This window comes from Capra hircus, chromosome 15 (genome assembly GCF_001704415.2).
Source record: "Capra hircus breed San Clemente chromosome 15, ASM170441v1, whole genome shotgun sequence".
NCBI classification, from domain to species: domain Eukaryota; kingdom Metazoa; phylum Chordata; class Mammalia; order Artiodactyla; family Bovidae; genus Capra; species Capra hircus.
The window spans coordinates 14,665,607-15,242,322 of NC_030822.1; the positions used below are offsets into that span (position 1 = coordinate 14,665,607).

The window sequence follows — 576,716 nt, forward strand, 5'->3', positions numbered from 1 at the left end:
CTTCTTTGTGCACATTGCTCTTAAATTTTTCCATTGTGTTACTAAGAGAATCTTTTGAATGCTCGCCTCTCCCAACTCTGCTCTGAAGAAGGAAAAAGAGATTTTTCAAGTGTTTAAAGGGGAAATGCCCTCCACACTTCTTCCCTTTCACTCCTTCTATATTAAACATGTCAGGATAAGAAGAAAACCCCAGGAAATGAAAACCCAAGCAGAACAGAACTGGAGGTAAACAGGTCAGCTACTAACCCTCATTTGAAAATTTTCTTTTCAGTGTTAACCTTGAAAATTCTGAATTCTTTTAAGCGAGATACAATTCTGTCTCAATCTGTACATGGAAGTCACACCTCTCACCTCTATCATCCCTATAAAAACTCTGATTTCCATAATGTAGTCGATTTTGGAGATTGAGTTTAGATAGAGGCATAAAGTAATCTAATTAAGCTAATTGAAAATAAGATAGAAAAATCTTAACCTTCCCAGAGATATTTCAATTTTAAATGAGGTGGTTTATTAATAGCAATGAAGCTATAGTTGATGAAATGCCAGGCTGGGAAACATAAGAAAAATTGAGAACTAGTGATTTAGCAGCAGCAGCAGCATTTATTGAGAGTCCACTATGTACCCAGTACTTTGTGTATGATTTTGGTTTCAAAAAGGTTTTTTAAAGGCCCAGAGAAGTGAAAAAATTTGTGTAAGTCACACAGTTAATACAGCAACACATTTAGAATGAAACCCTCATTTGAACAAATGATTAATTTGCTACCAAGTACCAATAGCGTTCTCTCTCTCTCTTGCTCAGTACTGTCTGCCTCTTTGTTATCCTATGGACTATAGCCCAGTGGGCTCCTCTGGCCATAGAATTCTCCAGGCAAGAATATTGGAATGGGTTGCCATTTCCTTCTCCAGGGGATATTCCTGACCCAGGGACTGAATTCTCATATCCTGTGTCTCCTTCAGTGCAGGCAGTTTTTTTTTTTGTTTTGTTTTGTTTTTACCACTTGAACCATCTGGGAAGCCCTGATAACACCAGCTACTGGTTCCTTAGCCTGGGCCTCATGATAATGAACTGGAATAATGTCAAGTAAAGATGAGTATGGGCCTCCCCAGTGGTTCAGTGGTTAAGAATCTGCCTGCAATGCAGGAGGTGCAGGGGACTCAGGTTCAATCCCAGAGTTGGGAAGATCCCCTGGAGGAGGAAATGGCAATCCACTCCAATATCCTTGCCTGGAGAATTCCATGGACAGAGGAGCCTGGCAGTTTACAGTTCACAGTATCGCAGAGTCGGACACAACTGAAGTGATTAAGCATGCATGCATGCATGCAAAGATGAGTATATCTCAAATCATTATATGGGAATATATTTTAATTGATAGAGGCTTAATACCAGTTTCATAAATGTGAGATATATAGAATTTTTAATAATGTGAGTATGCTAAATGGTAGAAGATTGAACCATTTCCACTGGTTCATAGAACAACTTCCATGTTCTTGTTCTTCTAGTCATGAGTAGGTCTCTTTTTATTTGGGGGGGGGAGGTTGGGGAGGTGGAGGGCAAGTTGCTAACTTTCCTTCAAAGTTAGTGACTAGTACATGTATCTTCTTATCTCTGGAAACCTGTTGCCCACAGTCATATTCTATAATTATGTGGCAGGACGTGCGTGGTAATATTCTCTCAGGATTTTCAGAGATATCTTTGTACTACTGCCTTTGTTGCTATGGAAATAATTTCTTGAGTTATCAACATTTCTCTTTGTGCTTCTTGGAATCCAAATATATTTCCACTGACAGCCTCCTTCAGCATCAAAATGTGATTTCTGCAACCACAATACATTTCCACACTTCCAACATGTAACAGTCAAATACCTGGACACACAATTGTATAAAGATACTATGGAATGTTTAGCTTCATGTCATCTGATAGACATTTATTTTCTGGTTGTCAGAAACTTTCATTTTCATTCCAAATATTGTGGTATCCAGTGTTAGAAGCCAAATAAAAAACAAAGTTCTTTCCTGAAGAATGTTTCCTTGTTAAGAACAAGGTCTTTCAGAAAATTTCTCTGACAAGGAGAAGTCAAGAAAGCTCAATAGTATATTAAATAATCATAGGCATACTGTAAAAAAAAAAAGATACTGTATAATACCAATCATTATTAAGATACCAAACTGAAAGTTTTCATTTATCTTTCACTCAATCAATACAATGTGAAAATTTCTGGAAAACACTATGTTCTTGAGCTTTCAAGGTTTTTAAGAAGGTGCACAGCCCTTTGCAGAATGGGAGATCCATAGCTAATATTTTCTGTTTTTGGTGTTTGGCATTTCCTTAAAAGGAAATCTCATTAACATTTACCACATCTAAGGCAATGCTTGACATACTTGGTTCTCTTTCATATGGACTAGTTTACTTTGTGATAACAGCTGTATAATTACAACATTGCTCCATTGATCTTCTGCATCAATATGATGAAATTCCACTGGATGGGGCAATTTCAAAAGACAATTTAAAGTACCTGAACTCAATTTCAGATGCAGTACTTTTTGCCAATTTACAGAAAGCATGGGAAAATAAAACTTGTTCCTTTCAGAGGTTTCTCTTCCTCATTCAGTGTTCATGTTCAACATTATTCCAACATTCAATGAGTAAGTTATTTTTGCCTCCCAAATAACCTATTTCACTGCATTTATTATTATTTTTACTTGGGGAGAGGTCTTGGCTCTTTTATGCATCTGAGGTCACACTGGTACATTTTTCAGACTCCAAACCTTAAAAGTAACAAATCATCTTTCAGCAGCATCCACGTGTTAGCATCTGTGTTTATCACCTGAAATCTGTGCTTTCTATGCCATCTACTCTCAAAGAGAATTTCTCAAACACCTGTCTTGTTTTTATTGATTTTATGGAACTCAAGGGAGAAACCAAGTATTGCTTTGTGTGGACTCTACCAGAAATTAATTTATGGTATTGCTCAGAGCAAAGAGACCCAGGCAGCTGAATTTTTCAATTTACATGTATTTTTTCTGGGTTTTATTATTTTTAAAATTTCTTATGGAAGCAAGCTTTTTTTTTTTTTTTTTTTTCCAGTAAAGTTACTTGATCTGCCTAAAGACATCAAACTCTAAAGCACAGTTCTTCTCTGACTTCTTGTCAATAGATGGGGACCATATTTTCTGTCTTGATAGTGAGATTGAGTCAGACACAAAGATCTTCCCCCTTGGACTAACATCATGTTGATTGATTGGTTTGTTCAATTCTATTAAAATCACCCAAGCAGTCAAATGTCTAAAGACATAAAAGCATGGGGTAATTCTAAAACTCTGACATCTGTAATAACAGCCTATTGAATTTAAAAGTGAAATACTATAGACACCTAAAGACTGACATATTCTCAAGATAATAACGTCAATTATCTAATGAATTACATTTGTTAGAATAGGCATTTCTTGGTTGTTCTTTATATAGTTGCTAATAAATGACTACAAAGGTCATCACATATGATGATGATAGCTGCCTAACAAGAAAGCTGAAGTGAGATTGTCATACTGTTGAGCAAGAAAGGGGACTGATGTCTATATGTTGTTGGTGCTATTAAGCCTGGATATCACCTTTAACTAAGAGCACTAAAAGTGTTATACCTTCTCCCTTCTTGAATATTCACTGAAAATCTCATGCTATAATATGACTTCTAAATTCTTTATAATATAGATGTTTCAATTTTTAAAATTTTTGTCATTATTTTGAATGACTGATTGGAAGGTAAAAATATATAATAATGAACAATAATGCATGGAAATTACTTTTCTAACTTTTTATTGTGTTCAGTTGTATTTTTGTCATAGAATGACATTAATAAAAAGAATAGAGCAAGGAAAAGTTTAAATTTTGGAAAGCAGCATAATTTTACCTCCACATTTCTAAGACTTCTTTTTTTTTTTCCAATCATATACCCTGAAAACTTTTCTGTCTGTGATTTACTCAAAATTACACGTCATTTGAAGTGACTTTCATTCAGCCATCTTAAATACAGCACTCTACACCAATGAAAATATCAGATAATGCATATCTAGCTTAATTTAAATACTTTTTCAGCTATTCTTTTATATTTAATGACTTTTGCATATACAATGGAAATCAATGAATTGACTTTAATAGACTATATTTATTGTAAGTATTATTTCCTTTCCTTTCTTTGTGTCTAGCTCTGTTAGCTGGGCAGAATAGAGGGGTATCAACAGTTAAAGAGTGAATTATAAATATATCTTAGAAGAGAGAATACTAAGTGTTTGCTTCTGTTTATGCCTTAGAACAAATAATAGTCAATATTTTTGAGCACTATTTTTGTGCCAAGCACTTTCTGAAGCATTTTATAGTATTCATAAAAAACAGTACATTATACAGACACACATCACATATCAATATCAATCTACCTATCTATCATCCATCCATCATTGTCTCCACCAGGAAGTCTCTGTACTCACATACTTGGATATTATTTCTTGGATATATCTTATCTATCTACCTGAAACACATATGGTTTTACCAGTGGTCATGTATGGATGTGAGAGTTGGACTGTGAAGAAAGCTGAGCGTCGAAGAATTGGTGCTTTTGAACTGTGGTGTTGGAGAAGACTCTTGAGAGTCCCTTGGACTGCAAGAAGATCCAACCAGTCCATTCTAAGGGAGATCAGTTCTGGATGTTCATTGGAAGGACTGATGCTAAAGCGGAAACTTCAATACTTTGGCCAACTCATGCGAAGAGTTGACTCATTGGAAAAGACCCTGATGCTGGGAGGGATTGGGAGCAGGAGGAAAATGGGATGACAGAGTATAAGATGGCTGGATGGCATCAGTGACTCGATGGACATGAGTTTGTAAACTCCAGGATTTGGTGATGGACAGGGAGGCCTGGCATGCTGCAATTCATGGAGTCGCAAAGAGTCGGACACAACTGAGCGACTGAACTGACTGAACTGAATCTTGCTTCAAAGAGTTATGACTACAAGAGATTTTACATCTTTAACAATTGACTCAGAGAATTAGGGAGGCTAAAAATTCACTCTAATAGTGGTGATTGTTGTTTAGTCGCTAAGTCGTATCTGACTTTTTGAAACCCTATGGACTGCAGCACACCAGGCTTCCCTGTCCTTCACTATCTCCAAAAGTTTGCTTAAACTCATGTCCCTTGAGTCAGTGATGCCATCCAACCACTTCATTCTCTGTTGCCCCCTTCTCCTCCTGCCCACAATCTGACACTGACATTCATTCCAAATGAAGTTAGTGGCTGTAGAGTGCCCATTCTGTTGACATAGTAGCAGATACTCTTTTATAACATTTGCATTGGTACAAAATATATGGTAACAACAATGCTTCTATGGTGCAGTGTGGTTTTTTTCCTAGACTTCCTTGTCTCCTTATCTCCCTGTTTTTCTTTTTTTTTTTTAATCTCCCTGTTTTTTTCTTTTTCTTTTTTTAAACTCTCATTTGTCAAATGTCCAAGCAGTTTTATGAGTACTTGCTATTATTCAAACAAGTATCTTTTCTTCTTGAGTTAATCAGTTAAATGCTGTAGTCTGCAATCAAGAACCTAAATGGCACTATGGATTGGGCTTGAGAGTGAGTTGTAGCAACACGGTCCAGAAGAATTAAGAACTTGTAAGACAGTGAACATCCTATACATATCCATACATATTCAGAAATAGGAACATGGAGACCTATGGCACACAGAGGAGAAACTACTATATAATGTTTTAATATGTTAGAAGAAAGGCAAAGTTGGAGTACCTGAGCGACTTATAATGGAAAATAATATGAAAGGTAGGAAAATTCAACAAATCTTATATGTATTAGCTACATCTAAGAGTGCAGACAACTTAAATAAGATACTTCAATCATGGACCCCTAAATGCTTGGGTCAAGTCACACACTGAAACCCAGGCAGAGTGTACATACATGGTAAGAACCCTTTCATAACTTAGAAGCACAGGGTTGGAGGAGATAGAGAGAAAAAATAGAAACTCAATGATGTAAATCAAAGGAAGATCTTCTATGACCCACCTCCTAGAATAATGGAAATAAATACAAAAGTAAACAAGTGGGACCTGACTAAACTTAAAAGATTTAGCACAGCAAACGAAACTGAAAGCAAGGTGAAAAAACAACTCTCAGAATGGAAGAAAATAACAGCAAATGAAACAACTGACAAAGGATTAATTTCCAAAATATACAAGCAGCTTATATAACTCAATACCAGAAAAAGAAACAAACCAATCAAAAAGTGGGGAAAAGACCTAAACAGACATTTCTCCAAAAAAGACATACAGATGGCTAACAAACACATGAAAAGATGCTCAACATTGCTCATTATTAGAGAAATGCAAACCAAAACTACAATGAGATATCACCTCACACCAGTCAGAATGGCCATCATCAAAAAGTCTACAAACAATAAATGCTGGAGAGGGTATGGAGAAAAGGGAACTCTTTTGCACTGTTGGTGGAAATGTAATTGATACAGCCACTATGGAAGATGGTATGGAGATTCCTTTAAAAACTAGGAATAAAGCCCCTATATGACCCAGCAGTCCCACTCCTAGGCACATACCCTGAGGAAACCAAAATTGAAAAAGATACACGTATCCCAGTGTTCACCGCAGCACTATTTACAATAGCTAGAACATGGAAGCAACCTAGATGTCCATCGACAGATGAATGGATAAAGAAGTTGTGGTACATATACACAGTGGAATATTACTCAGCCATAAAAGGAACACATTTGAGTCAACTTTAATGAGGTGGATGAACCTAGAACCTATTATTATATAAAGTGAAGTAAGTCAGAAAGAGAAAGATAAATATCATACACTAATGCATATATACAGAATCTAGAAAAATGGTACTGAAGAATTTATTTGCAGGGCAGCAATGGAGAAACAGACATAGAGAATAGACTTATGGGCATGGGGAGAGGGGAGGAGAGGGTGAGATTATGGAAAGAGTAACATGTAAACTTACATTACCATATGTAAAATAGATAGCCAATGGGAATTTGCTGTATGGCTCAGGAAACTCAAACAGGGGCTCTGTATCAACTTAGAAGAGTGGGATGGGGAATGAGATGGGAGGGAGGTTCAAGAAGAAGATATATATACACACACCTATGGCTGATTCATGTTGATGTTTGAGAGAAAACAATAAAATTCTGTAAAGCAATTACCCTTCAATTAAAAAATAAATAAATGTTTAAAATAGCATTTAATTCTGCAAGTTGCCAAATTATAACATCAACTGAATTTAGTATCACCAGATCTTTAATACAAAAATTAAGGTACCTGACATTCACAAGTAGGATTTGGAATATTTTGTATTTAATATATGTGCTCAGTCACTTAGTAGTGTCTGACTCTTTAAGACTCCTTGGACTGTAGCTGCCAGGTTCTTCTGTCCATGAAACTTTTCAGGTCAGAATACTGGAGTGGATTGCCATTTCCTATTCCAGGGGATCTTCCTGACTCAGGGATCAAACCTGTATCTCTTGCACCTCCTGCATTAGTAGGCAGATTCTTCTTCACCACCGCACCACCTAGGAAACCCCTAGCTAATAGAGGAATTAAACACCACAAAGAGCTAATCCCCTTCATAATGTCAACACTATGAAGAGTGCTTATGAGAATGGATTCTGAGATAGTCCAATCAAAATGAAAAAATATATAATTTTAAGATTATGTGGAATTAATATAGATGAACTCAATATTGCAGTTTTAATCTTTCCAACTACTATCTTTATGTTTCCCTGAGATCTCAATTCACAACTCATCAATAGTCCATGGTATACTATGTCACATGCCAAATTCTTTAGAAAAAGAGGAGAGAACCTACATTTTTTTAGAGGATATATTTACAGATTTTGTCTTTCCTTTGTAACTTACTAAAAGTCACAATTTTCATGCCAAGGACTTGAAATGTTTGCTGATGAGTGGAACAACATATTCTCTTAAAAGGAAATAATCACCAAAATGAAAAAGAAGGCTATATAATGAGAGAAAATATTTGCAAATCATGTATCAGATAATGAATTAATAACCAAAATACATAATGAACTCCCAATAGTAGATAAAACAAAATAATCTGATTAAAAATGGGAAAAGGATATGAATAGACATTTCTCAAAGCACAACATACAACTTAAAACATCATTAATTGTCAGGGAAATGCAAGTCGAAACCACAGTGAGACATCCCAATAACTGTTGGGATTGTTATTATCAAAAAGTCAAAAGATAATAATTGTTGATGAGGTGGGGAGAAAAGAGAACCCTTATATATTGTTGGTAGGAATGCAAATTGGTATAGCCATTATGGAAATAATACTGAGGTACCTCAAAACATTAAAAATAGAACTATCTTATAATCCAGCAATGCCATTTCTGGGTGTATATTGAAAGGAAGCAAAGTCATTATTTAAAAGAGATATCTGCACTCCCATGTTTATCATTAATCACAATACACAAATACAGAAGCAACCTAAATGTTCAGTGATGGATCAGTATATTTAAAAAATGGTGATAAACACACACAACGTACCCTTAAAAAAGGAGACACTGCCATTTGCAACCATATGGATGAATCTGAAGGACACTGTGGTAAAATAAGCTCTAAAAAAGAGAACAGTATATAATTCATAACATCACTTATATGAGAAATCTAAAATATTCTCATACAACTAGAGAGTCAAAGGGTGGTTCAGAAGGGCTACGGGGTGGGAGAAAAGAGATTTTGGTCAAAGATACAAATTTTCAGTTATGACTACATTCTGAAGATCTAATGTACATCATGGTGACTATAGCTGATAACAATGCATTGTATACTTGTGATTTGCTAAGAAAATAGATCTCTATATTATAATCAATGAATATATTAACTACCTTGATTTCAGTATCATTTCACAATGTTGTACACCTTAAATATATACATTCTTTAATTTGTTGATAACACTTCAATAAAACTAGAAAAAAAAAAGTACCAAAAAAGAATTTTATTTTATCCCTAAACACCAGTATATAAGAAAAAGGATTTTATTGATCAGAATTCTCAAAGATAATGGGTAATTAAATAGCATAGTTGGCTAAAGCATAATGAATAGAGAAAATAAATTCAAATATGGAACAACTGTTTTAATTAAGGACAAACTGTTACATTTTTTTTACCCCTTATTTCCTGCTCTGGAATTAACTACTTACCATAAAAATTTATATAGACAACTTTCATTTGTTTCAAGAGAAACTGTACCTCAACTCATGGCACTGTAACTTGGCTCCTGTGTATCACAAGATAATCAAACAGTAGTCTAATTCCAGTACATTTTCAGTGTCCAGGACATTCAGTCTTAAAAACCATTACACTACACTGTTGCTCTTGCTGCTGCTAAATCACTTCAGTCATGCCCAACTCTGTGTGACCCCATAGACGGCAGCCCACAAGGCTCCGCTGTCCCTGGGATTCTCCAGGCAAGAATACTGGAGTGGGTTGCCACTTCCTTCTCCAGTGCATGAAAGTGAAAAGTGAAAGTGAAGTCGCTCAGTCGTTACACTATACTACACTATATTAATAACCCTGATCAGAATTGGGCTGCACTGAGATTAGGTGACTGTCTTGTCCATCTCACCTAACCAAAGTTCAAAAGATCTTGAGGAACTGGATTTATTAAGATGATCTTGTTTAACTTACAGATTAAAGCTAAATGTTACATGTAAATATATATATAATTATGTAAAATATGTATATGCATATTATACATATTGGAGAAGGAAATGGCAACCCACTCCAGTACTCTTGCCTGGAAAATCCCATGGATGGAGGAGCCTGCTGGGGTACAGTCCATGGGGTCACAAAGAGTCAGACACAACTGAGTGACTTCACTTTCCCTTTTATTATACATATGGGCTTCCCAGGTGGCACTAGTGGTAAAGAATCCATCTGCCAAAGTAGGAGACATAGAGACCTGGATTAGATCCCTGGGTTGGGAAGATCCCCTGGAGGAGGCCATGGCAACCCACTCCAGTATTCTTGCCTGGCGTATCCCATAACAGAGGAGCCTGGTGGGCTACAGTCCATAGGTTCACACCGAGTCAGATACAACCGAAGTGACTTAGCAATACATTATACATATGTTTACATAAAACATTTTATATGAAATACTATATATACTCTTTATGCATTACAGTACATTGGAAATACAGTGTAATATATGTGTACTGTATGTTGCAACTTCATATAAAATGTATGTATATAATAAATTGAAACTTCATTATTATATATATGAGTATATATTAATTTTATATTAAGTACTACATACATTTAAATATATGCATATATGACACATATGGCAGTACTGAAATTATTAAAACTATATAAAAACATATATAAAAACATATATAAAAATATATGTTTTCATAGCTTATGGTTAATCATTTATTTCTTTCATTTAATTTATCCCTTGACCTTGATCAGAAATGCAAACCTGTAATGTATTTTTGAAAATAGAAACTCTTATAACAGGGATTTCCCTAGAAGCCCAGTAGTTAAGACTCTGTATGTCTTACTGCAGGGAGCACAGGGTTGATCCCTGGTCTTGGAACTAAGATCTCACATGCTATGGGGCACAGCCAAAAGAAACTCTTAAGACAATCTATTCCATGGTATATATTTTAGAAACAAATTATAATTCTTTGATGCATTCTTTAAAATATTTTTCTAATACCTAGACAATCACTATCACCATGTAACTGAGCATGTGTGTGTGTGTGTAAAGGACATACATAAAATTTAAGTGGAAGAATAATATGATGTGCTGAAAATGGACTGAAAAGGGTGTAAAGCTTGACAAGTTTCAGGAATACGAAACTTGCTAATCATCCCTCAGTTCAGAAGATGTAAATCATATGAGCAGGCATTTGCAAAGTCAATACTGAATTTACTCAATATATAAAATGAAGGCTGGAAATATTTTATGTATATGTATGTATATCACTTTCTTAGTTAGTGTAATTGTTTCTCCTCTGGATAAAGCCAATTAGCTAGCACAGATGGTTCCTCGAATTCCCAGGTAAACTTAGGAAGGTGCTGACGTCTTTTTTCTTTAGGACAATCATTTATCTTGAAAACATGTTATGGAAAAGATTGTCTTTGCCAGACTGTATAAAAGGGTGAGCTTCCCATTTGTTTTTGTAATCTCTTGGTAAATTTCCTGTTATTTGTATCACATTGTGGTTTAATGTTTGTACAATAACATAACGGTTTTCTTTCTTTCTTACCTTTGTGGAAATGACTTCTAAGTTGGGAGATGGTTTTGTTTGTATTCATATAATCCCTGCATTACTATCCTACTATCTGTACTTAACCAACACTGGATTTCATTTCTCACAAATAGGTTACTTAATTACTGTCCTTATTGAAGAGACAAGTCTTTGCCATTATTCCATTTGATTTTTTTTTGTTTTTCAAGACAGATTCAAAGGTTCTCAAATAATACAACAGAAGCAATTTATATGTCTTACTTCTGAAAAGAGTGGTAGCAACTAGATAGACGAGGACTAAGGAGGACATGGTGATGTCGTATCTTTAGTCCAGCTATTTTGAGAGCAGGAATTGAAAAATTAAGGCTCAAGGGACACACCTGTGTTCTCTCTCCATCTTCAGGGTAAAAAGATTTTAACCAGGACTGAATAGATAAAAATATATAATCCTTCTTGGTTAATTCCAGACACATAGGCAGAGGGGACCTTTGGGAATGTCCTTCAGTAGACCAAAATGCAGCTTGTAGACATTATACTATGTTCCAAAATGTTAAGGCAATTTAATCTGTATACTAATACAGTAGCCAATAAAATAAATATAAATGCTTCATTTTGGAAATGCGATCCTAATGGAAAGGTGTTGGAAAGGCACTGGTTCTCACCATGACACTGTCATTTAAATTTATCTTGAAGTGGAATCACTTTAATTCAATGAATTTTTAGGCTTTTCGATATGTAGCTGGTAATAGGACCATTTTCATAGATTTTTATTGATGCTATTTAAATGCCTTGTCATACTCTCACAAAATCTATATTTCCTGAATAGTATAGTTTATACGACTAGAAAAAAAAAAAATAAAACCAGAGAGAGTCACAGAAAAAGACTGTAATAAGCAGCTATTTTCATTTCTTTTTGTGATGCAGATTCAAAGAATAATCAGAAAAGTACAGAATCTGAGAGGAGAAGGAAAACTAGAGCACTTTAGCTGGAGGTATTAAGTGAATCTACATAACAGAGGGATGAGCCCATTAGACAAGCAGGAATCATGGGAAGTTACATTTCCTATGGAATGCAGAGACTGGGGTAAAGGAGGCGGTCAGAACTAGTAAAGAGAATCACTAAATTTAAAAAAAAAATAGTTAAAGGAAACGGAGATAGAGAAAAAAATGTTAGCATTAACTCTAGGATTCTTCCTAGAATGCTGTTTATAAAACACAAATCCTTGTAGACTTTTTTTGTTTGTTTTTGAAAACTGTTTGGTGAACATGATAACATGTAGAGATTAAGCCATATTGGCCCAGCTTGAATAGATTTACAGTTGAGGAGGCCAGGAGGCTTCTCAGAGGGAATTAATGGTTGGGTACATCTCCTCTACATGAACATGTATTGAACTATGGGACACAGGAGAGGCTTTAATTGTGAGACACGTGATTATTGGAATAATGCACTATCTTTGTGGTTTTCTGGAAATATGAATAATTCAAAGTTGTAAATTATGAACTATGACTTATATGAAACTGGGTGTTCCAAGTAGATAATGTGTTCAGTGATGCATGGGTTCACTACATTTAGGAAAAAACATTGAAAAGAAGTAGATTTGAAAATAATTTTCACTTCCTGTTTATTTTACAGGGAGTGAAAAACTTTTAACTTTTTATCAACAAATTAAAGTGTCTTCAAACAACTATAAATGTGGGAGCCAGGTTTACCAAAGCTAAATCAAGGCCAACACTGGGTTCTCTAATTGCAAATACAATAGTCTGGAGGACAAGAACAATGTTAACAGACCAATGAGCAAGCAAACTGTGGAACTACTGGCATAGAAATCACCATTAGAAAAATTTGACAAGTTGGAGGTACTTAATGATCTAGGATTCAAATGAAATGATTTTGAATTATGATTAGACTATGCCTCAGAAATCACAGGAGGAAAGACAGGCTCAGAGACAAAAGCCACTGCCTGCTTGTAAGAGTTTACGATGACTGCCTTAAGGTCAATTTTGACCAAAATCCATAAAGTCTGACATTTATGTATAGGAATGGAACAAGTATTTGACAGAGTGGACAGTGACTAGAATTCATATTCTGAATTCTATATAGCATGTCAGTGACCCGGGGAAAATTGTGCTGTCTTTGTGCTCCAAAAGGGAAGAACTATACTAGTGGGCAATCTGCCAGCAAGCCAGGGAATGAAGCTTTGAAGCTTGGAAGCACTTAAGCTAAAATTACATAGGGATAATATAAAGTAAGAAATAATAAATAATATTGTCATAAATGGTCATTTCTGCTGTGAAAGTAAACAAATTCTGTCAGTAAATGTAACCGTGGGAATAGGAAAATGACAGGCAAAAATGGTGGTCAATCAAAGATCAGAAGCAAATAATATAATGCAGATCAGACACCTGTGGGACTCAAGGAGTTGAAAGTTTCCATTTGCTAATTATATCTCAAAACATCAGGGGGGAAAAAGAAGAAATTTCTAGACAGGGCTCTACAGGCACGATAAGCCTACTTCCTCAAAATAGAGGAAAAAAGACAACAAAAGCCAATATTATCAGAAAGTTCAGTTCAGTCCCTCAGTCATGTCTGACTCTTTGTGACTGCATGGACTGCAGCATGCCAGGCTTTCCTGTCCATAACCAACTCCTGGAACTTACTAAAGCTCATGTCCATCAAGTTGGTGATGCCATCCAGCCATCTCATCCTCTGTCGTCCCCTTCTCCTCCCACCTTCAATCTTTCCCAGCATCAGGGTCTTTTCTAATGAGTCATTTTTTTGCATCAAGTGGCCAAAGTACAGGAGTCTCAGCTTCAACATCAGTCCTTCCAATCAATATTCAGGGCTGATTTCCTTTAGGATGGACTGGTTGGATCTCTTGCTGCCCAAGAGACTCTCAAGAGTCTTCTTCAACATCACATTTCAAAGCATCGATTCTTCAGTGCTCAGCTTTATAGCCCAACTCTCACATCCATACATGACTACTGGAAAAAATGGAGCTTTGACTAGATGGACCTTTGTTGGCAAAATAATGTCTCTGCTTTTTAATATGCTGTCTAGGTTGCTCATAACTTTTCCTCCAAGAAGAAAGAGTCTTCTCATTTCATGGCTGCAGTCACCATCCCCAGTGATTTTGGAGCCCAAGAAAATATAGTCTGTCACTGTTTCCATTGTTTCCCCAGTATCTGAGGTTATTGATATCTCTCCAGGAAATCTTAATTCCAGTTTGGGCTTCATCTAGCCCAGCATTTCACATGATGTACTTTGCATATAAGTTAAACAAACAGGGTAACAATATACAGCTCTGATGTATTCCTTTCCTGATTTGGAACCAGTCTGTTGTTCCATGTCCAGTTCTAACTGTTGCTTCCTGACCTGCATACAGATTTCTCAAGAGGCAGGTCAGGTGGTCTGGTATACCCACCTATTTTAGAATTTTCAATAGTGTGTTGTGATCCACACAAAGTCTTTACCATAGTCAATAAAGCAAAAGTAAATTTTTCTGGAACTCTCTTGCTGTTTTGATAATGCAACAGATGTTGGGAATTTGATCTCTGGTTCCTCTGCCTTTTCTAAATCTAGCTTTAACATCTGCAAGTTCACATATTCTTGAAGCGGGCTTGGAGAATTTTGAGCATTAATTTACTAGCATGTGAGATGAGGGCAATTGTGCGGTAGTTTGAGCATTCTTTGGCATTGCCTTTCTTTGGGTTTGGAATGAAAACTGACCTTTTCCAGTCCTGTGGCCAGGCTAAGTTTTCCAAATTTGCTGGCATATTGAATGCAGCACTTCCATAGCATCATCTTTTAGGATTTGAAATAGCTCAACTGGAATTTCATCACCTCCACTTGCTTTGTTCATAGCACTGCTTCCTAATGCCCACTAGACTTCATTTTCTAGGATGTCTGACTTTAGGTGAGTGATCACACCACTGTGGTTATATGGGTCATGAAGATCTTTTTTGTATAGTGCTTCTGTGTATTTTTGCCACCTCTTCTTAATGTCTACTGCTTCTGTTAGGTCCATATCATTTCTGTTCTTTATTGGGCCCATCTTTGCATGAAATGTTCCCTTGGTAGCTCTAATTTTCTGGTAAAGATCTCTAGTCTTTCCCATTCTTTTGTTTTCCTCTATTTCTTTGCACTGATCACTGAGGAAGGCTTTCTTATCTCTCCTTGGTATTCTTTGGAACTCTGCATTCAAATGGGTATACCTTTCCTTTTCTCCTTTGCCTTTAGCATCTCTACTTTTCTCAGCTATTTGTAAGGCCTCCTCAGACAACCATTTTGCCTCTCTTCATTTCTTTTTCTTGGGGAAGGTTTTGATCACTGCCTCCTGTACAATGTCATGAACCTCCATCCGTAGTTCTTCAGGCAACCCATCTATCAGCTCTAATCCCATGAATATGTTTTGTCATTTCCACTGTATAATCGTAACCAATTTGATTTAGGTCGTACCTGAATGATCTAGTAGTTTTCCTCACTTTCTTCAATTTAAGTCTGAATTTGGCAATAAGGAGTTCATGATCTGAGCCACAGTCAGTTCCCAGACTTGTTTTTGCTAACTGTATAGAGCTTCTCCATCTTTGGCTGCAAAGAATATAATCAATCTAATTTCGGTGTTGACCATCTGGTGATGTCCATGTGTAGAGTCTTCTCTTGTGTTGTTGGAAGAGGGTGTTTGCTATGACCAGTGTGTTCTCTTGGCAGAACTCCATTAGTCTTTGCCCTGCTTCATTTCGTACTCCAAGGCCAAATTTCACTGTTACTTCAGGTATCTCTTGACTTCCTACTTTTGCATTCCAGTCCCCTATAATGAAAAGGATATCTTTTTTGGATGTTAGTTCTAGCAGGTCTTGTAAGTCTTCATAGAACCATTTAACTTCAGCTTCTTCAGCATTATTAGTTGGGGCATAGAGTTGGATTACTGTGATACTGAATGGCTTGCCTTGGACATGAATAGAGATAATTGTGTTGTTGTGAGAACAGTGGGACATAAAGTCCTTTGTAGTCATTCAGTTAGTTATATCCTGATTCTTTTCTGACCGATGGGTAGGTAAAACCTTAAATTTTGAAGGTTAGTCTCAGACTTACTTTGACTATGCTGAATATAGTAATTGGAGATCTTCTTATTCCTCATTCCTTTTTGTTAACAAAGGTACCAGAGGGCATGAAATCTGCAGACTACTTCTGTTTCTCAAAGGAAAGTTGTTTATTCTCCTATCACATGATTTATTAGAGGAGACTAAAATGGAAACAGCCAGTTTCTACCTGATAGCACCAACAGGGAGAAGCAGGAAGAGAAGAAGGAGGCAGAGGAATAGTAGGAAAAAAAAAAGAAAGAAAAAATGGAGGAAAAAATGCTGAAGAGGAAGCAGGGAAGAAGGAATCCTCTTATACTATTGTTGGAAATGTAAGTTGACAAAGCCACTATGAAAAATAGTATGGAGATTCCCTAAAATACTTAAAATAGAACTACCATATGGCCCAACAATCCCATTCCTGGGGATATACCTGGAGAAAACCATAACGTAAAAAGATACATGCACCTCAGTCTACAATAGCACTGTTTACAATAGCCAGGACATGGGAGCAACCAAAATGTCTATCAACAGAGGAAGAGAGAAAGATGTTGTATACACATACAATGAGAAGCAAGGAGCTTGCTCCTTGGAAGAAAAGCCATGACCAACCTAGATAGCATATTAAAAAGCAGAAACATTACTTTGCCTACAATGGTCTGTCTAGTCAAAGTTATAGTTTTTCTAGTAGTCATATATGGATGTGAGAGTGGGAATATAAAGAAAGCTGAGTGCTAAAGAACTGATGCTGAACTGTAGTGTTGGAGAAGACTCTTCAGAGTCCCTTGGACTGCACGGAGATCAAGCCAGTCAATCCCAAAGGAAATTGGTCCTGAATATTCATTGGAAGGACTGATGCTGAAGCTGAAACTCCAATATTCTGGCCACCTGGTGTGAAGAACTGCTTCACTGGAAAAGACCTTGATGCTGAGAAAGATTAAAGGCAGGAGAAGAAGGGGATAGCAGAGGATGAGATGGTTGTATGGCATCACTTACTCGATGGGCATAAGTTTGAGCAAGCTCCGGGAGTTGGTGATGGACAGGGAAGCCTGGTGTGCTGCAGTTCATGTGGTCTCAAAGCATCAGACACGACTGAGCAACTGAACTGACTGACATACACACAATGGAATACTACAACCATAAAAGGAACAAAGTTGGGTCATTTGTAGAGATGCGGATAGACTTTGAGACCTTCACACAGAGTAAAGTAAGTCAGAAAAACAAATATCATATATTAATGCATATTTGTGGAATCTAAAGAAAATGTTGTATATTTTTTTATATATAGATGAACTTATTTGCAAAGCAGAAACAGAAACAAAGATGCAGAGAACAAACATACTGACACCAAGGGAGTAAGGGATGGTGGAATGGCCCAGGAGACTGGGACTGACGTATATACACTACTGTGCATAAAAGAGATTACTGAATGAGAACAGACTATATAGCACAGGTAACTGTACTCAGTCAATAGTCTGTGATGACACAAATGGGAAGGAAATCCAAAGAAGAGTGGATATATGTATATGTGTAGCTAATTCACTGTGCTGTACAGCAGAAGTCAATATAATATAGAAAAGCAACTGTACTCCAATTAAAAAAAAAATGAAGGAGTAAGAGGAAAAGGGATAAAGACACTTAGAAGACAGTATCTTGATAGTGCTGATTGGAGAGTCTGTGTGTATCGAGCACAATAAAGCCTAATGGTGGGACTATGTGATAAGATACAATCAATACAATTATCATTGGATATGTTAAAGACAAGAATGATCTCATCCCAGAAATCAAAGGTAACACTATAATGCAAGCACATATTTCCTCCTATTCCAACAGTCTGTGGATAATGTAATAAACACATTGGAAAATAAACAGAAAATATGACATGAGAGGACTAATAAAACACTGTGCTGAAGGCAAAGAGATGAGCTTTAAAGGGTAATATATTAGTGATTAAGAAGGTCTGGGAAGCATGGATGGTGAGAAAAATAGAAAAAGATTAATGTGGTTAGGAAAAGAGATAAAAGATTGAATGTTATTGTGAAACTTCAAATTTGAATCTCATTTAAAAGCAGGAATAAAGACTTGCTCTTTATTTCATCACATCAGAAATGCTGTGCACAAGCATGACTCACGGCACAGTCAAAATGCAACTTCACTCTTTTGGCTTCCATTAAACTTCATTTAGCAAGGGAAGGTTTTCCCCTGACATCAGATGAGAACTTAGAGAAGTCCATGCAACTCATGCAAGAAAATGGCAATGTAATGATCACTTGTCACAGATACAGTCTCTATTCAGTAGAGATAGCATGAAATACAAGATATGAATTATAAAATGTAAGCTGATTTGACATGAAGTGAGATGAGGACTAACAGCTGACCAACAATTCTTTACAGAAGGAGGATACCTTCAGCTCAAATCATTTTTTGAGGCTTACTTTGTCTGAATGTCAAAAAGGAATGCCACCAATTTTGACTAGTATTTTTTGTAATTTTACATATGGTGATTTGTGGGGGTGGGGGGAGTTTTTCTATTCTGGAGATCTGTTCAATATTTCAGTTTAACATTTGGTTACCCATTTTAATTTTATATCTCATAAATAACAAAAGCTGTGAATAATTCAAGTCATGTTTGCTTAAATATTTCATATTTCAGAGAGCTATACCTATAGAGCAGGTTGAACTTTATAGAATACCTTCCACTTGTAAAGAACTTCTATAGAGTGAAACAGGGAAGTATTATTATATCTTATTATAAATATAAAATATATGATTATATTTCCAGACAAGGAAACTGGAGTCAAAGGGAGTAGAATGATTTGGCCAAAGTCAAACAGCTAGTATGTTCTAGGTATAAAATTTAATAATGCAAAACAATGGTACAAGATCCTATTAGTAAAGTGGTATTTTTATTATACCACACAAAAGTGTGGGAGAATTTCAGAAGTTATCCTGTTTCTGTGAAGAAACATGGGTTTGGGTGGACTCCAGGAGTCGGTGATGGTCAGGGAGGCCTGATGTGCTGCGGTTCATGGGATCGCAAAGAGTCAGACATGACTGAGCGACTGAACTGAACTGAACTGTGAAGAATAGATCAATAAATAGAGAAAGAATTGGGGAAATAAGGTAATGTGTAGAGTCGTGATCTTTCTAGAACCTTACATTTTTCCAACCTCACCAATTAGCCACCTTTAATTTGAGAGTTGATCAGAATTTTTCCCAGGGATATACTGATAAGTAAGTATTGAGGGGAACTCTCAGTCTTTTTTTCGTTTGCTTTAAGAATGAGAGCAAAGAAAAAAAATAGGAGAAAAGCAAATGCTTACTTCAAAAAGCTGGTCTTTTAGGTAAACATGTCTTTATTCCTCTACCCTAGCCTTTAAAATTAAGTGATTTGGAGGAAGAGTTGCAGAAGAGTGTCAGCTCCTTGTTCAACATAAATAATACATTTCCACAAGAGACTAAGTAGGACGATGAAGGATTCACAGGAATGTAGATGGAAGAAGCCAAATAAATTAAAAAGTCAACAGCATTTCCCTGAGTCAGAAATTCATTTCCCCATGAAGGTTAAGAAAATCAGGGCCTTCATATTCTCACAACCCAGATATATTTCCTGCATGAGAAAACAGCAGATGAAATGGAGTTGGTGAGCCTGCAAACAATCTCTATGTGAAGTTACTGCTTCTATTCATCCTTTGTTCTCAGTAAACTAGTCTAGAGATCTTAATCTTAGGAGACAGTAAGTCGTCAAAGGAATGTATTTAACCATGGGGGGTGAGAAAGAAGAAGGAGATACACTGATATAAAAAGTCTTTGAAGATGTTTTAGTGGGGCAGTAGGATCTTGCCATAGACTTTGATTTTAAACAGTGGCTAAATTAAGTTCAAATAAAAAAGGTCCACGTATTTTAAAATCATATTATGTGAAAGGAGAAACTAGGATACCAACAAAATGCATTCATACTTACTTTTTATAAAAGGCAAAGCCATTTTATTATAAACTACTATAAAACCCTGCATGGGGTTTTTAATGTTACTCTGATTAGTTGGACATATAGTACATGGCATTTGAGAAATAATGTCCCCATAGAGTGTAATCCTTCATTTCCCAAGGAATAAAGAAAGCTATTTTCAACTTATTTCTATGATACAAAGATAGTGGTGTTTTTTTTTTTTTTCAATCTAAGTCTTATATGTTTGGAGATGGGTAAACATCTGTGGCTACTTAGAGACATATGTTTGTTATACATGTAAATTAACACATAAAATATGAACATACAAGCACTTGATCCTCATGAATTTCTCATTTGTTGAATTCACCTACTAGCTATAGTTTACTGTTAACTCCTAAATTAACACTCACTGTGATTTTGAGTTAATTTATGGATATATCTGTAAGCACATCCCCCATAAAGTTGAATCAGGCACACATTACCAGTTAAGGTCAAACAAGACATTTATACTGTAAAAAAGTATCCTATTTTTGTCTATTTAGTGCCATGTTTTTGCATTTATGTCCTTCTTGTTGGTAATTTCACTTCTTAAAATGACCCTTAAATATATTTAGTATTAAAAAGTTTATTAGCATTCTTAAGTACAAGTGTGATGTGCCTTCCAGAAAAAGTTCTGTGTTAGATAAGCTACGTTCAGGCTTAAGGTACAGTGCTATTAGCTATGAAAGTGTTAGAAGCTCGGTTGCGTCTGACTCTTTGTGACCCCGTGAAATGTAGCCCACCAGCTCCAGGCTCCTCTATCCATGGAATTTTCCAGGCAAGAATACTGGAGTGGGTAGCCATTCTCTTCTCTGGGGGATCTTCCCAACCCAGGGTTTGATGGGAAAGAATCAGCCTGCAATGTAGGAGACCCAGGTTCAATTCCTGGGTCCGAGAGATCCCCTGAGAAGGGAATGGCTACTCACTCTAGTATTCTTGCCTCGAGAATTGGCTATAAGTTCAATGTTAACGGATTAATAAAATAATATTAAAGTCTCTTTAAATAGAAAACACACACACACACAAAACAAGGTTATGTATGATCTGCTGATAAAATGTGACCACGGGCTCACAGATACTCAACTCTGTATTTTTTCTAGGCAAATGGTTCAATATCACCATTTCACTGTTGATGTCAACTTTATGGAACATAATCATCATAGTCAGTTTGGGCAGCTTTAACAGAATGCCGTAGACTAGGTGGCTTATAAACAACAGACATGTATTCCTCACAGCTCTGGAGGCTTCGAGTCAAACATTAGGGCACATACACGGTCTGGCTCTGGTGAGGGTCACTGTCTGAACTGCAGACAGCAACCTCTCTGTGTCCTCACAAGGTGGAAGAGGAGAGAGGAATCTCTGGCTCTTGTTTATAAGGAGACCTGTTATGCCTGCTCGTGAGGCCACCACTCGCATGACCTAATTACATCCTAAATGCTCCACCTCCTAATACATGGGGGTTAGGATAGGATTTCAATATGTGAATTTTGAGGGGACACAAACATTAAATCCATAACAATACCTAGCCTGAGAAACAGCCAACTGAATGTATACGTATAAATGTGTGTGACTGTGTGTGTGTGAATGGTGAGATAGCCTGTCACTAAGCTGTCGCCTCCTCCTCTGTGTGTTACCTCATCATAAAAAGATTTCTAAGATCTGAGACAAAGTCCTGAGTTCTAAGTTGGGAACTAGATAGAAACAGAGCATACATATTCTGTGGGATGCTGTTATCATGAATCCGAAATTGCACAGAACTGCAGCCTTTCTGTGTCTAAAATCAGAGATGAGACACGGGATACCAGAGGCGTTTGAAATCTCATGTAAATTGAGACCTTACATGAGAATATGGGGCATGAGAGGTACTTATATATTATTAGGATTTTATTTCCTACCAACATGATGAGTGGAGGATTGAGGCAGAAAAATTTGATTTCAAATATGAAATCAATGAAAGAAACTGTTGTGTGTGGTTTTTCTTTTTCCGTGTAGGGTCATATTTCCACTATAAGGATAATATTTCAAATATAAAGCACTATTCTGAGCACATACTTATGTCTTAATGTAATTAGTTTCCATTTTCTATATTATTTTTTCTGCTTATTATATAAGGTCATCCTTTAACTTCGACCTAAAAACACATGCAAACTCGGAGACAGTGAAGGACAGGGAAGCCTGGCAGGCTGCAGCCCATGGGGCTGTAAAGTTGGACATGATTTAGTGACTGAACAACCAAAACAGGAGACAGTCTATTGACTTTTAAGATGACGACAGATCTAGAGATTACCGTACATATGAAATCACCACCATGTATTGAGTGCTACTATGATCTGGGCATGGTTGTTGCTGTTCAGTCACTCAGGCGTGTCCGACTCTTTGCAACCCCATTGACTGCAGCAGGCCAGGCCTCCCTGTCCTTCACCATCTCCCAGAGCTTGCTCAAACTCATGTCCATTGAGTCGGTGATGCCATCCAACCGTCTCACCCTCTGTCATCCCCTTCTCCTCCTGCCTTCAATCATTCCCAGAATCAGGGTCTTTGCTAATGAGTCAGCTCTTCGCACCAGGGGCCAAAGTATTGGAGCTTCAGCTTCAGCATTAGTCCTTCCAATGAATATTCAGGATTGATTTCCTTTAGGATTGACTGGTTTGATCTCCTTGCAGTCTAAGAGATTCTCGAGTCTTCTTAAACACCACAGATCAAAAGCATCAGCTTTTCGGTGCTCAGCTTTCTTCACAGTCCAACTCTCACATCCATAGATGACTACTGGAAAAACCACAGCTTTGACTAGATGGACCTTTGTCTGGAAAGTAATGTCTCTGCTTTTTAATATGCTATCTAGGTTGGTCATAGCTTTTCTTCCAAGGAGCAAGCATCTTTTAACTTCATGGCTGCATTCATCATCTGCAGTGATTATGCAGTCCAAAAAAATAAAATCTGCCACCATTTCCACTGTTTCCCCATCTATTTGCCATGAAGTGATAGGACTAGATGCCATGATCTTAGTTTTCTGAATGTTGTTTTAAGCTAGCTTTTTAACTCTCCTCTTTCACCTTCATCAAGAGGCTCTTTAGTTCCTCTTCACTTTCTGCCATAAGGGTGGTGCCATTTTCATATCTGAGGTTATTAATATTTCTCCCAGCAATCTTGATTCCAGCCTGTGCTTTATCCAGCCTGGCATTTTGCATGATGTACTCTGCATAGTATTTAAATAAGCAAGGTGACAGTATACAGCCTTGACGTACTCCTTTCCCAATTTAGAACCAGTCCATTGTTCCATGTTCAGTTCTAACTGTTGCTTCTTGACCTGGAGACAGGTTTCTCAGGAGGCAGGTAAGGTGGTTTGGTATTCCCATATCTTTAAGAATTTTCCATAATTTGTTGTGATACCCGCAGTCAAAGATTTTAGCATATTCAAAGGTTTTAGTATATTCATTTAGCAGAAGTAGATTTTTTTTCTGGGATTCGCTTGTTTTTCTATGATCCAATAGATGTTGGCAATTTGATTCCTGGTTCCTCTGTCTTTAAATTTGGCTTGTCCATCTGGAAGTTCTCAGTTCACCAACTGTTGAAGCCTAACTTGGAGAATTTTGAGCATTACTTTCCTAGCACGTGAAATGATTACAATTGTCTGGTTGTTTGAACATTCTTTGGCATTACCTTTCTTTGGTATTGGAATGTTCCAGGGATTGGGTAGGGCTTTTTGTTTTGTTATTTTCTTGAAATCATTTTGAGGTTCAGTGCAAAATTGAGGGAAAGTACAGAGATTTCCCATATACACCCTATCCCACACATTTATAGCCTCTCCCATTATCAAAACCCTCACCAGCATAATACATTTGTTACAACTGGTGAGTCTACATCGACACATCATAATCACCTGAAGCCCATAGTTTATGCCATTCACTCTTGGTGTTGTACATTCTGTGGGTTTGATAAATGCATAATGATATGTCCATCATTATAGTATGAGGCAGCTTGTGTGGACTGACCAAACAATCCTCTATGCTCTGCCTATTTACTCTTCACCTACTTCCACAAACTCTGGGAGCAACTGATCTCATTATAAAAATTGCCTACATAGTTTTGCTTTTTCCAAAATGTTATAAGGTTGGGATAATATAGTATACAACCTTTTCAGATTTGCTTTTTTCACTTAGCAATATGCATTTAAAATTTCTCTCTGTTTCTTATAGTTCAAAAGCTCACTTCATTTTATTACTGAACCATAATCTGTTGTCTGTTGTTCCATGTCCAGTTCTAACTGTTGCTAAAAATATGTATGCAGGCCAGGAAGAAACAGTTAGAACTGGACATGGAACAAGAGACTGGTTACAAATAGGAAAAGGAGTATGTCACCCTGCTTATTTAACTTATATGCAGAGTAAATCATGAGAAATGCTGGGCTGGATGATGCACAAGCTGGAATCAAGATCGCTGGGAGAAATATCAATAACCTCAGATATTCAGGTGACACCACCCTTATGGCAGAAAGTGAAGAGGAACTAAAGAGCCTCTTGATGAAAGTGAAAGAAGAGAGTGAAAAAGTTAGCTTAAAGCTCAACATTCAGAGCCTTATATCATGGCATCTGGTCCCATCACTTCATGACAAATAGATGGGGAAACAGTGGAAACAGTGTCAGACTTTATTTTCCTGGGCTCCAAAATCACTGCAGATGGTGATTGCAGCCATGAAATTAAAAGATGTTTACGTCAAAGCTGTATATTGTCACCCTGCTATTCAACTTCTATGCAGAGTACATCATGAGAAACCCTGGGCTGGAAGAAGCACAAGCTGGAATCAAGATTGCCAGGAGAAATATCAATAACCTCAGAGATGCAGATGACACCACCCTTATGGCAGAAAGTGAAGAGGAACTAAAAAGCCTCTTGAAAGTGAAAGAGGAAAGTGAAAACGTTGGCTTAAAGCTCAACATTCAGAAAACGAAGATCATGGCATTTGGTCCCATCACTTCATGGGAAATAGATGGGGAAAGACTGAAAACAGTGTCAGACTTTATTTTGAGGGCTCCAAAATCACTGCAGATGGTGACCGCATCCATGAAATTAAAAGACACTTACTCCTTGGAAGAAAAGTTATAACCAACCTAGATAGCATATTGAAAAGCAGAGACATTACTTTGCCAACAAAGGCCTGTCTAGTCAATGGCTATGGTTTTTTCTGTGGTTATGTATGGATGTGAGAGTTGGACTGTGAAGAAAGCTGAGCGCCAAAGAACTTATGTTTTTGAACTGTGGTGTTGGAGAAGACTCTTGAGAGTCCCTTGGACTGCAAGGAGATCCAACCAGTTAATCCTAAAGGAGATCAGTCCTGGGTGTTCTTTGGAAGGACTGATGCTGAGGCTGAAACTCTAATACTTTGGCCACCTCATGTGAAGAGTTGACTCATTGGAAAAGACCCTGATGCTGGAAGGGATTGGGGGTAGGTGGGGGAAGGGGACGACAGAGGATGAGATGGCTGGATGGCATCACTGACTCAATGGACATGAGTTTGAGTGAACTCCGGAAGTTGGTGATGGACAGGGAGGTCTGGGGACTGTGATTCATGGGGTTGCAAAGAGTCAGACATGACTGAGCGATTGAACTGAACTGAACTTAACTGAACTACTCCTTGGAAGGAAAGTTATGACCAACCTAGACAACATATTAAAAAGCAGAGACATTACTTTGCCAAAAAGGTCTGTCTTGTCAAGGCTATGGTATTTCCAGTAGTCATGTATGAATGTGAAATTTGGAGTATAAAGAAAGCTGAGTGCTGTAGAATTGATGCTTTTGAACTGTGGTGTTGGAGAAGATTCTTGAAAGTCCCTTGGACTGCAAGGAGATCCAAACAGTCCATCCTAAAAGAAACCAGTCCTAAGGAAGAACTGATGCTGAAGCTGAAACTCCAATACTTTGGCCACCTGGTGCAAAGAACTGACTTGTTTGAAAAGATCTGATGCTGGGAAAGATTGAAGGCGGGAGGAGAAGCGGACAACAGAGCATGAGATGGTTGGATGGCATCACCGACTCAATGGACATGAGTTTGAGTAAACTCTGGGAGTTGGCGATGGACAGAGAGGCCTGGGATGCTCCAGTTGGATACAACTGAGTGAACTGAACTGATCAATAGCCAAACATGTTGTGCCAGATAAAAGGAACTGCTGTAAATAGGCTGTTAATAATGTGGTGATGAAGTATTGTGAGAAAAAAAAAAAAAAAAAAAACCTCTACAGTCCCATGGTTAGATCTCAGTCTTTTAGAGGTCCTACACCTCTGGACTGTGAACTTCACACTCATTTCTCAGTTCTTTTTTGGGACAGGATAGTAGAGTGGGCTGGTGATGGGGTTTTCTCTTCTCCCATATAAAATACTAGAACTGGCTGGAGTTGGGTACTGACCTTCTGTCACATCTGTTAGGCTATCATTATGCCCCAGTAGGTTAAGCTCTAGTTAAGTAATTTCCACTGAGGATAGGTCTTATTAAGAACAGAATTCTCTGGTGTGTTTCACAAGGGTTTCTTTTCCCCCTCCTTATTAGAAGCTGGGAGAAACTTTTCTCCAGTTCTCACTAAGAACCTGGTTGAGCTTCTAGAGACTGTCAACTAAAAAAAGATGTACAACTTGAGAGTTGTGAATTAAGTTTTATTTGGGGCAAAATGAAGACTGCAGCCTAGGAAGCAGCAGATCATAAAATCTGTTCCTAAAAACACCCAAATATCTAAAGACTAGTCCCACCAGATTCCCTGGAGCACAGAGTACCTCACTCCACCCTGAACTCCCTTAGGGATTGTGGAAGGCCAACAGCTGCAGCAGCATGGGGTTCAATCTCTGTAGAGGCTGAGGGCAAATACCTTTTCTGTTCACTCCTTGGCAATACCCTTGGTAAGTGGCAGTTTGTACTTGACAAGGTAAAAGTCATGTACATGTGGGGGCTCCCCTTAGCTGGGTCTGCTTGGAGTTTTTGTCCACACAAGCCTCCAGCAATTCATCTATTACAGATTAGGCTTCCCTGTCCTGTCACTGGCTCTCAAGCCAGTTATTGCCTGTGAGTCTCTGGACTTGCAGTTATGACTCCTTGTATCTGCCTGTCTCTCCAGTCTTGGGGGAAGCTCTTTCCCTTGTGTCCCCTCCTTATCTTATAGATGTAAGAAGAACTGTTGACTTTTCACACTGTTTAGCTTTTTACTTGTCAAGGCAGAGCAGTGACATCCAAGTTCCTCACATATAGAACCAGAAAAATGGAAGTTCTGTAGAGTTCTTTTTACATAATTGTCTCTGTCTCTGCCTCCCTGTCCCTCTCCATCACCATTCAGTGCAGAAAGTCCATGTGAGTGGATGCTGGCTGTCTACAAACCAGGAAGGGTGCTTGAGCTGGAAAACAAACCTGGCTGGACCTTAATCTTAAAATTTTAGCCTCCAAAACTGAAAATCGCCATTGCTTAAGTCATTCACCTGTGATATTATTTTATGTCAACCCAAGTAGGCTAAGATGGTATATTCATAAGTAGCATAGTTCATGACATACAGTAAGGAAATAAATAATAAGAATATAATTTTGACTAATAAGCAAAGCAATAATGATTATGAACTTAATATTCAAAACTGAGAACCAGCATTATGATTTTCTGGAGTGAATAGTAAATTTTTAGATACATCACGAAGAGTGTAAAATACTTGGTATCAGAATTAGCTTTTTAGTAAATAGTACATCCCATTAAGAAACATTTGTATCTTTGTTTTTTTCTAATGTAAAAACACTGCATTATTTCTGAAATGCAGCAATTTTGCTTTCTTGTTTCATAATAAGAAACTGCACCATCTGTTTCAAAAGATCTATAGCTTATTTTATTTGAACAAACAGACTGAATCAAAATTTGGTGCTGGAGCCTGGGGAAATGGCTATTACAATGGTTTCACAATGTTATTGTAACAAAATTTGTAAATCCCCATTATTACAAAATAAATGGTACCCAAATTGTCCAAATATTTAAGGTAAATGGAGAAGAGGCATTTTCTCTGTGGTTATTTCTGTATCTATGGATTTCAGTTCAGTACAGTTCAGTCGCTCAGTTGTGTCCAACTCTTTGCGACCTCATGAATCGCAGCAAGCCAGGCCTCCCTGACCATCACCAACTCCCGGAGTTCACTCAGACTCACGTCCATCGAGTCCGTGATGCCATCCAGCCATCTCATCCTCTGTCGGCCCCTTCTCCTCCTGCCCCCAATCCCTCCCAGCATCAGAGTCTTTCCCAATGAGTCAACTCTTCACATGAGGTGGCCAAAGTACTGGAGTTTCAGCTTTAGCATCATTCCTTCCAAAGAAATCCCAGGGCTGATCTTCAGAATGGACTGGTTGCATCTGCTTGCAGTCCAAGGGACTCTCAAGAGTCTTCTCCAACACCATAGTTCAAAAGCATCAATTCTTTGGCGCTCAGCTTTCTTCACAGTCCAACTTTCACATCCATTCATGACTGCTGGAAAAACCATAGCCTTGACTAGACGGACCTTTATTGGCAAAGTAATGTCTCTGCTTTTGAATATACTATCTAGGTTGGTCATAACTTTTCTTCCAAGGAGTGTCTTTTAATTTCATGGCTGCAGTGAATCACCATCTGCAGTGATTTTGGAGTCCCAGAAAATAAAGTCTGACAGTGTTTCCACTGTTTCCCCATCTATTTCCCATGAAGTGATGGGACGAGATGCCATGATCTTAGTTTTCTGAATGTTGAGCTTTGACATAAACACAGTAGATTTCCAATTGTATATTCTTTGTTCATTCTCCCATCATCAGGTATAAACACATTTTAACACTAAGGTGGACATTTCAGGAAAGCAAGTCCACTATAAAATAAACACCATTGATGAATTATGAAATTATATAAAAATGGTATTCCCAATTTGTAAGCCCTTCCTTCTGCCTACTACTGCCCAATTACTCTTGGGATGAAGGCCGAAGTGGTTCACAATTTCTAACTGTGTATACACACAAGATGGCCTGAATATGCATATTTAGTTTTTAGGCATATATAAAAGAATTTGATGTCTTCTCACTGTAGCACAAAGTGACAATATTATCCTTAAATGTAGTTCTAGTAGAGTGATGTTTCTCTTCTTGAAACATGAGTAAGGTAAATCTGAAAAAGAGTACAGACAGCATTCAGATGCAAGTCTTCTCTTACAAAATATGTGAAAGAAAACCAATAATAATGAACCTGGCCAGGTATTTAGAGATTCAAATTTTATATAAGGGCTTCCCTGGTCACTCAGAAGGTAAAGAATCTTCCTGTAATACATGAGACCTGGTTCAGATCCCTGGGTCAGGAAGATCCCTTAGAGAAGGAAATGGCTACCCACTCCAGTAATGTATATTTTATATAAACATTTATCAAAAAATAAAAAAGTAAGTGGAATAATATTCACCTGAATAAAGTATGAAATTATATCTTGCTTAATTTGCAAAGGAGAAAATTTGTTTAGTGTATAGTGTTACAGTGTGTTAGTTGCACAGCTGTGTCCAACTCTGCGACTGCAGGGATTGTAGCCCTCCAGATTCCTCTGTCCATGGAATGCTCCAGGTAAGAATACTGGAGCAGGTAGCCATTTCCTTCTCCAGGGGATCTTCCTGACCCAGGGATTGAATCTGGGTCTCCTGCATTGCAGGCAGCAGTTTCTTTATCATCTGAGCCATCAGGGAAGCCCACTTAATGTATAGTGTGGTGATTTAAGAAAAGATAGAAAAGAAAATGAGTGAGAAAAATTTAAGAGAACTAAAAAGAAAATATGAAAATATATATGGTTTTGTCTTGCTAAAGATTCTTATGATACTCTCTGGGGAAAGACATAATAAATTCATAAAGTACCACCTAATACATAGAATCAATTTCATATAATGCATAAAAGGCAATAGTAAACTTATACTTTTAGTATCTAAAAAAATGACTCTTATTAGACGTTACTGAGTAAAATGCATATTCCAGTTACATAGAATACATCCATATATTCACACAATTAAATATAAGCAAGATATAAACAATAAAGCTCTCACTTTAATTTTCAAAATAAAATTAAAAATATCTCTGTGCTCTCTTATATGCAAAATAAAAAAATTACAAGTTTTATCACTACTTTTTATAGAGCAATGTTATGTTGCAGGTATTATATCTTAGCTCTGATCCTCCCAATAACCTACCTGAAATTATATCATTATCTTCATTTTAAAGATAAGAAAACAATTCAGAATATCTAAGAAACCTACTTAAAATTAAATGTCTGCTAAGTGATAGACCATTAATTTTAAACTATCTGTATTTATACCTAAACTCCAACTTATTCCCTGTCCTGTTAAATAAATCATTCTAAATAAATCTAATCTGTGAACCTATAACTTCAGATATGAGTCCATAGAGAATGTCACTATTTAATGATCATATATCTTCATAGAGTTTCTAAAATATTGTATTTGGGACAAGCCAATAATCTAAAGCCTTGTAGTGCAAGGGTAGCACGTCTGACTCCAGATCAGAAGGTTGCGTGTTCAAATCACACCAGAGTCAAACCATTATTTGGGGGGCTTCTCTAGTGGCTCAGACAGTAAACAGTCTGCTTATAATGTGGGAGACCCAGATTTGATTCCTGGGTCAGGAAGATCCCCTGGAGAAGGAAATAGCAACCCCCTCCAGTGGTTGCCTGGAAAATGCCTGCCTCCATTCTTGCCTGGAAAATCCCATGGACGGAAGAGTCTGGCAGCTACAGTCCACAGGGTCACAAAGAGTCAGACACGACTCAGTGGCTTCATTTCACTTAATAATCTAAGAGAAAATATTTGTGGAAGTGTTCCTGCTTGGAAATATTATTTGTTTTATTTTCCTTCGGAGAATTGTTTTGAAATGCATAGAAATTCACACTGATGAGAGAACTGAAATTTGACTTATTTGTCAACTGTGGGTGATAGTTGGAGGATGTTGGAGCTTAATTCCATAACTTTCACACTAGATGTGTAAAGAGATAGTCTTATTTATTGTAGGAACTAGTGTTACTGAATTAGGTTATATGGACCTATATTCCCCCTGCTCAGGCCCTAGTCCATCCTAGGTCCTCTGCCTCAGAGGGAAAGTTCCTTTTACTTTTGGGTTCATGCATCTCTCCCCACCAAAAAAAAAAAAAAGAGTGCAAACTTTATTCAATGGCCAAAGAATGGACAAGTGGGCACTCAGTTCACAGATTTGATTTTAAACAATGAGGACTATGAGAGGAAGAGTGTGGCTAATGACAGGAAGGCAATTGCGTTAGCTACAAGGGAAGGTATAGGGCTTTCTGGAAGGATGAGGTGCCACCCATGACTTAATGTTATATGTTGGTGAGTTTTGAACAAGGATATTGTGCCAACCCTGACCAAAAAAAAAAAACCTCATTACCTTTAACACATTAAAAGTTGATGCTACTTTTTAAAGACTTAAATAATTATTTTATGATATTATATTCTCTTTTCAGTTAGGTAAAATATTTCTTAAGTATTATAAGTAAATTATTAGAGGTATAAAAATACAAGTTTTCCAATTAAGATTGACCACTTCATGGATCATGGTTATGGCAAAGGGGCTTGTATAATTCAATGAAGCTATGACCCATGCCTTGCAGGGCCACACAAGAAGGAGGGGTCACAGTGATGCATTCTGACAAAATGGTCCACTGGAGGAGGAAGCATCTGTTCCTGCTTCACTGACTATGCTAAAGCCTTTAACTGTGTGGATCACAACAAACTGTGGAAAATTCTTAAAGAGATGGGAGTACCAGACTAACTTATCTGTTGCCTAAGAAACCTGTATGCAGGTCAAAAGCAACAGTTAGAACTGGACATGGAACAACAGACTGGTTCAAAATTTGGAAAGGAGTACAACAAGGCTTGACTTTATTTTTTAGGCTCCAAAATCACTGCAGATGGTGATTGCAGCCATGAAATTAAAAGAGGCTTGCTAGCATATTGAAAGGCAGAGACATTACTTTGCCAACAAAGTTCTGTCTAGTCAAGGCTATGGTTTTTCTAGTGGTCATGTATGGATGTGAGAGTTGGACTGTGAAGAAAGCTGAGCACCAAAGAATTGATGTTTTTCAACTATGGTGCTGGAGAAGACTCTTGAGAGTCCCTTGGACAGCAAGGAGATCCAACCAGTCCATCCTAAAGGAGATCAGTCCTGGGTGTTCATTGGAAGGACTTATGCTGAAGCAGAAACTGCCATGCTTTGGCCAGCTGATGCAAATATCTGACTCACTGGAAAAGCACATGCTGGGAGAGATTGAAGGCAAAAGAAAAAGGGGGTGGCAGAGGATGAGATGGTTAGATAGCATCACCTACTCAATGGACATGAATTTGAGCAAATTCTGGGAGATTGGAGAGGACAGAGGAGCCTGGTGTGCTGCAGTCCATGGGGTTGCAAAGAGGCAGACATGACTTCACAACTGAACAACAATAATTATTATGTTCGAAGATATTATCATCATTTGAGATAGATTTTAGTGACAAGAGTTTATATGTTGAAACAATTTAGAGCAACATTTGTCAAAGAAGGCTTTTAATACACTACTGTACACATGGGAATTCTCTGAAATAGGAAACTTCACTTTATGTAGAAAGCTCAGGGTGGTTAAGAGAGCTGCTGTGGCAGCTGGGCGGCAGAGCTGAGAAGAGAGCCTGAACTTTTATACTTTGAAGAGACAGCTATTACAGACGTACTGGCTCTGCTGAGAAGCTTCATATGCATGAAGTGTCATGTTTAAATACACAAGGTTTCACAAGACACTCTTGTTATACAATCATATCCCTTTCTCTATTTGTTGAATGTAGTGACATTAAATAGAATCTTTGCAACCATCTTTAGAACATGCTTTATTCTGCTATAAGATTCCTGTAATTCCTCATGAAAATTGGAACTGAGATATATAAATGGGATAGGAAATCTACAGAGCTATTTGGGAGCTTATATGTTTATGTCCATTTTTATGGATAGCACCTGTCGCCCTGTTGCTGATGTTCAGTTGCTAAATTGTGTCCGACTCTTTGCAAACCCATGGACTGCAGCATGCCAGGCTTCCCTGTCCTTCACTATCTCCCAGAATTTGCTCAGGTTCATGTCCATTGAGATGGTTATACCATCCAACCATGTCATCCTGTTGCCTTCTTCTCCTTTTGCCTTCAATCTCTCCTAGCATCAGGGTCTTTTCCCATGAGTGAGCTTTTCGTATCAGATGGCCAAGGTATTGGAGCTTCAACTTCAGCATCAGTCCTCCCAATGAATATTCAGGGTTGATTCCCTTTAGGTTGACTGGGTTGATGTCCTAAAATTCCCATACATAAGCTCTCTTTCTCCAAGCCAGGCTTCAGCAATATGTGAACCGTGAACTGCCTGATGTTCAAGCTGGTTTTAGAGAAAGGAGAGGAACCAGAGATCAAACTGCCAACATTTGCTAGATCATCGAAAAAGCAAGAGAGTTCCAGAAAAACATCTACTTCTGCTTTATTGACTATGCCAAAGCCTTTGACTGTGTGGATCACAATAAACTGTGGAAAATTCTGGAAGAGATGGGAATATCAGACCATCTGACCTGACTCTTGAGAAACCTGTATGCAGGTCAGGAAGCAACACTTAGAATTGGACATGGAACAACAGACTGATTCCAAATAGCAAAAGGAGTACATCAAGGCTGTATATTGTCACCCTGCTTATTTAACTTATATGCAGAGTACATCATGAGAAATGCTGGGCTAGATGAAGCACACGCTGGAATCAATATCAATAACCTCAGATATGCAGATGACACCACCCTTATGGCAGAAAGTGAAGAAGAACTAAAGAGCCTCTTCTTGATGAAAGTGAAAGAGAAGAGTGAAAAAGTTGGCTTAAAGCTCAACATTCAGAAAACTAAGATCATGGCATCCAGTCCCATCATTTCATGGTAAATAGATGGGGAAACAGTGGAAACAGTGGCTGACATTATTTTTCTGGACTCCAAAATCACAGCAGATGGTGATTGCAGCCATGAAATTAAAAGACGCTTACTCCTTGGAAGGAAAGTTATGACCAACCTAGATAGCATATTAAAAAACAGAGACATTACTTTGTTAACAAAGGTCTGTCTGGTCAATGGCTATGATTTTTCCAGTGGTCATATATGGATGTGAGAGTTGGACTATAAAGAAGGCTGAGTATCAAAGAATTGATGTGTTTGAACTGTGGTGTTGGAGAAGTCTCTTGAGAGTCCCTTGGACGGCAAGGAGATCCAACCAGTCCATCTTAAAGATCAGTCCTGGGTGTTCCTGGAAGGTCTGATGTTGAGGCTGAAACTCCAATACTTTGGCCACCTGATGAGAAGAGCTGACTCATTTGAAAAGACTTTGATGCTGGGAAAGATTGAGCGCAGGAGGAGAAGGGGATAACAGGGGATGAGATAGTTGGATGGCATCACCGACTCAATGGACATGGGTTTGGGTGGACTCCAGGAGTTGGTGATGGACAGGGAGGCCTGGTGTGCTGCGGTTCATGGGGTCGCAAACAGTCAGACACAACTGAGCAACTGAACTGAACTGAAGCTCTCTTTATTTTGACACATTTATATAAACCATAGTCAGGATATGATTTGCCTAACTGTCTGTAATTCTTCTTTATTAGAAAGAATCACATTATCTAAAAATGGGAGCAGAAACAATCCAGAACTCTTCATGTCATCTCATGTGGCATTGATCAGATACAGAAGGGTCGATGGAGATCTAACTGACTTGGCAGGTGCAATCAAAAGGAAAACCTTATTTTTTTATTATGACTTCCCTAGTTGAAATCCCAGGCAGTTCTCGTAGCTTTTCTTATCACTTCTGAATTGTTCAGTAATTAAAAATTCCACCCCCATGTAAAATGAATCTTGTCTCTTCATCCAGTATTAAGTACCCCCCTCCAACAATGTGTTACTTGTTCAGGATGGAAAACCAATAGGGATACAGAGGAAATGGTCTACCTCCAGTTTTCTGGGTCTCCTCTCACCCACACCCTGGTTGCAGCTTGTGACTTATCAGAGTTCAAGTTTCACAAAAAGGAGGGAAAAAGAAAAGCAATTTTCTTGAGTAGACTGCATCTGTATTTAGTTTCGGTACTCTCTACTTGTGTGGGATGCAGAATAGCTGACCCTTTTCTGAGTTCCTCCAAGATTCTCATGTGTGATCTCAGGAGCAATTCTTTTAATGATGACAATTTTTGCCTGTACTTTGTTGCTCACTCAGGTACACCTGTTTGCAACCCCATGAACTCTGTAGCCTTCCAGGCTCCTCTGTCCATGGGAATTCTCCAGACAAGAATACTAAAGTGGGTTGCCTTGATTTCCTCAGGGGATCTTCCCAACCCAGGGATCGAAACAAGGTCTCCTGTCTTGCAGGCGCATTCTTTACCACCTGAGTTACCTGGAAAGCCCAAGAATACTGGAGTGGAAGGTTGCTTTTCATCTGATCTTCAGTGGTTGCCTCTTTCCACGCTGTACCACATCCAGCTCATACTGGCTAGGCAGCTGACTGTACCCATCTCTTCCCTATGCTGAGTTCCCCACAGTCATATTCACAGCTTAGAATTGGCCACAATGGGATTATTTATATCACAGAAATTGGAAAATGCCACAGATTAGTGTTCCTTTTTCTTTTTCAAACAATCAATTTACCAGCACATCACTGCAAGTGGGCCCACTGGGATGGATTTCTTTCTAAAATGACTCCAAGCTGATCTCCTTTTGTAAAATCCATGTAAGGTTACAAAAATCATACTCTCATTTCACCTTCTGTGAAAACATAGATTGTTCTTCCCAAGATATCTCTTCCACTTGTCCTCACTCTTGCTCTGTCTCCTAACCCTTCCTCCCTCCCTTACTCACTTCTCATTCATTTTCTCTCTTGCCTCTGCCAGGTAGAGTCAGCCTTTTTGTTTCACCAGTGTATGCTCCCACCAGGCTTCCTTTGTGGCTCAGATGGTAAAGAATCCACCTACAATGCCAGAGATACAGGTTTAATTCCTGGGTCAGGAAGATCTGCTGGGGAAGAGAATGGCAACTCACTCCAGTATTCTTTCCTGGAGAATTCTATAGACAGAGGAGTCTGGCAGGCTGCAGTCCATGGGATCACAAAGAGTTGGACATGACTGAGGAGTCATGTCTCCCAGGAGTGGTAAGACCTCTTCCTCTGGTAAAGAAGACTCATCAGAATTTAGGGGCTCAGTGTCCCCATCTTCATTAGAGTCCTCCTGAACATCCTCATCCCAATTTACAGAAAATCATTCTTTCTCAACTAGTAACCTCACTTCAAGAGTAGATACCCTGCAAGACTGGGATTTTAATTTGCATTGTAATTCAGCCAGTCACTGGATGATGTTTTGCATTTGATTTCCAGAAACTTCAGCCCTGAAGCTACAGGAGATACTCTTTCCTTCAGAGTACAGCCAGTAGTTCTGAGTTCAATTATGAGTGCTTGACCTGGGAACTGGCATTCCTGAGCACATCCTTTTCTTTCACCACTCTGTGCAGCAACGTTAAGAACAACCAACCATCATTTTCCAAAAATGTTTGAAACTATCATATACAAAGTCACATGGTTTTTACTTGGGATTGCTCCAATGCAGGTATTTTGCATACCTCTGTAAAGAGATCACACCATGGACTCTAAGTGCTCTCTTTATTACTGGAAATGAGGCCATTAGAGTCTTTATTTAATCAGACAAGAGAGCCAATTCCAGAAACCCCAGAACCAATTCAAAAAAATTCATCTTTAATATTATTTCCCTGGAGAAAAACTCTCAGTACCAAAATCTGTAGGAGGAAATAGCTCAATGAATCTAAGAAGTCCCACCATCTGCTATGTGTGAGTTGGAGACTCAGGAAAGGCAGTGGTATAATTCAGTCCAAGTTCAAATGCTTGAGAACCAGGGGAGCTGATGGTTTAAGTCCAAGGGCAGGAACAGAAGAGATTAGATGTCCAGCTCAACAGTGAGGCAGAAAAAAGGAGCAAATTCTTAATTCCTCTTCTTTTTCCTCTATTTAGGCCTTCAGTGGATTGGATGATGACCACCTACACTAAGGAGGGCAATCTTTTTTACTGAGTCTACCAATTCAATTGCTAATCTCTTCTGGGAATACCTTCAGGGACACATCCAGAAATAATGTTGAATCTAGGTACCCCATGGCCAGTCAAAGTGACATGTAAAATTAACCATCACAGTCAACAAATATCAGATACGAGTAACTGCATGACCCAAACCACAGGGGATATAGGCATAGCTCATAGATAAATCTTCAATGAAGTCTTTATTAACAGACTTGTCAGCTGCCTTCACAGAGTGGCTCATGGAATAATTAATGGTAGCAAAAATCAGCCTTCTATTCTCTTTGTATGTTTAATACATATAAGAAACTTTTTATGTGATAATGACAGTACAAGGTGCTTAGAACTGTTTCCAGGTCCCCTGCAAACACACATGTATTTAGAGTAGAATTAGAAATATTAAAAAGCCACATAATCAAGCTGTCAAGTGCATCATTTCTTGTATTACACAGAGCAAGATAATAACTAACATCTATTCTATACTGTGGGCTTCCCTGGTGGCTCAGATGGTAAAGAATTCACTTAACAATACAGGAGACCCAGGTTTGATCCCTTGGTCGGGAAGATCCCCTGGAGAAGGGCATGGCAACCCACTCCAGTATTCTTGCCTGGAGAATTCCATGGACAGAGGAGGTTGGCAGGCTACAGTCCATGGGGTCACAAAGAGTCAGAAAGACTGAGTGACTACCACGTACACACACACACACACACACACACACACACACAGTACTGTAAGTCCCCTATATTTAAATGAGTTTTGTTCTGAGAACATGTTCATAAGTCTAATTTGTTCTTAAGTCTAACAAAGTTAGCCTAGGTACCTAATTAACGTAATCAGCAATAAAGAACTGTACTGTATTAGGTTTGTAATACTTTTCACACAATATTAATAATACATAAAAACAAACACAAAAAATAAAGAAACATGTTTAGCCTTATAGCACAATACCTTGAAAAGTACAGTAGGTACAGTACAACCACTAGCACACAGGGACTGGTGTTGAGTGAATCTGCAAGAAGAGCGACTGACAGGAGGTGGGAGATAGAGCTGAAGGATTGTCAGCAATGGCAGATGGAGGGCAGGCTGCAATTTCATTCACACCTGACCCTGATGGCATTTACCTTCACATCTTTGAAAGTTTCAAACTTGTAGTTTTGTATGTAGCTTTGTATGTATGTATGTATAGTGCTTGCTATATCCCAGACACAACCTATGAAGAAGGTACTATTAATCTTCCATTTTTATTGATGAGGCAACTGATATATAGAGATGTCAATTCACTCCAAATTATGAGTGGTTACAGAACAGAACAAAAGTACTTCAGCCAGTATGTTTGCCTTCAAATCTTAGTTCTGACATTTACTAGTTATATGTCTTGGGAAAGTTACTTGACTTTATTTTAAAATACAGGATACAAAATAGCACTTCGCTTATACCATAGACTATAAAGAAAAAGAGATGATATTTACAATATGGTGAATATGCAACAAATGTTTCCTTACATACTGGAGGTTAGGAAGAGATACATGATAATACACTAATCACATTTCTGGTCAGTTCAACTAAAATTCAACACTTGGCGTTTTGTAACAGAATTCATGGATTATGGATCCCAAAGAGATCAGGCGTTGATTCTGTTTTTGGCTTGAATTCTTCCCTAGACAATCTTCATATATGAAAACCAAGTGTGATTTGAAAAAGATTTAGAAGATGCTGATGCTGTTACTGCTGCTAACTCGCTTCAGTCGTGTCCGTCTCTGTGCGACCCCATAGATGGCAGCCCACCAGGCTCCCCCATCCCTGGGATTCTCCAGGCAAGAACACTGGAGTGCATTGCCATTTCCTTCTCCAATGCATGAAAGTGAAAAGTGAAAATGAAGTCGCTCAGTCGTGTCCGACTCTTAGTGACCCCATGGACTGCAGCCCACCAGGCTCAGAAGATGCAGTAATCCTGAATAAGACGATCACACCAATTTGTAACCAAATGTATAAAGACATGTTCTCTTATAGCTGTTTGTTATTTACAGTCAATTCAAATATGTTTTTTCCTTAAAATATGGCTCATTATTCACAAAAATGAAATCTAATCCTTTTAATATGATAAATTCATTTTTATTGAGTTAAACCACAGGCAAAAGAATTTTCAGCCATTGTGGTTTTCTCCTAGTATTTAGAAAAGAGATTTCTGATTAATTACAAGCGCCATCTCAGGCATCATGGCCAAAAAATGAGTCTTTTATTTAGGCTGTATTTATCTTTATTGTATTATTAGAGTTCAGCTGTGGAAATAAACTACATGACTCATGAAAACAAATATCATAACATTTTAAATTAACATTTAGCTAGACTACAACTAAAAAAATAGTCAAGTATTCTTATAATAAAATATAGGCAAACTATTTTGCACTTTATTATCTTCTCTAGGAATAAGGCAAGCCTAAATATATTTCTGTCTAGACCTTCTAAATTTTGCAAAAAGCAATTTTTTAAAAATAATTATTTTGCTTTGATCATCTATGTATTCTAGAGATACAAACACAAATTAAAGCTGTTTGGCCTTAAAATGCATGCCAGCTATGGACACAGTTTTGGGGTTTATAACTAGATAGATAGACTGAACAATTATCAGCCTGGAAAATCTCCAAGGAAATAAGTTTTTAACTTTCACAATGGTAATTTAGAAATTGGCTCACTTCTTGTGCCTGTGCTGAATTGATATTGAATTCTGATTTACATTTCTTTATTCTCATCACTAGTGACTGAGTTTTTAAGGACACAGAATATCTTCATGTTGAATATTCAATGACAAACATGAATAACTACCATTATCGTACACTGAGTATATTATTTAAATCTTGCCATAATCTTATTAAAAAGTTCCTTCAAATGAAATAACTAAAGTTAAGAAAATTTAATATGATTTGGTAAAGGTTACAGAGCTAATAAATTTCAGAAAATGCCAAATCTTAGATCCATTTGGTTACAAATTTCTAGTCTTTCACCTACCTTTTACTGACCAACATATAGATTGTACTCAGCGTGTACATATTGAATAGATTAATATATTCCTAAGGAAATGATAATCAAAACCATGCCTAAAAACATCCTGATGTGAAATAAAATCAGTTTCTTTTAATATAGCCATGCAGTGCTGAGTCGCTCAGTTGTGTCCAGCTCTTGGCGACGCCATGGACTGTAGCCTGCCAGGCTCCTCTGTCCATGGGGATTCTCCAGGCAAGAATACTGAAGTGGATTGCCATGCCCTTCCTCCAGGGGATCTTCCCAACCCAGGGATCAAACCTAGGTCTCCCACATTGCAGGCAGATTCTTTACCATCTGAGCTACCAGGGAAGCCCATGACTACTGGAGTAGGTAACCTATCCCTTCTCCAGGGCATCTTTCTGACCCAGAGATCGAACTGGCATCTCCTGCATTGCAGATGGATTCTGAACTACCAGGGAAGCCCTTTAATATAGACAGCCAAGTAAAACACCTACTCAACCATACATTAACGCTTTTTCAATCAAAGCCTATAATCATAGACATAGTCTACAAATCTAAATATGTTTTGTATCAATATACTATGTATGTGTACAATTAAGAGAGATTCTGTTGTCTATCTCTCAATTGTACTGAAGAAGAAAATAGTCTTAAACAGAGATTAATGTGCAGTGCGTGTTACACGGCACCAAGTGTTACAATGGCACTTAGGGGTGGACATTTTATAACAAGATCTAGATTCATTTTTCTGACAACTAAGAATTATTTAATGTGGGCCATTATTTATAAAACACATAAAATGTTAACATTCTTTTGTATATCCTGATGAAATCTTCTTTTTGCGTTTCTTCAGAGAAGGATTTATAGCTGGTCTATTTAAAGAGAATTTTGCCAAAATGGACACCAATTTCAAAAAAAAAGCAGAAATTACTATCCAAACAGATTCAAATAACCTGGAATTCTTCCATGATATATTTAACACTGTTCTTTGGTAAAACATTAAATGGCACATAATTATAATACTGGGCTTCCCAAGTGGCACAGTAGCAAAAAATCTGCCTGCCCATGCAGGAGATGCAGAAGACATGGGTTCAATCCCTGGGTCGGGAAGATCCCCTGGAGGAGGACACGGAAACCAACTCAAGTGTATTTGCTTGGGGAATTCCATGGACAGAGGAGCCTGGCAGGCTGCAGTCCAGGGGGTCACAAAGAGTTGGACACGACCGAACATGCACACATGTAATTATAATATTAAATCATGGATATCATGTTTTATAGGTGGATATCAAAATTCCATGTGATACATCTTCTGTTGATGTCTTTTTTCTCATCCGAAACTTGAAGTTGGCTCACATGAACCCTAAGCACTCTTTAAGTTCATATGTTCATGATGTCATTGCCCTTATAATACACTCCTGCATCAAATAATATTAATTATCAGTTAAATATGTGGTTATCTTCCCATGGTATTTAGTGAAGAGGGACAGACTAATTACATCACTACAATTTTTCTGATCCTTTTATATTTCTCTTATTCCTGTGGTACATTTGAAAACTGACAATATCCTTAGCTCCATTCTTTAAAGAGTTTACCCAGAAAAGAGTTTCAAAAAGAAAGAAGCTGAAAAAAAAATTGTTTCTACATAGTAAATACTTACCTGAATTCGTCTATTTTCCCAACTGCTTTTCTTTCCTATCACCCCACTCCTGCATAAAGACAAAAAGAAAAGAGTAGGCTACTGAAGTGTGGAATCGTGGATCAAAATCTAACATTCTTTTCTTTTTCCTCTTTGTTTCTTTGTAGTAGTTTGAAGATGTTATTCCCTTCTATTTTATTTTCTTAGCTAGAGCTAGTGAGACATTATCTATATTGAATAATTAATCACCGTCAAACTGGTCTAATTCTCTTTTACTACGGCATCCTGTTAGTAACGTGACCTGGAGGAAAATTTCACTCATTGACAGCTTCCTCATCTGTAAGACACTAAGGTTAAACTGAATAATCTATTCCATTTCCAGAATAGAGTAAAATTAAGACAAACTATATGCAGGTCAGGAAGCAACAGTTAGAACTGGACATGGAACAACAGACTGGTTCCAAATAGGAAAAGGAGTACGTCAAGGCTGTATATTGTCACCCTGCTTATTTAACTTCTATGCAGAGTACATCATGAGAAACGCTGGACTGGAAGAAACACAAGCTGCAATCAAGATTGCCGGGAGAAATATCAATCACATCAGATATGCAGACGACAGCACCCATATGGCAGAAAGTGAAGAGGAACTCAAAAGCCTCTTGATGAAAGTGAAAGAGGAGAGTGAAAAAGTTGGCTTAAAGCTCAACATTCAGAAAACAAAGATCATGGCATCTGGACCCATCACTTCATGGGAAATGGATGGGGAAACAGTGGAAACAGTGTCAGACTTTATTTTTTGGGGCTTCAAAATCACTGCAGATGGTCACTGCAGCCATGAAATTAAAAAGACACTTACTCCTGAACTGAACTGAACTGATAGTATGAGTATAAATATATATTTAGTAAATAATTATTTCTTGAATAACTTATTGTGAGCTGGATACATAGAAGATCAGCTAGTTCCTGAGATAATATTAAATAATACCTTACAGATATCCTTTAAGAATTCAGTTTATTGAAGAAGACAGGAGCACAGAGAAATACTTAGAGTTGAATGGAATCTAATTTTTCAGTCAGTTCAGTTCAGTTGCTCAGTCGTGTCCAACTCTTTGCAACCCCATGAATCACAGCACACCAGGCCTCCCTGTCCATCACCATCTCCTGGAGTTCACTCAGACTCACATCCATCGAGTCCGTGATGTCATCCAGCCATCTCATCCTCGGTCGTCCCCTTCTCCTCCTGCCCCCAATCTCTCCCAGCATCAGAGTCTTTTCCAATGAGTCAACTTTTCACATGAGGTGTCCAAATTACTGGAGCTTCAGCTTTAGCATCATTCCTTCCAAAGAAATCCCAGGGCTGATCTCCTTCAGAATGGACTGGTTGGATCTCCTTGCAGTCCAAGGGACTCTCAAGAGTCTTCTCCAACACCACAGTTCAAAAGCATCAATACTTCGGCGCTCAGCCTTCTTCACAGTCCAACTCTCACATCCATACATGACCACAGGAAAAACCATAGCCTTGACTAGATGGACCTTAGTTGGCAAAGTAATGTCTCTGCTTTTGAATATACTATCTAGGTTGGTCATAACTTTTCTTCCAAGGAGTAAACGTCTTTTAATTTCATGGCTGCAATCACCACCTGCAGTGATTTTGGAGCCCAGAAAAATAAAGTCTGACACTGTTTCCACTGTTTCCCCATCTATTTCCCTTGAAGTGATGGGACCAGATGCCATGATCTTTGTTTTCTGAATGTTGAGCTTTAGGCCAACTTTTTCACTCTCCTCTTTCACTTTCATCAAGAGGGTTTTTAGCTCCTCTTCACTTTCTGCCATAAGGGTGGTGTCATCTGCATATCTGAGGTGATTGATATTTCTCCCGGCAATCTTGAGTCCAGCTTGTGTTTCTTCCAGTCCAGCGTTTCTCATGATGTACTCTGCATAGAAGTTAAATAAGCAGGGTGACAATATACAGCCTTGATGTACTCCTTTTCCTATTTGGAACCAGTTTGTTGTTCCATGTCCAGTTCTAACTGTTGCTTCTTGACCTGCATACAGATTTCTCAAGAGGCAGGTTAGGTGGTCTGATATTCCCATCTCTTTCAGATGGAAGTGTATAAATAATCCTAGAGCCCATTATAGTGAAGTGCTTAATAGATGCTAAGGATATAATGGTAAATGAGGTATCTCAGCTCTGTCTGGAAAAATAAGAGGAAACTCTGAGCAGGGAAGACATGGAAGAGCATTTTGGGAAAAGATCAGGGAGCTAAAAAAGTAAAATTCATACCAAAGAATGCTTATGTTTCCAGAGAGAAGACAGAAAAGAAATGGCCATTGAGACTAAACAAATAGGTTAAGCTAATATTGAAAGTGATTTTGTAATCCTGCTAAGGTATATGAGCTTCCTGGGAAGTGAGAATTTGAAAACAGGGGAATGATGTCATTCTTTTAGACTGCTTTTAGAACAACTTTTTCAGTGATGTGAAAGTGATTTGGAGCATCAAAGAAAATAATTTTCAATATTGGACATCTATAAAAGTTTAATTATTATCTGATGCATATTACTTTGCAGATGGCTCAGGTAGAAGTACTGACCTTTAGTAGACAATGAGTATGACATTCAGAGCTTAGATTTCATCAGAATGAAGAATCACTGCATGTGAAATTTGATGATTACATGTATTCTCTGAAGAGCAATAAATCTCAGAGCTCTGGACATTATGGGAAATTCTCAAGAAATGAGCCTCAGGGAATTTCTTACAGAAGATTTATTATATCAGCAGTCATTATGCAACCATTTCTTAAAACTAAATTTTTAACTTTAGAGCATGTTTGTTTCCCTTCCACTTTTAAAAATAATTCTCTTTGTGCTTTCCAATGGAATCTCCATGCTTATAGAATGTTATATACATGGTATGGTATCCAGTGTGATAACTGCTAGTAACATATGACTACTGAGAATTTGAAATGTGGCACTTGTGACTGAGAATTTGAAATTTTAATGTTATTTAATTGTAATTATACTAATAATTAAACTACAGACTTTATTCCAGTCTCCTCAGTTTTCTTATATATCTGCTACTTATCTGTTCCAGGATTCAATGTAAGATCAAATACTGCAGTTGGTCATTATGCCTTCTTGATCTCCTCTAATCTATGACAGTTCTCCAATCTTATCTTTCATGACCTTGAAGCTCTGCAGAATAGTGATGGGTGTTTTCTACACTGCCTGCCTCATGTTTTCTCATAAGTATTTGAGGTTATGAATTTAGGGAAATATACTCTAGAGATGGTAAGTCCTACTTGTTGTATCTATCAAAGGGCATAAAGCCTCAAAATGAGTTGTTATTGATGACCTTCGCCTTGATTACTTGATTAAGGTAGTATCTGCTAGTTTTCTCCCTGTAAAGGTATTGTCTTTCCTCTTCTACAATCTATTCATTAGAAGTCATTATCATAGACCAACCTCACTCAAGAAGCACTGCATTAAACTATATCTCTTAGAGTAAGAGGCATCAGGAAATTGTGGCCATATATTAAAATCAGCAGAAAAATTAGTGAATGTTGGGGGAGATGCTTTGAGTCTATGCCAGTATCCTCTTTCACCTTGATGCCAACTAATTTTAGCATCTACCTATGTATCTCATTGGGAGAAGGAAATGGCAACCCACTCCAGTATTCTTGCCTGGAGAATCCCAGGGATAGAGGAGCCTGGTAGGCTACCGTTTATGGGGTCGCACAGAGTCGAACACGACTGAAGCAACTTAGCAGCAGCAGCAGCATGCATCTTGCCTTCAGTAATTATTAGTGCTTGCTTGCTTGCTTGCTTTTCTTAACAAAAAATATTTTACAGGTTTTTGGGGGATTTCATTAGTGTATAATATTTTTCAACTTTTATATTTGAAATTATTTGCTTGCATGGCTAAATAAATATCACTATAGGTTAAATAGCTGCCAGGCAGAATAAAAAGATTATGCCAAATTATCTAACTGTTTGTTGTTGTTGAGGTCTAATTACATACAAGTACTTATCAAGTAATATATACTTTATGGAGGAAAAAATATCTAAACATATTTAAGGTAACATTCGAACCTTTCCCCAGGAAAGAACCTGAATGATTCAAATATGATGAAGTCATATTTGGAAAGTGAAAAGATGGGAGTCCAGTGTTGAGTTCATTTAAATAAGCATTCAACCATTTTTATTTCCCCACAATTATCTGACTGGGCAGGGAAAGTACAATTGAAATAACATATCTCAATAACTTAGTCATAAATTCACTGGTCTTTTTTTGTTGCTATTCCATTGAACAGTGAAAATTACAGGTGAGTAAAGAGCCTCTTGATGAAAGGGAAAGAGGAGAGTGAAAAAGTTGGCTAAAAGCTCAACATTCAGAAAACTAAGATCATGGCATCTGGTCCCATCACTTCATGGCAAATAGATGGGGAAACAGTAGAAACAGTGTCAGACTTTATTTTTCTGGGCTCCAAAATCACTGCAGATGGCAATTGCAGCCATTAAATTAAAAGACATTTACTCCTTGGAAGGAAAGTTATGTCCAACCTAGACAGCGTATTAAAAAGCAGAGATACTACTTCGCCAACAAAGGTCCGTCTAGTCAAGGCTATGGTTTTTTCAGTGGTCATGTATGGATATGAGAGTTGGACTATAAAGAAAGCTGAGCACTGAAGAATTGATGCTTTTGTTTTGTTTTTTTTTTTTATATATAATTTTTTATTTTTTTTAAATTTTAAAATCTTTAATTCTTACATGCGTTCCCAAACATGAACCCCCCTCCCACCTCCCTCCCCACAACATCTCTCTGGGTCATCCCCATGCACCAGCCCCAAGCAAGCTGCACCCTACGTCAGACATGGACTGGCGATTCAATTCTTACATGACAGTATACATGTTAGAATTCCCATTCTCCCAAATCATCCCACCCTCTCCCTCTCCCTCTGAGTCCAAAAGTCCGTTATACACATCTGTGTCTTTTCTCCTGTCTTGCGTACAGGGTCGTCATTGCCATCTTCCTAAATTCCATATATATGTGTTAGTATACTGTATTGGTGTTTTTCTTTCTGGCTTACTTCACTCTGTATAATTGGCTCCAGTTTCATCCATCTCATCAGAACTGATTCAAATGAATTCTTTTTAACGGCTGAGTAATACTCCATTGTGTATATGTACCACAGCTTTCTTATCCATTCATCTGCTGATGGACATCTAGGTTGTTTCCATGTCCTGGCTATTATAAACAGTGCTGCGATGAACATTGGGGTACATGTGTCTCTTTCAATTCTGGTTTCCTCGGTGTGTATGCCCAGCAGTGGGATTGCTGGGTCATAAGGTAGTTCCATTTGCAATTTTTTAAGGAATCTCCACACTGTTCTCCAAAGTGGCTGTACTAGTTTGCATTACCACCAACAGTGTAGCAGGGTTCCCTTTTCTCCACACCCTCTCCAGCATTTATTGCTTGTAGATTTTTGGATCGCAGCCATTCTGACTGGTGTGAAGTGGTACCTCATTGTGGTTTTGATTTGCATTTCTCTAATAATGAGTGATGTTGAGCATCTTTTCATGTGTTTGTTAGCCATCCGTATGTCTTCTTTGGAGAAATGTCTATTTAGTTCTTTGGCCCATTTTTTGATTGGGTCGTTTATTTTTCTGGAATTGAGCTGCAGAAGTTGCTTGTATATTTTTGAGATTAGTTGTTTGTCAGTTGTTTCATTTGCTATTATTTTCTCCCATTCAGAAGGCTGTCTTTTCACCTTGCTTATATTTTCCTTTGTTGTACAGAAGCTTTTAATTTTAATTAGATCCCATTTGTTTCTTTTTGCTTTTATTTCCAGAATTCTGGGAGGTGGATCATAGAGGATCCTGCTGTGATTTATGTCTGAGAGTGTTTTGCCTATGTTCTCCTCTAGGAGTTTTATAGTTTCTGATCTTACATTTAGATCTTTAATACTTAGGAATATATCTACCTAAAGAAACTAAAGACCTATATATAGAAAACTATAAAACACTGATGAAAGAAATCAAAGAGGACACTAATAGATGGAGAAATATACCATGTTCATGGATCGGAAGAATCAATATAGTGAATATGAGTATACTACCCAAAGCAATTTACAAATTCAATGCAATCCCTGTCAAGCTACCAGCCACATTTTTCACAGAACTAGAACAAATAATTTCAAGATTTGTATGGAAATACAAAAAACCTCGAATAGCCAAAGCAATCTTGAGAAAGAAGAATGGAACTGGAGGAATCAACTTGCCTGACTTCAGGCTCTACTACAAAGCCACAGTCATCAAGACAGTATGGTACTGGCACAAAGACAGACATATAGATCAATGGAACAAAATAGAAAGCCCAGGGATAAATCGACACACATATGGACACCTTATCTTTGACAAAGGAGGCAAGAATAGACAATGGAGTAAAGACAATCTCTTTAACAAGTGGTGCTGGGAAAACTGGTCAATCACTTGTAAAAGAATGAAACTAGATCACTTTCTAACACCGTACACAAGAATTGATGCTTTTGAACTGTGGTGTTGGAGAAGACTCTTGAGAATCCCTTGGACTGCAAGGAGACCCAACCAGTCCATTTTAAGGAGATCAGTCCTGGTAGTTCCTTGGAAGGACTGATGTTGAGGCTGAAACTCCAATACTTTGGCCACCTGATGCGAAGAGCTGACTCATTGGAAAGACCCTGATGCTGGGAAAGATTGAGGGCAGGAGGAGAAGGGGACGACAAAGGATGAGATGGTTGGATGGCATCGTCAACTCAATGGACATGGGTTTGGGTGGACTCTGGGAGTTGGTGATGGACAGGAAGGCCTGGCGTGCTGCGATTCATGGGGTCGCAAAGAGTCGGACATGACTGAGTGACTGAACTGAACTGAACTGAAATGCACCAGGAAAATTAAAGAAGGTTGACCTGAACTTATTTCTAGGAGAACATTGATCAGATCAATTGCCTAATTTCATTAATCTTTGTAGAACATAGCCTGTAATTTTGCACATACACTCTTTGCCAGAATTTTTATATTCTCCAAAGCTGTCAAAGTAATTAGAGGAGTTCTGAAATACTCCACTAAATTTTAGTCTCTTGAACAATATTCTAACACCTGCTTCATTATAAGTTGCTTATCAATGTGTAAATCATTTTACTAGACTATTTCTGCTTCTGTTGGTTGAAAATTTAAATATAAATGTCATATTTTCTCTGGACTTGAGGAAAAAACACTGTACAAAGTAAGCCATGAAGTCATTCTAAGTATAGTTCTTTTTGATGTGTAAACTATCAGTGTACCAAACCCCAAGGTATTGGGGTATTGGATTGGTATCATTGATACTAAATAGGCTTTTAACATGCAGATTTATTTATTAAGCAAATACAGAGCATATCCTAAAGAATCAGTTCAGTTCAGTTCATTCGCTCAGTCATGTCTGACCCTTTGTGACCCCATGGACTGGAGCATATCAGGCCTCCCTGTCCATCACCACTCCTGGAGCTTACTCAAACTCATGTCCATCGAGTAAATGATGCCATCCAACCATTTCATTCTCTGTCATCCCCTCCTCCCTCCAGCCTTCTATCTTTACTAGCATCAGGGTCTTTTCAAATGAGTCAGCTCTTCACATCAGGTGGCCAAAGTATTTCAGCATTCCTTCCAATGAAAATTCAGGACCAATTTCCTTTAGGATGGACTGGTTGGATCTCCTTGCTGTCCAAGGGACTCTCAAGAGTCTTCTCCAACACCACAGTTCAAAAGCATCAATTCTTCAGTGCTCAGCATTCTTTATAGTCCAACTCTCACATCCATATATGACTACTGGAAAAACCATAACTTTGACTGGTGGTGGTGGTTGAGTCACTAAGTCATGCAACTCTTGTGACCCCATGGACTGTAGCCCACCAGGCTCCTCTGTCCATGGGATTCTCCAGGCAAGAATACTGGAATGGGCTGCCATTCCCTTCTCCAGAGGATCTTCCTGACCCAGGAATTGACCCCAGGTCTCCTACATTGCAGGCAGTTTCTTAACCAACTGAGCTATCTATGAGGGAAGCCCATAGCTTTGACTAGATGGACGTTTTTTGGCAAAGTTATGTCTCTGCTTTTTAATATGCTGTCTAGGTTTTTCATAATTTTTCTTTCAAGGAGTAAGTGTCTTTTACTTTCATGGCTGCAGGCACCATCTGCAGTGATTTTGGAGCCCCCCAAAATAGTCTGTGACTGTTTCCATTGTTTCCCCATCATCCTAAAGAACAGGCATTATTTAAAGCATTATATGAAGACATGGAACAACAGACTGGTTCCAAATAGGAAAAGGAGTACGTCAAGGCTGTATATTGTCACCCTGCTAATTTAACTTATATGCAGAGTACATCATGAGAAACGCTGGACTGGAAGAAACACAAGCTGAGATCAAGATTGCCAGGAGAAATATCAATAACCTCAGATATGCAGATGACACCACCCTTACGGCAGAAAGTGAAGAGGAACTCAAAAGCCTCTTAATGAAAGTGAAAGAGGAGAGTGAAAAACTTGGCTTAAAGTTCAAATTCAGAAAACGAAGATCATGGCATCTGGTCCCATCACTTCATGGGAGATAGATGGGGAAACAGTAGAAACAGTGTCAGACTTTATTTTTCTGGGCTCCAAAATCACTGCAGATGGTCACTGCAGCCATGAAATTAAAGACGCTTACTCCTTGGAAGGAAAGTTATGACCAACCTAGACAGCATATTAAAAAGCACAGACGTTACTTTGCCCACAAAAGTCCATCTAGTCAAGGCTTTGGTTTTTCCAGTGGTCATGTATGGATGTGAGAGTTGGACTGTGAAGAAAGCTGAGCACAGAAGGATTGATGCTTTTAAACTGTGGTGTTGGAGAAGACTCTTGAGAGTCCCTTGGACTGCAAGGAGATCCAACCAGTCCATTCTGAAGATCAGCCCTGGGATTTCTTTGAAGGAAATGATACTGAAGCTGAAACTCCAGTACTTTGGCCACCTCATGTGAAGAGTTGACTCACTGGGAAAGACTCTGATGCTGGGAGGGATTGGAGGCAGGAGGAGAAGGGGACGACAGAGGATGAGATGGCTGGATGGCATCACCGACTCGATGGACGTGAGTCTGAGTGAACTCCGGGAGTTGGTGATGGACAAGGAGGCCTAGTGTGCTGTGATTCATGGGGTTGCAAAGAGTCGGACACAACTAAGCAACCGAACTGAACTGATACTGGAATAATAAGTACATTTCAATATTACTGACTATACATGATTATGTGTGCTAAGGTGCTTCAGTCGTGTCTGACTCTTGGTGACCCTATGGTCCGTAGCCCTGGGAATCCTCTGTCTGACTGAATCCTCTGTCCATAGGATTCTCCAGGAAATGATACTTGAGTAGGCTACCATGCCTTCCTCCTGGGAATCTTCCCAACCCAGGGATTAAACCCATGTCCCTTACATCTCCTGCACTGGCAGATGGGTTCTTTACCACTAGCCCGCCCTGGGAAGCCCAGATATAATAATATATCATTTTTAATATGGATTGTACATAAAATACTAAGAAGTGTTTTAAAAGAAATTAATAACAGTATAAGAGAACTCTGTATATTCACCACTTAGCTAAGGAAGGCTTAAATATTTCTGCTAGATTATATCTCTTTCTTTCAACCACACAAAGCAACTATTTCATTTCAAAAACTATATTTTTACTATGTATATATATCCCTGAAAACTATGTTGCATTTTCTGCCTGCCTTTAAAATTCATATAGCTGTAATTTATTTTATTTTATTTTAACATGATTGCTTTTCTCAAAAATGTATTTTAGAGATTCATCTATATGGATTCATGAAGTTTTAGTTCACTCATTTCTCACCACTGATTTATATTTAATTGTTTAGATTAAACATAATCTGTGAGTGATGTACATTTGAGGGGTTTCCAGATTTTTAAAAATCATTGTTTTTGATGTTTGTATGTACATTTGCTTGTGAGTGTGTGTGTGTCTATTTATTATGCTGCAATGAATAGCTTTGTTCACAACTTTTATGCAACTGAGAGCAGAATTGATGGGCTTGTCACTTACACACATATTTCATCTATCCAGGTAATGACAAAAGATACCATTTTATTGCCCCAATAGATCTTTACATTTTGTAAATATGGTGGTAATAAAATGGCATCTCATGGGCTTTAATGTCCATTTACCTAATTTATAATGTGGTTTACATCTTCTATGTTTATACAAAATTCTTTTTATTTTTCTCATTTTCTGATGGTTTTTCATTTTATATTAAACTGCAGAGTATACTTTATATTCAGGAAATTATATCTTTGCTGAAAATATATGACATTTTCATACATTTGTGAGTTACATTTTAACTCTCTTCTTGATGCTTGCTGTATGGAAGTTATTAATAATAATATCATCAAATATATTGAGGTCTAGCTTTATGATTACACATTTTATGTCTTATTTAAAAGACCATTTCCTAACATAAAACCATAAAATAATATTTTCTTATATTAATTGTAAAATGTTTCATTTCACTGATAATCCATTCATCTATGCAGAAATTTTTTTTCCTTCATTACAGTGTGAAGCAGTGATTAAATTTCAGGTGTTTTTAAAAATTTTTTTTCTGTATAAACAGTTCTCTCAGAACTAGGTATAAGCAGCACATCCTTCTTCACATATATGTTAAGGCTATTTTATTATAAACAACTTTCAACACACGTGGGTCAATTATTGGACTTCATATACTATTTCATTTGGCGGTTCCTGCATCTGTGTACCAATATTACACTGTCTACATTAGGTTTTAGCAAACTATGATTAGTGCATCAAATATGGGACATCTATTTTTACTCAGTCTGTGAACAATGTTGTTGTTTAGTCACTAAGTCATGTCCGATTCTTTTGGGACCCCATGGATTGTAGCCCACCAGGCTCCTGTGTCCATAGGGTTTCCCAGACGAGAATACTGGAGTGGGTTGCCATTTTCTTCTCCAGGGCATCATCATGACCCAAGAATCAAACCCAATGTCTCCTGCATGGCCAGGCTCATTCTTTACCACTGAGCCACCAGAGAAGTAACTAATAATTGTTTTTACAATTTTAAATGGTCAAAAATTCTAAAGAATGATAATATTCCTTGGCAAGTGAAAATTATAAAACATTTAAATTGTGGTGTCTATCGATACCACTTTTTTGGAACACTCCAATTATTTGCATGTTGACTATGGCTGCGTTACTGTTGCAGTGGTAGAGGTGAGCAGTTAGGAGAGACACTAGGCCTAAAATATTCACTCCCTGTCCCTTTACAGAAAAAGTCTGCCATGTCCAGCTTAAAGACAGACAAGTCTCTTTGCAGTCTCCCCTTTCCTGGAAATTTACTTCTACCTCACCTTTACAACAAAGGCATCACGCAGTCCTATTGAGGTCAGTTTTATGCACATGTTTCCTGTTAGATTCCCACATCAGTTTGGTTCTGACTTTTTCTACTCCTCCCTAAAACCCATGCAGTCATCAAAACACAACTCGAATTAAACCTGGACACACTGGAAACCCTACAGGCAAAAACTGGTTTGTTAGCATGGTCTTACTTGCACATCATTTTTGTCTCAGTATATTTCTTCCCTTCTCTGTGCCAACTCAAGCATTTGCAAGCAACAAAGTTTTTTTGTTGTTGTTTTGTTGTGTTTAATACAGATTTTCAGCCGTATAAGCAGCAGGACTGTTCACATTATCTCATCTGACATGCTGCCCCAAAACAGAAGTCTGTACTGTTATCTAAGGTTTTTTTCTTTTTAGGTTTCTTAAAGATTAAGTTAAGAACTGAAAAAAAATTTTATATCTTCATGAAATGAATGCTGTCATAACATTTATTAAAAGGTATGAAACACTGAATGGAAATACGATTAGGATTGGCATAAAAATGCCAAGCCAGAGACCAGACTACTACTTGGAAGGAATGAGATATGAATAATTTACAAAAGTGGAAATCCCTGAGTGTTTTCTGCTATTGTTTTTATTTTAACTATAAAGTTCAATAACTGTATTTCTTTGGAACTACATCCCTCTGGAACTACATCCCTCTGGAAATACACTGTATAATTTGTTTAGCATATTTGAGTGCCATAACTCTCTCTGAGGTTATAGATATAACATAGAGATCTATGAAAAATTATTTGTGCCTAATATTTCCCTATATCCAGGAAATAACTTCCTCATAATAAATCATATTTAGAAAATGTGGCTTATAAAAATAGCATTTGCTTTAAACATTTTACAGCATGGCTGTAAACATTTTACACCCTGTTTTATTTCCTGTGAAAAAGTGTATCTACCACTTACTCAGTTCACACTTGGGAATGTGAGCCCATAGACCATCTTTGTTATATTCATATGGAAAAGAAATCAATGAGATATTATGAATCAAAAGATATTAAAGATAGTATACATTATTATCATTTTGCAAATAACAGTTACAGTGTTGATACTAGTTACTGTGATAATTAAAGGTGATTTATATAACTTCATATTAAAGTTGCATGATAGCTTAACACCTATAGAAAAAATATAAAATAAAATGTAAATAAGCTATTGGGCATTTGAGCTGGGTTCTAGTGTCTCAAACAATAAAGAGTCTGCCTGTAATGTGGGAGACCTGGGTTCAATCCCTGAGTTGGGAAGATCCCCTGGAGAAGGAAATGGCTACCCACTCCATTATTCTTGCCTGGAGAACCCCATGGACGGAGCAGCCTGGAGAGCCCCAGTTCTTGGGGTCACAAAGAGTCGGACATGACTGAGCAGCTAACATTTCATTTCTACCTCAACTCCTTCAGCGTCAGAAGCAAATGCTTCATATAAAACTTCTGTAGGTCACAGGTCTCCCAGAGTCTACCTCAGACATGAGACCTGTTGCTTCCCCATCTCCTGGAGTGATTAATTTACAATCAGTTGATCTCGACCTCTGGATTGCCCCTGGAATGCCTCGTGTATACAGTGAGCCTTTATTGTCATCGCAGTCAACTCTGTACACAAGCGTATTGTCCCGTCTCACTCCCACAGCTGGAATTCCTCCTAACCATGGAGACACTGTACCAAAACAAGGAAAAGGAAAAATATTTAGTGACTTCCCTGGTGGTTCAGGACATCTTTTTTGGGTGCTAATTCTAGAAGGTCTTGTAGGTCTTCATAGAACCATTCAACTTGAACTTCTTCAGCATTACTGGTAGGGGCATAGACTTGCATTACTGTAATAGTGAGTGGTTAACCTTGGAAACGAACAGAGATCATTCTGTTGTTTTTGAGATTGCATCCAAGTACTGCATTTTGGACTCTTTGGTTGACTATGATGGTTACTCCATTTCTTTTAAGGGAGTCTTGCCCACAGTAAAGATAATAGTCATCTGATTTAACCCATTCCAGTCTATTTTAGTTGACTGATTCCCAAAATTTCAATGCTCACTCTTGCCATCTCCTGTTTGACCACTTTTCATTATAGGAGACTGGAATGAAAAAGCAGAAAGTCAAGAGATACCTGGAGTAACATGCAAATTGGCCTTGGAGTACAAAACGAAGCAGGTCAAAGGGTAACAGAGTTTTGCCAAGAGAACACTCTGTTTATAGACAACACCCTCTTCCAACACAAGAGAAGCCTCTACACATGGACATCACCAGATGGAGAACACCAAAATCAGGTTGATTATATTCTTCACAGCCAAAGATGGGAGATGCTCTATACAGTCAGCGAAAACAAGACTGGGAGCTGACTGTGGCTCAGATCATGAAGTCCTTACTGCCAAATTCAGACTTAAATTGAAGAAAGTAGGAAAAATCACTAGACTATTCAGGTATGACCTAAATCAATCCCTTATGATTATACAGTAGAAGTGACAAATAGATTCAAGGGGTTAGATCTGAGAGACAATGCCTGAAGAACTATGGACAGAGGTTCATGACATCATACAGGAGGCAGTTATCAAGACCATCCCCAAGAAAAAGAAATGCAGAAAGGCAAAATGGTTGTCCGAGAAAGCCCTTACAAAGAGCTGAGAAAAGAAAAGATACAAAAGGCAAAGGAGAAAAGGAAAGATATACCCATCTGAATGTAGAGTTCAAGAACTCTGAATAGTGAGAAGAGATAAGAAAGCCTTCCTCAGTGACCAGTGCAAAGAAATAGAGGAAAACAATAGAATGGGAAAGACTAGAGATCTCTTCAAGAAAATTAGAAATACCAAGGGAACATTTCATGCAAAGATGGGCACAAAGAGGACAGAAATGGTATGGACCTAATAGAAACAGAAGATATTAAGAAGAGGTGGCAAGAATACACAGAAGAACTATACAAAAAGATCTTCATGAACCAGATAACCACGATGGTGTGATCACTAACCTGGAATCAGACATCCTGGAATGCGAAGTCAAGTGGGCCTTAGGAAGTATCACTATGAACAAAGCTAGTGGGGGTGATGAAATTCCAGTTGAGCTATTTCAAATCCTGAAAGATGATGCTGTGAAAGTGCTACACTCAATATGCCAGCAAATCTGGAAAACTCAGCAGTCACCACAGGACTGGAAAAGGTCAGTTTTCATTCCAATCCCAAACAAAGGCAATGCCAAAGAATGTTCCAACTACTGCACAATTGCATTCATCTCACATTCCAGCAAAGTAATGCTCAAAGTTTTCCAAGCCAGGCTTCAACAGTATGTGAATGGTGAACTTCCAGATGTTCAAGCTGGATTTGGAAAAGGCAGAGGAACCAGAGATCAAATTGTCAGCATCTGCTGGATCATTGAAAAAGCAAGAGAGTTTCAGAAAAACATCTATTTCTGCTTTATTGACTATGCCAAGGCCTTTGACTATGTGGATCACAACAAACTATGGTAAATTCTTCAACAGGTGGGAATACCAGACCACCTCACCTGCCTCCTGAGAAATCTGTATGCAGGTCAGGAAGCAACACTTAGAACTAGACATGGAACAACAGATTGGTTGCAAATCAGGAAAGGGGTATGTCAAGGCTGTATGTTGTCATCCTGTTTATTTAAATTATATGCAGAGTACATTATGAGAAATACTGGACTGGATGAAGTACAAGCTGGAATCAAGATTGCTAGGAGAAATATCAATAACCTCAGAAATGCAGATGACACTACTCTTATGGGAGAAAGCAAAGAAGGTCTAAAGAGTCTCTTGATGTAAATGAAAAAGGGAAGTGAAAAAATTAGCTTAAAACTCAACATTCAGAAAACTAAGACCATGGCATCTGGTCCCATCACCTCATGGGAAATAGGTGGGGAAACAGTGGGAACAGTGTCAGACTTTATTTTTTGAGGGCTCCAAAATCACTGCAGATGGTGACCACAGCCATGAAATTAAAAGATGCTTGTTCCCTGAAAGAAAAACTATCACCAACCTAGACAGCATATTAAAAAGCAGAGACATTGGTTTGCCAACAAAGGTCTGTCTAGTCAAAGCTATGGTTTTTCCAGTAGTTACATACGGATGTGAGAGTTGGACTATAAAGAAAGCTGAGTGCTAGAGAATTGAGCTTTTGAACTGTGATGCTGGAGAAGACTCTTGAGAGTCCCTTAGACTGCAAAGAGATCCAACCAGTCCATCCTAAAGGAAATCAATCCTGAATGTTCATTGGAAGGACTGATGCTGAAGCTGAAACTACAATACTTTGGCCACCTGATGCGAAGAACTGACTTATTTGAAACGATCCTGATGCTGGGAAAGATTGTAGGCAGGAGGAGAAGGGGATGACAGAGGATGAGATGTTTGGATGGCATCACTTACTCGATGGACATGAGTTGGAGTAAGCTCCGAGAGTGGTGATGGACAGGGAGGCCTGGCATGCGGCAGTCTATGGGGTCGCAAGACTCGAACATGCCTAAGTGATTTAACTGAAAAGTGGTTCAGTGGCTAAGACTCCATGCTCTCAATGTCGGGGGTCTGGGTTCAATCCCTGGTCAGGGAACTAGATCCCACATGCCTCAACTAAGAGTTCACATGCCACAAATAACTGCATGCTGCAGCTAAGTCCCAGGGCATCCATAAAGCAATAAATAAATAAAATTAAGTATTAAATATATTTAACTTACAATTTAGAATACTTAACTCTCTTTAAAATTTACCATTATGGCTTTAAATTAGGCATCATTTTAAGCTACCTGTTAAGCAAATGCTGACTAAGCAAGCATCTCCTTATACACACACACACACACACACACACACACACACACACACACACACATACATAGCAGTAAGTATGATAGTTTATAGGTAATACATATTTATAGTACTACATCGAGAAAACTATAGTGTCTTCCTTTCCTTCTCGTTTGGTGGATCTCAAATTGCTATCCTAGACTAGCAGCATCAATATCATCTTGGAAATTGTTAGAAATGCTAATTTTCAGCCTTCTCCCCCACAGTTCTGCTAAACTGGTAATCTGGGTGGACAAGATCAATAGTCTGAGTTTTAATAAGCCCCCCAAGTGATTGTAATACATGTTAACATATGAGAACTGATAGCTTACAGTGAATGATGTAGGATTTTTGATCTCTGAAGAAGAAGATTTAGCTTCAGGATCAGGGACCAGGCTTGATCCCTCAGAGTTTTTGCATGGCAGAAGTTTTATTGCAGTGAAAAAGGACAAAGAAAGCTCCCGACAGAGACATCAGCACAGGGAAGGAGAGTGCCCCGCTCGCTAGTCTTAGAGAAGGGGCTGTATACTTTTGCAACTGGTTATTAACAATAAATGAAAAGGATGTCTCAATGTTGTAAAGGTCTTACCACATGCACTCTCACAATTCAAATTTTAACATAACAAGATTAGTCAGAAGGTTCCTGGTAAGAAAGAGTAACATATCCTCGAGCAGGACATATTGTTGTTATACAATCATTGGTACAGAGTTTAAGGAAAAAATACTTTTGAACAAGATGAATTGTTTTGTTGTATAATCATTAGCTCTGGGATTAAAGGAAAAAAAAAAATGTTTGATGTGACTAAGAGAAAGGAATATAGAAAAAAAAAAAAAGTTTGTCCTTTTCTCCTCCTCCAGAGCTCCAGACCCCTTTCTCCTCCCTCTGGACCCAGGACTTCTTATCAACCTATCTAAGAATTAACTCTCTCAAACCATTGTTCTTACTCCAAGATCTTCACCTGATATGCTGCTTTTAATATCATTCACATTACATAATATTTACCACAAGTCAAAGTTCTATACAGAGAGTTACTGCATTAATAAGAAAATATAAGCTAGAAGAGAATATAATGACTATGAAAAAAAAATAACATGTCCTTAATTCTAAAAAAAAAAAAAAAATCTATTTTCTGAACAACTTAAATAAGCTCTACACAAAGAACTAAATTATTCAATTTTGAAATGTCTAATAGGAATGTAAAGGATTTGGTATGTAATATGTACTCAAAAAGCCTTATTGCAATGATCACTGAAGGTTGTGTACATAGGCAAAAAATTTCCTTTAGCGGGTATTTAAATGCATATTAGTTCTTTATTCATCTGTGTTAATGACAAAAATCCAAGAGAAAAGCCACTCAAAGGGAACAAGAAATGTGGCAAATAATTTTAATTCATGAAAATCACTCAGAAAGTACTCAATTGAAGGTCTACTGCTTATTCATTATGAGATACATGTATTAGTCCCCATCTCTTTACTAGAATCCTAAAATAATTCATTTTCTATATTTATGATATTTGAGCTAATTCTATCCAATTTGATGTTTTATTTTTCTTACAAAGATTAGAATACATTCTACTTATTTATACTGGACAAAGACATATTATTTGTAAGCATTTCAAAGCATGTGTGAAATGTACTTCTGACTGCTCCTTTTCCTCAGTTTAAATATAACCAGTCTGTGTTTCCCAACTTTCTCAGGTTAAAACCCTCTTCTTTTACTTCTATAGTCAGTTTATTTTTATTTAAATTGCATGATCTAACTGAATCTTATCTAATCTGCATTAATTTTCATTGGCTAGTCCATGTTCTTCCTAAGTTGAATACTTGATTATGAATTTTCCCACATGGAAAACACCAAAACAGATTATCAATAGAGCTCAAAACTGATTCTGTTTCTACATCTCTGGCAATGAGATTTTTAGAAACCAATTCTGTTTTTAAATCACAAGAAATGTAAATTCAATGTTTGCAAAATATTTTGCTGTGATTGACTTACTTTGATCACTTCTTGGATTAAAATGGTCCAAATCATTAAAGATGAGTCATTTCTATCCATATTAAATTATTCAACATTTAATTCTCTAGACTACCTCAAGCCAAACGTGGATGAGAGGTAAATACAGGTGAAATTGGAGTTTTAATACAAGCAAATAAAACACTTAATGAAGATAGAAATGCCAAAATAATATATAAAACTAGAGGTATCAATTCTATATATTCTGATATAATATAGAATTATAACGGTATAAGTCTATACTTGTAAGCTTATATTGCACTTAAGAAATTACCAAGCATATTCACATAACTTCAATAGATATTTTTATTAGTGTGTCTCTCAAACTTAACATATTAATAGCTATACCTTAGATCTTCCCAAGAAAACAACATATTCTCTCTTTAGACTTCTTTATCCCAGATAATGGCAACTGCATTCCTCTAAATGCTTATGCTCAAATTGTTTTTGTTTATTCTTTTCTCTTTCACCACACAATTAATTTGTAGGCAATTACAAATTTAAGTTCTATTTCCAAAAATATGCCCAGAATCTGATGTTTTATGAAACTCATCATTTCCATATTGCTCAAGCTACCATTATTTCTCAAATAGATACTATCACAGCCTCCTAATAGGTTCCCATTTACAGTTTTTAACTTTCAGCTTAATTTCAACACTTTTTCTAGATAGATTTTTTTTTTTTTTCAAAAATAAGTTAGATCATGGAAGTCCTCCACTTTGTAGCATGAATAAAAGGTAAAGTCCTTACAAAGGTCTACTTAGGGGTCTTTTTCCTCACCTGTCTCATCTATTCCACTCACTTGGCCACAAAATCTCTGATCCCCTTGTTATTCCTGGCTATGCTAGGCAGGTCCTGACACAGAGCTTGTGCACCTGCAGGTCTCTTTCACCATGTATCCCTGTGGTTCATTTCTTCATCTCCTTCCAGTCAGTACTTCATGTCACTCTTTTAGTTCAGTCTTTCCTGGTGATCCTACCCTAATGATTTTAGTCTACACCCCACTATTCTCTGTTTCTTTCTCGGATTTATATACCTTCCTGATATTTGTTTTCATCTAGCAAAAGAAATATGATGGTAAATTTTACATGTCAATATGGCTAGACCAGGATACCCAGATATTTGGTCAAACCTTATTTAGATGCTTCTATGAAGTTCTTTAAGACAAAATATATCTATCTATCCTGTTCCCTGGTGGCTCAGATGGTAATCTGCTTCAATGCAGGAGACCTGGTTTCAATCCCCGGGTTCAGGAAGATCCCCTGGAGAAAGGAATGGCTACACACTCCAGTATTCTTGCTTGGAGAATTCCAAGAACAGAGGAGCCTAGGGTCGCAGAGTCAGACACGACTGAGTGACTCACACACACATATCTATTTGTCTGCCTATCTATCTGTCTATAAGACTATTGCAATAGAGTCCAGTCCGCAATTGGACTAAATCATGAATATAACCAAAAGAAGTGGGGATTTACAGTCAAAGAGCAATTTTGGAGGAAGGGACATTGGTGGATGGAAAACTATCAAGAGGAAACATAAAATCTGAGGGATTCTGGCTCAGACTTCTTGATTCTCACACAACATATTGGTCGATTTTCAGGAGAATCCTCATTAACACAACATCATACTTATTTATCTTATTTATTGCCTAACTGGGTTTGCACTGAGTAGAATGTAAACTCCATGTGGCTAGGGACTCTTGTCTTTTCCATTAGTTTGTCCAGAATAAAAGTATTATTTGAAAGAATAAACAAAAATGTTGATTTGTTTCTTGTCAAAGTCTCTTTTAGTCAGGCAGACCAGGTATTACTATTCTTATTTTAAATTTGAGGAAATAGGTCCCAGTATGCTAGCAGCTTGGCTCACTCATTTATATAACTTGTGAAAGAGCTCTGCCACTTTGAGTACATTGCTAATGCTAAGCTATTTTGTTGCATATATGTAGCAGGAAATTAGTAACAAAATACACATCACTTCTGGCATGGAGTAAATTAAATATTTCTACATCTGCTCCCTACAGTTTGGTCATCCTGTCATAATCCCAAATTGGCACACTTTGGCTTATCAGAATACCTTTTTCCTGAGCATGATGCCCTATTCTACTTTCTATGAAATGAACTCAAGTGATCCTACCCTCAGTCTCTTTTGTAAAGCTTTTCCTCAACTTCAATGAAATAAAGAATTCTAGAAGTGAGAGAAGAGGTTAATGTTGGAGATGTATTCTGAAGGTCACAGAATATAGAAATCACTGAAGGCTCTGCAGCGAAGGTCATCTGCAAGTGAATGCAGCAATAAGGATGTCCAAGGACTAAGCTCTGGGGTGCTCTTATATTTAGAGGCCAGAAAGATGATGCAGGTTTGTACTGGTAAAATGTTTTAACTGCCACTTCTCAGGAGCAGGGTAGGGGTTGACTTCTATTGTTTTATTTCCAGGTGCAGATACTCTTGCAGTGACTACTTCTCAGTTTCAATGTAACATCTGTCTGCCAGCTTGCAGAATTCATGAGAATTTGGCAATTATCTCTCGCCAGCTGGTGTGAGTGGTTCTGGGTCACGACTCAAAGAGGAGAATCCAGCTATATAAACAAACAGAAAGAGCCTCTGGTGAGGTATAAGAAATGTGTGATATGTCAGAAGTTAAGGCAATAAAGTGTTCTGAGAGGGTGGAAGTGGTCAAACATACTAAAGGCTGCTGAGAGTTCTAATACAATGAGGACAGAATATCGGTCACTGGAATTGCCAACGTGGAGATAGTTGCTGATCATTAGAGAAGGGATTTCCATGGAGTGGTGGCTCCCCAAATATGATGAGTGGAAGTTCAAAGTGTGGGGAATTATGGTACAGAGTGTTTACAATTCTTTCGAGAAGTTATGTCTAACTTCTAAATAACTTCCCCTAAAGGGGAACAGAGAATTTAGAATGCCCTGAATTAATTTTATTTGGCAAAGTGACAGTAAGATGTCACTCTGATTTTCAGCTTCTTTCAGCTGCAAAAAAGAAAAAAAAAATCAAAATTGTTTCGGTAATTCAGCAAAGTCCAGAAAATTATTTAGGGCAACTAATGTCAGCATCTAAAATAAATTAACTCCAAAGTATTAGTGGCTTGATGACAACTACAGTGGTGGTGATTTGAGAAAGACACGTAGTCCTACTCCACACAAGAATTCGGGAAACCAAAAGATGCAAACTTAGCCTTCTTTGATACACATTTTTATCATGTCCTAGGGCCTTCAAGTGCTGTTCTGGATACTCTGCAGTGAGAAATACTGTCTATGTATCAGAGAGAAAGAAGATAGTTCATGAAGCAATGAGTTAGTCATTCTATGTCATAGTTTGTTTAAATCACTGAACTCATGGCATTATAGGTTGTTAATAATAAAATCAATTTCTGATATATATGAAGAAACTTAAGGTGTTTGATCTTTGCCAAAAAAAAATTGCCTAGCTCAGGCATTAACCAAGTATGTAATCTTGGGTTATTAATCTTTGTGAGATTCAGTTTCCTCATTTATAAAATGATGGGGGCCAATTAAGCCACTTCAGACATTTCATATGGATCAGGTATACTAAAGTAAAAGAAGACATTACATCTCCTATTTTATTTCAATTATTTTATTTAAATCATCCCTGATTAATAAGGTTAGTGGACATTTGGTAGATCCATTAAATCCACTTTAGCTTGCAGTTCATTAACAAGCAGACATTGAAAGTTTTGGTTACTTTATGTCAGATTGTCCTTTAAATGCCAGCAAAATCCCATCAAAGAAAATCCCATCCATCTCTAGATCTTTGACTGTGATCCAATTTAAGTAAAGAAAGTGAAGTCACTCAGTGCGACCCCATGGACTGTAGCCTACCAGGCTCCTCTGTCCATGGGATTTTCCAGGCAATAGTCCTGGAGTGGATTGCCATTTCCTTCTCCAGGGGATCTTCCCAACCTAGGGATCGAACCCGGGTTTCCTGCATTGTAGACAGGCGCTTTACCGTCTGAGCCACCAGGAAAGTCCTTCCCGCATTGTAGGGGGATACTTTAGCGTCTGAGCTACCAGTGAAGAGATCCATTGAAGACTTGGTCATTTTTTAAACTTAATAATTAAGCACTGCTTGCTAAACCTTGGGCTATCTAAAATCATTGTGAATTCTAAAATAGATCTAATATTTATAAGAAATATAATCTTATCCTCCATTCTGGTAGCATCTATCTCCCATGGATGACCCACAGTATTCATGATACCTACCATTTTCCAGAAATGCAACAACTCAACTCTCTCAATCTTAAAGCAAGGGTTTTGTCTAGTACATACTCTCACCAAGCAGACACAGAATATTTTCTCCCCAAATTGTTTATCACTATATATATTCATTAATCAGGTGAAAAAAATGAAAACTTAAAGAATGATTTATACTCTTCTCAGCCAAAGATACTGATTGGGACATCAAGATTATGCCAAGCACAATACATCATGAGCTACTCCATCACCAGTATAGGGTGTTAGCTTAGCAGCAAGGTGCCAACGTGATTATGCAAATCCCAATGCTATCCGCTTATCAGTCAAACCCACTGCCAGGATGCCTGGGAGGTATGTTTCAATAAATGGAGACAGAATGTATCTCAGTCCTGCGGACATTAATAATTTATGATTAATCAGTTTATGAAGACTTGCTAACAGCAAAGGAAACAGAGAGGAAGATGGATTTAACCTTACTCTTCTCCCAGGCAAAATCTAATCATTTTGTTTCTGGAGACCAGATAACTGACTGGTAGCCACTTACTTAAACTTCCTTCAAGGGCAACAATAATTCTCCCAGAGATCCATCTTTGATCAGAGAAGGTTAAGTTACATTGACTCCTGGCCATGCAATTTAGGGAGCAGCAACCAGGATGCAGCCACCCAGAAATGAGCTGGCCTCATTCAACTGAACAAGCTCTGACAGCTTTGTGAAGGGAATTTAGGAGAGACGGATGTGGCACCACTAATTTGCACAGTCATAAACTTGATGGGATAGGAATGGCAGTAGATGGAGAGAATAGCTGTGACAGTATTTTGATTTGCAGTAATGACAAACTGAACATTTTTTTATCCTTAAAGTCTTAACATATTATTCTAAATTTTTCATGATTGAATTCTATTTTCATTTTCAAATACAGCCAATACTGTGAAAAAGCATCTGCATAGTGGGAAACAGTTTAGTTTTTATTATGCGTTTCTATGATGGTGATAAAATAAAATTACAGTATGAATTTTTACAAAGAGAGAAATCATTATCCAAAAAGTTTACTTATCAGTCATTATTTTCATTTAGTATGTTTCTCATCATCTTTTATTCAGAATTATTTTTGGAAGAGGAACTACTTACAAGGTCTAACCATGAAGAAAATATATATCCTCTCTGACCTCAGTTTCTTTTTCTGTTAAACACAGATTGTATGGATTTTTATAAAATAGTAGTTGACTAAATTAAATAAAAACACATAAATCAATGCCTTCTGGGCGGCTCACTTCAATTAATTTTTTTCAGAGTTTTTTATATCAAATTTAATGAAATATACATTTAATTAATTGCTATTTCAAACACTTTTAATGTTATAATGTAGGTCTCAGAGCTGTACCTTCTAATGCTGCATGGCATTCAATCCAGTGGCTTAATTAATCAGTGTCCAGTATACTACGGAGGACTTTTATCAGTCTTGAAATATATCTTCATTTGTCGAAGGAAAGGGTAGAGCTTCCTAAATCTCCACCTTTAAAAGAATTATTGAAGACAACTTAACTAAACATGAATCAGACTGTTTAATTTCATTCCAGTAGGATAATTACAATCGTCACAGTAACAACACATACATGAAATAAAATTTGCCTTTTGACATTTTTAACCCAGCAAAATGACTTTGATACAAGAGGAAAATGTACTGAAAAAATCCAAGAGTATCTCAATAGAACTCAGCAGGAAGTAGATGGTGATCATATTAGAGGCTTAAATAAATAAATGGTTCAGGTTAAAATTCTATCCGTCTCATTCTCTCTGAGACACATGGACTCTGACCATGTACAGTTTTCTAATTTTTTATGGAATAGGTTTTCTGCATCATTTACATATGTTTCAAATTTACTCCCTCTCAGTTCAGTCAGTTCAGTTCAGTCGCTCAGTCGTGTCTGACTCTGAGACCCCATGAATCATAGCACTCCAGGCCTCCCTGTCCATCACCAACTCCTGGAGTTCACTCAAACTCACGTCCATCTAGTCAGTGATGCCATCCAGCCATCTCATCCTCTGTCGTCCCCTTCTCCTCCTGCCCCCAATCCCTCCCATCACCAGGGTCTTTTCCAATGAGTCAACTCCTCGCATGAGGTGGCCAAAGTATAGGAGTTTCAGCTTTAGCATCATTCCTTCCAAAGAACACCCAGGACTGATCTCCTTTAGAATGGACTGGTTGGACCTACTTGCAATCCAAGGGACTCTCAAGAGTCTTCTCCAACACCACTTAGCTCATGCTTAACATTATTTTTGAGTTCAAGAGCTTGGCAGCGATGTACTGGAAACTTTCTTTCTCTAAGTAGAAAACCTAGGTGGCTTAACTAGGGAATGATAATAACCTGTATTCAAGCAGGTTGGAACAGAGAAGGCCAGTCCCATGATCCCATATCCTGATTGAAAGGACCACAAAAGGATCCTCTCTGAAAAGGGATGGAGAAGGAAGCAAAACATACTTAATGTTGATGCATAATAGTAGGTCTGATTGTTCTAGACTGTTCTCTAGAACACTGATACTTCAAGGGGCTTAGGAAGAAAACTAGAAAGTAATGTTTAAAGAATGCTTTGACTCTATTTTGGGGCAAAGGGCAATGTCCAAATTATAAACTGCTGATTTATACTTAGCTCTGTTAAAGAAAAGAATAGTCCAACCTGGACCACCAAGCAGAGAAGAATTAGATATCTAGGGGAAAGAATCCTTTTACTGAGCTATGTTGGACTTCTAATACCAAGCAGAAAAGAAAGAGAATTGCTCTTTTGGGGTCCACTTTCTTAAATCTCAGAGATTTGATACAATACCAGAAGAGTCTAAATTATTCTTATTAATGATTTTGTGCATTCGGTATTGTGTGCATTTTGTGCATCTCACTGATGTCTCTGTGTGTGTGTGTGTGTGTGTTTGAATAAATCATCAGCCAAAACTGCCCTAATAATATTTCCTTACTTTAAAAAGAAAACAAATCACTTAAGTCAGAGGAGCATGAATTCATACACTTTTTTTTTTTTTTTTGGTGTGTTTCTCTTGTCAGCCCAGTTCCAAACAGTTCATCCCTATTAATTATCAAGATGAATGGGGTTCATTTTTTCTACTGTGATAGTAGATGCTTCTAAGAAACAGCGTAAAATTGGAATTTAGCTGATTGTAAAGGAAATACATATTAGATTACCTTACAGTACTCACCACCCAGACTTGATTCTCACCTCAAAATATACCCTTCTCTAATACAAAACTTAAAGACAAAAGAATCCTCTTTCCTTGTTACTTAAGAGGGTACAGCAAAGTGGTAAGTTCAGCTGAACTCTTCTGCAAGATCCGAGTTTAACAAATGAATTAATGCAGACAAGCTCTCTTGTGCTGTATCCAATGAGATTTCTAGACACTTTAATTTAGCTGTGCTCCTTGATTCTCTGTTGCTCTTCTGACTGGTTCTCTATCCTGGAAGAGCACTGAAAACGTGATGCCTGAATTTCTGGTTTCACTGGTACAGGGTGGGGCTGGACATTAAGGGTTTCAAAAGCTTCCTTTGTGTTTCTAGTCTGCAGCGTTTAATAACGCTGACTTAGACTTTCTTCACTGATAATCTCTTTTGGATTCACTGTTCTGATACTGATCCTAATAACCACTCTTGAATTTGACCTTTCATATTATCCACTTGGGATCCTGCTCATTATTCTTTCAATCACATAGTCAATCGTTCAACACATAAGTATGAGTGTTGCATATAGGAAGTGGTAAGTCCATAGTAAATACTGTATATTCCTTCAGAGAATTTCTAGGCTAGTATCGGTGATTGTTGTTGTTTAGTCACTAAGTCGTGGCCAATTCTGTGACCCCATGCACGGTAGCCCACCAGGCTCCTCTGCCCATGGGATTCTCCAGGCAAGAATACTGGAGTGGGTTGCCATTTCCTTTCCCAGGGAATCTTCCCAACCCCAGGATCAGACCCATGACTCCTGCATTGTCAGGGAAGTGTCAGTGATAGGTATTACAAAATTACGTAACAGTCATTGAAATTATTCTATTCTTCTTTTACTCAAAAGTCTTTAACATTTTTTTCTTGATCTCATCACCACTATACTTTTCCCTCTTGATAATGGTCCCTTGTCATGCTAATCTTGAAGTTCTACCAAAAAATGAGCCATTTCTGTATTTAGTCAGGGTTTCCCCCAAATTATGTTTTCTCCAGATAGGACACTATCTTTTCCCACCTCTATAAATTGTACAGCTCTAATTCCTATTAGTGTGATTAGCTCAGCTACGACATGCCACAGGATCTCCACTCTTAGCTCACACTGCAACCCTGTAATACAATCATACACTACCCTGAAAGTGATTTTTTTCACTTTTTAAAAATTTGAGTGTAACTATTTTACAATGCTGTGTTAGTTTCTGCTGTACAACAATGTGAATCAGCTATATTTATACATATACACTCTCCCTCCCGAGCTTCTTAAGCCTCCCTCCCACCCCCTAATCTCACTCTACTAAGTCATTTGCTGGACTGAGCTCCCTGTGCAGTGGAGAGCTTCCACTAGCTGTTTTACAAGTGGTAATGTATATATGTTAATGCAATTGACTTTTAAGCCTGAATATCCAAAAAGATTCTAGTACAGGAAAGATACACTTTCTATTGATTGTTTCGAAACAACTGAACCACCACCATGTTCTGTGGATAGAATGTTTATTTTATAGTCTCCCTCTTCATAGATCTGGAGATGAGAAGGCATGATATTTGTACATTAATTTATGAGATAAATCATAAAGTAAGTTTATAAAGCCCATGTGTCTTAGTTAGCTCAGTCTGTCATAACAAAATGCCATAAATTGGGTGGTTTAAACAACAGACATTTTGTTTCTCACAGTGCTGGGGGCTGGAAGTCTGACATCAGCGTGTCAGCATAGTCAAGTTCTGGTGAAGATATTATTGCTGGTCTGTGAAAGGCCATCTTCTTGCTGTTGTGGTAGTGAGACAGCAAGGTCTCTGGTCTCATTCTTATAAGGAAACTGATTCCATCATGCGACTCACCCGTGTTGTATGTGTGCCCAGTCATGTCTGACTCTTTGTGACCCTATGGACTGTGGCCCACCAGGCTCCTTTGCCCATGGATCTTCCAGGCAAGAATACTGGAGTGAGTTGCCATTTGCTATTCTATGCGATCCTATGGACCCAGGGGTCAAATCAGTGTCTCTAGCCTCTCCTGCAGCAGCAGGTAGATTCTTTACCACTAGCGCCACCTGGGAAGCTCCATGACATCATCTAAACCTACTTACTTCCAAAGGCTCTGCCGCCAAATACTATAACATTGTGGGTTAACACTTCAACATGTGACTTTTAGAGGAAAACAAACATTCAACTCATGACACCATGTATGTGGAACAGTATTATCTAATTGGTGTAACCACAAGAATTCAGAGGTTAAAATCATCATGTGCTGGGATTTCAAGAAATACATCATAATGAACCTAAGTCCTAAGGAAGAACTTGAAGATCAGATAGGTATTCCCCCAACACCCTTCTTTGTAAACTATACCAAGATTCCCCTTGACGTAAACTGCACTGAATATTTCCTACCAATTGTATCATTTGGTATTAGGTTCTGAAGACAAAATCTATATCTTGTTAACCCAACTAATGCCAGAAAGAAATCAACAAGGAAATACACAATAGTATAAGCAAAAAGTCTGAATTTGGTAATAAGGAGTTCATGATCTGAGCCACAGTCAGCTCCTGGTCTTGTTTTTGTTGACTCTATAGAGCTTCTCCATCTTTGGCTGCAAAGAATATAATCAATCTGATTTCAGTGTTGACCATCTGATGATGTCCATGTGTAGAGTCTTCTCTTGTGTTGTTGGAAGAGGGTGTTTGCTATGACCAGTGCATTTTCTTGGCAAAACTCTATTAGTCTTTGGCCTGCTTCATTCTGCATTCCAAGGCCAAAGTGGCCTGTTACTCCAGGTGTTTCTTGACTTCCTACTAGGGAAAACCACTAGACTATTCAGGTATGACCTAAATCAAATCCCTTATGATTATACAGTGGAAGTGAGAAAAAGATGTAAGGGCCTATATCTGATAGATAGAGTGCCTGATGAACTATGGAATGAGGTTCATGACATTGTGCAGGAGACAGGGATCAAGATCATCCCCATCGAAAAGAAATGCAAAAAAGCAAAATGGCTGTCTGGGGAGGCCTAACAAAGAGAGGCGAAAAGGAAAGATATAGGCATCTAAATGCAGACTTCCAAAGAATAGCAAGAAGAGATAAGAAAGCCTTCTTCGGTGATCAGTGCAAAGAAATAGAGGAAAACAACAGAATGGGAAGACTAGAGACCTCTTCAAGAAAATTAGAGATACCAAGGGAATATTTCATGCAAGGATGGGCTCGATAAAGGACAGAAATGCTATGGACCTAACAGAAGCAGAAGATATTAAGAAGAGGTGGCAAGAATACACTGAAGAACTGTACAAAAAAGGTCTTCACGACCCAGATAGTCATGATGATGTGATCACTAATCTAGAGCCAGACATCCTGGAATGTGAAGTCAAGTGGGCCTTAGAAAGTCCCCAACTACCGCACAATTGCACTCATCTCACATGCTAGTAAACTAACGCTCACAATTCTCCAAGCCAGGCTTCAGCAATACATGAACCGTGAACTCCCTGATGTTCAAGCTGGTTTTAGAAAAGGCAGGGGAACCAGAGATCAAATTGCCAACATCCACTGGATCATGGAAAAAGCAAGAGAGTCACAGAAAAACATCTACTTCTGCTTTATTGACTATGCCAAAGCTTTTGACTGTGTGGATCACAATAAACTGTGGAAAATTCTGAAAGAGATGGGAATACCAGACCACCTAACCTGCGTCTTGAGAAATCTGTATGCAGGTCAGGAAGCAACAGTTAGAACTGGACATGGAACAACAGACTGGTTGCAAATAGGAAAAGGAGTACGTCAAGGCTGTATATTGTTACCCTGCTTATTTAACTTATATGCAGAGTACATCATGAGAAATGCTGGACTGGAAGAAACATAAGCTGGAATCAAGATTGCTATGAGAAATATCAATAACCTCAGATATGCAGATGATACCACCCTTATGGCAGAAAGTGAAGAGGAGCTAAAAAGCCTCTTGATGAAAGTGAAAGAGGAGAGCAAAAAAGTCGGCCTAAAGCTCAACATTCAGAAAACGAAGATCATGGCATCCGGTCCCATCACTTCATGGGAAATAGATGGGGAAACACTGGAAACAGTGTCAGACTTTATTTTTGGGGGCTCCAGAATCACTGCAGATCGTGACTGCAGCCATGAAACTAAAAGACGCTTACTCTTTGGAAGAAAAGTTATGACAAACCTAGAAAGCATATTCAAAAGCAGAGACATTAGTTTGCTGACTCAGGTCCGTCTAGTCAAGGCTATGGTTTTTCCTGTGGTCATGTATAGATGTGAGAGTTGGACTGTTAAGAAGGCTGAGCACCGAAGAATTGATGCTTTTGAACTGTGGTGTTGGAGAAGACTCTTGAGAGTCCCTTTGACTGCAAGTAGGTCCAACCAGTCCATTCTGAAGGAGATCAGCTCTGGGATTTCTTTAGAAGGAATGATGCTAAAGCTGAAACTCCAGTACTCTGGCCACCTCATGCGAAGAGTTGACTCATTGGAAAAGACTCTGATGCTGGGAGGGATTGGGGGCAGGAGGAGAAGGGGACGACAGAGGATGAGATGGTTGGATGGCATCACGGACTCGATGGACGTGAGTCTGAGTGAACTCCAGGAGATGGTGATGGACAGGGAGGCCTAGCGTGCTGTGATTCATGAGGTCCCAAAGAGTCGGACACAACTGAGCGACTGAACTGAACTGAACTGATAAGCAAAAAATGATATTTTGTTTAGGGGGGTTAAGCAAGAATGAAGGGGCAAAATTTACATCAATGGATGTTTCAGGAGCAGAATTAACAAGACCTGATAACAAATTAAATATGGGGAATAATGGACAGGAAAAGATAAGCGGACAGCAAAATACTCAGAAATAGTGCTTGGTTCATTTACAATAAGCAAACATCAAAATTGTATCCCCTTAATATGAATAAGATACCCACATATTCCTCAATGTCCTGAAGCTACAGTTTTAAAGTACAATGAACAGATAACATAAAATGGTAATTTCAGCCAATCGCTCATTCCTGAATTTATCAGACTTTATGAAAGATTGACATTAGAGTCATTTATTATGATGCCTGCTGTAATTGGAGCTCCATACTTACAGAAATTGAGCCAGTCAGTCCTGACACATTGCATGCGTGCATGCAAATCACTTCAGTCCTGTCCAACTCTTTGCAGCCCTAGGGACTGCAGGCCTTCAAGCTCCTCTGTTCATGGGATTCTGCAGGCAAGAATACTGGAGTGGGTTGCCATGCCATTCTCCAGGGGATTGGCCCGGCCCAGGGACCGAACATACGTCTCTTGCATCCCCTGCATTGGTAGGCAGGTTCTTTACCACTAACGCAACCTGGGAAGCCCCCTGGCACATTGGATAGATTGAGTTTGAAACTTCTGAGGAAATTCTTAATGTTGTAGATGGAATAACTGTAACGAACTAGTCACTCTCACTCTGATGAAAAAAATTCTATTTTCCAAATCGAGTCTTAGCTTGATTGATAAAGCTTTATAATTTGTAAGCTTGTTACCTAAAGAGTAATTTGTCACAAAATATTATGCCAAGTGTATGGTTTGAAAAGAAGCATAAAGAATCACTGAGATGAGCCTCTGCTTTATGGAAGTCACCCCTTGCTTCGGTTCCTCGATCTGCATGTAAACATCTAAACCATGACCTCCTCAATGAAGAGTGTCTTCAAGCCATCTCTCCTAGGCTATCCTTTCCCCAGAATTATCTGCACTTATGTCTACACCCATATCTATTTACAAATGTAACTGAAAATCCACTGGGATAAGTAATCAAGATACCTTACTATTCCTGAGTTTAAGGAAAAACAAATAAAAACAAACAAACAAAAAAAGCGTTTACAGTGTCCCACTGTAAAAAGGAGGCATTATTTCTACCTCACAGCATTGTTTGCAGAAGCATCATTTGCAGATGACGATATATACCATCTGTTTACCTGCAATGCAGATTTTCTTTTTTTAATAAGATAAAAAAATAAAATTTGTCAGAATATTTTTTTCAGGTGTTTGGGGTGTAATAAGCCGAGTGGCGAAGAATCGATGCTTTTGAACTGTGGTGTTGGAACAGACTCTTGAGAGTCCCTTGGACTGCAAGGACGTCCAACCAGTCCATCCTAAAGGAGATCAGTCCTGGGTGTTCATTGGAAGGACTGATGCTGAAGCTGAAACTCCAATACTTTGGCCATCTCATGCAAAGAGTTGACTCATTGGAAAAGACCCTGATGCTGGGAGGGATTGGGGGCAGGAAGAGAAGGGGATAACAGAGGATGCGATAGCTGGATGGCATCACCGACTCAATGGACATGAGTTTGGGTAAACTCCAGGAGTTGGTGATGGACAGGGAGGCCTGGCATGCTGCGATTCATGGGGTCGCAGAGTCAGACATGACTGAGAGACTGAACTGAACTGAACTAAATCACTCAAAGCACTGCGAGGAGAAAGTGTCTTTGGTTTATATGTTCTATTTATGTTTTTATCATCAGAAGCAACTCAACAATGCCACAGGAATTTGGGGGAAAATATGATCGTCAAAGAGTTGAGAGACTATTTGCATTGATCAGACCATTTTTCCTGTAAATATGAACAATCCTGCTGCTTTGGCACCATTAAATTAATGCTAAAAGCGTCATAATTGTTAACTATTAAGATGTTTTATTATTATTTAGCCCTCTAGCATTTTTAGAGTGCTTCTAATAGCCCATACTGTAATTCAATTTTGCCACATTACGATGTATAGTGATTCCAGAACTATCAGTTGTACAGTTAATTGATAAATCAAAGCCTAATTGAGATAATGAAGCTGGTCTTGGCCATCAGTGAGATGGCCACTTAATCAGTTTTTTTTTTTTTTAATATCTGTTTACTAGTTAAGTGGACAGTAGACCCATGGGGGTGACGGTGAAGTAAAATTAATACGAGAGGAAATAAAAGGGGTGAATTGGATAAGAGAGTGGATGTGGTTTCCTACTAATAAGCCTCATAGTGTTTGATCTGAACTAGGGGATACAGGCTGAAGGGAAATGCCATTACTAAACTTTATGTGCTGGGGTTGGGGGATTTAGGTTTACACAAGCAATCTTATGTTATATTCTTACATGATGTTGCCACTTTGGGCTTTGCATGTATAAAACATGACTTTTTTTACTGCCTTTACTGATGATTATGAGAATAATTATGATGATAATAATAATAGCAGCTGACTATTCATAAGCATCTTCTACATGTCAAACACTGAGCTAAGTGCTTTATATACAGGACTATTAAAGTCTTACAACAACCAGATTCGTTGGCACTGTGAATGCATAAATGAGGTACACAAAGAGGTTAAATAACTTGTCTAGGTTCACAGAGCTGGAAAGTAAGAGAGCTGGCAATGAAACTACAACTTTTATGCTAAATGTGATACAATGACAATCCTCTACTGCCACTATATTTTAAGATGGACCATAAGCAGAACACTGACTTAACTAGCTTACTATATGAAGACAATTTAGCACAACAAAATAAGCTTCTGTAACAGGAGACAGCTCATATTGACCACAGTTTTGTTTGAACTCAGGTCTGTCAAACCATAAGGCCCAGTGACAAAGTGCCATTTTCAGAATAACATGAGTAAAATGAAAAAGATAGCCAGATATTTTCTGAGGAAAAAACATGTCAGACAAAAGGAACAGCAATTTTAACAGCCCTAGTTAGATGTATGCTTGATGCATCCTAGAAACTGGAAGGAGGCCAGTGTGACTGAGGCTGAGTAACCAAGGAGAATAGCACGAGCTGAGTTTAGAGACGTGCTGGCATAAAGGTCCTGTCAGTTTTGTACGATGTATAAGTCAGGATGGAAAGTCCAGCTGCTATAACAAGAGCTACATCTTAACAGTTGCTTGAATAAAACAGTAGTGTATTTGTCTTTCTTTTGAAAGTCTAAGTTTAAACCCTGGAGAAACAGAATGTTAGTTCCACAATGCAGGGTTCCTGGATTATCTCATTTTGTTGCTTTGTATTCTTAAACACAGTGCTTTCAAAAATGCATCAAAGATGGGTATTTCATCATCCTGCCAGATGTCCCTACTGCAGCTGGTTAGTAAGACAGAAGGTAGAAAGTGAAAGCAGATGTTTTTTACTTTGAAAGCATGGTGAAGAGGTTAAACATAGCGTTTTTATTAGTGCTGTTCCCACCAGAGCCAAATCACATCATCAAAATTAAAGCCAAGAGAGCTGGGAAACTTTTACCTGTATGTTCATGCCACCAGCTAAAATTTCTATTAGTACAGAAGAAATAGGGGACAAACTATCCTTTCTCCACTGAATTACCCTTTTCTCTTTGTGAAAAATTAGCTAACTGTGTTTGAATGGATCTAATTCTGGCCTCTGTTCTGTTTCATTGATCTAAGTGCATATTCCTTGACCACAATTGCCCTAGTGGTTTTGATGGTTATAGCTTTATGGTTAGTATTGACGTCAGGTATTGCCAATTGTCTAATTTTGTTCTTTAATACTGTATTGGTCATTCCACGTCTTCTGCATCTCTGTATAAACTTTAAAATCATTGTGTCAATATCCATAAACTAGCTTACCAGGACTTTGATGTGGATCACATTGAATCTATCATACAGCCTTTCATCTCTTTAGTAAATCTGATTTCCCTTAATGTTTGCTACTATTACTGCTGATTCCTCTATTCAGGCCTTTATTGTGTCTTTTTAGAGTAACAAGTTTCCTGATGAATCTCCTGTCTGCACTCCTGCCCTCTTTGGTTATATTCTTCATGTGCTGTGCTAAGTTGCTTAAGTTGCGTCCAACTCTGTGTGACCCTATGGCCTGTAGCCCACCAGGCTCCTCTGTCCATGGGATTCTCCAGGCAAGAATATTGGAGTGGGTTGCCACGCCCTACTCCAGGGTATCATCCCAATGCAGGGATTGAACCCATGTCTTTTACGTCTTCTGCAATGGCAGGCAGGTTCTTTACCACCTCGCCTGGCTGTGAAGCCATATTCTTCATAGAGGAGTATAATGAAAATTAACACTGGTTCATTTAAAGCTCTGAAGCAACTTTTCACTTGTAGGGTAAATTACATATCCCTTAGCATGGGGTTTCCCTTATGGCTCAGAGGTTAAAGCATCTGCCTGCAATGTGGGAGACCTGGGTTTGATCCCTGGGTTGGGAAGATCCCCTGGAGAAGGAAATGGCAACCCACTCCGGTATTCTTGCCTGGAGAATCCCATGGATGGAGGAGCCTGGTGGGCTGCAGTCCACAGGGTCCCAAAGAGTTGGACACGACTGAGTGACTTCACTTTCACTTTCTAGCATGTGTTACAGCATGTTCTGTGGTTAGTTTGTTCCTCTTCACTTTCTATGTGTTAACAACTATGAACTTTTCAAAGTTCTCCACAATTTACATGGATTGTGAACTAATGTGTATATTATTACTGCTTTCCTTTTATGAAATTCCCTTCTCTTTTCCCTTAGCTTAAAAGAAATTTAGTCTTCATTTCCTCTAGGACTGTTAATTATTTTCTAAGCACATACATGCTCACCACATACATCTCTTTCTTAATTATCTGTACATTCTTGTATCCCTATGTTTAACAGGCCATCAGAAGTGTTTGCTCACATGTCTGTGTCCTCCTTGAAAAAAAGGTTGGCTTTTATTCAACATTGTTTCTGGTGCCCTTAGAATAGGGGTTGGCAGTTTCTACATACTTAGCATATGCTTCAAAGTGAAAAATGGAACAAATACATGAGTAAAGATATGACTTCACTATTCAAGAACCAGCAGAATTTCCACTACACATCATTTTTCTTGATCATAGATTATCAAAGTCGCTTTTCAGAGACCAACTCAGATGATAAAAATCATCGGCCCTGTATACAGCTGTTCGCTTATTTGGGGTTAAGGTCTGTTGTGAGTCATCTTTCTTCTTCTATGTTAATCACAGGGTTTGTTTCTCTCCTTATGCCAATTGTCTTCTACATCTACATTCAGTCTAATTCATTTTATCTCTGTGAGTGTTTCCCTAAGTTTCACTTTCAAACATTTTAATTAATGAATTACATATCTATTTTTTACTTCAATTTGACTCATATCTAAAAATCCTCTGCATTCCTTTCTCTGGCTTTTATTCTGCATTTCTGATTAGGGATATGCAAAGGTAAAATATGCTTTAGAGCAGTAAATAAAACACCTTAGAATAAACATAAAATAACTGATTATTATACATCCAAATAAATAATATTTGTCTTCTCCTTTGATTGTTAATTTGGGAATTTAGTTGAAGGGGTCTATTTCTGTGAACTTTAAAACACAGTGGAAAGAGACTAAAATAAATGCTGAAAATAGTTTATTTCAGCATTTCCAAAACTTCTCATCTCAAACAATTCCTGTGAGATATCTATTTCTACTCTGAGTAAGTTGTTTGAAATAGACCTGAATATATTTCTTCTTGCTTTTATTTTCAAAATAATTTTTAAATTTTTCTATTAATAATTTAAATTGATAAAGAGAGAAATGTGACCATTAATCCCATCACAATATCTACCTTACTGGGATGAAAGGAAACTGCCTTAGGTTTTCATTCCTTAAACTAAGTATCACAGAAAACTTTGAAAAGAACAACTGGTAACATTTGTTTAAATGTTATAATTATTGAGACAGCAGGATCATCTGTGTTACTATTAATGGCAATTTCTGGTTCCTAGACCCAGAGAGCCTAATTCAGAAAGACCACATTCTATTTAAAAAAAAAGAAGAGGAAGAGGAAGAAATGAGCCAAAAGAAAACCCCAAGATGGTTTTCTATATTCATGAGTATTAAGGGATATATATAGGTATATAAATATATACATATAATTATAGATTGTTATGCATATATAACACTGTATAGTACCACTATATATGAAAATAACATAATGTTATTGTTATTATATTAACTGATGTTGAAGCTGAAACTCCAATACTTTGGCCACCTGAGGTGAAGAACTGACTCACTGGAAAAGACCCTGATCCTGGGAAAGATTGAAGGCAGGAGGAAAAGGGGACGACAGAGGATGCGATGGTCAAATGGCATCACCGACTTGATGGACGTGAGTTTGAGCAAGCTGTGGGAGCTGGTGATGGCCAGGAAAGCCTGGCATGCTGCAGTCCATGGGGTCACAAAGAGTCAGACACAACTGAGTGACTGAACTGAACTGGCTGAACGCTATTACACTGAAGAAGTAATAGTTTTGAATGTCCAGGTAGCTCATTTTGAGTTTACATACGCATTTTCTATGTGTGAATATGTGTGCGTCTGCATATTTATAGATTTATAATTAAACTGTCTAACATTAATTAAATTTTTGCTTAGTGCTATATTTTACATAACACCATCACTCACTTAGAAACCAATTAGTTTCTACGTCATTCAGTGTGTTTTTTTCCCCAAGAGAAAGAACATTCTAATTTGAGTTTGAGACATGAAAATGAGCAGAGTGGTAAAATACAGACATATCATTATTGTATTTAATGGGCAAAATATTTGAGGGAAAAGCATTTTAGACATACTTAAAATCAATAAAATGGTATTCTGCGTGGAAGACTTAAGAGGGAGACTGTTTCCAAAAATGCTCAAAAAGTATTGCATTGAAAGTTGACATATGTAACACTGTAATAAAATCTTGCAAAATATCTATTCATAAACCTTGTTAAGTTTTATTTTTGAAAATAAGTTGTTCAATACACAGCTGAGAGAACTGTAGACCTTTCAAGTATGAGGACAGATTATATTCAGAAGTAACTTATAATTTTATGTCCCAGAGAAGCTAAAACCTCTTATAATAGGTTGTGTTTTGTATTAGACTTAACCAATACAGTCAAGTCTATTTGTTTATTCAGAACTACAGAACTGTCCTGAATAGGCAATTGAGTACACCGTGTCATTCTAAACTTAGGTGAAGTTAAGTGAAGTGAAATGAAGGCACTCAGTCGTGTCCAACTCTTTGCAATCCCGTGGACTGTAGCCTACCAGGCTGCTCCATACATGGGATTCTCTAGGCAAGAATACTGGAGTGGGTTGCCATTTCCTTTCCCAGGGAATCTTCCCAACCCAAGGATCAAACCTGGGTCTCTCACATTGCAGGCAGATGCTTTACTCTCTGAGCCACCAGGGAAGCCCCTGGTAAAAAGAATCAGTTTATCATATTGTATAACTGAACTGATACATGTTATTTTGTCATTTTTTTATATCATATATAAGCAATATGTTGCTTAGGCAGAGATTCTTATTGATTTGAAGGCTAGTTCAGTTCAGTTCAGACGCTCAGTCATGTCCGACTCTTTGTGACCCCATGGATTGAAGCACTCCAGGCCTCCCTGTGCACGACTAACTCCCGGGCTTTAGTCAAACTCATGCCCATGGAGTCAGTGATGTCATCCAACCATCTCATCCTCTGTTGTCCCCTTCTTCTCCCACCTTCAATCTTTCCCAATATCAGAGTCTTTTCAAATGAATCAGTTCTTCACATCAGGTGGTGACAGTATTGGAGTTTCAGCTTCAGCTATTTGAAGAATATATACAAATGAAATGGAGAGAAACCACTGACAGCTGAGAAAGGTCACCTAGAGGAAAAACTAGATTAAATCTCACATTGATGACCCAATTAAGAAGGACTTCACCCTAAAAAAGAAAGTAGAGTGGAAATTCTGGGAAGATGGTGGAGTAGGAAGCATGAGATAACTCTCTCTTTACCAAGACAAAAAAAAAAAAAAAATCAATAGCACCATATGTCTGTTTTATTTCAGGACTCTTAAGTCTACTGAAATCTTGCAACTTCTGGGGAAATAACTGTATGCTAAAATGCGGGTAATTTCAGCCAGTTTCAAGCCTCAGCCAATTTCGGCTCTTAGAAAAGTAGTAGATACCCACCCCTCATCCCTCAGCCCTATGGCATACAGCTTTGTACAGGTTCCTAAGGTGGCTGGCACACAGCTTGCAGGAGCTTCTGTTGCTGTTTATTTGCTAAATCATGTCCAACTCTTTGTGACCCACTGGACTGTAGCCCACTAGGCTCCTTTGTCCACGGGATTTCCTAGGCAAGAATATTGGAGGCGGTTGTCATTTCCATCTCCAGGGGATCTTCCCAACCAAGGGATCCAACCAGCACCTCCTGCATTTCAGGCAAATTCTTCACTACTGAGCCATCAGGGAAGCTTTTGTGGGAGGTACACAGGGACAAAAAAGACACCATCCTTTAAATTTTGAGGATCTGTACTGATATCCTATTGTTGCTTCTGATCACAGAGGTGTAGTTCCTCAAAAAATTAAAAATAAAATTACCATATAATCCAGAAATTCACTTTTGGGTACAGTCAGTCAATGGTGGATTGAAAATATTCTGAAAAAAAAAATCCAGAAAGTTCCAAAACCAAAATTTGAATTTGCCCCATACTGGCAATTATTCACATAACAGTTACATTTTATTCCATCTTGCACATAACCTAGAGATAATTTAAAGTATGCAGGAGGATATGTATAGGTTAAATGCAAATACTATGCCATTTTATATAAGGGACTTAAATTTCTAAGGATTTTGGTATCTACAAGGGGCCTTGGAACATGCATATACACCAAATAAATTAAAGCAAGGTCTCAAAAGAGATACTTATTTGTAAATCATGTTCATAGCAGCATTATCCACAAAAGCCAAAGTGTGGAAGCAATCCAAGTATCCATCAACTGATGACTGGATAAGCAAAATAGGTATATACATACAATCCCTGTAGAAGAAAATGGCAACCCACTCCAGTATTCTTGCCAGGAAAACCCCACAGACAGCGGAGCCTGGCAGGCTACAGTTCATGGGGTCACAGAGAGTAGGACATGACTGAGTGCTGAGCACATACAATGGAACATGCTGTACTGTGCTGCGTTTAGTCACTCAGTGGAGTACAACTCTTTGCTACCACATGGACTGTAGCCCTCCAGGCTCCTCTGTCCATGCAGATTCTCCAGGCAAGAATACGGGAGTGGGTTGCCATGCCCTCCTCCAGGGGATCTTCCATACCCAGGGATCAAACCCAGGTCTCCCACATTGCAGGCAGATTCTTTACTGTCAGAGCCACCAACGAAGTCCATGAAAACTGGAGTCAGTAGTGCCCCTTTTCCAGAGGATCTTCCTGACTCAGGAATGAACTGGGGTCTTGTGCATTCCAGGCAGATATTTTACCAGCTGAGCTACCAGGGAAGCCTACAGTGGGGTACGAGTGAGTGAAATTTGCTCAGTCGTGTCCAACTCTTTGTGACTCCATGGACTGTAGCCCACCAGGCTCTCCTCTGTCCATGGGTTTCCCCAGGCAAGAATACTGGAGTGGGTTGCTGATCCCTTCTCCAACAATGGAGTATATACAGCTTTATAAAGGAAGCAAATTTTGACACTCCCCATGACATGGATGAACTTTGAGGGCAAATACTCTGATTCCACTTATTTGAGAAGTTTAGATTAACAAAATAATGAGACAGAAAGTAGAAATCTTGTTGTCAGGGGCTTGGAGGGGAGAAAATGGGGAGTTAGTGTTTAATGGGTACAGTTTCAGGTTTGCAATATAAAAACGAGTTCTAGAGATGAATGGTGGCAATGGTTACACAATTATGAGTGTACTTAATACCACTGAACTGTGTACTTAAAAATGGCTAAGGCAGTAAATTTTGTTATGTGTATTTTAACTAAATAAACAAAAATGGGGAAAAGTTAACATGAAAGGAGAATATTATTTTTAAAGTTCTAGCATAGTCCTAGATTTTTATTAAATTGATCATTCTTAATCTGGTGTGTGCATCAGATTCACCAGTGAAATTTGCTTACAACTTACTCTAAAGATTCTGATTTAGTAGGTTATAATAGAGTTCGACATATGCATTTGAATCATGCACTCCAAAGATAATATTTAAGTATATTCAGGGCTGCTGTTTTTCAGCCGCTGAATCATGTTGGACTTTGTGATCCTATGAGCTGCAGCACAGCAGGCTTTCCTGTTCTTCCTACCTCCCAGAGTTTGCTCAGACTCATGTCCATACTGCCCATGAGGTTCTCAAGGCAAGAATGTTGAAGTGGTTTGCCATTCCCTTCTCCAGTGGACCACATTTGAACTCTCTGCAATGACCAATTCATCTTGGGTGGCCCTGCCTGGTATGGCTCATAGCTTCACTGAGTTATGCAAGCCCCTTTACTATGAAAAGAACAAGGCTATGATCCATGAAGGGGATATGAATATATATATATATATATATATATATATATATATATATATATATATAATGTATCCCCTCATAGCTTAGTTGGTAAAGAATCTGCCTGCAATGCGGGAGACCTGAGTTCGATTCCTGGGTCAGGAAGATCTGCTGGAGAAGGAAACGGCAATCCACTGCAGTATTCTTGCCTGGAAAATCCCATGGACAGAGGAGCCTTGCAGGCTACAGTCCATGGGGTTGCAAGAGTCGGACACGACTTAGCAACTAAACCACCATGTGTATTTTTAACTTCATTTTGCTTTTCTCACTAGGATATATTCTCTTTTTCTCTTCATTGGTCAAAATCTCATCTTTGCTGGAATTCTTCTTTGAATACTCATCTTTATGCAGTCTTTCCTAGGAACATTTTATGGATATCTCTTCTATGGTATTATTATTTCCTTGTTCTATGGTTATTCTTGAAAGTTATGGGGACTCTTTTAACTAGTAGCAAGCAACAGAAGTCCAACTCAGACTTACTTAAGGAAGAAAATGAATTTTCAGTAAGTGTTGATTTTCAGTAAGAAAATATTCAAAAGGAAGTAGATCCAGGGGTTCTCACAAGGTCAGAAGGATTTTTTTTTTCCTCTATTCCTTCTATCTCTTGAGTGTTTTCTTCAGTATGGGTTGGCTTCATCCTTGGACCTGCAGCATTCTTATTCAATCCCCAGCAACTGCAGAGGTTATGTAATTCTTAGAGTTAGGAAAGCTAGTGGGAAGAGAGATTACTTTTCCTAATAATTACAAAATGTCACTGAATTGATTTGAAAGATCTGAATATGGTGATGAGCTCATTTATCACTTAGTCATTAAGTTGAAGAGAACTGAATAAACTGCTCAAACAAATCTAGATAAAATGACCAATCTTGGAACTTAATGTTACTGTCCATTCTACTTAAAGCACGGGGACAGGACACAGATGAGGGTATATATCAGTTCTTACTGCCCAAACTTTGTAACTCAATGCATAACTGTAAACATTAATCCTTCGTTATCTACAGGGTTAAGCTGATCTTGACAAGGTTGATCCTTATTCTTTAGATTAGCGCTGCTGCACATATTTCTCATTCTCCTCCTGGGACTCGTAGACTAATCAAGCAGTATGCAAGGCTCAAGAGACCAAGTCTTCCTGTACAAGACAACTGCAAGCTTCTGTGTGTTTCATGCCTTAATATAAATCAGGCCAAACAAATCAAGTGGTGAAATCAAGGAACACAAAGATTACTCTACTTATGGTATTAGGCACTTCAATGTTATGTTACAAAAAAGGATGAAGAATTGCAGCCAGAAATTCAATTGACCCCAGAGAGAATTATTCTCAGAGGAAAACACAAGATTCTCATTAAAATTAAAGTAAATGGATTCAGGGAAGCAAAAATAACAGCAATAAAAATCATCAATTTTTATCTTAATCAGTCTTTAATGTGTTACAAGAATCTTAATGGTGCAGATTTTATCTAATTTAATTTTGAAAACTCTGTGTTACCAAAAAGAGTGTATTCATTCAGTTAGTATATATCAAGTGTAAAATTTCCAGTTCCTTTTTGTGGCAAATATTGTAATATTTCCTACAGGGATTTATAGAATTTTCAGTTCTTGTCATATCAATCAGGAACATTTTCAGCCTCAATTAACACATTACCTGATTAACAGTAGATTTAATCAAATGAGAGTTTAGCTTTTTTTTTTTTTCTGTTTAAGAATGTGGAGCTGTGCCGCTGCTTTTTTCAACAGTTCATTATTTTCTGAGACTGCCTCCTTAATATTTTCTTTGCCTTTACATTATGGTTGTAAGATGACTACCACAGTTCCAAGTATCACATCAGCATTCCTGGTAAGAAAACAGAGCAAAGGATTGGTGCCAGCTATCTCTATATCTACAGCAAAAAGAGTTTTTTTTTTTTTTTTTAATTCCCCAAGTTTCCCAGGATGCCTTTGGTTATATTTCATTGGCTAGAACTCTATCACCTACCCAACTTTTGTTGCAGGAGGTACTAAGAAAGTGAATATGCCTCTTACATGTTCTATGGTAAAGGGACAGAAACAAGGGACAGAGAATCAAGAGAATCAAGAAATTAGGAATGTTTTACGGTCTAGCCAAACTACAACCTCAACCCTACTACTCCTATGAAAAAACATATTTAGATAACATTAAACACTTCTTAATATTCAGCAAGATTCAATAGCCAATCAAGTGTGTAAGTGAATATTGATTTTAGAGTAAAAACCTAGGTGTGAAAAAATGGCTAATTAATATTTCTGTGAGTTTGGAAAATTTATTTAATTTCTCTGAGCCTCTGTTTTCTGATAACCATCATAGGGACAATGACTACTATTTTTAAAGTTATGATGAAAATTCACTGAGTTAATGAAACTGAAGGGTATCATATAACATCCAACACAACAATGATTCTCTAAAATGAAGTTATTGCATGATAAAGATTGACAAGTCCAGAATACTTCACTTTGGCACAGGACAAGATGCTAAAAAAACAAAGTTCCAATTGTGAACATTTTGTGTTTTGCTTTGCTGTGCACTCAGTCGCTCAGTCATGACCAACTCTTTGCAACTCCAATGACTGCTGCCCTCTAGGACCCTCTGTCATAGAAATTTTCAGGCAAGAATACTAGAGCAGGTTGCCATTTCTTCTTTCAGGGGATCTTCCCAACCAACCCAGGGATCGAACCCATGTCTCTTCCATCTCCTGCATTGGCAGGTGGATTCTTTACCATCGTGCCACCTACTTGCTTTACCTAAGTCATTTACAAACTTTTCCAGGTGAGAAAAGGAGAAGAGGCAACATGCCTTTTTTTTTTCTTTTTCTGCAAATATTAATATTTAGTGCTGAGTATCACTTTGCTATTCACATTTTTAGGATTCTATTAAGGATGATCAGTTCTATAGTATTTTAATAATAATGCAAAAATTAACCAAAAGGAGATTATTATCATAGTTACCAAAAAAAAGAGGAGGGTGTTTTGTACTTACTCTGAAAAATCACATGCTATATAAATGAAATTTCCAACATATAAAAATACTATAATTTTTCATTAGAAAATTATTTTAAAAAATAGGTATGTAGTGGGCCTGAGCCTCCATTGGAAAGCTGCGGGTGGCTGAAGGAGTTCTGGTATGGTATTAATGGCAACACTGAACATATACAGTGCTTTAAAGTTTACACAGTCACTTCATGTCAGATTTCATTTGATTACCATGGAAGAATCAGGAAGTAGATAATACACATTTAATTTTGCCAATGAGAAATACAAAGTTCAGAAAGTTTAAACAACTTCTTAAAATTCACATAAAGACTTAGGATGTATGAAAGCAGTCAAAAAGTATGAATTTCGTTTTTTTTTTTTTAATCTTTATTTTTACCTTATTTTACTTTACAATACTGTATTGGTTTTGCCATAGATTGACATGGATCCACCACGGGTGTACATGCGTTCCCAAAAATGAACCCCCCTCCCACCTCCCTCCCCATAACATCTCTCTGGGTCATCCCCATGCACCAGCCCCAAGCATCCTGTATCCTGCATCGGACATAAACTGGTGATTCGTTTCTTACAACACAGAAATACAAAGGATCATAAGAGACTACTATTAGCAATTATATGCCAATAAAATGGACAACGTGGAAGAAATGGACAAATTCTTAGAAAAGTACAACGTTCCAAAACTGAACCAGGAAGAAATAGAAAATCTTAACAGACTCATCACAAGCATAGAAATTGAAACTGTAATCAGAAATCTTCCAGCAAACAAAAGCCCAGGTCCAGAAGGCTTCACAGCTGAATTCTACCAAAAATTTCGAGAAGAGCTAACACCTATCCTACTCAAAATCTTTCAGAAAATTGCAGAGGAAGGTAAACTTCCAAACTCATTCTACGAGGCCACCATCACCCTAATACCAAAACCTGACAAAGATGCTACAAAAAAAGAAAACTACAGGCCAATATCACTGATGAACATAGATGCAAAAATCCTCAACAAAATTCTAGCAATCAGAATTCAACAACACATTAAAAAGATCATACACTATGAATTTCTTTTCTAAGATAGTTCAGTTCAGTTCAGTCACTCAGTCGTGTCCGACTCTTTGCAACCCCATGAATCACAGCATGCTAGGACTCCCTGCCCATCACCAACTCCCGGAGTTCACTCAGACTCATGCCCATCAAGTAGGTGATGCCATCCAGCCATTGCATCCTCTATCGTCCGCTTCTCTTTCTGCCCCCATTCCCTCCCAGGATCAGGGTCTTTCAACTGAGTCAACTCTTTGCATGAGGTGGCCAAAGTATTGGAGTTTCAGCTGCAGAATCAGTCCTTCCAATGAACACCCAGGACTGATCTTTAGGATGGACTGGTTGTATCTCCTTGCAGTCCAAGGGACTCTCAAGAGTCTTCTCCAACAACACAGTTCAAAAGCATAAATTCTTTGGTGCTCAGCCTTCTTCACAGTCCAACTCTCACATCCATACATGACCACAGGAAAAACCATAGCCTTGACTAGACAGACCTTTGTTGGCAAAGTAATGTCTCTGCTTTTTAATATACTATCTAGGTTGGCCATAACTTTTCTTCCAAGGAGTAAGCGTCTTTTAATTTCATGGCTACAATCACCATCTGCAGTGATTTTGGAGCCCAGAAAAATGAAGTCTGACACTGTTTCCACGGTTTCCCCATCTATTTCCCATGAAGTTATGGAACCAGAGGCCATGATCTTCGTTTTCTGAATGTTGAGCTTTAAGTCATCTTTTTCACTCTCCTCTTTCACTTTCATCAAGAGGCTTTTTAGCTCCTCTTCACTTTCTGCCATAAGGGTAGTGTCATCTGCATATCTGAGGTTATTGATATTTCTCCCAGCAATCTTGATTCCAGCTTGTGCTTCTTCAAGCCCAGCGTATGTCATGATGTACTCTGCATATAAGTTAAATAATCAGGATGACAATATACAGCCTTGGCGTACTTCTTTTCCTATTTGGAACCAGTCTGTTTTTTCATGTCCTGTTCTAACTGTTGCTTCCTGACCTGCATATAGGTTTCTCAAAAGATAGGTCGGGTGGCCTGGTATTCCCATCTCTTTCAGAATTTTCCACAGTTGATTGTGATCCACACAGTCAAAGGCTTTGGCATAGTCAATAAAGCAGAAATAGATGCTTTTCTGGAACTCTTTTGCTTTTTGATGATCCAGCAGATGTTGGCAATTTGATCTCTGGTTCTTCTGCTTTTTCTAAAACCAACTTGAACATCTGGAAATTCATGGTTCATGTATTGCTGAAGCCTGGCTTGGAGAATTTTGAGCATTACTTTACTAGCATGTGAGATGAGTGCAATTGTGCAGTAGTTTGAGCATTCTTTGGCAGTGCCTTTCTTTGGAATTGGAATGAAAACTGACCTTTTCCAGTCCTGTGACCACTGCTGAGTTTTCCAAATTTGCTGGCATATTGAGTGCAGCACTTTCACAGCATCATCTTTCAGGATTTGAAATAGCTCAACTGGAATTCCATCACCTCCACTAGCTTTGTTCGTAGTGATGCTTTCTAAGGCCCACTTGACTTCACATTCCAGGATGTCTGGCTCTAGATGAGTGATCACACCATCGTGATTATGCGGGTTGTGAAGGTCTTTTTTGTACAGTTCTTCTGTGTATTCTTGCCACCTCTTCTTAATATCTTCTGCTTCTGTTAGGTCCATACCATTTCTGTCCTTTATCAAGCCCATCTTTACATGAAATGTTCCCTTGGTATCTCTAATTTTCTTGCAGGGATCTCTAGTCTTTCCCATTCTGTTGTTTTCCTCTATTTTTTTGCATTGATATCTGTGGAAGGCATTCAATCTCTTGCTATTCTTTGGAATTCTGCATTCAGATGCTTATATCTTTCCTTTTCTCCTTTGCCTTTCACCTCTCTTCTTTTCGCAGCTATTTGTAAGGCCTCCTCTGACAGCCATTTTGCTTTTTTGTATTTCTTTTCCATGGGGATGGTCTTGATCCCTGTCTCCTGTACAATGTCACGAACCTCCGTCCATAGTTCATCAGGCACTCTGTCTATCAGATCTAGTCCCTTAAATCTATTTCTCACTTCCACTGTATAATCAAGGGATTTGATTTAGGTCATACCTGAATTGTCTAGTGGTTTTCCCCACTTTCTTCAATTTAAGTCTGAATTTGGCAATAAGGAGTTCATGATCAGAGCCATAGTCAGCTCCTGGTCTTGTTTTCACTAACTGTATAGAGCTTCTCCATTTTTGGCTTCAAAGAATATAATCAATCTGATTTCGGTGTTGACCATCTGGTGATGTCCATGTGTAGAGTCTCCTCTTGTGTTGTTGGAAGAGAGTGTTATGACCAGTGCATTCTCTTGGCAAAACTCTATTAGTCTTTGCCCTGCTTCATACTCTACTCCAAGGCCAAATTTGCCTGTTACTCCAGGTGTTTCTTGACTTCCTACTTTTGCATTCCAGTCCCCTATAATGAAATGTTTACCTTTTTTGGGTGTTGGTTCTAAAAGGTCTTGTAGGTCGTCATAGAACAGTTCAACTTCAGCTTCTTCAGCATTACTGGTTGGATTATCATGATATTGAATGGTTTGCCTTGTAAACCAACAGAGATCATTCTGTCGTTTTTGAGATTGCATCCAAGTACTGCATTTTGGACTCTTTTGTTAACCATGATGGCTACTCCATTTCTTCTGAGGGATTCCTGCCCTCAGTAGTAGATATAATGGTCATCTGAGTTAAATTCACCCATTCTAGTCCATCCTAGTTCACTGAATCCTAGAATGTCAAAGTTCACTCTTTTCATCTCCTGTTTGACCACTTCCAATTTGCCTTGATTCATAGACCTGACATTCCAGGTCCATGCAGGAGACCTGGGTTCAATCCCTGGGTTGCCATCTTTACTTATCTTTTTTTAAGATAAGTAAGTACTAAAGATGTAATATATAACATAACAAATATAATGAACACAACTGTATGCTATATATGAAAGCTGTTAAGAGAGTAAATCCAAAGGGTTTCCATGACAAGGAATTTTTTAAATTTCATTCCTATAGGAGATGAATGAATGGTCACTAAAATTTACTGTGATATTCATTAAATGATATATGTAAGTCAAATAATTATGATGTACATTTTAAACTTACACAGTGCTTTATGTCAATTTTATCTCAATAAAACTGGAAGAAACAAAGAAAACCAAAAAAAGTAGGGTAAAAATGATACTAAAATCCAGAATTTCAGATCCTAACTTCAGAACCCTGAGCACCACAGATAGAATTATTCAATCTATGATCAATCAGCTATGTGACTTACAGCACTGTGTCTTAGTCTCCTTCTTGATAAGATGACGATTCTATAAGCTCCTACTTCATAAGGTTGTCAAGGGCTTCCCAGGTGTGCAATGGTATAGAATCTGCCAGCCAATGCAAGAAACGCAAGACATGGGTTCGATCCCTAGTATGGAAGACCTCCTGGTGTAGGAAATGCAACCCCCTTCGGTATTCCTACCGGAAAAATTCCATGGACAGAGGAGTCAGGTTGGCTACAGTCCATGGGGTTCACAAAGAGTCAGATATGACTGAGCATGCACACACGCACATGCATGAGGTTGTCATGAGGATCCAGGGAGACCTGAAGTAGAAGCAGGCCTGATAGAATGAATAAGGAAAGTTAAGGGAGATTTCAGATTTCTATGTCTGGAGAAAAACTGGGAAGATCCTAGCACATAATAAGCAGGCTTAAAAAACATTAGGTATTATGTTTATTAGCATCCTGAGTATGTTTCATTTTCTAGTATCACCTAAGCAGCACAGAGGAAAGTAAAGTAGAAATGATCTGAATGTTTCCAATAAACCAAATATTCTCAGTGTCAAAGCAACTTCCTGGTACTAGATTAGACATCTTGGAAGAAGTCAAATCCTGTGGACTCATTCTCCAATTACTGCTCCAGAAGACACATTTTATACGGGAGACTCAAGAGTAAGGCAAGTGTCAACTAATATCTAAGTATCAATTAGCAAACAGCTTCTTTCCTGGTGGATTTCTTCCCAGTTTTTCTCCAGTAACACAGAAATCTAAAATCTCCCTTAACTTTCATCCTTCATTCTATCAGGTCTGATTCTGCTTACGGATCCTACTTGCCTCCCAAGTTACCTCAAGAGAATGATTTTTTACAATACAATCTTGAAGTTGAAACCATATTTTTAAGATTAAAATACATTTACTAGTGTATTTATGAGCCAAGGAGGTATTAGGTACTCAGTCTATAAAGATGAACCTGGAGAGTTCCATTTCTTAGGAAACTGTATAGAATAAACAGAGGCAGGCATGAAAATAAGTATGTTTAATACAATTTTATGAGTACAGCAATGAAAAATGTGCATAAATGCTGCTGATTACAGATGAAGTGACCAGCAGGCTAGGGAGAGTGGGTTAAGAGTTTCAGTCCCAGGAGTCATAGACCGGCAGCTTCTGACTGAGTTTAGTGACAGAACAGATGATTAAATAGGCATAAGCTCTCTGTTTAGCATAAGCTCCCCATGTAAGTTTCTGTAAATTTGACTTTTGACTTTAAGCAAAAATGATAACAAATATACATACACCTCACATTGTCCTTATCATGGAGCAGACAAGTAGTACATATGGCTTAACTATAAGAGATAAAGTTCCCAAGTGTTACCAAAGTGCAAAGAAAATTACTCAGTGGGAGAAACAGATGAAAGCATAGACACATTTTATTCTGCCATTTGAAGTTAGAAATAATGTCTTAATGAACAAGACATCACTAGATGCAACATGTCTTAATATTTCTTGAAGATAAGCAATGTGAAGATAATAGACATGAAGGATTTTCCTTAAATAGTCAAAGCGTTACAATTTTTACCAGGGTCACCTTTTCAGTACACAGAGCGCTGGACAAAATGTTTCTTCAGGGCCCCAATACATTGGCCCCTGTGAAGTTTTTTTTTTTTTTTTTTTTTTCATTTTTTAAAATTTATTTATTTATTTATTTATTTATTTATTTATTATTTTAATTTTACTTTATTTTACTTTACAATACTGTTTTGGTTTCGCCATACATCAACATGAATCCACCACGGGTGTACACGTGTTCCCAGTCCTGAACCCCGCTCTCACCTCCCTCCGCATACCATCTCTCTGGGTCATCCCAGTTCACCAGCCCCAAGCATCCTGTATCCTGCATTGAACCTAGACTGATGATTCATTTCTTATATGATATTATACATGTTTCAATGCCACTCTCCCAAATCACCCCACCCTCTCCCTCTTCCACAGAGTCCAAAAGACTTTTCTATACATCTGTGTCTCTTTTGCTGTCTCACATACAGGGTTATCATTACCATCTTTCTAAATTCCATATATATGCATTAGTATACTATATTGGTGTTTTTCTTTCTGGCTTACTTCACTCTGTATAATTGGCTCCAGTTTCATCCACCTCATTAGAACTGATTCAAATGTATTCTTTTTAATGGCTGAGTAATACTCCATTGTGTATATGTACCACAGCTTTCTTATCCATTCATCTGCTGATGGACATCTAGGTTGTTTCCATGTCCTGGCTATTATAAACAGTGCTGTGATGAACATTGGGGTACATGTGTCTCTTTCAATTCTGATTTCCTCAGTGTGTATGCCCAGCAGTGGGATTGCTGGGTCATAAGGCAGTTCTATTTCCAGTTTTTTAAGGAATCTCCACACTGTTCTCCACAGTGGCTGTACTAGTTTGCATTCCCACCAACAGGGTAAGAGGGTTCCCCTTTCTCCACACCCTCTCCAGCATTTATTGCTTGCAGATTTTTGGATCGCAGCCATTCTGACTGGTGTGAAATGGTACCTCATTGTGGTTTTGATTTGCATTTCTCTGATAATGAGTGATGTTGAACATCTTTTCATGTGTTTGTTAGCCATCCGTATGTCTTCTTTGGAGAAATGTCTATTTAGTTCTTTGGCCCATTTTTTGATTGGGTCATTTATTCTTTTGGAATTGAGCTGAAGGAGTTGCTTGTATATTTTTGAGCTTAGTTGTTTGTCAGTTGCTTCATTTGCTATTATTTTCTCCCATTCATAAGGCTGTCTTTTCATCTTGCTTATAGTTTCCTTTGTTGTTCAGAGGCTTTTAATTTTAATTAGATCTCATTTGTTTATTTTTGCATTTATTTCCAATATTCTGGGAGGTAGGTCATAGAGGATCCTGCTGTGATTTATGTCGGAGAGTGTTTTGCCTATGTTCTCCTCTAGGAGTTTTATAGTTTCTGGTCTTACGTTTAGATCTTTAATACATTTTGAGTTTATTTTTGTGTGAGGTGAGGTGAGGTGAAGTCGCTCAGTCGTGTCCGACTCTTTGTGACCCCGTGGACTGTAACCTACTAGGCTTCTCCGTCCATGGGATTCTCCAGGCAAGAATACTGGAGTGGATTGCCATTTCCTTCTCCAGGTGATCTTCCCGACCCAGGGATCGAACCCGGGTCTCCCACATTGGAGGCAGATGCTTTAACCTCTGAGCCACCAGGGAAGATCTTATTTTTGTGTATGGTGTTAGAAAGTGTTCTAGTATCATTCTTTTACAAGTGGTTGACCAGTTTTCCCAGGTTTAGTAATTTGTTGATGGATACTTGTAAAAATTGATAGTGAAGAGATGCTAACATATTTGTTGATTGCATTAATAAGTGTATGAGAAGATTCTTTGCAGATTCTAAGCACCATCTTTTCGTTTCAGGCCAGGATCCATCTCTGTGTTCCTTAATATCACGTGCATTATTCCTGGATAATTTTACATCTGTCACCATAAAAAGGCAGAAATGCTGTTATTTCTTACAAAGCTATGGCTTTTGGCACCTATTTATATTGAACCAACTTAGATCTTCCTGCCTCTGCAGTTGCCTAATTCACATCTATTTAATGCTGATTAAATCAGTACTCATGCTATGTCCAGAGAAGGCAATGGCACCCCATTCCAGTACTCTTGCCTGGAAAATCTCATGGACGGAGGAGCCTGGTAGGCTGCAATCCATGGGGTCGCTGAGGGTCAGACATGACTGAGTGACTTCACTTTCATTTTTCATTTTCATGCATTGGAGAAGGAAATGGCAACCCACTCCAGTGCTCTTGCCTGGAGAATCCCAGGGACGGGGGAGCCTGGTGGGCTGCCGTCTATGGGGCCACACAGAGTCGGACACAACTGAAGTGACTTAGCAGCAGCAGCATGCTATGTCATCATCTGTACATGAATGCTAACTTCTGATACCGCTCTCAAAGTTTTTTATCATGCTTTATTGATGCTGAACACAAATGCATATCTTATCCAAAGTATGTTAGAAAATGGGAATGAGCATTCATTTTCTAGTCATGTTAAATTTTCTCTTTGAATTTTATAATATAAGTTGAAAATCATGTTCCCTCTTGAACTATTTTAAGTTACAATCACCACATTCCTAAAACAATGTTTCTTTTAATGTTGATGGCACAGCTGTCTTCTACATGTAGCCATGAGAAGAAAGCCTGGGAAATATTCCTGTGGCCCCAGCAAGAAGAGCAGTTTCACCTGCAAATATTCTGTCCCTAGCATTTCCAGATTTGACTGTGTGGATCATAACAAACTGTGGAAAATTCTGAAAGAGATGAGAATACCAGACTATGTGACCTGCCTCTTGAGCAATCTGTATGCAGGTCAGGAAGCAACAATTAGAACTGTACATGAAACAACAGACTGGTTCCAAACTGGGAAAGGAGTACATTGAGGCTGTATATTGTCACCCTGCTTATTTAACTTATATTCAGAGTACATCATGGGAAATGTTGGGCTGGATGAAGCACAAGCTGGAATCAAGATTTCTGGGAGAAATATCAATAACCTCAGATATGCAGATGACACCATCTTTATGGCAGAAGGTGAGGAGGAACTAAAAAGCCTCTTGATTAAAGCGAAAGAGAAGAGTGAAAAAGTTGACTTACAGCTCAACATTCAGGAAACTAAGATCATGGCATCTGGTCCCATTACTTCATGGAAAATAGATGGGGAAACAGTGACAGACTTAATTTGAGGGGCTCCAAAATCACTGCAGATGGTTACTAAAGCCATGAGAAAAGATGCTTACTCCTTGGAAGGAAAGTTATGACCAAACTAGATAGCATATTAAAAAGCAGAGACATTATTTTGCCAACAAAGGTCCGTCTAGTCAAGGCTATGGTTTTTCCAGTAGTCATGTACGGATGTGAAAGTTGGACTATAAAGAAAGCTGAGCAATGAAGAATTGATGCTTTTGAACTGTGGTGTTGGGGAAAACTCTTGAGGTTCCCTTGGACTGCAAGGAGATCCAACCAGTCCATCTTAAAGGAGATCAGTCCTGAATGTTCACTGGAAGGATTATGTTGAAGCTGAAACTCCAATCCTTTGGCCACCTGATGGAAAGAGCTGACTCATTGGAAAAAACCCTGATGCTGGGAATGACTGAAGGCGAGTGGAGAGGGGGATGACAGAGGATGAGATGGCTGGATGGCATCACCGACTCAATGGACATGAGATTGGGTAAACTCTAGGAGTTGGTGATGGGCAGGGAGCCCTGGCGTGGTACAGTCCTTGGGGTCCCAGGGAGTCGGACATGACTGAGTGACTGGACTGAACTGAGCATTCCCGGCAGGGCCTAAGACTATTCTAAGATAGGACACCATCACCACATTAATCAGTGTCAGGAGACACGTTAGGCATTACTGACGAAATGGAGGCACAGTCCCCAGCCCCCTCTCCTCATTCCGTAGGCACGGATCTTGGGATGAAGGAGTTAGGCCTTGTAATTCTGACTTGTCTTTTCCTCTCCTCAGCTGAGTTGACTGAAAAGAATTATTAAATTACTTATTGTTCTTGAGAGGAGCATGAGAAGGCACAAAGCCTTCTGCAGCATTGCTCAGAAAATAATTCATAAAGTTAATCACTGACATTTGTTCAAGGACTTTTACAAAATAGTGTTCCAGGATGAGCACATAGGCCGTAGCTTGAGGCCATGGGAGGATTGTTATCTGAAGCCTATTTGTGAGGAGAATGTAAATGGCAAAGGAGTTTACTGAATTTAGGGCTTAGAAATAATTAAAATAGTTAGAAGTTAAAGATTTAAGAAATGTTGTAAAATTAGCATATTTTACTATAGCTTATAGAAGTTAGGAATTTTTAGAGACACTATAGCTAGAAGCCTTTTTAAGAGATAGTGAGCTCAGGATGTTAGGGACAGACAGGGTTTAGGAAGATAAGTAGTAAACTGAGGAATGTAGCATGAGTTACAATGTAATCACAAGTTAACTACAGGACACATTAGAAGAGGTAGATAATAGATGATAAGGCTGATTCCAAGAGAATCACTGAAGCAGGAACTCTGTTTGAAGAGCAACAATGGTTTATGGAGATAATAAATCTGGGAGAGGGGGATCTGAAAATGTCAAACCTCTGGCCTAATGCTTTTGTAAAAGTATAAAAGAGAATCTTAAACTTGGAATAAACAGGCAGTCCAAAAGAAAACTTAGAGGCTGCCTCATCACCGACACCGTTCATCTCTTCAGGTTGAATCCCTGGTTGCTGGAGTTGGACTCCGGCAAATCAGGCATGAGAAAAACAGGTCTGAAAAGTCCCTTGGGGCAAAGATTACTCTTGAAATCCCTCCCAGGAGATAGGTGTGGCAGCCTCATAGAACTTTGTGACTTGTGACATAAAGCCTGTCCAGGGGTTGGAGTGACTGTTCTGGGTACCCATGCAAGGGACACATAGCATGGAGGCCCCTTGCCACTGCCTTTGGCTAAACCAGAGAAGGAGAGTGGTCAGAGGACAAATGGGTGAGAACTGACATACCAGCCCATACGTGTATCTCAAATTGACAGTGTTGTTATAGACCAGAGGCCTGCATTGATCCTCTGTCTAACGGGAGTGGGTGTCCCCTTCAATCAGCATGTCAGCACCCTTCTGGAGTCCCAACCTCACTCAATTTCATGAAATCAGTGGTATGCTAACTCACCAGGCTACCCATTTTGATCCCAACCCACCCCTGAAGCACTGAGGCAATATTCACAAGCACAAGACCTGGTGTTCTTCAGGAAATCTAACCAACCTGACCTATAACAAGGGATGGAAATTGTCAAAGCCCACCCTAAAGGGGAGAAACAGAGACGTATCCACAGAGACTACACTGACAGGTGCAGTTAATCCCCGTCTCCAGACCTAACTATTTGGAGGGAGGCCCTTCAAAGAAAACAAAGGGCTCCATGAAAAGTGCCCCTTGCATGGTCTAGAGGTTTTACTAAGTTGTATATTTTCTATTGAATATATCCTCCTCTATAGTCTATTTTTATATCATATTAATAGGTACTGTAGACAAAATGGCATCCTTGGGAAACTAAAGATTGAAAACATGATTAAACATGCTAAATACAATTTATTTAACTTTAGGTGAAACAAAGTTTAGAATGTAAGGGTGGACTTCTCTACATGTGCTTTATTACATGTGCCTTAGACTTCTCTAGAAGACTGTATATTCTCCGAAGGTATGTATCACATGGTAAATCACAAGGGAAGTGTGTTCAAATGAACACAATATAAGGCAGTAAAGAAATCAAAAAGCATTCAGACTGTTGGTATAGCAGGTGGTGGAGACTTTCCTAATGGCTCAGAAGGTAAGAAGCAGCGTACAATGCAGGAGACCCTGTTTCGATCCTTGGGTAGGGAAGATCCCCTGGAGTAGGACATGGAAACCCATTCAGTGCTCTTACCTGGGTAATCCCAATGGACAGAGGAGCCTGGCCAGCTACAGTCCACGGGGTCACAAAGAGTTAGACAAGACTGAGCGACTAACATACATACCAGGTAAGGAAGAGCTCAAGCTTGGGGGTTATATTCTATGGCACAACCCTGGCTTCAGTCTTATTTGACAAATGCCAGTGAGCCAGGTAGTAAATTTCTCTGTCTCTCAGTTTCCTCATTTTCAAAATGAGAATAATAATCCAGCTGTCATGAAGGCTGTTATGAAATTATGGATAATATAGCATATAAAACAATTATCTCAATGTCTGGTCCATAGTCAAGTGTCAATATATTTTCCTTATAATATCATCTCCTTCATGAGATTGTTGTATGAATAAAGACAGTATGCAATGTGTAAAGAACTTTTAAAAAGGCTGGCATTTACAAAATGCTCAAAGATGCTATTATTACCACCTCTATATCTATACCTTCATTCAGTATTTAAATGGCTTCAAAAGTCATACGTATAAGTTCAGTTTGACTATTTATATTTATTAGAAATTTCATTCTCTGTATTGTTTCTTGTATCAGTTTTTGCAGTCTAGCTTTTCTCTAGTTTTATCTGTCATTGTTCCCAAATGTAGATTTTTTGGAGCAATAGCACTATCTTAGGCAAGATGAAGATCAGTATTTCCCTTTTTTTTTTTTTTTTTAATTAGAGTTCAAAATGCTTGGCAGGCACCCCATTGTACCTACCAGTATGTATATACCACTCTCAGGAAAACTACAAATAATTAAGATGCCAGCTTTCCCAAATGAACTAAAGAACAGCTGAAGCACTGTATAGATACCTACCAGCTTTAAATGACTGTAATATTTGCCCACATTTTGCCAGTACATATAGTATAAAAAATGGCCCTGTGAAAGTGTCACCTCCTTTGTGAGGCCCACTTTTTTTTTAAAGGAAGTCATCATAATCTTACTTCCATCATCCACATATATTTTTATGACTGAGTTGATACAGAAAAGTATCAAATTGAAAGTTTATCCCCCCCCAAAAAAAAAATAAAAATAAAAATAAAATAAAACAGAAAGTTTATCCCCTATTTCTAGATGATTCTTCATATCTCATTTCTTATAGCTAAAATTTTAGAAAAAAATTAATAAAATTCAAAAGATTAATCTTAATTCCAATTCAAGAAGTTTCATGCGTGTGTATTCTGTTATTTATATGGTTCCATGAGAGAAGATTAAGGCAAGTTCCTTTTTATGCATAGGACATTGAAAGCTAAAGAAGTATTTCATAATCACTCACTTGAGACAAATCCTTATATTGAATTCCAACTCAAAATTCTATCGGAGTATTCCTATTCTTATTGTTTCATCAAATGATTTTCCAACCATCTTGATTATTTCTTTTTTTTTCCAAATAACTCTCAATATTGAGAGATCACCTGGGTGATATTTTCCTTAATGGTGAATTCTTATTAGAAATCAAATAACAGCAGGAGGAGGCAAATCATTTTGTATATTCTGGGATGGAAATTGACATGGATTTAAAAAAGAAATTCTTTTTATCAACCACAATTATAAACCCATTATAGGTGTGGGAATAGGTTAAAGACAACCCCTATTCCATGTACACACAACATAAAATGAAGATACTGATGTTAACATGGCTGGCAGGTAATGTGCTGTCTGCATTCTAGGGTATTTAGAAGATCTAGACATTACAAATGGCCAGATTCACTCTGTGCTAACAGAAGTAACTAAGATGGCCTAAACGTTAAGTAAGTTTTACTATGGTTCCCTGAGAGTTGGATCATAAAGAAAGCTGAGCACTGATAAATTGATGATTTTGAGCTGTGGTATTGGAGAAGACTCTTGAGAGTCCCTTGCACTGCAAGGAGCTCAAACCAGTTCATCCTAAAGGAAATCAGTCCTGAATATTCACTGGAAAGACTGATGCTGAAGCTGAAGCTCCAATACTTTGGCCACCTGATGCAAAGAACTGACTCATTTGAAAAGACCCTGATTCTGGGAAAGATTGAAGGCAGGAGGAAAAGGGAATGAGAGAGGATGAGATGGTTGGATGGTATCACTGACACGATGGACATGAGTTTGAGAAAGCTGCGGGAGTTGGTGATTGACAGGGAAGCCTGGCGTGCTGCAGTCCATGGGGTCCCAAAGAGTCAGACACTATTGAGCTAATGAACTGAACTGATGGGTCCCTGATTTCTCTTTTCTTGAAACAGACACTTAAGAAAACCCATAATTATAAATTCTTTCTCTGCCTCTATAAATGGGCAGAAAACAAAAAATGGAATCCAAGAAACAACTGAGAAAAAAGACTTTTTTATTCTCCCCTGGCTTCCTAGAATTAAGTGTGTGTTCAGTCGCTTCAGTCGTGTCCAGCTTTTTGCCACCCTATGGACTCTAGCCCTCCAGGCTCCTCTGTCCATGGGATTCTCCAGGCAAGAATACTGGAGTGGGTTGCTGTGCCCTCCTCCAGGGGATCTGCCCAACCTGGGGACTGAACTCAGGCCGGCCTGTATCTCCTGCATTGTAGGCAGATTCCCTACCTAGTGAGCTACCTGGGAAGCTGCAGTGAAGAGAATACCTCCCTCTAGATCTCTTTCTTTGTTGATACATTTTTCAGTTTAGCATCATTGGTCATCTTTTGCAATGCAATTATAAAATAAAAACCTAATCAAGCCCCTAAAATTATATGTAAATATTGGTATTTTCTCACATATATATATTTCTCATATATCAACCATATCTGTCACACAACTGGTTCAGAGTAGACCTGCTTGTTATACTTACATAGCAAATAAAAGTTTAAAGCATCTTCATATACAGAGTCTCATTTGATGATTCTGTAAGTTTTGTGAAACAGTAAGATATAGCTAACTGCAGCTTGGAAGGAAAAATAATAATAAATTATAAAACATAAAATGAAAGGTGATTTATTTATGGACAGAAGCTAGTCTGTGGAAAAATTAAACACAAATCAAAGTTTTGTTCCCAAGTTATTTATACTATCTGTAATACTGTTTATCTTTAAGGATTTGAAATTCTTTTGGAATACACTGTGGTATGGTATTGGAAATTTACATTTCATCAGAGTGAAATTGGGATGAAATCTAACTACAAATCAGATGAAATTCTAACTACTAAGTGAAGCTGTGAGCAAAGTGGCAAAGTTTGTCAATGATTTCTGAGGCTGGCAATTCAGAATGCTTTTCTTTAAACCTTCTATAACATCTTTAAAATAGATAAGAATGTGTCTTTGATATGAAGTAAGCACATCTTGGCCAACACCTTAGATACATGGAAAGGAGGTTAGAACACAAAACATCTAAGTATTCCTTTGTCCTTTGTTGATAAATTAGGTACTGTCTTTTAAGGACAGTTAAATACAGTAGTTGAAGTTCAAAACAGCAAAATTGGAGGCACAAACCATATTTCTGCCCATTGTTCCTTTCAAAAAGTATCTTCAATCACTTTTATTTTTAACTTTATAAAAACTCTTCATAATGTTGTAGATTTCTGTTCTACAGTATGAAGAATTTCCTGAGAATTAATGAAAACATGAAAGTGGTTTAGGCTTTGTAGCATACTCAGCAATGGTTTTCATTCTTATCCCAGAATCAGAACACAGACCTGAAGAGTAGACCTTTACAAGATGAGAACTCCAACTGAGTCCTTGCAGAAACATTGAGGCAAGAACAAGAACTTCAAAACAAAGGATATGCTTAATTTTAGATAGTGTAATCTTGGTTAAAAGGAATTCATTGATAGACTTGCAAGCTAAAATACTGCCCTAGGCGTGAAAGTGAAGTCGCTCAGTCATGTCCAACCCTTTGAGACCCCATAGACTGTAGCCCACCAAGCTCCTCTGTCCATGAGGATTCTCCAGGCAAGAGTACTGGAGTTGGCTGCCATTTCCTTCTCCAGGGGATCTTCCCAACCCAGGGATTGAACTCAGGTCTCCCGCATTGCGGGCAGACGCTTTAATCTTTGAGCCGCCAGGGAAGCCCTGGGCTTAACAGGAATCATTTCAAGAGGATAAAGTTATGATTAAAATTTAAATTGATTGCTTAGCATTGATTATATTAGTCCATGGTTACTTTCACTATCAGCTTTGATTAGAGGGGGGAAAAAAAGGAGAAAGATGGGGTGAAGATAAAATCAATGGAATGGCAGGATGGGGGAAAAGTGAGCATTTTCCATTAGTTTTGGAAACCAAAAATGATAAATTGGTCTGTTTGAGAAAAATCAGAGACAAAAATCAAGTCTGACTTTATTTCCACTCTTACTTGCCCCACCTGCTCATATCTCAAACCCTCAGACACATACATGCAGGGAGAGAATGAGATCCAAGATACTGTGACGAGAAGGTATGGTTCAGGTTTCAGAGGTAATGGAAGACAAAAATAGCTTTGGTTCTGAAAGGACGCCTTCAGAAAAATGCACTAACCATGATTATAATTAACATCTACAAGGGTTTTGGTAAATGGCACATAGTGGGCTGAGTTACAGTAGTCAGATGATTGCTTCTCCCCTTTTTTTTTTTTTTTTTTTAATATTTATTTAGTTAGTTAGTTCATGGGCTCTCTAGTTGCCGACATGCAGGCTTAGTTGCCTCGTGGCATGTGGGATCTCAGTTCCCTGGTCAGGGATCCAATCCATGTCTCTTGCATTGCAAGGCAGATATTAAAACACTGAAAAGTTTAAGTGATTGCTCTTTGCAATCCCATCCCATGGACTATACTGTCCATGGAATTCTCCAGGCCAGAGTACTGCAGTGATAGCCTTTCCCTTCTCCACCAGATCTTCCCAACCCAGGAATTGAACCCAGGTCTCACGCATTGCGGGTGGATACTTTACCAGCTGAGCCGCAAGAGAAGCCTGAGAATACTGAATTGGGTAACTTATCCCTTCTGCGGGGGATCTTACCAACCCAGGAATCAAACCAGGGTCTCCTGCATTGCAGGAAGATTCTTTACCACTGAGCTCTCAGGGAAGCCCAAACCACTGAACTACCAGAGAAGTTCACAATTGTCCTATGACATAGATGTGGCTATTGCCCCTTTTCTCTAGGTGAAAATAAAATGATCAATGAGTATAACTTGTTTCTTTCATAGATTTATTAAGTGGCATAGCAGAAAATCCAAATTAGGCCTATTCAAAACTAGAGCTAGGGATATTAAGCCCAATGCGGTAGTAATAAATTTGGGTATGACTGAATTCTTTGAAAAATAGAGTGTTTTTTAAAAAAAGTTAACATTAGTGTTCAAAGCTAGGTGTTTTCTAAAATTAAATATATGTTTAGAAACTTTTATTCTCTATGACCTTCAAACTTTTATTATTTTTTCCTGATTACATAGTTAATATAGGCTTGTTATAGCAGACATCTCAGAAATATCTTCTACTGAAAATAAACATTTTCAGTAACCCTTAAATCATGGAAAATATTCATCTCTACCTGATTACTAAATATTTTCCCTGAAACTTTTAAAACCAGATATATTTGCAGAAGCTTTTTAAAAATAGATTTTAGAAATGTAATAAAATACATACCTGATAAAATATTAATGTGGATTGGAGTACCACCCTATTATCCATTACAGTAATATTCAGCAAATCATAATGCATATTTGTAATAATTAGAATAAATTTGCAATACAAATCACCTCTTGACAGTTTAGGTCAAGATATGCTGCCAAATAATTTCAAGACCAATTAGTTTTTATCACAAATATGTCATGAAAAAACTTAGAGCTCTATGTGTTTTAGAACTGCAGATAGGTGATTATGGACTTTTATGACACATATTTTTCCTTACAACTTGATCTTTTTCATTTAATGATCTTTATTTTTTCTTTCAAAACTATATTTTATTGGCATCATAAATACATTTCCCATGTATGTTAAGATGGCTTACACAGATCCACTTGAACTTTTTGTTCCAGGATTTATTGATGGTCTTTTGCTACAATAAAAATGATGAAATATTTTTTTTTACTCTCTAACTCTGAGAAGTCACAAGCCATGCTTGGAAATGACAGAAAGAGCAGTGTGGACATAATTCTTGGAATGTGCTTTCATCTATGCTCATAGAAAAGAATGTCATCAAAACAAATCCCAAGGTCTTCATTCAGCAATTCTGGGCTATTGCACTTTGACCTGAAAAGCATGCTGGTTCTGGAGGAAAAACTTGGTACCAGATTGGATTATGTCCTGATTGCAAAATAATTAATCACCCAGAAATGATAAGAACACAAGAAATAAACTGTATTTGAAGATAAGCCTGTGATACCAAATCAAATCTTGGATCACTCTCCCAAAACACTTTTCACTTCTAGGATAAAATCAGTTGGAAACTCTGGCCATATTGACAGAGTAAAGTTTAACCATCTTTCTTAAGATCCACTTTTGTGTGATTATGTAAATATATATAGAGAGATCCATATTACTCATTTTAATAGCTGCATATTATTCCATTCTATGGATGTCCCATAGTTTATTGCTGGTGATAAAAATTCATTTTGGTTATTTGTCAGACTAATTTTGACTCCATTCATCTTTCACATGGCTTTCATCACTTGTCATGATCTGAATGGCCCATGATTCAAATTATTTTTATTAGGTCACTTTCCTGGATATGCTTCTTATATAATAATTCAAAAACTAACATTCATCCTGGAAAGTGCTAAGTGATTTTACACCTTTGTGGCCAAAATGCAAGCCACTTTATGAAGGAGCATACTATATTGCAAGAAACCTAAGAAGATCTTGAATACTGACTGATTTTCTTTCTAGACTAAAATAGATGTGTCTGCTGCTGCTGCTAAGTCAAGTCAGTCATGTCCAACTCTGTGCAACCCCATAGATGGCTGGGATTCTCCAGGCAAGAACACTGGAGTGGGTTGCCATTTCCTTCTCCAATGCATGAAAGTGGAAAGTGTAAGTGAAGTCATTCACTCATGTCCGACTCTTAGCGACCCCATGGACTGCAGCCTACCAGGCTCCTCCGTCCATGGAAATTTCCAGGCAAGAGTACTGGAGTGGGTCGCCAGTTCTTTCTCTGAAAATAGGTGTGTGACTTTGGGCAATTTCTTAGGCTATCTGGGACTAAATATTTTCCTCTTTATAATACTACAAGTTGAAATAAATGGTTTCTAAAAATGTATGACTTCAAGGCAATTTTTTCTGAACATTTTTAGAATATAGGGCACAGAGAAAACAACATATTATCTTTGAGGCATATTAGAATAAATGGTAACCAACAAAGGTCCATCTAGTCAAGGCTATGGTTTTTCTTGTGGTCAGTGAATATGAGAGTTGAACTGTGAAGAAAGCTGAGCACTGAAGAATTGATGCTTTGAACTGTGGTCTTGGAGAAGACTCTTGAGAGTGTCTTGGACTACAAGGAGGTCCAACCAGTCCATCCTAAAGGAGATCAGTCCTGGGTGTTCATTGGAAGGACTGATGCTAAAGCTGAAACTCCAATACTTTGGCCATTCATGAGAACAGTTGACTCATTGAAAAAGACCCTGATGCTGGGAGGGATTGGGGGCAGGAGGAGAAGGGGACAACAGAGGATGAGATGGCTGGATGGCATCACCGACTAGATAGATATGAGTTTGAATAGACTCTGGGTGTTGGTGATGGACAGGGAGGCCAGGCGTACTGTGATTCATGGAGTCGCAAAGAGTCAGACACGACTGAGTGACTGAACTGAACTGAACTGGACAAGCTTGGTACCTTTAGCTGCCTCAGGACCCACATGGACACCCTAAAAACTTTAGAGGATCCATATTCCTGGAACAACAATTGAGAAGTTTTGCTACCAAGTATTTATGGAATAGTTCGCTAGGCCAGTGAGTTCACTATTGGAGCCCTGTTACAGGCTTCTAGAATCAAACAGCTTTCTATTTCCCCAGGAGAATGTGATCTTTGAAAGGTGATATTTCAAATTAGAAAACTTGAAGTAGGTAGAACAAAAGCCCATGATGGGTCAACAAACTCACTTAGTATCTATGCTGTCATGTTGCTCGCTCCTTCTCAACCTGTAGCTTTAGCACATTGTCCCAGAGGTTCTACTTTCAGTTACTTTGCCCAAACTCCAGCCAGAGGAGCTAAAGAGTGGAGAAAGGATACATCTGTCTCCTTTAAAGGACACATTTTAGAATTCACAAGTAAAACTGCTTGCATCTCATTAGTTAGAAGGTACTCATGATCACACTCTATAAGAAAAGCTAGGAAATGCAGTTTTTATTCCAAATGGCCAGGAGCCCAGTTAAAATTTATAGATTCTACTTTTAAGAAAATTGGGAGAGCAGATAATAAGGAACAACTAAAAGGTTGTTATTATGTATATCATTAGCATGTACAGCTCTAAAATAAATAGAATGGATTTTAGACCATTCTTCAATACCAATTGACTTACAGATTTTACTGCATTCAATACAGTTTAATTCAGGCATCTATGCACTGGACATAGTCAAGGCATTTATATTTAAACCATCACTCTTATACTCAAGTGCTAAATGAACTTCATTTACTTTCTCTGAGCCTCTATTAAGGTGAATGAATTAAACCAAAAAAACTTTATTGAATTCACTAACTCTAGAATACTGGAGTTTAGGCAACAGAATATGGATTTTATTAACTTTATAAAATAAAATATAAGTAAATTACTTTTTATGATTTTTTTCTCCAATTGTAATTTACATTGCAGAGTCAGGAAAATTGTCTCCAAAATGGTATTTGAAAGAAAGACATTATTTTGAATGTTCTGTAAGTAGAGGAAATAGCTTTATGGCTTTCTATAAGCAACTTGAAAATACAATTTCAAAAGGTTGAAATTTCTTAAAAGGCAATGTGAAAAAATTAATGCCAAAAGATAGCAATTCTAATTTAGAATTCAGAAATATCAATTTGCATCTCATCTCAAATATTCAGCACAAGATACATTTAATAGTAGTTATGCAAGAAAGTTAAAATCTATATAAAAACAAAAATATTGCATGCTAAATTCAAAATTATTTGAGACACAGACTTAACACTCTTCACAAAAATGACTCCAAATAGATCATAGACCTAAGTGTAAAATGAAAATAAATAAATAAACTTCCTAAACTATTACATAGGAAGTAAACTAAATGACTAGGAATATGGTAGTGACTTTTTAGACATAATACCAAATACACAATCCATGAAATAAACATTTGATAAGCTGTACTTTATTACAGGAGAAGGCAATGGCACCCCACTCCAGTACTCTCGCTTGGAAAATCCCGTGGATGGAGGAGCCTGGTAGGCTACAGTCCATGGGGTCGCTACGAGTCGGACACGACTTTTTTACAATGAAAAATTCTGTTTTGCGAAAGACAATGTCAGGAGAATAAGACAAACCACTGAATGAGAGAAATCATTTTCAAAAGACATATCTGATAAAGGACTGTTATTAATAGTATACAAAACATTGTAACACCTCAACAAAAAGAAGACAAACTATCCAGTTAAAAAATGGGCCAAATACCTTGACAAACACCTCATCAAAGATGATATATTGGTGGAAAAATAAGCGCATGAGAGATGCTCCTATCATCTTTCATCAGGGAAATGCAAATCAAATAAGATACCACTATACACATATTAGAATCATCAAATCCAGAATATTGACAACACCAAATGCTGGCCAGGACATGGGGCAACAGGAACTCTTATTTGTTGCTGCTCAGAATGCAAAATGGTATATTTTAGAAGCAGTTTGGCAATTTCACTTGAAACTAAATACACTCACAATACAATCTAGCAATCACTCTCCCTGACATTTACCCACAGGAACTGAAGACTTATGACCACCTGAGAACCTACATACATATGTTTATAAAGATGCATTCATAATTGCCCAAATTTGGAAGCAACAGAGATGTCATTTTATAAATTAAAGGATAAAACTTGAGACGATAGAATGTTAACCTCACTGCTAAAAAGGTAATAATAAGCCTCAAAAATACATGGAGAAATCTTAAGTGCATGTTACTAAGTGAAAGAAGCCAAGCTGAAAAAGCTTCAGACTGTATGATTCCAAATATATGACAATCCAGAAAAGGCGAAACTTTGGAGACAGTAAAAAGCTTAGGGGTTACAGAGGAGGGAGAGCTGACGAGGCAGAGCACAGGGGATTTTTAGGACAATGAAGCTCTTATCTGTGACACCATGACAGTGAGTTCAAGCTGTTACACCTCTGTCTAAACATGCAGAATGTACAACACCAAGTGTGAACCCTAATGTAAACTATGGAATTGGGTCATAATGATGTGTCAGCCCGTAATGAGGTAGGTTCATCTACTGCAACGAAACTACCATATGGAGCCTGATGCTGAGAGTTGGGGAGGTCATGCATGTGCGAGGACAGGAAGTTTATGGAATATCTCCAAGTCCTAAATCTAAAATTATTTTTTAAAATGAAGTCTATTCCGAAAGGGAAAAAAAATTAAGCATAAATTATGTAACATGTTGACATTAGGGAACACTGGGCTTTGAGTTTACTGGAATTCTTTGGACTATGTTTCTAAATCTTGATTAAATAACTAAAACCACTATTTTCAAATAAAATGTTAAAAAAAAGGAAACATATGGAGACCATATGATCCCTAGTTATTTGCACATGAAAAATAAATGAATATAATCATACAAAGACTAGCTAGTATACAAATACTCTTATAATCTTATATATATGTACTTATATAAATTTAAATATTATAAGTACTTATATAAGTAAAAATATTATAAGTACTTTCTATAAGTGTTATAAGTACTTATATAAATATAAATACTTATAATCATTATGATCTAGAAATAACCCAAATGTCCATCACTGCTACTGCTGCTAAGTCGCTTCAGTCATGTCCGACTCTTTGCGACCCCAGAGACGGCTGCCCACCAGGCTCCCCCGTTCCTGGGATTCTCCAGGCAAGAACACTGGAGTGGGTTGCCATTTCCTTCTCCAATGCATGAAAGTAAAAAGTGAAAGTGAAGTTGCTCAGTCGTGTCCAACTCTTAGCGACCCCATGGACTGCAGCCTACCAGGCTCCTCCCTCCATGGGATTTTCCAAGTGAGAGTACTGGAGTGGGGTGCCATTGCCTTCTCCAATGTCCATCACAGGTTAGTAAAATAATTCTGGTATATATATTCAATATAATACTATTCAGCCGTAAGAAGGAACAAACTATTGATATGCACAAAAATATTTTGGATAAATCTCAAAATAATAATGAGTGCAAGAATAAAAGCATACATTCTATGATTTCATTTGTATAATATTCTAGTAAATACAATCTAATTTATAGTTAGATTAGATTGATTAGATTAATTAGTTAATCTCCAGGCCAGAATATTGGAGTGGGTAGCCTTTCCCTTCTCCAGGGGATCTTCCCAACCCGGGGATCAAACCCAGGTCTCATGCATTGCAGGCAGATTCTTTATTAGCTGAGCCACCAGGGAAGCCTCAATCTATAGTTACAGAAATCATTTGCCTAGGTATACAAGAGGCCTGGTAGAGAAGATAGAAGAGAAGAATTACATAAGAACAGGAGAAAACTTTCTCAAATGATGTATATGTTAATTATATTGATATGAAAATGACTTCAAATATATATTTTTCATACATATAGTTGGTAAGTTATACATATACATATATTTTATATTATATGTTAATGTATTTTGTATACTTTATGTTATGTATAAATATATATTTGACAATTGGATGGTTTTATACATCAAATCTATATGAAAACTTATTAAATTATACACTTCACATGCATCTGGTTTATTATATGGCAATTAACTAAATTATCAAAAAGAAATTGAGAAAACATTCACTTAAGTGCCATTTGGAAAGACTTCATTCCTACCTTTTACATATTTCAAATTTGGTAAACATAGATCTACGATGTATATCTGAGATGAGAATGGGCAGTGTATTATTCACATGAATCAGTCATTATCTTTTCAAAAATAGAGTAGTTTAGGAGTAGCAAAAAAGTTCTTACTTCAGTTTCCCCTAATGAATTTGAGGTAGAGCTCAGAAGTTTTAGCTTTTTTCACAATTTAACAAATTGCTTTCACTCTGATGTTTTTATTTTTTGTTCATAATTTTCTTTAATTTTTATTGGAATATGTGCTGTGCTAAGTCGCTTCAGTCATGTCCAACTCTATGAGACCCTATGGACTATAGCCCACCAGGCTCCTCTGTCCACAGGATTCTCCAGGCAAGAATATTGGAGTGGGTTGCCATGCCTTTCTCCATTATTGGAGTATAGTTATAATGTTGTGTTAGTTTCTGCTGTACAGCAAAGTGAAGAATCAGTTATATGTCTACATACAGCTTCTCTATTTTTAGACTTCCTTCCCATTAGGTCACCACAGAGCACTGAATAGAGTTCCTTGTCGTATACAGTAGGTTTTCATTAGTTACCTATTTTACACATAGTAGTGTATATATGTCGATTCCAATCTCCCAATTTATCCCACTCCCCCTTTCCCCCTTGGTATCCATAAATTTGTTCTCTATGTCTGTGTCTGTTTTTCTGCTTTGCAAACAAGTTTATCTGTACCATTTCTCTAGATTTCACACATAAGCAGTATTACACAGTACCTGTTTTTTCCTCTTTGTGACTTACTTCACTCTGTATGATAGTCTCTAGGTCTATCCGTGTTTTGTAAAATGGCACTATTTTATTTCTTTTTATGTCTGAATAATATCCATTGTTACCATACAAGATCTTCCCAAGAATCACCTGGGTACAAAATTTATAGATGTTCTGACTTTTATCAGCCACTAGGAATGCACTGCTTCCCTGATTGCTCAGTTGGTAAAGAATTCGCCTGCAATGTGGGAGACCTGGGTTTGATCCCTGGGTTGGGAAGATTCCCTGGAGAAGGGACTGGCTACCCACTCCAGTCTACTGGCTGGGAGAATTCCATGGACAGTCCATGGGTTGCAAAGAGGCGGACACAACTGAGCAACTTTCACTTTCAGTAATTCACTGATTTAGTCAGCATTTTAGAAAAGTGTTAAAATGCATTCGATGAATATTTCAAGTATATATAATTTTGCTTAACAAAGTGATATGTGAATATTTTTAATTTTTAGAGAAGTGAATTTCTACTATAACCTATGATTTCCTGAAAGTGAAAGTGAAGTCACTCAGTCGTGTCTGACTCTTTGTGACCCCATGGACTATAGCCTACCAGGTTCCTCTGTCCATAGGATTTTCCAGGCAAGAGTACTGGAGTGGGTTGCCATTTCCTTCTCCAGGAGATCTTCCCAACCCAGGGATTGAACCCAGGTCTCCCACACTGTAGGCAGACACTTTACCATCTGAGCCACCGGGGAAGTCCTAGGTCTTTGCAATGTTTGCAAAATATAGGAAGTCCTACAGTTTCCTAGGTCTTTGCAAAGAGGGCTGCTAGCTCAAATCAGATCATCAGATTAAGTGATTTTACAAATGTTTATTTTTTTTCTGGTAATGCAAAATGAAAATAATTACCAGAGTAAACAGGTATTTGTGTTTACTATAATCTTTTATTCTAATTTACTTTCAATAAGTTACAATGAGAGTACACAAAAAATGTCCCTTAGAATTTGATTTTGATATGTAAAGAAGATTATTCATCACTAAATAAGTGAACATTTGTAAAGTGCTTTGAAAATTTATTGGCAAAAAGAACACTCCAATGTCTGGTAAAAATTAATAAATACTTTTTTAAAGGCATTATGATTAATCATACTTCCCATGTATCATAAAATTATATAATGTTGGTCCTCTAAATACAGCAATTCTTCAGGTTCTGTTCTTTATATGCATAACTAGATTGAATTTCAAGAACTGGATTTTATCCTCCTCACCACTGGCTTCTTTACTTCACCTCAGCCTTCTACTCCCCCTCTACCTCTCACTAGGCTATTCATGGCTCAGCCTTCACCAAAGGGAATGTGAGATGGAAGATGCAAAAAAAAGAAATGATTTGGTAGATATAGTTAATCTGGTGTTGGCACCTTTTGGTATTGAAAGATGCTCACAGATGCTCCTTTCTCTCAGGGGCTGAATTTTTGGGTTACCCTTGCCCATCTCCTTCATCATCATTCATTTCTGGTGTTGACTCATTTGTTACATATCTTTGAGGGTGTGGAGGACTCAATTTCTGGATAGAAGAAAAAATGTTAGAAGTGCAAATCTTGTCTGGGAGAGATTTAATTCTCCATCTCCTTTGTGGACAAGTTATTAGCACATGATAAAATGCTTCAGTGATTGTCTGATGAACTTTCTTTGAATTAATGCTTATTCTAGGAAACTAGGTACTCATCTGCCCCTATGAATGTCAATGGACATTAGTCTATTGTCATTGAGTCTAAGTGCTCTAATTAGGTACTCTTTCCATTTGTTTTAAATGATTACTTTCTTACAATTTTTTTTCTCAGTAAACGATGCCACCAAGACAGAATCTTCCAAGAAGCTTAGTAGAGGTCTTTTCTACTGACTTAACATTGCCATTGAAACAGACTTGTAACTAACTAAATTACCTAAAATGTTTTCTTCAGCATATGATTCCACCACTCCATGTGTATTTCTGCCCCTAAATTCCACGCAGATTCTTTCAGTTGAGGTCCGCAGGCAGAATTCCCGAGGAGACTCCCTTCACGAGATTATGTGCTGTGCTGTACCTAGTCGCTCAGTCATGTCTGACTCTTTGCTACCCCATGGACTATGGCCCACCAGAATCCTCTGTCCATGGGAGTCTCCAGGCAAGAATACTGGAGTGGGTTGCCATGCCCTCCTCCAGGGGATCTTCCCAACCCAGGGATCAAACCCAGATCTCCCACATTGCAGGTGGATTCTATACCATCTGAGCCCCCAGGGAAGCCCAAGGATACTGGAGTGGTTAGCCTATCCCTTCACCAGGGGAACTTCCCGACCCTGCAATAGAACTGGGGTCTCCTGCGTTGCAGGCAGATTCTTTACCAGCTGAGCTACCTAGGAGCCTTCAGGAGATTATACCTTTGGTCATCTTTTGCAGAGTCCACTCCGGACAAAGAAGTATTTGCTTTGTCTTATGACTATAAGTGAATGTGTAAACATGTAGTTCAGACCCAGTCTCACCTTTGGTGCATTCCAGGTAAAAGGTATATACTTGATTCTCTCTCCTTCACACCCCAGATGACACATGACAAGTTTTATAAAGGGGTATATTAAAGGCTCATTTCTTGTTCCCATCCTGACAGAAAACAGAACTTGTCAGTCATTCAGTATTTCCGTCCCAAGAAATATTCAACATGGGTGTTGCTAATAATCAGTCCAGCCTCAACTCTTCCACCAGGTTTGGCTTCAGTCTGAGTAAAGACCCAGATGTCCAAACAGACAAGAGTCACCATGATGGCAAGTTTAAATAATCAAGCACAGCTATTTAAAAGAAAACATATTGACACTTAATTGTATTTAATTTGAACATTTCAATTGTATTTAGTTTGAAGCCCAAACCAAGACATCAAAACAGTCTTTTTAACATTCAATTAAATGCAAAAGTAACACAATGTCTTCCATGTTACACAAGGATGCTCCTTGCAGACATCTCAGAAGAAAATTCAATGGATTCTTTGCTTCAGTGGTTCTTATAAATGACTTTATAGTAAAAGTCACTGATAAAGTCTGCTCATCGAAGAACAAAACATCTTGCTATTTATCATCAAAAAGAAAAAGAATGAAAATTTGTTATTTTTATATAGGGCACACTAAGATGAAACCATTCTTTATCATGAAAAGATTAAAAAATGTCGGCCAGAGTTTATAAACAAAGAGTCTGAAAGACAAATGTTTAGAATTAAAAATGCATCCTTTTTTGTCATAAGAAACTGAAAGTTGCTGAATTTGCACTGAATCACACTTAGTTTATTATTTCTAAGCATCTTTTATGACTAGCCCTGGAACTTTTTATGAGAAGTAACTAACAAGTAAGGGAAACAAGTATCTTTCACTTTTGAGAGTTCTTTTGTTGTCCTAATAAACTGCCTCAAGGTGTCCTGGAAATTAAAACATTTTCACATTTGAACTAGAGCTCCTACCTGAATCCTTTACTAAAATCCTTTTTCAGATCTCCTCTGACTGCTTATTATAATATAGAGCACCTGCATTAATAATTCATTCTTATTTTGAGTGGCACCTGCAGAGCAAACCTTCAGTTTTTTGCTGTATCTTAACAATTAACATAATTATTATATTTTTACATCAGCCATGAGCACAGATCTTTCTTGCCTATTTTCTGAAAGATTTTATGTTATTTTATTCATTTCAAGAGTTCACAGTGTTTCACATTCTAGAATCTAGTAACAGTGTGTAACTTGTAAAGCATTTTTATAATCTTTACAAACAAACAAGGAAATGAGTTAGTTCAGGATTAATCTTTCTTACTTTTCCCCATGAACTTATTTGACTACTGAAATCCATGTTAGCTTAATTTAGGCCTTACCATTCTATTTTAGGAAAAAAGACTGTCCATAGTATTGCCTTGAGGAGTGAATGAATGAAAACATGAAATCATCTTTACACACTTAAAATAAAGTTTGTGAGACATGTGAGTTCTAAATTATGTAGAACATGCTTTAGTGTCGGTGGCGTTAGTTTTACATTTAACTTTCTTATTAAACATTTTACTCACTGGAGGAAGTCGAAAATTTCTGTTTCTCCAGTTATAAGAGCTCCAGATTAATCTCTTGAAAACATCCAAAAATGCAGAGAGCATTTGTATCAGATATAGCAAAGGTTACTGTATTACAAAAAAAAAAAAAAAAAGTGAAGAACAGGTTCTTTCACAGGCTTTGGTTAGACATATCTGGGTTCAAATTCTGACAAATTCTTTTCCACATGTCATCCAAATTTACTTGTGGCATGACCTTCAGAAATTTTAAGTTAAAAATTTCTGAGCCAGCTTTCTCAATCTCAGAATGGGATTAATAATATTGGCTTAGCCAAAAGGCTCATTTGGGTTTTTTCTATAAGATGTTATGGAAAACCTGAACTTTTTAGCCAAACCAATATTTATTTACTTTGAAATGCTGTGTAGAGGATTATATAAAATAAAGTAGCTAAAGTTTATCACCTGGGGATTTTGGTTAACTGTAGCTTCTGATTCAGCGGATTTAAGTTGGGAACCAAGATTCTGCATTTCTAAGAAGACCCTGGTGGTCCGAGAACTCCACACTGAGTACCAAGGTCCTAGAAGGTCCCCATTAAGTATTATCCATTCTACCTTTATAATAATTGCTTTCCAAACAGGCCAAAATATTCTCATTCTATACAGAAAATAACAAACCCCTCCATTTTTATATTAGTAATCAATTACTCTCAGTCATGCATTTTAGATTTCACAAACCAGTTGACATGTGCCAAGAATTAAACAGGGGCTTCTCTGGTGGCTCAGCAGTTAAGAATTCACCTGCCACTGCAGGAGACATGGGTTCAATTCCTGGGTCAGGACGATCCCCTGGAGAAGGAAATGGCAACCCACTCCAGTATTCTTGCCTGGGAAATCCTATGGACAGAGGAGTCTTGAGGCTACAGTGCATGGGGTCTCAAAGAGTCAGACACGACTTACCCACGAAGCAACAACAAAGGGATAACAAAAGTTAGCCAGAATTTTTGCTACTTGTAACTCAAGTTCTAAACAAAAGAGAAACTATCATTTTTTTAAAGAACTTAAAGTTTACAAAAGTATGAGGCACAAACAGAGACCTCATTCTGTTCTAATGTCATCAATTGTTGGAGGTTTTATAGATCTTGGGAAATTCTACAAAGAGGCAAAGACAGACTGACATTGTTTTGTTGTTCAGTGTTTTTGTTTATTCTAAGATACTATTGGCACCAAAGAGTGCCATAAGCAATAAGGAAATTGATAGAACATTGAATCCTCTTTAGAGGAAAAGTGATAAGCTACAGGCAAAGGAGTGCTGAGACACAGACGAAAGGAACTTAGGTAATCAGAGTAAAAATTGCTGTCTGATGGAATCCAAGCAGCAAGAACCTCATTTTGTAAAATACTTGATGACTTTTTATAGCGTTATAGCATTTGGGCTTTATGTTGCATGATATCCACCCAGTGACAGGCTGACCCTCTTCTTTCCCAAGAAGTTATCAGTTTTCTGTAGAAAAGTAATTCTGTGGCTGTCTTGCCAAAGATGAACTCATGAATCAGTGATGTGGGCAGAGGTGGCATCCCAGATAGCATTCTAAAAAATCCATAAATTCTTTAAGAAAGACTTTTCTCTGCTGCTGTCAAGTGCTATTATGCCTAAATCATGCAATTCTATTTGGAAACTCGAGGTGGTCTGGAAAAGTGCCCTAAGGAGCTAAGAGAAGTGAAAAGTATGAAAGCAAAAATGCCAGGGAGACAAGATATTTTATTTTTGCACAAAGGTCACGAAGAAAGATGTAGGACATGTCACTGTTCAGCAACAGTTTAAAACACTACGATTTAATTTAAACCTGATCTGTATTCACTGTCAATGAGATATGAAATTTTAGGATCAATAAGCAATATGCTCTAAGTTAAACTTTGGAAGAATCAACAAGCAAAGGGCCTCAAAGTGGAAAAAAAAATAGTGTCTAAGAGTTTCAGCTTTTGAAGAACAGAACAGCATGCATATATAAGCTATCTCACTGGGTAGCTTGTTCTGTGTGTGTGCCCAGTTGGGTCATATTCTTTTACGCCATAAGGAATATAGCTTGCCAGTTTCCCCTGTCCATGTAATCTTCCAGACAGGAATATTGGAGTGGGTTGCTACTTCCTACTCCAGGAATCTTTCTGCCCTGGGGTTGAACCCACCTCTCCTGCATCTCTTGCGTCGGCAGGTGGATATTTTACCACTGGTGCCACTTAGGAAGCTGTATCACTTAGAGATTCATTCATAAGTCTCTTACATCTAATATACATTTAAGGGTAGGACTTTACTTACATATAAAACCTTGCATGCTTGGTACTTAGTTTAGTTCACAGCATATAAAGGGCTTCCCAGGTGGTGCTAGGGGTAAATAACTCACTTGCCAATGCAGGAGAGGTAAGAGATGTGGGTTCGATCCCTGGGTCTGCAAGATTCCCTGGAGTAGGAAATGGCAACGCACTCCAGTATTCTTGCCTGGAGAATCCCCATGGACAGAGGAGCTTGGACAGTCCATAGGGTTACAGAGTGTTGGACACGACTGAAACGACTTAGCATGCATTCATGCACAGTATGTAATAGCTGGTTAATAGTTGGAATATATTTCAAATATATTAGGAAGAAACAATCAATGATTTTAAACATGGAGTTGGTTGTATCAATTTATCTTTGGTAAGATAAATCTTGAAAATTAAAAAGAAATACTATTTAGACGGAGTACTGTGAGGATGACTTATCTCTGGTCCACAATATCTGGAGCCTTAGCTACAACAAGGAGAAGGCAATGGCAACTGACTCCAGTACTCTTGCCTGGAAAATCCCATGGGCGGAGGAGGCTGGAAGGCTGCAGTCCATGGGGTGGCAAAAGTCGGACACGACTGAGCGACTTCACTTTCACTTTTCACTTTCATGCATTGGAGAAGGAAGTGGCAACCCACTCCAGTGTTCTTGCCTGAAGAATCCCAGGGAAGGGGGAACCTGGTGGGCTGCCGTCTATGGGGTCGCACAGAGTCGGACACAACTGAAGTGACTTAGCAGCAGCAGCTACAACAACTCAAAAGGTTAGGGTGACTCAAGATGGGGGCTTAAGTCATCTGAAGTTTATTCCTTCATTTTTGTGTTATATGCCTGGGACCTGGGATGAAATAATTCCAAGGTTACACGCATCTGGAGCCTGTCAGCAAAAGCACAAACTTGTGGCTTTTTCACATGACTTGGGCTTCCAAGTGGTTTGCTGAGTCCCAAGAGGAAACACTTCTAGGAGAGGCTGATCTGAGAGGGAGAGTTCCGAGGTAGAAGCTGCATAGACTTCTCTGAACCAGTCTACGGGGGCCATATAGTATCACATGTGACTCCTCCTCCCTGATATAGACAAGTCATTAAGTCCAGCCTAAATTCTATGGGGGTGAAATGAAGCCCCACCTCTCAACAGGGGAGTGGTAAGCTCACACTACAGAACAGCATGTGGGATGGGAGAGGCAACTGTGGCTATCTTTAGAATATGCAATCTCCTACATGTATATCATGCTCCTAAACTAAATGTGATACCAAAGGAAAGATAATGCTAATAATGGGGATTTTAAGATACAAGTATTAAATTCATAGGTATGTTATCAATTTAGTACCAATTTTTCTAGAGAATAGTCATTTTAATAATGATACATTGTCCACCTTCAACAAAGTTAAATTTAGATATTTGTTCCTGTAAAATTTATTCCATGACCAGAAAAGTCAGCTACTACCTTAGAAGTATAATTTGATTGGAGTTTTATAGACAGACAAGGAGTAAACATTAATACCTTGATTTTTACAAATGAGAAAACTGAGGTACACAGTCAGATAGCAAAATGTATGGTAAAGTTATAGAAATAAAAATAGCTTATTAGCTCAAAGAAGATTGATTATACTAATAGGGTTGTAAGCAAACAAATTTTTAACAAAATAGTATGTGTATGTAAAGTCTAAAAGGAGATGACTTGGTTTATTTATCAAACGGGGCTATAAAATTCACTTACTACTTAATCTAGGTGAAAATTACTCTCAGTACAGTTATATTTTTTAGTAAACTTTTAATTTTAGAACAATTGTAAATGTATAGAAAAACTGTGATGATAGTATGGAGATATATATCATACCCAGTTTTTCTTATAATTAATGTCCACACTGGTGTGGAACATTTGTTACCATTAAGGAACCAATATTACCACATTATTATGAAGGAAAGTCTATACTTATGTTTTCTTGGTTTTTACCTAATGTCCTTTTTATCTTCCAGGATCCACCCAGGGTACCAAATCACATGTAGTCACTCCATCACTTTAGGCCCCTCTTGCCTGGGATAATGTCTGAGATGTCCCTTGTTCCTAATGACCTTGACAGTTTTGAAGATGATAGTTCATATATTTTGCAGTATGTCTTTAAGTGCAGAATTATCTGATGCTTCTCTCATTTGTGAACTGGGGTTATGGGATTTTGAGAAGAAGACCACAGCAGTGAAGTGGAATTTTCATCAGATCAGGGCACCTAGCTAAGGCAGTGCTGTGGGGATATTCTACTGAAGGGTGAGTCTTTTTCTCACCTTTGAGGATCCATATGAACAGCTCATATTTGAGGAGTGAGGATTTATGTTCCATCCCATTGAGGGCAAGTATCTACATAGATTATTTGGATTTCTTTGGCATAAAAGACTTTTCTATTATCTCCTACTTATTTACCCAATCATTTATTTAGAAGTATTGAGTCATGGATATTTATTTCACTACTTTATGTTAGAATGCAATGCTATTTATCTTGTTCAGTTTTTCTCAGTTTTGGGCACTGTGAGTTCTTTCATTGGCTTCTGGGTCCCTTTAGTATTTCTTTAATACTGTAAAGCTTTTTTGAACACTTTTCTATTTCCTAGCGTGATAAGATACTATAGATCATCATGTATATTTCGTCTCAGTCCTAGATTCAGCCATTTATCTAAGGAGTCCTTTACTCTTTTATTGAAGAATCACATTAGAAACCAGGATCTGAATGCTAGGACTTTTCCTACATAAGAAAATGTAAAAAATTGCATACCTACATACATTTTACAAAGCTTCCCTCAATAGTAACATATTAGAAAACTATAGGACATTATTGTATCCAGAAAAATATACTGCCAGTACTTTTAATTTTCATTATATAAAAATTAATTCTACTTGGATTATTTAATATTCTGCTTATGTTCACTTGATAAAGAATAAGCTGAAATATGAAGAGATACAGAAATATCTTTTGGAACTCAGGGTAGACAGAGCTTTGTCATCCAGATGAGTACCAGTCACTAGGATGCTCTGAGGAACTAAGGATGCTATCAGAGCTCCCATCTTTTATGGAGTTAACTTCTCCACTTTTTTCTCTATATCTGCCCTAATTTTCCCTCTTTTCTCTCTTTTTCTTCTCTCTATCTCTATACATACATAAATATAAATGTGTATATACATATATTCTACATAAATATATATATATATATATTTTCCCCCTGGATGGCTGATTGAATTCACATATTTCAGATTTTCTTGTTATTCATCAATATTCCTTGATACTAATGATATTGATTGCCTTCATACTTGCAGATAAGTTTTCTTAACTGTGCACATCAAGGAAGAACTGGAGATATAAGAACCTTCCTTCCCAATATGTCCTTATGATTCTTTTATCAAATTTCCTATTATTTGCCTAGAAATTTTTGAAATCTTCATATTAACAGCTTATCCTATAATAATAAAAAGCAAATAAAAAATTAAAATGCATAAAACTGTCTCCATGTGCCCTGTCTGTACCTATGAGACAATGCCCACGCTTCGTTGAGGCTGTTACTTTGCTCAGTTCTAATTTTCTACTTTATGAACACTCATCTTCGTCAAGTAAGTAGCAAGATTGTGATGATACCTTTCAAGTTCTCTCTGCATCCAGATCCTCAGCTTGATTATAAGACTACATTAATCAAGTAGTAATCACCTAGACAATAAAAATCGCACATGAACACTGATAGAAAACCAACCACAACAGTAAAGAAATCAATTCACCAGACTGATTATATTTCACAGACTGATGCCATTTTTGCAGCCAAAGATGTAGAAATTCTATACAGATAGTATAAACAAGATCAGGAGCTGACTGTGGCTCAGATCATGAACTCTTTATTGCCAAATTCAGACTTAAATAGAAGAAAGTAGGAAAAACCATTAGACCATTCAGGAATGACCTAAATTAAATCCCTCACGATTATACAGTGGAAGTGAGAAATAGATTCAAGGGACTAGATTTGACAGACAGAGTGCCTGAAGAACTATGGACAGAGGTTCGTGACATTGTACAGGAGGCAGGGATCAAGACCTTCCCTATGGAAAAGAAATGCAAAGGACAAAATGGTTGTCAGAGGAGGCCTTACAAATAGTTGTGAAAAGAAGAGAAGCAAAAGGCAAAGGAAAGATACACCCGTTTGAATGCAGAGTTCCAAAGAATAGCAAGGAGAGGTAAGAAAGCTTTCCTCAGTGATCAATGCAAAGAAACAGAGGAAAACAATAGAATGGGAAAGACTAGAGATCACTTCAAGAAAATTAGAGATACCAAGGGAATATTGCATGCAAAGATGGGCACAATAAAGGACAGAAATAGTATGGACCTAACAGAAGGAGAAGATATTAAGAAGAGGTGGCAAGAATACACAGAAGAACTGTACAAAAAAGATCTTCGTGACCCAGATAATCACAATGGTACGATCACTCACCTAGAGCCAGACATCCTGGAATGCGAAGTCAAGTGGGCCTTAGGAAGCATCACTAAGAACAAAGTTGTGGAGGTGATGGAATTCCAGTAGAGCTATTTCAAATGCTAAAAGATGATGCTGTGAAAGTGCTGCACTCAATATGCCAGCAAATTTGGAAAACTCAGCAGTGGCCACAGGACTGGAAAGCTCAGTTTTTATTCCAGTTCCAAAGAAAGGTAATGTCAAAGAATGCTCAAACTACCACATGATTGCACTCGCTAGTAAAGTAACGCTCAAGATTCTTCAAGCCAGGCTTCAACAGTACATGAATGATGAACTTCCAGATGTTCAAGTTGGATTATAAAAGTCAGAGGAGCCAGAGATCAAATTGTCAATATCCGTTGGATCATTGAAAAAGAGAGTTCCAGAAAGACATCTATTTCTGCTTTATTGACTATGCCAAAGCCTTTGACTGTGTGGATCACAACAAACTAAGGAATATTGTTCAAGAGATGGGAATACCAGACCACCTGACCTGCCTCATGAGAAATCTGTATGCAGGTCAGGAAGCAACAGTCAGAACTGGACATGGAACAACAAACTGGTTCCAAATCAGGAAAGGAGTACATCAAAGCTGTATATTGTCACCCTGCTTATTTAACTTCTATGCAGAGTACATCATGAGAAACGCTGGGCTGGATGAAGCACAATCTGGAATCAAGATTGCCAGGAGAAACATCAATAACCTCAGATATGCAGATGACACCGCTCTTATGGCAGAAAACGAAGAAGAACTAAAGAGCCTCTTGATGAAAGTGAAAGAGCAGAGTGAAAAAGTTGGCTTAAAACTCAGCATTCAGAAAACTAAGCTCATGGCATCTGGCCCCATCAATTCATGGAAAATAGATGGGTAAAATGATAGACTTTATTTTTTGGGGCTCCAAAATCACTGCAGATGGTGACTGCCACCATAAAATTAAAAGACGCTTACTCCTTGGAAGAAACGTTATGACCAACCTAGACAGCATATTAAAAAGCAGAGACATTCTTTCCCAACAAAGGTACATCTAGTCAGAGCTGTGGTTTCTCCAGTAGTCATGTATGAATGTGAGAGTTTGGCTACAAAGAAAGCTGAGCATCGAAGAATTGATACTTTTGAACTGTGGCGTTGGAGAAGACTATTGAGAGTCCCTTGGACTGCAAGGAGATCCAAACTGTCCATCCTAAGGGAAATCAGTTCTGAATATTCATTGGAAGGACTGATACTGAAGCTGAAACTCCAATATTTTGGCCATCTGATGCGAAGAATGGACTCATTTGAAAAGACCTGATGCTGGGAAAGATTGAAGGTGGGAGGAGAAGGAGACAACAGAGGAATGAGATGGTCGGATTGCCTCACCGACTTAATGGACATGAGTGTGAATAATCTCCGGGAGTTGGTGATGGACAGGGATGCCTGGTGCGCTGCAGTCCATGGGGTCACAAAGAGTCCGACATGACTGAGCAACTGAATTGAATTGAAGTTTCACCAATTTTCAAACTTACAGAAATGGGTAGTATCATATTTCTAACCAAGCAAATCCTTCACTTGCATTATTTAGTGAATAAGAACAATGTTAAAATTACAAACATAAAGTATAATTAATACCAGTGTTTTCACTTTCCAAATTTATTCAAGGCTATGAAATAAAAGGTACTCTTGTATAAATTTAGATGCATCTTTTCTTAAGACAGTTAGGCATTTGACAGATTTGAAATCAACTCTTTATCACTGCCTAGGGTTAGGGAGTTACAAATAGCTAGTGATGGAGTTAGAAAAGATAATGGAACTCCCATATTTCCATTTTAATTAGATTTTAACTTAGTCATTCTTTGTATTCTTTGGGCACAACATTTAGAATTTGAAAAGCAGTCCTGCTAAATAAATGAAGAATAAAATCAAATAAGAAATCCAAAGCCTTATGTTCCCATCCCTGGCTGTGAAATGTCAACATGCATTACAATCATAATTTATGAATAAATATTAAATTAAATGCTAGAGAATAAAAACTTTATGGTTTATTAATGACTTACAATATTTATCAGATAGACTCAAAAGCTTCTAAAACAAGGTATTTTATGTAAAAATCTTGTTTTCTATTGACAACAACAAGCAAATCAAGTAAAGGAGGAAGACATTAATAACTGCACACCCTTTTCATTTGTGATGCGATCAGTTCTGAAGATGTACTCAACAGAGATAAGAAATGATAAATAATGACAAAGTAGATAATATTCCTCTAAAAAGAAAGGTTTAATAGTGATCTGGATCTCATGAAAAATGAAACTCTGTATTTAAGGATGAGTTTTGTGACTGAAAAAAAAGGAAAGCAAACAAACAGTTAGTTGTTTTCTCTTTTCAAATGTCACTGTGATAGATTTCTACCATTAGTTCTGTAGTTTAATCACTTCTAGTCTATCCCTAAAGATAGGCAAAGCAAAGAGCTTTCATTTCTTAATATCAACCAATATGCTCATTTTAAATAGAGTCACTAAAACAGTTGCAAAAGATGGGAAAATTTTATGAATCAATTAAAACAACACCCTTGACAAGAGCGCTGACTTTCACACTGCAAAATGACCCATTCTCTTTCCTTTCCTTTGGCTCTTGTATTCGAGCATGTGAAATTCTATGTAGATGCTCTATGTGATTCTCTGCAGAATGAAAATCAAAAGATTTAAGTATTAGCTTCCTAACATTCTGGTGTTTTTATTGGGCAGTCTTTTGTCCTTTTGCTTAAATGTTTCTCCTTGTTAAATTAATTTGTCTCTATTATCTGTTCTACATCTATAAAATATAAACAGTCCATCTTGTCATTAGTTATAATTTCTCCCAAAAAAGCAAACAAATGCTTCTAAGCACATGAAAGAGCAGGTGGGAGATAGTGGGCTATTTTTCTCTTTGGTTATAGAAAGTTGTACACTTCAAAAACTTTGCAAGAAGGTGTGGAAATTGTCTCCAACCACAACCATGACATATAAATTTCAATCAGAGAATAAGGGTAACAAGTAAAAGAACAGTAAAAGGAAACTTTAAATTCTCCTCCTGAATACTACCTTCCATGTCTCTATTTCTACATTTTATCTCTTCCTATAAAATCAGAAGTTGTTCTCAATCTATAACTTCAGATTTATCCACTGAAGCACCAAAGGCATTCCATTTCTCTTCAAAACACTAAAAATGCAGTTTAGATAGTTTGCCACCAATTGACAGTACCATCTGAAGTCCCATGGTTGAAATAAGAAAGCATCAATTTGGCCAAACAGCTAAAAAGAATGCTATATAAAACTTAAAATATTTATAATTATAAATTATCTATGAATCAAAACACAGAACATGTTATATACTCATTACAGAGCAACTCTCTGACGTGGAGAGAAATTTGGTAGTTCTTCCATTTCTCCAATACCTCATGGACTTAATTTTCTCAATTCATGGAGTGTGTTCCTCTCTCCTGGAGATAAAGTCACACCATCCTTGCTCACAGGAGCCTGATGTGTAAAGTCCTGTCTGAACAAGCCTGGCAGTCACAGTCTCTTCATGTAGCCAAAGCTCCATGGAAAGCAGAGGCTGGCTAGAGCAACTATTTCTTAGTCATAAATATGAACATATATATGAGCACTAGCTGGTCATAGAGATAGCCCTGTCACCACAAGGATAGACACAAGCCAGTTTTATAAGTGACAGAGAGAAGCGATGATAATCTCCAACTATTTAGAGGTTACAAAAAATAAAACCAAGATTAATTCAGAGCTTTCAAAATCTGACGTATATCCTATTTTGGCTTCTATCTTCGTAATTATAATCATTTAAACATAGTGTGAAAGGGGCTTCCCTGGTGGCTCAGGGTAAGGAATCTGCCTGCCAATGCAGGAGACATGGGTTTGATCCTTGGTCCCGGAAGATTCTATATGTGACAGAGCCACTAAAGCCGTGTGCCACAAGTGCTGAGTCTGTGCTCTAAAGCCCAGGAGCTGCAGCTACTGAGCCCGTGTGTGGCAACTACTGAAGCCGGCATGCCCTGGAGCCTGTCCTCCACGGCAAGAGAAGCCATCGCAAGAAGAACCTGTGCATTGCAACCAGAGAGTACCCCCCCCCCGCCCCATCAGAGAAAAGCTGGCACAGCAACGAAGCCCCAGCATAGCCAAAACTAAATAAATAAGAAAACAAATAAAATTGTAGAGTGTGAAAGCAAAAGACACAATGAGTTAATTCATGCAAAACTGGAATAATGTGTGGACCATCAGTTCAGTTCAGTTCAGTTCAGTCGCTCAGTCGTGTCCGACTCTTTGTGACCCCATGAATCGCAGCATGCCAGGCCTCCCTGTCCATCACCAACTCCAGGGGTTCACTCAGACTCATGTCTATCGGGTCAGTGATGCCATTCAGCCATCTCATCCTCTGGTGTCCCCTTCTCCTCCTGCCCCCAATCCCTCCCAGCATCAGAGTCTTTTCCAACGAGTCAACTATTCGCATGAGGTGGCCAAAGTACTGGAGTTTCAGCTTTAGCATCATTCCCTCCAAAGAAATCCCAGGGTTGATCTCCTTCAGAATGGACTGGTTGGGTCTCCTTGCAGTCCAAGGGACTCTCAAAAGTCTTCTCCAACACCACAGTTCAAAAGCATCAATTCTTCGGCGTGGACCATAGAAAACCCTTACTAAGGGTTATATATAATTCTAAAACTCTCTTTATGCCAGAGCAAACACATATAGATAATACAAACTATAGCTATCTCCAGGTTTCAATTCATGAAAAGGTGAGTGTTTGCCTGCTCTAATTTGCATTTATTCAACATTTGATAGAACATGAAGAGAATAACTTCAGGTACCCTCTGCACAATGCCCCACAATTACTTTGACAATATCAGGAAGAAAGCGAGATTAGGCAAAACGCAGTGAAAATAATATCCAGTGAAACCGATTATTTGAAAATACTGATTCCAGCAGTGGAAGTCAGACACTGATAGTGACAGTATTCATTTTGACGGTACAATGTGTTTGCTAAGGAGATGAGTACATCATAAACCCATTTCCTTAATGCATACAAATTCCACTCTGAGTTAAATGCATTCATATGTATCCTGCTTTATTCACAAATATAAAGAGGAGTTCTTGTTCAGAAGCCGAATGTCTCTCTCTCTTAAAATGATTCCATTCCACGTTGCCAATAGAAAAGTTATGTACAAATGCTTTCCAGAAGTCACTAAGTGACTTAAAAAAAAAATCAACTTTCTTTTAGGGGAAAAAAAGTCTTTCAAGTGAAATGAACATATATAGAAACTTAGCATGTAGCTGCTGCAAGACAGAGTCAAGGATCCCGGTTTTGCTGAAGGAAGAGCACAGAGACCCCAGAGATAGTCTTAGAAGTCACAGCAGATGGCCCTGTTAAGCCAGAGCAAGCCAATTATGGTTGTATCTGGAGCATTCAGTTACCCCTGGAGGATAGAAAAAGAAAGTAGGAGGTCCTGCATTTAGTAGCTGTTCAGATTGCAAAGCCATGAGAAGGAAGTCCCTGGGAATGAGATGCTTTTCATTTGGACTGTGCCTTTTCTTGTATGCATTGTGATCAGCAGCCAGGGATTCTTAACTGTGCAGGGTGTTATTTTTACGTTTCAAAGGAGCACAAATGAAGCCTGGTTCCCTGTTGCTGTGTTTTTATTTAGTTCACATTTACCCTCTAGGACACATGTCTTTTTAGCAGTCCTATTATGAGGGCTCCTCCAGATCAACTCCACAGGAAAGGGACAGAGCAAGTCACCAGAGAGTTTTAAGATTCTTCTTAGATTTGGGTTGACTTGATCTTGGGAATAAGCATTGTTTCCAAATATCAACTGCTTCTTTAAGCTACCTAGGGAGCTCTATCTGCTTCCTAAAAGTAATTGTATATGAGGAAAAGGAAAGAATTCAACAACATATTCGGAAATTATTTTGAGTATGGCCTACAAGCAATTATGGACAGATGCAAATAATCTGATTTTACCTGGTAAGAGAGAAAGAGTACTATTCTGCAGATACTGCTAAATCACTGAACTTAAGACCCTGCTCGGGTACCCTGGTGGCTTATTTTGCAGATATTGCTAAATCACTGAATTTAAGACCCTGCTCAGGTACCCTGGTGGCTCAGATGATAAAGCGTCTGCCTGTAATGTGGGAGATCTAGGTTCAATCCCTGGGTCAGGAAGATCCCCCGGAGACGGAAATGGCAACCCGCTCCAGTACTCTCGCCTGGAGAATCCCATGGAGGGAGGACCTGGTTGGCTCCAGTTCATGGGTTGCAAAAGAGTCGGACCTGGTAGGCTCCAGTTTGAGGGTTGCAAAGAGCTGGACACGAATGAGTGACTTCACCTGTTACTTGTCAGGTACAACTGCAGAGAAAACAAGATGCTCTTACTATTATTATCAGTTACTTCGCCCATCTAATTCTTTGACAGTGACTAAAATTCTCAGACACTGAGTCCCACGACTTAGGCATTAAGCGCCACGACTAAAATTCAAAAGTCACTGGAGAAGGATATTTCAAATTGACTAGTTAGTTAATTATTTGGGGAGAAGGGATAATATTTGTTCACCTTTATTTGTCAGACAGCATGTCAGATAATTTCAAAGCTATCTTCTTTAATTCTAGTGATTCACATAAAAGACGGAGAGTATTATTTCCATTTTAATAATGTGCTTAAGTTGTACAACTAGGAGATTTCCTTGAAGGTCTAGTGGTTAATATGTTGCCTTCCAATGCAGGCAGTGAAGGTTCCATCCCTGGTTGGGGAGCTAAGATCTCCCTGCCTCATAGCCAAAAAAAAAAAAAAAAACCTAGAATGTAAACAACAGAAGTAATATTGTAACAAATTCAATAAAGACTTTAAAAATGGTTCACATCAAAAAAATCTTTTAAATAAATGCAGTGCTAGCAGATTGATCGAAACATTACTTATTTCATAATATGTCCAAACACATATCCTTTTCACTGCTTTGTCTCCCAATAGTGAACTTGGGAAAAATGATTGGGGTCACTGTTTTAATAGTAATAGGGTTGCAGCTGTCAAGAATATACTGAAAAGCACTGTTGTGGGGAAAAATTTCAGCAGTCTCTAATTAGTGAGGAAATCTTTAGTGGCCTTTATGGAGGAAGTAAGAATATTTAGCAGAAACATGTGCTTGAGGTATGGGGTGGGCTATGGTTTCACAGACATTTTTAGTCCCCAAATATTGATATTCCTGAATAAGCTTGGAGTATAGCAATGCAATCAAGCCTTCATACTTCCAGCTGAGAGCCATTAGCCCATCAGCCCAAACTCCTAAAGTCTGGCAGAAGGATCTAGGCTCAGAAAATTTGTTCTAAATATATGCAAAAAATTCTTGGTTCTTGATTTCTGGTTATAGGAAAGAATCTAATCCCTCTAAATAAATCCTTTTTATAAATTCCTAGAGGATTTAGGGCAAATGTTTTTAGCTTGTGTGTCCTCCTCTACAAAGTGAGCTGATTTATGTTTAAAGCAATCCTTGACGTAATTTTCTGTTTCACAAGAGTAAAAGCTTTAAAATATGTGAATCTTTGTCACATAGAAAACATGTACATAGCTGAAATAGTTCTGACTGAAGAAGGGGTTTAGATAGAGTGATAGAGCCACTTACATAAATGCCACGGACAAGATATATAAGATCACTTTCAATTCTAGAAAAATATCCTAACAACCACAGAATTCCTTTGCAGTCCAATAACTCTTCACTATTCTCCAAAACAGAAATGATCTTGGTCTAGCCTGACCTGTTCTTTTATAATTATAATAGGCTGTAAGTGATCACATATTCTCCGACTTAAGATTAAAAATTGGTCTGAACATAATGGAAAAAGGCAAGTGAGACACTCTCCAAAGGGTATTCAGCCTTAGCATACTGGTGCTTGACCGTAATGGGGAGCTTAGCTTTGTGATTTTTCCAGATGTTTCTATGAAGTCTCCTTATTTTTAAATACTGATAACTCATTAATTATTTTTCCAAGCCTCTCTGCAGCAAACAAAAGCTCTCTGGAACCTAGATTCAATCTTAGGGTTTCCAGTTTGAGGCTTGTTACAAACAACCAAAGTATGGCAGAAAATAGGAGAAAGTAGCATGACTGTTTTCAAAGGTGGTCATACATAAATCCCACCTCAGCCCTGGGTAGCAGGTAGAACAGACCTCTGTCTCCTTGTCAGTCGGTGTGAATGCCATAGAGTATGGGGAGTAAGGGGATTGGGAAAGGTGTCTTCTTTTGAGATTTAAGTTTTAATAGGGTCCCAAGAGATCCCAACTCCTTCCACCTGGTGATGGATGCTCCATTCTAAGTCACCTGTGCACCCCAGCAGCTGCTGCTGGAGGAAATGTCATGAGCAAACAAGTTTTCTCTCCTCTCTTCCCTCCCCTCTTTGCTAGTTCTGCAAATCCACTCTATGCTGTGCCAAGAAAATGCCATCTGCCTCCCACACAAAAGGCAACACTTTCCAACAGAAGTAAGCAGTTTTACAACTGTGTAGGAATTTGTGGAAGTGAAACTGCAGTTGGAGGAAAAAGATTCCACAGCTTGCATCCTGACATACCTTTTTAATTGATGCTTTGGTGTATCCTTGCTTTCTTAAAACCAGTTCTTACTAAGCAAATGGGAACTTTAAGTTCATCATCTCTCCATGAGAGTGAAAATGAGTCCTTTATATTAAATTGGTCATAAGCACTTATATTCATTTTAAATGACCAGGGCAAGACAAATGGGCTCATAAAACAAGAAACCTCTTCAAATTTGAGCTTCTTAATTAGATGTTAAAAGAAGAGTATTTTTGTAATGAGAATTAACTTCTTACAGAAATTTGCAAGGAATAATTCTAAACTTCTCTGAGTGATTCGTAAGTGAGCTAAAGCTTTTGTGGAGTTTGAAAAGCAGATGGCATCAGTTAGCAGTAATGTCATCTTGTGTACATTATATAATCTCAATGAGTCTCATCCATAAAATGAGTGGTTTTGCCAATGAGACAATACAGTTTCTATCACAGGGTGATTCTATCATAAGGTAGTTTAGCAGATTAGATGATATAACACAAGTAAAGGTCTAGGTGCATAATAAATATACAGTTCTCTATATTTTACCATTTTACCCAGGTGCCATTGACCTGGTTTGTCATTCCAAATTAAACAGTGTATTTTCCATACTTTGCTCATCTATGAAATGATGACTGTAATGACATATACCTTTCCCATGTAATGGGGTACATTTAAGAGCTCAGATGTGAAAGCATTATGAAAGTTGTAAACCAGTCTACAAATGTAGGGTATAATTATTACTTGTCATAATTGAATAAATGTTTGAAAATTGGCTAAGTGGAAGATAATGATGGCGGTGTTAGGCAGAGGCCACATCATGAGAGTTTCTAAAATTGTAACGTCGGTGGATAGTAGCAATATCAATTGTCTGATTGTGATGGCATGACATACTTATACAGTAAGTTGTAACTGGAGAAAATTGAATAAAAGATCACAGGTTCTCTCTATATTATTTCTTGTAACTATATGTGAATCTGTAATTACCTTAATTCTTTTAAAAATAGGCATAGAAAGCTATATGCTTTATACTAAGATAAATGAATAGCTATTGGGTTTTATACAGGTGAGTGAAAATATCAGATTCTTGTTTCAGAAAGATTCTTTTGGAGGCTAAATAAAGGGGAGAGAGAAAAGAAGGAATCAAAGGGGGATTTTCAAGTGCTTTAATTAAGTTAATATGAAAGGAGAAATGATAGAGTGAAGGGAAAAAATCGTTTGGTCACATGTAGGTTAAGGAATGCATGAGAATTTATAGTTTACTAGACTTGATTATGGGAGAAGGCAATGGCACCCCACTCCAGTACTTTTGCCTGGAAAATCCCATGGACAGAGGAGCCTAATAGGCTGCAGTCCATGGGGCCGCTAAGAGTCGGACACGACTGAGTGATTTCACTTTCACTTTTCCCTTTCATGCATTGGAGAAGGAAACGGCAACCCACTCCAGTGTTCTTGCCTGGAGAATCCCAGGGACGGGGGAGCCTGGTGGGCTGCAGTCTATGGGGTCGCACAGAGCCGAACACGACTGAAGCGACTTAGCAGCAGCAGCAGCCGCAGACTTGATTATGGGCTTCCCAGGTGGTTCAGGGGTAAAGAATCTGCCTGCAGTGCAGGAGATGTGTTTTTGATCTCTGGGATGGAAGATCCCCTGGAGAAGGAAATGGCAACCTACTCCAGTATTCTTGCCTGAAATCCCATAACAGAGGAGCCTGGTGGGCTACAGCCCATAGGGTTGCAAAAGAGCCCGACACGACTTAGTTACTAAACAGCAAGACTTGATTTATAAGGAGGAGGGAGTAGTCACAAAATACATTCATATTTCTAATTTGAACAATTAGATGATGGTGGTTCCGTGTATTCAGATAACAGTGAAGAAGAAGAAGGTAGACAGGGGCGAGGGCCATGGCGGCCTCTGAGTCGGCGGAGGCGGATTCCGCAGCTCTCCCCTCGGGCGCCCCTGCCGTCTCTGCGGCCGCGAGGGGAGCCGCCGCTGCCTCGGGCCGTGGGTGCCCCCCGGGAGGCTGAGAGGCAGCTGGCCGCGACCACCGCCTTGGCGAGGCAGCAGCCCGAGGGTTCGGCACCGCCGGCCGGGAGCTCATCCAGCCGTCGGTGAGCGAGCTGTCCCAGGCCATGCGGACCAAAATCCTGTGCATGGTGCGCGCCTGCAGCAAGATCCTGCCCAACAGCCCCGCGCTCAACATGCACCTAGTCAAGAGCCACCGCCTGCAGGATGGCAGAGTAAATCCAACAGTAAGAAAAGATTTGAAAACTGTACCGAAAATCTACTGTTGTCCAATTGAAGGATGCCCTAGAGGCCCTGACAAGACCATTTTCTCAATTTTCTCTCGTAAAACAGCACTTTATGAAAATGCATGCTGAAAAGAAGCATAAATGTAGTAAGTGCAGCAATTCGTATGGCACCAAGTGGGACTTGAAAAGACACGCAGAGGATTGTGGCCAGACCTTCCAGCGCCCGTGCGGCCGTGCCTATGGCAGCAGGACTGCATTACAGTCCCACATCCACCCAACCTAGTAGAGAAAGGAGAATGGAAAGCTGCCTGCGCAGCCGGAAGCAGTCCTGGAGGACCGGTGAAGCACTGAGCAACCAACCAATTCCCCGACCAGACGCTCCAGAACTAGAAACTTCAGAAATAAAGCAGGTGGCTTCGTTTGAAGACTTTTGCAGCTCTAATGCCAAACAACAGACTCTTCCAGCAGCTCCAAGGTACCCTCAGAAGTTGCTTTTACTGAAGCCCAAAGCAGCTTTGGTTAAACTCCCCATCATGCAGTTCTCTCCTGTGCCTATCTTTGGGCCTACAGCCGACTCCTCGGCCCAGCCTGTGGTGTTGGGGGTCGATCATCAGGGCTCAGCTCCCCGCGCCGTGCACTTACTGCCCTTGCCCATTGGAACCCTAATCCTCGGCCTGGATTTGGAGGCCTGCTCTCTCAAGGAGAGCCTCCCTCTTTCAAAAGTTGTAAATCCTGCTGCTATTGAGCTGATTAGCACAGGTATTCAAGTGAGCTTGGGTAAAAGTCCATTTAGCCGGTTACAAAAACTCGGGAACACATGTCAGAAGAACAGCATTTCTTCCATCAATGTACAGACAGACCTGTCCTGCACCACACCACAGTTCATGCCGTCTGCACAGTGGGCCAGCCCTGACTCCTCCGTGGATTCCTGTTCAACTGATTTGACATTTGGTTCCCAGGTTTCCCTTCCCATTAGTGTTTAAACTCAAACTTTTTTGCCCATCTCTAAGGTTGCCTCATCCATCACTGCTCAGACTGATCCATTTATAGATGCCAGTTTCCAGCCAGGTGGGATCTCCAGAGAAACGCAGACCGGAGGAATGCAAAGTCCAGCAGATGACCGAGTACACATGGACCAAGCTGTAATGTGTGGAGACATTTTTGAAAGTGTCCATTCATCATATGGTGTGTCTACAGACAATATTATAAGCAGCAGCTTAGAAGCAGAGACTGTAACTCATGACTTGTTACCTCAGAACCATCCTAAAACTTTAACTCAATATATTGAGAAATCCACACCAATTATAAACTTCAGTGCACCAAATTGAATGTTTTCGTCACAGAACATGACAGATAATCAGACCCAAACCATGGATTTACTAAGTGATCTAGAAAACATCTTGTCAAGTAACCTACCTGGTCAGACGCTGGACAATCGTAGTCTTTTGTCTGACACAAACACTGGACCTGACACCCAGCTCCCATCTGGCCCAACACAGAATCCTGCAATTGATTTTGATATTGAACAGTTCTTTTCAGCCTCAAATATACAGACGCAAACCGAGGAGAGTGAGCTTAGCACCATGACCACTGAGCCAGTCTTGGAGTCGCTGGACATAGAAACCCAAACTGACTTCTTCCTTGCAGACCCTTCAGCCCAGGCCTACAGTTGTAGAGGGAATTCTAGCTTCTTAGGCCTTGAGATGTTTGACACACAGACACAGACAGACCTGAACTTCTTGTTCAACAATAGCCCTCGTCTGCCCCTGGGAAGTATCCTGAAACACTCCAGTTGTTCCATGAGTACTGACTCATCTGACACAGAGACCCAGACTGACGGAATCTCCACTGCTAAAAACCTGCCTGCCTTGGAAAGCAAAGTTCAGTTGAACAGTGCCGAAACACAGACCATAAACTCTGGCTTCGAAACTTTGGGGAGCTTATTCTTCACCAGCAATGAAACTCAGACAGCAATGGATGACTTTCTTCTGGCCGGTCTGGCCTGGACCATGATGGAATCTCAGCTCAGCTCTGTTGAAACCCAAACGTGTGCAGACCTACAGCCAGTCTCCAACTTCTGAAAGCGGAGTCCACATGAGGGGGTGGATTCACAGTTCCCTTCTGGATTTAGAAGATGAACAGGGACCACAGTATCAACTCTATTGAATGTAGTCGACGGTACAGTTACTTCGATCCTTTGAGGTTCTTTGCCTTTTTGTACTTGTAAACATGAAATTTATATAAAAATTTGTGAGTGTATTATAAAGTGTAAGATGTTGATCTGAAAAAAAAGAAGGTAGAGAGGAAAAGGGAAAGGATACTGGGTTAGGGAGCATTGGGTTTAAATATTTGGGAGATAAAATCATATATTCAGTTGGCAGCTGGATATATATTTCTGAAATAATTCCAAAAGAGAGGGCCAGGGTAGTTTCATATGCACATACATAGCAAACAGATCCTGGGGAGTGGATAACTCCCAAAGACATGCATGTGCAGTAATAAAGGAAAGAAATCAAGGAAAGAATGATGATTTTGTGTCCCCTTATTTGGGACAAGTAATAAATGAACTTGTATTAAAAGACATTTATAATGCCTCAGTCACTACATGTACTTAATGATTCCAGAGGGGTCACAGATACCAAAAGAGTGTACTGTCTATACTAGTACAAAGTCTCCACCAGTAATATAAATTGTTATACAATGTGGTTGGAAGAATTAAATAGGATACACTTAATGTAGCTTAAAAAATTGTTTCTCCCAGGCATTTGGTTTTAGTGTTATGATCCTTATTCTTGATATCCTGAGTGCTCACCTCTTTCCTTCATTTCAAAAATTTAAGTTCTATTACACAGGTCAGGAAATGAGGCAAATTTGACTGTGAAATGTTGAATTCATAATGTGCTACATTAATCTGATTACTAATTTTTTCCCTCACACCTTTCCTGTCATTAATTTTCCTTTTCCATCTAACTCATATTTTTGTTTATCATTACTTTGAAATTCATTAACAACTTTTCTGAAAACATCTTCGGATTTATTTTTTTCTTTATAGTTCTGATTTGTTGCAAATAATTTTATTATTATTCATCCAAATACAGTCTTTAAGAATTTATCTTTTTAAAAGCAGTTTAAGATTCATATGCAGTCATCTCACATGCTAGTAAAGTAATGCTCAAAATTCTCCAAGCCAGGCTTCAGCAATACATGAACCGTGAACTCCCTGATGTTCAAGCTGGTTTTAGAAAAGGCAGAGGAACCAGAGATCAAGTTGCCAACATCCACTGGATCATGGGAAAAGCAAGAGAGTTCCAGGAAAACATCTATTTCTGTTTTATTGACTATGCCAAAGCCTTTGACTGTGCAGATCACAATAAACTGTGGAAAATTCTGAAAGAGATGGGAATACCAGACAACCTGACCTGCCTCTTGAGAAACCTATATGCAGGCCCGGAAGCAACAGTTAGAACTGGACATGAAACAACAGACTGGTTCCAAATAGGAAAAGGAGTACGTCAAGGCTGTATATTGTCACCCTGCTTATTTAACTTATATGCAGAGTACATCATGAGAAACGCTGGACTGGAAGAAGCACAAGCTAGAATCAAGATTGCCAGGAGAAATATCAATCACCTCAGATATGCAGATGACACCACACTTATGGCAGAAAGTGAAGAGGAACTAAAAAGCCTCTTGATGAAAGTGAGAGTGAAAAAGTTGGCTTAAAGCTCAACATTCAGAAAACAAAGATCATGGCATCTGGTCCCATCACTTCATGGGAAATAGATGGGAAAACTGTGTCAGACTTTATTTTTTTGGGCTCCAAAATCACTGCAGATGGTGACTGCAGCCATGAAATTAAAAGACACTTACTCCTTGGAAGGAAAGTTATGACCAACATAGATAGCATATTCAAAAGCAGAGACATTACTTTGCCAACTAAAGTCCGTCTAGTCAAGGCTATGGTTTTTCCTGTGGTCATGTATGGATGTGAGAGTTGGACTGTGAAGAAGGCTGAGCGCCGAAGAATTGATGCTTTTGGACTGTGGTGTTGGAGAAGACTCTTGAGAGTCCCTTGGACTGCAAGGAGATCCAACCAGTCCATTCTGAAGGAGATCAGCCCCAGGATTGTTTTGGAAGGACTGATGCTAAAGCTGAAACTCCAGTACTTTGGCCATCTCATGTGAAGAGCTGACTCATTGGAAAAGACTTTGATGCTGGGAGGGATTGGGGGCAGGAGGAGAAGGGGATGACCCGAGGATGAGATGGCTGGATGGCATCACGGACTCGACAAACGTGAGTCTGAGTGACCTCCGGGAGTTGGTGATGGACAGGGAGGCCTGGCGTGCTGCAATTCATGGGGTCGCAAAGAGTTGGACACAACTGAGCGACTGAACCGAAACGAACCAGATTCACAGAAATATCCAGAGGAAGGTACAGAGATTTCCCTGCCTTATGCTTATATAGCATCCCCCATCGTCAACATCTTCCCATCAAAGTGGTACATGTGTTACAGTTTTTGTTGCAGTTGATGAGCCTTCAGTTACAGTTACAGTTCATTCTTCCTGTTGTACATTCTGTGAGTTTGGACAAATGTTTAATGGGATATTTCCATCATTATCATATCATACAATGAATTTTCACTGCTCGCTGAGAAAAAAGACACTGATGGCTTTAGGAAGCACTGTCTATTCTAGTTTAGAAATTACGGTCAGATAGACAAAAATTATACATGCTTATTCATATATTCATTTACTCAATAAGTTGCTATTGCATCTCAGGAACTATGCTTCCCATTGGATATAAAATACTGAATAAATGATAAAGTCCTTGATTCCATGGAGCTTATTTAGTGGAGGAAGAGAGATAAATATCAAAACATCTAATTGGTTACATGTGATAAAGAGAAAAACAATGGAATAAGCAAGTAATATTTCTAGGACCAAATGGGTGGAAGTACTACTTTATGAATGATTAAGAAATATTCTTCTTATGAGTTGACATTTGAATATTCCATCAAGGTAACACTTGAGTGGGCCCCATAGGAGAAGCCATATCATTTACATGAATCCCTAAGAATAAATAAGATTAAAAAATTATCCTATGTATAGAATCAAAAAGATGAGAAAGCAATCTCTTGTAGGCAAAAGCTTTCACTTCCCACATAGTGATAGGAAAATTTCTCCCTCGGGTCCTTAAAAATATGATACTAAATAGTATGGAAGAAAATATCTTTCCATAGATTATTTTAATAAAAATGTTTCTTGCAAAACACTTCATTGTAAGACAATAGTGCAACACCATTGTTTTTACTATCTGTATCAAAACTATATGGTTCAAATGCATAGTTTGTGTTACTTTAACTTGATCCAAGGCAAAACTGAGATGTGGAGAAATGTATAGATAATAATCATCAGTCATGACACTATCAATGCTTCTGAACCATTATCCTAATGAGAGAATCAGAGAAAAATTGTGAGCAATTCCTCAGTCCAGATTGGCATCTTAACCTGGTAGAATATTTCTGTGCAGCATGTCTGGATTAGATGACAGTGCATGGGCAGTTAGGATTACTCAAGACATTATTTTTTAAAAGAAAATAAAAAGCAATTTAGATTTTAGTCCTAGAATGGACCAAAGTAAATTATAAATCCACTCCAACCAGAAGGAACATTGTTCGTTCCGTTGATGTAATGCTATTTTTATATTTCTTTATTTTAAAAAAGCTTGGCTTCCTATTAGTGAGTAGAAAATATTACAGCTGATACTAGAAAAATGTTTGAAGTCAGCTCCCTATGATGTGCTAATCTCTCACTGTAATTATCCTTTGACCTAAAGATGCTGTCAGTTTTTAACATTTTCACCCTAGAACTTTTATCAAACAAATTGGTTTGAATAAGAACTAAATATTACAATTCTTGCCATTGTACTGAATATATGAAAACACACGCACGTGCATGCACATGCACACACACACACACACACACACACACACACAGTGCCTAAGAGACAGGGCAGTGGTCTGTGGGTATAAATGTGTATTGAGGAAAGCATAGACAAGATGTTACTTGCAAATTGCCACCACTTCACCTGGTTAATGGAAAAACCACAGAGCAGTTTATAGATTAAGGCTGCACTGGTTAGAGCCCTGGTCCTGCCACTTAAAGTTACATGAACTTGAGCAAAGGCTTCATCTTTTCCAAACCTATTTCTTCACTTGCTAAATGATATTATTAATGATACTTTTCTCCTAGGACAGACAAGGATAGACATGCAAGAATCCAAACTGATGCAAATTTTCTGACTTTTATAGGAAATGTATGACTATGTTCTTTTCTCATCTAATTTACTTCAACAGTCATGTGAATTAAAATTGATCCAAAAATGCATAAAAATACAATATGACTAAGAAAATATTTTTCATGAGAAACTAAGTCAGATACCTATGCTTTCTATATTCTAAAACTTTCCTTATATCTAAAAATACAGCATTTTAGAATTTCCTGAATTCATTGTTTTTTTATAAATCCACTTACTATAAACTGCTTCTTTTTGTAAACTATTTAAAAAAAAAGTAGATCGCAAAACAGTGGCATCTTAGAATAAAGGAAATATTGTACTTAGAATGCAGCATAATCTCCCTGCAGTAGTCTAATTATATTATAATTATATAATAGTATAGCATAAGTATGCTATATTATCTTGATTTCATAACAGAATTGTATACAACAGGACTTTCTAACTTCCCGATCCTTTCAGTTCAGTTCAGTCACTCAGTCCTGTCCAACTCTTTGCGACCCCATGAATTACAGCACACCAGGACTCTCTGTCCATCACCAACTCCCGGAGTTCACTCAGACTCACGTCCATCGAGGCAGTGATGCTACCCAGCCATCTCATCTGTCGATCCCTTCTCCTCCTGCCCCCAATCCCTCCCAGCATCAGAGTCTTTTCCAATGGGTCAACTCTTCGCATGAGGTGGCCAAAGTACTGGAGTTTCAGCTTCAGCATCATTCCTTCCAAAGAACACCCAGGGCTGATCTCCTTTAGAATGGACTGGTTAGATCTCCTTGCAGTCCAAGGGACTCTCAAGAGTCTTCTCCAACACCACAGTTCAAAAGCATCAATTCTTCGGCGCTCAGCTTTCTTCACAGCCAACTCTCACATCCATATATAACCACTGGAAAAACCATAGCCTTGACTAGATGGACCTTTGTTGGCAAAGTAATGTCTCTGCTTTTGAACATGCTGTCTATGTTGGTCATAACTTTCCTTTCAAGGAGTAAGCGTCTTTTAATTTCATGGCTGTAGTCACCATCTGCAGTGATTTTGGAGCCCAAAAAAATAAAGTCTGACACTGTTTCCACTGTTTCCCCATCTATTTCCCATGAAGTGATGGGACCAGATGCCATGATCTTCGTTTTCTGAATGTTGAGCTTTAAGCCAACTTTTTCACTCTCCTCTTTCAGTTTCATCAAGAGGCTTTTTAGTTCCTCTTCACTTTCTGCCATAAGGATGGTGTCATCTGCATATCTGAGGTTATTCAAAACCTACAAATTAAGTTTATTTCTGCATTAAATGATTCATGGCAGTAGTTTCCTGTTTGGGATGCCATACAAAACCTCTCAAGATGCTGAGATCTTATTAGTATTGGTAAAATACATCTTGGAACTCTGCACTCAAAGGGAATATCTTTCCTTTTCTCCTTTGCTTTTTGCTTCTCCTCTTTTCAAAGCTATTTGTAAGGCATCCTCAAACAGCCATTTTGCTATTTTCCATTTATTTTCCATGGGGATGGTCTTAATCCCTGTCTCCTGTAAAATGTCACGAACCTCCATCCATAGTTCATCAGGTACTCTGTCTATCAGATCTAGTCCCTTAAATCTATTTCTAGATTCAATATCTCCCCTCAAATAGAATCTAGTTACTGATTCTTTTAATGGCCATGTCTTATTTCCATTATCAGATTGGATATATAACAACTTGCTTATTAATCCATCATACATACACACATACAAGTGTCCTAGAATGTTTACAAATGTAATTGATGAAATACAAATATGAATTAATCCTTGAACATAAGCTTCCAGATAATGTTGTGATATGGGAAACAGAAGTGAAAAAAAACAGGCAAGATAGCATAACAAATGATTGAAGAAACAGAAAGTCTCTGAGATTATAGTGAAAGAGGTTATCTTCCATTATTAAATCAACTCACTCATACATATACTAAGTTTCACTGCCCCCCTACTTTTCCTCTGCCTTTTTCAAGACACTAAATTCTTTGCAGTTGTTATCTCTTATGGTAATAAGGTACAAAGTTTATGAGAAGTTTGAGACTTGACAGAGGAAAATGACTTTGCCAATCCTGAATACCAATTCAGAGGTCTAATGATCGGTAATTCCCTATCAACCACTACGGTTATCAGTTCTGCACATATCACAAGCAATGCATTAATTTCTTTAACAGCACAAAAAGACCAACACTGAGCAAGCTGATAAGAAATGTGCACAATTCTATCCTGCTATTAGCTCATGATGACCATATGCTGACGGAATTAACAACTGTGTACCCTATTAAATAACCACATATAATTAATAGCTTTACATATTAGTGTAAGAAGAATGATCCCTTTGTGTCAAAACAAAATATAACAGAGCTGACCTGAAAAAAGGGAACAAAAATGTGGTAATTAACACATTTCACATCTTCTAGCTGCAAGACATATTTGACTGGCAATTATTCACTAATGGAAGGGTGTGGTGAAAAATAATAAGATTGCTATATGTGAATTTATCAATTTGACAGATGAAGAATTTATATAGTTGTGAATAGGGTTTTGTGATTCTGACATGAAATAGCTTTGACTATGATCTCGAGTGGTAAATAAGGGAATAGCTGGAAGAGATGAAATGATAGCTAATAGAAAGAAAGTAATATAGTTAAATAAAGCAGTATCTTAAAAATCAAAAGTTCTGAAGCAGGAAAAGCACATGTAGACAGATAAATATTCAAAATAATTTTCCTTATTCTACTTTACAAATAGAAATTGTGCACTTAAAATAGATGTGTCAGTAGCATTTTTCATGAAGAATATGAAATCATTTTATAGAAGCATATTCCATTTTCTTCTCTATAGACATATGATGATAAGGAGATGCATTTGTTATTCTATTTTCAAATAGTTTAATTTTCATTCTTGAAAAAACAGAGTGATACCAAAGGATTAAAACATATCTGTCCTATTTCTTTACTGAGGTAATACAGCCTGGTAATGTGGAAAAAATATGGATACAGTTGCTTCAAGACCTTGGTCACTTTCTGACTTCTTAATAAACTCAAGGAGTGACCTAGAACAAAATTACTTTCTCTCTCAAAGCTTATTCCAAAGGTTATCTATTGGATTCGATAAAATATAATGTCTATTTTTGAAATCACAAATCATGACACATAATGGTTAAATACATAGCTAAGCACCCACTCTCAGTACACACTTAAATCTGTTTGCATGCGCCAACTTTAAGCATTTTACAACCTGCTGGGAGATAAGAATGCAAATATTCAATTACATTACATGGTTAGTAGTTAAACAATAGAGTAAGTACAGAGTGTAGTGAGTATGATTAGAAACTGTTGATATGTCTTTCAGAGAACAGGAAAGAAGGTATCATGGGTGTAATTTCTGAAATTACACCGATGGGCGAGCAGGAAATAAATGAGATGAAGGGAAGACAGAACCCCAGGCAACGTAACAGCACTGGAAAGGCCAAATCTGGAAACATTAATACTAAAAATTGGGATCACTGTCCAGGTTTACGTGCACTGCTCTAGAAGGATTATAAGTAGGAACAGTTTACACAGGTTTCTAATGTCATGGAATCAACAGCTGTATGCTGCTAGTGGGACCTGGCCCAAGTGTGAATCAATGCAATGGGGCTGCCTGAAAGATGCTTGGGTGTGGTAATATATCACCATGCCTGCGGTGCTACGACAACCAGTGCTTATCTGTGGTGTGCACACCTCAGACCATACTGTTCTGGGGCCTTCTGTTTCTCTGCTTCTCTGAAGGTCAATTTCCTTGTTTCCACTTATAAATCACCAACATTCCTAAAGGTAACCACCTCTTCCTAGATTACAAAATCTTCCCCTTTAAGTGCTCTTCAGTATATCAACCTTAAATCTACAAAGCATGCTTTAACCTCAGAGCTATTGTGTTCTGTTTCTATCAATTAACTACATGATTTATATCATCACTTCTTTCAGGTCTTTGCTCAGCTCTTGCTCTATCTGCATCCTCCTCCTGAATCAACACACAAAAATAACCTTCTGTGCCATCATTCACTGGCCCTTTTCCCAGTTGTGTATAATTTCACAACTAGCACTACCTGTTACATATTCTGTATTCTTCCTGTGTGTGTGTATCTATATTTGTTCTCCCTCACTAGAATGTGAGTTCAAAGAGATCACAGACTTCATATATTTTATCACCTACTGCATCTCCAGAATAGAGGACAGTGTCTGGATCATAGCTAATCATTCGATACAAAGTGTGTTGAATATGTTCATTTTTTTCTCCTATAGGAAGAAATTGTTAGATAACTTTGCAAAGTTTTTTGAAGGGCTTGTTCAATTTTTATATTCAACAATATGTTACAGGGATGCTTCTTAGCTGAAAGTAAGCTCTATGTATATCTTGAAAGTGAGGTTTGGTGATAACCCCTCCTCTGACATTTTCCGTTGCCTGATTTTCATTATGGGTACTTCATGCAAAATATTTCAAACCAAAAGTGGGATGTTAACAGATATAAATACATTTAGAAGTTTGTGGAAAATATTACAGAAGTGGAATTTCTCCCAAGAGGATTAGGAATGAAGGAGTCTGGCTTCTGTGATAACTTCCACAGAAACTCTACAACAGTACTTTTTAAACTTTTTCATCTCAGGACTACTTGGACTCTTAAAAATTATTGAAGACCCTAAAGATCCTCAGTTTATGATGTTTACAGCCAGCAGTATGCTGGGGTCAGCTCGTACTGAGAAAAAAAAGAGTTATTCATTCTTGGTTTGCCTTTCTTCTCAAATTTACATTCAGTTATGTTACTCAGTAACTTGAAATTAGCCATGGTCAGAAAATTCACATGATGGAACTGAACTGAAAATGTTAAAATTTGGGAGTTTTTTGAGAGCCAGTTTACAAATCTATCACTGGTTGTATCTCTCCATATTTAATAAATAATTAAACAGAGATATAAAATGTACAAACATTTTGTTTACTTATGATAGAAGGTAAGCACCTTCTTAGCATTATTATGAAAACAGTTTTAGCCACGTTGACCCTGGGAGGGTTCGGGGGACTCTCTGTGGTCTCCAGTCTATACATTTGGAACCACTTTAGATATTATGGTAGCTGGAATCTGATTCTATCTCAACAATTTCATCTGAAGCCCATGCACAAAAAACAGAAAGTACATAAATGTAAGTTAAAATATATCATTATTTCTTGAAACTTAGTAGCCAATAGGATTAGCTGTGGGATTTCCTTTTTTTGAATAAAACAACACAGAGTCATCTCTCTTCATATTTAATGAGAGATTGCTTCCTTCTTACACCTCATGTTAGACAACATGCATCAGAAATCTTTGCATTTGAAACAGCAAAGACTAGTGGTTATAGCAATGGCTTTTCTCAGATCAGTAAAGACCAGCTGAGATGGCCACATTGGTTGGATAGAAATGGCAGAAAAAGTGATCGAATTTCAGGCAACAGGGATCCATGGAGAAAAAAATATATATATAGAAGAAAAAAACAGTCAGGATTGCTGATGAATGGACTATTGAAATACAATCATGAGGGATGCCAACAAATGCTTAGATGCACATGGTCATGTAAACTGCTGAAGTTTTTCTATAGAAAGTAATAATAAGGTTTGAACACTGAACTTTAGGACTGAAATCTACTGAACAGAGGATTTCATTGGTATTGACATATATGATTTGCCTATAGGTAACTAAGGCTTATCTAGTGCAATTTCTTCCAACTATTCACAGAATGACTATTTTCATTGCTGTGTAGCAGATTACCCAACTTATCATCTTAAAACATCAACCAGTTCTCACCTCACAGTTAGCCTTGCTGGGTTATCTGCTCAGGTTCTGATAAACTAAATTCTCACCCAGAGATTCAAGTGAAGAAGAATCTGCTTCTGATGTTGTTGGCAGAATGTTCTTCTGTCTGCAGGACTGAAGGCCTGGATTCTAGCTGGTTGTCATCTAGAAGCCACCCTCAGCTCCTAGACATTTCCTAGAAGACCCCTCATCTCTCAGAGACTATTTGTATTTCCTAGAAGCTACCTGTAGTTACTTGCCTCATGGGTCTCCTTTATATGACTTCTTATCTTATCAAGCCAGAAAAGAAAATCTCTAGAGCAAGTCCACTAGCAATGTGGACAAGAGTGACATCATCTCACTTTTGCCAGATAATGTAACATAACTATGAAAGTGGAATCCTTTGTCATAGTCTATTGGTTAGAAGCAACCCACAGGTCTTACCTACATTCAAGGAGAGAGGATTTATCAAAAACATGAATACCAGAAGTGGGGGCTATTGCAGGTGGAGGTCACCTTATGATACATCTATCTGCTCACCACAATAATACTCAGAAAAACTGATAATATTTGTAGAGATATCAGAGAAAATAAAATGTGGAATTTTCATATGGGATTTGCAATAAGAATGTTGTAGTGATTATAATAAGAAAAGAATCATGAAGTATTTGGAAATATTAAAAATGTTTTTATAAAACTTTCAAATAAAATATTTAAATAAGAAGTTGGGAGCATGCTTCTGCTCACATAAAACTTTTATGTAAGGTTTTAGATTTGAAATGTTCCCAGGAATTTCCTAATCAAGATTTTTAATGATGATCTCTTCAAAATTCTTGAAAGATACCATCAAGGAGAAACTTTGCTCAAACAGAAAGTTGATAAAATATTTAATACCCTTTTCATAACCACTGAAAAATTTACATCATTAGAAATTATTTTTAAAGACTCTAACAGCACTGCCTTTTCTTTTTTGACACATATTATGTTGAAAGTTCTTGTGATAATGCAAACTGATTTAAAATTCAATGGAAATTTTTATATCAAATATATCAAACCAGTTCCAATTTGCAGAAAATGTATATGCTATTAGAAAGCCACCCTGAAGCTGGCTTCCATGCCACTAGTGTATCACATCTGTGTTTGATGTATCTGATGTATGAGGTCACACCCATTTGGGTCAACCTCTGAACTTTACTCACCAGGCACACCTGCTTAAGCTCCTTTGGGCTGACTGCCTACATTCTTTGAGTATCTTAACTAGAATTGATCTGATATTTCTACACAGTCCTTTTTCTACCAAGACGTGTTTTACATTCACTATTGAAAAATAGCCTGTTTAACAGATTAAACGCATCCCTAGTTATCTTCAGCATAGAACATTTGAGCTGCATGTACTAACTTTTTCTTCAAGACCTCAGGGTGTGCCACTACACCTAATGTCATTTGGCCTGCACTCTGAGAGTTTCTGAAGAGGGTCATGCCCAGGTTACAGACAGCTGGTTACAGACAGCCTGAGACAAATTGGCTCCAAAATTGGAGAAATATGTACCTTGGAGCATAATTCACATTTGTGACCCACCAATGGACACACTATTCTAGTGAGTTCCAATGCCATTTAAACAAGCAAACAAACAGCCTACACCGAAACAGAAGATCTTTGGACAGGCGATGCATACACTGCCAAAACTTTGAACAATACAGAAAAGTAATTCAAAAGAAACATCAACTGACATGACCACCATATCTTGGAGATAACCTCTAGAATATTTTAGTGAATATATTTGTAGGTCTTTCACTTTGTCTATAAGCATAAACGGGCAGGTATATAGCTTAAAAGATATGTAGGGAGATTAAATATTTATATTGATGGATATAAATATGAATGGATTTCATATTTATATGAAATCACACCAAACACACCTTTATAAAGGTGCTTTCCATACATAAGTATGTTGTAGGTAGTTTTTCCATTTCTTCAAATGGATATTTCAATCATCAAATCAATAAGATAAGATAATTTACATATGTATTGCACTTTGATTACTAAGCTCTCAGTTGAAGGATACTTCTCTATTTCATCTTCTTGGGTAAAAATTCTCTGAAATTGTTCAGAAATTGAATACGCTACTATATATTTTGTCAAATACCGTCAGATTGCTCACCAGAGGAACTATAGTTACACTTTACCAAGAGAGGATGAAAGTTCCTATTTTTTCTTACTATCTTAAGTACCAGGTTTGGTTGATAATTTTAATCTTTCTTAATCAAGCATGTTTTCTTCAAAGCCCTACTGAAGTATTAATATTATAATAATTTCTTTAAAGAGATTATCAATTGTTTCAAAATTATTTATGGAATCATTTATTTTTCCTTATAATTTAAATTATCAAGGCAGAGATTGGTAAATATCCTCCAAAAATTATGGTTCTCAGTTCATCCTGGGTATATAACACAGTTAGACCACATTTCCTGGTCTCCCTTGCAGTTGGATGAAGTCATGTGACTAATTCTAGCCAATGGCATGCAAGCTGAAGTGATGAATGCCATTTCTAGGCCAGAGTTGTTAATAGTTATGTTCATTTACTAGGGTTGCCATAATCAACTGCTACAAAGTTGGTCCTTAAAATAGGAGAAATTTATTCACTCACAGTTCTGGGGGCCAGACATCTGAAATCAAATCACTGACAGGGCCATGCTTCCTCTGAAGGCTCTAGGGCAGAATCTGTGCCTCTCTATAGCTTCTGGTGGCCTACAGCAATCCTCGGCGTTGTGCGGTTTGCAACTATGTTGTTCCAATCTCTGCCTTGCTTTCCAGGAGGCATTCTTCTCAATATGTCTCTTTTGTCCTTAAAAGGACACCAGTCATTGGATTTAGGGATCACTCTAAAGCCAGAGCAGTTTGATCTTAACATACTTAACTGATTATATCTGCAAAGACCTTTTCCAAATAAGGTCACATTCTGAAGCTCCAGGTGGACCTGAATTTGAGGGCACACTATTCAAACCACTATAATAGCCATGTCCCCTTATACAGCCAAAGCAGTTGATAACAATTCCCTGGGCTAAATCTCAAACTTTATCTTGCATCAGAATCATCAGAGAGTATATTAAAACAATGCTGAACTCCACCATCCAGATTCTGATTTGATAAGTATGAAATGGGACCCAGTATTTGCATTTTTAATAAAGTTCACCGGTGCTGCTGGTGCTGCTATTCTGGTACTAGATTTGAGAACTAGTGGCCCAAAATAATAGAAAGTAAAAACATGGAAGGGCATGGGAGAAAGCCTGTTGATGAAAAAATTCTTCTTTGGACTTTTACATTAGAATGAAATAAATATCTCAATCTCTCAATTAATCGCCCCCCCCCTCCGCCATCCTCTGGTAATAACTTTGTTTCCTACATCTGTGACTCTGTTTCTGTTTTGTAAATAACTTCATTTGCACATTAAAAAAAAATTCCACATATAAGCAATATCATACATTATTTGTCTTTCTGTGTCTGACTTACTTCACTCAGTATGACAGTCTCTAGTTCCATCCATGTTGCTGCAAATGGCATTATTTTGTTCTTTTTTATGATTGACACACACACTGATACATATGCAAAATAGATAATAACTACGAACCTGCTTTATAAGGAAATTCTACTCAATACTCTTTAATGGTCTATATGGGAAAAGAATCCTACCCAGAAAAGTGGGTATATGTATATGATTAACTGACTCACTTTACTGTACACCTAAAACTAACAGAACTTTGTAAATCAACCATGTTCAAACAAATTTTTTTAAAAAAAGAATAAAAATAGTACCAAAATAACAATTAAAAGATAAATTTTAAAACAATCAATGCCTTCCAGCCTATCCTATTCTAACCAACACAAACTACTTTTTTCATATAATACTAATTGTTTTAAATTAATTCATTTATTTTAATCATATAATACCACATTTTTTAACTTTATATATTGGGTATATTTCTGAGCTTCCAATTCTGCTTCATTAAATTTTCTCTCTGTGCATAATTACAGGATAATCTAAGTTGCTGTAGATTCATAAAATGTTTTAATTCTGGTAGAGGGAATAATCTCCCATTACTGTTGTTTCTCTAAGATTACCTATTATTCTTTTATACTTATGCATACAGATATCATTCCAATGCTTTTATCAGGTCCAAAATGTTTAAAATATCCATTAGGTTTTCAAATACGATTACAATACAATTAAATGGCAACTGAGGGAATATTTCTCTCTCTACAGTACTGAATTTTCCAGGAACAAACATATGTCTACATTTAGTTAGAATTCCCATATATTCTTCAGTAGAAATCTAACATTTTCTTTATGTTGAATTTCTCAAGTTTGTGCCTGGTGATTTTAAATATTTGTTGCTTTTGTGAAATGGAGCTCTCTTTGTTCATTTTGTTTTTTAACTGATTTCAGCTGTTATAAAATTAAAGATATTTGTATTATATTTTCTCTTACAGTGAAAGTGAAAGTCTCTCAGTTGTGTCTGACTCTTTGCAACCCCATGGACAATACAGTCCATGGAATTCTCCAGGCCAGAATACTGCAGTGGGTAGCCTTCCCCTTCTCAAGGGGATCTTCCCAACCCAGGGATGGAACCCAGATCTCCCACATTGCAGGCAGATTCTTTATTTGAGCCACAGGGGAAGCCCTGTAAGGTTCTATTACATGCAACCTTCAGATGATTTTTTATATCCTCTCAGACTTTCAGTCGATTCTGACATCCAAACATATGACCTTATCAGTAAATAATGATAATTTTGTTTCATTTTTACCAACATTTATATCCCTTATTTATTCTTGTCTTTTCGCCTAGGGCTTCTAGGTTGATGTCAAATAGTTGTGGTGATTATTGATTAAACTTTCTAGCCTCTGCAAGGTTGCGATGACGGTAAAACATGAATATCGCCCCTAGTCATGAATCTTCTAGGACCATGAAGTCCTAGCGCGAAGTCCGATCTTTACTAAATTCAGATCGAACAGTAACTTTCAAACTGAGGAACATATATCCATGGGTTCATAAGATGACTCATGGGTTATAGGAAGAAAACTCATAATTGAATTTTGATGTATGTATTTTATGTCACATCTTAAACTTTTATTTTGAATGCTTTATAACAATAAAAGCTAGCATTTTCTGGGTGTTTGTTGTGCAATAAATGTGCTTCCAGGTGTTTTACCTATATTCTCATACCCACTGCTCAAGCAAGGTGTATTTGAGTAATTGGCATATATGAAAAAACCAATAATATCACTTTTTATAATTGTTAACATCATCATCACCACCACACGTGTGTAGTAGATGACATTCAGAGGAAAATACCTCAGTACTTCTTTCTTTCTCTCCAACTCCTGTGTTTCCTTCCTATAACTTAGAGTCCCATTCACCTCTAGTACATAAATAAATCTAGATCTAGATAAATTTTAGATCATTTCGAGACACAGCAGCAAAACTTCAAGGAAATCTCAAAGGGAGCATTTGGGAAGACTGTATTTTAAGAGAAAGAAAACAGATTCTGGCAATGTGTTTTGCTAATTCAGGTAAACCTCAATCTTTCCATAACTTTAGACAGCTACTGAATACCCAGTAGGTCTCTGTCTCTTATACAACAACATAATAGAAAACGCCTTTTATTGAATATGTGGAAATACTTTGTTTTTAAACTGTACACACCAGGTTACTTCTGCAAGCCACTGTGAATCAGCTACAGGCATCAATTAGCCACTATTTATTGTCATGGAATTGTACTGAGCCACCTTGAAAGTGTTCACTGGAAATTATTATAATGAAAGGCATGTTTAGCAGGGGGCTGATTAAGTAGGTTCCATTATATTCTTGTGAGTTATATTTCTCATTTCTTTCCTTTCTGAAAAGTAATCTTTTTGTCAACCACTTGTTTGTGATACATACTTAGTATCTATCAGGTTTGTAATATTGTAAGAGAGTAAAGCCTACTTAGTCACTGGAATTTTTTCACCCTGATACAGTTTTGATTTGTATTAGATATAAAATTATTTGACTATGTCACTGGGTAAAGGGACATATTATTTGGATATGTGACTGGGGAATATACTGACTCCTTGAAAAAGCAGAGTAGTCTGAAAATTGTGTTCTAATACTTCTAATAAAAATATACTAGAACAGGCTTCAAGAAAGTAAGATGTAAGTACTTTAGTATGACTTTAAGGAGAGTATCAGTGAATTACTACTGTATAACAAACACTAAGGTCCGTCTAGTCAAGGCTATGGTTTTTCCAGTAGTCATGTATGGATGTGAGAGTTGGACTGTGAAGAAAGCTGAGCGCTGAAGAATTGATGCTTTGGAACTGTGGTGTTGGAGAAGACTCTTGAGAGTCCCTTGGACTGCAAGGAGATCCAACCAGTCCATTCTAAAGGAGATCAGCCCTGGGTGTTCTTTGGAAGGAATGATGCTAAAGCTGAAACTCCAGTACTTTGGCCACCTCAGGCGAAGAGTTGACTCATTGGAAAAGACTCTGATGCTGGGAGGGATTGAGGGCAGGAGAAGAAGGGGACGACCGAGGATGAGATGGCTGGATGGCATCACTGACTCAATGAATGTGAATCTGAGTGAACTCCGGGAGTTGGTGATGGACAGGGAGGCCTGGCGTGCTGCAATTCATGGGGTTGCAAAGAGTTGGACATGACAGCAACTGAACTGAACTGAACAAACAAGCCACAACGACTAAAAAAGAAAAGAAAGAAAGAAAACATTCAGTGCTGTACAATAACAAGTATTTATTTGATTTAGAGTGAGCTCAGCTAGGCAGCTCTAAGTTGGCTGTTTCTGTGTCTACTTCATGTGTTTTACATCCTTCTTGATAAACAGGCTCCCCGGGGCATGTTCTTCTGGTATGGACAGGAAGCAATAGAAGACAAGTAAAAAACTGTGTTGCCTACTAATACCTGGGCTTGGAATGGACACTGTCATCTTCTATTGGGCAAAGCAGCTCCCCTCACTGAGCCCAGGCTAAAGGGACAAAGAATTGCACTCAGCTTCTAAAAGGAGGGACAAAAAGTAACACAGTAAAGGGTACAGATACAAGAAAAAGTGAAAAAAGAAAAGTGGCCAATAATTCGATCTACCTCAGAAAGCAATTGCCAACTACTTAAGGAATCTATTTCTTTTACTTTTTACCCTGTTCTATTTTTTTAAGAATCAGTTCTGCATTCTTAGATGAATTTAAATTGTCTGTGTGGCTATATTTGGAATTAGATTTCTGATCACCTATTTAAGATTTACTTGAGAAAGCTTTATTTGACAAACCAACTATTGATGTGTTCTTCATCCATGTGCTTAGACTGGTCTGTACTTCCCCAATCTAACACTTCTATGAATGAATGTGATAAGAAATAATGGTGGATAAAATGTATTGCTTTCATAGCATTTATAAGAAACTTTGCTAAACCTCCTGTACATGATTTCATTTTATTCTCTGAAGTATTTTATTCTCTGAACAAAAACTATGAGATAAATATTATTTAAGTAACAGTGTTAATCGTTCAGTCATGTCTGACTCTTTGCGACCCGATGCACAGTATCCTGCCAGGCTCCTCTGATCATGGAATTTTCCAGGAATAGTACTGGAGTGGGTTGCCATTTCCTTTTCCAGGGGACCTTCCTGACCCAGGGATTAAGCCTAGGTCTCCTGCATTGCAGACAGATTCTTTACCATCTGAGCCACCAGGGAAGCTTGGATATTATTAATAACCTCATTTTACACATGAAGAAGCAAGGGCAGAAAGCTTATGGAAGTTTCCCAATCTCCTAATTAGAAAATTAGAAGTTTTGTCTAATCTTCCAATTAGAAGATTGTAAGACCTAGATTCATTATGGTGGTCCCTGGGTTTTCCTTTATTAAAACGGAAGCACCTCAGGAAAGGGAACTATGCAACTTTTAAGAATGTGATTCTTGATAACAAACTGCAGAAGACTGAATAAAGGCAGTCTGAAGACGTCCACGTCCTAATCCTCATATAAAATGTCTGAATATACTACCTTACATGGTATAGAGGATTTACAGATGTGATTACATAAAGTATTTTGAGATAGAGATTATTATGGATCAATATCTGGATGATATATACAATATAATCATAAGGTTTTTATAAGAGGGTAAGGGGAGAATAACAGGAATAGTATATGGGAGTGTGGAAGCAAGAGGATGTTCTAAGTAACGTGAAGAAGGGGTCATGAGCCAAGGTATGCAAGCCAAGGTGTACCTTTTAGTCTCTAGAAACTAAAAAAGTAAGGAAGAGGACTATCTTCTGAAGATTCTAGAAGAAATGGAGCCCCATCAATTCTATGAGTTTAGCTTTCTGACAGCCAGAATCATAAGACAATAAATTAGTGTAGTAGCCTCTATCTTGGCAATAATTTGCTACCACAGCAAGGTGATGCTAGTGGTAAAGAATCTGCTTGCTAATGCAGGAAACACAAGACCTGGGTTTGATCCCTGGGTCAAGAAGATTCCCTAGAGTAGGAAATAGCAACCTGCTCCAGTATTCTTCCTTGAAAAATTCCAAGGACAGAGGAGCCTGGTGCACTATAGTCCGTGGGGTTGCAAAGAGTCAGACATGACCGAGCATGCACGCACACACATTACAACAGTGATAAAAAGACTAATACAAATAGGATGATAGTGGAGATGCTGTCTGCTTTATTGAGCTATATTATCAGGTGCAGAATCCCTTCAGATCTGTTGAATAAAGAAATTAAAAAAGTGAAAGATTAGTGATGATTTAGAGAACAGAATCACCCCCTTCCCAGTTGGAAAAGAAAGCTAAAATGGTATTTATGAGAATTTAGCATGTGCTAAATGTGTTAATTCCTTTGAGAGGAAGTCTCTCTTCATATTATAAGTTGTCAAAAATCTTCTCTTAAGTTTCATTACAGCTTATAGGGCTTTTCCTGATGGCTCAGTTGGTAAAGAATCCGCCTGCAATGGAGGAGGCCCTGGTTCAATTCCTGGGTCCAGAAGATCCACTGAAGAAGCAGTAGGCTACTCACTTCTTGGGCTTCCCTTGTGGCTCAGCTGGTAAAGAATCTGCCTGCAATGTGGGAGACCTGGGTTGGAGATCAGGGTTCCATCCCTGGGTTGGGAAGATCCCCTGGAGAAGGGAAAGGCTACCCACTCCAGTATTTTGGCCTAGAGAATTCCATGGACAGTCCATGGGGTCACAAAAAGTCGGACACAACTGAGCGACTTTTACTTTCACAGCTTATAACTCTATATTTAAAAGCTTAATTCTTACACACAGACACCAAAAATCCCTATTTCCTAAAGAGCTCTGCAAAAGTTTTTCAATAAGTAGGTCCCAAATGGGTTATGTGATAGGATTTTTATTAGTAATTTTAACATTTAGACTGCTCAATTTGGAACAAAGGAGAAAATATGTTTTAATAAAAAAAGAAAACGATGTGTTGTTTTGAAGAGTTCTGTCCAAGTAAATCGACACTCAGATTTCAATATGAATCAAGATTCAGAGAAAGAAAATATGAGAATGGGTTCTTGGACCTTTTTTCTTTTTCATCTTTTTGGACTTTTAGAAAACCTTTTACAGGTTATCACCGGAAGTAGCTACAAAGAAAATACCTGTTACACTGATATAACAAGCAAATCAGTGATTGCAAATATATTATAATCTTGAAAAAAGCAAAATCTCATTCACTATTAACTTTGTTATTTCTTTTAAAATCTACTTATGTTCATGTTCTAAGTTATATCATTTTTGCAAATTTCCGAAAAGTTCTTTTTATGTTACCCACAACAGACATGAAATTATGTGCCAAAATTAGGATTTAATATGAATAATTTAATTTCTTATTTTCTCCTTTCTTCCCTACTTTCCCCTCTTCTCCTCCTTTCTTTCTGTCTCTGTCTCCCCATCTCTTTCTTTCACACACACACACACACACACACACACACACACACACACACACAGACAAGCTGAGGCTGGAACAGTTACATAACCGGTGGAAGCATAAGCCATAATAAATGGTAATTATGCCTTTGTATTTTGACTCATGTCATTTCCTTGAAGAACAATTGACTGGTGTTGGCACTGTTCTTCTATTTTGTACAAATTAGAGCAATAGCACTAGGAATCAGCCTTGTAACTTTACAAAATCATCACATTATTATTTCAATTTGCATGAAATAATCTCTTAAAAGACTATCAGTTGGTCTCTAAAGGTCATGTACAGAGAGTTCACTGCAGATTCAGTCATGATGTAAATGTCACAAATCCTGTTTTCCAACCTGGCATATAAAAAAGCGAAATGGAATGAAATTTAAGTTTGAGAAATTCCTGCATTTCACTTATTGGCAGCCAGATTAGAGTTTAAACCCCATGACCATAAAGATAATGTCACATCTGTTTTTATCTCCCTCCCATATTTTTACATAAGCACCCATGTATCTTAAGTGCTACATTCTGCTTTGTACTTACATCACAAGCTTTCAAAACTATTAATGTCTTCATTACTATCATTAATGATCATGTAATCCATTAAATAATTGTGCCATATTAAACACTTCCCCTATTATAAGACTTTTTAAAACCACACAGATATATCAACTCGCTTTAACTATATTGCCTTTACCTCTCAGGACAGGACACTTTGAAATGTTTATCATGTCTAAGCATTGTTAATTGTTAAATGTAGGTGTGGGCACAGGTGGATTCATTATATATTCCGTAAGGTCATCCTTACAGATGATGGATTTTTTGACAATATGAATAATAAAAAGTTCTTTCAGAGAAAAATGTTTATCTGTATTAAAAAAACATAAATACTTTATAATTCATTACTCAAAATAAACACTCATGTATTCAAATTGTTTTTATTTTTATTTGATCATTCTGTCTTACATTATTTGGAGATGGAGAGCTGCCTGCTAAAAGTTGTTTTCCAGGGCCAAAGGATATGATTTTGATGACACCTTACTATATTGCCAAATATGTGCTTAGTCACTCAGTCGTGTTTGACTCTTGTGACCCCATAGACTGTAGCCTGCCAGACTCCTCGGTCCATGGGATTCTCCAGGCAAGAATACTGAAGTGGGTTGCCATTTCTTGTCCAGGGGATCTTCCCAACCCAGGGGTCGAACCCAGGTCTCTTGCATTTCAGTCAGACTCTTTACTGACTGAGCTACGGGCCTTCTCTTTTAATTGGTCTAATTGATACAGTCATTAGCAATAAATTAATATTAAATTTTTCAGCACCATTTATAGATAGGGGTATTAATGTTTGCTAAATTGAGAGATGAAAAATAGTACCTCCTAATTTATTTGATTACTTATAAGTATGACTGTTTCCTCCAGTGATATTTATAGCCTATTTTTTATCATAAATTCAATATACATCAATGAGAGAAAAACTTGACAGTATAAAGAATTATATCAAAGATAACCAAATCTCCCACAATCCTATTACTCAATATTTTGAAATATATCTTTCCATTTAACTCACAAAATATTATGTTTATCTACACCCATATCTATCACATTATTTAGACACATCTATAACTATATTTATCAATTTAAATAAACACATGTAATTTTAAAATAACCTTGGAATCTCATTTTACATATTTATATAAATATTGGAAACCACTCACATAATTTCTCTAAAGCTTTTCTTCTATAGAATACATACTTGGCATTTCTGTGAAAGTGAGCAGAGTATTTTAACAGATTTCTTTTCTGACTAACACAACCATGAGGGCTAGGTAATTGGAAACAGTTTAATAGTATGTAGAATATTCACCATATGTGCGCACCCTCTCTCTCAAACATGGATATAGATATAAACAGCTATTTAAAAAGACAAGGATATAGCTTTGTGTTGCAGGGCTTTTATTTGTACATTATTCAAGTTCTCTCTGGAAAGGTTAAAATAAAATATGAAATGACATGGCACAGTATGACATACATGTTTATGCCTTGAATCTTTCTGAAACATTAGTTAATAGTGGAATATCTCCAGGAAAAAGGGCTAGGTAAGCAAGAAAAGGAAAGAATTTATTTTTTCCAGAATTCATGTGATATTTCTTTTCCCCTGAGCCTCAAATTGCTTTTATCACACTACTTGGTCCATCACACACTATTATAATTGGTTCATAATGGGCTATATTATTTATTAATTTGTTTTAAAATATGGAGAATACAGAGTCCCTGACAGTAAAAGAATAGACTGCTACTCACTGATTATATCTACATACATGCTTTTCCCTTACTGAATACCATTTCCAAACCTTAGTATTCTGAATCAGGCCACCATTCTTTTGAATTTTAATCACATATTATGTCTGGGAGAAATATAAATAACCTCAGATATGCAGAAGACACCACCCTTATGGCAGAAAGCAAAGAAGAACTAAAGAGCCTCTTGATGAAAGTGAAAGAGGAGAGTGAAAAAGTTGGCTTAAAGCTCAACATTCAGAAAACTAAGATGATGGCATCTGGTCCCATCACTTCATGGCAAATAGATAGGGAAACAATGGAAACAGTGAGAGACTATTTTCTTGGGCTCCAAAATCACTGCAGATGGTGACTGCAGCCATTGGGGCGGGGTGGGGTGGGGACATGCTCCTTGGAAGAAAAGCTATGACCAACCTAGACAGCATATTAAAAAGCAGAGACATTACTTTACCAACAAAGGTCTGTCTAGTCAGAGCTATGTTTTCTCCAGTAGTCATGTATGGATGTGAGAGTTGGACTATAAAGAAAGCTGAGCACCAAAGAATTGATGCTTTTGAACTGTGGTATTGGAGAAGACTCTCAAGAGTCCCTTGGACTGCAAGGAGATCCAACCAGTCCATCCTAAAGGAAATCAGTCCTAAATATACATTGGAAGGACTGATGCTGAAGCTGAAACTCCAATACTTTGGCCACCTGATGCGAAGAACTGACTCACTGGAAAAGACTCTGATGGTGGGAAAGATTGAAGGCAGGAGGAGAAGGGGACAACAGAAGATGAGATGGTTGGATGACAACACTGACTCGATGGACATGAGTTTGAGGAAGCTCCAAGAGTTGTTGATGGACAGGGAAGCCTGGCGTGCTACAGTCCATGGGGTCCCAAAGAGTCAGACACCACTGAGCAACTGAACTGAGCTGAACTGATTAAAGTTTACTTTTAAGGCTGAGGTTGATGAAAAACTAGTACCTTAAAAAAAGTGAGAACAGAAGTCATAAATGGATGTGAAACCTAATGAAAGACAAATTATTATGCTAAGTGTCAATTAGAAAAAGATAAACAACCCAAAAGAAAACAGGGGCATAGCATATGAACAGACACTTTACAGAAGAAATGCAAATGCCCAATAAACTCTGAAGATAAGAAATTTATTTTAGAATGCCTGAAAATTATAAATTCATATGCAAAAAAGACAATACAAAATTAGAAAGAAAAAAAGAGGTAAAATATAGACAGCTTTAGGGAGGTTGGTCTCAAGCTTCCAGTCAGCGCTCCAAAAAGATTCTGCTTTACAAAATAGACACATTCTAAGGAAAGACAAACATGTAGTTCCTAATCCCAACAATTTTTTTTTTCAGTATGTATTTATTTGGCTGTGCTAGGTCTTGGTTACAGCATATAGGATCTAGTTCCCTGCCCTGGGATTGAATCCAGGCCCCCTGAATTGGAAGTGCAGGGTCTTAGCCCTGGACTACCAAGGAAGTCCCTCATTCCAACATTCCTTACGGCCCAACTCTCTCTCCTCTTCATGGTTCTTACTTACTTCCATTTTAATTTTTGAAATATGAAGGTCATTTCTAATAACTGAGGGCCTATGCATGGTAATAAATACTCCTAACTGGCTTGGTCTCAATGAGCAAATTTTGGTAAGCTTTGTGTCTAAGACTCCTGGCATTTGGCACTGGTGAAAGCAAAAGAACTGATTACAATTGTTTTTCCCAAAGCTCTGTGGTAAGCAAGGGCATGTGAACATGTTATTTTGAAGTGGGTGAAGATACCAAAATCAGGAGAAAATCAAAGGACAAAGGACGAATTGGATACTGGTCTTGCCTTTTGATCATCAATGTTATTGCCTTTTCCCCTCCCTTTTAAAGAATGATTTTTTTTTTTTAAATGGGACTTGATGGTATACCATATTCTTTGAGACTGTATTTATACCATTTTGTCATTGACACTCTCTATTCTGCTTAAGAAAGGTAAGTTACCCAGGGGAGAATTCTTTTAAATTGAGATTTTTCTATTTGAGGAAGAATCCTATTATTGAATTCTAAAAGCCAGAAAGATACCATTTAACTGGTGGATTTCAAAGTAATTCACTTTTTTCTTTTTTGCATAGCTGTTTCCTCCACTATGAACAACTTCAGTGAAATTTTCTTACCAACTTTATAGTGATATTTCTCTTAAGCACTTTGGAGGAGAAAGCTGTCATTTGCTAAATGATGAAATTTATATGTAAGGCAAATGCTTACTTGCCTTAATTAAATGGTTTCTATATTTATATGTATATTTTCATTTTGTTTGTATTTATTTGTATGATGTGTATGTATATAGCTATATGGATGGATAGATATAAATGTATTTATATATTTGTATATGTACACAAATATATTCTGGGAAAGATTGAAGGCAAAAGGAGAAGAGGGTGGCAGAATTTGAGATGGTTAGATAGCATCACCAGCTCAGTGGACATGAGTTTCAGCAAACTCCAGAAGATAACGGAGGACAGGGGAGCCTGGTGTGCTATAGTGCATGGGGTTGCCAGGAGTCAGACATGACTTAGTGACTGAACAACAACAACAAATAGACACACAAACACACATAATGAGCTAAGCTCTTCTCAAGAGCAGACTTCCCTCATCCAGAGACTCATGGACCTCATCAAATGATCAGAAAACTGTATTTCCTTCTAATATTTCTCAGAACAATATAAAAATGTATAACTGTAACATAATACTGTAGAAAATATTTCTTTTTATGGTGAGAGTTTTTCCTCATGTTTTGTGAAGGTTATTCTACCCTAAGTGTTAGGAGTAGCAAGCCTCAGTCAAGGTGTCTTAAGCAAAAATTTATCAAATTTAACATTTATTCATCAACTCTACCTCATAATCCCAATCCCTTAGTCTGCTGTTTTTTCTCCAGAACAGTGATCTCTTTCTAGTGATAGTATATATAGAGATAAAAAATATACAGTATATAATTTACTTAATTACCTGTATATACTGCTTATTTGGGGGCTCCCCAGGTGAAGAATCATTCTGACAGTGCAGGAGACCCAGGAGACATGGCTTAAATCACTGGGTCATGAAGATACACTGATGCAGGAAATGGCAACCTACTCCAGTATTCTTGCCTGGGAAATCCCATGGACAGAGATACCTGGAGGGCTACAGTGCATGGGGTTGCAAAGAGTCAGGCACGACAGCACGCACGCACGCATGTACACACGCATAGCTCAAAAAGGCAGAGTTTCTGTTTTGTTTACTGATTATTCTCAAATCCTAGTTCAAAGCTCAGCTAATACTGTTTAAGTTACTAACATCATCCTTCTCTTTGTTTGAAGAAGTAGAATGGCAAGACAGAAGGTGCAGGACTTCAGACTGGGTTTGAAACTGCCTGTTACATTTCAGTGTAAGATTTAGGGCAAATTATATAATCTCTCTGACATTTAGCTTCTGCATGTATAAAATAGGACTAATATTGCCTACTCAGAATGTCTGACCTTTAGAAAGTACTCGACTTATTGTCACTCCTTAGCTGACAATCATGTTCACTTGGCCATTAACTAAGGCTGAGTATTATCTCAAATCAAGAGCATCTGCTCCTCCCTTTTGGGACCCTCTAGCCTCAGGTGTCTAGGTCAAGTTATTTATCAGTTTTCCAACGAGTGCTCTGTAGCTTGTGCGTGTGTCCTCAGTCATGACCAACTCTTTGTGACTCTCTAGGGAGTGTAACCCGCTAGGCTCTTCTATCCAAGGCACTTTCCAGGTAAGAATACTGAATTGGGTTGCCATTTCCTCCTTCAAGAGATCTTCCTGACCCAGGGACTGAACTGTGTGTCTCCTGCATTGGCAGGAGGATTCTTTAGCACTGAGCCACCTGGGAAGCCCACTCTGTACTCACCATAGTGAAAGTTGCTCAGTCATGTCCGACTCTTTGTGACCCCATGGGCTATACAGTCCATGGAATTCTCCAGGTCAGAATACTGGAGTAGGTAGCCGTTCCCTTCTCCAGGGGATCTTCCCAACTAAGGGATCAAACCCAGATCTCCCACATTGCAGGCAGATTCTTTACCAGCTGAGCCACAAGGGAAGCCCAAGAGTGCTGCAGTGGGTAGCCTATCCCTTCTCCAGCAGATCTTCCTGACCCAGAATCAAGAAGAGTTTCCTGCATTGCTGGCAGATTCTTTACCAACTGAGCTATCAGGGAAGCCTAAAAGAAAATTAGATGTAATTTAGTTAAGAAGAAGGAAATCACTCACCATGTATGATTTATAATAAAACATCATCCCTTTTCACGGATCCTGACTTCTTTCCCTACTTTATTATCTGTTTAACACTTCTGTCATATAACAAAAAACATGTTACTTTTTTATGTCATACATACTCACCCCATTCCTTACTAGGATGTTCACTTTTTGAGACTGAAATGTTTTATGGAGTTTCCTAGCTCCAGAAAAGTGACTGATGCTCAACAAAATGGTAACAAATAAGCTATGACTATTTTTACAGACAAAGAAATATAGGCAAAGGAAGTTAAATACATTTTCTCAGAGGCCAACACAGCTAATAAGTGGCAGATGCAGGATTCAAGTAGTTTGTTTCTTGTCTGTTACCTGGGCTTCTAATAACTACAGAATTCCCCTTAACCTAAAGGACTTGGCACACTCTTTAAAAAAAAAAAAAAACCTCATATTACTGTTACACAGAACACAGTTTAGAATCACTGTCTTATATTACACTGATTATTTTTCATCTATATTTGTTATGAGTTTAGTTGTTGCCAACTATGAACATTAAAAGAATTTTACTCTATCTTTCTGTGGCTGAGACTGCCTAAAATCTTTATCTCCTGTTATAATTAGAAATAAGAAATTTTACCTAATAAGAATAAAGATTATATTTCCAGCCTCTAGTGAAGCAAAGTGTGTGTCTTTGATCAAGCTTGACCAATTAGATATAACTGAAAACAGTGTGTGCAACAACTTCCATTAAGCATCTTATAAAGGAGATGACTTGCCCTTCAACTTCCTGATGGCTGCAATTCAGACACAACGGCTGGAGCTGGGGCAGCCTTCCTGGACCATGAAAATAACTTGTGGGGGGCGGGGCATGCAACACAGAGCAAAGCTAGAAGAAGCCTTAGGTCTGAAAACATGATACTCGGTAAGCGCTCTAGACCACCTATCTAGACTTTTCTGTGATAGAAATAGGTCTCTTGCTTAAGGCACTGATATTTAAGGTTTTCAGTGCTTTGTGGTCTAAATGATTGCTAACTAAATATTTTCTAATAGATATGCTTGTATATTGATAGCTAGAAAAATACCCCTTTCCACAGTAACTATTATGTACAAAGAATGGAATACTTTAATAACAGCTGTTTGCCAGAAGTAATCATTGCTAATAATCTTTTATACTCAAAGAGTCTGACAGCCAAATATCTGTGTCAACGAATTAAACTACAAATTCAATAAGCTGTCTTTATTTTCCTCCCCAAAGGGTTCTTAAACTGAAAAATCAACGCTGCCATCCTTACATTTTTGGTTGTTTGGAATCTTCGTACTATTCTCTTCTAATGTATCAGCTACCCATGAGGAATATTAGGATTACAGAAGCAACATAGACTATGTCTTCATAAAACCAAGGAAAACAATTGTGAATATCAGAAAGTCCCCATTTTTCAAATATTATACTGATTTTATTTCAAAATTTTGATGTTGAATTCAAGAATTATTTAAACATATAATTACATTAATGCACTTTATCATTTTTGCTTTGAGTTTTGCATACACACAGTATGCCATATTTGCTGCAGAAAAAAATAGAATTTTTAATATCATTAATTCAGAGGATTTTTAAAGATCCATTTCTTAAAATGCTGAAAATTAAACAACATATTAAATAATAATAAAACAGTTTGAACTGCAAGTGAAAACACTTCATACAATCAAAAAAGGCTGAATAGTCACTCAAACTTGGTCTTGCCACATCACTGAATAATGCCTCCATGACGGAAATCAAGGCCCATAAAATCCCATACCAATTAGTGAATGGCTGTAATTTTTATAAAGTTCTTTACTTTAAGCTAAATTTTATCATCTAGGAATAGGACAGAGGAAAATTAAGATTGTAAATAGAATTAAGACTGCTAAACATTTGACCTTGGAGTGGAATACTGTCTTAGATCATCCAAGTGGACTCGGTGTAATCACAAGGGGCTTACAAATAGAAGAGGGAGGCAAAACATAGAGAATCAGAGAGATAGTAGTGTGAGAAAGATTTGGCTAGATGTTGCTGGCTTTGAAAGTAGAAGGGTTGGACTCTTAACCATGGGAGGAGGGTAGGCTCTAGAAGCTGGGAAAGCCAAAGGTACAGACTCTTCCTTACAGCCTTCAGAAGGAACTCAGCCCGGACAGCAGGCTGATTTTACCCAGTAAGACCACTTTTGAACTTCTGATCCCCGGAACTGTACAATTATAAATCTGTGTTCTGTTAAGACATCAAGTCTTTGATATATTTTTTACATCTGTAATAAAAAGTAACACATCCATTATTTTCCAATATTTAAAAATTGATTCTTTATTCACTTGGCCCCTTTAAACTCACTCTTGATTTTTTTTGTCTTGCTAATATTATTCTTAGGGCTTAGAAGACTACTAATACTATTTAATACAGATGTCATATTATTAGACAAATTTTAATTTGTCAGCTTTTCCTGTTGCCTTAGAATAGGTATAAGAAATAATAGAATGAAAAAAGAACAAAATATTGAAGAAGAGCTGAAGGATAAATGAGAATAGCATAATTTATATTTTTGATCAAAAATATTTTTTCTGTTAATTTCTGCTTTACAGCAAAATGATTAGGTTATACATATAAATGCATTCTTTTTTATATTCTTCATTATGGTTTATCTAAGGATATTGAATATAATTTCCTGTGCTACTCAGTAAGACCTGGTTGTCTATCCGTTCTACATACAATAGTTTTCATGGTCCATCCCTCTTATCTGTGAAGCAGAAACAGACTCACAGACATAGAACAGACTTGTGGTTGCCAAGACAGAGATGGGGGTGGGGGTAGGTGCAGGGAGGAGGGCTGGACCAAAATATCCTTTCTCTATCAAGTGCCTTTTTATGTATAATATGAGTAAGTCTCATTTATAATAGTGCATGGCCTATTCCACATAATTGACAACTATTCTATTTTAAATTAGAATAAATTATATCAGATGCAGTATATTAATATCAGAGAAAAATGGACAGGGGGAGCATGAACTACTATACTTCCTATACAATTTTTCTGCAAAGCTTAAAAGCACTAAAAATGAAATCTATTAATTAAAAATAAATTTAAAATAAAGATTGAAAACATTTACTCATGCAGTAGTTTTTCAAGAATCTGTTTTTATCTCTCACCCTTTTGAATGCATGTGTCTTACCAAGACCTCCAATATATTAGCTACTTCCCCAATCCAAGTAAAATATCATCAACATAATGAACCAGTAGAATATTCTGTGAATGTCCAGCTGTTTCCAGGTATCTTTGAAAATATTACGATATATAATAATATGTATGCTCAAGTATAATATATAAATAATATTATATCTGAGCAATAATGTTGACAGGGGCCTGGAATTTGATGCAAAATTACGTTTTTGTCTTTTTCAACAATTTTGGACCCTTTTTTTCTGATAGGGATGGATAAGAACACATTTATCAAATTAATAGCTATTGACCATTTACCTATGGCTATATTAGTATGGTTATCAAATATATCACATCTGGCAGAGCAGTTACAATGGGAACTACTCTTTGGTTAGGTTTATGTTAGTCTTCTGATATTCTTCAGTATCTCTCTTGTCTGAGAACCCTCAGGCTGGTAAACTAAGTAGAAATAGGACGTGGACTGACACACAAGCATTCTTTAGTTCTTAACAAATAGCACTCATTTTTGTCACTGTCCCCAAGAGAGCAATTTCACAGTTTTCCTTTGGCTTTTTCCACTATGATAGCTCTTACTCCTTAGGCCAAATAGCAAATGTAAGGGTTCTATCAACTACAAACTATGTCTACCCCAAGTCTATACTCAGACTATGGACACTGTGAACTGTCCCTGGACCTGGAATCCCTCTTGTCCAACATCTAACAGGCAGCATATAATGATACTTCAGGCCCCTGACTACCAATGTCTACTCAAGACTCAATCCCAAAAGTCCCCCAAAAGTTTGAATACTCCCCTTTCCATGGCATACACATAATCATAGACCTCTTAGATTTCCTAAAGTATCTTAAGACTGAAAACCGAGCAAGGGATTAGGACCTTTTGTTGAGACAACTCTTCTCAATCTCCTGATCATACACAGTTAATTTGAGATCCAGGAAGATAAATACTGTATCCATTATCCCTAATACTTTTACTCAGAATGACAAACATAATGTTGTTGTTCAGTCACTACGTCATGTCCAACTCTTTGCCACCCCATGGACTGCAGCATGCCAGGCTTCCTTATCCTTCATTGTCTCCCAGAGTTTGTTCAAATTCACAGCCACTGAGTTGGTGATGCCATCCAGCCATCTCATCCTCTGTCTCTCCCTTCTCCTCCTGCCCTCAATCTTTCTCAGTGTCAGGGTCTTTTCAAATGACATATAATAAACAGTCAGTAATACACCTGTTGATTGAAAGGTATTCTGCTGGTTATTGAGCAACTGTCTTTTCCACCACCATCCTCCCTACCCCAGCTCTCCCAAAGTTGTGTGTGTGTGTGTTTGTGTGTACAGAAGAAGAAAGAAATAGAGACAGAAATGGAGAAACAGATAGATAAAAATGAGGAAGATGTGATTAGAAAGTGATTTTAATCACATTCAAGTTTCTCATATACTTTAAAATTGAGTCAGTAATTTGATTATCAATAATTTTATTAGATGTTTTCCATATTACATTTAACATATTATAATAAAAATAGATTATTTTTTGAAATCCCAGTATACTTAATTATATTCACATATTTTGAAGTTTACTCTCAGGGAAACCTGTGAAATCAGAACTTATAAATAGTAACCTGCCAATCAAACTGGAAAACCACTAGGCCATTCAGGTATGACCTAAGTTGAATCCCTTACAATTATACAGTGGAAGGGACACACAGATATAAGGGATTACATCTGATAGACAGAGTGCCTGAAGAACTATCAACAGAGGTTCATAACATTGTACAGGAGAAATAGCAATAACCTCAGACATGTAGATGACACCACCCTTATGGCAGAAAGTGAAGAAGAACTAAAGAGCCACTTGATGAAAGTGAAAGAGGAGAGTGAAAAAAAATGGCTTAAAACTCAACATTCAAAAAACGAAGATAATGGCATCCAGTCCCATCACTGTAGGGCAAATAGATGGGGAAACAATGGAAACAGTGATGGACTTTATTTTCTTGGGCCTCAGAATCACTTAAGATGGTGACTTTAGCCATGAAATTAAAAGACATTTGCTCCTTAAAAGCAAAGCTATGGCAAATGATGACAAAAGTTATTTCCAGTAGTCGTGTATCGATGTAAGAGTTGGAACATAAAGAAGATTGAGTGCCAGAGAATTGATGCCTTTGAACTGTGGTGTTGGAGAAGACTCTTGACAGTCCTTTGGACTGCAGGGAGATCAAACCAGTCAATTCTAAAGGAAATCAATTCTGACTATTCACTGGAAGTACTGGTGCTAAAGCTGAAGCTCCAATATTTTGGCCCCCTAATGTGAAGAGGTGACTCATTAGGAAAGACCCTGATGCTGGGAAAGGTTGAAGGTGGGAGGAGAAGGAGACAAGCAGAGGATGAGATGGTTAAATGGCATCACCAACTCAATGGACATGAGTCTGAGCAAGCTCCAGGAGATGGTGAAGGATAGGGAAGCCTGGCATGCTGCTGTCCATGGGGTCACGAAGAGTAGGACACAACTCAGCGACTGAACAACAATCAAATTGGCCTTTATCTAGTTCTACAGTGCACTCTTCTCAACATTAAACATCTATCTTACAGTTACTGAAAATATCTCTAAAAATATCAGTGATAAAACAATGATTCACCACTACAAAGATGCATTGTACCATGAATAGCAGCTCCTTAATTTGTATTAATGAGGTTCTGAAATAATTCTTCCATTGAAGATAATATTTCAGCAAATTACAAGATCATTTGTTATTTATTTTTTTAGGCATGGTATTTTCTCTCATTAGAAGTGGCAATCTTCAGATCCCCAAAGTTATATACCTCAGATTTGTTAAAACTCATTTTGATAGACTCTTCAATATTTTTGACCCTAGTAATATTGTTCTTCTTGTAAATGAACTGTCTAGCTAGGTTTCTAGACAGCTTAAATTGCATTCAAATTTGAAGGGTGGTGCACAACAGGAGAAAATAAGTGAAATTATGGGGTCACTTGCAGTACACACACAACTTGTGGAACAGGAGGGAACTTCAGTTCGTCTCTAGTCAGAACTTCTTACCTACTGGTCTGTTCACAGGTAAAACACGTGCTCAGGTTAACTGCTTACAGCTTCGTTACTTCCCTCTTTCCCATCTACTCTTCTTGGAGAGTTTAAGACATAATACGAGAAATGTTCTAATTCAGAATATAGCTTAGGTAAGGAAGGATGGATAGATCACATTTAACTCTCAGTCTCCATTAGAAATTAAATTAATTTATCCCTTTGACTTTCCTTGAATACAAGTTTTTGAGTTCTTGGGATATCAAGCCAAAGTTCTAGACATATTTCCTGAGCATTTGTTTTATCAAACTGTATTAAAAAAAATATGCCCTCTGAGTATATAACTAATTGGTAAAAACAGTCTAACTTACTTCCCTTCCCAGATATATACACATATGAAAATAACTACTTCTGTTATTGCATCTGTGATAGTGTCTACTATTATTACTACTTTTATCACTACTATTAGCTTTAATTATCAAAACTTTTATTACTGCTACTACTGTGTGCCTCCATCTTCTGATTATTTTCTAATGAATAATGTGTTATTCTCATCTCTAAAACAAGCCCTTAAAAAACACTGATACAGAATGACGACCCTGTATGCAAGACAGGAAAAAAGACACAGATGTGTATAACGGACTTTTGGACTCAGAGGGAGAGGGAGAGGGTGGGATGATTTGGGAGAATGACATTCTAACATGAATACTATCATGTAAGAATTGAATCGCCAGTCTACGTCTGACGCAGGATACAGCATGCTTGGGGCTGGTGCATGGGGATGACCCAGAGAGATGTTATGGGGAGGGAGGTGGGAGGGGGGTTCATGTTTGGGAACGCATGTAAGAATTAAAGATTTTAAAATTTAAAAAATAAAAAACTAAAAAAAATAAATAAATAAAATAAACATAAAAAATTAAAAAAAAAAACACTGATTTTATGTTTTACTGATGAGAATACTGAGACAGACTCACTAAGTTTGCTGACCAGTTACTCAACTAATAAATGCTAGAGAAGGGGTTAGAACTCATATAAGCCAAATCCCCAAACCTGAGTTATCTTAAGTATTATTTTATACTGTCTGCATGACTTGGATATGCACATAGTATCCTGCAAAGACTTAAGTTCATTTAGAAACCAAAATGAGAAAACCACCCCAGAGTAAGATTTTATTCCTCCTGGAGATGGACAAGTTGTTTCCTTTAACTCCTGGGATTTATATTGTTCCAGCCCAAGACTGATATTATGAAATCACAGGTGAATTAAAAAAGCCTCTATTGCATTTCTCTGCTACATTCTCAAGGAGGCAACTCTATATGTGCTTGACCTTTTCAAGGTTCTGCAGTTTGATTGGATGGCTGCCTTCGTTATCACCTTTTACAACCTCGGTTTCATGTAGGAAATCAGAGTGGACTGGGGAGCCAATCAAATGTGGAATATTGAAAAGGTTACAGCAGCACTGCAGACTACAAGCTATTCTGAACAGGGATGGTTATTAACATTCCGAAGTCTCATTCTAACGACGAAGATTGTAATAAGAACAGACGAGGCTGGGGAGTGAATTTTATCCTTTTGACAACGATCAGATGGGAAATGGTTGAATCTGGAGGTCGGCCTTTGCCAGTCTTCTCTTATCCTACTGCCTGTTTATAATCCAGTGAATTGACTTCGGGGTCATGAATGCGGGTCATGTTGACATAAATCAGGGCCAGGGGTGCGTCTTCCTCCAGGTTGCTCTGGGACACTCTTTACTATTATAATTGCCTTTTGCTGTGCTTTCTGTCCCTTGTCCTATTTCTACATGGCATTTGAAAATGAAATTGGCTTTTGAAATATTGGCTCCTTTATTTTTCATTAGGACACAGGCTCCCTAAAAGAGTCAACCAGAAATGCCATGGAGTGGTGGGTAGAGAGTGTCTTAAAGTTTTATTAAATACATAATCAACTTTATTCATGAAAGTAATATATGATATTAAATTCAAATGCCAGGGCTAATTCCTAAACTGTTGGAGGAAGTCTAACTTTATTACTGGTAAATTTACTGTATTTGTTTATTTTGGACAAAGCTTATCACTAGGACTATTTTTATATTATATATTTTTATAATTAACTTTGTTAAAGGAGTTTTCTTTTCTTTTTTTTCTTTTTACCTTTCAGAGCTTTCTGTATTTCCAAATACTTTCGAAAATGCCAAGGGACTAGCCTTTCATAAACAATTTGAGTTATATTGACATTGTTATGTCTCTGTTAAATGGAGATGAAAAAACATATTTTTTAGACATAATTAAAACTTCATTGTGATATGTTAGGGCTACAGGTGATGTGGGTATTTAGATCTCTAATTAAAAGGAGAAATACTAAAGATTCCACAAAGTTCAGGAAAACAATAGCACTTGGAAATAAGCAACTGTGCACAGGAGCATTTTTCCTCCATATAACAGAAAAATTTACTGCATCTGTAGGAAAGAAAATATGCTTTTCTGATTAAATCCTTGATGCAATAAATCTTGCATCTGTCATCTACTCACAGCAGCTTTGGGGAAAAAAGGGTACTTTCTTTGCTTCCCTTTCAACTTTAATTAAAGGTCAGTTCAGATTTTCACAAGCAGCTCGTCCTGATATTTTCTAATCTTGGTGGATAGATGAATGCCCCATTTCTATGCCATAAAACCTGCTGTTTGGGGCTTGGATCTGCACCGTTGTCATCTCCTCTACATAGCTGGGAATCTCCTTTTAAATCCAGAGCATCCCAGTGTGTGGAAGGCATACAGAACTATGTGACAGAATAAGAGCTAAGCCATCTGCCTGTTAGAACTGCTTCCGTAAAGCAAGAAAGAAAAATAACTGACCATTAAATAGTAATATTTCATCTTCAGAAGTCCTGATAAAAAAGTAAAAGGAAAGTTTTATGCTGGTCTTTACTAATAATCCCAATTAATTCACTGAACTCTTTACAATAATTTTGATCTTAGGCTGACTCAAACACTCCTCCTTCAGTTGTTGTGTTCCTCTCTGAAACATGTCTCAATCTACTCTAGAGATTTTGATTTAATTCTTATAGGAGTTTACTGTCATATTGAGTAAGGGCCTGCTGATACATATGCTTAGCGATTCTGTTGGGCAATTTGACACAGCTACCAAAGCTACTACACCCAGCCCTGCAACACAAAGAAGCAATCCCATGAAGAGAACATTCAGGGTTTTGTCCAAAAGTTCAACATCACTGGCCCCAGTGTAGTTTTAGTAATTCTCCTGCTCACCAGATTTTCAACTTTTGTTTCTGTCCATTCAAGCAAACCACGGTTTTCTTGACTTGACCTGTTTTTCCTTTTATCTGTGATTCAGATAATCCATCATAACTATATTTATACTGTTTGATTTGCTTTTAAGTGACTGAGACAGCTCAAAAAGAAAAAGAAAAAGGAGGATGATATTATTAGCTTCTTTGTTGAGCTTCAAAAAAATGTCACCAGATTTTTTCCCCCCGTCTCCATCTCTCACCAGTGTTTCTGTTTTCATTTTACTCCCAATAAGGGCCTTATATATGGGGAAGATATAGCTACCAATTACCGAGGACGTATATTTCACAAACTTAGTAAACCCAGGAGAGAAGGAAATGGCACTCCACTCCAGTACTCTTGCCTGGAAAATCCCATGGATGGAAGAGCCTGGTAGGCTGCAATCCATGGGGTCTCGACGAGTCAGACACGACTGAGCAACTTCACTTTCACTTTTCACTTTCATGCATTGGAGAAGGAAATGGCAACCCACTGCAGTATTCTTGCCTGGAGAATCCCAGGGACGGGGGAGCCTGGTGGGCTGGCGTCTATGGGGTCGCACAGAGTCGGACACGACTGAAGTGACTTAGCAGCAGCAGCAGTAAACCCAGGAGAAATCATACCTGTTAAAAATCATTCTGAGAGTTCTCTGGTGGTCCAGTGGCTAAGACTCTGAGCTCCCAGAACAGGGGCCCTGGGTTTGATCCCTGGGCAGGGAGCTAGACCCCGCATGGTACAACTAGGATCTTCCCTGTAGCTCAGATGGTAAAGAATCTGCTGGCAATGCAGGAGACCCGGTTCAACCCCTGGGTCAGGAAGACCCTCTGGAGAAGGGAATGGCAATCCACTCCAGTATTCTTGCCTGGAGAATCCCATGGACAGAGGCGCCTGGAAGGCTACAGTCTGTGGGATGGCAAAGAGTAGGACATGACTGAGTGACTAACACCACACTACATGGCGCTATCTGGCTCAACTAAAGAATCGGCATGCTGCTGCTAAAGGTCTAGTGTGATGCAACCAAGAGCCGGCACAACCAAATAAAGACATCAAGTATGTATTTTTAATCGTACTGGAAAAAAAAATACCAAGAAATTTTCATACTTTCTTAGCTTTGATCACACACCACTCCAGAATTTATTTCTGTCGTCAGTATGGTAGACATTTTTAACTTCTCAGTCTGCCTTACACATTTCATCCAGAGATGGGATTATAACAACAGACTAACCTGGGAAAGGGAGCTGTGGCAGACTGAATAATGTACTCTGCAGAGACATCCTGCTCTAACCTGCAGAATCTGTGAATGTTACCTTATATGATAAAATGGACACTGGAGGATGTGATTAAGTTAAGCATCCTGTGATGTAGAGATTATCCTAGACCACCTGAATGGGTCTACTGTAATCAAAGGATCCTAATAAAAAGGACGTAGGAAGGTCAGATTCATAGAAGGAAATATCATCATGGAAGCAGTACTCAGAGAGACGCCATTACTAGAAGGGGTCTGTGAGCCAATGAAAGTATGGGGCCTCTAGAACTGAAAAGGCAAGGGATGAATTTTCCCCTAAAGGCTTAGAAAGAACTCAGCCCAACCCCAGGACCTTGATTTTAGCCCATTGAGATTTATTTTGAACTTCTAGTCTTTAGAGTTGCAAGATAGCATTGGCTTTAATCTATTCAGTGTGTTATAATTGGTTACAATAGCAATTAAGATCACAGCATCCAGTCCCATCACTTCATGGCAAATAGATGGGGAAACGATGGAAACAGTGACAGATTTATTTTGGGGGGCTCCAAAGTCACTGGAGATGGTGACTGCAACCTTGAAATTAAAAGACGCTTGCTCCTTGGAAGAAAAGCTTCAGTTCAGTTCGGTTGCTGTCGTGTCTGACTCTTTGCGACCCCATGAATCGCAGCATGCCAGGCCTCCCTGTCCATCACCAACTCCCAGGGTTCACTCAGACTCTATCCATTCAGTCAGTGATGCCATTCAGCCATCTCGTCCTCCGTTGTCCCCTTCTCCTCCTGCCCCCAATCCCTTCCAGCATAAGAGTCTTTTCCAATGAGTCAACTCTTCGCATCAGGTGGCCAAAGTACTGGAGTTTCAGCATTAGCATCATTCCTTCCAAAGAAATCCCAGGGTTGATCTCCTTCAGAATGGACTGGTTGGATCTCCTTGCAGTCCAAGGGACTCTCAACAGTCTTCTACAACACCACAGTTCAAAAGCATCAATTCTTTGGCGCTCAGCCTTCTTTACAGTCCAACTCTCACAGCCATATATGACCACTGGAAAAACCATAGCCTTGACTAGACGGACCTTAGTCGGCAAAGTAATGTCTCTGCTTTTCAATATGCTATCTAGGTTGGTCGTAACTTTTCTTCCAAGGAGTAAGCGTCTTTTAATTTCATGGCTACAGTTACCATCTGCAGTGATTTTGGAGCCCCCCAAAATAAAGTCTGACACTGTTTCTACTGTTTCCCCATCTATTTCCCATGAAGTGATGGGACCAGATGCCATGATCTTCGTTTTCTGAATGTTGAGCTTTAAGCCAACTTTTTCACTCTCCTCTTTCACTTTCATCAAGAGGCTTTTTAGTTCCTCTTCACTTTCTGCCTTAAGTGTGGTGTCATCTGCATATCTGAGGTTATTGATATTTCTCCCGGCAATCTTGATTCCAGCTTGTGCTTCTTCCAGTCCAGCATTTCTCATGATGTACTCTACACAGAAGTTAAATAAGCAGGGTGACAATATACAGCCTTGATGTACTACTCCTTTTCCTATTTGGAACCAGTCTGTTGTTCCATGTCCAGTTCTGACTGTTGCTTCCTGACCTGCATATAGGTTTTTCAAGAAAAGCTTACAGCATATTAAAAAACAGGGACATTACTTTACCAACCATCTATTCAAAAATATGGCTTTTCCAGTACTCATGTATGGATGTTCGAGTTGGAATATAAGGAAAGCTGAGCACTGAAGAATTGATGTCTTTGAACTGTAGTGTTGGAGAAGACTCTTGAAAGTTCCTTGGACTGCAAAGAGATCCAACCAGTCAACATAAAGGAAATCAGTCCTGAATATTCATTGAAAGGACTGATGCTGAAGCTGAAACTCTAATACTTTGGCCAAGTGATGTGAAGAACTGACTCATTGTAAAAGACCCTGATGCTTGGAAAGACTGAAGGCGGGAGGAAAAGGAGATGACAGAAGATAAAATAAGATGGCATCTCCCACTCAATGAACATGAGTTTGAGCAAGCTCCAGGAGTTGGTGATGGACAGGGAAGCTTGGCATGCTTCAGTCCATGGGGTCACAAAGAGTCAGACACAACTGAGCAACTGAACTGAACTGAACAATAGCAATAGAAACCTAAAGACACTGGGCAGAAGTAAACGTGTTCATTAATTGTAGGAGTATCTCTTATGTTTTAACTCTCTAACAAAACAATTCTTTCAATTGCCCTTAATTCTACATACATTATAAAGCCTTTACGAGCTGGGACTAAATCCTGATCATCTGCGTTTCTCACAGTACGTTAGCCTATAGTCAAGCATATACAAATTCTCGCTAAATGTATATTACATTGAATTTATTTGACAAAAGGTAAACACATCTGCAGTGAAAAATGACAGTAATACTTCTTGGGGTTTTTTTTGTTTTGTTTTTTCCAGCTTCATAGTGAATAGCAGTCAAACATAGAGGCTGAAAGATGTGCCTCAAAAAGACACAAACAGGCAGGGAGTGCGGCAAACAAAAGTTAGAAATTAGGAAAAGCTATATCCTAAAAGAACATCAGGTCAGAATTCAAGACAGGGTACCAGGGTACCAGGCCAGTATTCAAGTACCAGGGTCTGGTACTAGGGCCATGTAAGCATTCTTATTCTTTACAGATAAGAGTCAGACACTGAATTAAATTTAGAGAGACAGCAAAGAAGTACACACAATATGGCAGTGGGATGAAAGGAAGGCAGCGTGGTGTGGTTCTAAGTTTTGGTGCTCATCACAGAGACCACGTTGCAGATTACAGACAGTCACCTATAGACATTACACTCCAGAAGGGCCCCTAGAATCTGGATTTTGTTTTTCTTTTTTGCAAATTTATTTTTAACTGGAGGATAATTGCTTTATAATGCTGTGTGTGTGTGTGTGTGTGTGTGTGTGTTAGTTGCTCAGTCGTGTCCGAGTCTTTGCCACCCTACTGGACTGGAGCTCATCAGGGTCCTCTATTCATGGACGTCTCCAGGCAAGACTACTGGAATGGCATTAATGAAAGGAAAAGACTGTAGATAGTTAGACCTCCAGCCTATTCATTCTGCTACGTTCTTAAAATGACTGAGGCATGGGGAGCAGGATTTTGAAACTGCTCTGCTCTCCTGGATTGTATATTCCATCTGTTTAATATTTCATATTCATAATCCTAATAAATAGTTAATAAGGCTTGTCAATTCCATTTTTTATTAGACATATCCTTCACCCATCCTTCGAGAGACAAGAGACTGGTTGATAAACTATGCTTCCTGAATAACGAAGTTAGCTTGTGACCCTGCTAAACAGTCCTTCTCAAATCTTTATCTTCATATGGATCACTTGGAGAGCTGATTAAAATATAAATTCCCTGTAGGCTAACTGGGCTGTGGCCTGAGGTTCTGCATTTCTAATGTGTTCCCAAGTGATACACATGAAACTGATCCGCGGACTATACTGTCACAGAGTTTTATTTGTCATGAATTCCTGATTAGAAGTTTAAGTTCTGTAGTTGGATCCTATTCTGGAGGAAAGAGAATCTTAAATTTGGGGATTGGGCAGATGGCAAATGTCCTCAGTACCATAATCTAGTTTTTACATCTCCTATTGCCCCATTAGCTTGGAGTTCTTACCTGGATCACTGACTCATTTATATGTTTCTGTGTTTGGGACGTACCTCTCACTGGAATTCCTCTCATTGCACATACCTCCTTGTCTGGAATTCCTCTCACTGCCTGCCACTGCCTCACGGCACTCATGGCACTGTTTAAGGGCTTCCCTGATAGCTAAATTGGTAAAGAATCCACCTGCAATGCAGGAGACCCCGGTTTGATTACCAGGTCCGGAAAAGATCCTCTGGAGAAGGGATAGGCTATCCGCTCCAGTATTCTTGGGCTTCCCCTGTGGCTCAGCTGCAAAAGAATCCGCCTGCAGTTTGGGAGACCAAGATTCGATCTTTCCTGGGTTGGTAAGATCCCCTGGAGAAGGAAAAGGCTCCCCACTTCAGTATTCTGGCCCAGAGAATTCCATGGACTGTACAGTCCAGAGGTCACAAAGAGTTGGACATGACTAAGTGACTTTCACTTTCACTTACTCTTTCTTAAAAGTCACATGGGGACCACATGGATCAAAAGCTGCTGAGATGCTTGTTAAGATGAAGATTCTGGGAGTCCTTCTAGTGTATAATATCTATAGGTTAAAAAAAAATGGTACTGATGAACCTATTTGCAGGGCAGGAGTACAGACGCAGATGTAGAGAACAAACTTGTGAACACAGCAGAGGAAGGAGAGGGTGGGATGAACTGAGAGAGCTACACTGACACACACACACTACTGTGTGTGAAACAGCCAGTGGGAGCTGCTCTGTAACACAGGAGCTCAGCTTGGTGCTGTGAAATGACCGAGATGGGTGGGAGGGGAGGGGAGGCTTAAAAGGGGGGATATGTGTATACACGAAGCTGATTCATATTGTTGTACAGCAGAAACTAGCCTTCCCTGGTGGCCCAGATGGTTAAGTATCTGCCTGCCACGCAGGTGACCCAGGTTCAGTCTCTGGGTTGGGAAGATCCCCATGAGAAGGGAATGGCAACCCATAAACATTACTAATTGCTTTAGGACAGCTCAGCCTTTTCTCCCTAATGTCCTTGCAAATAGTAATCTTGTACTACTCAGAGGAACTCATGTTCCCCTCACCTGTAAAATGTTTATAACTTGAAATTTCAAAAAACTAGATTTTGCCTCCTCCTTACCAAATGTGACAGAGAAGGCAATGGCACTCCACTCCAATACTCTTGCCTGGAAAATCCCATGGGCAGAGGAGCCTGGTAGGCTGCAGTCCATGGGGTCGTGAAGAGTTGGACACAACTGAGTGGCTTCACTTTCACTTTTCACTTTCCTGCATTGGAGAAGGAAATGGCAACCCACTCCAGTATTCTTGCCTGGAGAATCCCAGGGACAGATGTGCCTGGTGGGCTGCCGTCTACGGGGTCGCACAGTTGGACACGACTGAAGTGACTTACAGCAGCAGCAGCCGTACCAAATGTGAAATGTTGAAAAAGGCCTCCAGGGTTGTAATTTGGCCTGGAAGTCATAAAGAATATACAGAGCCTAGAAAGCTGGATATCAAAACTCCTGCTGAACACTGGAAAGAAAAGATTGCTATGATCTATCTGTGTATCTAGTTACCAGGGTCAAACCATAATCCTTTGAAAGAATCTGAGGTAAGGCCTTGCTCCATCTGACAAAGAAACATGCCTTCAGAAGGAAAATAAAAACTCATGAGCTACTGTGAATACTGTGAATTACCTATTTTTCTAGGTAATTTTGGAGCCATGGGAAGGAACAACTATCATAATAAAACACCTCAAACCAATTTTTATAAAATTGTTAAAATTTTCATAAATTTTTGAAAGAAAAACCAAATGTTTAATAAAACTACTAAGTGATTCATAGCTTCCAAACAAGTTATTTCAAAAGTATCCTTAAAACTCTAGATATTGGGATAAGATAGAACCTAACTTTCTGAGGCCTACAAAAACTTAACTTTGAATTTGAAGATGAAAATAGGTTGAACTAAAAGAATGTAAATCCAAATAAACTCTGATAAAATTAGTCAAAATAAGATGAAAAGCTGAGTTGCAATATTTATGGACAAAGAAGATTTCAGTATAACCAGAATTACCAGAGATAAAGATCAGCTGGTATTCCTAACTAAACTAAAAAACTCAGGAAAAAAAAAAAAAACTCAAAAATCATAAAATATTTGAAAACTAAGTAAAACACTTCCAAGCAACCTGGAAGCCAATGCAATAATTGAACAGGATATGAGAAAGTATTTTTTAAATTAGTAAAAATAAATATGTAATGTACCAAAATCTTTAGGATATAGCATGTCAATTGTTAAGAGGGAAAATTATAGCAATAAATGCCTTTGTTGTTACTGTTGCTGTTCAGTCACTAAGTTGTATCTGACTATTTGCAACCCCATGGACTGCAGCATGTCATGCTTTCCTGTCCTTCACTACCTCTTGGAGTTTGATCAAACTCAAGTCCATAGAATTGGTGATGCCATTCAACCATCTCATCCTCTGTCACCCCTTTCTCTCCTGCCCTCAATCTTTCCCAGCATCAGAGTATTTTCAAGTGAGTCAGCTCTTCACATCAGGTGGCCAAAGTATTAAAGTTTCAGCATCAGTCCTTCCAAAGAATATTCAGGGTTCATTTCCTTTAGGATTGGCTGGTTTGATCTCCTTGCTCGCCAAGGGACTCTCAAGACTCTTCTCCAGCACAATAGTTCAAAAGCATCAATTCTTCAGCACTCAGCTTTCTTTATGGTCCAACTCTCCCATCTGTACATGACTACTGGAAAAACCATAGCTTTAACTATAGGGACCTTTGTCATCAGAGTGAAGTCTCTGCTTTTTAATGTGCTGTCTAGGTGTGTCATAACTTTTCTTCCAGGGAGCAAGCATCTTTTAATTTCATGGCTACAGTTACCATCTGCAATAATTTTGGATAAGAAGAAAATAAAGTTGGTCACTCTTTCCACTTTTTCCCCATCTATTTGCCATGAAGTGATGGAACTGGATGCCATGATCTTCATTTTTTACATGCAGAGTTTTAGGCCAGATTTTTCACTCTCCTCTTTCACTTTCATCAAGAGGCTCTTTAGTTCCTCTTAACTTTCTGCCATTAGAGTGATATCATCTGCTTATTTGAGGTTGTTGATATTTCTCCCAGCAGTCTTGATTCCAGCTCATGCTTCATCCAGCCAGGTATTTTGCACAATGTACTCTGCATATAAGTTAAATAAGCAACATGACAATACACAGCCTTGACCTACTCATTTCCCAGTTAGGAACTAGTGCACTGTTCCATGTCTGGTTCTTACTATTGTTTCTTGACCTGCATACAGGTTTCTCAGGAGGCAGGTAAGGTGGTCTGGTATTGCCATCTCTTGAAAAATTCTCCATTTTGTTGTTATCAACACAATGAAGCAGAAGTAGATGTTATTTTTGGAATTCCCTTGGTTTTGTTTTGATACAACAGATGCTGGCAATTTGATCTCTGGTTCCTCTGCCTTTTCTAAATCCATCTTATTTGTATATCTGTAAGTTCTCAGTTCACGTACTGTTTAAGCCTAACTTGAAGGACCTGGAGCTTTATCTTGCTTGCATGTGAAATGAGCAAAACTGTACAGTAGTTTGAGCATTCTTTGGCATTGCCCTTCTTTGGAATTGAAATTAAAATTAATCTTTTCCAGTCCCGTGGCCATTGCTGAGTCTTCCAAATGTGCTGGCATATTGAGGGCAGCACTTTCACAGCATCATCTTTTAGGATTTGAAATAGCTCAGTTGGAATTCCATCACCTCCACTAGCTTTAGTATGTAAATAAATGTCTCAAGTCAATAATTTTCCCTTTCAAAGTTAGAATCTGTAGCGAAGAAACAAAACTGAGAACCAATTTGTAGTCCATAGTAATGAAGACAGTGTGGTATTAGTGAAAAAAACAGGCAAATAGATCATTTCAACAGAACAAGCCCAGAAACACATAAATATAGTCAACTAATGTTTGACAAAGGAGCAAAGCCAGCACAACAAAGAAAAGTCTTTTAACAAATAATATTGGAATAATGATGTTTCTACATGCAAAAAAATAAAAGATCCAGACACAGACCTAACACCTAAAAAATAACTCAAAATGGATCACAGACCTAACTGTAAAATACAAAACTATAGAACACTTAGAAGATACATGGGGAAAAATCTAAATGAACTTGGGTATTGGTGAAGACTTTAGATACAATATCAAAGGCACAGTCCATGAAAGAAAGAAATGGCAAGATGAACTTCAATAAGTTCAAATTTTCTTTGCGAAAGACACTTCCAAGAAAATGAGAAGACAAGACTGGGTAGACATCTGATAAAGACTGTGATATATTTTGCCAAAATATGCAAAAACTCTCTAAACTCATTAGTATGAAAACAATCCAATTAAGAAATGGATCAGACACTTTGACAGATACTTTACCCAAGAGGTTGTAAAGACGGCACATAATCATACATGAAGATGTGCAAAATCATATGTCATTAGAACATTCAAATTCCAAAATTAGCAACAGCATCCAGGTACCACAACACACCTATTAATATGGCCATAGTCCAGAACACTGACAACATTAAATGCTGCCAAGGATAAGAATGTGGAATAACAGAAATATTCTCATTCATTGCTGGTGGGAATGCAAAATGGTGCGGCTACTTTCGAAGACAGTTTGACAGTTTCTTACACAACTAAACACGTACCATAATAATCAAGCAATTGTGTTCCTTGGTATTTGAACTGAAAATATACATCCACAAGAATACATGCACAACAATGTGGATAACAGCTTGATCATAGTTGCCAAAATGGGGGAGCAACCAAGATGTCCTTCAGTAGATGAATGGATAAACTGTAATGCATTCAAACGATGAAGTATTATTCAGTGCCGAAAAAAAAAAAAAGAGCTATCAAGCCATAAAAGGACATAGCAGAAACTTAAATGCATATTACTAAGTGAAAGAAGCCAATCTGAAAAGGCTATACATTAATATGATTCCAACCATATGACATTCTCAAAAGGTGACAGCTATGGAGCCAGTAAAAAGATCAGAGGCCTTTGGGGTTAGGAGGGAGGGAGGAATGAACAGATGAGCAGAGAAGGTTTTTAGGGCAATGAAACTATTCCTTTCAATAGTATAATAGTGGCTACATACCATCATACTTTCGTCAGAATCCATGGAATGCAGAACACAAGCAGTGAAGTTTAATGCACACCATGGCCTTTGAGTGATGATGATGATGAGCTCGTTTAGGTTCATCAGTTGGAATTAAGGTTCTGCTCCAGTGTCAGATACAAATAGTGGGGGAGGCCAAACATGTGGGCAAAGGGTATTTAAAAAATCTAATTTCTACTCAATTTTGCTATGAATGTAAAACTAGTATTAGTCACTCAGTCATGTCTGACTCTGCAACTCCATGGACCATAGCATGTCTTCTGGTCCATGGAATTCTCCAGGCAAGAACTCTGGAGTGGGTAGCCATTCCCTTCTCCAATTGATCTTCCCAACCCAGGGATCAAACCCACGTCTCCTGTATTGCAAGTGGATTCTTTACCATCTCAGCCACCGGGGAAACTCCTCTAAAAATAAAATCTATTAAAAATGAAATGAGTCAGCATAAATTAGATAATATACATTTAAGTTGGAAATAGTTACACAGAAAAATATCAGTGAAACCAAAAGCTACTTTGTCAAGAATATTATGCAAATTGACAAACTTCTACCCAGATTAACCAGGAAAAAAGAGAAAAGACCAAAAAAAAAAAAATTGGGAAGTTTAGCTTTACACCACTTTACTTCTCTGCAAGACCTACATTAGCAATGTGAACACACATTTTGCCAAAGAAGATATATGGATAACAAATAAGAACAGAAAATGTAGCTTACCTTCATTACTCATTAGGGAAATGCAAATTAAAATCATTATGTCTAAAACTAAGAATTAAAATATTAAGAACAAATTTTTTATAGCAACAGGAACTCTCAACAGTGCTGGTGGGTTTGTAAAATGGTACAACTATAAAGTTAAATTTACACCTACCACAGGACCCTGACACTATTTCCAGATAGTTACCCAAGAGAAATAAAGGCATATGTATATAGGAGGATTTATATGTGAATGTTCATAGCCAGAAAGTAGAGAGAAACCTGGTATAAGCTGAATTGGGTTCCTTAAAAATTCATGTGTAATAGTTCTAACTACCCAAATGTGACTGTTCTGGGAATAGGGTTTCAAAAGAGATGATAAAGTTAAGTAGTCACTGGGGTGGGTTGTAGTCCAATATTACTGGCGCCCTTATAAGAAGAGGAAATTTGGATACAGACTAGTGCAGAAGTAAGACTACCTGAAGACACAGATAGAAAATGGCCATACTCAAGCCAAGGAGCAAAACTATGGGAAGAAACCTTATTTAATAACTTGTAGCCTCCAGAACTGTAAGAAAATAAATTTCCATTTTTAACACATCCAGTATGTGGTACTTTGTTCTGGCTATCCTAACAAAACTAATACGTGTGTGCATGCATGCTAGATTGCTTCTGTCATGTCCAGCTGTTTATGACCCTATGGACTATAGCCCACCAAGTTCCTCTGTCCATGGGGTTCTCTACGCAACAATATTGAAGAGGGTTGCCATGCCCTCCTCCATAACAAACTAATACAAATACATTAACAGATGAGTGGATAAACACATTTTTTACATATCTATGCACTGGAATACTACTCATCAATAAAATGGAACAATCAACCAATGAAACAAACAATCAATAAAATGGAACAATGTACCAATAAATTGGTACATGCAACACTGTAGATAGATGTATCTATGAATTTTCTTGAGAGAAAGAAGCCAAAAACATCTCCAAAATATAAAAATATTACTTGCTTAATGTTCTATTCATATAAAATTCTAGAAAATTCAAACAAGTTTATAGAGACAGTAGATTGATAGCTATGGTAATTGGGAAGGCAAAGAGGGACTTGGTGAAGGAAAAAGGAAGAAACACAAGTGGTATAGATGTATGTAGATGTCAAAGCATCATACTGAATAGTTTTAACATTTGTAGTATTATTACATAGCTATTTTAAATAAAAATAACAGTGTTACATGGTAAGTGGTACATTAAACATATTTTTAGTCACTTGTTTTTAGAATATTACCTTAAAATCAATATCATTATTCCATGCACTCCTTATAAAGAGATGGGTTATTTCCAATCTCAGAGATCATTTTGCTATAATTTATCCAATACACTTATTATTCTATATGTTCATATTTCTTTTTCCACAAATATGTCCAACTTGATCTACTGGGGAAAAATAAAAACAAAAAAACTATTGTCTTCTTTCACATATGTAACTAGAAAAACCTTATCTGCCTTAAGATCAAGTAGAAAAGTTTAAGTTTGAAAAAGATAGCTGACCTTATTTTCTGTTTCTGCTCATTTTTTTCCAACAACCCTAAATGGTGTAAAAGGCAATGCATTTTTAATACAGTGAAAAGATGGTTACAGAGTAGGAGAAAATGGAAAGAACTATTCTTGAATTGTCAGAACTAGTTAGAAAGCAAAAAAATAAATAAATGAAAGTTATAAAAATGTATCCTCCAGAGAGCTCATTTTCCTTTGCAAATATTATATGAATGCCTTCGAATTACCTGGTGCCAATGAATCTTCTTCTAGAATGTTATTACAAATAATAGCCATACCACCCTGCTCACCTGCTTTCTCATCCATATTTACTGAGTTTCACACTGTTTCAAACTGACTTGCTATTGATTTTGATATGGCCACATGAGTCAACATAAAGCTCCAAATTGATACAAACAATTATATTAACAATACTTTCAGTGTAGTACAATGCATACATTTAAACTATTTGGTAACCTGTAATTTATGTTTGACCAAATCAGAAGATCCTTATTATCAGATAATCCAGATTGTTGGAATATGCCAATTTAGTAAAATCTTTGTATGTCTTCTGGATGAAATTCTGATTAGTTATCAGAATGGTTATATGATGAAATTTGCAACAGTGAAGAAAACTGAGATAAAAACTTTCAATATCTATTCCCAATTAACCTTCCACTATTATTTCTCTGCTCCCACTTTTCATATACAGCATCGGCATTGGATGCCCTGAAAAAGTCATGTTTTGTATCTTGGAAGACACTCTTGTGTCTCTCTGGTATGCCCCTTCCATTAATCCTTTTCTAGTTCATACTGTCTTATCTTTCAAATTAAGGTTTAAATATCACATTTTTTTAGGGATTTCTAAATCTCTCACACCATTCTACCTGGACAGAGTTAATCACTTATCCATATCCACTCCCATGAATGCATTAAGGAATTTAAATTCAATACATATTGCCAGGGTCCAGCCCCGGTGGATCCAGGGTAATTCGAAGTGGGGACAGAGTCAGCATCCTAGGAATTAATTGCTTAATTAAAGATATAGAAGGAGATTAGAAAGAAATAGTGTAGTAGGAAATATTAGTGGAGAAAAAGAGGCTGAATAACTTGGTTTAGGTGGGATACCAATAAAATTCCAAGACAAGGAATTTGCACCATCTACGTTGGGCCACCGGCGCCACTTGAGTATCGGAAGGTGCCCCTCCTTGGGCTCCTTCTCACGTGGAACTTAAAAGCCAGGGCAACTAAGTAGACATGGAGAGCACCCACACTACAGATGGGAATTCAGCCAGAAAAATGGGGAGCAAGAAAGAAACGACACGGGGGAATCAGCTTTCCAGAAACTGATCCCATTTCTCTATTTTTTAGGTTTGCTTATATACCTTTTTTTACACATAGAAACAAATGGAAATTTTAAAGTCAAGTGGGGGTCAGCAGTCCTGACCTTTATCAAAATCAGGTGCTTCTCATAAATGTATAAAAAAAGGTCTTAGGGGTTTTACATCATCTTATGACCATAAGGCCTGCTGACATTTTATGATCCTTTCTTTCTGATAACCAAAAAACTTATTTCTTCCAAGGGTGTTTTTTCTTAAACCAGACACCACCCTCTGAGGTACCAGATAAAGTTGCATTCCTATAGGGTGAGGGTGTAGTGGGTTACAACTAGGAAAGGAATTTATTTAACCTAAGGTTAACATGATTAATCTTAAAGGTTAATACTTATTTCTCCTATATGCTAGTTATATTCATTATAAGGGCAGGGAATATGGAGATTTAGCAGCAAACATCAGCCCAACAAATGAAAACCCTTCACCAATGTTCCCCTTAAGATCTATTTAAGTCTTAAGATAGTGATAAAGTTACATTTTTACATAGCAAGGACACAGTGACTTATAACAAAGTACAGTGATCTATAACAAAAGAGAAAATTCATTAACTCAAAAAGTCTAGTATTGCTAACATCAAAAGCTACTATATTTCCTTTTCTATATTCCAAATACATTGATTAATATATTCCCAGGTGCCTAAGGATATGGAGGCCTGGCGGCAATCATTGTCTCAACAATGAGAAAAGCCCTATGCTAATTAAGACTCTCAAAATACTCCAAACTCTCTGTGCTGTTTATGGTTGAGAGGTTGTCACACAAGCTAGTCTGTCAGCAGAGAGTTTTGACCTGAGACACCCTTGTCAGATCCAGGGCAGGGAATTAGCAGCAATTATTGGCACAACAAATGAAAAACCCTTCACCAATATAATTCCTAGCCAACCCACTATACCGATAATTTCTAACTTCCCAAAAGAATCTGCCTTTAGTAAGTCTAGAACATCTCGTGCCTCTCACGGATGGGAGGCTGTAAACAATCACATGTGGCCGGAGGAACCCGTACAGTCAGGCTAGATAACCTTCAGAGGAGTTCATAAGTCGAAACACTCTTGTCTTGCCCAGGAATTTTTATTGACTTGGAGTAGTAAGTTAACTCCTTCTCTGAGAGAGGTAATGGGGGTCAGCCCCCCATAAAGTCAGAGGTATAGGTGAGAGCATGAAACAGTAAAGTAGGTAGACTCTGGTTTTGGGGGTAGATGCTCGGGAACAGGGGGTTTCCTGAGGCTCGATCCGCCTTTGTGTATGCCGAAGCCTCCTTCCTCATGACCTTTGCCATGGGCGGAGTTCCTCACGCTGGCTCCTGGCAACATATCATTTAATGAGAGGCTATTTTGTATCAGGAATTTTATTGTTTTAGCCATACATATGCATTTTCTCAGTACAAGACTGAAAGATTATAAAGACTGAGGAGCATACCATTCTTTTTTGTATTCACGACACTTAGCACAGGGTCTGCCATTCTGGAGTATGTACATCATTCTACACAGATAGTTTATGAGTCTAATTACCAGGCTTCTCTGTCATATCCTTTAGTTATAATAATTAGCTTTCGTTTTAACAGGTTTTCACATGGAATTTCTAAAAGAACGTGTATTCTTCAAAGGGAGAGAAGATGAATAAAGGACATTTCCTGTATAGTATAAGAAATTTGATCTCTACTCATAACTAGTGTCACAAGTCTTCCATTACCTTTTAGGAAGCAGTCAGCTTACAAAGGACCATTCTAGCATATTGGCTTAGAATACAAAGTTGAAGACAGAGAAAGATGTACTCCAATTACAATTCCATGACTATGTTGTATGTCTTTGTTGTGGAAACACTTTTGTGAGTTATTTCAGCTGTCTCAACTTAAGTTCACATGTTACAAAAAAAGACAAGATGTTGCTTATTAATGAGCATTAAATTATGTACATGAACTACTAGTAGAGAAGTTGCATGTACTGAGTACTCAAATACCTTTAAAGAAAAGATGCATTCACCACCACCACCCACCCAGCACAAAGCTGAGAGCATTCATGAGATCCTACAAAATAAAATATATATATACCTATGCATATTATTTTTAAAATTTTAAGAAATATGCAGTGTAGAGAACTACAACCTGCTCATCGAAAACTATTAAATAAAAATATGACACAGTAATAAAAAAATACTTAAGTATAAAATGCATTGCCTGATTCAGAAAGTGGTATTATGGGAGCTCAGAGAAACCAAAGAAAACTGTGAATTATAGAAATCTTGCCTTTCAATGGGAGGTAGTTCAAAAGAATGGTAGATGAGAGTTGAACCACTCCAGGGATATGGCATAGACACAGAAACATAGGTTAGATCTACTGAGAGATGATCTCAAAATAAAATATCTCATGCTTTTTTTTTTTTTCCTTTGTCTGGATTTACTGGCAATTTTGCGGTTTTAAGCACATTAGACCAACCACATTTGGGAAGTGCCTTTGTTGTGTTGGCTGAAGTCCTAGCAAAGGATGTTGGTAAATATCACTGCAACCAACTTCAAAAGTATTTACTAGCTACAGTCTCAAAGAGTCATTTATTATTTCTTGATGTAAGGTCACTGATTTTGAGCCATGTTCTGATAGTCTTCCTAAAAGAAACTCCAAGTACTATTTACTATAAAAGAAGATAAATAGACCAAAATTATTTTCATATTTTCTCAAATTGTGATTCATTGATCCAAAAGGAATTGAGGTTGGTGATGCACAAAAAGTGTTTGCTGTGTTTATCATTAGATAGTCAATATAATATTCAAACCACTCAGAATTTTCTGCATATATTTCTAAGAACAGTTATGAAGTCCACGGGTAAGCTAAAGAAAATCATACTGGGATGAAAGAGAGAGCACTGATTCAACTTGACCTGATACTACATGTGAATTTTAATTTTACTGATTTCCACCAAATATAAATACTCAAGGAAATATTACCATCCAGATTTGGTTTGACAAAGAAGTTTGGAACATCAATTTATATATTTCTCCTTTTATCATTTCCCACTCTTCTTCAAGTAGTTTTCTATCTACCTGCTAGCTTGCTTCAGAGGACTGGTAGGAAAAGTGACATTAAACCTACATATACCCCTTCTTGGCTATTGTTTCTAAAAGCCAAGACCATTATGAAGAGCATTTCTCCATGCACTGAGATGTTTAAGGATAAACACAGGCACACATAAGAACAAGAACAGAACAATAAATATTATATTATTCCAGGACAGTGACCTCAAGAGGGATCCCAACCTTAGAGAGCTGTGTGATGAATACAAGGTAAGCAAATTCAAGGCACTGGGATTCCTGGGCTCACTGTGTCCCATGAGTGGTTCAAAAGCAGTAGATCCAGTGGATCTGAGGACAAACGTGAACTGGGGCAATAAAAGGGCCTCTCCAAGGATTCAAAGTTATTTATTTACTTCCAGGGTGTTGGAGCTCAGTTGAATCCTCCCAAGTCCAATAATAGGAAGACTCAGGGTCAAAATTAAATGATAAAAAATTTAAAGAGATAAACTTTTGTGAACTGTGTGGACCACAACAAACTTTGGAAAATTCTGAAAGAGATGTGAATACCAGACCACCTGACCTGCCTCTTGAGAAATCTGTATGCAGATCAGGAAGCAACAGTTAGAACTGGACATGAAAGAACAGACTGGTTCAAACAGGGAAAGGAGTACTTCAAAGCTGTATATTGTCACTCTGCTTATTTAATTTATATGCAGAATACATCATGAGAAATGCTAGGCTGGAAGAAGCACAAGCTGGAATCAAGATTGCCAGGAGAAATATCAATAACCTCAGATATACAGATGACACCACACTTATGGCAGAAAACGAAGAACTAAAGAGCCTCTTGATGAAAGTGAAAGAGGAGAGTGAAAAAGTTGGCTTAAATCTCAACATTCAGAAAATGAAGATCATGGGATCTGGTTCCATCACTTCATGGCAACTAGTTGGGGAAACAGTGGAAACAGTGAGAGACTCTTTTTTTTTGGGGGGGGGCGGGGCACGGCTCCAAAATGACTACAGATGGTGAGTGCAGCCATGAAATTAAAAAATGCTTGCTCCTTGGAAGAAAAGCTATGACCAACCTAGACAGCATATTAAAAAGCAGAGACATTACTTTATCAACAAAGGTCCATCTAGTCAAAGCCACAGTTTTTCCAGTTGTCAGGTATGGATGTGAGAGCTGGGCTATAAAGAAAACTGAGCACCGAAGAATTGATGCTTTTGAACTGTGGTGTTTGAGAAGATTCTTGAGAGTCCCTTGGACTGCAAGGAGATCCAACCAGTCCATCCTAAAGGAAATCAGTCCTGAATATTCATTGGAAGGATTGATGGTGAAGCTGAAACTCCAATACTTTGGCCACCTGATGTGAAGAACTGACTCATTTGAAAAGACCCTGATGCTGGGAAAGATTGAAGGCAGGAGGAGAAGGGGGATTACAGAAGATGAGATGGTTGGATGGCATCACTTACTCGATGGTCATGAGTTTGAATAAACTCCTGGGGTTGACTATGGACAGGGAGGCCTGGTGTGCTGCAGTTCATGGGGCCGCAAAGAATCAGACAAGACTGAGCGACTGAGCTGAATTTTGTGAACTCCACTTCAACGTGATATGTGTGGGCTGCCTCCCTTGGTGGTCTTGATGGCAACCCTCACAATAAAAGGTTTTAGCATCTTCATGGTTTGTTCATGGAAAAGCCTAAGGACATTGAAGTTCTGTCATTCTAGCTGGAAAAATGAAATGAAAGTAGTGCCTACTTACCAAGAATAGATTTAATTTCTAAATTTCCACTTAGAGAATTCAAAAGGGACTTTTTTTCACAGCATATTTGATAGGCTGAGTCTGACAGTAGACTATACAATTTAGGTATTTTTCAAAGATAAACCATGAACCCTGCAGTTAGTGAGTATATACAGTTGATCCCTGAAAAAGGAGTCGAGATAGTGATACTCACAGCAGTCAAAAATCTGCGCATAATATTCAGCAGGATATTGAAAACTATCCACATACAAGTGGATCCATGTAATTCAAATCCATATTGTTCAAGACTCCATTGTAGTTTGAAAGTACAAATGCCAAGACTCCATTGTAGTTTGAAAGTACAAATGCCAACGTATGTAGGGAGCAGCGTAAATATGTGTGAGGCAGTTGTAAACATTTCCTGACAACTGGGCCAGGAACTGTGTTGTAGATTTTGGCAAATGAATCTCTACAATCATTTCAACCCCTGTTAAGAATGATCTTCTCCCAGTTACTGGTGTGAAATGAAATATTCTCTGCTCTGTGCTACCAGTAAACAAGCCTTTTCCAAATGCAAATTTCTCACCCCAGGTGAAACAAAGACAGCTATTTGGAAGCCATCAGCTACATGAGGAGCTGGGGTAGGGGTGTGGGGGCGGGGATGTGAAAGGCAGCATCTACCACATTCACCATCTCTTACTGTAAACAAAGAATTAGTACATGAACAATAAATAAAGCAGGATTGGCCCCAGATATCCAGATGCATATGAAAGAAATTATTTTAGCAAGACTGGATGCTTGCACCTTCTCATACATAGAAGATCTTTAAATCTCTTCATGTGAGAGACTTAGTTTTCTCTTAATTAATAGTTTTTAATATTCAGACTACCTGCCCCCTTGCTGCAAACTTGTATATAGCCTGGCTCCTCCCCTGCCTCTTCAGAGTAAGCGCTCTTGGGGTTACCTGAGATACTGTCTTCTAACATTCCCACTGAATAAAACCTAACTCTCAAAATAGGTTGCAGGGATTCTTTTTTTTTTTTAGTCGACACTGGCACAGTACTTTCTTCACGCTATTACAGAAATGCCACTTTTCAGTAAGGTCTTCTCTTGCTCCCTTATCTAAAATTGCTACTTCCTGATTCCTCGTATCCCTCTCCTTATTCCTTTCTCCTTCTTACCACTATCTAACATACTGTATATTTCATCCATCTTGTTTACTATGTATATTATGCTTCTGGAGTTAGGGATTTAGACTCCTTTATATACACCTGTGTCCTCAAGCCAACAGTCATGCTTCATTCATGATAAAAGCTGCATAAGTGTTTGCTGGAAAATGGATTAATATTTGAATGACTCCCTGAAATAATGGCAGCTATTTATCTTCATTTTGCCAGATGAGGAAATCGTGGCTAATACAGATTCAGTAATCTACCCAAAGTGACACCATGAACTGAAATTTGAATATAGATTTATCTGGCTCCAGTGCTTCTGTGCTTTTCACTATAACAGTCTTTTTCATTTGCTTAAAATAAAGTCATTTGAGTATGCATCTATATATCAAGTAAGAGGCTAAAAAACAGGAGATAAATAAATGACTGAGACACTGATTCCTTTCCTTTTGCTGTGATGCACAGCATGTGGATCTTAGCTCCTTGACCAGGGATCCAACCTGCACCCTCTGCATAGGAAGCATGGAATCTTAACTACTGGACCATCAGTGAAGCCCCAAGACACCACCTACTGAAAGACACAGGGTGAAGACACGGAAATTTCAATAAAGAAGCAAGTATATTCTGGCTTTCAATAAGTGAAGTACTTACTGAAGTAAGTAAAGAAATTCTTAAGCTAAAATTCTTAAGGTGGTTGTGGAAAGCTCCTTAGTAGAAATGACATTTGAAGAATGAAAAATGAATAAGAGAAAGGAAAAATAGAAATGTTAAAGAGAATATGAAGTTGAAGAGCAGGCATAAGATCAAGCACTGAGGAAGGCTAGTTCATAGACTATTCCATGACCATAACTCCATGAGGGGCTTCCCAGGTGGCGCTAGTGGTAAAGAACCTGCCTGCTAATGCAGGGTAGATGCAAGAGATGCAGGTTTGATCCCTGGGTCAGGAAGATCCCCTGGAGGAAGGCCAAGCAACCCACTCCAGTATTCTTGCCTGGAGAATCCCATGGACAGAGGAACCTGGCAGACTCCAGTCCATGGCGTCGCACAGAGTCAGACACAACTAAAGCAACTTAGCACAAACGCACTCATAATCCCATGAACAGCTTAATGGAGCTCAAAGTGTTAGTCACTCTGTGATGACCATGACCAGTTCTTTGCAACTGCCAGGCTCCTCTGTCCATGGGATTCTCCAGGCAAGAATACTGGAGTGGATTGCCATTCCCTTTTTCAAGGGATCTTCCCAAATCAGGGATCGAACCCAGGTCTCCTGCATTGCAGGCAGATTCTTTACCATCTGAGCCACCAGGGAAGCTCAAAGAGTGGTAAAAGTGGTCGACAAAGAAAAATAATGTCCACCAATTAAGCTATGAGACAAACAGGAGCCAGGTCATAAAAATTTTGCTAGAGGGAACTCATTTAATAGGACAAAGTCTTAAAAAGAAACATGGCAACTTCTTTGCTTTGTTGCTGCTTTAATAATTATTCAAACCTTCCACATTTGAAAAGCTGACCCTCCCCTACCAAATATTTTTAACTCTCAATCTCCTTCATGGTTAATTACCCAACTTGGGACTCACTTATTCCATTTCACAGAATGGACTCCTCACCAACAATCTCTGCCGAGGAGTCTACTTTCTTCATGAAAAAAAAAAAAAAATGCTTTGCTGAGGTGTAGTAGTTATATGTTGTAGCATCACAAAAAATTGCCACAAACTTTGTAGCATAAAAAAGCACACATTTATCACCTCCTGAGGGGTTTGGTGTCCAGATAAGTTTTACCTGAGTCATCAGCTTAGGGTATTGCAATCAAGCTGCTGATCATGATTACGATTTTGTCTAAGGCTCCATTGAGGAAGAATCTGCTAACTCATTTGGTTGTGGGCAGAATTCATTTCCTTGCAAGTTGCTGTATGGAGGATTTCAGCTTCTTCCTGAAAGGCAAAGCTAACCCTCAGCTCCTGGCCTTGAGGCTGTTTCCGTATGGCAGCCCACATGGAAGCTCACTTTTTCAAAGCCAGCAAAGGAGAAAAGGTTTTCTTCTAGGACGAGCAATACAACTTTATGAACTGTAATCACACACATGCAATCACGTGCAACCCATCGCCTTTGCTGTATGCTATTGCTTAGTAGCCAGTCACAGGCCTAGCATACACTCAACAAGAGAAAAATACACAAGGCATGACTATGAGGAGGCAGGGATCTTGAGGACCACCAAAGAGTGTGTCTGCCTTATAAAGTTTCCCTGATGAACTTCACTGTGGGGATTTGCTAGTTATCTCCCTTCACTGAAATGAGCACAGGAAAGGTTGCACCTGCCTTAGCTCAGGCTGCTATAACAAATTACTGTAGACTGCCTGGCTTAAGCAACTTTTATATCTCACAGTTCTGGAGGCTAGAAATCTAAGATCAGGCCCTGGTTGGTAGATCTGGTGCCCAGTGAGGGCACTCTTTCTCATTTTCAGATGGCCATCTTTTCACTGTATCCTTACATGGTGGAGAGAAGAGAGAGAAGGCAAGCACTCTCATATTTCTACTTATAAGGGCACTAATCCTGCTCTTGAGGACTACACACACATGACCTAATTATCTCCCAAAGGCCAAACCTCCTAATATCATCTCATTGGGGGTTAGGACTTCAACATAACAGTTTGGAGGAAGGGGGCGAAGAACACAAGCCTGTAGTCCATACACCGCCATACAGTGAACCAGCTGTTTCAGAAATTCAGTAGTAAATCTCTGGGCAAAATTCACAATGCCTCATCCCCACATACAGCTGAGCCTAATATATTTGAACAACTTCTAGAGATGACATTAGGCCCATTTCACAGTTGATTAGGATCACCCATGCTTCCCAGGCGCAGCGGATGCTGTCATTGCAACTCTGCTTAATAAATGAAACTAGCCCTCATACTTTTTATGGCTCCTCATTTAAAGCTTTCTTCCTTGATAATTATAATTTCTTTAGGTGGAAATGAGCTTGGCAGATCTGAAGACCAACTGTTCTATGTAGCTATGTTAAAAAAGAAAAAGCCCAGGAGAGAGGGTCAGGAGGGAAAGTAGGCAGCCAGATTTCCCCAATTTATGTGATAACTTTAGTCCACACAGACCTTATAGGCAATTGTTTTGTAAAATAACATGCAAACAGTTGTAACTGCCAGCAGCTATTTTATTCTTGACATCAATTTCTGAAAACTTTACCTGTGAAAAGTTCAACATTTAGCATTTCCTATTGTTTTCTTTTCCTTTTTTCCCCTTTGAGGATAGATCTAGTTCATGTGAAAAGTGCCATTTTGGAAAGAGAAAAAATATTAATGACCCCTAGCTGACATGAAGGGACATGAGGGAATCCAGGGGGCAACAGAGTAGACACCGTGGTCAGAAGGTCTTTGCACGGCTTTGGGTAAACTGTAACCCCCAGAAAGACAACCTCTCTGGACCACTGCTTCTGCTGTGCAGCATGAGAGAAATAGATGCTCCTACCTAGTCCTTTGATAGTTTGAGGAGAAAATAGGGCAAGAGTTAAAAGTAAAAGAAGAGTTTTACTATATTCTCTATCCCTAATTCTTTATTATTGTCTTAGAAGAAAAAAAAATTTTTTTTTAAGGATTAAATGTTTCCAGAACTGAGTCTAATCCTAAAGCTTGATATTGTATGGTTATTTCTTCATTTGAATATAGTAAGAATTGTGGAAAGTACATTGGTTTAATTCAGCAAATCTCAAACTACTTGCATTGTCCATAAGAAGCATCTGGCTGTTTGTTCAGATGGAGGAGACCAGACTCCATTTCCAGATGTTCTCAACTAGGACATCATGAGTAGGCCTCAGCAATCTTCATTTTTAGCTAATGCAGTCTGATGCAGCTTTTCCTTAGACCTAATCTTGCAATGATACCCTTATCTAAAATTACAATAATTCTGATCATTACTTCCTTGATTTCTTCCCTAGCCAAGGTTTTCTTCAAAAGGGGCTTTACACAGGCTCTTTTATCTGCCTTGAACACTCGATCCTGTTTCTACTGGCTTATTTAGATCATCTTTTAGGTTTCACTTTAATGTCACTTTCTCAAATGAAGTTATTCCTACTGCCACAGACTAGTTTAATTAGGTCCCTCTGATGCATTTTCTAACATTATGCACTTCTCCTTCATAGCAATTACTGTAATTATGGTTAATTAAATCTGTATAATTATTTATGTACCGTCTCTCTCCTCAGCAAGATATAAGATTCCTGAGGCTAGAGCTTGTGTTAATTTGGCTCACTAGAGTCTAGAAAACAGCTTGAACATAGTAGGTGCATCAAATATTTGCTGGACAAAGAAAGGAAAGAAAGTAGAAAGGTGGGCATGGTGTATGGAGACAAAGGAAATAACATAACCAATTATCCAATCCTTTCTTTAGGAGTTTGAATAGAAGTCCAGAGAGAAACAAATGGGCCAAACTACTTAAGCTAATATGCCAGGATCAGGCCTATACAAATATTCCACAAAACATACCTTGACTGCAAAGACCACAAACTCCTTTACTGCCTACTAACGTTTTCAGTTCAAACTATCTGTGAAAACTGAAGAGATTCCATCATGATTCTTCTATGTAGTTAGTGAAGTGAAGTCGCTCAGTCGTGTCCAACTCTTTGCGACCCCGTGAACTGTAACCCACCAGGCTCCTCTGTCCTTGGGATTCTCCAGGCAAGAATACTGGAGTGGGTTGCCATTTCCTTCTCCAGGGGAACTTCCCAACCCAGGGATCGAACCCAGGTCTCCCACATTGCAGGCAGATGCTTTAACCTCTGAGCCACCAGGGAAGTCTAGGCTTTTTCATATTGCAAGGATGAAACTATATTCAGACTTAAGTTGTTTTATCGACAATAATAATGATAGTTATTATTATTTATTATTATTATTTAGGGTCACAGAGTATAGGAACAAGTTTGTGTAGTAACATAATCTCTTTAGAAACCATTACTTTATATATAAATTCGAATGCAAACAAGCCCCATAGAAAAATGTATAAAAATATTCGGTATTGATGCAGTTAAAATCCATTTCCAGCGACTGGGCATTTGCAGCTATGTACAGTAGACGATTTCTCACCTGACAAAATTAGAGCCAATAGTTGGAAGTTATTAAAAAAATCAGTTGAAGCCAAGAATCATAAAAAATGATATACATGTATCGTAATGTTTTTTAGACTATATTCATTATGGAATCTGTTGATATAGGGTCAAGGCTTCTTCCTTAGATGAACTTGTTGGTGGAAACTTACATAAGACTTTACAGCTAAAACCTGCACACCATTAATATTTGTCTACAGTTTCCGGTATGGGTCCTTATAAGGTGAAGTTCGAGTTTTAAACCATTTGTAAACAGATCCCAGTACAAAATATTTTAGATGTCTGTCTATGACTTTTGTTCCTGAATCTTTCATACTCACCTCTTGCACAACTATTTGAAGAGCCACTTTGTCTTAGAGGCTTACTTTCATGAAGTCAAATCTTTTAACTTAGTTTTCATAGAAACCACAGTTCTTTTTCTTTCTGTATTTATATTTCACCAGAGTAAGCACTGTATTGATTACAATAATGAGAGCAGTACATTTGGGGACAGACACAAGGGACTTTTACTATGCACACAACTCAAATGGTGAATCTAAAATTGTCCAGGTCAATTTAAAAGCAGCTTTCTAGGCTCCAACTCCACTGGGAAAGGAAAATGTTCATTGATCTAGTGAATTAAATAGATGTCAGCTAAGAAAGTCTCTATTTTGTATAGCATAAATTACTACTGCAGTGATGGCCAGAATGTTACTAATGCGAATACTGCTAAATGCAATATATTTCTTTCATCTATCAAACCACAGTTATTTTTAAATAAAAATCCAGCGTCTTCTCAATGTTGTATCATAAATTTTTAGTTTGATCAAAAGCCAGTTACCTATATTTATCACTTAAAAAGTAATAGCATTGAGACAAATAGAGGCACCCTTAAGAGACATGGCTGTTTTGGGTAGGTAGATAGTGGGGTTCTGAATTAGATAGACATGGATTTATACCTCCAATCTGCCACTAAGAAAATTGACATATATACTGAATATCTTCTGAGCTTCTGTCGGACAAACGATATTAAAGGGTGATCAACCTAAAGTAGCTTGGTTTTTAGGGAATCCTGGTTATCTTTCTTAATTCTTTTAAGCCTCAACAAGTCATTCATGAAATGAATGACAGACTTATACAAAGAGTTTTAGAATGACTGGTTGATTGTTTCAAAAGTTACTCTTAATCCGATGAAATTCCTTCATTTGAACTAAGAAACAAAGATTTGCACTGAAAGACATTATTACATTTTTGGCCTTTCTTTAAAATATTCATTTATCCATTTGGACGTGTTGGAGTTTAGTTGCAGCACGTGGGATCTTTAGTTGTGGCATGCAGAGTCTAGTTCCCTGACCAAGTCAAACCCTGGGAGCTCGGGGTCTCAGCCAGTGGATTACAGGCGAAGCTGCCATTTTTGGCGTTTAAGCCAGAGAGACAAAAAACATCTAGCCAGTGTACATGTCAAAATGACTTGGATGTTGGGGAGATACAAATGTTCTGGAATTAGGCAGTCATGACAGTTGAATAACACTGTTAATACACTAACTGCCACTGAGTCACACACTTTGAAAATGGCTAAAGCATTTGGTAAGCATTATGCTACGTATATTCGTAGAAGGAGGTCATCCAGAGGACAGGACTGTTGCATGACCCACAAGTTGGACCCAGGCAATCAGAGGTCTCTCACCTTCTCCCCTGTACTTGGACTGTACATTTCAGTAGCTTTCCCTGCTCTGGAAGCTGCTCAAGAACACAGTCCAGAGCAAGTATTGCGCTGTTGAGACCACATGGATAGTATACATAGTTAAGCCCAGTTTAGCCCTCCACATAAACTTTTAAGATCCTGGTGGGTGAGTTTGGATCTACTTGCAGTTGCCCAGAACAAGCCTCATATGTAAATTAGTTCTCTTGCCACTTAAAACTGCCTACCTGCCAATGTGGAGTATCTTCCTATTTCTTTGGTCTCTGCTTGCCCTCCATGTACAAGTGACCAGTTTGTGAACCAACAGTATTTACCACATATACATGTTATGCAAAGATGACAATGGTATGGGGAAAATATTTGCTGTATGTATATAATGAGTTCACATCTAAAATGATTATAATTAAGGAGTCTGTTGGAAAGAGAGCTTAATGCTGAAGTTAAGTTTTAGAAAAGTAGAAGCAATTTATTTTTGGGTATCTGAGTACAGAATCTGTGAAAATACTAAATAAGTAATATCAGAATTAAGTAACATGATGTGTGTGAAGAGGGTCCAGCAATTCCAACATAAGCTACTTTGTCATTAACATCTTTGCTGTACAACTAATTGGCCATAAGGCAATTCCGGTATCAAAGATAAAATGACTGGTCGACCATTTGGTTTAATCTGGCTGACATTTGGCTTTATGGAATTGACAGATGATGATTTGCCCCAAGAGAAGTGGTTTCTTATTTTGAAACACACTCTGTTGGAGAAGAAAGAAGCCAAGGGCCTCAAAGGTACAGAGTTTAACCTCACATTTCCCACAGAATTGTGGAATATCTATCAAAGGACATGTGACACACACCAATAACAAACAAAAGTGCAGACACTTTCAAATGCAAACCTCAGTTACAAGTACATGCATCCTAGTATTTAGAAACTGATACCTCTTTTAATGAAAGAAAACATCTTAGCAAATACAAAAAGGCATGGTACCAAAGGAGACGAATCAACAAACCAAAAAATGTGTAATCCTATAAATGAAAGACTTTAAATAACAGTCCTTAAGTATAACCCACAAAATTAAATAAAATCAGTTACTTGAGCAGTTTTTCCATGAATCTACACCCATTTTGCTGCTAAGTCGCTTCAGTTGTGTCTGACTCTGTGCATTTTAAATGTATTCAAATATTTTATATTTTGGAGTAAAGTTTTTTTTTTTTAATTTTGCTATTAATTTTCATGTTTCATTATGTACTTTTTAATATTCCTCTTTTATTTTCTGTTATTTTATATTTTATGGCAGAATTGTATCATGGCCAATTAATTATGTAGTGAAAAGGCTTGTAGCAAAGTTGTTTACCACAAAGATGCTCATGATGAAAATATCTAGAACCTTGTGTGAAAAGCCTGGCACAATTAGAATAACCTACGCGTGGCATTTTCTTCCCTTTATAACCACTAATTGACTGTGAACAAGTAAATCATTTAACTACTCTAAGTTTCATGCTTACTTTACCAGCATTCACAATATGGAATTTAAACTAGATGACCTATAACCAACTTCCAAGCTCTTTCATATTATCTTCATTATATAACAAAACCTGTTCCTCCCAGGATAATAATCTATGGCCTCTTATACTGAGCCAGTTATTATTATACATGAAGCTAATTAATAGTGAGTCCATTACTAAATAGAATTGCGTGCATAAGTGAAATACTTTTCAAATTACTAATTTGTTTTTTAAGTTTAGCAGATGATATATTACTGATTAGATGCAGATAATTACAGAGCTCAGCATTCTTAGCAGATGATATTTAATGACCAGACATAGTGTGTGATTTTCCAATTATAACCGTTTCCATAGAGTAGTTAAAACCAAAGGACTATGGAGGTAGCAGAGACCATTTAAAAATCTGAGGCCAGATATTTTGGAGGTATCTATCTAAAAACTGAGGCTCTAACAATTTAAATAGTACTCCTAAGGTTAGGCAGAGACTAAGGAAGAACACACCTGATGATACACCATCACTTCATACCAGAACTTTTGCACACAGTAGGTTAAAGTGTGTGGCTCTGAAGTTAATATGTATAAATATTTTAAAGAAATGAAAGCTTCCAATACTTTTCCAGAAACAACTGTCCATTGTTTTTAAAATGATAGTACATGAGGTATTAGTTTTCTAGGACTGCCATAACAAATTACCACAACCAAGGTGGCTTAAAAATAGCAGATGTTTATTCTCCTACAGATAATGAGGGTCAGAAACCCAGGCAAGACTTTAGCAGGACTGGCTCCCTCTGGAGGCTCTGGAGAAAAACACTGCCTCCTGCCCTTCTCCAAGCATCTGGTGACTGCCAGCAATCCTTGGCTTGTAGCTTCTAAGACTCCCAGCTCCGCCTCCATCAAGTGGCTTTGCCCACTAGTATCTCTGTGCCCACTGGTATCACTCTCCTCATAAGGACATTAATAACTCCATTTAAAGCTAACCCACAATCCTGGATGATCTGGTCTTAAGGTCCTTAATTCATCTACAAAGACCCTATTTTCAAATAAGGTTACATTCATAATAAGGGGGGTTAGGACTGGGTATATCATTAGGTTGGGGGGACACCATCCAACCCACTATATACTTCCATGCTGTATCTAGTTGTTTTATGTAGCACCTTCAGGGCTCTTCCTGCTACAAAGAATTGAGTCTATGAAATGATAACCAGATTTGATTATGCTAGGAGACTATTTTCTGAGAATTCTAAAAGCTTTCTCTTAGCGAAACAGATTTTTGCCTTGATGCATGAACATCTGCTCATGTCTTATAAAATAATCTGTACTCTTACAAATGGAAAATGATCATGAACTCAGACAGGTGGCTTTTCTTGTGGGAAAAGATTCAGAACTCCCTAAATTTCCTTTTTAAAATCCAAGTGAAGTTGAAGGATATCACAGTCTGTCTTTAGACTGACATATTGTCGTAGAAAAACAATGTGTGTGCCAGTTAAGAGTTTTAAGGTCATTCATTCTTATATGCTTTCTTTCCTCTGTGTTTCCAGGTTATTAATCTTCTAGATTCAGGAGTCATCTATTTCTATTATAGCACAACTCAATTTCTTTTGACCTCCTGGTTACATTTACAATTCTCTGACCTGTAACTCAGTAAATGAGTTTATCAATGACTATCCTTAACACTTTTCCATTCCTTGTATCTCTCAGTGACATTACTTTTTTAAAATGGGTATTTACTTCAACTCTCTCATCTGAAGGCAAGAAGGTGATTGATATCTAGATTAATTGACAAGTGATTATACATGTTTGAAGCCCAGACTTGATATTTAAGTGTAAAAGTGATTGATTGGATGAAGCAAATAATTGAACACAAGGGAAAAAATAAGAAACCAATATTTAATGTAACAGATATTTATTATGTGTCCCGCATGTATGATACATGTGGGACACATAATATAATTTAATACTGTGGGAAATGAATACACACTGATCCAAGAGTCAAGAGAACTAAGTTTTACTATTAACTCATCATTAATTATCAGTATGACCTTGAGCAAATCACTTTACCTCACTGAATCACAAGTTTTCTTAACTGTGAACTTTTGGGTTTGCACTAGGTCATTTCAAGTCCCTTTTAGCTTTTGGCAGTTTATGATCAGATAGGAAAAAATGTTAGAACAAATAGAAAATATACATCTGAGACTTCTGGCTCTATTATTAGAAATGAGTATGTCCTTGGTTATCACTTCCATTGTATTATTTTATCATCACTGATGCTTAAGTCTACCTGAGCCAAGCCTATCCCTTCAAAGCATTATATTACTGGAGAGTCTAGATTTGACTTTATAGACATAAAAGGATAAATGCTGGAGCCTCTGGCTATATCATGTAAAATACATGACAATAGAGAAGTGTTGTTTCAGATACTCCTATATTACCTATTGTAAACAACAGATGCCCTTCAATATACATAATATGACAGTCAACAATTTCATGCATTATCTGTGCAGATTCTTTTCACTTGAGTTGTAATTTACATATTAAGCAAATATTTTGTTTTACAATTTTATGTAATTTCTGATTACACATTTGAATAAATCCAAAGAGCCATTCTTTTTGTTTGCTTACAACAAGCAATTAAAGATTAATTTATTCCATTGGAAGGAATAAACAGTAACAGAAAATTGTGAATACAGCATCCTTCAAATCTGAAGCCATAATTCTTTCCCTCCAAATTTGTTCTGAATGACTATTTGGTACCAACTCATCTTTCAGCAGGAGAAGGCAATGACACCCTACTCCAGTACTCTTGCGTGGAAAATCCCATTGACAGAGGAGCCTGGTAGGCTGCAGTCCATTGGGTCACACAGAGTCAGACACGACTGAAGCGACGCAGCAGCAGCAGCAGCATCATTCAGCAGTTAGAAATGTGCTTGGGGAATGTCATTTTTTAATTTACTTTAAATAATACATAGTCAGCATATAGATAACTAAATTTTTGACACTGAATTTAACAAAACAGTTTTGTGCACAATGCTCTCCTAGGCTCTGTAAGGTATACAAACATGGCATGTTTCTGATCTCCCATGATTTACAAAATAGCACCTTGAATAAAAGATTAACTGGATACAGGCAATAATTATCAAGTATTACCTACAAAGGAGGAAAAAAATAGTCTTTAGAGGGCCTTCAAGAAGAAATGAATATTGAGAAATATTTAGAAAAAAAATATGTGGGAAAGGTGTCAGACTTTCTGGGCCTTGAAAAATGAATAGATTTCAACAGACAACAGTGAAAAGCAGAACAACCTTGATGTGACTGAAATATGACAGATGAAATGTGTATTGAAAACTCAGAGTATTTTTCTTAATTTTATTTTTTTTTATTTTTTAAATTTTAAAATCTTTAATTCTTACATGCGTTCCCAAACATGAACCCCCCTCCCACCTCCCTCCCCATAACATCTCTCTGGGTCATCCCCATGCACCAGCTCCAAGCATGCTGTATCCTGCATCAGACATAGACTGGCGATTCAATTCTTACATGATAGTATACATGTTAGAATGCCATTCTCCCAAATCATCCCACCCTCTCCCTCTCCCTCTGAGTCCAAAAGTCCATTATACACATCTGTGTCTCTTTCCCTGTCTTGCATACAGGGTCGTCATTGCCATCTTCCTAAATTCCATATATATGTGTTAGTATACTGTATTGGTGTTTTTCTTTCTGGCTTACTTCACTCTGTATAATCGGCTCCAGTTTCATCCATCTCATCAGAACTGATTCAAATGAATTCTTTTTTACAGCTGAGTAATACTCCATTGTGTATATGTACCACAGCAAAAATAAACAAATGGGATCTAATTAAAATTAAAAGCTTCTGCACAACAAAGGAAAATATAAGCAAGGTGAAAAGACAGCCTTCTGAATGGGAGAAAATAATAGCAAATGAAGCAACTGACAAACAACTAATCTCAAAAATATACAAGCAACTTATGCACCTCAATTCCAGAAAAATAAACGACCCAATCAAAAAATGGGCCAAAGAACTAAATAGACATTTCTCCAAAGAAGACATACGGATGGCTAACAAACACATGAAAAGATGCTCAACATCACTCATTATTAGAGAAATGCAAATCAAAACCACAATGAGGTACCACTTCACACCAGTCAGAATGGCTGCGATCCAAAAATCTGCAAGCAATAAATGCTGGAGAGGGTGTGGAAAAAAGGGAACCCTCCTACACTGTTGGTGGGAATGCAAACTAGTACAGCCACTATGGAGAACAGTGTGGAGATTCCTTAAAAAATTGCAAATAGAACTACCTTATGACCCAGCAATCCCACTTCTGGGCATACACACCAAGGAAACCAGAATTGAAAGAGACACATGTACCCCAATGTTCATCGCAGCACTGTTTATAATAGCTAGGACATGGAAACAACCTAGATGTCCATCAGCAGATGAATGGATAAGAAAACTCAGAGTAAAATTAGAGATTGGGATGAACAAATAAATGGCCTTGAACGCCATGCTAAGCTTGAGAAAATCACTTTCGGAGCATATTGGAAGTTAAATTGATACAGACGGCAAAAGACTAAAGGTTTGTAGTATTGTAGTGGAAAATAGAATATAAATATGAAAAGAAAATACTGCAGAAGTAAAATCAGCAAGAATTAAAATTTGCAGATGTAAGGAAATGGCAACCCACTCCAGTGTTCTTGCCTGGAGAATCCCAGGGATAGGCGAGCCTGGTGGGCTGCCCTCTATGGGATCGCACAGAGTTGGACACGACTGAAGCAACCTAGCAGCAGCAGCAGCATACTTTGCCATGCATACTTGCACAATAATACCTTGTACTGTATTATTACTTAAAATATTATTTTTTATCACTAAGTGCTTAATAAGCAGTCATTAGTATTAATAAGTCAGACAAAAATGATAATAAATCAAAAGTTTTCAGGTGCTTTAAATAAATATAATTTTCCCTGCTGTGTAACTTCTAGATGCTTTCTGCACCTTTTGTACTTAGAAGAGGCTTGTAATTTCTTGTCATCGTTACTTAACTTTTCTGCTGTCTGATAGTTTTCCAAGATGATTTATCTGCCATTTCTCAGGGCCTTTAGTCTGGAGATCAGGAATCAGGGGAGTCTTTGTAGCGATGTCCTTTTTTTTCCATCGTAACTTACGCTCTACATCTTGGGTCATCATCTAGGATATCAATAGCCTCACTACAGCTGTATCTTCTTATTTTCTCTTGACACTGTTCTCAGGGTTGATAAATGGCCCCACTTTGGTGTGGAAGGAAAGTACTTATTTTTAAGCTGTATGTAAGTTTATAAAATCACCACTTCATACAATGACTGAAATAGGAAACAGGGTTATTGATCTCAAACCAAATTTGAGACCAAAACTTTTATGATTTCTTTCTTAGACTCTTTATTCTTTTGTAATCCTTTGATGTTGCTGCTCACCTTAGCTTTATCCTTGGGAATTTCTGCTACTGATACAGCAGAAACAACTCACAGAGAATTGTTAATGTATTACATATTGTCAGACTAAGACTTATTCTTCTTCCCTTTTTCCCTTTCAGGGTTCTGTTTGACAGGACACCCCTCACACCAAATGATACCTAAATTTAAGCCATATATTGGATTAGCCAAAAAGTTTGAGTTTTCCATATCATCTTATAGAAAAACCTGAATGAACTTTTCGTCCAACCCAATATTAATACTGTAGCCTGCTCAGATGTGTCCTACTGTTTGCAACCCCGTGGACTATAGCCCCCAGGTTCCTCTGTCCATGGGATTCTCCAGGCAAGAATACTGGAGTGGGTTGTCATGCCCTCCTCCAGGGGATCTTCCTGAACTAGGGATCAAATACAGGTCTCCTGCATTGCAGTCAGATTCTTTACCATCTAAGCCAAAGAATAGCAAAGAGAGATAAGAAAGCCTTCTTCAGCAATCAATGCAAAAAATAGAGGGAAACAACAGAATGGGAAAGACTAGTGATCTCTTCAAGAAAATTAGAGATACCAAGGGAACATTTCATGCAAAGATGGGCTCGATAAAGGACAGAAATGGTCTGGACCTAACAGAAGCAGAAGATATTAAGAAGAGGTGGCAGGAATACATGGAAGAACTGTACAAAAAAGATCTTCATGACCCAGATAATCATGATGATGTGATCACTAATCTAGAGCCAGACATCTTGGAATGTGAAGTCAAGTGGGACTTAGAAAGCATCACTACGAACAAAGCTAGTGGAGGTGATGGAATTCCAGTAGAGCTATTTCAAATCCTGAAATATGATGCTGTGAAAGTGCTGCACTCAATATGCCAACAAATTTAGAAAACTCAGCAGTGGCCACAGGACTGGAAAAGGTCAGTTTTCATTCCAATTCCAAAGAAAGGCAACTCAAAAGAATGCTCAAACTACTGCACAATTGCATTCATCTCACATGCTAGTAAAGTAATGCTCAAAATTCTCCAAGCCAGACTTCAGCAATACGTGAACCGTGAACTCCATGATGTTCAAGCTGGTTTTAGAAAAGGCAGAGGAATCAGAGATCAAATTGCCAACATCCACTGGATTATGGAAAAAGCAAGAGAGTTCCAGAAAAACATCTACTACTGCTTTATTGACTATGCCAAAGCCTTTGACTTTGTGGATCACAACAAACTGTGGAAAATTCTGAAAGAGATGGGAATACCAAACCACCTAACCTGCCTCTTGAGAAATCTGTATGCAGATCAGGAAGCAACAGTTAGAACTGGACATGGAACAACAGACTGGTTCCAAATTGGAAAAGGAGTACGTCAAGGCTGTATATTGTCACCCTGATTATTTAACTTCTATGCAGAGTACATCATGAGAAACGCTGGACTGGAAGAAGCACAAGCTGGACTCAAGATTGCCGGGAGAAATATCAATCACCTCAGATATGCAGATGACACCACCCTTATGGCAGAAAGTGAAGAGGAACTAAAAAGCCTCTTGATGAAAGTGAAAGAGGAGAGTGAAAAAGTTGGCTTAAAGCGCAACATTCAGAAAACGAAGATCATGGCATCTGTTCATGGGAAATAGATGGGGAAACAGTAGAAACAGTGTCAGACTTTATTTTTTTGGGCTCCAAAATCACTGCAGATGGTGACTGCAGCCATGAAATTAAAAGACGCTTACTCCTTGGAAGAAACGTCATGACCAACCTAGATAGTATATTCGAAAGCAGAGACATTATTTTGCCAACCAAGGTCCGTCTAGTCAAGGCTATGGTTTTTCCAGTGGTCATGTATGGATGTGAGTGTTGGACTGTGAAGAAGGCTGAGCGCTGAAGAATTGATGCTTTTGAACTGTGGTGTTGGAGAAGACTCTTGAGGGTCCCTTGGACTGCAAGGAGATCCAACCAGTCCATTCTGAAGGAGATCAGTCCTGGGATTTCTTTGGAAGGAATGATGCTAAAGCTGAAACTCCAATACTTTGGCCACCTCATGTGAAGACTTGACTCATTGGAAAAGACCCTGATAGTCGGAGGGATTGGGGGCAGGAGGAGAAGGGGACGACCGAGGATGAGATGCCTGGATGGCATCACGGACTCGATGGACGTGAGTCTGAGTGAACTCCGGGAGTTGGTGATGGACAGGGAGGCCTGGCGTGCTGCGATTCATGAGGTCACAAAGAGTCGGACACAACTGAGTGACTGAACTGAACTGAACTGAACTGAGCCCTGAGGGAAACCCAATATTAATGCTCTGTATGTGTGTGTGTGTGAGTTAGTCGCTCAGTCGTCTCTGACTCCTTGCGACCCGAGGGACTATAGCCCTCCAGGCCCTCTGTCCATGGTGTCTCCCAAGCAAGAATACTTTAGTGAGTTGCCATTTCTTTCTCCGGGGGATGTCCCTGACCTAGGGATTGAAACCAGGTCTCCTACATTGCAGACGGACTCTTTACTGTCTGAGCCACCAGGGAAGCTCCAATTGCCAATAAGCTTTAAAAAGCATGTTTGGGTTAAAAAAAAAAAAGTCACTTGAAAGTGTGACAGATGAAAGTAGAAACTCTTATATTCTTACCCTGAAATTGAAAATAACCTCCAGCTCAAGGCTGACATGACTTATCCTGCATTTGTAGGTAGAAGTCTATAGGTAGTCTATCTATAGGTAGAAGCCTATATATAGTCAAAGTAAAACAAGTTTCCTTCTGAGGGGAAGTCCTGTCTAGTCTCCTTAATACAAAAACATAGTCAGTTGAAGGGGACTCAAATAGCAGAGAACATAACTCCTGCTGTACCAGAGCACAGATCAAAGAGAGAGGAGTTGAGTTCTTGGTCTAAGAAAATCATAAACATGTGCCCCAGTAAAAGGAGACCCTATACACAGCTGTCCTGCTCAAAACAATGAAATGGGTTATTTTCCCAGGGAGTAAGGGCAAGAAGTAATGTTGCAGCAGTTTCCTTCCAGACACATTCCCCATTTAAAGAGAAGAAGAAAGTCTCACCTTTCATGAGTCAAACCACGGCAAACATGTATTCACTCTTTTTCTTTGTTTTGGCAAATTCTTCATGGACATCTCTATTTTTAATTAAACTTTTTATTCTGTGTTGGAGTATAGCTGATTAATAATGTGATAGTTTCAGGTGGACAGCAAAGGGACTCAGCTATACATATATTAATACATGCAACCATTCTCTCCCAAACTCCCTTCTGACACTGAGTGGGGTTCCCTGTGCTATACAGTAGGACCTTACATAGTTAAATAGCAGTTGACAAAACTTTTGTTCAAAAAGGAGGTAGCTCAACTGATAACCTTTGGACACATGGTGTTGAAAGACAATTTTCCATAAATCTCTCATGTTGCTACATATGTAGTATTATAGTTACTTTGTTTCAGATGATATTTTCCAAAATGATTGCTTGAACAAATCACTTTGGAAAGAGAGTGATCCCTGCTGGGTTAGATGTACTTAAATTCCAGGATAATAAAGATAGAAGTGTCTTTCTCCCCTTGAGATACTGTAAACTGTAAAGATAAAGACCTCACTCTTTCCTCTCCAGAGCAGATCTGCTTGCATTTGGGGGTGATCAAGATAACTCTCTCCAAGCAGATTCACAAGCAGTCCCTCCATAAGACTGAGGCTTTCTAATACCAGGCTTCTTCAGTAACCCATCCTCACTGCATGCACAGGCAAGATCTTGCTTTCATTGCATGCCCCTGTGGGAACTGGGGCTTGAGGAACAAGCACCAGGATAACACACCAGCTAAGGCTATTGCTACGAGTAATAATCTGTTTTTGTCTCTGACATGGAGGCCTCAGATCTTTCTGCCAGTAACTATGAACGGGACTACAGGCTAACCTGTTGACTTTTGAGTAGCATAAACTCAGACCCTTTAGAATTCCTGGCATGACAGTTTCACTAATTTCCTTTTAATAATTTAAGAAAGAAAAAATAGCGTTTTGAAGGTTAAAATAAAAATAAAAACTGAAGTTAATATGTATTGAAATTATATACATTGTATTTCTTAATCTTCATAGTGATTTACAAATTATATCTGAGGAGGTGGGGAATTTCTCTTATTCTGCCCATTTCCTGTTATCAAGCATAAGGTATGGCACAGCACAGATGCTTATTTAATTAAGTATTTGCTCTATGAAAAACAAATGAATGAATACATATGAAGAGTAAAGCATGTTTTTACAGATGGTAGATTTCTGTTCAGAGAGCAGGAACAATTTTCCTTGAGCCACACAGCAGATCTGGAATTGAATCTATCAGATTGCATAGTCTGATCTGAATGACGTAGTGAATGTTGATATCCACTCATTTCATAGATGTTTCTTTACCACTAAACTGAATCAAATAATTGTATAGTGAACAACTAGAATCACCAAATACAAAATGAAGTAAAATTATTTTCACTTATATATATGTATTCTTTACACCCTACATGTAGAGATCACAGTTACTTTCAGACCTTCTCCTTAAAATTATACTTAATATACCTAATTATATTAAATATATAAACATTTTTAGGTAATAGGTCTCTGTATTAGATTTTTCAATATACACACAAAAGAACATTCTCTTACTCCATACAGAATATTTAAATTATTATTTTTTTAATTTTATATAGACTAACCAGAAATATCCCTATGGTATTCATTTATATGGTAATAAATTCTTTTTTAGAAGCACTCAGAGCTTACAAGTAGCATTATTTAAATAACCCTCAAATCACAGTTGAATACAAAATGCATCCACAAATTTTTCATAACAAGAGGGTCACACTAATCAGGTATATTCATAATTTCATGATAAAAGACCAAAAGTCCATATTATTTAGCTTGGGAAAAAGGGGTCAAAATAGTTTATGCACAGATCCAAGTACTGGGGACCCTCTTGGGGAAAGAAATAAGATGGATAATATAATTTCCTTCTGAACCTTCTGATAACTGAGACTTCATATAAATAAAGAAGAGATAATACATCTTTATGAAACGTCCTTAGAGGTATCATTAATTTAGGATTGTTTATGGTAAAAAAACACAAAACCTGGAAGTGATAATACAACGAGTTACAGCAACTGGAGAATTTCACGTAACCTCTACAATTATACCTTATATTGGGTTGCCCAAAAAGTTCGTTCTGGCTTTCCAGAAAACCCAGATGAACTTCTTGGTCAATCCAATATTAATAGCCTAAATGCTTTTCATGGTGTGAGGCATATGTCTGAAGTTAATGAAAAATGAAAGGACATGGATCTGCCCTCAGTGTCTGAGGCCTCTCCTTATTTTGCCTGCGCTTTTTTGAAAAACAAAACCAAAAGTTTTGTGTGTATGTTGTTCTCTTTTTAGTTAAATTTTTTAATTAAAAAATTGAAATTATTTTAATTTTTAATATAAAAAACAACTAATTATAGTGGATTTACAATATTGTATTCATAGAGCTTGGTACTGAGTAAGTACAAATTACCTCTAGTTTGGGTGATTCTCGTTTAACCATCTGGCCCTCTGTTGTGGCTACATTTATTTCTCTTCATTTTCAAGGTAGAATAATAAGAACCGAATAATAGGTGCATTATTTAGTAAAATACATTATATGAATGCGTTTTCTTCCCTAGAACTAGGAAGAAATTCTCCCAAGTATCAACTAATCAATGGGTTTAACAGGTAATTCCTTAGGTTATACAACTGAACTCTTCCATTATTCTAAATGCATGGCACTCTGAATGTTCCATTGGCTGTTTTCAGTTTGCTTATGTTTTCTTTTCTATTCATCTGGAAGTATATCTGAAGTATTTCTGTACCACAATGACTCTCCTAACGCTCTATTTACAGAAATCAACTAAGTTATTATAGACTGACAAGTCCTACTTGGTGACATGAAGAGAAATTTGTCTCAATCCAGTACCGTTTTTCTATCACACTTGTTTTCTCCCTTGTGCTCTTCTTCAGGCAGATTTCATTGATCAACTCAGGTTTTTTCTTCTCAAAAATAAGATAGCACTACTCTCTATTATGAAGATGAAATTAATGTAACCATGTATATGAAAGTTCAAGGGGTTCTCATGAACTTTCATATACATGGTTACATTAATACACAGAAGAACTGTACAAAAAAGAGCTTCATGACCCAGATAATCACGATGGTGTGATCACTCACCTACAGCCAGACATCCTGGAATGTGAAGTCAAGTGGGCCTTAGAAAGCATCACTACGAACAAAGCTAGTGGAGGTGATGGAATTCCAGTTGAGCTGTTTCAAATCCTGAAAGATGATGCTGTGAAAGTGCTGCACTCAATATGCCAGCAAATTTGGAAAACTCAGCAGTGGCCACAAGACAGGAAAAGGTCAATTTTCATTCCAATATCAAAGAAAGTCAATGCCAAAGAATGCTCAAACTATTGCACAATTGCACTCATTTCACACGCTAGTAAAGTAATGCTCAAAATTCTCCAAGCCAGGCTTCAGCAATACATGGACCGTGAACTTCCAGATGTTCAAGCTGGTTTTAGAAAAGGCAGAGGAACCAGAGATCAAATGGCCAACATCTGCTGGATCATCGAAAAAGCAAGAGAGTTCCAGAAAAACATCTACTACTGCTTTATTGACTATGCCAAAGCCTTTGACTTTGTGGATCACAACAAACTGTGGAAAATTCTGAACAAGATGGGAATACCAGACCACCTGACCTGCCTCTTGAGAAACCTATATGCAGGTCAGGAAACAACAGTTAGAATGGGACATGGAACAACAGATTGGTTACAAATAGGAAAAGGAGTACATCAAGGCTGTATATTGTCACCCTGCTTATTTAACTTCTACGCAGAGTACATCATGAGAAACGCTGGACTGGAAGAAGCACAGGCTGGAATCAAGATTGCTGGGAGAAATATCAATCACCTCAGATATGCAGATGACACCACCCTTATGGCAGAAAGTGAAGAGGAACTAAAAAGCCTCTTGATGAAAGTGAAAGAGGAGAGTGAAAAAGTTGGCTTAAAGCGCAACATTCAGAAAATGAAGATCATGGCATCTGGTCCCATCACTTCATGGGAAATAGATGGGGAAACACTGGAAACAGTGCCAGACTTTATTTTTTTGGGCTCCAAAATCACTGCAGATGGTGACTGCAGCCATGAAATTAAAAGACGCTTACTCTTTGGAAGGAAAGTTATGACCAACCTAGATAGCATATTCAAAAGCAGAGACATTACTTTGCCGACAAAGGTCCGTCTAGTCAAGGCTATGGTTTTTCCTGTGGTCATGTATGGATGTGAGAGTTGGACTGTGAAGAAAGCTGAGTGCCGAAGAATTGATGCTTTTGAACTGTGGTGTTGGAGAAGACTCTTGAGAGTCCCTTGGACTGAAAGGAGGTCCAACCAGTCCATCCTAAAGGAGATTAGTCCTGAGTGTTCCTTGGAAGGAATGATGCTACAGCTGAAACTCCAATACTTTGGCCACCTCATGCAAAGAGTTGACTCATTGGAAAAGACTATGATGCTGGGAGGGATTAGGGGCAGGAAGAGAAGGGGATGACAGAAGATGAGATGGCTGGATGGCATCACCAACTCGATGGACGTGAGTCTGAGTGAACTCCGGGACTTGGTGATGGACAGGGAGGCCTGGCGTGCTGTGATTCACGGGGTCACAAAGTGTTGGACACGACTGAGCAACTGAACTGAACTGATATGAAAGTACACTTTCTAAACAAGAATGGGTGGATTTTGAACTCTAAGAAATAGAAATTATTTCGAAACTACAGGCTCTGGAAAACAGAGATTTCCTTTTCACTATTCTATATACACAACATTGTAAATTCGGTTCATTTCCTCTCTTTCCACCGCCCCCACACCATGCATCTACCATATAAAGGTTTACAAAGGTGTAAAAGAGTGAAGTAGATTTTTAAATAATTAGCTACAGAGATATGTTATAATATTTAGACATTAACATTCTAGAATTTTACTTATCACATTCATATGCCTTATATTTGTTATACAAATAATGGCTTGGAGCACATTTCTAGGCCATGGCAAAAAAGTATGCTCAATCAGTATATCAGTTCAAATGATACAGAAGATTTATTTATGCATCACTTTAATATATCCATTTTATGTTGTTTCATTCCATATGGATAACCAGGGAGATACAGTAAATGTGAGAAACTATTTGGTGTTAAGTCCTTTTAATGAAGCAAATAAATAGAAAATTAAACATTGGTAAATAAATGGCTATAATTTGACAAGGAACATAAATTGGCTTAACTAAGAAGGACAGGTTTGACCAAGTGTAAGTGTCCAAACTAGTGAGACCACTGCCTTGCAAAATTCCCTGAAGAGACATAGGAGTAATACAATTAAGTCTTAACCCTAAATTACTTGATAAATATTTAGAGGCTCTGTCAATCTCCATGTAATGGGAAAATAATCTCATTAAAGTCAAAGTAGCTCAGTCATGTCTGACTCTTTGTGACCCCAAGCACTATACAGTCATGAAATTCTTCAGGCCAGAATACTGGAGTGGGTAGCCGTTGCCTTCTCCAGGGTATCTTCCCAACCCAGGGATAGAACCCAGGTCTCCAGCATTGCAAGCAGATTCTTTACCAGCTGAGTCACCAGGGAACTCATTAAATCCTAGTCAGTTATCATGAGTAAGTCAGAAGCATTTTAGAACCCAAACTAGTTGGTGGCATGATTCATTTCCAAGAGCCCACTATGGCATAATCCTGCTGCAGCCATCTGTATTGTAAGATAAGTTGATTCCCAGGTTTATTACTGAAACACCATGGCAATGTGAGTAAATTCGCCAGTGATTTCCCTGTGGTCACACATCTATTTAGCCAAACAAATAGCAATGCTTGTGGTAGGTAGCAGATATTGTCAGTTGCAGGATACAACATCATCAGAAGTATCTTCTCTCTGATTGCAAATGAGAGGGAGTGGCGATCTGAAAGGAGCTGAGTAATTCAAACTTTACAAGGAATAACTTTTTCTTTCCATTATATCACATCCCCAGATTTCCCCTGAATAGTGACGAGTTCCTGATGCTGTCCATTTGGAGCGTTGCCGAGTAGCACTGAATAATTCAAACAGATACAATACCAGGGTTTTGCACAGGACTTACCTCAACATGACTACCCATAATGCCAAGGGTGGCCCTCACACCCTAGCTAATCCTTTCCTGTCCCTGTAGTACAAAGCACATTCCACATTTTATATGTGTATCCCTGAAGAATAGTTTTGTGAGCAAGTTGAAAGCACTGTTAGATCTAGTGCCTGAGTTTCTTCCTATCTTTTATTTCTCTAGGCATCATCACCATCTTGAGCTTGAGGTATTTTTGCTTCCAAAGAAAGACACCTAAGGCAGATAATGTACACTGGCTTATAAAATGCCCCTAAACAACTTTTTGTCAGAATACTTACAATATGAAGGCTAGAAAGCTTGTGTTGTAGCCAGGAGTGGCTAAGTAATGCAGTTCTGTCCAAACATAGTCAGAAATATGCTGGAGTCATCCTACCGCTGCCTCTTTCTTTTTGACTGGAATGTCAGACACAGTCACATTATAGCAGACGTTTAGTCACCATGAGGAAAAGGGAACAAGAAATCCAGAGTCTCAGAGTATCAGCAGACACATCTGCCTTCCGATTTCTTGCTTAGAAGAAAGAAGTCCTCATTTTCAAATGAATACATATGTATCTGTTATTTGCAGTCAAAACATTATGAAACAAAATAAAATTCTTCCTAAATTTGGTGGTAAGCTCTCTGACTTTTCAACAAATGGTCAGTTCTGCTTTTAGTCTCTTTTCATGAGATCCATATGGGGAAAAGATGGTCTTGTATACTATAAATATGAAGAAATTATGTTTATCTGATACATGTCTGTTCCCCAGGAAAGATGTCACTCCTTTTGGGGAAACAGCTGCCAGGGCAGCAAATAGCCTGTCTTTTGTAATCACCAGTCATGTGACATCATCTGGTTATGATGGAATAATCCTAAGAGCTTAAAGTAATTTAAAATATATCAAATTAATATAAGACACTTTTACATGTCCCTTCGGAAAGACCTCTACTTAAGTATGCATGACATATCTATTACGGTTTGCAAATTTATTTTTGCTTTCTATTTGCATTTTTGTTGTTGTTATTTATTTCATGTCCTAAGTTTAAACGTACAGTACATCTTGGAAAACTTTTCTCCAGGAAGCAACATATCTCTATTTCTCTTTTATCTCCGTATCTTAGATGCTTTATTTCCTTGGCTTTAGTCTCCAGAGTTCCTGGTAGTGTTTCACATCTCTTGTTCTTCCCTCTCTGACTCCTTCACAGGAGAAATGATCTTATCTTCAGAACATCTTATCTTCAGATCTTATCTTCAGATGATGTTCTGATAGTCCTTGGCTATAATTTTTTACCATGTGGCATGTTCTGAAATTACAATGTCCATCTGCATGACTTGAATTACATACCCTAATGGTGTCCACGAGGCTTCCCTGGTGGCTCAATAGTAAAGAATCTACCTACGAACGCAAGAGATGTTCATTCAGTCTCTGGGTTGGGAAGATCCCCTAGAGAAGGAAATGGCTACCCACTCCAGTATTCTTGCCTAGGAAAATCCCATAGACAGAGGAGCCTGGCAGACTACAGTCCGTGGGGTCGCAAAGAATCAGATATGAAGTTAGCAACTAAACATCAACAATGGCACTTACTAAGTTCATGTTTGCAGACCAGGGCTCTCTGTAAACTTGCTTTCCATAGGGGGAAAGGCATAAACTGTATCATTTGCTGATTTCTGTATAATAAATACTCTCTCTATAGCCAGTTTCAAGCTACTGATCATTTAACAACCAGAGAAGCCTCACCTAAAGCAGGCTGCCAGATAAATCTTCAGCAAAGATGGATTTATTTAGGATTACTAAAAGTCCCCAAATAGCAAGGGCTTCCCTGGTGGCTCAGACAGTAAAGAATATGCCTGCAATCCAGGACACCTGGGTTCGATCGCTGGTTTGGGAAGATCTCCTGGGGAAGAGCATGGCAACCCACTCCAGTATTCCTTCCTGGAGAATCCCCATGGACAGAGGAGCCTGGCAGGCTACGGTCCATGGGGTTGCAAAGAGTCAGACACGACTGAGCGACTAAGCACATAGCAAGGAGATGAGAACACTTTTATAGAGGGAAAAGGGAAGTTGGGAGAAGCCTAGTAAACAAACTGTGGCTCTTCACTGGCTGTGAGTCCTTGCCAAGACAGAAGTCTTTTTTTTCCTTTTGGGTTCTGCTTCCATTACAGGGCTTGAGAGCTCCCTCTTCTGGTCTCTTAACTCGATTTAACTGAGGTTTCTTGTTATTAATTTTTTACACAAGCTGATATGATTGGTTCCAGTGCACCAGAGAGACTGCCAGATGTCACCAGTTGGCTGCTGTGGAATTTCCAAATCATTATGTCCCCAATTAACTCCCTTTATCTGCTTCTCTCCCAGCCTCCTTCTTTTCAGTGATTAATAATATCATACATTTATTTGCTTAAATCAGAGTCCTAGCTATCATTGTTTTGATCTCTTCCTCTCCATCATCCTCTACCGCTGATCAGTAACTAAATCTGCTATGAAGTCTTTATCTTCAAAATGACAGTAGCCCCAGTGACTGTAGCTAAATCGGGGTCACTGTTATCTCTCACTTGGATCACTGCTGCTGCTGCTAGGTCACATCAGTCGTGTCCAACTCTGTGCAACCCCATAGACAGCAGCCCACCAGGCTCCCAACCCTGGGATTGTCCAGGCAAGAATACTGGAGTGGGTTGCCAGTTCCTTCTCCAGTGCATGAAAGTGAAAAGTGAAAGTGAAGTCACTCAGTCATGTCCAACTCTTCACGACCCCACGGACTGTAGCCTACCAGGCTCCTCCATCCATGGGATTTCCCAGGCAAGAATACTGAAGTGGGTTGCCATTTCCTTTCCGCACTTGGATCACTACCATAGCCCTTTTATTGGTGCACTTGTTTTCCTTGGCAGAAGGCTCCCTCAGTCACCACTTCATCTTCCATTTATAGGCATATATGCATCTTTTCTTCAGGTCCAACTGACTGTGTTTTAAATTGATTCTCCATGTAATGAACAAACAGGCCTTTCTCTAATGCAGGCCTAATCAATGTCATATTCCTATTTATAGCCCTTCTTTGTTCTTCTGAAACAACTTGAGTAAAGTTGCAAATCCTTCAGGATGCATACAAAGTCCTGCATGGGCTGTTACATACTAATCTACCCAGCATCAATTCTAACCTCACTGACTACAACCAATATCCTATAGTCGTGTGTGTGCGTGTTAGTTGCTCAGTCGTATCTGATTCTTTACAATCCCGTGGACTAGAAGCGGCCAGGTTCTTCCATCCATGGGATCCACCAGGCAAGAAAACTAGAGTGGGTTGCCATTTCCTCCTCCAGTCCTATATTTAGATGAAATTAACTGTGATCTTTCTTTTGATTCCAAGCATTTGTTCATGCTTTTTTCTCTTATAAGACTAATATTATCAATAATAAAGCCAATATTTTAAGGGTATAATATAACATATACCACACTTTATTCTAATTTCCTTATTAGTATTTTTGTTTAATCTTCATAATCACTCTAGTAGTTTTCTATTTTCTTAAAAAAAAAAAAAACTAGGAACAGAGAGGTCAAGCAACTCTTCTAAAATTACACACCATTATAATGTGGGCATTATACTATTTTTCAATGCTCCACCCTCCCAAATCTTAATCCTCAATATAACTTTTGCTTATACTTCCTGTTCCTCAGTAAGCTTTCAAAAATGGAAATATTTATATGTCTTCACATAGTATACTAAGCTAATCCTTATCCTCGGCAAACTTGTGCAGAATTGACTTTCCAGCTATCCTTGACCCCAAGAAAAATACTATTTTTCCAGAGGCAAGACTATCTCTTGCTTACCATTGTACCTGAAGCGCTCAGTAGTGTACCCAGTACAAATCACTGCAGATGGTGATGGCAGCCATGAAATTAAAAGATGTTTGCTCCTTGGAAGAAAAGCTATGACCAACCTAGACAGCATATTAGGAAGCAAAGACATTACTTTGCCAACAAAGGTCCATCTAGTCAAAGCTATGGTTTTTCTAGTAGTCATGTATGGATGTGAGAGTTGGACTATAAAGAAAGCTGAGCACTGAAGAATTGATGCTTTTGAATTGTGTTGTTGGAGAAGACTCGAGAGTCCCTTGAGACTTCAAGGAGATCCAACCAGATCATCCTAAAGGAGATCAGTCCTGAATATTCATTGAGAGGACTGCTGCTGAAGCTGAAACTCCAATACTTTGGCCACCTGATGCGAAGAACTGACTCATTGGAAAAGAGCCTGATGCTGGGAAAGACTGAAGGCAGGAGGAGAAGGGGATGACAGAGGACAAGATGGTTGGATGGGATCACTGACTCACTGGACATGAGTCTGAACAAACTCCGGGAGTTGGTGATGGACAGGGAAGCTTGGTGTGCTGCAATCCATGGGGCTGTAAAGAGTTGGACACAGCTGAGTGACAGTACTGAAAGTCAATGCAAATAATGATCTGTCCAATCCTTTTATTTACTGAACTTTTTCATGAAATTAAACTAGGAAGCTCAAGAGGTGCTTTTGTCCTTAAAGAGTAATAATTTGAATGAGGAAAAAGAAAGAAGGACTAAAATCTTGGAGCTGAGATTTTAACATTAAATCATTAGTTTTTGGGTAAGATTCCGATTATTACTTTGCTAAAACATTAACTAGAAACAGCAGTATCTCTCTCCATTCAGGTCTTCACTTGTGCTTGGGTTTTTGTTTAGATATGACAGGTTTCTTTCTTTCCTCTTTAAATATGTTTAATGTTTGGGAGCATTTTATATATCAAAATTTACCTAGATTATATACCATTTTTTAGCAGCTCATCATGTATGTGATATGGATAAGAATGATGATCTTCATCATTAGAACAAGTAATAATTTGCATTTTTAATTGTATATCCACACTTTCTTTTTCCTTCTCAGCAGTCATTATAGTGCTATGGATTTCTCTCTGGATTCATTCATCACGGGTAGATCTTGAAAAATATTCAATTTGCACCTTTTCCTCTCTTTTTATTTATAAAACAATGGATTATATATTTCATTATATTTTATTATCTGGAATAGCTTCTGAACAAGAAAATATATAATTTGCACTCCTGGATCCAAATTGGATTGGATCAGCACAATTGATCACTTCAGCACAATTTAGACTGAAGTAAAACTCAGAATTTTATTTTTCCTGTATTAGAAAAACTAATTATTGTATTTTTTGCAAAGCAGACCAATTTAATATAGCAATTAAAAGACTATATTAGAAGTCAATTCAGTTCTTTCAGTTCAGTCTCTCAGTAGTGTCCAACTTTTTATGACCCCCTGAGCTCCAGCATGTCAGGCTTCCCTGTCCATCACCAACTCCCAGAGCTTGCTCAAACTCATGTCCATTGAGTCAGTGATGCCATCCAACTATCTCATCCTCTGTCATCCCCTTTTCTTCCTGCCTTCAATCTTTCCCAGCATCAGCGTCTTTTCCAATGAGTCAGTTCTTTGCATCAGGTGCTTTCCTGAAGTCCTGGAGTTTAAGTTTCAGCATCAGTCCTTCCAATTAATATTCAGGACTGATTTCCTTTAGGATTTCAAAGAGTTCTATCTTTGGCTATATTGAATACTGGGTCTAGTCCTATTTCATAAATAATCTATAACTATCTCTCATCAGTTATAAACTGTTTTCTTTCACCATTTATATGAAACTGAGATTGGTTATTTATTTAATCCTACATGAGTGTTTAGAGGATGGTTGTGAATGTAATTGTTCTTAGAAAATATATATGGTATTGACAATCTACTAGCAACATTAACTAACACGTATTTTCTCCAAAGACACAAGGAAAGAAATTAACAATTCTCTACCGAAAAAAAAAAAAAAAAAAAAAAAAAGGCATGTCTTGGTGTAATCTGCACCTACATTTTTCAAAGAAATCTGATAATGTGATTTATTTTGTATATATGTCAAAATAGGCATGCTAGACAGTAACTTTTTTAAGATATAGTGTTAATAATAATATGAAAAAGCTATAATGGTTAACTGTAGTACCTAAAACCAAATTGCCTGAGTCTGAATTGACTTTGCCCCTGCTGAACTATAGTTACATGGACAAATAACTTAATTGCTTTATCCATGACTTGGCTTTATTCATTTGCAAAGATATATGGTTTTTCCAGTAGGCATGTATGGATGTGAGAGTTGGACTGTAAAGAAAGCTGAGCGCCAAAGAACTGATGGTTTTGAACTGTGGTGTTGGAGAAGACTCTTGAGAGTCCCATGGACTGCAAGGAGATCCAACCAGCCCATTTTAATGGAGATCAGGCCTGGGTGTTCTTTGGAAGGAATGATGCTAAACCTGAAACTCCAGTACTTTGGCCACCTCATGTGAAGAGTTGACTCATTGGAAAAGACTCTGATGCTGGGAGGGGTTGGGGGCCAGAGGAAAAGGAGACGACAGAGGATAAGATGGCTGGATGGTATCACTGACTCAATGGATGTGAGTTTGAGTGAACTCTGGGAGTTGGTAATGGACAGGGAGGCCTGGCGTGCTGCATTTCATGGGGTCGCAAAATGTCGGACATGACTGAGTGACTGAACTGAACTGAACTGAGACATTCCGCCTAGAAAGGCACACATATATTAGGAAATAATTTTAGGTGTTTCTGGGCCCCCTGAGATGTACCCACATACTCCAGATAAGAAGCTGTGATTGATACATTATGGAAAATTACTATCTAGCACTCTTGCTAGTGTCAAGACAGATTGATATAAAAATTTATCTACTTGCAAATTTATATTAGCCCACATCTTTCAGAAATTAAGCTTGAATAAATGCATTTACTAGTTGATTTAAAATCAACCAACCAACCAACCAACCTTCCTTTGACTATAGCCTGTCCATAAAATGTAGAATATTGAAGCCAAAATATGTGCACCTGGGGACAGTATTCCCATTAAATATATAGCCAAAGGAAGCAACTTATTTTCTATAATTTTTGAAAAATTGGCAGGCCTGCTATTCTCATTCTGGTTTATTTGGGGAGTTTAGTGTATAATTCCCTGAAGAAGCAAGCTACATTATCCTTCACATTACCCTTCTCAAGGTCTGGTGCCTTACAATGCAGATCCTTATTTCATTTTAATGTTGAGTAAGGCTGTGTAAATTCCAAAGGTCTTACAATCACAAGAATTTCAGAAATGCAGCTTGGCATAGCTTTCAGAGAAAGGCAATGTTTTTCACATACACTAGGCCAAACAAATCACTAGAAACTTTAAGAAGGAAAATGAGTTTCTTCCAGAAAAAATACATATGTGATATCACAGTTTGTAGAAAATACACTTTTATCCAGTAGAAGGTCCTTTTTCCAAAAATATGGGATAGTTTGTATAAAAATAAATATTTAGGAATTGAGACTTTTAAAAATAAAGTGTAGGTTGTTTAAGTTGTTCAGTTTGTCACTAGCTAACTCTATGCTTATCCATTAAAAAGGTAGTAACAGTTGGATTTTCTGAGCTGCAACATTAAATAGATATATGTATATAAATATATAAGTTTCCCAGGTGGCACAATGATAAAGAATCTGCCTACCCATGCAGGAGACACAAGAGATGCAGGTTCGATCCCTGGGTCAGGAAGATCTCTTGGAATACTTCAGTATTATTGCCTGGGAAAACTCATGGACAGAGAAGCCTGGCAGACTACAGTCCATAGGGTTGCAAAGAGTTGGACATCACTGAGTACCACCACCATCACTGATAAGTTGTCTCTCTAGTGTTGGAGAAGAGCAAGTGGTGTTTTCAATAATAAATCAATAAATATATATATATATTTATTTAAATTTAGTCAGTATTTGCTTCCTTACAATTATGAGGATTTAAAAGTTTCTGATGCTCTCATTTTCCCCTAACCACTCATTATGAAAATTTCAAATATACAGCAAAGGTAAAATAATCATTTACTTTTTAATTAAAAAATGTTTGCTGAGTTCCCATTAAACACAAGGCAAAATATTTGCTTTGAATCTGCTTGAAAAGATATGACATTTTCACAGGAAATGACAATTATCAATAGAATCAGAGGATATATTCTGCTTAACTAAGCATTACACAGAGATCCAGAGCGGAAGATAGTCATAGCTCAAAATGATTCATGTCAGTTACTGCTTTAAAATCTATTCACATGGAATTGGTCTGCTGTGCTGTGGTCCATGGGGTTGCAAAGAGTCAGATATGATTCAGCGACTGAACTGAACATGGAATCGAATTGTTTTAGACCGTTTTAGAGGCTACCTAATAGTACTGGCACATGTTGGTAAACCCATTGTCATGCATGCACGCTCATGTGCCAACACATACACATACACACTTGACTCGACAGTGTACTCTGTTCTCTCACTAAGACAAATAGGGGAGCAGAGGAATAGAAAAGTGCTTTCTTCACTGCATGGGTGTAAACTACTCTAAATAAATGTTATCACTAAGCAGAAACACAGGTTTATCTTTAAAGTGCCATTGATTTGGAAAACAGACTTGGAATCTTACGTGTAACTGCTAAAAAGATCACATCTGTGAGAAAAAGAATAAGGCTGCCAGATATTTGGCTTTGTGTAGTCTCATGCTAAACTGTTTATCGGGACTGTCATATACAGAATGCTGAAAGAGCTATTGTTCACTTAAAGGGAATGCATCAAACTGGGAACTTTGCAATCGTGTTCTAAGAAGGAGCTGAGAGAATCTGGAGGCTCTGACATGATATGCTTTAGTGTTAGCACTGATTCAATTTACAGACTGTTGTTTATGAAAATCTTTTCTGGTACAAAAATATGAGACTAATATGAGTGAATTTAGTCTCATTCCCTCCAGTGGAACTATTACTAAAATAACTATATCAGAGTTTTCTTTATATTATTCTTACTTGCACCAGGTATATGAGTGGCAGAGGTAGCTATCTTCCTTCTGTGACGTTTATTATATTATTTCTGAAGGAGTAGGGCCATATAAAAGCAGTGCAACTAATAATCACGCTATCTGAATGAAGATCTTACCTACCCTTTTAGTTGACCATTGAGAAAATACAGTAATGCTTAACCATGATATTTTGCATTTATTTTTCCATATCTTTGAAGAATACCTTTTATTCCTAAGGAAAACTATCCAATAATGGTAGGGCAACTGAAAGATCAAATGTTTTCACTCTTGATAATCCACAAAAACTGAATACGTATTGTATTGTCAGTAGACACTGGAGTGTCAGGCTGTGAGTTGAGATGCTTACCTCCACATCTTCAAACTGTGCAACTCTGGGCAAGCTAATCTCTCAAAGAATCACTGTCATTTGTAGATTAGATACACAGATAGATAACAATACATAATTCAAAAGTTTATGGTAAGGAATAAACGAGAGACTGCAAAGCAAAAAAAGCTCATGCAATAACTGCCATACAATAAATGCTTAATAAATACTGGGTTATTGCTATTAGGGGTCTTTGCTGGTGGCTCAGAGGTTAAAGTGTCTGCCTGGAATGCAGGAGACCAGGGTTCGATCCCTGGGTCGGGAAGATCCCCTGGAGAAGGAAATGGCAACCCACTCCAGTACTCTTGTCTGGAGAATCCCATGGAGGGAGGAGCCTGGTAGGCTACAGGCCATGGGGTTGCAAAGAGTCGGACACAACTGAGCGACTTCACTTATTGCTATTAGACATGTCTATCCTGGGATTTTTGTTCCCTCTAGGGATAATAAGTGACTTCCAGGTCTTTATCAGCCACTCTCATATATTTGGGCTTCCCTGGTCGCTCAGATGGTAAAGAATCTGCCTGCATGCAGGAGACCTGGGTTCAACCACTGGGCAGGCCTGTGTTCAATCCCTGGGTCAGGAAGATACCCTGGAAAAGGGAATGGCAAGCCGCACCAGTATTCTTCCCTGGAAATTCCATAGACAGAGGAGCATGGCAGGTTACAGTCCATGCGGTAGCAAAGAGTCCGACATGATAGAGCAACTTTCACAATAACAATAATATGTTTAACCATAATAGTGAGAAACGAAATTACTAAAGCTGAAATGTATTCAACATCATTTCTCAGAAAGCAGTTAGCATAGCAATGGCAGCTAGAGATATAAACTCTGCAACAAGACTCAGTGATTAAGTCCCAATTCTGCTACTCATGAGTTGTATGACTTTGGATAATCAACAACTGATGCCTCAGTTTCTTCACCTACATAACAGCAATAACAATACAGTCAACCATTTATAGCTGTTATAAAGATGAGAAACACTATTGTTTGAACAACCCTTAGAATGGTGCTTATGTTTAGGAAACATAACAAGTGGTAAGTAAATGTATGCAACTGCAATAGTGTGTGGGACTTTCCCTGTGTTAATTATTCTTATGTCCAGGTTTCAAATATACTCAACACGAACATTACAGGCGTATCAATCAGATGAGGCACATATGTACAATGGGCCTGAATCATACCCTTTCCAGCACAGAACAGAAGAGTAGAATTCTGAATCTCCAATGTAGAATGACCAGGAGAGACCCAGTTCTACAGACTGATTTAAGTGCCACTGATTCTGCTTAGGATGCCCTACCATTCATCATCATAAACAACCCTATGTTTCTCTGGCTCAAAGAATTGGTGGTGGTGGTGTTTAGTTGTGAAACTGTGTCCAACTCTTTGCAACCCCATGGACTGTAGCCCATCAGGCTCCTCTGTTCATGAGATTCAAAGAATATTGCTATCTAAGTAAGAAGTGAAAGAAGCAGAAGAGAAAAAGCTCATATTTTTTCTTTCAATACATATGACCTCAGAAAAGAGTCAGTTAAACCAATCTCTAAAATAGTCATCAAGTATAATCTGAGTACTCACACCTAAAGTGAGGACGACAGCATCAGAAAAGCTTTTCCTCTAATGGGGTGCACCTACTTCAGGGTACTGGGCCTTTCTGCCACAAATCTCACCATGTCTGCTTTTTACAGTTTATAATTCTGTTAATAAAAAATACTTATATTTAGTCTTAACACCCATTTTGTCTTTAGGTGATGTGATTTCAAGCCTTATGTAAACTTTCACTAAATTCCTTTTCAAATCACATAAAATATTACCATTTAAAATATACAGTATGCTAAAAAGGACTTCCCTGGTGGCTCAGATGGTAAAGCGTCTACCTACAATGCAGAAGACCCAGGTTTGATCCCTGGATTGGGAAGACCCTCTGGAGAAGGTAATGGCAACCCACTCCAGTACTCTTGCCTGGAAAATCCCATGGACGGAGGAACCTGCTGGGCTATATAGTCCAGGGGATCGGAAAGAGTTAGACAAAAGGCTAAAGAGGGAAAATATTAAGGTTTTAAATTTTTTTGAAAAAGTCATCACTATTTCCATGTCCACACTAGTTTTTGAGTACATGGTACTGATATATTCACATAAGATGGATTACATAAATTGCTTTGAGAAAAATTCCAGTGTGGTGTGTGTGTGTGTGTGTGTGTGTATGTGTGTGTTTTCTGACACATGACTGTTTGCCATATCTCAATGCAAGAAATTTGTCTTCTGGGATCCTTCATGTCATTCTATTTTCTCTTCCTCAAATCACTAGAGAAGTCTTCAAGCTTCTGAAGCTGTTCAGGAATCATTAATTTTTTGAAAGATAAATTGCTGGTTGAAGCTTAAGAGCTACTTTTGGCCCAAAACAATATCTAAAGCTGTCAACGTCTGTCATTACCCTGATTAAATAAAATTATGAACTGGCCACTACAAAGGATTTCATCGAGGATTCTTATTCATACACTTGTTCAAAGGATTTTTAATTGGAAAAATTGATAAAATTACTCTTGGGAACATTTGATATCCATGCAAAACTACTGTTTAAGATAGCTGAACATTCTTAGAAGAGCCATGCAATAAAATTGAAACATGCAAGTGAAGGTTAACAATATTTCCAACTTATAAAAAATATAATCTCAAAGGCAATGCCAAAGAATGCTCAAATTACCGCACAATTGCACTCATCTCACATGCTAGCAAAGTAATGCTCAAAATTCTCCAAGCCAGACTTCAGCAATACATGAACCATGAACTTCCAGATGTTCAAGCTGGTTTTAGAAAAGGGAAAGGAACCAGAGATCAAATTGTCAGCATCCACTGGATCATGGAAAAAGAAAGAGAGTTCCAGAAAAACATCTATGTCTGCTTTATAGACTACGCCAAAGCATTTGACTGTGTGGATCACAATAAACTGTGGAAAATTCTGAAAGAGATGGTAATACCAGACCACCTGACCTGCCTCTTGAGAAACCTGTATGCAGGCCAGGAAGCAACAGTTAGAGCTAGAAATGGAACAACAGACTGGTTCCAAATAGGAAAAAGAGTACATCAAGGCTGCATATTGTCACCCTGCTTATTTAACTTATATGCAGAGTAGATCATGAGAAACGCTGGACTGGAAGAAGCACAAGCTAGAATCAAGATTGCCAGGAGAAATATCAATAACCTCAGATATGCAGATGACATCACCCTTATGGCAGAAAGTGAAGAGGAACTAAGAAGCCTCTTGATGAAAGTGAAACAGGAGAGTGAAAAAGTTGGCTTAAAGCTCAACATTCAGAAAACAAAGATCATGGCATCTGGTCCCATCACTTCATGGGAAATAGATGGGGAAACAGTGGAAACAGTGTCAGATTTTATTTTGGGGGACTCCAAAATCACTGCAGATGGTGACTGCAGCCATGAAATTAAAAGACGCTTACTCCTTGGAAGAAAAGTTATGACCAACCTAGATAGCATATTCAAAATCAGAGACATTACTTTGCCCGCTAAGGTCCGTGTAGTCAAGGCTATGGTTTTTCCAGTAGTCATGCATGGATGTGAGAGTTGGACTGTGAAGAAGGCTGAGCGCCAAAGAATTGATGCTTTTGAACTGTGGTGTTGGAGAAGACTCTTAAGAGTCCCTTGGACTGCAAGGAGATCCAACCAGTCCATTCCGAAGAGTTGACTCATTGGAAAAGACTCTGATGCTGGGAGAGATTGGAGGCAGGAGGAGAAGGGGACAACCGAGGATGAGATGCCTGGATGGCATCACTGGCTCGATGGACGTGAGTCTGAGTGAACTCTGGGAGTTGGTGATGGACAAAGAGGCCTGGCGTCCTGAGATTCATGGGGTCGCAAAGAGTCGGACACGACTAAGCGACTGAACTGAACTGAACATATATGATTAGTATTTATCACATATATTTCATTGTGAATATGTACTGAACACAAAACAAATGATTAGTGCTGTGATAACTTCTGAAAAAAACAGGCACCACCTCTTCTCAAAAATTGAGTTTGATTTTAATTCTTGCCATTGAATTTCAATTTATGTGGGAAAAAATCTTACTTCAGATTTTAACCAACTTCTCAAAAGCTGAAGAATGTTTCACATAATGTCTTTGGCTATAATGACTGTTCACTTTAAACAGGTTGAACCTGTCACTTAGCATGTTGAGAGCTTTAAAAAATGTCCTGTTAACATAAGATGTATTTACCAACTTTGCACCTACCTGGATTTTCTGCTCCCTTCCACTATAATATGGGCTTCCTCTGTGGCTCAGCTGGTAAAGAATTCGCCTGCAATGCCGGAGCCTTGGGTTCGATCCCTATGTTGGGAAGACCTCTTGGAGAAGGGAAAGGCTACCCACTACAGTATTCTGGCCTGGAGAATTCCATGGACTGTATAGACCATGGAGTTGCAAAGAGTCGGACATGACTGAGTGACTTTCAATTCCACTATATTATAAGCTTCATGAAGTCAGGGATGTTTGCTATGTGTCAGTACAGTATAATTCTTGAGGACTGCATGTTACAAAAGGCACTCAAATGTAAGTAATAAGATAAAACTCTCTTTTTCAGTATCTATGCAGCTTTACATCTTTTCAGACACCTTTTTTTTTTCCTTTATTGGTGACAGAGCATGGTGCCTGGGAGTACCTATATAGAGGCAGACATGCTGAGTTGGAATCCCAGTTCTGCCACTTACTGACTGTGATCATATGGGATATCTCCATAAACCCTCTGTGTTCAGTTTCCCCACCTATAAAAGGGAGATAATAACACCTCTTCCAGAAGCTCCTTGTAAGGATTAAATAGAAAGAACATGTAAATTTTTTTTTTTTTTGTACAGAAACTGGCATATTATCTATTCCCCATAAGAATAATGTGCCGTTTTTATAACTTATCCAGTCTAACATTTGATCCGTGATATAAAATTTATACCAAAAAAAGTAACTTATAGTCACTGTCTGGCTTTCCCTATAACTCGTCACCCTCGGTCCCTGGAACACCACTTGAAGAAAGATAGATAAGCCTGTCTTGATCCCTTCAAGTGATGACAGAATTAGGTATTTTTAGGCTGTGATTGAAGCATGTATAAAACTTCAGCTTAGTTGGTCCAATTTGAGTCGAGGGGACATGTAGAGATAGAAGCAGAAATATGTTTGCAGAAGTTCAAAAGGACTAGATTATAAAACATACATGATATTAGTTTCATGACTAATGGAAAATTACCAAAGATGGATGACATATGAATGCAGGTATTCAAAGAAATTTGTGGGAGCTTTATTCTACTGGTTGCATTAGTATGAAATGTCTGTGGATGAGCATGCAGAGAAGTGAATAGATAGAAGCAAGAAATTTTGCAAAGGTACCTCTCAACATGTGTAAGATGATTTGGACAGTAAGGTTTCACAAATTCAAATGTCTTTATGGGTCTTACTCATATACAGTCATATGTATTAGGACATATGGGGAAAACAAAGGACTTAGTGAGGGAGCCATCCTACCTAAAAACATTTACAGTTAATTAAAAACACAGTTTCAGCCTCAGAAAACTGATATTTACTCCCCACCTCACCTATTTTAAGATGGCAAGATAGCAACTGTAAAGTAAAAAGGAGGAAAGGGATACAAAGGATATTTTAGAGGAAAAATGAGTATGACCTGATGTGCAGCTAAGTCGCTTCAGTAATGTCTGACTCTTTGCAAAGCTATGGACTGTAGCCCACCAGGCTCCTCTGTCCATGGGATTCTTTGAGCAAGAATTCTAGAGTGGGTTGCCATGCCCTCCTCCAGAGGATTTTCCCAACCCAGGGATCAAACTAACATCTCTTAAGTCTCCTGCATTGGCAGGTGGGTCCTTAACCACTAGCACCACCTGGGAAGCCCAAGACCTAATGACTGGATGTATAAAGAGAATAAAGATGAGAGATGTGTTGATGATAATAGCAGCATCACTAACTTGGACTGCATTCCCTCCAAATGATGGATTTGGAGGATAACCCCTTAAACGGAGATCCACTTCAGGAGTCTGATTTCTTTTTTCCTTCTAGTTTACCAGGTGTGATACACACTCCAGCCAATGTTTTTAATTGAGCTTCATTATCATAAAGAATATCCCAAAGTAAGATTTTCTTTTTCACTGGACAGAAGTTTCTCTACACTAGACATGTGGCCAGAACAATTTCTAAAATCTCTGCAACTAACTCCAGTGTTAGCATCTCTTTCATCTAGAAGTTATCACTGAATCAACATCATATTTTTTCTTCTATAAGGCAGTTTTACTGAGGCTTAACATTTGATGTAGCTAAATGAAAGTGATGCATGACTTATATTAAAATGGAAGAAAACAATCTCCAAACTCCATTTTAAATAAATAAAGCTTACAACCCCTTAGCAAGATGAATAAGCTTTTTCATTTTATGGACTTTTGACAAAGTTGTAGATACAAATGTGAATTGGCTGAGGCAGCAGAAATTTTGCAGTTTAGTACTTCCAAGATTATTATACTGTAATTGCTAAAACACACACACAACATCTAACATTCTTTTATGAAATTAAATATGCCCTGTAATTTTCAAAAAATATTGCTAAAGATGTATTTCTGTATGCAGATTTTCAGAAAAATATCAACTGATCCATCATTCACATAGTAATTTTATTCCCTCATGATTCCTCATTATGAAGATATCTCTTATAGAAACAGACACTACCATTTTTTTTTTTGCTTAAATCATTTCAATATACCATAACTGGATGTTTGCACCTACAGTGAAAAAATTAGGTAGGAGAGTTAGATAGGTATTTAAATGATTTTTACAAGAGAGATGTTTTATATCTAGAATATAATGTTAAATGGAAGATTAGAACACAAAATGGCATACTATACACAAAGCAGTGACTTTAGAAGACAGCCTCAAATTCTTAAGTTTTTTGCCACCGCGAGGGAAGGTCTAAGCACTCATCTTGAATCTGGATAAACTGTAATTGCTTCAGCCAGTAGAATGTGGAGGATGTGACACCATCTGAATTCTGAGACTAGGTCAGAAAAGGCCATCCTCCTGTGCAGCCATGTCAGAAGTTAGACTGTCGGAAACTACCACACTGGAGAAGAAGCATGAAGGCACTCTGATTGACAGTCCCAGTTGAGCTCACCTTCTGTCGCAGACAGATGGGTGGAGAAGCCATCTTGGATTTGGACACTCCAGCTCAAGTTGTTCTAAAATTTGAGGCTGCTGGGTTCAATCCCTGGGTTGGGAAGATCTCCTGGAGAAGGAAATGGCAACCCACTCCAGTATTCTTGCAAAATTCTTGGAAAATCCCATGGACAGAGGAAATATAGGCTACAGTCCATGGGGTCGCAAAGAGTCAGACACAACTGAGCGACATTTGCTAATTTGCTAGGGGCCTCCCAGGTGGTACAATAATAAAAGAATCGACCTGCTAATGCAGGAAACACAAGAATCCCAGCTTTGATCCCTGAGATGGGAGAATCCCCTGGAGAAGGAAATGGCAACCCACTGCAGTATTCTTGCATGGAAATTTCAAAGGCAGAGGAGCCTGGGGGGCTAGTCCGTGGAGTTGCAAAGAGTCAGACATGACTGAGCATGTAATCCTTGACCTGAAATAAAATGGAACATAAAAAAGCTGATCAACCTCTGTCCTTTCTGAATTTCCTAACAAAATGCTTTTGCACAATAAAATGGCTGTGTTGCATGTTGCTGGTGTGCTACAAACCATATTAGCTTTTAAGAAATGACTGTTACATTTTCAGGAGTTTTGCAAGCAATGTGGTATAGCCATTAAAAAAAAATACAGTTCAGCAAATTATATCTTTAAGAGCTAACAAATCCTCAAAACTCATTACATCTTATTTTATTTCTGCAAAATAAACAGAATGCCATGACTAACTGTGTTTAATAGTCCATACCAAATTTATCATATTTCCATATAGGTAGTAACATTTTATTTTTATTGATGAAATCTACTAATATTAAGTATTAGAAAAGAACTACTAAACATTACTCAATCATGAGATCTATAAGAATGTGCCAATCTATCACCAAAGATTAAATGCTTTAGGTATAAGTACAGTGTTAGATGGAGAAGGAAATGGCAACCCACTCCAGTGTTCTTGCCTGGAGAATCCCAGGGACGAGAGAGCCTGGTGGGCTCAGAGTTGGACATGACTGAATATTGAAGGAAGAATTAAGTGGTAGCTTATAGAGAAATTCCATGGACAGAGGAGCTTGGTGGGTTCACAAAGAGTGAGATGTGACTGAGTGACTAACACTAGATAGAGAAAAATATAGAAAAATATAGTGTTCTTTTTCTACTTCTTAAGAACCCAGACCAACTGGCATCTTTTGAATCAATAATACTTGTTACTATCTAGTGATTATTTTAATGAACACACACAAATGAATTTTTAGTAAAATTTCTTCATACTGTACATCAGCTATATCCACTTAAAACTGCATACACTTCTTGTAAGTGACTCTATAGCCCTGATAAAAAAATACTTTGCCAAACTAAACCCATGTGAAATTTAATCTCACTTGAGCCTCTTATGAAATTAATTTTAATGCCTAATCATACAGTCTTCATGCTGACAAAATCCATACTGAAGTTAATGAGACAGGTGTCTCCAAGGAATATCTGAATTTTTTTCTTCTACTCAAACATCAGTAGTTCAAAGATCTTGGTTTTAATACTTTCTCCTCCAATAATCTTCATAAGAAAAATTTAAACCCTCAAATATGTTCAAACGAAATCTATGCAAAAGATTAGGTGAAGAGTTAATGTTAGGTTTCCATCATCAGAAATAATCTGATAATTCCATTATCAGAAATAATTCCCTGAAAAAACTTGCATATTTTATTTTCAATAAATAATTATTAATTCAGATATTTCTAAGAAAACTTTACCTGTTCTCTCTTCTCAAAAATGTTCAATCACGCATCTTAATGTAGGACAAATTCTGTTTAAAAAGTAACAGAATGGATTTAAGATATTTAATATAATCTACTGACAAGTCATAATGCAGTTGACTTTAAATGCTAAGGTCAGAGATTTTATTAGCTACTAACTATGGAATCATCAGATCTCACCAAGATATTTCAAATATTACTCAAAAATTATGACAAAAATTGTACTTTTAAGTGTGCATTTTATGTTTTAATTGAAAAAAAAACATAGTGTCTTTCCAAACACTGGTTGCACAATTCCATTTCCTATTTTATAACCAGGCTTTAGAATTATCCTTCTCATGCTGTGTCTATTTGCATTTAAACCTGACATAAATACATCGTTAGTCTAAGATGCTTTTTAAAGTAAGTAATTGTACATATCAACTATGGTGAAAATGTTTACTGTAGTGTTAGTCACTCAGGCATGCCCAACTTTTTGCAACCCCATGGACTATAGCCTGCCCTGCTCTATTGTCCACGGAATTCTCCAGGCAAGAGTACTGGAGTGGGTTGCCATGCCCTTATCCTAGAGACCTTTCTGATCCAGGGATTGAATGTGGGTCTCCTGTATTGCAGGAAGATTCTTTACTGTATATGTCACCAGGGAAACCCTAAGAGGTGCTATTTTATTACCAAATAAAGTTCAGAGGCATCTGTTCTGTGTTTTCTAAGGTTTAGCAATTGTGTTGCTACCACAAAATAGATGCTTGTTGTTGTTCAGTCACTCAGTGCTGTCTAACTCTTTGCAACCCCATTGGACTACAGCATGCTAGGTTTCCTATCCTTTACCATCTGCCAGAGTTTGAGTTAAAACTCATATCCACTGAGTAAGTGATGCTAACCAACCATCTCATCTTCTGTCATCCCCTTCTCCTCCTGCTTTCTATCTTTCTCACCATCAGGGTCTTTTCTAATGAGTTGGCTCTTTGCCTCAGGTGGTCAAAGTATTGGAGGTCCATCATCAGTCCTTCCAGTGAAAGTTCAAGGTTGATTTCCTTTAGCATTGATTGGTTTGATCTCCTTGCTGTCCAAAGGACTCTCAAGAGTCCTCTCCAACACAACAGTTTGAAAGCATCACTTCTTTGGTGCTCAGCCTTCTTTATGGTCCAACTCTCATATCTGTACATGATTACTGGAAAAACATAGCTCTTACTATACAGTGTTTTGCCAGCAGAGTAATGTCTCTACTTTTTAATAACTTGTCTAGGTTTGTCATATAATCTGAGTGCAAAGAGTACCAGAGTATGACTTCACATTTTCTAGAATTGTAAATTTATGACCTTTTACTTTTTAATATGTATAATTGTATGTATAATCAACCTACAGAAGAAATTACTAATCATAAACTAGCTAATCATCATTTGCTATCAATTTGCTATCAAACAAACCTGAATCAAAAACAGGATTAAGTTTATTAAGTCAAAAATGCTCACAAAATCGCGAAAGGATGGTGCTATGACTTAATGTGATTTTATATATGGTTTTGCAAAAATAGTTCTATATTCCCTACAAATTTAAGAACTATCTTGAAATAATCAGCCAAAATGTATGCCTGATGTGTAGTTAAATCTTTCTCATAAAGAGAACTGGAGATTCAAATGCCTTTTCTGATTAATTCTAACCATCATTAGATAAGAAATAACACTAACTTGATGCAATAAAGGACAGAAATGGTATGGTTATGGTATTAACAGAAGCAGATGATATTAAGAAGAGGTGGCAACAATACACAGAAGAACTGTACAAAAAAGATCATGACCCAGATAACCACAATGGTGTGATCACTCACCTGGAGTCAGACATCCTGGAGGGAGAAGTCAAGTGGGCCATAGGAAGCATCACTGCAAACAAAGCTGGTGGAACTTATGAAATTACAGAGGAGCTATTTAAAATCCTAAAAGATGATGCTGTTAAAGTATTGCACTCAATATGCCAGCAAATTTGGAAAACTCAGCAGTGGCCACAGGATTTGAAAAGGTCAGTTTTCATTCCAATCCCAAACAAAGGCAATGCCAAAGAATGTTCAAACTACTGCAGAATTGCACTCATCTCACAGGCTAGCGAAGTAACGCTCAAAATTCTTCAAGCCAGGCTTCAAAGTATGTGAACTGAGAACTTCCAGATGTTCAAGATGAATTTAGAAAAGGCAGAGGAACCAGAGATCAAATTGCCAACATTTGCTGGATCACAGAAAAAGCAAGAGAAAATCCAGGAAAAAAAATCTGCTTCTGCTTCATTGACGATGATAAAGTCTGGGAATGTGTAGATCACAACAAACTTTGGAAAATTCTTAGATTGGAACACCAGACCATCTTACCTGCCTCCTGAGAAATATGTATGCAGGTCAAGAAGCAACAGTTACAACTGGACATGGAACAGCAGACTGGTTCAAAATCGGGAAAGGAGCACTCCAAGGCTGTATATTGTGGCCCTACTTATTTCACTTACATGCAGAGTATATCATGCAAAATGCCAGGCTAGATGAAGCACAAGCTGGAATCAAGATTCCCAGGAGGAATATCAATAACCTCAGATATGCAGATGACACCACATTTATGGCAGAAAGCGAGGAGGAACTAGTGAGTGTCTTGATGAAAGTGAAAGAGGAGAGTGAAAATCCTGGCTTATAACTCAACATTCAGAAAACAAAGATCATGGCATCTGTTCTCATTAGTTCATAGCAAATAGGTGGGGAAACAATGGAAGTGGTGACAGACTTCATATTCTGGGTCTCCAAAATCACTGCAGGTGGAGACTGCAGCCATAAAATTAAAAGATGCTTGCTCCTTGGAAGAAAAGCTATGAACAACCTAGACAGCATATTAAAAAGCACAGACATTACTTTGCCAACAAAGGTCCATCTAGTCAGTTATTGTTTTTCCAGTAGTCATGTATGGATGAGATTTGGACTATAAAGAAAGCTGAGTGCAGCAGAATTGATGCTTTTGAACTGTGGTGTTGGAGAAGACACTTAAGAGTCCCTTGGACTGCAAGGAGATCCAACCAGTCCATCATAAAGGAAATCAGTCATGGATATTCATTGGAAGGACTGATACTGAAGCTGAAGCTCCAACACTTTGGCCACCTGATGCAAAGAGCTGACTCATTGGCAAAGACCCTGATCCTGGGAAAGACAAAAGTTGGGAGGAGAAGGGGATGACAGAGGATCACATGGTAGGATGGCATCCCTGACTTGATGGACGTGAGTTTGAGAAAGCTCCAGGAGTTGGTGATGGACAGGGAAGCCTGGCATGCTGCAGTCCATGGGGTCGCAAAGAGTTGGACATGACTGAGTATCTGAACTGATGCAAACTCTTCCAAAGAGAGAGAATACTTTAACAATTTAATACATTTTTACATTTAACATTACATTTAACATTTAATACATTTAATCAATCTTAAATTTCCCTAATACAAAGACAAAGACAGGAAAGTTACATTTCTTTCTTTTAATATTAAAAAACATATTTTTGGATTAAAGTGTTGTTCAGTACAGCTCAGTTCAGTTGCTCAGTTGTGTCCGACTCTTTGCGACCCCATGAATTGCAGCACGCCAGGCCTCCCTGTTCATCACCAACTCCCAGAGTTCACTCAGACTCACATCCATCGAGTCAGTGATGCCATCCAGCCATCTCATCCTCGGTCGTCCCCTTCTCCTCCTGCTGCCAATCCTTCCCAGCATCAGAGTCTTTTCCAATGAGTCAACTCTTCACATGAGGTGGCCAAAGTACTGGAGCTTCAGCTTTAGCATCATTACTTCCAAAGAAATTTCAGGGCTGATCTCCTTCAGAATGGACTGGTTGGATCTCCTTGCAGTCCAAGGAACTCACAAGAGTCTTCTCCAACACCACAGTTCAAAAGCATCAATTCTTTGGCGCTCTGCCTTCTTCACAGTCCAGCTCTCACATCCATACATGACTACTGGAAAAACCATAGCCTTGACTAAACGGATCTTAGTCGGCAAAGTAATGTCTCTGCTTTTGAATATGCTATCTAGGTTGGTCATAGCTTTTCTTCCAAGGAGTAAGCGTCTTTTAATTTCATGGCTGAAATCACCATCTGCAGTGATTTTGGAGCCCCCCAAAATAAAGTCTGACACTGTTTCCATTGTTTCCCCATCTATTTCCAATGAAGTGATGGGACCGGATCCCATGATCTTCATTTTCGGAATGTTGAGCTTTCAGCCAACTTTTTCACTCTCCTCTTTCACTTTCATCAAGAGGCCTCTTACTTACTCTTCACTTTCTGCCATAAGAATGGTGTCATCTGAATATCTGAGGTTATTGATATTTCTCCCGGCAATCTTGATTCCAGCTTGTGCTTCTTCCAGTCCAGCATTTCTCATGATGTACTCTGCCAATAAGTTAAATAAGCAGGGTGACAATATACAGCCTTGACGTACTCCTCTCCTGATTTGGAACCAATCTGTTGTTCCATGTCCAGTTCTACCTGTTGCTTCCTGACCTGCATACAGATTTCTCAAGAGGCAGGTCAGGTAGTCTGATATTCCCATCTCTCTCAGAATTTTCCACAGTTTATTGTGATCCACACAGTCAAAGTCTTTGGCATAGTCTATAAAGCAGAAATAGATGTTTTTCTGGAACTCTCTTGCTTTTTCCATGATCCAGTGGATGTTGGCAATTTGATCTCTGGTTCCATTGCCTTTTCTAAAACCAGCTTGAACATCTGGAAGTTCACGGCTCACGTATTGCTGAAGCCTGGCCTGGAGAATTTTGAGCGTTACTTTACTAGTGTGTGAGATGAGTGCAATTGTGTGGTAGTTTGAGCATTCTTTGGCATTGCCTTTCTTTGGGATTGGAATGAAAACTAACCTTTACCAGTCGTGTGACCACTGCTGAGTTTTCCGAATTTGCTGGCATATTGATTGCAGCACTTTCACAGCATCATCTTTCAGGATTTGAAATAGCTCAACTGGAATTCCATCACCTCCACTAGCTTTGTTCATAGTGATGCTTTCTAAGGCCCACTTGACTTCACATTCCAGGATGTCTGGCTTTAGATGAGTGATCACACCATCATGATTATCCGGGTCGTGAAGATCTTTTTTGTACAGTTCCTCCATGTATTCTTGCCACCTCTTCTTAATATCTTCTGCTTCTGTCAGATCCATACCATTTCTGTCCTTTATCGAGCCCATCTTTGCATGAAATGTTCCCTTGGTATCTCTAATTTTCTTGAAGAGATCTCTAGTCTTTCCCATTCTGTTTTTTTCCTCTATTTCTTTGCACTGATCACTGAAGAAGGCTTTCTTATCTCTTCTTGCTATTCTTTGGAACTCTGCATTCAGATGCTTATATCTTTCCTTTTTTCCTTTGCTTTTCACTTCTCTTCTTTTCACAGCTATTTGTAAGGCCTCCCCAGACAGCCATTTTGCTTTTTTGGATTTCTTTTCCATGGGGATGGTCTTGATCCCTGTCTCCTGTACAATGTCAGGAACCTTTGTCCATAGTTCCTCAGGCACTCTATCTATCAGATCTAGGCCCTTAAATCTATTTCTCACTTCCACTGTATAATCATAAGGGATTTGATTTAGGTCATACCTGAATGGTCTAGCGGTTCTCCCTAATTTCTTTACAATAAGATTTTCAGGTGTACATTTTTAGTAATTTGATATTTTTATAAAATATACTTCATGGAAATTTATTATAAAATATTGGCTATATACCATTTATACCATGCAATTTCTCTGGTGAATATACATGGAAAAATCTTCAACAACATACTAGGAAACCAAATTTAACAGTACACTAAAAAGATCTTACATTATAACATAGAGGGCCTTATTCCAATGATGCATATATGGTTCAGTATCAATCAACTTGATATACCATATTAGCAACAGGAGGAATAGAAATCACATTATCATCTCAATAGATGCAAAAAACCATCTGACGTATTTCAATTTCCATTCATGATAAAAATTCAACAAATTTGGTATGGAAGGAACATGAGTGAAGTGAGTGAAAGTTGCTCAGTCATGTCCAACTCTGTGATCCCATGGACTAGGAAGGAAGTCCATGGAATTCTCCAGTCCAGAATACTGGAGTGTGTAGCTGTTCCCTTCTCCAAGGTATCTTCCCAACCCAGGGATCGAACCCAGGTCTCCCACAGTGCAGGCAGATTAATTACCAGCTGAGCCACCAGGGAAGCCCAAGAATACTAAAGTGGGTAGTCTTTCCCTTCCCTAGTGGATCTTTCTGACCGGGGAATCAAACCAGGTTTCTTGCATTGCAGGTGGATTCTTAACCAGATGGGATCCCATATCTTAATATAATAGGAGCCATTTATGAGAAACCTTCCCTGCTGGCTCATCTGGTAAAGAATCCACCTGCAATGTGGGAGACTTGGGTTCGATCACTGGGTTGGGAAGATCTGGAGAAGAGAATGGCTGGTCTGGAGAATTCCACGGACTGTATAGTTCATGTACACAACTGAGCAAATTTTACTTCACTTCACTTCTTTATGACAAACCTACAGCTAACATCATATTCAAAGATTAAAAGCTTTCAGATTCTCCTCTATGACCAGAAACAAGACAAGGATGACCACTCTTAACCACTTCTACTTAATACAGTTTTGGAAATCCTAGCCACAGTAATCAGACAAGTAAAAGACAGAAAGGCATCCAAATTGGAAGGGAAAAAGTAAAACTGTCACTACTTGAAGATGACATAATACTATATATAGAAAACCTTATGATGCTACCAAAGACTATCAGGACTAATAAATTTAGTAAAGTTTCAGGACACAAGATTAATATACAGAAATCTGTTGTTCTATACAATAATAATGAACTATCACAGACAGAAAAGAATAAAACAATCTCATTTATAATCTCGTCAAAAGAATAAAATACCTAGAAATAAATTTAACCAAGATGGTGAAACACCTGTAATCAGAAACAATTAAATTTATAAAACAATAAAGAAGGGAACTGAAGACAATACAAATAAATGGAAAGATATCCCATGTTTATAGATTGGAAGAATTAAATATGTTAAAATAGCCACATAACCCAATGCCACCTATAGATTTAATATAATCATTATCAAAATGCTTATGACATTTTTCTGAGAACTAAAACAAATAATACTTAGTACATATAAAATCAGAAAAGACCTATATAGCCAAAACTATTTCTTTGAAGAAAAGAACAAAGCTAGAGGTATCATTCTCCCTGACTTTAGACTATACTACAAAGCTATGGTAAGCAAAACAGTATGACAGTGCCACAGAATTTGAGACATAGGTTAATGGAAAAGAATAAAGTGCCCAGCAATACACTCATACACATATGGTCAATAATCTAAAACAAAGGATGAAAGACTATAAATAGGGAAAATACTGCCTCTTCAATAAGTAAAGTTGGGGAAATGAACAGCTATATATAAAAGAGTCAAAGTAGAATATTTTCTCAATTCATATATTAAAAAAAAACCTCAAAATTGGTTGAAGTGTAACATCTAAAACAATAAATCTCCTAGAAGAAAGCATGGACAGCACACAGTCTTTAACCTAAGTTTTAGCAAATTTGTAACTGGCTCCTCAGGCAGAGGAAACAAACCAAAAATAAAGCAATGGAAAACTAAAAACATGAACACAAATATTCAACATAGACAAAGACACATATATTAAGACAAAAGTTTGAGTAGGCAGAATCTAAAAATACTTTAAAATAATGCATTATGACCAAGAAGGATTTGTCCCAAAATACATATACTTTAACATTTCTAAATGTTCATGAACAGATTAAACATATGACATATAGACAAAGGAAATACCATTCAACTCTTAAAAATGAGGAAATTTTGCCATGTGGGTCAAGGTGGGAGGAACTAGAGGACATTATGCTAAGTAAAATAAGTCAGGCAGAGGAAGAAAATACTAGCTAAAAGAGTCAAACTACAGAAGTAGAGAACAGAATGGTGGTTCCGGAGGATGTCAGAAAAGGAAAACGGGGAGGTGATGGTCAAAAGGTATAATGTTTCAGTTATATAAGAGGAAAAATTTCTGGAGATGCACCATTTAGCCTAGTATCTACAGTTAACAATACTGTATTGCATATGTAACATTTTCTAAGAGGTACATGTTAAGTGTTGCGATAATAAAAAAAATGCTACTAATTTTAAAAACTAGGTTAGAGGTGATGGATAGGTTTATAGATTTATAGTGATGATTGTTTCATGTTGTATGTGTGTGTGATAGTGGCTCAGTCTTATCTGACTGTTTGAAACCCCATGGACTGAAGCCCGCTAGGCTCCTCTGTCCATGGAATTCTCCAGGCAACAAGACTGGAGTAGGTTGCCATTTCCTTCTCCAGGGGACCTTCATGTTGTATGAAGTGAAGTGAAGTGAAGTCGCTTAGTTGTGTCCGACTCTTTGCAACCCCGTGGACTGTAGCCTGCCAAGATCCTCTGTCCATGGGATTTTCCAGACAAGAATACTGGAGGGGGTTGCCATTTCCTTCTCCAGGGGATCTTCCCAAGTCAGGAATCGAACTCAGGTCTCCTGCATTGCAGGCATACACTTTATCCTCTGAGCCACTAGGGAAGCCCCATGTAGTTGTATATATTAAACAAGCAGAGCTTTATATATGTCAATCATAACTCAACAAGTAAAAACATTAAAGAAAAAATTAAAAAAGAAAATTAATCCTTGTCATTCACCATATTAATAAAACTATTCTTACCACTTATTAAACTCAATGCCCCCAAATGAATTCATTATAGAAGGAAATTTCTCAATGCTGTGTCCTCAGAACTTAGAACAACCCCTGGTATATAGCAGTTACTCAACAGATACTAAAAATATGTTATTTCAAGGATTATAAAAAAGATTCAATTTATTTGAAATTATTGCAATTTGGTATTTGATTCTCCCCAAGTATTTGCTTTACACATGTAATGATGAATATTAAGAAATTATCCTTTTAAAATATGTGATAAGCAAAAGTAGATAAAAGTATGTTATATATTTTATTAACATACTATTAAGTGATAAGCAGTGATACCTGACTGCACTAGCAAACAAACAAAAAAAAAAAAAAAAAGGAAGCAAACTATGGAAAGAGTAGCTCACATAAAAACTTTTGCTAAAATGTGTTCATGTCATCTTTTTTATACTGAGTAGCAGTAGCTGTCAAAAAGATCCTAACAGCTTCAGAAAAGTTTAACTGAATGCCACATGTATTGCAGTACTTAGAGTTATGTGTAATCAAACAGGAATGTACTGGGGAGTTTGTTTCTATCCATCCATCTAATTATTTATTTTAAAATACTGAAGCAAGTCGAAGTCTATGATTAACATTTAAGATAAAACACTGAATCACCTTAATCTTTCGTCAACAAAGCTGAATGTCTACTTCATTAAATATAGTTATAGTAGCATGCATGGCTTAGTGATATGTTTAATTGACTAAATAAGTGAAATTAAATATTGCAGATATGTGAGTTACTACTCATGTAGCAGATACAAATCTCAGCCCATGAATCCAGATGGGAAAGATATGTAAGTGTATTTATCCATAACTTATATTAATGTTTATAATAAGCTGCCACTAATTTCAGGTATTCAAACCACTTCCCAAAAGGTTACATTTAATTATGAGTGAAATGTAATATGAAAGCATGGGTAGCGGCTTTCGACACATTCCATTTTCATATTCCTTTTCCTAGTGATGCTTCCTCCATAGAATTGTTATTCAGGCCACATCTGGGCCACTTTTCCTGTCCATGATGAATCTATTACTTTCATAGTACTAAAATTTGAGGGAGCTTTAAACAGAACACCTACAAGCCTTATAGCCTATGTGCCAACTGGAAACCAGGTTCCTGGATTTGAATCCCAGATGCACTGTCCATTATTTATGCAATCTTGAGCACCATAACTAGCATGTGTATGTCTCAGTTTCCTCCTGTAAAAAAAAATGGTGATAATAATATGGATTGAAATGTTATTATATTAACCTGCTTAGAACAGTTCCTGACATACAATAGTCTACTGGCTCTAATACTATCATTTTCACATTTGCTGCATGATTTGGCAACAAAATTAGGGCAGAGAGCAATCAGGAATGCAGATGCCAAAATATTACCTTTATTATATGGCTTACATGTGGAGACACATGGATTTCCTAACAGTAAACCCCAGATAATCATAGACTCCTGGAAAGTCATCACACATATCATTACATGATTGTGATGAAACTAAATCTCATAGCTTGAAATCCACACATGACAATTGTATGACTTGTCAGAGATGAGTTAAGAATGAACTTTTAGAAAATATTCATATTTAAAATATTTAAGAGTAAATTTTCACTAAAATATCAAAATTTAAACTGTCTGAGAAAACTGTTCACAGACTCTCTTCAATTTAAAAACTTACCAATTAGGAAATTTGTGTTGGAAATTTTCATTTCAAAGTTGAAATCCACTATCAAGAATTCAGACCACTTGTTTCAAAAATACCCTTTCTTTACAGGACCAACTAGGGGGTAAAAGCTCTACACATTTCCATAAATGTTTCTACGTGAATCATTTTTTATTAAAACTTCTTTAGATAAAGGGAGATAGAAAATGGGGTCAGAGGGCTGGTTCCTCAGATCTTAAGTGATTAAGGAATGTATTCATCTTTAAATAGAACAAACAACCAGCATGAGTCTTATAATGGTATACAACACATATTCTGTAAATAATAAAGTAAAAACTCATTGCCACATAGACTACTTGGTGATCAAATAAGAAGAGCAGCAATGAAAATCACAAATTTAAACTTTATTTCCCTTGTATCAGATACTAATCAAGGTGTCACATGTATCAGTTCTTGTAATTTTAGCAACAAAGTATTATTCCAAACTCTTGTTTTACAAAAGAATAAATAAAGCATAGAATAACATAAGTCACATACTCAGGAACTTGCAGACCTAGGATTTGGTGACCACAGATCCAGATTCTATGTTGCTGAATATTCTAATAAAAACTGTATCTGGTATCAGTGAACATTTTTGTTTGTTGAGTGAAAATTATAGCACTTTCAGAATATATTTATTACTAAAAAAAAAAGGCAGACAAATTATCAATAATTTCTTTAAGGCAAGCAACACGTGGTTTATAGTCTTTGCATAATCTTTAAAATATTTTTGCAGACTTTGTTAACATTCAATAAACCATTTATAGTAAACTCAAACAACTTCACTCTCACTTTTCACTTTCATGCATTGGAGAAGGAAATGTCAACCCACTCCAGTGTTCTTGCCTGGAGAATCCCAGGGATGGGGGAGCCTGGTGGGCTGCCGTCTACGGGGTCGCACAGAGTCAGACATGACTGAAGTGACTTAGCAGCAGCAGCAACAAGAACCAGAGATATTATTCCATAATATGGCTCAACTTCTCTTATCCATGTACTTTTCATACTTCAATTTACAAAATATTAATAACTAATTTGGTGGGAAATGTTTGAACAAAGTAAACTCAAATTGTTCGGCCAATTCTAGTAGTTTTTGTCTCAAACACTCACAAAATAAATATTTATTCTAGAAAATAGTGGTTTAAAAATCAAAATTAGGTATCATTACAGTTCTAGGCATTCCAAGTGAAAATTAACATTTTTTAAGTCGTGGAATTCATCCATCATTGGTATGTTTATATCACCATATTAGGCAAGATGTATATCCTACTGTTGCCATAACACATTACCACAAATTTAGTGGCTTACAAAAAATGAAATTCATTATTTTAGAGTTCTGGAAATGACGTTTAAATTCAAGGTGTAGGCAGAATAGCATTCTCTCTAGAGGATCTGGGGGAGAATACACCAGTTTGCCGTTTTTTAGTGTATAGAAACTACCTTAATCCCTTGGTTTGTGGCCACCTCCTGTTTCCTGCCTCCCTCCTCTCAGGAAAACCCTTATGACTGCATTGAGCCTACCTCAACAATTCAGGATGTTCCCTTCCATTCAAGCCAAAGTGTAATTACACCTTCAAAATCCCTGTTACCGTTCAAGGGAACATTCATAGTTTCCCAGGATTAGAAGATGGATATCTTTTGTGGTGGGGTATTATTCAGTGGGTAAGAAGGAATATTTTCTTATTAAATATTACATGCCAGACCTCTACGCTATAAATTTTTAGAAGCTGACCTTTCAGGACAAATACTTCTAATTATATCTTAGCTCATAGAATCTTCATTAGAGATGAAGGGGAATAGAGATAAAGAATCTCCTTTTAAAATGAAATGCTGAAGCCTTTAGAAATTGTATCCTTTCAGATATTAAATTGCTATGTTGTGTCATAGGTCCAACTCTTGGTCTCCTTCATCTTGGTTCCTCTGGTTTTGCTTATTATGCTAAAGGAAAGTGTTCATCTCAGATGTTTTGATCACTGTAGTTTCCTTTCTTGATAATAATAATAATTTACTCATATATGGACAAATAATAGATATAGTTTGGAGAAATATAGTTACTTTTAGAATGAATTCTTTTTCTTTTTAGGTGTCTGGATAAGAAGATCATCATATATCACTGATTTCTGGCAAAGGAAAAAAATGTACAGGCAGCCTTGAAATGGAAAATAATAAGATCAACTTGTTCACTTTCATCTTTCTATCTTTCTGGCTGTATCAGCTCCTGGGAAATTTCTTCAATCCTTCCTCAGGTCTTTGAAGTATGTAATCGCTATGTAAACACACACACAAAAATTTATCATTGAAAACAAAAATAGCATGTTTGATTCATAAATAAGATTTTTTAAAAGTATTCCAATAATTAAACATTTTTTACAGAAATTTCAAAAGGAATTTCCAAATAAATGCCTAAATGACCTGTAATAATTGTCAAAGATTTTGCAAATAATTAGTATAAAATTTTAATAAGCAACCATATAATTAATACATTTTGAATCTTGGATTATTTATTTAAGGAAGTGAAATCAATTATATTCTTTTATTAAAAGCAGGAAGATCTTTTAATTCTTCCACAATCATATTACTATCCAAACTCACATGATTTATGTATACCATGCAATTTACTTTTAAATAACATATTTACTGTAGAAAATGTAGTTACACAATATCATTAGGACAAAATATAATTCTAATTATATGTATCTTTTCTTGAAGCCAGAAACTCTGAATTCAGATATGGATTATGATGAAGACTGACCTATGAAATCAATAAATTACATACTTTTAAGGCCCAGGTTTTGATGGAATTTTTATACATGTGGGCTATGCTTAGTCACTCAGTTGTGTCTGACACTCTGTGTCCCAGTGGACTGTAGCCCTCCAGGTTCCTCTGTCCATGGGGATTCTCCAGGCAAGAATACTGGAGTGGGTTGCCATGCCCTCCTTCAGGGAATCTTCCCAACCCAGTGATCGAACCCAGGTCTCCCACATTGCAGGTGGATTCTTTACTGTCTGAGCCACCAAGAAAGCCCATTTTTGTTTGTTTGTTTGTTTATATAACAGCATGGGACAGTAATGAAGATCAGTGATACTAGTATTTAAATAGTGTATGCTCTCTGAATTTCTTTAGGTCTACTCGTTTGCCTGGCAATATTATGTTGAGTTAAACCTACATTCATTTCAGTCTCTCAGTCGTGTCCAGCTCTTTGTGACCCCATGGACTGCAGCATGCCAGGCTTCCCTGTCCATCACCAACTCCCAGAGCTTGTCATGTCCACTGAGTCAGTGATGCCATCCAACCATCTCTTCCTCTGTCGTTCCCTTCTCCTATCTTCAATCTTTCCATACCCAGAAACTATAAGTTCAAAAAGTGTATAATTTTGTTCTGAGCACAAGAGATAAATGCAGCAATCTAGACAGTAGATGAGAAAACATCATTATTAGGAATCAAAGACGAAGCACACAGTCCTTTTCAATCTTAGGCTAATCTTTTGACCTCAGTTTTCTCATCCATAAAATAGGATTAAAATGTTTCCTTTATCACTTGCCAATCTTTAATAGGAGAGATAATGATCATAAATATAAAATCATTTTAAATGTCAATAAAACTGTTATTTCTTCCTGAGATGAGCTTTATGATATTTAAGGATAAGTATTTTGGTTTATAAAGTACACACTGGGCTTCCCAGGGGGCAGTAGTGGTAAAGAACCCACCTGCAGGAGTGGTAAGGAACATGGGTTCTATCCCTGGGTTGGAAAAATCCCCCAGAGAAGGGCATGGCAGCCCACTCCAGTATTCTTGCCTGGAGAATTCCAAGGACCAAGAAGACAGGCTACAGTTCATAGGGTGGCAAACAGTGATACATGACTGAGTGACTTACCACAAAGTGTATATTAATTACATGTATATTATACATTTTTAATTTGCTGAATTATTAAAATAATAAATCATGACAGATAATTACTACTGTTTTGCAACTATATGAAATTCCAGGTATCTGTTTTTCTTTACTTGCTGATTGACAAGACATTTAAAAACATCAATTCCTGATTAATGATCTTGTTAATAAACTAATATAAATGCATGCTTCTGGGTATCTCCGAAAGAAAAGAAGATTTAGAGAAAACAAGTAGAAGAGAAAAACAGTATATGAATAATGCATATATTTGTTCACTTCTATCTCCCTGCCTTTTGCTTGTAATGATATGTTTTGATAGCTGCAAATAGCAGGGATTTATGGATGAAAGGGTATTTTACTATGCCAGAGATCTGACATACCATTAAATCATCCTTATAGCAAAATGGGGAAATCCTACTTAAACTTAAGCCATGAAATAGTAATAATTACATAGTAGTTTTATGAGAGATGATAAGTATTTGCAAAATTGTTATTGTATTAATAATTTTTAGTAGTAACATGTTTCAATGTGCCACATGAGATTTATGGAAAGTAGTATGGAAAGTGTGGCTTCCCTAGAAGTTCAGTTGATAAAGAATCTGCCTTCAATGCAGGAAAGATGGGTTCGATCCCTGGGTCAGGAAGATCCCCTGGAGGAAAAAATGGCAACCCACTCCAGTACTCTTGCCTGGAGAATTCCATGGACAGAGGAATCTGGAAGGCTACAGTCCATGGGATTACAAAGAGTCGGACATGACTGTGTGACTAACTCACTTTCAGAGGTTAGAAAAGTATTTCCCGTTAATGAGCAGCATAGCATTTATAAAAATATACAAGCTCAGTGTAGGGACAAGAAGTCAGACAAATTTTTTATTTTGTAGTTTGCTTGACACTCTTCAAATTTTTACTGACTTGTTACTCTTGGAACTAATAATAATAGCTATCATCACATGAGATTCAGGCTATATGCTAGGCAGTTTGTAGGTACTAGTGTGATTAGTATATAAAAAAATGCTTCTTTAAGTAATAAGCTAAAAAATAATAATGATAATGATGATCAATCGGTTCGGTTCAGTTCAATTCAGTCGCTCAGTCACGTCAGGCCTCCCTGTCCATCAACAACTTCCAGAGTTTACTCAAACTCATCTCTATTGAGTCGGTGATGCCATCCAACCATCTTATCCTCTGTCATGCCCTTCTCCTCCTGACTTCAGTCTTTCCCAGCATCAGGGTCTTTTCCAGTGAGTCAGTTCTTTGCATCATGTGGCCAAAGTATTGCAATTTCAGCTTCAGCACTAGTCCTTCCAATGAATATTCAGAACTGATTTCCTTTAGGATGGACTGGTCGGATTTCCTTGCTGTCCAAGCGACTCTCAAGAGTCTTCTCCAACACCATAGTTCGAAAGCATCAATTATTCAGCGATTATCTTTCTTCATAGTCCAATTCTCACATCCATACATGACTACTGGAAAAACCATAGCTTTGACTAGATGGATCTTTGTTGGCAAAATAATGTCTGCTTTTTAATATGCTGTCTAGGTTGCTCATAACTTTTCTTCCAAGGAGTAAGTGTCTTTTAATTGCATGGCTACAGTCACCATCTGCAGTGGTTTTGGAGCCCTACAAAAAATAAAGTCTGTTACTGTCTCCACTATTTCCCCATCTATTTGCCATGAAGTGATGGGACCAGATGCCATAATCTTCATTTTCTGAATGTTGAGTTTTAAGCAAACTTTTTCACTCTCCCCATTCATTTTCATGAAGAGGCCCTTTAGTTCATCTTCCTTTTCTGCTGTAAGGGTGGTGTCATCTGCATATCTGAGGCTATTCATATTTCTCCCAGCAATTTTGATTCCAGCTTGTGTTTCTTCCAGCCCAGTGTTTCTCATGATGTACCCTGCATATAAGTTAAATAAGCAGGGTGACAATATACAGCTTTGACGTACTCCTTTTCCTATTTGGAACCAGTCTGTTGTTCCATGTCCAGTTCTAAATGCTGCTTCCTGACCTGCATATAGATTTCTCAAGAGGCAGGTCAGGTCACGGGTATTCCCATCTCCTTAAGAACATTGCACAGTTTGTTGTGATCCACATAGTCAAAGGCTTTAGCATAGTCAATAAAGCAGAAATAGATGTTTTTCTGGAGCTCTCTCGCTTTTTGATGATCCAGTGGATGTTGGCAATTTGATCTCTGGTTGCTCTGGCTTTTCTAAAACCAGCTTGAACATCTGGAAGTTCACGGTTCACGTATTGCTGAAGCCTGGCTTGGAGAATTTTGAGCATTATTTTACTAGCGTGTGAGATGAGTGCAACTGTGCGGTAGTTTGAGCATTCTTTGGCATTGCCTTTCTTTGGGATTGGAATGAAAACTTACCTTTTCCAGTCCTGTGGACACCACTGAGCTTTCCAAATCTGCTGGCATATTGAGTTCACCACTTTCACAGCATCAGCTTTTAGGATTTGAAATAGCTCAACTGGAATTCCATCACCTTCACTAGCTTTCTTCATAGTAATGATTCTTAAGGCCCACTTGACTTCGCTTTCCCGGATGTCTAGATCTAGGTGAGTTAGCATACCATTGTGAATATATGGGTCGTGAAGATCTTTTTGGTGTAGTTCTTATGTGTATTCTTGCCACCCCTTCTTAATATCTTCTGCTTCTGTTAGGTCCATAGCCTTTCTGTGCTTTATTGTGCCCACCTTTGCATGAAATGTTCCCTTGGTGTCCCTAGTTTTCTTGAAGAGATCTCTAGTCTTTTCCATTCTATTTTCCTCTATTTCTTTGCACTGTTCACTGAGGAAGGCTTTCTTGTCTCTCCTTACTATTCTTTGGAACTCTGCATTCAGATGGATATATCTTTCCTTTTCTCCTTTGCTTTTCACTTTTCTTCTTTTCTCAGCTATTTGTAAGGCCTCTTCAGACAGTCATTTTGCTTTTTGCATTTCTTTTTCTTGGGGATGGTCTTGATTCCTGTCTCCTGTACAATGTCATGAACCTCTATCCATAGTTCTTCAGGCATTGTCTCCATCAGATCTAATCCCTTGAATTTATTTCTCACTTCTGCTGTATAATCGTAAGGGATTTGATTTAGGTCATATCTGAATGGTCTACTGCTTTTCCCTACTTTCTCCAATTTAAGTCTGAATTTGGCAATAAGGAGTTCATGATCTGAGCCACAGTCAGCTCCAGGTCTTGTTTTTGCTGACTGTATAGAACTTCTCCATTTTTGGCCGCAAAGAACATAATCAATCTGGTTTGGGTATTGACCATCTGGTGATGTCCACGTGTAGAGTTTCTCTTGTGTTGTTGTAAGATATTTGCTATGACCAGCATGTTCTCTTGGGCAAAACTCTATTAGCCTTTGCCATGCTTCATTCTGTACTGCAAGGCCAAATTTGCCTGTTACTCCAGGTGTTCCTTGACTTTCTACTTTTGCATTCCAGTCTCCTATAATGAAAATAACATCATTTTGGGGTGTTAGTTCTAGAAGGTCTTGTAGATCTTCAAAGAACCATTCAACTTAAGCTTCTTCAGTATTACTGGTTGGTGCATAGACTTGGATTACTGTGATGAATGATTTGCCTTGGAAATGAACAGAGATCATTCTGCCTTTTTTGAGACTGCATCCAAGTACTGCATTTCAGATTCTAATACATTTTTCATAAAGTCTGTTCCAAAGCCAGTTCATACCATGAACTCACTGTAATCTAACACCAGCAGCAGAGATGGGACTTCCCTGATGGTCTAGTGGTTAAGAATCCACCTGCCAATGCAGAGCTGCTGCTGCTGCCAAGTCACTTCAGTCGTGTCCAACTCTGTGCGAGCCCAGAGACGGCAGCCCACCAGGCTCCCCCGTCCCTGGGATTCTCCAGGCAAGAACACTGGAGTGGGTTGCCATGTCCTTCTCCAATGCATGAAAGTGAAAAGTCAAAGTGAAGTTGCTCAGTCGTGTCCGACTCTTTGTGACCCCATGGACTGCAGCCCACCAGGCTCCTCCATCCATAGGATTTTCCAGGCAAGAGTACTGGAGTGGGTTCCAACGTGGAGCATATGGGTTCAGTCCCTGGTCTGACAAGATCCCACAGGCCTCTAGCAACTAAGCTCATGTGCCACAACTACTGCAGCCTGCGAGCCTAGAGCTGGTGCTCTGTAACTAGAGAAGCCCCTGAAATGAGAAGCCCAGCTAACACAATGATGAGTAGCTCCCACTCACTACAACTAGAGAAAGCCTAGGCACGGTAACAAAAACTTAGTTCAGCCAAAAACAATTAAATAAATCTTAAAAAATAAATAAAAAATAAAACCAGTATTTTACTGCCATAAAGTAACCATTGTGCTGAATATCATGGTGAGGAATCAAAGTCTAAAGAAGTTGTTTTTTTTTTTTTTTTTTTTTGCCAATATCAAAAGTCATGTTAGTTTCATGGCTATGACAAGATTCAGCCTTCTTGTATTTATCATCTACTAATTTCTTACCCTCTGTGTTAGTTATCTAATGCTTTATAACATATTTCCATAAACTTCACAGCTTACAACAACATACAGTTTTGCTTCCCTGTTTCTTTGGATCATGAACTTTCCAGGCACAGTTGAGCTGAGTCTTCAGGATTTCACAATGCCTGTAAACAAGATGTCAGCTGTCTCATCCTGAGTCAGGGGAAGACTGCTCCCAAACTTGTATGATTGTTAGCAAAATCTAGATCCTTATTGATCACAGAACCAAGATTTTCAGCGTCTTGCTGGTTGTTGGCCAGGGGCCACTCTCATTTCCTTGCCACGTGAACCTCTTCATGTAGCACCTCAAAACAAGGCAATTTGCTTCCGTAAAGCCAGCCCGTAAGATGCTAGCAACACCACAGTATAAGCTTCCATAACTTAATCATGTAAAACAGATAGCCAATGGGAATTTGCTATATGCCTCAGGAACTCAAACAGGAGCTCTGTATCAACCTAGAGGGGTGGGATGGTGAGGTAGATGGGAAGGAGTTTCAAAAAGGGAGGGGATATATGTATACCTATGGCTGATTCATGTTGAGATTTGACAGAAAACAGGAAAATTCTATAAAGCACTTATCCTTCAATAAAAAATAAATTAAGAAAAAAATATCTTAATCATGGAAATGCATTCTATTACCTTTGCTGTATTCTCTTGGCTAGAAACAAATCACAGGTCCTACCAACACTCAGTGGGGGAATACGGAAACATGAGTGAAGCAGAGATAATTGGGGGTCACCGTTAGAATTTGTGTATCACAGCCCCCTTACTGAAGTCTGCGGGAAAGGCACATCTTCACCTTAGCCATTGCCATCAACCTGGGTTTTCACTGCCCAATAAATCAAGCATCCAAACACCAATCTTTTGACTCATGTTTATCCACTTCTGAGATCATATCCCAGACCTTGCCATTGCTTATAATTGAATAACCTTCCACTCCCCTATGGATTTAGGTACTCCACTCTCATCAATCAAGTTTCAGCTCTTAGGTAATATTTTCATAGATTTTAATGCCCATCTTAGAGTATTATAGAACCAATGTCAAATACTTTCACATAAAGATTGTGAACCCTGTCAACATTTCATTTATCATAATTAAAAATTTTATTTGAGTTTTCTAAAAGGAATATTCCTCATTTTTAGGTTAAAGTTTTCATGATATTGTTCAACACACTGTTAGCACAGGACTTGCTATGCATTGAGATGCAATCAACATTGTTTACTAAACTGATAAGTGATTCATAGTTAGAACTAAAATTTACCACTGATCTTCTATTCCATCTTCCTAATTCTTATTCATCTCTGAGTTCTTGAAATAAATAAATCTTACAAACTCAGTATGTGAGCTTCCTGATTATCACCAATTCTGCCTTCTATTTGTTTCCATACACACTGTTTTTCACTAAGTAATATTATTTTTCAAAGCCTAAATGAAAAGATGCTCCTCAGAATAAATATTCTAAACTTTGCAAAGATTATTTGCTGTTAAGGAAATAATTTTCTGCACTTTAAATATATAATGCTTGTGTTAATTTACACTTAGATGATTGTATAAGAGGAATTTTTTTTCTTAAACAGTATAGAAAACATTAAATATATTAAATGATATTTATTAGAAAGCATGTTTTTATTATGTGGTAATTTTACCTCTATTATAGATAGGAGATTTAGGTAGAGTTGTTGACATAGAATCAGGGAAGAATAAGGGCTCAACAATTCATCCGCTCAGTCATGTCCAACATTTTGCAACCCCATGGCCTCTTGCACACCAGGCTTCCCTGTCCAACACCAACTCCCAGAGTTTACTCAAACTCATCCCAATTGAGTCGGTGATGCCATCCAACCATCTCATCCTCTGTTGACCCTTTTCCTCCTGCCTTCAATCTTTCCCAGCATCAGGGTTTTTTCAAATGAGTCAGTGTTTTGAATCAGGTGGCCAAAGAAAGTATTGGAGTTTCAGCTTCTGCATCAATCCTTCCAATGAACGTTCAGGGTTGATTTCCTTTAGGATGGACTGGTTAGATTTCCTTCTCTTGAGAGATGACTCCCAAGAGTCCTTTCCAACACCACAGTTCAAAAGCATCAGTTCTTCAGCACTCAGGTTTCTTTGTAGTCCAACTCTCACATTCATACATGACTATTGGAAAAACCATAGCTTTGACTAGAGGGACTTTTGTTGGCAAAGAAATATCTCTGCTTTTTAATATGCTATCTAGGTTGGTCATAACTTTTCTTCCAAAGCATAAGTGTCTTTAATTTGATGGCTGTAATCACCATCTGCAGTGATTCTGGAGCCCAAGAAAATAGTCTGTCACTGTTTCCACAGTTTCCCCATCTATTTTCCATGAAGTGATGGGACCAGATGCCACGATCTTCATTTTCTGAATGTTGAGTTTTAAACCAGCTTCTTCACTCTGCTCTTTCACTTTCATCAAGAGCCTCTTTAGTTCTTCTTCACTTTCTGCCATAAGGGTGGTGTCATCTGCAAACCTAGGTTATTGATATTTCTCACGGCAATCTTGATTCCAGCTTGTGCTTTATCCAGTCTAGCATTTCTCATGATGTATTCTGCATATAAGTTACATAAGCAGGGTGACAATATACAGCCTTGATGTACCCCTATCCCAATTTGGAACCAGTCTGTTCTTCCATGTCCAATACTAACTATTGCTTGTTGACCTGCATATAGATTTCTCAGGAGGCAGGCAGGTGGTCTGGTATTTCCATCTCTTTGAGAACTTTCCACTGTCAAAGGGTTTGGCATAGTCAATAAAGCAGAAATAGATGTTTTTCTGGAACTCTCTTGCTTTTTTGGTGATTCAACGGATGTTGGCAATTTGATCTCTGGTTCCTCTGGCTTTTCTGAATCCATCTTGAACATCTGGAAGTTCACAGTTCACATACTGTTAAAGTCTGGCTTGGAGAATTTTGAGCATTACTTTACTAGCTTGTGAGATGAGTGCAATTGTGCGGTAGTTTGAGCATTCTTTGGCACTGCCTTTCTTTGGGATTGGAATGAAAAGTGACCTTTTCCAGTCCTGTGGCCACTGCTGAGTTTTCCAAATTTGCTGGCATATTGAGTGCAGCACTTTCACAGCATCATCTTTTAGGATTTGAAATAGCTCAACCGGGCAACTAACATGTTCACTTTAGATCTATTGGTTTTTAATGTTGGCAATGCTTTTATTTCCTTTTAAATCTTCTACCTAGTTGTTCTATCCATTATTAGAATAAGGTTTGTAACTTCCAACTATTACTGTTGTATAGTATCTATTTTCTCTTCAATTCTGATGTTTTTGCTTCAGGTATATGGAGTTCTGTACGTAGAAGCTTGCATTGATTAACTATTATGATTTCCTGATGAATAGCACTTTTGTCTAGTTATATAGTGTCTTTAAGGGACACATTTATAATTCAAAGACCCAAATCGTAGATGTAAAATGAGGTACTGTGCAAACAAATAAAAAAAAAAGAGCTGCTGTGATTATAAGACAATACATACTTTAAGAGAAAAATTTTTCTTAAAAACAAGGGAAGGCATTCTGTAATGATAACACCTTAATTCATAACAATTTGATTCAGATTATTGACAAAGTATCACTACAAACAAAGCTAGTGGAGATGATGGAATTCCAGCTGAGCTCTTTCAAATCCTGAAAGACGATGCTGTGAAAGTGCTGTAATCAATATGCCAGCAAATTTGAAAAACTCAGCAGGGGCCACAGGACTGGAAAAGGTCAGTTTTCATTCCAATCCCAAAGAAAGACAATGCCACAGAATGCTCAAACTACCACACAATGGCACTCATCTCACACGCTAATAAAGTAATGCTCAAAATTCTCCAAGCCAGGCTTCAGCAATATGTGAACCATGAACTTCCAGACATTCAAGCTGGTTTTAGAAAAGGCAGAGGAATCAGAGATCAAATGGCCAACATCCTCTGGATCATTGAAAAAGCAAGAGAGTTCCAGAAAAACATCTATGTCTGCGTTATTGACTATGCCAAAGCCTTTGAGTGTGTGGATCACAATAAACTGTGGAAAATTCTGAACAAGATGGGAATACCAGACAACCTGACCTGCCTCTTGAGAAAACTATATGCAGGTCAGGAAGCAACAGTTAGAACTGGACATGGAACAACAGACTGGTTCCAAATAGCAAAAGGAGTATGTTAAGGCTGTATATTGTCACCCTGCTTATTTAACTTATATGCAGAGCATATTATGAGAAATGCTAGGCTGGAAGAAGCACAAGCTGGAATCAAGATTGCCGGGAGAAATATCAATAACATCAGATATGCAGATGACACCACCCTTATGGCAGAAAGTGAAGAAGAACTAAAAAGCCTCTTGATGAGAGTGAAAGAGGAGAATGAAAAAGTTGGCTTAAAGCTCAACATTCAGAAAATGAAGATGATGGCATCCGGTCCCGTCACTCCATGGGAAATAGATGGGGAAACAGTGGAAACAGTGTCAGACTTTATTTTGGGGGGCTCCAAAATCACTGCAGATGGTGACTGCAGCCACGAAATTAAAAGATGCTTACTCCTTGAAAGGAAAGTTAGGACCAACCTAGATAGCTTTGAAAAGCAGAGACACTACTTTGCCAACAAAGGTCCATCTAGTCAAGGCTATGGTTTATTGAGTGGTCATGTATGCATGTGAGAGTTGGACTGTGAAGAAAGCTGAGGCCCAAAGAATTAATGCTTTTGAACTGTGGTGTTGGAGAAGATTCTTGAGAGTCCTTTGGACTGCAAGGAGATCCAACCAGTCCATTCTAAAGGAGATCAGCCCTAGGATTTCTTTGGTAGGAGTGATGCTAAAGCTGAAACTCCAGTACTTTGGCCACCTTATGCAAAGAGTTGACTCATTGGAAAAGTCTCTGATGCTGGGAGGGGTTGGGGACAGGAGGAGAAGTGGATGGCAGAGGATGAGATGGCTGGATGACATCACTGACTCGATGGACGTGAGTCTGAGTAAACTCCAGGAGTTGGTGATGGACAGGGAGGCCTGGCATGCTACGATTCATGGGGTCACCAAAAATTGGACACAACTGAGCAACTGATGTGATCTGATTGACAAATTAGTTGTACAGAAAAATTTGCTGTTATATAGCTCCCTTTTCTTCCCTTGTGCTATTGACGTCACATAAATTGCATCCTTCTGTTATTAAGCCAGCAAATAGTTTTATAATCATTGCTTTTCCAGTTGTCTGTAAAATCAAAGAGGAAAATAATTACAAAAAGTATTTTTATGTGGCTTTTAAAATATTTACCTATGTAGTTTACTGTTGTCTTTTTATTTCTTTAATTGTTTTCAGTAACTAACTGTCTAGTATCTTTTCACTTCACAGAGGACTTTCATTAGTATTTTTCATAGAGCAAGTCCATTTTTTTTTTAGGGCAGGTCTGAGAGAAGTAATTTCTCTCAGGTTTTGTTTACTGGCAAATGTCTTAACTTCTTCATTTCTGAGGGACAGTTTTTCTGTATATAAAAATTTTGTTGAGGGTATTTTTCTTTCAGCATGTCAATATTTCATCTTTTGGGACTCCATGCTTTCTAATGAGAAATCACCTGTTAGTCTTATTAAAGATGCCTTCTTCACGATTACTCTCTTTTGCTGCTTTCGATAGTTTCTGGCATTTGCTTGTAACAGTGTGATTATGATGTGCTAGGTGTGACACTGAGTTTGTACCAGAATTTGTTGAGTTTCTTGAATATGTTAATTGACATCTTTCATCAATTTTGTCAAGTGTTCACCCATACTTTCGTCGCATTCATGTATCCCCCCCTCCACCCCACCCCCCAACCCCCCGTATCCTCTCTCCTCTATTTCAAAGATTCCTATTATGTATAACCTGGTACATTTGATCTTGGTATACTTGATCTTGTAAACACACAGATCTTTGAGGTTCTATGGGCTTCTCTGATAGCTCAGTTAGTAAAGAATCCGCCTGCAGTGAAGGAGATACCAGTTCGATTCCTGCGTGGGGAAAATCCAGTGGAGAAGGGATTGGCTACCGACTCCAATATTCTTGGGCTTCCTTTATGGCTCAGCTGAAATGTGGGACACCTGGTTTCAATCCTGGGGTTGAGAAGATTCCCTGGAGAAGGGAACAACTAACCACTCTAATATTCTGGCCTAGAGAATTCCATGGACTATATAGTCCATGGGGTCAGAAAGAGTTGGACAGGACTGAGTGACTTTCACTTTATAAGGTTCTATTTATTCATGTTTCTCCTGGAAAAGGGCATGGCAACCCACTCCAGTATTCTTGCCTGGAGAATCCCATGGACAGAAGAGCCTGGTGGGCTACAGTCCATGGTGTTGCAAAGGGCCGAACATGACTGAAGCGACTTAGCATGCACGCTTTCATGTTTCTTCATTCTTTATGTTTCTCAGGCTAGATAACCTCAACTGACATATTTTCAAGTTGATTCTTTCTTTACCAGTTGAAATACAATGTAGATGCTTGCTAGTAAATTTTTCATTTCAGTTGTTTTAATTTTAATTGCCCTCCACTAAGGGTTTGCTTTGATTGCTGTTTGTGGCAGTGGTGGTGGTTTGTTTTGTCAATACCATCTTAAATTCATTTTCTAAAGTCTGTGTTCTTTGTCATTTGTGGTCACTGAAGTTTCTGCTTAGTTAGTTTGATGGTCACCTAATTACTGTATTCAGATCAGCTGGGCATATTATACATGTATATCTGAGCTCTATCCAGATGTACACATATAAGAATTAGATTATTTGAAATTCATAGCCTTGCCAGTCAATGTTTATTCAGTTCAGTTCAGTTCAGTCACTCAGTCGTGTCCAACTCTTTGTGACCCCATGAATCACAGCATGCCAAGCCTTCCTGTCCATCACCAACTCCTGGAGTTCACTCAGACTCACATTCATCAAGTCCGTGATGCCATCCAGCCATCTTATCCTCTGTCGTCCCCTTCTTCTCCTGCCCCCAATCCCTCCCAGCATCAAAGTCTTTTCTAATGAGTCAACTCTTCGCATGAGGTGGCCAAAGTACTGGAGTTTCAGCTTTAGCATCATTCCTTCCAAAGAAATCCCAGGGTTGATCTCCTTCAGAATGGACTGGTTGGATCTCCTTGCAGTCCAAGGGACTCTCAAGAGTCTTCTCCAATACCACAGTTCAAAAGCATCAATTCTTTGGGGCTCAGCCTTCTTCACAGTCCAACTCTCACATCCATACATGACTACTTGTAAAACCATAGCCTTGACTAGATGGACCTTAGTCAGCAAAGTAATGTCTCTGCTTTTGAATATGCTATCTAGGTTGGTTCATAACTTTTCTTCCAAGGAGTAAGCGTCTTTTAATTTCATGGCTGCAATCACCATCTGCAGTGATTCTGGAGCCCCAAAAAATAAAGTCTGACACTGTTTCTACTGTTTCCTCATCTATTTCCCATGGAGTGATGGGACCGGATGCCATGATCTTCGTTTTCTGAATTTTGAACTTTAAGCCAACTTTTTCACTCTCCTCTTTTGGCTTTTTAGTTCCTCTTCTCTTTCTGCCATAAGCATGGTGTCATCTGCGTATCTGCGGTTATTGATATTTCTCTCGGCCATCTTGATTCCAGCTTGTGTATATTCCAGTCCAGCATTTGTCATGCAAAAAGTAAAAAAGTATTCAGCAAAAAGTTAAATAAGCAGGGTAACAATATACAGCCTTGACGTACTCCTTTTCCTATTTGGAACCAGTCTGTTGTTCCATGTCCAGTTCTAACTGTTGCTTCCTGGCCTGCAGACAGGTTTCTCAAGAGGCAGATTATTGCAGGTGTCTAATGCAGGTCAAAATTCAGAAAACTAAGTCAAGGCTATGGTTTTTCCAATGGTCATGTATGGATGTGAGAGTTGGACTGTGAATAAAGCTGAGCCCCGAAGAATTGATGCTTTTGAACTGTGGTGCTGGAGAAGACTCTTGAGAGTCCCTTGGACTGCAAGGAGATCCAACCAGTCCATTCTAAAGGATATCAGTCCTAGGTGTTCATTGGAAGGACTGATGCTAAAGCTGAAACTCCAATACTTTGGCCACCTCATGTGAAGAGTTGACTCATTGGAAAAGACTCTGATGCTGGGAGGGATTGGGGGCAGGAGGAGAAGGGGACGACAGAGGATGAGATGCTGGATGGCATCACAGACTCGATGGACTTGAATTTGGGTGGACTCCGGGAGTTGGTGATGGACAGAGAGCCCTGCGTGCTGCAATTCATGATGTCGCAAAGAGTTGGACACGACTTAGCTACTGAACTGAATGAATGGTTATTAGTGGTTATTTATTGTAGGTATCTTGCTTTTAACTAACTTTGTTTACCCCCATAACATTGTGGTGCTTATTTATTGCGACAATTATTTCAGCTTTGGTTAGATATAATTGACATATAATATTGTATAAGCTTAAGTTGTAAATCTGTTGATTTATTACATTTATATATTGCAAAGGTATTACCACCACAGTGTTAGCTCCACCATAGTGTTAGTTATCACCTCCATCACATCAGATAGTTACCATTTCCTTTCTGTGGTGAGATTTAAAATCTACTTTGTTAGCAAGTTTCAAGTATATAATACAGTGTTATTAATTATAATCACCATATTATACAATAGATTCCTAGAACTTATTCACTTTATAACTGGAAATTTATACTCTTTGACCAACATCTCCCCAATAACCCATAACCTGGTAACTACTATTCTAGTGCAATTACAATTTTTAAAGCATACTATTACCTGTACTGGACATCAAAGAGAAAAGGCCAAATAAAGAAGGCTTAAGTTGAAGTTCAGTTTAGTTCTGTTGAAGTAGATTCATTTTAAGTAAAACAGATGGTGAATAATAAACAAACTATAGCATAATTAGTATTATGAAAGGGAACTATATAATCCCAACTGTTACTACTAAATTTCCTACTTGACATGCCCCAAATAATTATTCTCTATTTTAATTAGTACACTATAACCCCAACTTAGAACTAACTACAATCTTCATGTTTGTCAAGGTTGATAGCACATTTCTAATCAGTCACCTTTATTTAACTGCACACTCTATCTTTTAGGCAAGTGTCCATAATTCCATTCCTACTTAATCAATGTGAAATGGACCATTGAGCTGTCTCACGTCTCTGGATAAATGTTGCTCTATTTTAATTTCTTTCTACATAAACAACTTTTACCATTGAATTTGTCTACAAACTTCTTTTCCTCTAGAATCTAATGAATGAGAACTGACACTCTCACTTTATTCAGTGTAAATTCAAAGTAAAGCCATATTTTTCACAAGAGAATTCATACTTATTTTTTATACTCCTAAATTACCAATAAGCACTTTTAAACATTCTATATGCTTTTAAAAACTTGTTTTATGAAAATTTTTTACCATAAGTGCACAATTCAGTTCTTTTCATAAATTGAACAAGTGCATGCAAACAGCACCAATATTAAGAACAGTTAACGCTAGCAGAGAGCACCCCATTTTTTGTACAAGTTTCTACTGATAATATTCCATCCAAGGGAAACCATTTTTCTGACATCCAAATTATCCATTAGTTAGTCCTGGTTGTGTAACTTACTAGGATGAATTATATAGAACACACTTATTTGAGTCTGCTTTCTTTCGCTCAACATATTGATGAAATTCATCCATTTATTCTTAACTGCTGTATAGAATTCTATGTGTGGACATGCTACAATTTATCCATCCTACTGTGCTACAGTCCATGGGGCTGCGAAGAATGAGGCGTGACTGAGCGACTGAACAACAAAACTGTTGATGGGCATCTGCTTAATTGCACTTGGTAATAGTTTAGTTTAAGAACATTATAGAGTTTTTGATGAACATTGGAAAGCAATTATTTTTTAATGCACAAAACAAGGAATTTATAGAATGCCATATGTTATTTAAATAAGTATGTGTACTATAAATAGCTCAAAGGATAACAGTGACTGATGCTTGTCCCTTTGACTAAACTCATCACAAGAACACTGGCATCTCACTTTTCTGGATTTACATCATCTGGAACACATTTATATTCTCTTCCCACAAATGAAGATGTTTGGGAACGCATGTAAGAATTAAAGATTTTAAAATTAAAAAAAAAATTAAAAATTAAAATTAAAAAAAAATAAAATAAAATAAAAAGTGAGCCTTAAATAAAAAAAAAAAAAAAACATGGTAGAGCTTTTGATAAAACAACATGTACATCTATCAACCAGGCCATTTAAACTGAGATGGCTTTTGTAGGAATTGCAAAATTGACAGCATTTCTAATTTCTTTTGTCTTATTGTAGTTTTAGGGATCTTTTGATAAATGGAAGTTATTTTAGGGTGAATAAAGGGTCATGTTTCAAGTCCTTGAATAAAATGTGCAAAATTTTGTCTGGGAAAAAAAAAAAGAAATAAATAAATAAATTTAAGCATGATTTACATTGTTTTCTGAAAGTTATTTTACCTCAGTAAACAGACAAAAGTTCACATGCCTAGATTAGAGATAACCAGACTAAGGAGAATTAAAGAACAAACCAAAGACCTGGTTAATCTAAGGCTGTGTTGGCAGGTAGATGGATGGAAAATGTTACATATCATAGAGGGGGAAATTAAACATGACTCATAAAAGTATTAAACATGCATACTTACTATGTTTAAACATAATAAAAAAGTGAAAGCATTTCACTAAATGCTTTAGTGAAACCATTTCACTAGTATTGATCACTTAGCATATGCATCCCTAAAATTCTTTGTCTTTTAAAACTCTTATCCTGGGACTTTTCCTGGAAGTCCAGTGGCTAAGACGCCATGCTCTTAATGCTGGGAGCCCAGGTGCGATCTCCAGTCAGGGAACTGGATCACATGCCAGAAAGAAGATGGAAGATCCTGCATAGGGTAACCAAGACCTGGCCCAGCCAAATAAATGTCAATGTATGGCAAAACCAATACAGTATTGTAAAGTAAAATAAAGTAAAAAAAAAATTAAAAAAAAAATAAAATGCTGATCCTGCCAACACTAATTGATCCCATGCAATTTTCTACTATCTGAGGGAGGGGCTATCTCATGATCTAGGTATGACTACCTTTCTGGCCCTTTTACCTTATAAACTTGTTTGACAATAGGATTGTTTCAATACTATATCTAATTCTCACTGGAGAATTATGAGTGAATCTGTTTATTAAAGTGATCATTAAGCTTAATGGTCAGAAATTATAATTCATAGTGATAACCATAATCATATATATTTTTAGGAAATACTTCAGATTAAGAAAAATGTGCAAATTCAGCTTAGAGTTATATTCTGTGTAGCCTTCCAAAATATCACAAAGTCATTCTCTACTTGGTAGATGAGATGTTTCCCAAATATCCAAACTTATTCTTTGACCAGGTAAGGTACTTTCATTCTCCCATTTTTTCCAGCTACTCTTCTCCTTAGGACAATTATGATTCTTTCCTCCGTAAAATTCTATCCATTTCTCAAAACCGAGATCAAAAGATCCCCTTTGTGTGAAATATTTGCTCAGTTATTGTGTTAATTAAGACAGGTTATGTTGCAAAAGCAGAGAAACCCCTAAATAACTTTTTCAAGCTCACAAACTTCAGTCAGATCAGCTGTCTCTCACCATTCTGTGACTTTACTACATGGGGCACACAGCTTCCAGGATCACCAAGATAGGGGAAAAAAAAAATCATACTGCAGATATAGCCATTCTTAATAATCTCTACCTGAAGCTGCCATAGCCGCTTCTACTAAAAGTCCTCTGGCAGAACCAGTCAGGTAACAACAATCCATCCACAAAAGAGTAGATATCAAAATTAACTGCTAAGACTCCAAAGTAAAAGAAAAGTGAAAGTCACTCAGTTGTATCTGTCTCTTTGCACACGGACTGTAGCCCACCAGGCTCCTCTGCCCATGGGGTTTTCCAGGCAAGAATAGTGAAGTGGGTAGCCATTCCCTTCTCCAAAGGATTCTCCTGACCCAGGGATCATACCCTGGTCTCCTGCATTGCCAGCAGATTCTTTACTGTCTGAGCCACCAGGGTGGCTCCAAACCTCCATCGATCAATCAATCCAGAAAAAAAAGAAAGAAAGAAAAAATGAAATTAGTCTTTGGTTCTAACAGTAGCCCACAAAAGACTTCTGGTTAGCAAACGTCTTACACTAAATCATTTGTTCATGATTTTTGTGTCTTACATGTCCTAGCGAACATTTATATACCTTGAAAGAGATATAGACTTGTCCTCCAAGGGCTCAGAGCCAAGAAAAGGCAATTTTAACTCAGTGTTTTAAAGACAAGAGATTTCAGTTCAACTCTATTTTCTGGAAATCTAAAACAATCTAGTTTTAAGAAAGCTGCATTCTATCAGTCAATGCAACAAGACCTAGAGAGAAAGAACAGGGAGATACAAAGAGAAAAAGGCAAACCCAGGCCAGTAATCAGACTGTCTGGTTCCCATTTTAAGACTACTGTTTATCCAGCACCTTCTTAATCAAAACACTTTATTGAGCAGACCTTCTCAATATAACCTGCAGCATTATAATGACAATGATTTTCCCTAATGACGATTTCCTTCGCATCTCACACTCTCTTCTCAGAGAATTTATTTCTGTGTCCTTATAAGAAAAAAAAAAAAAATCCTGCTCCTTGATGACTGAATAAAATGTAGAAATGATGAAGCCTTAGCCAATCAGACTTTTTCTTCTTCTACCCAGAAACCTGGAATTAGAATCAATTCATCTCCATTGGCCTCCTGAACAATAATCTCAAGTAAATTGGGGCTGGTGCTCTTATTATGGCCAGACTATGAATGTATAAATTCACTCTGTAAAGAAAAAGAGAAGTAAAATAAGAATAGAGCAGGTTTTCAGAGAAGACCATTACGTCCTCTGGGATGAAAATATATGAGCTCCTCAGAAGTTTCCAGTGCTTTCGTTCAGGCCTGTGTGTGTCTCCAATATACTCCTAGGCTGAAGGTTCTATGAGAAAGTCCTGCATCCTTTCTAACATTTCTCCTTTTACTACAGATTGATCGAAGTTAATATTTCTCTGGCAATCAAATAATCCCTGAAAATGTGACCAATGGAAATAAATTCAACTCCTGATGAGAGAGCCCCAAGAGCCTTTTGACTCAACCAGATAAAACATCAATATGTCCTGGTGCTTAGAGTCATCACCAGCCCCGCCGGTCTCTTGCTCCTCCCAGATGCAGGCAGCAAGCTCTCGCACCCGGAGGCACAGCAGCACTGTCCACTCTCCAGCTATGCAGGCACCAGTAGCCAACAGCTGGGGTAATCACTGTGTCTTTCTGCAGAATGTCTGTCATATGGATGCCCACGGGTGCGAAAACACACTTACAATTGCTTTACAGTGTTGTTTTAGTTTCTTCTGTACAACAGGGAATCAGCCATATCTAAACATATATCCACTCCCTCGCGGACCTCTCTCCCCCCATGCCCACCCCATCCATCTAGATGAGCACAGCTCCTTGCACTATACAGCACCTTCCCATTAACTATCTATTTTACACACGATAGTGTAGATATGTCAACATATACAATTCATTGAATACAATTGCATTTTCTCAATTCATCCCACCTTTACTTTCCCCCAACCTGTGTCCACATTACCTTTCAAAGATCATTTCAAATTAATATTAATGTGTATTTCATTATAATAAATGCACAATCAGCTGAGTTCAGTTGCTCAGTCGTGTCCAACTCTGCAACCCCATGGACTGCAGCACACCAGGCTACCCTGTCCATCACCAACTCCTGGAGCTTGTTCAGACTCATGTCCATCGAGTTGATGATGTCATCCAATCAACTCATCCTCTGTCATCCCCTTTTCCTCCTGCCTTCAATCTTGCCCAGCATTACAGTCTTTTCCAATGAGTCAGTTCTTCACATCAGGTGGCCAAAGTACTGGAGTTTCAACTTCAATATCAGTCCTTCCAATGAATATTCAGGACTGATTTCCTTTAGGATTGACTGGTTGGATCTCCTTGCAAGAGTCCCTTGAGAGTCTCCAAGGGACTCTCAAGAGTCTTCTCCAACACTACAGTTCAAAAGCATCAATTCCTTGGCGCTCAGCTTTCTTTATAGTCCAACTCTCACATCCATAATGACTACTGGAAAAGCCACAGCTTTGACTAGATGGACCTTTATTGGCAAAGTAATGTCTCTGCTTTTTAATATGCTGTCTAGGTTGATCATAACTTTTCTTCCAAGGAGCAAGGGTCTTTTAATTTCATGGCTGCAGTCACCATCTGCAGTGATTTTGGAGCCCCCCAAAATAAAGTCTCTCATTATTTCCACTGTTTCCCCATCTATTTCCCATGAAGTGATGGGACCAGGTGCCATGATTTTAGTTTTCTGAATGTTGTGTTTTAAGCCAACTTTTTGACTCTTCTCTTTCATTTTCAGCAAGAGGCTCTTTAGTTATTCTTGGCTTTCTGCCAAATCCACAATATTTCAGAACAAAATAAAGATTAAAAAGAGAAAACACGCCTACAAACCAAGGGCTTTCTCGTACTCTGCATAATTGCAGCAGCATCTAACTGGATGTTTCCATTGACTTCCACTGGCCACATTATCTAGGTCTTGGTATCACATTACTTATTTCCTATACACTTCTGAGTTCCTCCTATGAAAGCACTGGTAATAGAAAACGTAACTAATGGAAGCTCTTCTCATATATTAACTCATGTAATCCTTCTAAAAAGCCTGGAGAACACAGGAATGTTAGTAATTTGCTATTCAGAGTAGGATTCAAACCCTGCACTGAAAGGAGAGTTATCTTAGCCACCCCTATCAATAACATGGGTCTGGAAAGCTACTGGCCCTCTGACTTAGAACTACACTAAACCTAGGCACTAGTTGTAGCCCAATGTGTGAGTCAAACATTGAATTTCTTGAGCTCTCACTATCTGCGCTGAAGCCCAGCTCTTTACAGCTCTCTTGGAAAGTGAGTACTATGGCCCAGGTTCCTCCATGGTGTAAGATGAGGCACGGCAGTTTACATGGCCATTCTTTTCTACCTTTCCGCTTATATGCAGCATGATGTTCATATTCGGGCTCTTTCACTTGTTACCAATAAGTCCTTACACAAAGTTCTTTGCTGTTCTACACCACACGTTTCATCAGTGAAAAGAGGAAAACAAATCAGCTAATCAGATTTTCAGGATAGATTAAATGACATGCTGTTAGTGTGTGTTAGTTGCTCAGTCATGTTTGACTCTGCAGCCCCATGGACTATAGCCTGAAGCCTGCCAGGCTCCGCTGTCCATGGCATTCTCCAGGCGAGAATACTGGGTTGGCTGTTCCTTCTCTGGGATCATCCCAAACCAGGGACTGAACCCAGGTCTCCCACACTGCAGACAGATTCTTTGCCATCTGAGCCACTAGTGAAGCCCTGACATGATGTATATAAAACATAATTCTCAAAAACATGTAGGCTGTGTTTCCCACCCATTTCCTGCACTCTTTCATATGAAATATAAATAAAAGCGTATTCTAATATGTGTCCCATGTTGCATCTCATACGTGGGTTCCTGCTTAGTTTTGTTGGTCATTATTTATTTCGATGCTTTCAGGACATTTTGCAAATTAATTAGCAGACTGCTGCCTTCAAAATTTCATTTTCATTCTCATTTTTCTTCTGAAGGCTTTTCTCTCCATTTGAGAGTGAAAATAAATCATTATATTCTCTCACAGTCTGATTCTTTCTCACCTTTGAAGCTGGCATCTGAGGTTTCTTCTGGAGATAGGGATTCTGCAAAGGGCAGTTTTATTACTCATCTTGAGTAAGCAAGGATTAGGAAGATAATCAAAGGTCACAGTTAAAGCTGTACTGAATTACTTTCCCAGACTCCAAGAACACAAGCAAACAAGCTCTTACCAATGTGTCTGTAGAATCAGACTTTCTGCAAGACAGACAGCCCCGCCTGCCTTTATGACTTTGTATCACAGCCCCTTTCACCACTGAGAGAGCCTGCTCCTGTTAGTGTGGAAATTTTCTGCAGTTTTTAAAGAGACACTGCCCTTCCCGTGTCTCGCTCGGGAGACCAGCCATCTTGTCCCTTAAATTCAGTGAAGGAGACTGGGATGTTAACTCAGTGAACCTGGGCACCTTTGGATCAGCAGCTGAATTTCCCTTAATTGGGCCTTGATTGTCATCCATTTTCCTGTCATAAACCACAGCATGGCAGGACCCCCTGAAGACGTTTTCTGCGTGTTTTCCAAAGCCTCTGAACTATTTACTCTCTACAGGCCCCAACTGAATAGCAAATTAATTAAACATAGCTCTGACATCCATATATATTTGGGCACTACAGTTTAAGAAATTCATGGAAAAATCAGAACCAACAGTCTAGTATTTTCTTCTCTCTCATAGTTTCCTCTTCCAGCTGGGATATCTGTATGTGGAGCCCAGCTTGGAAGACAATTATTGCAGCAGGAGAGAAGCAACCAGTGGTGAGAGAGATTCCCTGGCAGGTAGATCTATGCTAGACCAGGGAAAGCTCCCTCAGAGGGAGGCATCGACAGCTGCAGACTGTCATATAAAAGACTTCCAGTGGGTTAAGCAACGTTGAAGAGGCAAAATTCTGTCGTCCAATTGTATTTGTCTCTGAATCTGATTGTGAGGACTGCTATTCATTATAGAGCTGCCTAGCAGGTGCTTACAAAGTCACTATTCTTTATACTAATCCAGACATCGGGCTATTAGGAATTGCTTTCGTTTTGGAAGAAAATACAATACACGTGATTGCATGAAAGAAATGTTCACCTGTTTTCCTTCCTTCTGCTTTTAAACTTGAGATTCTTTCATACCTTCTAAGATTTGGGGGATGGAGGAAAGGAGGCAGTATTTAAAAACAGAAAGAAAGAAACAGACTCACATTTTGATAAAAGAGAGGAGACTTTTATCCTGAAAAAAAGGTAAAATGTGAATCATTAGGACTGGTGTCCCATGGTAGACCAAAGACTCCCAGGAAGAATAATAAGAGTTATTTTTTTTATCTATAATTCTAGTCATCTTTAATCACAGGAGGGGTACTAATGTTTTTACAGAGTATTTTGTACATGTTACTTCACTTGATTATTTCAGTGATATTCCCTTTTATTAACTGTGAGCAGTAAGGCTCAGAGAAGTGAAAGAAACTGTCAGAGTTCATCCAGCTACTTGAACCCAGTACTTGATTTAGTACTCATTTAGTACTTGAACCCAGATTTGATATCAGATCTGCTGGAGCAGGGGGTGGGGGGTGGGAGGGCTTCCCTGGTGGCTCAGTGGTAAAGAATCAGCCTGAAATGCAGGAGACGTGGGAGACACAGGTTGGATCCCTGGGTCAGGAAGATCCCCTGGGGGAGGAAATGTCAACCCACTCCAGTGTTCTTGCCTGGAGAAACCCATGGACGGAGGAGCCTGGTGGGCTAGAGTCCATGGGGTTACAAAGTCAGACATGATTGAAGTGACCTAGCACACATGCACTGCTGGAGAGGAAGCTGTGCCCCAGATTCTAAAAGACTACATGCCATGCCATGGATAGGGGCAGACACACAAAAGGGTGATCTGTAGAACACAGGCCCCGTGCACACACACCACAATGGTTATCTGGGTCTTCAATGAACCCACGAGGTTAGATAAGCATCTGGCACAGCAAAATGGCAAGCCCATGCTGCCTTTTAACTTTTATAACCATTTATTTTCTTAAAGCATAAAGAAAAGCAAAAGTATTTTTATCAAATTCTGCTACTAATACTATAACTTTTGGTTTCATCAATTTTCTATCAAAACAGTAAGCATTTTGATAGTAAACTTCTAAGGAATGTGGTATAGATACCAGTAACAAGGACAAAAATTAGCTCGTAATAAGATGAATCATTATACATAACAATATTCTCCGTCCGATATAGAACTGGTCCCCACTGTCATATTCCTTCTACTGTGTAGAACAGGGAGTGAGAGGTGATGGAGGATGATCAGTTGGAAGCAAGTTAACAATGTAGTTAAGGTGGAGAGAACTGTATTTATGGAAAGGTATTCCCATTTTGCCTGAGGAAAGAACAATTGCTGTGTAATAACATTATTAGTAGTGTATATGTTTGATCTTTCTCACTCAGTAAGTCAACTCTTTGGCAATGTCCAATAAGAAAACTACAGGGCTTATAAACTTGAGGACCCCAAACTGGGGACAGGTAGACACCAATATTCTAGTCTGAGAATTTTTTTTTTTTTTAATGGAAGTAAAGCTGACTTCCCTTGTGACATCCCATGTGGCTCAGCTGGTAAAGAATCCACCTGCAATGTGGGAGACCTGGGTTCGATCCCTGGGTTGGGAAGATCCCCCGGAGAAGGGAAAGGCTACCCATTCCAGTGTTCTGGCCTGGAGAAGAATTCCATGGACTGTATAGTTCATGGGGTCTCAAAGAGCCAGACAAGACGTTCACTTTCATAGCTGACTTACAATACTATATTAGTTTCAGGTGAACAATGTAAGAATTTGATGTTTTTATAGATTACATGCCATACAAGGTCATCATAAAATGGTGACTATATTCACTATACTGCACACCACATTCCTGTGACATTTATTTTAGACATCGTAGTTTGTGCCTCTTAGTACCCTTCACCTATTTTGCTCCTCCTGTACTCCCTATCCTCTGGTAACTTCTAGTACGTTCTCTATTTCTGTAAGTTTATCTCTGTTTTGTTGTATTTGTTCTTGGTTTTATTTTCTAGATTCCACACAGAAGTGAAATATACAATATTTGTCTTTCACAATCTGACCTATTTTACTAAACACAATACCTTCTAGGTACATCCATGTTGTTTCCAATGGCAAACATTGATTCTTTTTAATGGCTGGGTGGTATTCCATTATTTATGTATATGCCACATTTTCCTCCTCCATTCATCTGTTGATGGACACTTAGGCTGCTTCCACGTATTGCCTGTTATAAACAATGTATCTATGAACATCGGGTGCATGTATTTTTTTTTTTGGAATCAGTGTTTTCATTTTCTTTGACTGAATATCCAGGAGTGGATTTGCTGGATTATAATATGGTGGTTCTAATTTCAGTGATTTGAGGAGCCTCCATAGTGTTTCCCAGGGTGCTCACACCAATTTACATTCCCACTAACAGTGTACATGGGTTCCTTTTTCTCTACATTCTCTCCAGCACTTGTCATCTCTTGCTTTTTTGACAATAGCCATTCTGCCAGTTGTGAGGCAATATCACATCATGGCTTCTATTTGCCTTTCTCTGATGATTAGTGATGTTAAACATCATTTTTGTGCCTGTTGGCCATCTGTATGTCTTCTTTCGGAACAATGGTATCCAGGTCCTTTGGATTTGTTTGATTTTTTGCTATTGAATTGTATAAATTCTTTACATAATTTAGATCTTAACTTCTTATTGGACATACCATTACAAAATAGCTCAGTTTATCTGGATAAACTGTTAGAAATAATATAAGTTTAAGCTGAGGGAAGTAAAGTTGAACAGTAACAAAAATATACATAGATAAGTTTTTCTATCAAGCAATAATTTAATACATGCAGTGCTGGTTAAGGAAATACTATAACTTACATCTCAGATACCAATGCACAAAGACATAAAACAAACACATCATTTAACTTTCTATCACTTTCTCAATGAAAATTACTCAGAACTACTTTTAAGTTGTTAAGTTTGATATACAGGTTGTGGTTTGTTTTAAATATTTGTATAAAGAGGAAAATGTGTTAACAAATATACATGTCATCTTCAGCCAAATAAACTACCTGGCTTTGTGCCCCAGGTCACAAATGAGGCTGAGTCCAATGACCCAGAGAGATGTTGTGGGGAGGGAGGTGGGAGGGGGGTTCATGTTTGGGAACGCATGTAAGAATTAAAGATTTGAAAATTTAAAAAATAAAAAATAAAAATAAATAAATAAATAAAAACATAATCTTTTAAAAATTAAAATCTTTTCCAGATATCATAGAAAATCTATGATACTGTTCTGTAATACCAATATAGTGTGCATGTATGCTAAGTCGCTTCAGTCATGTCTGATTCTTTGCAACTCTATGGACTGTAGACCCCCAGGCTTCTTGTTCCATGGGGTTCTCCAGGCAAGAATATTGGAGTGGGTTGTCATGCCCTTTTCCAGGGATCTTTCCAACCCAGGGATTAAACCCTTGTCTCTTATGTCTCCTCTTTACCACTAGCGCCACCTGGGAAGCCCAATACCAACATTACATGGTGCTAGTTTAGACCTATACCTATATTGACGCTGCTGCTGATGCTGTTAAGTTGCTTCAGTCGTGTCCGACTCTGTGCGACCCCATAGATGGCAGCCCACCAGGCTCCCCCGTCCCTGGGATTCTCCAGGCAAGAACACTGGAGTGGGTTGCCATTTCCTTCTCCAATGCATGAAAGTGAAAAGCAAAAGTGAAGTCACTCAGTCGTGCCCGACTCTTAGTGACCCCATGGACTGCAGCCCACCAGGCTCTTCCGTCCATGGGATTTTCCAGGCAAGAGTACTGGAAAAGGCAATGGGTGCCATTGCCTTCTCTGACCTATATTGATAAATTCAAGCAAAAGATGTAAGTGTTATATAACCTACTTTTGAGGCTTATAGAACAGAGAAAGTAATCGGCATGACTAGAGTTTTAATTTTAACTCTGTCACTTCCTAATAAGTGGTTCTTGCCAGGTTATTGAACTATCATGATCTTTATTTCTCCCCTTTTAAACCATATTGCTACTACATCATGGTATTGTTAAGAAGATTAAATGAGAAAACATAATTAAAGCAACTAGTAATATCTGCTGTATAATTGGTGTTCGGTAATATTAGCATCATTTTTCTTTTGTTAGCATATTCATTTCTATATGAAATATTAATTGCCATTATAAAATTTGACAATTTAAGGACTGCAGAATTCTCTATTAATATTCTACCTTGTGTTTTAAGAACCAATTTTTATTTCATACCTGAATCAATATTTGAAAATGATGAGCTCCCCACTGTATCATGCTTTCAATTCATTTACATTGGCATTCTTCACTAGTTATCAACCAGGATTAATTGGCTACTGAGAAATCTCATTCTTTCATGAAGTTAGGATAGTATACGGTAACTCTTTTCTATTAATAACCAGTTCTGAAAATGAGTGTTTGGTTTATGAGCCACCATAAATAATGGGAACTATAATTCTTCTGGATTACTCTTTTTGTTGTTATTATTATAGACTCTTGAATTTTCATTTATTTAATATGCCTCTCTAATCTACAATCGTTTTTCTCTGTGACACTCTGAGAGTCAGCATTTGGCCGTTGTGAGTTTCTTCAAGCTGAGCCCTGTCCTTTTAAGTTGATCGCTTTTTTATCAAAAGCATTCGTCCTTTCTGGCATAACAAAATATTTGAACTCAATAATATTTTCTAAACTTCTCCACTGCAGTGACCTAGAAACAATGACAGTCCATGAACAAAGAATACTTCTCTAGTAACCAGATTTTACTTCTAATATAGCTTTCCAAATTTCCTACTAAAAGAAATGAGGTATCCTTCCAGAAATGGCTGATTCTATGTTTCACATAGGAAAATTCTAAGATCAGGTAGTTTTTATTCCCAGTTATTAATGATGCACAGATAACCAAGGGTTATCAGATTTGTGATAAAAGATAAAGGTGAAATATTTAAAAAACTCATAAAACAATACAGTGTATAAAAGAAGTTTAAAATATGTATTTTAATAAACTAGATACATAAATATACTTTAAACACTCACATACTTAATAACACATATGTAGTACACTCAGAAAAATAAAAAAGGCAATGTATATATGAAACAAGAGTAGATTACTAAAAATAAAGGTACATTTGACAACAAAAATAATTCTTGGGGATTAAATTATGATAGGAATTTAAACTTCCATAAAATAGGGGGATTTCATATGAAGAATAAAATTAAAGAGAGAAAGAAGAAATTAAATGAGCATAAAAATTTCAATAAATTGGAGTATTATTCCAAGATATCCAAACTGAAAATAATAGAATTCCAGAAAGAAAGAATAAGGAGAAAAAAAAAAATCACTGAATTCTTTTTTTTAAGTCCCAGGACATAAAAACCAATGTAACCAAATAGAAAAGGCCTACAGAGCACATAGAACAATGGATGTGATTAAACCAACACCCATGCCAGACAGCAGGAAATTATATATCACTAAAGTACTAAGGGTAGAGAAGAGTAAGTCACATACAAAGAATCAAGAGCAGAATGACTTCAGACTTACAAACACTAAAGCTGGAAGCAACACCCTCACCACCTGAAGAAAAACGAATTCCCACCCAGGGAGATTATCAGGAAAGTAAGTAGACAAGGCGGGTCTCATAATTTGCCTCCCATGTACTTTCTTAAGATGCTCCAGGAGACCAACTCCTAACAATATGAGTAAGTAAACTGAGAAAACTCATGTGGAGAGACTCAAGAGAAACACACACGGAAGATATCATTAAACCAGTTTTAGCCTGAACTGAGAACATCCTGCTTACTTGGGTCCAGAATCCTATCTGAAGGTAATGAATCATTCGTGTATTTGGCTAGACTCCTGTCCCTTCTGCAAGGAATGCTTTTGTACATTTTCAAGGAAATGCCGCCATCACACAGAGGCTCGGCTCATCTAACTTACCCTTTCCTGCTACCATTAAAACCATTGCCATTCTCCTCCTTAACACATCTAAGTTTCTGCGTAATGCCTATCTTTTCAAAACTAAACAATATATCATTTATTGATGTATACAGTGATAATGAATTTATAAGGAAGTACAAGAATATAATCAGCACAAAGATTAGGATAACGATACTCTGGTGGAAAGAGAGATATGAGACGAAATTGAAGTGTTTAGATACTTCTGAACATGGGGCTGGGCTTTCTAGGTTGCTCAGTGGTTAAAAAAAAAAGTCCTCCTCAATACAGGGGTCACAGGAGATGAGCTTGGAACCATGGATCAGGAAGATCCCCTAGAGGAATAAATGGCAACTCATTCCAGTATTCTTGCTGCAGTTCAGTTCAGTTCAGTTCAGTCGCACAGTCATGCCCATCTCTTTGCGATCCCATGGACTGAAGCACGCCAGGCCTCCCTGTCCATCACCAACCCCCTGAGTTTACCCAAACTCATGTCCATTGAGTTGGTGATGCCATCCAACATCTCATCATCTGTTGTCCCCTTCTCCTTCCACCTTGAATCTTACCCAGCATTAGGGTCTTTTCAAATGAGTCAGTTCTCGCATCAGGTAGCCAACTTACTGAAATCTCAGCTTCAGCATCAATCCTTCCAATGAATATTTAGGACTGATATTCTTTAGTCTCCTTGCAGTCCAAGGGACTCTCAAGAGTCTTCTCCAACACCACAGTTCAAAAGCATCAATTCTTTGGCTCTCAGCTTTCTTTATAGTCCAACTCTCATATCCACACATGACTACTGGAAAAACAATAACTTTGGATTTTTGTTGGCAAAGTAATGTCTCTGCTTTTTAATATGTTGTCTAGGTTAGTCATAATTTTTCTTCCCAAGAAGCAAGCATCTTTTAATTTCACGGCTGTAATCACCATCTAGAGTGATTTTGGAGCCCCCCTAAATAAAATCTATCACTGTTTCCATTGTTTCCCCATATATTTGCCATGAAGTGATGGGATCAGATGCCATGATCTTAGCTTTCTGAATGTTGAGCTTTAAGCGAACTTTTTCACTCTCCTCTTTCACTTTCATCAAGAGGATCTTTAGTTCTTTGCTTTCTGCTGTAAGGACGTTGTCATCTGCATATCTGAGGTTATTCATATTTTTCCCGGCAATCTTGATTCCAGCTTGTGCTTCCTCCAGCCCAGTGTTTCTCATGATGTACTCTGCATATAAGTTAAACAAGCAGGGTGACAATATACAGCCTTGACGTACTCCTTTCCTGATTTGGAACCAGTCTGTTGCTCCATTCCAGTTCTAACTGTTGTCTCCTGATCTGCATGCACATTTATCCTATTTCTTTAAGAATTTTCCACAGTTTGTTGTGATCCACACAGTCAAAGGCTTTGACATAGTCATTAAAGCAGAAGTAGATGTTTTTCTGGAACTCTCTTGCTTTTTCAATGATCCAGCTGATGTTGGTAAATTGATCTCCAGTTCCTCTGCCTTTTCTAAATCTAGCTTGAACATCTGGAATTTCACAGTTCACATACTGTTGAAGCCTGGCTTGGCAAATTTTGAGCATTACTTTACTTTTGGCTTAGAGGGTAAAGTGTCTGCCTGCAATGCAGGAGACATGGGTTCAGTCCCTGGGTCAGGAAGATCCCCTAGAGAAGGAAATAGCAACCCACTTCAGTATTCTTGCCTGGAGAATCCCATGGATGGAGGAGCCTGGTAGGCTATAGTCCACTGGGTTGCAGAGTCAGACACGACTGAGTGACTTCACTTTCTTTCTTTTACTAGCTTGTGAGATGAGTGCAATTGTGTGGTAGTTTGAGCATTATTTGGCATTGCCTTTCTTTGGGATTGAAATGAAAATTGACCTTTTACACTCCTGTGGCCACTGCTGAGTTTTCCAAATTTGCTGGCACATTCAGTACACCACTTTCACAGCATCATCTTTTAGGATTTTAAATAGCTCAACTGGAATTTCATCACCTCCACTAGCTTTGTTCATAGTGATGCTACCTAAGGCCCACTTGACTTCACATTCCAGGATGTCTGGCTCTAGGTGAATGATCACACCATCGTGATTATATGGGTCATGAAGATCTTTTTTGTATAGTTCTTCTGTGTATTCTTGCCACCTCTTCTTTAATATCTTCTGCTTCTGTTAGGTCTGCACCATTTCTGTCCTTTATTGTGCTCATTTATGTATGAAATACATACATAATTTTAATTTGTACCTTTTAACTTGGTATCTCTAATTTTCTTGAAGATATGTCTAGTCTTTCCCATTCTATTGTTTTCCTCTATTTCTTTGCACTGTTCACTGAGGAAGGCTTTATCTCTCCTTGCTGCTCTTTGGAACTCTGCATTCAAATGGATATATCTTTCCTTTTCTCCTTTGCCTTTCACTTACCTTTTTTTTCCACAGCTATTTGCAAGGCCTCCTCAGACAGCCATTTTGCCCTTTTGCATTTCTTTTTCTTGGGGATGGTCTTGATTCCTGTCTCCTGCGCAATGTCATCAACCTCCATCCATAGTTCTTCAGGCCCTCTGTCTATCAGATCTAGTCCCTTGAATCTATTTCTCACTTCCACTGTATAATCCTAAGGGATGTGATTTAGGTCATACCTGAATGGTCTTATAGTTTTCCCTACTTTCTTCAATTTGAGAAATTCTTAAATTCTTGCTTAGAGAATCCTATGTTTCTTATATTTCAGGACAATTTAATTTTTAATAATTGGCAAATACTACTTTGATTAAAATAAAACTTACATGCTCAAATACCACTAAAGGCACTTCCCTGGTAGTCCAGTGGTTAAGACTCCAAGCTTCCAAGGCAGGGGGGCATGGATTTGATCCCTAGTCAGGGAACTAGGATCCCATATGTCACACAGTATGGCCAAAAATTTTTTATTTTTATTTTTTTAATTTTTGAAAAATACCACTGAAATGAAAACTCTTAATTTCTCTAAATTATGAAAACCAAGAACATAAAAATCAAACCAATGGTCTTTATAATGATGACTCCTTATTGAACATAATTAAATGGTGAGGTTTTCCTGAATCCCATGGACTCTTACTGAATATTCATTATTCCATAGTACAAATGAATTCTTATCATTAAGCTGCTTCTTAATCACACAGAATACATACATATTTTTAAAATAAACAAAATTTATAACCTGAAGATCAGATATTTCCTCTGCTACGGAAACCCTTTAACCAAACAGCCTGTTAAAGGATCAGAAATGCATTAAAGCACTTTAGTTCCTGGGAAAAACAAGTGACTTCCCATCCCTTCTCTATTTGCAAGTGCTAACTATGCTTTATTACTCCATAGGGTCTATTTCACAGGAAAAGACTAACAGTTTTGAAGAAGTTGTTCCCTCTGTATTTAGAATTTATTCATGAATAGGCAATGCATGGCACACAGGGAAATTCATGTCAATTACAGTCATTGCTATATTTCCATCATATGTGTAAACTGATGAACTTAGAACTAAATAAAACATAATTTGTATTTACCATTTTAGAGCACTAAACCAATGTGCTTTCCCTGGTGGAGGGAGAGACTGCATAGATACTCAGCTGCATTCCCAACAGCTATTTAGAGCACACAGTATGGTAGTTAATGTGCTTAATCCCCCAAACAAAAGAGGTATACCCCGTGCTCCCGGGGCTGACAGTTGTTTTCAGGAGACAGAGGCACAAATAACCACAACCCAAGTTAGAGCTGACAGGTGCTCAGAAATATAAACAAGTGCTGGAGCAATAGTGGAAAGAAAAAAAAAGAAAACATATACCCTAAGGAGTGGAAAATTATGAAAGTTTACTGAATGCTTCCGGGAAAGCTGTCCTAGAGATGGCATCTGGAATGAGACTTAAACGATAAGTAAAACTGTCCTGTCAGCTGAACACTGAATTACATTTCAAATCCTTACAAGTTTGTTTGCCTTTGCCACACAGACATAGATTGTGTGTTTGAGGGAATTTTTCATAATATCGCATACACCAAGAGCTCACTTCATTGTGCTGTATCAGGCAAAGGGTCTGATTTTCCACTGCTATTCCGTCTCTGGATCTGCACAGTGCTGCACAACCACCTCTCTTTTACTCTGCTTTCCTATTTTAGTATGTGTCTATCATTTTATGTGGTTCATACCACTTGTATAGCCTGAATATAGTGTTATTTTTGTTTGACTCTATTTCATGAAATAAATACAACTTTTTTGTATACAAAATAATGATTTTGCATACAAAATCCTGTTTAAAAATGTCTGTATAAAAAATGCCTGTTTTGTATACAAATAATGATTCAATAAATACATACTTGAAGTCTTTTATAGACAATAGTGATGGAACCAGATGCCATGATCTTCGTTTTCTGAATGTTGAGCTTTGAGCCAACTTTTTCACTCTCCCCTTTCACTTTCATCAAGAGGCTTTTTAGTTCCTCTTCACTTTCTGCCATAAGGGTGGGGTCATCTGCACATCTGAGGTTATTGATATTTCTCCTGGAAATCTTGATTCCAGCTTGTGCTTCTTCCAGCCCAGCGTTTCTCATGATGTACTCTACATATAAGTTAAATAAGCAAGGTGACAATATACAGCCTTGATGTACTCCTCTTCCTATTTGGAACCTGTCTGTTGTTCCATGTCCAGTTCTAAATGTTGCTTCCTAACCTGCATATAGGTTTCTCAAGAGGCAGGTCAGGTGGTCTGGTATTCCCATCTCTTTCAGAATTTACCACAGTTTATTGTGATCCACACACTCAAAGGTTTTGGCATAGTCAACAAAGCAGAAATAGATGTTTTTCTGGAACTCTCTTGCTTTTTCGATGATCCCGCGGATGCTGGCAATTTGATCTCTGGTTCCTGTGCCTTTTCTAAAACCAGCTTGAACATCAGGAAGTTCACAGTTCACGTATTGCTGAAGCCTAGCTTGGAGAATTTTGAGCGTTACTTTACTAGCATGTGAGATGAGTGCAATTGTGCGGTAGTTTGAGCATTCTTTGGTATTGCCTTTCTTTAGGATTGGAATGAAAACTGACCTTTTCCAGTCCTGTCGCTACTGCTGAGTTTTCCAAATTTGCTAGCATATTGAGTGCTGTACTTTCACAGCATCATCTTTCAGGATTTGAAATAGCTCAAAATCACTGCAGATGGTGACTGCAGCCATGAAATTAAAAGACGCCTACTCCTTGGAAGAAAAGCTATGACCAACCTAGATAGCATATTGAAAAGCAGAGACAGTACTTTGCCAACACAAGTCTGACTAGTCAAGGCTATGGTTTTTCCAGTGGTCATGTGGGGATGTGAGTGTTGGACTGTGAAGAAAGCTGAGCACAGAAGAATTGATGCTTTAGAACTGTTGTTGGAGTTCTGTGGTTGTGGTTCTCCAACTGTGGTTGGAGAAGCCTCTTGAGAGTCCCTTGGACTACAAAGAAATCCAACCAGTCCATTCTGAAGGAGATCAGCCCTGGGATTTCTTTGGAAGGAATGATACTAAAGCTGAAACTCCAGTACTTTGGCCACCTCATGCGAAGAGTTGACTCATTAGAAAAGACTGATGCTGGAAGGGATTGGGGGCAGGAGGAGAAGGGGACGACAGAGGATGAGATGGCTGGATGGCATCACCGACTGGATGGAAGTGAGTTTGAGTGAACTCCAGGAGATGGTGATGGACAGAGAAGGCCTGGCATGCTGCGATTCCTGGGGTTGCAAAGAGTCAGACATGACTGAGCGACTGAACTGAACTGACAGGCGACAGTAAATTTTTCCAAAGTCCTATTTAAATGTTATTTCTGATGTTGAATATTTTCTTATCTAGTTAATGTTGGCCTTTTCTCATTTCTGTTTCAGAAATATCAATAAATGGCTAGTGGTACCCCTTATAGTAATGAATGTATAATGTTCTTGACAGTACCAACTTTTTAAGGGGGGTGAGGAGGCAACCAAGTAGCTCTATATAACAGTGTCCTTCACCTCTACTACAAGCATTAGGACAGATTAAAATGCTACTAGGATAATAGCTGGCTTAAAACACAAAATTCAGAAAATTAAGATCATGGTATTTAGTCCCATCACTCCATGGCAAATAGATGGTGAAACAATGGAAATAGTGACAGACTTTATTTTCTGGGGCTCCAAAATCACTGTGGGTGGTGACTGCAGCCATAAATTAAAAGACACTTGCTCCTTGGAAGAAAAACTACGACAAACCTAGACAGCATACTAAAAAGCAGAGACATTCCTTTGCTAACAAGGGGCCATATAGTCAAAGCTATGGTTTTTCTAGTAGTTGTGTACAGATATGAGAGTCATAAAATAAAGAAGGCTGAGCACAAAAGAACTGATGCTTTTGAACTGTGGTGTTGGAGAAGACCCTTGAGAATTCCTTGGACTGCAAGGAGATCAAAACAGTCAATCCTAAATGAAATCAATCCTGAATATTCACTGGAAGGACTGACACTAAAGCTAAAGCTCCAATACTCTGGTTACCTCTTGCAAAGAACGGACTCATTAGAAAAGACCTTGATGCTGGGAAAGACTGAAGGTACATGAAGAGGACGACATAGGGTGAGATGGTTGGATGGCATCACTGACTCCATGGACATGAGTCTGAGCAAACTCTGGGAGATGGTAAAAAACAGGAAAGCCTGGTTGTACTGTAGTCCATGGGGTTGCAAAGAATCAGATATGACTGAGCGACTGAACAAGAATAATTACATATAGACCACAGTTACTAAATGAAGGTAGACTCTGTATGTGACATTCTATAAGTTTGACCTAAAATCATAATGAAAGCCATAACATTAATGTGTTTGACTTGTTAAATGATCAAGAGTAGCCTATCTTTTAGTTATTTAATGGAAAATCTAATAGTAATTGATTTTTTACCCAAATATGTAGTTTTTTCCCCTTCTTTGTACAAGAATTCCCCTTCTGGATTTTTGGTTTTGGTTTTTTGAGGGTGGCTCAGAAGGTAAAGAATCTGCCTGCTGTGGAAGAGACCATGGTTAGATCCCTGCATCAGGAAGATACCCTGCAGAAGGGAATCGCTTCCCATTCCAGTATTCTTGGACTTCCTGGTGGCTAAGACAGTTAAGAGGCTGCCTGCAACATAGAAGACCTGGGTTTGTTCCCTGGGTTGGGAAGATGCCCTAGAGAAGGAAATGACAACCCACTCCAGTATTCTTGCCTGGAGAATCCCATGGACAGAGGAGCATGATGGGGTCACAAAGAGACACAATTTAGCGACTTTATTTTGTGGGGGTTGGTTTTTTGTTGCTGTTGTCTTGTTTTCTTTGTACCTAGAAAATGTGTGTCTAGTTCAGACCATTTAACAGAGAAGAAAGGTCCTCTTGAGAGCTCTGTCCCCATGAGAGTGACCTGCAATATTTTAGATGGCTGCTGCTCCATAATCCAGCCAACAATCCACAGACAAATGACTTAACAAGAAATAAACTTTTGTTGTGAGAATCCGGGATTGTTTTCTCCCCACAGACTAGATCATCTGATCAGTACAGACACTGCCAGGAAGAGGAAGATATTTGACTGTTTAAACCCTGAGGGCTGTGTCATTAGTCAGGTGCTTCTGGAGGAAGAGAAAGCAGAGACATTCCACTCATTTCAACCTCGGGGGCTCAGGGGTATGCCCCCAAATTCACTTCCTTTATTTCATTCTTGCTTTGACATGATGTAGACTTTGAAGTTCAGCCCGGAGGCAGGTTTATGTTGGTTCACACAGTATGGATTATAACAGTGGCTTTATTGTTTGTTTTCTTAAGTTATTGCTAAATGAAGAAAATCAAGTTTCAAGGTATGTTTTTGTGTTGTAAGTGGCTGTGTGTGTCTCTGTATTTTGTGCATATGTATGTCATTTCTGTCTTCTCTTTTAAAACTCAAAAAAATATACATCTGGGCCATTATCTGTCCACTGCAAAAATCTAGAGTCAAGATACCTCAGCTACTATATCACTTCCCAACAGTGATGCTGAGCACAGCCTGCCATTCAGCATCACACCTGAGCTGCTGATTTTCTTGTAGAATCAAGAGGACAGTGAAATATTTCTTACACTCATTTCTCCGCCTGAAGTGGGAAGAAAAAGGAGAGACCACAAAGGCCACAGGCTTCGAGAAAAATGAGAGGGACTGTATTTCTTTGTGGAAGTGTTTGTACCTGAATTACTTCATTCATTTTTTTGTCACAGGTCTAGGCCCAGTGCACATTAAAGATATCAGCTTTCTTCTATTTTATTCCTAACATCTATTTGATGATATTACAGGGGTATCTTCATCTACTCAGTTTATTTAAAATTCAAAATTTTTATTTCAAATCAAAATAATATATATCATACATCTGTAACTGAGAAATAGGAAAATAAATTGCATTCTTGTGTTCATCTCCAAACATGTAAATAGCATTGAGTAGTAGTTAGGAGTAAGGACAATTAAAATGAACAGCCTTGTGAGCAGCTCTTTGCAGGAAACAGCTCTCTGCAGGAAGCCCTTTGTCTTGTCACTTGAGCAAAGTTGTGTTTTAACTAACATCCAGCCCAAGTAAGTACACCTTTCAAATCATCTGATCACACCAAGCCTTGCCTAACGTGTTGATACCTTCCTTAGATTAAAGAAGCAGAAATGAAGAGTAAGTAATTAAGAGATGACTAGATTTTTCCCTCAGCTTTCCCTTCGATAATCTCCCAGGCTGACAATGTGAACAAGAGAGCATCTAAAAAAGGAACACAAGATGCCAACAAGTCTGCACACGATGGGAAATGGCCAAGAGTCTGACCTACCTCAATGACTCACTGAGATCACTTCACCTTTTTCCCTTTAAAAACTGTCATAGCCCAGCAGACTCTGCAGTGGTGGTTTTGGGATACGAGTCCACCTTCGCCCCAGGTTGCCAGCCTCTTGAATAAAGCAAACCTTCTATTCCTACCAGCACTTGTCTCTCAAATACAGCAAGTCCTTACATGCTGTGCTTAGGCGCTCAGTCACCTCTGACTCTTTGGAACCCCATGGACCGTAGCCTGACAGGCTCCCCTGTCATGAGGATTCTTCATGCAAGAATACTGGAGTGGGTTGCCATGCCTTTCTCCAGGGGATCTTCCCAACCCACGGATCGAAACGAGGTCTCCTTCATTGCAGGCAGATTCTTTATCATCTGAGCCACCAGGGAAGCCCAAATGCCCACATATCAGGCTTTAAATTCTGAACTTTCAAATATGTGATTGTGCCTTCCAGCAACATCAGGTATGAGTATAATCGCAGCTTGCCCTCCAACTCCTATTGCTGACAGTTCTTCAGCTCTCCCATCTCCCAGCTCATCTCCTTCCTCTAGTCAGTAACTCTTCTTGCCTCTTCACTGGATGCCAGCCCCTGTGGACCAGCTGTTGTACTGTACTACTGTACTTTTCCAGGTATTGCAAGCTTTAAAATGTTTTACTTTTTGTCTTTTTTTATATATATTATTTGTGTGAAAACTATTAGAAGCTTATTACAGTACAGTACTATATACTCAGTTGTGTTAGTTGGGTACCTAGGCTAACTGTGTTGAATTTAAGGAAGAAAACTAGACTTGACAAATGAGCTCTTAAAATGGAACTCATTTGCATGTAGGGGACTTACTGTACTGGCTTGCAAGCAGCAAAGCAGCTGAACCTGAACTTAAATCCTGCCTCTGATACTTATTAACTTTTTGATTTGGGTACTTTTCTTAGTCTTTCTGTGCTTTGAAACCCTAAATACAAATGCATATACTTGAAAGGACCTACTTCAGAAAATGTTATCAGAACTAAATGAGTAAACATCAGTAAAGTGCTTTAAACAATGCTTGGTATTAAATAGTAAGCATTACACATATAGTTAACATATAAAAACTCTTGTTTGTAAGGTTTAGAAAGACTCATTCAGTTGCTTCAGTTCCTCCAGTAACTTCTGATCTGCCAGATGCACTCATCACTATTACTCAGTTCACCATCTTCAGCAGTTGTTACTTAGTCGCTAAGTCATGTCTTGACTCTGCAACCCCATGGACTGTACCCTTCCAGGTTCCCCTGTCCATGGGATTTTCCAGGCAAGAATACTGGAGTGGTTGCCATTTCCTTCTCCAGGGGATCATCCCGAACCAGGGATCTTCCCGACCTAGGGATCAAACTTGTGTTTCCTGCATGGCAGGTGGGTTCTTTACTATTGAGCCACTTGGGAAACCTATGTTTAACTGTAGTTGCTTATGAATCTGTATCCCTAGAATGAAATGGCTCCTCTGGCCCTTAAACTTTGTCCTCTGTCCCTTGAACAATGCCAGAAACCAAATATGGGATTAATAAGTATCTGTCTACTAAAAAACCTAAAAAGGTATACCAGTCACACTATTGCATTGCCAATAAGATGGGCCACCAATAGATGACAATTAGTTATCTAATATATTACAATAAGGACTGAAAAACTAGATGAAATGAGTATGTCCTGAAATGTTGAATACAGGCAAAAATTAACACTTAGTATTCCAGCAATACACTCTATTGGAATTGTTTACTGATCAAATTACTATAATTTCAACTGAATTACCATGAAAGCTATAGTGATTTGAGGAGTCAGAATATTTCACTTATAGTATTAGTTTCATCAGGAATTTGCCATGCCTTAAAACATACACACACACATGCACATATACACACACACCACAAGAAGATTTAATTTTTGCTTTTTAGCTTTACCAACATAGAGTGGTGAAAACAATAGCAAAAATTATCCCAGGTAAACACTTAACTGCTGTTTGTAAAGTATTTGTAAACACAAAGCACTATATAAATTGTTAATAATAGTAATTAGTAAAGTCTAGAGATTTTAAAAGGAAAATCTATTCAGCTCAGTTTATTTCTGACATTTTAAATATATAAAACTTCTTTATCTACAGTTTCTATTTGCTAGCCAAATGACAATGTACAAAATGCAAGCACTCAGGCCATTTAAGACTTCATCACTCATTTGCACATTGAAAGAGGCTTTTAAAACCATTACCTGCTATCATGTAAATATCAAGGCATACAGTTCTTAACCCATAAAATATTTACTGAACATTTTATGGGCTTCACTTACACTGGATCCATTAGATACTCAGTTTGCTGTTAGGACAAACCACAGGGTATTTTACTTAGCAGAGAATTACCATTCTACCAATTAGGCAAATCACCAGAAAAGTTACACATCACAAAAGCTATAAGAAACGTTCACACAAAAAAGTTGGATAAGTCTTTGGAGAAGTTCTGCATCGGAGTCCTGAGAGCTTCGTAGGCAGAGTTATAACGCAAAAGGGGAGACAGCATGGATGGTTTACCTAAAACCCTTTCTATCACAGAGGAAATAATTCAGTAATCTTGGACTCGATTAAGAATATGAAAGATTCCAATAAATCTGACATTTACTATTTTTAACTATCTCTGTTAACATTTTGACATCTGTCAACATTGTAAGTGCTGGGTTCAAGAACAGGCTTTTAGACTCAAATCCTAGTACTGCCATCTCCTTGCAGCATGGCCTTGGACAACACACGTCATCTCTGTGCCTCAGTTCCCTCATCTACAAATGAGAAGAGTGTTAACACCTGTGGCGCAGTGGTATTGTCAACACCAGATGAAATACTTGCTAAGTGCTTAAAACCGTTCCTGCCAGTGTAACTCCTCAAGGTGTGTGCCTATGCTCATGTGCTTAGTCGCTCAGTCATGTTCCACTCTTGCAACCCTATGCACTTAGCCCACCAGGCTCTTCTGTCCCTGAGATTTTCCAGGCAAGAATTCTGGAACAGTTGCCATTTCCTTCTCCAGGGGATCTTCTCAACCCGGGGATCGACCCAAGTCTCCTGCATTGGAAGGCAGGTTCTTTACCACTGCACCACCTCGGAAGCCCTGCGTCCGTGTATGTTCATCTAAGTACATTGAACTGAACGAACTGAAGGCAGAGTTACTTAGTAAACTTGGAGAGACAGGGTCTCAGTTTGACACTCACAGTACAGCAAAAGAATCTGACTATATTATTCAAACTAGCTTACTTTTGTTGGTCTTTGTATTGCCACAAATTCCTCTCCCTCTCCCCCTGCAAAAACAAATATATATATATATATGTATATATATATGTATATATATGTGTATATATATATGTATATGTATATATATATGCAGTACACTTCATAACAAGTAACAAATTAGGTAACTGGTACAGGGAAAATGAAAAGAAGTGAAAAGTTATTTGGATAAACTACATATTTTTTCACCTGTTCCACTAGTTTCAAGATTGAAATTTCCAGAAATATATTTTTCAGGCCAACTTTGTCAGGTGCCAAGAATCATGGTTTAGATTTTCAGTATAAAGAGGAGTTAAAAGTATGGAATTTGGCATGAAAAAATCTAGCTTTAAATCCAGTTGTCTCCACTTTCTAGTATGTGGCTTTAAGCAAATTTCTTCAATGCTACAAGTCTGTTTATTCACATAAAATATAACTCATAATCCTTACATGATTGACATATTGTGAGAAATAAAACTCTGAAAACTAAATTTAGTCAAATAATATATGCAAAGCACTGTATGCTCCTATGACAGTTTATCATTTGAAACTTATTATATCATTACAATATTTATCTTAAATATTTCAATCCTCCCACATACTTGAATATTTTGAGAAATAATAATTTTTCCAAATGAGTCAACACTGAGGAGTATTAGTTTTCCTGATAATGATTTTCTAGAGCAGTTCTACCAAAGTTGGACTCTGGACCAGCAGTATCAGCATGCCCTTTACCCTTGTTAGAAATGCAAATCCTTGACCCCCACCCCCCACTTGCTGAATCACAATATCTGGGGAACCTATTTTTGACAAGTTCTCCAGGTGAACCCCATGATGTTAATTTTCAGAATCACAAATTTAGAGTAGCAGAATTATAGGACTGCCTCAGATCATTGTATAATCTAGAGCAGGAATTTGATACACTCTTCCCTGGTGGCTCAGAGGTTAAAGTGTCCGCCTGCAATGCAGGAGACCTGGGTTTGATCCCCGGGTTGGAAAGATCCCCTGGAGAAGGAACTGGCAACCCACTTCAGGACTCTTGTCTGGAAAATCCCATAGATGGAGGAGCCTGGTAGGCTACAGTCCATGGGGTTGCAAAGAGTTGGACTCGACTGAGCAACTTCACTTTGGCTTTCTTTCACAGACGTCAGGAGGACGGGAGTGCACAGTGCTGTTCATTCCTGTCAGTGAAATCTGGGTCACTTCTGAGACAAGAGGATGGGGGTTATCAGAAAACAGAGTTTGCTCATCCCGACAGTTCATAGTTCCTTCCTCAAAGGCCACATGGTGAATCTACTAGGCCTCAGGGACCATATAGTCTTTGCCACAAGTATTCATTTCTGCTATTGAAATGTAAGACCAGCCATAGATAATGTGTTAAAAATAAGCATGTCTGTGTTCCAATAAAGCTTCATTTACTACAGGTAGTAGGTTATAGGTTGCTGATTCCTATACCCTGTCAGGCTTGTGTACTGCAGAGTCTACATAATTAATGGACTAAATGATTATATTCCTCTGAAAAGTCATATGTTGAAGCTCTGATGCCCAAAGTAATGTTATTTGGAGGTGGGCTTTGGAAAATAATTAGGTTTAGATGCAGTCATAAGGGTGGGACCCTCATGGTGAGATCAGAGTCCCTATAAAATGCACATACACCCAGGAAAAGCCATCAAAGGGCTCAGGTTGAACACAGGTGTCCACAAGCCAAGAAGAGAGTCCTCACCGAGAACAGACCTGGCCAGCACCTTGACTTGGACTTGCCAGCCTCCAGAACTGTGAGAAATTAATAGCTGTTTAAACCACTGAATTATGGCATTTGGTTACAGCAGCCCAAGCTGAATAGAAACTGCAGCATGCGGGTGTTAATAGATGAATTCAAGGAAGCATTTTTATTTTGCTGAGGCATTTTTCCTTTGGTCTGTGACATAATCTCTTGGTTTGTGACATGATCTATTAGCAATTCATTAAAGGGCTGTCCATTCTACCTTATGATTAAGCTGTGCACTGCTAACTGTGACAGTGCTCAAAATCAAGGACAGTTGGGTGACAGTAATGTGGGCTATGCAAAAAAATAGCCCCAATAGAGACTTTATGAAATGCAATCAATGCTTTCCATTACCTGAACAATCGTAACTTATTGGATTATTTCTCTCCTTTTCTCGAGAAGAGTACAGAGCAGCATAAGGAGTTCCAATTATAATAAATATCCAGATTTTCTTACTACCTTTCACTCTGAAAAGGCAGCTGACAAGGAGAGGGTGAGAGGACTTTTATGCTCCAACAGTAACTCAGTGGCAAGTGATACAGCTGACATTTTAGAGGAGAAAAATGCCAGTATTGATTTATTAAACTAAAATTTTCAGGGACATTTTAAAATATAGTCCCATTTCCCAGGATTTAATTCAGCTCCTGGAAACAAGTAAGTCACTAGAAAAGGATGCACCTCTGTTCATCACCTACGTGGGCTTCAACCTGGGTGGTGTGTGTGAGCCTTCCTGGATCCCAGCTCTACTTGTGGCCTGCTATAGTGTAGGTGTTCCAAAGTACCTGTCAAATAAAATTAACTTCCCAACTCAGAATACCACAAGCCAAGCTAGAGTTCCATAAGGGTAAATACAGAGGCCCATTTGAAAGATATTTTTCTAAAAAAGTTTGGCTATTATTTTACTACTCAAGCAGCCATCAGTTTGGTTCAGTCGCTCAGTTGTGTCTGACTCTTTGCGACCCCATAAATCACAGCATGCCAGGCCTCCCTGTCCAACTCCAACTCCCAGAGTTCACTCAAACTCACGTCCATCGAGTTGGTGATGCCATCCAGCCATCTCATCCTCTGTCGTCCCCTTCTCCTCCTGCCCCCATTCCCTCCCAGCATCAGAGTCTTTTCCAATGAGTCAACTCTTCGCATGAGGTGGCCAAAGTACTGGAGTTTCAGCTTTAGCATCATTCTTTCCAAAGAAATCCCAGGGCTGATCTCCTTTAGAATGGACTGGTTGGATCTCCTTGCAGTCCAAGGGACTCTCAAGAGTCTTCTCCAACACCACAGTTCAAAAGCATCAATTCTTCAGCGCTCAGCCTTCTTCACAGTCCAACTCTCACATCCATACATGACCACTGAAAAAGCCATAGCCTTGGCTAAACAGACCTTTGTTGGCAAAGTAATAAGATACAGCAAATTAATTCTGACCTTTGATATAGAAGCCAATTAATTCAGTGTTGCAAGATTTCATATTCATGTGTCCTTTCTTTCAGCAAATATTTGGAAACAAAGATTAATAAAAACAAATCCTGTTTTCAAAAACTGCATGATATACTGAGAGTCAACATAACAAATACTTGCAATAAAGCATAATAAATATGTTCTGAGATCTGAGGAAGATTTCACTCTCTCTTACTAGAAAGTATAAAAACGTTTCAGAAAAGAGATTCATTGAATGATATATAGTTGGTGCCTGACATGTGTCAGGGATTATTCTAAGTGATGGGGATACCTTGGTGAACTAAAAAAAAAAAAAAAAAAGCAAAACGAAACAACAATGACAAAGAAAGCAAGACAAAACAACAATAACAGCAAAAAACTTGATAGAGACTCTCACACAGGTTCACAATCTAGTGAATGGGGAAGGAGACAACTGTAAACAATCGTAGATAATTGAATACACTAAAGAATTAAATAATGTAGTATGTTAAAAGGGACCTGCACTACTGAAAAACAGCACAAGGCAGGGACTTCCCTGGTGGTCCAGTGGTCAAAATTTCATACTTCCAATGTAGGGGAGTATGGGTTCAATCCCTGGTCGGGAAACTAAGGTCCCACATGCTGCAGAACAGCGGTAAAATAAAAGCAAGAGAACAAATATAACATTGAAAACAAACACACACACACACACACACACACACACACCCACACCCACACACACCAAAGGAGATAACAGATATATTTCTCCCAGGGTTGAAATAAATCCTTTTAGGGTAAGATGCCATGAATCATGACAACGAGTGTGGAAAGCAAGAATGACCACACGTTATTAGCCTGCATGTGTTCTCATTTGCTCAGTTGTGTCTGACTCTTTGTGACCCACTTTGGCCCCCTAGGCTCCTCTGTCCATGGGATTTCCCAGGCAAGAATACTGGAGTGGGTTGCCATTTTCTCCTCCAGGGGATCTTTCCTACCCAGGGATCAAACCTGCTGTCTCCTGCATGGGCAGGTAAATTCTTCACCACTGCAGTACCTTATAATAAAATGATCGCTAGTGCAACTTTCTATGAAACTGTTTATACTATTGCTTCTAGGATCTCCATAAAAGCATATTTTGAATTCAAGGCTTATTCTGGATCATAGGACGCTGCTAGCTGCTGCTGCTGCTTAGTTGCTTCAGTCACGTCTGACTCAGTGCAACCGTAAGGACTGTAGCCCACCAGGCTCCTCTGTCCATGGGATTCTCCAGGCCAGAATACTGGAGTGGGTTGCCATGCCCTCCTCCAGGGGAATCTTACCTATCCAGATATCGAACCTGGGTCTCCTGCATTGCAGGCAGATTCTTTACTGCTGAGCCACCAGTTAGACACTGTTAGAAGCCCAATGACACTGTTAGAAGCTATGTCTATTACCTGTTAGAGGTAATAGACATAGAAGGAAAAATAGTCCTAAATTTAAATCTATCAAATAATGCAGTGCTGGGATTGGTGTTCAAATACTAAAGAAAGAGACAGAATAAGTGCAATTAACGACAGCTCTAATGAAATCAGAGGTCAAAGTAGTTATTTAAAATGCTATTTTTTATGCAACCTGCAACTGGATTGCAGTAATTTGTATGAAGTTACCATAACTGTGTTCCCCCCTCCCTCCCACCATAATTGAGTACAGCCTAAAATACCAGTAAGCCAGTGTATTCTCTACAGGGATAGATAGCAGATATTTTAGACGTTGTTGGTCATAAACTCTGTTACAACTACTCAGCTCTGCCATTAGACCACAAATATTTGCCATAGACAATATATAAACAAACACGGCTGTGTTCCAATAAAACTTTACATAGAAACCACAGTTGGAATTTATATAATTTTCACTCATCATAAAATATTTTTTATTTTTTTAACCATTAAAAATTGTTAAAAAAAAAAAAGAGAGAGACAGACAGACATAGCTCACAGACTGTACAAAAACAGATAAATGGTTAGAATTGGCCTGTTGGTCAAAGTTTGCCAATCCTTGGTCTATTACTTTTCATTCAATCTGTGTTAGAAAAGCTATGAAAATATGATTGGGACAATAAGATGTCAAGTCAGAACTGAAGTATTTGGGATCACCATTTGACTTGTATGCAATTACCTGGCTCTGACCTGTATGCAATTACCTGGCTCTGTCACTTTAATGAGCACTATTCTTGAGACTTCCTTGTTGGCTCCGAGGTTAAAGGGTCTGCCTGCAATACAGGAGACTCGGGTTCAATCCCTAGGTCGGGAAGATCCCCTGGAGAAGGAAATGGCAACCCACTCCAGTACTCTTGCCTGGAAAATTTCATGGACAGAGGAGCCTTGTAGGTTACAGTCCATGGGGTCACAAAGACTTGGATACGACTGAGTGACTTCACTCACATTCTTGGGCAAGGTTTTGCATTTATTTACCAAATTTGGATGACTCCATCTATTCAATATATGGTACTTTTGAAAATCTGGCCTTAAGTCTTTTGTTTTTAGATACCTGAATGACTGTAATATAAACTGAAACCACCTTCTCCAGCTGAACTCTGATCTGCTACAACTTAACTTGTTGACAACCAACATTAAATAGCTACTACCCAATTAGGATATCCTGAGATCCAACATTAAGGTCATAACTCTACTATCAATATGAGCTACAGAACAGGACTGTGCTGCTAATCTCTAGGATATCAAAGTTTTGGAGCAATTAATGACATTATATCCTTTGACTGGATAAGTCTAAGACTGGCGATTTGAAGTTTTCCTACGCTTTGAAGTCACTCTAAACAAAATTATTAGCTTAACTAGTGGGTTTTTTTTTTTTTAGTCCCTTAGAGTAATTAATTTTCATATTGAATGAATAGATTAAGCGTCATATCTTACATATTTATCACTTGACCTTCATGGGAAGGTCAATGTCACTGACTGCAAATAAAAGAGGGTTGAAAATCTAGTGTGTCCATTCATTGAATTCCTTATCAGAGAACAAGTGATTATGCCACCATCAATACACAGAAGCTACAAAGATCGAGAGGGGAGTTTATGATTATAAATTGTGACTATAAATGGAGTTTTGGAGGTGATATTTGAACAAAGTTTTGGAGGGTGAGAGTTAGCTAAGCAATACCCTGGGAGCAGTGTATGCCAAGCAGTGGGAGCAGGTCTGGTGTATTCGAGAGCATTGCCACCAGGGTGACAGGAATGAAATGAGCTATGGACACAGGTGACAAGATGTTTGAGCTAAGCTTGTCAGATGGAAAGCAAAGAAAGCATATGATGTTAATGATAAGATTGACTCCTTACACTTAAGTCGGAATCATAAGCTTTTTAAGGTATCTTTGGTTTTTATAAGAACATGACCAGGTAGATATTTCTGTGTCCCTATTACACTAGAGGAGACTGAAACTAAAGAAATACATTATCTGGGCTTCCGTGATCATGCAATGAGTAAAGGATAGACTTGAGATTAGCACTTAAGGCCCTATGTTACTCCTCTTTCTATCATACTTTGTCTTCAAAATATCAGTTCCTTCAGTAAATGCATCAGGAAAGCTTAAAATTGAGGTCTTATATTCAGTCTGCACTCATGATTACTGCTGGATGAAAAGACAATTCGACAGACAAGATATTTTAAAAACTGAAAAAATTAAACATAAACTTGAATCAGAAGGGATTCAAGAATTATCAGAGATATACTACAGAAAACATGGAGCAATTGGATTTGTCAAGATTCAGAGCATATGTACAAAAAATATATTACAGAGATATAGGTTTCTTCGGACTTCCCTGGCGGCTCAGACGGTAAAGCGTCTGTCTACAATGCAGGAGACCTGGGTTCGATCCCTGGGTCGGGAAGATCTGCTGGAGAAGGAAATGGCAATCCACTCCAGTACTATTGCCTGGAAAAATCCCATGGACAGAGGAGCCTGATAGGTTACAGTCCATGGGGTCGCAAAGAGTCGGACACGACTGAGCGACTTCACTTTCACTTTTATAGATTTATTTACATGCATTGTTCAAATGACGATACCACATGTAAAGCATTATAAATGTTTAAATTTATATTTGAAGACTACTTCCAAGGACATCTTTTATCTTTTTTGTATATGTTATCAAATGGTAAAATGTTTTGTCCCCTGCTCTTTCTTATCTTACCATTTAAATTCTGTCTCACTTATAATAGGCATATTATCTGTTGATGATTTTTTTTTGACGAAGTCTCCCAGTCTACATGTCTAGACATGTAGACTAGAACTCTAGAGAAAGGATTTATTGAAGTTGCCTTAAGCAAGAATTTACTGATACCGGTATATTGCTAAATCCCCCATGCCAATAAACATTGAGGGATGTTATCATATTAAATTAGTTTTTTGAAAAGTTAACTTTAGTAATTCTCTTTCAAGCAGCTAATTGGTTTCGACCTCAGTATTTAACATCTCAATATATCTGCATTTTTATTCACATACCATTGACCTAGAATACTTTCATCATTGTCATTGATTTACTTATGACTCATGGAAATATTTTTTAAAAACCTTATTTGAAGACATAGAATAATATGTGCTGATCTGATTTTAAGCAGCCATTTTTTGTATTATGGGAATTCTAAGCTTTTCCTAGGGTTGCCACAAAGATAGACAAAGTGGATAGCTGTTACTTTTTAAAAACAAAAGCTATTTAGTAAAAATTAACAGGTCTACTTCCATCCACAACTCATCTTTACTATATAATACTGATCCATTTTTCTTCATAACAGAGAAAACCATCTTTATTAATAATCAACATACAATAAACTATACATATCTAAATATATAATTTTATAAGTTTTGACATGAATATAATCATTGAAAGCAGTACCACAATCATAATGAAACTGTTTGTCATCTTCCAATTGTTTTTATGTACTTTTCACAATCTGTCTGGTTCCTTCCAGATAGACTTTTACTCTTCACTTCATAGTCCAAGTACTATACTCTTTAGTGAGAGATTGGCTAGTATTTTCTTGAACTTTGTATACATGGAATCAAACTCAATACACTGTTTTTTAGTCAGGCTTCATTCAACCAGAATAAATGCTTTGAGATTCACCTGTGTTCTTGCTAATAATAATAATAATAATAGTAAGTTCTATTACTGTTCCTGAGTAGTATTCCATTAAATGTATATATGATAACTTATTTATGCCTTCACTTGCTGATAGGCATTTGGGTTTTTTGTTTTTTTTATTTAGATTTTTAGCTACTATAAGTAAAGCTGCTATAAATATTTATGCACAAATCTTCAGTTCAGTTCAGTTGCTCACTTGTGTCCGACTCTTTGTGAACCCATGGACTGCAGTATGCCAGGCCTCCCTTTCCATCACCAACTCCCGAAGCTTGCTCAAACTCATGTCCATCAAGTCGGTGATGCCATCCAATCATCTCGTCCTCTGTCATCGCCTTCTCATCCTGCCTTCAATCTTTCTCAGCAGCAGGATCTTTTCCAGTGAGTCAGTTCTTCGCATCAGGTGGCCCAAGTACTGGAGTTTCAGCTTCAGCCTCAGTCCTTCCAAAGAACACCCAGGATTTATCTCCTTTAGGATGGACTGGTTGGATCTCCTTGCAGTCCAACGGACTCTCAAGAGTCTTCTCCAACACCACAGTTTAAAAGCATCAATTCTTCAGTACTCAGCTTTCTTTATAGTCCAACTCTCTCATCCATACATGACTACTAGAAAAACCATAGCTTTGACTAGATGGGCCTTTATTGACAAAGTAATGTCTCTGCTTTTTAATATAATGTCTAGGTTTATCATAACTTTTCTTCCAAGAAGCAAGTGTCTTTTAATTGCATGGCTGCAGTCACCATCTGCAGTGATTTTGGAGCCCAGAAAAATAGTTTCTCACTGTTTCCAGTGTTTCCCCATCTATTTTCCATTAAGTGATGGGACCAGATGCCAAGATCTTAGTTTTCTGAATGTTGAGTATTAAGCCAACTTTTTCACTCTCCTCTTTCACTTTCATCAAGAGGCTCTTTAATTCATCTTCGCTTTATGCCATAAGGGTGGTGTTATTTGCATATTTGAGGTTACCCTTATGGCAGAAGGCACAAGTCTTACGTAGACATATATTTTCATACTTTGCTAATTACTAGGCAATTTAATATTCAAATGGGGATCCTATGGAAATTTCTGGAACTCTTTCCCTGTGCTCTGTCTCCTCACTATATCCTGCTCTCATCTCCTTCCCCTAAACCCTGGGATCCTGCTGGGTTCACCTCAGTTCTTCCTCTGTGCCGTAGCCTGGAAACTTGAAAGGAAATTGGGGAGATCACAGGACTCATTTCTTTGTTTCCTAATTCAGAGTTCTCTGTTCTTTCATTACTTGTCAAATTTTGTTATTATATTTAAATTATTTGTTTCATATATTTCTGGGATCAAAGTAGTGTTTGGCAGGGGCTTACAATATTGGTAAGAAAATAAAATGAATGACTCTATTACATATCAATATAAAAAATGCACTACTACAAGGTCAAGGTATTCATTTACTCATAGGCAGTACATTTGATTTTTCACATTTTATAAATTTTGAGCAAGATTTTTTTCACAGGCAGCAATTACAAGTTGCAACTATTGTTACATGACTTTTGAATACGTCATTTTTCCTTGGGATTGTCTTCTCAATCCCCTTATAGATGGCATTAATTTTCCCCAAGTATATGTATGGGTTCTAAGATGATGTCATTATCCATGATATCATTGGAAAGACAATCTAGTCTATATTTGCCAAAGGATTTGAGTCAGGTTTAAGTTTCACTGTTACTTATTTGGAAAATTAATTCTAAGAGACATTTTGTTTAGCAGGGGTGTATTGTAAAAGACACAATTTTTTGTAGTTAGAGATAACAGAATTCAAATCCCAACTCTGCAAATTGCCGACAGATTTTAGAGAAATTCCAAACCTCTCTGTAATTAAATTTTCTTATCTGTAAATTTCAGCTAATAGTAACTCCTCCTTCTCAAAGGGTTTTTAAGACTGAGTGGAAGAATCAGACACACAGTAGGTATTTAAAGAGTGGTGGAATTTTTTATATTTATTATCCTGAAAAAAGGGTTTATGATTATAAATCTTCTATTGGTTCTCTCTTATAGACTTGAACTTTAGTGCTATTGATTGGATTTTTCTTCTGGTTTCTTGATTTTTCATTCCAGTTGAGTTCTTTGTAAACTGTCTGAAAATGTTAAAGAAAGATAAAATGTAGGATAATTCCTACTTTAGCCCACTAATTTTATTCTCTCTTGTGTACAAACAATAAAGTAAACATTACTGGTCTTTCCTTTTTACTATCAAGGATTTTGCTGAAATTCTCTTTTGAGTAAAAATATTATATAACATCAAAGTATGTTAGATCAAAAGATTCTGATTCTACTGTCATTTCACTGCTGACGGTTAACTTAAAGAAAAGAGATGAATTTTAATAAATGCTGCTTTTGTGATTTCATAGTGACCGTCTTTTAAAAAAGAGTTGAATAACAAGCATCTTTCAGTTCAGTTCAGTTCAGTCACTCAGTCGTGTCCGACTCTTTGCGACCCCATGAATCACAGCATGCCAGGCCTCCCTGTCCATCACCAACTCCTGGAGTTCACCCAGATTCATGTCCATCGAGTCAGTGATGCCATCCAGCCATCTCATTCTCTGTCGTCCCCTTCTCCTCCTGCCCCTAATCCCTACCAGCATCAAAGTTTTTTCCAATGAGTCAACTCTTCGCATGAGGTGCCCAAAGTACTGGAGTTTCAGCTTTAGCATCATTCCTTCCAAAGAAATCCCAGGGCTGATCTCCTTCAGAATGGACTGGTTGGAGCTCCTTGCAGTCCAAGGGACTCTCAAGAGTCTTCTCCAACACCACAGTTCAAATAAGCATCTTTAGGTAGTATTTACTGCTTTATTATATTTATATATACAAAATTAGAAGTCTTAATTTTCAGTAAATTTCACAGAATGACCTGCTAAAGTAGTCAACTAGGAAAGCCACATTTTAACATTTTTGACATTATATGATTTAAATGAGAAGTTAAACTTTTCATTAAAAAGAATTAGACAGATTTTATAGGTATCACAGATGATATAAATACAGAACAGGCAAGAGAGACAGAACTGCCACCTGAAAGAAAAACATTACTAACTGGTTGAATTTGAACTATCTGCATAATTATCATAAATATAAATTATGGTATAAAACTCCAAATATTTTCTATAGTTTCCTGGCTATGCACAATAAGGCAATCAATGAATACCCCAAAAGCCTGATGTTTGAAGGTATCAATTAACATTTTACTGAAATAATTAAAATATTTACTATAGTATTGCATATTAATTTAAAAAGCACATCTTCCAATTTATAATATTTATTCCAATGGAAATATAGACATAAATTTAAAGAAATCTAGTATGGTTAAGATAAGAAAATATCAGAGTGGCAAATATATTAACTTCACAATCCATCAAACAGAAAACATTTACTAGTATTAAAACATCTCAGCAGTAAAGTATCTGCCTGCAATGCAGGAAACCTCAGTTCAATCTATGCCTGGCTCAGGAGGATTCTCTAGAGAAGGAAATTGCAACCCACTCCAACATTCTTGCCTGGGAAATCCCATGGACAGAGGAGCCTGGAGAGCTGTAGTCCACGGGATCACAAAAGAGTAAGATGTGACTGAGCACACACATGAGCACACAAGATATACACGTGTAATCCTATGTAACATGTATGTAATTATGTAATATACACAATATACCATATACTATACAATATGAAAATCATCACTTTCCTATATGGACCATATCTAGTTGAAATTAGTAGAAAATGTTCCAGTTCATACAAGCTGATAATAGTAGTAAAAAACAATTCTGTATCAATAATCAAGGAATTTTCTATTAGATATAACGCAGATGGGTCTGAATTAAAGGACATTCCATGTGGCTCATACTTCTATTTTCAAGAAAGCTGCACAGCATTCCATGGAATAATTATAGGAGAAATAAACAAAACCCACTTACAACCTATACATAGGATGAGGGTTCAAGGTGAGGGTGTACTTCCGACAAAGGCTCTTCATAGATTCAGGAAAATTTACTTACATTATTTTGCCTGGTCATAACTTTTCCCTAATTGCATGTTGGACTGTTTGCATTTTCCTTTATAATATTTTAAAAATTCATTATATTTTTCATATAGATTACAAATATTTTACAATTTATCTTTTTAATTGAATATGATGCAGTATATAGGTTTTTCTAAACCTTTTTTTCAGTTGTTACAATGAACACATTTCTTTGTGGATTTTTAAAAATAAAGTAAAATAAATCTGAAAGGAAATAAATCTACTTTAACCAAATGATTCACCATGTGGAAACCATCAATGGCTCCCAACCACACAATTAAACTGGTCCCTCCTCCCACTCAAAACATCGCTTACCTCTCACCTCCTTATACCCATTTTAACATACTGGCCTGATTTCTGCCTCCTTGGAAAACTTACAGAGATTTTTATTCGTGCACTTCACTTAGCAGTTAATTCCAGACTACTTTTGGTCATTTGCTGGTCTGATCTTTTAATTATATACTTAACTCATTAATATTCAGTACTTACTACATAATACACTGTAATTCTATCACTTTACTCCATCTTTAATAATTTAGTACTTTGTATCAGTTTGGAATCTGAAGTATTTTTAAAAGACTTTTAAGATTTATTTTAATTATTTGCACTGCAACTGCAGTTTGGTAGTGTCCATGATCTGATTGATATCAATTCTTTGATCTTTAGTGAGACTTTTTTATAGCCTGATAAGTGGTTAATTTTTACGTTTATTGCTTGTGACTTTATTTTCCTTTGTTCAGTGAAGACTATTTTGAGTTTTTCTTTGAGTACTTTAAAAATGTTAAGGTGAACTCCAACATATAAATACCTTTGAAGCCATCATTCTCACCTTACAAAAAAAGAAAATAAAGCTAAACAAAAGGAAAATCGATTACTTTTGTTGTTGTATCAGAAAACAGAAATTGCAGGGCCAACCACTACCCCCAAATCTGGAGAGATGGATGAATATAGAGAGTCACAGCTTCAGTCTGCTTCTCTGGAGCAGCTTCTGGTGGAGCATAAACTGAGGAAACAGGTGAATATAGTCACTTGGATAAACTTCTGGAGAATGAGGATGGGCTAGTTTAAAAAAAACGCTGGTGATGAAAACTTAATGGGCCCCCATACTTCTGTGGTTTTGCCTCATGGAACCTCACCAGGTTCTCATGGAGAAGAGACAAGAGAGAAAGATCACTCCATAGAGAAAGCAGCAGCTCTGAAAGTAGCAGAGAGATCACAGATAATTCCCCTGTTCTCTTCTGTCCTTCCAAGCCAGGAGTTTATACGTCAGGACTCTGACTGAATCAGGCATTTCAGGTTATCTTCAGGTAATAATCTGAGCATTGCCTATGTAATGGAACTGTTAGCTACAATGGTAAGCATTGTTGTTGTTCACTCACTCAGTCCTATCTGACTCTTTGCCACCCCATGGACTGCAATACGCCAGACTTCCCTGTCCTTCACTGTCTCTTGGAGTTTGCTCAAACTCATGCCCATGGAGTTGGTGATGCCAGCCAAGCATCTCATCCTCTGTCACCCCCTTCTCCGCCCACCTTAAATCATTCCCAGCATCAAGGTCTTTTCCAATGAGTCAGGTCTTCTCATCAGATGGCCAAATTATTGGAGTTTCAGCTTCAGCATCAGTCCTTCCAGTGAATATTCAGGGTTGATTTCCTTTAGGATTCACAATATATAAATGTATCAAACCAACACATTGTACATCTTAAGTGTATATAACGTTATATGTCAACTATATCTCAATTTAATAAAGAAGAAAGTTCCCTAGTTATAAGAAATGCAGAGAAAACCTCAATCTCTAAAACATTTAGAAAAACAATTTGAACAGTCATTACAGAATGAATTACTAACCATTTCAATCGACCAAAATCAGTGCAATGCATATGCTTCAAATTCAAATACACTCTAGTGTCCTTCAGCTGTCCGAAAATGGCCACTCCAAATGACTGCTTTGTGTATAATTCCAGTTTTATTATCTAGACATATTAAAGAGTTTACAGATTTACATATTGAAGGTTCAGCCTCAGGCTGCAGTGACTTATTGCTGTGTCATGGCTCATATCCTTTCTTTAATACTGTGTTTCCTAGAGATACAGCCAATCAAGTCGCAAGCTGTATGTCACTGCTGTCACTGTTCAAGGGACTCAGAATCCAGGGGTCAGATTTGCTCTTCAAGGACTTTCTACTACAAGTAGAGGCTCATGCCATTATCAATCACTTTTCTTTTTCATAGGTTTTTTTCCCTATCATAATTTTGTAATATAATTAACATAATTTTTCTAAATCACAGGTTTATTATTCACTTCACCCTCATTCAATAGAAAGTAAAACTTCATGAGAGAGAAACTTCAGAGCTTAGATAATGAAAAACTAAAAAACATTGTTTTTAATTTGAAATTTAAGAAAATTTCAAATTACAGACTCATAAATTTTTTAAATCTAATTATTGCTCTCTCTCTCAAATACAAAGTCCAGCATTCAGAAGCTGATTGTCTTTTGCAGAGAAAACTGCATTGTAATAACTTACTCCCTCTTTCTCTCTCTTTCTCATATACACCCCTTTATCAACTGTTTCCAAACTTTGCAAATCTTTCCCATTCAAGTAGATTTTGACATAGAGATGCTGGAGCAAGTATAAAGTCATTTTCTCACGACTGGAAAAAGTTGATTACTCGAGGTATTTTAAAGTGATTTTGGTTGAACAATAATTTTAAATGTTTTTCAAACTAAAAACTGTAGGCTTAGGTTATACTTCATATATCAATCCTTTGAAATAAATTTCCCCCAAATTGAAAGAGCCAGATCCAATGCTGGTGACTTGGCAATCATCAAAGAGAGAAACTAAATAACACTAATGTTTGTTGTTGTTTAGTCGCTCAGTCGTGTCTGACTTTTTACAAGCCCATGGACTGTAGCACGCCAGACTTCTCTGTCTTGCACCATCTCCTGAAGCTTGCTCAAACTCATGTCCATTGAGTCAGTGATGCCATTCAACCATCTCAACCTCTGTCGTTCCCTTCTCCTCCTGCCTTCTATCTGTCACAGCATCAGGGTCTTTTCCAATGAGTCAGTTCTTCTCATCAGGTGGCCAAAATATTGGAGCTCCAGCATTAACCTTTCCAGTGAAAATTTAGGATTGACTGGTATGGTCCCCTTGCTATCCAAGGGACCCTCAAGAGTCTTCTCCAACACCACAGTTTGAAAGCATCATTTCTTCAGCACTCAGCCTTTTTTATTGTCCATCTTTCACATCCGTACATGAGTAATGGAAAAACTTTAGCTTTGACTAGATGGACCTTTGTTGGCAAAGTAATGTCTCTGCTTTTTAATATGCTGTCTAGGTTTGTCATAGTTTCTCTTCCAAGGAGTAAGCATCTTTTAATTTCATGGCTGATGTCACCATCTACAGTGATTCTGGAGTCTAAGAAAATAAAGTCTGTCACTGTTTCCATTGTTTCTATTTGCCATGAAGTGATGGGACCAGATGCCATGATCTTTGTTTTTTGAATACTGAGTTTTAAGCCAGCTTTTCACTCTCTTCTTTCACCTTCATCAAGAGGCTCTTTAGTTCTTCACTTTCTGCAATAAGGATGGTGTCATCTGCATATCTGAGGTTATTGATATCTCTCCTAGCAATCTTGATTCCAGCTTGTGCTTCATCCAGCCTGCCATTTCTCATGGTGTACTCTGCATATAAGTTAAATAAGCAGGGTGACAATATACAGCCTTGATATACATTTCCAATTTTGAGCCAGTATCTGGTTCTAACTGTTGCTTCTTGACCTACACACAGGTTTCTCAGGAGGCAGGTAAGGTGGTCTGGTATTCCCATTTATTTAAGAATTTTCTACACTTTGTTGTGATCCACGCACTCTAGGGCTTTAGCATAGTCAATGAAGCAGAAATATATATATATTACACTAATATTACACAGAATCAATTTTCAAGTTGTTTTCATTCCAAGAAAATGGGGGATGTGTTTGTCTAGGTAAGATACAGAGGTCACCTCATGTCACATTTTTTCCCCTACCACAGATATTCCTATCAATTATAGTACTTCGGGACTTCCCTGGTGTCCCAGCGGTTAGAACTTCACCTTTCAGTGCAGGGGGTGCATATTTGATCCCTGGTCAGGAAGCTAAGATCCCACATGTCTCATGACCATAAGACCAAAACATAAGACAGAAGCAATATAGTAACAAAGTTAATAAAGTCTTTTAAAATGCTCCATATCAAAATAATCTAATTATGGCACTTGCTTTCAATTAGTTTAGGCACTGTCTCAGATTCTCTTTCAACACTTTGCGAGAAAAAAAAAAACAGAACTTATCTGTCATCACTATTTATGCTATAGTTTTTATGAACCTACAGTTTCAGGGAAGAGGTCTAAGCAGGAGGTAATAAATGTCTGACATTAACTAGAAATACTGAAACAATGATCATTTTTGTCTTATGTACGTATTTCATGAGAATATTATTGTTTTGATAATTGAATCAAGGAAAGACTAATAACAAAAATGTTGAAATAAAATGCAACTACTTAATAAGTACCCAGTATGTAGTTAATAAGTACCACATACTGTAGTTAAGTCCTTTACTATATTTACCTGGTTTAATCCTAACAATAATTCTATGGGACCGGAACTGTTATATCTACTCTTATAGAGGAGGAAACCAAGACATGAAATAACATGTTCAAGATTATTAAAAAATTTGCTGATAGTATTTCATAGCAAGTGGCTCTGACTCCAAAGGCTATTTTCTTAACAGTTACACTAAACTCCCTCTCAGAAGTCCAGGATGCAGAAGCTGTCTGTCCTTTGCTGAGAAAGGTGTTTTGCAATGACCTCATTGTGTAGCACTTGAAAGGAGTGCTTTCTCATTAATTAAGGAAAATTCCCTTTTGGCAAGAGCAGTCCCCATTGTAATGAAAGCACAGTACTGTTCTCCAATTTAATCAGGATGCTTTCAGTTCTAATGACTCAAAAGAAGGCAGCTCTGAGTCATTGCTTATTGCCACACTCAGTCATTGGAACAATTCTCAAACATGGAGGGCCACATTCTTCACTCACGTGCCAGAGAGAAAACCGTACTTCCTTTCCACTCATCCTGAGCTGATCTGATTATTAATCAATAACTATGGATTGAACAACAGGGGTTATAGCTTGGGGTCTATCAAAGAGGTTACCAGTGGTTATTTTATCTTATTTTTATCACTTCCAAAGCCTAATGGAAATTATCCAAATATTCACACTAAGGCTTTACAGATTAATGAACACATCAGGTGGCCCTTATTTTGATAAAGACAATATCAAATCAGTGTGGTTATTATAAAATGTTACTCCAAAGCTGCATGTATTTCTCTCAAACAAATTTGGAGCATAGGTACATTCTGACAGCACTCAACCCCTGCTCATGAATGTTTCCATCACACCTGATATCATCACTTCTCATCTGTGCTATAGATGTCAACAGGAAATGAACCATAAAGTCTTAGAATAATGGCTTTCATGCAAAGGCCAATTTATTAATGTGTTATAGTGACTACCTCTGAACTACACAGTGAAACCCAACATGCTGGACTCCTGATCTCCTAATCTGAAAGTCAACACTTAAAAAAAAAAAAAAAAAAACTTTTTTTAAAATTTTATACTGGAGCATAGTTGATTAGAGTGTCCCTGGTGGCTCAGATGGTAAAGCAGCTGCCTGCAATGCAGGAGACCTGGATTCCATTCTTGCGTTGGGAAGATCTCCTAGAAAAGGGAATGGCAACCCACTCCAGTATTCTTGAGAATCCCAGGGACAGAGAAGCCTGGAGGGCTACAGTCCATGGGGTTGCAAAGAGTCAGACGTGACCAAGCGACTAACACTTTTTCATGTTTCATAGTTGATTAACAATGTGTGCCAGTTTCAAGTATATAGCAAAGTGATTCAGTTATACATGTATTAGGTTGGCAAAAAAGTTTGTTTTGGTTTTTCTATATCTTATGAAAAAAACCCAAAGGGACTTTTTGGCTAACTCAATACATGTATCAGTTCTTTTTCAAATTATTTTCCCATTTAGGTTTGCTACATAATATAGACCAGAGTTCCTTGCATATACAGTAGGTCCTTATTGGTTATTCATTTGAAATATACCCGTGTGTACATTTACACACTGAAAGTCAACATTTAGATTTAAATAGTACTGCCTGCTTCTTCAGAAAAGGCAATGGCACCCCACTCCAGTACTCTTGCCTGGAAAATCCCATGGATGGAGGAGCCTGGTAGGCTGCAGTCCATGGGGTTGCACAGAGTCTGACACGATTGAGTGACTTCACTTTCTCTGTTCACTTTCATGTATTGGAGAAAGAAATGGCAACCCATGCCAGTGTTCTTGCCTGGAGAATCCCAGGGACGGGGGAGCCTGGTGGGCTGCAGTCCATGGGGTTGCACATAGTCGGACACAACTGAAGCAACTTAGCAGGAGCAGCAGCAGCAGCCTGCTTCTTCCCCTGTTACCATTTCTGGGACAGAATATCCCAGCATTTAATGAGCATATATTATGTGGAAGGAGCTATGTGATGCATTATGGTTATTCTCTCAGGCCCCCTAAAACAACCCAGTAAAGTAGGTGCTATTATTATCTTGGAATGAGGGAAATAAATAACTGAGACACAGGTTCACATTGTCAATAAATGGCTCAGCTGGGATTCACATCAGTCTATTAATAACATGCTGCCTTGAACGCCAGACAGAGACAGTACATGGCCTATTTGATGGTTCGAGATATGGTTTCCCCTTCACTTACTTGATTCTCTGTACAGCGCTAGTTAAGACATTATTAATGCCTAGCATCTTCCTTTTGCCAGCTCACACAATCTGTCTCTTGACTTTGGTCTGTGATTCTCCATACAAGAACCATTTTGCTTTGCTTCAAATAAGGAACATTGTATCTTACTCTAATAAAGCCCCAATCATTTGTACACAAAATTTACAAAAGCCTTGAACATTATCTGGGATTCACATCTTTCAAGAGTTTTGACTACAAAGGATCAGAACAAGTTAAAGATTCTACGCAGGAAGAAATAAGAAGAGCAAGTTTCTCTACTACCAAGATACTGTAAAACACTGAGTTGTGTGGTTTTACATCTTTCTGGATGATTTTGCAGTCAACCACATGAGTTTTTAGCTGAATGCTCTTAGCTGTTCCATCATTCCCCTTGATAGTATGGTACAGGGAATAAAGTTTAAGATCAGAAAGACATAGGTCTGAATCCTAACTCTATTACTTAAAAGCTATGTAAGCCAAGGAAATTATAACTCCCTGGACTGAGAAGAAACTGTATCCTTACAAAAGAATAAAAAAGAAATTTTGAAAAACTACCAAAAATGTGATATGATAAAAGATAAATCAGTAACTATAGATGTTTTTCTAACACACTTTTAGCAATGTTCAGTAGGTGTACATACACACCCATCATTTCACTTCATAAATTCTTCCCTCTCCTCTCATTCCTCATTTTCTGTCTCTCACTAACTACTATTAGACTTACTTGTGCCATCTGTTCCTAATTCTCTTTTATGAAAATCTTTAGCATCTATCTAGAGACCATGATCTCAGATGTTATCTCTGAAAAGCCCATAGGAGATAAAATTAATTATATTTATTAAAACAAATAATATTTTCCAAGTTGTGGCAAAAAAAAAAAAAAAAACACAAAGTGAGCAACAAAACACAGTCAAGGAAATTCTTACAAACACCACAGTGGACAACTTGCTTCTAAATTACAACTTGAGCAAAATCTAGAAGTTGCATACCCTTTAGATTCATACCTGCAATGATAAATATATAAATATAAATCAATATATAAATATATGGAATAGGAAATGACAACCCACTCTAGTATTCTTGACTGAGAAATTCCATGGACAAAATTCCTGGCAGGCTACAGTCCATGGGGTCACAAAAAGTTAGAGGCAACTGAGTGACGCATGTAAATATAAATATTCATAAATATATACATATTTTATAAATAAATAAACCATATAGGTATATAATGGTTGCTTAAAACCCAAACTGAAAACCCAATCTCAGTTTTATGAAATGCTAAGGACATCTGTACTGAATGAACCTGTTATTCATTCTCACTGTTGTGGAAATTATCCCCAGTGTGCAACACAAAATCTTACAAAATTAAGACTTCCCATAAACAGAGGTGGGAGTCAGGAGGGTGACAAATCAGTTGGACAGGATCTTCTTATGATGTTGAACAACAATATAATATGTATCAGAATTTATAAAAGTAACTTAACTATTACACTTCAGGGTTCTCCCTGTTTGTGAAAGTTAATTTAGGATAAAACCTTATAAATAATGATAGTAAATTTTGTTTCTATGGTGACATAATATGGAAAAGGAACCTAGTTTCATTATTTTACCCATAATCCCACCTTCCCATTCTACCATGGTAAAGTGTCTTTAACATTTATCTCAGGAAATTCTTATTTTTTCTATGCTTTTTGTTTCTGTTTTAATTGTAAAATCCATGAATATTTTCCTAAGAATATTGTGCACTATTATGATAACATACATGGAATAACCAATAAAATACTTCTGGCATAATTGTCAATATATAATGTTTGACGTGGAAAATGGTTCCCATTTCATTTAGCTGTAGTAAAGGTTATATGGCTTCTTCAAATAAAAATGCTTAAATTATCTTGCATCCAACATCCATGTATGGATGTGAGAGTTGGACTATAAAGAAAGCTGAGTGCTGAAGAATTGATGCTTTTGAACTGTGGTGCTGCAGAAGACTCTTGAGAGTCCCTTTGTACTGCAAGGAGATCCAACCAATCCATCCTAAAGGAAATCAGTCCTGCATATTCATTGGAAGAACTGATGCTGAAGCTGAATCTCTAATACCTTGGCCACCTCATGCCAAGAGTTGACTCACTGGAAAAGACCCTGATACTGGGAGGGACTGGGGGCAGGAGGAGAAGGGGACAACAGAGGATGAGATGTGTTGGGTGGCATCACCAACTCAATGGATATAAGTTTGAGTAAACTCTGGTGATGGACAGGGAGGCCTGGTGTGCTACAGTCCAAGGGGTCACAAAGAGTTGGACTGAATTGAACTGAGTATCCATGCAAAATTTTTCAATATTAGTATTTTTGTTTTAAACAGGTAAAATAACTCTATTTATAAAGGCAAAACCAGAAAAGCTTTATTTTTTAGACTCAATTAAAATAACTTTATAGACACATCAAAATGTTATGGACCTCATTAAAAAGTAATAGACAGAGATCAGTGGGCAGGATTAGGGGACATTTCTGCCCAACTCGTAAGTACCTTGTCATGTTCAGTTCAGTTCAGTCGCTCAGTCGTGTCTGACCTTGTCACGAGCAGTTGTCTTTTGTATGATGAGTTCCCACATGTAGAGTTAGGATCAAATTTTGATGTGCAAAACATTTTCTACCTTTGTTAAAAGTATCACTCCATTTTTCTCATCAGAGAACACACCAATCAGATTCTCAGTTCATATGTTATAAAAATATATTATGGACTTACTCTTTGAATGCAAACATGGTCTTATCTTTGGTCTCAATAGTTTCATCACATTTTATTTTCATGAGGATCTTAATTGGTAAGTTCTTATATTTCAGTGTCGTGATAATATGACAGGAGCATACTAAAAAAGTTTAAGGCTTTTCTTGCCAGCTTTTAAATGCATTTTTAACCCTGATTATATTGGTTTGATATTGCTGCCACCACAAACTGTTAAAAACTCAGTAGCTTATACCAATAGAAAGTTTTGATTTTATAGGTCTGAGGGTCAAAATAATGATACAGGTCTCCCTGGGCTAAGATCAAGATGGCAGCAGAGCCATTCCTGGGCGGAGGCTCTAGGGTAGAATCTGACCTAATGCTCATGCAGGATATTGGCACAATTCAGTTTCTGAGGGTCGCAGAACTGAGATCCCCTTTTTTTTTGTTGGCTGTTAGCTGAAGTCCATCTCCAGACTTTAAAAGTTTTCTATTCTACACACCTTGACTGGTGGCCCCTTCCTCTGTCTTCAAAGCTAGAACAGCTGCATTTTTTTCATGCTTCAAATCTCACCTGCCTTTGCCTCCATCTTTCAATTTTAAGGGCAAACGTACATGCATTGGGTCCATCCACGTGACCGGAGAGAACTCTCAGCTTTAAAGTCTGTAAACTTAATTCCCTCTGCATAGTATCTTTTGACTCATAATGTAACATAGTCATAGGTTCCTGAACTATAGAATTGACTGTCTTTGGGGAACCCATTTATTCTACCTACTACACTGATTAAGTATTTTCCAGATTCTCTAGACAGAAAGAATTTGTTATCTAAATACTAGAGACAGTTTCATCCATAAAAGCTAAGCAAAACAATGTATTTTGAGAATCTAAGAGAAATGAATTGTGGATTTTGTCAAGTTATAAACTCTACATTTAGGGCTCTGAGTTGACCAACATTTTAAAACTCAGTTAAGCAATGTGCTATTTTTTTTTTTTCACTTACCAAAAGCTTATGCACTCAGTGTAATCAGAGATAAGACTGTCTAATCCATCTAATAGCTATTTCAAGGGGTGGTTCATATCAAAGAAACAATATATATTGAGTACTATTCTAAGCACTTTTTATTTAATTCTCACTGCTACTATTTTTAATACCATTTAATAGATAAGGAAAATGAAGGGCAGAAAATTTATGTACCCAATAATAAGCTGAACTGATATTTAAATACAGGGAGATTGCTTTCAGATCAACTATGGCCAACAAAATTATGGTTCAGTGATGATGGAAATGTCCTGTAAGGTAACTATTATCCGCATATGGCATCTGAATACTGTAATGTGGCTAGCATGACTGAGGAACTAAATGTTTAATTGTGTTTCCAAGTGCAAGAGTTAGGCGCTCAGTCGTGTCTGACTCTTTCCAACTCCATGGACTATGTAGCCTCCCAGACTCCTCTGTCCATGGGATTCTCCAGGCAAGAATACTGGAGTGGACTGCTATTCTCTTCTCCATTAATTATGTTTAATTATAATTAATTCTAGTTTAGAGTCTAATGTGGCTACTGGCTACCATATTGGTTCTAACTCTAGGGTCTATCCTTTTAATGACCTCAGAACAGTGTCAAGAAAGTACTTTCTTACTGCTTGATTCATCTTTCATAAATACATGCACTGCAATTCATGCTATGCTTTCTATTTCTGAGTTTAGAAACAAAATAATTCTAGCATTGTAAACAGCTTAATTTAACAGTTTATCTCTTATAATGATTTGTGGAAACAAAACAGAATAGAAATCTGCTTGACAGACCATTTTATCTTGTCTCTCCCTTCTGTTTAGGTGAGACAGATCACTTCTGGTTAATATACACAGTGCTTTGTAATGCAACACCATGATGGAAATCAGCATTTGGTTGTCTCTGCAAATGTAAATTGACTTTTTTCTTGCTTTATTGTGTCAATTTTCAAATATCAAAGTAAAGAAAACAGTATATTGAAACACCACATCTCCATTAACTAGCTTTTAAAATGATCAGTTCATGGATACCTTTATATCTTTACTCCTACTCCTGAGATAAAGCATATGATGTGTTTTCATTGATTAAAATTATTATCCTAATTGATGCTCAAATTATCAGTCATGGAAAGTGGGAGACTATTCAATTAGCTGAGGAATCCTTTTATTATCTGTATTTTATTCTCCTAGCTGCATATTTAGGTTCATGTGTTTCATCTATCTGAATTTTAGAGATTTTAAATATAAATTAATTTTATAATAATATAAAAATTTCACAGGGTTGTAAAACAAAATATAAAAAAGAAGGTACATTAAAAACAACCTATATCCCTGTTCCATTTATTTCCCCTTGGGGTAATGATCTTTTATTGCAAGGTTTATCTTTCCATTAAAAATATATAACAAATATACTACACTCTTATATAAAAATATAGTTTAGCATACACATATTTCTCCTCCATGTTTTACTTAATAATATTTCCTTGCAAGCATTCTGTAGACTGGATTTACAAAAGGCAGAAGAACCAGAGATCAAATTGCCAATATCAGGTGGAACATTGAAAAAGCAAGAAAGTTGCACAAAAATACTACTTCTGCTTCATTTACTGTGCCAAAGCTTTTGACTGTGTGGACCACATCAAACTCTGGAAAATTCTTAAAGAGTTGGGAATACCAGACCACCTGGCCTGCCTCTTGAGAAATCTGCATGCAGGTCAGGAAGCAACAGTTAGAACTGGACATGGAACAACAGACTGGTTCCAAATAGGAAAAGGAGTGCGTCAAGGCTGTATATTGTCACCCTGCTTATTTAACTTCTATGCAGAATACATCATGTGAAATGCTAGGTTGGATGAAACACAAATGGGAATCAAGATTGCTAGGAGAAATATCAATAATGTCAGATATGCAGATGACACCACCCTTATGGCAGAAAGCAAAAAAGAACTAAAGAACCTCTTGATAAAAGTAAAAGAGGAGAGTCAAAAAGTTTGCTTAAAACTCAACATTCAGAAAACTAAGACCATGGCATCTGGTCCCATCATTTCATGGCAAATAGATGGGGAAACAGTGGAAACAGTGACAGACTTTATTTTGGGGGGCTCCAAAATCACTGCAGATGGTGACTGCAGCTATGAAATTAAGAGATGCTTGCTCCTTGGAAGAAAAGTTATGACCAATCTAGACAGCATATTAAAAAGCAGAGACATTACTTTGTCAACAAAGGTCCATCTAGTCAAAGCTAGGGTTTTTCCAGTAGTATGTATGGATGTGAGAGTGGGAATATAAAAAAAGCTGAGCACTGAGGAATTGATGCTTTTGAACTGTGGTGTTGGAGAAGACTCTTGAGAGTCCCTTGAACTGCAAGGAGGTCCAACCAGTCCATTCTGAAGGAAATCAGTCCTGGGTATTCATTGGAAGGACTGATGCTGAAGCTGAAACTCCAATACTTTGGCCACCTGATGCGAATAACTGACTTCTCTGAAAAGACCCTGATGCTGTGAAAGATAAGAGGCAAGAGGAGAAGTGGACGACAGAGGATGAGACGGTTGGATGGCATCACTGACTCAATGGACATGAGATTGAGCAAGCTCCAGGAGATAGTGAAGAATAGGGAAGCCTATGTGCTGCAGTCCATGGGGTCACAAAGAGTCAGACAAAACTGAGTGACTGAATAACAATTCAGATATAAAGAAGCAATTTCTATCATTGTCTCTACCTCTCTCAAATTATCACCTAAAGGAGAGAATGTCAGCTTTTGCTGTGGGATTCTAGACCCTGACTGAGCCATGTTTGCTTGAGGATAGGGTCGCTCTCCTTTAAAAGACTCCACCCATGCAGAAGGCCTTCTAAATGTTTTCTCTGTCACTCTCTTCTCTATTCACCATAGTAGAGCATTAAGCACATTCGGCATATAGTGTTGGTTTTCTATTTGATATCTTTATCTTTCTCTGTGTACCATCCATCTATTACTGGTTCCTTCTATATACTGAAAAGCCAAGTTCACTACTGCGGAGAAGGAAACCTCTCTTCAGCTACTTGGCAGCCAGTATATAGCCTTAGGGACTAATGTGACCTCTTTTATGATGTATTTTTCTGACTACATACCATCTTATGTTACCAGATGTCATGAATTGCTCTTTTATCTGAAGCCTTTGGGGCTAAACAGCTTGGGAAAATTGATGCATCGCATATTCTTATAAAACTTATAAGATTTGTCTGAATGGTACAGTTAGGGGCCCAAAGATTATCTAACAATATAGTACTACTTTACAGCTTAGAGCCACTGATCTTCATGTATTTTTCTTACCCACAGATCTAAGTTTACTTTTCATGCTTGGGTCATATAAACATTTGCACAAAGACCCAAGATCAAAGGGAAATTTGATGCTTAACTATTTGAACAGTATCATTACTGCTTTTACTGTCTTCTGCAAAATGCCATGCAAATAATTTGGCTATTAGATACAGGAATACTAAAGAACAAATGATTGATATCTCTTATGTGATTCAGTTCCACAGCAAAGTACGGCTGTCACCAGTAAATAGAAGGAGACATAAGTTCATTTTATAGGAGAAGGCTGAAGTGTCTACTTGGCATTTGAGTTATAAATTAGCCTCCTTTTACTTCTAGCTGTATGACATATTCTTAAAATCATGTAATTTAGAAGAGAAATAAATCCTGAAGTATCAACTAATATTTTATACTGATTGACTGATAACTAACAAAAAAATATCCTCTAGGCTGGGAAAATTTGTGACTTCACCGTTCCTACTGCTTTGAAATATCTGCACATTAAAATAAAATGTGATGTTTTTATAATGGCATCCTAGAAAAACTGCATCAACATCAGTCATCAGGTATGTGTTATGGGTAACAAACTAAAACAAGGATCATGCTAAGAATCCCTGATCTGGATATTGACATTTTGCTTAGCTTGTGCTTCCAGAAGGAGGAAGTTGAGAAAACAGAAGTAGCATTAACTACACTGTAATATATAGCCTTAAAAATTAGAGAAATTCCATAAAACCCAGTTTCTTCATCTATTAAATGAGGAAATTAATACCTGCCTCAAAAGTTTGTCAATCAGATGAATTGATACACGCAGGAGTTTTTTTCTTTTCTTTTTTTAATAAATGGATGGTCTTTAGTTCTTAAAGATTCTTTTATGTGGATCATTTTTAAAGTCTCTATTGAATTTGTTGCACAATGGCTTCTGGTTTATGTTCTGGCGTTTTGGTTGGGAGGCATGTGGTATCTTAGCTTTCTGACCAGGGATCAAACCTGCGCATCCTGTATTGGAAGGTGAAGTCTTAACCACTGGACCAACAGGGGGGTCTCAGGAGTTCTTTATCAGCAATATTTTCTCTTTCAATAGTCATTTAATTGGCTAGTTGTGGCACTCGGGATCTTTGATCTTCCTTATGGCACACAGCATCTTTAGTTGTAGCATGCAAACTCCGAGTTGTGGCATGTGGGATGCAGTTCCCTGACCAGGGATCGAACCTGGGCTGCCTGCTCTGTGAGCTTGGAGTTGGTCACTGGACCACCAGGGAAGTCCCCATGCAGGAGTTCTCCTCAAGCAGTATTTTCAAAGGAGGAGAGTCTGGCAAATGTAGATTCCCATTAGTGATACAATGGTTTCTTCCAACTCCTGCAGTCTACTATAGAAGGATGCCGGAGACTTTGGGGCTGAATCCGGGTGTTAAAATGCTTGTATCAGGAAATTTGCTGTACTTCTGCTTTCCTACAAGTTGGCTTCATATTCTCAGGCTGGTTCCCCTCTCATGGTGATGCGCAGAAGCTCTATTTTAATCGATCTATCTTAGGTGGAAAGAAGACTTTCACTTTCTTAAGAGTTTCAACCAAAGCCTCAAACTCTGACAGGCCACATCTGGGTCAACCACTCATATCATTAGAGTCTGGGTAAGCCGGACCTAACGATAATAACTAACGTGAGATTTTGAACATGCTATTATATAAGGAAAAATATGGTGATAGTACCAAAAGAAGACAGAATGGGTGCTCAGCAGGCAAAAAAGAGGTGGCCTATAACCTTGAATCAAGTGTAGTTATATTTTATCAAGTTTATGAACGCTGTATTGCTGAACCAGTCATGCTAATTAAAAAATAATTACTCATTTATATTCAGAGACACATTTATATATCACTATTATTCAATTAATCTATAAATATTAGTTGAACAATTATCATTTGCCTATTACTGACCTATGCTCTGGGAATACAGTAGCCCAAACTAGGAGAGAACTACATATAATAGCTAAATAAATAAATAAGAAAGCTATGTAGATAAGTAAAATGCAGTAGAGGAATAAAATATTAGGTGATAGTATTATTTTATAGGAAAGATCTTCCCTGAAAATTTGATATTGAAGCTAAAATCTATCAAAAAGGAACCATCTAGCTCATTCTAGGCAAAACAGTAAGGAGCATTTGTTCATATGTCTTATTTAGCTATTCTATGACATTTATTAATAGTGACTGGCGCCTTAAATAAAAAGAAACTTCTGGGTCTTATCTTTATAAACTAACTAAATGTTGATACAATTACTTATTTAAAGGGCTTCCATGGTGGCTCAGATGGTAAAGAATCTGCCTGCAATGCAGGAGACCCAGGTTTGATCTCTGGGTCTGGAAGATCCCCTGGAGAAAGAAATGGCACCCACTCCGGTATTCTTTTCTGGTGAATTCCAAAATCTTTCTTATCTACCAAAAAATAAGCTCCCTATTGGCAAGAACTTTAGTTTACCTGTTCAATTGTATGTCCCCATGACTAACCGTTGGTATATATACAGTAGATATTTGCAGAATGAAAGACTGAATGCAAAATAATTGATAATATTGAAAACCTATGCATCTGACCTTTCACAAAACAAACAATTCAATTCTTTTATTCTAAAAGGAAAGAATAATCAATGTTTTAAAAGACTGGCAAAGATATCATTGCAACTATTTTAGAATTGATTACAGAATGAATTACCAGAACAATTCTTAGGATAAAGAGAAGTAAGCATTACTGAGAGAATAGGAAAAGTATGTGTGTGTACGCACATGTGTTTGCATCCACAGGGAGTGTGTGTATGTACACACATGTGTTTGCACCCACAGGGAATTCCCAAGAGATATAAAGAATGATGAGAAAGAAAAGAACATCCCTGCAGCTGTACCTCTACATGGAAGAGAAGAGAGAATGTTGAGATTTATGACAGATTATTCATGATATGAGAACAATGTCTCATGCAGTCACGTGGGTGGTGATCATGATGTCTTTGGGGCAGGGCCAAAGCTGTATGTTTCTGCATGTTAGTGAGGAAGACTGGCACAGCCACTGGATGCAGGGCAAAGTTTCTCCCAATCAACGCCCTCCTGGGTGAAAAAGAAAGTGGCCAAAGGAGCCACATTTTTAACAGAAAACTGTAGAACTAGGTCCAGTTCATGAAACAGGTGAGTGGTAAAAACATAGCAAACTGGACAGTGCTGAACGGGAATCAAGGAAGTATCAACAAGTGACCTCTGTCTGATCACTGCCTTGGCTTACTATATCCGTGACTTGAAGACCCAGGGAGATAATGCATGTGAAGTTCTGGCATGATACTCACCCATGAGTGAGAGTCGTGAGTGAAAGTCGCTCAGTCGTGTCCAACTCTTTGGACCCATGGACTGTAGCCCACCATGCTCCTCCGTCCATGGGATTCTCCAGGCAAGAATACTGGAGTGGGTTGCCATTTCCCATGCAAAGGTTATTTTTATTCTTGCCTTCAATTCAAAGCTTTTTTTGTCTCATAAACTCACACTTGACCAACAGTGAGATAGGAGGGTATGGTCATTCTTTTTCTTTCCTTTCTCCAACTTCTTTCTGTTTTACAACTCTTGAATTCCAGGACAGGGAAAGAGGGTTAAAGGGAAAGTCTGATTTTTTTAGCAACATTTTCTTTAATTAGCAAGTCCTTTTTTAAAAAACTGGAGGTTACTTGCTTTACAATGCTGTGTTAGTTTCTGCTGTATAACATCTTGAATCAGCTGTATGTATACACATATCCCCTCCCTCGAAAGCCTGCCTCCCCCATTCCACCCATCTAGGTCATTGCAGAGCACTGAGCTGAGCTCCTTGTGCAATACAGCAGTCTCCCAACTAGCTATTTTACACATGGTGGTGTATACACATCAACGCCATTTAAAGGTCTGCCTTGGCTGTTAAATGCCCTCTGTCATGCCTTACAAATCACTTCTGGAGCCTTCCTCTGGGACCTTCCCACTGAGCAACATGCTCTTGGCACTATTTCGTGATGCGAGTAATGGAAATTCCTCACACACTTCTTACAACTTCCCCTCCACTGCTGCCCCTCGATTGTGCCTCTCAGTGAACACGGCCAGCGGCCATCCTGCGTGGTCCTTACCAGTTAATTCAGGTTCAGCTACATTCTGCAATGACCACTGTGCCAACGGGAACATCCATTACCCTGACCTTGAACAGCAGTGTGAGTGTGGCTGGTTCCACTTCAGACTCCTGTCCTAGTACAGCAGAAGAGCTCCAGAAAATCTCACTTCACCTGACTTCCCCAGGGTCAGGCCCTAACAAGCAGCTCCCCCAAATCTATATTCACCTTAAACTCTATCAATCTGTGTTCAGGGAACAACCCTGTGCAGTTTTTGAGTTCCTGTAATTCAAGAAACTTCCCTCATTAGAATAAGATGTCTTCTCCCATGAAAAGCCATCTCCTCTTCTCCTCAACACACGTTGGATTACAGAAAAAGCACGAGAATTCTGACCAAAAAAATCTACTTCTGCACCATTGGCTACACTAAAGCCTTTGACTATGTGGATCACAACAAACTATGGAAAATACTTAAAGAAATGGAAATACCAGACCACCTGTCCTGCCTCATGGGAAACTTGTATGCAGGTCAAGAAGAAACAGTTAGAACTGGATATGGATATTGGTCTAAAATGGGGAAAGGAGTACATCAAGGTTGTACATTGTAACCCTACTCATTTAACTTATATGCAGAGTACATAATGCAAAATGCTGGGCTGGATGAATCACAAGCTGGAATCAAGATTGCCAGGAGAAATACCAACAACCAAAGTTATGCAGATAATACCACATTTATGGCAGAAAGTGAAGAGGAACTAAAGAGCCTCCTGATGAAAGTGAAATGGCTGGCTTAAAACTCAATATTCAAAAAACTAAGATCATGGCATCCAGTCTCATCATGGCAAATAGATAAAGAAACAATGAAAACAGTGACAGACTTTATTTTCTTGGGCTCCAAAATCACTGCAGATGGTGACTACAGCCATGAAATTAAGAGATGCTTGCTCCTTGGAAGAAAAGCTATGACCAACTTAGACAGCATATTAAATAGAAGAGACATTACTTTGCCAAAAAGGTCCAGATAATAAAATTATGGTTTTTCCAGTAGTCATGTATGGATGTGAGAGTTGGACCAGAAAGAAGGTTGAGCACCAAAGAATTGATGCTTTCAAACTGTGGTGCTAGAGAAGATTCTTGAGAGTCCCTTGGACTGTAAGATCAAACCTGTCAATCCTAAAGGAAATCAACCCAGAATACTCATTGGAAGGACTGAAGCTGAAGTTCCAGTACTTTGGCCACCTGATGTGAAGAGTCAACACACTGGAAAAGACCCTGATCTGAGTAAGCTTGAGGGCTAGAGGAGAAGGGGGCAACAGAAGATGAGATGGTTGAAAGGCATCACTGACTCAATAGACATGAGTCTGAGAAAATTCTAGGATATACTAAAGGACAGGGAAGCTTGGCATGCTGCAGTCCATGGGGTCAGAAAGAGTTGGACATGACTGAGCAACTAAACAACAGTTTGGTTAAGTAACTAATCTCTTCAAAGAGTTCTCTGGATACCCTTTTCCCTGTGTTTATTTCCTGCCTCGTAGGCAAAGGAAGGAATTTCCACAATGCACTTTACTCCTATTAATTCACTCCAAAGAAATTTCACATTCAATGAATTCCCAGCCTTTCCCATGGGCTAGTGAGGTAATAACTGCTGGCCCAGTCTGGCTAAATGTGCCAAGAAGTATGCTGTACTCTCTTTAGAATATGTGGGCACATCTACCTAGTATTTTCAGAGCTGAGACCTAAGGTAAAACCCTTGCAAAGCAGGAATATTTCTATCTTATATCCTGTTAAAACTGTTTCACATTTTCCTGAATTTCAAAGTCTTGTAAAGATATAATTATTCTTTCACAAATCTACATGACTCAGACTTTGGACATTACAAATATATACAAGGGCTTATATATTATAGGAACGTTATTACGGAGAAGACTGGAATGCCTGGAAATGTCTAGGAAGTATATTTTGGGGGTCAGAAATTAGGAAAGGAATTTTAATACTTCAGGTTAGTTTCCCCAAAGCAGACAGTAAGACAAAGGATATATTCTCTTTAATAAAGTAGGGGATCTATGGTGGTGAAACAAATGTCCAGCAAGAGAGCCTTATCAAAATGCACCCCTGGGAATACAGATGCAACCTAATCCTGTAAGAGGCCAGTAGGGTTCTGGACCACACACTGTCACAGAATTACCTAATTCAACTTCTTATCACCTTACGCAGCTCCTCAGGTGGCACCAGTGGTAAAGAACCCGCCTGCCAATGCAGGAGGTAGAAGAGCCGTGGGTCCAATCCCTGGGTCAGGAAGGTCCCCTGGAGGCGGAAACGGCAACCCATTCCAGCATTCTTTCCTGGAGAATCCCATAGACAGATGAGCCTCATGGGCTACAGTCCATTGGGTTGCAAATAGTTGGACATGACTGAGGCAACTTAGCACATGGTCACCATACTAGTCAATTACTGGTGACGACTCTCTATAGAGAAATGGACAAATCTTCCCAGTATTTCCAACTCTCTATTAACAATTTTAAGGAATCTAGTCCAAGCACCAGATGGCCTACTGAATATAATCCTGGAAGAAAAAAAATATTACAGAACACCCCTTCTTTCTTTTGTTCTTCTTATGATTTGATTTGTTCTGGATGTGTATATGGAGGGAATGAAATAGAAAAGAGACTGGCTATAATATACTGTAATATTTGGAGTATTGATATTATATTCTAATATTAACAATTCTAAACACTTTTCTGGGGACTTCTCTGGTGGTCTGGTGGTTAATATTTGCCTTCCAATGTAAGGGTATGGGTCAATCCCTGAGAGAGGAGCTAAGACCCCACATGTATGGTGGCCAAAAAACAAACAAAAACCCATAAAAAACAGAAGCAATATTGTAACAAATTCAAAAAAGTCTTTAAAAATGGCCCACATAAAAAATTGTCTTTTTGGTTTTGTGGGTTTTTTTTTTTTTTTTTACTGTATTTTACTTTACAATACTGTATTGGTTTTGCTATACATCAACATGAATCCGCCACGGGTGTACACATGTTCCCAATCCTGAACCCCCTCCCCCTCCCCCATACCTCCTTCCCCACTATACCATCTCTCTGGGTGATCCCAGTGGACCAGGCCCAAGCATCCTGTATCCTCCATAGAACCTAGACAGGCAATTCGTTTCTAATATGATATTATACATGTTTCAATGTCATTCTCCCAAATCATCCCACCCTCTCCTTCTCCCACAGAGTCCAAAAGACTGTTCTATACATCTGTGTCTCTTTTGCTGTCTTGCATACAGGGTGATCATTACCATCTTTCTAAATTCCATATATATATATGTTAGTATACTGTATTGGTGTTTTTCTTTCTGGCTTAAAACACACACACACACACACACACACATACACATTTCTCATAGAAATGTTCCTCTATGAGTTAGCACCAAACAAGTACAACATAGTGAGGGAACAAACATTCTCATCATGTCCCCTGTGATGACCCCAGATCTACATGACTCAAAAGCCTAATCAGCAATAGCTGTTAGAAGGTGAATCTCAGGAATAATATCAAATTGAACAAATTCTGGATAATTTATACCTTTGGTTTTGAAGGAGCAAAGAGCTAAGAGAGATCATAGGTGATTGATCAGATAAGCTTCATTTTTGAGCAAGGCAAAATGTGTAGACAAGAGATTAAGAAGAATAAGGTAAATGGGAAAATCACCTTGAACAAAGCTAGAAACAGAAAAGTAAGTACATGTTCAGGGGAAGAGAGGTAGAGGAAGAAAAAACTAGAAAGTGAGGTCAGAGTGCCTTATGAACATTGTAAGTATTCGATTCATTTATGTAGCCAACTGGAGGTTGCTGAGTAGGCAAAGGACAAAAGATCATTATCTGTATTTGATTTAGGCTATGGACTAAATTTTCAAAGACATGAACTACACATGAACTATTTTATCAATGTCAAAATATTAATTCTATACATGTAAGTTCAGTTCAGTTCAGTCGCAGAGGCATGTCCGACTCTTTGCAACCCCATGAATCACAGGACGCCAGGCCTCCCTGTCCATCACCATCTCCAGGAGTTCACTCAGACTCATGTCCTTTGAGTCAGTGATGCCATCCAGCCATCTCATTCTCTGTTGTCCCCTTCTCCTCCTGCCCCCAATCCCTCCCAGCACCAGATTCTTTTCCAATGAGTCAACTCTTCGCATGAGGTGGCCAAAGTACTGGAGCTCCAGCTTTAGCATCAGTCCTTCCAAAGAAATCCCAGGGCTGATCTCCATCAGAATGGACTGGTTGGATCTCCTTGCAGTCCAAGGGACTCTCAAGAGTCTCCTCCAAAACTACAGTTCAAAAGCATCAATTCTTCGGCGCTCAGCTTTATTCACAGTCCAACTCTCACATCTATACATGACGACTGGAAAAACCATAGCCTTGACTAGATGGACCTATGTTGGCAAAGTAATGCCTCTGCTTTTCAATATGTTATCTAGGTTGGTCATAACTTTTCTTCCAAGGAGTAAGCGTCTTTTAATTTCATGGCTACAGTCACCATCTGCAGTGATTTTGGAGCCCAAAAAGATAAAGTCTGACACTGTTTCCACTGTTTCCCCATCTATTTCCCATGATGATGCCATGATCTTCATTTTCTGAATGTTGAGCTTTAAGCCAACTTTTTCACTCTCCTCTTTCTCTTTCATCAAGAGACTTTTTAGTTCCTCTTCACTTTCTGCCATAAGGATGGTGTCATCTGCATATCTGAGGTTATTGATATTTCTCCCAGCAATATTGATTCCAGCTTGTGCTTCTTCCAGCCCAGCATTTCTCATGATGTACTCTGCATATAAGTTAAATAAGCAGGCTGACAGTATATAGCCTTGATGTACTCCTTTTCCTATTTGGAACCAGTCTATTGTTCCATGTCCAGTTCTAACTGTTGCCTCCTGACCTGCAAAGTCCATCTCATATCTAATTTGATGATACAAAGTAGTGATTTAGCAAGGATATAGTATCTCATTTCTAAATATGGAAAAGTGCCATGCAATATGTGAACCGCGAACTCCCTGATATTCAAGCTGGTTTTAGAAAAGGCAGAGGAACCAGAGATCAAATTGCCAACATCTGCTGGATTATGGAAAAAGCAAGAGAATTCCAGAAAAACATCTATTTCTCCTTTATTGACTATGCCAAAGCCTTTGACTGTGTGGATCACAATCAACTGTGGAAAATTCTGAAAGAGATGGGAATACCAGACCACATAACCTGCCTCTTGAGAAATCTGTATGCAGGTCAGGAAACAACTGTTAGAACTGGACATGGAACAACAGACTGGTTCCAAATAGGAAAAGGAGTATGTCAGGGCTGTATATTGTCACCCTGCTTATTTAACTTATATGTAGGGTACATCATGTGAAATGCTGGACAGGAAGAAACAGAAGCTGGAATCAAGATTGCCGGTAGAAATATCAATAACCTCAGATATGTAGATGACGCCACCCTTATGGCAGAAATTGAAGAGGAACTAAAAAACCTCTTGATGAAAGTGAAAGAGGAGAGTGAAAATTTGACTTAAAGCTCAACATTCAGAAAACGAAGATCATGGCATCTGGTCCCATCACTTCATGGGAAATAGATGGGTAAACAGTAGAAACAGTGTCAGACTTTATGTTTTTCGGCTCCAAAATCACTGCAGATGGTGACTGCAGCCATGAAATTAAAAGATGCTTACTCCTTGGAAGAAAAGTTATGACCAATCTAGATAGTATATTCAAAAGCAGAGACATTACTTGGCCGACTAAGGTCTGTCTAGTCAAGGGTATGGTTTTTCCTGTGGTCATGTATGGATGTGAGAGTTGGACTGTGAAGAAGGCTGAGTGCTGAAGAATTGATGCTTTTGCACTGTGATGTTGGAGAAGACTCTTGAGAGTTCCTTGGACTGCAAGGAGATCCAACCAGTCCATTCTGAAGGAGATCAGCTCTGGGATTTCTTTGGAAGGAATGATGTTAAAGCTGAAGCTCCAGTACTTTGGCCACCTCATGCGAAGAGTTGACTCATTGGAAAAGACTCTGATGCTGGGAGGGATTGGGGGCAGGAGGAGAAGGGGACGACCAAAGATGAGATGGCTGGATGGCATCACGGACTCGAAGGACGTGAGTCTGAGTGAACTCCAGGAGACGGTGATGGACAGGTAGGCCTGGCATGCTGTGACTCATGGGGTCGCAAAGAGTCGGACACGACTGAGTGACTGAACTAAACTGAACTGAACTTGGTGAGGGCAGGGTGAGGAGTAGAAGAAAGAACATCAAATAGTATTAAGACTAAATTAAAGTAGACTAATTTGGTAAAAATAAATTATAAAATTAAGAAAAGCATTCAATACTGCTATGACTTAATTGCATGCTAGAGAAATACATATAAAAAAGAAGCAAAGAAATGTGTTAAAGTGTAAAGACCACTAAGATAGGACTCCGTCATTTAAGCTCCACTATTAATTTGTTATGTCCACTTCCTTCCTATTGGTTTCATTTTCCCTCTCTGCAAAATGAAGGTATAGAATGAACCAACCTTCTAAGTCATTTCTAGCTCTATCATTCTGTATGAAGAGGAGTCTTTTACATGATGGAAAGATTCATGGTAAGGAATATATTTCTTTAACATTCAGACTAATCAGAGGTGATTTAATAGCACAAAAAAATACATATATTTTTAATGATCACAAGACTGGAAACCATGTGTCTATTAATTACTTTTTTTATTTTTCATCTTTCTTTTGAAAAGAGATTAACTCTTTTCTTGAGAATTCATATGACAAAAATTTATATTAAGATGTTATCATCATAGTAAATGGATCTAATCAAGTATAACCAGGCTCCAGATTTCACTTTGATGTAGATAAATGATCTTATGAAACATTTAGACATGTGAATGACAAATATTTAGAAGTCATTCCTTGGTCCTACTTTTACTTTATGATATCTGCAATTTCAAAGCCCCTGATAATAGTACATTTGTCCATTTATTTTTATTATTCTTTTGATTTTTATTTTATATTAGTTTATAAACAATATTGTTTTCATTTCAGGTATATAGCAAACTGATTAAGTTATACACATACATGTAACTATTCTTTTTTCAAACTTTTTTCCCATTTAGGTTTTTTTGCAAATTATTAAGTAGCGTTCCCTGTGTTATATAGTAGGTCATCGTTGGTCATCCATTTTAAATATAGTAGGGTGTACATGTCAGTTGCAAACTCCCAATCTACTCCTCCCCTTTATCCTTCCCCCTAGTAGCCACAAATTTGTGCTCTAAGTCTGTGAGTCTGTCTTTGTTTTGTAGCAAGTTCATTTTCATCTTTTTTTTTTCAAGATTCCACATATAAGTTAGATCATACGATATCTGTCTTTGTCTGACTTCACTTAGTATGCTAATCTCCAGGTCCATTCATGTTGCCGCAGATGGCATTTCATTCTTTTCAATGCCTGAAAAATATCCCATTGTATATGTGTACCATATCTTCTTTATCCACTCATCTATCAGTGAACATTTAGGCTGCTTTCATATCTTGGCTATTGTAAACAAAGCTGCAATGAACACTGGGATACATGTATTCTTTTGCATTTTTAATAGAGGGACTGAAAAAATTTCCCATCTTTTTAGCCCTAATACAATGTCACTGATTTTTCCAATGAAACAGAAAAAAAATCATTGATAGCATTTTAAATTTCTGTTGACAGCAGAAGCACAGAAGGTGTTTCACAGTTTCTCTTGTAATTGAGACCAACAAGAACATTTGTTTGAGTGGCATACAACAGGAGAGTGTTAAAGGAAACAGATTCATTTCTACTTGAAACCAGTGATGAGTGAACTAAAGTAGAACCTTACCTACAATGTTGAACAAAAGGAAATTAAAAAGTGAATCTAGTTCAAATTCAGTCTGTTTGGCAAGCTTTAATTCATAATTAACTGGTGTTTCAAGGCAGATTAATTACATGGTACTAACCATGCAATTACAGGTAAATTCATTTTGTAGTCCTCAACATTCTAAGCTGGTAGAACTCACCATACATACTAATTACTTTCAGAGCCACTAAATGTAATTCCCATATCAAAGGTGGAACCTGTAATTACTAAGTACTTAGTACTTAACAAGTATGTATTCCCTCAGACTAAAAGAAGCAAGCTATAGTGTTCTTGCCTGGAGAATCCCAGGGATGGGGGAGCCTGGTGGACTGCCGTCTCTGGGGTCGCACAGAGTCGGACACGACTGAAGCGACTTAGCAGCAGCATAGTGCAAATAGCAGGATTCTGAAGTTAAGCCTGTATTTGAATCTCTGAATTGGGATGATTTGGGAGAATGGGAATTCTAACATGTATACTGTCATGTAAGAATTGAATCGCCAGTCCATGTCTGACGTAGGGTGCAGCTTGCTTGGGGCTGGTGCATGGGGATGACCCAGAGAGATGTTGTGGGGAGGGAGGTGGGAGGGGGGTTCATGTTTGGGAACGCATGTAAGAATTAAAGATTTTAAAATTAAAAAAAAAAATAAAACAAAAAAACAAAAAAACAAAAAACAAAAAAAAAACAAACAAACAAAAAAAGTAAACTTCTGTCTCATCACTAAGAATACAATTGATGAACTTATTAAATAGGGCAATGTATCAATTTCTTCTCCACCTATATAACATATAACACAGGAGTGGACACTCGAAAGTTGTTTGCCATTCCCAGAACATATCACACCACTTTGTGCTTTGACTGTTCTGTTTCCTTTACCTGACACCATATTAATATTCTCCCAGCTGTTAATTTCATATGATTCTTCAAGACCCAGATCATGAGTCAGAAGACTATTGATATTACGTATAAAATAGATAACTAATGAGAGCCCACTGTATAGCTTAGGGAACTCTACTCAGTGTTCTCCAGTGACATAAATGTGAAGGAAATCCAAAAATAGAGGGGATATTTGTGTATATATAGCTGATTCACTTTGCTGTACAGCAGAAACTGAAAATATTATAAAGCAACTATATTCCAATAAAAATTAATAAAAAACAAAATAAAACAACAAAAATGAAAGAGTCAACAAAGTATGACCAAAGAGACAAACTACCTCCCAACCACAGTTTTGCCAACAAAGATTTACTAGATCATAGCTATGCCCCTCCCGTTTTGTATTGGTGGTGGTTATCTTCATGCTACAATAGCAGAGTCAGTCGCTTAGCTGTGACCAAAAGACCCTTTGCAGAGAAAGTTTGCTTGCCCTTGATCTAGAGAAAGCCCCATATTTTCTATGCAGCCTTTCCTGTTCAACAGCAGGCTTTTTGCGGTATCCTTTACATGGCAGCTCACCTGTATTATTAACATGAGCCCAGAACAGTGGAGACAGCATTTTTCGTTTTCCATTCTCATCGTTTCCCTCTGCTTAACACAATATTAGGTATTTTGGTGTCAGCACTCAACCATCTTTTGTTTAGATTTAAAAATATATTATTGAAAGTAAAATCTTCCAAAATATAGAGGTTGAATGTCATTCTATTTAGAATGCAAATAAATTGTTTAAGTTTATGGAAAAATACACAAACACACACAATTCAAAACTAAAGAGAAGTTCAGGAAGTTAATGTATGTACTTAAATACTCAGAACAAGAGGGTGAACCTCTGAGGATGGGAGAAGAGAGTAAACAACTTTTTATACTGAAAATTCCAATGGGCTTCATTTTTTTTTTTTTTTTTTGGCGGGCGGGGGGCGGGGTGTCCTTCATGGTTGATGACATCTATTCCAGGTGTGTTACACAGTGCTCAGTGCTTTTGCTCATGTACAGCTTGAACAACACATTTGACTCCAAATTTGACTCAGAACTCATTTTTTCCAAAACAGAAATCCTCCCTATCTCATGTTTTCTGGTCTCTTATCTTGAATCACTGCTGCATACACATACACAAAATGCCAGTATTCCAAACATGACTCATTATCCTCTGTTATTATTCTGAATATATATCATACCTATTTAAATTGTTTCTAATCCACGGGATTTTTATCTTTTAAAAGAACAGGTGTGAAATAATAGCTATGGTTTTAAAACTGAGACTATTTAATTTATTCTCATGCAAGACAGCAAATATTTTCCTTATTACTAAAAGAGTATCCTGCATGTTGGTAATTACAAATGCTAAATCACCATGTGGTCTGAAAGATGGAAATACTACCTGGCTTAATTACTAGCTGCATTGTCACCAAAGTGTTTCTGTTTCTTTTAGGTAACCACAGCATGGTACATGCATACAAGGGATATCCCAAACTGACTTCACAGTCAGATCTTGACTTTGTCATCTTTACTTATTTTGATTAAATAATGCAAGATCAGGAAACCTTTTTTTTTTTTTTTGACACTTAGAGTTCCTTCTAGCTTTCATTTTACTTTTATCTCTAATAGCATTGTGACTTTGCTCTTTATCTAGGCCTTATAAACAGTGGCCACCATTGTGTTCTTATTTTTTAAGAATTTGAAAACTTATTTCAAGTATACCCCATTTTATATATATATATATATGGATAAATCCAGAGAAGGCAATGGCACCCCACTCCAGTGTTCTTGCCTGGAAAATCCCATGGGCGGAGGAGCCTTGTAGGCTTGCAGTCCATGGGGTTGCTAAGAGTCAGACACGACTGAGCGACTTCACTTTCACTTTCCACTTTCATGCATTGGAGAAGGCAACAGCAACCCACTCCAGTGTTCTTGCCTGGAGAATCCCAGGGACGGGGGGGCCTGATGGGCTGCCGTCTATGGGGTCGCACAGAGTTGGACACGACTGAAGCGACTTAAGCAGCAGCAGCATGGATAAATCAAGCCACTGTTATTTCTTTAAAACAAAATTTGTCCCTGTAGATCTGCTATAAGCCATTTCCATCATGGTTAGATGCCTTGGTTCATTTGCTGTGCTGTGTGTGGTCAGTCACTTCAGTCGTGTCCAACCCTTTGCAACCCCGTGGACTGTAGCCCACCAGGCTCCTCTGTCCATGGGATTCTCCAGGCAAGAATACTGGAGTGGGTTGCCATTTGCTGCTGCAGGGAGCCTTCCTAACAGAAACTGAACCCGTGTCTTCTGTGGCTCCTGCAATGCAGGGGGATTCTCAACTGCTGAACTACGGGGGAAACTCTGCTCATTTGTTACAGTTTGTGTATCCTCCCTTAACAAAAGGCTACCCTTTCAAGATGCCTAAAGCATCACACTAATACTATACTGTATTAATGCCTCAGGACACAGATTACACCAGAAGTGAATCCTTGATGTTCAAAGTCAACCACCATATAAACAGGGATTATAATTCAGATTGTCTATCATTTATGCTCTGAGAATAGCAGCAACCAGAACAGAGAATCTATGCAGTTACTGAGGTCCTGGACAGCCACTCTCATGACATTCACTGCTGTATTTATTAGCACTTGTTTGTAGTGCAAGACCATTTCTTAGATTCCACCTGGACTAGTCCCAAGAGCTGTGAACCAGTAACCAATAAAATGCTAATGTACAGTTATAGAGTTTAAAGCTCTAACAAAAGAAGGAAGGTTGTTATGTCAGTGATAGTAACATTGTGTGTGTGTGCATGTGTACTGATTGATTGGCTGACTTATTTTGATTGCCTGGTATCCATTCTCATTTGCTTCTTGTAAAAGCATTTCTAATTCTTCTTACAGAATTGCCTTGCTTTCACTGCGCTTTGTGATTTTTTAGTCTGTCAATCAAAGTATTCTACTTTTTCCTAGCTAAAGAGAGAGCAAATGGCCCCAGCCAACTCAATCAACTATTTTATCTTTCTTTCAAGTTTGGAAACTTGAATGCTGAAATTCAGTGATAAATATTTTTAAAAATACCCCAGAGCTGACATCCTCGAAGAGATAGTCAATAAGCTCAAATACGTGGATCAGCTGGAGTAGGTGTCATAGAGGAGGTAGTAACCTGGAACAGAGTAGGTGGCGCTCTACCGTTTTATTTCAACTCTGTGAGCCACATCCTATCCTTAATCTCCTTTTTAACCTATAGACCCTCCAGGGTCCAGAGGTACTACCTACTCTAGTGAGTAGCTGCGTGGTATTGGTAAAGAACCTGCCTACAAGGCAGGAGACATAATGAGACTCGGTTCCATCCCTGGGTGGGGAAGATTCCCTGGAGTAGGAAATGACAACCCAAAGTGCTGGTGGTAAAGAACGTGCTTGCCAGTACAGGAGATATAAGAAACACAGGTTCAATCCCTGAGCGAGGAAGATCGCCTGGAGGCGGAAATGGTAACCCACGCCAGTATTGCTGCCAGGAGAATCCCACAGAAAGAGGAGCCTGGTGGGCTACAGTCCATGGGATTACACAGAGCTGGACACAACTGAAGTGACTCAGGACCCAGAGTACCTAATTTACAGTGTGCCTAATTTCTCGCTGTCCAGTCTCTCAGTCATGTCCAACTCTGTGTGACACTACGGATTGCAACACATCAGGCTTTCCTGTCTTTCACCAACTCCTAGAGCTTGCTCAAACTCATATCCATGGAGTCGGAGATGCCATCCAACCGTCTAATCCTCTGTCATTACCTTCTCCTCCTGCCTTCAACCTTTCCCCGCATCAGGGTCTTTTCTAATGAATTGGCTCTTTGCATCAGGTGGCCAAAGTATTGGGGCTTCAGCTTCAGCATCAGTCCTTCCAATGGATATTCAGGACTGATTTCCTTTAGAATGGACTGATTTGATCTCCTTGCAGTCCAAGGACTCTCAAGAGTCTTCAACACCACAGTTCAAAAGCATCAATTCTTTAGTGCTCAGCCTTCTTTTTGGTCCAGCTCTCACATCCATACATGCCTAATTTAGTTGTTCTTAAACTTTGCTCACCTGGAGAATTTTAAGACTCCCATTCTCCAGCCTGTACCCCAGGTCAATTACAAAATAATTTCTGAAGGAGTGGGAACAGGCAATACATTTTCTCAAGCTCTCTAGATGATGCTAACCTGTAGCCAATGGTAAGAATCATTGGCTAAATTTATACAAACAGGTACAGAATCCTTGCTGAGTGCCAAGCATGTAATCTTATTACTGCCTTACAACAACTTTAGGAGGCAGGTATTATTCTCATTTATGATGGAAAACCAGATTATACAAATATTAACTGTACTCAGAGGCCACAGAGTCTAAGTGATGAAGATATAATTTCTACCTTGGATCAAGTTTTATAACTTTTAACCACTGTTTTAACCAAACACTTAAGAAAATGTGCTTAATCAACCTGGAGTTAAATTTCGGTCAGTGATTTCTAGTGTTTTAATACAAACAAAATTTTATTTCCCCCTCATAAATCCCTATGTGAAAAATCAATGTCTGTGGAACAATGAGAGTTGAAGCAGAGAATAATTATTCATATGCATGGTGCCCTTTTGATACAGGCTGAGGACCTCTGGGTCCCCAAAGATCAGAAAAGGAAAGCCTCTGATCCAAGCATCTTGAAAAGATAGGAGAAAAGAGAATCAAAATGGATTGCATGTTTCTCATTATTTGATAAGAAACAGCATATGAATTTTAAGAGAGAAAAACTAGCCCTATGGTTTCCAAATTCTCAAAGAAATTATCTAAAGGTAATAAAAATACAATTGAACAATATAACAGGGTATTCTTCTGGAGTGATTTTTCTCAACACATAGTGATGATTTCGTGAGCTTGTCTCACGTAACAAGACTATCATACAGTGGAGGTGTTTCCATGGTGAATTAAACCACTCTAAATTTAAGCTATGCAAACTCCAGAGAGTCGGTTCTATTGAATCTTTTTTTTTTTTTTTGTACTCAAGGGCTATATGGGATGCTAAACTAATTGTTCAGCAATTCAGTTCTACCAGTGTTTTCAAAAAGGAAAAAAAAAGTCAACCCAAAGGAGTCCATCCAAAAATCTCTTGAGCTTGCTCTGTACACAGTTCCTGTGTCTCCTTTTTCCTGCTCTGCAAATGCTAGCTATCTTGTGGTATCCCCAGATTCCTATACCTATCTCTTTAATTAAGCAAAACTACTGAGTTCTATTTGGGACCCCAGACCTGCAGCCTTGAAATGACTCCTGGAAATAAACTTTATAATCATAGGGCTCATCACGGTTGTTTCTTTTCAAGAATGAATTGCTGATGGCTGGTTGTCTAATACCAGGAAACAGGTACTGCATATATGTGGTGTGATGTTACAGGGTTTGGGGTTTCTTTGTTTTGTCTCTATGAGACTGCATTTCTTGTAGCAGCTATTTCTTCATGGGCAGCATCAGAAGTATCCTCTTTCTTGTTTTAGTACTTTTCTTTCTTCAATCAAAATATGCACTAGTTAAGAAGAACATCTTCAATTACCATATAGAGAAGACAAAGTCTATATTACTTCGCTTATAATATTTTTATATTTTATCATCTCAATCACTGAGAAATCTTATTATATGTATAGATAGGTTGTGGAATATTTTTGATCACATGTACATTAACTCCTATACCTTAAACATAACAGCAATAAATCCAAGCTTCTTCAGGAGAAGAATTTGTATTAAATAATTATAGAAGGTGTCATGGCTAGATGATAAATTTAATCATTAAAAACTTCCAACTGTATCACTTTTTCAAGAAAATGGTAAAAAAAAAAATCAAGAGAAGTTCCAACCTTACTAATGGGTCATTTGTATAAAAGAAGTTGTGTAGGTGTGAATAGAAATGGAGTCAGTCTTCTGAAGTGCATAGTGATCAGTAGTAAGGAATTTCCCTCACCTCTGTTCTCACACCCAAAATTTCTGTTGAGTGAAAGTCATACAAAAGGAGAGAGCATACACTGTTACACATAAATATACCATTAATTAGATATATCAAAATAAGCACTTATTCTAGTGTGTTGACTTTCAGTGTAATGATGAATCTCAACACTACAACCCAGACAGCATTCATGGACTCCAGATTTTCTATTTTATTACCCATTGTATATATTCATTTGGACATTAAATAAACATCATAACGTTTACATGTTTGAACAAAGTTCATAATCCCTCACCCCAACCTTAAACTTGGTTTTCTCCCAGAATTCACTACTGCCATAAATGTCATTAAAATCAGCCAGTGTTTTTAGGACAAAAATGTTGCCAGCATCCTTGATCCCTCTTTGTTTCACAATTCATATTTATTTGAGTAAATGTTATTTTTGAGATGTATCCCAAGTGAAAATTTGTGTAATTCCTAGTCCTCTAGTTCAACCACCATCCTCTCTCATCTGGACAGTTTTAAGAACTTCCTACTCTTCTTGCTATGATTGCTTCCCTCAAAGTTATGTTCTCTACACATGGTGGTTCATTTAAAAATGACTTTCAGGACTCCCCTGGCAGTCCAGGGGTTAAGAATCTGTCTGCCAATTCAAGGAACGTGGGTTCAATCCATGGTCTGGGAACTAAGATTCCACATGCCATGGAAAAATGAAGTTTATGTGCCACAGCCACTGAACCCACACTCTAGAGCCCACGCTCTGCAAAAAGAGAGGCCACGAGAATGAGAAGCCCATGCACAGTAACAAAAGAGAAGACCCTGCTCAGCACAACTAGAGAAAGCCTGCAAACGACAATGAAAACCCAACACAGCCACAAAGTCATTCATTCATTCATTAAAAATTTAAAACGCAAAGCTCCCTCAGTCCTTCTTGTTGTTTAGTCACTAACCCATGTCCAACTCTGCGACCCCATGGGCTCCAGCACACCAGGCTTCCCTGTCCTTCACTAGCTCCTGGAGCTTGCTCACACTCATGTCCATTGAATTGGTGATGCCATCCAACCATCTCATCCTCTGTCATTCCCTTCTCCTCCTTCCCTCAGTCTTTCCCAGCATCAGGGTCTTTTCCAATGAGTCAGCTCTTCATATCAGGTGACCAAAGTATAGGCCTTCTAGGTCAGACAAAACGTTGTTTTTGTTTTTTTTTTTTTTTTTTAATGGCTGTCATGCTATGTTACAACCCTGCTCAAAACTTACCAATGGCATTCCACTGTACATAGATAAATATGAATCTTGACCTCGGCTTCTTGATTACTCTCTAACTTTATCTTCTAACATTCTGTATCTCAGGCACTCTGTTCCAGCCATACTAATTTCCTGGCTGTTCTTCCAACAATAAATACAACTGTATGTTTCCATATCAGGACCTTTAAATTTGAACTTTTCTCTTCCTGTATCCTTCTGCCCCAAGACAGTCAAAGATTTGCTCCTTCTATTTTCATGTGTTTGTTCAAACGTACTAGACATATTATCGCAAATATCGTTTTATGCCTTTCCATTGTGTTCTTAGAACTGATTATTACCTGAAGCTACTGTGTAGATTTATGAGTATATTTTAATTGTCTCTATTTCACTCTAGAATATAAAGTCCACAAGGACAAGGCTTTGCTTTTGCTTTGTCCAGTATTAAAACTACACTGTCTAGAAAAGCATCTAGCACTTAGAAGACATCCATTATATATTTAATGAAAAGTGAGATGAAAAATTGTCAATAAAATATGTACATTGTTAAATTGACTCCATACTAAATAGAAATTTTCAATAAACAAATATCATTGAAATATACTGATTCTACAATCCAGGAGCAGACAAACTTTCTACGAAAAGATGGAACATTTTGAACCCTACAGACTCTGTTGCCATTATTCAACACTTTCATCATAGCATGAAAACACAAACAACATACAAGTGATTGAGCATGACCATATTCCACTAAAATGCTATTTGCAAAAATAGTGTCAGATTTGTCTAGTAGACTATAGTTTGCCACTTACTATTGTAAAAAGTAAATCAATCATCTCTGTATCTCTCTATGTATCTATACCTATATTTAAATCTGTGGCTTTCTTTTTTCCTTTCAATAAAAGAATTCTGTTGGGAAAATCCCCTGGAGAAGGGAATGACAACCCACTCCGGTGTTCTTGCCTGGAGAATTCCATGGACAGAGGAGCCTAGCAGTCTACTGTCCATGGGGTTACAGAGTCAAACACAATTGAGTGACTAACACTTTCGCTTAACACTTTTATCTACACATACAATCTGTGAAATACATACTACATCCACAAGGCATTAAAATGAATTTTTCAAACTCTCATGGGAATGGGTACTTTTTATAAAAAGTAAAAAGACATTCAAATTTATTTAATGAGACTCATATAATGCTGATATTAAATCCAGGCAAATACAGTCTGAAAAAGGAAAATCAAACCAAAATTTATTTATGAATAATGATAAAAATCCAAAGTAAATCATGAGGTAATTAAATTAAGCAATTTACAAAAACATAACAACCAACTGGGATTTGTTCCAAGAATGTAAATATAACATATTTTTAAGAATATAAAAATGTATTTAATCCCCTTAATGGAATTTATGGAGACAAACTATGACCATCTTAATAGGTGCTAGAAAGCATTTGATAATATCCAGCACTCATTGATGATAAAAAATAATCATAGTAAAGTGGAATAAAATTGAATTAAAGGACAATATGATTATAAAAAATAATAGTTCTAATATTTCTTAGGAGTTTATTAGGTTATTCACAGAAAAGCAATTTCAGTTATCAATACACAAAGAGATAATAAACCTCACATATTAAGAAAATGCAATCATAAATAAAACAGCTGTTAACCATGTGGTAGGCCTTTTATAAGTATATTATAAATTAATTTAGTACATTTAAGCATATTTTATACATTTAAACCCACTCACTGGATACAATGCCCCCAGCTACAGAAACTGAAACGGATAATAAACCAAGAAAGTGAATAGGAAAACAAACCTTTCTATTAATCTCTGAGACATGGTCCTATGGCCAAAGCTGGTTTTTTTTTTTTTTTTTTAAATTGAAGTTGATGTACAAAATTAATAAGTTACAGTTGCACAATATAGTGATTCATGAATTTTTAAAAATTACACTCCACTTATAGCTATAAAATATTGGCTGTATTCCCCAGTGTTGAAAAAGTACCGTTGTACAAACTGTTAGGCATAAAATAAGCTACCTTTCATTCCCTACCCCTATACTGCCCCTCCCTCCATCCCTGTCCCCACTGGTAACTACTAGTTTGTTCTCCATGCCTGAGTCTGCTTCTTTGTTTGTTAAATTCATTAATTTGTTGTATTTTTTTTAGATTCCACATACAAGTGATATAATATTCATCTTTCTGTGTATGACTTATTTCACTTAGCACACTATCCCCAAGTACATCCATGTCGTTGCAAATAGCAAAATGCCATTCTTATGGCTGAGTAGTATTTCTGTGTGTGTGTGTGTGTGTGTGTGTGTGTGTATACATATCTATATATATCACATCTTCCTTGTTTATTCATCTGTTGATGGACACTTAGGTTGCAAACACAGCTTTTGAGTGTTTTCTAATAAATTGTGTGTAAAAAAAGAATGAAACAGCATTAAATATTAATAGTGACATTATTTGCAAGTAGTCTAGGCTCTCCTTTATTTCCACTCAAAAAGCCAGTATCTTTATTTTAATTGGGAGATAGTTGCTTTACAATTTTGTGTTAGTTTCTGCTGTACAACAAAGTAAATCAGCTGTATGTACACATATATCCCCTCGTTTGTCTGACTCTTTGCTACCCCATGGACTATATAGTCCATGGAATTCTCTAGGCCAGAATACTGGAGTGGGTAGCCTTTCCCTTCTCCAGGGTATCTTCCCAACCCAGAGATCAAACCCAGGTCTCCTGCATTGTGGCCAGATTCTTTACCAGCTTATGACCAACCTAGATAGCATATTCAAAAGCAGAGACATTACTTTGCCGACTAAGGTCTGTCTAGTCAAGGCTATGGTTTTCCCTGTGGTCATGTATGGATGTGAGAGTTGGACTGTGAAGAAGGCTGAGCACCGAAGAATTGATGCTTTTGAACTGTGGTGTTGGAGAAGACTCTTGAGAGTCCCTTGGACTGCAAGGAGATCCAACCAGTCCATTCTGAAGGAGATCCGCCCTGGGATTTCTTTGGAAGGAATGATGCTAAAGCTGAAACTCCAGTACTTTTGCCACCTCATGCGAAGAGTTGACTCATTGGAAAAAACTCTGATGCTGGGAGGGGTTGGGGGCAGAAGGAGAAGGGGACGACAGAGGATGAGATGGCTGGATGGCATCACGGACTGGATGGACGTTGAGTCTGAGTGAACTCCAGGAGTTGGTGATAAACAGGGAGGCCTGGCATGCTGCAATTCATAGGGTCGCAAACAGTCGGACACGACTAAGTGACTTAACTGAACTGAACTGATCCCCTCGTTTTGAATTCCCTTCTCATTTAGGTCACCATAGAGCATTAAGCAGAGTTCCTGTACTATATCTCTGGTTCTCATTGGCTGTCTATTATATACAGATTAGTGTATGTATGTCAGTCCTAACATCCCTTTCAGAAAGGACTGTTTACTATCTACACAAGTTTCCTATTATTGCAATATCAAACTATGGCAAACAGTGACTTAACACAAATTTATTCTCTTACTGTTCTGGAGGTCAGAAGTCAAAAACAATTTTCACTGCGTTAAAAATCACAGTGTCGGCAGGACTGATTCCTCCCGGGGGGTGTCTCAGGGGAGAATCCTTTTTCTTGTCTGTCTCATCCTCTAGTGCCCGCCTGTGTTCCTTGACTCCTCGGCCCTTCCACTGTCTTCTGATCACCACAATCACTGCTTGTATCATCACAGGACCTTCTCTGACTTCTGCTTCCCTCTTATAAGAACACCTGTGATTACACTGAGCCCACCAGAAAAATCCAGGATGCTCTCCCCATATCAAGAGCCTTAATTTAATCACATCTACAAATTCTCTTCTGCTATAAAGTAATAGTCACATATTTCAGGGATTAGAATGTAGATATATCTGGGAGCTATCATTCAGCTTACTGTAGTATTTTAAATTATCCAAGACAGACAGTGAGAGTCACTCAACCGTGTCCGACTCTTTGAGACCCATGGACTATAGCCTGCCAGGCTCCTCTGTCCGTGGAATCTCCAGGCAAGAATATTGGAGTGGGTAGCCATTCCCTTCTCCAGGGTATCTTCCCAACCCGGGTCTCCTGCATAGAAGGCAGATTCTTTACCATCTGAGCCCCCAGAGAAGCCCTAATTTATCCAAACTCAATGCTACATGTTATTTTTGTTTCCAAAAAACTTATCAGTGCCTTCATGAAAAAGAAACAATGGCAACAACAACAACAAAAACACTAAAACAAAAACACTCTTTGGGTTGTTATCATGGGAAATAGAAAAGACTGAGATATGGTCCTGTTCCTTCAAAAACTCCCAATTTTCTGGGCAGCTCAGATGCAGAGCCAAACATAAACAGATTCAGGTAGAATCTCAGCACAATTTTCTCTTTTTATTGCTTACTACAGAATCAGAACTCTATGCATTAATTCTCTGAGTATTTTCACACATCAACTGGCCAAATAAACCAGTATTTAAAATGGTAATCATACAGTAGGGCTGTCTTCAAAGGTCAAGCCATGAGGAATTTAAGAGGTCATGACTAACGTCACATTTTAATGGTGCTTCAGTGTTTTCTGAATTTATAAAATTATCTTTTGTGATGTTACTATCTAAAGTGATAAAACTTTTATACATCCTTAAAGGCAGCATCTAAAGCAGTAGTTCCTAAACAATGATTTGTGGTCTCACACTCCACGATGAAAACTTCACCTACTTGAGATGAAAGAGGAAAAACATGAAAATGTAAGGAGTTCTTCATAATGCTAATGTATTCATTTTAAAACTGTCCTTTCAGTCCTCTCACCATTTTTTGTTTTGCTTTTCAAAAATTGTAGGAAAGATGATGTAAAATAAATCTTTTACAGTTGAAAAATAATGATAGACCAAATATACATCAGTAGCAAATACACACACACACACACACACACACACACACACACACACACACACATTCATATATATATACAACCTGGCTGACAGAATCTAATCTAAATTAGTAAATATAAATTCAAAATAAATAAATTAGTAAAGACTCAGTATTACTAATAATATCTATAATTGTATGATGTCTTAAAATTTACAAAATACATTTATGTCCATTAGCTCAAGTGTTTCTCTTCCACATCCACAATAAGCCCATAAGGAAAAGATGCAGCAATTATCATTGAATTTTATAGGTTTTATAAATTTATAGGTTGAGAAATTAAAGCATGGATTTTTAAATGACTTGTTTAAATAACTTCCAGTAGATATATTCACTTATACCTAATTATGTCATCTTACACTATATCCTTAGCCACTTTCAAAGACATTCAATTCACCATCCAGTATAAATTGAAACAAAGGTCTTCCCTCATGGCCCCAGAGCTAACTCAAGCGGTGGATGTTTCCTCCATCACTTGAGTTAAACATGTTTCCCGTGTACCACCTTGTTCCCATGGTACAAAAGATGTTTCTCTTGTACCAAGAGGTTGAGAAGGGACGAGTTGATGTCCACTTCTTGCTCCTTCAGTCAGTTCAGTTCAGTCGCTCAGTCGTGTCCGACTCCTGGCAACCCCATGAATCGCAGGACACCAGGCCTCCGTGGCCATCACCAACTCCCGAAGTTCACTCAGACTCATGTCCATCGAGTCAGTGATGCCATCCAGCCATCTCATCCTCTGTCATCCCCTTCTCCTCCTGCCTCCAATCCCTCCCAGCATCAGAGTCTTCTCCAATGAGTAAACTCTTCGCATGAGGTGGCCAAAGTATTCGAGTTTCAGCTTTAACATCATTCCTTCCAAAGAATACCCAGGGCTGATCTCCTTCAGAATGGACTGATTGGATCTCCTTGCAGTCCAAGGGATTCTCAAGAGTCTTCTCCAACACCACAGTTCAAAAGCATCAATTCTGCAGTGCTCAGCTTTCTTCACAGTCCAACTCTCACATCCATACATGACCACAGGAAAAACCATAGCCTTGACTAGACAGACCTTATTCGGCAAAATAATGTCTCTGCTTTTGAATATGCTATCTAGGTTGGTCATAAATTTTCTTCCAAGGAGTAAGCGTCTTTTAATTTCATGGCTGCAGTCACCATCTGCAGTGATTTTGGAGCCCAAAAAAATAAAGTCTGACGCTGTTTCCACTGTTTCCCCATCTATTTCCCATGAAGTAATGGTACCAGATGCCATGATCTTCGTTTTCTGAATGTTGAGCTTTAAGCCAACTTTTTCACTCTCCACTTTCACTTTCATCAAGAGGCTTTTTAGTTCCTCTTTACTTTCTGCCATAAGGGTGGTGTCATCTGCATATCTGAGGTTATTGATATTTCTCCCGGCAATCTTGATTCCAGCTTGTGTTTCTTCCAGTCCAGCGTTTCTCATGATGTACTCTGCATAGAAGTTAAATAAGCAGGGTGACAATATACAGTCTTGATGTATTCCTTTTCCTATTTGGAACCAGTCTGTTCTTCCATGTCCAGTTCTAACTGTTGCTTCCTGACCTGCATACAGATTTCTCAAGAGGCAGGTCAGGTGGTCTTGTATTCCCATCTCTTTCAGAATTTTCCACAGTTTATTGTGATCCACACAGTCAACGGCTTTGGCATAGTCAATAAAGCAGAAATAGATGTGTTTCTGGAACTCTCTTGCTTTTTCCATGATCCAGCGGATGTTGGCAATTTGATCTCTGGTTCCTCTGCCTTTTCTGAAAACAGCTTGAACATCAGGAAGTTCACAGTTCACGTATTGCTGAAGCCTGGCTTGGAGAATTTTGAGCATTACTTTACTAGTGTGTGAGATGAGTGCAATTGTTCGGTAGTTTATGCATTCTTTGGCATTGCCTTTCTTTGGGATTGGAATGAAAACTGACCTTTCCCAGTCTTGTGGCCACTGCTGAGTTTTCCAAATTTGCTGGCATATTGAGTGCAGCACTTTCACAGCATCATCTTTCAGGATTTGAAATAGCTCAACTGGAAATCCATCACCTCTACAAGCTTTGTTCATAGTGATGCTTTCTAAGGCCCACTTGACTTCACATTCCAGGATGTCTGGCTCTAGATTAGTGATCACACCATCGTTGTTATCCGGGTGGTGAAGATCTTTTTTGTACAGTTCTTCTGTGTATTCTTGCCACCTCTTCTTAATATCTCCTGCTTCTGTTAGGTCCAGACCATTTCTGTCCTTTATCAAGCCCATCTTTGCATGAAATATTCCCTTGGTATCGCTAATATTCTTGAAGAGATCTCTCCTCCTTAGGATTCCTTTTATGACACCATTATTTTCTCTTTCCTAAACTATGCCTTCCAGCTTTGAATCACATGCTTTCAATGGAGGAAATAATCATGCATTTTGAATGCTTTAAAAAGGTTAAAAAAAGATAAGGGCATTTATATGATAAGGCAATATGATCAATATGATCAGTTGTTTGGCAGCAGAGAGATGATTAGGCATGCATAGTATGCATTGTAGGCTGCCAACTTTAAACCTATTTAGAATGAGATAACTGGCAAAGAAACAAAAGTATACTAATAACTACTTCAAAAGAGTTAGAAATAGATATAAACAAAGAAGCAGGGTATTGGAGGATGATGTTGGAAGGGGTTAACAACATAATTCTGATTTTTTAAGAATGTAATACAGAAATAATGTCCCAGTGTGACTCGTTTATACATAATATTCCAATATGTTACTCTGTGAAGTAGCTGGAAAATCATTAGAAGTTCATACTTAATCAATTTAATATGAATCAATAATAGAAAGAGCTAAAATTCCATTAAATTATTCTTTTCTGAGGTACTGTGGCAACAGCATTCAGAGACGAACCTGCAGAGGTTACTGAGTCAGCTAAAAAGTTGTAGATGATACTATGTCATTTCTTATTTCAGACTGTTAGAGCTAGATGGGCCTTGAGATACAAACACCATACATAGATGAGAAAACTGATGTACAAAAAGATGGAGTTGATCATGTTTATAAAACCTAAATAAGTCAGTTGATTTGACAATTTGGTGAATTTTTCCTAGTAGATTCCTAAAAGTCCTAAGTCAGAGAATCTGTTGTGAGGAAAGATCACTGATCAATGAAACCAATTGTTCTTTTTGGTGCAACTTTCAAGAAGTTTTGAATGAGCAAGTCCTAATTTTTGCAAGTAGGGAGTCCTATATTTCGAAGTGTCAACTAGAGATCACAAGCAGATATGGTCCCAAGTATTAAGTTCCTCTCATTATAATGTAAACAGAAAGATAAAACTTTTTTAAAAAAGCTTGCAGTTTGAACACAAATGAACAAGGATATCTCATAAGTCACAAATGAGATTAGTGAAAGTGAAGTCGCTCAGTCATGTCCGACTCTTTGCTACCCCATGGAATGTAGCCTACCAGGCTTCTCTGTCAATGGGATTTTCCAGGCAAGAATATTGGAGTGGGGTGCCATTGCCTTCTCCAGGAGATCTTCCTGGCCCAGGGATTAAATCCGGGTCTCCAGCATTGTAGGAAGATGCTTTACCACCTGAGCCACCAGGGAAGTCCAAAGTTAGGTCCCATTGAGACTTGAACTGGGATCACTGGATTCAAAGTCCAGAGTGCTAATGCTACACAAATGAGACTACAGGGAGCCAAATTTATTTGTAAGTGGAGTGAAGAGTACCAGTGACAACTGACCACTGAAAATGAGACTCTCTGCCTCACAGGAGTATTGTCTCAGTAGCTTTACTAGGTCCATTTATCTGTGGCTCTGTATTTCTCTCCCCACTTCTGTCTGCTTTACTGCTTTGCCTTCCCTGACTGTTATCAGCAAACTTCTAGAAATCCTGATAAGGAGATGGAGATGCACACTATAAAGATAAGAATTTTCTGAACTCTTCCTAGGCTGAAGAATTTTACTGGGCACTTAAAAATTTTGCCAGTCACAGTGGAGGAAGCGGAAGCTGGGATGAACTGACACGTAGGATTGACATATATACACTACCATGTGTAAAACAGAGAGCTAGTGGGAAGCTGCTGTCTAGCACAGCCAGCTCAGCTCAGGGCTCTGTGATGACCTAGAGGGGTGGGATTGTGGGGGGCGGCGGGGGGAGCGGTGAGGGGGGGGAGGCAGTGAGAGGGAGGTCTAAGAGGGAGGGAATATATATCCACATACAGTTGATTGACCTTGCAGTACAGCACAAATTAACATAATACTGTAAAGCAATTATACTCAAAACAAATGAAAAAATTGCCATAAAACACTCACAATATCCTTATAAAAAGATATTATTAAAAGATTTTAAAGATGAGGAAACTGAGGTATGGAAAAATCAGATCACTTGTTCTAGATCCCACCATTTTGAAAGGTGGGAACTGGAATTGTTACTTCCTATTGAATGATTCCTAAGCCCAAGCACTGTCCACTTCATCAATAATTCAAAAAGTATATATTTTTTTACTTGAAAAATTTATTGAGAAACATTTACATATCATATGCCTAATTCAGAGATTCTCAACCAAAGGTGAGTTGGCCCCTCAGGGTCATTTGGTAATGTCTGGAGATATACTGAGTTATCACAGCTGTGATAAGAGTGCACAGAGGCAAGGAATGCTGAACTACACCAGACAGCTTGCCACAACAAAAAATTATTAAATTAAAAATGCTGAGGTTGATAAACCATAATCTAATATTGAAAGTTAGTTTAAGGTATTTCAACTTCTGCCTATCATGAGAAAAAGTCACAAGAGAAAAAGCCCAGTAAGCTACATCATAGTTACTTAAAACAATCAGAGAGCAGAAAATACTAAGAATCTTAATAAACTAAATTCTACAAAGTGATAGGCCCTTCCAAGACACAGGATGGATCACAGCAGACTGACAGGAAGGGCAAGAGGAGGAGAAATCTACCAGCAATGAGGGCAAGGGAAAAACACTGGGCTGGCCACAAAATTTTAAGGACCATGAAGGGGCCAGAATGCTACATCAGCTCCCCAGAACCTCACACTCTGTGAATCCTCTCCCGGTGGTCAACTGTTTCAACGTCTTCACCATTTATATGTGGGCAATGTGCTTCAGTTTGAGGACAGCTTCCCATGTGGACAGCCATTGCAGGAGATGTCGGTTCAATCCCTGGGTCAGGAAGATACCCTGGAGTAGGAAATGGCAACCCATGCTTGTATTCTTGCCCAAGAATTTCATGAACAGAGGAATCTGGTGGGCTACATTCCATGCACTTGCAAAGAGTCAGACATGACTGAACAACTAACACCACTGCTGTTGCTGTGAAGATGCTTGAGTCGTGTCCAACTGTGTGCGACCCCATAGCTGTCAGCCCACCAGGGTCCCCTGTCCCTGGGATTCTCCAGGCAAGAACACTGGAGTGGGTTGCCATTCCCTTCTCCAATGCATGCATGCATGCTAAGTCACTTAAGTCACTCCTCTGATTTAATTGCTAAGTCACTTCTAACTCTTTGGAACCCCATGGACCATAGCCCACCAGCCCTCTCTGTCCATGGATTTCCCAGGCAAGAATACTGGGGTGGGTTGCCATTTCCTTCTCCCAACTGACACTAGAGGACAGGATAAAAGAGCTAAGAGAAATCCTCCCACAGCACTGCGGGCCTTCTTAAGAGCAAGGAAGTAGTCACCCAACACTGTGGGTGTGGTAAGAAACCTGAGAGAAAATCCTCTGAGGATCTCAAGTCTCTATTAAGTACACTGCAGGGGCTGCTAAAGGATGAGGACATAAAAAGATTAGAAAGATAAATCCATTAAGCTCAGAAAACCAGAGTCTGGATTATAGAGGGTAAATCTGGATGCTGCTCTTATAACTTTTTAAGCCAGTGATAAATCACACCTAAATAATGCTATGACATAACCCAGACCAAACCAGAGCGCAAATTACAGCCTGACAGAAGGAATGTGTTCTCTTCCAGAGATAAGTATGATTTTCTTTTTTGTCTCTAAAGAATGTGCCTGACAGTGCAGGAGATGCAAGAGACTTGAGTTTGATCCCTGGGTTGGGAAAATCTCCTGGAGAAGGGAATGGCAATCCACTCCAGTGTTCTTGCCTGGAGAATCCCATGGACAGAGGATCCTGGCAAAGAGTCAGGTATGGCTGAGCAATGGACACAGACACTACCATTTTTATATACATAATAGGGGCCAATGTAGGAAACAATTTAAGCCGTATACAAGCAAGAGAATGTGACTTGAGGACAAAAAGCAAGAGAGAAATTGCAGTATAAGAAATACTTGAAAGATAATCACTGAACATTTGCCTAAACCAATGAAAGACTATAGTCCAGGGATTTCTCTGGCAGTCCAGCGGTTGAGACTCAGTACTTCCACTATGGGGAGCATGGTTCACCCCAGTGTGGCCAAAAGATAATCAAGTTATTGTGTAGATGACTATAGTCCACAGATCTTACTAGCTCAGCTAACTCTAACTAGAGACATATAGTCCAACTGCTGAGAAGAATAAATCATGAAGGAAAACCTACACAGTATATGTTGGCCAAAACATATTATACACATGGAAACAGCAAAAGGAAGACATCTGGTGACCAAACTCTCCGATGATGGCCAAGATCCGCTTGTCTTATTCACTCACTAGTCCTCTCCCCTTCAGTGCGCGCAAGGGTCTGTAATGTGCTTCTAATCCACAGACCATGAAAATGATGACAGGATACACAGTATGTGAATAGGAACGTATTATTAGCTTGTATGATTAGGTTACATGAGATTACAACATTTGTACTGTTAGGAGAATTTTTAAGAGGCAGGCATGTCGAGAAGATCACACATCAGGAAACTGACGGCGGCAATCGGCCAACAGCTGGCACAAACCAGAGGCCCTCTGTCTGACAGCACACAAGGAATCAAATGCTTTCAACAACCTCAGGAGCTCAGAGGTGGATTTGTTCCCAGTTGAACCTCAGATGATACCTCAATCAGGGCAAACACCTTGATGGCAGTTATGAGAGATGCTAACACACAGGATCCTAAACCCTGCCTTGACTCCTAACCCACAGAAACTGTGAGATGAAAAATCTATGTCGTTTCACTGCCATGTGTAAAACAGACAGCTAGCAGGAGCCTGCTGTTACAGCCTAACGAGCTCAGCCCAGGGCACTCTGTGGTGACCTAGATGGGTGGGATGCAGAGGGAGGTCCAAGAAGGAAGGGATATATGCATACAAGTGGCTGATTCACTTCGTTGCACAGAAAACTAGCACAACCACTGTGAAGCAGTTATACCCTGCCACACACACAAAAAAATCGATGTTGTTTTAAGCCATTAAATTTACAGTAAGCAACAATGCTATGTAGCAGATTTTTAATACAGATAATACACATATCTTGATTCACACAGGAAAAAATGAAGGCAAGAAGACAATGGAATATCATTGAAAGTGCTAAAAGGAAAAGAAAAAAAAACTTGTCTACTGAGAATTCTAAAAACACAATTTATATCTTTGATATGAAAAAAAATCACACTTTTCAGACAACCTAAAAACTAAGAGAATTATCTTATATCTGCACTATAATAAATCCTAGAAGTTCTTCAGACTAAGGGAGAGAACATCAGACACAACACCGTCCCTGAAGAAAGAAATGAAGAGCTTTAGAAAGAGAGAATACATGGATGGAAATAAAGATCTTGTTTCATTGTACACATATGCTCGTATGTGTCTGTATGTGTGTATATATGAATACTGACAAAATGAAGCCAAGAGAATCATAAAACTTACTGTGAGATTCATAATATATGAGAACTCAAATGATGAGAAGTAGTATATGGAAATCAAACTGCTATAACATGCAGAATATTATTTAAGGAAGTGAAGTGAAATGAAGTCGCTCAGTCGTGTCCGACTCTTTGCGATGCCATGGACTGTAGCCTACCATGCTTCTCAGTCTATGGGACTTTCCAGGCAAGAGTACTGGAGTGGGGTGCCATTGCCTTCTCCAGGGGATCTTCCAAACCCAGGGATCGAACCTGGGTCTCCCGCATTGTAGGCAGATGCTTTACCCTCTGAGCCACCAGGGAAGCCTTATTATTTAAGGGTAAACTATGATAACTTGAAGAAGCTGAAGTTGAACGGTTCTATGACGATCTACAAGACCTTTTAGAACTAACACCCAAAAAAGATGTCCTTTTCATTATAGGGGACTGAAATGCAAAAGTAGGAAGTCAAGAAAACACCTCGAGTAACAGGCAAATTTGGCCTTGGAATATGGAATGAAGCAGGGCAAAGGCTAATAAAGTTTTGCCAAGAAAACGCACTGGTCATAGCAAACACCCTTTTCCAGCAACACAAGAGAAGACTCCACACATGGACATCACCAGATGGTCAACATCAAAATAAGACTGATTATATTCTTTGCAGCCAAAGATGGAGAAGCTCTATACAGTCAGCAAAAACAAAAACGGGAGCTGACTGTGGCTCAGATCATGAACTTCTTATTGCCAAATTCAGACTTAAATCGAAGAAAGTAGGGCAAACCGCTAGACCATTCAGGTATGACCTAAATCAAATCCCTTATGATTATACAGTGGAAGTGAGAAATAGATGTAAGGGACTAGATCTGATAGACAGAATGCCTGATAAACTATGGACGGAGGTTCCTGACATTGTACAGGAGACAGGGATCAAGACAATACCTATGGAAAAGAAATACAAAAAAGCAAAATGGCTATCTGAGGAGGCCTTAAAAACAGCTGTGAAAAGAAGAGAAGCAAAAACCAAAGGAGAAAAGGAAAGATAGAAGCATTTGAATGCAGAGTTCCAAAGAATAGCAAGGAGAGATAAGAAAGCCTTCCTCAGTGATCAATGCAAAAAAATCTAGGAAAATAACAGAATGGGAAAGACTAGAGATCTCTTCAAGAAAATTAGAGATACCAAGGGAACATTTCATGCAATGATGGGCTCGATAGAAAACAGAAATGGTATGGACCTAACAGAAGAAGAAGATATTAAGAAGAGGTGGCTAGAATACACAGAAGAACTGTACAAAAAAGATCTTCACGACCAAGATAATCATGATGCTGTGATCACTCACCTACAGCCAGACATCTTGGAATGTGAAGTCAAGTGGGCCTTTGAAAGCATCACTACGAACAAAGCTAGTGGAGGTGATGGAATTCCAATTGAGCTGTTTCAAATCCTAAAGATGATGCTGTGAAAGTGCTGCACTCAATATGCCAGCAAATTTGGAAAACTCAGAAGTGGCCACAACACTGGGAAAGGTCAGTTTTCATTCCAATTCCAAAGAAAGGCAATGCCAAAGAATGTTCAAACTACCGAACAATTGCACTCATCTCACACTTCTAGTAAAGTAACGCTCAAAATTCTCCAAGCCAGGCTTCAGCAAACGTGAACTGTGAACATCCTGATGTTCAAGCTGGTTTTAGAAAAGGCAGAGGAACCAGAGATCAAATTGCCAACATCCGCTGGATCATGGAAAAAGCAAGAGAGTTCCAGAAAAACATCTATTTCTGCTTTATTGACTATGTCAAAGCCTTTGACTGTGCAGATCACAATAAACTGTGGAAAATTCTGAAAGAGATGGGAATACCAGACCACCTGACCTGCCTCTTGAGAAACCTATATGCAAGTCAGGAAGCAACAGTTAGAATTAGACATGGAACAACAGACTGGTTCCAAATAGGAAAAGGAGTATGTCAAGGCTGTATATTGTCACCCTGCTTATTTAACTTCTATGCAGAGTACATCATGAGAAACACTGGGCTGGAAGAAGCACAAGCTGGAATCAAGATTGCCGGGAGAAATATCAATAACCTCAGATATGCAGATGACACCACCCTTATGGCAGAAAGTAAAGAGGAGCTAAAAAGCCTCTTGATGAAAGTGAAAGTGGAGAGTGAAATAGTTGGCTTCAAGCTCAACATTGAGAAAACGAAGATCATGGCATCGGGTCCCATCACTTCATGGGAAATAGATGGGGAAACAGTGGAAACAGTGTCAGACTTTATTTTTTGAGGCTCCAAAATCACTGCAGATCGTGACTGTAGCCAAGAAATTAAACCACGCTTACTCTTCGGAAGGAAAGTTATGACCAACCTAGACAGCATATTCAAAAGCAGAGACATTACTTTGCCAACAAAGTCCGTCTAGTCAAGGCTATGGTTCTTCCAGTGGTCACGTATGGATATGAGAGGTGTACTGTGAAGAAAGCTGAGTGCTGAAGAATTGATTCTTTTGAACTGTGGTGTTGGAGAAGCTCTTGAGAGTCCCTTGGACTGCAAGGATGTCCAACCAGTCCATCCTAAAGGAGATCAGTCCTGGGTGTTCATTGGAAGGATTGGTGCTAAAGCTGAAATCCCAATCCTTTGTCCACCTCATGCTAAGAGTTGACTCATTGGAAAAGACCCTGATGCTGGGAGGGATTAGGGGCAGGAGGAGAAGGGGATGACAGAGGATGAGATGGCTAGATGGCATCACCAACTTGATGGACGTGAGTTTGAGTAGACTCCAAAAGTTGGTGATGGACAGGAGGCCTGGCATGCTGTGATTCATAGGGTTGAAAAGAGTTGGACACGACTGAGCAACTGAACTGAACTGATAATAACTTGAAGACGTTTACTGTAACCTGTACAATTTATTAGCAGTTTTTATTTATGTCTCGAATTTTTTTTCCTTTAAATATTTGAAATTGTCTGTGATTCAGTACATTCAATAACGGAACAAAATTCCATGTTATTTGTTTTAAGAATAATGAAAAAAGAGGATTGCTGCAATGGAATACAGAATTCCTCTAGTTTCTTCAAGAATTATGATTTTTGTAACGTTCTGTTTATAGGTGTCCTAAAATATTCTTGTGATAGACAAGAACTGAGCAGAAGATTTCCAATACTACGTAAGATAAATCCATAGAGACAGAAAATAGATTGGTAGCTGCCTAACAGGGACTGGGATGAATGGATAGGGATTAACTGTAAATGGATATGAGCAATCTTATTAGGATAATAAAAATATCCTAAAACTGGACTATGGTGATGACTGTGCAACTTAGTAAAAAAAATCACTGAAGTCTACACTTTAACTGGGGTAATTTTATGGTATTTAAATTATACCTAAATAAAATATAAAAATTGTTTCAAACTATGTTTGATTAGTGAAATTAACCAGCATTTCTGTAAATTAGAATCTATTTTCTCACATATCCAGATGTTGACACAAATGAAGGGAAAAAAAAAAACACAACAGTTAATATCATAAAAAACACACAATATTTTTGACTGTTAAGAGATTAACACATTTTGACAGTTAAATTAAAATAGATACTTACAGAAAGTTAAATATGAAATAGTAACTTTCTAACTGAAAGCAAGGGGGGGGGAACCACTCCTAATTCAAAATTTAGAATGTTCTCCAAGGTGTATAATGGACAGGTGCTTATCAATAATGTTTTTACATACTGTCTTTTTCCTTCTCAAGTTAGAGACACCATGTTTCTCAATTTGAGAGAAGGAAAATGATGTGAAATGACTGCCTTTCCCCCTTAACTGTACATATTTAGCATTTCAATTCAATTAGTGTAATACAATAAAATAAAAATATGTAGTTTGGCTAATCAGAGTTTCTCAACTTCAGTTGTATCTGGGGGTATTTTAGTCTTAATTACTCTTTGTTGTGGGGGCTGTCTTATGGAGTATGTTTGGCAGCATTCCTGGATTTTATCCACTAAATAATAATAATAAGGATGTATCCAGAAAGATAATCTTGATTAAAAAAACTTTTAAAAATTACAGCATTTATATGGCTTGTAGGTGTTGAATAATTCATAACACTTTTAAGATGGGGTTAGCACACACTGGGGAGGCAAGGAGGGAAATGAGATAGATACCGAAGGAGTTAAAGGGAGGCTTCAACTTTAATAGTAAGGTTATAGTGTAGGTTAAAATAGAACTGTCATATGACCCAGCAATCCCACTGCAGGACATACACACCAAGGAAACTAGAATTGAAAGAGACACATGTACCCCCATGTTCATCGCAGCACTGTTTATAATAGCCAGGACATGAAAGCAACCTAGATGTCCATCAGCAGATGAATGGATAAGAAAGCTGTGGTATATATACACAATGGAGTATTACTCAGCCATTAAAAATAATACATTTGAATCAGTTCCAATGAGGTGGATGAGCCTATTATACAGAGTGAAGTAAGCCAGAAAGAAAAACACCAATACAGTATACTAATGCATATATATGGAATTTAGAAAGATGGTAATGATAATCCTGTATGTGAGACAGCAAAAGAAACACAGATGTATAGAACAGTCTTTTGGACTCTGTGGGAGAAGGAGAGGGTGGGATGATTTGGGAGAATGGCATTGAAACATGCATAATATCATATATGAAACGAATCACCAGCCCAGGTTTGATGCATGATACAGGATGCTTGGGGCTGGTGAAGTGGGATGACCCAGAGGGATGGTATGGGGAGGGAGGTGGGAGGGGGGTGGGGGGTTCAGGATGGGGAACACGTGTACACCCATGGCGGATTCATGTTGATGTATGGCAAAACCAATACAATATTATAAAGTAATTAGCCTCCAATTAAAAGAAATAAATTAACATTAAAAAACCTAAAACAAATAAAATACAAATGTTTACAAACTGGGTGGTGGAGACATTTTTTTGTCTAAATTAAACTCATGTAATTTTGCATACATTTGACCATTTATTATCTATCTAGCCATCCATCCATCTATCTATCTCTCGGGTTGTGTAAATTAGCATATGATGATTAATAATGACTAATAAACTGAGCATTGACTTCAATAGAGTCCTGGAAGATCTTGAGGGTATTTCTATTTTCATCTTTATAGAATCAGGAAGAGGAGTAGTCACAAAATAAAACTGAAACCCTCCAAACTGTAAGACTCCTATGTCTAACAGTGTTCCTATTTCACTTGCATCTCAACATGACTTAGTTTCTAAAATAAAAGCCATCCATCATTCACAACAAAACTACAATGGGGGACTGTTTAAAAACGCATGCTTAAAACATAGCCCATTTAAAAGACTGGGGACTAATTATTCTTACTGTTGACATAGAATTATGTGACAGTCAAAGTACAAACAAATAATTATCTTCAATTTCTGAAAAAGGGCAGAAAATTCTTACCAGATATTGTGATAATCTATTGTGTTTGTTATTACATAGTTCAGTGTTACAGAAATTGAAGTAACTAGGTTATCAAATCATGTCCCTTCCAACAAAAATAACTCCATATGGTAAAATACTGATAAAAAGAGTTCTGTTGGTTGTTATTTCTGCTTCCAGAAATTAGCACAATAAAGGGCTTACATTAAAATTGAGATAATAGAATCCCAAATTTTTCTCCTTTTAATTTTACAGTTCAAAGACCCCTTAGAGGTTGTTTAGCTCTTATTTCACAGATGTGGAAAATGAGATTCAGAAAGTTCAAGTTATTTCCATCTCCAAAGTCACCTTGTTAGTCACAGTTAAGTCTAGAACTCATATCTTCATCCTTCTATGATCTTTCCACACTGCCAAAGTGAATCCCAGACATATTATCTATTTTATTAAGGAATATTTTATAACACAACATAATGGCTTAATTGGTAACTACATGGCTAATGTGCATTTCAGAACACATTAAGAAAATTAATGCCATTATTAGAAGAAAAGGCCTTTATTGCAGTTTAAGCTTCCATTTTTTTCCCCAATTACTGCATAATCCTAGTTCTTAAGGGGAAAAAAATCAAGTGCAGCCAGCCACACATAACCAATGCAAAGTCCATGACACTATCAATATGAAAATACCTCAGAGTCACAAAACTAGATCATCAGTCAATTCCCTGAAACTCAAGGATGTCAATCATTGGGAAGGATCAGCTAACCTATTCCCCCACAAGAACTCTGATTTAATGTTCCCAACATCTGTTGTCAACAAAGGAAAATAAAGGGAATGGAGATTCAATTTGTATCCTAGTTTAAGGCATTCAAGACAAACATGAGGATAAACACACTGTTTATTCTCTGAACTGATGGCATTTTTCTGTTTGCTTTTACCTGGTGTTTCATTTAGCTCAACAAATTTCACTTTCTTCTTTATCTCTTCCTTTGAGCCTCAGAATTCCAGAGCTTTTACAAAGAGCTACCTGGATGAATCTTGCAAAGGACAAGAAAGCTAGCACTGTTTTGACACACTAACGCAAAAAGTTGGTTTAGCACACAGTGATATGACTAAACAACTACCTTGAATTCTGCCCTCAACGGATATGTGTATACCCCCATTGCTACAGAAAAAGATCATGAATTGGTTTCTTTTTCATGTTGGCTTGATAATACTGAGGGAAAGCACTGAAATGAGAGCAGATCGCCTTGGGTATGTGTCCTAAATAAAGATTATTTACCTCTCTGGAACACATTTGTCAAAGAATAAGGATAATAATACCAGTTATATCAGTTAGGATTATATTTAGCTGTCACGAACAGAAATCCAGAAACTAGCAAAGGTTAAGCAAGACTGAAGGTTATTCCCTCCTATATAAAACTCTGAGAAAGTAGACCATAATTGACATGGTGGTTAACTGCACCAAGGAACCAGAATCTTTCTATCCTGTTGTTGTGTCCTTCACAACTTCTATCTCCTAATCCAGGGAAGCAGCATTTTGACGTAGGGACAAGGAGGAAGGAAGATACAAAGATGGAAAGTTAAAGAGTACACAGATACTGACTCTAAAAAAAGCAGATGTATAGCACAAAGGACTTAGGTCCCATTGGCCAGAATTATATCACTCCTGAATCTCTTGCTCTGGAAGAAGTCAGCGTCATGCCATGTGAAAGACCTGTAAAAAAGCCAAGCAGTAGGAAACTGAGTCCTTTGACCAAGAGTCAGCAAGAAGCTGAAGTCTCCTGTCAGTAACCTTACAAATGAGTTATCTTGCAAATGGATCCTCCAGCCTAGGCCAAGTTTCTGAACAATTTCAGACTAAGCGAATAGCCTGATTGCAAACTCTTATGAGACCTCGAGCCAGAAACCCTCAGCTAAATTGCTTCTGCATTTCTGATCCTTAAAAACTGCAGAACAAATATGTGACAATGTTTTTTTTAAATTTTTAATTGTGGTAAAATACATATAATATAAAACTTACCATCTCAATCATTTTTAAGCATATGGTTCAGGAGAGTTAAGTATCCGGTTGGCATAAAAGTTCATTCAGGTTTTTTCCATTATAGCTTACAGAAAAACCCAAACAAACTTTTTGACCAACCCAATATATTTAACACTGTTGAAAACTCATTTATGTAGTTATCTGTTCAGGACAGAAGTGTAAGATAGCTTTGCAGCCAAATTTAAAGTGCTGTTTTTTTTTTGTTGTTGTTGTTGTTTTCCGTTTAAGGGGCAAACTTTTTGTCCATAAATACAGTTCCACAAAGATCACCCATGTCTTCTCTTAGAGTGCTACATGACTTCTTTCAGGTTGAATATTTTTGGTTGTTTGCTTCTTTCTATTTGCCCTTTTTTTTGCAATTAAAAGCTAGTGAGCAAATTTTCAAGTCCAGCCAAATAAATCATAAAACAAACTGATTTTTTCCTTCATTCCTATGTGATTAAACTTGATGCTAAGAGTCTGCGAGACTTTGGCAAAAGGAGTAAGAAAGAATAGGTGAAACAGAAAAACTTCATATCAACTTTCCAAACAACTCAAGTGAGACAAACCTTAGGCATAGGTACTAAACCAACAAGATTCATTTGCCTTCAATTATTCTTTTAAGAATTTTAATATAGGTGTGCATTCTCCATATGTCTTCCTGCCATGATTCTCCACTCAGGAAATGTTATTTTCTTATTTTTCATTGCTGCCCATAGATTTTTTTAAGTCCTTTGCTGCCAAAATATATCCATCCACAACTTCTCAGAGGGCAGTTGTCTCTGTAAAGCATAATAATCTGGTATTTATTAGTTGTAATTGCTTGTTCACCCCAGACGGCCAATGGAAGAACTTCTCCCTGGGGCTACCTTGCAATGCCATGTATGGGTTTAAATTAGGAGGAAAAGAAAAACACAAAGAACTCGGATGAACTGCAAAGCTTATAGAACCAACTCTGATGTGAGGGATAGGAAGAGGCAATTATCTAGGAAATCACCTCATTGTTCTTATATGAAGGTCAATCAATTTACTCCTACTTTGTTTTTAACCTTAGCTGTATGATAAATTAGCACTTTTCTGTATTTTCTAGCTACCTCCTAGTTATAGTCTCTGCCATAGCAAGGAGAGTCAAAAGAAGTAATTACCGAAATGTTTGTCATATCTCCCCATCAACCATACTATTTTAAATATTTTAATATTAATTTAGCTGATTCACACTTTAAAACCTTATAAAATGTATTTGTATCTATGCTAATGAGAAAGGGAAATCATACTTTTTCAGTTCACAGTGTTGGGAGCTGTAGGATTTATATAGTTGTGGAAGCATTCCAATTCTGACACAAAGCAGAAGCAGATGTAGCTGCAATAAGGCTCACACGAAGGAAACATTGCAAAACTTCTACATATGAACAGTGAGGTCAAAATTTTTCTTAAATAATATTGTCTAGATTATACATGTATGCTCCTTAAGATAACTTTTTTTTAAATTTTTATTTATTTTTTTATTTTTTAAATTTTAAAATCTTTAATTTTTACATGCGTTCTTAAGTACCCATACTGGATGTGTTAAAAATAATCAAAATATCCAGATGACATTATCCTTAGAGCCAGGGCATGTGTCTATTGGAAATTGGGTGAGACAATACCTAAAATACCTAAAAATACCTGCGTCGACCCATTCACATATTACTGAGGAAATTTATCAGTTATCAAGAGAGAAAGAAAATAAAAATGTACTAGAGAAATGAATGGAGAAGGCGATGGCACCCCACATGAGTACTCTTGCCTGGAAAATCCCATGGATGGAGGAGCCTGGTGGGCTGCAGTCCATGGGGTCGCTAAGAGTCAGACACGGCTGAGTGACTTCACTTTGACTTTTCACTTTCATGCATTGGAGAAGGAAATGGCAACCCACTCCATTACTTGCCTGGAGAATCCCAGGGATGGGGGAGCTTGGTGGACTGCCATCTATGGGGTCACACAGAGTCGGATATGACTGAAGCGACTTAGCAGCAGCAGCAGCAGCAGCAGCAGCAGCAGCAGCAGCAGCAGCAGCAGCAGCAGCAGCAGGGAAATGAAACCACAAGCAACTGGATTGCATTACATAATCCCCAGAATCACACACTTGTCTGCTGAACAAATCAGATGTATTATTACCGGCAGTCTTCCTAAGGGCCAGAATCTAGGCTATCAGGAAAATCTTTTTCTTCTTAGTATTTATTTATTTGGCTGCATAAAGCCTTACAGTGCAAGGGGTCCAGAACATGAAGGCTCAGAAGCTGTGGTGCACGCACTTAGTTGCCCTGCTGCCTGTGGAATCCATTTCCCAACCAGGGATCAAACCCCCATCCCCTGCACTGCAAGGTGGATTCTTAACCACTGGACCACCAGGGACGTCCCTATTATGAGAACCTTTGGGTCAAAATGATCAGGCCCTGGGATTCCTGGTAGCTCCTGAGCATTGGGACGGAACCTAACTGAGCCTCACCTCCTGACCACACAATACCTCTTTTACCATACCTGTTTCATGATGCCTCTTTGTTGTTAAACTTGTGAGGCATAGGGAGATTTAGAATCCTCCTGGGTACTCATGCATATGCAAATTTGAAATGCAGGTAAGTGCACACACATGGGTTGAACTTTTTGACCAATAGGAGATAGAATCCAATGGATCCAGTACAAAAGTCCTCCTTCTCTTTGTTGTTTCAAACTCTCTCCCTCCTGGCCCTACTATAGACACACTTACACAGATGCTACCGATAGGCAACTTACAAGGCTGCTCAGAAGCATGATCCCAAGGATGAAGATACCCATTACACTTAGCAGTGGCCATCCTCGCACTGACTCTTCTGCCCTGCTTTACTCCCATTATCGCCCATGCTGACACTAATTATACTCCCTTTAAAATAAAAGCATGTTAGCCCTCTTCCACCTCTTCCACAATCTTTGTTTTTTCTAGAACTCAGATAAAACACACAGCCAAATGCTGCATGTGGATGTGAGGTACAAATTTACAGTATGAATTGAGAGAAAATATCACTGAGAAATTGACAAAACCTGGTATCAAACCATGAAAACTTCTATTGATCTGACTGAAATAAGAAGCCTTTTCTACAGAAACACTTTCATAGCCAAAAACTCATGGGACTTCCAGAAAGGATAAAACTCTCAGGAGCTGTGAGCACAAAGGAAAATAATTACAAACCACATGAATAAATGAATTTTCGTGATAGGTGATAATGCAAACATTCAGGAAAAGTATTTAAAATAATAGAGTACCTTGAATGAAACTATTTTAAAATATTTAGCATAATTAGAGACAAAAAATAAGAGAAAGAAAACAAAATCAAATAACCAAATACTATTAACCAGGACAGGTACATTTTTACAGAGGAATGGAATAAAATTTCCATAAATGTAAAATAGAGTAATTGGCAATAAAAGCTCAGTGTGTAGGCTAAAGAACAGATAACACAAAACTAAAGAAAGATTTACTACACTGAATTCAGTGTCTCAAGACAGTAAAATGCTGACAGAAAATAAAAACATGGATACCATTTAAAAAGTGGTTATTTTCCCATAACTGAAAAAAGACACAAGCACCCTACTGTTCATCGCAGCACTATTTACAATAGCTAGGATACGGAAGCAACCTGTGACAGATGCCCAGTGACAAATGAATGGATAAAGAAACGTGGTACATACATAGTGGAATATTAGCAATTTAGAGGAATGCATTTGACTCAGTTCTAGACAGGTGGATGAACCGAGAGCCTGTTCTATAGACTGAAATAAGTCAGAAAGAGAAAGACAAGTATCGTGTATTAACCCATGCATATGGAATCTAGAAATATGGTACCGACGAACTTATTTGCCGAGTAGCAATGGAGACACAGACATGGAAAACAGACTTGTGAACACAGAAGGGGAGAGGGTAGGATGAATTGCAGGAGTACCTTGCCATATGTAAAATTAGATAGCTAGTGGGAGGCTACCGTATGATGCAGGGTGCCCAAATACGGTGCTCTGTGATAACCTAGAGGGTGGGATGGGGTGGGAAGTGGAAGGGAGGTTCAGGAGGAAGGGGACGTACGTATACCTATGGCTGACTCACATTGACGTACGGCAGAAGCCAACACAATGTTGTAAAGCAATCACTCTCCAATTAACAACAAATAATTTCTTTAAGTGGCTATTTTCCAAGGGCAACAATCTAAGGCCCACTGTATACATATTAGGAATTTCAAAGGAGAAATAAAAAGAGATTATGAGCACAATGCTTGATGTGTCAATGACTGAACAACTTTCCACAATTATATCACTGCCATTGCAAAATTATTTGGCTACCTTTCCATTTTAAAGTTCAAAAATAATGTCATTTGAAAAACCAAATTTGTTTTACCATTTTTAACAGGCTTTTTTCTGGCATTTATACTTAAAACTGCTAGATGTATATTTCTCTGTCTATGGTGTTTTTTAATTCACAAGGCATGGCTTCCAGTTGATAGCCAGATATTCTAAACTCAGGTTTTTGTTTTCAACTGCCCAGCAAACAACAATCCTTAACAGACATGGAATCACTCAGACCTACTGACATTTGACCTACAAAAGTGCATCTTACAGGTATGTTGTCTCTTTATGCAGAGTGAATTGCTTCCCACAGATACCTCTGCAAAATAAGCAGAATCAAAGAATTTAATCATAGTTCCACTGCACTTAGAGAAGTATTAAAATATTTTGACAAAATTGAATATTTTAAAAGTACTTTATTGTTACATATTTCACCCTAGGTGTGATTTTCTTTTAATTGTATTTATCCTGCTTGGGATTTTCCTGATATTTTTGTCTCCAAGGGTCAATATTTTCAACAGTTTTGGGACTCTTGGGGGCATTTCTTCATTTCCTTTCCCCTCTTTCTCCTCTCTCAGGCTAGAATTCCAATTACACAATTCTAGATAACATTACACTGTTTCACACAGCATTATTCATTTATTGTCCCCAAATTTCTGCTCTCTTTTCCACAGACTGGATAATTTCTATTGACTTACTTTTAATTCAGCACTAAATATTTCTTTTTCTGAAAATAATTTCCAGGTCATTGCTAAGATGTCCTATCTATTGACACACTGTATACATCTGCTTATGCAAGTCCTTGAACATATCTGTAATATGTTTTAAAATCCACATCTGATAATTTCAACAGCTGGGTCATTTCATGGCCAATTTATATTGAACACGCTTTCTGATAATGCATGAAACTTCCTCTCTTCTTTACATGTCTTGAATAACAACGTTTTTACGCTGAAAATTGTGTGACATCATACAGTGTCTGGATTATGTTGCTTTTCTTCAGAGGACACTGACTTTTGATCTTCCTGTCAGAGCAAAGTCACTGGCAGATGGTCGCGGTTCTGTTTTTGTTCATGTTGCTCTATTGCTTTTATTCTTGGAGTTTACTCAGTGATTTGGTCTTTATTGATTAAAGTGTATTCTTTCTGGGGTCTTAATTGATGTCTGTGGTACTCAGCCAGCAAGAATTCCCCATGGTGGCTGGGGTGGAACCCCTATGTCCCCCCAGCCCATACTTCCCCACCCTAACATCACTGCTCCGCCCTCCATTCCACAGCAGATATCTCCACCAGGTCCTGTATCTACTAGGTTGGCACTTGGTCAGTGACCCTCAGAGAACTCATCGGACATCTGAGCCCTGCTTCCATGCACAGCTTCTTCCAGTCAACTTCCCTTCCTTTCACATTCCAGCTGCCTTGGCAACCTAGAATTTCTCAATTCAACAAGAGCTCCATGCTCTTCTGGGATCTGGCCCACTACCCAGTATTCTGGACAGTGCCCTTGGGCATTAAGTTTAGGAACACGGAGGGATCATCTCGCAAGGATCACTGTCTTAACACTGCCTGTGGTCTAATCTCTGAACAAAACTGTCTCATATACCTTGTGCATTTTATAGTTGCTTGTGGCAAGAGCGTAAGTTGGAAACCAGTCATCCAAACATGGCCAGAAGTGAAGTTTCTATACTACTGTGTTTAAGAATAAAAGCATGAACAATAAAACAAAAATTGAAAACATATTAAATATTCACTAATAGGTAATTGCTTAAATTAGGTGGCATATTTATCTTGATACTCCACCTAACTTTAACAAGTAAAAAAGTAAAGTTGCTCAGTCGTGTCCAACTCTTTGTGACCCCATGGATTTTAGCCTACCAGGCTCTGCCGGGGGCCAGCGTGAGGAACTCCGCCCATGGCAAAGGTCGTGAGGAAGGAGGCTTGGCATACACAAAGGCATGATCAAGCCTCAGGAAACCCCCTGTTCCCGAGCATCCAACCCCAAAACCAGAGTCTGTTTCCTGCTCTCACCTACACCTCTGACTTTACGGGGGGGTCTACCCCATAACTATTTCTCTCAGAGAAGGAGTTAACTTGCAGCTCCAGTTAATAAAAATTCCTGGGCGTGACAAGAGTGTTTCAACTTAGAAATTCCTCTGGAGGTCCTCTAGCCTCCCTGATCAGGTTCGTCCGGCCACATGTGATTGTTTACAGCCTCCCAACCTTGAGAGGCACGAGATGCTTTAAAACTTTCTAAATACAGACTCTTTCAAGAAGTTAGAAAATTATTAGTATACTATAGTGGGTTGATTAGAAATTATATTGGTGAAGGGTTTTTTCATTTGTCCTGCCAATGATCACTGTTAATTCCCTGCCGTGGGTGTGACAAGGGTGTCTCAGGTCAAACTTCTCTGCTGACAGACTAGCTTGTGTGACAACCTCTCAACCATAAACAGCACAGAGAGTTTGGAGTATTAGCATAGGGCTTTTCTCATTGTTGAGTCAATGATTGCTGCCAGGCCTCCATATCCTTAGGCACCTGGGAATATATTAATTAATATAGTTGGCATATAGAAAAGGAAATTAGTAGTTTTTGATGTTAGCAATACTAGACTTTTTGAGTTAATAATTTTTCTCTTTTGTTATAGATCACTGTACTTTGTTATAAATCACTATGTTCTTGCTATGCAAAAATGTAACTTTATCACTTTCTTAAGACTAAATAGATCTTAAGGGGAACACTGGTGAAGGGTTTTCATTTGTTGAGCCGATATTTGCTGCTAAATTTCCATATTCCTTGCCCTTATAATGAATATAACTAGCATATAGGAGAAATAAGTATTAACCTTTAAGATTAATCATGTTAAACCTTAGGCTAAGTAAATTCCTTTCTTAGTTGTAACCTACTACACCCTCACCCTATAGGAATGCAACTTTATTTGGAGGGTGGTGCTTGGTTTAAGAAAAAATCACCCCTGGAAAAAATAAGTTTTCTGGTTAACTGACCGTTATCAGAAAGCACCATAAAATGTCAGCAGGCCTCATGGCCAGAAGATGATGTAAAACCCATAAGACCTTTGTATAATTTTATATGAAGCACCTGATTATGACAAGGGTCAGGTCTGCTGACCCCCACGTGACTCTATATTCATCCCTATGTATAACAAAAGGTATATAAACAAACCTGAAAAATAAAGAAATCGGATCAATTTCTAGAAAGACTGATTCCCCCATGTCGTTTCTTTCTTGCTCCCCGTTTTTCTGGCTGAATTCCCATCTGGAGCATGGATGCTATTCCACGTAAACCAAGTTATTCAGCCTCTTTTTCTCCACTAATTTCCCTACTACACTATCCGTTTCTAATCTCTCTATATATCTGTAATTAAGATTTTTCCTAGGACGCCGACTCCGTCCCCACCTTCGAATCACCCTGGATCCACCGGGGCTGGACCCCGGCAAGGCTCCTCTGTTTATGGGATTTTCCAGGCAAGAGTACTGGAGTGGGTTGCTATTTCCTTCTCCAGGGGATCTTCCTGACCCAGGGATCAAACCCAGGTCTCCAGCATTGCAGACAGGCACTTTACCGTCTGAGCCACCAGGGAAGCCCTTTAACAATAATGACATGGAAAGATAATGTAAGATACATAGTTAATATTTTTTAAGTGCTCACAAAACTACTATTCTGTAATATGTGTTCATGCAGAAATGCAGAAAATAAACTGCAAGGATAAACTTCAAACTGCAAGCATACAGTCACTTTGAAGAGTATGACTGAAAGCAGCAGTGTACATGTGCTCTGTGCTCGAGTCTGCATGCATTTGTGATAGCTGGCTCATTCACAGGCTGAAAATGCAATAGGACCTTGTAAAAACAAAATCATGAAGGGAACTTCACCCTGCTAAAATTGCTTGGGAGTCACTGTCAACACATCTAACTCTTGTTTTGTGAAATACCTGCTGTAACTTCAAGTCGAAGGCATCTGCTATGAGGAAAGTGGGAACCGGACACATTCACAAAAAATATGATCATTCTGTCAGCACTGCCTGTTGCCTTTTAGTTTTGACACCAGTCTGTGCAGTGGTGCCCTCTCTGCCTCTGTGTTTTCTAGAGCTGCGGGCCTGAAATGCTCCTTCCTTCCTTTCATTGGAAACCGACATGAAGGATCCACCCTCTCTGGAGTATCTGACATGCCAATTTTCAGGGAGGGTTGGAGTGGTAAACACTTGACGCAATTTATTTCTTTTCAAATGGTGAGACTCAGAGTCTTCCCCCAGGCCCAGGTTTTGAATATTTGAAAACTACTTTGATGTCTTTCAACATCTTGACAGGCATGAGGACTCGGAAATACCAGAAATATGTCGAACGGCATCAGATCCTCTGTCTCTGAGAATGATGGACACTATCTTTCAGGATCAGTTCCCAGAGTGATTTGCTCAAATTCAGCTAGTTCAAATAAGAATTCTTTTCCTTAGACTTCAGAAATTAATGGGAACTGGGGATGACGCACAGGTCAGCTAATCATTTCTCCTCCTTTCACCTTTCTCCTCATCACTACAATTCCCTATAAAATCAGTAATTAAGAGTTTCCCTAGCTAAACTATGGGAAATATATAACACAGACATGGGTAAAAATCTCTATCAAAAATGTGTTCTATATATTTCAACTTCTCTTAACTTTATAAATGTACTATCAATTTGACCATCCAGAATAAATCTCCTTGTCAGAATTCCTGGAATATGAAGAGAGATTTCTTTAATCCCAGTCCTAGTTCTAGTCATCATCAGCTGTGCAGTGCTGGTTGAGCTATTTAACTTCTCTGTGCTTCTTTGTTTCACACCAGTAAAACAGGGATCATAATGTAATGATAGAGCTGTTTGAGAATTAAGTAATCTGTGTTTAAAAGTCCGTAGGACATACTGAAGACTTCATATGTTTTCATTATTATCACTACCATCACCATTGCCTTCATAGTCATCATGATTAATACAATATCATCTCTTGAATGCTTATTTTACCCTCTCTTGTAAACCAATAATGGTTTTCCATGGATTTCTTTTCATTTCTGTTTAAGGATTTTACTTTCTCCAAGCTGTGCTAAACCAATAATAACTGAAACATGAATATTTCTGACACAGGAATTATGGCTGTAATCTTAAAAGAATGAGCCCCAAACTCAAAGCAAGCACTCAGTGCATTTTAACTGAGTTCACTCCTACCTGTATGGACTCATCACACAGTAACTAACCAATTCTGTAGATGACGTAGTGGGTGTTCATCAAGTACGTATTCAATGAATAATGATTTTATAAGAATAGAATATATATACATGTGTGAGTATATAAACACATATATATCACTTCCATTTGATATTATTGAGATACTAAGATTCACTGAACAGACTGAGAATCTATGTTTGTCTGTGTGTTTGTGTTTCTCTTTTCCTCTCTCTCCCTCAATATATTTACACACACACAAAAAAACATTTCCCACTACAACTGAGTCACTAAGCAGGACTTTGAGGAGAACATCCTGTTCTCCAGGAAGCATTCTTCACTAGGAGAAAGAGCTTCAATCTCTAGCATCAAGAAAGAACTGAAAATCAGATGCCTAGATCTATCCCACTATACCTAGACTACTCATACATCCCAAGTGGTAGAACTAACCAACTTCACATAAACATTTTCCTCTACTACTTTTTGTGACATTTTTCTGACAGATACCCATTTTAAGCTGATTCCATTAATTCAGAATAAAGAAAAGCATATGAGCATGAGCTAATGTGACTTTTTCTGGCTCACACAATCACCGTCCAAGGGTAATACATAGCAACTTTACTTACTTATACTCCTATATAAAAGAAAAAGTTCTTTTAAAAAGCAAAAGAAAAAAGAATAAAATATAATAAACAGGAAAAAAAAGAGAATAAATGTACTACAGGCTGAGACAAGAATTTGGTTGATGTATTTAAGGAATAAGAACCTAGTGTAGCTAAAGAGGAAAGAATGGGTGGGTGGGGGGGGGGGGAATGAGCTGAAATGAGGCTGAGAAAGCAACCACAGGCCAGATTACATGGGGTTGTTGAACGTTCTGTCAGACATTTGGATTTTACTCTAAATGAGGTGGAAAGCCACTGAAGGGGTCCCAGTTAAGGTCAGACATTAACGTTTCCGCTTTAAGATCGTATGCAAAACAGCCTGAAGTGACCTGAGGATAGAAGAAAGAGGATCAGAGGCTGCGGAGGGTGTCCCCTCTTCCATTTCCCTCTTTTATGGCTATCGCTGCCGATCATACTCCCTCATCTTTGTAAGACTAACTGTGAGGTCAGGGACAACGTCAGATTGGTTTTTTACCCACTGTAGTACTTATCATATTCTCTGACTTCTCAAATTATTTATTCAAGGAGTAACAGTTATGAGAACAACTGAATTCCCTTAGTTTTTAGTGTATTTAATGAGACAAATTCTAATTATTGACAAATTTTCCACCATTTGGAATATAAAGTCTTCCAAATTAAAGATATGGCATAATCAAAAGACTTGGCAAAGCAACTGATTTCTGCAATGCTTTACAGTAGTATAAAGACGAATATTTATTAAATGGCCCCTTGAATACATGGCTCTGTAGAAAAATACTCTTTCATTATCCATGTTGGCACCCTTTCATAATTAACATCATACTAACAGGATTTTGTAAAGCTTCCAGTGAACTAAATTTGCATATTTGACATGCATATGCTTTGTAAAATCTGCATAGTATTTAAATCATTACATAATCTTGCTCAATAAAGACGAGTGACAAAAAACACAAGCTAACCTCTCCACGTTCTTCCCTTTGCTCAAAATGTACTTCATTCCTTCATAAAAAGAAAGAGACCCAGCTTCATCGATCATTTCCAAATTGATATGCATAACTAGATCTTACCTCCTGCTTGTAAATCTCCATGCAACGAGAAAGGGACACAACACAGGCCTGATGATTACAAACAGTATTAGGTAACTCAAAGCTGCAGACTTCACAGTGTCACGGAAGGTTGGCACACTGAATATTAGATGCTCTAAAGAGCCCCACAGGGAAAACGATGCAATTTGGATTGTTAAAAGTATGGGAGCGTCTGCTTTCTTTCCTTTTGATTAACTCCCAACATAATACACACACATGATTATACTTCTCTAAAATCTAGAAATAAAGAGAGATGATAAATTAATCAACTGCATTTTATAATGAAAAATTCAGTGTCTCTCTCAGATCCTAGAACTTATTTACTCTTTATCTTTCACAGCTTTATAGAAGTATTCACTGGTTATCGAGTGTTTGATCATTTTCCCCCTCTTTGATGCAAAGTCCAGCAAAACATTAATTTTCATACATTGAAAACTAATCATTGCCTTATAAAGAAATTCTAGGTAGTAGGGAGTTTTTTCTGTTACTTTGAAAAGGCTAGCTTCAAATATATTTAGTATTTAGTGCCAATAATATCTCTTTCTTCTGTATTTCTAATCTCATCTTGACCCAATTACATAAATAGGAAAACCAATGGATTTAATATTCCTCATCATTGTATGTTTTAAATTAAATCCCCAGTTATCATAAGACAGCAATTTCCATTTAAATATTATTGGTGAATCTTAACTCTCCTCTGTAAACACAATGTTTGGGAATCACATTAATAGTTATAGTTACTACTGTGTAGTCACCCTAAAACAATAATATTTTTAAACAATTAAGCTCACAGTTTCTGCACTGTCCCACATGGGGAGCCTCAGTTGGTAAAGTGCAAACACTAAGGTGACTTGAACACAGGAGATCTGGAATTATGGAAATACTTCTGATGGTTAATGCTGGCTGTTGTCTGGGACCAAGGCTGAGCAGTCAACCAGAACATTTCCCATGCCATCTTCACGAGGCCTGAATTTCCTCACAGTGTGGTTCCCTCAAGACAGTCCTTACATCATGGCTCAGGACTCCAAAGGTAAGTTTCCCAGCCCACAAGCCAGAAATGGTGTTGCTTTGTATGACCAGGTCTTGGAAGCCATCTTGTATCACTTCTGCCAAATTCAACTGGTTATAAACTAATTGTAAACTGTTCCAGATTCAAGGAGAGAGTATCTAGGGACCACTTCTGGAGGACGGAGGGATAAAGTTCAAAAGAGCATGAGGAATGGGTAATATTTTTAGCCACATTTGGGAAATATAATCAACCTCATCTACTTTTACATTCCTTATGTCCACTGGGAGGTACTTACATGGTACTACACAAGGAACAGTAGTAACCAGAATAGGCAATCTATGCTTATTCTGTTAGCTTCCCTGCTTCATTTCTGGCTGAGAACTCAAATATGGGGACAAAGAACACCTGCATCCATATGTACTAAAGAGATCTGGGAGGTTACTTACAGAAGATTTGCTAAGTAGTAAATACGAACTAATTTTACCAATGTTAGTTGGTAAATAACCTCCAAAATGAAGACTCCCTGTGTTTATGTTTCTCAGACTAGTGGAGCAGGACATGCTAGTTAGGCCTCCATTGTACTGATACTTATTTTGCCAGGGTCCAGCCCTGGTGGATCCAGGGTAATTTGAAGTGGAGACAGAATCAGCGTCCTAGGAAAAAACTTATTTAATTACATATATAGAGAGAGATTAGAAATGGATAGTGTAGTAGGAAATATTAGTGGAGAAAAAGAGGCTGAATAACTTGGTTTACGTGGGATACCAATAAAATTCCAAGACAAGGAATTTGCACCATCTACATTGAGCCACTGGCACCCGTTTGAATATCGGAGGGTGCCCTGCCTTGGGCTCCCTCTCTCACGGATCTTAGAAGCCAGGGCAAGTAAGTAGACGTGGTGAGCACCCAGGCTCCAGATGGGAATTCAGCCAGAAAAACGAGGCGCAAGAGAGAAACAACACAGGGGAATCAGTCTTTCCAGAAACTGATCCGATTTCTTTATTTTTTAGGTTTGCTTATATACCTTTTGTTACACATAGAGACAAATGGAAATTTTAAAGTCACACGGGGGTCAGCAGTCCTGACCTTTATCAAAATCAGGTGCTTCTCATAAATGTATATTTTAAAAAAACAGTCTTGGGGTTTTACATCATCTTCTGGCCATGAGGCCTGCTGACATTTTACGACCCTTTCTTTCTGATAATGGTCAGTTAACCAGAAAGCTTATTTTTTCCAAGGGTGTTTTTTCTTAAACCAGGCAGCACCCTCTGAAGGTACCAGATAAAGTTGCATTCCTATAGAGTGAGGGTGTAATGGGTTACAACTAAGAAAGGAATTTATTTAACCTAAGGTTAACATGATTAATCTTAAAGGTTAATACTTATTTCTCCTATATGTTAGTTATATTCATTATAAGGGCAGGGAATATGGAGATTTAGCAGCAAACATCAGCCCAACAAATGAAAACCCTTCACCAATGTTCCCCTTAAGATCTATTTAGTCTTAAGATAATGATAAAGTTACATTTTTACACAGCAAGGACACAGTGATTTATAACAAAGTACAGTGATCTATAACAAAAGAGAAAATTCATTAACTCAAAAAATCTAGTATTGCTAACATCAAAAACTACCATATTTCCTTTTCTATATTCCAAATACATTAATATATTCCCAGGTGCCTAAGGATATGGAGGCCTGGCAGCAATCATTGACTCAACAATGAGAAAAGCCCTATGCTAATTAAGATTTTCAAAATACTCCAAACTCTCTGTGCTGTTTATGGTTGAGTGCCGGGGTCCAGCCCCGGCAGATCCAGGGTGATTCGAAGGTGGGGACGGAGTTGGCGTCTTTGGAAACATACATATTTAATCACAGATATAGAGAGATTAGAAATGGATAGTGTAGTAGGAAGATTAGTGGAGAAAAAGAGGCTGAATAACTTGGATTACGTGGAATAGCATCCACACTCCAGATGGGAATTCAGCCAGAAAAACGGGAGCAAGAAAGAAGCGACATGGGGGAATCAGTCTTTCTGGAAACTGATCCGATTTCTTTATTTTTGGGTTTGCTTATATACCTTTTGTTACACATAGGGATGAATACAGAGCCATGCAGGGGTCAGCAGTCCTGATCTTTATCAAAATCAGGTGCTTCACATAAACGTATAAAAGAAGGTACATCATCTTCTGGCCATGAGTGAGACCTGCTGACATTTTATGATCCTTTCTTTCTGATAACCAAAAAACTTATTTCTTCCAAGGGTATTTTTTCTTAAACCAGGCACCACCCTCCAAATAAAGTTACATTCCTATAGGGTGAGGGTGTAGTGAGTTACAATCAAGAAAGGAATTTATTTAACCCAAAGTTAACATGATTAGTCTTAAAGGTTAATACTTATTTCTCCTATATGTTAGTTATATTCATTATAAGGGTAGGGAACATGGAGATTTAGCAGCAAACATCAGCCCAACAAATGAAAATCCTTTCACCAATGCTCCCCTTAAGATCTATTTGATCTTAAGATAGTGATAAAGTTATGTTTTTACATAACAAGGACACAGTGATTTATAACAAAGCACAGTGATCTATTACAAAAGAGAAAATTCATTAACTCAAAAAGTCTAGTATTGCTAACATCAAAAACTACTGTATTTCCTTTTCTATATTCCAAATACACTGATTAATATATTCCCAGGTGCCTAAGGATATGGAGGCCTGGTGGCAATGATTGACTCAACAAGAAGAAAAAGCCCTATGCTAATTAAAACTCTCAAAATACTCCAAAACTCTCTGTGCTGTTTATGGTTGAGAGGTAGTAAACAATCATGTGTATAGTGGCAGGAGTATGGATAATCCTGTCACACAAGCTAGTCTGTCAGCAGAGAGGTTTGACCTGAGACATCCTTGTCCCACCCAGAGCAGGGAATTAGCAGCAATTATTGACACAAAAAATGAAAAACCCTTCACCAATATAATTCCTAACCAACCCACTATACTAATAATTTCTAACTCCCCAAAATAATTTGCCTTTAGAAAGTCTAAAACATCTTGTGCCTCTCAGATTGGGAGGCTGTAAACAATCACATGTGGCCGGACGAACCTATACAGGTGGGCTAGATAAACTTCAGAGGAGTCCATAAGCTGAAACACTCTTGTCACGCCCAAGAATTTTTATTGCCTTGGAGCTGCACGTTTACTCCTTCTCCGAGAGAAACGGTTATAGGGGAGAGCATAAAACAGACTCTGGTTTTGGGGTAGATGCTCAGGAACAGGGGGTTTCCTGAGGTTCGATCCCGCCTTTGCATATGCCGAGGCCTCCTTCCTCATGACCTTTGCCATGGGTGGAATTCCTCACGCTGGCTCCCGGCACTATTTAGTCTAGGCCACCCACTCTCTCACTTCATCCACTTTGCCAAGTTTCCTAACCCATTTCCTCACACCTCCATTTGCCTCACTCCAATCTCTCCATCACAGCAGAGCGTATTTTAAGGAAATCTAATCCAACGTCATCCTTCTGCTTAAAGTCTTTCAATGGCTTCCCAGTAGTCAGCCCACCTCTGTGTGGGACCTGCCTGTCTCCTGTCTTTCACACTTTCACCTAATTGTGGGTATTGTCTCAATCTCCAGCAGCATCTCTAGATTCTGGTACACGTACCCCAGCTGACAGCTGTTCTCTGTTCCCATCTCTCTCTTGAACTACAGTTTTTCATAGGCCCCACAACTTTGAATATGCTTTCCCTTCTAACCAGAATCCACCAGGTTTTATCACCTTGAAAAAACACTGCTAAGAGGTCCTTTCGCACCCTGTATGTTTCTTGTCCTAACATTCAAAAGACCTTAAGAAAAATTACCTGCTTCGTATCTATTTCTTTCTCCAGAATGTAAATGCCATGACAATAGTGACCTATGCATTCCTTGACCACCACACAGTGCCTTGAACAGTGCCCAGCACAAAATAAGAACTTAGGAAGCTGTTGAAACAATACACTTAAAAAAATCATTTTCAACTTGTTTTTCAACATCTCAGTAGTACATTAGCAGAACTTCCAACCTACATTTTTACATCATTATATGCTTTTAGGCAATTTTTCTCTTCTTTTTAAAAGCTTTATATAAATAGAAAAATAAAGCACTAAGGCAAATCCTGCTCCATTCAGAGTAATTCCAACTATTTTCATCAGTATCAAGATAAATGTTATCGCTTACTCAGGTGTACCGTTTTCTTATCCACTTTGTCCTATAGTGTTATCAGCCCTTTGCACTGGAAACGCTTCATCTCCATTGTACCTTTCCTTGTTTACATCCGTTAAGTTTCTGATTTCTAACTCGTTAGGTACAACCACATATAATCATATATTTAGGCTGTGGCTCCTCTCTCTTGCACATACACACTGCCTCTCGCTCATGCCCCTGTTCCCTCCCCCTTTCTTGATTGTAATCCTTAGGACTCTGAGTGTGAGCCTGGATTTTGAAGCAGGATTGAAAATGCAACAAGCTAAGGTGGTATTGTAACATGAAGAGAATTTTGTGTTTCTCCAAGGTGATGAAAACTATATCATGAAAATTTCTTTAAAAAAAAGGACAAATGATGGGCATACAAAAGAAGTAAGTATCAAAATATGCAACTGAATGCATTTGTGCATGCATGCTAAGTTGCTTCAATCATGTTTGACTCTTTGCAATCCCCTGGGCTGTAGTCCCCCTGGCTCCTCTGTCCATGGGATTCTCCAGGCAAGAATACTGGAGTGAGCTGCCATTTTCTTCTCCAGGAGATCTTCCTGATCCAGGGATCAAACCCAAGTCTCTTACAACTCCTGCACTGGCAGGTGGGTTCTTTACCACTAGTGCCAACTGGGAAGCCCCAAATGGATTTGTGGATGGCCACTATTTCCTAAAGTTCAATAGAAAGTCATCCTTCACTTGGTCTAGTTCACAGCATAATCCTTTAGATTCTATGATTCTACCAGAAGCATGGTCATTACCTAAGTGGATAGAAGGTCAGGAAGAGCAGGCATACCTGGACACTTCACCAGAAACCTAGACTATGGCATCTGAAAGTGGGAAAGCAAGCGGACCTTTCTTTCACCTGAATGAAACCATTTATAATTGAGAAGTAAGTACGTGCAAGTTCTGAATGCGTGAGGAAGAAACTATCAAATTCCTATAAGACAGAAGTTTAGTAACAAGAGAATGTCATATGTATTCAAATCAGAATTCTTCAATCAAAAGTTCTCCCATAATCAGAAGAAAAAAACAGCTATAATAAGAGCATTATAATACTACCATTGGAAATAACTAAAACACTCTCCATTTATCAAAAAGATTTCCAGTTCTTAATAACATCCTTTTGTATTATTGATTGATTAGTTCCTGGGGGGAAGGGGGGTTGTTAATAAGCAAGATTCCATGTTAAGCTATTTGTTTATAAATTATGTGAGAAACTCTGGTTAATTCCCTTTAGTTGTTGTAGGATCATAGTTACTTTGTAAAAGAGAATGAGGAAAATGCTTCTATAAAAAAATTAACTCTTTGGCACAAGTAAAAGGATTCATTAATTAACACTGTAGATGCAAAAGTGCTTCAATCAATTTTTATGATTCTATGGTGCATAAGCTATACAGCACAGAAAAAATATATATATACTGGAAAATAAAAATGGTTTCTGCTTTTGAACTTGGGATATTTTTCTAGGACCTTTCCTCAATACTTCTAAAATTTTTATTTATGCACGTGTACATGGAGGTAATTTTTTAAATTTGTAGATTCCTCAGTAACATCCCTTTCCCCAACATTCTGATCCAAAATGCCTAACATACAACCTATGACCTGTGTCTTTAAAATATCCACTGAGTCACTCTGGAAAGCCTTTAGGATTCATGATCATTACTCTAAACAATGATGCAACCTTTCTCTTTTATGCCAATCACTTCTGTAATTGTATTATTATTTCTGGGTGGATGAATCTGTTACTGACAAATACAGATTGATAAGAGGCCAAATGAGGAATTCAAGCAAGGCTTCATAGAGGACTCATGCTGCACAACCAGGGAGCAAGAACCAGTAACAGACTGTTGCTTGCCTCCGAGAAGGGTGGGGTAATTCCTTACGTGGGGTAAGGGTAGACACAGATTGGTGGGTCGAGCTGCAGGGAGGTTTAGGTGGTCCGCCCACTTCCTTGATGGTGCTGTGTGCAGAGATCATTGCAGTAAAGCACCCTGCTTTTGCTGCCAGCACTAAGAAGCAGCCAATGGTTTTTGGCTTTTTCATATCTTATTGTTCATAGTTTTCACTACTGTGCATGCATGCAGGCATTTTTAGTCCCTTATAGTTTCTCTGCATGCTGAGGTATTTGTTCAGGTGCAAGCACTCCAGTAAACGGTCCGAGGTCATCTCAATTTCACATCTGCATTTCTAGTTTAGATTTCTCAACAGAGACTTAGATCAGCAGCAGCAGCTAGATCTAGTTGGCTTTTTCAATGTAGGTGACCTGCTGAACCCAGCTTCTTGTTCAACAACACATCCATGAGGGGGAGTTAAAGGCGATAACACAGCTAAAAGAGAAGTCTGTCATCAGTGGATATTTCAATGTTGTTTTACCCTCATTTTACATTAATCTATTTCCTTTGTGTTTACAACACTCTCTTAAGACATGGTTTTCACCCTATCTTTGGTGATAACTCACACTTTTTTTTTTTTTTAATCTAAAGACGGTTTCAAGTCTTTTCATTCTAATCTGTGGATATTCATAGAATTGGACTCTTACTTTACTGTATTTTCTAAAAAGGTTTTAAATATTTATACTGGACATTGGAAATTATTTTTATGTGATTGATCAAGATCATTATTGACAAAGTGTCAGAGTTTCCCAACACTGCATAGGGCTTTTAAATAGTAATCAGTTTGCATGTCGAGGTCCAATGAGGTTAATAATTATGACCCCAGGGGAATGTGAACTTCAAACTATAAACAAAGATTTCAATTATAGGCTCATACTTTCTCTTAATAATATTTACCTGCTGGCTATTCTGATCCAGGTAAGAAAGCAAAGCCTTAATAAGAAAGGTCTATGAAGCCATCTCGCAATATGGAAAAGATCTTCACAAATAAAAGCCTTTGTTAAAATGCATCACTTGTTTGGAGAAATGTCTATTTAGTTCTTTGGCCCATTTTTGGATCGGGTCATTTATTTTTCTGGAATTGAGCTGCAGAAGTTGCTTGTATATTTTTGAGATTAGTTGTTTGTCAGTTGCTTCATTTGCTATTATTTTCTCCCATTCAGAAGGCTGTCTTTTCACCTTGCTTATATTTTCCTTTGTTGTGCAGAAGCTTTTAATTTTAATTAGATCCCATTTGTTTATTTTTGCTTTTATTTCCAGAATTCTGGGAGGTGGATCATAGAGGATCCTGCTGTGATTTATGTCTGAGAGTGTTTTGCCTATGTTCTCCTCTAGGAGTTTTATAGTTTCTGATCTTACATTTAGATCTTTAATCCATTTTGAGTTTATTTTTGTGTATGGTGTTAGAAAGTGATCTAGTTTCATTCTTTTACAAGTGGTTGACCAGTTTTCCCAGCACCACTTGTTAAAGAGATTGTCTTTACTCCATTGTATATTCTTGCCTCCTTTGTCAAAGATAAGGTGTCCATATGTGTGTGGATTTATCTCTGGGCTTTCTATTTTGTTCCATTGATCTATATGTCTGTCTTTGTGCCAGTACCATACTGTCTTGATGACTGTGGCTTTGTAGTAGAGCCTGAAGTCAGGCAAGTTGATTCCTCCAGTTCCATTCTTCTTTCTCAAGATTGCTTTGGCTATTCGAGGTTTTTTGTATTTCCATACAAATCTTGAAATTATTTGTCATACAGATGGCTAACAAACACATGAAAAGATGCTCAACATCACTCATTATTAGAGAAATGCAAATCAAAACCACAATGAGGTACCACTTCACACCAGTCAGAATGTCTGCGATCCAAAAATCTGCAAGCAATAAATGCTGGAGAGGGTGTGGAGAAAAGGGAACCCTCCTACACTGTTGGTGGGAATGCAAACTAGTACAGCCACTATGGAGAACAGTGTGGAGATTCCTTAAAAAATTGCAAATAGAACTACCTTATGACCCAGCAATCCCACTGCTGGGCATACACACCGAGGAAACCAGAATTGAAAGAGACACATGTACCCCAATGTTCATCGCAGCACTGTTTATAATAGCTAGGACATGGAAACAACCTAGATGTCCATCAGCAGATGAATGGATAAGAAAGCTGTGGTACATATACACAATGGAGTATTACTCAGCCGTTAAAAAGAATTCATTTGAATCAGTTCTGATGAGATGGATGAAACTGGAGCCAATTATACAGAGTGAAGTAAGCCAGAAAGAAAAACACCAATACAGTATACTAACACATATATATGGAATTTAGGAAGATGGCAATGACGACCCTGTATGCAAGACAGGAAAAAAGACACAGATGTGTATAACGGACTTTTGGACTCAGAGGGAGAGGGAGAGGGTGGGATGATTTGGGAGAATGGGAATTCTAACATGTATACTGTCGTGTAAGAATTGAATCGCCAGTCCATGTCTGACGTAGGGTGCAGCATGCTTGGGGCTGGTGCATGGGGATGACCCAGAGAGATGTTGTGGGGAGGGAGGTGGGAGGGGGGTTCATGTTTGGGAACGCATGTAAGAATTAAAGATTTTAAAATTTAAAAAATAAAAATTTAATAAAAAAAAATGCATCACTTGAGCTTCACTCAAACTGTTACCTGGTCCACACCTATGATATTTAAACATGAATTCAATAAATCTGCCAATGATTCTGCAAGCCAGACATTACAATTCTCATCACAAAAAAGCCACAAATAACAAGGTGAAAATTAGGAAACAGCTCAACACATTCTTTATCTGTCTAGACTAAATAATCCTTGAAGACTTTTTTGAAAAACATCTCCATAAATGATCCCATAAACCAGATATGTTATTTGTCCCCTTGAACAACACCACAAAGAAAAAAAGTTGACACTTAATTTTGATGTATCATATTATTATATAACATTATTATATAACATCTCTTTGAGGCACTATTTCCTTCAATATTTCAAGATCTGGTACATGTAATAGGGACTCAAATATCCAAGTCACATAATAGGTACTTAAATACACAAATTGATTGAACCATTTTCACCACTACTCAATCTGTGTCTTTCCAATCTCTTTCACTTAGAAACACAGGGACCTTTGTTAGTTTCAGTAGCAGAATAAATTTCATTTTTGAAAAAATAAGCAGTGAAACCACTGTAAGAAGAAGGTAAGAGAGCAATAGTGTAGAAAATGCTGCTACTCTTGGCCTCCAGACCACAGATCAAGTGGATACTTCAGCATGCTATTTCTTTTTTATTGTTGCATGGACAGAGGAGCCTGGCAGGCTATAGTCCATAGGGTCGCAAAGAGTTGGACACAACTGAAGCTACTTAGCACCCACTGCTATTGTCATAGCTGTGCCAGAAACTCTCTGCATCTGTATCTGAGTGCTGGTTGATATCGTCATTTCAAGTACAGAACTGAGTTCTCAGAGATGCTGTCCAGTCTGCAGCAAGATCGGTCCTCATGGGAATCTTTGTCAGTCCTGTTTAAGAAATAAGGAGAAATAAGTCTGAGAGAGAGAGAAACAAGCAGAATCAGTTGCTCACTCTAGCAGTCTGTTTCTTCTTTCTTATTCTCACCCTTACAGCACATTCTTTCCAAATGTTTTTCTGCTGTGGAAATGCTGTCTACAAAGGAGTACTTCTCTCATTTTTTAGTTGAAATTCGGTTGTTTGAGGTATTCTTCTGTCATAACTGTCATAAGGTACTCAGGCATTTTAGAACAGACTGAGATTATGATTGCAAATTTGATATCAAGAATGTAAATAATAGGGACTTCCCTGGCAGTCCAGTGGTTAAGAATTCACCTTCCAATGTAGGGAGTATTTGTTTGACACCTGGTCAGGAAGCGAAGATCTCACATGCCTCACAGCCAAAAAATCAAAACATTAAAATGGAAGCATATTGTAATAAATTCAGTAAAGACTAAAAATGGCCCACGTGAAGAAACTCTTTAAAAGAAAAGAATGCAAATAATAATTAGAATATAATTACATGATCTAAGCATTATATATGTGTATGTGTATATATACATATGAATATATATATATATTCATTTATCCTTAAAACGTCTCCATGTTCTAGATACTATTTTTTCTACATTTTACAGATGAGGAAATCAAAGCCTACATTAGTTAAAGAACGTGTCCACTGTCACAAAACTACCAAAAGAAAGGGCTGAGATTAAAAATTGAAGTTCCCAGGCTCCCAAGGCTGTATTCTTTACTAGTGTGTTATAATTTCTTTTTTAAAATTATTTTATTTGAATTGGACGATAATTACTTTACAGTAGTGTGATGGTTTTGCCATACCTCGACATGAATCTGTCACACGGTATACATGTCTCTCCCCATGCTGACCCCCTCCCACCTCCCTCCCCACCTTATCCCTCTGGGTTGTCCCAGAGCACTGGCCTTGGGTGCCCTGCTTCATGCATCAAACTTGCACTGGTCATCTATTTTACATGTGGTAATATATATGTTTCAATGTTATTCTCTCAAATCATCCCACCTTTGCCTTCTCCCACAGAGTCCAAAAAATGTCTTCCCAGTGAATCTCTTTTATTTATTGTTTCCAGGAGATAAGATTTACTGACAAAGGACTGAGGCAATATCACCCACGCTATGCAGCCCAGGCCCCAGAGGCAGAAGCTGTTTTCAACTATGCAGGCTAATTGTGTTTTATCAATAGAACTCCACAAAGGACCCCAATAAAACCAGACTGAACAAGCTGGATCCAGGATAGGGGGCAAAAGATGCTAAAGGTCACTGCTTTCTTTGCTTTATCTCTGTGTTTCTGTACGAGTCCCTGAGAGTGGAAGGACACCTGTCCTGATTTATTTCTGTGTTTATTTCAAAAGTGCCTGGTGTTTGGCAGAGGTGCTTCACAACTGGACTTTTAGAGACAGATGCTTTGAGAGATACACGATGGTCACCATCCCTGAATGGGCTCTGACTTGACTGCAGGAACACGCCTGCACAGATGAAACCGAAAAGTGTCTGATGTCACCTTCACCTCATTGCAACCCTAAGATCACCCAAAGGGGGATTTGCACTCTGCCAGGCACAATTTGTGCCCTGTGCAAGCGAGACTGCAAAACTGCACATATACCAGCAACTCCTGGGAGTCTCGGCCTTTTCCCCCGTCTCTGATGATGCAGCTGCAACTAGCCCCTTTCCTCCCTTCTGGGAGAAGATGACAAGCCTCCCTTCTCCACTGTCTGGCCACTGAATAAAACCCTCTCTTGATATGCACCAAATTTAGCTTTATCACTGGCAGGCATGAATCTGAGCAGAAAGAACTCCCTAACAGAGCCAGGGGACTGTGGTTCAACGGGGGGGGCCCCAAGAGATCAGCCTCACGACTAACTGGGTAACAGTGAGATCTTTGTTTCATACTGCCTAATTACTCAGTGACTTTGAACAAGATTTGTAAGCTTTTCAGTCTCATCGCTCATGCAAAATGAACAGAATCAAAGCTATCTCCTCCTTCTAAATTATTGTAAAAATTACATTAGATAATTAGTATGAAAACACCAATTAGACAAAAATATTCAATAAAATCGAGCTTTCTTTCTCTCTTCATTTGAAAAGTTTCACAATAAAGAAAAGGAAACCTGCTTTCATTTTAAGAATGATCATTTCCTACCTTTATATTGTAAGAATCACAAATTTATGTTAGTACATTAAGCCAAATTTTCTATGAGAATAAGTTAAGGACAGTCAGATTGATAGGAAAATACTTCTTGTATTTCACAGACTCTTGAGTGAGTGAGTGAGTGAGTGAAAGTCGCTCAGTCATGTCCGAATCTTTGTGACCCCATGAACTATAGAGTCCATGCAGTTCTCCAGGCCTGAATACTGGAGTGGGTTGCCATTCCCTTCTCCAGGGGATCTTTCTAACTGAGAGATTGAACCCACGTTTTCTGCATTGCAGGTGGACTTTTAACCAGCTGAGCCACAAAGGAAGCCCCACAGACTCATAAGATACCAATAATTGCAAAGAACATCATTATTTATGTACTGAAAAGAAAAAAAATGCTGCTAATTAATCTATGATAATGCTTTATTGACACAAAGATTAGTTATCTGTATGTATTAAGATCTCTTTTAATCTGAAGAATACTTATAACCCCCCTCCATATTTCATTGGCCATTACTCTAAAGTTTCATGTAATAGAAAAGGAGGATAGGAAATGCTGTCAACATGGCCATCCACTTCAAGTCATCATTTTCTGAAAAAGGAAACTGCTCAAAGTCACTCAGCTAAATAGTGGCAAGAATGGGACTATATCGAATGTTCCATAACTTCAAGTATACAGAAGCTCTCTTGGTAGTGTATGGCGGTGGTGGTGCTTTAGTCGCTAGTTAGTTCAGTTCAGTTGCTCAGTCGTGTCCGACTCTTTGCGACCCCATGAATCGCAGCACACCAGGCCTCCCTGTCCATCACCAACTCCAGGAGTTCACTCAGACTCACGTCTATCGAGTCAGCAATGCCATCCAGCCATCTCATTCTCTGTTGTCCCCTTCTCCTCCTGCCCCCAATCCCTCCCAGCATCAGAGTGCTTTCCAATGAGTCAACACTTCGCATCAGGTGCCCAAAGTAATGGAGCTTCAGCTTTAGCATCATTCCTTCCAAAGAAATCCCAGGGTTGATCTCCTTCAGAATGGACTGGTTGGATGTCCTTGCAGTCCAAGGGACTCTTAAGAGTCTTCTCCAACACCACAGTTCAAAAGCATCAATTCTTCAGCACTGAGCCTTCTTCACAGTCCAACTCTCACATCCATACATGACTACTGGAAAAACCATAGCCTTGACTAGACGGACCTTAGTCGGCAAAGTAATGTCTCTGCTTTTGAATATACTATCTAGGTTGGTCATAACTTTTCTTCCAAGGAGTAAGGGTCTTTTATTTATTTTTTTTTAATTTTTATTTTTACTTTATTTTACTTTACAATACTGTATTGGTTTTGCCATACATTGACATGAATCCACCATGGGTGTACATGCATTCCTTAATTTCATGGCTGCAATCACCATCTGAAGTGATTTTGGAGCCCCAAAAAAATAAAGTCTGACACTGTTTCCACTGTTTCTCCATCTATTTCCCATGGAGTGATGGGACTGGATGCCATGATCTTCATTTTCTGAATGCTGAGCTTTAAGCCAACTTTTTCACTCTCCTCTTTTACTTTAGACGCTAAGTCGTGTCCAACTCTTGTGACCCCATAGACTATAACCCTTCAGGTTCCTCTGTCTATGGGATTCTCCAGGCAAGAATACTGGAGTGGGTTGCCGTTTCCTTCTCCTGGGGATCTTCCCAACCCAGGAATTGAACCCGGGTCTCCTGCACTGCAGGCAGATTCTTTACTGACGGAGCTACAAGGGAAGCCTGGTAGTCTATAGTGGTTCCAAAGCAGATATAGAAGGGCTCAAACCCAAACTTCTTTGAAGAGCACATTTTATATATTGGGAAAAATAATCTGAAAATAAATTATAAGGTTTTAAAATCAAGTAGAGAACCCTGCACTCCCACGCCAAGCACAAAAGCCCCTCCATGTCCCCTGCCTCTGGTTTATAGAAGAGCTGAAGTCTCCCAGCCTTCCCCTGAGACACAAAAGAGCAGCCTCAAGCAATTAATGATTAGGACAGTAAACCTGCAGACTCTTTCAGTGTCTGATGCACATTCCTGAGTTGTTTTACAGATGCTGCAACTGCTGCTAGAGGGAAAAAGCTAAACTGCACAATGACCAGGCTATGGCCATGACATAAGCTGCTCCATCATGAGCAGTACTGGCTCTACGGCTCATGCAGTTTCCAAAACTGGCCTCAGAAGAATGGGGTTAACACTATTGCTCATCATAATCTATAATTTTTGTGGGCATCAAAATAATTGTGTCTGGTTCTGCCCATATATGCAAGAGGGCAGCTAAAATTGTCAGCAAAGAGATGGTACAAACCCATGTGAACATCTTCTACTCTCAGAATACGTCACCCAATGTCAGCATGAAGAAGTCAGAGAAGACACGACCATTAACCCATAATCCCTTAGAAAATGGAGTACTTTCTAAGCAGCTTTCCCTTTTTGCAGGAAGCAGCCCTCTGTAGGAAGCACCTTTCTGCAGAAGGCACTTGTCTTGTCATTTTAACTAAACTTTACATTTTAACTAACCTTTAAAGTTTCCCATGCTAAGTAACCTCGGGCCCAAGAACCTCTTTGAAATCTTTGATCATATATAAGCTTTACCTAACCTGTTGATTGTTTTCTTAAAGCAGAAGAAATCATGAAAATGTAATTAACAGAGGATTAGATCATTTCCCATAGTTCCCCTTTAGTACTCTTGTCAACAGATGATGTGAACAAAGCGCATCTGAAAAAGAGAGATCAGAAGTCCGCAAGCCTGCATGCTGTGGGGGATGGTGAAGAATCTAACCCCTACATCGGTGGCTAACTGAGATTACATCCCTTTTTTGGTTTTAAAAGCTTTCACGGCCTAGCAGAATTTTCAGTTAGTTTTTGGACATGAGTCTGCCTTCTCCCTAGGTTGCCAGCCTCCTGAATAAAGCAAGTGTTCCTTTCTAAACAACGCTTGCCTCTAGAGTGTATTGGCTTTCAAGCAGCAAGCAGCAGAACCTACGTTCTGACACAGTCTGGGAGTCATTAGTTCTTTTACTCTCACATCAGATCCATTAGCAAGCTGTGCCACCTCTTCAGGGAACACTTCAGAGACCAAGTATTCTAATTACAGCAATACACCCAGCCCTGGGCACCCTCCATCCTTTTGTAATGTCTACACAGAATGCATCATCACCTAGCTTGCTATATGATCAGCTTAAGTATATGGCTTCTGTGTTCCATCCTCAACTCAGCAAGCCCTTCGAAGCCTTAATAGAAAGTAAAGCTTCCTTGTAATAGTTTATTCTTTCTAGTTGGGTACTTTCTTCTATCTCCTTGTGATTTGTTTGTGATAGTTTCTTCTAGCTGCGATTTGTTCAATTCTATATATTTAGGCCATGAAACACTGCCTGGCACATAGGAGGAAGTAAAAAAATATTTGTTGAATTAACGAATTATTAATACTTAATTAATCACGTCATTTAATCATTGAGAAGCAACAGAATAATCTTTATTTCAAATTTGGGCTTCCCAGGTGGCTCAGTGGGTAAAGAATCCACCTGCAATGCAGGAGACATTGAGTTCAACCCCTGGGTCAGGGAAGATGCCCTGGAGGAGGGCATGGCAACCCACTCCAGTATTCTTGTTTGGAGGCCTGGAGAATCCCATGGACAGAGGAGCCTGGTGGGCTACCGTTCATAGGGCTGTGAAGATTCTGGAGTGACTGAGCATGCCCCCATGAAAATTTGTTTAGATAAAGCCGTTTTTTAAAAAAAGAACAAAATAAAGCGCCGCAAGAACTTTCCTCTTATACATTTGCAAAATTCTGCCCTTTCCTCCTCTTTAATGGCAAAGCAATAAGAGTAATAGTTTCTTACTTTAGAAATAGGGTACGTTTCTGAGTCGCCTGCTCTTTTCTTTCATATTGAAACAACCCCACCTTGTGGAATAAAGGGTAAGTTGGCTGAAGATTCAAGTATCCTGGCAGCATTTTTGCAACTACAGATATATAAGTCATTGTGTATCTTTGGCTTTTAAAAGTCTCCGCTGATTTCTAAATGTGTCATAATTACAGTGGGTGGAGGTGCTGGAGACACAGGCTGTTTAATGTCCCAGCTGAGCCACTCACTCCCTAAGGTGATGTTTGAACAGCAAATTCAACTGATTTTCTCTTTTTAGATTAAAAAATATATATATATTCCTCTGCCTCATAGTTGTGTCAGAATACTGACATTTGTCCTAGTTTATTTTCCTAGAGAAATGCCATAGTTTCTCATAAAAGGCACATACCTTTTAAGAGGTATAACCATACAATAAAAGATGAAGTGAAGTGAAGTGAAGTCGCTCAGTCATGTCCAACTCTTTGCGACCCCACGGACTGTAGCCTATCAGGCTTCTCAGTCTAGGGAATTTTCCAGGCAAGAGTACTGGAGTGGGGTGTCATTTGTGGTATGGGACTTCCCAGGTGGCGCTAGTGGTAAAGAACCTGCTTGCCAATGCAGGATAAGTAAGAGACACTGGTTCAGTCCCTAGGTTGAGAATATCCCCTAGAGGAGGGCAATGCAACCCACTCCAGTCTTCTTGCCTGGAGAATCCTATGGACAGAGGAGCCTGGCACGCTACAGTCCATGGGGGCATTAGTCACTAAAGTGACTTAGTACGCATGCAGAGTGGTATAGCTAACCAAGATGGAAAGTTCTGCATTGACTAGGGAAATCACCTACTGTACCCTAGGGGAAATTCTGACTAACCAGAAACTACCTAGGAAGCAATAGTTTCTGGATTATATTGCACCATGAGGAGTACAGGCTCCAATTTAAGCTAAAAGTGCTTTAAGGAAATAGCCATTGTCCCTTGTAGTGTTAACCACCATGGAAACTCCAGTGATGCTTTTTTTGAGACTCCAATGTTGATTACTTTGATTATAGCAAGTGAAGTATTCAAGAAAAAAAAAGATATTATAGATTTTCAACTTAATTAAGTTAAAAAATACATTTTAAAGCAATATATGTTAAAATTTCTTAACAAAGAATAAAATAAAGCATATTTTCCAAACCAAGGTATATGGAGTAAGGGGAAATATCAATCCAAAAGAAGTCAAAAAAGGAGAGTGTGGGGAAAAGACATTTAGAGAACAGAAGGGACAAAGTATGGAGAAAGCAATGGCACCCCACTCCAGTACTCTCGCCTGGAAAATCCCATGAGTGGAAGAGCCTAGTAGGCTGCAGTCCATGGGGTCGCTAAGAGTTGGACATGACTGAGCGACTTCACTTTGACTCTTCACTTTCATGCATTGGAGAAGGAAATGGCAACCCACTCCAGTATTCTTGCCTAGAGAATCCGAAGGATGGGGGAGCCTGGTGGGCTGCCATCTATGGGGTCGCACAGAGTTGGACATGACTGAAGCGACTTAGCATCAGTAGCAGTGGCATAGCAAGTGATACATTAAAAATAAAACATTACATTTAAATTATTAATACCACTGTGGATTATTCACACAAAATGATGTTTTGGTTAGAAACCATTTGCTATATTTTTCAGTAAACAGAAATGAGTAAAGTCATGCAGAGGATGTTACTGTTAAGTTTTGAAATAATTCCCCCTTCATATTTTTACTTTAAGATTTGTAAGTAAATTTGCAAAGAAATAAATTTATCCAAAGTTCTACAAACTTAAAAATATATTCTAATCTTCCATGTTACCCCCTCTTATGTCATAAAAAAGCAATTTTATAGTAAATTTTCATATTTTGTAAACATTTTAACCTCACCCCTAAATATTTATAATAAACAATTTCTGGCACTATAAGTATTCTTCTGCCATAAGGGTGGTGTCATCTGCATATCTGAGGTTATTGATACTTCTCCCAGCAATCCTGATTCCAGATTGCGTGCTTCATCTAGTCCAGCAATTTGCATGATGTATTCTGCATATATGTTAAATAAGCAGGGTGACAATATACAGCCTTGACGTACTCCTTTCCCGATTTGGAACCAGTCTGTTGTTCCATGTCTAGTTCTAACTGTTGCTTCTTGACCTGCATATAGATTTCTCAGGAGGCAGGTCAGGTGGTCTGGTATTCCCATCTCTTGAAGAATTTTCCACAGTTTGTTGTGATCCACATAGTCGAACCCTTTGGCATAGTCAATAAAGCAGAAGTACATGTTTTTCTTGGAGAAGGCAATGGCAACCCACTCCAGCGTTCTTGCCTGGAGAATCCCAGGGACGGGGAAAGCCTGGTGGGCTGCCGTCTCTGGAGTCGCACAGAGTCAGACACGACTGAAGCGACTTAGCAGCAGCAGCAGCAGCAGCAGATGGTTTTCCTGGAACTTTCTTGCTTTTTTGATGATCCAGTGGATGTTGGCAATAAGGAAATCAGTCCTGTTTGGAAGGGCTAATGCTGAAGTTAAAACTCCAATACTTTGGCCACCTGATGCAAAGAACTGACTCATTGGAAAAGACTCAGATGCTGGGAAAGATTGAAGACAGGAGGAGAAGGGGGCAACGAGGATGAGATGGTTGGATGGCATCACCAATGGGTTGGATATGAATTTGAGTAAGCCCCAGGAGTTGGTGATGGACAAGGAAGCCTGGTGTGCTGCAGTCCATGTGGTCGCAAAGAGTAGGACATGACTGAGTGACTGAACTGACTGATAAGTAGTCTATTTCTATGTAATATTTATTGATTTTTAAATATTACATATAATGATTCCTCCAGTTAAAATTAATTTTTAATTTCTTACTACTATATTAAGAGCATAAGTTGTTATTATTTTTATGACTGTATTTTTATTTACCAAAGTTATTGGATAGAACCAAAGAAAGAATAGAACAAACACATATTTAAACCCAGTGTCCATGTATCAAAACATCATACATACTAGAGATTAAGCTTTTCTCACTAATCCAGTCCCTATAAATTCACTGCAAGTCTGTTAAAAATAAAGTTTTTTTTTCCTCACCAGTGCTTGCGGATCAAATTAAAATTGTAAGGGCCATTATAGCTAAGCTACTCTCTTTCTGCAAACCTAGTAAAATCTCAAGAGTAAGAGGCCTAACATTTTAAATCAACTATACTTCAATAATTTTTTTTTTAAACAGTAAGGGGTCTATAGTTGATTTTCCATACCCATCAGCACTAAGGTAGGCTGTTTAACAGTTAGATCAGATAGTGTACATAAAATGTTTTGAACCATGTTTGGAACACAGGAAGCATTCAATAAATGTTATTACATATTTTTTACATCTACATCTATTCAAAGATATAAATATTCTCCTTGGATGCCTTACTTATTTTCAAACATTCTATATTATTTTTTTCCTGATTTTGGAGCAGTAAGAGATTTTGCAAAGAATATGTTCTCCAACAAATGCAGACATAGCTGGGGCTAGAATTCAATCATGGAAGCACTGTTTGTCTTTCCCCTTTCCACCTGCAGTCAATGGAAACATGAAATAAATTCATTAATCCTGAACTATAATAAATTCCACATTGTAGAATCAGATTAGAAAGTCAACTGGATTTTTACATTTCAGGTAAAAATATGATTTAATCTTGCAGTCTCAAGGCCAAAAAACAAAAGAAGAAGAAAAAAACTCATATCAAAAGATTGCTTGAATAAATGCAAATTTGACATTGTTATAATTTCCAAGGAAATGAATTATGAGGTTTTAGTCATAAAGTGACATTAGTGTAACCTTCAGAATCCATAACTCTTGAAGTTTCATTTAATATTGTTGAGCATTGCTAATTTCATGGTGACAGCAGACTCTTTCCCTATGGTGAGTGAGCAAACAAAAATGATAAAAGTCAATCAAGAATTCAGAATCACAATGTGGGTTCTATTAATTTACTTCCATGGTACATTTAGGTTATTTTTAAATCTCTCTTCACATTTGACCAAATGTACACGCTACTAGACATCACTATGGGGCATCACTTGCACCACGGCTATGAATTATTTGGAGAAAAGAAGAATATGTGACATCAATTTTTATAAATGTAATTGATTAATGGGTTCATATCTAGCAAATTTCAGGAAGCCTAAAAGAGAGAGTTTAGGCGTGCAAACACAAGTTATGTCATTACTGAATCAGCCTCTCCTGCTACTCACTGCTTCGCAATCCTCCCTTCCACATCAGTTTTTGGTATAATTTTAATGACTGAAAAAAATGCTCTTTCATTTCCAGATTGCAATTGAAGGAGCAATGCAATCACATCAGAGATTTAATGAAAAATGTCTCTTTAATTTTCTCACACACAGCATGACTATAATATAATGAGACTGCTGTGTCCTCTATTAGCTCAGAAGTCTTCACAAGGCCTTCTCAAAGGCATTTCAGATGAAGACAAATCCCTCTAACATTTTTAGGCAATCTTGCTAAAAGGCAGTAAATGCAGTGTAGTACCGAAGAGCATGAACCATGGAGCCTGTTCACAGGAGTTCTTGGCCAGTTCCATCCTTATCCAGTTGCCTGTTTTCCAGCTTTAATGAGGTACAATTAAAATAAATACTGTATATATTTAAGATGTGTAACATAAGGTATATACACTGTGAAGTGATTATTACAATCAAGCTAATTAACATATCCATCGCCCCATATAGTTACCCTCTTTTGTGTGTATTTGGTGAAAACACTTAAGATCTTTTAGCAAATTACTATAGATTCTAAAAGTGGAGAAAATCTTTAGCTCTTGATGGAAGGTGCTGCAAAGAATGTGTGGCCATTTTGAACAACCATACAGCTGTTTAATGACAGGACCTACTCCCATCTCTCTTCTCCTAGTACAATCTTTTCTCTCTTTCAAATATGACATTTTTAGGAGTATTAATTTAAGTATAGTTGATTTCAATGTTGTGTCAATTTCTACTGTACAGCAAAGTGATTCAGTTATACATTTACATATATTCTTTTCCATTATGGCTTATCATAGGATATTGAATAGAGTTCCCTTTGCTATACAGTAGGACCTTGTCATTTATCCATTCTATATACAAGAGTTTGCCTCTGATAATCCCAAACTCCAACTCCATCCCTCCATCACCCATCTATCCCTTGGCAACCACAAGTCTGTTCCCTATGTCTGTGATTCTATTTCTGTTTCATGCTGCTGCTGCTAAGTCGCTTCAGTCATGTCCGACTCTGTGCGACCCCATAGATGGCAGCCCACTGGGCTCCCCCATCCCTGGGGTTTTCTAGGCAAGAATACTGGAGTGGGTTGCCATCTCCTTCTCCAATGCATGAAAGTGAAAAGTCAAAGTGAAGTCGCTCAGTCCTGTCTGACTCTTCGCAACCCCATGGACTGCAGCCCACCAGGCTCCTCCGTCCATGGGATTCTCCAGGCAAGAGTACTGGAGTGGGGTGCCATTGCCTTCTCCAATTTCTGTTTCATAGATAAGTTCATTTCTGACATATTTTAAATCCCACTTATAAAGTATTTGTTTTTCTACTTCTGACTTACGTCACTTAGAATAATCATCTCCAGGTCCACTCATTTCACTGAAAAAGGTGTTATTTCATTCTTTTTTATGGCTGAGGAGTATTCCATTGAATATATGTACAACATAAATCCAACTATGATTTTTAAATGTGATGGCATAGCCAAGAGTTTTCAGGACTATCTCAGTTTCTTTGGACTCATTCTTCAATGAGTCTGGCTAGACATTGACTTTAGATTACTCATCTATACCGGTGCTCTAGGAGTAGGCACAAGTGTCAAGTTCCTAAAGACTTGCTCTAGCCTGAGATAAAATTTAAGAAAGATTCTCCTTTCTAGTGTTGACAAATTCAATTTTCCAAGGCCCACAGTGAACACAGAAAAGGAAAAATCATGGGAAACACAAAAATATCTAAGATGGGAGATAGTCAGTACCCCCTTGCTCCTTTCTCTATGGATAGTGTCCAGTAAAGACAATCTCTGCCTTTGCTCTGCTAGTCCTTATACTGCAAGGATTAATGGTTATGTTTCATCTCCTCAACCTAATCAGTGGAGATTCAGGACAGTTCCTGTTACAAGTTTTATTCACCAATGAAACTACATAGGAATATACAATGGGTAAAATGAAAAACAAACAATTGATGCAAAAACATTAATGTAAATAGCTTAATAATCATAGAAACTATTTATTGGATACATTTACTTATTAATGATGATTATTTCAATTGATCAATTACTATTTGAATATCAATCCATTCATTAGACACCAAGGTAAAGATTATTTGTTATTTTCTAGGATAGAGACTCTCTTAAAAACTGTTTCTTGAATGGGTGCATCTAAATCCACAACTTCCAAGAGTAGATACAGAGATACAAACCACACTAAGTCCACAGCAAAGATGCTGCAAACAAGTCTATGAAATATTTTATAATAGGCAACCTGAAGTATACACTTAAACTATCTATGATGAATTTCTCTGTAAAATATTTTAAGAGAGGCCATCTCTGCTTTCTTGTAAAGTTTGGGTTTTTTAGACTTAATTTTAAAATTATCCTCACTCAACATATTGACATTCAGTCAGGCTTTCTTTTTCTTGAACTTCTTTTTTTTTTTGAAGCGTAACTTTTACTTTTTATTATTTTATTTTAATTTTATTTTTTAACTTTACAATACTGTATTGGTTTTGCCATACATTGACATGAATCCACCACAGGTGTACATGAGTTCCCAACCCTGAACCCCCCTCCCACCACCCTCCCCATATCATCTCTCTGGGTCATCCCAGTACACCAGCCCCAAGCATCCTGTATTCTGTATCGAACCTAGACTAGCGATTCGTTTCTTACATGATAGTATACATGTTTCAATGCCGTTCTCCCAAATCATCCCACCCTTTCCCTCTCCCTCTCCCACAGAGTCCAAAAGTCTGTTCTGTACATCTGTGTCTCTTTTGCTGTCTCGCATACAGGGTTATCATTACCATCTTTCTAAATTCCATATATATGTGTTAGTATACTGTATTGGTGTTTTTCTTTCTGGCTTACTTCACTCTGCATAATCGGCTCCAGTTTCATCCACCTCATTAGAACTGATTCAAATGTATTCTTTTTAATGGCTGACTTCTTTGGCTATCAAAATCATGAACAAAAGCTTAGGTTTCATTTCCTGCAATGACACATTTCCTAATGTAATTGCTAAAAAGTAGATGAAATTCCTAATTAAAAAAAGAAACATATGTATGTGTGTTATGTGTATTTCTCTCACTTAGCCTATTTTGTAAACAAATATCTCTTGATATTCTTCTTTCTTTGCCATATGATTTTGTTACAATTTGGCAAATATCCCCTAAGACTTTCACAAAGGACAAGAAAACCACTCTAGGCTTGTCAGCTCCACCTCCCTGAGACAAATGACCATTTTTAAATGCTTGCAACACTTTCTGCTAAAAGAGAAATATGCCTATCATTCTATGCTGAGTATAAACAGAACAGAAACAAAAGAAACAAGAATTTAGGTCAGCATGAGCCAGCTCTACCATACAACTGATTCTAATCCACATCTTAAAAGTATGATTTAATAGGGGAAAATAAAATGTAGTAATCAGATCTTAACTCTTTATTGTGGAATAACTGTCAAAATGCAGCAGGCTTAATGTATATAAAGAGAACAGTCTAGGGAACCACTTCCCAAGAAAAAAAAAAACTCACCCTACCCCCAAAATCTGGGGTAGTGGGAATTTGTAACACTGTTCCAGCTTGATTCCATAATCTTTATGAAGCAGTGACTGTTATCTGTTTCATTCCTTCCACTTTTAAAATGAAATTACCTATTTGCAGTTATCTTGTCCTTATTTCCTCATGTTATGAGTGTGTAGGCAATTAAGAGGGTGGACAACTTGTCTTTTTATAAACATCTGGATCATGAGAAACTGAACTATATTTGGATTTATGTAAATCACGAGTACCTGGAATCCAAGTCCAATAGAAGATTTAACCAACAAGGGTATGGGTCACTCAAGGGAAATGGATATGCACAAAAGGTATTTGCTTGTGGAAAAAGTCATTAACTGGCCAGAGGGAAGACTATGAAAAGCTAATTTTATTTATGGCTCCACTCTTCATGTCTTTCTCCACTCATGCTATTTTTGGTACCCTTCTACATAGCCTCTGGTTTTGGCCACATGAGTTACGTGGACCAACAGGCTATTAGCAACCTTGTCACAGAGGTTTAAACTTGTCACCAAGGGTTAAAAAGAACTTTATATTTCTGCTTCTTCTCCCCTTGATTTTCCATTAAAGTATGTTCAGACCTGCCAGATATAGGTTGAGTCATATAATCAGAGATATTAAACCAAGAGGAGAATTACTTTAATTAGCCAAAAAATTTCTAAACATCAGATAAGTGTCCCTAAGTAATGCCATGTATCTAAAATATGCCTAACCAAAGGATCATCTGCTACTGCTTTATTGATTACTCCAAAGCCTTTAACTTTGTAGAGCAAAACAAACTGGATCATTCTTCAAGAGATGGACATACCAGGCCACCCTACCAACCTCCTGAAAAATCTGTATGCAAGACAAGAAGCAACAGTTAGAACTGGACATGAAACAGCAGACTGGTTCCAAATCAGGAAAGGAGGACGACAAGGCTGCATATTGAAACCCTGCTTATTTAACTTATATGCAGAATACATCATGCAAAATGCTGGGCTGGATGAAACCCAAGCTAGAATAAAGACTGGTGGGAGAAATATCAATATTTCTTCAAATGGATCAATATTTCAATCAAATATCAACAACTTCAGATATGCAGATGATACCACCCTTATGGCAGAAAGTGAAGAACTAAAGAGCCTCTTGAGGAAAGTGAAAGAGGAGAGTGAAAAAGTTGGCTTAAAACTCAACACTCAGAAAATGAAGATCATGGCATCCAGTCCTATCACTTCATGGCAAATAGATGGGGAAACAGTGGAAATAGTAGCTGACTTTATTTTGGGGGGACCCCAAAATCATCGCAGATGGTGACTGCAGCCATGAAATTAAAAGATGTTTACTCCTTGGAAGGAAAGTTATGATCAACCTAAACAGCATATTAAAAAGCAGAGACATTACTTTGTCAACAAAGGTCCATCTAGTCAAGGCTATAGAGAAGGTGATGGCAACCCACTCCAGTACTCTTGCCTGGAAAATCCCATGGATGGAGGAGCCTGGTGGGCTGCAGTCCATACGGTCACAAAGAATCGGACACAACTGAGCGACTTCACTTTCGCTTTTCACTTTCATCCATTAGAGAAGGAAATGGCAACCCACTCCAGTGTTCTTGCCTGGAGAATCCCAGGGATAGGGGAGCCTGGTGGACTGCTGTCTATGGGGTCACACAGAGTCAGACATGACTGAAGTGACTTAGCAGCAGCAGCAGCAGTCAAGGCTATGGTTTATCCAGTAGTCATGTATGGATGTGAGAGTTAGACTATAAAGAAAGCTGAGCGCCGAAGAATTAATGCTTTTGAAATGTGGTGTTGGAGAAAACTCTTGCAAGTCCCTTGGACTACAAGGTGATCCTACCAGTCAATCCCAAAGGAAATAGGCCCTGAATATTCACTGGAAGGGCTGATACTGAAGCTCAAACACCTATACTTTGACCACCTGATACGAAGAACTGACTTACTGGAAATGACCCTGATGTTGAGAAAGATTGAGGGCAGGAGAAGGGGACGACAAGGGATGAGATGGTTGGATGGCATCACCGACTCAATGGACATGGGTTTGGGTGAACTCTGGGAGCTGGTGATGGACAGGGTAGCCTGACGTGCTGCAGTCCATAGGGTCACAAAGAGTTGGACACGACTGAGTGACTGAACTGAACTGAAAGGACAGTCAATCAGTAAACTTCTGAGCAGAGGCAAATGGGTGATTTAAACTACTGAATTGCCTACTGATCTTTATGCAGCATTATTTTAATAAGTAACTGATGCACTCTCTCAAACCAGGTTTCTCGCCTGTCTCCACATTATTATCACCTGTAAATTACCTAAACAAGAAATCTACTAAACATCTTCACGGTTATAGTCTTTCTCCTCCTCACCACCACACTCACATGTATCCTTTCCCATCAGTCACAAGTAGTGTTAATTCTACTTTCACAGTGCATTTCTTTAGCTATTTTACTCTTTTCCTACTGTCATTCTAAGCTGATTTCATAATATTGAAATTGTTTCTTTGTAATACTCACCCCATGTCTACTCCCTGTCCCCTATCCTCTGTCATTCTTTCATAAGCCAAGAACATTTTTCTAAAAAGGATTTCATCATGTCCCACTGCCAGGCTTCAACATTTCTGGTCAAACTTATAACTTGGCTTGCTATTGATTGGAAAGTCTACTATCCAGCCTCATCTTCAGACACACAATAGCCTTCATCTACGCTGTAGCGTATATAAATTACTAACTGATTTCCAAATACACATGACTATTTTCCTCTGTGCCTACTGTTCACTCTGCCTAGAACTGCACTCTCCAAGACAGTAGCCATTAACCACGTGTGACTATTTAAAAGTAAATAAACTGAAATGAAATAGAATTTAAAATTCAGCTCTTCATTCACACCAGCCATGTTTCAAGGTCTCAAGAGCTACAGGTGCCCAGAGGTTACCATATTAATTAATGAAGATTATAGTATGGTTATTATAGAAAATTCTACAGTTGATCTAAAATGTTTTCTCTCTTATAATAAATGTATGCTCTGTTGAACCAGCCAGAATGTGGGGCCCAAACCGTATTATTTGATACTCATGCCATCATTCTCCTTGACAAAATATAGAGGAAAAACGAGAAATTCAGGGATAATGAGGCATGGATTGACACCTTTGCCAGGTGTCAAAAGGGCTCATGAAGGAACTAGTTATACAAAATTAAGCAGAAAATAACTAATGAGTTTTAGAATATGTGACTAATCTTAAAATTGGGATTCAGAGCAATTCAAAGGTATGCTAGCACTACTGATTTGATCTCATTGGATTAGCTTTCAGAAAATCCCCAGTAAATTCTGGCTGCTGTTGCGATCATTTTTTCAAGGCCCAAATTCAAATTTCACCCTCTCTCATATTTCATGTCATCTCTTCCTTCTGAAATCATCATGTCACACTTCATCTGGAATTCTCATATTTATAGCTATTGTTCTACTTTGATTTATCATATTATATTGAGATCACATATTGGTTGAATTAAATAGAATTTAATGGATCTCAAAAATTATTTACTAATCATTATAAGACTCTATAGAATAAATATAGATTAAGAGGGTGACAGGAACCATGCTGAATATTATAACATAACTTTTATTATAAAAATTATGTAATAAATTGCTATGTATTATATTGATAATACATTGTCTATATATTATTTGATGACATACATTACCTATATTTTCTCTCTCTCTCTCCCTGTCTCACAGTGATCACTAGAATATTAAACAGACAGCTGACTCAATCAGATGAATCCCATTTGAGAGGCTTTTCAGAAAATCCCACATTTTAAAAGAAATTATATTCAAAGGTAATGGTTATTAATTCATGTGGATGAATGTTGTTGAAGAATTTCAGCAACTTTGAAAGACTGAGGACATTCTGCTGTAGAAGTGTCTTCTAGTAGTCTTCTAAGTACAAAGTATGGAGGGAGTCCAGCACCGACTATGGGAAGAAATCTAGACACCAATTTTGATGCGACCCTACTCTTTCAATCAACTAAAAATACAGGTTACAAAACATACAAACCAAAAATTCTAATTAAGAGAATTCTAAAGCTTGGGGAAACATTCCTGATAGACTTTGTCTACCCATACAATGAACATTTTGACTGTGGCTACATTTCAAAAAGAAATCAAAGCAAAGCAATGAAATTTATTACATCTCATTAAGTGCTATAGATGCATTAATCCATCACTTGCTAAAGGAAAGACATTCATAGTTTGCTCGCTGTTAACAAATGGAATCAACACAATTGGTAATAAGGGTGGTAATCAGGTAACAATATCCTAGGAGGAAAACCAAGTGCTTTATTTAACAATACAACAATATGTCAGAAAAATATCTCATCAGAGAAAGACAGATATTGAAAAACAAAAGCAAAAAATCCAACCCCAGATACTTTACATTACACTCTGTCTCTGGATTTTACTTCTTTATTACAACATTTACCTGTACTTATGACTAAGAGTATTGGCTCTCATTTCTGAAATCTCACTGTGATACTTCTGTATCTTGCACTTCACATTCAAGACTCTAGTTATAGTTGGACATGTGTTATCTCTTCTATGTGCTCTTTAAAGGATAGGTAATTCTTTAAACCATTGTATTCTTTGTGGTTCCTATGCCTGGCACAACTGAGATACTGAATCAATGTCAGCTGCATTAAGCAACTATTTATGTATGTAAAATATTAGCTTTTTCATACTATTTTAGCTAGCTAGACAGTCTGTATGAAAGGTGATAGTGTAGTGATTAAGAACAAACACTAGGCTCAGTATTAAAATACCATTCTTTTGGTTCTTAGTTGGGCAAGGCATTCAATGTCTCTGAACTTCAATCTCATTTCTTAAGTGAAATTAATAATTATTCTGAATCCAGTGCAACTGGTGATGTAGATCCAAGTTCAGAAGCCAGAGAACCAGGAACATAGGTATACAATGTGGTGCTATTCATCTCGAAAACGGGGCAGAAAGCACACTTCACGTTGAAAGAAGCAACCTGGAAGACCCAGAGTTCACTCTGCATTTCCTCTCGACACGTCCTTAAATTCTGTCAAGGCCTCTACTCCACTTTTGGTAACAACTGTCTTCTGGCCTGGCCTCCACAATAAAGGACAGAAGATGGGCACAATCACAATAAAGGACAGAAACTGTAAGGATATAACAGAAGCAGAAGAGATTGGGAAGAGGTAGAAAGAATACACAGAAGAACTATACAAAAAAGATCTTAATGAACCAGATAACCACAATGGTGTGATCACTTACCTAGAGCCAGACATCCTGGAATGTGAAGTCAAGTCGGCCTTAGGAATCATCACTACAAAGTTAGTGGAGGTGATGGAATTCCAGCTGAGCTATTTCAAATCCTAAAAGATGACACTGTTGCACTCAAAAAGCTAGAAAATTTGGAAAACTCAGCAGTGGCCACAGGACTGGAAAAGGTCAGCTTTCATTCCAATCCCAAAGAAAAGGCAATGCCAAAGAATGCTCAAACTACTGCAAAATTGCATTGATCTCACACGCTAGCAAAGTAATGCTGGAAACTCCCCAGGCAAGGATTCAGCAGCATGTGAACCAAGAACTTCTAGATGTTCAAGCTGTATTTAGAAAAGGCAGAGGAACCAGAGAACAAATTGCCAACATCCATTGGATCACTGAAAAAGCAAGAGAAATCCAGAAAAACATCTACTTCTGCTTTATTGACTACACCAAAGCTTTTGACTATGTGGATCACAACAAACTGTGCAAAATTCTTAGAGATGGGAATACCAGACAACCTTATCTGCCTCCTGAGAAATCTGTATGCAGGTCAAAAAGCATCAGTCAGAATCAGACATGAAAAAATGGATTGGTTCCAAATATGGAAAGAAGTATGTCAAGGTTGTGTATTGTCATCCTGCTTATTTAGCTTATATGCAGAGTACATCATGCAAAATGCTGGGCTGGATGAAGCACAAGCCAGAATCAAGATTGCCAGGAGAAATATCAATAGCCTCAGATATGCAGATGACACCCCCTTGATGGCAGAAAGCGAAGAAGAACTGGAGAGCCTCCTGATCAAGGTGAAAAGGGAGAGTGAAAATGTTGGCTTAAAACTCAACAGTCAAAAAATGAAGATCATGGCATCTGGTCCCATAACTTCATGACAAATAGATAGGGAAACAATGGAAACAGTGACAGACTTTATTTTCTTGGGTCCAAAATCATTGCAGATGGTGACTGCAGCCATGAAATTAAAAGATACTTACTCCTTGGAAGAAAATATCTGACCAACCTAGATGGCGTATTAAAAAGCTGAGACATTACTTTGACGACAAAGTTACGTCTAGTAAAAGCTATGGTTTTTCCAGTAGTCATGTATGGATGTGAGAGTTGGACCATAAAAAAAGCTGAGCACTTAAGAATTGATGCTTTTGAACTGTGGTGTTGGAGAAGACTCTTGAGAGTCCCTTGGACTGCAAGGAGATCCAACCAGTCCATCCTAAAGGAAATCAATCCTGAATATTCTTTGGAAGGTCTGATGCTGAAACTCCAACACTTTGGCCACCTGATGCAAAGAACTTACTCACTGGAAAAGACCCTGATGCTGGGAAAGAATGAAGGCAGGAGAAGAAGGCAGGACGACAGAGGATGAGATGGTTGCATGGTATCACCAACTCTATGAACATGAGTTTAAGCAACCTCCAGGAGTTAGTGACGGACAGGGAAGCCTGGCGTGCTGCAGTCCATGGGGTAGCAAAGAGTCAGACACGACTGAGCAACTGAACTGAATAATTATTCTAGGGTTGTAAAGAATAAATGAAACAATACTAAAGGATTATTTAAGGAATTTTAAACTATTATTATGATTAATTAGATCCAACTTACACTTCCCATTAACATCTTCCCTAATGCTAAAATAATATTTTGGGAATTAAATGATTAAAGATATGAACTTCCCTTGTGGTCTATTGACTAAGACTCTGAGATTCCACTGCAGGGGACATGGATTTGATCCCTGTTGGGGAACTGAGATTCTGCATGCCCTGTGGCACAGCCAAAAAAAAAAAGATTAAAAATGCTAGTCATAACTGGCAATTTGCAGGTTCATTTGTTAAAAATTTGGGGATATATAAGAAGATGATATCTTTTCATCTTGTGTTAAAATAGAGTGAAAGGAGTGAAAATTGCCTGATATGTAGGGCAAAAAATTCAAATAGACTGCTTTGTGTTTCAAAGCAGTTCATCTTCACATCAACCACTTAAGTAACTCAACTTGGCTAAGATGAGTTATTAATTCATTTCAGTTATGAGGGATTATCTATAACTGGCAAACTGTATCTTCTGTATTTGCAGAGTCAGCTTGACCAGCCTGATGCTCATGCCAGAAAAGCCAAATGAATAACAGATTTGCCTTGAGCAACTTTCCAAATTTCTTGAAATAGTAATTTGCTTAAAGGTGTAATGTGCCACCAATAATTAGACTGGTTTGAATTCTGATAGTGCACGGTAGCATCTGCTGATACCATCCCTTCCTCCTAATTACAATTATTACAGCCTCTTTGACTTTTTCAGTTTCCAATTCCAATGTACTGGTTGTTCAAAGCTGTTTGAGCCATTAAGATGGTTGTTATCCAATCACAGAGTAATTCTCTCAAGAATGACCTGGGAGATAACTGGGTGAGGAAACAGCTTCACCAGAAATATATGAAAGATATTTAAGTGATAAAGTTAAGTGTGGATCCGTGTGGATGTGTATACATGTCACACACATATAACATATATTTAACTTTAAAAAGTAGACAGACACACATACACCCAATAAACATATATTTAACTTCACTGAAAACCTGGATTTATAATCTTTGTTGTTGATCAGTTCTAAGTCATATCCAACTCTTTGCAACCCCATGGACTGAAGCATGCCAGGCTTCCCTGTCCTTCACTATGTCCCAGGGTTGTTCAAACTCATGTCAATTGAGTTGGTGATGCCATCCAACCATCTCATCCTCTGTCGTCCCCTTCTCCTCCTGCCCTCAGTCTTTTTCAGCAGCAGGGTCTTTTCCAATGAGTCGGCAGTTCGCATCAAGTAGCCAAAGTATTGGGAACTTCCGCATCAGTACTTTAAATGAATAGTTTGGGTTGATTTCCTTTAGGGTTGATGGCTTTGATCTCCCTGATATCCAAGGAGCACCACAATTCAAAAGCATCAATTCCTTCGAGCTCAGGTTTCCTTACAGTCCAGCTCTCATATCTGTACATGACTGCTGAAAAAAAGATAGTTTTGACTATACACAATTTTGTTGCAAAGTGATGTCTCTGCTTTGTAATATGCTGAAAAGGTTTGTCATAGATTTCCTTCCAATGAGCTAGTGTCTTTTAATTTCATGACTGAGGTCACCATCTGCAGTGATTTTGGTACCCAAGAAAATAAAGTCTATCACTGTTTCCATTGTTTCCCCATTTATTTGCCATGGAGTGATGGGACCAGATGCCAGGATCTTAGCTTTTGAATGTTGAGTTTTAAGCCAGCTTTCTCACTTTCCTCTTGCATCTTCATCAAGAGGTTCTTTAGTTCCTCTGCAATTTCTGCCATTGGAGTGGCACTATCTGCATATCTGAGGCTGTTTATATTTCTTCCAGCAATCTTGACTTCAGCTTGTGAGTTATCTAGCCTGGCAAAGCAGAAGATATTAAGAAGAGGTAGCAAGAATACGCAGAAGAACTGTACAAAAAAGATCTTCACGACCCAGATAATCATGATGATGTGATCACTAATCTAGAGCCAGACATCTTGGAAAGTGAAGTCAAGTGGGCCTTAGAAAGCATCACTATGAACAAAGCTAGTGGAGGTGATGGAATTCCAGTTGAGCTATTTAAAATCCTGAAAGATGATGCTGTGAAAGTGCTGCACTCAATATGCCTGCAAATTTGGAAAATTCAGCAGTGGCCATAGGACTGGAAAACGTCAGTTTTCATTCCAATCCCAAAGAAAGGCAATGCCCAAAAATGCTCAAACTACTGCACAATTGCACTCATCTCACATGCTAGTAAAGTAATCCTCAAAATTCCCCAAGCCAGGCTTCAGCAGTACGTTAACTGTGAACTTACTGATGTTCAAGCTGGTTTTAGAAAAGGCAGAGCAACCAGAGCTCAAATTGCCAACATCCGCTGGATCACAGAAAAAGCAAGAGAGTTCCAGAAAAACATCTATTTCTGCTTTATTGACTATGCCAAAGCCTTTGACTGTGTGGATCACAATAAAGTGTGGACAATTCTGAAAGAGATGGGAATACCAGACCACCTGACCTGCCTCTTGAGAAATCTGTATGCAGGTCAGGAAGCAACAGTCAGAACTGGACATGGAACAGACTGGTTTCAAATAGGAAAAGGTGTACGTCAAGGTTCTATATTGTCACCCTGCTTATTTAACTTCTATGCAGAGTACATCATGAGAAACGCTGGACTGGAAGAAGCACAAGCTGGAATCAAGATTGCCGGGAGAAATATAAATAACCTCAGATATGCAGATAGCACCACCCTTATGGCAGAAAGTGAAGAGGAGCTAAAAAGCCTCTTGACGAAAGTGAAAGAGGAGAGTGAAAAAGTTCGCTTAAAGCTCAACATTCAGAAAATGAAGATTATGGCATTGGTCCCATCACTTCATGGCAAATAGATGGGGAAAGAGTGGAAACAGTGTCAGACTTTATTTTGGGGGGCTCCAAAATCACTGCAGATGGTGACTGCAGCCATGAAATTAAAAGACGCTTACTCCTTGGAAGAAAAGTTATGACCAACCTAGATAGCATATTCAAAAGCAGAGACATTACTTTGCCGCCTAAGGTCCGTCTAGTCAAGGCTATGGTTTTTCCTGTGGTCATGTACAGATGTGGGAGTTGGACTGTGGGAAAGGCTGAGTGCCAAAGAATTGATGCTTTTGAACTGTGGTGTTGGAGAAGACTCTGGAGAGTCCCTTGGGCTGCAAGGAGATCCAACCAGTTCATTCTGAAGGAGATCAGCCCTGGGATTTCTTTGGAAGGAATGATGCTAAAGCTGAAACTCCAGTACTTTGGCCACCTCATGCGAAGACCTGACTTATTGGAAAAGACTCCGATGCTGGGAGGGATTGGGGTCAGGAGGAAAAGGGCATGACCGAGGATGAGATGGCTGGATGCCATCATGGACTCTATGGACGTGAGTCTGAGTGAACTCTGGGAGATGGTGATGGACAGGGAGGCCTGGTGTGCTGCGATTCATGGGGTCGCAAAGAGTCGGACATGACTGAGAGACTGAACTGAACTGACTGACTCTGCATATAAGTTAAATAAGCAGGGTGACAATATATAGCCTTATCCTACTCCTTTTCCAATTTTGTATTAGTCCATTGTTCCATGTCCACTTCCAACTGTTGCTTCTTAACCTGCATATGGATTTCTCAGGAGACAGGTAAGGTGGTCTGGTATTCCCATCTCTTCAAGTATTTTCCACATTTTGCTGTGATCCACACAGTCAAAGACTTAAGCATGGTCAATGAAGCAGAAGTAGGTGTTTATTCAGAATTTCCTTGCTTTCTCTATGATCCAACTAATACTGGCAATTTTATCTCTGGTTCCTCTACCTTTGCTAAATCCAGATTTTACATTTGGAATCTCTCAGTTCATGTACTGTTGAAGACTCCTTGAAGGATTTTCAGCATTACCTTGCTAGCATGTGAAATGAGTACAATTGTACAGTAGTTTGAACATTCTTTGGCATTGCCTTTTTTGGGATTGGAATGAAAACTGTCCTTTTCCAGTCCTGTGGTCACTGCTGAGTTTTCCAAATGTGCTGGCATATTGAGTGCAGCACTTTCATGGCATCATTTATTAGGATTTGCAAGAGCTCAGTTGGAATTCTATCAGCTCCACTAGTTTTGTTGGTAGTAATGCTTCTTAAGGCCCATTTGACTTCACACTTCAGGATATCTGACACTAGGTAAGTCGTCACAGCATCGTGGTAATCTGGGTTCCATTAAGGCCTTCTTTGTATAGTTCTGTGTATTCTTCCCACCTCTTCTTAATCTCTTTTGCTTCTGTTAGGTCCTTGCTATTTCTGTCCATCATTGTGACCACCTTTTCATGAAATGTTCCTTGACATCTCTAATTTTCTTGAAGAGATCTCTAGTCTTTCCCATTCTCTTGTTTCCCTCTACTTGGCACTGTTCACTTAAGCATTTCTTATCTCTCCCTGCTGTCCTCTGAAACTTTGCATTCAATTGGGTATATCTTTCCCTTTCTCCTTTGCCTTTTGCTTCTCTTATTCTCAGCTATCTGTAAGGCCTTCTCAGACAGCCACTTTATCTTCTTCTATTTCTTTTTCTTGGGGAGGGTTTTGGTCACTGCCTCCTGTACAACATTATGAACCACTGTCCATAGCTCTTCAGACACTCTGTCTACCATATCAAGTCCCTTGAATCTATTTGTCATCTCCACTGTATAATCATAAAGGATTAGCTGTAGGTCATACCTGAATGATCTAGTGTTTTTCCTTACTTTCTTCAAGGTAAGCCTGAATTTTGCAGTAAGAAGCTCATGATCTGAGCCACAGTCAGCTCCAGGTTTGTTGTTGCTGACTGTATAGAGCTTCTCCATCTTTGGCTGCAAAGAATATGATCAATCTTATTTTTGTATCAACCATCTGGTGATGTCCACATGTAGAGCCTACTACATCAGCTTCTTCACATGAAACGGGGATAATATTAACCCAACCACTATATTTAGATTTGTTTCACAAAAGATTATAGTGATTTAATTTATTGCTTACATTTAATGCTGAGGGTATCTTGTCCTTCTGTTCATATTTATGTTGTTATATATTTGTTTTAGGGGGTAGTTGTCTGTTTTCTGTTGATTTTATATTAACTGAACAGTTAGTAAATTAAACAACAATTCTCTTGGGCTCATTCCAGTCACCTACTTTTTGTATAGCCACAATCTGGCCTCAAACACATGAGCTAAACTTCTGCAATGTGCCTTGAAGAATCCGTATCAATCACAATGACACTAATTATTGCTAATGACAATGTGATAGGAGAGTCAATATGTTGAACTTTAAATAAATTTGCTATGCTTGAAAATGAATTTCTCATAATGATCATCTGTGTACCTGCTATATTAATGAGTGACTACCTGGACAGAACTGTCTCATTTGGAAGACCTCTAGTTTAAAATTTGGTGTGGTGAACACAATATTTTAAGCCAAAACCAAATCAATCCAAAGTCCTTTTCTAGTTATGCGTTACTTTCACAAATCTGAAACTTAGTTCCGTCCTCTGTAATATGGAGGTTAGTAAAACTTCTCTTGTAAAGTAATTATGAGGAATAGTGTTGGCATATATTGGGTGCCTAGCAGAGAGGAGAAGCTGAAGAAATGATAATGTTCAGATGCTGAGTACAGACCTAGAAAATAGTACAGAGCCTTATTAACTAAATATTACATACTGCAGGGAAAACAATGGCTTTGAAAGAATTAGTCTCATGAAGAGTCAGAAGTTAGCTTCACCACCTTCGTTCATTAAAATACCCTCAAAGTTGAATATTATAATAAATCATTTGTATAAAGTATGCTTCATTGTATATATTTGCAGTTATCTACCTTTTTGTTTTGTAAACCATACCAAAAAGTTAAATCTTCAGATGGTTCAGTTCCACCCTTTGACGCAACTGACTCAGTAGTAAAAATCGCACAAATAAATCATTAACAAACACTTAGCATGCTAACTATATTACATGTATTATCTCAGCTATTATTTATGACAAAACGATATGATAATTATCGGCATTAAAATAATTTAATAGCGGTTCTGATAAGTTAAAAATTAGCACACATTCATAGATTAGCAGAGCTACAATTAGTACCCCCAATCCAAGCCTAACCTCCAAACGCAGCAGAGAACCACCAGAAATTACAATACAGACTCCATCTGCCTGATAATGAGATAGCCCAAACATAGGATCAGTCCCACAGAAAGGATATGATCTGGGACTGATATGAGACTGCTGCTGCTGCTGCTAAGTCACTTCAGTCGTGTCCAACTCTGTGCGACCCCATAGACGGCAGCACACCAGGGTCTGCTGTCCCTGGGATTCTCCAGGCAAGAACACTGGAGTGGGTTGCCATTTCTGTCTCCAATGCATGCATGCATACAAAGTCACTTCAGCTGTGTCCGACTCTGCGACCCTATGGACAGCAGCCCGCCAGGGTCCTATGTCCACGGGACTCTCCAGGCAAGAATATTGGAGTGAGCTGCCACTTCCTTCTCCAGCATGAGACTAGACCATGGAAAGGACTTGATTGAAAACAAATAAACAAGGCATATTTTGAATGCAGCAAATTTAATGAGGATATGCACGAGGAATGATTGGAGAGAGAAAGCGGCAACTCTACATTGCATCTGGAAAGGTGGGGTCTTATACAAGAAATACAAAGTGTTTTGCACAGTCAAAATCCAGAGCAAGGTATCTCTGCTGTGATCATTGTTGGTTCTCTGCCTTTTCTATTGGTTCTTATAATCAAGTACTAAATGGTTTGTTTGGTGGGTGGATCTGATACAGATTAAAATAGGGCTTTTCTCAGTGTAGACAAAACACTGATCTTTGAATTGTCAATTTTTGCTGTAACAAATGTATCCATGGATGTATAGATTAAACACAGTCAGACAGGAAAGATCAAAAAGGCTACAACCTGTGACCAAGTCAATGTACCAAAGAAGAGAAGAAAATACATATTAAGCAATGGGAACAAGTCTGCTAAAACTAATAAAAGATAGTGTTGACTGAGCAAATCCAGCATCGCCATACTGCCACCCTTTTCCCTTTCTGTTCCTACAGTAGATGTCATGTACCAATCATGACCCTTATTTTCCCTCTTAGAGCTTGCGTGCAGGCTCAGTTGCTTCAGTCATGCCTGAGTCTTTGTGACCCCATGGACTATAGCCCACCAGGCTTCTGTGTCCATGGGATTATTCCAGCAAGGATACTGGAGTGGGTTACCATTCCTTTCTCCAGGAGATCTTCCCAACTCAGGGCTTGAATCTGCATCTCCTGCTCCTCCTGCATTGGCAGGTAGATCCTTTACCACTGAGCCACCTGAGAAATCCCCCACAAAGCTTGCAGAGACTTTAATTCCTTTGAAGCCCAGTGAAACAGGCAGCCAGTACTAACTGATATATGGGTTGATTCAGATAAAATCTAGTTGCTACCTTGAGTACACATTATTGAATAAATGTTTCATGAGCACCATCATAGTAATGCCAGTCCCTTTAGGAACTCCAGCTCACCCAAGAAAGTATGATCCTTTTGAAAAGGATAATAAATAATTTTTATTAAAAATTTATCAGAGGAAAGGACAATGTAACATTTTAAGATACTGTATAAAACTAAATTTATATTATATTTATATAGAACATATAAACCCTTTCTGCAATTAAGAGGTAATCTTTAAAATATTTGGGAAAGATATAAATGGAAGGAAAAATGTATAAGCAGCAATCTACATACTTAATATGCAAACAGTGAAGGGTGTATGAATTTTTTCCCTGAATTCTGCTCACCCCCTTAGTTTATTCCATTGGTTATAGGAACAAGAAATCTCTATAATGTTATGAACATTGGCAAAGTCAAACAACTGGAAATTCTGTAATGTCACAGAAGGCTATGGCTGAAAATAAGTAGCAAACCAGGTTAATTGCTGAAATTGAGGATGTTGAGCAAGAGATAATGTGGTACTGATATCCGGGCAATCGAGGGCTTATGACTGAACACTATTGAGAGGTCTATTCTATCAGGAAGGTAGATAGACAGCTCACTTTTCAGTAACTGCATGAGAAAGGAAAAATTTAAAACAAGGACAAGCATTATCACATCTGACTATGATACAGAGACATAGGAGACAGGAACTCAAATTACAGAACTATGCCTCAAAGTCAGAGCTAGACCTGCAGTCACGTTGCCTTGATTCGAAGTTCTCTGAGTGATGCCTTTGGGAAGTCACAGACCTGAAAAGCCAAGTCCAAATTCTGGTTCTGCCACTTATTAGTTGTGCAACCTTGGAAAAACTATTTTGCCTTACTGAATTTCAGTTTTCTTATCTGTAAACTACTGTTGGCACACTTACTCTGTCAGGATATGTTAAAGATTAAATGAGAAAGCGTATTTGTCACGCCTCATAGAAGCATCTGGAATGCCTTACATTAAGCGTGCTTGCTTTCCTTTTTGGAAAGTTGTCTAGTAAAATTTTAAATACAAGTTCTCTCTCTCTCACTCTGTAGGCAGACATATCTAGATAGATGGCTCATATATGTGTGATACATATACATGTCACATATATATATATATATATATCAGAGATGGTTAAGAAACTGAGACATATATGTGATATATGGAGTATACGTGTTACATATGCATTATGTAATACATAAATGTAATCTTCTAAATATCCTACAGAATTTTGGGAGCTTTATCTTGTATGATTATTTGTGAAAATCACATGAGAAGCAACTTAGTCTTCAACCAGATAGTTCTTCATGATTGCATGAAGTACGCACAATATAGTACAGGATACCAAATAATACAAATCACTACGTTTGAACCTTCAGACACCACTACCCCCAGCTTAAATCTATATAATTATAGCAATATATTTATTCTATGTCATAACTTTCTATTTTCAAAATATATAGAAAAAAGCAGAGAGAAGCAAATGCTGTCTTTGAGATGGTTAAGAAACTAAAAAAAAAATTATTTCTTTTCAATACAATAGTCATTCATGTAGCTTATATAATGATAATTTCCTTTCAATTAGGAACTCTAAAATTAAGAAATATGAATGAGCTCCTGGATTACTCATAAACCTGTGTACAATGTATGCTGAATTTTCTATATGTACGTAATGTGTAATTTTTTAGGGAGAAGATCCATAGCTTATAAAGATTCTTGACTATGTGGTTCCCAGTAAATATAGAAGTAAACAGCAACTGCATTTGAGTATGTTTGTCTTGAGTCATATCTCAAAACTAAAATCACAGTTGTATTAAAAAATGAGAATTATTGGAGGTATAGTGAAATATGGCTTAGGGGTGAAACCCTTTAATTTTCTACTTCTGATTTCAGTAAGGACAAAAAAATATGTCCTCAAATGTGCAGATATGTTTGTGGGTTTACTCTGAAAAAACAGGGAATACTAATTTAGGCAAGGGTTTCAAAAGAGTTACTGCATATACATATATTTTACGGTAATTAAGAATGTCAACGGTGTAAGAGTACTACCTTTTATGGCTCAAAAATCAATATAGATATCACAAATATCAGTACCCAACATTATGGACTTTACTTTTATATGGGAACAGCATTCCTTCATTTTAAATCAGGTAATCTCAAACTCATTCTTACTTTTATCTATATTAAGTTCTATAACGTCTTATCTATATGAAAATAGGTTCAACACAGCAAAGAAATCACCCTAAAAAATTCAGGCAGTTCCTCTTATCTCCTATAGTTTGATAGACTTAGGTTGAAAAATCTTGGCCTTTCTGACTTTTCCTTATTGGAGGAGGAATAGCTAATCCAATAGGCCCATATGACAGTCAGGTGGATTCCTATCAGGATCAGTCTTGATGCTCAATCCAGCCTGTTTCCTCTGGCCTCCCAGACAGGTGTATACCTGGGCACTTGGTGGATATTCACAGCCAGTTTCCAGGCAGATCACAGGGTCTGTCCCCATAAGCCCAAATCAGTCTATATTCTATCTCTTCCAGAGCTCCTTCCTGCAACTAAGTCAACAAAGTTATATATCCCAAGGTATGGATTTGAGAAGAGTTACAAATCCTTCACATGGTATCTAATCCAGGATAGCAGTAATCGAGTTCATATTTTGTCCCATTAGACTCACTACTTCATAACATGGATTTCCCTGGTGACTCAGTGGTAAAGAATCTCCTGCCTGCCAATGCAGGAGAAGTGGGTTTGATCCCTGGTACAGGAAGATCCCCTGGAGAAGGAAATGGCAACCCACTCCAGTATTCTTACCTGGGGAACCTCAGGAAGCCTGGAGTGTTACAGTCCGTGGGGTCGCCAAGAGTCAGACATGACTTAGTAACTGAACAACAATTTAATAGCTAGCACTATGAAACAGAAGGATGAATGGAACCCAAAGCCAAACTGACAACAAAAAGCATGGATTTAAGATTACGATTGACATATATACACTGTCATGTATAGCTAGTGGGAAAAGTGAAAAGGAAAGTTGCTCAGTCATGTCTGACTCTGAGATCCCACAGACTCTGCAGTCCATGGAATTCTCCAGGCCGGAATACTGGAGTTGGGTAGCCTTCCCCTTCTCCAGGGCATCTTCCCAACACAGGGATCGAACCCAGGTCTCCCACATTGCAGACGGATTCTTTCCCAGCTGAGTCACAAGGGAAGCCCAAGAATACTGGAGTGGGTAGCCTATCCCTTCTCCAGAGGATATTCCTGACCCAGGATTCAAACCAGGGTCTCCTGCATTGCAGGCAGATTCTTTACCAACTGAGCTATCAGGGAAACCCAGCTAGCGGGAATCTGCTGTTATAACACAGAGAGTTCAGCTTAGTGCTGTGTAATGACCTAGATGGGTGGGATGGTTTGGTGGTGCAGAAAGATTCAAGAGGGACGGGATTATATGTATACATATAGCTGATTAACTTCACTGTACAGTAGGAATGAATAAAATATTGTAATAAAACTATACCCCAATAAAAAAGAAAGCATGGACTTAATATCTGTGGAATACTCTGAAAATCTAAAGAAAAACAGAAAAAATAAGACAAAAGCAGAAACAGGACCTGCTAACCATGATGCTGATAACCTTGGTATTTGATTCCAGTTACAAGGCATGTAAGAATAACTATAAATATCTTCACCAAGCTCTCAGGAAAATTTAGATTTGGAGCAACTACTGACCAAAATCTAGTTGCATGTTGAATATAAAGTCGGGACATAGGCATATAGTCAGTACAGTGGTGAGACAACAGGCCTATCAACTTTACACAATTAATTGATGTTTAAAACAGTTAACAAAATAATCTGCAGCCACAACCCTCCTGTTAAAATGACCAAGCAGAGGCTTCTCTTAAATGCTCACAGAATCTAAGTTACATAGTTACAATCCTCTGGGCAAGGATTTGAGCCAAAGGTTACTCAAATTTTACACTATCTATACTCAGTGCCAGAGAAAAACGGTTAACTCAGACTTTTCCCTGTTTTAGGAGGGTAAGAAGAGAAAGAACCGTGGTTGTTTGGGGTCTTTGTTTTGTTTTTTAATTAACAAATGAGAGATCTTTTAAAATCCTGAAAATCAGGTGAAAGTTCTGCCTCCTAAGTGGAATATAACTGTAAAAACCATCTATTTTGGAAAAATTAATATTTAATTCAATAAAAGTTTATTAACTGACTGATGTATGCAAATATTTTAGAGCCTAATCACCGGCATCTATTATGTGGTATTTAACATGAAACATAAAGGAGTATGGCTAACGAGAGGCCCACAAACTGGTGTCTTGAAACAGTTCAGTGGATTTCAATAGGTGAAACATTTCTATAAATGTAGGTCACAGTATACCCTGATAGCTCTTTACAACAATTATTTTTGCCCAGATTATGTTCATTTTTGTTCCCCAATTGGAAAAAATAATAAGGCCTGAATTTTTCAAAGGAAGGATATTTAGGTACTGCTGAATTAAAAGTTGACTAGCTATTATAAGTAATTCATATGCATGAATTGAAGGTTCCTGATATTGGTTACAGTGACATGGTGAACCAGAATGAAAAAGAACCAGTTTCTTCAATGGACTCTTCTTTTGCAGGCTAGGAAACAGATTGTAGAAACAGTTCCCAAGAAAAATGATCAAGGAATGAATAGGTATCAAGTGGTAATGCTGGTGACTGTGGGTGGGACACTGGATGTGGTCTTACCTGACATCCAAAAGCAATCAACTGAATCAAATCCATTAAGCAAATGACACGTTTACTGGGAATTCAGGGAGTTGAAGAGTTAAAAAAAAGAATCATTTGAACTGAGGTTATGTAATAGAGATGGCTACCTAAATACTGCCTCAGATCAGTGGATGGAGGGGAAGTTGATGCCTGATTCAGCTGCAGGTCCTGATTTGCAGCTTCTAAAAAATGAAATCATAATTACCCAGAGCAATTTCATGAGAATCTATTCAATATCCTAGTGACCTTCCAATTGCTTCTCTTCTGTGGATTTCTGGCTTCTCTGATTCCATCTTGAATTTTATCACTACATCTTACATATCTAGATTTTGATCTGAATAGATGTTCTTGTTCAAGCTATGGCTGTGGCGAGACTCTTGCAGTGTGCCCCCTACTCACTTATCATATTAACTTCAAGAGGAGTTTGACTCCTTGTGACTACTATAAATAATGATATCCCACGTGCTCTATTACCCTACCCCCATTTCTCGGTCTAGGTTAGAAGTGCCTCCTCTATGTCAGATCTATTAGCCTTGATACACCATTTATTTCCACACTTGTTAATGTAGGTCTTTCTGGTGACCTGCAATTATTTAAGACCTAATATAAAATAGATTTCATATGAAGGTCCAAAATCAATTTGCAGAGATGTGTGGAAGTCTATACAAAAAATGGTTTCTAAGGCCAGATCAAAGCTCAATAAGATAGATTCCAGGGCCACATCTAGATTCAGGGAGAAATAGCATATTTATTGATTAATACTAGTCAGCCGTGACACAGGATGCAGAATCTTCCTTTGTGTCCAAGTTCAACCCATAGTGCACAGGCAGCATGCTCTCTGCTCAGCTTCCTTTCACTTAAGAGAACTACCTCTCCCTCATTCTTCAGGCTGCACCTTCAATCTTCATATTACTGAACATACCTATTCGTCTCACTCTGCCAACTTCACTGATGGAGATGTGTTCCAGGTCTTCTAATCATGCTACCTGTTCATCCACCTAAGTAATTCTCACAAAGTATGAGTCCATGACTTCAAAGCATATTCCTTTCTGAGGACAGATGTAAGATATCGAGGAGGAAGAAGCATTCTCCTTCTCTGTGAAGTTGCTATGGGATGATACATTTCAGGGTATGTCAGTGGCTATCCTTACTAATTGCATGGAGGAAGACCATCTACAGTAGAGGAAAGAAAGGACATGAACACACACACACATACATACACATCAAAGAATCAGAGATACAGCAGTGCTGAAAAATGGACAAGAGGGTATTCTAGAGGCATTAATAACATTCCCATTTTCCCACAGGAATTGGGAAATGTCCTTTGGAAAATTACAAAGGAGTTTCCTTGTAATTATTTCTTCAATTTGGTGAATTGCATCCTTTTTAGCTAAACATGTAAGTAATTTCCTTTCTTCTCAAGCTATGTATTATTTTACCCATAATATTTATTCAATGCTTATGATTCACAAGATTAGTTTTTAGATAATGGTAATAATTTTTGCTGGGAAATTTCATGGACAGAGGAGCCTGGCTGGCTACAGTCCATGGGGTTGCAAAAGAGTCACACAGGACCTAGCCATTAAACAACAAAAATACAACTATAAACAAAAGAGACCAAGCTCTGACTTCATGGAACTCACACTCTAACAGAAAGAGAGACAGTGGACAGATATATAAGTAATTATTTAAAGTGTGCTAGATAGTGATATATGCTAAGGAAAAGAAAGCAGAATAGGAATATGGGTGCTACTGAGAGCAGAGAGAATTAAAATATATTATGTAGCTATGGAAAGTATTGTATTTGGTTTCTCTCATACATCACCAAAAACACTAAAAAAAACAGTATAATGTGGGTTCATCATCCTGTTATATTATTTATCACCTTTTAAATTTTAATGTTCCATATTTACCATCATATTCCATTGAAAGAATATATTTTACAAGACTATAACATGACATTATTTTGCAGCATTTACTCCACTTTTTAAGTATTTTCATTTTATTTGGTTTTTAATCTTGCTGCTGCTGCTGCTAAGTCGCTTCGGTCGTGTCTGACTCTGTGCGAACCCACAGATGGCAGCCCACCAGGCTCTGCAATCCCTGGGATTCTCCAGGCAAGAACACTGGAGTGGGTTGCCATTTCCTTCTCCAATGCATGAAAGCGAAAAGTGAAAGTGAAGTCGCTTAGTAAAGGTCCAATTCTTCATGACCCCATGGTCTGCAGCCTACCAGGCTCCTCCGTCCATGGGATTTCCAGGCAAGAGTCCTGGAGTGGGTTGCCATTGCCACAGATACATAAATATTAGTATCAGGGTGCTTGAATAACTCAAATTCATATTTTTCATTTGAAGCAACAATAACTTTTTTTTTTTACTTTCTAGCAATGAACATGGTTACTCTATTAGCTTTTGCTGCAATACAGCTGTATAGAAAACAACCCCCAAATCTCAGTTGCTTCTAACAACAAACATTTTATTTTACACTCATGGTATAGCAGATTTTTGATTCCATGATGGATCAGAAAAGCTTGAGAGACGTGAATGGCAGCTTGCTTATGGACATGGCTCATAAATGGCCCCCTATCATTTCCTTCCAAATTCCACTGATCAGGCCAAGCCCAACATACGAGATGGAGACGTACACTCCATTCACAGTGGACCACCTCAAGGGCAGAGAGGAAAGAAAGAATTTTTAATAAAAAGTACAATCTACTATTCACCAAGTTTGATTTTTCCACATTGAGCATGACTATTCCAGGGAGTGATCTAAATACAGCTACACAACAGAAATTTTAGAAACTTGGCCCTATTCAGGTTATATAGGAAGATCTGCCAGAAGGGAGGCAAGACTTAAAAAATTATGTAAAGGTGATATGTCAATAAAAGGAATATCTCCATGTAGCTGCCTGAACATATCAAGCTACCAGATAACCCCCTGCTCTCTGCCTGAAATTCCCTGTCCTTCACAACTGATATTCTTTTGTGCAAACCCAGTTCTATATTCTTTCCTAATTTAACATTGCTTCTTCTACTGGCCCTTTAAAACAGAATGTGTATATAACACATTTACTGTGATTTATGAGAAATGTTCTATGATCCAATAGTTTATCAGCACTGTAGTTTCTCTGAAGGTGAACACAGCATATTCACCTCCGTACATCAAAGTTTAGCTTAGTTCTTGGCTGCAGGGATATTCAAATATCACACAATACATTTAATGTGAATGATCTTAAAATTTCTTCCTACTCTAATATCAAACGCAAAGCCCTGTGTTATCACACTAGTTTGGAATGTTGTTCTAACAAAGTACCAATGATTTTCAGTCTTAGTGCTAAAAATACTTAACGACAATAATTGAAAAAAGTTACTCCGCTTGTTGCATTTAGAGAGCATTTGCTCCAACTGTTAGCTCCCAACCTTGGATTTCTTATCCTCGGGGCCCTCTTTTCATTCAGTGTTCAGTTGTGCTTAGTCTTTGGATTGCTGTTCATTTCACAGCAGTGGTTTTGGCAGACAAAGCAACTCCTATGCACAGCCAGGTGTTCGCCGTGGCACCGTCACCACTGGTGGGGTTGACTCAGATGTTTCCCGCACCTGTGAATTGGCTGCCCAATCTTAGCCAGCTCCCATGAACTTAATTATCATGCTCAATTTCAAGATTAAAAAAGAAAAATAGTTAAGAGAACACACATACATTTCAGATGCCGCTGCTTCTTGCCATCCCTGCCACGTCCTCCTCAACAGAGCATTGCTGTAAACAAATTAGCATTTCCTCCTCATCATTTTATCTTGATTTGTGGGATGTGGGAATGGAATACAACTCATTATGTCTGAAGAGCTGATTAATTCCAGTGGTGAAATCATCTCTGTGCTTGCCCATCAGATTGTAGCTAAGCTATTCAACCTATAATCCATGAGTAAGTAGAAGGTCCAGGAATGTCTTTGACATTTAACATGTCTTTCTTGATGCATGTTACAATTTTAGACATCAAAAGATGAAATTGTATATGAAAACAAAATGGAAAACAGAATTAGACTTCGAATACTCTCGTAACTTTTCCTTTTCTCTCAGCCAACAATGTACTGTATTTCTAAGGAAGAATGTTTTCTGTAGGCTCTGAATTCCCATTCATTTACTTAATACCATTCCCACTGCCCCATTTGTTTTCTCTGCTCTACTGGACAAAATTCCACGGGTGCTGTCAAAAGAATAGGCATATAGATCAACGGGACATAATTGAGATACCAGAAATGACCCAATACATTTACAGTTAAGTGATTTTTCACATGGGCACCATGACAAATTAGTGGAGAAAGAATAGTCTTTTCAACAAATGGTGTTAAGGCTACTGGATATCCACTTAGATATGAACTAAGTTGGGCATCTTCCTCCCAACATAGCCAAAATGAATTCAAAACTTGTCAAAAAGCTAAATGTGAGAGATAAAACTTTAAAACTCTTAGAAAATAGATATAAATGTTCATGACCAAGAATTAGGCACTGGTTTCTTAGATATGGCACCTAAAGCACAACCAACCAAGGAAAAAATTAGACAAATTGGATTTCATCAAATTTGAAAAATGTTGGCTTCAAAAGACACTATCAAAAGAGTTAAAGGACAAAAAAATGGGAGAAAAAATCTTCAAATCATATATTGATCCCTGGACCAGGAAGACTCCCTGGAAAAGGAAATGGCAACCCACTCTATCATCCTTGCCTGGGAAATTCCATGGATAGAGGAGCCTGGCAGGCTACCGTCCATGGAGTCACAAAGAGTTGGACATGATGTAGGAACTAAACGATGACAATAACAACAAAATAGCACATCCATACAACGGAATTCAGCCACGAAAAGGAAGGAAACACTGATTCACGCTACAAGGAGGAAGCTTGAAAGCATTATGCCAAACGAGGAAGCCACAAAATACCTCATCCTGCGTGATCCATTTACATGAAATGTCCAGAACAGGCAAATCTACAGAAACAGAAAGTATATCAGTGGTTGCTAGGGGCTTGGGGTGAAAGGAAATGCAGTGACTGCTAATGGGTATGGGATTTATTTGGGGTAGACGAAATTGTTCTGGAATTGGGCAGTTGTGCTGTTCTTTTGAATATAGGTGAAAGGAAATGCAGTGACTGCTAATGGGTATGGGATTTATTTGGGGTAGACGAAATTGTTCTGGAATTGGGCAGTTGTGCTGTTCTTTTGAATATACTAAAAATCACTGAATTATACACTTAAAAGGGGTGGATTTTATGATATTTGCGATAGTTTTACTACTTCAGGAATAAAAAGTGAGCAGTCTATTGATACATTAAACAACACTGAGGTATCTCAAAATCATTACGCTGAGAGAAAGAAGTTACACCAAATAAGAGCAATACTATCAGACACTATTTATACATTCGAGGAAATGCAAACTAATCTGTACTGACAAGAAGTAGATAGCTAAGCAGGTGACTGATGAGAGGTTTGAGAGGAAGAAGAGATGAAAAAGGGCATCAGTAAACTTGGGGGGATGATACATATTCATCATCTGGACTGTGGTGATGGTTGCATACATACAATAGAAAATTGTACACTCTCTATATGTATAGTTTATTATATGTCAATTATTTCTTTAAAATGATTAAGGAAGAAATATACACTGAACTTCAGTTCAGTTCAGTCGCTCAGTCATATCTGACTCTTTGCGACCCCATGAATCACAGCACGCCAGGCCTCCCTGTTCATCACATCCCCCAGAGTTCACTCAGACTCACGTCCATCAAGTCCGTGATGCCATCCAGCCATCTCATCCTCTGTTGTCCATTTCTCCTCCTGCCCCCAATCCCTCCCAGCGTCAGAGTCTTTTCCAATGAGTCAACTCTTCACATGAGGTGGCCAAAGTACTAGAGTTTCAGCTTTAGCATCATTCCTTCCAAAGAAATCCCAGGACTGATCTCTTTCAGAATGGACTGGTTGGATCTCCTTGCAGTCCAAGGGACTCTCAAGAGTCTTCTCCAATACCACAGTTCAAAAGCATCAATTCTTTGGCACTCAGCCTTCTTCACAGTCCAACTCTGACATCCATACATGACCACAGGAAAAACCATAGCCTTGACTAGACGGACCTTAGTCGGCAAAGTAATGTCTCTGCTTTTGAATATACTATCTAGGTTGGTCATAACTTTTCTTCCAAGGAGTAAGTGTCTTTTAATTTCATGGCTGCAATCACCATCTGCAGTGATTTTGGAGCCCCCAAAAATAAAGTCTGACACTGTTTCCACTGTTTCCCCATCTATTTCCCATGAAGTGATGGGACCCGATGCCATGATCTTTGTTTTCTGAATGTTGAGTTTTAAGCCAACTTTTTCACTCTCCTCTTTCACTTTCATCAAGAAGCTTTTTAGCTCCTCTTCACTTTCTGCCATAAGGGTGGTGTCATCTGCATATCTGAGGTTATTGATATTTCTCCCAGCAATCTTGATTCCAGCTTGTGTTTCTTCCAACCCAGCGTTTCTCATGATGTACTCTGCATAGAAGTTAAATAAGCAGGGTGACAATATACAGCCTTGACGTACTCCTTTCCCGATTTGGAACCAGTCTGTTGTTCCATGCCCAGTTCTAACTGTTGCTTCCTGACCTGCATACAGATTTCTCAAGAGGCAGGTTAGGTGGTCTGGTATTCCCATCTCTTTCAGAATTTTCCACAGTTGATTGTGATCCAGACAGTCAAAGGCTTTGGCATAGTCAATAAAGCAGAAAGTTTTCTGGAACTCTCTTGCTTTTTCCATAATCCAGCGGATGTTGGCAATTTGATCTCTGGTTCCTCTGCCTTTTCTAAAACCAGCTTGAACATCAGGAAGTTCACGGTTCACGTATTGCTGAAGCCTTTCTTGGAGAATTTTGAGCATTACTTTACTAGCATGTGAGATGAGTGCAATTGTGTGGTAGTTTGAGCATTCTTTGGCATTGCCTTTCTTTGGAATTGGAATGAAAACTGACTTTCTCCAGTCCTATGGCCACTGCTGAGTTTTCCAAATTTGCTGGCATATTGAGTGCAGCACTTTCACAGCATCATCTTTCAGGATTTGAAATAGCTCAACTGGAATTCCATCACCTCCACTAGCTTTGTTCATAGTGATGCTTTCTAAGGCCCACTTGACTTCACTTTCCAAGATGTCTGGCTCTAGATTATTGATCACATCATCATGATTATCTGGGTCGTGAAGATCTTTTTTGTACAGTTCTTCCGTGTATTTTTGCCACCTCTTCTTAATATCTTCTGCTTCTGTTAGGTCCATACCATTTCTGTCCTTTATCGAGCCCATCTTTGTATGAAATGTTCCCTTGGTATCTCTAATTTTCTTGAAGAGATCTCTAGTCTTTCCCATTCTGTTGTTTCCTCTATTTCTTTGCATTGATCGCTGAAGAAGGCTTTCTTATCTCTTCTTGCTATTCTTTGGAACTCTGCATTCAGATGCTTATATCTTTCCTTTTCTCCTTTGCTTTTCACCTCTCTTCTTTTCACAGCTATTTGTAAGGCCTCGCCAGACAGCCTGAACTTATTCATGGTGAATAAACCATCAGCTGGGAGGAGACACGCAAGTCAAGAGAACCGAGATAATATGGACATATTAGCAGGTTCTTGGCAGTCGGCAATTGCTAGAATGTCTGTAAGAAAAAAATGCAGTGATGACAGAAAACAAGGTTACAGGCATTTTTAAAACCACCTAAAAATTCTGTGCTAGACAAAGCTCCATGAGAAGTAGACTTTTCTGTATTTAACCTCGGTATGTAAAGCAGTAAGTAACACAAAGTAGCATTCAATAAATGGCTGAATGAAGTATTCTGAGCTTCCAATGACAAAATGATCTGTTTCATTGAATTCCATGATTATTTAAAAGAGGAGGATGTGTGTGCTGTTTATATTACAAGCGGACAAAAAAAACATACATTTAATTATAGTCTAAAATGGACTTGTGCACTAAATATGGTTGAAGAATCAGTTCTTTTGACCTAGAAATTATGATTTTAAAGTTCCCTATTTGAAACTTAAAAAGAATGTAACTTTTTTCACTTATAACTGATCCCAGTTTGAAGGAATGATGTAACAGTTGAGAGTTTACACTACGTGATATTGTTCCCCAGATTCAAAATCCTTTTCTCTACTTAAGTCCTTTTTACCTGGAACACTTTGTCTGACCCCTTGCAAGGCACAGTCTACCTCATCTTCCAACAAAGAGGAACTTTTAATTATGCTTTATTAATGCCTCTCTTCATGCAAATTACATTGTATTGTGTCTCCATAGATTTTCCTCACAGCACTAATACATTCCACTTACAATTTTTAATTTGCTTTTTTTTAAATCTGATTCCTCCAACTGGAATCTAAGATCCATAAAGGAAGTAATCTTGTCTGTCTTGTTCTCTGCTGAATATCCAGTACTCAAATACAAAGGCTGGCACATTGTAAACATCTGTGAATGAATGAATGAATGGGTGTAACTATAACAACTTTAAAAGGAAGGTTTTCAGAGAATACTATAAAAGTTTGACTGGTAGTATCTGCAAAAACAGGTAAGGCTCATACCCAGTTCCCAGTTCAGGAATAACAAAAGCCCTTTCCCTCCATTTCATCCTTTCTAACAATTCAATATTTTTTGAACATCTGCTATGATCCAAATTTTTTATTAGGCCCTGAAGATAGAACAATGAAATAAGGTTTCCTGTTGTTTTCCCTGTTTGGAGGACAAGGAACATGGAAAGAGATGAAACTTGAATCAAAACATATCATCTTCAGGTAGCACTTCCAGCGTGCTTGGTGCAAGAGGAGCAGGGTGCAAGTGATTAAACTGAAGTTTGAAGACAGTCTGTGAATTTTAATTATCTCTACTATCCCTGTCTCCCATTGCCATGGATAATTGAAAGTTGGCCATATTGCTAGGTAACGCTTCATTCCCTGCATAACTTGGCACTTAGAAAACGTTTTGCAAGAAAAGCAATTATAGCAATTGTCTCATGGGGGCGGGTAGAGGATGGATATAAACTGACTCTTGATGATGTTTTTGCTCTTTGCACATATTTACTAGATTCTTCAACCTAGTTTTGAAAAACTTCAAATACATATACACAACTGTTTTACCTACCAACCTGGGAGGGTGGGGGTAGGGTGTGGACTGCAAAAAATGGGTATCATTTTAGGTGCAGTTACTTCCCTCATTCCTCATGTAAGGACACTGAGCAATAACCAGTCTGGCCGCTCATTTCCCCTAACATATGTCTACTCAGGAAGTTATGTGCAAGCTACGATTAAACAAAGATTGAAGACAAAAATAGGCAAAATGTGGCTTTGGGGGAACATTTGAGAAGGTTCTGGAGTAATTCTGTTTGCCCTGTACATTTATGGGTGCTTAGGTGGGAAAAAAAAAAAGAAAAACTTCTAGATTTTTCAAATTATTCAAGCACATCTTTTGTTCATTTCACTGCCTTTCCCCAATTGCTTCACTTCCTCAATGTTTTTTACTTTGAAACAGTCAGTTCAGAGTTTCTAAAGCATAGTTCTTGAGACAGTCATCCTAAAGCTTGAATGCTGTGTTTGGCATGTCCATTTTAGACATTCCCAGACAGTCTTTTAGAAAGGCTAACCTTTTCAATACTATTCTCACCTTCTGTGGAATATGCAAAGTGGAGGTTTTTTTTTTTTTTTTTCTTTTTTCCAGTGAGAGGGACAGGCAAGCATTTTAGTACTGGGCTGAGCAGGATCCACTTAGTGTTATCAATACAACTGTCAGTGTTTCCTGGTATGTAATTTGGGGGAAGGGTGTCTGTAACACATAAGGTAATACGCTGGAAGTGTATCAAGAGCAGTGTCTGGGTCAGAACGATTAAACTCACTGATGCCCAAGAAGCCATGAAGGTTTATACTTGAAAAGCCAATATCTTCAGCTGTGTGTGTGGTGTTTGCTTTTGGTTTAAGTTTGGGGTTTTGGGTTGTTTTTATTTTTTGGTAATCCTTTTCCTTTGTGTACTGAATTGCAATTTTCAGGCTATATCTTAGTTTTCTTTCTAATTCCTTCACTTCCTGTTAAATTTGTTTCAAAGAAAAGAGAAAAACACTTTAAAGCTTAAAGCTATCATAAGTTATGATATGGGTAGGATTCCTTGACCTTTCATTACCCAATGAGCTACTCTCAGGCAAATGATTCCTACAGATTTATATGACATCTCCTGAAATTTTTTTGCAAGAACAAAAGACTGATTTCTAATCATTGAAATTATTTTTCCTCACCATCATCAGACTCTCATAGAGGTCTCCTACAACTCTAGATAATCTATAGAAATGCTGGTGTAGATGGATGACTCATAGAGTACTGGAAATATCACCAACCCCCCAGATTAGGTTTGGACCTTCTCCCACAGCATCCCAGCATCCAAGCTCCCAAGCATCCCAGCTCCCACAGCATCCAAGGCATCTCCTGTCCAGAACTTAGGACAATGGCAATTGATTATTTGAACGGCTTTTGCTGACTAAGCTCTACATGTGTGTCTTTATGCTAAGTGCTTTGCAAATGTTTTATAATGTAATCTTCATGATGAGCTCTATACTTTAAATCAATATTTTAGAAATGAAATAAGTGTTTGAGAGATGTTGGGTCGCTTGCTCAAGGTCACATACTTTGTAACTGGCAATGCCCTGACTAATGGTTATATGACCTCAATGGACATGATCTTAACCACTATGCAAAACTGATCTTCCAGCTAAGCTAATTTTGAAATTTTTTTAAAGGCATTTTCAACTGTATTACTCTTCTTTAGGGGTAGTTAACTAAACTATTGTAAAATAGTTGTCAACATCTTGGTGTGAACTACACAAGACTGATGAAGGAATAACTGCAAATGTAGCTACAACCAGCAGAGTTTGAAAGAGTACTGCCACACAAGATAGAAGCAGATTGCAAAAAGTGTGGTGGGGTGACTGGGTGATAGATAAACAGGCTTTAGTTAGATATGTGTATATACAAACTTTAAGTTTATTGTCATTCTTAGATTTATAAATAGATGTGTTCTTGGTTTGTTTTTAATAATAAATGAATAAATAAGAAGATATAAAATCATCCCAATCCCACCACAGAGAAGTAGCAATCGTCAACATTAGCGCATTTCATTCAGGATATTGAGATATATATGTTGTGATCTCATCGATCTTTCTATCCGTATAGATAGGATGAATCAGAAAATTATTTATAAAGGCATTACTAAACATGGATTCATATTTTTCATATTTTAAATAAAAATATTGAGATTATTCAATTAAAATTAACATATTTAGCAAAAATGTTAGCTTTTAGATAATTAAAAGTTACTAAATTTTAAAAAGTATTTCTTAACAGTAAAGGTATTGCTAAAATATACCAGTACAAAATTTAATTAAAAACCATGAGAAATATTGAGGTTGAAATAATTCATTTTAAACTACATTTTACAAGTTTAGTCAAGCTTAAGTTGTGTCAGTTGACTTGCTATGAAAGATGAGAAAGAACTTCATTCCCCTTCTAATCTTCTTAATTACATTGGGGCTTAAACTGTTAGTATTCTTAACATATATATTATCTTCTATAATCATTATTTTAAATTAATTTAAAGTTGACTGTATACTCACTACCAATCCCTTTTACATATATTCATTCCTAATTTTAATTAATTCATTTTTTAATTGAAGGATAATTGCTTTACAGAATTTGTTGTTCTCTGTCAAACCTCAAACTGAATCAGCAATAGGTGTACATCTATCCCCTCCCCTTTGAAACTCCCTCCCATCTCTCTCCCCATCCCACCCCTCTAGGTTGATAGAGAGCCCCTGTTTGAGTTTCCTGAGCCATACAGCAAATTCCCGTTGGCTATCTATTTTACATATGGTAATGTAAGTTTCCATGTTACTCTTTCCATACATCTCACCCTCTCCTCCCCTCTCCTCATGTTCATAAGTCTGTTCTCTATGTCTGTTTCTCCATTGCTGCCCTGTAAATAAATTCTTCAGTACCATTTTTCTAGATTCCATATATATGGGTTAGAAACAATATTTATCTTTCTCTTTCCAACTTACTTCACTCTGTATAATAGGCTAAATTCTTTATCATGAGATCATCTCTCAGTGGACTACATTTCATTATGATTTATTTTTTTTCTCCAAGAAAAAATGGATAGGTGCTTGAATTCCTTTAATTAATGTCCTTTAATTAATAAGGACAATCTGGCTGGGTTTGTTATTTGTGATACTTTGTTTCATTCAAAAGATAACGTACATTGCAACACAGTTTTCTGATACATATTGTTGTGAAAGGAAACTTCATTTAAATTTTCCTCTTCATTGGTAGCTTGCTTTTTCTGCCTAGACATTTACTTTCTTCTTTGTCCTGGAAGATCAGCATCCCCAAAATGTATCTTGATTTTGATTTTCAGTTTTATTTCCATACTACTCGCCAAAATATCCTTTTAAAATATAGAATCAACTTTAATTTCAAGAATATAATTCTGTCATCATTAAACAAATCTTATGGTCACCTTTGCTTTTAAGCACTTCTATAGTTTGTTTGTTTGTTTTAATTTTAAAGCTGAAGTTATTTCAATATTTAACTTTTGGGATATCTTAAAACAGCATCCCACTTTTAACTATTTTCCTAGATTTTCCAAGGTGTCAATGACACCATCAACCTGAAGATGCACTATCATCTTAAGTACAATTAAAAAGTAAAACATTCTGTCACTTATAAGATGCTGTTTATTGTCATATGTGTTCTGATGTAAAACAGGATAAAATTGGAAATAGAAAAGTACAATTGATTAAATTATTATCATTTTTCAGGTAAGAAATTCCACCAGTTTTAGAAAAAAGACTTGACTCAGCTGCTTCACTGAACATGACTAAGTTAGTCAGCAGTGGACAAAGAAACCTCTAATTCCTTATCTTCTAACTTCTATCCCTATTTTTCATCCACCAAAATAGCTCCTTCATTCTAAAGTATGTGGATGTAGAGGAAAGAGCTACAAACCCAAGCTCACAATAACAAAAACAATAAAATGGCTAAATTACTTTCAAATAAAAATGTCTGCTTCCATATTGATCCTTGATATTGGATCATTTTAAATGGGCCATGCTGCTGGTGCTGCTAAGTCACTTTAGTTGTGTCCGACTCTGTGCGACCCCATAGACAGCAGCCCACCAGGCTCCCCTGTCCCTGGGATTCTCCAGGCAAGAACACTGGAGTGGGTTGCCATTTCCTTCTCCAATGCATGAAAGTGAAAGGTGAAAGGGAAGTCGCTCAGTCGTGTCCGACCCTCAGAGACCCCATGGACTGCAGCCTTCCAGGCTCCTCCGTGCATGGGATTTTCCAGGCAGGAGTACTGGAGTGGGGTGCCGTTGCCTTCTCCATAAATGGGCCATATGTAACCTAAATTCAACATCTTTTCTGCTTCAGAGGTTGACTGGAAGATTGTGTGGAGTCACTCAGTCTTGTCTGACTCTTGTGACTCCAGGGACTGTAGCCTGCCAGGCTCCTCTGTCCATGGAATATCCCAGGCAAGAACACTGGAGTGGGTTGCCATTTTCTTCTTTTGTGGATAAAACTGAACTTATGCTCTGTTGATTCCACTGCATTTTGAAGGCCTATTATACTGCAACTGCATATTCATTGTCTGGTATTTTATCTTGTGATTGATGGAAATTCTATGACCATTTGAATAGTTAGTCTCTTGGGCTATTTGTATTTCATTATTATTACATCACCTAAACATGATTAGATTTATGATGAATATGAATAAACTCCACTGAGAATAGTTTTCATTTCATTCCTAAATATCTAAAAGGAAAATATTAACATGAATAATACAATTGTTGGCTATTAGGAAGAATGAAATCCCTTATATAAGAAAGTTATAGCTAATTGAGTTAATCTATACTCAAAATTTAGATTATTTTAGCCCAAAAAGTTTTTATTAGAGGTTGAATATATGGTTTCATGTTCCAGTTCCACAAGAAATTACTTTGTGACAGCTGGCGTGTCAATTAACCAAGACTGAGTTTCATGACCACTCCTATATGTAATGTAAATATGAAAACTCAGCCTATAAATGAGCAGGTATAAGCTCAGATAAAACTAAAGTAATACTGTTATTAAAAGGAGATTGATAAAAATTTGATATTAGGGTAAAAGCATAAGTTTCTGTCATAGAAAGCTGCAAAAATTAATTTTTCTATTTAAATAAAAATGAAATATATAAATGCAAATAAAGTATACAATGACTGGTAAATATTTTTTCTTTAGTTCTCTTATAAATTTTCAGAGAGAAAACAATGACTTATTTTTTTGTTTGTTTGTTTGTTACTGCTTCACGATCATAATATTCTAGATGAAAGAGGAAGCTTTGCCAAGTTTGGTGAAACACATGAGCCGACCACAATTGTAGCAATTGTTTCATTTAAACAACTTTTGATACAATTAATGACACAGGTGAGGGCATTTAAGATGTATGTTGGTTTTTATCCTGCCCCATTAAAATAAAGAGGCATTTTGTGGAAGCAAGACAATTATCTCTAAGATATTTTTCCTTCCTCAAATTTCCCAATTTATCTCACTTCTGAGTTCTCACAGGGTTTGAGTAAAGACCATAATAATTGAGTTGCTTTGGCTAATGATATCCCCTGATGGGGAGACAGGAAAGCACGGTGAAGGTCTGAACAGCTGAAGGTACAATTTGGGCTTGCATGAGCCTCCTTTCTTGCAAGAGATGGAAAGGAAAATAAAACAAAACAAAAAGGTCAATAACTTTTTGAACTAATGTACTTTAAAGATAAATTTTAAAATCTCCTTAGTGGCAAATTTTCTCAGAATCTATGCCTCCACAGTCTGTACTGCAAGCTTTCACTTTTTGATATCTTAAACAAATGTTGCATTGTATTTGAACAAAGAATCGAAGGGGAAATCAACTTTTCATCTCAAAGTGTCTTAGCTAATAGCTCCTCCATACCAGAAATCAGTGTGTCATGCAGTCTGGAGGGAAACTGCTTTGATCTACAGGCCCAAACCCTAATCCAATTCATTCATTGGTCAAAACAAAGTTATTGTTGTTGTGTTGTTTAAGAGTGGCAGGGATTACAGCTATGGCTAAAAGAAAAGAATGGCAAATCGTCTCCTCATAAAGCAACTGCAAAACAAACAAATAGACCAAAAACACAATTAAACAAAAACCAAGAAAACAGTTTCAGTGCTCTGAAAATCATCAGAAGGAATGATACAACCTGAAAACTATTTCTGGTTTCAAAACTGCTGGACATTGAATAAGGAAAGTATAGATCTATGCATTCCGGCCTGGCCACCCACCATGTTCCCAGTCTCATCGCAGTTCAACATAGCAGTTCTGCCAAGATGCGTCAAGCCACAGGGATTATAAGATTCCCTGCAGTGGGCAAAATGGGTTTACTTTTTGAGTGACAGGTGTCACAAATGCCCAGCAACACAGCAGTGTATATGACTTCTCAGACTGAGATAAATGGAGGAGATCAACAAATATCTATTAGGTTGATATTATGTGGTTAGAAGTTAAGCATATTTCTAATTTAGACTGATCACTGTAACAGAAATAAAAAAGGGGAGCAGACAAAATATTTGATAAAATTACTAAAAACTTCCAAATTGATGAAAACAAAAATCTATACAGCCAAGAAACTCAACAAATCTAAGTATAATAAATACAAAGAGATTCTTATTTAGATACACAGCATTCAGACTGCTGAAGAACAAAACCAAAATCTTGAAATCAGCAAGAGAAAATCATTCATTACATACAATGGAACATTAACTATTTTTTCTCATCAGACACAAGGGAGGTCATGGGAATTCCCTGGTGGTCCAATGGTTAGGACTCAGCACTTTCACTGCTGGAATCCAGGTCTGACAAATTAATAAGTGTATTATAATTCTTGAAACAACCATTCGGAAAACAACAAAAAAATGGATTTAAAAATCAACAGAGGAGTGGAAATGGTACTTTAAGAAATACTAATCCATCACAAAAACAAATGCAGTCATGGAGACAAATAGCAAGTGAGATGCAGTAAGTGACTGGACATCTAGAAAACAAATTACAAATGACAGTGATAAATGCAACCATACCAATTATTACTTTGAATGCAAACGATCTAAACACCCACAATCAACAGGCAAACTGTCAGACTGTATTTGAATGAAAAAGCAAAACCAACGGCAAGCTGTTCTATACAGCCACCTTAGACTAAGAGACAAAGACAGATTGAAAGTAAAATGATGTGAAGAGATTTATCATGCGAACAGTAAACACGACAGCTGGAATGCTATATTAATATAAAACAATAGATTTTAAGGCAAAAAGTATTATTAGAGAAAAACAATGAATTTCATAATGATAAAAGAGTCAGTGCATGAGGAAGATATAATAATTGTAAACATATACTTAACTAAACAAAAGAGGCACAAAATATATGAAACAAAGAATGAACAAAAATGAACACAGAAATGAGTAATTCAACGATAGTAACAAGCTTTGATATTTTACTCTCAATAAATGGTAGAATAAAAAAAATCATAAACCATATATAGAGATGAACAAGAATATCAACAGAAGTGTAGTAATTTCTACCCAACAACAGCAAAACCCACATTCCTTTCATGCATCATTCTCCAAAATAGATCACATGCAAGCCAATAAAACAAGTCATAACACATTGAAAAGTAATGAACTCGTACACAGTATGTGACCTGACCACAATAGAATTACATTACAAATCAACAACAAAAAGAAATGTGAAAAATCATCTAATACTAATTTTAAATACATCATTCTAAATAACTCATTAATCAAAGAAATAACAGGCAAAATAGAAAACATTCTGAAATGACTGAAAATGAAAATACAACATATGATTTATGTGATGCACCTAAAACGGTGCTTAGAGGAAAACTTATAGCCATATGACCTACATCAGAAAAAGATACCTGAAAATAATAACCTGAGTTTCTACTACCTCAACAAACTAGATATCCATAAGCAAACTAAAGCAAAAACAACCATAAGCAGATAAATAAAAGGCATTAGCAGAGGCATCAATGAAATAAAAAGCGTATAAACTATTGAGAAAACTCGATGAAACTTATAATTTTTTGCTTGAAAAATTCAAGAAAGGTAAATTACCAAAAACAAGAATGAAAAAAATATATATATACACATATATATACACACACACTACAAAAATTAGATATATTTACATACACCACAAAAATTATATGCCACACTTGTCTTGGTTCAGGCTGCTCTAACAAGATATCACAGACTAGGTAGCTTAAACAACAGAAATTTATTACTCACAGTCCTGTAGGCTGGAAAGTCCAAAATCAAGGTGCTGGTTGATTTGGTTTCTGGTGAGAGCCCTTTTCCTTGTTTGCAGATGGTATTCTTCTCAGTGTATCCTGACAAGTTAAAGAGAGAAATAAGCTTTGTCATGTCTCTTCTTATAGAGGCACTAATCTCATCACAAAGGCTACCACCATATGAAATATCTACACATAACATAGTCCTTAGTGTGAAAATGAATGTTTTCCTCCAAAGATGAAAAATGACTCAAGAATGTGCATTCTTGTCATATCTGTCCACCATTGTACTGGATAGCCTTGTCATGGCTATGTACCAGGAAAAAAAGATAAAAATCATCTTACTTGCAGATGACGTGATTTTCTATATAGAAAATCCTATGGAAGTCACTAAAATACTGTTGGATTTAATTAAGGATACAAAACAAACTATCAGTGAACAATAAAAAACAAAATTTAGAAAATGATTTCATTTACAATAATATTAAAGAAAAATATATAGGAATACATTTAATATTCAAAGAAGGGCATAAAATAGTTAAAACCATAAAGTATTGCTGAAAGAAATTTAAGGAGTTCTAAATAAATGGGAAAATAACCATGTTAATCGATTAAGTAATCTCAGAGACCTAAATATAAGAATTAAACTACAAAACTTCTAGAAAATAGAAAAATCATTGTAATCTTGAGTTTGAAAAAAATAGTCTTAGAATTCAAACACGATCCACAAAAGAATTAAATGATAAATTGAACTATATCAAAATTATCTTTTATGCTTCAAAGAATATCATTATGAAAATCATACATCTAAAAAAGACCTGTATGCAGAATACATAAATAACTCTTAAAATTCAATAAAAAGACAACTGAACTTAAAAGTCAGCAAATCATTAGAACAGACATTTAACAAAAGAAGATACACTAATGGCTAAAACCACTTGAAATATGCTTATGTTATTAATCATTAGGAAAATGCTAAATTCAGAAACAGATACAACTACACACCCATTAGAATGGCTCTAATCATAAAAATCAAACAGTATTGTTGGAGAGGATACAGAAAACTAGAACTCTCATGCACTGCTGAAAGTGAAAGCCACTCAGTTGTATCCAACTCTTTGTGACCCCATGACTATACAGTCCATGGATTTCTCCAGGCCAGAATACTGGAGTGGATATTCTTTCCCTTCTCCATGGGATCTTCCCAACCCAGGAATCAAACTAGGGTCTCCTGCATTGCAGACGGATTCTTTACCAACTGAGCTATCAGGGAAGCCCTGATATTTATTGCCAGTGGGAAAATAAAAGTGGTACAGACACTTTAGAAAATGTTTCTTAAAAAATTAAAGTTATTTAGCATACAACTCAGCAATTTCACTTGCAGGAATCTGTCCAAGAAAAATGAAAAGACAGGCCTCCATAAAAACACATGTGTGAGTGTTCACACATCATTATCCCTAATCACCCCAAATTGGAAACAACCCAATTGCTCATCAACTGATGAATGAATGAACAAAATGTGGTACACCTGTACAATGGCCTGTTATTCAGCCACAAAAACGAATGAACTGTCTATTCACACTGCTGCTGCTGCTGCTAAGTCACATCAGTCGTGTCCGACTCTCTGCGACCCCATAGACGGCAGCCCACCAGGCTCCCCCGTCCCTGGGGTTCTCCAGGCAAGAACACTGGAGTGGGTTGCCATTTCCTTCTCCAATGCATGAAAGCAAAAAGTGAAAGTGAAGCCATTCAGTCATGTCCGACTCTTCGCGACCCTGTGGACTGCAGCCCACCAGGCTCCTCCGCCCATGGGATTTCCCAGGCAAGAGTACTGGCGTGGGGTGCCATCACCTTTAAAGGCTGGATAATCTCAAAACCAGTAGGCTTAGAGATAGGAGCCAAATGTTAGGGGGGGAAAAAAAAACTACAACATATGATTTTATTTATACGAATATTTTAGAAAAGCTATATTTATAGGGAATGAAAGAAAATCTGTGGTTTCCTAGAGCTGAGTGTGGGAATTAACTCTGAGAAATTACGGAATGTTCTAAGTCTGCATTATGGTGAAGTCTGGACAACTGTAAATTTGTTAACATTATAAATTTTTTAAGTTTGTTGGGAGAAACCATTGTTAAATCTGATGTATTTACCTTAAAAACTGATTGTTAATTGGAATAATTCATTGAGAAAATAAATTACTCATCCTAAAAAGAATAAAACATAATTCGCCCTTGTTCTCATGGTGGATTATTGTGGACAGGAAGGATGTGACATTCTTTTCACTCCTCTATCTACAAGCTTACTGTGTGCAATTCCTAGAATCTTTCCTTTTCCTTTACTGGGATTAAAGGTATTCTTCAAAGGTGGTGGTGGGGAGGGAGGCAAAACCATTTTTGACAGCAACAAAGTAACCAACAAACAAGTTCAATTTCATTGCAACTATGCCTGACATTTGGAGGTTTTTTCTACTGCTGTCCTGCTGTCATGGTCTACTTAATAGATAAGGGTTTTTTGTTTTGTTTTGTTTCTTAAAAAGGCAATGTAATATTTGGTCCAAAAGTCAAGTAATGGAGACAGCCAAAGGCAGGTTTAATCATTTTTAATCCTTCCATTTACCAGTGCAAGCACACTGAGAAAGTTACTTGACACTTTTCATCCACAGATTCCTCCTCTAGAAATGGAGGTGATACTAATATCTGTTTCCCTTACAGAGTTACTTTGAGGATTAAATTAGATATTACATATAAGAACTTATCACAAGTTTTTGACATTTCAAATATATCTGAAATATGATCACTTTCACCTCTTTCCAGGCAATTTCCCTAGTCCATGGGAACACCATTCTATCTCCTACAACTAAAATAGCTTCTGGTCTCTCCACTTCTGCCTTTTCCTTCTATTAACTATTGCTTAAATAGCAGAAGATACTTCCAAAGTGTAAATCGGATTACGTCCCTCTCCTGCTCTGAAATCCTTCAGCGGACCCCCTACAAATCCCTATATTATGTGGCTCCCATCTATCTCTCTGGCCTCATTCCTACCAATATTCTCCTTGATCACTGACCAACCTGATCTTAAAATTTCTCAAACTTAAGAAATTATTTTGCAATTTACAGTATTTGCTCCTCCTGTTCTACTTTTTGAAACATTGTTCCCATAGTTAGCCAAATAACTTACTTCCTCACCTCACTCAAGACAAGTGAAACTCCCTCAAGGATGCCTTTCCTGAGGACAGAGGAGCCTGGTAGGCTGCAGTTCGTGGGGTCGTGAAGAGTCGGACACGACTGAGTAACTTCACTTTCACTTTTCACTTTCCTGCACTGGAGAAGGAAATGGCAACCCACTCCAGTGTTCTTGCCTGGACAATCCCAGGGACGGGGAGCCTGGTGGGCTGACGTCTATGGGGTCGCACAGAGTCGGATACGACTGAAGCAACTTAGCAGCAGCAGTAGCAGCTAACATAGCAACCTCCTGTCACTCTGTGTCCCTTTAACTTTATTCTTACTACTGAATAGTACATATTAATTTTTAGCTGATTACGGTTTTTGTCCCTTCAAGAATATAAGCATCATAAAGGGAGGCCCTTTGAATATATGTATTGTACTGCTATGCTTTTGGAGAAGGCAATGGCACCCCACTCCAGCACTCTTGCCTGGAAAATCCCATGGACGGAGGAGCCTGGTGGGCTGCAGTCCATGGGGTTGCTAAGAGTCGGACACAACTAAGCGACTTCACTTTTCACTTTCATGCACTGGAGAAGGAAATGGCAACCCATTGCAGTGTTCTTGCCTGGAGAGTCCCAGGGACGGGGGCACCTGGTGAGCTGCCATCTATGGGGTCACACAGAGTTGGACACGACTGAAGTGACCTAGCAGCAGCAGCAGCTATGTTTTTAGGACCTACAAGAGTACCAGGCATATAGTAGGCTCTCAATAAATAGTTGCCTAATAAATTAATGATAAATAGAAACTTCTCAATATATTTAAACACTATAATTGAACAAGATTTTAAGTGACGACTCAACATCAGCTAAAACACATAACACTGCAATCAAATTTCTAATCATAATTAAGTGACTACAACAAAGTTCTCACATCTCTTAATGATCATTAAAAACTTGAAACAAAACAAGACGTACTTTCCACTTCTATTTTGTAACATGTCCATAAATCGTACAAGTACTTATATGAAAATTAAATGGAAAATAAAATTAATACTTTCCTCTGAAAATTCATTACTGACTTACTACAATCTTTCTGTTTCTGTTTCACCATCAAACTTTTCTCCTTTAGGGAGCCTCAGGGATATTTTAAGACTTCTACAGGTAATAGTACTCTCTTAACAGAACAGAAATTTATTCCTCAGAGCAATTAATCATGGCCTCCTGGAAATGTTTTATAGACCCAGTCTTCCCACAGCTATTTATCTCCTTCCCTATAAACTGCCTTATTACACAGTTTAACTGTTTGTATCCCGACCTTTCTATTATATGTCATATTTACTTTGTAACAACAAGAAAAACCCACCCATAAAACATCATGTATGATGCAAAACTCCAATCTCATAAAATGCTATGGGAACAAAACACAAACTGCTTGCTGACAGAGATCCTTATTTTGGCTAGAGGTTTTGAGACCTTCTCAGATCCAACTGACTTTTGGAGCCTTTAACTGAAGATTGATAAGTTAAAAACACACAGTGATAATCCTAGGATACATGGTTAGCTAGAATCTTCTAGAAAGTTGCCTTTTTTTATTGGTCCCAGGAGAATTTACTGGGAAAATGGAGGGCCCTTAGCACCCAAAATGAACCTCTGCATTCCCCTAACTGGGTTGCTTTTCTGTTTTAACCTGGCCTAGCCATCCAGTACTCTTGCCTGGAAAATCCTATGGATGGAGGAGCCTGGTAGGCTGCAGTCCATGGGGTTGCAAAGAGTTGGACACGACTGAGCAACGTCTTTCACTTTTCACTTTCATGCATTGGAGAAGGAAATGGCAACCCACTCCAGTGTTCTTGCCTGGAGAATCCCAGGGATGGCAGAGCCTGGTGGGCTGCCATCTGTGGGGTCGCACAGGGTCAGACATGACTGAAGCGACTTAGCAGCAGCAACAGCCATCCTTTCCACTTTTCTCATCCCACTGTCCTCTAATCATCCTTAAGAATCTTGCTTAAAGAAGCAGGTGGGAGACAAAAGCCAACTCAACGCTGCCTAAACTGATTTTATAATAAAGTTTTGCTTATGTCTTTTAAAAATCAAATTTTGGTGGAGTTAGAGTTCCTGGAAAAGTTAAATAAGTTAATTTTGCCTATATATCTGTCCTTTTACCTCCCACTGGCAAGGACGTCATCACCAAACTGAGATAAAAAGACACCAAAATTAAAAAAACAAACTGACAAACCTCACCAAAGTGTCACGGGGCTCGGTTACAGTAGCAGTCTTTGTAGCAATCTTCGGAAGCCTTCAGTCACCATGCAGGCCCCAGCCTGGCTCGGCTTCACTCCTTTACTGGCCTTTCCAGCCTGGTGTCCGGGCCTGGCGGGCTGCTGCATTGAACCACCTTCAGCAGCAGGTGTCAAGTTCCTTGCTCAGCGTCTGATGGCAAGACCAGACTTCACCCCCTCCTCCTGCTGGCTGCCTCTCTCTGCTTCTGGGGTTCCCCCTGGGGGGCATCACAGTCCTCACTGGCCTTCTTGATATCCCAGGCCCGTCTTCTAGCGGGCCTCTCACTGTTCCCACTTGTTCTGAAAGTTCTGGGCCTGCTGGTCCTCCTTCTGGGCCCTGAGCTGCCGCTTCTCGTTCTTGGCTACCAGGCTGGCCTGGAATTCCGTCAAAGTCTTGTGCGGAAACCGCAGGACAGCACGTTCCCCTCCCTGACACCCTCCTGGGTGAGGTGTAGGTTATCGCAGGCCAGTCACAGCAGCACCGGGCAACTCCCCGAGGAGCCTGGGTAACTGTGCTCACAAACCAGCTCTGCCTCAAGGCCCGAGAAAGGGCCAGAGCTCACTCGTGTCCTACCGTGAGCTCTTGTCGGGGGAACGTCTTCTGGAGATGCTTCGTCATTCCAGAACTTGCTCCCACAACTACTTGGATGCTATAATTGCGGAAGTCTGGGTCCTGGGAGGAGGGGCTGTAATTGGGAGCAGGCAGCGCTTGATGGTGTTCAGTTTCGCCTTGTGCACAATGATGGGAGAACAGGTTCTGGAAAGCGGTATTCACGAGTTTCAGGTGCATGCCTTGGTGTAAAAGCTGCTCCGCTCCACCAGTGAGCGGTGGACAAACTGCCGCACAAGCACACGGTCCCAGCACAGCGAGGAAACCACATCATGCACCAGCGTGTACCTGTTGATGTGGAAGATCAAGGGGAGGTCTCCTACAAGGTGCTTCAGCTTAAGATAAATATTGATCTCCACTTTGCTCAAGACCAGGAAGTCTGTGACCCAGAGGGCCAGCCAATACCACACGGTCCTGAAAAGAGTTTTTTTCTTTTCTTCCCTGCAGGTGAGCGCTGAGGCTCCACAAGACACCACAGGTGCAGGCTGAACTGCTGCTGGATGCCGCTCTCACCACGCAGATCAAATTAAACAAGAACAAGGGCGGCCGCTCTTGAGAAGTGTGCTCCAGGGCGCCTGCGCGCACCCTCCAGGTACCTCGACCAACCTTACTGCTACATTCTCCCGGTCCCCTCGGCGAAGCTGCCTCTGCTCACCACTTCCAGCACTGCTCCGCTAGCTTCCTGCACCGTTGTGAACAGGAACCCGTAGCCAGTTGTGTTATATGCGTGGAAGGCTCTAAAAATCTGAGAGATTCCTGGTTCCTGACAGAGGTACAAGATGGAGTATGTTCAGTTCAGTTCAATTCAGTTGCTCAGTCGTGTCCGACCCTTTGTGACTCCATGAAACGCAGCACGCCAGGCCTCCCTGTCCATCACCAACTCCCGGAAGTCTACCCAAACCCATGTCCATTGAGTCGGTGATGACATCTAACCATCTCATCCTCTGTCTTCCCCTTCTCCTCCTGCCTTCAATCGTTCCCAACATCAGGGTTTTTTCAAATGAGTGGGTGGCCAAAATATTGGAGTTTCAGCTTCAACATCAGTCCTTCCAATGAACTCCCAGGACTGATCTCCTTTAGGATGGACTGGTTGGATCTCCTTGCAGTCCAAGAGACTCTCAAGAGTCTTCTCCAATACCACAGTTCTAAAGCATCAGTTCTTCGGCTCTCAGCTTTCTTAACAGTCCAAGTCTCACATCCATACATGACCACTGGAAAAACCATAGCCTTGACTAGACGGACCTTTGTTGGCAAAGTAATGTCTCTGCTTTTTAATACGCTGTCTAGGTTGGTCATAACTCCTTCCAAGGAGTAAGCGTCTTTTAATTTCATGGCTGCAATCACCATCTGCAGTGATTTTGGAGCCCCCAAAGATAAAGTCAGCCACTGTTTCCACTGTTTCCCCATCTATTTGCCATGAAATGATGGGACCGGATGCCATGATCTTAGTTTTCTGAATGTTGAGCTTTAAAGCCAACTTTTTCACTCTCCTCTTTCACTTTAATCAAGAGGCTCTTTAGTTCTCCTTCACTTTCTGCCATATGGATTGTGTCATCTGCATATCTGAGGTTATTGATACTTCTCCTGGCAATGTTGATTCCAGTTTGTGCTTCCTCCAGCCCAGCGTTTCTCATGATGTACCCTGCATATAAGTTAAATAAGCAGGGTGATAACATACAGACTTGATGTACTCCTTTTCCTATTTGGAACCAGTCTGTTGTTCCATGTCCAGTTCTAACTGTTGCTTCCTGACCTGAATACAGGGAAAGGGCAAATTAGCCAAGATGTCCATAGTCAGGCTCTCTCACCCCACATTTTGTGAATAATGATTATGTAACTCAAATCGGTTAAAGCACTGTGCATGTGCATCATGAGTACTCACTTAGCCATAAGCTACTTTTGTTCTGTAAGCATGTAAAAGTTCCACCTGGAAAGTCCTTGGCGGGGGGTAGGGGCAGGAAGGCTATGTTATGTCTGCTGCTATAGCTGCTGTGCCAGCCAAGAGAGAACAAAGGTATTGGCAGTTCCTACAGCTCCTTGAGTTTTCTTCCAGCCTGTTAGCTGAAACCTTGCCTACCCTGGGTTCAGTGAACAGCAAAACAGTTGCTCTTCTACAGTTATAGAAAACACCTACCAGACTCTCCAAGGGATCCCACAGAAGCCCTGGTCATTAGAACTGAGGTTGGGAGAGATTCACAGCACATGTGTAACTCTCTGCAAGGATCGAGCCTCTCGTGTCCTCTGTCAGCCCTTTCTCTTTATGTTTTTATGTCCAGGGATGGGGAGGGAGGGGTGATTTCTAGAGCCATGAACTTGTTTTCAAATATTTCCTTTGCATACTTCATATTACTCTGGCTAATTACTTGGAATTTCATGTTTGGATTGATCTTAGCTTAAAATTGCTAGTCACATCTCTGGAAAAGTGATGGGTCTAGGATTTAAACATAGGTCAACCTAACTCCAAAGCACATGTTCTGTAAGATATCCCAAAAAACACAAGTCCCCTAACCCTCCTTATCTCTATCTATATCATCCTGCCTCTTTGACCTCTTTAAATGCTCCAAAAAAGTAATGTTCTTGCCACGTTCTCTTAGAAAATTTTAGTGTGATTTCTGAAAGAGAATCTCTTACATGTTAACTTTAAAGGACCCACCACTGTGATATCTCTTCTCTTTCCTTTCGTATTCTTTATCCAGGAAGTTTTTTGTGGGGACACCTATATGGTAATTGATCTTTCCACCCAACATCTTAAAAATATAACAATAGTTATTTTCCTTCTCAGATAGATCTTATATAATCAGCACCTATATTAATATCAGAAATGTTCTCCTGAGCATTCTATACTATTCCATAATTTTCAGTAAATAGATTTGGCTGCTGAATGACAAAATTTGTTCTGTTTTCCCTTTGAAATATATTTAATCACAAATTAGAAACTCAGACCTGTTTTTACAAACTGTGGATAATTCCAATAGTTTTCAGTTTTTTTTTGTTTTTTTTTTTTTTTTTTTTTGAGGCTAAGAATGGCAGCCTAACATGTGCAAGAAATTTTAACTGGGAGTCAGAAGACTAATAATACCTGCTCAGACACCCACAGAAGATTGTTGATAAATGTATATAATAGAACTTTATAAAACATAAAGGGATTTTAATACTATTACCCACCCCCATTTCTCACTTCACAATGCATAGAGAAGAATTGGTTACATTCATCAAGAAAATGCACATAATTCAAAGATATCTAGTTGGAACAACACTTTATTACTAAAAGTTCTATATTTATCAGCACTGAAATTTCCCATTATGAAGTTAGCAAGAGTACTTTGAAGAGGAACATTGCTTTAATTCTCATTCACTAAATTATTTTTAAACTACTGAATACTTTGAACATATACTTCAAGACTTTTGTAGTATATCAGGGTCATGATAGGTTTTGAGAAAGCAAAAGATACAGACGTTACCTTTCTTTTACCTTTATGTTCGTGAATTATTTATCTTGCATTTCCCCCTATTTCACTTGATGCATTCTATTCAAATAATATGCAGTGAGATCAGACCACAGGAACTCCAAATGCTCAGTCTATGATTGCCAGCAATAAATAGGTTCTCCTTCAACTCCATTTAAATAACAACTCCTGAATCTTACTATAACAAAAGGAGTCTGAAATAAAAATATTGTTCTTCTTTACATAAAACACTCCTCTACACACATTTCAGTAAAACCAGCATCTCTAAATCATCCCTTTGATAATTATTGAATAAAATATAATTTCCAATTACACAGAAGGGAAATTATGTAAGTGCAAGATGAGGTAATAATAGATTTAATTAAAATGGGCACAGGTTGAAATTGCCTTGCAGGAGAGGCAGGTTGGTCATTTCCTAGAGGGAGAAAGGTAGGCACAGTAATAAAAAGAAAATGTAAGTATCCTATAAATAAATATCCAATTTAAGTCAATTTAAAAATTAACTGGTTTTTTTTCCTTGCAACCTCATTACATTAGTCAAATTTTCCAATTAATAATTCTCTATTCTCTGAATGCATGAATACTATACTCTTTGTCAGAATTTACACTGATAAAATGATATGGGAATATGTAACACTAATCTTAAACTCTACAGTTTAGGTACTGTACAGTTTAGGTAAGTGAACTATGTTAGCTCCATATTTATATTAATTTCTACCATAACATGACAGAAGTTTGTTTCATGATCTGTAGGTCTTTTAGAAAGTCCTTAAAACTGCCTTTTGGATTGTGATCCTTAGTACTTACAAATATAAACCTATTGCTATCCTCATATATACTGTATGTGGTAGGTATACATATAGTCATTCATTTTGGTTTGGTTTTTACTCCCAATTTCCCCTGTGGGTTGTCCCATCCTGACGTCATGTCTGACTCTTTGCAACCCCATGGACTACGGAATGCCAGGCTCCTCTGCTTCCACCATCTCCCCAAATTTGTTCAGACTCATGTCCTTTGTGTGGGTGATGCTGTCTAACCATCTTATCCTCTCCTGCCCAGTTATCCTTTGCCTTCCATCTTTCCCAGCATCAGGGTCTTTACCAGTGAGTCAGCTTTTCACATCGGGTGGCCAAAATATTGGAAGTTTACCAGCAGTCTTTCCAGTGAATATTCACATTTTCCCTCAGTTAAGCTCATTCAGTTGTGTCTGACTATTTGCAGCCCCAAGGACTGCAGCATGCCAGACTTCCCTGTTCATCACCAACTTCCGGAGTTTACCCAAACTCATATCCATTGAGTCGGTGATGCCATCCAACCATTTCATCCTCTGTCATCCCCTTCTCCTCCCACCTTCAATCTTTCTCAGCATCTTTTCAAATGAGTCAGTTCTTCGCATCAGGTGGCCAAAGTATTGCAGTTTCAGCTTCAGCAGCAGTCCTTCCAATGAATATTCAGGACTGATTTCCCTTAGGATAGACTGGTTGGATCTCCTTGCTGTCCAAGGGACTCTCAAGAGTCTTCTCTAATACCACAGTTTAAAAGAATCAGTTATTCGGCACTCAGCTTATTTATAGTCCAAATCTCACATCCATACATGACCACAGGAAAAACCATAGCTTTGATTAGACAGATGTTTGTTGGTAAAGTAATGTCTCTGGTTTTTTAATATGCTGTGGAGTTTGGTCACAGCTTTTCTTCCAAGAAGCAAGTGTCTTTTAATTTCATGGCTGCAGTCATCATCTCTGTGATTTTGGAGCCCAAGAAAATAAAGTCTGTCACTGTTTCCATTGTTTCCACATGTTTGTCATGAAGTGATAGGACCAGATGTCATGATCTTAGTTTTCTGAATGTTGAGTTTTAAGCCAACTTTTTCAGTCTCCTCTTTCACTTTCATCAAAAGGCTCTTTAGTTCTTCTTCTCTTTCTGCCATAAGGATGGTGTCATTGGTGTATCTGAGGTTATTGATATTTCTCCCAGCAATCTTGATTCCAGCTTGTGCTTCATCCAGCCTGACATTTTGTGTGATGTACTCTGCATGTAAGTTAAATTAGGAGGGTGACAATAAACAGCCTTGATGTACTCCTTTCCCAATTTGGAACCAGTCTGTTGTTCTATGTCCAGTTCTAGCTACTGCTTCCTGACCTGCATATAGATTTCTCAAGAGGCAGGTCAAGTGGTCTGGTATTTCCATCCTTTGAAGAATTTTCCAGAGTTTACTGTGATCCACACAGTCAAAGGCTTTGGCATGGTCAATAAAGCAGAAATAGATGCTTTTCTGGAACTCTCTTGCTTTTTCAATGACCCAGCGGATGTTGACAATTTGATCTCTGGTTCCTCTCCTTTTTCTAAAACCAGGTTGAACATCTGGAAGTTCACAGTTCACGTATTGCTGAAGCCTGGCTTGGCGAATTTTGAGCATTACTTTGCTAGTGTGTGAGAGGAATGCAATTGTGCAGTAGTTTGAGCATTCTTTGGCATTGCCTTTCTTTGGGATTGGAATGAACACTGAACTTTTCCAGTCTTTTGGCTACTGTTGAATTTTCCAAATTTGCTGGCATATTGAATGCAGCACTTTCACAGCATCATCTTTTAGGATTTGAAATAGTTCAACTGGAATTCCATTACCCACACTAGCTTTCTTCGTAATGATGCTTTCTAAGGCCCACTTGACTTCACATTCCAGGATGTCTGGCTCTAGGTTAGTGATCACACCATTGTGGTTATCTGGGTCATGAAGATCTTCTTTGCATAGTTCTGCGTATTCTTGAACCTCTTCTTAATGTCTCTCCTTCTGTTAAGTCCATACCATTTCTATCCTTTATTGTCCTCATCTTTGCATGAAATATTCCTTTGGTATTTCTAGTTTTCTTGAAGAGATCTCTAGTCTTTCCCATTCTACTGTTTTCCTCTATTTCTTTGCATTGATCCCCGAGGAAGGCCTTCTTATCTCTCCTTGCTGTTCTTTGGAAATTTGCATTCAAATGGGTATATCTTTCCTTTTCTCCTTTGCCTTTAGCTTGATGCTAAACCTGATACTCCAGTACTTTGGCCACCTCATGCAAAGAGTTGACTCATTGGAAAAGACTCTGATGCTGGGAGGGATTGGGGGCAGCAGGAGAAGGGGATGGCAGAGGATGAAATAGCTGGATGGCATCACCAACTTGATGGACATGAGTCTGGGTGAACTCTGGGAGTTGGTGATGCACAGGGAGGCCTGGCCTGCTGCAATTCATGGGGTCGCAAAGAGTTGGACGTGACTGAGCAACTGAACTGAACCGAACCATCTTCTATTCACAGCTATTTGTAAGGTCTCCTCAGACAACCATTTTGCCTTTGTGCATTTCTTTTTCTTGGGGATGTGTTGAGGTCCTTTAATGGACTGGAACCTGGTGGTCTGGAGATGATAAGAAAGTAAAGGAGAGAGAAAGGCTGAAAGTCCTTGGTTTACACAGAAAGCCAGTAAAGTCCCTGACACGGGGCTTGCTCTGTTCATGTAGGCCTCAGGCACCTTCTTGATGGGGTAAAGGCGTAGAGTGCCTTCTCAAGAGGGTCTTAGAAGCCCAGGAAGGAAAGTGAACCCAGAGGGCCTCTGCACTCCAAAGAAATAGCCTGAAAGAGAGAGAGAAAGAAAAGAAAGAAAGACACAGGGACCAAAGCTCTGATGGAGCAAAGGTGTTTTATTCAACATTGTGTGGGCATATATACTGTCTTACAAGGTAGCTATTCTCACCATAGATAAAGATTAAAATTCCAGACTCACAAAACATAGGCGTTCCATATTAAAGAGAGAGAGAGTTGTAAACAATCACTTTTACCATATGGTTCATAAGAAGGAAGAGGATGCTTATCACTGTATTGAAATACTATCGAAGGAAATGCCTGGATTCCTCAGCCCCAGGAGAGGCTTGCCTCTCCTCTTAATAAGGAACAGAGGATTCCTGACAGATCCAAAACAGCGCACAGGAAGCCTCCTGTTAAATGCTTCCTGACAGGGATGGTCTTGATAACTGCTTCCTGTACAGAGTCACAAACCTCCATCCATACTTCTTCATATCAGATCTAATCCCTTGAATCTACTTCTCACTTCCACTGTGTAATCATAAGGGATTTGATTCAGGTTATACCTGAATGGTCTAGTGATTTTGCCTACTTTCTTCAATTTAAGTCTGTATTTGGCAATAAGAAGTTCATGATCTGAGCCACAGTCAGCTCCCAGTCTTGGTTTTGCTGAGTATATAGAGCTTCTCCACCTTTGGCTGCAAAGGATATAATCAATCTGATTTTGGTATTGACCGTCTGGTGATGTCAATGTGTAGAGTCTTCTCTTATGTTGTTGGAAGAGGGTGTTTGCTATGACCAGTTGTTCTCTTGGCAAAACTCTGTTACACTTTGATCTGCTTCATTTTGTACTCCAAGGCCAAATTTGCCTCTTATTTCAGGTAGCTCTTGCCTTCCTACTTTTGCATTCAAGTCCCCTATAATGAAGTGTACATTTTTTTTAGGTGTTAGTTCTGGAAAGTTTTGTAGGTCTTCATAGAACCAGTCAACTTCAGCTTCTTCAGCATTACTGGTTGGGGTATAGACTTGGATTACTGTGATAATGAATGGTTTGCCTTGGAAATGAACAGAGATCATTCTATTGTTTTTGAGATTTTGAACTGTTTTGTTGACTATGATGGCTATTCCATTTCTTCTCAGGGATTCTTGCCCACCGTAGTAGATATAATGGTCATTTGAGTTAAATTCACCCATTCCAGTCCATTTTAGTTCACTGATTCCTAAAATGTCTATGTTCACTCTTGCCATCTCTTGTTTGACCACTTCTAATTTGCCTTGATTCATGGACCTAACATTCAAGATTCCTATGCAATATTGCTCCTTACATTTTCCCTATTCGACTATAAACTCTGAGACCAAGAGAGTGAGTTATCAAGTTATCAACTAATATATACTAAGTTATTTGCATGCATGCTAAGTCGCTTCAGTCGTATCCAACTCTTTGCAACCCCATGGACTTTAGCCCACCAGGCTTCTATGTCTGTGAGCATTCTCCAAGCAAGAATACTGGAGTGGGTTGCCTTGCCCTCCTCCAGGGGATCTTCCTGACCCAGCAATCAAACCTGCGTCTCTTATGTCTGCTGCATTGGCAGGAGGATTCTTTACCACTGGCACCACCTGGGAAGCCCACTAAGTGATACACACACACACACACACACACACACACACGTGTATATATAGAGAGAGGTTTTGTTTTTAATTCAAAAAATGTTTTAAGGTCTATCTATATTTCCAATTATATATCTAATTGATTGCTTCTTGCTACTGTAACCCATAATGTGTCCAATATATGCATTTAATATTTATATATATACTTATGCATGTTGTTGTTCAGTCTCTCAGTTGTGTCCAACTCTTTGTGACTCCATGGACTGTAGCATGCCAGGCTTCCTTGTCCTTCACCATCTCCCAGAGCTTGCTTAAACTCACGTCCATTAAGTCGGTGATGCCATCCAGCCATTTCACCCTCTGTTGTCCCTTTTTCCTCCTGCCTTCTATTTCCCCCAGCATCAGGGTCTTTTCCAATATATCGTCTCTTTGCATGATGTGGCCAAAGTACTGGAGCTTCAGCATCAGTCCTTCCAATGAATATTCCGGGTTGATTTCCTTTAGGATTGAGTGGTTTGATCTGCTTGCTGTCCAAGGGATTTTCAAGAGTCTTCTCCAGCACCACAGTTTGAAAGCATCAATTCTTTATAAACTTGATGTACATATTTATGTATACTGTGTGTATATATATATAATATATATAGAGAGATGAGCATGTTTAGATATCAATATTCATGAGTGTGTGTGTTCATAGAAATTGTACGGTCAGGCCATTGAAATTGGCTGTTATCTTGTTTATCCCCTGGTTAACCAGTTCCTGCTTTACTTACATGACTCCTCTTAATTATAGGGCTTAGTTAGCAATGCCTACCTGCTTGCCCCCTGCCCGAGCTGCTTCTTTCCCTATTAACTGATGAGTCAGCCTGAAGTCAATTCCCCTATAAGTGGTAACTGATCTTTCTCCTTGAGTACCAAAAATTGCTGCTATGTCCTGTCTGCTGTCTGCTGCCCACAATGGGCTATTGCTTTAGAATCTCAGGTTTAGATATGCAATACCATCTGTCCAATAAGCTGTTGATGGCTGTTGCTGTCTCCAGACTCTTTCTTCAGTCCCAAGGCTGGTCAACTACAAGGCTTGCAGGCCTGCAGAGTTTAGCTCAGCACAGATAGTCAAGAAGATGAGGAACACAGAAAAACTAGCACTATAAAACAAAAGATACTTTGGAGTGCAAGGGAGTGCAGTTCTGTTTTCAAATAGAGGATTAATTAAAATATGTTCTTCATCTTGGATATATAAGTACTTTTATGGCTTGTCATAAAAAATGCTGCTTCTAAAACCACTTCAAGGAAAACAAAATTAGTGCCCTAAAATCTGTTAGAGGGACAAAAAGTGGCTTCTGTGTTGACAATGACCTGATGTTGAAAGAGTCAGAATAAAATTGTCTCATATATTATGAGATCAGAGATCCTAGAGATTTTCCAACATTTTCTATTATCATGGAGTTGTAACTTTTAGACATAGGCATTTAAATATAATGAGATTCTCTTTTTGTAATGTAAGATGGTAAGGCAGTTTCTCTAACTTTAAAGAAGCATTTTTATAACACCATATGTGTAATACACTTTATATAGATAATATGTTGTATACCATCTATGCCTGTATATACTATGTATATAAAATGAAAAAAGCAAACTCTAAAATAAGATGTGATTGTTTAATATGTTTATTTGGTTAAATTGATTCAAGCTTAGATTCTTTCACTTGAATCTCAAAGAGGCTGGAACAAAAGTGGTGTTACAAAGTATTTCTGAGATGATACCATGTATTTTGTCTGCTGTTGCTTCACCAGACCTATTAGGAAGAAGAAACTGAGAATTTAAAAGTCTGTAGTAACAGTTTTAGGCTTGAAATGAAATAAGCTTTTGACTCTGGGTATTTCTAATTTACATATAAAACTAAGGCTCATTAGTCCCAAGTAACTTTCTCTGATATTTCATTTAGTGAGGAGATTATATAAGATTTATATGTAGCTCTGTCCATCTATGCTTAAACTGAGGTCTTGAATTAAAGCAGGAGTCTGCAGACTTTCTTTCTCAAATAGGGCCAGATATAAACACATATTGTGTCTGTTGCAGCTATTGTCAATATAGGAGAGAAGGGTGTGTAGACAACATCTAAACAAATAAGCAGGGCTATGTTCCAAGGCTGTATATTGTCACCCTGCTTGTTCAACTTCTATGCAGAGTACATCATGAGAAATGCTGGACTGGAAGAAACACAAGCTGGAATCAAGATTGCCGGGAGAAATATCAATAACCTCAGATATGCAGATGACACCACCCTTATGGCAGAAAGTGAAGAGGAGCTAAAAAGCCTCTTGATGAAAGTGAAAGAGGAGAGTGAAAAAGTTGGCTTAAAGCTCAACATTCAGAAAATGAAGATCATGGTCCCATCACTTCATGGGAAATAGATGAGGAAACAGTAGAAAGAGTGTCAGACTTTATTTTGGGGGGCTGCAAAATCACTGCAGATGGTGATTGCAGCCATGAAATTAAAAGATGCTTACTCCTTGGAAGAAAAGTTATGACCAACCTAGATAGCATATTCCAAAGCAGAGACATTACTTTGCCGACTAAGGTCCATCTAGTCAAGGCTATGGTTTTCCCAGTGGTCATGTATGGATGTGAGAGTTGGACTGTGAAGAAGGCTGAGTGCCGAAGAATTGATGCTTTTGATCTGTGGTGTTGGAGAAGACTCTTGAGAGTCCCCTGGACTGCAAGGAGATCCAACCAGTCCATTCTGAAGGAGATCAGAATCTGGGATTTCTTTGGAAGGAATGATGCTAAAGCTGAAGCTCCAGTACTTTGGCCACCTCATGCGAAGAGCTGACTCATTGGAAAAGACTCTGATGCTGGGAAGGATGGGAGGCAGGAAGAGAAGGGGACGACAGAGGATGAGATGGCTGGATGGCACCACTGACTCGATGGATGTGATTCTGAGTGAACTCCGGGAGATGGTGATGAACAGGGAGGCCTGGTGTGCTGCGATTCATGGGGTCGCAAAGAGTCAGACATGACTGAGCGACTGAACTGAACTGATAGACAATTTTAACTTCATAAGATTTACATGTCATGAAGTATTATTCTCCCCTTACTTTTTTCAGCTATTTGAAGTATAACAAATTCTTTGCTTACATGCTGTATACAAACAGGTGGAAGACTACCTTTGGCCCATGGCCTGTAATTTTTTGACATCTGCACAAAACTGTGTTAAACTTCAGCAGTCAGAAAAGGGTTGAACTTTGTGTTTCAGTTCTGATATGTGGCAGAAAGATTATTTGGCCTTAAGAATGTAGGTGAACTGATTTTTATGGCATCAAAAATAGATACCCAAAAGCCAGACAAAAATGTACACCCAAAGTTAAGGTTAAAGTTAGTAATGATAAATATATGAGTCATTCCTATGAGGTTATAACTCAAGCTGAAACACTATTATTTGAAAATGTGACTTTGGAAACAGAATTATGCTTGGAAGGAGAGAAAATAACAAGAAACTGTGACATGTATGGAGATATCAGTAAAAAGGAAAGAATGAAGGTGAACAAATTCATAGGAGATAATTTCGTGAAAGGAGAGCAGGGCTAATAAAAATCCAAGAGGACAGGGAAAAATTCATGGCTTCATTTAGCAACTGAGTAGGTTGACAACGATTTCTGATAAAAGAATCACTGGAGACAGATCAGTGTGGGAGCAAGTTACACATGCTGAAGTAGGAGGCAGAAGTAGGAGATCTGCCTTTCCATTAGAAATGAACTTTATTAAAGGAAACAGTATATGCAAGTTACCTAAAAATTCAATGTTTAATGATTTCTTACTTTACAGAAAACTTTATATTTCATAGGTAAGCTCTGAAAGTGATAAAGAGGCAGTGGGGTTTATAAACAGACCTATAATCTCTGTAAAGATTTAGAAACTGCTAAGGTTTGGTTGTCATATTCTGGAGCTTCCATGAGCTTTTACCTATTTATTAGCTTTGTCATATGTAATTGATACTTTTATTTCAGTGTGTTGTAATGGATGTGACATATACCTAATATGGAAATTGTGAGTCTGGCATTCTTTCAACCTTAAATGACATGCTGACTCAAATTTTGCCCCTTAGGTTTCTCTGCATAGGAGGTTAAACTGGGTTAAAAGTAGATCCCAGATTGATATTTTCAGGGCAGGAGAAGTTGGAGCGAATAAAAATATGGAATGTGAAAATATACCCACTCCAGAGTATAAAATACTTTTCAACAGCAAATGTAAGCTATGAACATAGGGATAAGTTATTCCTGATTTAGCATCCTATAACATTCAGAAAACGAAGATCATGGCATATGGTCCCATCACTTCATGGGAAATAGATGAGGAAACAGTGGAAACTGTTATTTTGGGGGGCTCCAAAATCACTGCAGATGATGATTGCAGCCATGAAATTAAAAGACTCTTACTCCTTGGAAGAAAGGTTATGACCAACCTAGATAGCATATTGAAAAGCAGAGACATTACTTTGCCAACAAAGGTCTGTCTTGTCAAGGCTATGGTTTTTCCAGTGGTCATGTATGGATGTGAGAGTTGGACTGTGAAGAAAGCTGAGCGCCGAAGAATTGATGCTTTTGAACTGTGGTGTTGGAGAAGACTCTTGAGAGTCCCTTGGACTGCAAGGAGATCCAACCAGTCCATCCTAAAGGAGATCCGTCCTGGGATTTCTTTGGAAGAACTGATGCTAAAACTGAAACTCCAGAACTTTGGCCATCTCATGCGAAGAGTAGACTCACTGGGAAAGACTCTGATGCTGGGAGGGATTGGGAGCAGGAGGAGAAGGGAACGACAGAGGATGAGATGGCTGGATGGCATCACCGACTCAATGGATGTGCATCTGAGTGAGCTGTGGGAGATGGTGATGGACAGGGAGGCCTTGTGTGCTGCGATTCATGGGGTCGCAAAGAGTCAGACACGACTGAATGGCTGAACTGAACTGAACTGAATTGAACTGAACTGAAGTTAGCATATGAGCTTCCCTGGTGGCTAAGATAATGAAGAATCTGCCTGCAAAACAGTAGAACTGGGTTCTATCCCTGAGTCGGGAAGATCCCCTGGAGAAGGAAATGGCTACCCACTCCAGTATTCTTGCCTTGAAAATTCCATGGACAGAGGATCCTGGTGGGCTACAGTCCAAATGATCGCAAAGAGTCAGACACGACTGAGTGACTAACACTTTCACTTTCAAAATAACATATGGCCAGTATTGAAGAGATATTACCTTAAGGAATAACTGCAGAGCTGTGAGGAGTATTAAGAGAACACATAAAGAATGTTGGCAAAAGCCAGAAGCTGCTTTTATGCTAAGGGCTGACGAGGCAAGTGGACAAATTAATTTCCAGAATTCAGTGAGACCTGAGGCTAAGAAGGAGAATCAGGTCCCACAAGCTCCAAACATGGAGGGAATAACTACTGCTAGAGATTCGACCTTTCAGAAAAAGTGTTGCAATCAGAGAAGACTTAATAGTTCTTGGCATTTAACAAAAATGGCTATAGATAACATCTTTACTTGTAAAATATTGACTAATGTTGCATTTCAGATATCTGAAAATATTTTAAGTCAGTTCAGTCGCTCAGTCATGTCCAGCTCTTTGCAAACCTATGGCTAACTGAATGGTTTACTTCATTTGATTGTAGTATATCTGAATATCTTGTGATATCTTGAGAGAATTCAGCACCACGAGAGAATTCAGCACCGCCAAACCAGTTCTCCAACAAATGCTAAAGGATCTTCTCTAGACAGGAAACACAAAAAGGATGTATAAACTCGAACCCAAAACAATCAAATAAATGGCAACAGGATCATACTTATCAATAATTACCTTAAACATAAATGGGTTGAATGCCCCAACCAAAAGACAAAGACTGGCTGAACTGATACAAAAACAAGACCCCTATATATGCTGTCTACAAGAGACCCACCTCAAAACAAGGGATGCATACAGACTGAAAGTGAAGGGCTGGGAAAATATATTCCATGCAAATAGAGACCAAAAGAAAGCAGGAGTAGCAATACTCATATCAGATAAAATAGACTTTAAAGCAAAGGCTGTGAAAAGAGACAAAGAAGGACACTACATAATGATCAGAGGATCAATCCAAGAAGATATAACAATTATAAATATATATGTACCCAACAAAGGAGCATTGCAATATGTAAGACAAATGCTAACAAGTATGAAAGGGGAAATTAACAATAACACAATAATAGTGGGAGACTTTAATACCCCACTCACACCTAGGGACAGATCAACTAAACAGAAAATTAACAAAGAAATGCAAACTTTAAGTGATACATTAGACCAGTTAGACCTAATTGATATCTATAGGACATTTCACCCCAAAACAATGAATTTCACCTTTTTCTCAAATGCACACAGAATCTTCTCGAGGATAGATCACATCCTGGGCCATAAATCTAGCCTTGGTAAATTCAAAAAAATTGAAATGATTCCAAGCATCTTTTTGGACCACAATGCAGTAAGATTAGACCTCAACTACAGGAGAAAAACTATTAAAAATTCCAACATATGGAGGCTGAACAACACGCTGCTGATTAACCAACAAATCACAAAAGAAATCAAAATATGCATAGAAACAAATGAAAATGAAAACATAACAACCCAAAACCTGTGGGACACTCACTGCAGATGGTGACTGCAGCCATGAAATTAAAAGACGCTTACTCCTTGGAAGAAAAGTTATGACCAACCTAGATAGCATATTCAAAAGCAGAGACATTCCTTTGCCGACTAAGGTCCGTCTAGTCAAGGCTATGGTTTTTCCTGTGATCATGTATGGATGTGAGAGTTGGACTGTGAAGAAGGCTGAGCGCTGAGGAATTGATGCTTTTGAACTGTGGTGTTGGAGAAGACTCTTGAGAGTCCCTTGGACTACAAGGAGATCCAACCAGTCCATTCTGAAGGAGATCAACCCTGGGATTTCTTTGGAAGGAATGATGCTAAAGCTGAAACTCCAGTACTTTGGCCACCTCATGCGAAGAGTAGACTCATTGGAAAAGACTCTGATGCTGGGAGGGATTGGGGGCAGGAGGAGAAGGGGACGACAGAGGATGAGATGGCTGGATGGCATCACTGACTCAGTGGACGTGAATCTGAGTGAACTCTGGGAGTTGGTGATGGACAGGGAGACCTGGAGTGCTGCGAATCGATTCATAGGGTTGCAAAGAGTCGGACACGAGTGAGCAACTGAACTGAACTGAACTGAAGGGGAATGTTCATAGCAATACAGGCATACCTCAGGAAAAAAGAAAAAAGTCAAATAAATAACCTAACTCTACACCTAAAGCAACTAGAAAAGGAAGAAATGAAGAACCTCAGGGTCAGTAGAAGGAAAGAAATCCTAATTAATAAATAAGAAATAAATGCAAAAGAAACAAAAGACACCATAGCATAAATCAACAAAGCCAAAAGCTGGTTCTTTGAAAGGATAAATAAAATTGACAAACGATTAGCCAAACTCATCAAGAAGCAAAGGGAGAACAATCAAATCAATAAAATTAGAAATGAAAATGGAGAGATCACAACAGACAACACAGAAATACAAAGGATCATAGGAGACTACTATCAGCAATTATATGCCAAGAAAATGAACAACGTGGAAGAAATGGACAAATTCTTAGAAAAGTACAACTTTCCAAAACTGAGCCAGGAAGAAATAGAAAATATTAACAGACCCATCACAAGCACGGAAATTGAAACTGTAATCAGAAATCTTTCAGCAAACAAAAGCCCAGGTCCAGATGGCTTCACAGCTGAATTCTACCAAAAATTTCAAGAAGAGCTAACACCTATCCTACTCAAACTCTTCCAGAAAATTGCAGAGGAAGGTAAACTTCCAAGCTCATTCTATGAGGCCACCATCACTCTAATACCAAAACCTGACAAAGATGCCACAAGAAAAGAAAACTACAGGCCAATATCACTGATGAACATAGATGCAAAAATCCTTAACCAAATTCCAGCAGTCAGAATCCAACAACACATTTAAAAGATCATACATCATAACCAAGTGGGCTTTATCCCAGGGATGCAAGTATTCTTCAATATCCATAAATCAATCAATGTAATATACCACATCAACAAATTAAAAAATAAAAACCATATGATTATCTCGATAGATGCAGAGAAAGCCTGTGACAAATTTCAACATCCATTTATAATAAAAATGGATTCCAGAAAGCAGGAATAGAAAGAACATACCTCAACATAATAAAAGCTATATTTGACAAACCCACAGCAAACATTATCCTCAATGGTGAAAAATTGAAAACATTTCCCCTAAAGTCAGGAACAAGACAAGGGTGCCCACTTTCACCACTACTATTCAACATAGTTTTGGAAGTTTTGGCCACAGCAATCAGAGCAGAAAAAGAAATAAAAGGAATCCAAATTGGAAAAGAAGTAAAACTCTCACTGTTTGCAGATGACATGATCCTCTGCATAGAAAACCCTAAAGACTCCACCAGAAAATTACTAGAGCTAATCAATGAATATAGTAAAGTTACAGGGTATAAAATCAACACACAGAAATCCCTTGCATTCCTATACACTAATAATGAGAAGATAGAAAGAGAAATTAAGGAAGCAATTCCATTCACCATTGCAACAAAAACAATAAAATACTTAGGAATATATCTACCTAAATAAACTAAAGACCTATATAGAGAAAACTATAAAACACTGGTGAAAGAAATTAAAGAGGACACTAATAGATGGAGAAATATACAGTGTTCATGGATCAGAAGAATCAATATAGTAAACATTAGTATACTACCCAAAGCAATCTACAGATTCAATGCAATCCCTCTCAAGCTACCAATGGTATTTTTCACACAGCTAGAACAAATAATTTCACAATTTGTATGGAAATTCAAAAAATCTCGAATAGCCAAAGCAATCTTGAGAAAGAAGAATGGAACTGGAGGAATCAACCTGTCTGACTTCAGGCTCTACTACAAAGCCACAGTAATCAAGACAGTATGGTACTGGCACAAAGACAGAAATATAGATCAATGGAACAAAAAGAAAGCCCAGAGATAAATCCACACACCTATGGACACTTTATCTTTGACAAAGGAGACAAGAATATACAATGGAGAAAAGACAATCTCTTTAACAAGTGGTGCTGGGAAAACTGATCAACCACTTGTAAAAGAATGAAACTAGAATACTTTCTAACACCATACACAAAAATAAACTCAAAATGGATTAAAGATCTAAACGTAAGACCAGAAACTATAAAACTTCTAGAGGAGAACATAGGCAAAACACTTTCCAACATAAATCACAGTAGGATCCTCTATGACCCACCTCCCAGGATACTAGAAAAAAGGAAAAATAAACAAATGGTACCTAATTAAACCTAAAATCTTCTGAACAACAAAGGAAACTATAAGCAAGGTGAAAAGACAGCCTTTGGAATGGGAGAAAATAATAGCAAATGAAGCAACTGACAAACAACTAATCTCAAAAATATACAAGCAACTCCTGCAGCTCAATTCCAGAAAAATTAATGACCCAATCAAAAAGTGGGTCAAAGAACTAAACAGACATTTCTCCAAAGAAGACATATAGATGGCTAACAAACACATGAAAAGATGCTCAACATCACTCATTATCATAGAAATGCAAATCAAAACCACAATGAGGTACTATTTCACTCACACCAGTCAGAATGGCTGCTACCCAGAAGTCTATAAGCAATAAATGCTGGAGAGGGTGTGGAGAAAAGGGAACCCTCTTACACTGTTGGTGGGAATGCAAACTAGTACAGCCACTATGGAGAACAGTGTGGAGATTCCTTAAAAAACTGGAAATAGAACTACCTTATGACCCAGCAACCCCCCTGGTGGGCATACACACTGAGGAAACCAGAATTGAAAGAGACACATGTACCGCAATGCTCATCGCAGCACTGTTTATAATAGCCAGGACATGGAAACAACCTAGATGTCCATTAGTAGATGAATAGATAAGAAAGCTGTGGTGCATATACACAATGGAGTATTACTTAGCCATTAAAAATAATACATTTGAATCAGTTCTAATGAGGTGGACGAAACTGGAGCCCATTATACAGACTAAGTAAGCCAGAAAGAAAAACACCAATACAGTATAATAATACATATATATGGAATTTAGAAAGATGATAATGATTAACCCTGTATGTGAGACAGCAAAAGAGATACAGATGTATAGACAGTCTTTTGGACTCTGTGGAAGAGGACGAGGGTGGTCTGATTCGGGACAATGACATGAAAACATGTATAATATCATATATGAAAGAACCACCAGTCCAGGTTCGATGCATGATACCGGATGCTTGGGGCTGGTGCACTGGGATGACCCAGAGGGATGGTATGGGGAGGGAGGTGGGAGGGGGGGTTCAGGATGAGGAACATGTGTACACCCATGGCAGATTCATGTTGATGTATGGCAAAACCAATACAATATTGTAAAGTAATTAGCCTCCAATTTGGATTCATGTCAATGTATGGCAAAACCAATACAGTATTGTAAAGTAAAATAAAGTAAAATGTTGTGGGGAGGGAGGTGGGAGGGGGGTTCATGTTTGGGAACGCATGTAAGAATTAAAGATTTTAAAATTTAAAAAATAAAAAAAAATTTTTTTTAAATAATAATAATAAAAAATAAAAAAATTTAAAATGCACAATTTATTCTATTTCCTGAATTGAAATACATAGTGAATTTATTTCAAAAATATGAATTTCTCCTTTTGCAGTCTTTAGTAACCAAAATTCTCTGTCGTGTATTTCACATATTTATAATCAACTTTGGGCTTTCCAAGTGGTGCTAATGGTAAAGAACCCACCTGCCAAAGCAGGAGACCTAAGAAACCCAGGTTTGATCTCTGGATTAGGAACATCACCTGGAGGAGGGCATGGAAACCCACTCCAGTATTCTTGTCTGAGTTTTCCATGGACCAAGAATCCTGGTGAGCTACTGTTCTTGGGGTCGCAAAGAGACAGACATGACTGAAGCAATTTGGTATGCACACACACGCACATAATCAACTTTAGTGCATCAATTCAATTTAAAAATATTAACCCCAAGATTTTTGACATATTGTTTAGCTAGAAAAACAAAACTGTATTTTACCAAACCAATTTATATCTATTTTTATCTTTTCTATATAGTATCTCTACCTGCTTTGGGTTAGATTAATTCATTGAGTCACTAGGTATCTCAGGTATAGTATTTTTCTAAGCACCATGGAGGATACTAATTAGAAAACAGCATTCCTAATATATGATGCCTAAAGTCAGTTTGTAGGGATTAGTCATCTACAAACAAATATGTTGAAATTCAGAAGAGAAAAAGCTGGCAGAAAGGAGATAAAGCAACAGCTTCATAAAGGATGTGATATCTGAGCTCAAAATTTAAGAATGGGATATGCAGAATGACAGGTTATTTTCCAATTACAGAGAGCAGAGAAGATGCCACATTTTATTTGTGATAATTGAAAATAAGTAGGTTCTGGGTACAGCAAACATCATTGTAAATGGAAATAAATGAGCAGTGATGCAGTCCTTGGGATATATTGCTCTCTGGGGAAATACAATTCTGTCTACCAGATTCTATATCCATGGGCAAAGTGACGGCATACTACTTTTAATAATGCTGAATAAGCACTTTGTTCTGATCTGCTATAACCACAGAATTTCTAGAAAATCATAAAACACACTATGTGATCATCTCCTCATTCTAAACCTGTGAACTTGGTACATCATTATCCAATTTGAACCAGCAACAGTATGTTTCATTTCCTTGGAATTTGAGAAAATAGAATGAGATGATTTGCACTGAAAATCAAGATGCAAGTTTGTGAAAACAGCTGCCTGCTTAGTTATCTCTAGTTAGTTCTTAAATTACCAAAAGGAGGACTGATGTCGGGGGGCAGGGGGGAACAGATGGTATATAGTCTTGAGAAAGATATACATCACAAACCTGATTAAATGATGCTTATTCCTTTACAGTCAGCTTATTTTCTTACCAATGTGAAACTTACCATTTTAAAAATATTTGTAGTTACAAGTATCTGCTCAGTATTAACTATATTTTCAGATCAGAAAATGATATCTGTGGTACACAAATATCTAACTTTGGTGATGTCTTAAAACGGTATGCCACTTTTGACTATTTTCCTGGATTTTCTCTACAACATCCAGGATGTCAATGACACCATCATCCTGAAGATGTACCATCATCTTCAGTTCAGTTCAGTTCAGTTGCTCAGTTGTGTCCAACTCTTTGCAACCCCATGAATCGCAGCATTCCAGGCCTCCCTGTCCATCACCAACTCCCAGAGTTTACCCAAACTCATGTCCATCGAGTCAGTGATGCCATCCAGCCATCTCATCCTTTGTCATCCCCTTTTCCTCCTGCCCCCAATCCTTCCCAGCATCAGGGTCTTTTCCAATGAGTCAACTCTTCGCATGAGGTGGCCAAAGAATTGGAGTACCAGCTTCAACATCAGTCCTTCCAATGCACACTCAGGACTGATCTCCTTTAGGATACACTGGTTGGATCTCCTCACAGTCCAAGGGACTCTCAAGAGTCTTCTCCAACACCACAGTTCAAAAGCATCAATTCTTAGGCTCTAAGTTTTCTTTATAGTCCAACTCTCACATCCATACATGACTACTGGAAAAACCATAGCCTTGACTAGACAGACCTTTGATGGCAAACTAATGTCTCTGCTTTTTAATATGCTTTTTTCCTTCCAAGGAGTAAGTGTCTTTTAATTTCATGGCTGCCGTCACCATCTGCAGTGATTTTGGAGCCCCCAAATACAATATCAGCCACTATTTCCCCATCTATTTGCCATGAAGTGATGGGACTGGATGCCATGATCTTCGTTTTCTGAATGTTGAGCTTTAAGCCACCTTTTTTAGTTTCCTCTTTCACTTTCATCAAGAGGCTCTTTAGTTCGTCAGTACCATCTTTCTAGATTCTATATATACACGTTAGCATGTGATATTTATCTTTCTCTTTCTGACTTCACTCTGTATAATAGGCTCTATGTTCATCCACCTCATTAGAATTCACTCAAAACCTTTCCTTTTTAAAGCTGAGTAATATTCCATTGTGTGTATGTACTCAGCTTTTTATGCATTCATCTGTCAGTGGACATCTAGGTTTCTTCCATATTCTTTCTATTGTAAATAGTGCTTCAGTGAACATTTGGGTACATGTATCTTTTTCAACTTTGGTTTCCTCAGAGTATATGCCTAGGAGTGGGATTGCTGGGTCATATGGTGGTTTCATTCCCATTTTTTTTAAGTAATCTCGATACTGTCTTCTATAATGGCTGTATCAATTTGCATTCCCACCAACAGTGCAGAAGGGTTCCCTTTTGTCTATACCCTCTCCAGCATTTATTATGCATAGACTTTTTGATGGCGGCCATTCTGACTGTTGTGAGGTGATATTTCATTGTAGTTTTGATTTGCATTTCTCTAATGATGAGAAATGTTAAGCATCTTTTCATGTGTTTCTTAGCCATCTGTCTGTCCTCTTTGGAGAAATATCTGTTTAGGTCCTCTGCCCACTTTCTGATTAGTTTGTTTATCTTTCTGGTTTTGAACTGCATGAGCTGCTTGTATATTTTGGAGATTAATTCTTTTTCAGCTGTTGCATTTGCTGTTATTTTCTCCCATTTTGAAGGTTGTCTTTTCTCTTTGCTTATAACTTCCTTCATTGTATTAAAGCTTTTAAATTTAAGTAAGTCTCATTTGTTTATTTTTGTTTTTATTTCCATTACTCTAAGAGATATTCATAGAGAATCTTGCTGTGATTTATGTCATAGAGTGTTCTGACTAGGTTTTCCTCTAATACTTTTATAGTTTCTGGGCTTACATTTAGGTCTTTAATCCATTTTGAATTTATTTTTATGTATGGTATTAAGAAATATTCTATTTTTTTTTTTGAAGTTAGTAGAAGAAATGAAATTTTTTTTTTTTTCAGACATGGACTGGCGATTCAAGAAATATCCTAATTTAGTTCTTTTACAGGTAACTGTCCAGTTTTCCAAGCAACACTTATTGAAAAGTCTGTCTTTGCCCCAATGCATATTTTTGCTTCCTTTGTCAAAACTAAGGTACCCGTAGGTGCATAGGTTTATTTCTAGGCTTTCTATATTGTTCCATTGGTGTGTTTTTCTGTTCTTGTGCAAGTACCATACTAAACATACCATGTTTCTTATGCTAAGTGTTGTCCTAGTACGTAGTTTCATCCTTTTAAATTCACCTTAGATCTGTCTTTGTATATAAAGTACTCACTCTTGATATCACAAAATAGTTGAGTTTTTTATTCAGTCTGACCACCTCTGCTTTTTAATTACAGTGCTTAAAAGTGAAAGTCACTTAGTCGTGTCTGACTCTTTGTGACCCCATGGAGCATACAGTATATGGAATTCTCCAGACCAGAATACTGGAGTGGGTAGCCTATTCCTTCTCCAGAGGATCTTGCTGACCCAAGAATCAACCGGGCTCTCCTGCATTGCAGGTGGATTCTTTACCAGCTGAGCTACCAGGGAAGCCCAATTACAATGCTTAGTGCATTTATATTTAATATCATTAATTATATAGCTTGGTTTACTTCAACTGTTTATAATATTCTTTAGTGATATTATCTGGTTTGGCTTTCTTTTTCTCCTTTCCTCACTTCTTTGGAGTTGATCAAATATGTATTATTTATTTTTTATTTATTTAGTTAGTTATTCTTTATAGTCTATTTAGTCATATTTCTTTAAATTATAACTTTACTATGGTTCTTAAGGTATCAAGTTTACTTAGACTCAAGTATTACAAAATTGCAAGTAAAATGTCAAAACAATAGTGAAATTTCATTTATTCCCCAACCTTAGTTGTTTTCATATATTTTGCATCTGCTTATGAAATCTGGCAATATAATGTTATACTTTTGCTTTAAATAGTTATCTTCAGAAAAATTTAGAGAAAAAGTGTAGTTTATATCTATCCACATAATTTATCATTTCCTATGTTTTTCATTCCCTCTGGAAGAACTAAATTTCCACCAGCTATAATCTCTCTTCAGTCTCAAAACTTCCTCATTTCCTGAAATTTGGGCATGCTACTGACAGTTTTTCTTAGCTGTCATTATCTGAAATTCCTTTATTTCTCTCTTTTTAAGGAATATTTTCATTGTTTACAGAATTTTGGGTTGAATAGTCAGCACTGTTTTACATTCAGTTCTTTAATGGTGTTGATCCATTTTTCCTCCTTTGTCTCCCTTGTTACAGTTAATCATCAGTCCTTCATAATCTTATTGTTCTATACCTAATATTACTTTTTATCTGCCTGCTTTTAAGATATTCTCTTTATTTTCACATCACACCATACTTAAGTATGCAGAAAAGGCCCACTTGCATATGTGAAGTCAGGTGGGCCTTAGAAAACATCACTACAAACAAAGCTAGTGGAGCTGATGGAATTCCAGTTGATCTATTTTAAATCCTAAAAGATGATGCTGTGAAAGTGCTGCACTTAATATGCCAGCAAATTTGGAAAACTCAGCAGTGGCCAAAGAACTGGAAAAAGTCAGTTTTCATTTCAATCCCAAAGAAAGGCAATGCCAAAGAATGCTCAAACTACTGCAAAAGCACTCATTTCACATGCCAGCAAAGTAATGCTCAAAATTCTTCAAGCCAGGCTTCAGCAATACATGAACCGTGAACTTCCAGATGTTCAAGCTGGTTTTAGAAAAGGCAGAGGAACCAGAGATCAAATTGCCAACACCTGTTGGATCATCGAAAAAGCAAGAAAGTTCCAGAAAATCATCTATTTCTGCTTTATTGACTATGCCAAAGCCTTTGATTGTGTGGATCACAATAAACTGTGGAAAATTCTGAAAGAGATGGAAATACCAAACCACCTGACCTGCGTCTTTGAGAAATCTGTATGCACGTCAGGAAGCAACAGTTAGAACTAGACATAGAACAACAGACTGGTTCCAAATAGTAAAAGGAGTACATCAAGGTTGTATATTGTCACCCTGCTTATTTAACTTATATGCAGAATATGTCATGAGAAATGCTGGGCTGGAAGAAGCACAAGCTGGAATCAAGATCGTCAGGAGAAATATCAATAACCTCAGATATGCAGATGACACTACCCTGATGGCAGAAAATGAAGAAGAACTAAAGAGCCTACTGATGAAAGTGAAAGAGGAGAGTGAAAAAGTTAGCTTAAAACTCAACATTCAGAAAATTAAGATCATAGCATCTGGTCCCATCACTTTATGGCAAATAGATTCAGAAACAACAGAAATAGTGAGAGACTTTTTCTTGGGCTCCAAAATCACTGCAGTTGGGGACTACAGCCATGAAATTAAAAGATGTTTGCTCCTTGGAAGAAAAGCCATGACCAACCTAGACAGCATATTAAAAAGCAAAAACATTACTTTGCCAACAAAGGTCCATCTAGTCAAAGCTATGGTTTCTCTAGTAGTCATGTATGGATGTGGGAGCTGAACTGTAAAGAAATCTGAGTGCTGAAGAATTGATGCTTTCAAACTGTGGTGTTGGAGAAGACTCTTGAGAGTCTCTTGGACTGTAAGGAGATCTAACAGTCCATCCTAAAGGAAATCAGTTCTGAATATTCATTGGAAGGACTGATGCTGAATCTGAAACTCCAATACTTTGGCCACCTGATGCAAAGAACTGACTGACTAGAAAAGACCCTGATGCTCAGAAAGATTGACGGTGGGAGAAGAAAGGGACAATAGAAGATGAGATAGTTGGATGGCATCACTGGCTCGATGGACATGAGTTTGAATAAGCTTCGGAAGTTGGTGATGGACAAGGAAGCTTACTGTGCTGCAGTCCATGGGGTTGCAAAGAGTTGAACACAACTGAGCGACTGAACTGAACTGACTATGGTGCACTATGCCATGATTTTCTTTGTATTTACCCTTCTTAGAATTGAAAACCAACAATTGTAAGTAATTTGATCTTATGAATTTAGAAAAGCTTCAGCAATTATGTTTTCAAACATTCTCATTGACCATTCTCTCTCTCATCTCATTCTGGAAGTCACTGAGTTAACACTTTGTCACTCATTTTTCCAGCATTTTCCCCCATATTCTTCAGAGTGAATATTTTCTATTAATTATGTCTCAATTTAATGTCCCTTTTATTTCCTGACTCTGGTTCTAATAAGTTTATCTTGTAATATTTTTCAGATATTTTTCAATTCTGAAATTTCTGTTTGATTCTTTATATAGCTGTTCTAAAATTTGCTGTTTACTCTTTCCCATCAAATACTTTTCCCCTTTGTTTTAAAATGTATTAATAATAACTACTTTTAAACTCTTTGTATATTAATACCAATATTTGTGTTTATTACTTTTTTTTAAAAATTGGGAATGGGTCAGGTTTTCATAATTTTTTGACTATCCACACATTATTTAAATGTTATCTTCACATCGTGTTATATGCTGAATGGAGCTGAACTTTGATGCCAGTTTTTGAAAGTATGTTGGCCTTTTGGGAGACAGTTAAATTGCTGACAAGTCCTTTGTTCCTTCTAGGCTTACTTACACTCTTTGTTAATGTAGATCTGTTGTCATTCAGAACTTTGACTTACAGCAGTTCCTCACCATAGTAAGGCATCCTAACCATTAAGGTGTGACCTTTTGGGGGCTTATATTATATGCACAAGGTGCTCAGTGCGATCTTTCCATTCTAGGTGGAGTGGAATCCCAGTATCACTCAGAACGACACAATCTACAGTTCCAGCACTGCACAACTTCTGTCATCATTCAGCTTTCAGCCTCAGAGCACAGAGATCTCTGCTAGGCCTCAGGGGGTCTAACCTTATCCATGTACAGCCTAGCTCTTGGCCAAGTATCCACAGTGAATGACCACACAAACTTCTAAAGTGTTTCCTCTGTACAGCTTCCCCTTTTTCAATGTATGCCCTGCAAATTCCAGCTGCTTAAGCAGTCCACAACTCTGATTTTGTATTCTCAGCTTGGAGAACAGGGTTTCTCAGCCTCCATCTCACAGTTCTGTGCTATGGATGGAAAATGTGAGTGGTTGATCCTCCACTTTTAAGGAATCAAAATACCCTTCAAGGCTTATTTTAAATGCTGCTTAACTTTTCCTCATCCTGACTTCTAAGAATCACCAACAGTTATTGAGATATTCTCTTTGTATGGATCTCAGCAACATTTAAGTAGTATCTGGCTTCCAGGATAAATATGGTCTTGCTTAATATCCCTTGTTTAGAACAAGTCCTTTAAGGGCAAGTATATTTGTGATGTTGAAAGGGAGTAAGAATGGGATTCAGTTTTAGGAACACATGAGATTTAGTATTAGAGATGGCTCTGTCGTTTTTCGGTTCTAGCTTACAGCCTTAGAAATTTAACCTCTCTGAACGTGAAATGTCAAATTTATGGTGTCTCGGATCAACTAGTTTTCAATCAAGACAAAGTTGTCAGGATAAAGTGAGATAATATACACAAGTGACATTGTAACCAAAAATGGGCTTATAAAAGTGCTAAGGTATTATGAGCAGGTCAGCGTCATCTGCATAATCACCCTAATACCTCATAAGGTAAAATTTTCCATTAAATTATTTTAATGATGGTGATAAAATATTTCTCTAGGGAATATTTAAGTGCACACAAAATTCATGGCCTTGAAGGCTAATATTTACTACTAAAATAAATTCTGTTTTGCTTTTTTACATTAAAAAATTAAACCTTGAAGAATGTAGAACATCACAATGTTGAATAACAGGGTTTCCTTGAATGAATGAAGAATCAGAGGTATCAACTAACAAAAGGCTGCAGTTCTTTAGCACTGATCACTTACAAGGGTGGTAAACAGTAGTAAATGTCAGTCTTTGTTATGAAACAGTCTTTTTTAATATAACCCCTTTCTATACAACCTTCTGTACATAATAAAACTACCCCCCATGTTATTATGCTTGTAATATCTGGTGGTACACAGTGACAAAATTCCAGAGATATGACAAACTTTGCACCAGCCAAGGTGAGGGAAAGGATTGAAATTTTGTGTCATCAGCAAATTTAATTATTTCTCAACGTACTGAAGAAGGGTACCTCTTCACTGCCTTTGTAGAGGGCTTTTTCTAGGATCTACTTCACCTAGTAAATAAAACATTCTAAAATGTCATGTACTGTACTTTCAATAGTAACTCTCAGATTACTATATTTATGTAATGAATTTTCATCATAGCATGCTAACAATAGAACATAGTTTCTCTGGAGAAGAAAATTGAACACAATGGAATGCTATGTGGCAAAACATTTTATAAAATTATAATAACTAAGTATGTCTAACAGGTTTAGTAAGCACACTGAACTCGGTAGGGTACATTCAAAAAGTAATCCTGTTTTTCTACCATCAGGGCCTTCAGATTCACTATGTGAGATCTCCATTCCCTCTCCCTGGACATCGTTGACAGATAGGTTGCCTTTCTGATAACTTCTAGGTATTAGAAGAGTGTCATTTTCATGGTTAAAACATCTAGTATAATCTTGAATCAAAACTAACCTCTCACACAATTCAAACATTTTCTTCCTACCCTAGTTCAAGACTAGTTTTGACTAAATTTTAATGACTAACATTAACTAAAAGTTTGGGATCTGCAAGAGGAAAAGCAGGTTTTGCTATAGTTCCTTTCCTCTCCATAGATTTTGTGAAGTAAGGGAGAAGAGAGAAATGATGAGAGAAAAATGAAGTCTTTTTACTTAGTTAATGCTGGTTATAGTCCTCTGGTGATTGCTTAGTCAGGGACCCAAACGTTGGCTCTTTTAGAGATGTGCATTGAGGATTTGGGGAGACTGTTCACAGGGGCCTTCATTCTGCATCATTCTAACTGTGATTCACAATGTGGTAACTTCATTCAGACTTCTTGGTCCCCTCGCTCTTGGTACTCTCACCTCAACACCCAGAGTCCTTTCAATATGACAATCTCACATGCTGAGCCTACAGCAGAACCTCTTGCTCACTCTGTCATCTTACCTCTATGAATGTTTTCCATTTGCCCCTACTCACACGGCTTGAGACAAGGTGAATCACAGACCTTCACTTATTAAAAGAGGAGGGAAATACATTAAAAAAAAATGAAAACCACTTGGCTTTCACATCATCTCTGCAAGGAAGTCTCTGAGGAATACTCTTCTATTTTACTCAATATGTAAAGGTGAATATTTTCTATGAAGTGAATTTGGTCTCCTCTTCAATTAGTCCAACAGATATGTCTGTAGCCACTCTTGTTAAAATGTAGGAACATTTTCCAAAATTTACTCAAATTTGGGGGCAGTAGTCAAAGACCTACCATGAAGTTAATGATGCTTAAGTTTCAGGTTTCTTCACTTGCGCATGCTCTTTCTAAGGCACTATACCTAATTTTGAATTTGTAATTTTTTGTTCTTTTTCTTAAAGGTACCTCCCCCCATCATATAATGTTGAAGTTCCAAAAGTATTGCCTTTGTCTTGTTTGTTATTCGGTTCCTCAGTAATACCCGACTCTTTGCAACCCCATGAACTGCAGCACACCAGGCTTCCCTGTCCATCACGAACTGCTGGAACTTGCTCAAACTCATGTCCATCAAGTCGGTGATGCCATCCAGCCATCTCATTCTCACTTGTTGCCCCTTTTCCTCTTGCCTCCAATCTTTCCCAGCACTGGGGTCTTTTCCAATCAGTCAGCTCTTCACATCAGGTGGCCAAAGTATTGGCCATCAGAATCAGTCCTTCCAGTGAATATTCAATGTTGATTTCCTTTAGGGTTAACTGGTTTGATTACCTTGCAGTCCAAAGGACCCTCAAGAGTCTTCTCCAGCACTATAGTTTGAAAGCGTCAATTTTTCAGCACTCGGTCTTGTTTATGGTCATCTCTCACATCCATCATGACTATTGGAAAAACCATAGCTTTGAATCTACAGATCTTGGTTGGCAAAGTGATGTCTCTGCTTTTTAATACACTGTCTAGTTTTGTCATAGCTGTTCTTCTAAGGAGCAAGTGTCTTTTAATTTCATAGCTGCAGTCACCATCCACAGTGATTTTTGAGTCCAAGAAATTAAAGCCTGTCACTCTTTTCATTGTTTTCCCATCTATTTGCTATGAAGTGATGGGACTGAATGCCATGATCTTAGTTTTTTGAATGTTGAATTTTAAGCCAGTTTTTTCACTCTCCTCTTTCACATTTATCAAGAGGCTCTTTAGTGCCACTTTACTTTCTGCCATTAGGGTGGTGTCATCTGTATATTTGAGGTTATTGATGTTTCTCCTGGCAATGTTGATGCCAGCTTGTGCTTCATCCATAGGGATATATTTGCACAGTGTTTAGAACATAGGCAAAAATGATTTAACTGGCTCAACTGAGACCAATCTTTTCTTTCTCTTACCAACTTCTCCCTTCCAAACTTCTACCCATATGTCCATGTCTAACGCTTCCTAGTCTCTAGTTCAGTTCAGTCACTCAGTTGTGTCCAACTCTTTGTGACCCCATGAATCGCAGCACGCCAGTCCTCCCTGTCCATCACCAACTCCCAGAATCCACCCAAACCCATGTCCATTGAGTCAGTGATGCCATCCAACCATCTCCTCTGTTGTCCTCTTCTACCCCTGCCCTCAATCTTTCCTATCATCAGGGTCTTTTTAAATGAGTTAGCTCTTCACATCAGGTGGCCAAAGTACTGGAGTTTCAGCTTCAGCATTAGTACTTTCCAATGAATATTCAGGATTGATCTCCTTTAGGATGGACTGGTTGGATCTCCTTGCAGTCCAAGGGACTCTCAAGAGTCTTCTCCAACACCACAGTTCAAAAGCTTCAATTCTTCAGTGCTCAGCTTTCTTTATAGTCCAACTCTCACATCCATACATGACCACTGGAAAAACCATAGCCTTAACTAGATGGACCTTTGTTGGCAAAGTAATATCTCTGCTTTTGAATATGATGTCTAGGTTTGTCATAACTTTCCTTTCAAAGAATAAGTGTCTTTTAATTTCATGGCTGCAATCACCATCTGCAGTGATTTTGGAGCCCAGAAAGATAAAGTCTGAAACTGTTTTCCCTGTTTCCCCAGATATTTGCCATGAAGTGATGGGACCAGATGCCATGATCTTAGTTTTTTGAATGTTGAGCTTTAAGCCAACTTTTCCACTCTCCTTTTTCACTTTCATCAAGAGGCTTGTAAAGTCTTCACTTTCTGCCGTAAGGGTGATGTCATCTGCATATCTGTGAGGTTATTGATATTTCTCCTGCCAATCTTTATTCCAGCTTGGGCTTCATCCAGCCAAGCATTTTGCATGATGTATTCTGCATATAAGTTAAATAAACAGGGTGACAATATACAGCCTTGACATATGCTTTTTCCTATTTTGAACCAGTCTGTTGTTCCATGTCTGGAATTTAATAATCTAAAATTTTGTAATAATGACATTGTAATAATGTAATGATGTAATTTATTTTATGTAATAATGAATTGTGAGATTTGATTTAAACATATCATAATTTGGTACAAATTCCCAAGATGTATTTTACCAATACTAATAAAATCTCAGCATCTTGAGAGGTTTCGTATGGCATCCCAAACAGGAAACTACTGCCATGAATCATTTAATGCAGAAGTAAACTTAATTTGTAGGTTTTGAATAACCTCAGATATGCAGATGTCACCACCCTTATGGCAGAAAGTGGAGAGGAACTAAAAATCCTCTTGATGAAAGAGAAAGAGGAGAGTGAAAAAGTTGGCTTAAAGCTCAACATTCAGAAAACTAAGATTATGGCATCTAGTCCCATCGCTTCATGGGAAATAGATGGGGAAACAGGGGAAACAGTGGCTGATTTTATTTTGGGGGGCTCCAAAATCACTGCAGATGGTGATTGCAGCCATAAAATTAAAAGACACTTACTCCTTGGAAGAAAAGTTATGACCAACCTAGATAGTACATTGAAAAGCAGAGACATTACTTTGCCAACAAAGGTCCATCTTGTCAAGGCTATGGTTTTTCCAGTGGTCATGTATGGATGTGAGAGTTGGACTGTGAAGAAAGCTGAGTCCCAAAGAATTGATGCTTTTGAACTGTGGTGCTAGAGAAGACTCCTGAGAATCTCTTGGACTGCAAGGAAATCCAACCATTCCATTCTAAAGGAGATTAGCCCTGGGTATTCTTTGGAAGGAATGATACTAAAGCTGAAACTCCAGTACTTTGGCCACCTCATGGAAAGAGTTGACTCATTGGAAAAGACTCTGGTGCTGGGAGGGATTGGGGGCAGGAGGAGAAGGGGACGACAGAGGATGAGATGGCTGGATGGCATCACCGACTTGATGGATGTGAGTCTGAGTGAACTCCAGGAGTTGGTGATGGACAGGGAGGCCTGGCGTGCTGCGATTCATGGGGTCGCAAAGAGTCGGACACACTGAGCAAATGAACTGAACTGAACTGAAGAGGAAGTTGATGCAGCAGGTGTTGTGCTGACATATCTAATATTTTGGGAACTCAATAAAATTGTTAACTAAATTAGGTGACACACAGGAGAATCATTGGGAAATTAATCACAATATCACACAATGAGGCGATTCAGATATTATTTCACTGGATTTAGAAAGTCTGTCTACTATTTTAAACCTGAAGAAATTACAAATGTAGTCAGAACTGTTGCTGTGACCTCAGCCAGACTTTCAGGCCCCTGCCTTCCTCCACAGCCTCCAAACTTTGTGTATCAGTTATAGCAGAGTTTTATTTTTGTTGACAATATTTGATAGGGACTGCCTTGGCACTGTGTTTAGATGGCATTTTTCTACCTCTGGATTCAGTTGAAAAGCATTTCATGGTCAATATGCGATGCTGCCATAGGAATTGCAGTGCAAAATGATGACGTTTATGCTATGTACCTGCCATTCACGTATGAGGATAAGCTGATGCGCTGCCTGGTAACTGTTCTCATCGTTATATCGTCCTACACCCATGTGTCAAGAGATACCCTACAGTCTATCTTGGCATTTTTATGATTAAATTTTGTACAACAATCTGAAATAAATGCAAAATGCCTACAACTTGTATATTCATTTAAAACATGTGTGACCCTCAGCATCACATCATAGCAGGCAATGATTGGAATACCTGAATAGGGTTTTTTCTTTCTCTATTTCTAATACCTCATCTTCAGTGTATAAAATGTAATACTATGTATTATTTATCAACAGCAGTGCAGTGCTGCCAAGCAAATGTCAGTCAGTGAGATTACCATATATATGGCTGTACTTCAAAATATTTTTCTGTGGTTTTCGATTATCCAACATTATGGAAATGCAGCAAAAGTGAAAGCAAATAAGAAACTTTTAGTCCAGTGGTAGAAATGGAGAATTTTTCTCCATAACAAATGTGCTGAAAGAGGCCGGGTGAGAAGAAAAGGCTTCTTTTAGTTGCTACACCAGAGCTGACAGACCTTGGCGATCCAAGTTGGCAGACATGTATCACAGCCAAGCTCCCTAGATGCCACTGGCTCTCATTCTAATATGAGCCATACTCACTCACATGGCTGCTTCAAGGTGCTGAGTCAGGGACCTGAAGATAGATGCCTGAGACCAGAGAGAGGTTGGTGTTTTCTCTCTTAAAGTTCATGGGATTTTTCTTCACTCTCATTTAATATTTCAGTGTCTAACTCCTTTGAGAGGGATGGAAGAAATGATTTTAAGACCTACTATGCTTCAGGCAGTGGGCTCAGTACTTTATACATATTAATTTATTTAAATATACATCTACTCTCTGAATACATTTATGTATACTTAAATCCACATTTTATAGATGAAGAAACTGCAGATTAGAAAATTTACATAATTTGAGTAAGGTTACCCAAAATTTGAGCTAAATGCTTGTTGTTTAGTCACCCAGTCTTGTCCAACCATTTGCAACCCCATGAATCACAGCAAGCCAGGCCTCCTTATCCCTCACCATCACTGAGCTTCAATTTGTTTTTTCTGCTATATCACTCTACCTCGTGATGAAAAGTCACATTTTCTCCAGGTATTTGTTGTATTTTGTTTCATGTGCCTGAATCTCCTGGACTGTCTACATCTTACCACCTTGTAGATGAGGTCACTTTCACACCATATTTTGCAAATTTGACCAACTTCTACAAGAAGTAAAAACTAAGTAGTTTCCTGTAATTTGGCTGTATTTCACATTCAATATGTTGCAAATAGTTCCTCTTTTTGCTTTTGAGGTAATTAGAGGTAATGATATTTAGAGAAACATTGGAGTATCTCCGCATCTGAAGCTTTATTTTTGTGTTCTAGAAGGGCAGCAGAGCATCAGGGCAGGTGGCGTTCTCTGTGATTATCTGAAAAATACCAACCCTAGAGATTCCACTTACCCTTGCAGAAGTTAACATCAGTAACACCTTTTACTATATTAGGCATCTCCCTCTACTCAAGGATCTTCTCCTCCTTATTGTTTTCCATTTCTAAAGGCTGACCTTCACACATTCTCTTAGTTCTGACCATAGTCTTTATCCTTTTGAATCCATCACCTGTCTTTATTCCTCTTCCTGCTTAGTGAATCACTATGTCACATCAAAGTCATTATTCTGCAGTCTCCAATATGGCTCCAGATATATATACAACTTCATTTGGAATAGAGATTGCAAATATATTGTTTTAACAAAAATAGCCTTTATGAGACTTCCCTGGTGGTTCAGTGGCTGGGATTTCTCACTCCCTATGCAAGGGCCCTAGGTTCGATCCCTGGTCAGGGAACTACAGCCCACATAAGGCAACTAAGAACTGGTGCAGCCAAATAAATAAACAAATATATATTTTTTTAATATCCTTTGTCTATTGAGTCCTTACCATATGCTATTTTGTTGTTCAATCACTTAGCTGTATCTGACTCTTTGCAACCCCATGAACTGCAGCACACCTGGCTTCCCTGTCCTTCACTATCTCCCAGAGTTAGCTCACATTCATGTCAGTTGAATCAATGATGCCATCCAATCATCTAATCCTCTGCTGCCTCTCTTCTCCTCATGCCCCCAGTCTTTCCCAGCATCAGGGTCTTTTCCAGTGAGTCATCTCTTCAAATCAGGTGGCCAAAGTATTGGAGCTGCAGCTTCAGCATCAGTCCTTCTAATGAATATTTAGGGCTGATTTCCTTTAGGATTGACTGGTTTAATCTCCTTGCAGTCCAAGGGACTCTCAAGAGTCTTCTCAGCAACACAATTTTAAAGAATAAGTGCTGCAGCACTCAGCCTTCTTTATGGTCCAACTCTCACATCCATTCATGACTCCTGGAAAAACCATAGCTTTGACTCTACAGACCTTTGTTGGCAAAACGATGTCTCTGCTTTTTAGTACATTATCTAGGTTTGTAATAGCTTTTCTCCCAAGGAGCAAGAGTCTTTTAATTCCATGGCTGCAGTGATTTTGGAGCCCAATAAAATAAAATCTGTTACTGTTTCCATTGTTTCTCCATCCATTTGCCATGAAGTCATGGGTCGGGATGCCATGATCTTGATTTTTGAATGTTGAGTTTTAAGCTGACTTTTTCACTCTTCTCTTTCACTTTCATCAAAAGGCTCTTTAGTTCTTCTTCATTTTCTGCCATAAAGGTGGTCATCTGCATATCTGAGGTTATTGATAATCCTCCCAACAATCTTGAATCCAGCTTGCGCTTCATCCAGCCTGGCATTTTGCATAATGTACTCTGCATATAAGTTAAATGAGCAGGGTGACATATAAAGCCTTGACGTATTCCTTTCCCAATTTTGAGCCATTTTGTTGTTCCATTTCCAGTTCTGCTGTTTCTTGACATGCATACAGGATTCTCAGAAAGCAGGTAAGGTAGTCTGGTATTCCCATCTCTCTAAGGATTTTCCAGTTTGTTGTGATCTGCGCAGTCAAAGGCTTTAGCATGGTCCATGAAGTAGAAATAGATGTCTTTCTGGAATTCCCTTGCTTTTCTTATGATCCAGTGGATGTTGGCAATTTGATCTCTGGTTTTTCTGTATTTTCTAAATCTAGCTTTTACATCTGGAAGTTCTCAGTTCGTGTACACCCGAAGCCTAGCTTGAGGGATTTTGAGCATTACCTTGCTAGCCTGAGAAGTGAATGCAATTGTGTGGTAGTTTAAGCATTCTTTGGCATTACGCTTCTTTGGGATTAGAATGAAAATTGACCTTTCCCATTCCTGTGGCCACTGCTGAGGTTTTCATATTTGCTGGCATATTGAGTGTAGCACTTTCACAGCATCATCTTTTAGGATTTGAAATAGCTCTTCCAGAATTCTATCACCTCCACTAGCTTTGCTAGTACTTCCTAAGACTCCCTTGACTTCACATTCCAGGATGTCTGGCTTTAAGTGAGTGACCACACCATCTTGCTTGTTGAGGTCATTAAAACCTTTTTAGTATAGATCTTCTGTGTATTCCTAACACCTCTTCTTAATATCTTTTGCTTCTGTTAGGTCCATGCCATTTCTGTCCTTTATTGTGCTCATCTTTGCATGAAATGTTCCCTTGAGATCTCCAATTTTCTTGAGTTATTGAGTAGTAGAATGAAGATTGAGACTAGATTTTGTTTTACCTCTGATATACTGTACTCTCCTGATCATGCTAACACCCTAATAGTGTATGTTATGCATCATACTTAAAGGTCTCTTCTAGAGAATGAGCAATATGTTCTCACAGGAAAATTTTTATAACTGTCACATTATAGTAAATATTTTGAATCAGCCTACAGTTCCAAAGTGTGGCTCAACTGGAAAAGAATCCGCCTGCTATTCGGGAGACATGGGTTGGATCCCTGGGTTGGGAAAATCCCCTGGTGAAGGGAATGGCTACCCACTCCAGTATTCTCTCCTGGAGATTTCCATGGACTCTTATCGTCCCTGGGGTTGCAAAGAATCAGACACCACTGAGAGACTTTCACAGTTCCAAAGTATTAAACAGCTTATTAAAAAATGTCTTCTAAATAAACACCACAGAAAACAAACAAACAAACAAACAAAAAACTAGATGGTATTTTGTAATTAAAAAGAAAAGGAAAGAAAAAGTACAGGAAAATTTGCCAAAACTTGGTTAAGTCTTCAGGGTTTCAAATTTTTCACAGAAAAACAAAGCAAAACAAAACTTGACTAGGGACAACATGGAGGCCAGGAACTTTCCATTAGAAATTCCTTAATTGTCTTTATGTACTTGTTAAAAGGGGTTATTTGCATTTTTAGACTTTTTCTTTAATCAGAAAACCCACACTATAAAAATTAGGCTATTCCTACATACCCACTCTCAGTTACTCTAGATAACCCTGAATTACTCATTTTAGAACATCATTGTTAATGTGGTATAAGGATTTCTCCTGTATAGTTAAGTGGTAAAGAAAACGGGATATGGTGTCACAAAGACTTCTATTTATATCATGTATATAGATGTTTGATCTTAAATGAGTTCCATGTTATCAATTTCAATTTATTTGCCACTAAAAATATGGTTGATAATGCCTATATTTCATGGCTGTTTTATGGTTAAATAAAGTGCTTCAAAGATATTGGTTTCTTCCAACCTCAGCATCTTAGTCAAGGCCATTTTGTGTCAAATGAATAAAGCTCATTTAAACTAGTTTAGGCATAAAATGCAGAGAAGGCAATGGCACCTCACTCCAGTACTCTTGCCTGGAAAATCCCATGGATGGAGGAGCCTAGTAGGCTGCACTCCATGGGGTTGCTGAGGGTTAGACACAACTGAGCAACTTCACTTTCACTTTTCCCTTTCATGCATTGGAGAAGGAAATGGCAACCCACTCCAGTATTCTTGCCTGGAGAATCCCAGGGACGGGGGAGCCTGGTGGGCTGCCGTCTCTGGGGTCGCACAGAGTCAGACACGACTGAAGTGACTTAGCAGCAGGAATAAAATGAAAGTTGTTGAAAAGATATTCTGCAGATTCATTCCAAGTAAAAGATTATTAACTAGGTGTCAAGACGGGTGGTAAGAATAAACAGCAAGCTATCAAAAGCCCAAGAAGTTATTTTAAAAGTGTCTTTTCTCTACTGCCAAATGGGTACTTAACCTATTTCTCTACCTCATTTTTAAAAAATCAAATGTAATTGACTTAAGATGCTTTGTTAGTTTCAGGTGTACAGAGAGTGTTATGTATTTTTTCAGATTAATTTACTTTTAGGTTATTACAAAATATTGAATACTGTTTCCTGTGCTACATAGTAAATCCCTATTGTTGATTCATTTTATATATAACAGTGTGTATTTGTTCACCCCAATTTTACTAATTTATACACCCCTCCCTTTCCCATTTCATAACCATCAGTGTATTTTCTATATGTGTGAGTCTGTCTCTCTTCTATTAGTAGAATCATTTGTATTTTAATTCCACATATGAATGATTTTTTGTGTTGAGTTGCTAAGTCATGTCCGATTCTTTGTGACCCAGGGACTGCCACACTCCAGGCTTCTCTGTCTTTCCTATGTCTCAGAGTTTGCTCAGATTCATGTCATGATGCTATCTAACCATCTCATCCTCTGCCACCCTTTTCTCTATTTTCCTTCACTCTTTCCCAGCATCAGGGTCTTTTCCAATTAGCCAGCTCTTTGCATAAGGTGGCTAGAGTACTGGAGCTTGAGCTTAAGCATCAGTCCTTCCAGTGAATATTCAGGGTTGATTTCCTTTAGGATTGACTGGTTTGATCTTGCAGTCCACGGAATTTCAAGAGTCTTCTCAAAAATCACAATTCAAAGCATCAATTCTTTGGCTTTCAGCCTTCCTTATGGTCCAACTCTCACATCCGTAAATAACTACTAGAAAAAACCTTAGCTTTGACTTTATGAACCTTTATCGGCATAGTGATGTCTCGTTTTTTATATGCTATCTAGTTTTGTAATGGCTTTCCTTCCAAGGAGAAAGTGTCTTTTGATTTCATGGCTGCAGTCACTGTCCATAGTGATATTGGCGTCCAAGATGGGTGGGGGGGAATCTGTCACTGCTTCCAGTTTTAACCCTTATATTTACCATGAAGTGATGTGACCAGATGCTATGATCTCAGTTTTTCGAATGTTGGGTTTCAAGCCAGCTTTTTCACTTTCCTGTTTCAACCCCATCAAGAAGCTCCTTAGTTATTCTTCACTTTCTGCCATTACAGTGGTATTGTCTGCACATCAAAGGTTGTTGATATTTTTGCCCACAGTTTTGATTCCAACTTGTGATTCATCCAACCTTCCTTTTTGCTTGATGCACTCTGCATATATTTTATATAAAAATGGTGACATTATACAGCCTTCATGTACTCCTTTCACAATTTTGAACCAGTCAGTTGTTCCATGTCTGGTTCAAATTGTTGCTTCTTGACCCACATACAGGTTTCTCAGATGACAGATAAGGTGATCTGGTACTCCCATCTCTTTAAGAATTTTTCATAGTCGAAGGCTTTAGTGTAATCAGTGAAGCAGGAGGAGATGTTTTTTCTGGAATTCCCGTGTTCTTTTTTTCATAATTCTTTTAGGTTATATGTTAGTTGTTTATTTCAGATTTTCCTTGTTACTTGAGGAAGGCCTGTATTGCTCTGAACTTTCCTTTTAGAGCTGCTTTTGCTGCACCCCCATAGGTTTGTTTGGTTTTTTTCAAGGCTGTGTTTTCGTTGTAATTTGTCTTGAGGTAATTCCCATTTTCTTCTTTTATTTCATCATTACCTCATTTGTTTTTTAACAGCATGCTGTTTAATCTCCATGTAATTGGTTTTTTCTCCCCCTTTTTTCTATGATTGATTTCTAATTTGATACTAGCATGGTCAGAAAGGATGTTTGAATTAATTCTGTCCTCTTAAATTTGCTGAGACTTGTTTTGTGTCATAGTATGTCATTTATACTAAAGAATGTTCCCTAAGTGCTTGAAAGCAACTTATATTCTAGGGGGTTTTTGGGTGTAGTGTCCTGTAGATATCAGTTAGGTCCAAGTACTCCATTGCATCATTTAGGATCTCTGTGGCCTTACTGATTTTCTGTCTGGAAGCTCTGTCTATTGATGTCAGTGGAGTGTTAAAATCTCCTACTATTAATGTCCCTAAATGTCTAGAGCACTGTTGTTCTTCTTGACATTGTTATTTCAAGTAGAGGCCAGCAGGCACTGAAAGGAGTGGATGCCTGCCTGCTTTCCTAAGAATTACCATATGGTTTCTTTTCAACAGAAATCTAAAACAGAAAGAGGAAAACGAAGCAGCAGATACTGGCTGGGTTTACCGCTGGTAACTTGGACTATGTTGTTGTTATTGTTCAGTGGCTAAGTCAGATCTGACTCTGCGACGCCGTGGACTGCAGCCTGCCAGTCTCTGTTCTTCACTGTCCCAAAGAGTTTGCTCAAATTCATGTCCATTAAGTCCACTGATGCTATCCAACCATCTCATCCTCTGCTGCCCCCTTCTCCTTTTGCCTTCAGTCTTTTCCAGCATCAGGATCTTTTCCAGTGAGTTGCCTCTGCACATCAGATAGCTAAAGTATTGGAGCTTCAGCATCAGTCCTTCCAATAAATATTTGTGGTTGATTTCCTTTATGAGTGACTGGTTTGATCTCCTTGCATTCCTAGGGTCTCTCAAGAGTCTTCTCCAACACTACAATTTGAAAGCATCAATTCTTCAGCTATCAGCCTTCTTTATGGTCCAACTCTCACATCCATACATGGCTACTGGGAAAAACATAGCTTGGACTATCCAGACCCTTTGTTGGCAAAGCGATGACCCTGCTTTTCAATACACTGTCTAGGTTTGTCATAGCTTTCCTTCCAAGGAGAAAGCATCTTTCAGTTTCATGGTTGCAGTCACTATCTACAATGATTTTGGAGCCCAAGAAAACAAAATCTGTCACTGCTTGCACTTTTTCCCCTTCTATTTGCCATGAAGTGATAGGATCAGTAGGTAAAAGCTCTGAATCATTATCTGGAACTTCCAAAAAATGTTCTCTACTTTTTATCTGAAAAATGTTAACAAATGCTGAGGGTAAGCTCCTAAGAAAGCCTCCTAAAACCTTATTTCTTCCATCTCTTCTTCCTCCTAGACCACCCAACAGATGTGTTATGTCTAATAGTTGATTTGTGAGTTGAATGATGCTAAAGCTGAAACTCCAGTACTTTGTCCACCTCATGGGAAGAGTTGACTCATAGGAAAAGACTCTGATGCTGGGAGGGATTGGGGGCAGGAGGAAAAGGGGATGACAGAGGATGAGATGGCTGGATGGCGTCACCAACTTGATGCACATGAGTTTGAGTGAACTCTGGGAGTTGGTGATGGACAGGGAGGCCTGGTGTGCTGCAGTTCATGGGGTCGCAAAGAGTTGGACATGACTGAGCAACTGAACTGAACTGAACTGAAAATAAGTAATCATACTAAGGTGACCGTTACAGTTGTAATTAACTAAAAAATTTTCTCTTATTTTCTGGAGACAAGAATATGTTGATTAAGAACTAGCTTCAGAAATAGTAACCTCATCTACCATTACCTTCTTGTCATGTAGTATGCGGTAAACTAATTGGTTATACTGCAAGGCAGATTTGATAAATTTTCAATTCTTGATGCATTTCCTTCCTTCCATCCCTCCTGCTTTATAGCCTTCTTCCTTCCCTGATATTAACATGTTGTTCTTCTCTTTTTGAAATTAGAAGCACAATGAAAGCCACTTATCCATTTACTTGTGATGTGCTTGAACTGAGCTTACACAGTCTCTGAGTAAGAATTCTGACAAGATATTTTATTTCATTGGGTCTCAGGTTTTGGGGGCTTCTCAGGGACTTCCCTGATGGCTCAGACAGTAAAGAACCCACCTGCAATGAAGGAGACCTGGGTTTGATCCCTTGTTTGGGAAGATCCCCATTGACAGAGGAGCCTGGCGGGTTACAGTTCATGGGGCTGCAGAGTCAGACACGACTGAGCCACTAGGTGGCACTAGGGTAAAGAACCCGCCTTCCAGTGCAGAAGACATAAGAGACACAGGTTTGATCCCTGTGTCAGGAAGATCCCCGGGAGAAGGAAATGGCAATCCGCTTCAGTATTCTTGCCTGGAGAATCCCATGGACAGAGGAGCCTGGAAGGCTACAGTTCATAGGGTCACACAGAGTTGGACACAACTGAAGTGACTTAGCACACATGCACACACTGTTAATGTATTACTGTTAATTTCTCTTTATGTCTGTTCAGTTCAGTTCAGTTGCTCAGTCATGTTGACTCTTTGCAACCCCATGAACCACAGCACGCCTGGCCTCCCTGTCCATCACCAAATCCTGGAGTTCACCCAAAACCATGTCCATTGAGTTAGTATGTGTTTATATGTTTAGATCCTCTTATATTTGGCGCATATATATTAATAAATATAATGTCCTTTTCTTATATTCATCCCTTCATTATACAATATCCTTCTTTATATTTCTTTACACATTTAAGTATCTATTTTGTCTGATATAAGTATTGGTACTCCTGTTTTCTTGTCATTTCCATTTGCGTGAAATATTTTTTCATTCACTCACTTTCAATCTGTGTGTGTCTTTTGCCCAATGTAAGGCTCTTGCAGGCAGCATATTATAGGATCTTGTTTTTGTTTTTTATCTAATCTGCTGCTCTGTGTCTTTAGATGAGAACATTTAGTTCTTTGAACTGTAATTATTGATAAGTATGTATTTATTGCTGTTTCCAGTCGGTTTTCTAGTTGTTTGTTTCTTCTTTTTCCTTTTGGACTTTGATAGTTTTCTTTGTATTAGGCTTGAGCTCCTTTCTTTTTGGAGTTTGTGAGTCTATTGTGTCTTTGATTTCTGGTTACCCTCGTTTTCAAGTATATTAACCCATAACTATATCTACTCACACTAGACTAATAGTTTTATAAATTCAAATACACTGTAAAAGATCTACATTTTACATTCTCCTCCACAGCATTTTGGGGTTTTGATGTTCTGTTTTCTATCTTTGCTTATCCTTTTCCTGTTAATTGTAGTTATAGCTGCTTTTACAAAAATGTTTTGACCATTTTTAATCTTTATACTAGCTTATTTAAATGATCTTCGATCCTTTTATATATTTGGCTCTCCTATCATGTTTTCTCCTTTCCAATAGATTCATGCTGCATTTCTATTCAGAGAAGACCACTCAATATTTCTTTTAGGTTAGCTTTAGTATTGCTGTATTCTTTTAGTTTTCGTTTATCTGAGAAATTATTAGCGTCTCCTATTCTAAATAATAGTCGTGCCAGGTATAGAGTATCCTAGGTTGAAATGTTTTCCTTTTCACGTTTTTAAATATATCATGCTACTTCTTATGACCTGCAAATTTTCTGTAGAAAACTCAGCTGATAGACTTGTGAGGGTTCCCTTAAAACTAACTCTTTGTTTTCTCTTCCTGCCTTTAGCATCCTCTCTTTGTCCTTACCTTTTGTGATTTTAATTATAGCTTGGCATGGATCTGAGTGGGTTCATCTTGTTTGGACCCTCTGCGCTTCCTGTACCTGGATATCTATTTCCTTCTTTAGGTTTGGGAATTTTATACCCATAATTCTTTGAAGATTTTTTCAATCCCATTTTTTCTTTCTTCTCCTTCTGGAACCTCTATTATACAGAGACCGGCATAGTTTATATTATTTATCCCATAGATCTCATATGTTGTTTTGGTTTTTACTTTTGTCTTTCTGTCTGCTGTTTTAATTGGGTGACTTCCATTATTCTGTCTTCCAGATCATTTGTTCATTCTTCTACATTATTTAATTTGCTATTCATTGCTTTTAGCTGTGTATTTATCTCAGTAATTAAGTTAGCTAATTTTGATTGGTTCCTCTTTATAGTTTCTGCTGTGCTGCTAAGTCACTTAAGTTGTGTCTGACTCTGTGTGACTCCATAGACGGCAGCCCACCTGGCTCCCCTGTCCCTGGGATCCTCCAGCCAAGAACACTGGAGTAGGTTGCCATTTCCTTCTCCAAAGCATGAAAGCAAAAAGTGAAAGTGAAGTCGCCCAGTCATGTCTGACTTAGCAACCCCATGGACTGCAGCATATCAGGCTCCTCTTTCCATGGGATTTTCCAGGCAAGAGCACTGGAGTTGGTTTCCATTGGCTATTTCTACCTCCTTGTTCAAGGGGTATGCATTTCTGTCCATAAATTTACTTAATCCCTGTAGCATTTTTATTGCCTCCTTTTTGAACTCAGCATCTAGTAAGCTGGATAGGTCTATTTAATTGTTTGCTCTTTCAGGGGATTTCTTTTTTCCTTTAATTAGGAGTCGTTCCTCTGCTTTTCCATTTTAAATTTCTATGTCTCTATGAATTTAGGAGAAACAATTATCTGCTGTGGTCTTAAAGGGCAGTTTTGATGTGTGAGTATCACTGTGTAGACTGCGAGAGCCCAGTATTTTTGCTGTGAGGGCTGTTTTTGGTATGGAAGCCTGATATGTCTTTCTTCAGAATGTGCTGGCCATTATCCCCTTGATAAGGGAATGTGCTTGATGTTGTAGTGACTAGTTCAGTTCAGTTCAGTTCAGTCGCTTAATCGTGTCCAACTCTTTGTGACCCCATGAATCGCAGCACACCAGGCCTCCCTGTCCATCACCACCTCCTGGAGCTCACCCAGACTCACGTCCATCAAGTCCATGATGCCATCCAGCCATCTCATCCTCGGTCGTCCCCTTCTCCTCCTGCCCCCAATCCCTCCCAGCATCAGAGTCTTTTCCAATGAGTCAACTCTTCGCATGAGGTGACCAAAGTACTGGAGCTTCAGCTTTAGCATCATTCCTTCCAAAGAAATCCCAGGGTGGATCTCCTTCAGAATGGACTGGTTGGATGTCCTTGCAGTCCAAGGGACTCTTAAGAGTCTTCTCCAACACCACTGTTCAAACACATCAATTCTTCGGCGCTCAGGCTTCTTCACAGTCCAACTCTCACATCCATACATGACCACAGGAAAAACCATAGCCTTGACAAGACAGACCTTGGTTGGCAAAGTAATGTCTCTGCTTTTCAATATACTACCTAGGTTGGTCATAACTTTTCTTCTAAGGAGTAAGCGTCTTTTAATCTCATGGCTGCAGTCACCATCTGCAGTGATTTTGGAGCCCAAAAAAATAAAGTCTGACACTGTTTCTACTATTTCCCCATCTATTTCCCATGAAGTGATGGGACCAGATGCCATGATCTTTGTTTTCTGAATGTTGAGCTTTAAGCCAACTTTTTCACTCTCCTCTACAGTTAGAACTGGACATGGAACAACAGACTGGTTCCAAATAGGAAAAGGAGTACATCAAGGCTGTATATTGTCACCCTGCTTATTTAACTTCTATGCAGAGTACATCATGAGAAACGCTGGACTGGAAGAAACACAAGCTGGAATCAAGATTGCCGGGAGAAATATCAAGAACCTCAGATATGCAGATGACACCACCCTTATGGCAGAAAGTGAAGAGGAGCTAAAAAGCCTTTTGATGAAAGTAGTGACTAGAGACTGCACCAAATGTTGGATAGGGTCTCTCCTTTGCTCTGTGACTGCCACAGCCCTATTAGGAACAGAGTTTCGTCCTCAGTTGTTGAAGTAGAAGCCCTGAAGGTCCAGTTCAGTAAGTCTCCATTGTCCTTAAGCGTGTTCTCTATCCTCAAAGAAGTGAGCACTGAAGCAGATGAGGCCTATCACAGTGAACCTGTGTGTTGCCCATGCAGGCATCCTCTGCTCTGTTCAAATTACTGCTTTCATCCTGGGTCCAAGAGAGTGTGAGATTTGTGTATACCTTATAAGAGTTCAGTTTCTATTCTCCTGAATAATTAAACCCCACTGGCTTTGAAAGCCAGATGCTCTGGGAGCTCCTTTTCTTGGTGCAGGGCTCCCAGGCTGGGGAGCCCAATGTAGGGCTCAGTCCTGTGAGAGAGAACCTCTACAATATAATTATTCTCCAGTTCCTGGGTGTACAACTCAGGACTTGATTATATCATGGTCCACTCCTCCTACTCATCTCTTTGTAGTCCCTTCTTTGTGTCTTTAGTTGTCAAAGATCTTTTCTGGTAGATTCTGGTCTTTTTCATTGATGGTTGTTCCACAAATGGTTGTGATTTTGGTGTGCTTGTGAGAGGAGGTGAGCTCAGGGTCTTTCTACTCTGCTCTCTTTAATGATCTCCAGTTTTTACATTATTAAATTGTTAAGAATTCAGTGATACAATCAAGTGTCTGGTTCACAGTAATACCAACAGCTAAGAATGATTGAACATCTGCTCTGTGATAGATGTGTTCTAATTGTTTTTCTTGGCTGACACTTTTAATACAGTGACCCTGTGTTACCTGATTTATACATGGGGAATATAAAGCAGAAGTGTCTGCTCAGTTTCACATATCCAGAAATTAATAGGGCCAGTATTCAAACTCAGTCAATGTGGTTCCCTAAAACTAGGGCTCTTAATTATGCCCTTAATCAGTGAATAGCAGAGCCTCAATAATACCAGCGGGTCTCCTGATTTGTTCTATGTTGAATCATATCATGCAATGCATATCTTCAATGATCTTTCAGAAGTAATCATGTAACTTAGTTCTATAACATAGATTGTTAATCTACAGCTGTCCCTAGTAAAGTGTGCACCAGAATCATCTTTGCATTTTTTTTTAAACACAAATGCCTATACCCACTGAGTCTTGTGACATTCTAAGAGTGAAGCAAAAAAAAAAAAAAAAAAGAGTAATTTTTGTTAGCTTTACAGTTGATTTCCTACTCAAGAACCAATAAATCCATTTGGGGGAACTTGTTCAGGATAGAAGGGCTCGCTTTCTACATGAAACTCAACATTAGTGCCTACAAATCAAAATGGCCTAGGTTAGGGTCAGGAAATTCAGCAAATTTCCCAGAATAATGTTTTGCACAACAAAATTTGACATTCATTAACCTAGGGTTAAGACTTGAGTGATCAGCCAAGTTTCTCTTCCTGTGAAGCAACAGGCAAATCACAGACAGAAGTGGCAGCGATGTCTCCCACTACCCCCCATGACATGGAGCTCCCTGGGCTTCATCTCACCCGCAGAGCAGTCAGTCGCTCTGGTGCTCTGGTATCTTCCCTGTTAGTTATGCTGCCCTGCCACCATCAATTGTTATGCATTTGGATTTTCTTTGGGCAAGTCAGCCCCCTCAGTGTTTCCTCAATCAACTCACAGTCAGAAAACTCATGTTAAAGAAGCTTGTAAGTCAGCCACAAGGTTGGCAGTTTTAATTTTATGTGATTTATAAATTGCTGCTGTTATTGATTCTGTTGTTGCTGGTGAACCCTGCTGCTACACGAGGCAGCTGCCTTCTGTAGTTAAGGTGTGCCTGCATCCACTAATGGCTGTCTTGGTCACAGATACAATTTTATAACAGATGTCATTTACCTAGACCGACACTGCATATGGAAATTCCTGCTGTTTGCCTTTAGCATACCAGTGAGAGGAAGCCGTCTCCTTGCTGCACGCCAAGTTGTATCACTGTCAGCTAACAATTCAGAACGCAAGAGCTACTCTTTGAAAAAATCCCACTGGGATACTTTTCTCAGTATGGCAAAAAAAATAACCATTTTTTGCATCCCATTTCTTGTGAAGTAGGCAAAGAAACTTGGTATAATAACAAGAAGTGGAAGAATGATCAAACGTAAATAGTTATACATCTGAAGTCCACATCCTGCATGGTCTTTTTGTAAGAAGCACTGTGGTGAAGGCTACTTCATTTCTTTTGACAATAACTCACTTTATTTTCAACTCTTTTTTTTTTCCTTAGTTCAAGAACACCAAAAATTTTAAGATATACCAATTATTTTTTAGTAGCTTTTCAGGAACAAAATTTTTAAATGGAAAAAGTGTATATTTACATTCAGTTTTTTACATTTTACTTCTGGTGGTGCTGGGTCTTCTTTGCTGTGTGCCACCTTTCTCTAGTTGCATTGTGTAGGATTCTCATTGCAGTGTCTTCTTGTTGCAGAACATGGACTCTGGGCTCATGGGCTCAGTAGTCGTGGTACATGGCATGTAGAATCTTCCCGGGAAAATTGAACCCATGTCCTGCAGAGTCTCAAACACTGGACTAACAGGGAAGTCCTCCGTTCAACTGATTATAAAATACAACACAGACTAAGAAATATTAAAATGTTAAAAAGTACCTTGGAGCAAGCAAATGTAGTACATTTATTATGAGATTCTTTAGGCCTTTAAAAAAACTTTGCCCTCAGTGGCCATGAATCAATTTATAATTGTGTTACAAGGCCTGAGGATAACACTTCCAATCACAAATTAAATTTGATCAGCCTGGGCTCCAATTTGACTTGCTGTGTGTAATGTATTCTATCATATTTTTTCTCTTTAAAGAAAAAAATAAAGCTTGTGAGAAAATAGGTCTGCTTGTTACTATCATTAATAGCTAACACTTGCTATATGACCGGTACTTTCTGAACATGATCTCATTAAATACACACAAAAACCCCAGGGACTAGATACTATCATTATCCTCCAGAGTAATAATTAATGCTATTCACAAACGTTTCTTGCGATCCACCTCCTGGGCAATTGATGTGATTCCATGCCCCCAAGTTCCCTCCTCCCTTTGATATTAGGCTTGTCTATTGACCTGAATCCTGAGTGACTATAAGTAGCAGAGCACCCTGTCTACCCACCTTGGACAGGAGAGAGAAAAAAAAAAACTTTTATTAGAACACCAAGATATAGGGGTTGTTTGTTACTGGCACATAACCTATAAAATCCTCACAGATTTATCCTCATTTTTTAAATTAAGAATCTAGAGTCCTTTCCTCACTGTCATTATAAGCTATATTCTTCATTCCTACCCCTGTAAATACAGTTCTTTACTGCTCTATTTATACAATTTGTTTCAATTCCTGCTCGCCTCTTTAATTTTGTGGCATAATTTTCTCAGCTCTTCTGAACACCTCTTTTGCAATTCTCTGAAGTCTTTGATGTTTGATGGAAATCATCACCCTAAAGCAGGGATGAGGTAGAAGGGAGTTTAAAGTTTGGAAAAAACTGTATTCTGCCACCCATCTATTGAAAGGTAAATGGCAGTGACCAGTGTGTGGAGTAGTCTTCAATGAGAAATAAACATCTTCATTTTATTAATACTCCCTAAACTGGGAAGTAGGCTCATGGCTCTTCAAATATCATGACCAATTTTTATTGTGTATTAAGTTTTTAACTGTGAGGAACTTCTTTGAATGTTATTACAGGGCTCTTTAGCTAACAATTCTGACATGATAGTCATTGAGGGTCAAAACAGAATTAAGCAAAGTGACCCTAGTCTTTGCTTAGATTTAAAAATCTAAAGTATGCCATTTTCTTGCTTCTCAATGTAAGGAAATTTAATAATCATATTGTCCCACCTTTTTGCATATAATCTGAGGACTATCCTGGAACATACCTTTTGAGGTCATTAGAAATATAAAATAAATACATTAAAAATTTTGTACAGAAAGTTACTATCACTAATTCCCAAATGAGACAGACTGCAAAAGCTCCTCAGATCAATAGAGCATTGTCTTTGCTTTCAGGATACTCACAGGGGAGGAAGGGAAACATAAAGATAATTGCAATCCAGTGTGCTGATTCTTAGTATGACAAGAGGTAGACAGGTATGTGAGCATGGAGGAAGAATTTAATCTTGGCTGAGGGAACCAGAGGAATCAAGGTTTAAGCAGAAATCTGAAAACAGTCTTAACAGGTAGACAAGGAAATTCTGGCAAAAAGAACAGCAAAACTATGGAGTTCTGAGAGCATTGGTTTGAAGTATAAGGAGAACAGGTCATGAGCAGAATCTGGAAAATTAACCAACAATAATTTAACATGTGTATGTAGCGGGGCAGCAGGCTCTAGCTGTTTCTGTCTTGTGCTTTTGGTTTTTATGTTAAACTACTCTAAATCTTTTTGCAAGAATGTGAGGTATAAAAACTGATGCCTTTAGACAGCAGAGCTTAGCCCTTAGCACCTCTGTAGGAGTTGACAGCCAGCTGAGAGTCAGGACAAGAGATGCCTAAAGGTAAGTCGTCCTGGTGAAGGAGGAACAAAGACACAGAGGAGGAGCACCACTGGAATAAGGATGGGACCAGAGGTTAAGTGAGGGCTTCTCTACTTTTTAATCATTGCTTCTAACACCTACACTTATTTTGCAATGTCTCTGCACCATGGGTACAAATAACAAGGATTTTTATTTACATTTAATACTATGACATCTCATCTTCGGTAATAATGTCAGTGAATTCAAAAGGTATGTATGCACTAGTTATAATTTTCTAACACACATTAAGATAAATATGAAACTAAAATCACTCCATTGCCACTAAAATTATGTCATTTATCCCACCTGTTACATGTAACACATTTTATTTTTTATTTTTTTATCTTTTAAATTTTTATTTTTACTTTATTTTACTTTACAATAGTGTATTGGTTTTGGCATACATTGACATGAATCCACCACGAGTGTACATGAGCTCCCAAACATAAACCCCCCTCCCACCTTCCACCCCACACCATCCCTCTGGATCATTCCCGTGCACCAGCCCCAAGCATCCTGCATCCTGCATCGGCATCCTTAACCAATCATAAGAGAAGATCCTGGCTTGAAGAGAATGACGTCTGTACCTGCCTGGCTATTTTTAGTCATAATGTTTTTCAGAACCAGTAGATTTCTGAAAAGGAGTTAAGCATACTGAGGGAGCAATAAAAAAGAGAGAGAGAAAGAATTAAAAGGCAAGAGAATAAAAGAGAAAACCCAGCAGATCCCTACACACGTTGAGGTACTACGGTATAGAGGTTCAGACAGCAAAATCTATCAGGCACTGCCAGGGTTCAGACTGTCTCTGCTACTTGCTAACTACGTGATTTGAGCAAAATTCCTCACATCCTTGGTTTCTCAGTTTTCCCATCTTTAAAACAAAGTTCATCATATACCAAAAAGGGTTTTGTGAGGAGTAAAATTTGAAGATAGAAGGGTGTAAGAAGTGATGCTGAATAAGTGCAAAATGTTAGGTAACATTATTCTTATTAGATATACCAGTACCATAATGCATTTTTAGGGCTTTTTGAAACCTGCAAGGGATTTTTTTAAACTGCTCAATGGACTCAATAAAAGAAATCAAATCTACAGTTTTGATCTGTATATGAACATACCACCAACACAATGCAGTAAGGCTCAGGTAATAGTCTTGCATTCAGGATGGTGAAAGGACAACTTCTGGTCTGCCTTGAGATCCTCTTCTTCTAGAAAACAATCCTCTGCCATGTCCCACACCAGGATGGACAATGGTCCTCTTCGATACTTATCTCAAGATACATGTGCTTGGGTTTGTTGCTTTCTTATTTCAGACTGTATTCTATTTGCAGGAAAAAAAAATTGAATCTTTATTCTTGTCCCAACTCAAAGTTAACTTTAAGTGCTACTTGAATTAGTTTCTTTCAGATCTGAGGTATTCTGTCTCCTTCACTTTGTGCTTTAAGAATGATGATGCTTAATTTCTTCTTTGCCTCAGGCTCCTCTTCTCCACCTCAATCAACATTCTTTCATATGTGTCAGATTTTAATCCACACCATTTCTTGTGCCACATTCATTTCACTCTGGGGGGCTCAACCCCCTATTCAAATAAAGGATGTGACTATTGTGCAAAAGCAAGGAAGCCATTACAATGCCTGAGTCATATATCTCAACATCTTCTACAGCTGCTGCTGATGGCATTTCTTTTCATCCTGATCATTTATGAGAATTCTCTTTCCCTAAGCTTTGTTTCCTTTTCTCATATGAAATATGGCTAAAGATGGAGAGAGATTCTTGTCCACGGTTTGTGACAGCTCACCACTTATGATGACCATGAACGTATTCACAAGGCAAACAAATGATATCTTAGAGAACAGAGTTTCCGGGGGTATTTCTTCCCCTGGGTACCCCATAGACTGCTGTGCACCTTGAAGTTGGAGCATGATCCTTTGTAGATTCAAGGCCAGAATTCTGTAAATTCTGTAATGAAATTCTGTTACTAAGTGATTGGGGAGTGTGGAGAATGTTAAAGAAACCAGTTCTATTCAAAGCTAAGGGGGAACAACTTGCCGGTCAATATAGATCATTTCTAGAATTGTAAACGCAACCTTGCTGAACTTGGAGAAATTATAAAGAAAAAACAGTCAAGAGTTCATATTCCAGGAATTATAAAACTGCTAATTATCCACTTCGAGCCTCTTGCTACATTTTGCCCTGGGTCATCTATCAGGCTGATTTTTGGCATTAGCTCCTATATTTTCGGCTTTTGATAGACAAATGAGATAATATGTCTCCAAGTCAGAGAAATATTTTCCCCAAATTCAGTAAGAATAAATTATTGATTAAAGGAAAAATAAATTTACAAATCACTTCTGAAGATATGGGAAAGTTTGATCCTATCTTTACAAAACGAGAGTTTCTCTACTGTCATTTTCGGTTAACGCATGGAGAAACCCCGTATGATACTTCTAACAGTCTGACACATCCTTCTCAGTTTTTTCAACCACGCTTCTGTTACTTTCTAGGGCCCATATCAAAACAGCTCCGTTTCTGTTTCTGCTCTTCATCTATCCTCCCTTCACTCTGCGGCAGACGCAGTGACTGACAATTGTGATGAGGTTTTTACCGCCCAGAAAATGTCTCTGCACCATTGTTTTCGATAGCTTTCATAACTGAGTCCATCTGCTCCTCCCCCCGCCCCTTTCCTGTCGTGTGAAACATTTCTGAAATACAGTGCGGGAAAGAAATGCCATCGTGCGCCGCTGCCTCGTGTTGTGCCGTGCATTCATTTTCAAGCGGCATCACTCTGCAGCACTCATTTCTCCAGGAAAATGGCAAAGTGTTGATGCCTTGAGGGCCTGACTTGGCTTTTTATTTCCTTAATCATAAGTAATTAGAGAACCTGCCACATGTTGTTTTGGATAGTATTTAAGTTCAGAAATGCGGTGAAAGGGTGATATATACAGCAGGAGTAAAGATATCCAAAGGCAAATGAGTATCTTCCAAAGCTCAAATGGGTTGATTTGTTACTTCAGCCCACTCAACAACACCTGGCTCTGCATAAAATTGAAGACTCAGCCTAAGAGAAAAGTATGTAATGGGGCACCAAAAAGAAATCATGGCTCAATCTCATTCTCCACTGTATAATTAACCTTCTAGATGGGAAGATGGCTCCGTGCAGGATGAGGTGTGACATTAAGGCCTCTCCCAGTCTCTTCCTCCCTCTGCCACAGCAACCAAAGTGCTCTTTAGGAATTATTCCTTCAGGTCTTAAAGCTGTCTTAATTGCTAAAACTCTACTTTTAAATTGTCAGTATCTCCCTTAGATGATACTTCTTCAGGGGTTAGTTGCATTTAACTGTCTAAACACATCTGCTAGCCAGGAGGGGAACTGGGTTGAAAAGTAGGCTTAAATAGGTTTCTGGGTTGAGGAAGCAGGAGCAGCAAGAGGAAGGACAAGAGAGTTGAAAAGTTAGTAGTCACCAAAACCCAAGGTAGACTCTCAGGATTTCAGTGACAGATGGAAATTAAAGATGATCTAATAGGGTTTCCCTGGTGGTCAAATGGTTTAATAATCCACCTTGCAATGCAGGGTGAAAGTGAAAGTGAAGTCGCTCAGTCGTGTCTGACTCTTTGCGACACCATGGACTGTAGCCTACCAGGCTCTGAGGAGCCTCTCAGTCCATGGAATTTTCCAGGCAAGAGTACTGGAGTGGGTTGCCATTTCACCTGTTCTATCCCTGGTCCAAGAAGATCCCACATGCCATGGGGCAATTAAGCCCCTGCACCATAACTACTGAGCCTGCAAGCCGCAAACAGAGAGTAGCCTCCACTCATCATAACCAGAGAAAGCCTGCACGCAACCACAAAGAGCCAGTGCAGCCAAAGATATTTAAAATTAATAAATGATGAATGAAAAGTGATCTGATAACCACTTGTGTTCTTTATGCATGCAGCAGGTGAATACCTAGCTTACAGTTTTTCCAATGGCAATTAATTATAGTGAACCTGTGTGTGTGAAAGTTGTTCAGTCGTGTCTGACTCTTTGCAACACCATGGACTATACAGTCCATGGAACTCTCTAGGCCAGAATACTGGAGTGGGTAGCCCTTCCCTTCTCCAGGGAATCTTCCCAACCCAGGGATCGAACCTGGTCTCCCACAATGCAGGTGGATTCTTTACCAGCTGAGCCACAAGGGAAGCCGTTGTGAACCTACTGAGACTTTTTTCCAACCCAATAGTAACCACTGTTCAGGGTGCCTGATAAGCACTGTAAGATGTCCATGGCATGAAGAATACTTCCACTATGCTTTGAATTAAGCACCAGCACACTCCAGAAGTTCTAGTAACAGTCCCATCTGAGCAATATGATTAGATGGAGGAGAAATAGAACAAGAAGGTAGTTGGAGCTCAGGACATACAGTCCCAACTAGGGCACCTTGACATACTGAATGTCTTAAACTGAAGGAATTTGGGGAAATGGTAGAAGCAGAAAGGTCTCTTTGATCTTCTCTGCCCCCTTTCCCTTATTCCCTGAAACAGATCATAAAATCCTCATGTCAGAGGGCCCCTCCCTATACCCAGAGAAAAGGGTCAGGGACATAAAAGAAAAATCCTAACTAATAGGTCTTGCTGAGTTTCCCCCATTTACTACAGTTACCTCATACACTTTAACTATCATACTCTTCCATGACTATCAGCTAACCAAGCACAAAAATAACGGTCTGTTTCTTGGGTCTTCATTTCCTTATGAAGCCTCCCACATCACATAAAACTTATTTAAGTAAGCATGGATGCTTTTCTCCCCATAGTTTGTCTTTTTCAGTTCAATATTCACACCCAGCCATGGACCCTAACAGGATCAAGGAAGAGCCTTTTTCTTCCCTCCAAGGCTGAAGCAAAAGCCATCAAACTCAGAGATATTCCCAATTGTATCAGCTTCTCTCATACATTTCTGACCAAAACCAGGATGGGATCTACAGTTTCATTTCCAGGGAGTATGGAAGTTGCTAGCTCATGGATTATCTCTCAGTTGTTGCATCACTAAGTCCTGTCCCAACTCTCTGTGACCCCACATATTGCAGCACATCAGACCCCTCTGTCCTTCACTGTCTCTTGGAGTTTGCCCAGACTCATGTCCACTGAGTCAACGATGCTATCTAACCATCTCATTGTCTGGCACCCCTTTTCCTCCTGCCCTCAGTCTTTCCAGCATCAGAATCTTTTCCAATGAATCGGCTCTTCACATCAGGTGGAGAAAGTATTGGAGCTTCAGCTTCATCAGTCCTTTCAATGAATATTCCAGGTTGAATTCCTTTAGGATTGACTGGTTTGATCTCCTTGCACCCCAAGGATCTCTCAAGACTCCTCCAGCACAATTCTAAAGCATCAATTCTTCAGTACCCAGCCTTCTTTTTGGTCCAATTTTCAAATCCATACATACATGACTACTAGAAAAACCATAGTTTTGACTATATGGACCTTTGCTGGCAAAGTGATGTCTCTGCTTTTTAATACTCTGTCTGGATTTGCCATAACTTTCCTCTTGAACTAGGGAGCAAAAAGTCAAGCAGTGGATTATTATATGATGTTATACAAATCATTCATGAACTCCAATCTTCAGTTTCTTGAGTTGTGAAAAGTGGGAGACAGACTTAACAAAAGATTTTCGGCCCTGTCTATGGAGCCGTTTAGTTTTTGTGAAGTCACCTCAAGGGCCACTGCAGAGATGTGGGGAGAGAGGAGGCGGGTGAGGCTCCAGTCACAGCTTGTCTCTTCCCCTGCTCTGCTGCCCTTGACAGTGAAAGGGCCTCTTCAGATTCTGGAACAACCTTCCCCAAGGGCAGCTTTCATTATCAATATCCTTCTCAAAAGGGATACACACTGTCCTGAAAATGAAGTCAGACTTCAGGTCTGTAATGCTGCAACCCAATTTGTGTCCCAGAATTTCTCATATTTTAAGCCAGTGCCTTTGCTCATCTGTCCTTATGCCATGAATGACTTATCTGACAATTTCTGCCTTTGAAAATTTTCCCCGTCCTTCAAACTCCCATGAAATATTTGTTCCCATGAAACCTTCTTTTTCTGTTTTTCCATGTGTCCCCCATTCTCTTCCCCCTTGCCATTCTGCCCATTATATGGCTCCTTCATATTTATCAGTGTGTAGCACTGTGGGATGTGTGTGTAGGAGGAGAGAGATTCCTCTAGCAAACTGAAACATTTCTGAGATAAACACTATCTTATTTGTGCTTATGTTTACACACCCACAGATGCTGAGTAAATGTATGCTGAACAGAAAAGCAGTTTTAATAAAAAAAATCCTCCAGCTCAAATATGCGTGAAAATCGCCTGGATTGAATTATCTAAAGGTTCTTTCTGGTTCCCAAGCTGTGGAGTCCATATGAAATGCTAACTCCATATGAACCTGTATATTCATGCAGATGTGCCTGGAGTGAGAAATCCAGAGGCAGTGTTCTCGTAGGGCTGCCTAACGTGGCACTGTTGGAAATGCTTTTTGGTGATGGCCTTTGGGTAAAATAAGTAACAGAAATTGAATTCTTGTCTTTGAAATTGTCCTGGGGGTTTGTATAGCTAGAAGGGCATTACAGATTGCTATGGACCTCATCTTCTCACTCAAAGTGTCAGACTCTGCAGTGTCGATGCCCACAAATATTCCCTACAGTCCCCAAGGGATACTGCACATGAGATCAGGATAAACCTATGCCATCTGGGTATTACGCTGTCCTGCCAGCCTCCACTGGAGATTCGCTGTACCCACCAGGCATTTTAGTGTTCTTTTAGTAGCAGTTGTTTTCTGCCAGGGTTCTGTTGAGTCAGCTACCCTAACTAATTGCCTAGAAAAGCAATGCTCTGCCTGGGGTGGTGACTCCTGGTGCTTCCCAGGGTGCTTTCAGTTCTCACACAGTCCTTTATGAGACTGATTTGTTTAATTTCTGACTGTTCTTCTTTGCAGGTGCTGAGCAATAATTCCTGGGTCCTGGTAAGGAGGACAAGGTATTTACTTCCCCCCTCCTACTGTCCTCTGTATTGCATATATACATATATACACACACATATATATGCATATATATTGTGCACATATATATGTATGCATATATGCATACATATATGTACATATATTGGAGAAGGCAGTGGCACCCCACTCCAGTACTCTCGCCTGAAGAATCCCATTGGTGGAGGAGCCTGGTGGGCTACAGTCCATGGGGTTGCTAAGAGTAAGACACAACTGAGCGACTTCACTTTCCCTTTTCACTTTCATGCATTGGAGAAGGAAATGGCAACCCACTCCAGTATTCTTGCCTGGAGAATCCCAGGGATGGAGGAGCCTGGTGGGCTGCTGTCTATGGGGTCGCACAGAGTCGGACACGACTGAAGTGACTTAGCAGCGGCAGCATGTACATATATAATATATATATATATATATATATTATATATGTATGTATATAGGGCTTCCTTAGTGATTCAGATGGTAAAGAATCTGCCTACAATATAAGAGACCCAGGTTCGATCCCTGAGTAGGGAAGATCCCCTGGAGAAAGGAATGTCTATCCACTCCAGTATTCTTGCCTGGATAATCCCATGGACAGAAAAGCCTGGCAGGCTATATAGTCCATGGGTTCGCAAAGAGTCAGACACAACTGAGTGACTAACACTTTCACTTTTTTATATGCATACACACACATATTATTTATACATATTTATTTCTTTTATATTTTTATTGGTGAGAAAAAATAAACAACTGCAAAATAACCACAACAAAGCCAGAATAAAAAAACCCAAAAAATCCATGCTTATCTGTTGCTAATAGATATGCAGATATCCCAAAAGATCAACAGTTATCAGGAAACCCAAATTCTGAATTCCACATTTGACTCAGCAGATTCCTAGCTACAGAATCTACCTCGGTCACCAAATAACTCTTCATTTTACAGATATCTTCAAGCTTCATTGTTAGTGTTTTTGTTTAACTGTCATCTGTGAGCACTCCATTTTGTTCTATACATCTTACATTTAACACCCAAACTAACTCTGTAAGGTTGAGGGTTGTTTTTAATGATTAATTGTATTATTTATTTATTTTTGATATAGGCCATGTTTTTTAAAAACCCTGTTGAATTTGTTGAAATATTGCTTCTGTTTTTTTTTTCTTGTCTTTTTTTTTTTTAATTTTAATTTTTTATTTTTTTTTAAATTTTAAAATCTTTAATTCTTACATGCGTTCCCAAACATTGCTTCTGTTTTATGTTTTGTTTGGTTTTGGTTTTTGCCACAAAGCATGTGGGATCCTAGCTCCCCTACCAGGGACTAAACTTGCTCCTCCTGCACTAGAAAGTGGAGTCTTAACCAGTAGACTACCTGGGAAGTTCCAGGTTGAGGTTCTTATCCTTATACATTTTTCTTTCAGAGTTAACTCAGAGGAAATGTAGATATTTCCTGTTGAAGTTGCCAGCAAGAAATTGATCCCAAATTCATATAAAGGAGTCAGATACTTCTACATAAAAAAAATCTTCATGTGCTTTTATATCATCTCTGCACATGCGTGCTTAGTGAGCTGTGTCTGACTCTTTGTGACCTCATGGACTATATATAGCCCAGGGTTCTCGTGGCTCAGCGGTAAAGAATCCACCTGCAGTGCAGAAGATACGGGAGACATGGGTTTGATCCCAGGGTCAGGAAGATGCCCTGGAGAAGGAAATGGCAACCCACTCCAGCATTCTCTCCTGGGAAATCCCATAGACAGAGAAGCCTGGCAGGCTACAGTCCATGGGGTTGCAAAGACTGAGGCAACTGGGAGCAGCAGATATAGCTTGGACTATAGCTCACTAGGCTCTGCTGTCCATGGAATTTTCCAGGCAAAAATACTGGAATAGGGTGCCATTTCCTATTCTACAACTCTGCACTAGAACCCCTAAATCCAAAATAAGAAGGCAGGCATACATTTTTATTTTCTCCATGCCTGTTCATACTGTACAAGTTGACTAGATTTTGACTTTGGCAAGAGGGGTAAAAAAGGCTTTATTTGCGTGTGAGATAAATAATGTGAGTAACGTGAACAGAATTAGAAATGGAGTGACTAATTAAACTATTGATTACCCCCACAGCTTAAGCTAACACATCAGACAATTTAAACCACAGAAACCACATTCAGATAATTAGGTAGAGAATCTGATTATACTCAGAGGAGCAGAAAAATATAAAAGTGCTGGAATCCATTGCAGCAGACTGCCCAGGGAAGATTACCCAATCTGATCAGCTTCTCCCAAGTGTTAGCTGAAGAATGAGGGTAGAAGCAAGTCCAGCTGTTCTCATAAGAATGTCCTTTTCTGAATTAATTCTTGAGTTTATATGTTTTATTAGAATAAACTATGGGAATAGATATGGTTCTTCTTTGGTAGCTCAGATGGTAAAGAATCTGCCTGCAATGCAGGAGACATGGGTTTAACCCCTGGATTGGGAAGATACACTGGAGAAGGAAGTGGCAACCCACTCCAGGATTCTTGCCTAGAGAATCCCATGGACAGAGGAGCCTGGTGGGCTACAGTCCATAGGGGTCGTAAAGAGTCAGACATGACTGAGTGACAAATATATATACTTCATGGGGATAGAAGAATTCTATTAAAACCACCTCAGAAGTTGTAGTCACCAAATCTGGGTCAGAGAAGAGAAGATAAAAAAGTTGATTCCTTCCCAGGGAGCAATAATAAAGTATCTGCTGAGAACAGAAGTAGTAGTTGGAATGAAAAGTGAAACAGCCTTAACTGTGAAATAGGGTAGAACTTGAAAAAGAGGATTAAGGAAGGAGAGAAGACATGAATAGATCCAACTGACTATATGCCTGCCAACTTAGGAATTTTTCTCTAGGCTCTTAGGAGAAAATCCCAGTTCTTAACACTCATTGCCCCCAATGTTGTTTGCTGCCAAATTCTTGCTCCAGTTTCTCCTGAATTTTATCACGCTATTCATTTCTTTACAAAAATACCTTTCCCCTTTTCCCCTATTTCTCCCTACAAACCCTTGACTTCTCTCTTTATCTGTTCTGTGATTTCTGTGTTGGTAAATTCCCTTTTCTTTTTTTAATTAATATTTTTTGGAGTATAGTTATTTACAATAACCGTTTCTACTGAACAGCAAAGTGAATCAGCTATACGTATACACATACCCCCTCCCTTTTGGACTTCCCTTCCCACTCAGGTCACCACAGACCACTGAGCAGGGTTCCCTGTGCCGGACAGTAGGTTATCATTCTGTGCTGGTAGCTCAGTCGTGCCCGACTCTTAGCGACCCCATGGACTGGAGCCTGCCAAGCTCTGCTGTCCATGGAATTTTTCAGGCAAGAATACTGGAGTGGGTTGCCATTTCCTTCTCCAGGGGATCTTCCCAACCCAGGGATCAAACCCAGGTCACCTGCATTGCAGGCAGATTCTTTACCATTCGAGTCACCAGGGAAACCAGGAAACAGGGATAATAATGTTATCATTAGTTTTCTATTTTATACATGGTTAGTGTTAGTCGCTCAGTCGTACCCAACTCTTTGCAACCCCATGGACTGCAGCCCTCTGTCCATGAGATTTTCCAGGCAAGGATACTGGAGTGGGTTGCCACTTCCTTCTCCAGGGGATCTTCCCAACCCAGGAATCGAACCCAGGTCTCGTGCACTGCAGGCAGATTCTTTACCAACTGAGCTACAAGGGAAGCATGTGTGTCAATCCCAGTCTCTCAATTCCTATCACCCATTCCCTACCCCCTTGGTATCCATATATTTGTTCTTTCTGTGTGTGTTTCTGCCTTGCAAATAAGATCATCTATACCATTTTTTTTTTTAGATTTCACATATATGTGTTAATATACAATATTTGTTTCTCTAATTCATTTTGTTTGACACTGTCTGGGTGCATCCATGTCAGTGAGATGAGATGATAGAAATTGGGTAAATTCCCTTTTCAAAGTTAAACATCAAGTCAAATAGCTTTTGTGTTCTCTTAACATTTCTTGGTTCTAACCAGTAATAAAAGGTTCAATCTGACAAACCCACAACCACCATTTGGATATCTCCCCTCTCCAGCCTGCATTATATTACAGATGAATCTGTATCTTACTCCTTATTTATCAATAAAGCAGAGTATAAACTTGTCCTAATTTCTTTAGTTTATAAGTACAATAAAAACACAACCAGAAGTTCTGATTTCTCCTCCATTCTTAGAAATTTCTGCTGCTATTCTAACTTATGACTAAAAGATGTAATAATATGCTGCATCAGTTTTCCTCAGAAATACTCCTTATGGCACATCATAAAACAAAGTCTTCCAAGTCACCCCATCTTACATTTTCCATTTGTGAAATACCTTCTCCCATGCCCTTACTTTCAGACTGTAAGTGTCGCTAGGTATGAAGTGGGTCTCTTATAGAAAACACATCTATGGATCTTGTTTTTGTATCCACTTAGCCAGTCTGTATGTTTTGGTTGGTCCATTAACCCTTTTACATTAAAGATAATTATTCATACATATGATCGTATTATTATTTTGTTAATTATTTCGGGTTTATTTTTTGTAGATCTTTTCCTTCTGTTTTCTGAGAGGAGAAGTTCCTTTAACATTTGTTGCAAAACTGGTTTAGTGATGCTGATTTCTCCTTTGCTTGTCTGGAAACCTTTTGATTCTGCCATCAGGTCTGAATGAGAGTCTTACTGGGTAGAGTAGTTTGGTTGTGTTTTCTTCGCTTTCATCACTTGGAATATATCACGCCATTCCCTTCTGGCTTATAGAGTTTCCGTTGAGAAATCAGCTGATAACCTTATGGGTTTTCCCATATATGTTATTTGTCATTTTTCCCATGTTGCTTTTAGTAATTTATCTTTGTCTTCAATTTTTGTCACTCTGATTACCATGTGTCCCGGAGTGTTCCTCTTTGGGTTTATCCTGCCTGGGACTCTCTGTGCTTCCTGGACATGGTTGGCTATTTCCTTTCCCATGTTGGGGAAGTTTTTGGCTGTTATCTCTTCAGATATTTTCCGGATCCTTTCTCTCTCTCTTCTCCATCAGAGACCCATATAATGCACATATTGGTGTGTTTAATGTTGCCCCAGAGGTCTGTTAGGCTGTCTTCATTTCTTTCCATTCTTTTTTCTATATTCTGTTTTGCAGCATTGACTTCCACCATTCTGCTGTCCGGGTCACTTATCTGTTACTCTGCCCTCAATTATTCTATTGATTCCTTCTAGTGTCTTGTTCAACTCTGTTCTTTAGTTCTTCTAGATCTCCTTAGTAACTATTTCTTGCATCTTCTGAATCTTTGCTTCCATTCTTTTTCCAAGACCCTGAAACATCTTCATTATCATTCTGAATTATTTTTCTGGGAGGTTGCCTATCCCCACTTCATTTAGTTTTTTGGTTTTTTGTTTTTGTTTTTTGTTTCCCCTGAGGATTTATATTATTCCTTCATCTGGGACATAATCCTGTTTCTTTTCATTTTGGTAGTTTTCTGTGATTGTGATATTAGTTCTGGAGACTGATGGGATTGTAGTTCTTATTTCTTCTGTCTGTCATCTGGTGGATAAGGATAAGAGGCTTTTGCAAGCTTCTTGATGGGAAGGGCTGGCTGTGGGGGAAACTAGGTCTTGCTCTGGTGGGTAGTGAAGTGAAAGTTGCTCAGTCATGTCCCACTCTTTGCAATCCCATGGACTATACAGTCCATAGAAGTCTTAATGCCAGAATACTAGACTGGGTTGCCTTTCCCTTCTCCAGGGGTTCTTTCTAAACCCAGGGATTGAACCCAGGTCTCTTGTATTACAAGCCAATTCTTTGCTAGCTGACCCACAAGGGAAGCTCTGTTGGGAAGGGATATGCTCAGTAGAACTTTAATCCAGTTGTCTGCTGGGGCAGGGGGGAGGGGGGTGCTGTGTTCCCTCTCTGTTAGTTATTTGGCCTGAGGTGACCAACTCCTGTAGCCTATAGGTCTCTGTGTTATTATTGTTGTTCAGTCACTCAGTCCTGTCCAACTCTTTGTGACCCCATGGACTGCAGCATGCTTGGCCTACCTATCCATCATCATCTCCCAGAGCCTGCTCAAACTCATATCCATTGAGTCAGTGATGCTATCCAACCATTTCATCCTCTGTCATGCCCTTTTCCTCCTTCAATCTTTCGCAGCATCATGGTCTTTTCTAATGAGTCAGCTCTTCACATCAGGTGGCCAAAGTATTGGAGCTTCAGCATCAGTCCTTCCAATGAATAGTCAGGATTGATTTCCTTTAGGATTGACTGGTTTGATCTTCTTGCAGTCCAGCAGACTCTCAAGAGCCTTCTCCAACTCTACAGTTTGAAAGCATCAATTCTTCAGCACTTGGCCTTCTTTATTGTCCAGCTCTCGCATCCATACATGACTACTGGAAAAACCATAGCTTTGACTATACAGGTCTTAGTTGGCAAAGCAATATCTCTGCTTTTTAATATGCTGTCTAGATTTGTCATAGCTTTTCTTCCAAGGAGCAAGGGTCTTTTAATTTCATGGCTGCAGTTACCATCCATTTGCAGTGATTTTGTAGCCCAAGAAAATAAAGTCTGTCACTGTTTCCATTCTTAACCCATCTATTTGCCATGAAGTGATGGGACCAGAGGCCATGATCTTCATTTTTTGACTGTTGACTTTTAAGCCAGCTTTTCACTCTCCTCTTTCACTTTCATCAAGAGGCTCTTTAGTTCCTCTTTGCTTTCTTCCATAAGGGTGGTGTCATCTCCATATCTGAAGTTTTGATATATCTCCAGGCAATCTTGATTCCAGTTTGTGCTTCATCTAGCCTGGAATTTTGCATTATATACTCTGAATAGAAGTTAAATAAGCAGGGTGACACAGCCTCAATGTACTCCTTTGCCAATTTGGAATCAGTCTGTTGTTCCACGTCCAGTTCTAACTGTTGCTTCTTGACCTGCATACAGATTTCACAGGAGGCAGGTAAAGTGGCCTGGTATTCCCATCTCTTTAAGAAGTTTCCACAGTTTGATGTGATCCACACAGTCAAAAGCTTTAGAAAGTCAATGAAATAGAAGTAGATGTTTCTTCTGGAATTCTCTTGCTGTTCCTGTGACTCAACAGATGTTGACAATTTGATTTCTGGTTCTTCTGCCTTTTCTAAAGCCAGCTTGAACATCTGGAATATTTCAGTGCACATGCTATTGAAGCCTAGCTTGGAGAATTTTGAGCATTACTTTGGTTTCTATAGTAGAGCTACAGGTTTCTATAGTAGGGCTAATGGTGACCTCCACGAGGGCTTATGCTGCTTAGCACTCCCCAGGACTGCTGCTGTCAGTACCCCCATCGCTGTGGCAGGCCACTACTGACCCACACCTCTGCATGAGACCCTCACACACTCACAGGTCTGACTCAGTCTCCTGTGGGGTCGCTGCTTCTTTCCCCTGGGTCCTGGTGTGCACAAATTTTGTTTGTGCCCTCCAAGAGTTTCTGTTTCCCCCAAACCTACAGAAGTTCTTTAATCAAATCCCACTGGCCTTTAAAGTCAGATTCCCCGGGGATCCCCAGTCTCTTGGCTGGATCCTCAGGCTGGAGAGCCTTACCTGGGGCCTAGAACCTTCACAACAGTGTGAAAACTTCTTTGGTATCATTGTTCTCCAGTTTGTGACTCTCCCACTCTGCAGGTATAGGATTTAATTTTATCATAATTGTTCCCCTCCAACAGTTTCGTTGTGGCTTCACCTTTGTCCTTGGATATGGGGTATCTTTTGTTGGTGGTTTCCAGTGTCTTCCTTCAGTGGCTGTTCAACAGTTAGTTGAGACTTTGGTGCTCTGGCAGGAGAAGATGAGCTCATATCCTCCTACTCTGCCATCTTAATCTTGTCTCTCCTCATCTTACATTTTAATGTCAAAAAAGTAAAGTGTAATTATTACATATCCAAATATTTCATATCATTGTGATAGTTATATTACTTCATCCAGCAATATTCATTGAGCATCTACTAAGTGTCAGATACCATTCTGCTGTTGGTGATGTTACAGTATCCAAAACAAAGTTCCTGACTTAAAGGAGCTGAAATTCTTCTGCCACCAACCTTGGTAGTCCAAAGAAGTAAGCGACCTTCCCAAAATTTAATAATAAATAGCAAAATACCTTTGGATACTCCAGAAGGCTTAATGCAATGTCTTTGGTAACAAACATTTGGAGGAGGCATTTATAGCATTCCTTTATTTAAGATTTTCCTGATTGTCTTCTGCCATAAATTCTCTTATAAAAAAGAATAGAGTAATATACAAAGGTGTTAGTTCAAAGGTTCTGCTTTTGTGTACATTCCTAAAACAATGCAGTTGTCCAACAGCAGCACCACTAATGGTGGTTATCAGGATTCCAGCCATGTAGAGAAACTTATTTACTGTAAATAAAAGTATATTGAAGCAAGCAACTAGTGAGAGTGTTCATCCTCCTGGACTTTATTTTTAGACACAATCTACAATGAAAAGTGATTTTTCAGGTAATTACTAACAATATGAACAAGTGACTGTAGACCTCTGAATGTGACTCTCTTAAACACTGCCACTCAGCCAATACATCCCTTTGTCTGCCATCAAACAGCCTCATCCAAAGGAAAAAAATCATGCTTCACTCTACTCTTCCCTACCCCCATGCTTCCTCATTAATAGTGTAGTAGAAATATTTTCTTGCACTTGTTAAGGGGTATACAAACTTTTACACTTCTTCAGTATACATTATCGTCCTCCTTCTATTCGTCTATTTCTTTTTCTACTTGTTCCTCTCAGTTCCAGTACCTCATTAAGTATTATTTCTTCTACCACCTAAAGGCCCCTAGAATTTATCCTTTCATCCCCATCACCACTGACATGATACAAGTTTTCCTAGTGTTGAATTGATGTGTATTTCCCAAATAATCTCTCACTATAACCCAATTCATCTCCTCCTAACCTGGAGTTAGAACAAATTTTTTTAAATGACAAAACCAGTTTTGAAACCCCTACTCTTTAAAAGTCTTAAGGTCTATATGGTAGAAATGTGAAGACAATATAATATATAAAATTGACCATGATATAATCCTGACCCGTTTTCCAAAGCTTGTGTACTTGTGAACTTCAAACATGTTAAAGTATTTATAGTTCTTCAAACTCACACTGTTTTTCTGCCTCCAGACATTTGCAAATCTGCTCTCTAAATATGGAATTCCAGTGCTTCTTTCAACTACTCTAGGCCTACGTGGTAAACACCTTTCACATGAAATCTCATCTAAAATGTAAACCTGTTTCTAAATTTTCTTGTATCAGTCAGCTCAGGCTATGTAGTCCATGAGTAACAAATGACCTCCAAGTCACTGAGGCTTATAACAAAACTTTATACATACATATATATATGTGTATATTTTATTGAAGTATAGTTGATCTACAATGTTAATTTCTGCTGTACAGCAAAGTATTCAGTTTTATATATATATATATATATATATATATATATATATATATACACACACATTCTCTCCTTTGCCATTATGATTTATTATTAAAGTGAATGTGTAGTCACTCAGCCTTGTCCAACTCTTTGCAACCCCATGGACTGCAGCCTGCCAGGCTCCTCTGTCCATGGAATTCTCCAGGCAAGAATACTGGAGTGGGTTGCCATTTCCTTCTCCAGGGATCTTCCCAACCCAGGGATTGAACCTGGGTCTCCCACATTGCAGGCAGATTCTTTACTATCTTAGTGACAAGGGAAGCCCTGATATATCATAGGATACCAAATATAGTTCCCTGTGCTATACAGTAGGACCTTGTTGTTTATCCATTCAGTATGTAATAACTTACATTTGCTAGCCAACCTACCACTCCATCCCTTCCCCAACCTCCTCCCCCTTGGCAATCAAGTCTGCTCTCTGTTAAGTCTGTTTCATTCGTGTCATATTGTAGATACCACAGAAAAGTGATATCCTGTGGCATGTCTTCCTCGTTCCGACTTACTTCACTTAGTATGATAATCTCTGATTGCATATGCATGGCTGAAAATGGCATTATTTGTTCTTTTCTATGGCTGAGTTAGTGTTCCATTGTATACTACACCCTCTTTATCCATCCGTCTATCAGTGGACGTTTAGGTTACCTGTTTCTATGTCTTGGCTACTGTGAATAGTACCACTATGAACACGGGAGTACATGTATCTTTTTGAATTAAGAGTTTTGTTGGGATATATATCCAGGAGTGGGATTGCTAGATCATACGGTAATTCTATTTTTAGTTTTCTAAAGAGCCTAAACAGTGTTTTCCACAGCGGCAGCACCAATTGACATTCCCACTAACAGTGTAGGAGAGTTCCCTTTTCTCTACATCCTATCTAGCATTTGTCATTTGTAGACTTTTTAATCATGGCCTCAGAGGTTAAAGCGTCCACCTGGAATGCAGGAGACCCAGGTTCGAACCCTGGGTCAGGAAGATCCCCTGGAGAAGGAAATGGCACCCCACTCCAGTACTCTTGCCTGGAGAATCCCATGGAGGGAGAAGCCTGGTAGGCTACAGTCCATGGGGTCACAGAGAGTCGGACATGACTGAGCGACATCACTTCATTGTGACTGATGTGAGGTTCATTGTATTTTTGAATTGCATTTCTCCAATAACTAGCAATGATAAGCATCTTTCTTTCTATGTCCCTGTTAGCCATTTATTTTCTTCTTTAGAGAAATATCTATTTAGGTCTTCTACCTTTTTTAGATTGGGTTTTTGCTTTTTTCTTGTTGAGTTGTATGAGCTGTTTGTTTATTTTGGAAATTAAGGTCCTGTTGGCTGCATCATTTACAAATACTTTAGCCCATTCTGTAGTTTGTCTTTTTTATTTGTTTATGGTTTTCTTTGCTATGGAAAAGACTGTAAGTTTGATTAGGTCTCATCTTTTTATTTTTTTTACTTCTATTGCCTTGGGAGACTGACCTAAAAAGATACTGGTATAATTTATGTCAGAGAATGCTTTGCCTGTGATCTCCTATAGGAGTTTTATGGTGTCATGTCTTCAGTTTAAGTCTTGAAGCCATTTTGAGTTTATTTTTGTGTACGGTGAGAAGACGTGCTCTAACTTCATTGATTACATGCAGCTGTCCAACTTTCCTAGCACCGCTTGCTGAAGAAACTGTCTTTTCCGTTATATATTCCTATCTCCCTTGTCAAAGATAATTGACTGTAGGTGTGTGGGTTTATTTCTGAGCTTTTTTCCTATTCCATTGATCATCTGTGTTTGTGCCAATACCATGCTGTTTTGATTACTGTAGCCTGGAAGGATTATCTGAAGTCTGGGAGAGTTATGCCTCCTGCTTTGTTCTTTTTCTTCAGAACTGCTTTGAAAATTCTGGGTCTCTTATGAATCCATATAAATTTTAGGATGATTCTAATTCTGTGAAAAGAATGTCATGGGTAATTTGATAGGGATTACATTAAATTTGTAGATTGCTTTGGTAGCAGGGCCATTTTGACACATTATTGACCAAGGGAATTTTTTGCAGAAAGTAATGTCTGTGGTGGGTGATTTGTTATGTAAGTGAATATTGAAATCTCTCTAGTTAATGTTTAGGTAACAAAGGACATATTAATACATCTCTGGTCAAAAGTTAATATTCTTCCAATCCGAGAACAAGGGCTGTCTTTCCATTTCTTTGAATCATCTTCAGTTTCCTTTGTTAATGATTTATAGTTCTGGGTATGAAAGTCTTTCACCTTCTTGGAATAAAATATTCCCAAGTATTTTATTTTTGAGGGCTGTGATTTTGAAAGGTATTTTTTACATACCCTTTTTCTGATATTTCATTGTTAGCGTAAAGACATACAACTGATTTCATTATGATAATCTTTATCCTTCTACCTTGTTGAATCTATCATCTCTAGTAGTTTTTGTGTAGAATCTTTAGAATTTTCTGCATGTAGAATCATGTCATCTGCATATAATGACAATTTTACCTCTTCCCTTCCAATTTGGATACCTTTTACTTCTCGCTTGATTCCTAGGTCTTTCAATACTGTTTTGAATAGAAGAGTGGACATCCTCGTCTTTTTCCAGATTTTAGTGGGAAGGCTTTCAGCCTTTCACCACTGAGTGTTATATTGGCTGTGGGTTCGTTATGTTTCCTCCATACTCACTTTGGTAAGAGTCTATCTTGTGAGTGAATTTTGAATTTTGTCAAATGACTTTACTGCATTTATAGAGACGATCAGTTAGTTTTTGTCTTTTCTTTTATTATCACATTTGCTTATGTTGAACCATTCTTGTGAACTTGGTTATGGAATATGTCTCATTTTTCATTTCTTGTTTATTAGGGTTCTCTCTCCTCTTTTTGTTAAGGCCAGAGGTTTATCAATCTGTTTACCCTTTCAGAGAATCAACTCTTGCTTTTATTGCTCTGATTTTTTTCTATTGTTTTTTAATCTATTTTCTCTCTGGTACTTATTACTTCATTCCTTCTGCTGATTTTAGGTTTTGTTTGTTCTTCTTTTTCTAATTCTTTTAAGTTGTAGGTTATGTCATTTGAGATTTCTGTTTTTTTGAGGATGACAGTTATTGTATGAACTTCCCTCTAAGAAGTGCTTTTGCTGACTCCCATATATTTTTGTATGGTTGTGCTTTCATTGTCATTTGCCTGAAGGTAATATTTAATTTCTTCTTTGATTTCATCATTGACCTATCGTATTTTTAGTAGCATGTTGTTTAGTCTCCATGTAATAGTTTTTTTCTTTTTTTTTCTGTGGTTGATGTCTAATTTCATGCCATTGTCAAGAAAGATTAGGTATGTGTGTGTGTGTGTATCTATATGTATATAATCATTGTAACTACCACATGGTTATAGAATTTACCTATCAGGTTTCCTCAAGGTTATGTATCATAGAATCCCCCTCATAGATAACACCTGATAAAAGCTCCTATAATATTTTCAAATGGAATAATGGCCCAAAACTAGTCTGTAAAAATACTTTTTTCTTTTCATTGAAAATTCAAAATTTCAATTCTGTGCTCTTAAAGCATAACTCCACAAAGCCATTTTTGTGTCTAGGTACTTATTTCATTCTCTAGGTAACATTAGCAAGAGAGAGAGAATTTCTCTTCCCTATATCTTTTTCTTCTCCCACCTCTCATGTGTACTCTTGTTGGTAGTCCTGGAAAGGAACTTTGACCTATTAGTACCATATTTTGTGTACTACATTTACTAAATGATTTCCTAAACTTCTTCTGTATATCAGACATTTATTTTAGGTGCTAGGAATAACAGTTAGAAAAAAAAAAAAAAAACTACCTGATACACAAACAACAAAATCTAATAGAAGGGAGGCTGATTTTTTTTTAATTAAAATATAAGGTTTTTTAGATAGTTTACTGGTGAAGTACAATAAATAAAAATATGGAAAGGGGATACAGTGATATGGCAAGAGAACTGCAGTTTTAAATATGTTGAGGAACTGCTTCACTGATATAAAGATATTTGAGCAAAGTCCTGAAGGAGTTGAGAGTTAAAGCCCTGAGATTATATGGGGTTTAAAAACATTTCAAGTCATGAGAACAGCAGGTGCAGCAGCCCTGAGGTATGAACCTACTTGCCCATTTGAGGAGTACTGGGGATTTCTGTGTGACGAACATGGACCAATCAAGGAGTGTGGAACAAGAAGTCAAGAGGTAACACAGGGCCAGGTCATGGGTTCAGAAACTATGCAAGGACTTTAGTGTATTCAGCTAAGGATATATAAGACTTTATTCAGTAAATGATACAAGAAACCAGAGGGGATTTTAAGTGTAGAGATGAAACAAGCACATTCTACAAATACCATTCTGGCTGCTGGGTTGACCAGAGAAGAAAAACAGCAGAATCAGGGCAGTTAGTTGGGGCTGTTGCTTTAGTGTGGCTGAGGAAAAAAAAAAAAAACTTAGTGGTGAAGAAAACAACGGAAATATTCTAACTGTGGATACTGGAAGTAGACCCATGGGGCTTGCTTTTAGAGTAAATTTAGTGTATTTAGATGTTTCAAATACTACTTCAAAGATGCCGGCCTGAGTTAACTAGATGGCACTAGTATTTACTGAGACAAGTGGGGGATCAAAAGTGTAGTTTTGAACATGTTAAATATGAGAGGGAAGGAAATGGAGCCATCAATTCAGAATTTAATTTTCCAAGTCTAGAGTTTAATTTAGGTGCTCAAACTTAAAACATTGATTTCAGAAATGAAAGCAAACAGATGTTCTTTAAAGCGATAGACTATATAAGATGGAGTGCCAAGCACACAAAATCATGATGAGAATCTGGACATAGAGGCTGAAAGCAGGGTGAATGAGGTGGAAGGAAAGAAGGGGATTAAAGCATCCCTGAAGGAGGTTTGTGAAGGTAAAGAAGGTTGTGAACAAGGTTTGTCAAGGAGAAAGAGAGAGTGATCAACTATGTCAAATACTGCTGATAGACCTGGGAACTGGACATTAGAGTCAGTAACTGAGAGTTCACTGGCGATATTGGTAAGAGCTGTTTCAATGGAAGAGCAGCGGCAAAAGCCAGATTTAAGTAAGCTCAAGAAAGAGGATAGGAGTTGAGAGACAATAACGATGTTCAACTCCGTGGTGTTTTGTTCTTAACAAGCACAGAGAAGTGGAGTGGTAGCTAGAATGCAATGTATAGGTAAGGTTGTTTTTAAATTTTTGTTTCAGGACTTATAAAAAGTATTTCACTAGCAGAAATCATAGTTTATGTAGAAACAAAACTGTTTTCCAGTTGAAAGAGAAAATTGATCATACAGGGAACAACTTTATTATTGGAACTATGGCCTTGAATAGCTGAAAAAGGAAAAAAGTATTCAAGAGATTGTCTCTAGGAATACAGAGAGTCCACTTCTGGGAATGAAGGAAAGGTAAGAATTTGTGTTATAGATGTAGGGAAGTACATAGGTGTGATACTAGCAGTAGTATTTTATTTATTTTGGTAAAGTACAAACGCAAATCATAAGTTTAGAAGGAGGGGGATACAGAAAAATTTGGAGTTTTGAGGACAGGAGAAAGTATAATTATCAGTATAACGGAGGTTTGAGTGAAGCAGAGAAATGTAACAGAATTATGTGGCTATACCCTAAGGGACAACTTCTGGTCAGTGTCATAAATTTAGAATGAAACCTGTCAGCACATTTTCTGAGTTTTTCCTCTGTAACAATTAGTTGCTTTATTGATGCAATGATCAGTTACATATAAGTAGGGATTTTCATTACAGTTTGAATTTTAAATATGATGAAAGGTGAAACAAATAACAATATGATGGTGATGATGGGGCATGGATATAAACTGGTTTAAAAATAAGAATGTTATGGAAGGAAAAGTGCAAAGTAGATAGCAGTAATAAATTGCATATCTGGGTTTAGCTAAAGGAATGTTGGAATTAGGGTTCTTGAAGAAATGAAATGGAAAAGACAGGGAAGTGTAGTCTGAGAGGTGCTGTTTAAAATTGAGATTAAGATTGTAGAGGAACTGAAGTGGTCAATGATAAGCCCACTTGACAGCCACAGAAATGAAGAGTTAAGGTGGGGGCAGCACTAGATAATCAGAAAAAAGAAAATTAAAGATCTAGTAAGCCATGGTATTGGAAGGATCATCTACATGGGTATTGAAATCTCCTGAATTAACACTGGAATCGTATTGGAGAGAGTGACTGTAAGCCTGAAACAAAAAATCTCTAAAGATTCAAGCTGAATAATGCTGAGGTCTCAAGGTGACTGCAGTGAGTTAAGGTAGTTGTTAGAAATCTGAGAACATAAGATTATGAGATTAAAAGCTAGTGAAAACAGCAATGAAGACCCAAAGGACATGTACTCTTAATTCCAGGAATAAGGAGTTTTGCAGACTGATGGTCACATGTTAAAGAGAGCTGCAAGGGAAACAGTATCCTTGGGAGAGAGAATCCCAGGAGAGAAAGGAGGAAACAGACAAGAGTTTGATGGTACAAAGGATTTTTGTCGTGAGGAATAACGGGAAAGTGTGGAACAATATGAAATTCTGGGGATGAGGGATAACATTGGTATCTTAGATTGATATAGACATGGATGAAGGGTAGGATGGGATTTGTCCATCAAGGCAGATGATAGTGATGAGGCTATAAGTCCCAGAGGACAAAAAGGTGAGCCCATCCACAAATACACAGGATTTCTGGAGCTCTTAAAACCATAAGACATGAACTTTACATAATAGTACATGTATGTAATTAATTTATATATCTGGGTTATCTGTAGAGCAACAGTTAATTGAGTTTTAATGTTTTTCTTTTCTTCTTTCATCTTTAAAAAAACATATTTCAACTTGACAGTCTGACACTAAGATTTTTATCTCTGGGTCTAGAATCTTTTTTCCTCTCATACTCATGTTTCCACTTATAAAAAATATATTTCATCATTTTACACCATGACCACTTTTTAGAATAAAAAAGACAACAACTGGCTAGTAGCTACAAAAAAAAAAAATTTCTTTGTAAAAAAAAAAATTTTTTTTTTTTTTAATCAGTGGAGTATGGTGGCTTAAAGTGTATGCTTGGAGTAAAGACAGGCCTGATTTGAATCCAGGCTGGGACATACACCATCTCTGTGACCTTGGATGATTTTCCTTCAGTTCTCTAATCTGTAAAATGGGGACAACGGGAATGCTGAATGAGGCAATGATTATAAAGCACAGAGACTGTGCTTGGTGTATATTAAGCATAATAACTATCTTATAATAAATCAGTTTAGTTCAGTTGCTCAGTCGTGTCCGACGCTTTGCAACTCCATGGACTGCACCATGCCAGGCTTCCCTGTCCATCACCAATTCCTGGAGCTTACTCAAACTCATGTCTATCACGTTGGGGATGCCATCCAACCACCTCATCCTCTGTCATCCCCTTCTCCTGCCTTCAATCTTTCCCAGCATCAGGGTTTTTTCCAAAGGGTCAGTTCTTCTAATCAGGAGGCCAAAGTATTGGAGTTTAAGCATTAGTCCTTCCAATGAATATTCAGGACTGATCTCCTTTAGAATGGACTGGTTGGATCTCCTTACAGTCCAAAGGACTCTCAAGAGTCTTCTCCAACACCACAGTTCAAAAGCATCAATTCTTTGGCGCTCAGCTTTCTTTATAGTCCAGCTCTTATATCCATACATGACTACTAGAAAAATCATAGCTTTGACTAGATAGAACTTTGTTGGCAAAGTAATGTCTCTGCTTTTTAATATGCTGTCTAGGTTGGTCATAGCTTTTCTTCCAAGAAGCCAAGCATCTTTTAATTTCATGGCTTAGAACATATAAGTATATATATATATATATATATATATATATATGCACACACTATATATATGTACTTATATAAGTACAGCTAAATTTTAGTGTTCTTTTTACCATGATTATTAATTGTATAGTGTTTTGAACAGTGATGAACTACTAAAATCAAAATTTCTTTGAATGCTGCTGCTGCTAAGTCGTTTCAGTTGTGTTCGACTCTGTGCGACCCCAGAGACAGCAGCCCACCAAGGCTCTCCCATCCCTGGGATTCTCCAGGCAAGAACACTAGGGTGGGTTGCCATTTCCTTCTCCAATGCATGAAAGTGAAAAGTAAAAGTGAAGTCACTCAGTCGTGTCCAACTCTCAATGACCCCTTGGACTGCAGCCTACCAGGCTCCTCCATCCATGGGACTCTCCAGGCAAGAGTACTGGAGTGGGGTGCCATTGCCTTCTCTGCCCTAAAAACTAAAAGTTGTCAAACATTGCCATTAATTTAGTACACCTGGATGAAGTGTATATTTTCCAAACTTTCAAGAGTATAAGTCACCACAAGATCAAGAGTCTTGTTCTGTGTATGGTGACACAATTTTGTGAACAAAATTAAAATTTAGTCTTTAGAACAGTGACCTTACCTTAGTAGGCATATAAAATATATTTAAAACTTAATTCAAATGTATTTCTTTCAATATCGTAAACTTTATCTAGAAAACAGCATTTTGGTTGAATTTCTGAGCACAAATGTAAAATAGAATGACTTGGGAAATGAAAATAAAAGAAGAGAAATTCTACCTATCAAATGAAAAAACTTCCTAGTGTTTATAGGCACCTTTTCTGTAAAATACATTTAAAGTAACAAAAAAGCATAGTTTTAACTTGCACATTTCCTCTGTCGGAGCTTTAAAGCTCTCTCAAATCCTTTCTTAACTTCCAGTCACATTGCCAGTTTGGTAGCCGCCTGCACTATTGTTCCTTTAGACATGCTGCTGTCACAAGATATATTTTATTAAATGCCACCAAGGTTTGGTGTTCTGTGAAATGACGATAATTAGCTGGGTTTCAAAGACAGGTAGAAACCTTCCACATGAAAATGATCCTCACCTCATTGAATATGCTTTTTAATTAATGTTCCATTAACTGGCTGACAATAAGTCCTAGGCTAATGAACAGACCTGAATGTAATTCAGCATTTATTAAGTGGCCTGCATCCCTATTACATCTCGAGCCCATCTCCCTTCCACGTAGGTGAGGATAGGAATGGGAGAGGGAAAAAGAACAGAAAGCCAGTTACCTCCATTATCCACCTCTCATTTCCCTCGAACAGCACTTGCTTTAATTAACAGAGTTAAAGTCGTGCAGTCAAAGTCAGCTTATTGGATTTTTAAAGCACAGCATCCAGAGACTGATTGGTCATTATAATGGCACTTATTAAACTCTCTTAACTACTTCACTTTTGGTAGCAAAGACTCAGCAGAAGACTAAATCAGGCGCAGCCCCAGTGAGCCAGGGAGAGCTCTTCACATCAGATGGAAAATCAGGTCAGGAAATGAACCTGATAAGACTTTGCCTGTAAATTTCTATTAAGATACTTCAGTTTTTTGATTATGTTGTTTTAAAGCAGAAAGTCTTCTTATTTTTCACTTTACTAATTCATATTTGTTTGGGAATAATTATTGTAACCTGTAGTATAGATAACACAGGGTTTAATGTTTGAAGCACTGCACTGTTATCAAATATTTTAATTGTTAGAATTAAAGTTTATTCAAATATATAGAACCAGTTGCATTGTTTTTCCTCAAATACATGTTTTCTATTCATTTTCTGATCCTTCATTCTCTGTTTTTTCTTTGGGAGAAGGACTACTCAAAGTTTCAAATATACTTACAGGTAAGTATAGAGTTCCACACCATTTTGCCTATCATACGTTGGTAATATGATTGCACTACTAGTCATGGAATTAAAAATCATACTTTCTGAAATTTTTTCTAGAGCTTGGAACATACTCTATTTTTTAAATATTGCTATGAAAGCTGACCTACCATTTGATTAGATGAATTTTGGCAGTTTTCACTAATGAGGATCTGAATACAAGATGTAGAATAGTATATCTACTATTATTTTAAGCTCCTTCAGAATCAATAAATGAAGCTTTCATTTATTCATTTTCACAAACTAAGTCATTGATTGCATTCTTTAGAATATGCCTTTATATCTATGATGGATCTTATTTCTGAAAAACCTTTAAATTATGAAAGAAGAGTTTACATAAACTTTGTCTGTTTAAAAGAAAAATATGCATGTGAAATAACTCAAATGATGTTAGAAGACATAACAAATCAGACAAAAGTTCCAATCTAGTATTTAGCTGGATAACCCAATGTTCTGTTCCATACCCATTTCTTCGTAAGTCAACCCGTATTCACCGGATTTAGTCATGAGACATTTTTATGTCCTTTCCACTTAAATGTTAAGAATAAGCTGAGTAGAAGAAAGCTCTGGAATCATGTGAAATGGAGAGGGTGGTTGTAAGACCTGCCTGCAGAAGTTGGGAAGCTTAGGTCAGAATTAGCATATACATGTGACTGACTCTAGAGCAAAACTATCAACTGGAGAGAATGTTTTTAGATACATTTGTAAGCTGACAACTGCCAATGTTTTGTCTCTAGACCAGGTTTCTCTACTAAGGCTCTTGTATACCCAACAATCTGCTCGATGTGTCTATTTCTGTGTCCCACAAACATTTTATCTCAACATGTCCAGAAGTAAACTATGGACTGCAGCCCCCTAAAAGCAACATTTCTCTTCTGATTTCTCCCACTTCAATAATGATGCTAAATCTATTCAGTTGCTCTAAAAAGTTTGAGATATTTTTATAGGTCCTAGGTATCTTACCACTGACATTCATATGAAACTTTTTAAAATTTGATAGAAAATATATCTCAAATTGAGACAGTTCTGTCCACTGCCACCACGTTAGCCTAAGCCACCGTCATCTCTAGTCTGGACTACTGCTCCAAATCCAGATAGTAGAAACTAGATGAAATAAGAATTGCAGCTGTTTGTGGTAAGCCACCCTCTTCTCCAAATACAAAAATAAATGATTAATAAAATACAAAAAAATGTAAAAGATACTGTTGTTTAGTCACTAAGTCATGACCAACTCTTGCAATCCCATGGACTGAAGCCCACCAGGCTCCTCTGTCCATGGGATTTCCCAGGCAAGAATATTGAAGTGGGTTGCCATTTCCTTCCCAAGGGATCTCCTCCAACCCAGGGATCAAACCTGCATCTCCTGCTTTGGTGGGCAGATTCTTTACCAGCTGAGCCACAAGGGAAGCCCAAGAATACTGGAGTGGGTAGCCTATCCCTTCTCCAGAGGATCTTCCTGACCCAGGAATCAAAATGGGGTCTCCTGCATGGCAGGCAGATTCTTTACCAACTGAGCTATGAGGGAAGGTGGTAAAAAATATAGATGGGGACAAAAATTATCCAAAATTAGTATGCATCAAAAGGCAAAAGAAACACCAGGTGTGAGCAAAGGTTAAGCAATGTACATGCTGGCCTCTGCATTCAGAATCAGGTGGAGGAAACTTGTGAAGGAGTTCAGTCCATGGGACAACAGAAACTACGTAATCCATGTGAGACTGTCAGCAAAGGTAAGCTCGGCCTTTGAAACCAGGAGCAGTAACAGGACTCTCACTCACCTTAGATGCTGATGCACACCACTTTCCAGACCTACAGATGGCTTAGAGTGGCATGCTGGGATTCCTACAGCAGCCACTAGAAATATGAATCCAAAGTAAAGCTAGAAATTAAAAAAAAACCAAGTAGGATAAATAAGAAGTCAGAAATTACATGAAATGAAAATAGACAATGCTATAGCTAAAAAATAAAGTATATAAGAATGAATTTTTTAAAATATGTGAACTACTTTCTGTCAATATGAATTATGTCTAGGAATACAAGTGAAGTTCCCAATATGAATCTGATAAAGATATTTCCAAACAACTATGGCAGACATCACCTTTAATGGTAAAATACTACCTTCCTCCAGACATTAGTAACAGACAAGTGCAATCCACATTCCAACATTAATTTCAGCTATAGCAGCAATATAAGACAGAACGAAACAACAAAATAAAAGTTATAAGGATTGGAAAGGAAGACCTGAAACTTCTACCAATACAGATGACATTAATGCATATATAGAAAAATAAAAGCAAAATATCTGGAGAAAACCTATTGGAACCAGCAAATTAATTTAGCAAGCTTACTGAATATAAGGTCAATATGCAAATATGTATTTTGTTACCATATACTAGCTATAAGTAATTAGATCAGTCTAAATTATGAGACAACTGAAATATCACAGGCAGTATCAAATTCCTAGGAAAATATTAATTAAAAGACTAAATATATCAAGGATGCCAGTTTCCCTGAATTGATTAATAGAATCAAAGCAATTTTAATTATGGCCATGCTTTATGTGGAAATTGTTAAGCTGATTCTAAAACTTACATGAAAATGCAAAGGCCCATAAATAGTTACAGTAATACTGAAGGAAAGAGCAAATTTGGAGAACATGCATAACCAGGTAACAATACATATTATTATAAATTTAAAAATTGAAGTAGTGAGATATTGATGCAAAAATAGACAAATGAAGAAAATTAGAAATCCCAGAAACAGACCTATTTATCTATAAATCTTCAAGATTATGTACCTATAATGGAATATTCACTGATAGAAATATATGAACAAGTATATATAAGATATTGATCAAAAGAAGCAATACATAAAAATATATCAAGTATGACACTTTACATAATGTATGACAAAAGGTTTTTTTTAATTATGTAGGGGTACATAAAGAGATTTTAAATATATACTTTTCAAAAACAGGGATATAATTAGTGCAACAGCGAGTGGTTACCTCTATAAAGATAGAGGGTTGTGATAAGAAGTATATTGTCTTGAAAAGGACACAAAAGCTATTGAAGGGAAAGATAAACTTATTTGCTTTAAAACTAATTTTTCTATTAACAGTAAAATGTTAATAGAATTTTTTGCTAGTAAAATTTTTCTACTAACAAAAAATTTAATTTTTTGCATATATTTGTGTATATATAGATGTATCTGCAGGAGAAGGCAATGGCAACCCACTCCAGTACTCTTGCCTGAAAAATCCTATGGGCGGAGAAGTCTGGTAGGCTACAGTCCATGGGGTCGTGAAGAGTTGGACACGACTGAGCGACTTCACTTTCACTTTTCACTTTCATGCATTGGAGAAGGAAATGGTAACCCACTCCAGTGTTCTTGCCTGGAGAATCCCAGGGATGGGGGAGCCTGGTGGACTGCCGTCTATGGGGTCGCACAGAGTCGGACACGACTGAAGCGACTTAGCAGCAGTAGCAGATGTATCTGCTGAGTAACAAGAGAATATATATTTTTCAACATATTTTTCAACATAGCATGGGGAAAGTTTTTGATAAACACTGCTCATACTGGATGAGGAGAGAACTACCTATTGAACTACCCACTAGGCTCACCTTCCTTTTTGGTTCTTTACCTCTAGTGCCACCTGGGAAGCTTTCCTTTTGGTTCAGTTCAGTTCAGTTCAGTCACTCAGTCGTGTCCGACTCTTTGCGGCCCATGAATCACAGCATGCCAGGCCTCCCTGTTCATCACCAACTCCCGGATTTCACCCAGACTCATGTCCATCGAGTCAGTGATGCCATCCAGCCATCTCATCCTCTGTTGTCCCCTTCTCCTCCTGTCCCCAATCCTTTTGGTTAGTACCTTTTAATTAATTTTCTTGAGATGTAGACACTAAAAACAATTTGTCTTCCTGGCAATAAATTTTATAAGAAATACATATCATTTTAATTTGAAATTCTTCCTTTCAGGAATATTCTGGTTAAATGTTAGGAGTGAGATATAAACTACTAGGGGAAAGAACGTGAAACATGGAAGATGTTTGCTTATTAATAATTATCCTTTCTGTAACTGTCTAAGCTTGAAAATCTTCAAAAGCCATATGAAATGGAGTAGACAATTTTAACATGTAAAAATGGGCAAGATTTAACGATGAAGTAGATATAGCTTATAGCAGTGTTTCTGGCCGTTATTTTCAAATCAGCAAAAGCATACAAGCTTGAAAATAATGAGTTCACAAGTTATCAGAAACTATCACTTCCAACATGAATTCTGGGCTAAAGGTTCACTGAGTTTTGAAACATGCTCCATGAAATTGAATTCTGGAGTTGGGTTTTGGGTGGGGCAAGGGGAGGAGAATCAGAGGCAACTTCTATCCCTGGTAGTGATGATTTTTGGAGTTACATGATGGCTTATAAAATTACAGAACATGTAAAATCCATTTAGCGCCTTTTGATATCTGGAAATCATGACGGTAACTGGAAGGAAACACGGATGAAGCTAGAAAATATTCTTTACCTGATACTTAAGTAAAAGAGAACTGAGTAAAAGCTTCTCTTTTACTCATTATGCTCATTTATTTTTTTAATTAAAAAAAATGTATTTGGTTGCATTGGGTTCTTAGTTGTAGCATGTGGGATCTAGTACCCTGACAAGGGATCGAATCGAGGCCCCTTGCATTGGGAGTTTAGCCACAGGACCATGAGGGAAGTGCTCATTAAATGTTTATTTAAATAGTTAATTCTCTTCCTTAGAGCCTGAGCTACGTTCACTGTTAAACAAACTGGGCTCCCCACTTCTTATATTTATAGGGAGAGTTATCTCCTAGGCCAGGTCCACATGAGAATGTTGCCAGATGACACCGTCACGTTCAAGAGCCCATCAGGAAGCAGAAAGAAGTGGAGCCTTTCCAGAATTTTCATTATGGTAGTCAATCACTCACAAATGAATGCCCAAAGTGATTGTGTTTAATGGCATGGATTAAAGGCCAGGCTGCACAGTTTGTGAGCTCTATATACTTGCACAAAGCACTGCCTAAACTCACTGAGCCCAAACCTCACAAATCTGATACCTACCAATAAAAAATAATACAAATGACCATTTCTTATTAAACTCTACAAAACTCTTGAGAGGATCACACTTTATTTTTCCTTCCTTTTAAAAAATGTGCTTAATAGGAGCATTGTGCCCAAAATATTTACTCAGTTGTTCATAATTACAAACACTTTCATACAGATTGTAGCTTTAGATTTATTCTCAAATAATGCTGGCTAGAAAGATAACCATTTCTTATATACAGTGTATGGAAGAAGGGACAAGGAATTTTGAAAATGTAAAAAGATCTCAATAAAAAGTTTGGACATGTGCAAAAGAGCAGATTGAGAATATCTGTTTGTGTGTACCCTTGTTAAATCCTTATAAAATGAAAAGTAAGAAAGACAACAGATAATAAGTTAGTCCATAGTATTATTAATTAAGAATGAGAGAGAGGGGACCTTCAGCAGTCAAAAGATTTCAAATTATTTCTAGAAGAAATAAAATATATGCTGGAGGAATTATATAGCCTAAAACACAAAGGAGAACTTTTTTTAATGGACTTGGGAGCCATTCATTCTGGTGATAGAAAAATGAGTCTCTAAATGCAAAGCTTTCAAGTTTGCAGACAAGAAACAGTAATTTGTTAGAAATCAAAAAGAGTAATTGAATAATAATAATAATGCATTTTTTTTCTCTCTCTTTTTTTTTTTCTTTTTACAAGATAGCTGCTTAAATAACACTCCTACCTCTTCTAGAATTTTGAGTTGGCAGAAGAATGTTTATCCTCAGGCCAAAACATGAGAAATACTCCCTAAAGAAATGGAGAAGAGCTGCCTTGGAAGAACTAAACTGCTGTTGTGGATCTTGTCACAGAATTCTGCTTTCCTTAATTATAGTGTGAGTGTTGTTTAGAAGTAGCCTTATTTCCAAATTCTCACTTAGATACCCTCAGGGAATTGCAGCCATCACACTCAAGAGACCCGTGGGACAAACAGGACCAGCAGTAAGACCCAACAAATGCACGAAGTATGCTATTGTTTTTAATAGGAACCTGATTTTATTTGAAAATAAAAATGAAATTAAAAAGGATAAAAGGTGGAAAAAAGAGCCATTAAGCATAAAAGATCTGATCACTTGGAGACTATAAAGGAACATAAAATTTTTATTTTAAGAAAATTTAAGAGATTGAATATATTTTATGTAAATAAGTGGCTCATAAAATTCTACATGTAGAAACAAAGGAATAAATGGTGAGGGTGTGTCCTCTCACCATGAATAAAAAAAACACTACATGAAATATACAGAATGATGAAGTTCAGTCTTTGGACATCCGGAGAAACAGAACCTGCAAGAACATAAGCAGGGGAGAATTCAGACTGCCTGAGCTTTCGGAGCGAGCGAAGTCGCTCAGGCGTGTCCGACTCTTTGTGACCCCATGGACTGTAGCCAACCAGGTTCCTCCATCCATGGAATTTTCTGGGCAAGAGTATTGGAGTGGGCTGCCATTTCCTTCCCCAGGGGATCTTCCCAACCCAGGGATCGAACCCAGGTCTCCAGCATTGCAGGCAGACACTTTACCATCTGAGCCACCTTCTACTTGAAGATAATTTCTCAATGAAGGCATAGGCAGGCTGTACCAAGCAAAGGATGGTGGTCTTACTGAGTTGAGACAAAGCCCAAGGTTCAAGACGGATAGAAGGCTAGAATTTGAAGATCAGGGTAGCAGAGGAAATGGAGATAATATAGAGAAAGAACTACAAAACTCACGAGAGTCATACTGAATCTTTATCTGAATATTTACTGTGCATTCACCAGGGAAAAACTCTACAGGGCAAGACTAAAAAGCACAGGCAGAAGTTAGTTGTATTCTAGTGTAGTTGGCATCAAGATACATCTGTATCAATGGATATACATATACATTCAATATCTACATTCAATATCATTGTTCAATATCTGTGTATAATATTGCCCTATACTAACTGCTTTATATATGGGTGTGTGCATATATGTAGAGTTCTCTAAGCAATCTTGTTATAAACTTAGAATTCCAGATTGGAATTTACTTTTCAGGACTTGATTGAATGAAACCAACTTAATTTAATGAAGAATATTAAAAAATACAATAAATATACCATCAAATACTTGAATACCTGATGCTACAGAAATAAAATGTTCCTGTGGTTTATGGCATATTTCATTTTTCTTCTGATTGGTTTTAGACTCTATAACCAGAGTGTTGAATACAGGTTTGGTGATCACTGAAACAGATAAATTCCAATGGAGACTGTTATGTATCAATGCTTTTACATCCCTTTTTTCCCTTCCTATTTCATAGCTGGGCATTTCCCCTTGAGCCATATTACAGCCATCAATGGTTTCCATGAGGCTCTTAATGTTATAGTCACATAAGAATGAAAAATCAAGCAGAAGAGTGGGAAGCAGGAACACAAAAGCTGTTATTTAACTCTTCCATTGTTCAATTTCAAGAGCATTTTCTGAGTAAATAACATGTTGTCTTTCGCTTCCATTACTGAACACTTGAGAGTGACTGATGACTTAACAAGCTGGTTTGTGTGCGGCAGCCCACTGAGTGAAATGCACTGTGTTCTGCAGTGATTGGTCTAGGGGTGTAGAATTCATCTAACTTGACAATAGTTGGCGACCAGTCATCCTATAAGTTTTCTCCATGGCATTTCTTGTCTAACTTCTTATCTCTAAACTGCTTTATATCCTGTTTGCCCATGCACAGCCAGCCATTCTGAACCAGTTGCCTAAGGCAGCTGTAACAAAGAACCACTAACTGGGAATGCTAAAAACAAAAGTTAATATCTTACAGTTCTGGAGACTAGAAGTTGAGAACAAGGTATCATTGGGGCTGTGTTTTCTCTGAAGGGTCTAGAGTGGAAGCTGGCCCATGTTTTCTCTTAGGCTCTGATGCTGCCGGCAATCTTTGACACTCCTTGCCTTCTAGATGCATCACTCTAGTCTGTTTCTATTATCACATGTGCATCCTCTCCCTGTGGTCTCTGTCTTTCTGTCTCTCCTCTTCTAAAAGCACCAGTCATATTGGGTGAAAAGCCTACCATAATGTGTATGAAATAACATTAACAACAACCCTATTTCCAAATAAGCTCACATTCTGAGGTAGTGGGAGTTAGAACTCTAACACATATTTTGAGTGTTACATAATTTAGCCCACAAAACATGCCCAGGAGGAACATAGCTGAGAACCTCCAACCAAGACACTTGAATTATTAAACATTTTCTATCATGTAATAAACTAAGAGGCTGTCAATTGTAGCAAACCTAGTATATTCATGTTCAACATTTTCCATAGAATCAGCCTCAAACTTGTCCAGTGGATAGATGCTAAATAAATAAATAAAGACTGGCTGCAAGAGGGAAGAAAAGAGTTCTTTGCTTGTGCATCATGTGAACATGTTTTTATTTGGGGCATAATTAACATTTAATTAATTCAGTTTACTCTGCTATTTTAATCAGAGTGGTGGTTTTCATATCCAGCAAAAATACCTCTTTGGGGATGAGACACTTCATTTCAGAAAGACATTGAAAAGGTAGATTTATCATAAAAGATTTACTATATCAGTCCTCATCCTTTTCAAGTTTTTATTGCTAAGCAACTTATTTTCTTGATGTGCCCACAGAAGAAGCTATAATATGTCACCCAGGAAACCAGCCATTTACATAGTGAAATTATTAAAATAAACCTAGGATTTAGCCATATTTTTAAAAATGGGTTTAAATTACCCTGCAGATCAGTATAATCTCATGAATAGTAGATAGGTAAAATCATAGGAAAAAAGATCTATCTGCCTATTCTGGCCTGAAATTCTTAGGGCTGAGGATCCATTTATTTGGCAAATGGAAATGAAGCTAAAATGCTTTAGCTACTCAACTCTGATGTTATCAAGATGAACCCAGAATTTATCCTGTATAAAAAAAAGGCCTAGATTATCATTTGATCTAGATAATATCATGTATTATAGGTTATTATTCCTGCAGTGATCTCACCTGCCTGCCTGCTTACTCTTGCCTGAAATCTCTAAGTGGGGACAAGATTGGAGACTTTTATTACACTGTTGGAGATGAGGCAGACTTCCTAATAATGTTTCATGGACTGAAATTCACACTATGGTGTAAGTGATTTGCTTTAGATATTTTCTTGCAGCAGATTTGGGGAGAGGAAGGTGCCTTGGGTAACAAGAAGAAATATAGTTCCTATGAGTGGGGGTAAGGAAGAAATCTCTAGTAATTATTCGTACTTTCATCAAGAACCCTAGAGATCAGCAATATAAACGGCTTCTTCATTATTCGTGTTTTGAGATTAATCTAAGAATTTGAATTATTCAGGTAACCGTACCACAGATATAGAGGTTGGGTCTGGATCCATATGGTTAAAATTAAACATTCAAAACTGGATTCATGATTTTTTTTCCCTTTAAATCAATTTCCCTTCTATTACTTCTTTTCAGAGGAGAGCACCAGCATTAATCCAGTTGCACAAGTCAGAAATCTAGCTGGCATCTTTAACATTGAATTCTTCCTCACCACCTACATGTAATTGACCATGAGAAGCTTTTATTCTATAAATACCTCTTGAAAGTATGTACTCCCCTCCCTCCACTATCATAACAACCACCATCCTAGCTTAAGCTACCATCATACATCAGTAACTTCCCATTCCAAGTTGTAACTACTCTGGAATCTCTCCAGTGCAATCTGTTTTTCTTACTGCATTTGTATATTCATCCATTCATCTATTAATTAATTCAATAAGTATATGGTAAATTATCTACTCAGGGTCAGACATTGTTCTAGAGACTGGGAAATATCAGTGAATAAAATAAAATACCTGCTTTCATGAAGAGAAATGTTTTAGCAGCAGGATATAAGCAATAAACAAAGCTATAGGATTACATAAAGAAATAATTATACAGATAAAGGAAAGGAATATGAAAGGTAAGTGATATGAAAAAATCAGGGGAAAGATACAGAACATGTGGAGAAAACTTTTTTGATACAATAATCATGAAAAGTTTCTCTAATAAGGTAATTTTGAGCAGCTACCTAAAGAAATTGTAGGAATTTATTTTGAGTGAGATGGCAATTCTTTAGAGAAATTTGATCAGAAAAGTTACTTAACCTCTTTAAATTTTTTAAGGTTATTCTGGCTGCTGGGTGGCATTGACTCTGTAGAGGAAATTAACAGTGAAAGAAGAGAACTAGTTATGGATCTACTCAAGTAGTCCATAGGAGTAGAAGGCAATGGCACCCCACTCCAGTGCTCTAGCCTGGAAAATCCCATGGACGGAGGAGCCTGGTAGGCTGCAGCCCATGGGGTCGCGAAGAGTCAGACAGGACTGAGCTACTTCACTTTCACTTTTCACTTTCATGCATTGGAGAAGGACATGGCAACCCACTCCAGTGTTCTTGCCTGGAGAATCCCGGGGAGGGGGAGCCTGGTGGCTGCCCTCTGTGGGGTCACACAGTGTCGGACATGACTGAAGCGACTTAGCACCAGCAGCAGCAAGTAGTCCAGAAAAAAAAAAAAAATGATGATGATTGCAAAATTAGAAAGGTCATGACTTGAGAAGCCAAGGGATATAGACATTTAATTTATCTTGAAGATGAAGCAGACAGGTGGGGGTGTGGGGGGTGTGGTGTGTGTGTGTGAAGGGAAAAAAAACAAAAAACAAAAAAACAAAAAACAAGAGATCTGTTTGGGGATGTGCTGTTTTAAGTACGCATGAGTCTGTCTTGAGAACTCTTCAAGTGGCTGGTTGGAAGTCTGAGGTTTGGAACTGAAGATAATACATGGTCAATCTATAGATTATATCATGAGATTGCAGAGGACACCCTTGACAAGAAATGTATGAAAAAATAATATAGTCCTGAGGTTTGAGTCTTGGGCACTACAGTATTTGGAGAGCAGGATGATGAAAAGACACTAGCATAGAGAACTGAGAAGAAACCACTAATGAAACAAGAGGGAAACTAAGAGTGCAGTGATCTCTGTTGGATTGAAGTGGGATTGCAGTACCTTTCTGGCCAAAGTACCCACTGGCATTCAGCTTCCCATTCTCTCTATATATGCTTTTGTAGGGCTAAATACCTACAAACTACATATCATGCTCCCCCGACAATTGGGGAGTTTTCTGGATTCTTCTAATGCACTGAAAGGAGAATAGAAGGTGATAGAAAGGAGGGTATTTTATTCTAATTATGGGGGCAGTTAAGACAGCAGCTGTAATATTGACAGGGAAATTGAGTACAGTGGCACATAACAGATGAGTTAGTGGAAGTTTCAGGAGATTCAGTAGTAGGACAAATTTCTATATTCTTACTCAGCAACAGTAGTTTGTTTCCAAAGAAAAGCAAGGAAAGAAAAGAAAACCTTCCTCAGTGATCAGTGCAAAGAAACAGAGGAAAACAATAGAATAGGAAAGACTAGAGATCTCTTCAAGAAAATTAAAGATACCAAGGGAACATTTCATGCAAAGATGGGCCTAATAAAGGACAGAAATGGTATGTACCTAACAGAAGCAGAAGATATTAAGAAGAGATGGCAAGAATACACAGAAGAACTGTACAAAAAAAGATCTTCATGGCCCAGATAATCATGAAGGTGTGATCACTGACCTAGACGCAGACATCCTGGAATGTGAAGTCAAGTGGGCCTTACGAAGCATCACTATGAACACAGCTAGTGGAGGTGATGGAATTCCAGTTGAGCTGTTTCAAATCCTGAAAGATGATGCTGTGAAAGCTCTGCACTCAATATGCCAGCAAATTTGGAAAACTCAGCAGTGGCCACAAGACTGGAAAAGGTCAGTTTTCATTCCAATCCAAAGAAAGGCAATGCCAAAGAATGCTCACACTACCGCACAATTGCGCTCATATCACACACTAGTAAAGTAATGCTCAAAATTTTTCAAGCCAGGCTTCAACAGTATGGGAACTGTGAACTTCCAAATGTTCATGCTGGTTTTAGAAAAGAGAAGAACCAGAGATGAAATTGCCAACATCTTCTGAATCATTGAGAATGCAAGAGAGTTCCAGAAAAACATCTACTTCTGCTTTATTGACTATGCCGAAGCCTTTGACTATGTGGATCAACCACTAACTGTGGAAAATTCTTCAAGATATGGGAATACCAGACCACCTGACCTGCCACTTGAGAAACCTGTATGCAGGTCAGGAAGCAATAGTGAGAACTGGACATGGAACAACAGACTGGTTCCAACTAGGAAAAGGAGTGCATCAAGACTGTATATTGTCACCCTGCTTATTTAACTTCTATGCAGAGTACATCATGAGAAATGCTGGACTGGAAGAAACACAAGTGGAATCAAGATTTCCAGGAAAATATTAATAACCTCAGATATGCAGATGACCCCACCCTTATGGCAGAAAGTGAAGAGGAACTAAAAAGCCTTGATGAAAGTGAAAGACGAGAGTAAAAATGTTAGCTTAAAGTTCAACATTCAGAAAACAAAGATCATGGCATCTGGTCCCACCACTTCATGGGAAATAAAAGGGGGAACAGTGGCAGACTTTATTTTGGGGAGCTCCAAAATCACAGCAGATGGTGACTGCAGCCGTGAAATTAAAAGATGCTACTCCTTGGAAGGAAAGTTACGACCAACCTAGACAGAATATTAAAAAGCAGAGACATTACTTTGCCGACAAATGTCTATTTAGTCAAGGCTATGGTTTTTCCTGTGGTCATGTATGGATGTGAGAGTTGGACTATAAAAAAGTTGAGTGCCAAAGAATTGATGCTTTGGAACTGTGGTGTTGGAGAAGACTCTTGAGAGTCCCTTGGACTGCAAGGAGATCCAACCAGTCCATCCTCAAGGAGATCAGTCATGAATATTCATTGGATGGTCTGATATTAAAGTTGAAACTCCAATACTTTGGCCGCCTGATGCGAAGAGCTGACTCATTTGAAAAAACCCTGATGCTGGGAAAGATTGAAGGCAGGAGGAGAAGCAGACAACAGAGGATGAGATGGTTGGATGGCATCACCGACTAAATGGGCATGAGTTTGTGTAAAATCTGGGAGTTGGTGATGGACAGGGAGGTCTGGCGTGCTGCATCCATGGGGTCACAAAAAGTCAGACCCAACTGTGACTGAACTGAACTGAAGTAGCTTCACTGGGGGTAATTTTTCTAAAAGTTCCCCTTCATGGTTTCATTTAAAAACAGCCGGAGCTCCTTGGTCTTCAGTCAAAAATATCCTCCCATTTGTTACTGCAACTCCTCCTGTACCTTTCTAATCATTGCCTGCATTTATTCCCATTCTGCCTGAACTATATAGAGTGATTTACCCTTTCCTGACAGAACCATGACCAGTATAGGGCTTGGTCTGAGATGTCTCTCAAAGGTGGAAATCTGAGGTTCAATATCAGACTTGACTGTGCTAAAATACTGTGGTCAGTTCATTGCCAGTGTAAATGGAATGCTAATATTCCATGGGTAATGGTTTACGATATGACTTCAAGGTTAGGCATTTCAAAAGGACAAGATTACAGAATTGGAGGTCTAGGAAATAGGTATGTAGATCAACCCTCTATAATGATCACCATGTGAGGGTATTCATATCCAATACTAGTATTCTTCTGAGGACACATACAGAAAGAGTTCAGTATTTGGGGGGGGGGAAAGATATCAAATCAATTTTGTGGATATCTTTTCAATCACCTGGGGCTTGTTCACTGAGTTTATATACCAATTGTCCTGAGTATCCAGTATAGAGATAATGCATAAACTTGACCTCGTCAAAGATGAGCTGAGTAACAGTATAGCCATGGTAATAGTAAATGCCCTATCTAAAATTCTTTAGTAGTTTTCCATTTCTCTTAGGATAAAGACAAAAGTAATATTGATTTAAAATTTCTATGTAATGTTGCCATGTATCAATTAGGAGAATTGAGGTAATCCTGCAATAATAAATATCCCTCAGGCTTAAGTGTTTTGTTTTTTTTTTTTTTTAATGGTTTCTTTCTCCATCATGCTAATGTCTATTGTGGGATGACTGAAGCTTCACATAATCCTGTGTTTTGTGTGTTTTTTTTTTTTTTTTGAAGAACCCAGACTGAGGGATCAACAATCATCTGAAGTTGTGCTGGTTGCTTCAAAGGGAGAGTATGGTAAGTCCCTTTCATTTCATTAGCCAGTTTACATCACATGCAGGGTCAGACCTGACTTCATGAAGTGAAGAAATATCACAGTGATGAGGAAAACTAGAACTGTTGCTGCAGTCCACTATTTGAATCAGATTTTCAGTTTATTCTCTTTCCTACGTCTGTATCATCCTTGTTCACCAGAAAAGACAGACCAAGTCCCATAGAATCACTGCATCCAGCTTAACTTCCAATCTTTGACTACTGCTCGGTAGTCCGCAGTTGTGTTTGGACATGGGTCCTGCTGGGGTCCAGCCCTGGCGGATCCAGGGAATTTGAAGCAGGGACGGAGTCAGCATCTTAGGAAAGAATTATTTAATTAGAGATGTAAAGAGAGATTAGGAAAGACTAGCGTAGTAGGAAAATTAGTGGAGGAAAGAGGCTGATATTCCTTGGTTTACACAAAAAGCTAATAAAGTCTCAAGACAAGAAACTTGCACCATCTACATTAGGCCACAGGTGCCCGCTTGAATAGCAGAGAGTGCCCCGCCTTGGGCTTCCTCTCGTGTGGGTCTTAGAAGCCCGGGCAAATAAGTAGACATGGAGAGCCTCTGTGTTCCAAGGGATCAGCCTGAAAAGGAGAGGGAGGGAGGGGGAGAAAGAGAGAGAGTGTTGACATGGGGGGGAGCCAGATTTCCAAGAAACCAGTCTGAGAAACTGGTCCGTCCTTTATTGTCCAGGAAAGCTTTTTATACTTTTGTTTGTACATAGAGATCAATGGATAATACAAAGTTATGCAGGGTCAGCTGCCCTGACCCTTATCAAGACCAGGCTTGCTTTCCGCAAATCTTTCCATATACAAAGGGTCTCAGGTGATTTATATTACCTTCTGGCCGAAAGGCCTGTTAACATTTTATGGCTCTCTTCCTTAATGAATGTTAATCTCACTTTCCCTGTAGTGTTTTTCTTTAATCTGCATCACCTTCGAAGTACTAAATAAAGTTACATTAAAAGATATGAAAACTTGGCAGCAAGTATTGGCTCAACAATGAAACCCTTAATCAGTTTTATTCTAATGATTTTTCCTAGAATTTCTTAAGTTTTCAGTTGGCGGACTATAAACAATTCACATGCGCAGTTGTAAGAATCCGGACAGACCAGTCAGGTAAGTTAGAAAGCTATCAGAGGGGTTTAAGCCAAGGCATTCTTTTTATGCCCAGGGGGCTCATTAACTGGAGCTCTAAGTTAATTCCTTTTAGAGGAAGGTGGTGGGGGACAGCCCCTGTTAATGTCAGAAGCGTAAGCGAAAAGCATAATGCAGTAAGGCAGGCAGACTCTTGTTTTGGGGCAGATGCACAAGCAGATCCAGCAAGGCTCCCTTAAGGCCTGACTCACCTTTGCCTGTTGGGCCCCTTAACCTCATGACCTTTACCACGGGCGGGACTCCTCGTGCTGGCTCCCAGCAGGGTCCTTTTGGTCCAAAACCTATGAACTGAAATATAAGTTACTTGACACACACATACCCAAAATGCAATGGCAAGACTAGGACAGGATAATCACAGTAAACAGTTCCATTCAGAAGGCAGAAGAATGTAAGTGATATAGAGATCACTGGTTCATAGCAGTTCTGAAATCTGCTGGGCAGATAGTGCAAGGACATTTATCTGGTGATAGAAATGATTAAACACTAGTGTTGTTAATTGAGAAAAACTGCACAGTGTATAATTACTCATTGTCCTTGACTCTGCCTCTGGGAGCTCTCTATTATTCCATTGTGCTTCACATATGAATAAATTAGAATATAAGCTTACCCTGGCCAATGAATTATTTTCTAGCCTGCTTCCTTTCCATAAAAACAGGACCAACAGTAATTGGTGGTTTATTGTAGTTGCTTTTGTTTATTATAGTTGTTGTTGCTGGTGTTGTCCAGACTCTTTGGCAGTCCAACTCAAAAGTTATATCTCTTGACTCCAGTAAATTCCATAGTTCTTTTATCAACAAGCCTCTTATCTCAAAAAACTTCTTTCCAATCTCTCTCCCCTCTCCCTTCTTTTACTCTTCCTCCTCTACCTCTTCTTCCCCTTCCCTTGCCTCATGTTCCTCTTCTTTTCACTGCCTCTTGCTCCCTCTGTCTCTCACACATACTTTTATTTCTAGTCAAAATTATTTTGTGATTATTAGACTGTAATTTAGTTGGAAGAACAGCACACTCGGTTCCTCTTCTTTGAGCCACTTTTGTCCAGTTGGAAGAATGTTCACATTCTCAGATGAATCTCTACTGAGAGGAATTGTAATCCATTTAGAAATTTTCACCCTGAGTATAATGGCTTGATTTGACCCTTGCCACTATGTTCCAAAGCATTTTTCAATATTTTCTTGTAATATTTTGATTTATGAAGCAGTTACCATATCTCATTTCAAGAAAGCAGAAAACTACAAAATCACACGTTAAGTTGGAAAACTTGGATGTATTTCCACATTAATGATTGCCACCACCCTCTACGTATTTCTTAAACCTAATTTCTTCCCATCCATGCCTATATTCTGTCATTTTCCACACTGGCCTCTCAGTTCCTCATCTACATCATCCTCTCACCTGATACAGGGACTTCTCCCAAACTAAATAAGCTTATTCATCAAGTTTACCCCTGTCTAGTGTTTAAGACCTCAGCTCTTATAATACTTACTCAGAGAAGCAAGCCTGCCTTTATTTGCATGACTCAGTCAAACATCTCCATCATAGACTCTTAGTTCTGGGTACTCTGTGTGCCTCTATTTAGATTAATATCATGTGAGCAAGGGTTTTATATTTTCATCATTGTATCCATAGCACTGCCCTTTGCCTGAGACTTAATGGGTGCTAAATACTTACTTCTTAAGTGATGGATGCAGCAGAAAAAGACAAATTCTTTTTTTTCCCCACCACCTCTTATATTCAATTAAGAGTGTGTGCATGCTCAGTTGTGTCCAACTCTTTGCAACCCCATGGATGATAGCCCCCAGAGCAACCTGGTAAGCCTCAATTATGAGTAGCCAAGCCCACATCAATGTGTGATACTATTTCTCTCCCACCTGACTTCCCCCTCTTATTACCAATGTTATCACCTGGGTTCTTATAGCCTGTATCATTACATGATCTCAATATTTGCTGCCACACATAAAGTATTGTGCACCTACAGCCATACTAGCATCATGGCTCCATTCAATGACCTCCAAGAGTAGTTAAAAATGAACTGAAAATACTATTTCTGAAAATCACCCCCATATTGTATATTTTATCAGCATGAAAGTGTTAGTGGCTCAGTCGTGTCTGACTCCTTTGTGACCCCATGGACTGTAGCCCACCAGGCTCCTCTGCCCAAGGAATTCTACAGGCAAGAATACTTGAGTGGGTTGCCATTTCCTTTTCCAGGGGATTTTCCCAACCCAGGGATTGAACCTGTGTCTCCCACAATGCAGGTGGATTCTTTACAGTGTGAGCCACCAGGGAAGCCCAACTTAGTGTGTAAGTGCCCCAACTTCTGATGTCAGGAACACTCTGGAGCTACCCTTCACTAGAGAAGTTGATCTGAAGCCTATGAAATTAGAATCCCAAACAAAATTATCTCCAGAGCCCATAAGACCTCACCCGACAGTCAAAAAACATTTGCATTTTCAGTTCCCCACTCAGGAGGCAATTGTCTTGCTCATGCAACAGAAATGAAGGACTGCTCAGTATTTCCCTGTGGTGGGTTAGGCTAAACTAATCCAGAAGAACTTTTTCTCTGTGAAGGCCTACATTACTTCTTAATCACTTGATTCCACCAAGAGGCTGCTGATTCTCCTCTCCCAAATAGACAGCTGTCTGAAGTTGGCCTCTGTGGTATGGAAGGCGGGTATGAATGCCAAACACGGAACAGACTGAAAGAGCCAAGACTGAGCACACAAATCACCTCCCCAGAATTCCCCAATGCAGAGAATGGATTTCACTGCTTTGTTAGTTATGCTACCAGAGTGCATCTCTAATGCCTCTTCTCTTCATTCATGAGTGTTTAAACATTTTAATGAATATGTTATTTACTGTAATAAAGTCAGAGTCTGCTATTAAATTAATAGAGCAGTGTAACCAAGAATCCCTTAACAACAATTTATCCCTGCTGAGAGTTACTGAATTCTAAACACAAGATTTCTGGCCATTTGAATCCTTTGCTGGTCTACAGATATTGCATAAATACTCTTTAGCTGCAAATAATAAAATCAGATTGAATTTAATGTGTATGTGTGTGTATACATGTGTACCTATGCATATTATTCATCAGCATGGTCTTTAAAGTAGTGTCTTCTGGAGATAAAGAGCCTAGTTCAAATGCCAGCTTTACTAGCTGGTTATCCTCAGGCACGTTATATTCTCTATAAGCCATAGTTTTCTCATCTATAAAATGAGAAGAATATGGAGTTTCCCCCCTTGGGTTGTTTGGGCTTCCCTGGTGGTTCAGTGGTAAATCCACATGCCATGCAGGAGATGTGAGTTTGATTCCTGAGTCAGGAAGATCCCCTGGAGAAGGAAATGGCAATGCACTCCAGTATTCTAGCCTGGGAAATCCCATGGACAGAGGAGCCTAGCAGGCTGCAGTGGATGGGGTCTCGAAAGAGTCAGACACAACTTAGTGACTGAACAACAGCAACAACACTGGGTTGTTCAAATAAAACAAGAGATTATGCATGAAACATGATGCCTGACACACATTAAGGCTGTAAATATTAGCCATTGATATCAAATGAAAGAGCTGATCTTGGTCACCACTAACTTTTATAACTTTTTGAAAATTAGAAAAATCCCCCTCTTCTTGCAACAGAAGCAAAATGGGTCAAATTTTGGCACTCTGTGTGTGGAGTATGAACTGGATTTCAGCCCACAGACACCCTCTTAGTTGACAAGAGTACAACTCGTCTAACCAAGAGTACTGGGCCCAGGAGTTATCTTGCCTCCTTCCTCACTACTTCAGTCACACATAGTTTCTTTTTACCTTCATTCATCATTTTTAAAATTTGGGGATGAGTATGGTTTCCCATAATCAATGGAAAATGATCTCTAAAAAGAATTTCTATTTCTTCTTTGGAGTAGATCTCCTAAAGGAAAGAATTTTGTCTTTTTATCTCTGATTCCTCAGCACCTAGCTCAGAACTTATCCTGTAATGGAAACTCAATAAATGACTGTTGAATGAGTGAATAAATAGATTAATAACAAATAATTTTGCCACTTAATGACCTAAAATTCAAGCTAGGCTTAAATTGATAAATCCTATTAGTGAGAATTTCTCTCACTAATAATTTAAATATCTCTAATACCATGATAACACAAATATTTAACATAGTTCCAGAGTCATTCTATATAAGCACATGTGATTGGGAAAGAGGAACCAAATGATATGGAAAATTAAGCTCTTAACCAGACAGTGACCTCGAGATAGGAACTGATCCAAATTTGGGGAACTATTTCTAGCTTCAAGTTTCTTCAGAGCAGTCTTGCTGTTTCTTAATCAGGCTCGAATTCATGACTACACAGCCAATCTAGGGTAATAAGTGATAGTGAAATGTCCAAACAATTGACTCCCTCTCCTGCTGCTGTTTCCCTGAATTAGCCAATTTTTTGAGTTCTAGTCTATAAAAACAAAGACATCTAGTCTATAAAAACAAAAACAAAGACATTTTTCCTCCAAAGACATCCAAAGAATGTACTTCAGAATCTTCTCGCATTCAGATAGTATGGCAAGAACCAAACACAAATATAGAACCATAACACTGGCTCAGTCAATGAAACACAGCAGTGCAGAAATACAATCATATTACGTAAAATCTTGATACAAAGACAGAGTTTGCAGCATGTCAAAGACAGTGAAATGTATTTGCATTAGTTCAGTTTCACAGCCTCAAAAGGAAAATCTAAATAGTTGAAGCAATCTTTTAAAATTATAACCTAACCAACAAAGCCTACGCTGACTGTTATATTTAAATTATAGTTTCTTTCCATATCTCACTGCCTCCTGCATTTTTTGACCCTCCTAATATGGCTCTGAAATTTATTTTATCAATAGAATTCATCCTTTCTGATTTGTCATAACTTTTTATTATTTTTTTTAATTTTTTTTAATTTTAAAATCTTTAATTCTTACATGCGTTCCCAAACATGAACCCCCCCTCCCACCTCCCTCCCCATAACATCTCTCTGGGTCATCCCCATGCACCAGCCCCAAGCATGCTGTATCCTGCGTCAGACATAGACTGGCGATTCGATTCTTACATGATAGTATACATGTTAGAATGCCATTCTCCCAAATCATCCCACCCTCTCCCTCTCCCTCTGAGTCCAAAAGTCCGTTATACACATCTGTGTCTTTTTTGCTGTCTTGCATACAGGGTCGTCATTGCCATCTTTCTAAATTTCATATATATGTGTTAGTATACTGTATTGGTGTTTTTCTTTCTGGCTTACTTCACTCTGTATAATCGGCTCCAGTTTCATCCATCTCATCAGAACTGATTCAAATGAATTCTTTTTAATAGCTGAGTAATACTCCATTGTGTATATGTACCACAGCTTTCTTATCCATTCATCTGCTGATGGACATCTAGGTTGTTTCCATGTCCTGGCCTTAATGGCTTACTATGGCTGCTATTGCTTGTCTGTCTCCACCCAATGTGTATGTGTGTGTTATCTCACTACTATATACCAGGGATCTAGAACCCAACCAAGTGTGGATCAAGGCTCTCAATAAATACTTTCTGAATGAATGAATGTCATTTCTTTGAAATATTTTATTTTCTACTACATATTCATTAAATCCACTGATGAAGGCTATGCATCCTTCCTGTCTCTGTTTTATCTTTCTTCTTCTTGCCCACATCACTACAAACCTATGGACTCCTGTTACATGATGGATATGCACGTTCTTTCCTATATCAGGACCGTCTCACACGTTGTTCCCTTGGTATACGCTCCTCTCTACTTCCTCCTTCTACCAGTCCCCCGTTCCCTTAATTTGCCAAGTTCTTAATGGTTACTTATCTTTCTAAAGGTTATTTTTCTATAGGGTCTTCCTTTATTATCCTAAGCATCTCCCTGCCCACCCCCCAACATATATACACATCTTTATTTTTCTCCATCTTAGTGGTAAACACAATTTACAGATTTTTTTTTCCCCTCTCTGTTCCTCTGTTAGACTCTGTGCCATGAGAATAAGAATTTCATATTTCCCTAGTGGTTTCCCAGACTCAGCACATAATGGACACTCCCCAAAGTTGAATAAGTGAGTAGACAATTCCATTATCTCAGAACAATGCTCTTTAGTTTCTTTTTCAAAGGATTTTTTAAAAACGAATATACAATACATGTCTTCAGTGTGCTTGACCCTTTGTTTTCACGATTTAGACTTCTGACTCTAATTTAAAGTGAAAATTAATATGTTCATTCTTCGTTAAGTTAGCATGGCCAGGCAGTGCTTTGCCTACAGCTATTCACAAGTTTCCAGAGTTTAGGGTCATGACTGAAACTAATACAACATTTGGGCATCTTCTCCCTAATTTTTTTTGGGAATATGTTTGTGAGAGATTAGACTTTTGGGAAATGATTTACACTAGTTAATTACTGATGTGTCCATACTCATACATTTTACTCTCATCTGAATCAATATGCAATTCAGACTAGCCCTAAATCCTCTCCACTTTTATTTCATATAAATTTATTACTCCTCACTCAGTGCTGTAAAGTTTAATTAAAGCTAGTGACTGCAACTTGATTACTCTAATTACTTGACACATAGTTTGTGAGCATTTACAATGCTAAGTGCTAAGCAGGGGTCAATTCTTCCTATTTTGTATTAAACTATTTTTTTGACCACCATCCGTAGAAAAGAAATTTTGCAGGTCCCTAGAGACTATGCAATCTACAGTCTGTCTTCAGTGAGCGAAGGAACTGGACATGCCTAAACTCATAATTTAGTCATTGTGTTTGTTGTTTTGTTTGCTTATATGTTTGTTTCAGAAAACTTAGAATATATCCACAAATATATATTTATTAAAAGTGCACCATAAAATTGTGACTTTTTTTTTTTTAAGTCATGACTCCACTATCCCCTCTTACTCATTTCCATCCTTGTACTGTCATTATCTGCTGGTCTGGATTTTCCTTCCAGGCCACTGACTATTCAAAGCATCTCTTAAACCTCACATCTCCCTGAAGATGGCTGTGATTATCACAAATTCCTTATATCTCAACTCTTTGACTTATGTAATATTTACATCTATTACTACCTCATTTTTGTTCATTCACATATTACCTAACATTACTTTCAGAAGTTTCATGAGTGAGTATCTTGTTTTCATGGCAAGTAATCACCATGACAAAAATACAATCACTTTCCTTAAAGGAATTTTTATAGTGTTAGGAAAAAAAATTCTTCTATATTTGAACAATAATATAAAAAATAACTATACATTTACTCTTTAAGATGTATTTAAAATTAAAAATTGAGTTCCTTTCTCTAATCCTAAACTTCTCCTCTTCCCTACCCCCATCATCACATTTATCCCCAGATGTGCCTATTATAAAGCATTTGGTACCAGAATTTATTTTTTCCTGCTCTGAAACTTTTTAAGTCCTTTACCACTTAAGCTCTATACTATGAGTAAGCTCTATACTCATCCTCCAAAAAGAGAGGATCAAAGGCCCATATTAGGAAACACACTCATTGTGGTCCCCTCACTGCTTTCAGAGGAGACCCCCCTCTCAACTTATGTTCTATCAACGCAACCATTTGTCTGAGCCTCATACTCATTAAGTGACAAAGAATCTCAGGTACAGACTTTTGAGTTTGTTCCAAATTGAGACTTTCTCTCTGTCTCCCTGCAGGTACATTCAGTCCTAAAACTAAAGACACAAAGAAAACAGACAGATAGAAGAGGTGAAACTACAGAACAGAGGAGAAAATCTTGAGATTTCTAGATCACTGGAAGGACTCTCCAAAGAGTCCTTGACTTCATTGTCTTCACAAGCTTTCAAATCCATAACTCTAAAGAAATATTAAAGAATCACAGTGGCAGTAAAATCTTGACTTGAAGTTCATGCCTATAAAGTTTACCCATCTGGTACTTTAAATATTTCAAAGTTCTATTTATATGTCTTTATTTTTCCATTTTCCTAGGGAGAACTCCTTCATACAAAGCTTTGAGTTTCTTTTAATTGGATAAATTTGACATGTAATATTGTGGAAACTTAAGTATATGTTATATTAGTTTGATGCATTTATATATTATGATATAGTTGTCATTGTAATGATATTTATCACAATACTTATAGTACAAGGCTACTATCTATATTAAACAGACTGTACATTAAATCTCTATGGCTGCTTTAGCACTTGTTATAAGTTTGTACCCTTAAACACTAGCAATCTTATCCTTGCACCCACCCCTCAACTCCCAGTAACCACCATTCTACTTTTTTTTTAACACATTTGATCTTTTAAAAAATATTCTACATATAATTAATATCATATAATACTTGTTTTTCTCTAAGTTTATCTCACTTAGCATAATGTGCTCAAGGTCCATCCATGTTATTGCAAATGGCAGGATTTCCTCCTTTCTCACAGCCGAATAAATAGTTCATTATGTATATATACTTTTTAATCTATCCATTCATTGATGGCATCTGAGAACTATAAAAATTTTTAATAGATGGTTTACAAGAATAGTTCAAGGAACAATCCTTGAAGTTTTTCTTAAGAAGATTTTTATTATTATATTTCACCAAGAAAAGAGAGTGGGCAATATAGCAAATCTCTCCCAAACACAAGGGAAAAGCCTGCGGGGAGAACCGTGAGCAACTGTTCTGTTTTCAGTGCCAACAGACTAGAGGAATTCTTCCAAAGGGAAATGATTACAATGACAGATTCCATATACCCATTTAACTTGCTTCTTCCTGAACCCTTATTAAATTTACATTGAAGATAATTTTTTTAAAGACACAGGACTAGAAAAAATACAATATTCATAAAATATGGAAGCTAGAAGGCAGAGGAATGTGTGGTAACTGATTTTGTAGGCTGAGAGCCAAATCGTACACCTAGATCTTTGGTGGCAAAAGCTGGCAAGCAAATCAGTTTTATTAAAGAATCCTCAAGAGGGTCAGCACCTAAGACACTCTTGAAATGGAAGGGAGACCAGGTAGAGGGTTAACTTACGTGCATTGAGTGGAATCTGTCCTATTAGGTTCCTGTCCCCACGCCACATTTTTGGGAACGTGTTCCTCCCTCAGTTTCTACTCTGACATGTAAGGGCTCTTGGAAGTTGCTATTATATCCTAACAAATTAGCAAAATAGCTGAAAAAATAATAAAAACAATTCTTCTTAAATCCACCAGAAATGAGGTCAGTGAGCAAAGAGCTGTGCCTCCGAATTGGAGAGAGAGATAGAGAGAGAAATGTGAACAAAGAATCACCTAAGCAAATCCCAGAAGCAAAAACCTCCTGAGGACAAGTGTGGGATAGGAAAACTGAACTATAATTGACAAAGTCCTTGAAGCTTAGTATGCAAGTCTGAGAGTTAAAAACTACAGGGGGTCCAAAATATACTAGCAGCTCTTATAACTCAATACCAGAAAAGCAAACAACCCAATCAAAAAGTGGGAAAAAGGCCTAAACATACATTTCTCCAAAGAAGACATACAGATGGCTAACAAACACATGAAAAGATGCTTAACATCTCTCATTATTAGAGAAATGTAAATAAAAATTATAATGAGATATCACCTCACAGTGGTCAGAATGGCTATCATCAAAAAGTCTACAAAAAATAAATGCTGAAGGGGGTATGGAGGAAAAGGAATGCTCTTGCACTGTTGGGAATATAAATTGATACAGCCACTATGGAAGACAGTATGGAGATTCATTAAGAGACTAGGAGTAAAACCACCATATGACTCAGCAGTCCTACTCCTAGGCATAGGAGTAGGAAACCAAAATTGAAAAAGACACATATACCCCAATGTTCACTGCAACACTCACTATTTACAATAGCTAGAACATGGAAGCAACCTAGATGTCCATTGACAGATGAATGGATAAAGAAGTTGTAGTACATATACACAATGAAATATTACTCAGCCATTAAAAGGAAAGCATTTGAGTCAGTTCTAATGAGGTGGATGAACCTACAGCCTATTATACAGAGTGAAGTAAGTCAGAAAGAGAAAGATTAACATAATATACTAACACATATATATGGAATCTAGAAATATGGTACTGATGAAATTACTTGCAAAGCAAGAATGGAAACACAAACATAGAGAACAGACTTATGGACATGGGGAGAGGGGAGGAGAGGGTGATGGGCATGGAGAGAGTAACATGGAAACTTACATTACCATATTTAAGATAGATAGCCAAAGGGAATTTGCTGTATGGCTCAGGAAACTCAAACAGGGGCTCTGTATCAACCTGGAGGGGTGGGATGGGGAAGATGGGTGGGATGGGAAAGATGGGAGGGAGGGAATATATGTATACCTGTGGCAGATTCATGTTGATGTTTGACAGAAAACAACATAATTCTGTAAAGCAGTTATCCTTCAATTAAAAAATTAAAAAGAGATAAATCCATTAGTGGTGGGGGAAACTACAGGGGACCTAGTCATAGGGGGAATCCTCACACCTTTGCAAGTTTTACCTCCTGGAGCTTGACCAGATTCTCATGCCTGGAGAAAAGTCATCTTCTGCTTCCAGCAGGAGAGGGAAAAACACCAAATGAAATACACCAAAGCATCCCCTCTTCTTACCAAGTTCTCCCCTTGAGAAAAACTACTTTATCAGTCACTAAACTATCTGGGCTTTTTCAGAGCCTCACCTAACTAGAGGAAGAACCTACACCCTGCTCTAGCCCATTCTAGACTTCCACAAGGGAAAAGGGAAATACCCAACTCTGTGCCACTTTGCCATCCTGTCTTAACTGGGGGAAAGGAGAGGGAGACAGAGAAGCATTGGTGAAGTTCACAGTCAAAAGGCACAAGCTTACTAAAAGTCTCTTTCTATTTCTCTATTGAAATGACAAAAACTAAAAAGTGGTGTAATATAAAAATAGGAACAAAGAACAAAGGCAATGAATAAAAAAAAATAACAAATTTGGTAGGTATTATTCCATTGTATCAATAATCATTTAAAAGTCCAATGGTCTAAATACACAAACTAAAAAAAAAAAACCCATAGATTCCGTTGGTTGGTCAAAAGGTCTAACTATTTATTATAAGAAACTCACTCAAAAAGATTCTTATAAGGTCAAAAGTCAGAAGGTGGAAAAATATATACCATGCTGCTGCTGCTACTAAGTCACTTCAGTCGTGTCCGACTCTGTGCGATCCCATAGACGGCAGCCCACCAGGCTCCACCATCCCTGGAATTCTCCAGGCAAGAACACTGGAGTGGGTTGCCATTTCCTTCTCCAATGCATGAAAGTGAAAAGTGAAAGTAACACTAATCGAAAGAAAAGTAGGAGTAGCTATATTAATTTCTGGTAGAGCAGAAATTAAAAGCAAAGAAACAGAAATAAATTCAGGGATAAAGAGGAGCATTCTATAATGATAACAGTGTAAAATCTCCAAGGAAATCCCTAATTTGCATGTGCCTAAAAAAGAGCTCCAAAATACATAGACAAAAGGATAAAACTGCAGGGAGAAACAGATGAATCCACCATTATAGTTGGGTATATCAGAGGGCATATATTTTAACTCATTCTGCAAGGTCAGCATTACTCTAATACCAAAACCAGATGAAAACATTACAAGAAAATTGTAGACCAGTATCTCTCATGAATATACATGCAAAAAGTTTCAACAAAATATAAGCAAGTCAATTCTGTATATAAAAAATTATACCTTGACCAAAGTGGGATTTCTCCCAAGTATGCAATATGCAAGCCTGATTCCATATTCAAAAATCAATTAATGTAGTCCATCACATGAGCAGGCTAAAGAAGAAAAACCTAGTTAATCATATTAATAGATGAAGAGAAAGCATTTGACAAAATTCAACACTCAGGATAAAAATGCAGGAAACTATAAACAGAACTTCAACTTGATAAAGATTACACACACACTTGCAACTAACAGCATTTGGTGATAAGAAACTCAAAGCTTTTCCACTAAAATCAGAAATAAAGCAAGAATGTTCACCCTCACACATCTTTTTAACATCATACTCTAAGTCTTAATTATTGCAACATGACAAGAAAAGGAAATAAAATACATACAAATTGGTTGGGAAGAAATATATAATTCTCTGTTCACAAGTGACAAGATTATCTATGTAGAAAATTCAAAGGAATAAACAAAAACTTCTCTCAGACTAGTAATTATAGAAAGGTTACACGAAAGATGATTATACAAGAGCCAATTGCCTTCCTATATATCATCAACGAACAGGTAAAATTCGACATTAAAAAATACCACAAATTTAGTGGCTTAGTGCAATCTACATTTATTGTCTCATTTTTTTTGTGGGTCAGGAGTTCAGCAATGACTAACTGAGTCCTCCAGTTCAGTCTATGTAAGTCTATAAGCAAGGAATAAGCTAGGACTGGGGTCTCATCTGAAAGGGCAACTGGTGTAGGATTTACTTCAAGACCATGTGGTTGTGCTGTCGGAATTCAGATCAGTCAGGACTATTGGATTGAGGAATTAATGTCTTTGTGGGCCAACAGCCAGAGGCTGACCTCAGTTCTTTGCCACGTGGACCTCTCCATAGGGTATCTCATCATGTGGAGGTTACACCCTTTCCTTTATCTTCCATCCACACATACCTGTGTCTCCTTTCCCATATAAATATCTCCCATACAACACTTAGGGGCTATTTACTGTCAAGGTCAGGAGTGCTTTTTTTTTTTTTACTTTTAATTGGAGCATAGTTGATTTACAATGTTGTGTTAGTTTCAGGTATATGGCAAAATGAGTCAGTTATAGATATATCCACTCTTTTTGAGATTCTATTCCCATATATGTTATCAGAGTATTGAACAGCATTCTCTATGCTATACAGTGGTGGTTCTTATTAGTTATCTATTTTATATATAGTAGTGTGTATATGGAGAGGGCAATGGCACCCCACTCCAGTACTCTTGCCTGGAGAATCCCATAGATGGAGGAGCCTGCTGGGCTGCAGTCCATGGGGTCACGAAGAGTCAGACACGACTGAGCAACTTCACTTTCACTTTTCACGTTCATGCTTTGAAGAAGGAAATGGCAACCCACTCCAGTGTTCTTGCCTGGAGAGTCCCAGGGATGGGGGAGCCTGGTGGGCTGCCATCTATGGAGTCGCACAGAGTCGGACACAACTGAAGTGACTTAGCAGCAGCAGCAGCAGTGTGTATATTGGAGATGGAAATGGAAACCCACTCCAGTATTCTTGCCTAGAGAATCTCAGGGATGGGGGAGCCTGGTAGGCTGCCATCTATAGGGTCGCACAGAGTCAGACACAACTGAGGCAACTTAGCAGCAGCAATAACAGTGTGTATATGTCAGTCCCAATTTTCCAACTTAGCCCTTTATCCCCTCCCCATAGGATTTCCATGGTGGTTTAAACTGTAAAGTGTCTACCTGCAATGTAGTAGACCTGGGTTTAATCCCTGGGTCAGGAAGAGCCTCTGGAGAAAGTAATGGCAACCCACTCCAGTATTCTTGAAAATTCCACAGATAGAAGAGCCTAGCAGGCTACAGCCCATGGGTTCGCAGAGTTGGCCATGACTGAGCAACCAGCACTGTCCCTTCCCCCTGGTAGTCATAAGTTTGAATGCTTTTCTTAAAGAGAAGAAAAACTGATTGTGGGACTAGATCACATTGGTTCAAATCAGTGAAGAAATACACAAACCTCTTCATTAGGAGCTCTCAGGGTCAGACTGCTGCCTATGGGGTATGACCAGACTCCCAATTCTTAAATAGATAGAGAGGAAAAGGACTGCAGTTTTATCAAATGATAATGCTAGTGTACAACTGTCTCCTTATGACTATGGTTTTACAAGCCACCTGCCATACAGCTAACACAGAAAAAGTCATGACTGTTCTTTTTTCCTTACATATGAAGTTAAGTGGTAAACCCTCAAGAAACACACAATGTGATTATTTCACCAGTTTCACTCTGTTAAAAACAGAGAGCATCATCTCTCCTTTTGAACGCACTACTGTGTTAAGAAACAGAGACTCTGTGTGAGAAACCTCCCTTAAGGAGATTCTTTTCTTGAAAGTGAAAGTGAATTTGCACAGTGTCTCCAACTGTTTGCAACTCTATGGACTATAGCCCACCAGGCTCCTCTGTTCATGGGATTTTCCAGGCAAGAATACTGAAGTGGGTTGCTATTTTCTTCTCCAGGGGATCTTCCCAACCCAGAGATCGAACTCAGGTCTCCCACACTGCAGGCAGACTCTTTACCCTCTGAGCCACCAAAGAATCACTTCACGTCTTCATTACAGTTCAGTTCAGTCGTTCAGTCCGACTCTTTGTGACCCCATGAATCACAGCATGCCAGGCCTCCCTGTCCATCACCAACTCCCAGAGTTCACTCAGACTCACATCCATCTAGTCAGTGATGCCATCCAGCCATCTCATCCTCGGTCGTCCCCTTCTCCTCCTGCCCCCAATCCCTCCCAGCATCAGAGTCTTTTCCAATGAGTCAACTCTTCACATGAGGTGGCCAGTGTACTGGAGTTTCAGCTTTAGCATCATTCCTTCCAAGGAACACTCAGGGCTGATCTCCTTCAGAATGGACTGGTTGGATGTCCTTGCAGTCCAAGGGACTCTCAACAGTCTTCTCCAACACCACAGTTCACAAGTATCAATTCTTCAGTGCTCAGCTTTCTTCACAGTCCAACTCTCACATCCATACATGACTACTGGAAAAACTATAGCCTTGACTAGATGGACCTTTGTTGCCAAAGTAATGTCTCTGCTTTTAAATATGCTATCTAGTTTGGTCATAACTTTTCTTCCAAGAAGTAAGCGTCTTTTAATTTCATGGCTGCAGTCACCATCTGCAGTGATTTTGGAGCCCAAAAAACAAAGTCTGACACTGTTTCCACTGTTTCTCCATCTATTTCCCATGAAGTGTTGGGACCAGATGCCATGATCTTCGTTTTCTGAATGTTGAACTTTAAGCCAACCTTTTCACTCTCCTCGTTCACTTTCATCAAGAGGCTTTTTAGTTCCTCTTCACTTTCTGCCATAAGGGTGGTGTCATCTGCATATCTGAGGTTATTGATATTTCTCCTGACAATCTTGATTCTAGCTTCTGTTTCTTCCCGCCCAGCATTTCTCATGATGTACTCTGCATATAAGTTAAATAAGCAGGGTGACAATATACAGCCTTGACATACTCCTTTTCCTATTTGGAACCAGTCTGTTGTTCCATGTCCAGTTCTAACTGTTGCTTCCTGACCTGCATATAGGTTTCTCAAGAGGCAGGTCAGGTGGTCTGGTATTCCCATCTCTTTCAGAATTTTCCACAGTTTATTGTGATCCACACAGTCAAAGGCTTTGGCATGTCAATAAAGCAGAAATAGACGTTTTTCTGGAACTCTCTTGCTTTTTCCATGATCCAGCGGATGTTGGCAATTTGATCTCTGGTTCCTCTGCCTTTTCTAAAACCAGCTTGGACATCAGGAAGTTCATGGTTCACGTATTGCTGAAGCCTGCCTTGGAGAATTTTGAGCATTACTTTACTAGCGTGCCAGATGAGTGCAATTGTGCGGTAGTTTGAGCATTCTTTGGCAATGCCTTTCTTTGGGATTGGAATGAAAACTGACCTTTTCCAGTCCTGTGGCCACTGCTGAGTTTTCCAAATTTGCTGGCACACTGAGCGCAGCACTTTCACAGCATCATCTTTCAGGATTTTAAATAGCTCCACTGGGATTCCATCATCTCCACTAGCTTTGTTCGTAGTGATGCTTTCTAAGGCCCACTTGACTTCACATTCCAGGATGTCTGGCTCTAGATGATTGATCACACCATCGTGATTATTTGGGTCATGAAGATCTTTTTTGTACAGTTCTTCTGTGTATTCTTGCCATCTCTTCTTAATATCTTCTGCTTCTGTTAGGTCCATACCATTTCTGTCCTTTATCGAGCCCATCTTTGCATGAAATATTCCCTTGATATCTCTAATTTTCTTGAAGAGATCTCTAGTCTTTCCCATTCTGTTCTTTTCCTCTATTTCTTTGCCTTGATCACTGAGGAAGGCTTTCTTATTTCTTCTTGCTATTCTTTGGAACTCTGCATTCAGATGTTTATATCTTTCCTTTTCTCCTTTGCTTTTCACTTCTCTACTTTTCACAGCTATTTGTAAGGCCTCCTCAGACAGCCATTTTGCTTTTTTGCATTTCTTTTCCATAGGGATGGTCTTGATCCCTGTCTCCTGTACAATGTCATGAACCTCCGTTAATAGTTCATCAGGCATTCTATCCATCAGATCTAGGCCCTTAAATCTATTTCTCACTTCTACTGTATAATCATAAGAGATTTGATTTTCATGTCTTAAGGGAAGATAAATCAGAGTTTGAATCTATCCAGTAGTGCAGGTGACTCTTATTGATACAGGCTAAGTAAAGTAGCATTCCTTTGGTCCCCTAGATTTTCTCTGGAGAGGACTCAAATGATTTGGGAGTTTCTTTGGAGGAATCATGATAAATAACCTAAGTAAAGCCAATTTAACACAGTTTGAGGCTTCCAAAAACGTGGTATTGATCAATTATATAAAGATGCTGATTTTCAAAGACAAAAGCCTTGGCATTTCTGAAGAACTTGTATTCCTTTCCAATAACTAGTAACTGTTTCCTAAAAGAGGGATGGGAGTAGAAATAAGGAAAAACTGAAGGGACAGGAAGCAAGGAAAGGATCAAATGGAACAGGAAGAGCAGGGAAGATTTTTATGAATAGACAAGATATGTAGCAAATAATATTTCTACTACTGCATTACATTTACCTTAATTATAAGGTCAGTCATGAATTAATAACATTGATTAAGCTCTGAAATGAATATACTATCATTGTTTATGGAATTTGATTTGAAATTTTATTTCTACTGGTCTAGGAAAAGCTGTTTGTTATCAGGACTACAAGTTGCCTGTCTGACTTTTTAAATTCTTCCCTCACATTTTAGCATTCTGGGAGGAAATGCTTTAAAAGGATGAGGAACCAGGCCAACATTTTTTTTCTGAAGCTTAATTTTTAAAACTTGAATCAACCAGAAGGTCTTTCAAACTGACTTGAATGACAACAGGGCTAACATGAGAGAAGGTAGAGAAGAGGTGAAGGGGACCTCTCTCACACATATTAACTACATGTGATTTATAGGGTCTTTGCAGACATAGAGCATACATAGAAGAACTGTACGAACAAGATCTTCACAACCCAGATAATAATGATGGTGTGATCACTCATACTCACCTAGAGCCAGACATCATGGAATGTGAAGTCAAGTGGGCCTTAGGAAGCATTACTATGAACAAAGCTAGTGGAGGTGATGGAATTCCACTTGAGCTATTTCAAATCCTAAAAGGAGATGCTGTGAAAGTGCTGCACTCAATATGCCAGCAAATTTGGAAAACTCAGCAGTGGCCACAGAACTGGGAATGGTCAGTTTTCATTCCAATCCCAAAGAAAGGCAATGCCAAGGAATGCTCAGCCTAACACACAATTGCACTCATCTCACATGCTAGTAAAGTAATGATGAAAATTCTCCAAGCCAGGCTTCAGCAATATGTGAACCATGAAATTCCAGATGTTCACGCTGGTTTTAGAAAAGGCAGAGGAACCAGAGATCAAATTGCCAACGTCTGCTGGCTCATCAAAAAAGCAAGAGAGTTCCAGAAAAATATCTATTTCTGCTTTATTGACTATGCCAAAGCCTTTGACTGTGTGGATCACAATAAACTGTAGAAAATTCTCAAAGAGATGGGAATACCAGACCACCTGACCTGCCTCTTGAGAATCCTATATGCAGGTCAGGAAGCAACAGTTAGAACTGGACATGGAACGATAGACTGGCTCCAAAAAGAAAAAGGAATATGTTAAGGCCGTATATTGTCACCCTGTTTATTTAACTTACACACAGAGTACATCATGAGAAATGCTGGGCTGGAGGAAGCACAAGCTGGAATCAAGATTGCTGGGAGAAATATCAATAATCTCAGATATGCAGATGACATCACTCTTATGGCAGAAAATGAAGAAGAACTAAAGAGGCTCTTGATGAAAGTAAAAGGAGAGTGAAAAAGTTGGCTTAAAGCTCAGCATTCAGAAAACTAAGATCATGGCATCCAATTCCATCACTTCATGGGAAATAGATGGGGAAACAGTGGAAACAGTGACTGACTTTATTTTTTTGGCTCCAAAATCACTGCAGATGGTGATTGGAGCCATGAAATTAAAACACTTACTCCTTGGAAGGAAAGTTATGACCAACCTAGATGGCATATTAAAAAGCAGAGACATTACTTTGCCAACAAAGGTCCATCTAGTCAAGGCTATGGTTTTTCCTGTGGTCATGTATGGATGTGAGAGTTGGACTGTGAAGAAAGCTGAACACTGGAGAATTGATGCTTTTGAACTGTGGTGTTGGAGAAGCCTCTTGAGAGTCCCTTGGACTGCGAAGAAATCCAACCAGTCCATCCTAAAATAGATCAGTCATCATCCAAGGAGTGATGTTGAAGCTGAAACTCCAATACTTAGGACACCTGATGCGAAGAGCTGACTCATTTGAAAAGACCCTGAAGCTAGGCAAGATTGAAGGCAGGAGGAGAAGGGGATGACAGAGGATGAGATGGTTGGATGGCATCACTGACTCAATGGACCCAAGTTTGAGCAAACTCCGGGAGCTGGTGATGAATAGAGAGGCCTAGTGTGCTGCAGTCCTTGGGGTAGCAAAAGGTTAGACACAACTGACTGAAGTGAACCTGTGGTGGAGGTAACGAAGATAATAGCAATCTGCTTCAAAAGGTCCCATTTACGCACTCCTACACTCAGCGCCCCCACCCCTGCAGGCGGCCGCGGCCCGCCACCACTGGCCCGTGGCTCTGCCAGAGACTCCTGGACACTCACAGGCAAGTCTGGGGCAGTCTCCTGTGGGGTCACTGCTCCTTTCTCCTGGGTCCTGTTGTGTACAAGTTTCTGTTTGTACCCTCCAAGAATCTATTTCCCCAGCCCTGTGTCTGTTCTGGCAGCTCTATGGTGGGGTTAACGGCGACCTCCTCCAAAAGGGCTGATGCCACACGCAGGTCTGCTGCCCCCAGAGCCCCTGTCCCTGCAGCAGTCCACTGCTGACCCGTAGCACCACAGGAGCCACTGAAACACGGTTCTGCCTCAGTCTCTGTGGGGCCTCTGGGTCCTGGTGCGCGCAAGGTTTGTTTCACCTCTCTGAGCATCTCTGGTGGGTATGGTGTTTGATTCTAAATGTGATTTTGCCCCTCCTACCATCTTTCTGGGGCTTCTCTGCCCTTGGAAGTGGGGTATCTCCTCACAGCCGCCCCATGCTGCGCAGCCACCGCTCCAGTGCCACGAAATACCTTTATGAACTCTCTTAAGGAACACAGCCAAACCTGTAACCATGCTGAAAGGTAAGCATATAGTAGCATTTGTCTATTACAACTGGGAGTGTTTTCATCAGTCATTGTCATATATCTAAAGGAAAGAAGGTTCATGCTGAGATGCAAATCATGAGACAGGGCATTAACAATGCAGCAAAGCCTGGTTTCCCATTTAGTAAACCAACTGATCACGTCAGAAATTTGTCAAAAGAAAGAGAAATGCACTACTTTCTAGTGACCCCCTGCCTGTCTAATCATTGCTTGGTCTTAGAGTCTGGAAATTAGCATGGATATAGGTCATACTTCAAGGGAGAAATATACTCTATTAAATATTCTTCATATAGATACAAACATCAAAGTAGATTCACCATGCTGGGCTCTCTTTAAATGCTGGAAACTATACAAAGAAACTGAGATATTATGTATGTCACAAAGTATGGTTTCAGTTGATAACTTGATTATTTTTACTTCATTGACATAGGTCAAAGACACGTTTCAATGTATTCATTAATGAAACATGTGCTGAAAACTACATAAAAAGCGCTATCCTTAGGATTAAAAGAATGTGAAGATGAGTAAAATTTCATTCTGCACTTATAGTTCAGTGACTGATGACTATATAGTCAACTGAATTTTTGAGTTTTCATAAATGGGGGAAAATCCCCTTGGTTGTCACAGGAGGAAGACTGGGGTGGGAGGAAGTTGAAGGAGCTCAGGTTTTTTAAATTATCTTCCTTTTATCACTATTTTTAGTGGCCTTTTAAAATTATTTTAAAGTTTCTTAGGAAGCTTTCTGTCCAAACAAAAGTGGTTGGGTTTTTTTTGTTGTTGTTATTGTTTTTGTTTTTAACTTTAATACAGTTTAAATGTCATCGGTTGAGTTAGAAAAGAGTTGAGTAAATGTTCTATGGTTTATTCTTTTATTCAAATTTGAACAAATATTTATTGTCTACTGATCCAAAAGACATTAAAAAAATAAAAGAATACTGTGAACTTCATACCAGTTAATTTGCCAACATACATGTATATGTACAAGTTCTCAGAAAAACCAAGTTGCCAAAACTGACACAAGAAGAAAGAGAACGCCTATATGTTTAAAAGAATTTGAATTAAAATTTCTCACACACCAAAATAATGCTTAAATATCTTTAGCAGTGGATTCTTTTGAATATTTGAGGAAGATAGAGTATCCATTATACAAACAGTCTCAGAAAACAGAGGCTAATTTTCTCCTTTGATATTTCTGGTATCAAAACTTGGCAGATATGTAAATATGTTACTTGGCACATATGTAAATACATTATTAGAAAAGAAAATGACATACCAATATCCTTCACAAGGGGTTTCCCTGGTGGCTCAGTGGTAACGAATCTGCCTGTCAGCACAGGAGACACAGATTTGATCCCTGGACTGAGAAGATCCCCTGGAGAAGGAAATGGCAAACCATTCCGTTATTCTTGCCTGGGAAATTCCATGGACAGAGAAGCCTAATGGGGTTAGAAAAGAGTTGGACATGACTTAGAGACTAAATAACAACAATCCCTCATAAACATACACACAAAATCTTTAACTATAGTAAGTGAATCCAGAAATTTGTAATATATCATAACCATGTAGTGCTTACTGCAGCAATACAAGGTTTATCAATTGGAAACCAATGTCATTGTATATTAATAAAATAAGGAAGAAAAGTCTTCAATAGATACAGTAAAAGCATGTGAAAACATTCAACATCTATTCATGAAAATAATTCTCAATAAACTATAATAGTAATAGAAGGAAATGTTGTTGACATTTCCTTGACATGATGCAGGACATCTATGAAAAACCTAAAGCTAAATAATTGAAAGCATTTACTCAAAAATTAAAAACAAGGCAAGCATCTCAACTCTCTTCACTATTCAGAATTGTTCTAGGTATTGGGAAAACAGCAGTAAGAAGCCCTAAGCAAAACGAATAAACATCAAAAAAGTTGAAAAAAAATTAAAGCAAAAATCAAAAAAAGTTTATGTGCTTTGATATGAGTAATAAAATGTAACTTTTAATAAAAGTACTGGAACTTACCTTAAAGCACCATCTAGATAGATCACCTATTAACATTTGACTTAAATACAAGCCACGAAACAATACAACATAATTCCCTGGCTACATCACTGCAAGTGAAAACCAAAAAAATATTCCATAGTTAGGATCTCTGCTATGATCAGAAGCCTTCTAGATCATCAACTTGTCCTCCCCATGCAATTGAAGTTTTGTTGTTTTTCTTTTTTTAAAGCCTGTCTTTTTCTAAACCGACTACTTTGAGAAACCACATGTTTCATATTGAGAATAAAAGAGTGCATGTCCATGCCAACTCTGAAAAGAATGTGAGGTCTATTCAAAATGCACAGTTTTAGCAAACATGCACATCCATGATGAGGACTATGTGCGATGCAAAGCTCCAGTTACCTGACAGTACAATAAGCCTGCACTAAGTTCCTGTATACCTCTCCCAGGCCATACAGGAAGCAGTTTGGACTCTGATTGGTATGGAAGGCAGGTTAAACTAGGCACAACAAATTGAGTGTGAAATAATATTCATTCAGGTCATCGCTTTCCACAAAAGGGCTGTTTGGGAAGTTTTTTGAAAATACCTAGGGGCTTCAAGGCCTTCTTTAATTGACTCTTTGTGTAGTCTCTTGCCTGACTTCTCAGGAAGTTGTTTGGTTATGATTTGATGCTTTTACTTAAAATGCTACTCGTGGAATTTGCCTCTTTCATATCCTGAGAGCCCAGCATTATAGTCAAGGCTGCACAGGAAGATGATAAATTAGTCTTTCACAAACTGAGGTCATTCAAATCAGCTTATCTCATTAAACTTGGATACAAATTACAGTGTGAGATCAGCAGATGCTTTGAAGCAAAACCTATATTAGCTGTGTTCCATTTATCCAGAAACACTGCAGAAAGAAATCTGGTTTGATAGATGATCAATAGCAATTCCCATCTAGTGTTAAATATTATTGTTTAAAAAGTAATGTCCTCTAGGAAGAAATTCTATAGTCCTTGTACTCTGAATGGACTTGTTTTTCATTCTCTGGCTTTCAGACCATAAATTACTTATTTCAATTGTTTGTTTGCTTGGTTCTTGTTCTTAAAGAACCTCAAACGCCTTAAAGAAATGGAACAGTCATTCCTTTATGCAATAGTCCTTACTAAAGGTCCTGTCTAGTCACTCTATATATTCGTTCTATACAAAGGTCCTGTCTATGCACTTAATATAATGTTACAGAAAGAGATGTGGGGGAGGGATTATGGTAGAATGGAAAAGGGGGAAATCAAGGTTTCAGTAAATTTGTTTGATAATAAAAATGTTTAGTTCAAAAAAGAATCTCATTAAATGTTCTAAACTTGCCTCTTAAGCTAATTACTTTGCGGCATGTATTAACATGAACAATAACTTTCACCTTTATAAGACCATTTCCATCATCATATAAACATGTTGCTATATATCTCATATTAAAAAAGAAGAAAACTCCCTCTCTCCCTCTCTTTCCTCTTCTCTATGAAATAGCATCAAAGAAGTTGTAGTACTTCCCCAAAGGCCACATAAGGATCAAAACGAAGATTAAACACTGGAACTGGGTCTCTTTGTCCTCAAGCTCTTCGCTACTCTCAAAACAGATGGAACAATCCAGCAGGATATGGCTGCACAATAAGAGCACCCCTTTTCCATTTATCCTCACTGCTTTTTGCAAGACTATTCTGATTTCTTATCCTGAGCAGACTGTAAATGCCAAAGGATTCCATTTTGAAATTCACAATTCTTTTCCTTCACTCCCGACTTCCACATGGTGAGATTTTCTGATTCATCTATGATACTTCTTTAAGGGAAGAGGTCAGCACTTCCCTCAGCCAAACGTTGTCCAGGGTGCAGATTTGGGCATCAAGGGTCTGGGCCCTCCATGAAGATAGAATAAAGCACCTGTTGTTAGGCTTGACAGTGGAGACATCTCTCAGTTAGGTACCAAACTATAGCTCTTCTTCAGCCCCTAAACCAATCCCTTGTACCTGCCCTTTCTTACAGAGACAACTGCCTCAAAGATTTATCTGTGTGCATACTCCATCATCAGGACTCTTGCTCACTGTCCCAGTACTAGCATATAGTCATAATTGTTTCCTCCAACTTCTACAGAATGCTTGTACCTCCACTCCAGTAGCTTTCTACCCCTCATTTTCTCTGAGTCCTGAGAGACTGTGTACTCAAGAATCCCTCAATGATGGGAACTTCCCTGGTGGGCCAGTTTTTAAGAATCCACCTTGCAATGCAACAGATGCATGTTCAATCCCTGACCAGGGAACCAAGATCTCACATGCCTCAGGGAAACTAACCACCGGCCCAGGCTGGAGCTCACGTGTCGTAACTAGAGAGCCCCAGCTGCAGCAAGGAGACCCCACACGATGCAACAAAGGTCTCTCACACTGCAACTAAATCCTGATGCAACCAAATAAATTAATAAACAAACAAAAAGAATCCCTCTATGGTCATTGGTACACCTCCAACTTGAGTTTCACTGTAATAAGGAAGCCGGTATCTCAGGACAAATGAGGGTTTCCACGTGGCTTTGTGTTCCAGAAAGCACAGAGGTCTTTACTTAATTCATCACCGATTTCTTGCTTCCTTTATGGCAGAAAGTGAAGAGGAACTAAAAAGCCTTTTAATGGAGGTGAAAGAGGAGAGTGAAAAAGAGCTGGCTTAAAACTCAACATTCAAAAAATGATCATGGAATCTGGTCCCATCACTTCATGGAAAATAGATGGGGAAACAATGGAAACAGTGACAGACTTTATTTTCTTGGGCTCCAAAATCACTGCAGATGGTGACTACAGCCACACAATTAAAAGACGCTTGCTCCTTGGAAAAAAAACTATGACAAACCTAGACAGCGCAGAGACATTACTTTGCTGACAAAGGTCCATCTAGTCAAAGCTCTGGGTTTTCCAGTAGTCATGTATGGATGTGAGAGTTGGACCATGAACAAAGCTGACTACCAAAGAACTGAGGCTTCTGAGCTGTGGTGTTGGAGATGACTTGAGAGTCCTTTGGACTGCTGGGAGATCAAACCAGTCAGTCCTAAAGGAAATCAATCCTTAATATTCATTGGAAAGACTAATGCTGAAGCTCCAATACTTTGGCCACCTGATATGAAGAACTGACTCATTAGAAAAGACCCTAATACTGGGAAAGATTGAAGGCAGGAGGAGAAGGGGACGACAGAGGATGAGGTAGTTGGATGGCATCACCAACTCAATGAACACAAATTTGAGCAAGCTCTGGGAGATGGTGAAAGATAGAGAAGCCTGGTGTGCTGCGATCCATGGCATCACAGAGTTAGACACGACAGAGCAACTGAACAACAATTCTCTACATTCACTAAACATTTATGAGTGTAGCCAGGCACTATAAAGGCCTTCTTATAATTCCACCACCTAGTGCCTCATTTCTTTCCTCTTCATTGCAACCAGCACCCTCAAATGAGTTGGTCAGTCTCCTGTTCTCTCTCTCATTTCTCCCATTTTTTAAATTGGAGGATAATTGCTTTAAAGTTGTTGTTTTAGTCTCTGCTGTACAATGAAGTGAATCAGTCATGTATATCCCCTCTCTCAGACCTCCCACCCACCCCGCATCCCACCCAGCTGTGTCATCACAGAGCACCAGGATAAGCTCCCTGTGCCGTACAACACATTCCCACTAGCTATTTTACACATGGTAGTGTTTTTAGGTCAAACCTGATCTCCCAGTTCATCCTACCCTCCCCTTGTCCCCACGGTGTCCACACATTAATTCTCCATATCTGTGTCTCTGTTCCTGCCCTGGAACTAGACTCCTTGGCAGCATTTTTCTAGTTTCCCCACACATGCATTAATATACAATATTTTTCTCTTTCTGACATTTCATTTTATACAACAGATGCGAAGTCCATTCATATCCCTACAAATGACTCAATTTCATTCCTTTTTATGGCTGAGTAGTATTTCATTGTATACATGTACCATATCTTAACTCTCCCAATCTTTTTAAAAATCTATTTGGTATGGCTTCCACCACCACTTTATGTGGCTTTGTGAAGGTCCCTAATGACTTCCATGTTATTCAGTTCAGTTCAGTCACTCAGTCATGTCCGACTCTTTGCAACCCCATGAATCGCAGCATGCCAGGCCTCCGTGACCATCACCAACTCCCGAAGTTCACTCAAACTCATGTCCATCGCATCGGTGATGCCATCCAGCCATCTCATCCTCTGTCATCCGCTTCTCCACCTGCCCCCAATCCCTCCCAGCATCAGAGTCTTTTCCAGTGAGTCAACTCTTTGCATGAGGTGGCCAAAGTACTGGAGCTTCAGCTTTAGCATCATTCCTTCCAAAGAACATCCAGGACTGATCTCCTTTAGAATGGACTGGTTGGATGTCCTTGCAGTCCAAGGGACTCTCAACAGTCTTCTCCAACACCACAGTTCAAAAGCATCAATTCTTCAGCACTCAGCTTTCTTCACAGTCCAAATCTCACAGCCATACATGACCACAGGAAAAACCATAGCCTTGACTAGATGGACCTTTGTTGGCAAAGTAATGTCTCTGCTTTTCAATATGCTATCTGGGTTGGTCATAACTTTCCTTCCCAGGAGTAAGCATCTTTTAATTTCATGGCTGAAATCACCATCTGCGGTGATTTTGGAGCCCAGAAGAACAAAGTCTGACACTGTTTTCCCATCTATTTCCCATGAAGTGATGGGACCAGATGCCATGATCTTTGTTTTCTGAATGTTGAGCTTTAAGCCAACCTTTTCACTCTCCTCTTTCACTTTCATCAAGAGGCTTTTTAGTTCCTCTTCACTTTCTGCCATAAGGGTGGTGTCATCTGCATATATGAGGTTATTGCTATTTCTCCCACCAATCTTAATTCCAGCTTGTGCTTCATCCAGGCCAGAATTTCTCATGATGTACTCTGCATATAAGTTAAATAACCAGGGTGACAATATACAGCCTTGACATACTCCTTCCTATTTGGAACCAGTCTGTTGTTCCATGTCCACTTCTAACTGTTGCTTCCTGACCTGCATATAGGTTTCTCAAGAGGCTGGTCAGGTGGTCTGGTATTCCCATCTCTTTCAGAATTTTCCACAGTTGATTGTGATCCACATAGTCAAAGGCTTTGGCATAGTCAATAAAGCAGAAATAGATGTTTTTCTGGAACTCTCTAGCTTTTTCCATGATCCAGCGGATGTTGGCAATTTGAACTCTGGTTCCTCTGCCTTTTCTAAAAGCAGCTTGAACATCAGGGAGTTCACAGTTCATGTATTTCTGAAGCCTGCCTTGGAGAATTTTGAGCATTACTTACTAGCGTGTGAGATGAGTACAATTGTGCGGTAATTTGAGCATTCTTTGGCAATGCCTTTCTTTGGGATTGGAATGAAAACTGACCATTTCCAGTCCTGTGGCCACTGCTGAGTTTTCCAAATTTGCTGGCATGTTATTAGAAATAATAGATAATAGAATCCAATATAAAATCCCAGTGTTTTTCCAGTCAGCATTTGGTAATGCAGCTATTCACTCAATCTTTCATTCATTTTGCTTCCAAGACATCATAATCTTTTCTTGGTCTTTCCTATCTCACTGACATTCCTGTCTGGAAGTCCTTTCTGTTCCATGTGGCCCCTTAATATTGACAGACCTCTTACACCAGTCCTTGTCTTCATCTCAATGTTTACATCTTAGTTTTGGTCTCTAACCTAGTCTTGTGGCATTTAAGCCTTCCTAATGGCTGACAGTTTCCAGATTTATTCCTTCTTTGAAGAAAATGATGTCTGCACTGTAACCATATCCACTCTGGTCTTGCTATTTTAGGATATTCCAAAAATCTCAGTTGCCTAAATCTGTATCTGTTCAAGAAATAAATTTTTTGGCCTGTGATCCTGCTTTGTCTACACATATGGCAGGCAAGAATCGGCTCAACCAATTACAGGTTGAAGTTCACATATGAAGACCCAGCTTTCTCAACCGTATTGTTTGGATATTCCAAAATATATGCTTTATACCTTACTGGCCCTCTACCTTTCCCATTCTTATCTCACTTCCTTCCTAGTGTTTCCTGGGTTTACCTCCCAAAATAAGTACACTTGAATTTTTGTCTTACAGTTTGTTTCTGGGATAGAAACAGAAAGATGCTCTCAACTACAATCTCATATAACCAACTGGTGACTTCACATCTACACTTAGCATCTGATAGGCACTTCAAATTTTACACGTCCAAAACTGAAATTTGATGATCTCTCTCCTGAAAAAGTTATTATATTTGTATCTTTCCTCAATTCAGTTGATAAAATCTTCATCTTTACAGGTGTGCTGCTGTCAATCTCTAAAGCAGTTGACTCATTTCTATTTCTTACAGCTCAAAAACTTCCTACCTCACCTTGCTTACCTTAGTACTCACCATCTTATATAATCTGCACATATATTATGTAAATGTGTAATTTTCAGTTCTACTCTGCTCAAATGTAAACTCAATGAAAGAATGGATCTTTGTTGTATACACTGGAGATGACCTTATCTTTTACATGCTCTTAACTAAGCTCTTATCCAATTGTCTTTATTTGAGGAATTGCAGATTTTTAGGAATTATGTGTTTATATAATTATTTCTATAAGGATAACTGTGAACTTAGATTGAAGTGTGTTAGTTGCTTAGTCGTGTCTGACTCTTTGCAACCCCATGGACTGTAATCCACCAGGCTCCTCTGTCCATGGAATTTTAGCAAGAATACTGGAGTGGGTTGCCATTTCCTACTCCAGATCTTCCTGGACCCAGGGATCAAACCTACATTTCCTGCATTACAGGAAGATCCTTTAACATTTGAGCTGCCAAGGATTCATGAATTTACAACTTACTGAAACAAATGAAAACAAATAAAAGGAATAATCTTGGTGACCAGAATCCATAATAGGCACATAAAAAGAAACACTTTTATGGTAGCTGAGTGTGTCTGTGTGTGTGTGTATATTAACATATATATATACATATATACCTATTATTTAGTATCCTTAAAATATATATCTTCCCTTTATCAAATTGGAACCATGAAAAATGGAGCACTCTTTGTAAAACTTCTAACACTCCATTTGAAACACTAACCAAAAGACCATTTTCTAAATTTCCAAGAGAAAAGTTCTGGAAAATTATCACCACTAATTCAAAGAAAGAATAAAAGCAGCTCTCCCTTTTAATTTTTGTTAACAGGAAAAAACAAAAGTATTTGGCATAAATGTCCGAAATTTTGACTATTTCTTATAAATAGATGTATATGTCCATTTCTCTGTTTAAATACTGGAAATATATGAAATGTTAAATTCATAACCTTGGTTTGCTTTTATGTTCTTTATTTTTAATTGGAAGAAAATTACAATGTAGTGTCTGTTTCTGCTATACAACAATGTGAATCGACCATAATTACAAATATATTTCATATAGTTTGCTTTTGTTTGCTCGTTTATTTTGCTTGTTGGTGATTCTGTGTTTAGGTCATAGTATTGTTTAACTTTAACTTCCTTGGTTGGTCAGATGGTAAAGTGTCTGCCTACAATGTGGGAGACCCAGGTTCAATCCCTGGGTTGGGAAGATCTCCTGGAGAAGGAAATGGCAACCCACTCCAGTGTTCTTGCCTGGAAAATCCCGTGGATGGAGCAGCCTGGTAGGCTGCAAAGAGTTGCAAAGAGTCAGACACAACTGAGTGAATGCACTTTCACTTTCTATTGTTTAACTTTCCCAGGTGTTTAGCTTTCTCAGGTGGCTCAACAGGTAAAAAATCCACCTGCATTGCAGGAGATGCAGAAGACAGTGGTTCAATCTCTGAGTTCAGAAGATCCCCTGGAGGAGGGCATGGCAACCCACTTCAGTATTTTTGCCTGGAGAATCCCATGCACAGAGGAGCCTGGTGGGCTACAGTCCATAGGGTCACAAACTTACTGGTAGAAAAACAGACTTTATAATGAACTGACATGTTGGCTTAGTAAAAGCTTAAATATAGAGGTCAAATAAGGTACTACCATTGTGTGTTAAAAAAAACAGAAATGATATGATTAATAAGACTTGGTTTTAAGACAAATAAGCTGACAAATTAGGTAGCTTATTTTGTTGTATTCTGAGTGGCATCCAATGGCCCATTTACCCTCATGGGTCTCTTCAGTTGAGGTGTTTTTGTTCCTCCATTAATCAATGTCTCTTCTGTAGAAATCTCTTGATATCATCTTTTCAAACTTCTCATTCAATCTCTGTTCCTTCTCTATAGGATTCCTAACAGCTGCCACCCTAGTGTGTCTAGTAACTCAAGGATATGTCTCTTTTAAAAGCAGTAAGTGCAAGTGGTGTGATGAAAGCAACTTGGACTTGGTTTTCACCCTACCTTTGTTTTCATCACATGGATCATTGTACACTTTAGTGACCACGGAAAAACCAACACCAAACGTCACTTTCCATAAACCCAGCTTTGGCGGCTCTCACTTTTCTCAACCATAAAGGTAAAAACAGAATTGTTCTATGTAAGATGTTAGGAAAAATGCAATATGAGCTGCATTCTTCCACGGAAGTTATCCCATGAGCGGTAGGTATCATTACTCAGGTCTGCATCTCTCTAAGACCTACTTGCTGCACAGCTGAGAACATTTTCCTTTTATCATTTAAGCCCTAGGCCACAGCACTGCTTATTGGAAATTACTTACTTCAGAAAACCACTGCTAAAACTATTGTGTTTCTGCTTCCCAATTACTATGTAACTCAAAGTTTCTGAATTTTCTTCATTTATCAAGAAGTATAAAGATTTTAAAGTTGATCCATAGTAATTTTAAGGGCCCTATGGTTTCTAAATTTGTCTCTCTGTACTTAAACTCCAGTGCTGGCAAAAACTCCTTTTGTTATTAGTCAACATTTCAAATCTTGAGACACAAAAGGATAACATAGGACTACTTTAGATGAGATTTATCCTGCATTCTTAATAAAGGATTTTACTGAGCAGAATAAGAAGGCAAATGTGATCATGAAGTAGGATACTTAATAGTTTTCTTGTCCTTTATAAGTATTTCATACACTAGCTACAAATGCTTCATTTGATTAAAACGTAAATCAAAACAGGATCTTTATGAAGACACATATTGATAGTAATTTTGTTAATTTTGAGTTATAGTAATAGTAGAAACACTACAAAATTATTTTCTTAAGAATCTCATACGAAGCAGTTTTATTTTCACAAATTCATTGCTTCTTTTAAGCAAATTGAGATATTAGGTCAGATACAATAATGAATTAAGAGGGCTTCTTTTTGTATATCTCCAGGAAAATGTTGACGCTTCTATTTATACCAAATATTTTCCCAATTCTATCTCACTGGAGTTTAGCTTGTGAGGCACTTATTAACAGCCTGAAGTTTTGCTCCCAGGGTCAGGTAAAATCTAAATTCCCTTCATCCATCATTAAAGATGCTGGAGATGAATTCATGTAAGACTTATCATCCAAGGTAGCCTAGCTGGATACCATATTTGGAATGAGTTCTTAAAATTAAGAGGCTTAGGGATGATAAAGAAAAAAAGGTTCATCTTTTCCCCTTAAATCCCAGAAAAGAATCTGCAGCAACAACCATCAGAACACAGAAACAAACATCCAAGAAGGAAATTCTTACACTGCAACTGGTGAAGCAATTGTCCATCAAGGGAGCAGTAACTATCACATGCCTCTGATGAATCATATACCTCAATATTTTTTATGGCTTTGGAGCACACCAGAATGGGACATATTCATTTCTTCATCCTTTTGGAATGAGTGATATCTGGTAGGGTTTCTTTGAGTATCAATGGTCCTTCTGAAAACATTACAAAGAAATTTCTTTAGGTAGGTGTTGCTTCAATAAAGTATTATAAAATGTTCAAAGCAACTTAATTTCCCAGGGGTCTCATATAGGAGATTATTTTATTTAGAGATAAAAGAATAAACATTACTTGATGCTAATATGACTTTAAAAGGCATTGACTGGTCTTTTGACAAGTCTATTTCCCGTCTATGTGTGTACGAGGAGAGAATGCCCAATTTTGTGAAAGCTAAGATACAGAACCTGGATGAGGTGAGAAAGAATTTCAGGGCAGAAACAGATGTAGGTAAATCATTTCTTTGGGGGTACCAATCAAGAAGTTAATCAAATATTTTTCATCTCAATTCAGTGAAATGAGCTGAAAAGTTTGCATGTTTGCTTTGTTATTCTCTTTACTCAAAAAATTAATAAATCACATTTAATGTTCTAATTTTGCTCTTGTTATACTAAAATCCACTTGCTAGCTGAAATGAATTACAGAAACTTGATAAGACTATCAATTCTATCTCAGACCTATTTTCAGAAGAATAAAGTTACAGAATGTGGGAAGGTGTGGAACTGTAGAATGTTTGATTATAATTATTTGTTTAAAATTACACTCCACTGTAAATTGAGTGTAAGAAGGAAGACACATATTAAAAAATATTTTTAAACACTTCCTTTAAAATGTCCCTAAGAAACATACCTTCCCTAGAGTAAGTCAGTTAATATTTCAAGCAGCATTGCATTCAGAACTTCTTGGCAAATGACGGGAAGTAAGAAATATAGTTAGGTGCTTTCACTGTCCAATAAAATGACTTCTGTATTTTCTTTATCTCCAAAGGTTAGAGTAAACTTATCATTCCTTATGATACTTTGAATAGCACAGTGTTAAATGTATTTATTAAGTCAAAACATGTGTATTAAAAAATCCTGTTTTATTTTGCCCTGCATGACTCATGCATTTTTTAAAAATTTCCAGCTTCGTTGAGGTATAATTAACAGAAATTTGTATACATTTTAGATGTACAGTGTGATGCTTTATGATATGCAAATGTTCAAAGGTGACTATCACAATCAAGTTAATTAACAAATCACCTCAGGTAGTAACCTTGTGTGGATGTGCAGTGAGAATATTTAAGACCTACTCTCTTATCAAATTTTAGGTGCATAATACAGTATTATTAATTATAGTCACCATATTGTATAGTACATCCCTAGAATTAATTCATATTATATAAATGAAAGTTTAATGTCCTTTGATGAACCTCTCTTCACTTCCCACCTCTCCAGGCTCTAGCAACAAACATACTACTCTGGTTCCAAGCTTTGCTTTTTTAGATTCAATATAAAATAGAAATCACACAGTATGTTTCTCTATGTCTAACTTAATCCGCTTAGCATAATATCCTCTTGGTTCATTTATGTTTAAGGTCTGTTCTGATAAAGTATGAATTACAGATGACCCTTGCTCTCAAGGAATTAGAAATCTAAGAAGGAAGACATAAGAGATCATGTTACTAACAGGAAAAACACAATGATAAAGACATGCACAGGGCCTCACTGGGAGAGAGGATGGGGTTGGCGCGAGAGAAGTTTAGGAAGCTGTCCCTGAGGTGATCACAGAGCTAACAGCAAAACACTGGGCATCCCTGGAGGTCCAGTGGCTAAGATCTGGTCTTCCATTGCAGGGGTGTGGGTTCAATCCCTGGTCAGAGAACTAATACCCCGCATGCCCTGGGGTGAGGCTAGGAAAATTTAAAAAGTAATAGCCAGACAGAGTGAGAATTGGTTGTAGATGTTGGGGCAAGGGAGGGGTAAAAGCAGAGAGATGAACTGACTTGCCCAGGGAAGAGATGACACTAGAGAAGACCAGAAAGAAAGCACATTATTTTAACCATTTATATTTCCCTATCTATGAACAGATATTTCATCTTCAGTTCAGTTCAGTCACTCAGTCGTGTCTGACTCTTTGTGACCCCACGAACTGCAGAAAGCCAGGGCTCTCTATCCATCACCAACTCCCAGAGTCCACCCAAACCCATGTCCATTGAGTCGGTGGTGCCATCCAACCATCTCATCCTCTGTTGTCCCCTTCTCCTCCTGCCCTCAATCTTTCCCAGCATCAGAGTCTTTTCATCTTTCTTGCCCACTTTTCTTCTGATTGTTTGCCTTAATTCCTTTTACATTGTCGGAAGTCTTTTTCCTGGAAATAAACATACTCCATCTGTTAAACATGTTACAAAATTTCTCTTTCAAATAGAGGTTTTCATTTTGAGTAAATTTATCAATCATTCTTTATTCCTTTTTTGTCATTCAAAAGAATCTTCCTTTCCCTCACATAATAAACATATACTGTTGTCATTGTGTTTTATCTTTTTATTTCTAGTCATTTAACCAATTCTTGATAAAGCATGAGGAAAAAATCTTGAATATTATGAGTTGAATTATTTCCCCTGTGAAAGGCTACATTGAAGTTCTAAACCCCAACATCATAGAACATGACTTTATTTAGAAATAAGGTCTTTGCAGACATAATTAGTTAAAACAAGATCTTACATGGGTCATCAGTCAGTCCATTCAGTCGTGTCCGACTCTGTGACCCCACGGAATGCAGCATGCCTGGCCTCCCTGTCCATCACCAACTCCTGGAGTTTACTCAAACTCATGTCCATTGAGTCAGTGATGCCATCTAACCATCTCATGCTCTGTTGTCCCCTTCTCCTCCCACCTTCAATCTTTCCCAGCATCAGGGTCTTTTCCAATGAGTCAATTCTTTGCATCAGGTGGCCAAAGTATTGGAGTTTCAGCTTCAACATCAGTCCTTCCAATGAATATTCAGGACTGATTTTCTTGAGGCTTGAGTGTTTTGATCTCTTTGCAGTCCAAGGGACTCTCAAGAATCTTCTCCAACACCACAGTTCAAAAGCATCAATTCTTTGTTGCTCAGCTTTCTTTATTGTCCAACTCTCACATCCATACATGACAACTGGAAAAACAATAGCTTTGAATAGATGGACCTTTGTATGTGGGTGGAGTGGGTCCCTCTCCAAGATAACTGGTATCATAAAAAGAATGCCATGAAAAGAGACACAGACACAGAGAGAACCCAATGTGAAGACAGGATTGAAACGATGCATACACAAGCTAAGGAATGCCAATGATTGCCCACAGACACCAGAAGTTAGGTCAAAGCAAGGAAAGATTCTCCCCTATAAATTTCTGAGGGAGCATGGCTCTACTGACACCTTGATTTTGGACTTGCAGTCTCCAGAATTGTGAAGCAGTAGATTTTTGCTGTTTGAAGCCACCCAGTTTGGGGTATTTTGTATGGCAGCCCTAGAAAAGATTTATACCAAACTGAAAATAGTGGTTAGAGACAAAACAGGGAAAAGAGACTAGAATTGGGGGGCAGATGGGCAGAGTATAAGAGGATTAGGGGTAATTTTGAGCTATGGTATGTGGAGAGAATGGAGAAATCATATGTAGTCCAGCTTTACATAAAGAATGTGTCATAGGTCGTTAAATGTTAAGCTGGAAAAGGAGAAGGGGTACACAGAATGGACAAATTGTATATTCAATTCAAAGTACCTGGATTTGACATTTTAAAGTATTTTAAATTATTTCTCAAAGTACACATACACACACACATTATAATTCAAACGTAAAATGTCTAGTCAAGGCTATGGTTTTTCCAATGGTTATGTATGGATGTGAGAGTTGGACTGTGAAGAAAGCTGAGCGCCGAAGAATTGATGCTTTTGAACTGTGGTGTTGGAGAAGACTCTTGAGAGTCCCTTGGACTGCAAGGAGATCAAACCAGTGCATCCTAAAGGAGATCAGTCCTGGGTGTTCATTGAAAGGACTGATGTTGAAACTGAAACTCCAATATTTTGGCCACCTCATGCGAAGAGTTGACTCATTGGAAAAGACCCTGGTGCTGAGAAGGACTGGGGGCAGGAGGAGAAGGGGACAACAGAGGATGATATGGCTGGATGGCATCACCATCTCGATGGACATGAGTTTGGGTAAACTCCAGGAGTTGGTGATTGACAGGGTGGCCTGGTGTGCTGCGATTCATGGGGTCGCAAAGAGTCAGACATGACTGAGCAACTGAACTGAACTGAACTGAAAATGCCTTTCAATAAATAATACTGTGTCAGATGGATAACTATAGATAAAAATAAAAGGCAACAGGAGAGTTAATAAGCAAGACACAGATTAACTGAATATAGTATTTGCAATGCATGAAAAGTGTGTGTGTAAGAGAGAGAGAAAGAAACCAGTAATTATAAACTTATCTGCTCAATACAGAAATGGGCAAAACCCCTTGAATTTAGGGGATTCAAATAGAATATCCAAATAGTCAATAAATATATAAAAGGATTTCAACAATAGCATTTATCCGAGAAATACAAATTAAAACCACCATAAGGATCACTAAACTACCCCTCAGTTGACTAACCTTAAAAAAATCAACCCTACCTAGTGCTGAAAAAGATGGGGAATCACTGGATTCATGCATGCTGAGGGGCAACATCCTAGTAGGGACTGTTGTTGAGTATCAAAATGGCCACAAACCTTCGCATTCAGTATGTGTGCCCCTGAAACTCTTTCAGGTAAAAAGGCAGTCTGTTTCTCCATTCCTTGACTTTCTTTGCCATATGGAATATCTTTTTTTAAGTGACTCAAGCAGAGGTTTGAAAAAACTTTACACATTGGGGTAGCCCTGTTTTGCTGCTCCTAGGGAACTCACCATGCGATGAAGCACAGATCAGCCAAAGACAGACAAAAATTCAGTCGTTAAAGTCATCAGGACCAACAACTAACATTAACATGCAACAGGTGAATAAGGTCATCCTAGATCAACCAACATCTCACCAACCTGCCAGATGACTACAGCCACATAGGTGGGCACATCAGGAGAGACAGGCAAAAGAATTACCCTGATCAGACTGCTGATTCAAATAATTATTAGCAGTTAAGTAGTTAAGTGCTATTTTGGCATAATTTGCTTCTCTGGTGGTTCAGAATGTAAAGAATCTGCCTGCAATAAAGGAAACCCTGGTTCAGTCTCTGGGTTGGGAAGATCCCCTAGAGAAGGGAATGGCTACCCACTAAAGTATTCTTGCCTTGAGAATTCCATGGACAGAGGAACCTGGTGGGCTACAGTCCATAGAGTCGCAAAGAGTCAGAACGACTGAGTGACTAACACTTTCACTTTTATTTATACAGAAGAATTTAATTTACACAGAATATTTGAATTAGTCTTTTATTTTACCAATAACAGTGCAACTATTTCAAAACCTAAAATAAGCCAAGACTGTTAAATAATGTACCTAGACATCTCTCTCAATCCAGGCCTCCAAGCTCATTTGTATTACAAGGGTCTTGTCATGTGCTATAAAACATTCAGTTTGGGCTTGCAGTTACTGAACACACTAAATAGGTTAACTTGTTAGCTACTCTTTTCATTATAAAGTGAACAAGAAATGCATGTGGCTCACGTGGATTTTACTTATCATCATGAAAGAATAAAAATTTCACTTTGACTGAAAATCAACCAGAACCTTTCCATCCAGCTAAGCCAGATTTTACCATCATGTTGCATTTAATTTCAATATAGCCATCAACACAAGCTATGACAAACCCACACAGTGTATTAGAAAGCAGAGACATTACTTTGCCAACATAGGTCCATATAGTCAAAGCTATAGTTTTTCCAGTAGTCATGTATGGAGTCACGGGAGGGTTGGACCGTAAAGAAGGCTGAGGGCCAAAGAATTGATGCTTTTGAACGGTGGTGTTGGAGAAGACTCTTGAGAGTGCCTTAGACAGCAAGGAGATCAAACCAGTCAATCCAAAAGGAAATTAACCCTGAATATTCATTGGAAAGACTGATGCTGAAGCTCCAATCCTTTAGTCACCTGATGCTAAGAACAGACTTATAAGAAAAGACCCTAATGGTAGGAAAGACTGAAGGCAGGAGGAAAAGGGGATGAAAGAGGATGAAATGGTTGGATGGCATCACCAACTCAAGGGACATGAGTTTGAGTAAGCTCCAGGAGATGGTGAAGGACAGGGAAGCCTGGCATGCTGCAGTCTATGGAGTCGCAAAGTGTTGAACACGACTGAGGTACTGAAGAACAGTCAACACAAGTATTCAAATGCTTCTTTACAAAATGTGGTAGTTTTATTATCCAAGCAAAATATACTGAGATCAATGGGCAAATTATTTGAGATACTATGTTCTCAGCGAATGTCACAGCAGCTGCTGGAGCATTCTGGAACTGCTAGACCTTGATTCTCACAACATTTCACTTCTGTACATTCCCATAGATTCAAGGTGGACTCGGATTAATATACTAATGTATAAAGACATTTCTTAAAATTAGCAGAAGCCAATGTAATAGATAATTCCCATAAATGTAAGCTACCTAACCAGATAAACCTCTGTATAAAGTTAGCTATTCAAATATATCTTTTCAGCATATTTAAATGTCTTGCATCCTCCCCTCACATTCTACAATCTCCACTGAATTTCTCAGTTTTTTTTTTCCATATCTATCATGATCAAGGTCTTCTCAGATTTTTTTCTTATGGACACCTTCCTCTTCCCCACATTAATTTGGCTAACTTATATGCATGTCCCATGGCCATCTCTTAGATACAAGCACACACACACACACACACACACACACACACACACGTATACACACTCTCAGCCTGTTTTCCACCCTGTTCTGAGTTCCGCAGCAGCCTCTACTCTCTAGCATAGAACTTTCTAGCCTATGTTATAAATTTTTATTTCCTCCAATAGAAACAAAGCTCTAAGAAGTTAGGAATTGTATTTCCAATTGCCTATTGAATGCCTATAAAAGTGCCTGCCCAGGATACTATTCCAAAGATACACAATAAAAGAACAAACAAAGAGGAAATGCATTAATACATCCCACTGACAGCCTATTTCAAGTTACAGAGGGCTTAGGTAAGGTTTCAACAATAATAAACTGAGTAGTGCAAAGATATGTTTGCACACAAACCCTTAAACACTTCGTTTTCCATACTTTTGATTTGCTGACAAAATAGGATTCTATATTGCTCATCAAAAGGCATCTCATAGTTTTAGCTATCACATTTAGTATTGGAAGAATTAAATCTAGCAGTGATATTTTGCCCTGACATAAAACTGCCCTACTTGTTCTTGGCTGTGAGTTTCCGAGTTGCCTATGAATAATGCTAATAGCTTATTTTCTTATTCAAGATCTCTGAATCAGCTCTAACATCTTGGCAAATACTCATCTGAGATGATATATTCATATACCATAAAGTGTAGAAAACATAATTTGCACCCAACTAAAAATTTTAAGACATGCTATCGAAAAGCCAATTTGTGTATGGCTGCAACTGAACAGGATACCATTAGGATGTGTGATTTTGAGAATTATGCTTATTTATGGACCTAACTGATGTTCTAAGATTATTGTAATCTCCTTGAAGAAAAAGATAATGCTTTAATTATCGTCTCTTGACAAACAGTTGAAAAATCAAACATTGAGATAATGAAGGAGGAAAAACAGCAATACAGAAACAGGAAGACATACACTTATAATGACAAGCAAATCAGACACCATGATCTTAAACCAAAGATACCAAATAAAGAGTTGGCAGTACTGGGACTTCCCTGGTGGTCCAGTGGTTAAGATTCTGTGCTTCCATGCAGGGGGCATCGATTCAACCCCTGGTCAGCGAACTAAGATCCCACATGCTGTGCGGTACAGCCAAAAACCCAAGAGCTGGCAGTACTCATGTGTGTGCTCTTGTCCATCTGAACTTCTAGCGTCCATCTAGGTCAAAATACTTTAAAGTTCCTTCTAAAAAGCAAAATAGACTTTTCTTTTATAAATAGCTTTTTAATGTATGGAAATGTGATAGAGACTTAGGGTTTGCTATTTCCTCTTAACATATAGAGGATTATACCTCTGAACTCATGCGTTCAGTCTAGACTGTATGTCTAGTTATAGTCAATGGCTTGCAAGCAAATATGTATGTTGCTTTCAGGTCAAATAATTTCAGCAAGAGACTTTGAAGTGCTTTTTTTCCCTACTATATCAAGGAATTCTCCCTGATATATCGAGGTAGCTGAAGCTACCTCCTGGGTAGAGATTCTGTTAGCCTGCACTGCTGAATGATGTCACAGAGGACACTTATCCATTCCTACAGGGGACTTTCAAGAGAAATAAACATTTTGTTCTGTGTTCTTCATTATCACAGCATAAATTACCTGAGTTAATGTCTGATAATAGAAAATATGTACAGTATTAAAACTGTACAAATGTACTAATAAACTTAAGAAAGTTTTCAGAAATCAAAGTGTTTTAGTTTCCCCTTTCCAAACCTACACTGTCTGAAGTTTCTTGGTTTAAAAGAATGTCTCATCTTGAGAATAAAGTGATTCAATGTCTAAGACTTTAATTACTTTGATATTTAACAGATGCAGTAGAGAAGTTAATATAGACAACGAATGTAGTCTTAAGCATCTACCCTAGGGAAGTACAAAAATTGGTTGCCAGTAGAGGTGACCTTTATCTAACAGAAGAACAGAATAGCACTGGTCACCTTAGGGACTTAATATGGTTGTTTAAGAAAAGAGATTGCCGGTGGAAGGTGGCCTTTGGCAGCTATTGCTGTATTTATGGAGCTGTCAGTGATTCAGCCAACACTGTAACTTTATGCTCCAAAAAAAGCAGACAAAGATAAAATGAAATACTGTATTTTTACTAAAATTAGGAAATGCTATTATCAGTAGTGTGAAGCCTCAGACTGATAGGAAACTTAAACATTTTTTTTCCCCAGATTAGGAAGCTAGGATCTAAAGAATACCTTGTCATAGAAAGGCAGATTTAAGGCAAGAACTCAGGTCTCCAAATTTGCAGCCCAGTGTCCTCCCATAAATATCTAAGAAAGATTATTAATTATAAACTCTGATATTTAAAAATTATGAGCCATAATTCTGGCCTTAAATTTTGCTTTTTGATACCTATGAGAGATGAAACTGAAATGGCAAGAAGTAACCGCATCTCTCTTCCACCAACATCCTGACCAATATTGAAAAAGCTTCATCATTCCTTGCTATAAACACACAAGTCTGATGGCTCTCGAGGAAATCCTGTATTAGGCCTAAAAGGGAATAGCAAATGAAAACACAAGTCTGAAACGCTACCTGACACACACTTATCCTTCACATCTCCAGTGAAATTAACACTGCCTCAAGAAACCCTTCCTTGCTCCTCTGTGTTGCAGAGTTGGTTTCATAGGCCTGCAATCTGTGTGGGTGCAAGGAGTCCTATGCTTGGCCTGTCATTATCCTCAAATTCTTACTAGTTTTTGAACACGGCACCCTACATTTTCATTTTGCATAAGACCGCAAGTTCTATAGCCAGTCCTGATTCTGCACTAATTCCCTCTGGCACTTCATTCATAACTTCCTGTATCTCTGCCTCATGGCATACATAATTAAATACAGTCATGCGATCTCTTTTCATTCTTCGTAGTGTAAATTCCACAAAAACAAGAATTGGTTTTCATTTTTTTCACTATTTTTATCCCCCTTAAAACAGAATGCTTTGACTATATGGATGAAGGTAAACTAATTAATTATTAATTGAGGTAATGAATGAATAAAATAAACCTGGGGGAGAACTTAGGGTTTGGACAGAATGAATGGTAGATATGGTATGAATAGATGGAATTTTGGGGGGTACGGGAAAAACTAAAGTAGATATTTACATAGAGTGGGAGCAGAATACAGTGAGGTCTGAAAGCTAAGATTTTGACACTTGTCACATGAAGAAATACAAAAGCTGTCATTAGCTTTTGATAAACATGGTAACATACTGATTGCCTGTTTCCAGACTGAATTTTATATTCTTAAACACTATTCCTTCTGCTTCCTTAGTAGGAATAAAATATCTTGGTATACTTTAATACATGGTAACATTCATTTACCATCAACTACATCACAAACTTTGATTTAATCCTCATAAAACCCTGTAACACTGGTTCTCACTTTTCAAATAAACAGCTTCCAAAAGTTAAAATAATTTTCCCAAGTAATATCAGAAAAATAAAGGTACAGAATTTGGAAACAGGTTTCCTTGAGAAAAATTCTCAAAAATCTTGTTATTTAAAAGTACTTTCCTAGCTTAAGACTTGGCTTATAAGCAAATGTTTAGTTACTCTGTATGCACCAATATTGTGGGACTAGTGGAAGAAACTCAGATGGTAGACTATACTTACCATCTGCTACAGGTACTACTTAGGACATTCGAGATGAACTATTCAAAGACCTTGAAGCATGTCTTTTTTTTTTTTTTTAAATCTGGTTTTTTTTTTTAAGATTTAAAATGTTTTATTTTTTATTTATTTATTTTTTTAATTTTAAAATCTTTAATTCTTACATGCGTTCCCAAACATGAACCCCCCTCCCACCTCCCTCCCCATAACATCTCTCTGGGTCATCCCCATGCACCAGCTCCAAGCATGCTGTATCCTGTATCAGACATAGACTGGCGATTCAATTCTTACATGATAGTATACATGTTAGAATGTCATTCTCCCAAATCATCCCACCCTCTCCCTCTCCCTCTGAGTCCAAAAGTCCATTATACACATCTGTGTCTCAACAATAACACAATAATAGTGGGAGACTTTAATACCCCACTCACACCTATGGACAGATCAACTAAACAGAAAATTAACAAAGAAACGCAAACTTTAAATGATACATTAGATCAGTTAGACCTAATTGATATCTATAGGAAGCATGTCTTTAGAAACATTCACTTTCTGTCAGAGGCTTGGAAAAAGGTAAGACATTGACACTAATTTATCACCAAATATATTCTAATCACAAATATAGTACTTTAGAGAAAACTGAAGAAAAGAGAAAAGATTTATGGCCAGAGCAAAAGATTATGACCATATAAGCAAAAGAACTTATCTTTTCTAAGTACTGCAGTACTCGAAGAAAATTGACCTCCAATTAAGTAAAGAAAATAAGAAATAGCAGTTTTATTTGGCCATAATTTCACCTAATTGAATCACATAATTAATAAAATGTACAGCTCCAATCACACTGAGATAGCTCTTAGAAAAATAGCCTCTGAGTAAATGTGCATTTCTTTCTTTGGGATGGTTTTGGTCATGATTTCCCATGCATTGTTACACTCTGTCTACCACATCTAACCCCTTGAATCTGCTTGTCATCTCCACTGTATTATCACGTGGGATTTGACTCAGGTCATACTTGAATGGCCTAGTGAATTTCCCTACTTTCTTCAATTTAACCATGAATTTTGCAACAAGGAACTCATGATCTGAGCCACAGTCAGCTCCTGGTCTTCATTTTGCTGACTGTATAAAGCTTCTCCATCTTTGGCTGCAAAGAATATAATCAATCTGATTTTGGTATTGACCATCTGGTGATGCCCAAGTGTAGCACCATTTCTTGTGTTGTTGGAAGAGGGTGTTTGCTATAACTAATGTGTTCTCTTGGCAAAACTGTTAGCTTTTGCCCAGCTTCATTTTGTACTCCAAGGCCAAACTTGCCTGTAAAAAGGCATTTGCACCTTGGAAGAAAAGCTACAACAAACCTTCATAGTATATTAAAAAGCAGAGACATCACTTTGCCAACAAAAGTGCTTAGAGTTAAAGCTATGGTTTTTCCAGTAGTCATGTATGGATGTGAAAGTTGGACCATAAAGAAGACTGAATGTCGAACAACTGATGCTTTAGAATTGTGGTGCTAGAAATTTTGAGAATCCCTTGGGTAGCAAGGAGATCAAACCAGTCAATCCTAAAGGAAATCAACCCTGAATATTCATTGGAAGGACTGATACTGAAGCTCCAACTGATGGTGGCCAAAGCTCCAACTTTGGCCACTTTTGGCCACCTGATGCAAAGAGCCAACTCACTGGAAAAGACCCTGATGCTGGGAAAGATTGAGGGCAGGAAGAGAAGGGGGCAAAAGAGGATGAGATGGTTAGATGGCACCATTGGCTTAATGGTTTTGAGTCTGAGCAAATTCTAGGAGATAATGAAGGACAGGGAAGCCTGGAATGCTTCCCTGAAGTTGCAGTCCATGAAGTTGCAAAGAGTCAGACATGACTTAGCCACTGAACAACAAAAAATGTGCATGCTTAGTTCAGTTCAGTTGCTAAGTCATGTGCACGCTGCTGCTGCTGCTGCTGCTAAGTCACCTCAGTCATGTCTGACTCTGTGCGACCCCATAGACGGCAGCCCACCAGGCTCCCCCTGTCCCTGGGATTCTTAAGGCAAGAATAATGGAGTGGGTTGCCATTTCCTTCTCCAATGCATGAAAGTGAAAGGTGAAAGTGAAGTCGCTCAGTTGTGCCAGACTCTTAGCAACCCCATGGACTGCAGGCTACCAGGCTCCTCCGTCCATGGGATTTTCCAGGCAAGAGTACTCTTGTGGGGTGCCATTGCCTTCTCTGCATGCCCACCCCTACCAAAAGTCTATTATTGATAGTTTTATATCATTATCACTATAATCAACCTTTAAATGAAATTTTATTCTGTTGTTTTCACTCAGTGTAGACACTAATTGCAGTCCTCTACCAGGAAAAGAAGGAAATCACCTGGGGTCCTCAATGGACAGAAAATCAACATGATGTGAAAGTTGGATGGATAAGCTAGTCCTCCTAAAGAAATAAAATGCTCACATCATTCCTTCAGTTCTGTTCAGTTCAGTCAGTCATGACCAACTCTTTGTGACCCCTTGGACGATTGATGCTTTAGAATTGTGGTGCTGGAAATTTTGAGAATCCCTTGGATAGCAAGAAGATCAAACCAGTCAATCCTAAAGGAAATCAACCCTGAATATTCATTGGAAGGACTGATGCTGAAGATGAGAAATGGCACTGAGTTTGAATTTGAATGTTGAAAACATTATCTAAATAGAGTCAATTTTTCTATCTGACATTAGTGCATACATGCATATGTGATTTACTTTGTGACAGAATTTACATACAGTGGCAATCACACATATTAAGAGTACAGTTTGATGGGTTTGACAGGCATATAAACCTACATCACCAATAATTCTCCAAAGGGTATACCCCACATGCCCTTTGTGGAATATGTAGAAATATGTGGAATATTTCCATTATCCCAGGAAGTTTCCTCATACCCCTTCCTGTCAGTCTCCACCCTCCAAATAAAAGCATTGTTTTGATGCCTATCACAATGGCTCAGCTTGCCTGTTCACAAATTTAATATAGATGGATTAACACATTATGTGCTCCTTTTTGAATGACCTCTTTCCCTCACTATGATGCAACCCCATGGATAAAGCTCAATGACATCAGTAGTTTATCATTCTTGTTGCATGTAGTGCTATTCCATTAGATGAATACACCACAATTTGTTTATTCATTCCCCTTCTGATACCACACAGACATTTTTTTCTAGTTTCTTCTCAAATTCCTTAAACATTTACAATGAGTGTTGTAAATGTCTAGTCTTCTAATCTCATCAGATGGCTTATCTATATCGGTGATTGTTTCTGTCCTATTTTCCTGCTTCTTCACATACTTACCAGTTTTCATCATCTGCTTGTGTACTATGGATAATACATTGAGGGCACCTGGATCGTAACAGTCTTCATTCTAACCATATTGTGTTTCAGACAGTTACATTTCTGGCAAATCATTTTCATCCTTTCAGGCATTTTTCCCTCAGCAACCATGGAAATTTTCACACACACAGAAAGCTTAAGAATTTTACAAAGAAAACTCATAAACTACCATCTAGATTCTACACTTGTCAAAATTTGTTATACTCATTTGATTATGTATATTCATCTATTCATACATCTTGATGCTTTTCTAAGTGAGTTGTAAACATCACTATCCTACACACTTAAGGAGTTTAGCATGTCAGATTTTTTATTATTTATTAATATGGCTCTATATTGATTACATCCTTAGTCGTGAGAGCATAGCCTCTACTCTAGACTATGGCTTTTACTTTCAAAGTGGGTATTTTTAATAGCCTCAACTGAATGCCTGAGGTTCTTACCAAGAAACTGTCTGGGATATACTCTGTTGTTATTCAGTTGCTAAGTCATGTCTGGCTCTTTGCAACCCCATGGACTGCAGAACAGCAGGCTTCCCTGTCCTTCTCTATCTCCCAGAGTTTGCTCAAATTCATGTCCATTGAGTCAGTGATGCCATTTAACCATCTTATCCTATGCCACCCTCTTCTCCTTTTGTGTTCAATCTCTCCCAGCATCAGGATCGTTTCTAATGAGTCGGCTCTTTGCATCAGGTGGCCAAAGTGCTCCGGCTGGGATATGATTCTACAGTCTCTCAGCACTGTATGACCTCTGGTGTCTCTGCTTACATTTTTCATGGAGTCTTGCTCCATATAAGTTCAGCACAGCCCAGTCCCTCTCTACACAGCTCTCTTCTCTGTACTGCTGCTGCTAAGTCACGTCAGTCGTGTCCGACCCTGTGTGACCCCATAGACGGCAGCCCACCAGGCTCCCGTCCCTGGGATTCTCCAGGCAAGAACACTGGAGTGGGTTGCCATTTCCTTCTCCAGTGCATGAAAGTGAAAAGAGTTCTCAACAAATACCAGCTGATTCACAACCCTAGAACTTAACACCCTTTTACTTTAAAGTGAACCCTATGTTCTGCTTAGATTTCAATTCCCTATGCAATGGCCAGAATAACACTGCGCAAAGAACTTTCTGCGATGAAGAAAATATTCTATATCTCTGCAATGTTCATTGTGGAGATCACTACCACATTCAATACTGAGCACTAGAAATGTGACCTGTTTGAAGAACTGGATTCATAGTTTTAATTTTATTAATTTTAACTTTAATTATCACATGGGTGGGTACCATACTGGACAGTGCAGATTTAGAAAATATCCCAAGGAGACAAAAGGCAGAGGTGTAGTATCTAGTATTTGCCTTCTTTCAAGGTTTGCATTTCTTTGTGAACATCTGAAAAGAATTAATTATTTTGTCCAGATCTGTAGGTTTTACTTGAAAAGGTAAATCTAATATGCTTATTCAGTTATGCTTGGGACGATACTGGCTTTTGTTTACCTTAAAATAGTAGAATCAGCAAAACATGCAATTCTGATTTCATAGTAAAATAAATAGAAAAATAATGGAATGTCTCCATCAGAGTTGTGCTAGTCAAACAGGTTTACATGCATTCCTGTGACTTGTATTATTTGACCCTCGAATGGTACATTTTATCTTTTGTGTAGGGTATAGTTAGTCCTATAATTCCTAGTGACTCCAGCTTAGCCTTAAAGCGTTAAGTCCACAAAAATGGGATTAGAAAAAGTTGTATACAAAGAACTAACGAAAGCAAAATAAAGTCAGATGGCTGCATCTTTACTTGGCCTCAACACAGAAGACCAAAACTGCGGTCCAAGTTGAAACTGGTCCATGAGCTTCCTTTATGCTCTCAGGTCCTGTGAAAACTTGAGACTGGTCTTTCATGCCTGTGACCCTGGCTCCCAGTATCATCCATAGTTCATCAATAAACCAATAAAAATATGCTAAATGAATACGTAAAAAAAAATACTCATTCCATCTGTGTCATTAAATAGACTGGTTAAGAAGGAACAGAAAGTGCTAACTTAAAGCCTTATATTTCTCTCAAGTTGGTGAGAATGGAGTAAATTTGCTAAACACCTCACAACTGAAGGCCAATCACAACAATCACAAAGAAGAATTGTTCAAGACTGACTGCTCAAACTTATGCCCACAGAGTGCCAGGTTGACCTTCCATAGACACATAGGATTTCACTCAGAGAATGCAACATCTCATGCATTGGATGATAAAGATGTTATGCTCCCTTCAAAATGCAGCCTTCCATAGAAAAATTCACTTTTAAGCTTAATGATGTCTACATATACCAGAAAAAGCTGTGTTCAAGCAGCCAATTATTCTATTTTCTCATACATTTATGATGTTGCTCATTGTTTGTCATTTGTACAATGACCTAAACCCAGAGTACATTCACAGCATTAATTAAATGTTATATCCATTATTTTTGTTTAATTCTTCTCCATAATTTTCTTGCCATGGTACATTTTGCTTAATTCAATTGGCTGCATTTCTTGTTTAGGTCTCCACAAAATGACTGAGCCCCTCTGCAGTTAATGAGTAATCCCATGAAGAAATGAATCAAGACTCAGTTATGGAGTGTGTTAAGGGTAAGCTACGCTGTGGCTCGGAATACATCTCTAGCAATTCAATGCAATGTGAAGGAAGATGGGGACTCAATAGGAGTTAGATTTCAACAGGCTCACAAAAGGAAGCATTTTCCACATTTCACTCTACTTCCAAATGTAGCAATACTCTTAAAATATACATATTTTAATAAAAATGTGTTTCTGATGCTGAAATTATTTCTTTGTCAAAAAAGACACTGCTATATTTGACTGCTTTATTTAATCTGTTTTGTGATTTTTGTATTAAATTCACTATTAATGCTCAAAGTGATGGACATGCACATAATTTTGGGCCATTTTGCAGTCATCCTACCAAGAAGATCTGGAATGAGTTCTACTATAATTCTTCTATATAAGTTAAAATATCAGTTTTCAAATTGCTACTACCCACTGAGCTACCTTCTATGATAAAGAGAAGAAATTTCACAAACACCACATATTACTTTCTAGGTTTAGTTTCAGCTTCCAACCTTCAAGCCCATATATTTCTTTTTACTGTATCGTATAACTTTTTCTTGTACATTAATGTCTACTGATGGAGTTAGTTGTGAAATATTGACTATTGCTAGAAGTTAGATTTTTCAGCCATAAATAAGGTTTATTATCTGAACTGCTGATTCATATGTTCTACTGTTAGACTATCTCTGTAAACGTAGTAAATTCTTCAATGCCTAAATATTTATCAAACAAGATTTCTATGATTTAGAATAATAACAGAAAATAGATCATACCAACAATTAATCAATTAGTTCTTAGGGAGAGAAAAGGCCAAGCAATCACATTCAATCAGTGGCACTGATTGTACTAGAGCTAACAGCCTACTGAAACAAACTGACTTTAGATATCTAAGTATATAGTTAACTTTATGAAGAGAGGTTCAAGTGGATTACAAATGGTAATCCAAATACACTCTTTCTTGCCATGTCTGCTCCCTCAAGTATAAAAGTACATAAATAATGTGATAGTAACATGTTTTGTTTAGATGAAGGTGAAAAACCATGGTTTTACATCTTGTCTTAATATCTCACAGACCCACTAACTTGATAACTGCTTGCAAAAGAGTATTCTGCTTGTCTAGCTTGATTGCACCCAAGAATATTCCTACTAGTGCCTTGATGATCTTCAGCTTGGAGAGATAACAAATACAGGTAATCTTTGAAGGAAATAGGTCAACTGCTCATTAGCAAAAGTAATATTAGTTATATGGGATCCAGTACGGTGTTTTGTTTTTTTTTTTTTTTTCTTTATTGTGTAATAATCCCCTGCTCACATTTGCTACTTAAATTTTAGAAAACTTCCCAACTTTACTTTGGCAATCTTTGGTCTCAAGTCTGTAACTTCTGGCTCTTTTCCACGTCTACTATCCCCAAATATTTCTTCACATATATTACAGTGTCTCTTGTCTCATAATAGTGGTGATATTAAGCTAGCTTAGGAGTGATCTTTTTTTTTTTAATGATGTAGTCACATTATTTTTTTAGAGTTGTTTTTTTTTTCTTTTTTATGTGAACCATTTCTAAAATCTTCATTGAATTAGCTACAGTATTGCTTCTGCTTTATGTTTTTCAGTTTATTGGCCACAAGGCACATGGAACATTAGCTCTGCCACCAGATATCAAACCCACACCCACTGCATTGGAAAGGGAAGTCTTAACCATTTGAAAGCCAGGGAAGTCCCAGGAATGATCTTTGATGATTATCCTTTGTCATGCCTGAGATTCTTCTCCCTACTTCTAGTCTATTCAAACCCATTCATCTCTTGTTCCATGTCTATTGCACTATTTGAAATTAGGATAATTTGGCAAGGTTTTTTAGAGAAAAAAATGGCAACTCACTCCAATAATCTTGCCTGAAAAATCCAATGACAGAGGAGCCTGGAGGCTACAGTCTAAAGGGCAGCAAAGAGATGGACAGACCAAGCCACTGAGGACGCACACACGATAAGGGTTTAAAAAAATATAATACATCTTTCAAAATCTACATATTTTTAAAATACAGAAAATAGAAGAAAAAAAATAACAGTACCAAAAACCTTATGAGAGAAGCCTCCAGCCCTTTCCTGCACATTCTTCTTTTTAAAAGGCAAATCTGATGAAAATCTCAATTGACTGAGGCCCCTCCATGGATTTCCATAACCTACAAGACAAGCTGAATGTTTCTTTACTGTGGCAAACTAAGCTCTTCATAATCAGGCTCTTTCCTATTTATTCCATACAATATCAGAATTCTGATGCAATGATTCTCAAACTTGAGCACCTTATAATGCTTGCTCTCACGTGAACCACTTTTGCTATTATGCAAAACTTAGACAGCCTGCTCGGCCAGTATGACTGCATAGGTCCAAAATGTGCTGTGCTTAGTCATTCAGTTGTGTCTGACTCTTTGCAACTCCATGGACTGTAGCCCGCCAGGCACCTTTGTTCGTGGAGATTCTCCAGGAAAAAATACTGGAGTAGGTAACCTATCACTTCTCCAGGGGAGCTTACTCACCCAGGAATCAAACCGAAGTCTCCTGCATTGTAGGCAGATTCTTTACCAGCTGAGTTACTAGGGAAGCCCAGGTCTAAAATAGGGCCCCCAAATTTGCCTTTTTAACATTCACTTAGGGAGATTCTGGTGCAAGTGCCTGCCAAGCCAGTCTAAGAATTATTTCTCTTGGCACATAGTCTTCACAACTGGCTCTGTTTCACTACTTCGATTTCACACATGCTATTTCCTCTATAAGAAAACCACTACTCATCTTTTGAAAACATATTCCTAATGATCCTTCAAGACTAAAACATCAGCACTGATAAAATTTGCTTAAAGGTAGAGAAGAAAATGGGGCTTCCCTAGTGGCTCAGCAGTAAAGAATCTGCCTGCAATGCAGGAAACCAGAGTTCAATCCCTGGGTGGGGAAATTCCCCTGGAGGAGGGCATGGAAAGCCACTCCAATATTCTTGCCTGGAGAATCTCATGGACAGACAAGCCTGGCAGGATATAGTCCATAGTGTCTCAAAGAGTCGGACACAACTGAAGTGACTGAGCACACATGCTCCTACCCTATATCAGGGAAAATTGAGGATCAGGGGATGTCCATGGTAAAACTTGATAAGAGAGAACATGGCAGTCATATAAACATACTAGACCCGAATGCAGAGATGAGAAATGGAATTCAGTGAAGGCTGGTGAGAGAGGGAGTGAAAAAAGAATGAGGTCCTTTTGCATGTTTTTAAATCAGATTTTTTTTTTTCAAATATGGAGTTGTATGAGCTCTTTATATATTTTAGATATTAACTCTTTATCAAACACATCATTTGCAAATGTCTTCTCCTACTCAGTAGGTTGTCTGTTTTATTGATGGTTTCCTTTGCTCTGGAAAAGCTTTTACATTCAGTTAGGTGCCATTGGCTTTTTGTTTTTGTTTCCCTTGCTTGAGGAGACAGATCATATATATATATATGGCTAAGACTTATTTATGTCAGACAGTGTAATACCTATGTTTCCTTCTAGAACTTTTGTGGTTTCTGGTCTCAGACTTAATTTAATCCATTTTGAGAAGAAGATCTGAATATATGTTTTTCCAAACAAGATACACAGGCCAACAGGCATATGGCAAGATGCTCAACATCACTAGTCATCAGGAAAATGCATATCAAAACCACAGTAAGCTATCCCCTCACACCCATCAGAATGGCTATTATCAAAGAGACAGAAGTAAAAAGTATTGAAGAGGATGCAGAGTAGAGTACTCTGGTGCACTGCTGGTGGGAATGTAAATTGGTACAACCGCTATGCAAAATAGTACAGAGGTTTCTCAGAAAACTAAAAATAGAACTACCATATGACCCAGCAATTCTACTCCTGGGTATATATTTGGAAAAAAAACAAAACTAAAACATTAATTTTAAAAGATACATGCACCTCAATATTTATAGCAGTATTATTTACAATAGGCAAGCTATAGAAGCAGCTTAAGTGTCCAACAGCTGAATGGATAAAGAATATTTGGTGTGTAATGTTGATACACACATAATAGAGATTTACTCAGCCATAAAAAGAATGAAATTTGACCATTTGCAACAAAATGGATGGTCGTGGAATGTATGCTTAGTGAAGTAGGTCAGAGAAAGACAATATACATGCTTTCACTTATGTGTGGAATCCAAAGGGTTTTTTTCTAATAAAAAAATATGACAGACTCAGATACAGAGAACAAATTAGCAGTTACCAGTGGGAAGAAGAGTTGGGGAGGAATGAGACATGGGGGAGGGGATTAAGAGAAACAGCTACTAGGTATAAAAGAAGATAAAGGATGTAATGCACAGCACAGGGAATATAACCAATATTTTTATAATAACTAAATGGAATATAATCTATAAAAAGTATACATTTACTATGTTGTACACTTGAAGCTAATACAATACTAAATATCAACTATGCTTCAATAAAGAAGGATTCAAAAAAGATAAGAATGAGAAGGGAAAATGAAAGAAGGGGAAATGGAAAGAATATAGAAGGACAAATAGAAGTATAATTGTTTAAAACATGGATAAAGACAGTTGAGGAAAAAGTGACCTCAGGAAAGGAAGTACATTTAGCCATGGCTTAAAACTGTTGACTAACTTTCAAAGAATGAGACAGAGTTTTACTAATACAAAGTTTAAAAAGAGATCAGAGTTATCCAAAAAGTCAGATGGTAAAGCCAAAGAAATGTTCAAAGTAACCCCTCTCAGAATAAGAAAAATAATTTAGATACTGGCATGTCTGAAAGTGTCATTAATGTTATATAGAAAGGCTAAGATGACAGTAGCACTCATCTCACACACTAGCAAAGTAATACTCAAAATTCTGCAAGCGAGGTTTCAGCAGTACGAGAACTGCGAACTTCCAGATGTTCAAGTTGGATTTCAAAAAGGGAGAGGAACCAGAGATCAAATGGCCAGCATCCATGGATCATAGAAAAATCAAGAGAATTCAAGAAAAACATCTACTTCTGCTTTTGATTATACCAAAGCCTTTGATTGTATCAGTTCTGTTCAGTCGCTCAGTCGTGTCAGACTCTTTACGACCCCATGAACTGCGGCACCCCAGGCCTCCCTGTCCATCACCAACTCCCACAGTCCACCCAAATCCATGTCCATTGAGTCAGTGATGCCATCCAACCATCCCATCCTCTGTCGTCCCCTTCTCCTCCTGTCTTCAATCTCTCCTATCACCAGGGTCTTTTTCAATTAGTCAGCTCTTTGCATCAGGTGGCCAAAGTACTGTACAGATCACAACAAACTGGAAAATTCTTCAAGAGACAGGAATACCAGACCACCTTACCTGCCTCCAGAGAAATCTGTATGCAGGTCAAGAGGCAACAGTTAGAACTGGACATGGAACAACAGACTGGTTCCAAATAGGAAAAGGAGTACGTCAAGCCTGTATATTGTCACCCTGCTTATTTAACTTCTATGAAGAGTACATCATGCAAAATGCTGGGCTGGATGAAGCACAGGCTGGAATCAACATTGCCAAGAGAAATATCAGTATTTGTTCAAATTGATCAATATTTCAATCATATATCAGTAACCTCAGATATGCAGATGACACCACCCTTAAGGCAGAAAGTGAAGAACTAAAGATCCTCTTGATGAAAGTGAAAGAGGAGAATGAAAAAGCTGACTTAAAACTCAAAATTCAAAAAACTAAGATGAGGGCGTCCAATCCCATCACTTCATGGCAAATATATGGGGAAACAATGCAAACAGTGACAGACTTTATTTGGGGGGGCTCCAAAATCACTGCAGATGGCGACTGCAGCCATGAAATTAAAAGGCACTTGCTCCTTGGAAGAAAAGCTATGACCAAGAAAAGCTAGACTGCATATTAAAAAGCAGAGATATTACTTTTCCAACAAATGTCCATCTACTCAAAGCTATAGTTTTTCCAGTAGTCATGTATAGATGTGAGAGCTGGACTATAAAGAAAGCTTGGTGCCGAAGAATTCATGCCTTTGAACTGTAGTGTTGGAAAGACTCTTGAGAGTTCCTTGGACTGCAAGATCAAAACACTCAATCCTCAGGAAAATCAATCCTGATTATTCATTGGAAGGACTGAGCTGAAGCTAAAGCTCCAATACTTTGGCTACCTGATGGGAAGAGCTAACTCGTTGGTAAAATCCCTGATTCTGAGAAAGATTGAAGGCATGAAGAGAAAGGGATAACAGAGGATGAGATGGCTGGATGGCATCACTCACAGAATGGACATGAGTTTGAGCAAGAGAGCCTCTTCTGGTAGATGGTGAAGGATAGGGAAGCCTAGCATACAGAGAGTCCATGTGTCATGGGTCACATGGGTCACAAAGAGTCAGACACAACTGAGCAACTGAACAAGTTATCAAACTTTATGAATAAAGAATAAAATATTCTAAGTATATAGGCAAGAGAAGAACATCACTAACTAGAGAAATCAGATTGGCCTCATAGTGCCCTACAACCACATTCAAAGTTAGAAGGTAAAGTTGTTTTGGGCACATTTCTGAAAGGACAAAAAAGTCTCACCCAGGAAAATTATACCAATTCAAGTTGTCATTCCAATATAAAGACATCAGACAGACATCTCAAAATGCTAGAACACTAGAAATATGGGACGCATGAATTTTTCTAGAAAAAAAACAGCAAACCAGAAGATCAATAAAAAGAAAGAAAGAAAAGGCATAATAGAATTGGTGAACATTAAATCTAGTAAATGTTTGGCTATGACTAGCATCTGGAGAATTGTGTTTGCAGAACAGATGGTAAATTTTATAAACTCTAACATTTTAAATATTATAACTAACAAACACTGAATGATGTGAGGTGGCGAATTAGAAGAAAGTATAGGAATGCTAATCACCTTACCTTCAGAATAGAGAATGCATTGACGCTACCCCAAACTGAAAAAGGTCATTTAAAAATCACACAGAGATCCCAAGAACTTAAGATTCTTTTCTTACTCATATAGAAAACTTACAGGAATAAATGTTTTGGGCGGAAAGAAAAAAGTTTCATTGGTCTTTCCATTTTGAATGTTTTTCTCTCTGCAAAGTTCCAGTGAACAAACCTAGTTTCGAAAATGTTTCTATTCATATATACCTATCTCTACACCTGTTTCTGTATACATACATACCAATAGATATATCTGGAAACACATAAAAATATTAACATCCATGGGATTTTGGATAATTTGTTGCTTTATAATTTTGTGTATGGCTTGAATTCTCTTATGATCCCATGTCATCTTGATGGACAAAAGCAAAAGCTTTACTGACACATGAAATCAATTTGTATTTTGGTAGAAATATTTCTAGTTGTCCCACCCCCACCCCCACCCCCCGCCACCACCGAGTACTGCAGAAAGGCTGAGAGAAAATGATAGCATTTGTTTCAGCACTGGAAATATTTATCCTCCCTGTAGCATCCTCACTACAACAAATAAAAAGCAGTGCAGATTGGCAGCAAAGGGTATTGAAGTGGCAGCTTTGAGAAAGACATCCCTGATCCAGACTGTTCATTCATAAATCTACCTGACCACTCTTAACATCCATTCACACTTTGGAGACTGGAGATTGTGATTTTGGATACAGTTTTTGATTAATAAAGGTCCATTGAGGTATTCTACACTAAATTGTAAGGCTTTTTTCTTACAGACAGCTTATTGGGCAACAGTCAACTAAAGTCAAAAGAAACACTTATTAAGAGCTGAACTCTGTTCAAGGTGTTGTTTTCTTCCTGAAAATATGCATGTAACAAAAATTCAAATGTCCAGAGAAATGGCATGAGTAGAAGCAGGTAGAAAGGGCTCTGAGCCTAAAGAGTAGTGTGTGATCCCTATAAACATTGGTGCTTTTTTATGATATATTTCCAGGCTTTCAAATAGTTTATTTAATTTTGCTTATTGAGTAAGACTGAAGCTAAAAGCTACTACAATGATGCCAAAGGTTTCCCTTTATTTCTATCATACTACCATTAATAATAGTTTCATTTTTCCATTTTCTTCCCATTTTAACAGATAGGATGCAATAAATGCAAATGAATTTTAACCAACACAGCTGAAATTGAGCAGTTGATTCCACAGTTAGAGCCATCTTTCATGAGCCAATATATAAAAGTCAAATTAGAGTCAAAAAAAGTTTCAGTGAAGAACACCAATGTGCCAAGTGTACAGAAGCCAAAAGTACAACATTCAAGGACCAATTCTAACCCAAAGAGCACCAGAAGACTTCAAATATTCTTTAAATTTGTTGAACTAGAGACTTGGGAAATGTGATTGCCAAAGGCCAAAGAAGAGTGGAATTGTCATGAATGGGTATAACTATGGTAAGGAGTGAAAAGTGAAAGTGAAGTCGCTCAGTCATGTCCGACTCTTTGCAATCCCATGGACTGTAGCCTACCAGGCTTCTCTGTCCATGGGATTTTCCAGGCAAGAGTACTAGAGTGGGTTGCCATTTCCTTCTCCAGGGGATCTTCCCAACCCAGGGACTGAACCCAGGTCTCCCGCAATGCAAGCAGACGCTTTACACTCTGAGCCTCCAGGGAAGCCCCACAGTTAGACAAAGACACATACAACCAACAAGCTCAAACAAAGGTCATGAGAAAATACTCTAAATTCAATTTGAAATGAAGGGAATAATGGGGCTTTCCCTATAACTGAAATACAGGAAAATTTAAATAAATTACTTAGACCGCTGGAAAAGAGGCCTATAGCAGTTGTGATAGCATATTCATTCAAAAATTTGACTAACATCTCCTCCTCTACTCTGTTGCCCCAGAACCATATCCCTTCCCCTCTCTGCAGGTAAACGTACAGAGAAA

At 38.2% G+C, this 576,716-nt stretch overlaps 1 pseudogene; it reads left to right on the forward strand.

Annotated features, from left to right (window-relative positions):
* On the forward strand, window positions 131,791-134,219 carry LOC102184923 (annotated as a pseudogene).